At 43.9% G+C, this 527376-nt stretch overlaps 5 protein-coding genes and 1 long non-coding RNA gene across 9 annotated transcripts; 4 read left to right on the top strand and 2 right to left on the bottom strand.

Annotated features, from left to right (window-relative positions):
* The first annotated feature begins 44944 nt into the window (after positions 1-44944).
* On the top strand, positions 44945-215542 carry IGF1R (insulin like growth factor 1 receptor). 2 transcript variants are annotated; one of them, XM_084213350.1, is made up of 21 exons: positions 44945-46687; positions 76243-76788; positions 171731-172043; positions 174565-174710; positions 176175-176319; positions 179763-179977; positions 181956-182082; positions 183306-183544; positions 184006-184173; positions 184341-184545; positions 188500-188786; positions 190221-190357; positions 190657-190816; positions 191833-191935; positions 193286-193356; positions 194648-194877; positions 195139-195249; positions 195870-196029; positions 198150-198279; positions 201882-202016; positions 208014-215542. In XM_084213350.1, the coding sequence occupies exons 1-21, from the start codon at positions 46594-46596 to the stop codon at positions 208378-208380; spliced, it is 4089 nt and encodes a 1362-aa protein (XP_084069476.1). In that variant the 5' UTR covers positions 44945-46593; the 3' UTR covers positions 208381-215542. The 2 variants fall into 2 exon arrangements, with proteins under 2 accessions (XP_084069476.1, XP_084069475.1); XM_084213349.1 differs by having other exon boundaries at positions 44946-46687; positions 191830-191935; positions 208014-215541.
* On the bottom strand, positions 208782-227972 carry PGPEP1L (pyroglutamyl-peptidase I like). Of its 2 annotated transcripts, XM_084213351.1 has the most exons (6): positions 227816-227972; positions 225154-225206; positions 218837-218953; positions 218146-218375; positions 217139-217226; positions 208782-215765 (listed from the first exon to the last, which is right to left on the bottom strand). In XM_084213351.1, the coding sequence occupies exons 1-6, from the start codon at positions 227847-227849 to the stop codon at positions 215580-215582; spliced, it is 708 nt and encodes a 235-aa protein (XP_084069477.1). In that variant the 5' UTR covers positions 227850-227972; the 3' UTR covers positions 208782-215579. The 2 variants fall into 2 exon arrangements, with proteins under 2 accessions (XP_084069477.1, XP_084069478.1); XM_084213352.1 differs by having other exon boundaries at positions 215662-217226.
* A 3941-nt stretch (positions 227973-231913) lies between these two features.
* Positions 231914-271311, top strand: LOC311158372 (protein FAM169B-like; the record flags this gene model as incomplete). 2 transcript variants are annotated; one of them, XM_084213738.1, is made up of 9 exons in its annotated part: positions 231914-231947; positions 243756-243889; positions 246587-246686; positions 252706-252791; positions 254337-254511; positions 261065-261247; positions 263606-263734; positions 266358-266428; positions 270979-271311. In XM_084213738.1, 9 exons carry the CDS (start codon positions 231914-231916, stop codon positions 271198-271200), a joined length of 1134 nt encoding a protein of 377 aa, XP_084069864.1. In that variant the 3' UTR covers positions 271201-271311. The 2 variants fall into 2 exon arrangements, with proteins under 2 accessions (XP_084069864.1, XP_084069865.1); XM_084213739.1 differs by lacking the exon at positions 266358-266428 and having other exon boundaries at positions 270979-271117.
* On the top strand, positions 267396-269557 carry LOC311158371 (crooked neck-like protein 1; the record flags this gene model as incomplete). Its single annotated transcript, XM_084213737.1, has 1 exon — positions 267396-269557. One exon carries the CDS (start codon positions 267396-267398, stop codon positions 269454-269456), a length of 2061 nt encoding a protein of 686 aa, XP_084069863.1. The 3' UTR covers positions 269457-269557.
* Positions 271312-429150: 157839 nt separating the features above from the next.
* Positions 429151-434741, top strand: LOC311158505. The gene is made up of 3 exons (XR_014616461.1): positions 429151-429271; positions 432206-432415; positions 433997-434741. It is a non-coding gene; the product is annotated as an uncharacterized lncRNA (long non-coding RNA).
* ARRDC4 (arrestin domain containing 4) lies at positions 432230-438585 on the bottom strand. Its single transcript, XM_084213499.1, has 8 exons — positions 438243-438585; positions 437171-437237; positions 436749-436896; positions 434867-434969; positions 433912-434168; positions 433109-433271; positions 432480-432634; positions 432230-432365 (listed from the first exon to the last, which is right to left on the bottom strand). Exons 1-8 carry the CDS (start codon positions 438580-438582, stop codon positions 432309-432311), a joined length of 1290 nt encoding a protein of 429 aa, XP_084069625.1. The 5' UTR covers positions 438583-438585; the 3' UTR covers positions 432230-432308.
* Between the last annotated feature and the right edge of the window lie 88791 nt (positions 438586-527376).

Genomic DNA, 527376 nt, shown 5'->3' with positions numbered 1-527376 from the left:
GCGCCGCTGCACCGGCCAGAGCCGGACTAAACCAGCTCCCGGGGGTCCACTGTGGGTGTCCAGCCAAATGTCCAACTCTCAGCACCTTGTCATCTCTTACTGACAATTTGACTGCTTTCTTGCTGCAACAGTATTCATAATTTTTTTTATTATTTCGCCATTGAAAATAGAAGATGCCGAATCTCTGCTTTTATGAAAAATCTCTGGTTTTTTGAAAAAACACCATAAGTAAATGTCTCTAGATGTGGGACAGCTTTCCAGGCTGGGGGATCTACCTCTCCATTGGCTGTATATATGTGGTGGATCTGCAATTGAGCAAGGAATTTGTGGGCTAGGGCAGGGAAGGCTTAAAGGGGCAAAGTTTGGGCAAGTAATTTCAGAGACAGATCTTGAAGTTTTGTGGCTGGCTTCCAACACTCAGTGGACCATTGAGAATTGCCTGATTGCTGCAAATATGTGGACACATTAATTCATTTGCACCTGCAGAAAAAGGGAAACAAATCTGACATAGTCAACCAATGGTGGGCCAATTAAAAACTGCTAAAGGCTTTTGCTGCCACAGTTATTTCTCCTTCTCCTGTGAGAAGAAACATGTTGGAGACCTTGACAGAAGGGAAAGTGAAGACCTACAGCACTTCCAAGGTGGAGGTGTGGAGCATCCCTCCTTCCAAGGTAAATCCCTGCTGGCAGAGGCCACATCCTGCCCCTAGGAATTCAGCTGTAATGCACAGGTAATAGAATCAAAGACCTGGCGAAGGGGAATTTACAATCTTCTTTGCCACTTCAGTGACAGCTGAGGAAAATTGGGTCTCTGTGTCGCTTCAGCTCCAGCAAAGGCCTTGTGCTTTTGCGAGGCTCCTCGTCAGCATCCTCCAAACTACAAAGTGTCACCCTGGTAACTCTTAATCCTGCCTCAGCACAGCTTGTTCCATGTGCTCTCTCATCTGCAGAGTTTAAAGGATGGAGCTGTCAATGGGGAAATGTTCTGATTCCGACGTTCCTGAGGTGGATTTGACGCGAGGAAAACAGGGTTCATTAAAATGGTGCAAGATGTTGTGATTGCTATTTATATGGGAGGCTCAAAACAGGTTTTTGTTTACAGACAGTTCCTGCAATTAGATCAGTGGAGGAATATTCCCCCTGTGGTGGGTGGGAGGGAGTGTGAAGTGCAGTATTTCCTATCCTCACCTTTTGGTTTTCATGGCCACCCTGCTTTATAACAGAGAAAATAAAGCAAACGCCAGACATTTCCTGTTAAATGAATATCAGATATATCCCCAGTACCAGCAAAAGGTGGACTTCAGCTCCCTGCTCCCCTTTCTGGGGCTCTACAAAGCCTGGAGACCCTCAAAAACTGTCTAAAATGTTGCTAGGGCAGGGAGTGATTCTCCATGGGCCAGAACTGAGGCTCCTCTCTGCTTCCAGCCCAGGGGAATAATGCTTTACTCCCACAATCCCTGCAGCACCTACACCCTCATTTCTGACTTAACTGGTAGTTTCACAGTTTATGGATCCATCCTTTCTTTCGGGAAGATCAATTCCCTGTATGCCATCCTATCCTATTTGCACCCCTTTGGATGAATCTTTGCAGAGCTATAACTCGAAATACAGGAGCGTGTCGGCAGAGTCCTTTGTGCATCCCTGCCTGCCACAGCCCCCCGAGCAAAGCACCTCCCTCCTCCTGTGACCTTCAGGTGTTCCAGGCACGAGCAGTGACCTGCTTCTCCTTTGGAAATTACTCCTTTGGAAAGGCCTTTGGAACCAGGAGCTTTATTTGACCTGCTGCAGAAGGGCCTTTGTTTAGAAACTCCCTCGGAAATATTCATTTCAAAGAATGCAGCGGTAGTGATTAAGGCGCTTTGTTGCCTCTCTCGAGGTGATTTTCCGTCCCGGTGAGAGCTTTAGCCGCTTCTGCCTGCGTTTTGCGGAGGAGCACTTGCAGAAGCGGTGGGCACCTCTAGATGGTGCGTTTTACTCAGGAGAACTTTGTGCCCGGCCCTTTACATAACTTCTGCTCCTTGTCTGAGGCTGCAAACTGTCTCCAACCAAACCACACAGATTTTAGTATTTCCTTGTTTTCTTAACTAGAGAACCTGGCTGCAGTAGTGCAAAAATAATAAAAATATAGGCCTTAGATGCCTTAAAAATGTGTATTATGTGCCACATATGGTTGGACCTCTGAGGTATCTACTATGTGGAATATCTGCTACATAACTGTTGGCAGATCCCTGTCTTCTGGGCTCATTCCTATGCTAATTAAATTAAAATTAATCTTTTTTTTTTTTTTTAATACAAAACTCTGCTCTTGTACTTGAGTGCAAAGAAGGAGGGAAGGAACAAAGATGGGTAATACCACAGAGATAAAATGATGGTGATGTTGCAATAACTTACTCCATCCATGGCATTTATACTTCTTTTCTCTGGACAGCATTCCCCTGCTTGAAGGAACCACACAAGTAATTTAACTGCTCCAGTTTTGGTCACTTTAGAAAAGCCATGAGGAGGACATAGAGAATTAATATCACTAATTTGGGGCTGGGGATAAAGGCCATTTGGTTTTCCTACTTTTTGTTGTGGGTTATTTTATTTTATTTTTAAGAAATTGAAAGAACACATAGTTGTCTTCAGCATTCCTAGGCATAGGAGTGGTACAGTTAAATTATCCAAGAGCAGAAAAGACACCAACCTTCTTGCATTGTCCAGCTCTACAGACAGTAATCAAAATGGAATAAATGATAAAAAAAAAATTAGATCAAAAAATCTTCTGGGCTTTCATGAGCTAAGATGTTCTTCATAACACAGGTAAGGAAATTGCTTGTGCTTCTTCAATGGGTACAAGATTTTCTCCATGATTTCTAACCTGAAATTGCTGCTTTTAGCAGCTTATGAAAAGGCCACGTATGGAATAAACTCTTCCAGTGCATTATGAGTAATACCTACTGCTCCTGTTTTACATCTCAGCCTAGCGACAGAACTTCCTTGTAAATAAGGGTTATTTCCACTAAAAGGCTATTATGAAGTTATCTTTGATGCCGAGGCTACAGTCTCAGCTCCCAAGCGTAAAAGAACACTTTAGGATATAAATAGCTTTGTTCCGCCTGCCTAAATACCCTGTTTTCTGCAGGAGCAGCCCGGGGAGGAGCGGGGACACAACCTGGGCTGCTGCGTGCGACATTCCGGCAGCTCCCGGCAAAGGCCAGCCGGCAGGACCCGGCCTTTCATGTGGTTATCGCAGGGTGTTGCTACAGGGTTGCACTGGGCTTTTACGAGGAGATTGTTCCTCCCGATAGCCGCGAGGCCATAAATGCCATCAGAAGCGCCTCTCCTGCCGGCCCCTCTCCGGTTTTGTTTGATGTTACCGGGGCTGGGCAGCCTCGTTGCTGGGTCCTGATCTGATGTGATGCTCTCCTTCACTGGTTTTGGATGCTGGAGGTGGGAGTTGAGATTCATTCTTACATCATTTGAGTTTTTTCCTTCTTTTTTTTTTTTTCTTTTTTTTCCCCCTGGTTTATATCCCCCAGTTTCAGCGTGGATGACAGCTATTCCTTGCTGCAGCACAGGAGCCACTGGGAAAAGATGGCACTTGGAGCCTTCTTGAAGGACCCCTCTGTCCCCCTCCCACTTCTTCTTGGTCTTCTGGTCTTCTTCAACCTCCCACCCTCTGCCAGTGTCTCACTCCTCCCAGCCTCCCATCCCACTTTTGGGACTCCCATTCCCTCTCCTTGGAACCCCAACCCCTCCTGTTCTCCAATTCTTTTGCAATCTCCCACTGCCTCCAAGCTTCCCACTGGTTTTTGGCCTCCCATCCATCTTTGGCTCCCCTCTCGTTCTGGCCTCCCATCCCACTATTCAGCCTGCAACCCCTTTTCTGCATCACAGCCCTTCCTAAACTCCCACTCCTCTTTTTGGCCTGACACCTTCATTTTTGGCTGGACACCCCCTTTTACAGCTGGACACTCCTCTTACACCCCTTTTTGAGCCTCCCATCATTTTGAACTGCCCTCCCCTTTCCTTCTGGGACTGCAGTCCTGTTTTCCTTTTGCTGCCTTTTTTTTTTTTTTCTGCCTGCAACCCTGTTTTTAGCCTGGCACCCTATTTCAGCTGTTTTTCATCCTCTCACCCCTTTTCAGCCTTCTACACTGTTTTGGCCTCCAGCCTCCTCCTGCTGTCCTCCCACCCATGTTTTGGCTGCCCCAGTTTGGGGGTTGGTGAAGGGCAGCCTGCATCTGGGCTATTTTAGATTCTGGAAAACACACCTGAGAGGCTGTTGATCACATTTTTTAACAGCAGGTTGTTTGCAAGGAAACTGCTGAGAGCATTTGCACTCAGAATTTAATCAGTCCCAAAATATTCAGAGGAGCCTCAGCAACAGCGCTGCTCTTCTGCTGTCTGTCAGCCGGGTGTCTGTGCAGGGAGAGATGGCAGATCTGCTCACACAGATGCACCACCTCTGACTTCAGCTGCATCATCCTCTTTTCCCACGTCCCCACAACCTTTTGGCCATGTCTGACCATCAGTAATTGTTATTTAAGGTTAAAAGCCCCTGTACTCTTGGAGAGGTTGGTAGCTCTGAGGTGGTCCTGCCTCAGCTGGGGCAGTGGTGAAGGGACAGGTAAGGGCAGCTCACAGGAGCCAGGCTGGTCTCTCATCTCCTTTTAGCCTTGGTAGCTTGGCTTAAACCTTCAAAATGGGAGTTCCAGCCCGTGTGTTGATACAACATCCTCCCCAAATTTTCCACACCCCATTCCACTCTCTGTGACATTCTGTTTGGGAATGAACTGGCTGTTTCCATGTAGGACATACATTTTAAAGTTCTTCATGCACAAAGAAATGCATTTCTCAAGCCATGCAATGATTTTCAGTGTTCTATAAAGCAGTGGTAGGACAGACTTTTTCAAATTTATCCAAGTTTTATCTCAGACTTGTCTAAACTTCGAGCAATTGGATTGGCAGGACAAATCTTAGCTCTCCTCCTCCCATGCCCTTGCCCATTTTGATGGCCAGCTAAGGGGGATGAGTTTAATTTGTTATTCCAGTCATACTGACCATTAACCCATCCTCATTTAGGACAATATTTAATCACAAGCCCAAAAAGCCTTGAAAGGAGTAATTTTTATAAATAATAGTCTGAGCCATTTGTCCTGCTGAAGGCCTTGAGGGTTAACAACAGGAACATCTGCAAGGCAGTTATTGTGGCAATCAATCTCAAAATACAAATAACTCAATAATTTATAACAGACCCCCACCATTAAATTGTACTGTGCTATTTTCATTTATCTCAGTGCTTATTATGGTGTTACACTGATTTTTAATAATCTCTCTGGCCTTTTCATTTGCCTGCTGGTGCTTGTCAGATTTAGCTCTGGTTTGGTATTGGAAAGCCTGTGAGCCAGGCTGGATCTACCATTTTAATTATTCCAATTCACTGGATGAAACAAATCTGAATTAGGAAGTAACATTTAGCCATGTCAGAGTGATGAATTCCTGTCATTCAGAGGAACAAATACATGTACTTATTTTGTCTTTTCATGGTTCAGTGATCCAGTCCAAATGTTAACTTTTGCCCCCATTTTGCCCCTCATTACGTCTCTCTCAGAGAGTAAAATCACCAGGTCTTTACCTCACCTTTGCCAGCACCTCTGAAGCAGCACTTTTTTGGCACATTCAGAACCAAAACAATGATCTGGTTTCTGCTCTGAGATCTTTTATAACACCAAAGCTCTCAACATTCCTGTGCCCTGGACACATCCCCAGCTCTCAAGTGAGAGCTCTGGGTCTATGGTCAGAGGGTGCAGAATTGGAAACCCAGAAATTCAGCCCTGTGAACAGCGGGTGTGAGGATAAGCAGACAGGAAAGAGGCACTGTGATTTTTGGGCATAGATGCAGTTCCTCTACAGCCTGAGGGCATCTGCATCCTTAGTCATGCAGCAGAGGTGGCTTGTGCAGGGAATGTGCTTCCTGTATTTCCCTGTGTTGGGCTTCTGTCAGGTTTTCCTCGCTAGACAACATCAACACGAGACAGGCGTAGGGTAAAAGCTCTGGGACAAGCGTGTGAGGTGGTGCCAGAGGTTTCACAGGTGTTATTTCTGAGCGAGAGCAGAGGCGGTGTTGGGAAGGGTGTTGTGTTGTGCTGGCTGGGGTGAGTTGGGAAAACGAGGTCATTTGGGATGTTGTGCAGCCCCAGGAAGGTTTTACAGCTCCGCAGCCTTGCCTGGGATTTCTGGTTCCTACAGCTTAAGGAGCTCCATGCAAACCCTCATTTCCCAGAGGAGTCGGATCAGGTGCTTGCTCAGGAGGATCCAGTGATTTGGTTTTTAGACATCTTTCACCAGAGAGTTATACAAATCTATTTTTTAGAAGGGAGGTCTTCCCACAGCCAGACTTGCTCTCGCTGTTGCTCAGATGGTTTCCACCTCCCAGCAGCCAAGGCTGTGCTCCTGCTCCCTTGGCATTTCGGAGGGGTGGGCTGATCCCCGCCGCTGTTCGCCGAGAGGGCTGCGCTTCAGTCCCCATGGAAACAATTTGGAGAGTTTTCCAGCTTGTGTAGCATCGCTGAGCTGTGTTTTGCCTTCCTTTTCACTTCCATCGGGAGGGCGGCAAAGCTTTAACGCATTCATGTTTGAAAAGCACTTTGAGGTGCTTGAGGAAGGTGCTACAGGGGAGAGAAGTGTTATTACTCAGATTAACTGTTTCTGTTTTGCCCGGAGTCACAGCTGTGAGTGTCGCTGTGCCCGCTGGAAGCAGGATGGGGCAGGGAGGTCGCCGTGTACCTGTGGCCTTCTGGGCAGCTCTTCTGCAGAGTCACCTCGACACCGAGGGAAGGCTGAGCAGGACTTCCACAGCTGCAGTCAGGCAGGGAATACATTCTGGAAAGCTCAATGGCCTGATTTGCACAGGCAAAATGGAGGGAATCCACCACAAGGAATGGCTCCACATGTTTCAGGTGCAACAGGAGCACATGCCAGGCGAGAGCTCACAGCGGGGGGAGCTGGGGATCCGGTGCTGCCTTGGATGTGAGGCCCCCCCAAAGCTCTGTTAGGATACCCTATTTGTGCTGTAAAATACCCATGTCAGGGGTGTTTATCCACTCCAGGCACTGCAGTTGGGCCAGTTCCTACTCCTGGACCGCTCTGAGCAGGCTGCACCCCAATGCTGGGGCAAGGTAAAACCACATACTTGTCTGGAGCTCAGGAATGTAACATGCTAAGACCTAAGGGATTTTACATTTCTATTCCCTACGGAGTGCCTCAGCACCTTCCAAGTACCTGCTGTGCTCCAGACACAGCTGAACTCTGCTAACCCATCTGTACTTGGGAATCACTGCACAGCTCTGGCCACTGCTGCATGTAGGAATTGGGCTCCAGTTTCCCCAGCCCTCCTTCCTCCACCTGCTTCCCACAGGGTGGGTCTCCTGCAAAATCCTCTCCAGTTACTAGGCACACTGGCCTTCCCAACTCTGGAAGAGGAGCCTGGAGCTGATGACAAGGGTTCCTGAGGATCCTGCCAAGGGGTGTTTTGTCTGGGCTGCGTTTTTCCTCCCCTCCTTCAATTCTGGTTTGGTTTGGTTTTGTTGGTTTTTTGCGGGGAGATTGGTGGTTGTTTGCATTTTCCTAAATTATTTTCCTATACTTATTATTTGTAGCTTTCTGAAATAGAACATTATTAACAAACACCAGCTGAATCTACACTCCCTGCCTTGTTAAGGGTACAGTGAGCTGGGACCACGTTACCACCTCTCTGCTTCTAGTTCCAATCCAGTTATAAACCTCTTGTTTAAACATTTGAAACAAATCTTTTCCCATACAATCTCTCCCATGCATGTTCAGTGTGATCAGCTGAAAACAAACCATAGCAAAAAATGAAGGGATTGATTTCCATCTGTCAGGTCCTCACCTGCCCAAACCCTCGGAAGGGAGAGGCCATGGGACACGCAGGGTGAGTGCAGCCAGAAGGGGCCCTTTCTGTCACAGCAAGCTTTAGTCAGCTTCCGCCACCCACGAGTACACCCTCACTTCATTCTCATCCTTCCTGGCCCCTTCCAGCCTCTCTCCTTGCTCCTGGCCCTCAGCGGTGCCAGCTGCTCCCTCTGCCTGACCTGCCTCAGTTCCCCTTCCCCCTTCCATACGTCCTCTCTTTGCTGTTGCTGTGATTCATTAACGCTTCAGAGACACCAGTCTGAGTGGAAAAAACCCAAGCAAGCACCAGGTTGTGCCTCTCTGTGCATTTTCTATAGTGACTCACAAGCCTGACCAGGTAACTCCCCTTCCCTCTCACTTAGTCACTCTCTCCCTCCCGGATAGGCTGGTCTGACTCCTCACTTCACTTATTGCTCTTGTTTTCTTTGCTCTTCCCTCCCCAGCTCTACGTGTGAGCTTGAGGATGGGAAGTTCTCCCTCGCTGACCCGTGGCACACAATGAGGAGCAAAGGAAAACACTGACTGCAGCAACTTTGCCTATGGAGGGACCACAGAGCAGAGCTGCCCCCCTTTCCCAGCTTGGGCCACGCACAAATTACTTTGTCATTGTGGAGAAACAAATAAGGCTTCGTTCTCATTACCATCCTGATGGGAGTAAACAAGTTTATTTACACTTGAGCACTGCTGAAGAATTAAGTCATAGAGAAAAGTTCAGGGTAGGTGGCCTGTCTTTGTCATTAGGGCCAGCTTTTACAAAATCCCTGCCCGCTCGGCCAGACAGGCTGCTATTCAGGCAGGCCCGGGTTAATGAAAGTACGGTGTGTGCTTGTTAAAAGGAGGACTACAACACTTGTAATCATGGGTGGTCACATTTTTATTTAATGATACGTATCTTTCCTTTCTCCAGCCTTCCCTCGTAACCCTTTGCCTCCCACTCAGCCATCTTTCTGCAGTGACTAATTGTGAGTCCTCAGCTAAAATCTGATAGCAGGGCCACAACCAGCTAAACCCACTAAACAGGCGATTTTTATTTTAAAATAATCTGTTCATTAGCAGCCCTGGGATTCTGTCAGAGCAAAAAGCCCTCAAAGCAAGAGGGGCCCCACATGTGTAATCTCTGGAGCTAAGATAATAATAAAAGGACAACTGCAAACAAACTTTGGAGAAGAAAGGGCTGTGAAACAGAACTGCTTCCTCTCTTTCAAGGCCTTCGTGTGGCCTCAGTGATAAATCTGTTGGGACAAGGATACTTCAAAGCCAGAGGTCGAACTCTGCTCTCATTTGTGCAAGTCTCACAACTCGTGTCAATGGAGTTTCACCCAGGCAGGAGGCTCAGACCTGCTATTCTGCTCTCATGAATGCAGTGAAAGGCAAAGCCAGCCACGGTGGGGAAAAATATCTGTTTATCTATGACACGACCTTGCTGAAGTGCTGAGTACAATCAAGCTACACTAGAAAACCTCCCCATGTCTCCCAACTTTACAGCTATTTCTAAAGACTAACCAGTCTGAAGTGCTCATGTCTGGGCTGAGGAGAAGTTCAAGCTCAAATGTAGTTTTTGGCATGTCCTGGGTGTATTAAGGATTCTCACAGAAATATGTGCTCACACAAAGGCATCCCTCACCCAGCATTTTCACCTGCCTGTTGCAGGCCTGTTGGTTCTTTCTGTGGTCATGGATGGAAGGTCTGTGTATACCCCACAGTCATTCTTGAACTGCACAGTCATTTTTGACAGAGGAGCAGAGATGTGAGGACCCTAAATTTTTCCAATTTTTAGAAAACCCACAGCTGTGTGAGAAGCTGATGCTTTGGTACAAGTAAATTATCACTGTCACTGGGGTATCTTATTCACAAGCATTTTCCACTGTCACTTAGGAATCTAAAACCCAATTACAGGCAGTTTTGGGAGTGGAGAATGGCACCTTCTCATTGAGACTTCCCATCTGCTGATCCCCTGCATCCATTGAGGACAGGGAGAGCAAAACACTTAAGACAAAATGTTGTGCAATGATATTACTTAGTTACAGTCTTTGTTTCTTTATGAGGTTGGAATAGACCTCACCTTGGTGTTCCTGCCCTACCTCATGCTTCCCTCACCCAGCAGGGCCCAAAAATGTCAGTCCCCACATCCCATCGGAGGCCTGGGGCAGCACTCAGGCAGGAAGAGCGGCCTCTGATACTGAGTGGAGAAGGGAAAAGGAGCAACACAAACGTGTCACTGCCTGCCCCAGCGCTCCCAGCACGCCCTGGCCCTATTTTCACCTCTGTTTCAAGGCATATTTATTATTTCAGAGGAAACAGCCTGTTGGCTCTATGAGTTATGATGAGAGAGAAGGAAGGACTTCCAAACTTGGGTCAGCCTGAGCCTCAGCCTGTTTCAGGTTCAGCAAGGAGATCTCAGGTGGCTGAAGGTACAATTCAGCAGTACTTTGCCACAGGGCAGTGGGAATTAGCTCCATCAAGGCTCCCAGTACATTCTGAAGAGCTCAGGAACACTGCTGGTGATGAGCACCACCAAGGGGTTTGGTGGGGTGCTGAGGCTGTGCCCAGGCAGGAGGGGGAAGGAAAGCGTGGCTGAGGCTGCAGGTGGCAAACAGGGCAGTCTGAAGCAGTGCAGACTGATGCATTTATTAAATAAACATGCTGAGGTAGGTGGCAATGCTAAACAATGTGCATAACTAATACTCATGGCTTGAAAATCATCAACCTCCCCAAGAGCTTTGCACATATTAGTGAGCAACCCGTGGAGCACGGCTGCTCTCCCCAGCGGGAGGCAAACTGAGATCCAGAGGGTGAAGGATTCCAATCCCTGATGACGTCCCTCAGTCTGGGAGAACAATATGAGCCCCTCTAAACTCAAGGGAATTCTTTGAAAAAGGGAGATGAGAACGAGGGGGTTATTGCAGAATGGCAGGAGCTGTATCTCCATACTTGCAGCAGAGATTAATTTGGGTAAAGAAATTTCAAAGGGATAATGTGAACCTCTCCCCTTATCTACTGCTTTGTGCTCAGAGGCAGAAACAAACCCAAGCAGGGAATCAGGAATAGCCGAGCCAAGGCCAGGCTGGATGGGGCTTGGGGCACCCTGGTCTAGTGGAATGTGAACCTGCCCATGGCAGGGGTGTGGAATGAGGTGATCTTTAAGGTCCCTCCCATGCCAAACCAGTCTAGAATTCCACGATTCTGTGATTCAAAGGCCTCCCCTGAGCTCTGCAGCTACCAAAGCCACCTCTGAGTTTTCCTTCACCTTTTCCTCTTTTTTTCCTGGCTTTTCCCCCATCATTTACAGAAAGCATCATTGGTGGTGTGAGGGTTAATGAACACCTTGCTACAGAGAGGCACAAACTCATGAGTCTTCATGTTGTCACGAAGGTGTTGCTGAGCTTACGCTGCATGAAATATCCCAGAACTCCTGCAAACTGTGGGATTTAAATTCACAGGCTATAATTACAGAGTCTCCAGCACCCTCCCACACTTCGCAATGCCTTCACAAGTGGGAGCAGCAGGAACACCTGTCCCGGGCTCCTGTGGGCTTGTAGGTCCTTGCCTGCAGCCAGGCAGGGCTTGCTCCCTGGCAGGAGGCTCCCAGCAAAGCCTCCTGCCACGCTGGGATGATGGGCTGGGAGTCTGGGCTCTCCTGGCTGTGTTTAGGAAACAGCCCAAGGCAGAGTCAGCACGGTCACGTTTGCAAACAGGTGCTCACAGCCAGGTTAATTGGATGCCATTTCACAGTCAGCTCCATGACAGCCTTAAACACAAGGTTTGGGGGATTTAGAGAAGCAAGGGAATGAAAAGAACTTTCCTGGGATTGCTCCTTCCTGAGTGAGCCTGGGGAGCATCACAAGTGTGAACCCCAGCAATGCTCCTGAGGCTCTTGGGGCTCCCCCAGATCAGCATCAGCACAGCAGGCCTGGTACTAACCTGGTTCCCAGGGTGGGGACCAGTTCTGATCATGGATGCTGTGGTGTAAATCAGGTGCACATAGAAGGGGCAGGTTCAGCAGGGGGTGAGGGAATGGGTAAATTGATATAAAATCCCCAGTTACCAAAAAAACCATCCTGGGGTGATCTTAGCCTTTGTTAGGCCAGTCCTGCTCGAGGTGGGGATCACCTTCATGCATCTCCTGTGCCCTGGCAGGGACCTGGGTGTCAGGCAGGGTCCCAGGGGCTCTGGGGACAGAGCAGAGAGTCCCTCAGAGGTTCCAGGCTGTCTGTTTGGCAGCGTGGACCGATCTCAGCCAGAGCAGGTTCCTCCATGGCGCACAGCAGGGTCTCCTCGGAGCGTTTGGAGCTGCTTGGGAGCTGATGTCATGAGGGCTCTGCCTGGACTGGCACAGGCAGGCTCTGCACAGAGGTGGTTCTCTCTGCCTCCAGGGCACTTTTTGGAGAGTCTTCCACAGCATCCTCCCCTCCCTGCCCCTGCAGCTGAGCAGCAAGGCAAGGAGGAGGAGGAGAAGGAGAAGGAGGAGGAGGAGGAGGAGGAGGAGAACTTCCCAGGGCCACCTCAGGAAAGTGGCTACAGCCTTACCCAACAAATCCCCCTGCCAAGTGGGTAAATGTAGAGGCTGGAGCTGCCAAGGATATCCACAGCCACCAGCCAAAATGCAGCAGCTCTGGTGATGGTGGAGCCTTGGGTTGTGTGGGGACAGGGACACCCCCATTGCGTGGGGTAAGTGCATTCATGCTGGAAAAGCTCCTCAGCTCCTTCTCTATCCTTATGTGCTTAATTTTTTTTTATCCTGTGCTGGTGCTTATCTCATCACATAGTGATACAGGAGGGTATTTCTCTCCATAGTGAGTTGGAGAATTGATATTGGGTCCTCCTTTGTGGCAGGAGGTGCATTTAGCGCTGCCTTGCTGCAGTGCCTGTCCCTGTATTTGTGTTTGCCTTCCCTCTCCACCCCTTGGCCCCTGCTGCAGCAGGACCCCCATACCTGGGATGAGTCTGTAACTCCTTCAGCCCACCTCTGCCCACAGCCATCTGCTCTCCCACCCCCTGGCTGCTCTAGCAATGCGTCCTGGAGCTGCAGGAAGGACCCTCCCAACCCCTCTGGCATCCCAGTGCACAAACATCCTCTGCACCCCAGAGGAGCAGGGGAATGTGGAGCCCCTTCAGGGGGAGCAAGGGCCCTCTGTGGCCTCTGCTCCAGCCTGTCCTGGTGGGACACCTTCTGGGTCACCAGAGGGGCCAACTGCACCCCTGAGCAGCTCCTGCTCAGTCTGTGCTGGCATGACCCTGCCTGACCTTTCCACAGACACACTTGTGTCTCTGACTCCTCTCTGCCTGGGTTTGGGCTGACATGGAACACCCCAAACTCTCATTTACTGGCAGCCATTCTCACTGGAGCTTTATTAGCCCTTAGCAGTTGCTCCTCTGTGGTCTCACTCCGAGGTGGCTGATGCAGAATCTGATAAAGGGCACCCGATATCACTGTGAATAGCTGATGTAAACTTAGCAGACAGTCCTGTGACACATCATGTGGGCAAATTAATAAACCCCTTCCCAATAAATTCAGCATATGTCCTATAATCCCAGTTCAAGGGCATCTCTTATGTCAACATCACTAAGTTAGCTACTCTGCTCCCCTGGGAATGCAGCACCAGGACTGTTCTGGTCAGAGGAATTCCCCCTCTTGCCACCACAGAACAGCAGCTCCGGCTGCTGTGGGAGTCAGCTTTGTGCTGGGAGATCCATCAGCTCAGGGACAGAGCAGCTCCAGCCCAGGGCTCTGGTTTCTGCAGGGTTACAGGCTGACACCCCAGTGTGGGACACCAGGGTCCCCACCTGCCAGTGGGGTGTCCAGGGGAATGGCACTGTTGGGCCCAGCATTTCCCACTGGATTCTCATCCCTGCTGCTGGGGTTCCCTCCTGCAGAGCTCCCGTGCTGCTGCTGAGGTGGCTGAGCCCCCAGTGACCTCAAGTGCTCTGGGGGTTTCCCAGCAGGATCCCTGCATGGCCTGGGCTCTGCTGCTGCAGGAGGGTGCCCCCAGCCCCACAGCATTGCTCAGGGTCTGCTCTGAGCACCCCATCCCTCAGCTTTGCTTTTCTGTGGGAATAATCCCAATCCCGTGGGTGCTGGAGCCATGGGCAGCATCCCTCCCATGCCAGCCATCAGACACCCCTTCAAAAGGGCTCCTTCTGCCCCCAGATTCCCACTGTGATCAACACATTGTGGCTCCTCAAATGAGCTGTTTCAGTGATTATTTTGCCCTTGCCCAAACAAAAAAGCCACCAGAGGGATATGAAAAAGGCAGCAGAAGCATTTTGTTTTTCAGAGTCCCCAGATGATCTGATTGAGGAACCAAAACATTTACAGGAGGACTCAAACCCATCCGCCTGGCTCTGCGTGTCTCACAGGACCCAGTCGTTTGTCACACTGCTCCAGTACCCTGCCACCAGCCAGCAGCTTTCCCGGGGAGCTGCACAACCCATCAGCATCAGGGCAGCCCCACGGGGGCCCAGGGCCACCCAAGGAGCTCCAGCAGCCTCACGCTCACTCCAGAGGGCTGAGCCAGCCCTGGGTGTCCCGTCCAGGCTCCTTCAGGGGCAGCTCTGAGCTCCGAGGCTCTCTGCAGAGCCACCACCGCAGTCCCTGCTCAGCCCCCACATCCTCCCGTGTGCTCTGCGAGATCCCCTCGGTCCTGTTTGCTCTCCAGGAGCTGCTCCTGTCCCCACACCCCCAGCAATCCTTCCCTGCACACTCCGCTCGCTCCTCGGCATTGTTCCCCAGCGGTTATTTATTTGAAGGGTTTCATTAAATTATCGCACAACATCGCTTGGTACACAACTACAAATTAATTTAGTCAGTTTGCATTTGGCTGACCTAATATTCATTATATTCCAGTCAAGTGGATGTGTTTGCTGTTTGACGGGCCGTTCCACGATAAGATACGTGGTCCAAAGTACCGTACTTAGAACTAGAGGTAATATTTACAGACACTCCATGCAAATACTGCAATTACCTGATTAATTATAGCCCTTCTGTTTGGTTCTGCAGATCACACTCTTATCCCTCCCTTCCCCATTTCCATATTTGTCTATAATACATGGGAATAGCCTTTAGATCTATACAAAGCAAAGCTGGATGTTTTTTAAACACTCTGTGGTCACTCCGAGCCCTCCTCTCCCCAGTGCTGTGCCTGCCTGCAGTGGTTTGTTGTGCCTGGGATGCATGGAGCATTAGCAGTGCTGCATTTTAATAACAATCTCAGTCCAGGAGATTGGAAATTGGAATCTAAACATAGCCCTGAAGAAGGACGAAAAAGGAAGTCAAGAGGGACTTGGAAATAGTGTTAAATGTGCAGGGGTGCTGTAACTGCAGTTCCCTTGAACTGCAGGAATAAGCACACTCAGACCATGCACGGGAGATGGACAGACAGACAGATGGACAAAGAAATCTCACTGTTATACAGCCCTTTTCATCCTGGGATCAAAACCACTGTGAAACTGAGCAAAATGCAGCTGCTGTCCCTGCAGTCACCTGTCCCTGCAGCACCAGCACATGTTATCAGCTGGTGCTTCTGCCCATGGTTTACTTTATTTTTTTTTTAATTTATGGCTAATCAGAGAGAAAGATTCAGACCTCAACATTTGGCTTCATTCTTGTCTGACACTGTGTTTTGCCCTTCCAATGTCAATGAAGTAATTTGTGATGGAGTGGAGGCACTCCTCCAGTTTAGGAGGGCCTGGAGATGGGTGGATTTTGCAACCCAAGCAAAGGCAGAGGTGTTTCCTCTGGCTCCAGAGGGAGGATAGCTCTACCCCACACCCCACTGATGCTCTTCGTGGGGCAGCCTGGGCAGAGGTGACCCCCTCCACCCAGTGCAGGGACCCAAAGCGGAGCAGTAGGATGGAGCTTTGCCCTGAGCAGCTGCAGTGGCACTTGGCACATCAGCATTCCAGTTAAAGCCCCATCCATTCTCCTCAGAGCACAGTGGGAGTGACACTGGGGCCGGGCAGAGGGGAACTGTGCCCCTGGCTTGGCCCAGTTTCCAAATCCCTTTCCCACTGGGAGAGCCACAGCACCTCTGTGCACTTTCCAAAAGAGGTGGAGGGAAGGGCTGGGGGACTGGAAAGTGCTCCCAGCCTGATGGCCTTGGCACAGGAGTGGGATGAAAAAAGGAAGCAATGGAAATGAGCACTTGAGCTCAAACTGGCCCCATTACCCAGCTCACCATTTTCTTACCTTTGTAGGATCACCTCACCCTCCCTCTGCCACTTTATCCTCCCCTTGCCCAGCTGGGACTGGGCACCTTCAGCCTCTGCTCTTTCTCACCTGCCTGCAGGTACAGCTTTTCCCTTACCTCTTCCCTGATCCCTGCCCAGTGCCAGGCTTCCTGCCCCCTGCCAGGAGGTTTCCTAGGGGCTTCCTTTTGTGCTTAAGCACCTTGCAGTCAGGGACCCTACAGCAATGCAGTCTCATTATCTGCCTGCCAAACCCATCAATGAGAGGATCTCCAAGGTGAAATAAAACCATGCATTACAAATGAAATGCTCTGCTGCTCTCCTTTGCCTCCTGCCATCACCGGAGATCTTTGTGGTTAGTCTGCAAGACAGCTCTTCCCTGCTAATTAACATTTAAAAGTCTTCCTGTCTCACCCTGCCACCGTGACACAGGGGCTGCTATCGCCCAGGTTGTTCCTTGAAATAATTCATCACTTGGGAATCATCAGAGGCTCATTGTAATCCCACAGACCTGGCCTAAAACCAGATCTGTACTCCTGCATTCCATGCAGTAGTCTCTGCAAGGACTGGCTCGGGGTGTCAACCAGATTTGATTCTCAGAAAACACCTTTCCAAACTGTGTGTGTCTGATTTTACAAGGAGGATTTTGCATTTCACGTCAGTAAATAGTCTGAGCGATGAAAACACTCTGTGTGACCTGTGAAAAATCACTGATCTACATGTGTTTCCAGGTCTCTGTTACAATTCCACCAGTTTTTGTAGCTGGGGAGAGAAATTGCCCTTTACTTTGGATATTTGCAGTGCTTAGTACAAGGGTCTAATTCCTCAAAGCTTTTCTCTTGTCCTAAAAAACACATCAAATATAATTTACCTACATCTTCAGCTCCCGTAGGGGAGCAGAGGAACTTGGGGGCCAAAGGCACTTCTGAGTCCCCCTTTCTGTGCTGTGCTGCTGCTGTCAGATCATGGTGTGCATTGCAAAAGGGTCCCCAAGCACTTGGGCATCAACATCAGAGGGATGGTGCTCACCCTGTCCCCATCCTGGCTACAAATCTGCAGAATCAGGGAAAACCCAATCTCCCACCTCTCATATCCTCAGGGCCACTGGCAGATGCTCCTGTTCTCTCTGTTCATGGACTCTTGCAGCAGCAATGAACTCTGGAGGTCTTAACAGTTCTGGTCCTGCCTCCTTTTCCTTCCAGTGGTATTCCCACTGCCAGATGGAGAGCAGATTGGTTTTCAGTGTAACCCAGCCATTACCCACCAACTGCTCCTGCCACAGAGCTGGTTGTGCTCAGGCTTTATGCAAACCCCTCTGAGACTTTTATTAGCAGACACCAGGGATTTTGTAGTTGGACCCGTGCTTCATTTAGTCAGGGGAGAAAACAACAGAGTGGATCCCCACAGCATTGGCTCAGCCTTGGAAGGTGGAGGAAAAGTATTCAATCAATGACTGTCAATGTCTCTGTTCTAAAGCAGCAGTTCCCAAGCTCACTTTGCTCAGGGACTATTGACATGACAGCAGGAGTGCTCTGGGGTTTGCTCCAGTTCCTGCAGCTCTGTTGGTTTGCCATGGGATGTGACGGGGGATCTGCAGGCAGGACCACGCACGGCTCTGACAGAGGAGTGTCTGTGCCACAGCGTGTGCCCAGGGTGGGCAACTCCACCTGGGAGTGGAGTTCAGGAGCTGGCCTGGCAGGGAAGCCTCCCTTGTTTTTATGTTCTTCAGCCTCATTTTGGGCTTGTAGTGATGCCCTGCAGCAGGAGCCCTCGAAGGCTATTGGAAATAATCTCATAAATAGAGCAGTACTCTCTGGGAACGTCTGCCTGGCTCCCCTCAGGCACAGCAAGTCCCATGGCTGCTTTTATGGGATGTGCTGCTTGAACCAACAACCCCCTCCAAGGAGAAGGATCTTGCATCTACATGTGCTGTACAGGAGCCAAAATCTGGACTGTCCCACCAGGAGCTGCCTCTCGCTGTCCGTAGAGCACAGGAGAGTCAAGTTTAATCCAAACCAGCTGCACCTGTGAAGATCCTGCTCATGATATAAGATGTGAAGGGCCAAGTCTTGATGATTACTTGGAAATGTGAGCCTTGGGGAAAGAGTCACAGTTTTGGGAGCGGATGATGGCAGAACGGTAAATTACATAATGTCCCATAAACGGAGCCCGTTCGTAGCCCAATTACCCGTCCCAGCAGCCCCATGCAGTTGATTGCAGCGTTATATAAAGGGCTTTTCATTAGTCAGAGAGTCACAAAGGGAGCTCTTTCCACGTCCTCCTTAGGATTACTTAACCATCACTCTGGACAAGACCAGCAGAGCATTATTGGGATGTGTCAGAACAATACCCACCAACCTTTCCTCAAGCACGTCCGCTCCACTCAAGCATCATCCCGCAGAGGGTGCGGGGACACGGTGGTGGCTTCGAGACAGGGTTGCCCACACACTGCGTCCTGGGGTGGAGGGAGGTCTGCTGTGCCACTGCTAGGGCAAGACATCTCCAGCTTGGAGCACCTGGGCCTCTGGTGTGGGCTGAGCGAGGGCAGCAAAACCCACCCAGCATCCCAAATGAGCCCCCTGAGCATTGGTGAGCTGCTGGAGCTCCTCTGCTGCCGCAGCCAAACAAATGCAGTGTTGGCACTTTGCAGATATCCCTGCCTTGCTCCTGCAACCCAGGGATTGACAGGCTTTTCCAATTTCCCCTGACCTGGTGTACGTAATAAAGATGCAGAGCAATTGTGACAGCAGCCCTGGATTCGTGATGTTTCACCAGAGTGGAGGATGTGGCCAGGGAAGCAGGTCCTGAGCACGTCCTCATCGCTGCCTGCTGATGTGACCTTCCAGAAGTTGCCTAATATAGCTCGTCCGCATTTCCCTCTCCCCGTGGCAGAGATAATAACAGTTCCTGGGTGTTGCAGAACTCATTCATTCCCATTTGTTTCTGCTATCTCAGATTATCAAAGAGCAGTCAGGAGGAAGACTGGCAAAGAACAAGCTCTTATTCACTTGTCAGTTAGAAACAGTAACCTATTTTAGACTAAAAACGGGGGAAAAAAATAATCCTGATAGAGGTTGTTCCTTGGCTTTTCCTACTGCTCAATTTAAAATCTCCCCCAGCCTCCTCCCTGCCATGGCTGGGGTGAAATGTTGACCATTTCACAGAGCACCAAATTGGTGTCTTCCCTCCCCTGGCAGGAATGACAATGCAAACAAAAATAGATAATGCATTTAAAAAATCTCCAGTGGATCGTCATGGCGATAAATAATTGTAGCATGTTGCCATAGTAACTCTGGCTGTAATAAAGAGAGGCCTATCTGCAGCTTAGCTAAATTTAGTTGTTCCAAACTATTAAAAATATTTTCAAATACTCTGGTAACTCTTTTTAACATTTTCTAGGGTTGGAAGCAAGACTTAATCTTCATTCATGCCTTTGTGTTGTCTCCATATTCCAAATACACTTCATCACTGAAATAATCAATGCCATCCAATTAAAAAGTTGTTAAACTGAGGAAATTGCTGAGGATCTTTCTGCTTCCCACCTCTTCAAGCCTTTTCACCTGGGAGTGTAAAATCTGTATATTGAATATTCCCATTCTGCCAGGCCTGGTGGGAGCCCAGGATCCAGCCCCAGCAGGTACTGGTGGGCACTGGGAGATGAGAGGGGAAAGAGCTTGTGTATGGGGTTTATTGGGGGGAATGGATTTGGGAGCCTGAGCCCTCAGCTAACACAGAGGAGTGTGGGGATGCTGTGCAGAACAGATGGGATCTCTCCAGTCCCAACTGGGCTGGGTATAACTTTCCCAGTTACCTGTCTTGTTTGAAACAAAGCCATATCTAATGATATTTAAACACTGCTCAGGAGTCCCAAATCCCTCCCTGCCTTCCCCAGCTCGCTGCCTGTTTGAACTGGCAGCTACATCCTGTCTGGAAACCTCTCCTCTGCCAAATGGGCTTTATTTTCCCAGAAGGAAGCCTTAACACCTGTAATTCCTGATTTTTTTCAGGCTTTGACATTAGCTATGTCTCTCTGGGAGGAGGAACGGCAACACACTGTGGGGGGTATTCAATTCATTCATTTTCTTGGTGGTGCTGCCTTTGGGCTTAAAAATCCCGAGTTTCCCCTCAGCCCCGTTGTTCTGCTCCTCCTCAGCAGGATGGAGCTTCACACTTGTCCCCGGGGACAGGGTTTCCAGGTTGCCAGCTCTCAGAGGCACTTTCTGCCTGCCTGATTCTCCCTCCTTGGCTTCACATTTCTGAGCTTATCTGGCTCCACGAGAGCAAAACTTCCGGAACCGGAGCCTTTAATGAGAGCGCTCGATAACGGGGGCTGCGGTTCCCCAAAATCCCCTGGGACCCTGAGCCACAGCTGGAGGCATGGGGCCTCCTCCCCACCTCCCCCCAGGACCCTCTGCTGCTGCTTTCTGCAGGGTCAGCTTGCTGGGGTTGTCTGAGGTTTCTCGGTTCCTCGGTGAAAAGGTGGTTTCCAGCTGTACCATGTGGGTTTTTCCTGCAGAGGGTGAATTTCAGCCTCGTGTCTGAGATGGCTGCAGAGCAGCAAGGCAGTGTGTGCCATGGCCCGGGCTCTGTCCTGCAAGTCCTGGCAGCAGCAGATCTCCCTTGTTTTGGTGGGACCTGCTGGGCTGCCCAGGACACTTCTCTGTCCATCCCAGGAAGGTTTAAGTCAGCTCTTGCTGTCTTGCTTGACTTTTCTAAGCCACAGAGAAAGAGAATTCCAGAATAGTTTGTGTTAGAAGGGACCTCAAGGCTCATCTCTAATCTCCTGTCACAGGCAGGGACACCTTCCCCTGGACCAGGGTGTTTTCAGCCTCATCCAGCCTGGCCTTGAAACATGTTAATGACCTCTTGCACAAGCAAAGCCATGTTTCTAAAAGGCACTTTGCAGTGCTCCAGTATCATCTGAAAAGAAACAAAAGCGAGTCATTCCATTGTTTTCTTACTGACAAGAGACTGCAGCCTATGGCTCAAAAACAACACAGCATAAAAACAGGATGAGCAGCTCCGTAGGCAGAAATACTTAAATTCCAAATAACCGCATGATTTAGGAAAAAAAGAAACTATGCATGCCTGCTTGCCCCGATGCAAAACCAGGGGAAAGCATTTGGAGTGCTCTTAACACATCAGTGCCTGTAATTATGGAAGTTTTCTTCCCTGAGTGCCCTCAAAATCCACTGAAGTCAAGGAGAGGGCAGGAAATGCAGCGGCCAGCTCAAGGCAGGGAGAAGAGCAGGTGATCACAGTCCCAGAGCTTTGCTCAGCCTTTATCTTGGACTTTTGGTAGGACCCTGGGGAAAATCACCTGCCACTGCACTGCTGCTGCTGCTGCTGAACTGCAGAAGGAGAGGAAAGCATTTCCCTCTCGCCCTGCGGGGTCAGTGCACCAGGGCTGGGCTGGGCTTTGCTCATAAACCCAGCCCAGGCTCCAGCCAAGCCTTGGCTGCAGTGGAAGGGACAGTTAGTGTCAGTCTTGGTCCTGCTTTCCCTCCCTGGGCGGTGCAGCAGCATCCCCTTCCCCACCAGGACCTGCTGACCTCCAGCTCTGTGGCCATGACTGGGTTGTGTGTCTGAGCACTCGTTGGAATGACAGATGGCCACATTTGCTGCTGCACCAGGCAGTCCTGGGGCTGGAGCCTGCACCCCTTGGCAGGGGTTGCTCGTTCCCATGTGCCCACAGCCCTGGGGAAGCTCCCTGGCAGTGCAGGCTCATCCCTCGCAACCTTTGGGTTATCACTTCATCCCCTTGTCCTTCTCCTTCCCTCGTGTGCAGTGACACCCCAGCAGTGACAGAAACCCCAGCAGTGACATCCCAGCAGTGACAGAAACCCCAGCAGTGACACCCAGCAGGGACACCCAGCAGGGACACCCCACCCTCCCCTGGCGCTGCCAGGAGCTCCCAGGGTGGACCCCAAACCCCTTGGGAGGAAGCAGGAGGGGATGCCTCTGCCTTTTCCATGGGACAAAGTCAATTTTTAGGGACAAACCGACAGACATGGATGGACAGGCTGTGCCCTGGGCAGGGCAATCTGCTGGAGCCACCTGCAATGGGGGCAGGACAAAGGCTGGCAGCTCCCCCTGCCCAGCCCTGCCCTCATTTCCATGAAAAACCATGGAGAAGGCAGCACAATCCTGCCTCATTCATGTCCTGTTGTGACTGATATTTTGGAAACCAGCTCTAAATTAGGTTTTAAAAATAGAGCAATGGTCTTTTTTTTGTCTTTTTTTTTTTTTTTCCTTTCTTGTTATAAACAGAAATTATTCTCTCATGGAAACATTTAACCTCAAATGGAACCTCATCAAATTTTTGCTGTGTTTATTATAGCCTGTGAAATAGGAATGAGCATCACTGATATAACTCCAAATGATTGTGGAGCTGTGATGGGACAGCTGGAAAAGCCTCGGCTGTTTGGATAAAGTACTGAAAGTTCTGATATCATCCTGATCTTTATTTGAGTGATCCCAACCTCTGAGGCGTAGAGTATTGGCTCTGAAAGCTCTGGGAATTGTCCCTCCTTGTTGAATTTTATTGTTTCTGACCCTGGTCATGGCTGCAATCAGGAAACACAGGGGTCAATGGGAAAAATGCATAGCAGATTGAAAAGTTACTGATTTGCTTGTAAAGAAAAAAAAAAAGAAAACTAATTAAAAACCATTAGGTTTACACTTTTATATTTTCAGGTTATTAAAAGTTTCTGTAATGCAGTGTGTTGGAATTAATATTTCCTTTTTTGATGCAACCTTAAGTAATATATTTATTATTATATAATGTAAATATTTATTTATCATATGATATACTGACTATATGAAATACATATAAAGTATATCATGTTTAAATTTAATGTGTGTCCCTCCCAGCTCAGGATATTCTGTGACTCTGTGAATATAGACAATATATAAAATACATAAAATAAAACTGGGATGGGAAAATGTTGCCTGATCCTACAGAAAATTATGGGTTTGTTTTCCTTTCATTTGAGCCAGTAGTTTTGACATTATAAACTTATAATCAAAATAATACTTTAAGCAAATCTTACCAATCCTGCAAACAGTTCCTGAAAACCACTGTGATTTAATCAGGTTGGGGAATTCAAGGATTATCTTTTTGGCTCTGGCTCTCCCCACTCCTGGGACACTGGCAGCACATTTCAGAGCTGGGTTTTCCAGGCATTATTCTAAGAATCATCAAACCAGGGACTCCTCTAGGCTGGAAAAGACCTCTCAGATCTTGAATCCCAATGATCATAATCCTAAGCAAGGCTGATAGTGCTGTGTGAGGACAGTACTCAGGTTTCAGAAGGGAGGAAGGGAATTTTTTAATAAGGTTTTTTGATTTTTGAGATTCTTAAAACTTCAAAGAAACTTTACAGACTCCTCACCTACAAATCAATTTATGCAATTGGGGAAAAGAATTGATAAAACTATGCCAAGTTTGCCATTTTTCAATATTCCTTTAATATTTTCTTTGTAAGTGGAACAGGCACAGACCATAGGATCAGCTCCTCTGGGGTAGGACAGACCCTGCCACCACGAGAGCCACCACAACTCATATTTTGGTTACTCCTTGTTCCACGTGTCCCAAATCAGAATTTTTGACCCTGGTTACCCATGGGAGGGACACAGAATCTGCCTCCTTTAAAAACAGCCCCAGCAGCACCCAGGGGAATGTCCCAGGAGCGGCTGCTGGCTGGAAATTTGGAGGCTGCAATTAGCAGGGAGGTTTGAAAAATAAAGGGGTACAAATTCCAGGGAGTAAATCAGAGAAAATCAGGTTTCCAGCTGGATTGCTGTTAGGAAAAGCTGCATTTCAGTGCTCCTCACAGTGATTTTACACAAACACAGCTCCACTGGGTGCAGCACTTACACCTGATTTACTCTCGTAGTATGAGGTGGAAATTGGATCTATCTGAAGGCAAAGCCTGATGCCTGTTTTCAGATAAATCCCTGTTACACTCAGAGGAAAATTAACTTTGTGAACAATCTGTGTGCATCACTGATTTTCACAAAGCCTCTGCAGAAGCCTATTGGATATTCCCTAAAAAATCCTAAATTTGAAGTCTCCAGGATTTTCTAAAGGAAACAAAGAAATCAAAAATATCCTCTTAGTCTGAAAAAACAAAAGCCAGAATGATCAGTACAGTTCTCAGGTCAATTGACTGGTACATCCTTTGTAAAGTGGTTTCACTCTAGAAATTGATTGTAGTGTTCGTAAGTTTTACCTTAAATCTGTGCTTAAAACAATGAACTTTCAAAAAGAAAATATTAAAATAAAGTACTATTATTAAAGATGTTAAAATACTTACAATTAATGCCTCTTCACGAAATGAACAGATAAATATTTCCATTGAAAATGGCAAAAGTGTCCTGAAGCATAAATGAAATATGGCAAATAAAAGACCAATTATATTGGTCTCTTTCCACTGGAATTTTCCTACCTTTACATATGGTACATTTAGGGTAGAAATAATGTAACTTAATTTCAGCAATGCATTAAAAAAAATTAATTTTGCTTGTGGGCAAGGTGTTTTAATAGGAAAATAACTAAATAAAATTATGTTGGTTTTTTTTTCAAGCAAGAAAATAAAACAGCTGAATAATCAAAGAGCTACATATGATGAAAACAGAGATAATTCTGTGGGACATCCTTATTATTAGTTATGTTATTTAAGAATTCAATTGCTTTTTAGGTGCCCAGCATTTAATTTTTTAGTTGTATGCTCTCTGCTTAGCTAAACAGAGATTAATTTATATTCTGCAATAAAATGTTATCTACTATCTTGGGGTTTTTTTTTTATTGTCTATTTAAAACCACCCAGAGATGAGAAATCGCTCAGTGTCTCATGTTCATGTTACACAGCATATAATTTAAATTATATGCAGGGGCTGAGCTCTCTTTGTAGGTTCCCAAATACCCAACACCGATGATTACTCTGAAGTAGTAATAATAATAATAATAAAAAATTGCCATTAAGCCATTTGGATGCCAGAATCATCCTGTGAGGGAAAGAATTCTCCACACTCGTGGGGAGGGAGCAGCTTTTGGGGTGACAGCACCCCTGGTTCCCTGGGGCAGTCTCCAGCCTCTTTTTCCTCTTGCCATCTTGACTGTCCATCCCAATAATCCCATTTTTGACTCTCCATCCCAATAATCCCATTTTTCCTGGATCTCCTCTACGGTGCCTCACAGGCTCAGCAGGACCAAGAAGCCACTGCTGCCTCTCCAGGGACTGGGGAAGGACAGCACAGCTTTCAGTTCAGACAGAAAAGGGTTAATGATGAGAAGGGTGTGCTTGATCTTCCTGGCCTCAGAGCTGAAAAAATGTTGAAAAGTAAAAGAAAATAAATGTTTATGAGCAATTACAGAACCACAGAATTGTTAAGGTTAGAAAAGACCTTTGAGATCATCAAGTCCAACCATGAAATGCTGCTCAGAGATCTCAGGTCCCCCCTGGCTAAACCAGGGAGAGGGTGAGCACGGTTAGAGAAGGGGATGAAGGCTTCAAGAACAAAATTTAAAGCACCCACATGGTGTGTGACTGGTCTGTGCTCTGTTAAAAATATAAATTTCATTTTCTGAGCATCTCAGGCTGCAGAGTTGAGCAATGTACTGAGGGGCAGAGTTGAGAGAGCAGCTTAGAGAGCTCAGAGATGGTGTTCAGGAAAAGCTGCCTCCAGCCCAACCTCCTCCCATTCACACCAGGAAACATCCAGGGTGGCTTTGAACATGCCCTGCACCTCCGGGGCTCCTGGAAATTTGCCAGCGTTTGTCTTGATGTCAGAAAGTGTGAGTGCTACATCATAAAAACAACAGAATCATTGAATCATTTGAATTGGGAAAGACCTCCAAATCATCAACTCCAGCCTTCAGTCTGGTGCAGGAAGCGATCCAGCCAAAGGAAAATGCAAAACCAGAGAATGGTTTTTAGATTTCTGTTTTTGTTTTTTTTTTCCCTTGCAGCCTGGTGCAGAAAATTTTAAGAAAGAACCAAACTTTGACTCACCCTGCGAGGGACGCTCCAGATGAGAGGAGCTCTGGGCTGTACCCAAGTGTAAGCTCTGGCTGATGCTATCTGCAGGAAGGTGAGGAGGAGCACAGGGAGGGAGCTGCTCCCTGCAGCAAGTGATAATCAGGGATAAAAAGTGTCCTGCTGATCCCCACGATTCATTTGGGAGGATCCTTCCCAGCCAGGGGAGCCTCAGCTGCAGAGGGAACAGGGCTGCCAGTCCTGTATTCATCACTGATGGCCCAGTGCTTAAACATTTCATTGATGGGCTTTTAATTAAGCGGGAGAGGGTGGCTGGAGCTGCCCCGGGCTCTGAGTCCCAGGCTCTCCCTGGATGTGCCAAGCACTTGAGCATTTGCTGACTTGGGGTTAGGGAAGGTGGAGGCACCCAAAGAGCCTCATTGACTCATGATATTTTCCAGCCTGGCTTGTTTGTTTTCATTGTGCACACAAGTCCTGTTTACCTGGATCAAAGATGGCAAAATCAACAACAACACTGTGCAGACAGGGACTTGCAAAATTCCTACTGAAGGCATGACTGTGCCCAGACCTGCAGCTCCTGCTCTTCCCCCCATCCTCTCTTTCTGCCATCACATCCTCCTGCCTCACCCAGCCCTGGCTGAGCCCTGTCTGCCAGCCCCCAGCCTCCAGTTGTTTTTCCCAAGAGTGGCACAATGAAATCCAAATTTCCCTGGCAGGACCAGCAGCAGAGATGGGAGGAAGGAGGTGCACAGGCATTGCAAGCTCCTGCTTGTGGTGTACCTGCTCCTCTCACCCCTCTGGACTCGGCAGCCACTGGGTTTTCAGCCTTGCAGTAGCACCTCCTTGTCATGATTATGGAATGAGGCCGCTGGAGTGTATTCCCCACTGAGGGGCTCTCCTGGCAGAGCACACAGCTGGCAGCCTGACCTCCCTGCACTGGGGTCTGCTCAGCCTTTGGGGATCAGGGAGAAGCAGAAAATGAATTAGGACAGTCCTGGAATTCTGAGTTTACAGCTAGTCCTGAGCAAGTTCCTGCACAGCCCCAGAGCACAAACCCTTCACCACCCAGATTAGGATCTTCTGTCTGCTCCAGCCTCTGGAAAGCTTCTGCTCATGCACTCCTTGCAGGAGACATCTCAGACACCCAGAGCGTGGGGTAACAACAGAATTAAAAGTGGAGAGTTATGCAAAATCCTCCTGCAGCTCACGGCTGTGATGCAACGGTGCAGCCTCGAGCAGCTCTTGCACAGGTTTGTGCAGTGCTTGCAATGCCAAGGACCCAACCTTGGGCAACATGAGCAGCCCCAAGCAGCTCTGCCAGCCCTCAGAGGGGAGACAGAAGGAAAGAAATGTCATTCTCTTTTTAAAAATTCTTTGCTCCCTAGGCCCATTTTGATTGTTTAAATTTAAAGGCTGTCAATACTTTAGTTTAGGTTCCCTCTGTCCAGGGGAAATCTGTGGCAGCTTCTCCATCTGATCACAAGGGTGGTTTATGGAAAAGGCACTGAGGAAAGTTGTGCTCGTGCTAAGAACTATGTTGTCAAGGGGATGCCCACTGTGGTCCTGTCTCAAGACTTCACAACTCCAAATAATCCACACCACACACTTTTCATTTAGTTTCCCCTCAGCATCCCAGCTTGGAAGATTTTGTGAATAATCAAAGCCAAACAAAGGGACCAAGGCAGAGGCTGCTGGCATCAGCACCCAGGGCAGAGAGCTCGGCTGCAGAAAATGGGTGTAAGATAAGCAGCACCTCTTTACAGCGGAGCACAGCTGGGTTCTTGGCGGTTTTCCTTCTCTTCGCTCGGGATGAATGAGTTTCCCTGTGAGGCTCCAGGTTCCCCCGGCAGAATCCGCCCCGTGTCTTGGCGCCAGCCCCCGCCCTATGTCATGGGCAAAGTATGCGGCGCCCCAAAACCCGGAGCGGATCTTGCACGTGGGATCGGGACCGGCGGGAGCGGCCGGGGCACTCCTGGGGCAGGACCGGGGGGAGCCACCCAGGAGCATCCCAGCATCCCAGCATCCCAGCATCCAGCATCCCAGCATCCCAGCATCCCAGCGCCCCGCTCCGCACCGAGCTGCGGCCGCCTCCCGCAGCCCCCGAGCACCGGCTCGGCCCAGGCTGGGGATGCCCCAGCGCTCGGGGCTGACACGCTCAGACACACAGACACACAGACACACAGACACACAGACACGCAGACACGGAAAATCCTTCCGTGCCTCCCCCATCGGATGTGGGTGGTCCCGGCGGCAGGAATGCGAGCGGTGGGACCCGCGGAACACCGCGCTGGGATGGGACTGACCCCGGAGCATCCCGCGCCTTCCACACGCTTCTGACCAATTGACTTCTCCCAAAGCAAGCATCCCCAAAATCACAAAAGAGAGGTGTTTGGGGTGATTTTTTTTTTTTTACAAGAATAAAGCGAACCCCCCCCCCGGTGCCTCCCCACGACACAGATTTACATCTCTGAGTCAGATCTCTGCAGCTCCCTGCATATGGTCCGCATGAGATGCAGTTCCTGGCTAGTGACTCACTCAACACCGATGGAAAGGAGCCGTTTCGAGCGAACATCCCCAATTTTGCCATCTGGGGCTCGGCGGGATGCGGGACACAGGCACACAGCCCGAGCCGGTCCAGCCCGAGCCGGCCCTCCCGGGATGAGTCAGGAGCGGCTCCGCCGGATCCTCTCCCGTTTCTCTAAGAGTTTCTTAAAATCGCCTTTCTGCCTGATTTTTGCTGTGGTCAAAACGGATGTCTAGGGTTACAAAAATTGAAAGAGATAAGAAGAATGGGTTTATCTCTTTCTTTGCAGGTTGTTTACTTGGTTCATTCGATATCACTTTGCGGAGAGGGTGTTTGGTTTCAGTGTTTCCACTGTGCGGTCACTCCGGGAGTTTCCTTTTGTTCTTCGTCTGGGTTTTTTTTTCATAGTGATCTAAAGAGAGTGAGAGGGAAAAGCCTTTCAAACCTGGTGGTTAAAGGCACAAAAACTGGCAGGTGGACTCACACATGTCAAGTCACAGAAACCAAATCCAATCAGCTACTCATTAATAAAAGAAGAATTTATTGTGGAATTGATTAAATTTCCAGTGGACATTATGCTAGATGAGCTCACGGTCAGATCTGTGGTGTCAGGTTTGCATCACATTTGGACTGCAATTTTTTTTTTCTTTTGTGGGGTAGTTTTGAAATTTTTAAGTCTCTTTAAATATATGCAATTCAGCCGTCCTTATAAAAGAAAAATAACCATCGTAGGGAAAATTGCTGAAATCACATAATTTAGAATTTTTCACAAAGCTGGTTATCAGAAACCCCGCAGAAACTCGTCTCGATTTTGTGGGCTGTGCTGGGTCCCTGCACTTTTTCCCTTTGTACACTCAAGAATTCCAAATTCAGAACCTGGAAATAATCCTCTGTAACTGAGCAAACAGACTGCAAAAAGTCTCAGGAATCCCAGAATTAATTCACATAGCTATCTTTAACCTCTCTTCTTTTTATTTAAAAGAGTAATATGAGATCCAAAGCCATTTAATTAATTGGAAATTGTTACACTTAAGCATGTACAAAGGAGGGATCAAAAGGGATGCTACAGCCATTAAATAATCACATAGCAATAGCATTAAGTAAGTGATTAGTATGGGCAATAAATGGCCAGACTGTGCTAATGAGATCTCCCATATATCCTAAATCAGGTCTGATCCTTTGCACAGGAAAGATCACCTCGAGTGTTGATTCTCTGTTGAGGGATGAGAGCATTTCCTTTCCTTTTCCAGGACATCTCCTAGGTGCACAACGTCTTCTATCCAGCCTCAACAGCATTTGTATTCTCAGCAGTCCTTTTTCTAGGAAAGACTTCCAGAATGTTTTTGGAAATTCTGACTGAGGAGAAAATCTGAATCCTTTTTTCCTGAGAGCATTGAGGGATGAAGCATTCCCGTCCTCCCTGATGGAATGAATGGTGGGCAGGTGATTCCTGTGCTCAAGTCCCGAGCCAGTGACTGAAAAAACAGAACATCCTCACTCCCCTGATGGCTCTTCCACAGCCAAATGGAGGGAAATCCACAGGAATAACAGGTGCTGACTATAAGCAGGTGTGATAGATTAGAATAAAGGAACATAAAAAAAAAAAAAAAAGATGAAAAGCACAAGATGATTTTCACCATAAGGTCTGTGGAAGAGTTCAGGGCAGCGTTAAGAGGAGGATGCTTCAAACTGTGCCCAGATGGGACAGTCTTGAAACCTCCTCAGACCTGAATCTCTGTGCTTGTGACCCCCTGAGCTGCAGCAGCACCTTGGGGCGCCTGGCTCCCCTACAGGTAAGGGCACCTGCAGAGCCCAGGACCAGGAAAATAAAGTTTAGAGAGTGTGGGCAAGGACAGGAGAAGTTGCCAAACAGGTCAAAAAGGAGCTCAGCAGCAAACCCCAGGACTTGGAAATCCTCCTCTGGAGATGGTTCCTTGCACCACACTGCTTTCACATGAGCAGCCCCACATACAGAGGATAAATGACAATTTTTTGTAAAAAGAACCTGGACCCCCTGATAATGCAGGTGCACCTGCTGGGATTTCGGGCAAAACGACATCTTTTGTGCTAACCACTAAAAAAGCCCTCAGGAAAACAGATTCAAAAGTAACCCAACTCCTTTTACAAGAGATTTCCTGGTCTTGCCTGCTTACAGTCTGCCACCCTGGCTCTGGAAAAGTTAACCCAGGCTATCCACATTCCTGGGAGTGGATCCCACCAGACAATGTAACACTCTAATTAGTACCAAGGCAACTGTTTACAAGTCTGTTCCAAATGCCTCCCTTGCATTTGCACCCTCCTACCACACCAGCAATATTTAGTAGAAGTGTCCTAGGTAAAACTCTCCTGGGGCTTATTCACATGTCAGTCAGCTCAGCACAAGCACACTGGGAAAATGGATGAAAACAAAAGAGGATGAGTTTCTGCCTTCCTTGGGAAGCAGCAGGTTGGTCAGGAGAAGGTTTTGGATGCATCAGTGAACGTTCTCTAGCAGAGGTTGGAAATAAAGCAGGGTCCTATCGTGGGAAGGGCTGCCCTGAAGCCTGGATTCACTGCCCAGGCTGTATTCCCAGTGAATATTCACTGGTGGCACAGAAGTTTTTGCATCCCTGTGCCACCAGCCCCTTCCTACCATGGCTGCTTAAGGAGGATGGGAAGGCACAGCCACCCTCACTAATGTTTCCTCTATAGCCACGATGCATCAGCTTTTCTTGCTCTTGGAACTGGGTTCTGCTGAGCTGGGGCTGAAAGAAAGCAGAGGATGGGATGTCTGGGCTGCTTGAGGGACACTGGGAGCGCTCCTGTCACTGCACATCCCGGCAAGGAGGCGGTGGTGAGGGATGGGGAGACAGGAAAATGCTGCTCTGGGAGCTCAGGGTGTGATGGATGAGGCTCTGCTGTGGCTGCCTGCAATACTCTCCTTTTCATCCACCTCACACCATATGCTCTTGGCAAAATAGCTGTGATATAAAGGAATCACTTCACTTCCATTGAAATGCAGCTGCGTTAGACTACTCAGCTGTAATCAATGGAAGAAAAATACCCCGTGCCTTTTAAGCTGTAAGGGGAATTTACAGAAGCATAATGAAATTATTCAGTGTGAATTCAGCTGGGCTGTGAGTATGGGTAAAACCTTCCTCTTCCAAATCAAGAAGCAAAACTTTATCCAGAAGTTACTTTGCTTTTCTGTGATCACCAGAAGGAAAATGACACTAAAAGGTCACGGATATTTCTGAGCTGATATGACTAGGTCTGACTCAGACCAGTGGAAATTACAGGATATTGTCTTGGAGGGCTCTTGTGAGTTAATATAAAGTTTCCTGGAATGATTTACAAATCTGAATTGCACAAAGGGATACAATGAAGGGAAATGGGGAAACTCAGGTTACACAAAGCGCTGCAGAACATTTGTGAAAGTCATTTTCTAACACTCATGAGTAAAGAGTGGATGTCTATGAGTTTCTGGCACTTTGTACACTGCTAAGTACTTATTTTCCTTAATATGTAACATTTCATTACTAAAATAAGTAGTTTCACCTCTCAAGTTTGCTTTGTTTTGTTCTGTTTTTTTAAAGGAGCTTTCTCGAGTGCGTTTCCTATTGAACCAGCTTGTGCTTCACAGTCAGGCTGGTGCATTCTTTTAGAAAAGAGGCTTGGATTAGAACTGCAGGCTCGCCTTGAAAATAAGTTGACCTTCAAACACTTGTTTGGGTAAGGCATGGAATAGCTGAGGAGGTAATGGAGGGCTGGAAGAAAAGCCTGGTTGGTAGAACCTTCAAGGGACAGCTGAATAATGATCCTAACATCTGGCTTGCCACTCTAATGCAAACAGCATGACAATAAAACCTGCCATGAGGTTTTTACAATGGAATATCCAGGAAGATCATCAGACAGGTGACTTCAATGGATGTCTGATGGGTTATGCCAGCTGGGGAGCTCCTCTCCCTTGCAGCACAGGAAGGGGTTTGTGAAGAGAAAGTGCAGGTGTGGAGGGTGGGCAGCAATTCCAGCCAGGGGCAGCAGCAGTAGGAAATGAGTTTATCTCTCTGTATATGGAAAGGGAGGGAGCAGGGGGTGCTTCTCTCCAGGACCAAAAGGTGAGGAGTACAGAGGACATCTAAAAAGACAATTCTTGGTTCAGAGTGAATGTGAATGGGCAGCTGGGAGCCCAGAGGTTGGCAATGATGGGGCAGGATGCCATGGTGGGGCAGGGCTGGCAGGTAACATGAAGCTGCACTTTTCCCCCAACACGTCTGCCATAATTTTGTTTTCCTTCCCACGTGAGGCCCCTGAGCTCAGCTCAGGGTCTGGCCCCTGAAAGCTGCTACCAGTGAGGTTTCACTGGGAGGAACTGGGCTTGTGGAGTTTCCTGTGGCTGAAATGGCCTCAAAGTCTCCTGCTACCTCCTGTGGGTTTGGGAAGGTGTATCCCAGCTGTTCACTCAATCTCTACAGAGGACTTGCGTGTGTTTTCTTCTCCTTTTCCAATCACTCAAAGTCAAATAGCAGTCAGATAATAGCTGTAAAATATTAACCTATTATACAACACATTGTGAGGCAGACAGTCCTGGTATGAAGGGAATTTCTTCAGTGTAACACACTGGTGAGAAATGCCAGGCTTACAATTAGGAGGAAAAAAGACTGAAAGAATGGAGTAACACAGCTGGATATTCCCCTTCTTATTTAGAAGTAGGCAGCTAACATTGGGCTATTCAGGATTCTGGCATTACTGTAGAAAAGCCCTAATTAATATGCATGGAAGTTTTTCATGGGTTTGTGGTGACAAATTTATATAAGTTTATCTAGAAGATTTCTAAAACTAATAGCATTTGTCGTATGAATATTATACAATTAATGTCTAGCTGAAATACCAGCAGTCTACTATTAATTTTAACATAAGAATGGAAACGTTAACATTATCTGAATTCCAATTAGTGTGGGAAGGAGCAAAATACCACTAATGGGGAAAAAACCTGGTCTCTACTATTCCCTTCTGTCCTGTGCTCACTGCTCAGGTGCTGGGACATGTCTGCTGTTGGGGAGTTGTTTCAAGGCTCTGGGAACTCAAAATGAAAAAGATTTTCTGAGCAAGATGCTCTCAATTTGAAAATGTGATGACATTTGGTGTATCACAGACTTAATTTGTGTTAGCCCTGCATATGTGACAGTTTATTACCAGCACCCAAATTTTCCAAAGTGGCAATGCATTGTACAAACACTGTTCCTGTCATTTTCCACTGCTGTTCACACACCTCTTACTGATGGCAAATAAGGGATGCATTGCAGTCACAGTGCTGCTTCTTGCTCAGTCATCCTTCCAAAAAAAAAAAAAAAATCTGGGAAAAAGAGTAATTTAACCCCTACTTCTCCTAAGTGCAGGAGCATCCCATAAAACCAGACAGGCAACGCAAGCTGAGCTTGATCCTACCCACCAACAGCGACCTCAGAAACCTTCTCTGGCTGATTTTTGGAGGGATTGTTTGGTTTTGGGTGTTTCTAGATTGGTTTAGGGTTTTGGTTCCTCTCTTTTTTGGTGAGTCCTTCCACAGGAATGGAATGTCAGGAAAATATTTCAGGCACACCAGCCTGTGATCAGCTGCTAAGGCTTGTGTAGTGCCAGGAGGCAGCTCTAGGCATGATGCTCCTGTGACTCCTGTAGAGAGGCAGAGGAAAGTAAAGCCCAAAGGCAAGGCAGTTTTTAACCTTAATTTCCAGCTATTTTCAGAGAGCAGATGGGAAGATGGAGACGAGTTCTGCTCTCTGGACCCTCACAAGAATCCGGAGGCTGCAGAAGTGCCAAATGCCAGAGCTGAGAAGAGCATCATCCATGTTAAGTTGGGTGGGGAGAGGGTTGTAATATAGCTCAAATCTTGATTATTCCCTTGCAGGAACAAGGACAAGCTGATTTTGAGGAGTGGTCTCATTGGGAAAGATGGAAAATAAGTTCTCAAAATGTTGATTTGATCAGGGGTGTTGGGTACACACTGTGGGATGTGCCACTACGGAGGTGGCCTTGAGTCCTGGCTTGGGGTTAAAGTGTGGAGGAGAGCTTGTTCTTAGAGAAAAAACCTGGATGGGTGCCATGAGCAAAGAAAAGTTATTCTCCCTTTGAAAATGTCTCTGCTACTGCAATGTAGGTCATCTCTAGCAGCAAATAAGCCAAATTCCCATCTTTGGCTACACCTGCACCACTGCAGAAAGCTCGCCCTCAGCCTCTCTGACAGCACTGCAACCCTGAGCAGCACTGCCCAGCTCCCACTGGAGAGGATGATGACACTGATCCTGGGGACTGGGAGTGCAGGAAATCACCCCCTGCCGTGCCAGAATTCAGGAGCAGCAGCACTGCTCGTTATCTGATATTAATAGTGTGATCTGAAGAGGCCACTGCCGCATTTGGGCTCTGAAGTTAAACAGCACCATAAACTGCCAAACACATAAAAACACATAAAAACACATAAAAACCTCATATTACACTCTAAGACCTTGATTGTCTTCAGTTTACTGTGCCTGCTCCACAGTGCTGGGCTTTACAAGGGACAATATTCCAGCACATGGGTTAAAACTCCTGTATCATCACTACAGCCAGAGTGGCTTGTGCTGTGCTCTGTGGGGACACGTGGAGAAACCAGGAGGTTTCAGTGTTTAAATACCAGGATGAATACCTGGGAGTCATCAGGAGCAAAAAAAGTGACCATATAAACCTGTTCTTGTTCTTCAGGAGCAATGACACCCCCCAGCCCCAAAAGCTGATATTCTTCAAAGCCATTTCCTGAGGTGTTTCAGTCTTGGTAAAATCAGAAGATGCTTTTCACAGTAATTTATTAAATACTTTTCTCCCCATTTCAGGCTCTGCACAAATATTTCTAGTGAGAAAAATCTTTGGTTTGAACTAATGCAGGATGGTGTTTAGGACCATGAGCAGAAAGTTTGAAAGGCTCCTTTTACAGACCACATCTAGCATTGCCTGCTCAACTTCTGACACAGAAATCTCACCATTTTTTCCCCTGGGCATTTTGTTCATGGTTCCTCTGGGTTTGTTGAAGAAGTTGATATTTCTTTAATATATTTTATGAGTTAAATGGTGTATTTGAAGTGCATAATGCACCAAGTGGCACTGCTGAATGACAGTCTAATGTGTTACACAAGAAATCTGCTCTGAGGGGTCTACCTATAAATGACAATAATCTGGATTAAAAGCAATTTAGAAGATCCCACAATTATAGCTTGGTTTTGTTTGATTTGTGAGCAGTAGCTGCTACTATGAGCATTTGGAGTGAATGAAAAGCCACCACCTAGAAAGAAAAATAAAGGGAGAAAACACCTTGAATCTCCCTATCACCCCTGCCACGCATCTCTCTCTGATGGCACTGCCCTGCTGCCTCCTCAGGAAAATTCCTGCAGGTTTGCTTGTTGGAAAGTGAAAATAACATTTCATAAACGTCCATGAGCAGATTTCTGCCAGCTAGAAGCCAACGAGAGGATTTTTCAAAGGCTTGTTTGACAGTGAGTGTGGTGGCACTAAATGATGGGAGGAACATTTTGACAACTCCGCTCGAGCAGGTGAGGACGTGGCCTCGTCTCGGTTATTTCTATCTGGATTGAGAAGGTGGAGAAAGTAGCCAGGCATCCTCCTATCTCACTCAGCAGTTTATCTCGAATTTACATAAAGTAATCTATGCCAAACTCCTGTGAGAACAGCCCTGCCTGATAAGAACCTGCCCCTATGATGATGGACATCCCCCTGAAAAATCTGCTCTCACCAGATTTCGCTGACGAATCGGAATCTCATGCCTTAACCCACACATCATTTTGCCTGGAGATTATAATGCTATTTTAATTTTTCTACACTTGCTGTTGCAAATACTACAAAATGCAAATCCTCTGGTATGAAGATACAGTTATGTAAGACCTCATTCAAAGGGTCTTATTTAAGCATGTACTTAAGCATATGTTCAGTTTCAGCGACACATCCCAAAATGTGAGGGTCTTAAAAATGCACCTGAGAGTTTTCCCTCCCCTCTCAGGGATTTAAATAAAATGCTATCTGGTGCTATTTTCCTCTGTAGGATGACTTAGCAGAAAGAACATTTCTTCCGACAAAATCATGCTTCTTTTCAGGAGAGATTCTTTCTGAAATTATTTGCATTAGAAGGTTTTTACAGTGATGTTTAAAATTCATTGCATAAGAAATACCATGTCATGAAGAAGAAAAAAAAAAAGACGAAATTAATTCTGCCTTTTAAACCTCAGTTAAAAAAGAAAAGGGATTTCTTGGGCAGACCATCTTTAGACAAGGGGAAGTGTGAGTTCAAGGGAACATGTCAGATGTTCACACCGGGGCACAATGGCAAAAGCAGCTCTGCAAGACTGGCAGGTATTTTTTTCTCTACAGTCTGTTGAAAAGACAGACTGATTCCTTTCCTAGGGACAGCAGAGAAGTGTATTAAGCTTTGCTTCATTCCCAGCATTCAGTGAAGAGAGTTTTTGGGAAAGGTGCCAGATACTATGGACCAAGTTCAGCTCCAGCCCAAGCAGACAGAATTCCCACTGAAATCAATGGGGGTTGCACCTGCTGACTTTGGAGTTGAATATGGCCCAATATGTGGACACTATAAAGGTTCTGTTTCCAAAGTTTCTTCTGGCTTGTTTTGTGGGAATGCAGACCTGGCGCCAGGAACGTCAGAGGACCAATAAATTCACTATGGGAACTTCCAGACAAATGACAACTCTCCCGCACAAAACAAATCCAGAAGCTCACACGATGCTGAAGGACAAATTCTCAGTGTTCCCCCAGTTCATTTGCATGAATACCAGTTCCAGAAATGCTGTGAGAGAAGAAAATTGGGAGCGTGTGGCTGGGAGAGATATGAGGGGAAATGCTTTGATTGGTTCATCCAAATTATTTGGATAAATATTTAAATGATCCCAAATGTTTGTTAACTCGCAGGAAAAGTGGTCCTAAGTCATTAAGGAGGGTATATTATATTTATACAAACTATTTGATGGCTGGTCTCAAGAGCTGCTATTCTACATCTTCCCAATTTGGATAGAATTTAAGCTGTGACTGTCTCCAGGGGCAGAATAAAAGTCCAGACAGGCTAGAGGAGTCCATCCAGAAAAAAAAGCAGTAGCTTGAATGTATCCACGTGGCACTGAATACAGAGGAGTTAACAAAGGCATTATGTAAAGGAGCCAGTTTGTCTCTGTTGGGGTTATAATTGGCTGGTAACTGGGATTTAAACAAGTGAGATTCAAAGTCCATTTTTTGAGTAATTGCTGTATAATGGCACCAGTCTCCTCAGAAAGCACACGTGTTCTTGGCAAGTGGTTTGGAGGTAGTGGAAGCACAGGAAGAGAAAGTTAAGAGCACAAAACAAGAAATAATCTTGGAGGCCCTGCATTACAAAACTAGTCACTTTTAATTCTTTCAAAATTCTAAATAAAATCAGCACTTGATTCAAGGCCTGTATTCTGATTTAACCTAAAGTTTGAAAGTATTTAAAGTTCATATTTCAAGAACCTCCTACATTTGACTAATTTATTTAAATGCAGTAGTTTTCTAAACAAGGTGTGGAGAAGGAGACACTTCATTTCGTGGGCATTGTGCTCACTCTGAACACTCACACGTGGAAAAAGGGCAAGGACAGAAGAAGGGGTTAAAGGCAGTGAGTGCCCAGGTGCTGATCTGATGGAAACCCATCTTTCAAAGGAACATTGTAACTTCTTGTAGTTGGCATGTCTTGGAAAAAAACTGTTTGAAGATTTCTTTTCCAAGTTGCTTATGATTAACAACTTTCTTTCCATGTCCTCCATCTCTAGCCCAATATTCTTCCTTCTTCTACCACTAAACCCATATGAGTCATCCCTTTTAAAATCCGTGGTGGTCACACAGAGCACTCACACACACACACACAGAGCAAATTAGGGGAAAATTGATGTCAAGACCTATCGAGTATGAAGGGCCTTTTAAAAGCAGCCTTCAGAATGTGCTAATATTTACACATTCCCAAACCACCTGGAAATATGTTCCAACAGCTTTAAAGCATTTGCAATATGATTTAGATGTATATGCAGCCATTCAGGGTTGCACATTAATTTACCCTAAAATCCAATTTGATCCAATTCATAATTTGATGTCTTTGAAAAAATACCTGCCCAGCCCTGGATTTTATAGGAAGTCAAAAATCTTATTTCAGCCAAGAAGGAGTCGGTGTTTTTTCCTTGAACAATTTTCAGAAACTGTTTAATTTTTTTTGCTATTTATGCTAGAGATACAATTTATTAGTCTTAAGGCTGTGCTTTTTTGTAATGTTTTTCAATAAATGTTTTATTTCTTCTTGTAAATGTGAGATAGTTTGGAGTGCCTTAGATTTGAAGGAGTTTTGATGATAGCATGTAATTGAAGTGATGGAAATGTGGATAAATAAAAACATGTATTTTTGTATATATTATGCTTCTATAATGTTTAGGTCCTTTTATTCTGTATAGAACTCTACCAAATATTTGATATAAATTAATACCTACAGCCTATAATTCTATTGTTTAATCCTATTTAATCCCTTGTTTACTTTATTTTGGGTTCCATTTATATGTTCTGCCAAACTAGAACAAATAATCTTAACTTTCATATATTCAGCTCTTGAGTCAACTGCAAATGTAGAGACAAACAAGAATTTTATTTTGAAATCTATCATAAATAAATTATTGTTCTTGAAAGGTTTAAAAAAATAATTTCCCCCCTCCAAAAAAAAAAAAAATAGAAGCAGGTTGGGCTCTTTTAATTCTCCTCCAGGTAACAGGGGTGAGCTTAAAGTCACTGGAGTAAATTCTGCACCTGTGTTTCTTTCTTCACAGCAGCGATAATTATTCTCCTTACAAATGAACTGTGACATTTAATTGCCTATAAACACATTATAAGATCTAGTGATGATGTTACAAATCAATTGGAAAATGCAGCAAGTTTCTTCTAGGTATTGGTACGAGCATATCCCCCTCACTGCTGTGGGTCAGCATCACATCATCCCTGGGCCTGGTTCACAGAATCCTGGAATGGTTTGGGTTGGAAGGGGCTTTAAACATCATCTCTTTTCTACCCCTTTGCCATGGGCTGTGGCACCTGCTAGACCAGGTTGCTTCATGTTCCATGTATGTCCATATTTAAGTTTAAGATGTGAAAACCCAAAGTGGTCAATGCAAAAATATCACATAATACAGTAGGGACAGACCCCTGCTGCACAGTACATGGGGCAAGAATCAGATCCCTCTCCTTGTTAGCTTGGTGAAATCCTTGCTGGTGGTGCTAAAGTTCAAATACATGTTGCTTTGAAAGAGTTAATAGTACAAGATTAATAGCTGTTATAAGCACAGGAGTTTGTGCTATAAAATGTAATAAGCACACCAACAGATGGCCTGGTGGATGCTCATAAGCCACGGTTACAAGCACGCAATTGACCTGTTGGACTCTGCACCAATCTCCACAACTGACTGGCCACATCCTCCAGCACCTCCCAGGCACTCATTAACTCTTTGTAAACTATTTACACACACACCATTAATATGCAGCGTGATCACCTCAACACCGCCTGCAACAGCAGCAGGATAGAGCCCTAATTACTTGCAACAGTTTATTAATTCAATCCATTAACAGGAGGCAGGTTCTGACAGCCGGACTGGGAACCAGCAGGCGCTGGGAGCAGCTGGTCCCCTGCACCTCTGGCTCACTCTGCTCACCTTCGAGGTGCCTTTTGTCACGAGTTCCTCACACTCAGAAGCACAAGAGGGGACACAGGCACGGGGTCGGGTAGGGAAGGGGTTTGGCTGCTGCTGTGCCGTGCCACAAAGGCTCGGCGTGGTTGCAGAGTGCACTGACAGCCCTTTAAAACCCTGTCAGAAAGGCACAAACATCAGCATAATTTATCGGTGGCTATTTTAGGCAGGTGCACGGGAACTCTAAATATATGGCATTCACCGCTTGCTGCGGTTGCTATGGATATGATATCTCAGGCCTGTAACTAGGGTTATAAATGCTGTTGTGTGCTTATTATTGTTGTTGTTATTAAAACATGAATTTTATAGTTATTCCTACTCAGCTGCTGCCCTTAAATCATCCATGTAACTGCATATCCCTGGTTTGAAGGAGGGATGTGTATGGAAAGAGGTAATAAACAGTACCCTTTCTTCCTTCTGCTTTTTCTTTGCTCCAGAAGGGAACAATCTTCAGCTCCTGCTTGCAGTAGTTTTAGGGCCAGGAGAAATAGAAATCACTCAGAGCCAAAGAAGTATCCTTCATTTGGGTCTATTGTATTAGCTCTCTGGTAGTTAAATCTTTCACACATCAAACATGTTCAATTGTTGGGGTTTTTTTTCCCCTTCTCTTTGTCCTAAGAGGTTGTTCTCCTGCAGCTGCAGGATTCTGCACAGCCCTCTCAATGTTACAGTGAGATGTTCACTTCTACCCTCTTCCTTCAGATCTGGGAAACAGAAGGTTGTCAGAGGCCAGAGAGGCTCTACAGACAGAGGAGTTAAGAACCTCAACCTGCTCAGCCAGCATCCATCTGAGGTGTGCTGTGCTCCTGTCCCTGTGCAGGGAGGAGACTGAGCATCCTCCTGCAGTCGGGAGCCTGTGAAGGTCATTGGTACAGGGCGTGATTCAATACAGAGTAAAAACTGGCAAAAAGTGAAAGACATGGTAGCAAGGGGCAACCCGCATTTTGCCTGGCTTGTTATGAGTCCATAAAATGCTGTTTATAAGGGGAGATTTGGAGGGGGGAAAAGAGTGAATTCCAAGGATTTCTGTTTGTCTTTCAGGTGTACAAAACCCACTCAGCTGGGATGTGTAAAAGATGTATCACTCACTCAGGCACAATTCCCAGCTGGAACTCTTACCTACCCCCACCTCCCCACAACGAGAAGGTCCACCCTGAAGCAGAGGCTGAACAAGGTGAGCTGGCAGCACCAGCAGCTCCTGGAGCAGACGAGGTGGCTGCAGTGGGTGCTCTCAGCTGCTGGCCCATGGCAAGGGCCGTGCCAGGAGCTACAGAGACCCTCCAAAAAGCAGCCCCTGGAGCAGACACAGGCAGTGCTCTGTGATGGCTGACCTTCATCCCGGAGAGCTGACACGGCTGGAGAAGGCAGGAGAATAAATTTCAGCAGCTCCCTTCTGCCGGTAATACAAAATGTTCAGATGCATAAAGGTTATGACAAGCGAGCGTCTGGTAAAGAGGTCAGGCTGCCCTGAATGTGCTGCAGAAGCCAAAATAAAGTCTAGTCAAGCCTATAAGGAGTCCGAGCACCGAAGCAGGGGAATGAGTGAGGCCTCTTCCTCCCCAGTGGTGGCCCCAGAATGCAGTGGTGAGGCTGCTGTTAAAACAAAAGTATGGCTGAGTATGAGGATATTTGCCTTGGGCAGATATATGTTTTGAGAGACCGGGGTCAGTGGCTGTTTTAACCACGTTGTTTCATCTCCACTGCCACATTTCCTGAGTTTTCCACTTAAGTGGCAATTTAAACAGGACACAGGTATGCTGGTGGCATTCAGCATCACACTCTAGAGGGTAAAATGTGTTCGTGTAACCAGGTGTTTCTTTCTGTCCATCTATCTCAGGGACCACAAAGCAGCAGTGGACAAAGGGGGAGCACAAAGCCTACTGCAAACAGAGAGGAGGAATGATCGTAGAACCAACAGGACAGAGAAGAGGAGCCATCATTTTATGATTTCATCATGAAGCACATTGTTATGAAAATTAATTTGTCCAAATTATAACTTTAATTTTGCATATGGTACAGACACAGTGTGCTTGAGGTTTTCATAGTCAAGGATATGACCATGGTGTGGTTGCACACGTTGAAAAATCCTGATTTAAATATCTCCGCTGAAAAGAACAGGAGCCCTCCTGGAGAAGAATGCCAACATACAGGAGCCAGGTCTGATTAAAAGGTGCACTAAAGCTGAGCATGTGCAAGTGCAAGGCTGCCACTGGAAGCTGCTGCACATGGGAAAGTGTGAGGAAAGCGGAACATTGCACACAGCTCTCCTCTTAGAGGTTAAGAGAACAGAGCTATGGGCACCTGGGCATTCACAGAAAAAGGGATTTCTCCCTTGTACCTGCACAGAATAAAAGGTAAAGACATCCTGGCAGAATACAGCCAGATAACTACAAATTATGAATTCACATCAGCTCAGGATGATGGAGAGCACTGCAAACGCCTCCTGTTCAACAATGTGCTGTTATTATAATTTTTTAAAAAAACTTTTAAAAAGAATCCAACAGATTCTAGAAACAAGCTACTTTACAACACCTATTGGACTGTGTTTATATGAGACTGGAAGCTCCTTGGGGGCACAGCACATCTTTCTGCTTTCTGCCTGTATGTCACCCAGTACAACAGGCTTGTCCATGAGTTACCCTATTCGCCAAAGTCATGAAAGAAAGGCTATTTGACAAAAATAAAAGTTCTTTATGACAGCAGAATGATGAAGGATAGACACGCAGTTCCCACTTCAGCTCTGCCTTTACACAACAATACATTAATTGGTAAAGAAGACATTACAATTTATGCTGCATCAATGCCATGACAGGCACAGAAAGGACACTTGTTCTGCTCAGAACCAGCACCCGTAGCAGCCACAGCTGTAGCCAGCAACAGTAAAAATTTATGGCACATGAAGATCTCCCTGGTTCAATTTGAGGACATGAGAGCCTGTGTGTGGTTGATAAAATCTATGATAGACACACACACGGCAGTCCAGGATGGTTTCAGGTGAAAATGCCTGATTTTCCTACAGGGAATCTCAGGAGGGTTGTGCTACCACCCAAATGCGCATAGTTTTGAGTTATTCTTGAATTACACATAGGTGTGCTTGTGTGGCAATCCTGGCCCTGTTGTACTCAGTGATGATCTTCCCTTCAATTTCTGTGACAGAATTGAACCTTTCCAGCTTCCCTAAGGGGTATGAGAGTTGATGAGTAACTCAGACCACAGGACCATTCTCACAAGGCAAACAGTAGAAGAATGGATGGGAAAACTACAAGAAGAAACATGTACAGTACAAGGTTGTTGGAAATGATGGGGTAGCATCACTGAAGGACATTGTAATACAAGATGCTCAAGAAGAATTCAGGTGTAAATGTAAAAACTTAATTTTGACATTTGCATTAATGTGACATTTGCAAATTTCTTAATGTACTTCTTAAAAAAAAACAACAGCCAACAGCCTAGAATATAGCTAATGCTCGCAGATGTCTGCTTTCTTATACTCCAGCATCATTTTGCTATCTCCCCATGCCAAAGTATTGCAACAAATCTGTGATTACTCAGGACACCCATATGCTGCGCAGCATGGCTACTACGAGCTCCGGTGAAACAGCGGGAAGGCGGCCCACGTCTTCCGATTCCGAAAAGCCCAAACCACCTCTCCTGCTTCAACTCAGCCCAAGTCCCCACCATTTGGGGCTGGGTGTCCAGTGTCATTGAGGGATAGGAGGGAACAGCTGAGAAACAGTTACAATGTTGGAGCGTTGGATGGGGACGGTGAGCGTGCAAGGGGAGGATGGTGAGTGTGGATGGGGACGTGTCCCACTGTGGTTTGTCCCCTGCACTAGGCCAAGCCTTGGCATCCCTGTTCCTCCTTCCTGACCCACATCCCTGGGAGCAGCGCTCCCAGGTCGGACTTGGCCTTGCTCTCAGTATGAAACGGAGGAGTGGCTTCCATTAAATGCTGTAAATAAATAAACATGTCATGTAAAAATCGCAGCTATAGATTTCTCCTTCCTCCTAACCCCATCCCTGCCTTTTTAATATGTTTTATTTAATTACTTAATTTGTCAGGAACACAGTAGCATTTCCACTAGCACAGTTCGCTCGTGGGCTCTCGCGCCGCCCCGCAGGATGCTCGCTGCACATCCACCAGGTCTCCTTCTCCTGTTTCCCCGTTAGGGAATGCCGGGGCAGAGGCAGGAGCAGCGGCGGCCCCGCAGCATCCCGAGGTGCAGCATCTTCCCGGTCCTGGTCCCTGGTCCCACTCCGCTCCGGGTTTTTCTCGGCGCTCGCTCGCGCCGCCGCCGCCTCCGCGCGCGCCGCCGGCGCCGCCGCCTGGGCGAGGGGAGCCCAGGGGGGGGGGGAGCGGGAGCGCGCGCGGAAGGGAAGGGAAGGGAAGGGAAGGGAAGGGAAGGGAAGGGAAGGGAAGGGAAGGGAAGGGAAGGGAAGGGAAGGGAAGGGAAGGGAAGGGAAGGGAAGGGAAGGGAAGGGAAGGGAAGGGAAGGGAAGGGAAGGGAAGGGAAGGGAAGGGAAGGCGGGCGCGAGCCCCGTCCCCGCGCGGCCGCAGAGCGGAGAAGCGGCGGCGGAGCGACGCCGAGCTCTTGTTTACCAGCGCTCACTCTCCGTCGTGCACAGGGAGGCAGCGCGGAGGAGAAGGAGGAGGAGGATTGGGGGGGGGGGGGGAGGGGGGGGTGCAGACGCGGCAGCAGAGAGCTGCGAACCCTGCTGCAAGCGAGCGGCGAATTAATCGGGAGGAGCAGCAGAGCAGCAGACCCTTCCCCCCCGTCTCCCTCCCCGCCCCGTTCCCTCCCCGGAGGAATTACAGACCCTTCGCAACAAGCTCCTGGGGTTTGACCTTCAGCAAACCGGATCGCCTTCCTCGCCCCCCGCAGCCCCCCCTGCTTACACACACACACACACACACACACACACACATACACACACCCACACCCCCACACCTCTCCCGGATCCCCCTCCCCCTGCCTTGGGCTGGGCAGCGCCGGGGGAAGGTTCGCAGCGCGCGCGCACCCAGAGGAGGAGGGAAAAGAGGAGGAAAGGGAGGAAAGGAAAAAAAAAAAAAAAAAAAGGAAAAGGATTTACAAATTCGCTGGGTGGTTTTTGTTGTTGTTGTTGTTGTCGTCGTCCTCCTCCCCCCCGCCCCCGCCGCGATGGCAAGGCGGCTCGGAGGGATGCGAAGAGGAGAGCTGCGGGGGGAGGAGGCGGGGTGCTGAGCGCTCCGCTCGCCCCGCTGCTGCTGCTGCTGCTGCCGCTGCTGCTGCTTTGTGTGTGTGTCCTGGATTCGGCTTTTTTTCCTTTTTTTTTTCCTTTTTTTTTTCTGTTTTTTTTTTTTTTTTTTTTTTTTTTTCGGAGAAGGAGCTTGTGGCAGCCGCGCCGAGGAGAGGAAGAGGAGGAGTAGGGGGAAAGCCTTTTTAATTCATTTTCGACCCAAATTCTGCATTTTGAGCCTCTGCAGGCAGCCGGACTCGTGGTGGCGGCGGCGGTGTTGTTGTGGGTGGTGGTTGTGCGTGGGGTGTCCCCCCCACCCTCCCCGGCGGAGCGGGGAGCGGAGCCGCGGGGATCCCGCCGGGGCAGCCCCGTCCCCGCGCGGGGGGACGGCGGAGCTGTTGTTGTTTTGTAATAGGATTGTCTGGGTCGCGCCCCCCCCCCTTCCCCTCCCTCCGCGGCCCTCCCAGTTTTTGTGTCTCTGTGTGTGTGCGTGTGTGCGGTGTTTGAAAATGGAGGTTGAAGATGCCGACTGCCAGCCCCGATGTGCCTCGTGTTTGCGGCTCCTGTTCACGATGTACCACCGCAGCCAGCGCTGAGGGGAGACGGCGGCGCCCCCCGCCCGCCGCCCCGAGCCCGCCCCGCCGCCCCGGAGACAGCGTCGCCCCGGGGCTTCCATGCCTTGTTGTTGTTGCCGTTAATACATCGTGAATATCTGTGTATTTTTGGTGTGGTTGCTCCGGAAGATCAACACCCAGGGACCTCAACAACCCTCCGGTTTGCCGCTCCGAAGGGTCGTGGTTTTTCTTTTTTTTTCTTTCCCTTCATTTCTTGAGGCAACGTGGATTTATTTACCCTGCCCCGCTGCTCCTCCGCCGCTCGTTATTTTTAGAGGACGGGGAGAGGAAAGAAAGCGAACAATTTTGGACTTCTTTTTGCTTTGTTTTGTTTTCGGAAAGGGGGATTTTGTCCAATTAAAGAAAGAGGAATGAAGTCTGGCGCTGGAGGAGGGTCCCTCGCCGTCGTCTGGGGGTTCCTGCTCGTCTTCGCCGCACTTTGTCTGTGGCCAACAAATGGGGAAAGTGAGTACAGTGCGTGGCCGGGGGGTGCGGCGAGGGACCCTGCGGTGAGGGAGCCCCCGAGTGAGGGGCTGCCGGGGAGGGGGCGAGGGCGGCGGCTGCTGTGTGTGTTTGGGGGGGCGTGAGGGGGTCCCTGTGTTTGTGTGTAGGGGGCTCCCTGTGTTTGTGTGTGTGTGTGGGGGGTTATTCTGTGAATGTGCGTGTGTGTGTTTATGTGGGTGTTGTGCGTGTATGTGAGGGGGGGTCCCTGTATGAATGTGTGTGAGTGGGCTGGTGATGGGGGGGCCTCCCTGCGTGTGTGGAAGCGTGAGGGGCTCCCTGTGTTTGGGTGTGCGTGTGAGGGGCTCCCTGTGTATGTGAGGGGGCTGCCGAAGGGGTTCCGTGTGTGTGTGAAGGGGTTCCCTGTGTGTGTGAGGGGGTTCCCTGTGCGAGGGGCTCCCTCGCCGTGTGTGTGTGTGTGCGTGCGTGAGGGGCTTCCCTGCGTGTCTGGGCTGTGTGCGAGGGGCTCCCTGTCCCTTGTGAGGGGTCCCTGTTCGTACCGGGGTCCGTGTGAGGGGCTCCCTGCCCGTGGCTCTGAGGGGGGCTCCCGGGGCTCGCGCCGTTTCCCGCCGCGGCGCCGAGCGGGTCTCGCCCCTGCCCGCGGGGCTCTGCGTGTTTTCCTCCTGTTACGCGTCTGCTCCTCGAGCACGTTTAACAACCCGGGGCTGCGCGTCTCTCTCCCTGCCATGCCCGCCTTCCTTCCCGGGAGGCGGCTGCCTGCTTGTACACACGGGTCGGCAGCGCCGCAGCCCCGAGCCCGGCGGAGGGGGCCGTGCCCCTCCTTTGTGTCCCCCCCGAGCGCGGGGCAGCGCTCACACGCCGCAGCCAGGGCTGCGAGCTGCGTAGTAAACACTCGCAGGGCTGGGAAGGACTCCGCTGGCTTTCCCCGCATGGAAGGAGCTTGATCTCTGTCAATATTTAGAGGCTGTATGCAATAACCTGCCGTAGTGAGTGAGGAATTCCTGGAAGTGAACGCCTTGCCTTTTATTGCCGCTTTACCGCCGAGGAGGGGGTTCACTCGCTGTGCGCGGGGTGCGGAATTACGGCGGCATCCCGCAATCTAAAGGTCACAGGCTGCCGTTAATTAAAAAAAAAAAAAAAAAAAAAGAATTCGCACATTGACGCTGTACGCTTGTGGTTAAATAGAAAGGTTTGATGGCCGAACGGGCTGCGATCTTAGGGGTGATGCATTTTTCTGAGCGGCCGTGTTGCGCGCAGCGCCGAGGCTGGAGCAGCGTGCGGGCGAGCCGCTTCCCCGGGAACACCGGGAGAACGTGGATCGTGGTGCGGGGCCCGGCTCCCTCCTGCCGCGGATCCTCAGCCCATCCCCGCGGCCGCCCGCCTCGCTCGGGAGCTGCCAGAGCCCCGACTTTGTTTTTGTGCGTTTCCAACCTGTGATTGTGTTGCAGTGCCCGCCCCTCTCGGGCGCAGGGGGAATCGAGGGGGCAGGGAGGGCTGCGCTGCCATTGATTACACTGCAATCATCGCCGGATTAATCCCGGGGCTGATCGGTTTTCTCCTGGTATGTCGGGCTCACGCTGGATTGAGGATCTCTTGCATGAAATTAGCCTTCCCTTGTTTCCTGGAGTATCTCTGTAGACGGAGAGATGGTAAATGTGCCTTGGAGCCCAACCATTTTAAACAGTGCTCCCTCTCCTTCAGCGTCTGCAGAAACAGGGATGTTCCTGTACTGCATCCTGATGCTTTAATTTCTTCTGCCGTGTGTTTTTCAGTGCACTCCTGGAGCTGTTGTTGTGTGCCTCTCCCTTTCAGAAAGATATGCGTTGTTGGAGGGAAGGAACGAGGAGATCAAATGTCTCCATTTTAAATGTAAAGAGAAAGAATTCAGGAGGCAGGAGGGTTTTTCTAAAAGTAGTGGTTTCAGATTCAAAAGAAAGGGAAGTTCTTTGGATGCACTGGCACTGAGTCTGAGTACACAAAAAAAGATAAGTGAGCAAGAAGCACATAGACGGAGCCTGTAATGCATGTTGAGTAATAATTATGTTTCGTTAGGCAGTAAATGCTTGTTAACTCCTTTCAAATTAAGGCCCAGTTTAGGCTTTTGGGCCAGTCAGGGCTGGAGAACTGCAGTCTTACTTCCATGAGTTGAACTTTTTGGCTGGAGCTGTTTTCAAGAGGGAACATTAATCTTTAAGTTTAAAACCCAAACCCCCGTGCCCTTCTTCAGGGATGGGTTTACAAAGGATCCAGTAGCGTGGAGAAACAGAGCAGGAGGAGGAGGAGATTTGGTGCATTCTTAAACTGCTAGGATACACACTTGGAATTGTTTTCCTTGTCTTACCTGGTACAAAGTACCTTGAAATAAAAATGCTCACGCAGCTCTGGCAATGAAGCAATGCAGGAAGAGTATGTTAGGATTTTAGGTTCTAGTCCTGTGAAGTGTTTGTGGTTACCACTTACCTAAAATGAACATCCCGAATGAAATATCTTCTGAAGAAGATCCAGGCATTTAAATATGGGAAGATATGCTGAAAAACTTGTCTTAGCTGAATACTGCCTCTAATCGATTGTCTTTGTAGTTTACAGTTTAATAGCCTTTGTTTTCACGAGTTATTGCTGAAAGAATTTTGCTGTTAGGGGGAAAAATGATCTCCAGAGCAGATGTTTTACATCTCTTCATATTCTTCTCTCTCCCCACAATAGTGGAAGGAAGATTAATCTTAATTTTTATTTGTTTTTCATATATACTGTGTCATAGCTAAAAGGCACTTCCATTTTCGGTCAAACAAGCAAGGCATTCCTAAATAGGAATACAAAGGAGTTACAACTGGAGGGGAGAGACCCATCCCTTTAATGCTAAATTATATAAAATGTGTGTGTAGTTATGTGACAGAAACCTCTTTAAAATGCAGGTAGCTTCACTGGAGAGCTTCTGATTCAGAAAAAGCCATATAAAAATGCTGAGAATTCCCAGAGATTGTGTTAGAATGGCACAAAAATGGAAATGAGAAGACCTTTCATTAAGCTGGAGTTTGTGGTGCTGTACCCGTGCGTTTGATGTGTAAAGCTACAACTGTTGGAGGCTGTTTGATGCTGGGGGTGGGTTTAGGATGAGGCATAAACACGGTGTTTTCTTCCTTTTCTCCCTACAGCATGATGGGGGTTCTGATTTTCAGCCTTCTGTGTATTTACAGAGGGAATGTCTAGGAGGGAATGGGTTAAACACTTAGAAGGAAAATAATAGTTTTAGGTGTGATAATACTTCAGATTGATGGATATCTTGATGGGTCTGCTCATGTTAGCGCGGAGCTTTTGTTTGTCTATCCAGGCTGGATGTTGTGTTTCTGATAATGAACAGTAGCTCATGCTGATGCTTAATCTCTCTCGCAGGTTGCTTAGTAAAGCCCTCATGACCTGCTGAGTGTCGGCGTTACACACACCTCGCTTTTGCATCAGCATTTTCCTGTACACCCAGTGGTTAGGGAGTGTTGGTAACTGGGAGTTGGATAATTCCTGCTGTAATTGAGGTTGTGAGTAGAAAATGCCAGAGCCAGTGCGGAATTGGCATCAGGGGGTTCAGCACAAAGGGGAGAGGAGGGAAGTGTGCCGGGAGTGAGGGATGGTGCCTGGAGTCTGGGGCAAGGAGGGTGAGCCAGGCAGTACTTGGACCATTTTTTGATTGTGTTGGGTTGGACTTCTGGTTTGCAAACCAGAACTGGAGCAAAGGCTTGTGTGAGTCAGAAACTGAGAGGGTTAGGAAATGAAAGGGACTTAGCTAATATCAGGCAAAATGTGTTGAACGTGAGGAAGCAGAGGGATGGGTGTGGAAAAAGGGTGTGTTGGAAGTTTCAGCGTTGAACCAGCATTTGAGGGAGAAACACTGGGGGGTTTTGTGTGTGTAAAGTGAAGAAAATTTAACTTAGTTTTTATGTTCTGAGGAGTGAGGGAAGGAAGGGGCTGCCGGGAGCAAGAAGACAGATCAATTAGATTGACTTCAGCACAACAGAAGACATGATTTATTTGGTTTAATAGGGAAATTGCTCAGATATGATCAACTACTGTGTTTATTTTCTTGTCAGCTTTTCTCCGACGTGTTTTTCCTCCAAACTAATTCTAGGGTATAGTTAAAGCGCATGCCAGTGATGCTGAAATTGTTTTCATCTTGAAAGATACACACAAAATCTAATGTTAAAGAGCATCCACGTGATGATTTTTGAATCTGTCTTCATTGGTAAATAATTAATTTCTATCAGTATGTGTTACCATGGGAAAAGTTGTTTCAAATCCTGTTTAATTTTCTGCTAAACTGGCAATTTACTAAGGAGATCTTGGAGGAGAGTTTTTTTTAAAGCATCTAACATTTAAAATTAAAATCCATTTCAGGGCTGAAACTATTAGCTTTAAAGGATAATTTCAGTTCATGTTTAACTAATGCCTTTTCTCTTCCCCAGTAATTTTTGTTTTCTTTTTACTCTGAGGTAGATTTTACCAGTGATCACTGGAACGATTATCTCAGTGAGAGCAGAAGAGGCAGTTTTGTTAAATGATTAATTATATTGTGTGTATATTCCATCTGTGTGAATTGTGAGCTACCGCAAACTTCATTGTAGAGAAGTTTGTTTATGGTCTTGAACTTTAAGAGAGAGAGAGAGAGAGGCAATAAGACATGCAGGAAACCTGTTTTTCTCACACTGGATGTTAACTTTGTGATCCCACACAGCAAACAACTTATCTAGCTCAGCGTCTGTAATGGCTCTAAAGTTCATAACTTACAAAATGTGCTGAATTGAATTATTTTTAAGACATTAATGTATTTATCTGAATTATCTGTAGTTAAATTAAGGAACTTCATGAGCATTATTGTACTTGAAAAGCTGATGGCAACTGAAAAAATTCCTGGAACTTTGGTTTATGAAATTAAATACATTTTTGCTTGGATCTCAGTGTAAAGTTTTCACATTTGGAAATGCTTTCGGATGTTATCAAGTAGCAGCTGGTTTTTATTTATGTGTGATTGCGTACATAGGAATGGGTAAACTGCAGTTTATTATTGAAAACTATTGTGGATGCTAAATTTAAAAAAAAGCTGCAGTTTAAGTAATTGTCTCGGGAGTCTCATAATTAAAGTTGTTGCAGATTTGTAGTTGCAGTTTAATTTGGATCTTCCCGACAGAGCGGAGCTTTTAAGGTTTCTGGGCTTTGGTGCTAATGGAACGTGCTGCTTTTAGGAGTTTGTGTGCAGAAAGACTTTGGGAATGCAGTGATGTGTTTGAAAGGTAGAAATACTGTTTTAGTATTTTGATCTATTTGACGTGTATAATTTTTCTATCACTGTAAATTGTATAGATAGCTTCTTTGTGTAGGTTAGTTGGATTCGTTTTTATGATTTATGAAAGCCACTTAAAAAGAATAGTTTCACTTTTTTTTTTTTTTTATTGTACAAAAGCAGAACTGAACAAACAGCAGTTGATGAAGACACATTGGTGGTTGTTAGCCAGCCTGTCTTGTGTGTGGTTTTTTTGGACTGCTTTTTTTTCCCCTGTTAGCCAAGTCATGACAGGTACAATCTGGACTGATTTCTGGAGTACTATATTTGTCTTTTTTTGTGTCCAGAACTGTCTGAGAGAAACTTTGAGGACAGGCAAACGATCAGCAGCGCACAGTGTTCATTCATATGTTTCTGTGCTCTGCAAACAGCTGTACCGATTCCTCAAGCTCAAAGATAGGTTCTGGTTCCTTTAGACAGGACTTGTTGTGTTTGCTCATTAAGTTTGATAACAGTTTGACTTACTAATTAATTAAGGAGATGCATTCTGGCAAACCCGGTTGTGTTGTGAAGGTTTAACTCGCCCTTATCACTGAAATTTTTGCTTTCTAACCTTTGCAAATGCAAAACATGAGCCATTCCCTTAGGATATCTTGCAAGACACCAATTAACTTCTTCGGTGTTGATATCCTCAGGAAGTTGCTGTTGTGGCACGGGATTGTTTAAAATGTGCTGAAAAGCAAAACTGTTTCTTTATTTACAGATTGATTTGCATATGACTCCTAAGCTTTAATGTAACATAATTTTATTTATTTATTTATTTTGGAATATCCAGACTTGTACATTTCCTGTTAGTCTGTTTCTTTCTTGATGAACTTGATGGCATGAGCAGAAACAAACATTTGTATATTTCAGTGACTTGCCAGAGAATTTTTTCAATGGGACTATTTTCTTTGACCTATCTGAGGAGAATGGATCTCGCACCCCAGTAAAGTACTGAGTTTATTCCTTTAGAGGACCAAATCCACCAGTAAATAATTGGGTAGAATATCAAATGCACACTTTTGCAGCAGCACAAAGTCATTTTAATAATGACTTAGAGCAGTAATAATTTCCCACTGTCACTGAAGTGCTACCCGGGTTTGGTTTTAAGACTTTGTTTCATTGCTGACTTCAAAAAAGCGTACATGATGCAAATAAATTTTTTAAAGCAGTGAACAGTCATACAGCCGGTGTGTGTGCTTTGCCACCATAGTTTTTAAGTTCGGTGTGTGTCCTGCTTTGGTGAATCCTTGGTTTGTGAAGGTGTGTTTGGGGCAAGTCCCCTGGCCGAGTGAGCTTGTTTGCCTGTGTTGCCAGCGAGGCGCACGTTGCTGCAATAGCTCTGTGACCGGTCAGGGAATGTTATCTCCAACCCCTTATTGGTGCCATTACATGCTGTAAAGATAGCTCTGTTTACTTGGAAGTGTGAGCATCAACTGATCAAAACACTTTCTCTTAACAGGTGGGCTTTTTTTTTGGAGTTCTTTGTCGAACATCCCTTCTGCCTATGCTGGGAGCAGTGTCTGAAAGTGACAATATCAGGCAGATGCAGGAAATATTAAGAGTTTTTAATGACAGAGGCAAACTTTACATGAGTGGTTATCCCCTGCTGTTGAATTGGTGATGGGTCATTTTTATTGACTGTTTCCAGCAGCTTTGTAGTTTTTTCCTTTAATATGAACAATTTGCAAATTATTACATTGCTCATTTAAGTGAGCTCCTTACACAATACTGTTCAAATAGCAGAGGGTTTGGTTGGAGGCAGGAAAGAAGAATTTTTTGAAGTTCAGAATGCATGAAATGAATACATGCTGAAGTAGTCAAAGATCCCTTGTACTTTATCAGAGAGCAGTCTGCTTGAATGAAAGGTACTGTACCTGCTGTTAAGTTTATAAACTTGGTTTATACAGATTACTTTTTAAATTATTCATGATGCTATGTTACAAGTATATCTGACAGGTTTAAAATAAATGGCTTGATGGTAAGAGGGAGCATGCATAAATTAGAGCTGGGATAATGTGCTCTTTGAAGTATCTCTCCCATTTGTTACTACTGGAATACAGTAGGTAACTGCAGCTGAGTGTGTGATTCTCAAGTGAGAGTACATCATTATCTTCAAACTGTGGTGTAGTGGCAGTTCTTGTGTAAGACAGATGAGGCGAAGCTGCAGGGAGGACCAAGGTGCTCGCTTTGTTTTTAGTTACAGACACATTTCTGCTGAAACAGGGAGAGCATTTATGGGATGAAAAGTTTAAGCACAGCCGTTGAAAGGGTCTGCTGATTGCTGTGTGTTGCTGAGGTTAGGGTGGCATCGCTTTGTTTTATTTACTCTTCTCTGTTAGCATTGCTGTGGGTTTTTAAGAGCTGTCCTAGCAAGGTGCTCGTACTTAGCGGACCCGGTGTCTGATTTGCATATGGATCGTAGTACTCAGCTTGAGGAGTCTTCCAGGAAAAGTTTGCAAGAGCTGAGCCATTGTGTTTGGAGAGCGTTAGTGGTGAGGAATGAGAATTCCAGGTCTCTTGGATGCAGAAGCAGCTTCCCCAAACATACATTGACTCAGTGCTGATTTTCCTGATTCGGTAGACAGGCAGCTCATTATATTTGAGAAGCAAGCTCCCGAAGGAATTTATGGGATAGGGGAAAAAGCCCCCATAATGATGTGTGATAGAGCAGCCATAAAAATGATTGCAGCATTTTCTGAAAATGGAAGGTCTTCTTGTAGACAGGGATAGTTCAAATCTTAAGCCTTTGTCAAAGGGATACAGCATTTTGGAGAAAGATCTGGTGACAGCTGCCCCTGGAAAGTGCCTATAACCAACTTTTTACAAGAGAATTGGCTTGTGCTTGCAGGGAAGGGCTTTTATGCTGGATCTCGCTGGGCTGCTTTCCTTATTATTTCCATTGGCTTCAGTTTGGAGTTGTCTCCACATTTTGACCTTCTACAAGTAGTACTTTTTACTTCCCTGCTGCTCTTCTCACATCCCCTTGGTATGTTTGTGTGAGAGTAGCCTTGAAAGGTTTGAAGAGTGCACTCTGTTCATGTTGGGCAGGGAGTGAGGAACCAGCCCTGCACGGTAGGAACGGACACGTGTTTGCTCAGCTCAGCTGACCTCGGAGTAACACTTGGCTGAAGTGTGAAGAGTTGAAATGGCAATGGAAATTCCTTGTTTGCCCTGTCCCTGTGCTCTGCCAGGGCAGAAATTAGTTTTATTGTGTTCTTTTTTTCTCTTTTTTTGGGATTTTTGATGTGTAGTTCAGTTGTTGTCTTTCTGAGTCAATTCAATGTGTCCCACTGGGGATTTGGCTTGTACTCCAAAACACTGCTGGACTTACATAGCATGGATTGGTTTTTTTTTAAGCTTTCAGGTAGTTCTACCTTTCTTTCACCTGAGAACCAACTTTAGAGACACTCAACAGAGTGATGAGACAAACTTTGATTTCAGAGTTCCACTGGATAGAAGGGGGAGCACACTGGAATTGTGATAGAACCCAGCTTCCACTACTGGATTAACTGTTGCTTCTCTCTGGTTGTTCTGAGCCCCAGCAGGATGAAGCAGCTTGTGATGCTGCAGTTAATGTCATCTTTCAGTTCATTGTGGCTGAAGCTTTTGTCACGTTGTTAGTCTGTGAGATTGATGTCAATTTATTGGTCCCTTGAAAACACTGTGTCTCCTGTGATGTATGGAATGAGTGACTGTCCACCTGTGCTCAGAGACATGTAAGTTACTGTTACTCTGTGCACTTTGCTCCTCTTCCTCAGACCTGAGAGATGGGAGAGTGGGGCAAGTTGAAGGCCAGGGGGACGTGTGACCAGTACATGTGTGCATGTGTATGTGCAGGAGGATCCAAAAAATCAAAGGGTCTGTTGTTAGTCCTGTTGCTTGTGCACCTTGGATGTGGAGATTTTGTGTTATTAAGTGATGTTGGTGTTCCCTGCAGCTATGTCCTTGGTGGAGCTGGGGTCTCTGCAGTTGTCCCTGTAGAAAAGAGTAGCAATGGGGTGTAAGAAAAGCAAGTTTGTTTTTTCAAACTTGGGACTTGGCTTGGTTAGAGACTGACTTGAGCCTGCCAGGGTGCTGCCTGGGAGTGACTGAAGGTTTGTTTGTTTCTTTTTTTGTGTGACTGCTAATAAAATGTTTATATTTTTGTCACATTGGAGTAGGCTGACTACGTGGACAAATATTTTCATTTATACTGTCTCAACAAGAGGCATGACATACATATCGAATGTTCACATTCTGGTGTGAGAGTCTCTTTTAAGATTCAAGCTTAGATATTCTTAGGTGGGTTGTGGTTCAGAAGTGGCCAGTGAAGGAACAAAGGCCCTTCCAAGTCAGTGCAGTTGTTGTCCTGCAGGAATCAGGCAGAGAAGTGCAGTGGGGTGTGTGTGCTGGAGGTTCTGGGCTGCAGCAGAGCACACATGAAACACACATCTGTTTGTACACAGGCTGTGTACAGCTCTTTGGGTAGTTCATTGTTTAAATAAACATGTTGCATTAGCTGTGAGGCTTCAGTGCCAAATGCCCACTGATGAGATGTATGAGGGTTTTGTTGTTCCCAAGCCACACTGAGGAACACAACAGCTTTATAATTCAACACGTTTGAGGAAGATTACAAAAAGAATTTGGGGTGGATCGAAATCAGCACTTCAAAAGCGACAGCTTTAGAGTAACTCAGCTACAGCACAGCAGAGCCCATGGAAAATCACTGTCATCTTAACAGATGCAGTGTTATTTTGGAGATTCCACTGTATAAATACATGGACTGTGGTTAAATTGTGATGGCAACAGATGCAATCTCAGTTCTCGATTCTTTCATCTCCTTAATATTTAAAAATACCCCACAAAGTGAAAAAAAAACCCCAGGCAACATCAAGGCTGAAAATATTCCTTCTGTAAATCGCTGGGGCTGTACCTTTAGGGCCCAATATGATTTTGGGTGCATCACTGTGGATGAGGCTTGGAGAGAGTAAATGCTCATCTCTGTGAGGGAGCTGCAAATGCTGCTACTCACGATTTATTGTACCATTTGCATATGAATGGAATTATTCAGCTCTACTTAAGAAATGTCAGCGAGATTGAAGTCAGAGTTGGTTAACCTGGCAAAAAGATATTTCCAGTATTTTTCATGAAAGAAAGTGATAGTATGTAGACAAGAATTACACATTCCACTGGCTAAGCCAACACTGTCTGAGGATTTTCTTGGTGTCTTTGTAGTTGATATCAGTGACTTTATTTTTAAATTTGTCTGTAATACATTGCAGCGTTGAAGGGAAAGAGAGTTGGAATGTGGGAATCAGATGCTGTATCACAATGATGCATAATTGTGTTCACATTTGTTTTTCTTTCCAATTTGATTTTGTTTAAATACTGATTTGAAAAGTATAAATTCAGAGCAAGGGTCTTCCTTTTAATGAAGAGCAAATAAAGCGTAGCAAGATGTTGTTACTGGTGCATTCACCTTTATCCATCCACTAGTTGGATAGAAAAGCCTCAAGTTAAATACTGTAGTTTTAAGTACTGGATTTTAAAAGGAACCAGATAATTTGTGTGAGCATTGGTAGTCATGCATGCTAAAATAGGGAGTGATCACATCTCGTGCTTCAAGAGCTGCCAGTATTGAAGGGTTGGGAAGAAATTGTATTCCTCCTCCGGGTGTCTGTATTTCCCTCCCCATTTGTAAAACACAGAAAGTGCTGTCCTTGGGGGGTGGTTAAAGGCTTAGTTTCTGCAGCAGGGATGTGACTTGGGGTGCTTCTGTGGCTCTGTCATCCAGGTGACAGCACTTTCACTGGGAAGCTGCTCCTTGCCAGGCGTTCTATGACTGTACTCTGAAGAGAAGTGTGAGGATGGGGGTGTTGGCATCAGCTGACTGCTAAGGAGATAGTATCTTACACTAAAAATACATCCAGGTCTTCACAGGCAGCTGTGAACATTACCTGGTGTCATGTGCAGCAAGAATGAAACAGAAGTTGAGGTGGGTTGAGCGTGGCTCGGCCTCGCTGTGAGGATGTGCTGGGATGCTCTCTGTTCCTTCCATGGGATTTCTCTTTCTTCAGGAGCAGCTGCTCACAGAAGTGTGCAGCTCTTCAGAGTTTCCTGCGTGTTGCACGTGTGGCTACAGCCCTTGTTCACTGCAGGACCAAAACTCTGCTCTAAATTCAGCATGACTGTCCCTGCTCCCAGTGTCTCGTGCCTCGAGTTTGTGTTCAGTGCCCTTGCAGCTCCTCCCGGAGCTGCTGACATAAGAGGAGGTGAATCCTGTTTAATGGGGAGAAGGGGAGAGTGGAAGGGCTGAGGATGTAAATGCCATGTCATGCTTACTGATTTTTGCAGGGGGAGGGAGGGATGCTCCATTTGGGATGTCTGCACAGCCTGGTTGTGTGCATTCCCCCCTGTTCTCATGGAAGTGCACTACAAGAGGCCAGGGGGATGGGATCATGTGGCTTTGCAACCTTCTGGTGAAAGTGCTCTGAATTTTGATCCAATTTGTCCTTCAAAGTTTATTTCTTCCTTAGTGTGAAGGCCTCAGAGCACTACTAGTATGTATTTTTTTCTTTTATTGAGATGAAGTAAATGGATTTCATAGTGACTTATAACAGCAAGCAGGAAGAGCTCTCTCTGAATACAGTTTTAATCTCATTTTGCATATTTTTAGTTGGATGTTTTTAGTGACTGACAGCTGTTAGAACTCTGATTCACAAACAACCATTTTTGAAAGTACAGACCTTTTTGCTAGTGAATAGCAATGTGTTTCTACAAATTCATGTAAATAATTAGATGCCTTGGATGCATTGGCTCAGATCCTTAATTTTCACATTTTTAAGTGACAAAATGGCAAATGATGTATTTTCTGGTAGATTACTTCTCATTTGTGTTATTTTTTTATTTGGATGGAAAATGGAATTTTAATTGAAATGCAGAAGATCTGGGTTTTAAGACTTAATTAAAACTCCAAGTGTGAAGGAGAGGCATGATTAAAATAAAATAAACAGAGAAAATAGTTTGTCATTGTTTCTCAAAAGTTTAGAGTTCATAGATCTTGCCCACTGAGTGTTTCACAGGTTTCTATGCAGGGAGTCCTTTTTAATTTGGGATTAAGAGCTCGTTGAACTGAACCATTGCAGTAAACTGAAATGAGGCACTGCAGAAGTAGCTGTTGAAAGTAAAAGCTCTCTGAGCATTTCATCAAAGGGTGGCTCCAAGAGAGCGCTGAACAGCAAATTTACCAGTCCCAACTTTTTTTTTGGTGTAAATTATATGCTTACTATTTTTATTTTATTTAAATTACAGTAGGCATTTGGCCTAATATATGCTGTTACAGTTTCATGTTAGATTTGTAATTAAGTTTATTTTTAGAAGAATGCATTTAAGTGGTTTATATAAAATGATTTTCTATTTTTGTAAATGAAATAATTGTTTTTTATTGACTTTCGATTTCATGCAAATGTGGGTTTTTTTTTTTGCTTGAAGGTTGTGTAAGCAGAAAGAAATTAATGATTTGAGAGTGTTTTCATAATACAAAAAATAGAAGATTTGTTCTCAGTACCTGGGGACACTGATAGGCAGAGTTAACTCTTATTTAGACATGTTCAAATTGAGCGAGGATGGATGTTAGAGGGTGTGGTACAGTCGCTTTATATAATAAATTTTGCCATTGATTATTTTTCCTGGTTGAGTTGAGAAAGACACATTGTGAGTGCGCTCGGGATCTGACGCAAAACCGTCAGAATGTCGCAATCCCAAAAATTTCGCAATCCGGGGCAAATCTGATGGACAAGTGTGTTAATTGTGAGTGAGCCAGATTTGCTATTTTTAATTTGGCCTCGCTATCACGTCTCTTCACAGATGAATTTGAAGGCTACAGGGAGTTGAATGATGAGTCACTATTGAGTTAGTAAAATCACAATTGATCTCCATTTCCTGTTGATTCCAAAATTACTGAAGTGTGAAAGCTGAGAGTGACTGATCACTTCTTGGAGGGGAGTTTGAGGGTGGAATGTGGAAGTGACTCTCTCTGAAGTAACTCAACGCTGCCCTGGGTGTCGGGGCAGGGATGTCTGCAGTGAGAACAGGTGTGTGTGTGATGGTCTGGCCGGCTGAGTTACCTCCAAGGAATGATAATCCGCACACTAAAACACGCTCGCCCCGCAGCCAGGTGGGGGGAAGAGGGGTCTTCAGTGGTTAATGATAGAAGCTGAAGGTTAAAGTTTTCATGAGTCTCCTCGGTACTGGGGCTCTTTCTGACTGACCTGTGTTTCTGTTGCTTGGCTCAGACCATTCATTCTGCCCTGAAATCCCCGTGCTCCCGGTGCTGTTGCTGTGGCAGTGCCCTGCTCCTCTGCAGTGAGGCACAGTGGCAGAAGGGGGATGCAGGGGCAGCAGAGGGGTGGGACACAGAACATTTTGTGTGTCTGTTGTTGTTTGCAATTACCTTTTGATGAATGGCAAATCATCTGTCATTCTGCAGCTTTGTTCTTTTCTTGTGATGGAAATGCTCTTTTGACAGATACTAATTAGAAACGCTGTGGTAAGTGCAGGTAAGATTTAAAATTTCTTTTTTTCCTTCCTAGAACTTACTGTTAGCAAAACCTTTTTTTTCTTTGGTTAGGAACTATTAAGTCACATTACTAGACTCTGCCCACGTTGCATATGTGAGAGTAAATTCTGCTGAAAGGGGGTTTGTTGGAAGAAATTAAAGGGAGGATGTACACTGTTCTGAGTTATACTGGAAGCAAGCTATAAAGAAGCCTTGAATTATCACTTCAGGAAGAGAGAACTTAGTTTAGTTCCCTGGAGGGCTGAGAGGAGGTGGGAGGATGCTCCTCTGCTGCATCCCTCACAAAATTCTGATTTTAAAGAATTTTTCTGAAGGGGTATTCTCAAAGGGGAAGTAACAGCCTGTGTTCTGCCTAACTTTTCAGATGGTCTTTGAACCATTGAAACTTGTCCTGGCTGTACACTCTGATACACTGTGTTAAAACAGAAATAAAGAACCAAGAGAAGAAGAAATATACTTTTTCCTTGGAAAGCATGTACAAGTTTTCCTCAATGTTGCCATAATTAGGATTGTAGAAGACTGGGAATGGGGGGAAGAAGGGATGGCTGACCCTGCTGAGAAGAGCTGTAAACAAAACAGGAAAAAAAAATCCTGCCGGCTTCCTGACAGGCAGGGTGTGCGGTTTTCAGTCAGAGGAGCTGATTCAGTTGGTCTGGCTTTTGCAAGGGAACAACGAGAGGAATAAATTGCTCTGAGAGGGTGTAAAGAACTTTCCTCTAGAAAAAGTTGAGCAAACATGGAGCACTGAGTTGCATGGTTGAAATTTGGTGAGGCGTGGAAAGGACACTGGTTTTCAGCAAAGTATAATGTTTGTTCAGAGTGTTGTGAATTCAGGAGTAAGAGTTGCCACACTTTAAAGACACCTCTCAGTTGAACTGAGGTTTAAAGGAGCTGCAAGAAGCTTTATGAGGAGTGATCTTGGCAGTTCTCAATGCTGCTGCTTGCAGAGGATCTTCAAATACTCACAGCCACACCTTGATACCTTATATCTTGCCTTGTAGGATCTCTGTTGATATGCCCACTACAAGAGCACTTTGTTATGACCAATTAAATGTATAATATTTTTATAATACTTGTGTTTTGGAAAAATCAATATGACCGGTTTCCCTTTGAAATGACAAGATGCCTGTTGTGCTGACAGAGTAGAACGCATTAGGAAGTGATGCTTTGTATCCTCTCAAGAGTAATGTGCTCTTGTTTTCTCTTAATCAGCAGGATGTTCTCCTGTATGTCAGATGTCTTAGTTGTTTTTGTGATCTCTATCAGAGAAGAGTGAGGAGGGAAAATGTCAGAGGAACAGAACAGGTTTAAAAGCTTTATAGCAGAGAAAGCCTGCAGCCCTGCATTTCTGCTTAAGTAAAAGTGGTAATCACCACCTTAGGGTTGGACACTTCGTGTTTATGTTTGTGCTTTAAACAATAAATAAAAGAACAACTTGCCCTTCAAAAGAACGTAATTCATAGCCTGTTGAAATACTCTGCAGCATAAGGAATATAATTAACCCTTTTCCCTTTAGCATGTGTTCCAGAAGCAAGATGTCTAATACATTATTTGCCAGTTCATTGAAGTAAGGATTTTTCAACTTGATTGTCTGAAAATCAGATTTCTTCCTCCCTCCATTGCCTTCCCCTCCTTCCCTATTTTCTGAGCTGCAGTTTCCAAATTTGTAATAGGTCTAGTAGTGGTTGCCTTTTTTTAAAAAAAAACAAAACCAAAACACTTAAAAGTAGCCATTGAGAAGGAAAGCTTATTTCCCATCACTCTTGCTCAAGGCTATAGAGAATAAATCTTGGAAGTTCAGGCACTTGTCCAAGTTTTTCAGAGGAATTTTTAAGAGACACTTTTGATGCAGCGAAGGAAGAGCAAAGACTTGAAAGGACTGACAGCACAACCAGGATTTGGCTCAATGCATGAACAAAACCTCTTCCCGTGATCCTTGAATATTTTGCTTTACTGATCAGGTCTTGGGTAGCACAAATCAATTCTTAACTATTCCCTCAGATAGTTTTGGTATAATTCATGAAAACGGGCTGAAATAAGACAGAACCTGAAATGCTTCCAACTCTTTTTTTCCCATCTTGACTCTCCTTGAAGTATGTGAATTAGTGTGAGAAAGTGTCTGTAGCTCCCACCGGGTCAAATGGAGGTTGAGATAAAAATACTCGTCTCTGTGTGTATTGTAATATTGATCGTGGTGTGGTAAATAATTCCTTGGCAGCAGGATTGCCAAGTCTGATGTTTTACACTTCATTTGTAAGTTCTGGTGCAGTCTTGCTTCTGGCTCTGTGCTCAGACCTGCTTTTTGTTCTTTGATGGATATCTGCTTCATTACTTCCTTTTGACCAGCCTTTCCTTTCTGATAAACTATCATCCTTTGGATTGGTTTAGCTGCCTGGAGCTCCCAGGGTCTGTTAGTCACAGTATTCTCTTTTTGTTGTGACATTTTAATAAATTAACGGTCTCCATGAAGACCCATTCCTGTTTCTCCCCTCTCCCGGCATGGGTGTGCACCAGTTCACACCAAAACAAAGATTGCTTCCCAGTCTCTTTTCTTTGAATTTCTTTGTTTTTATCTGTTCCATTGTGCACAGTGTTACCCAGCACAGTCATTCCTGTCACTTAGGGACCTCCTTCTTTGGGCACTCATGTTTTCCAAAGCGGACTAGGAAGTTTTCTGTTAAAGGCAGTGTGGCCCTTTCATAGATGGGGGTGGTTCCGAGTTCAGGACTTTGTCTGTGTCCTAAATTGCTGGTTAACTGTGGAGGCAATGAGGAGACCGAGTCCTGGTTTCTGACTCTTGAGCTGAATGAAGCTGGCATGTGGTAAAGCAAAGCACTGTCGGCTCAGATGTGTTTTCTTAACATGGAACCAACTAGCCTTGCACAAATACCGTGGTTTTCTTTCACAACAGCGGAGCGGGGCCAGCCGAGCTGTCAGACGGGTGAGGCGAGGCCGAGGGCTGCCCGTCACCTCTGCTCCCACACCAGTTCACCTTCAAGCTGGCAGCTGGGTGGAGGAGGGTGTTCTTGTCCAAATCCTTTTCACCTGTGCTTTTCCCCCCTCCTTTTACTTTGTTTTTCTTTGTCTGGCTTGGTTTGAAGCGTTGTGTTTGGACGTGGATGTGGCACTGTTACCCGGCGCGGTTGTGCCACCGAACGCCCGCCCCGGCAGCGCAGCTTGTGTTGGCAGGAGCTGCTTGGCTGATGGGACTTCATGATGTTTGGGCAGGCAAATCATAACTACAGGCAGAAGAATGCCTTTTTTGGGGTGGCTGTAGTGGCTTAGTGAAGATTAGATTCTTTTCTACCTCCCAGATTGGCAGCTGGTTTTGCTGTTGATGATGGTGGGGAAGGATGTGGGGTGCTATAATTAGTTGTGGGATTTCAGAGTTTGGAGAAACCTTCCTTGTGTCCGAAGGAAGCAGTCTCACCAGAGCTTTTTTGAATGTAGTCTGGGTCCAGAGAGAGGTTTGCTTTGATGCAGTCATGTAGCCTAATTCTAAAGTCTTGTGAGCAGCTTCTGCCCATGGGTCAGTTTCCTTCTCATCAGATATTCAGAATTGTTTTTTGGGGTGGTCCCTCTGTTTGAGGGATGGCAGGCATTGAGATCAGCTAGTAGTGTTTTCTCTGTCTTGCAGATTGTGAAGTGTCTGAATTGTTATTTGGATAAAAAGGTTTCTGAATGCAATGAAACTAAAGATTATGTCACTTAGGTTTATATATTTAGGAGTGTATTACAGGGTTCATGTGGTTTTTCTTGCTTCCCTTTGTCTAGTTCCTCCTTTCATCTGTTGCAGTGGATAAAGTTCACTGTTTAATTTTTAATCAAAGTTCTCTGAGGAAAGATTTCTTACCATAGGTTAATAATAAATATATTTTCTGTAATAATTTAAATATTAAATAGTGCACATTTGTTAATACTTTACCGAAGAAACACACCTGCTCACAGGCTGAGGTTCCAGGTGTTCTAGTGCTAAACCACTTTTGACAGCAGTTGCTCACTCCACAGTTCCTCCAGGGAGGATATTTTTATTTTAATTCCATCAACCAGGTCATGGCAGTTAAGTTCTATTGCAGTTAAGAAAATATGAGTCTGAAAGCTTCTAGTGTGTTGTGGCCCCCTGCCTAAGATGAAAATCGCTTTTTGAGAGGATGAGATATTTTGAAATAGTGATCTTTCCAAAAATGGTACATTTCAAGAATCAGTTCAGGTTAAACCTCGAAAAGCATGTTTAGATCTACTTTTTCCTGGTGAATGCAACAAGCTAACTTTAATGATGACTTCAAAGTTGTGTGCCTGAGATAAATCTCGTTTTGTGTACATCCCTCTATAGATATCCACTATAAAAACAAAGCCAAATTTCACTCAGTTGTTTTTCTCTCCTTGATGTTAGCCATCTTTTCTGACTCAAATTTCTTCTAAATTTTTGTATTATCTTCTTTGTGACCAGAACAAATAGTGAAATAGTACCAGGGAGCTGGGTACAGTCAGATTAAGTGTTTGTCCTTCATCTGTGCCTTTAGGTGGGAAAGGGGTGTGTAAACAAGGTAAAGGGTAAAAACAGTGGTGAAGACTGAGCTCTCCATCTTGGTCTTGCCTTGATTTGTTTTCTGGATCAAATCTGTGCTGCTGCACATCCCAGTGAGGGGAGGTTCCTGAAGTTGGGAGTGCCTAGAGCAGCATCCAGGTTTGATATTGCTGCTTGGTTTGTCCTAGTCCCATCTCCTGCAACTTCCTGCATCCTCTTCCCCCCAAAGTCTTGCAACACCCTTCTTGCAACACTCTTCCCCCCAGTTTTGGCTGAGAAGGGGGGTGGAGTGGGTAATCCCTGATGAGGAGCTGCTGAATGAAAGGTGCCATGGATTTATTTGTTTCACCCTCTTGGACCCACTGCTTTCTCATGGGGGAATTTGTTAGAAACAAATAACAAATAACCGGTTGCACCCCAGGCTCTCCAGAAGCACCTACCAGAGGGTGAATAGTAATTCTCCAGCTTGCTCTGCCATTCCAGTGCTCTTCTGATGAAAGTGGATATGGTGACAGGAATTGCAGTTGCCAAGCAATAGAATTTAGCAGAGCCTGGCTGGTTAAATACCCGAACTGTTCTGCTCACCAGAATTGCAGCATCGTGCATCACCCACAGTGCATCTAGGCAGTGTCTAAAAACTGTGCATGGGGTTGGAAATCCAATGTCTTGGGCAGTATGCAAGTGTAAAACAGACAGTATGGGCTGAAATATCACCTTGAATGTAAGTGTGGGGAGCAGCTGGAAGTATACCACTGTTGGCTCTTCTCTTTTTAACATTTATGTTATTTTATTTTTTATTTTTACTGTTTTACACTAGTATTCAGTCAGTTGCTGATGAGAACATCTGCATAGTTACGTTGAAAATCCTATACTCAAGCTTTCCTTGTATTTTCAGAGAAATGAAACTCCTGGAGTTCTAGTGGTTGATTGTGCCTAAAGAGGTCTGGTTTCCCATGCTTAGCCTTGTTTATCTGGCAGCTTCTCACCTGTGTGCATTAAGGATGTTTTGTTTGAGGAGGGACTCACCTTGAGTGGTATCACAGAGGTGTTTGGTTCCCTTTTTCCATGCTTTATTGTGCTGTGATGCTTTGGAGACAATAAATACCGTGTGAACGCTGCCCTCCTGGAACAAAAGACACTTCCCTTGCTAGGGCTGGGTTTGTGATACTAAAAGCAAGTCAGAAGCATCCAATTCACCAGGAAAGTGAGTTCACATAGGAACTCCTCCTGGTATAGCAACTTTGGTTTGCATTTGCCTTAAATTGTGTTCTGGTGGAAGTGTTTTTGGTTGATAAGGCCTGAACTGTGTTACCTTGTATCTGGCGCCAGTCCAGGTATTTTACCTTTTATTTGGAGAGGAAGGTTCTTTTTTCAGTCTAGTTAGCTCATGGCTGGAAAGCCCCACAGCACCTGCATATATGTAATTTAATACCTTTAAAGCCCTTTTTGGGGATTTCAAGTTGGTCATATTTTAACTGCCTTGAGAAAACAGGTTACAGCATGACCTATGTGATTTTTAAGCTGAGTAGCTGCCATGTGAAGGGAGGGGTGGAAGAGCTCCCTGTTCTGGTAAATGAAGTTTGATAGCATTAACTTTTTCTTCTGTTCAGTTAGATCATTATTTTTTTTTGCACTGTGTTAAATTTCTGTTTTGTTGGAAATAAGGGACTAATGGAAGTCTTAGTTCAGTTTGTTAAGACAGAAACATTGCTGTGGAAGGCCACAGAATGTGGGATTTCTGTGTTTGATTGCTTAAGAGCTGGTTAGCACAGCATAGTAGGGCCCTGTGTTGCATATTGTTAAGAGTAATTGCATCAGACTTGTAATTTTTCTGTGGATCTATGACTCACTATTAAATCCTTTGCTGACCATTATGGATGCAATTGTATGTTATGATATTGTTTTGTCAGTTGGCTTCTAATGAAGCTGAATGATCTGGCCTGATTTTCCAGCCATTTTTGGAAAATAGCAATACTAAACAAATTCCCCAAAAGCTTTTAAAGAGTGACAGCTTTCCTAGATTACTGCTGGGTGGCAACCTGGCAGGCAACTAAGGGCATGGTAAAGTCTTCCTAAATGTGAGTTGCTGAGCCCAGCCACATGATGAATTTTCATTCTGGAAGAATTTGGCTGCTTATCCCAGCTACCTAAGTGTATATCCCATAGGTTTCTGTCAGCCAGTTGCTGAGTCACTTGGATGTGCAGACAACTGTTTTAAAAACAAATAAATAAAATCGTGCACACAACTATTTTTTTTTTAAAGGTGGAAAGAACAGTCCCCAGGAGAGACAATTTTTGCTAAGCTCTATTGTCATCACAGATTGTGAAACATAAATTCAGTGTTATAAACAGCTTGTAATTTCAGTCTTCCATTTTTGCTTTAGCAGGCATTAGACTGAAGCTGCTGGCATTGGGTTTAAACATTATTAGCACCATTAAAAAAATGTTTTACTCTCATAGTTATTGATCATAATGTGCCACCTACTCACTTGTATGTTACATATTTTGCGTAGAATGGCACGTGCTCATTTTGTGATGCTGTCAGGGAAGTTATAGTGTGGGATGGGAAAAGGTGTAGAGGTTTGAAGTCTATCTCCTGTGAGGAGGGGGCTCATCTTTAGTGATTTAGGCATTACCTGCTTTCTTCTGCAGTTTTTGTTGTTGTTTGGTGATTTTCTCACAAACTCGACCAGGCTGTGACTCTGAATTGTTGCAGGGAATTATCCTGGAGTTGCATTCAGCTGGTGCTTCTAACAGCTTTCCCTTGCCTACAAATGCCCAGGAGCCGCTCGCTGGGGGTTAGAGTGCTCAGCTCCAGCCGGGGTAAGGTTCAAACAATGCCCTTCAGTGTTTGACACCTATGGGATGTTAATGGGTGAGGAATTTGCTGGTGAGGTTCATCTTCGAGTTAGCAGAGATTTTTTTCAGGCATTGCCCGTAACCTGGGCACGAGAGATCAGGGTTAAAAGTTTGCTGCTGCTTTTCCTGGCTTTGATAGCCGGGGGTTCTGGGCTGGATGTTATCCTCCCTCCATTGCTGCCCTGTGCACCCATGAGGATGAGCAGGAATCCGTGCCAGCCGAGGCACTGATGTGCTATTTCAGCAGCAGGAGGTAATGGATGTGGCTTCACAGGAACCCCTGAGGGATGTGGTGTATCAGAGCAGCCTTGGTCAGAGAGGATTAATTTGGGGATGACTTGTCATGAGGATGCTTTCACGTGAGCTGGGCTAATTCTAGACCTCCTTGCTCTGGTGAGCTGTGTAGAGAAGGCATCAATCAGTGTTATTAAAGGGATACAGTTCATTTTGTTGGCTCCATTTTTGCTAAGCTGCTGTTCCTGTTGATATTCAAAGTAAAATGCTGGCAGAGAGAACCCAAGCGAGATGAGGGACAAAAATATGATTTATTCTGAAATTTTATTTGTGTAAACTTATGGGGAAGTTGGAGGAAGTTCATGGAAAGCAACAATGCCAGAGATATCTTTAGCCAATGAGAGCTGAAAATTGCAAGAGCAAAAAGGCAGAGACAGTTTGAGTTTGTGATGTGGGTTGTTGCCCTTTTGTGTGTTATTTTTGTGAATGTTTTGTTCTGGTCAGCGTGGTAACACAGTGGCCCTTGGATTTGGAATATATAGTTAGTAGAGTGGCAGAAGAGAAGATTAAAGTAGGATGTGTGTATTTTTCTAAGGGCTGTGGGAGACAAGGAAAATGTGTGTGGAGAAGGGGAACTAGTTGCCTTTTAAAGTATTTGTGCCAAATTTGATTGGCCTCTTGTGACACCACTTTTTCCTTCCAAATCTGGGTGAAAATAATTCTGTAAAAGGTTGATAGGAGTGATGAGTAGTATGAGGTAAATTAATGATAATAGATTATGTTTCTCAGAAATTACAAGCTACATTGCAATATAATCTCCAGTCCCGTGAGTGTTTTGAAGATCATAGTGGTCTGGCTTTGTCCTCCAAAGCTTAACTTGTAATTAAATGGAAAAAACCCCCAATCCCTCCTCCTTGGCCTTAGATATGTTCTGAAGAATGTTCTCAGGACTTATATTCAAATGGAAACAGTGGGGTTTTGTTTGGGTTTGAGTATTTCCTTTCATGTTTTGAAAGCCAAAGATGGCAGCGTTGTGCTAGTGCTGGAAATACAGAAGTTGAAATTCAGTTATGGTCTTGCTTAGCAAAATCTAAAATGATTGACATTTTCTGGGTCGTGGGGTGCCTTTTATCTATCCCCTCCCCACCCTGAGAGATGTAGCTTCCTAAAATCTTGGTAAATGTAAAGAGGTTTATGTGGCACATTCAGTGAAGAGAAATAGTTCAGTGGGTAGGGAAGCAGCTTGAATCGTGATGTAGATTTAGTTCCCTCCGTGTTACTGGTTCTGACATCCCAAGAGGTAACACAGAAGCTGGCTTCCCTGGGAAGAGATCTAGTGATTGATGTGACACATACAGGATAGGTGAGCTTAGAGAGTACAGAAATTTTGTGGGAGGTTGTGTAAGTACATTAAAGACACTAAAATATATATCTCATTCATAGTGTCACTACGGAGGCAAAACCAAGAGCTCAGTGGGTGGTGGAATCCTGTGTTAATGTAAAGTGTCATAAGCAATCTCTCCAACCACTGATTTCTGTGAACTCCACATTTAATTTCTTCTTTGCAGAGTATGCAATTAAAGAATCCTGAGACTTCAGTAGTAATTTTTTTTTTCCTTACGTCTGCAAATGGTGCAACTGTACTGAAACTTTTCATGGGCTTGAAGGGAAATTGTGGTTGCTAAGCTGTTCCTTCTCAGACTTTCTAGCTTTGCCTTCCATGTCATTGAAACTACAGGAATAAAGAAGCCTTAGGCCCAGGCCATGGGCTGCACTGACTCTCTGGTCAGTGATGATTAACACTTAAAAGGGTTTTTTTAAGGGCTATATGATAGTCCTGATGGCTTCCTTAAAAGATGCATAATTTGTAGGAATGAGAATGAAGAGAAATATTAAGGCCAAGTTGTACTTTCCCCTATTTCTAGAGTGTATGGGAATCACATTTTCAGACTGTTCTGTTTTCAGTCATGTGTCCTTCTGCTTCTCTTCTGAGCAGTGACAGTCATATAGGATAGAGGCTTCTTAGAAACCTGATGATTGGCTTTATCCTAAGTTCAATTCCTTTTTCCTAACATCATTCAACCTTTTAGTGTCTTCATGGAATTTTTTCAGAGCCCTAAGTTTTTTTCCAGTGTGCCAGACAACCCCTCCATTGAGTTGATCCAGTAGATAGTAAACATGTCAATATGCAGCAGTACATAATGCAGATCTAAATCCACTCAGTGCAATAAATATGTTTTGTTGTTGTTAGAGAGGGATGGGAACTGTGGAGATGCTTGCCTGAAAAAAGATGTGCTGCATGCTGGGATCTGGGATGAGGGCAGCTGGACCACAGCCACATTCAGTAGCTGTTTTGGACTCTTTCTTTATAAGGACCTGCCATAGATTAAAACTAAAAAACACATGATGAAAAGGAAGTGGCTCTGTTGGGAATAAATAACAACACTGTTCAGAAGATGTGCTGATCTCCCAGAAAGACCCACAGCTCTGAGCTGACATTACTGAGGGGTGATGTGGTCAGGCCTCTTTCATTAGAGCAGTTTGGGAGAGAGCAGTGTTCTGCACTCAGTAACATCAGCTCTCTGCTGACCAGAGCAGCAGTAGCTGTCTGGGAAAGCCAACCTCTTCTTGGAGTGGAGTGTGCTCAGAAAAGCCATTATTGGCAAAGTGAGCTGTGGTGGTGTGAGCAAGCTACTCTCTAAAAGTAGAACCGGCCACAATTGTGTTCTTGTATTAAGCCTTGTAGTTCTTTCTTTGTGTGGGAATTCATCCAGCACTGATGGTAACACACTGTGCTTGTTACCGGCTCTGCAGAATTTCAGGGTAGATGAGAAGTTGAGCAACCTCATGCCCTCCCTTAAAAAAGAATCCTTTGGAACCTTGTGGATCACAGACTTGGCCCTCAGAATGGGTGTTACAACCCCTGGACAGGAAAACAATATGGAATTAAAACAATTTCTGCACCTTTAGTGCTTGTTTTCAGTAACCAGTGTCAAGGGATGCTCTTTGTAAAATGGAAGCACTGAAGGTATCCTCGTTTAAAATTAACTTTGCATCTCTACTGTGAAGTAAAAAAAACCCCAGTTCTCACAGAAGCGAAGTCAGAAGGGCGAAAACAAAGGGAAATCAGAAATTAGAAAAAAAGGTGAGTGTGAGCTGATGTTGAGGTTGCTGGTGAGATGCTCATGGCAGGCTGTCTATCCTCATTCTCGTTTCAGAGATGTAAAGGACTGCTCAGGCTAAACAAGTCTCTGTTGCTAGGGAAAGCCTGCCCCACCTGGGGTAGACTTGTGTTGAAAAGGCCTTAGGATTGTGAAAGGGATGTGCTGGGTTGACTCAGAGCTGCCTTGGTGATGCTTTGTCTGAGACCTTTGGTGTTGAGAGGGCTGGGTAGTGGTGGTTCCATCTTTAACTTCTGACTAGTTGAGAGGATACTGGGACTGTGCAGTGCAGTAGAGCCTTCTAATATCATCCAAAAAAATAAAGGGTCAAAGGCAAAGCTTAAAATGTCAAGGACTGTGGCTTTTTCAAGAGAAACATATGTAGTTGTGTTTCTTTAGAACTTCTAAATGGAGCAACCTGGAGGAATACCAAACTTGTAACTACACCATGATGGAATTGCTTCTTGTAGGATATGAATCCTTCTCTTATTAAAACCAGTGAATGTGTGAGCTGTCAGTGCTGCCCACGAACACCTTGGTATTGATAGTGAATTAGCTGTGATGAATTTATGTCCAGCTGGATGTAGCAAGCAGAAGTTGCAGAGTCGGGTGAATGCTGAACAGAAAGCCCTCTGCTGCTTTGTCTGTGCTAGCGTGAGATTTTGCAGAAAGAAGGGAGGGGTTCCTTCCCAACACTGAGGGGCAACAGCCAAGTCCTTTCAGCAGTCACCGGTGACCTGAAGTAACTGGTGGATATAGGAAAAGAGTCAGGAGCTGCTGTGTGGAGTAAATGACTGTTTGTAAATAGATGGTGATGAGATAGCAGGTGTTTCTCAAGGTGACAAGGCAGCTCTGCATGTCAGAATGGTTTTAATGATCCAAGTGAGCTTTGGCAAATCATAGTTAAGGTCGAGAGGAATCTGCTGGATCACTACAGTCTGTGACACAGCTTGTTTGGAGCCTGCCCAGCCTGTCCTCAGCAGTGGTGCTCTGTGTGTGTGTTCACAGCCCCAGCTCTGCTCCCAGCCAGGGCACCACTTACACAGAGACTTGCCAGGAGGCTCTGCCAGATCAAGGAGCATTAATTACTCTTGTCGTATGAACCTGTTACGTGCAATCACTTTTCCTGGTAGTTCATTGACCCCATCTCAGTTACATGAGCAGGCTTGGATCTGTCCTCTGACTAGGAATGGGCTGCAGATCGTCTGGATGACTGGGGTGTGGAGTGGGTATTTCTATTGCCTTTGGAAGTTTATATGCCCTGCAGTTTGCCCACGGGATGCTCCCAGAAAAAAAGAGCACAACAGAGCTTCTTATTGGATACCAGGCAGAGCTCAGGACTTCTGGACTAAAGAGCTGTTTCCAGGGAGGCATTTGTGTTTGTCTGGGTACAGGCTGCATTGCTTCACTTTGGTGTTTTACCATATTGGGGAGTTATCTTTTAAACAAATAAATACATTTGTCTTTAAAGAACAAATTCTGACTCTGAATTAGGTACTTGGTTTAGGCTGAGTCTGATAAATGATAGGCAGTTTAAGGAAAGGCTTGGAAATCTGTAGGCAGCTGAATGAAAACAGCATGAATCTGACTATTGGTAATTATCCTGGGTGTTTATAATCTACCCAGAAGTAGCGGGGCTGGGTCATAAACAGCTGTTGCATTTTTATGTTCTGTTAGTGAGCAAAATAAATACATAATAGTTAATTTCCAGTTCGGAATGAAATGTAAAACAAAGGCAAGTTATCCTAGTCATATTAAAAAAGTTCTCTAAACTGGAATATCCAAAAGTGTTAAATGGAGAATAAATATCCTAAAGAGCATTTTCTGTGCACTTCATTGTGTCTGACAGACCAGTTTATATTGTGAGTCCATATACACTTTCTCTCAAATGGCATCCAAAGAAAACACAGCACAGCCAGATGGAAATTGGAGTTGACTTTGAGCTCTGATTAATTTGTTTTTCATAGAATCCTTTTCAAGGCAGAGAGAAAAACGTGAGAAAAAGATGATGTATTGTGGTATAATTAACTCTGGTGAACAATGTGAACTTAAAAGAAATTTCTTCTAAAAAGTATCTAGTTTAATGGGAACTTATGTTTTCAAGTGTCAGGATGGCCCAAGATGCTTGTCCTATTTCGCATTTGTGTCTCTGCAGTTCTCATTATAAGTGTAAAGTTCTGCAAAGCATAACTCACTAGATGAACTAATAAGTTCTTAAATCAGCAATGTCAACAGCTACTCATCTGTGATCAATTTCTAATGTGGGACCCCACTGGACTTCATCCTTTTCCATACTTGAGGGGATGATGTTTCACAACTGAGGCAAGTGAGTGCATGCTTTTGCCATAAAGCTCTAGAAATTTCATTGATTTATAAAAGCATTAAATATCTAAAATTAAGTAACTTTTGAGCTGAAACAAACATAAAGCTAAAAGCAATATGACTTTGAAAGCCCAGCCTCAAACAGAGACATGAACAGATATATAATGCTTTAGTTAACGGTTGCTGCCATTTCTCTTACAAATTGTTCTTTAGGGTATTGTAACTCAGCTGTTTTTAAACCCATCACTCTGGAACCTTGCCTGCAAAATGTCAGCGCAAGTGCAAATTTTATTTCTTTAACAAAATAAAGGGCTTGGAGCAGTTAGGCTTTCTAAACTTTTATGGCAGGAAAATAAATTCTGCTACTTTCGCTTTGCCATAGCAGGAGCCGTACTGTTCACCTTGGCCTGCCAGCAGGCAGGGATAGAAGACAGAAGGGTCGAATGGGGGACACTGTGTGTGTTTTAACTTGCCTTTTCAAAACAAGAGAAGCCCACTGTCAGAGTGTAAATACCTTTTGGGCAGAGGGCACAATCCCTAGGGTGGATGGAGGGTTCCTGGTGTTAGAAGATGATTTCTGAAGTTGAAAGAGAGATGTGGTTACCAGCTCATTAGAGGAATTTAATAAGGTTTGAGGTTGTTTTTCCTAGAGGTTCAGGGAAGAACCCCCTCACTTCTTCTGCACTAACCAGTGCATCTCTTGTCAGTTCTATACCTTGGAGTTCTTTCATGTTCTCCCTCTTCTATCTGGCTTCTAAAGCTGGGCGGTGCCAACACATTCACGCTTTTTAATGTTTTCCTGAAGTTCAAGTCTTGACACATATTCCAGCAGTAGAGCACAATTTTTCTGAAATCAGTATGTTCAAAAATGGAGATTTCCTGTCTCAGTGCTCATGGGGACCAAGTCTTCCTAGTGGTACATAAGTCTTGGTGTTTATAATTTTTTTTAAGGTCTAGGGAATGAACTTTCTTGCACATAGCTACTTGTGTGCGGCAAGTCACATTTAATAGCCTTTGCTTTCAGCTTGAATCTTTACAGAAGGAAGATTAGGTAATAGTTTGTGTAGAAACATCTGTTTCCTAACAAAGATCTCGCCCTATTTTATTTTTTTATGCTGTCCCTCTAACCAGAAAGTCCTTTAGTCTTTAAAAGACTTAGAAGTCTTTAAGTCCTTGTTGGGTATTAGAGTTGCTGTGGTTTTAGCATGCTCATGCTCTGGATCCTTTGTTAGCTTAAGTTATTAGCCTTAGATAAGTGTTGTGGGATGGAAGGACTGCTTTCTATTGTCAGCGCAATTTCTGAATCTCTGGACAATTTGTCTGGGTTAGAATTTAAGTTTTTTGGCTCCAGTGCTTGTTTAGACCTTTCCCTTGTCTGAGGAAAAGATGTTTTTAAAATAATTAAGCCTAGCATGCATTAAAAGAGAACCTTTCCACAAAATTGAATTGCTTGGTGTTTATTTGAGTTTTGGGTTGCTTAAATAAATAGGCATTTTGCTTTGTTTGCTTACAAGCAACTTAGTATCTCTAATGGGGAATCTTGTTTCCATGTTTTCCAAAGAAGACCAGCTCTGGGGGTTTTGAAGAAGAATGGCTCTCTATACCCTGTAGTTCTTTGTTTTACATCCAAGTGGATTGTATGTGTCTAAATATTACATTGTTAATTCACATGTCTTCCATCCCCTTTAATGTTGTTATTGTGATGTGTCTCTAATGTGGAAAAACTTAATACATAGATTTATTAGGGAATAATCCTTTTGGTCATTGTTTTCTTGAGAGTTCATAGAGTTCAATCTGCTGTTTTCAAGGAATGATTCTTCGCTGTGATACTCCATGTTCTTGTAAATAAATTTATCCTGTGTTTCTTAGAACTCAAGAGACTTTTTTGTATCTTGGTGCCAAAATTAGTGAAACTTGGTTTACTGGAACATGCAAACAGGAATTCAGTGCTATAAGTCCAAGCATTTTGTTTTCTTCCCAGTCACAGAGCAGGAAGTGCTGACCAGCTTTCCGTGGATTTAGTGTTGTTGCTGACCTACTGCAAGGCTAGTATTCCAAGAATTAGGGCTTGTTTGGCGTGTGACCCTGGAAAGAAAGAGTGATTTGAGGCCAAAGTTGTAATTTTCTGGGAAATGCCCTCTTTGTGCGCATGTGTCTGAAGCGGGATGGGGAGTGAATTAGTAACGTGATGCCCAGTGGATCACTTTCTGTTTTACCTGACTGGTTTGAAGTGAAGTGGCTCAAACCCTGCTCTGGATGCACACTCATGATCTAATATGAAGGAGAAAAACCAAATGCATTTGGTTTATCTTTGTATTCTTCAGTGTGATGCAGCTCTTGTCATCAGCAGTAATAAACCAACACTTCTGTGTGCTGCAGGGAATAGGGAGAGCTGCCATCCCCGTGCTGCTCCTGGTAGTGCTTAGTGTGATAGGTTAAATGAAATGAAGGTTCCATGTAGGCGTAAATCAAGCATTCATTTTCAACCTAATTAAAAGTTAGAAATCTTATGGCCATCAGAATATCCTTGGGTTTCCAGTTTAGGAACATTATTTACTAACTTCTCTTCCTCTTTTTGCGTTTCAGTTTGCGGGCCAAACGTCGACATTCGCAATGACATCCATGAGCTGAAGCGCCTGGAGAACTGCACGGTGATCGAGGGTTTCCTGCAGATCCTGCTCATCTCCAAAGCGGAGGATTACCGCAACTTCCGCTTCCCAAAGCTCACTGTCATCACTGACTACTTGCTGCTGTTCCGTGTGGCAGGCCTGGAAAGCCTCAGTGATCTCTTCCCCAACCTCACAGTCATTCGTGGCAGGAACCTCTTCTACAACTATGCCTTGGTCATCTTTGAAATGACGAATCTTAAGGAGATCGGGCTGCACAACCTGAGGAACATCACCCGCGGGGCCATTCGGATCGAGAAGAACTCTGACCTGTGTTACCTCTCCACAGTGGACTGGTCTCTCATCCTAGATGCAGTGTCCAATAACTACATCGTTGGGAATAAACCTCCAAAGGAATGTGGGGACTTGTGTCCGGGAACAATGGAAGAGAAGCCGTTGTGTGAGAAGACCTCTATCAACAATGAGTACAACTACCGCTGCTGGACCACCAACCACTGCCAGAAAAGTAAGATTTAAGGAGATATCCTGTTTTTGTTACCTCTTTTGAAGTAAACATTTAGTTTTGTTGTTTTATATTAAGCTCTTCAGCAACTGAAACTTTTATTCCAATTGTGTGTAGTTTGCATGAGTTACCCAGTTGCCACACAAATAGATTCTTCCCCTATCAGTAAAGATTTGTCTCACTTAAATTAAAAATAAAAAGAGAAAACATCAAATCAGCAACTGTAAAACAAACCCCAACAGACTCCCTGAGTTACTTCCTCATGGAGAAGGTGGAAAGTGTAAGTATGGAACCAATGCCATCGTAGCAAAGCTGGAGGCAGCTTTACCCTCCTTGAGGACTTTGGCATGAGATGGCCATCGAGTGCCATCTCCTCCTGCTGAAGTGACATTCTGTGTGTGCCAGAGCTGTTGCAGTGCGTGCTGAAGCTGTTAACTGGACTTTGTTTTTTGCTTCTCTTGGCATGCACCTCCAGACATTCCTGTAATGGTAAATCCTGTACCTAAGGACTTGTTTACTGACATTAGTTTTCACAGTGCAGTCTGTAGAGTCAGAGTCCATGAATATCTTGACTCCCAGTGAAGTTACTCTTGCCTGTTTTGTTCTTATCTGGCAGGTTTATGTCTTTCTGATAGCAAGTATTAGCAAAAACAAAACCTGATCTCTTCTCACTTTTTAAAAATAGAGTAAACAAACTCATAGTTTACTCAGGTAACATGATTACATGGCAGGCTTTTTGAGTTCATCCTGTAACTTTACGAAAGCTGAGCCCTGCAGTATCAGTAGGGCTTAATTACAAAGTCGTCACTGGGAGGAACAGTTCCCAAATTCCAGATGCAGTCTTGACCAAAGCTGCCATAATGATAGGAAACACCACAGTGTGCGAGAAATCAGGACTATATTGGGTTACCTTCATCTGGGGATGTTGTGTTTTTCTGAAGTGGCTTGGCAGTTGCTTGTGGAGTCCTCCTGTTCAATTAGAACTGCAATTAAAGTAGCTTGTGGGGCAGTTTCAGTCAACACATGCCAAAAATACCTCTGCAAAAAGGCATTTGGAGTATGTGCTTTTATCAATACTTACAGGAAATCAAGTTCGTTATTTTAAACAAAGCAAAGAAACCCCCTCAGCCTGTTACTGGGAGACTTTGTGCTTTGCTCAGGGTGAGGGGAGTTTTTCTATGAGTCCTGCAGGTCAAATTTATGTCTTCATTAACAGAGTGTAACTCTGTTGTCTGCAGAGGGTGACCAAGGTGACTCCTGTGCAACCTCATTGCCCTTGGTGGTTTGAATGGATGTAATGAGAGTGTGTTTAATGAGATATAATGACTTACTTGCTTTCTGTTGAGTGCTTTGTCTATTTGGAGTAGACAAAAGTAACGTGCAAAAAAACTTTGGCATCTGAGCAACTGTTAAAATAATTTGGATCCCAAATACGCATGAGAAGAAACTTGTTTAAATAAAATGAGGTCATAGACTGTGATAGCAGGACTTTGAAGGCAAGGGTGTAGGTAATGGGTTTTTTTCCATATATGCTTTCATCTCCTTTCATGGGAGATTGTGAAGAAGAAAGCAAGTATTGGAAAAGAGCCTTGAAAGGCTCGTTAAGAGCATTACAGTGTGGAAAAACAATTTGGTTTAGAGTATGTTAGGATGTACAGCATATAAAGAAATTATCAAGTTCTAATCAATAAGCAGAGTGAGAAATTTGGACCGCTTCTAATCTGTTTGCTGTGATAAGCCACAGACTTGAAGGAATATGACTTAAAATTTGTAGGCCATTCATGTAAAAAGAAAACAACCCCGAAGTACTCCTGCTCTGAAGAAAAACAAGGGAGGTATAAAAGTGCTGTTGTTCCAAAGGAAGCTTTTTGTCTCCCCTGCTAGATTGCTTGGGCACTTTGGCAATGAACTCCTGATCAGGAGAGGACTCTTGCAGTACAGAATCACACAAGACATGAAAAAGAACAGAAAGAAGAACTTTTCAGTTACTGAGTGGTTCAGTTGGTGTTTTCCTACTGGTCGAGATACGACACCTGTGTTATTTTCCAGGGAATATTTTTCTAGTGCAGTATCTGATTTAACCCTGACATTCTCCTTGTGCGTCACAGTAATGTCAAGCTGAAAATGCTCTCTATCATTCAGGGTTCCTTTGTGCCTTTTTATTTTTCTTTGCTCTGGCTCTGTGGAGGAGTGTGTATTAAATCTCTCTTGTCCTTGTTTAGGTTTTACGCTGAAAGATCTGAAGTTGGTGGGTAAATGTTGTGTGGGAACGCTTGGTACTTTAAGTAGCCTGGCTTCTGTTTAGTTTTGCCATTGAGTGGAAGTTGTTTTTTTCCTTCTTTTTCTTGCCTACAAACAAAGGAAGAAGCTTGTGCTTCCTTCAATATAACTTGTGCAGGAACAATGCTGAGGGAGGAGGGAGGGAAGGATATGCTGTGTCTGACTTAGAATAATCCATGGACGCTACTATAAAAGAGCAAGCTACAAAGAAACTGTAACTTCTGAATTTTCCTGGGTATTTTTAAGGTTCGGTGTAAAGCGTCAGCAGCTCTCCTGCCAGTTTGGTTGCCCTGGTTTCTGTGTAGTGTACATTCCTTTACCTTCAAGTGCCCCAAGGCAGCAGCAGTACTAGTTTGCTCTCTTTGGAGCTGCAGCATGTTGTGTTGGGCTTGGCAGGCTCTCTTCTCTCCGACTTGCACCTACTTTTATGTTGGTGTATTAAATGCCAGCTGTGCCTCACTGGGGTTGCAAGGCCACATAGAAGAATCCCTGAAGATAAAAGGAGAGTACTGAAGTTGTTTGTTTGCATCAGTGCTTTGGGGCACAGGTAGAGATGGAAAAGATAAAAACTGAGTGTCCAGACATACAAATGAGACTATGGCCTTTTATGTTTTTCTTTTTTTTTCTGGCAGTTGTGACTGCTGGAAAGGTTTATGGAAGCTGCCTGCATCTCACTCAGCGACTGATGTGAGAACCAGAAAAACCGTTCCTGCTGTACCCCTTGCAAGACTTGTGTCTGATGACACACTAGCTGTGCCAGTCCAGTGGTCTGCTGTAAAGAAAACTTTGGTTGTTTTCTGTATTCCTCTTGCTGATGATTAACTTTTGAGGTCTGCTGCCTTAGTCACTAGGCCTTTCCAAGCCTGCAGAAACCAAATGAAAATTACACCCTTGAAAGCCTGCCTGGAAGTTCAGGATCCCTTGTCTGCCATAACCTTTGTGTTCTTTTTCAAGCAAGTCCAGCTAATGCTTCCTAAGACACTTCTGCTATTGCAGGGGCCCTAAGAAATGAACTGGGCAAACTATTTGGGAAAGTGATAGCAAAACTAGCAGTGATCTGTATATAAGACCTGTGGTGCCCTGTTGGGTTTTTCCCCCATCTTAATTATTTGTCTTCTTTCCCCCTGTTAAGCTGGAGGTGCTCAGTGTCAAATACTTGCTGGAACTTTGCTTACTCAGAAAATACAATTGATCTGGTTATTGGGGAGACAGGCTGTTACCTCTGTGAGGAAAGGGGTGTTGGCTTCAGCTGCTGCTTCTGTGGGTCAGGATGAGAGCACTGTCTGGGTCCCCCCCTTGTGAGAGAGCGAATTAGAGCTCCCATATTTCCCGAAGTAGGTGGAATAGCCATGCTTCCCATAAAAACAGTGACAGGGAGTATCTGAAGTGTGTGGGGGAGCTTTAAGATTAGAGTTTAGCCATTAAAAAAAGGATGTGTGAGCTGGCATTGTAGAGAGGACATGGATGGGGGCTGTAAGCATTAAAGCACTTCGTTCAAGAGATGAATTTGACATGAAACAATAGCTCATGTAGACCTCACTGCACAATTCAACAGGAGAAAACTTTCAGCTTCTGAATGTGTGAAACTGAGGACCATGGAAAAGGCATGTGAGGATTTGGAGGCCGATGAAGCAGATGGCAGCTAAGCACAAAATGTTTTTAATGAAAATGTATCCTTATTCATTTTTGAATTAGTTTGACAATGGCCCGAGAAGATACAGTGTATGAGGAGCAGGAGGGAGAGAATGACAGTGAGTGGGAAGAGTGGTCCATATGTGCCTTCTACTAAAATGTTTAAACATATGGAGACAGTAACATGATGTATTCTCACAAATATTCGGAATCTGCTCCTGTTTGTTTACACGGAGCTCTGAAGATAATGCAGTTGAGTGGTGTCGTTTGACATGGCTCCATTGACTTGTGCAGTGCTTACAGTGTGCACCAGCTGGGAATCTGCTCCCTGTTGATTCAGCAGAGTAGTGCTGAAAAACATGTGCTGCACTTTTTTTCCCCCTCCTTTCTCTCCTTGTCTTCCCCTCTCTGAGGAGTATTCACTGTATTCCTCTGTCCTTTAGAAATAGTGAACATACATGAACTGTGTAGGCAGCAAGAGAGGGGAAGAAGTTGGGAGCCAGAGATGATTAATCAAATTATTCTTATTTTTCTTAAAATTATGTTTGCACACTTTTTTTTTTCTGTTTGCTGTGGCTTTTTTTTTTTCCCCCTTAAACACTGAGATATAGTAGATATTATATATGTCAGCAGAGGACAGCATGCTTTTAAGTTTTACTCTTTCAGCAAGCAAATTAGATGTGGTATGATATTAAGTGCTGTACTATGTAACACTAATCCTACCTTTGTTGGTTTAAAAAAAATTAGGTGTCATATAAACCTGACCATATTTTGAAATGGACAGGTTGTTTGTTGGTTGTATTTGGTTGGTATGCAAACTCTCCAGCAAATAAACATCTTCTGAAAGCAATAAACAGACAAAAAAGATAATAATTGTAAAAGGCACAGTTGGTGTCATTGAGTTAGAAAAATCTGGAGTACGTTAAAAAAAATTTGTTAGTGTTTTCCTTCTGAATGAAGTTTTTTGCTGACTTTTGCTCCCCTCCTGAGAAGTTTGCTCTCCAGCCAGAGTTTTCCCAGAATTTTTATTATGGCTGTGAGAGCATATTTAATTAGTAAGCTGGAATGGCCACAGAGCCGTTTAGGCCAATCTGCAGTTAATTACTGTAGCAGTGGTTTATATTCTGAGAAAAGGGCTAAAATTAAACAAATGTATACTTGCCATTTTTCTTAGTTCTGTTATAACATGGCATAACCTGGGAAGAATCTTGCAGCCTGCACTAGCCACCTAAAACTATGTGATAATGTTAAGTACTCATCATGGCTTCCTAGTTTCTTTTGGCACAAGGATTTGTAGAGGACTGTTTGTTTTGAGAGGTCTTTAAATTTGGGAGTTTCATTTTCCAGTATGAAAAGATGATGCAGTGAGCTCAGTCTAGAGCTTTGCTACGTGTTCCAAAAAAAAAAAAAAAAAAAAAGAGAAAGTAACTAACTTTTAAAAATACTGTGAAAAGATTTAGAACTTTCCCCCACATTTTTGGAAATACCCTCTGTCTTTTCTACTCACATTTACACACACACACAGACATTGATCTTCTGAAGACCTCACATTTTACACTCGCTTCAACTTGCTTTATCTTTGTCAGTCCAGAGGTGTGTTTCTGGTCACCAGGTGATGTGCAGCTGCATTTAAGTGGCCATCCATGCTGTAGGAGAAATTTATTTTTCTTTGTGTTGTTTGAGATGGGAAGGGGTAATCCATGTGCTGTAGAATGAGACAGTAAATGAGGCCATATTTCAGTGGCACTACAATTTGTTTTGGTGGTGGGGTGATTAAATGTATGTCCAGTTACTCTGAGTAGTTCAAACTGTTTTGCATAGAGACCATTCTAATGGATTTACTTGAATTGTCTTGTTCCAAGAAACTGTTTCACTGTCAGAAAAAAGCCCTGTAGAAGTGCAGTTGGGAGGTCACTGATAGGAAACAGTAATTCCTTGGATTTCTGGGTTGTGTGTGTGTTCGTTCCTCAGTTGAGTTTCTCGGATGCTGGGAGGTAAAGGCTGGGGAAGAAAAGAGTGGCAGTTCTTCCTTACTGGAGGATACAAAAGCATCACCAGGTTGCACGCTGTGTGCCTGACAACCTTGCAAGGAAGTCCTGGTGTCTAACCTCAGGTTATGTGGAAGCTCATGGGAGACGGGAATGACTGCAGCCCAAGGGGCCCGAGGCTGTGTAGCAGAGGGGGAGAGGGAAATGATGGCTGCAGTCACATTGAGTGAGGATTTCTAGGATGGTGTTCATTTATTTTGAACTTAAAATAAGAAGAATAAAAGGAAGTGCTTTAAAACTTCAGTTGCCTCCTAAATTTACTTTTCGAGGTACTGTGTGTTAGTGATGTTTCAAAAATTTGATAATCTGTTGCTAGCTAGGGTTGAAAACGGAATGCTTTTGGTTTTACTTACAGCACTTAGCTGTTCTTAATGGTTTGTTTTCATCCTGGAGCAGACTGAGAGTGATGCCCTGTTTAGAGAATTTTTTGGTTTACTTTCCTGTCCAGCAGTGCCACTTTAAAGCTATGCAATTAAGTACAAACCTAAACTTAAACCAAATCTTTCATTAATGCGCTTAACGTGGATTTCCAGGCCCCATTGATATATATTAGACAAATGTTTGTTAATAGAATAGACAATTGTATTGGATAGCTAATTAGATGTAATGTAAGGCTTTAATTTTATGATGCATTTGCAAAACAACTGGGAGCTGGGAACAGCTAGCAGTGTTATAGGGAAAATGTCAGGGAAATGTCAAGTGTAAGACTAAAAGAAAGCTGTATTTTTGCTGTGCTCTTGCAGATGTCACAGGGACAAGGCAAACTCAGTCTGGCTTAGCGTTTTCTGCAGTTCTCTGTGGCTCTTATCCATGCAATGAGTCCAGCTTGGAATGGGCTGTGAGTTTTCCTAGGGATTTCAGTTGTGGCAGGTAATGCTTGTATAGATGTCAGAGGAAGGGTGAACTTGAGCTGCAGTCTTCTTATCTTGGTAGGAAGGCCCTAAAGTGATCTGTCCTCCACCGGTCCAGTTGTCCCATTTTCATGAAATGTATAGAAATACATCTTTTGTGATGACTAATCTGTAATTAAATTTGAAATGGACTGAAGGAAAGGGAGACTTCGGCTCAGATAGGAAACTGGATAGGAATCGTGTTCTCTAAAAATTTTGCATAGGAGGAGCCATTTTCCTATTTTTCCTTCCCAAAACGCACATGATGTAGGAATTAATTGTCCTTAAGCGTTTCATAAATTGTTTTTATGTGGCAAACAAGTTTTTCAGTGTTCAACAGTCCTGAAGAAGCCTTTGTTTAGCCTTTTCCCCCACTAATAGTGGGATTTCCTTCTCCAGTCTGTCTATGAGAATTAACTTCTAATAAAAAGATGCTCAGATAATGATATGTTAATACAGATTGTTGAATTGCCTTTTTCTTCTGAGGTGAACTCAGCCTGGTTCAGTTGTCGACTGTCTCTTCCTCCCCCTCCTTTTGAGCGTTGGGAATGGAATGTGCATGTGCTATCAGGCGAGCGCTAAAAATTATTTAGCAACGAGTTTGCCCACCATAAAATGGGGAGAGTCTGAGGTGCCCCAGAGCCTGGCTTTTTAAAGCTGGAAACCATGTGCCATTCTCTCCATATTTTTTTGTTTACTGTTTCTTGCTGGGCAAAGGGAACGTGTAGTTACCTGCCCAAAGCTCAGTTCTGTATGCCCAGGCTAATTATTAAATGTATTTGTGTAGCCCTTGACAGTGTAGGCGAGAATGAGTTCAGCACATGACTCTTGGGAAAGGCTGGTGTTTTCTGGAATTTGGTTGCTGAGAGGGATTTGAGGGGTGACTCAAAAGTTCTCAGTTGTTGCTAGTTAAAGTTCAACTTATGCTCTTAGGTGGATAAACTTCTACTTTGTACACCAAGTGTGACCCTCCTGATGTGCTTTTTCCTGATTGCAACATATTGGGCTTATAGGCACTTAACTGTTCCCCCTTAATGAACACTGCTCCATGGCTGTCCAGGCTCATCTTCCCCCATTAATGGCTTCTCTAACTTTTCAATCAATTATGGGGTCAATTTGTCTTAATTTGGTTTTTTAAATTATTTTTTCCAGTTGATGTGCTAGGGATATAGATGGATGATTAAAGGTTATGGTTTTGGGAAATGATGCCATTTAGGAAGCATGTTCGAAGTGTTGGGCATGCAGAGAAAGTCTTTTATATCAACGCAGACCTTGGGAGGAGGAGATGTTTTTCTATGTATAGAAACTTCCCGTATAGGATAGCAAGGAAAGGTTGCAGGGGGGTTGCCTGTCTCTTTAAGTGGGTTTATAATTGGCTAGGAATTTTTGTCAGCTTAGTCACTGCAGCATTCAGCGGATGAGGGAAAAAAACCACAGGCCCCAACCGTTAGGGCCGTGGATAGGCTCTGTCATCCCAAAGGAATGCATGTGAACAAAACACTTTGTGCGGTGCAACCGTTGGCCTAAACAGTATTGCATTCTTAAAGCAGGCTCTGAGTCACATGGAGCAGATGGATTGTTTCACTGAAATGGAAGTTATGTATCACTGAATGCTCCGATCGAGCTTTCAAGTGTGGTTCCAATAGGTCAGGGTGATGAAGGGGTGTAAAGGAAAAAAAAAATAAAATTCGGCTCCTTCTTGTGTGGTTGAAATAGTTTCTGTGGTGTTGAAAAGGTAAGAAAAGTGTTTCACTTTGTCAATTACTGGACTGGCACACCAGCCTCAAAAGTTTCTCCTTAGATTTCAGACAAGCATAGTCTTAATTCTGAGGCACTTTCTTTTCATGCTACCCAAACTAATCCAAAGAAACCCCTGTTTTGAGGGGGACAAGGAGAGGAGAAAAACCCCGCTCTAAGCTCCAAACCTGTTGGCTCTTCTCCCAATACAACCAGCTGCTCTGCTCTTTGCCTCCGTGCCAGCCTTTTGCCCCAAAATCTTCCTTGAAGCTGTTCTCTCCAGAGCCTGGAGTATACTGATCAGTTGGGGAGTAGCTCTGTCTCTGAGGGTACCCTATCCCTTTACTTGGTTTTATCTCTTCCCTTTAAGGGATTTGAAAAGATCTGATAGGAGCTCCAGTCTCCAGCCTTCAAAGCGTGCAGGGGAGGAGCTGCGACTTCTGGCTAAACAAATTCAGAGCTGTCAGCTGGGGTGTTTCTTCTATTTTTTTCCCTTCCCATTTTGTGGGGAATCCTCTTGAAAGAGTGCTCTAGGATTTAGAGGAAAACCCAGCCACCAGTTGGTCGATATTGACAACTGCTGTCATTTGGCAGGCTGGCACTGGTAGGAGTGCAGCAAGTTTGGAGGTCTTAATCCAGTTATCACGAAGGCAGGTGTTTCGGAATTAGTGTTGTATTAATTGAATCTTAAATCATTACAGCACAAAGGGGAAACATTGACTAAATTCCCTTCCATCTCTGGAGCTTTCCTCGTGAAGGCAGCTCATGAATAGGAACTCTTTCTTAGAGAAGCTGGTTTACTTTGAGTGCCTGTGAAGGTTGTTTGGCAGAATCAGAATTGACTGGTCCACGTGAAGCGCTACATGCAGAACTGAAATTGCAGTGAGTCACTGTCTGCTCTGTCTTTTGTGATCTGAGAGTCTGGGATAAAGCACTGCAGTGGGTGTTACAGATAAAACCAGTATGCAAATCTCTAATTCAGAGATGAAGCCTTCCTCTTCTCCTCGCTGCAGTTGTTTGTCTGTGTGCATCCATTTCTCTTCCATAGAAAAGAAATTAAAATAATCAGTAATACCTTGCACCAGGAGATGAAGAGAGTGGTGGCAAGGAAAACAAATACTGCTTCCAGCAAACCAGCTGTAGAGAGATCTTAAATTCAAGGGCTGCTTTAGGATCAAGTGGTTTACAGGAGAATATAAGTAATTGGAATTCATCTTACAGATGAAAAAAATCAGTCTTCGTAGGCAAAAATTTTATTGTTTTCTACCCTTAGGATGCTGCTTTGAATGGTTAGAGTTATCTGCACCTGTCAGATGATCTTTTTAGGAGAAAAGGTATGAGCGAGTGAGAGGGCGTTTTTGGAGTGGAGAATGCACTGGAAATCTTTCAGCATGACCCTGGGGACAGTGGGAGGCCCCTGAAGTCTGTGGTGATTACAGGTCCCAGCTCCAGTTTCTTGCCTGCTCTAAAAGGAACCTCTTGCTCTGTGGACCAGCATTGCTGTTTTAGTCATGGCACTGTGTTAATGGTACTCAGATCAGTGTGCTGTTCATGCTCTGGATTCTGGATGCAAGGTCCATATGCTTTCCAGTAGATAAATTCAACATCATGTGTGTAGTACCTGAAAACATCAAGCTGTGAAGCTTTCTTGGTTTTCTTGTCTACTTATTAAATATTTATTGAAATGGTAGCTGGCCTGGGATGAGGGAGGAGGAGGAAATGTTGTTCAACAACACAGGGCTCACCTGTTACCATAAATGGTGCAAAGCTCTGTTTACATTAAGCATGCTGTAATGGGGTTACTTCAAGGAAATTGCATAGCAAGAAGCAAAAACATTTGCTTTTCTGTGCATGCTGAGTGGGCTGCATGATCTGACCTGTATGGAGGGTGCTGCCTGGACAAAGAATGTCACGAGCAAGTGGACAGCTATTTTGCAATGTTATCCTACTCATTCTTCTAGTATCCAGGAGACACTGGAGTTGGTGTGAGTAACTGTGCCATGCCTGGTTAAACACGATGCCCTAAAGAAGGAGTTAAAAAAGCCCTTAAAGGATGATATCCCACCCCCAAATCTTACAGCAAAGGGAAAGGAGGTTCCCACAACAGCAGCATGTGTGGCAGTAACTTGCCTGGGTTCTTACAAGCTGTCTTTCTTCTCAAACCTCTGCTTTTCTGTTCTCTTTCCCAACATGTGTTTGGGAAACTGGGAGCCTTCCCGTTGTCTGCCTGGCCCTTATCTCTGTTCTCTGCAGCAGCACAGAAATGATGTGCCTGTCCAGTTCATTCTGCTGCTGCTTGGTAAACTAATGAGCAGAGGCACTGCAGCTGCCAGGAGGAATTCCTTTCCAGCAGTTTAGCGAGAAAAGTCAGCAGGATTAGGGCCTGGTTCAAACTTGATTGTTCAGCATATCTGCTATGCAAACCGTTTGGGTGAGGGAGAGAGCAACCAGAGTGGCAACCAACTTTGCTTGAGGCAGAAATGAACTGTGGGAACAAGGAGGAGACTGTCTTGTTCTTTATAAACCATAGTCTGCTTAGAGCATTTTGGTGTGCTTGAATACAGACATATATATATATATGTATTTTTTCCTTCTCTGCAGCAACACCCTGAGTTAGCGTCTGTCCTGGCTTAGAGGAAACAATTATTTCAAAAGCCTTTCCTAATAGCTTTCTTAATCACCTTTTGAGCTTCTCTCATGTTTTGCTGCTTGGATGTGCCTGCTCGTGCCAGATCGTGCACTGGATCTCACCGTTCTGGAGCACCTACTTAGTTATCTATCTAGGCAGGGAGTATTGGGGCACCTCCCAAGTATTTAAAAATAGAAATAAACATCTCATGCTTACTCTTCTTTCCTTGATTAAATTTATAGGGTTTGTGCTGGCCTTGTTTTGCATTGTGTGGGTGTAGTGGGTGTGTCTTGTGGATGAAAAATTAATTGCGAGAGAGCTGGAATATGTTTGGGAATATGTTTGTCCCTTAGTTTGGAAGCTGTAAGGTCTTTGGTCACTTTGCTTTCTGGAGTCAGTTTACATGAAGGTTCAGCTTTCTATGCTTTCAAGTTTATTTTGGTGGGATTTTTTGGTTCTCAGTGACTATCTAGTGAAATGCTGCTGTATTGGAGGCTGCACTCCCAGCAGTGAGAGGTGATCTCTTGGGTGGCTTGAGCCATTTCTATGGAGCATTTGAGGTATCTGGAGAGAGACCTTGAAATGTATTGCTTGGAATTGCAGGTACAGAAGGTTGATTTTGTCATTGTACTGTTGGAAAGACAGTCTGGAAACAGGAACTTTCTAGGATATGATAGCTGAAGAGTAGTAACTGCAATACCAACAGAGGAAGAGTCTAGAAATGTGATTATAGTAATGTGTTCCTGAGTAGAATTAGGTGAAGGAGGTATTCAACTCTCTTTTAATTTACTTGTTAAGTGCTTTGTTGCATTAGTAATTTCTTTTCCCATTCTTGTGAAGCAGGTGTGGTTTAACCTGCCCACATGCTGGAGTAATAAACACTTAGTGTTGTATGTAATACATGGAAAATAAGATTAGCAGAAATAATAAAAACACAGTGTTTGTGCTGCTGCAGATGTGAGAGCTGAAGGGACAGCCAGGGGCAAGTGATGAACCAGTTAAGCAGGGACCAGGAACTCTGGTTTAGCAAGCCCTTCTCTTCTGAGCACAAACATGGATACAGGTTACACTCTGATTGCAAACTTGTTTGTTTGCCTTTGCCTCCCTGCTCTCTGAGCCAAGCTGCCTTAATTATACAAGGGAATTGCTTCTCAAAACGACTTCCAGATAAATCATTATCTGTACTTGAATGACTCTTACATCTGTAGCAGTCTTGTCTCCAGGTGAGGAAAGTATTCCTGAGGGTCTGTTCTAAGTGCATTTCCTTTGGAAGGCTTCTCTTGACGTGCTTTAGTCTGTTTCCTCACTACCTATTGTAGGACTAGGCAAGAAAATAGTAATTGTAGAGAAAAATATTCTGGGCCAGATGGTTTGCTTTGTAGCATGGAGTATAGAAGGCTGCTTGATTTCTTACATCTTTTATTTCTGCTACTCTGGGCTGTGCCTTTGGTGGAGAAACTCTTTGCTAGCTTGAGACACAGTGGTTCAGGTATCAGCAGCTCCAGGTAGAGCCTGGACTGGGGTGTGTTTCAGAGGCCTGTCCTCATCAAGTGGACTTTAATTAAGGAAGCATCTCATATTCTTACTCTCTGGACATTCTGCCAAAATGGGTTTGCAAACCAGGGCTTCTAAATGAGTGCTGGGCGTTTCTCTGTGAATGCATCACTCTCCATCCTAAGACAGTACAGATAAAATAAAGCATCCTCCAATTTATAGGAAGGATTTTTGTATATATCAACTTTCTGTCTCTGACAGAACTGCTTCAGTCTTGCCACTGATTTCTTATCTTGTTCCCTGCTCCTTATGTCATCAGTGTGTTTTTTTCCTATGAAGCAGTGGCGTCATACTCTTAACATAATATTTGTATTCTCATTTTAACGATTGACGTGGGTTATCAACATTTTCTGTGAATGAAAAAGAAAAAAAGGTGAAATTTGGTTTGTCAGTGACATACCCTGATTGATTAAGATTTTATTTCTCTTAAGAAGTGTTCTGGTCCATAGCTCTCTGGTGGGTGGTCTGACAAATCAGATGTAAGGTGCCTGAAACCAGTAGTCCTATTTGAAAATCTAGGCCAGAGGATTTTGCCAAGTGTAAACATTGTCTCATGGTGTGAAAAACAACCAAACAATTTTGGTTCATTAATATAATTTACTTGAAGACAGACAATGCACTTGACATGGCTGTTTATACCCAGGCTTTTATGCCATTCATATATCTGATGGGTTTTTAAATTGGTTGGTTTAGAGCAGGCCAACCAGAAGTGGCTTTTATAATCCATAGTAGTAATTTCTAGATTCTGCAATTACAGTGGATTTATTTATTTAAGCAGACACCTTATAATTAATCTTCTAGTTGGCTTTGACAGCAGTTTCGCTGGGTCTTTCCATTGCTTTTTTCCCCTTTTTCAAAGCCTGGAAGTCAGAGAGCTTTTGATCATTGCAGGTATTTCTGTAGGTAGCTAGAAAAAAAATCCCCAGCTTAGCTGTGGAATTGGGTTCCATTCCACTCCTTTTGGAGCCAGTGGTGGGCAGTCCTTGTGATTTCACTGTGCTTCATGGCTGAAGCTCCAAGCCCAGCATCTGCCTCTTGCTGAGCTGCCCTGGAAGCACAGGGAGGTGGGGAAGGTGCTGCAGGTGTGTCCCAGCATGGGACAGTGTCCTTTGCTGGACAGTCAGCCTGCCTGGGGACAGAGCAGCACCTGGGCTGTGTCTGTCTCGTGCTCCATGCACAAAGAGGAGGTGGAAGTGCCAGGCTGTTGCTGTGTCTCTTCCTGTGTATGAATCCCCTCGAATTTTGTGGGCTTTTTTTTTTGTTTTAATTTTTTTTCCTTTTTTTCTTTTTTTTCTTTTTTTTTTTTTTTTTTCCAGAGCAATTCCACCCCACGTGGGTCACGTGGCTCTAACTGAGCTGGTGGAATCTCCACAGTCCTGTGTGTTCCCCAGGGTTTGTTGTTGTCAGACCTCATTTTACCCCCCACACCCTTCATCCTCTTTTGTTAATCCATCAGTTTTGGGAATGTCTGAATAGTGTTTATTACTTTTATTGTTTGGGTGGGAAAATGGCCATGGAGCTTTGATTGTTTTATGGTAAGAGAAAGGCCTTGTGGAACCCCAGGCACTTTGTTGTTTTTTTTTTTCATTTAACCCCAACAAGGAGTGCAGAAAAGTAACCAGTAATTTAATTGTAAGTGAAGAATTTCTTGCTGGTTATAGCCTAGGGACACGTTTTATTTGAATCCAAAAATCAACCAGAAAATAAATTTAATTACTTTCTAATATGTCTTGTTAAAGCATAGATCAGTCTGTGCTGCAAATGAGCTTTGGAGGTTCTGGTGAGAGAGAATGCAGACTCCAGTTTTGCTGGTAGATTAAATGCTGGATGTCAGCATTTCTCTGATAACAATGTTGTTGAGAACTGCTCTGGCACACCAGATTCCCCTGCATGCCTGTAGCTTGCTGTGGAAGTTAACTCAGGACTTCAGCTTTTGTCATGCTCCATTTGGAAAGTTTGGACTTCAGAAGGGGGAAAATAATGCTGCCTGCTTTTAGCATCTAAAACAGAATAGTAGAAAACTGGAGCAATTGATTTTGAAGCTTGTGAAAGAAATCTTACGTATCTTCAAAGAATAACTTAGTTTTATCTTGTATCTTTCAAAAGCTCAATCATCGGCTCATTGGTATTATTAAAATATCAACAGACAAATGATGAATGTCTTGTCTTGCCTTGCTGTATTTTTATTGGATTGTTTAATTTGGGTTTGTTCTTTTTTTTAAGATACTTTTCTGCAAGACAAAGCCATTTCCCCCAGCACATTTGACGTGTATTAAATATATTAGTTTTAGGAAGATGCTGAGCAGTGCTTCTTATGCCCTATATTCATTCTCCTTTTCCTGTGGGCAAAGAGAAAAAGCATTTCATTATTTACTGTGTTCCAAACAGTTTAAAAATAAATGTTTGTAGACACTTCGTGTCTTTGTCAATTTACATGCTGAACACTGTTGATAATGATGGGAAACATGTCAGCTGAATGTTTCCTGTATACAGAAATGTGTGTGGTTATGGGTTTAAAATTGTCCTGACTAACCCTAGTAAGAGAAATAAGGTAATTTATTACTATTGTTCTCTTTGTAAAATGCATTGAAAAATCCTGAAACTGATTTTTTTGTTCTCTTTTCCAGAATTTTAAAATCTTTATAATCTCTGAATGTCTGAATTTTGAAAGACTTTACCTGCTGCTATGTGTCTGTGTCTCCCTGTGTTACATCTCTGCGTGGGCAGCTCTTTAAAATGGGTTTTGCATTTTAAGGTGTGAGATTAAACTTGGTTTATGGGACAGTCACTTAAGTTGCAATGTCTCATCTGTCCCATAAGGAGGATAATCTTATTTATAATCTTATTTACCATGAGTATTGTGGTGCATGTTTGTCAGTGGCTGCAACATAAGAATTAATGAAAATCTTGTTGTTTAAGGCATTTTTTGTTACTATATCATCCTCTTTTCTTGTATTTCCCTGGACCAGTGATGTATAGGACTATCTATTACATATTTCAGCTTGCTGCTTCTGGAAAAGAAATCTGTTTGGGTGGGTATGCTGGAGTTGTTCTGGAAGCACATAAAGCAAAACAGATATTTAAATTCATCACTTGAGTATAAATACCCAACAGGACAGCTGACAGATTTTTCTTCCAGCTTGCTGCCTGGGGAGTTGAGGTGTTGTAGAGGAAGGAAAAGTACCCGTGAAGGAATACCCACTTCTCTGTTAGTTTTAACTCCCTCTTTCATGTCTCTACTCATATATGTAAGGCAAGAACAAAAAGCATGAAGTTTTTTTTTAACTAAAGGAACAAACAGTCTGTCTAGATAATATTCTGGTTATCTTGGTGGTTATTATATTAATTGTTCTGTCACTACTGATGAAGAAGTAGCTAATGAGAATTAACTATATGGCCTCTGGAAGGCATGATTTTAAAGTGTTTTAAAAGGCATCTCAGTGAGAGAAGCCAATGTTACCTGTTAGCAGCTTGAATTAATCACTCTAGCTCTTTTAAAGGACTGAAAATAAATGAAATACTTTATTTTATAATTCTTTCATGATTCAGTTCTATTAGGAACTTACCTGTTTTACTTAATTGTATCTGCATTAAGAACAAGACTAATTTCAAACCCTTTTCTCATCTCCAAGGCAAGTTTTGCATAGTTTGGCATAAAAGGGGTTGTAAGCACTGTGAATCTAGAATTGTGTAGTCAAGGTGAATGGGAAGGTGAAATGCATTGTCTGCTGAAATGCTGGTGCAGGTATGTCTTTGGGAACATGAACTGCTGATATTTGCTGAGAAGCTTGCAGTGTGTGTGCATCCTGACACTGCTTTTCTTCCTCATGAGGGGGAACAGTCATTTCAAAAATAACATCTGCCATGACAGCCTGAAAACCCATGTAAATGAACCCTCTTTTTTTGAATTTGTAATTGAAATGTCTCATGGGGTCTTTTTTTGACTTCTATTTACAGTGGTGTAAAAACTGTTTGTCTTCTTTTAGCATCCTTCTGCAGCCAACTTCAGTTATGAAGGAATAATGTAAATTTGGCCTAGGAAAATAGGTCAGTTCTGTACTTAAGTGTGTGTGTGAGTGGTAGTTAGTGGGTAGCCTGCAGAAAGGAACAGTGACTTTGTTTTGTTGATTGATAAACATGTCAGCCATGGCACAGCCCTGCCTGGCTGGCTGATCTGGCCTCTCAAGACCATTCCAGACAGCACAAAAAAAGCATGGCTGCATGTGAAATGACAGCTCTGGTCAGATCAGTTAGTCCAGGTATCACTCAGCAATATATTATGTGTAAGGCTTTGGTGCATATTTATTTTCATTTTAAAGGAGCAAACCAACACTCATGTGTCTTCTTATAGTCAGCTCAAGTCACCTGGAATGTTCTTTTGAGTCTTCTAGGAGCATGACTGTTCTTTGGGACATAAAAGAAATTGGAAAGGTTTTCCTGTAATAAAATAAACCTTCAGCAAGCAGAAATTTTATGAAGAGGAGATTTTGTTTGTTTTAAATGGAACAAGTTCCCTCAGGAATAACTGGTTTGCGGGAACAAATACAGAAATTTAAATGTTGTGGTAGGAGAATGTTGGAAAGACAGAAGTTTATGTCAATTTCTGTGAATGAACCAAAAGCTCTTCCCTTCCTCAGAAGGTTTGGAAAGGTAAAGGTCAAGTCAGCTTGAGGGAGAGAGGCTTAGATCTGCGCACAGGGAGAACATCCCGATCCTCAGCAGCTTTGCCCGTGGGATAATGCTGTTGGAGGGACAGGGGGCCAGGTGTGCTCATGTGTGGGGAGAATGAGATGCAGGACACTGAGATGGCCTGGTCAGATGCACGTGCCCGAGAGGGTGGGAGGGAAGGAGGATCACCTGCTGCTTGTCTGGTAATCCATCCAGGAGCTTGTGCCTCGCCAGCTTAGCGGCAATGGCAAGGACATGACGTTCGGTGGGAGTTCCCTCCAGGAACTTGCTGTGCCTGTGGATTTTTAAACTTAGAAAACCCCCTTTGTGCATCTGTTTTATGTGTAACTACAATACACTAAATGAGATGGTGACGTGAGTTTGTTTTTCTGACTCTTTTATCCACTTGTTGGAGTTGGGGATTTACTGGAGTGTGGATGGATAGTGAGCATTTAGTTTGTTGCAGCTAGAAGAAAGATGCAGCAGAGACTTGAATTTTGAAAAAGCTCAAGCTTTTCAAAAAAATCCTCCAGGGAGTCATCCCTGTGAACTGCATTGACTGAGAAACATTGACTTGGTCAGGTTACATTTGTAGAAACAAACATGTTTCCCCTAGCCCTCCTTACAATTCCGAATGGCTGTTTTTAGAGTCCCTTGTCCCTGGGAGCTGGCTGGGGCGCTGTCAGGGCTCTCTGTGCTCTGTTTGGATTCCCTGTAGCTGGGGTGTGTGGCTGCAGAGCACATGGCTTTTGTGTGGCTCCTAATTCTCCGTCTGAGCATCGTCCTGCAGCTCAGCGCAGAGATGGGAGCTGTGCCGCACGGCAGTTCAGCCAGCAGCATTTTTATCAGCGTACTTTTATCCAGTGAACCCAAGCAAGCAGAGGAACAGGGGGATTTTTTGTAGCTCATAGGTGGCAAACAGTTTGCTGTGGATGAGGAGTCGGGGTTGCTGTTCCTGGGTTGTAGTTTGGTGTTCTTTGCTTGGCTCACACACATGGAGTAAGCTCTTTGTCCAGCCTGCCAAAGTCTAGGGCTGGACACTATTGAACTGTGACCTGCAGCAGTTTACTTAGTAATCTTCCATGTCCCTGTTTTACACTGAAGATTCTTCTGGAAATGCCCAGGGGAAAAAAGAGGGGTTGGAGGTGGCTGGTTGTTGAAAGCAGTCAAGTTGTAGTAAAACTGGGCCAATTTGAGAGTTACTGGCGCAGTTATGTGAATTTATTCATTATATTTGGCTTGTTTTGCTTTTTGGATGAGACTTACATAAAGGAAGGCTTCAGATAGTGAGGAAGAGATTGCTATTTCAGTTGCTCCTCCTTGCTCTAAAGCAGGTAGGGGTGTGTTACCATTTTCGTGCGCCAGCAACGTGGAAGTGGCAAACTTCTTTAGGCAACACTTGCAGAATTGTATGTAAGATTATTAAATTCCCCTCATTTCCCTGCCAATAGTAAACCTTGAAAAATATGCAAAGCATTCCAAAACTCCTAATTACCAGCGTGCTGAACTACCAAGTTTCTGCATTTTCAGAGCCCCATTTTAGATGCACTGTGGTCTTGTTTGTGGTGTTGTCCTGCAGGCTACCCTGGGCTGCTGCCTTGTCAGGTTACACACAGGAGGGTCAGGACTGCTCAGTCCTGGAAGGGAGAACTTCAAAGAAAACTTAAGCCTTGGAAGACCTTGACTGATTGGCATTAGGATTTTATTTTTAATTACTGATGCTGCAGTTTAATACTGGGGGCATTGTTGTGCTGCAGACAGTGGTTTTACAGAGGTCAGTGCAGATCTTCACTGCTTGAACCAGCACTTAGCAAAGGTACTTTTTCTCCAGAATTACGGGAGCTGTGTCAGTAGCTCAGAGTACACAACTATTTGGTGTTTTTCTTGCTTTTCAATTTGATATTGTCATCATGGCTTTGTGGACTTAAGTGTAATGCACTATTAATCACTTTCAGAGCAGCTGCTCCCAAGGAGTGAGTGAAAACAGGATACAGACTGCAAAGCATGGTGGGATGTTTTGAAATAAAAACCACTTAATCAACATTATTTAGATCAGACAATATTTTTATTAAGTATTTGAGCCCTGTGCTACAGGATGATGCTCTGAGACAAGACAGTTTTGCATTTAAAAAAGTATTATCCACATCACAGAAATCAACGATGTAATGTTGCAGTGTGCTTTTATGTTAGTATCTTGTTAAAATTCTGCAAGAGATTACCTTTGCATTTTGCCTGATCTGAAACCCTGAAATGCTTGATGTTAAATCTGTGAAGTTGTTTTTTTATTTAAAAAAGTCATTGCAAATCAAGCAAGTAAAAGGAAGAAAACTAGCCATGCTTACATGCATTTAAGTAGATGTGTGAAGTATTTGGATTTCATATTTGCACAAAACCAATACATTTTTTCAGACAATTAAATATTTTGCAAATTAGTCACGCTTAAACTGGCAATTTTTTGAAGTAACCATAAAAGCATTTACTGAGCTAAAAAAGCCTTTTGTTGTTTCAGCTCTAATCCACATTAATTTTTCTAATTCATCTACCCATCATTGCCTTGAAAATTTCTTGTTCTTTGAAATGCACAAATAAATTTCATCCTTGTATTTGGGAACAATTTTATAAAAGAAAAATTTTAAAACCCTCGCCATTGTTTTTTCAATTTTGCCACACCCACCAGAAGATAAATTCCCTAATTTTGTGCCTGGTTGCAGGGTAATCACAGGGAATGGTGCTCCAGCAGCTGCGTGTGTTCAGCTGCTGTTTGTGACCACACCTACGTAAGTCAGCACTGAATGTGGATTTTTGGGATTGTGTTGGAAGTAAGAAAACTTCATCTGGGAATTATCTTTAGCTGTAACGTGCTGAAATGCTGAAAGTTGCAAGCCTCTCTTGTTGCACACAAATCTACTCTGTAAGTATCAGTGCAGTGAGGCACAAGATTAGAAATATTAAAAAAGTAAGGCAAAGCACTTGGGGTTTGTAAGAGTGAAGATGTGTAGTGTTATGTCTCTATTTGGAGAACCATGATCTTATCTTATAAATAAATATCAAATGAAGAAGGAAAATACGCTTTCTTTGTGTGCTCAACATCAGCATCTGCAAAAACATGGCCTTTATTTCCTTTAAAACAAAATAATCTCATGAAAAAGGCTTATTGGAGGTGATTTACATTCTTGCTGACATATTTCTTTGCTAGGTCTCGGTTTGAAACTGAAAATACTTCAGGCCTGTGGCTGATTCCTTTGGTATCAAGTAAAGGCCACACTTGCATCAGCATCTCCTTGCTGAAGCTGATTTTCCTCTCTGTAGCTGGGCAGGAGGACATGAGCTGGTGGTTCCCAGCGTTGGGCTGGGATGGGTTTCCCATCTGTTGTGCAGAGTGAGGCTGACACACAAAAAATCCTTCAGCTGCTACCACTGTGAAGAAAACCTTCAGGTGGTGGGGAAATGAAAACCTGTGGAGTCAGAAATAAGTCTTGCTGAGTGGGTGGGGTTTTTTTCTGTGTGTTTGAACTTTTGGGGGGGTTTTTTGGTTGTGGTTTTTTCCCCCTTGGGTCCTAGTTTGAGTTCTAGGAATCTCACCTTAAATAGAGCCACAGGTATTACTGATGATGGGAGAGGAGGGGATGTTCAGAGGGGTGTAGGGTTGGGGGAACCCTGGATGGCTCCTTAGAAGGATCAAGGAATCTAAGGATTTTTTTGTGGATTACTATAGTGGCAATGAAATTGGTATTACATCGGTATTAAAGGAAAAATACCTTGAAGATGCCAGTCATCAATCCCAAGCACAGCTGTGCTTTTCTTTTTCTATTTTTTTTTTATTCCCCCCCTCCTAGCAGCATGGCTGGCTTAAATGCTTCCTTGCCCTGTAGCAACCTCTGTGCTGGTACAATTGTTTATGGACTCGAGCAGTGACTGGGAGTAGAGAACTCCATCTGGGTTAAAAATAACTTGGTCCCAGAAAATAAACTGTATTTTTAACTTGGATCAAGTTTCCTGGTCCAGAACACTGTACAGCCTTGCAAATACTTGCAGTGACACAAGGGAGGTGCTGCCCTGGTCCTTGGGGCAACTGGGGCGCTTTAAGCCAGGTTTTATGTTAAATCCCAGTTGTAATAAGCTTTGCAAAGAGACATGGGAACCATTTTCAGCTGTATCCCAAGCTTGCAGTGCAGGAATGTGTTTTGTGGGTGTTTGGAGCCTTTTTGAGGTCCTAAGTATTGTGTTAACAAAACAGCTTTTTTTCTTTTTTCTTTTTTCTTTTTTTTTTTTTTTTTTTTTTGTCAAGTAACCAATCAGGCCTAATTTTCAGCAATAATAATAGCTAAAAAAAATCCATTCATTTAATACTGAAGTATTTTAGTGGAATGGCTTGGGGAGCATCTGCCATGTGACAGGAGGGAGAAATGGTGAATTCTGGAGGCTCACGAATTGTGGCTCTGCGGGTTCTGTCCTCCTGGGTGCTTGGTGGGGCTCAATTGCAAAGGTAGGATGGCATGGGAGGCTTGTCACGTGGGGACAGAATGTCATCCAGACCTTTTAGAGACATCCAGGGGCTGCCAGGGATCCACGTGGCTCTCAGGGAGACCTTTGGTACAAGTGTGTGTCATCCACCTGATGGGATGTGCCAGTTCACCAGTGTCTGCCTATTGTCTCCTGTCACCCTCCCTTGGTGGCCTCTTTCTCACATCTTCCACTGCCTAGAAAAACACATACTGAGCCATCTTCTAGTCCCAGCAGTGTCATAGAAACAACCCAGATCTCTGGGACTTGCTTTTTAGCAGGTAAAAATTGGAATATTTTGGAAGCAAAACCATTCCTTTTTTCAATTCTAGCAAAAAGCAAAGCCCTGTGTATCTTCCACATGGATAGCAATGAACATGCAGTTGCTAAGGAATGAGCACATCTTGCTTTTCATGTGTGAAGTTTGCCAGAAGGCTCAGTCTCCTTCTGAATGTGGATCCTAATTTCAGTCTTCTCCTCAGGACAGCAAAAGATTGGGTGTGGGGAGGAGGGTGGAGTGCACCCCATGGGCTTGGGGATTTTGGTCTTGACTGTGCGGCTGGTTGAGACAACTGTGAGTGCCTGGGGTCTGTCTTCTGCCTTCTTGGGACTTTGTTTCTGCCTGAGTATCATGATGGAGAGCTGAGTGTGCAGAGCTGTGAGGATCACAGCTGAGCCATCAGCGTTTTGGGAAAATGGATCCATGTGTGATGTGGGGTTGGGGGGAAGTGGGTATGTGGGTTGCTGTGGTTGTTGTAATTTTTTTTTTTTTTTTTAAATGTGATTTAGAAGTGTTAGGAAAGGGAGCAAAACCACCTTTCTTTTGTTTGGTTTTTTTTTTCCCCCTTCATTTCAGAAAATTCTTCTACCATGGCCAATCTACTTTAATGAGGGATCTAGCAGTGGGATGCCTTGGTTCCTAATATGGCAGATACTACATCTGCTTCCTGTATGTTATCAGACATGTTTTTAGGTCTGGGCTGTAATCTGCAAAGCTCTTGTGGAACTGGCCCTAGTTATTTTAGAGGCCTTTTCAGTCTGTGGTCTGGAATAACACAGTAATCAGGGGCTCCAAGTGGACAGGGTTTAAAGTGATACTCTCTGGGGCCATGGGGAGCTTTCCTGGCAGTACTTAGCTCGGAACTCTGTTGTGTGTGATACAAGCCTGAGCCTGGAATTCACTGGTTTTAGGGTGAGATATGAGAAGATGGGTTTTACAGCAGGTTTGTCTGTGCTGGTAGCTATGAGAATGCTCCAAGTGAGGGACCTTCTAAGAGACCTTGTCTTAGAAGAAGTCTCTGCCAATGCCTGAAGATTATGCCTGATGTTCTTCAGGGTTTTAATTTTTTTTACGTAATTAACATGTTTTTCTATTTCTGTTTTTTTTTTTCTTTATCTGGTAAAGAAATATCTTCTATTTTGCTATGGTAAAAAATTGCCTTTTTTTGCCTATGTCATGAGCATGAATTTAAAGACTTGCTTGTGAGAAATGCTGACTTAATCATCTATCTTGGGAGGTGTATGTGATTTTCAGAGATATCCCTATTTCACACTCCCTTTGGATTTTTCTGGCGAAAAGAAATAAATTCCAATTCCTGAAATTTCTCATGTATAAAAATCCAAACTATTTGTGGATGTCTGCTGCTGAATGAAAATGTGTTGGCTATCGGATTCTAAGATGTTTGACAAAAGACTTCAGAGTGGAGGAGGTGGGGAGAATAATGTTTGTTTGAAGATCAGTGCACCCTGGAGAAGAAATTTGTTATGATAGTATCAGAATAAATAAAGTCCTCCTTTGGTGTAGTTTTGTTTGTGTCTTTTTAATTAGCATGATTCCTTGGGGACTGCTGGAGATCGACCTGTGTGGGTTTATGATAAGGATGCGTAAGAAATTTTTTTGTATTTTGTTCTAAGTAGGGCTTTTTTTTCCCTCTACAACTGGTGGTTGTAACTTTGGTTACCAGTAACAAAGGAGAAAATTTCTTCTTAATCATTGTGTTGCAGTGGGTGGGAATTATCCCAGGTTTAGTGATTCTGGTACTATGTCTGCTATGAAAAGAGAAAAGGCAGAAGATGCAAGCTCGAGTTACGAGTTCCACTTCCTTTGTCCTGCATTCTGAGGTCAGCATCAGCACACCCCATCAGAGAAATGGGACAAGTCCCAGACCTTCTCAGTTGTGGCAGGTATTTTATGTTAGAGGCATATTTTATGCCAGGAATTGAGTGGAATTGGCATTGCAGATGGAAGGTAGAGCACTCAGATAAATGCTTATTTTAGCTTACGAGTAAAGCTGGAATCTGTGAACTCTGGGGATGTTCTGAGGGCATAGCCTGCTCAGAAATGTGTGACTTTGTTTTGTGCAGCAGCTTCTTCCCCTTCATTGGCTTCAACTGCTGATCACTGCCTTTCCCTGCTGTGCATGAACCTTATAATCTCCCCTGGAGTCACCCAGGCCTCCGAAGCTCCTTTGAGTGTTGCCAGGGCAGACAACCACAGCCCAAGGTGCTGAGCAGATCTTTGGCACCCAGCTCCCTCCTGCAGGCGCAGGGGACGTGGGCAGAGCTCCCTGTGTGCCAGGCAGGGAAGGTGGAGGACACTGGCAAGGTTTTGCCTGCACTCCTGCAGCGCCCAGTGCCACATGCCAGCCAGGGAAGGAGCCTTGCTGCCCGTCCTGTGCTCCAGGGCTGCTTGTCCTGCCTGCTCCAGCACTGCCTTTCCTTCCCCAGCCTGGATTTATTGGTTAGGCTGTGCACCAATTAATCCACTGGTGTAATTTTATGAAGAATTGAAGCAAATTGCTTTCCCAGTCATGCATTTTTACAGAGAGAGGAGTAGTTTGTCTCATAATTCCATGAATTATTGATTACTCTGGGCTTCCTTTCCATGTCAGATCGTGCTGCTACAAAGGGGGAGATGTCCCTGCTCTGCAGCATCGCTGAGATCTGGTAGCAGGGAGGGGACTCCATCAAGTTCAGTGTTAGAGTGAACTAACAGTGAGGTAGCAGAAGCCATGTGAGACACAGGGCTGCTTTAGCTTACAAGAAATGTGTCTGTGGTTAGCAGCAGATCTGCAGTAACACAGGTCACTGTGATTATTCTTTTACCTTGAAGAAAGCAGCGTGGTTGGAGAGCTGTGTTGTGTGTGTGTGTATTCTCATGTCCCCATCCCTGGGACTTCGACTGGAATAAGTAAAGTTTTCTAAAGCTTCCAGTATTATTCTTCTTTACTTGTAATAAGGGATGGAAAACCCCTGTCATATGGTATTGGCATCAAGTACTTAGAAAATAGGGTGTTGCAGTTTCCCTAGACAGTAGGATTTAGAGCAGAGACACGTGGGATTTTCTGTCTTGGAGTGCATGATGAGTTTGTTGTGTGTGCTGCTCTCAGCTGAAACATCACCATTTTACCTGTGACCTGAGCCTGTGGTTTGGTTTTTTTCTCCTCATTTATAAGAACTGAGCACTGCTTTCTTGCAGGACTGCCGTGCCTGTAGTTGACATTGCCGTGGCCCTTTTCTCTCCCTTACAGAAGTGCACTCAGCATGTGGCGTGTGCTGCTGTGGGGCTGCAGGTCAGGCACTGTGCAAATGCCAGGGTGTTGATGGAGGGGCTGTAGAAATACCCATAATGTTGCTGCTGCTCTAATCCTGCCCTTGAAAGCAAGAATGTTGGTGGAATCTTGGTCGTATTCTTTAGGTCTTGCATTCCTCAGTAAATAACAGGATTTGACTGTAAAATGCCATTTGGGGTTTGAGTAAGGAAATGCATGAGAGGCCCAAATGCAGTCAGGATGCTCTTGGTCTGTGCCTTCTGAGCAGGGAGAATGGGCTGTGGAGTCAGTTTGTGAGGCTGTACTTCAGCTCTTTGCTCAAGTGCTTGAGATTTATATTGTCTTTCCTCTGGAAAAGAAGCACCCCCCTGTCCTTACTCTTTTCATGCAGAATTAAAGGAGGTAGATGTAGGATTTTTATCTGCTGAGGTGGAGGCTCAGTGTTCTGCAGTGTAATGCTCTCTGTAAGGAGTGCATGAAGTTGCTCCTTTCTCCCATCTGACAGTAATGAGGGGGGTTGACTCGAGGCAGGAAGCATCTTCCCGTCCTTCTCTGATAATCCAGGCAGCTTGGAAAAGCTTAATCAATGCGGGCCAGTTTACACTGTTTACTGTGTGTGGCAGAGAAGAACTGCAGCACTTACCACCCCTCCTGCTTTTCCTGTCTCTAGAAGCTTAAAACTGTCACTCCTCAGGAATTCCTCATGCTGCAAATCCCCATTTCTCTGGTGTGCTTGTGCCTCCTAAATGACCCTTATCTGTAGTGACAAGGCTTTAGTGACCAGTCGATCTGGATCGGGGTGGCCACTCTGTCTTATCTTGCCACATTGACTTTATTTTGAGAGCAAATTCTGCTGGTCATAAATGGAAATTACTGCAGTTCTTGCTGATTCCCTGGCAGTTTGAATCCTGCTTTAGAAGCTGGATAAGAGTTTTTAGATAAGAACCCTTAGAAAAAGTAGAAAAGTAAAAAAGATTTGGGCTTTTGAGACTGTGCCTTTCTGATGGTTGAATGTGGGACTGGTAAACAGCTCTGCCATTAAAGCAATGTAAAATCCAGCATATCCAGTATCCTGTGCTGGCTGTGCTGACTTAAATTGTATTAGTTAGTGCAGAGGGCACAGTCAACTGATGCTGGTGTCATTCAGGCAGCTGCCTCTGGTAGTTTTGTTCATCGCTTCCTTTTAATCACACAAAATTCCAAAGGCAGTGCATTTTTTTTTCCTCAGTTGATTGATTTGGTAGAACAGGTAGAACCAGTGTGGACAATGTCCATCCTGTAAGGTCAGGCATTGAGGCCATGGTGTCCTGCAGCTGAGTTGGGTGGCCGTCCCCATCACTTAGAACGAAGGAGAGCCAGTGTTGAGTGGTTTTGAAAATCCAGCAGCAAAGAGCTCAGTCTGCTCTCCAGCCTACACCAGAATCTTCTGGGGAGGCAGAAGTAAAATGGAGAACACACCACTGTAGTGTTGGTAGAGTTTTTTTGTTGGAAAATGTCTCTGTTTGAGGGCTCTAGTTGCACAAACTCAAAAGGGAGAGTGAGGCTTTGTCGGCAGCTCTTTGTCCCTGTGGATTTTTGGAGGTTTGTACAATTAGTCCCCTATCAGTGTCAAACGTGTTTGACATCTCTCCAAGGCTTACAGCTTACGCTGAAGTCACGTCAGTATTTTTCCACGTTAGAAGGATTCCTCTGATTCAAATGAGATGCCTGTGTGAGGACAAAAGCTGCCTGTACCTGCCAGGCTGTTAGGTCAAGCAGATAGCAGGGAGCTCTGGCTTTCCATGCCCACTGGTTTAATTTTTAACTCCTTGGGGTCCAGACCCATTGTCTTCCCTTCCCAGCACAGTGTGGACATCCAGCGTGCATTTAGAGGATAGAGGCTTCCCTTGCTTCCTGGATGACCTTAAAAGGCATCTCTCAAGGACTTTTGGTTTTGACATAGCTTTGTATGAGCAGTTCACCATGCAAGCTAAAACCCCTATATCATGGTCTTCAGGAGAGACCAGCATGGGCTGTTATTCCATAAATGCCTTTGCAGGCCATATGTGGTAGCTCAGGACCCTCCTTAACAAGTGCTGCTGTATTGTCCTACCAGGATAAAATCTCCTGGAGCATCCCTGTAAGCAGTTGCAGACAGGAAACCTCCATCTCACTGAGGAGAGTGTTACTGGCTCTTGCAGGGACCTCAGTGATACCATTTTTCTCTATCTTAATGAAGCATTACAGTTAGTTTACATAGTGATAAATATAATAATTATTGTAGAGATGGCTGTGTGCCCGAAATGCCTAGAAAGCTGAACATGAAATCTTTTTAATGGCATCATAATGGTCTTTGTAAGTGTTACAGATTTCCTAGTGTTACATATAATAAATAATGCACATTATTTTCTGGTGATCTTGTACAACTCAACAGTGTGTAGACACAGAAAAGACTTCATCTTGAGAAGTTGCAACTTTTTCTGGTTAGACAGGGTTCTACAGTGGAAATGCACAAGTTAGGCAAACTTATTTCATTAGGCCAAAGCATGTTTGTGAAACTAGGGGGAGATGAAATGGAAAAATATACCAGGCTTGGAGAGCAAGTTCTGTGCCTCCCTGCCTCTTCACCAATACGTTTTCATGCATTAATTTCCGATTTGTAAATAATGCATTTCAGAGAACACCCAGCCCTTCCCCAGTATGCCTTCCTTCCCTTCTCCCTCTTAAATCTCTCAAAGGAAACAGTCTGTAGCCAGTGTGAGATGCTTGTTTGTGGATTCTGCTTCACTTGGCAAACTATGACTCTTTTCACTTTGGGTCCTATTCCTGGCAAGGGTCAACTGTTTAACTACAGAAATCAGTAGGAAGCTGTTGGACCAAGATGCATCAGGCCAGAGAAAAGCTGTTTGTACTTTTTTTCTTTGGTTCTTCCGGCAGATTTGAATAAAAAGTATGTGGAAAAGGGTTAGGCCCTTGAATTTTTAATACGGGAGTGTATTCCTTCCTCATATTTAAAATTCTGTGCTAAGAGTGTCTGCGCCACAATAATCTGTTGAAGATGAACCATGAATTTTCAGAATTAGTGCTGAATCCTGTATAGCCCCACCTTCCCTTATGCCTAAGGACCAGGGTTTCCAGCAGCTCCACGTTTTTAGGATGCGTGAGTCGAGAGTTAACAGTCAAACTATTAATGCAGAATGGAACAAAATACTGCATCCATGGCAACTACAAATGAGACAGGACTAAAATCAGTGATTTTTAAAAAATGCCATATTTGTAGTGTTCTGTGAAAAGCAAAATGGGAACAACTAATAAGATGAGAAAATATTTATATCTCTAGTGACTTTCAGAGCCATGGTTTATTACTTTGACTAATCTTGGTAATTTTAATTATTGCTTGTAGAGAGCATTATCAAAAGCATCTGGCATGGTGATGTTGTGCAGATACTTGATGAACTCAGTATTAGGCACCTATTTTTCCTCTGATTTTGAAGCTTTGTCAGGAAATAGAATGAAAAAGAGATGAGACAAAAAGGGTGGGTAGTGAATAAAATATATAGCCTTTTCCTTTAGGAATACAATGTACGTGATCTGCTCTCAGTGAAAGTTTTTTGAAGTCTTCATTCCAGTGAGTTCAAGCAGAAATAAGAAGGGTCTTTTAAAATTCTGGTTTCATTAGGAATCTTGTCCAGCAGGGCCTTTCCTGCATATCCAAGTGCTTCATTTGCCATGTGGTTGTCATATTCCAGCACTGTCTTTGAACAGGGGCTTCAGGGTATGTCCCCAGTTGCACCTGTAGCCGAGGAATGGGGCTCATCTGACATGTGTTCTAGGGCAAAGCTTTTCCTTTTTGTAGGCCCAGTGCAGCCTTCTAAATATGAAGAATTTTGACACATCCTGAAGAACACTCCCCAGACTTATGTTCATATTCTTGGATGTCCCATGCTCTGTGTAGGGGGCGTTTGTTTGGAGGGGATAATGTATGCTTTTTGCATATTCAGAAAGAAATAGACATGTAATATGCACATAAATATTTTTATACTGTGTGCAAGGTAATTAATCTAGTGAATCTTTTATATTTTAATTACCCTCTCTCACCCTACAGACTACCAATTTAGAGGGCTTAGCAGTTCCAGGCTAGTAGTCATCAGTCTTGCCTGATGTTATTCTGTTTGACTTGTTGCTTATGCTTCATTTTTATCCTAACCAGAGACTTCTCAGGGCAGCCCACAATGCCCAGATGCTGTTCATTTGCAGTGGTCAATATGTTGAAATAGTGTGGTGGATGTGGAGCTCTCTTGTCTTTTCCAAGGTGAATGAATCCACAACCAGCCCTTCAATCACTTTACACCAAGTGCTGCTCCAGACTGTGAGCTCTTTCCTCCTCCATGCCGCTGGAAATAACTGGGTTTGCTCTGCCCTTTTGGACAACGAGCTGATGTGCTGGAAGATGTTGCCAATACCTGTTTTTCCTAATGGTTTAAAAAGCTCATTAAATCTGCTTGCTTGGTGGAATTGCCAGTGAGCTCCTTTGTACCATGTAAAGTGTTCCCTTGTTTCTCTCCTTGGGTCCTGGGCGGCTGCTGGTTGGAGCAGGGAGCCTGGCAGCGAGGGTTTGGTGCCTCAGGCTTCTGCATGGCTAAAAGATGTGCTTTGAGAGGAGACATGAAGTCTCCCTGGCTGTGTAAAGGCAATTACTGTGGGGCTGTGCAATGTTAGAGCTAACCTTGGCTCTGTAGTGAGTGTTGAGGGCAAATGTGCAGCTGTGAGATGCTTCCTCAGAGCTCGTGTTGGCCCAAGGAATAGAAACAGAGGCAGCCACAGCCTCTAAATCGGCCCTGCTGAAATGCAGGAGCAAGTATGCACAGTGATTAGCAGTGCTGGGAGAGGAATTGGGGAGGGAGATGTGCTTTGGTGCTGCAGCATGCAGAGAGCCAGAGGGGTCTGCTGGCTCAAGCTCAGGGCTGGAGGTTACCTCGTCCAGAGCTCACATTCGGGACAGACAGTACACTTCCTCTGACCTCGAGTCAATCGCTTAATCTGAGTAATCTTACTTTGTGGTTTGTGTTCCTGTTTAAGGTAGGAGTGATAGTGTTAGTGGCTGCTGTCTGTCTCAGGTGTGCTGGGATTAGTGGGTTAAATTTAGTTAAGACATGTCAGGCAGAAGTAGGATGTAAGTGTAGCAGAACTGCTGCTGTTACTGGAATACCACCTAGGAGTAATCTTCTTGTAACACTTCCCAGGCACAAGTCTGCCTTGAACAGGGCATTTCAGAGTTTGAACTGTGGAAGGCAGAACAATACTCCAATATTGGGAGTTTCTAAATCGTACTGAGGTGGGATTATTATTGTCATGTTGTCTCTTATAACCATTAAACTGTTTTGTTCACATAAAAAATCAGTTGCATACAGCAAATGAAGCTGTCACTTCAAGTCTTTCTGCAGCATGTTAAAATGATGATTGTGTTGTGGGGGTCAAGTAGGTGTGTTGGTGAAAAGGATGACAGGTTGCAGCTGAGCTGGAGGAAATTCAAGTTGTCTCAGCTTGTTCTCACTGAGATGGACTGCACGCCCAGCTTGGATTACCTCTGCAGCTCCTGCTGTCTGGCACAGATATTGTTTCCCTCCAAAGGCTGTGGAAGTGAGGGTTAACTATCACTGGAAATTTCGGCTGCCTAAATTGGCTACTTCTGACTTGGCTAAGCAAGATAATGAGTTACTGCTCCCTGATGTAATAATTTATTAGCTTATGGGGTTTTTCAAGGCTTTTAAATAAGTCCTTCTTAGGAAGTAGTATGGAAGGAATTGCCAACTCTATTTATTTATTTATTTTTCATTCCCCCCTCATCTCCCCCTTGGAGAAACCTTAAACCTGCCTTTAGTGTGTAAGAGGGGTTTTTGGGGGGTTGGGTGGGAGGAGCTGCAGAAGTGGAGGGTATTGGATGTTTTGCTTCTCCCTTGGCTGGAATGCCTGAGATTGAGTAACCAGGGTATCGTCTGGCATATCTGAGGCCAGGGCTAAAGCTTACAAAAGAGCTTAAGTCATTTCAGTAAATGAATTTAGCTGTTGTCCATCTACATCCTGTGCTTGTTGAGACTTTGCTGATTCCCAGCTGTTTTCTATTGCTCCTGTGCCAGCAGTTGCTCCACCTCCTCTCAAGAGCTGGTGGAATAATTGGAGTGCTAACTTCCTCCAGGCAAAGTCTGTCAAGTTTGCCTAAACCTCCCAAGTGATGGGAAGAGCGGGGCTGGCTCAGGCTTCTTCAGTGGATTGGGAGCGCTCCTGCCTCTCCTCCTTCATCTGTGCACTCGGGGTGCCAGTGGCTTCTGCCTTTGCCTTTAACTGCATTTGGAGAAGTGATTTTTATATCCTTGGGAGCATTTATCTTTTGTGTACGCTGAGTTGCACCAGTTGTAGTGCTGCAGCAGCTTGTTGGAGTAGAGGAGGAGGGAAGCTGTAGGAATGCTTTCTACAAATTGCTCAGATTTCCTGGAGGCAGTAAGGGACAAGAATGCCGTGGTAATGTTTAAATCCATGGGAAGCAGGGCCTTTGCATGTGCTCGTAGGAAGGCTGTCGATAGTAAAAGAGTAGGAGATTAAACATGTGTTTTTCCTAGAGGGTGTGAATTTCCAGAAAAGAGGAAAGATAGTTGGGGTTGCTGATCTCCTTTTTTATGCTGCCTGTACCATCCAGGTTAAAGTTATCTGTCCCATCAGATCTGTAGAGGAGGATGATTGGAGCACTGTAGACATGAGTCCATAATCTCAGCCGTGATTTCTGTATTCAGTTCAGTCCGATGGGATTGGTATGATAGAGAATGTATTCAGGCTTCTTTTTCAAAGAACGAGGAAAGAGGTGATCTACTTTTCCCACAAATTATTTCTCATGGGCTAAAAAGCCAGTTTTTCCTTTTCAGTCATTTTGTCCCTCTGATTCAGTAAAAATCTTCTAGTGGAATCTTCCTGAAGGCAGAATGTTTTTATTAACTTGGAGGTAGTCAAAGTACACGACAAAATCCCTAGAAAGTTCTTTCAGTGCTCAGATTTTTAACAAACACAGCCTTGGGAAACTCTTAAGTATTTAGAGGATTGTTATGATTCACTTTGAAACACAGGGAAATGAGAGGCAGGGCTGAAACCTGGTCTGCAGCTCTGAATGTTTGGAGGTCTTAAGCTCTTTGTATGTAACTTTTTTGCCTGGAGTGAAGTCTCTAAGTCTGCATTCAGTTAGTGTTGGCTGGGTAATAAGGGAACATGGAATAGACTTGTCCTGATTGTAACCTGGGAGCCTGGAAATCGTTTTAAATTGAGAAAGTGATCCAAATTTGTGCTTTTGTTACTGAAAACAGCCATCCTTGGAGCATCTCTCTATCCATCCCTCTGTATCAGTCCTGAAATATTACAGGTTCTGCTGGGATGAGAGGGGGCATAAAGCTAGAAGTATTAGTCAGAAATCTCTTGGAATACTGAACATTTTTCTGAGTACTGGAGGAAAACTTGAGAAAAATATAACTTTTAAATACTTTTTCCTTCTCCAAACAAATATTCCTCCCCAATGAGCTGCAATTTTAGTATCACAGGTTAAGATTCGTGACACTGATTTCAGTGTAGCTTCTGCCACTCTGTGGACAGAGGAGCTTGTGTGTCTTCACGTTTTCTTCCCTCTCACTTCCCCTGCTTGTTCTGGAATACTGGGATTCTGCAGTTCCTTCAGTTGTAGTAGTTGCTCAGTGGGAGTGTGAGAACTTGTGATGTAAAGCTCAGTTCTCACTTTCAAATTTCTTAGTAATTGGTACAGGAAAATAGACCACTGTAGAACTGCACTCTGGCTAGTCGATAAATGCAGTTACAGAACTCCTCAAAATAAGAAAAAAAATCTGTACATGGTGTCACTCTCTTCATTCTGGCAGTCTCATTCTTGAGGCACCTCTCAGCTCTGTAAATGTGGTTACTAAATTAAAAAAAAAGAAAAAAAGAAAATACTCTTTATTAAGCTTTGACTAAGTAGGACAAAACTTTTAACAAAACTTAACCAGACTTACTGCAAAAAGCCCTTTAAAAATGAAGTGACTGAAATAATTTAAAAAGATTAATAAGCTTGATTAGTTTAATGTGAGGTGAACATCTAAAATTAGAGGTGTTTTGCATTGGTTCATGTTCTTGCATATATTTCGCTCTCACTTATGGAGGTTATGTTTTCTGAGCAGGGATTAGGAGCGTGGAACAAGTTATGGATACTTAACTTGGCAAATAAATCTGTCCACACCTTATTTTCCTTCTGGGAGATTTGCTGGTAGAGAGGTGGTATGAAAGCAAGAAAGGAAGATGTGGAACTTGTGGGGAAGTCACAGAGGTTGCCAGATCACCCACCAAAACAGAGACTGAGCTGCTGCTGGCGCTTGTTCCCTGCAGTGCTGTGTAAAACCTGCAATCCCAAAGGGGGTGCTGGGGTGTGCTGGGGGTTTCAGGTGAAGCTGGATTTCAGACTGGATTTCAGGATGTGTGTCACTGCCTGGGATACATTTATGCAAAGCTGGGGTTCTGGGGCTCAGTGATTCAGGTTTTCCAGCTGCAAACAAAAGGCGTTGCTTTTGGAGGTGAACCCTTCCTCATTGCTACTGTGAGAGCACAAGGAGAGCCTGACAAAGCTGAGATGGTTCATGTTCTACAGCAGGGAATAATCCAGTGGTTTTTATCCCAAGACGCTGTTTCATCAGCGTTTCTCAGCCAGAGATGCTGTATCTAAAAGCTGTTGGTGTCAGGAAGCGGGAAGAGGATTTGGGATTAAAATTACTTGCTGCCTGCTATGTGCTATAGATAGCTGTGAAATAGTGCAGTTTGTTCAGGGACAGCTTTGCTACCTGGAAATAGAAAATAATCCTGGAGGGAAGCTGTGTCCCGCCATGCAAATTTGGTAAATAAAGAAAGGAGCCTTGTCTGGAATGACAGGTGAAGCCACCCAAGTCTGTGTGCTGTCAGAGGTGTGTGAGCACAGCCCTGCTGTAAAGACAAGTGTTCTCTGTGCTTTTGTGGTTAAAATGGAATTAAAGTTCTGGATTGATTGGGGGGATCAAATAAAATTGCATGTTGGGTAAACGATCTTTAAACTTGTTTCTAATGATTTGACAGCTCCAATGTACATAGAATAAAGGGGTTGAGACAAACCCCTCTAAGAATTAAGTACCTGTCTGCCAGTGTGCTGCCAGCAGATCAGCAGTGACATTCTGTGGTTAACTGGGATGCTGAATAATATTTTTCCATCATTGAAACCTACTGTTTCCTTTTGAATTTATGGATGTTCTTTTTCTGGAAAAAGAGTGTTTGCTTTACCTCGTGTTCCTGATAAAGATGTGGAGTTCAAACCAGAACAGTTTATTGAAGTTTATTTATGTAATGAAATATTAATTTATCTCTCCAACGGTCAGTTGGCCAGAATCTAAACTTTGAACTGGCACTGGACTGTACAGCACTTGAAGTACTGTTGTTATAACAGGGTCACTGTCAGCTTTGTTTTAGCTCTAAATTTAAGTCCTGTTTACTTAATTTTAAGAAAAGAAACAAGGCAGTGGAATGGCCTGATATGAATAAGAATGTTTTCTATTTTAATCAAAAATGGTTGGTTTATCTCCTCATCCCTAGAAGGATCAGCCCCAGCCCAGAGCACTGCTCTGGGATGCTTTTGCAACTGGAAGGGGAATCGAGAAATGTGATTTTTTGGGGTGGGGAAGGTTTCACTTCACTGGAATGCAGGAGGAAAAAGTAGTCATGAAGCAAAGCCACAAAATGCATTTTCAGTTGATGTCAGTTGTGATGATTGATTAAAAATAGGTAAATAATTGCACACAAGAGTTTTTAACAGTAGCATTTGTGAATGCAATATTTTTATAGCAATGAGGCTTGTGATTTTTCATTGTCCTGGGATAAAGCATCCATTTGAGATAAGGAAAAAAGTAATCTAGATAATGATTAATCCAGTACTTGAAAACATGCAAGCCCTTGTTTCTGAAAGGATTAAAGCATCCCAGCTCCTCCTTGCACAGTGAAGTCTGTACCTTAACAGCTGGTGAAATGACTTGTTCAAGGTCACAGTCCCTGGCATCGCTTGAAATAGAAGTGTGATGCCAGACTTGCTGTCCTCTGACATAACCACCAGACATGCTCTCCCCAAGTGCATCCTGGAGCTGTGGCTGCTCCCAACCTGAGAGCACAGGAGAGCTCTGGAGAAGCAGCAGCTGAGGTTTCACCAGCCCTGGGTTTCCTCTCTGCACACACAGAGCATGATCTGAGTGCAAGGAGGCAGTCAGGTGAAGGCACAGGAATTACAGGCTTCATGCAGTGCAGCAGAGTTTTCATTAAAAAAAGGCTGGGAAAAAAGTGAATGTAAACAGTTAAATATTATCATCTTCCTTGACTTTTTGATCTATCAAGCAGGTATTCCTCACATTCCTTCAGTTCTTGATGAATTACTTGAACAAACATAGACTTTATCAAGGATTTATTCTGGTGTCTGGTTGTCTGGTAGTCTGTCTACTGGTTTTTCTCATTATGGTGTTGCAAACCTTTTTTTCCCTCCTTGCTTGCCTAAACCAAAAATCTGCAGCTTCAGAAATACTTTGCCCCATTAGAATAGAAGAAATGGAAAAGCATTTATTTGCAATGCATAGATATGTTTTCCACTGGCTGCCAAAGTCAGCCTAGTCTTTAGGCATCAAAGATGCTGCTAGCAGAATTTGAAAATGTTGCTAGGAGTTAAGGTTAAAGAGTAAATTCTCGTTGCTATATGGACAGCTTGTAACAGAGCTCATGAAAAACTAATGCATGAGATGAATATAAACCTTTTTTCTTTATTTCCCCCCCTCACTGAGTGCATAGATTATTTGCAGTTTGTTTCTGGAAAAGGGTGCAGTGAGAGGAATGGAGTAGGGGGGGATTCAGCTCTGATTTTAGAGGTTCACAGAAATGTGGTACTTCAGGCAGCTGTGACCCCGTGGAGTTCTGTGAGGTGCTGTGGTTCAGAGGCTGGCATGTGTGGATCCTGCAGCTTCCTGGGCAGCTTTTGCATCTGGAGTTTTCCCCAAGAGCTGGAGTTTGCTTTGTGGCTGTAGTAGAAACAGATCCTTTGTCACATTTGTTGAGCTATATAATGATCTCAGTGCTTGTATTGTGGAGTTACACTAATTTTGATAACTGTCCTTTAAATTTCTTCAAATCCCGACACAACAAGCACCAGTGTAGTGTATTGTGCTACTGATTCATTGCCAGGGTAGACCAAAAATGGGTGATTTCTTCAAAAACACACCCAGCTCTCAACCTATTTCTGTAGAAGAGCTTCTCCCTCCCTTGGAGCATCTTTGTGGCCTCTCCTGGACCTGTTCCAGCAGCTCCACGTTTTCCTGATGTTTGGGGCAGCGCAGCAAGTGGGATCTCACCAGAGCAGAGGATGAAAATCCCCTTGCTTAACCTGCTGGGGATCAGCCCAGGACAGGGTTTACACATTTACAAATCTTTTTAATTTTTTAAATGAATCAGTGATGTATATATAAATATCAATAGCAAATAATTCTGAAAATTGGCTTAAATGTTTTAAAAATGAAGGTGTTGATGCAATTACTCAGTGTTTTTCAGGTTTAAAGAGCTGTGTTGCAGGTCTCTTTCCTGCAGAAGGCTGCTGAGACAGTTGACTTTAACTTTGTGCTTTGTTCACTGGTGTCTTGATTCCACCCAAAACTTGGGTGTGAAATCCAGTGCTCTGCTTTCAGAGCAGCGAGGTTGGTTTGTTTTCTTCCCAGAGCCTGGTCAGTGTCTCAGAACGTGTCAGATGCCATCTCAGCCTTTTGCCAGAGCAGCAGCTGGAGCAACAGTTGGTGATGCTTGGAAGCATCACCTGATGGCTGTAGTCTTCCCAAGGCTGTGCTTTTATCAGTGCTGCTGGAGAGGTGACTGCAGGGCCTGGATGGCTCAAAAGCTGTGCAGTACCTGAGCAGTGCTTTGGAGTTTCCCTTAAGGCCACAGCAGACTTGTAAAACCCACACAACAGAAAATATTAATTTTTTGTGCACTCTACTGAAAGCTTTTGCTTGCTGTTTGGAATGAACTGTGTCTCATGTTACTAAAAGAGATGGAAATAGGCTGTAAATGTGGTATTTTCTTTTTTCCCCCTCAAGTTTAATTCCTTTGTATGTTGGCTAAGATCGTTGCTCTAATCAGTGGCAGGTTTTTGCCCTTGGCCAGATCAGCCTGTTGAGAGGGGATGGAGTGCATCCCACATGGTGAAGCCTCTTTATTGCTCCCTAGAGGGAAGAAGGCTTCAGATCTACCACCTGGACCCCTGCCCCTCGCTGCTTAGACCTCACTTGGCTGCTGGATCTCTGCTGGCAGCCACGGCTGGCCAGGGAAGCCTTTCATTATTTCCTGGAGTACTTCCTGAAAAGTCTGTAGGGGCTCAGTGAGATAAACCTGCTCGTTTCCTCTAGGGTTTCCTGATGACTGGTCTGCAGTACAACTTTTCCTGTTTCTAAGATGGGGGAAGTTTTTCTTCCCCACCCATCTGACTGGCCAGTCACAGTTATGGGATGTTGGTTTGTCCATCCTTTAGTTGTAACTCTGTTTTACCTTTCTGGTGTTAGCTTTATTGTTTTGGTTTTTTTTCCTTATCCAGGCAGTTTAGTAAACATTTCAACTTCTGCCATCCACATAAGGAGCTTTTTTGTTTGAATCCCCCCCCCCCCCCCCCCGAGCAAATTTCTCTCTAGGATCCCTCTCAGTCCTAAAAGAGTTGATGGCATTTGCAGTCCTCAGCTTTTAACCTCAGTACTTTCCTGATTGTTAAAACTTACACATATTCTGTTGCATTTGGTAGATTCTCTAATAATTTCTGATCAGAGCTTTCCCCTCAGCTGAGTGAAAATAACCCCACGCTGCACTTTGTGTGTTGCTGACTTGTTCAAAATACGAGTTATTGCATTAGTTTAATTTGCAGGTTGAATATATTGTGATCATGTATGAGTCTGTATAGTATATTCTGTGTATATGTGCAATGTTATATATAAATGGATAATGCATTTGTTCTTTGTAAGTAGTTTGTTTCTAGCTCCTTCAGAAAGGAGGTAAAAAAAAGAGAAAAGAGAAAAAAGTGGATAGATGCATGTTTTTTCTGCTGGTTTTAGTTGCAGTCTGTCATCACTTTCTTATTGTCTAGTTATCATACAGTCAAGTATTTTAACTGCAACTCCCAACTGATTTATGGTAGTTATTTTTAACAATAAAAATAATTTCTGCTACTTTAAAATAGGAAAATGTAGTCGGGGAACTAAGAATGCAAACGTAAACTTTGTTTTGGGTGGGAGAAGAGCCAGAACTGACTAGAAGTTAACTTGCAGTGGTAGTTCAGGTTGTAATTAGATCTAAGAAACTGGAAGTGCTATTAACTGCAATGTATTTCGGGCTTCTGAATTTCCAGAGCTTTGAAGTGAAGAGTAATAAAGTGTAGCATGTGGAAAAAGTTTTCAGGACAGTCAAATCTGTTATTTGTGAATAAATCTTAAAGAGTGTCACAGCTTACAACAGTCTAGATGGCAGTTCAAGAATGAACTACTACACCTTGCACTTTAGGAAAAGCAGACTTTTAACTGCATCTTTAGCCTAATTGGCTGCAGGAAATAACCTTAAATTTTAGCTGTCTTGGACTTGATTTTCAGTTCTTTCTCCATGCCTTCCCTTGCATGAGCCTGTGTTAGGAACGCCATCCTTGCAGAGCTGGCAGTGGGCTAATAAACCCTTTTAATTTAGCTTAGGCATCATTGATGGTACAGAGGCAACCTGAGTTTCACTACGTGTGAAGCCACACACAGGCAGTGTGTGATGAGCCAGCAGTGCTGGTACTTGGGATATGGGATCAATGTGTTTCCTACCTGTTAGGCAAGTTCCTGATTCCCATCTCTTGTCGTACATAAGCAGTGCCTTTGAAAGGCTGAGACCTGAGCTCGGCATGGTTTTGGCTTTTGAAAAGCCTGAACACGTGGCTGTGCATCCTACAGCCACTGGCTGCTGTGAGCTTGTATTGCTCTGTATTAGTTCCCTTTCCTATGAGCAAGTTCTTTCTGTGGCTGAAATGAACAGGTAGTCTGATAGTTTATATTATCTGGTGATGACACCATTTTCTGTGATTTTCTGTAGTTGAAACAAGTCCTTACTGGTACTAACTTGTGGCAGAAGAGGAGGGAAAGATAAATGCTGTAATGGCAGCTTGTCAGTTAAATTAGTTTTTTTCCCTGGTAGTATTGTATTACTTTGGGGGGGAACTATAACTATTTTTCATAATCTCGGCATGGTGAGGAGCAGCAAAGCCAACAGCTGGGAGCGTCTGCTCAGTGGGGACCTGCTGCCAGAAACTGAGCTGATAGTGATGAGCAGCTCATAGTGTAATTAAGGTCATATTAACTCAAACATCTCCTCCTACCTAAAGTACAAAAATCCAGAAAACCTGTCATGCAGGAGAGCAGTCAGGGGTGGGTCTTGTTGGGTAGAGACAGCTCTAAATTGGTGTGTTGAAAAACAAAGGGAAGTTCAGAGAAATCAAAGTTCATTGTAGAGGAATGTTTGATACAAACATCCTACAGTTTCAGGACAATTTCCACGTCATGTTGTGCAGATCCTTCCTCAGCATTCCATTCCTGGCATGCACCACTCCGTGCTCTGCTGGAGGATTCCTGAGAGTAGTTGGAAAGGTGTTGTTGCTTCCAAAGCTGGAGGAAGGTGGTGTGTTGGCTGTCATATAGTCTGTGCTCTGGTGGGGACAGCCAGTGAGTTGGCAAGACTTGGAGATCAGGATGACCAAGGGATGGTCCCAGGGGATGGTTTGTCACAGCCTGGCAGTCTCCTGTTGTGTTGCAGGGGCAAATGATGAGTTCCTCTGTGAAAATCCTCCTCTTGTAGCCCCTGAGCAGAGGGCTCTGCTGTTTACCCTTCTCTGTACAGGGAGCTAAGTGTAGCTGTGAGGAGTAGCTGTACATTTTTTCAGTGGATATTAAAATCCAAGAATCCTTTAGAAGAGTAGCCAAGTAGGGTTGAAATGGATTTGCACCCCATACAGGAATGCTGTGCTTCTGTTGTATTTGCTGTGTGGATTTTAAAGCGCTGCAAAGTTAAAACACTAGAAAAAGTAAGTTTCTAGTGACTTCACAAAAGTAAAGAAGTATTGAATGTGTATCAGTAAGTTTGAATAACTCTGTTTTGAAAATGTGTCCTGTCCTGAGAGGCACAGTTCTGAAGCTTGTGTCCGGCATGCAGCGTTGTGGGGAATGACCAGCTGCTCTGAGGAATGAGGCTGGTGTGGCAGGGCATCAAAGCTCTGTAAGGTGCTTTTCCTCAGTCTAATCAATAATTAAACAAACACCTGGAAATCTGTCTTTCCACTTCCCCCTTTATGAGATGAAATTGGCCATCTCAGGAGTGTTTTGAAATCTTGCACACAAAGAATACTTAAAAGTTCTCAGAAAAAGCTGTCGACTGTGCTTCAGTGCAATCTTGATTCCTTAGAAAGGAAAGAGATGATGATGTTGACTGAAATTTTTAATACTTTGGACAACAGGTTTCTGTGGCTGTGGAGTGTATACGGTATTTTCTTGTGCTTTTAGAAAACATCAACATTTCTGTTGCATAAAGATTGATGAGTGTTTATCAATCTTTAAGGCTTGTAATGCTTCTCCAGAGTGGCTGCTTTCATCTGTACATGGGGCAGATTCTTGCTCCTTGTTACTGGGAATGTGGAAGTGCCTTTTCTGCTCCAGGTGCCGGACTGGGATGTTGGTCTGTCTGTGCAGCAGCTCTCCAGGCAGAGGTGGTGCTTTGCCGTACCAGAGGAGTTTTCGGTGCCAGGGATGTGTTTATCCAAGTAATGCATGCATGTAAATCAGCCCGTGTTTATGATTTCTTTATTCCAGGGTGCGGTTGTAGCAGGCTGGCGCTTTCTGTGCTCCGAGTCAGGAAAACAAGCACCAGCAGCAGGAGGGGTGCAGCAGAGGAAGGGCTGAGCAGCCCCGAGTGCCGGATGAGGGAGGGCAGCTCAGTGCCTCCTCCTCCGTCCTTTTGAGGCCCGTGTCTGTTTTAAGCTGCTCCAGGCGTGAGGCGCCTGGAAAGGGGAGAGGAGAGGGTGGCCTGGTTCTGCCCTTTGAGTCCGTGTGTGTGGGAAGAGGAATGATACGGAGTTTGGCTTTCCACACGGCTTTCTAAACCCATAGCCTCCCCAGGCTTCCACTGAGGATGCTTGTTTGCCTTGGGACCAGAGGTTTTATTGCTGCTCGTATCCCAGAAAAAGGTTTCTCCTGGCTCTGTTTAGAGGCAGCGCTGTTTGAGCTGGCTGTGATTGGGAGGAAAGAGGGAGTGAGTGTTGTGCCCTCTTGTTTTTCTCTTGTACAGAAAGAAAAAAGCTGAGGAGCCTGTCCTCCTCCTCTGAGTCAGCTGTGGTTACCGTTTGCTGAGTAGGCGTGCGTGTTTGGAAGGGAAAAGTAGCTTCAAATGAAGTCAGCTAAATACTGTACCCAAATAAGTTTGGGGAGGTTCCCCCGCCTTGGACAGACTCTTGCTAGAGCTGACAGCTTAGAGTAAAACTGGTTTATGATAATAATTAAAATTATTGTGTGCATTGGGTAATGCTTGAAAACAGGTTCCATGCCCTGGTGAGGTTTCCATTTTGGTGGCTGTTGTTACCACAGCACACTGAGGTACAAACCCATATTAGGAGTAAACATGACACCAGATTAGGATCTCCCTCCTGAAGGTGCGTCCAGATCTGGGTAGAACATCAGGGATGAACTCTCTGCACATGTACTGTGTGCATCACACTGGGTGACTTGTGGGCAACGTGGAAAAAAGAGGGTCTGGAAGAGTACTTGCTAAAATTAGAAGTAGCTGGGGAGGCAGAAGTGAGCATCTTCATCTGATGGAAGAGCAGATGAAAGGATGTCCAAGGAGTTCCTGTAGGAATCTGACAGCACAAACAAAGCAGTGTGGAAGTTGATAGGTAAATGTAATCATGCTATGAAGCAGCTCTCTGACAGGATTAGAAAACTGCACAGAGACAAACCCCTGCTGTTGTGTTTGGCCTCTGTGTCATACACAGAAAAACCATTTGTGGAGAACCTCAATTAAGAAACAAAATAACTGATGAATGTTTGTCTTCAGCAAATGCTTTAAGACTATACTGCACTTCAAATTTGTGAATAGTCCTGTTGATACTGGTTGAGTACTCCAGGGAAGTGAGAACTAACTGAAGTCAGCACCAGTTCTTTCCATATGAGAATAAATGTGGGCTCTGTAAGGTGTCCTGCTTCTCTTTCCAGTATCAACTGTGGAAAGTACTGGGACACTCTTGAATTTCTAACTGAGCCACACAGAGATGCTTTGAGATCAGGTGGTGACACCTGCAGTCCCAATTACAGCGCTGAAATACGGGCTAGAGGTGATGAGGAATGGACTGACAGGTGAGTGAAAAAATGGAAAGTACAAGAATATCAGTGTCCACACAGCCATAAAATGGGTGACCTGGTGCTGAGATAAAATGGAGATAAGTGAAGTTCCTGTTCCAGTGGTGACTCAAGGACTGTTCTCCGGGGTTGGGACACAGGGAATAGTTGATACTGGCTTGACTCTTGCACGTGATCTCTCCAGTGTTTTGCAGGACAGCCTGGCTCCAAGCCATACACCTCCTGATGGTGGTTGCTAGTGTAGAGGAAATGTTAATTCCTTACTTTTGTCTCCACTTGCTTTATCTTTGCTAACAGAAATAGTCTCTTCTTGTTTGGTGACAGAGATGGAAACTCATTTGCTCTGCTTGTTTTTGTGTATCTTATCTTTTTTTTCCTGCTGGTATGAACATAATATGATTTGTACTGGTTATTTTTTGGACTAACTGATCTGAAATGGAACATAAATGATACTGTGTGTTTTGCCAACACAACCGAAGTTCTAAGTATACATCCTGTTTGTCACTTTGTTTTGCTGTTTTGTGAGGACTTTGATCATGGTGAAGTTTCAGGAAAGTACATAATGATGTTTAAGTGGAAGAGGAATGTATAAAAGCTGTTTTACTAGTCATAAGCCAGTGTTCAGCCTATGTAAGAGACTTTGAGCTGACACCCCCAGGAAAAAAACAGAAAAATATGTGGGCTTTCTGGCTGGCTGCAAAAGTAATGGTTTTGATGTATATTAAGTACTAAGCTGTCTCCTAGAGTTTCTCATTTAAGGTGAACAAGTTATTTACATCACCTAATGTTGTTTCGTGTCTTGGTAGATTGTTGAGATCTGAGACCAGGTTTCCTCCTGCAAGATACAATCGCTGGCACTTGCAGTTTGTGGCTTCTGGTTTTGTCCCAGAAGCTCGACTTCAGCTATGGAGTGTTGGGGTGTGTCTTGTGGCTCCTGGTGTTTGGATACAGGGGACATGGATATTTGTGGACATAAAGCATATCTCTGCTGCTTGAGCTCATGGAGGATCGAGGTTAAGACAGGGAGCACCTCGTTCAGCTTGCCGTGTTTGCTATAGGAGAAGATCTAATTCACAAACAGGAGGAAGAGCTGTGGTTTATAGGCTGCAAAAACAACCCAGTGTGTGGTTTATCTGCAAAACTTGATCTGCTTTTGATACAAAACAACAGTATCACAGAGCTTTAAAGGATATCACAATCCAAAGTTTGGATTGGGTTTTGGGTTTTTCTTTTGTTTGTTTGGGGGTACCTGAAGGGGCTCTTTCCCTTCTGAAGCTGTCTAGGGACTGTCTATCATCACAAAGTACATCTTTTGCAGAGATATTATAAAGCCATAGCCACAAAATTTCAGGGCAGTTGAGGAACTTCCTTCCCCTAGGTTGTTTCCTGGGATGCTGTGCTATGAAGCAGGCTAAAATAAATATATAACTTCTGTATATGTATATACATAAATATAAACATGAATGCTCATGGTAGTTGGTACTTTTGAAATGTGGCCAGTGTACAGTGGCTCAGGACATGTGGCCTTGTGCACTGGGAACATGGAACTGTCCAAACAAAAAATTCCTTCTAGATGATTTGGGCCAAACAAGGAGCTGGATGGGTGCTACCCTTTGATTTATCTGTCCTGCAGGAGGCCCAGATAATGAACACAAGAGTCAGGTGTTACAGATAGTCTTCTGTCCTTGCTAGTGCTGTTTTAGTGAAAATGGTTCCAGTGTTAATGGAAATGACGCCCATAGAAAAATGGTGCTGATGTGTTTGTGTTGTCCTGCAAGGCTTGTGGGTTCAGCTCTTTTTTTGAGAGTAGAAAATCTCCAGTGATCACACCTGTGGGGAGCAACATATTCATCAAATGCCAGTGGGAATTTCTCTCCAGAAGTACGCTTTGGACTTAGACAACTTGCAGAATATTTCACAAATAGTTCTTCAGGGGAGAGATGCCAGCTGTGGTTTGCTTTTGGCTCTGGTAACAGTACCAGTTCTTCAGAAGCCACGCAATGGATTAAAAAACTGACTTACAGGTTTCACAGATGTGTGACAAGAGGAGATGGAACCTGAAGGGTGATGTGGGGTGGGAGCAGGGTGGACACTGCCTGCATTTTTTAAGTGCTTTCTGAGTCTTAGATGATTGATGCATGTGTGGAGTAAACTCCTTTTGGTAACTGCAGACATCCAGGTGAATTAGGTGTGCTAATGTTACCTGGTTGGGAGTTTGGAAATTCTCTTTTGAAATGCCTGTTAGATGACGGATCAGTGCTGAGGATCTTGCACCATCTCACAGGATTCTGTGGGCACTTTTTTGAAACATTGACATGGAAATATCTACATCTTTAATCTGTTTGATTCAAGTTTGAGCTTGTGTTAATCCAAATACTTTTTTTTTTTTTTTCTGGTCTAGAGAGAAAACTGTTTTGGCGATAAATGATGTAGCTGGGATCTTGAGTTAGTTCTGCAAGACCTTTATTTTTTCACTAGTGTAAATGTGATCCTTCCTTTCTTCCTACTCAGTGAAAAATGAAAAGCAGGAGGGCAGGCTGCCTTTTCCTGCTGGTGAGCTGGGCAGATGCCTGCTCCCACTTGCCTGCTGTTTGGGCTGAGGCCCCTCTGGAGGGTTAGCAGAACGGAAGAGAGATATTATTTGTCATCTTTTACATTGTCAAATTATTCTAATTTTGGAATAAGAAACTGCTTTCTTAAGGGAATTACTTATCTTCTTGCAAAGTTGGCTGTAGAAGTTATTAAATGGCTTTGTAGGAAGTGGATTAAACTCTTGATTTATTGTTTAGCAGGAGAATGGCTCATTTTTCAGCAGGAATTTGTTTGTTTACCAGGAGAATCAAATACGTAACTCAGATGGTTACAATATCAGTAAGTTAATTTATTTTCTGATAATGAAATAAGGTCCTTGGTCAGGCCTTGGCTTCCTTCACCGTCTGTCATTAATTATTCAGTTTTTGGGCAATGCCTAGAAATACTTAACGTTCCTGGATCTGTGTAAGTCCTGAGCATAACAGGTGGTTCTTCACCTTCCTTCATGCATCACTTCTGTGCACATTTTCTTTCATTTTTCTTCCTTTTTTCTTTTTGAAAAAAGCATTTTGGAAATTCCCCTTTGTGTAGCTACAAACAGTAGGAAACTGTATAGCCCATGATTTATTAGTACTGATATTGTTATGGCACGTTTGAGTCTTGCTCTTCCTAATTAAAATGTTCTGAAAGAATTCTTAGCTTCAAATACAGGGAACACCAGAACTACCTATGTTCACCTAAGCTGGCCATGCAAAGGAAAGCGTTTTCATTGCTTTTAACAAGATTGGGGCGATGAGTTCTTCTGGAAGTCTTGCCTGGTTGGTTTGTTTCTCTGCGCACATACATCCAGTGGGGCTCGGTGGTGCTGCCGGGTCAGCCCGGCTCGCTCGGTGGCTCTGTAGCGATCCTTTTCTCCGCACCTCCTGCGCACGGCGGGTCGGGCTGGGCTGGCAGGAGGGGTGCTGAGCCTCTGGAGCCTCTGCTGCCGAGCAGAGCTCCCCAGAGCCTTCGTGCCGCCCCGGTTCCAGGCGAGCGGGCGGTGTGTGCGGGCGGAGGAGCAGCGCGGCGCTGGCAGGCCGGGCTGTGCCCTGCGCCGCCGAGCCCGGCTGTGCCGCCAGCCCCAGCAGCCATTTATGAATGAGGCACCAGAAGGGGAGGAGGGACTGCAGCTACAATAGCAGCCTGCGCTGCCTTTCATTCACCCGCTGCCTTTCAGCTATACTACGGCCTGGTTTTTTAAAAAACAAATTACACCCCTTCTTTTTTCTCGCGGAATCTGCCGTGTGGCTCTCTTCGCCTCCACGCTGTTGCCTTCCTGCCCCCGTTCCCCTTTCCCCCTGAAGCCCACCCATCCACTAAAGCTCGTGGCTCCTGGTTTTGACTTTTCTCTAGACCAGCCCGCCCTGTCCTTCCTGCGCCGTGGGCAGAGCTGTGTCCCCTCCGTGTCTCGGCTCGGTGCAGCTCCCTTGGCACGCAGGGCCAGCACCGGGGGCTGAGCCGTGGCTGAGCTCGGCTCCCTCTCCTTCCTCCTCCCGGACTCCTTAGGTAGCCCATTATTTTCGGCACTTCAGAGCCCTTTGTTGTGACTGCATCGAAGCCGGGTGACAATGGCACCCTTGCTTCCTATTCCTCCAAAATGAAGAGACGGGCCATTGTCCTGAGCATAATTGAGCTTTTTTCAAAACAAACCCGCAAGGAGACGGGCGGCTCAGTTAAAGCTGCTGGTTTGAGCTCTAGCAGTAGAGGCAGTTTAGGGCTAGAAACTTAATTACAAACAGTAACCTTTCTACAGCCAGGGCAGCATTGCTTTTGAATTTAAGGTGTGCAAGTTAATGTCTCTTTTTAAGATACTGACTAATTTACAAGTCATGATATTGCTGATGACAGCTTGCAAAACACCTGCTTCCCAAATTTGTTTATTTTTTGTAACCCAGTCCACAAGATATCACAAGTTCCAGCGTCAAAAATATGTCCTCAGCTAAGCCAGAAGTTTCAAAGCAATTTTAAACAGCATGTGCTGGGTTGAGTTCATATCCTCTTGCAGTTTTCACTTTCTCCAGTGAAGTTCTGGTGTTAACACTTGTTCATTCTGTCTTTGGAAGTCTCAAAAATAATTGCCCAGAGAAGCTGTGGTTGCCCCATCCCTGGAAGTGTTCAAGGCCAGGTTGGATGGAGCAACCTAGGATAGTGGGAGGTGTCCTGCTCATGGCAAGGGGGTCGGAATAAGATGAGCTTCAAGGTCCCTTCCAACCCCAACTATTCTGGGATTCCATGATGATTACTCATTTCCCACTTCATTCACATGAGTGCTTCATTTCTCTGTAATCAGTCTCATCAGAACTGCCAGAAATACCCGATTTGTAAATTAATTTTCCTAGCCTAGATGGGAAGCATTGCAAGTCACTTTACTGCAGGTCATTACTTGGATGTAGGAGAATTGTCTCAGGGGTGGGAGAGGCAGGTTCATCCTGTTTATTTCCTGTTAATATTCAGATTCTGAAATAAATTTTTAACTGGATGGGCACTTTACCTTTGTATTTACATGCCACTCCCCATGTGTGTGGGCAGGCAGAGTTGGGCAGAGCTTTGCTCACCTCCCCAAAGCAAATTCTAGCCAGACTAGTTTACCTTCTGGTGATATCAAAGTAAGCAGTGATAAACTTCTAATGATATAAAATCTGGTTCCCTCTGATCCATCTCCTTTTTAGTGTTGGCAGGTTAAGGGCCACTTTGTGACTCGTACTCATTAGTGCAGACTCCTCTCTGAAAAAAAGCCTTGAGGGATGAGATGAGATGACTTGAGAGGCTTGTGGGCTACAAAAGGCTGGCTCACAGTGGCTGGATGAGGATTCAGGTTGCTACAGAAGATGTCTGCAGATGATGTTGGTTTTTTGATGATGAGCAATACACAGAAAATGGCCCTATAGTGCAGAAATAAGTTTTCATGTGAAGAGTTGGGTACTTGGGGCATAGGAGTTGCACCTTCAAGATCCAGCTGATGGAAAACTTTTGAACAGTAGAATCAGGCAGAATTGGCTGTTCTTCCACCCAGACTGCACTTACTCTTACTTCCATTTGTTTTTCCAACATGTTGTTTCTGTGTGAGTGTAGGCTGCAGACATGTTTAGTATGACCCCACCAAAACTGTGCACAGGCATCTGCAAAATCCTGCTCTAAATGTGTTGGGAAATGTGTTTGGGGCAGTTTTTCTTAAGTTTTCTATAAACAAGGAAGATACCGGAATACTTTGGGTATCTCTTCTGGAAGGACCTTGTCAGTCTCTCTCTGCAATTCCGTATCAATTATTTTGGTAGGATGCTCAACAAAGTACACACTAAAATATTTTGTGAGATTGTTGGCTTATCGTGTTTAGTTTAGGAGATATCCTTGACACTGGAACTTGTGATCTCTTGTGGACCTTGCTCATAAAAAAAAAAAAATCCCATTTTGGGAGTAGATGGTTTGTGAGTTGTCGTCAGCGATATCACCACTTGTAAATTCTCGCCGAGCTATTTTTTTATATATTTGGAAATGTGCAAAGCCTGTCAGTGTGCCAGTTTTTTTAGAACTGTGGAAGAAAGTGTAGGAAAGAGCTCATCTTGCACTGCATAAGTGAGCTCTTCCTGTGGAGGTTAAGTAAGCGGACTCTGAACTCGGTGGATCAAAGGCAAGGCGCGCTTCGCCAACGAGCAACTTTAGAGGTTTAGCTCCAGGCAACGTTCAGTGGTTGCCCTCCAATTCTGAGCCCTCTGCTAATAAAACTCCTTTCTCCTTCCCTGAGCTTTACCTAGCTGCACATTAGGGACTAGGACTTGGGAAGGGAAGTGGGGAGGGATGTGTTTGTGGCTTTGCAGTTTCAGACATGTTCTTCGGGGGTTTTATGTGCTATTTAGTGAAACTGAGCTGAAACAAAGAAGGAAAATACCTCTTAGTTTCCTCATATTAATATATTATTAAACAAACAAACCCCTAACAATTGTCAGTTATTTTTAGTATGTGGAAAATATATATTATTTTATTTTGTGGTTATCTTTTCTTGAAATTAAATTCATTTGTTGCCAATGTTAGGCTGAAAGGAGATGGGGAAATCCCGGATTTTTTAATCTTTATATCTAGCATGAGCTAAGCCTCTGTTCTGTGCTTGTTAGGTGATTTCCATTTGAGCAGCTCGAACATAAGAAAATGAAAGATTTAAAGTGAGCCCGTGGGGTAAACTGATGGACTATTCCCATTCTTCCAAGAGAAGCCACGTGGAGAGAGCCAAGGCTGGCTGTGTGCAGAATTCTGTGTAGGTACATGGAGCTGTGACCTTGCTGCAGGTTAAAATCCTGCACAAACTTCAGGCTTGGATACACTTTTCAGTTCACACATTTGAGAAGAAACTCTGTCCTGCTGCATCTGGTTTTAAAACATCCCGGTGATCTCCATGGGAATTCATTTTCCTGTAGGATACACCCTTAGTGCAGTGCTTCCAAAACAGTTGGGTGTTTTGAACCCAAAGAACACGTTATCTCTATCTCTGCCTGTCTCACTGATTTCTTTCCTTGCAGAGCTTTTCTTGCATGACGTAAATTTGCCTTTGCTTATTTATGTCTGGGGCAGAAACTTTTTATCTGTGGTTCATGAGCAATGGGCTGATAAATAAGGTGATACTGTGTGATGTTATTACAGATTGTTCTGGGCTTTAGTTGATTCTAAGCTACTGCAGGAATTTTTTAATTGCCACTGACCTGAGCGCTTTTAAAACAAATTAAAAAACAAACCCCAACTCCACCACCAAGGCAAAACATTGCCCTTCTGTGTTTTTGTGTGCTGGAATCTTTGCCTTGAAGGTAATTATAAATATAGCTGTTCTCCTTAATGGGATTTCTACACAGCTGTATTTTTTACCAAGCAAGCCTGTGTGCAGCTGGTTGAACAGAAACACAACAAACACGAGAAATGGCTGGCGTTGTACTTAGGTTTTTGAATACGTGTGTGTGTTATATATTTATTTAAGAGCAGATCCTGCAGAGCAGCTTGAGCTATACAGAGTAGCCTGGAGAACTTTCTGAAGTGACCTTGGGAAAGGCAGGTGCAGTTCTGGGGTGCAGGTTTGGCTGGTACATCTCTGTCCTCTGGCCATGCGGATGCACAGACCATGTTGTACTTGCCAAGGGAGGTGCAGTGGGGCAGGTTACTATTTGCTTCTGTGTTTTATTTCTTTTTATTTTATTTAGTTCTTTGTTTTGTTTCTGCTTTTTAGACTACTGTAGCATGACTCCGTGCCCCTGTGTCTCCAACAAATAAAAAAGATGGGCTTGGATGTAGGTCAGAACTGTAATTCCTTACCATTGGGGATGACTTTCTTTGAAACTGGCTCCATCTATGATAACATTGCAGTTTGTCCTTCTCAAATCATAACTATGTACTGGGGGCTTGACATCTCATGGCCAGAGATGAAAGTCTTTAATCATAATTTGAGCACCCTGATTTCATTGAAAGACGAAACTCCACAAAGCACACTCAGGGGAAGGCTGGTACCAAGTGCCTTGGCAGCCTTGGGTTGTACAGTTTGTGGGGTTTTTCAGTACTGTTTAGGTGTTTGCTCCTCTAAGGTGGTTTTGAAGGAGTCCTGTTTAGCAATAGGGTTTTTTTTTTTTTCCCCAGCAGTTCATGGCAGTTTTGTGTCCCTTGTATATCTCTTTCCTCCACAGTCTAAGCACATGCAGCTCACAGCTGAGCAGCTTTGCCTCCGTGTGTGTTGCTATCCCTGCCGTGGGGATGCAAAATGGCTTCACATTTCAGTTCTCCAGGTACAGTTTCAGAGCTATTCAGTTTTTCTTATGTAGTGATTCTGACCTCTGGATCAAGACATGCTTTTTTCTCTTGTCTTTGCTCACTGCCGTTTTTCAGGTAGCTACTGAGGCACCTCCACCTCTGGAGCTGACAACCATGGGGGCCCAGGCATAGAAGCTGTGGGTGCCTGACCCTCCTCCCTGGGTGGAATAGGACAAACAGGTTAGACAGTGTTTGTCAGCAGTGCTTTTACCAGGGCTGTGAGGCTGGGAATGTAAAGAAAAATGCAGGATCACCAACCTTTACCTTAAAGGCAATGCATTGCCTCTGAAAGGCTTGGCTTGTAGCCTGGGAAATTTAAGCAAAACAAAAAAGCAACAATTGTGGTGATAACAGAGAAGGTTATTGACCAGCAATATTTCGGTTGCTTGGCAGGACTGGGAGACTGTGTCTGCTGCTTCTCAGAAAACACAGGGCTCTGAAGTGCAGCCTTGGAAAACAACAAGAAACCCAGCAAAATCCCCCAACCAAGCAGCCCCACCACAGAAACAGCCTTTGTTCAGCCTTGGGTGTTTGCAGGTGCTGTGTTACTGCTGCAGGGCTGACCTGCTGCAGGCTTGCTCCCAGGGATTCTCTGCAGGGTGAGGAGCCCAGGCTGGTGACCAGGTCGTGTTCAGAGTCTCTCTTTACTGGGCTGGTCTGCTGAAACAGAGACCAGTAAATACAAAGCTAAATATTATGTGTTGAGCCCTTGATGATGCTGCTGTTCATAAATAGGGAACCAAGTAACAGCACGTGGAAGTTGTCTCTGGGTTTCTTCTAACGTACTGGAGTACTGAATGTACCCTATCAAGTTATTACATGCTGCTTTCTTTCCATTGCCATCTGTTATCTCTCTTCTGGTCCTTATCTTTAACTCTGCAAATCCTCTTAGAATTTTCTTGAAAATACTGAGAGGGGAAGCTGGCTCTTAGGTAATGCTTTTATTCATAGGGTATTTGTTTTTGTTTGCACCACCCTCTTTATTTCATCCTGGTATCTTTTTATGTATTTTGATGTGCAAGACTAGTGATCTAACTTGTTGATTCCAGTAATATCATGTCATGTAATTTAAGAAGGAAGCACTAGAAATCCCAAGTTATGTAAGCTTGTCCCTCCAAGTAAAAAAGAAATAGTATTAGATGCCTTTTCAATCTGATGAACACCCAGTGTATAAGCAATTTATTTTCATACTCACAGAAGCTTTTTCTTCCCAATCTCAAATTTTAGAAACCCTGAGAGTGAGCTCCTGCTACATGTAATGCCTTATGTTTAGTGTTGTTGCAGGGATTTAGTTCACATTTGGAAGGTCAGTGTGAGTTCCCAAGGATTCTCTCTGTGTGTGATACTGATGTTCCTCTGTGTTTTAATATTCTCACACCAAAGTCTTCTGATCTAACGAATAAGGGGGAATAAAAGGAAAACAGGCAATAAGATGCTAATGATGTTTATGGCATTTGGGGTGTGAAAGCAAGGAGAGTATGTGAGAGCTCTTGCTTATGTGCTTGGATTTTTTTTAGGATAGGAAAACTACTATCTTGAAACGCTGCAAGTCCTTATGGCTGCAGAGCTGCCTTGGAGTATTGAGAAGTTTCAAAACAGGGTAACAGAAGGATTGTTCTGTTTGTGAGGGTGGGAAAGGCCTTTCCCCCCTTCTTTCTGTAACTCAGAATCCTTTGGTTTTCTCGCTCTCAAAATGAAGGCAGTCACAAGCGATAGCTGAATATGATACTGTTTGTTCCATTTGTATAAATTCTGCTTTGAGTTGAGTTCTGGCAGCTTTGCTGAGTGGGAAGCTGATATGTTTGGCCTCTGTAATGGCTGTGTGGGCTGTCATTAGGAGGTGTTTTGCAGAAGTTGCTGTATCTTACCTTCTCACTTCGTTACAAAGCTTCAACATGCGATCTGCCCTCTCCCAGCTGGCACTGAATTTGTGGGTCTGAAGTGGTTTGGAAATCCTTGGGTTGGAAATCCTTGGGTTGCCAGGCTTGCACAGAGCAGAGCTCGTGTTGCAGATCGGGTGGGAGCTGCTGCGCTGCCTTTCCGCTTTTGTACCCAGAGTGTTTTTACTAGCAAGGTACCTGCCTTGCTGTGTAGTTATGGAATAGTACCTTGCATTGCAAAGCAGGGTTTCCCCATTCAGATGAGCCTAAGCACATGATCCTAACCTAGGATAATCATGTATCTTGTTGTTGGAAGCGAAATGGGATGGACTGGGAAAAAAAACAATGAGGACCATGGGGGAAAGATGAAGTACCCCAGGTCACTGCATAAGGGGCTGTGCTTGATTGAGGATGGTGAGAAACTCCTTGCTTTGTTAAGTAAATGGCTCGTCCTACAAGATCACAGAAATAAATTATGCCAACAAATAAGCTTTTTGAAAGTCAAACTAAAAAATGAAGTTACAGAGGGAAATAATTTATTTTTCTGGCAATTTGGGCATGTGACTTATGGGCAAACTTCATGGAGACCCCAACACTGGTCTTACAGGGATGTAGAAGACTCCTGACAGTGTTGACAAAGACTGCACCACATGTAAAGAAGGCAAATGTAGTTTCTACATTCTCCAGAAAAACACGGGAGATTTCCCTCTAAATTATCTCTATGTGTGGAGGAATTTTAACTTGCATAGCCATTAAATTCTCTTTAGAGTTTAGGCAAACATTCATTGTGGAGCCCTACAAAACATCAAGGCAGAAATGAGAAGAACAGCTAGCAGATAAGCATTGCAAATGCTGAGATACTTATCTGAATCTTTTTGGTTTAGAAATTGGGTTTGGGAATCTTGAGAGAGCCTGTTCTCACGATAAGGTGCCTTGTAAAGCCCAGGCTCCCACTAGTCAAGAATAGCACAGGTTTAGCCTTTCTTTTAAAGGACTGAATCCCAGTCCTGAACTGAGGTGGTGTAAGATGTGCCTCACATCTAAATATTACAGTTTGGCTCTCAGGATAAAAGTTTTTGGGAAGTATGAAATTTGGTATTAAGAACAAATGTTTTGTTCACTAAGTAACTGCTTTTCTTAAAGTTCTTATGTTTTTCATCCATGTTTTTCAAAGTGTGTTTGAAAAGTGTATATAAAGTGTAAAAAAGCAGTAGGAATAGGTATAAATGTCCTTTTCTGCTACTTGGCTCTGGTGATTCACACAAGACCTGCATCTCCCAAGCTCTCAGTAAACCAAAATATGGCTGTACCAGTGATTGACCATTCTCCCAAAATCATCCATGGTCTGAACAGAGGGATTTACTGAGCCCAGGCTGGAGATCGTTGTGAGAGAGGAGAATCATGTCATTGTCATGAGGCTGGAGAGTTTGGTTGAAGTAGGCTGTGGAATGAGCTTCTAAAGCAGTTTTGGACTAATTTGATTTATACTCAGGATTCTGATGTTACTGTGTCTCTCAAATACATTTCCACATGTTCTAACTTTAGTCAGGACCTTCTGTTACCTGAGAAGAGGGAAACACAGAACCACTGTAACCCCAGACCAAGCTCTTACAGATATGTATTGTGGAAATGTTAGTTGATGGGTGGTGGCTTAAATCACTCTGCAAATTATCAGCAATGGAGGTAAAAATAGGTACATGTGTGTAGAGAGGTGGGGCAAATACTTCTGACCAAAAAGAAAAAAAGGTGCTTCATTAATTTTATTCTTTCTTATACACTTTAGTGAAGTTTGGTTGAGTCTCTTTTAGTTTACTTGGGAAGTGCTGGTGCCCTGAAGGGGACAGGCAGAGGCTGAAGGGGCTCCAGATGGCAGAGGAGCCAGTGCTGCCCTGCCAGGCCAGGGCTGGCAGAGGTGAAGTCACACAGCTCTCCTTTGGGGCAGGGAGGGACCCTTCAGATGTTCAGGTGTGTTCTGTGGCTGTCACGTGACTTAAAGAAATTCTCCTTTTGTAGAAAAGGAGAACATTGTTCAAATGCACTCTCATGTCTTCAGGCACGTTTCTAAAAGCATGACCAGGTAAGGTCAATGATCATGTGATTTTGCTCCATTAGCTTTTCCCCCATTTTCTGTGTGCCTCTTTATGCCTTAGCCTATGGAAGAACAGGCAGTGAATCCATCTCTAGATGCACCTTGGAAAGTTTTTTGACTATACATTTTCCTTCTGTATTCTGTGTGGTTCTTTTTTTCCTGCCGGTTTTGCAGCAGGTGTTTTGCATAAATTTGTCATAAATTTGGTTTACTTTCTTTGGCCAGCACCTGTCCCTTATTTTTTATGCACCTGACGTGGTAGGTGTTTTGAAGTGTGGTTCAGATCATTTTACCTGCACTGATGCATTTATTGACGTCTTTTTGCTGCACTTCAAAACCCAAACAAAACAACCTGATTTATTGCAGACTTGGCACAACTACCCCTGCTCTTGCAACTGGCCAAGTGTCCTCTGCTTGTTTCTGTTGTAAAGAGGAGTCTGTTTGGTCTCACAGCTGACTTCATGCTATTATAGCTGGTTTACACAGAATAATATACTAGGTTATATATGAACAATATTACAGTAAACATGTGGCTTTGGGGAGATGACAGTGCTGAGGTGCTACAAGTACAGGCTGCTCCACTAAGGAGAATTAATGCATATTTTGGGCAGGCAGGGTTGGGCACTCCTGTTACTCTGGCTTTTCCCAGCCTGAGTACTTCCTCATGCAGGTGATAAAAATATATCTATATAATTTTTTTGAGTGTGCTTATCTCCAAGGTGGGGCAGGCACCTTCAATCATCTGTTTTGAAGACATGTTTTGCACAGAGCCTGAGATAGGCAAAGCTGTTGGTGGTTTGGGTTCTGGGCTGGCACAGGAAAGGGGGAGCAGTGTCTGCCTGGGGACTGGGGAGCACTGGGGCTCCTTTGATGTTGCCAAGGCAGGTGGTTTTCCATTCTGAACATGAAGGAGGAAGGTGAATCAGTCCAGGAATTACAGTGCTCAGCTTTCCCAACTGGAATGGGCGACTCTTTCAGAACACCTTATAGGCAGGAAAGGTCTTTTGGTTGTTTTCTTTTAATATCCCCAGCTCAGCTCTGCCCTCAGACCTGGGACCAGTGAGAGGCTGGGCTCCTTTGGGGGCACTCGAAGGGCCAGAGGGGCAACATGACCAGTGTGTGCAGCCCATGGCTGTCACTGGCACCCCCAAATAACTCCCCCGTGTCCCACCCTGGGGAAAAAAGAGGTGTTGCTCTATGTGAGGTCTCTGGCAGGGCCAGAGGGGCTTCATAAAGTTCTGTTTGTTTGCTTTTGCTGCCTGTTGTTGTGTGTGTGCAGCAGCAGGCTCCAATGGCCGGTCCCAGCGAGGGCCAGCAGGGAAGGGAAGGAGTAGGAAGGGAGTGGGAAGGGAGCAAGGCTGTCGGAGCAGGAGCGAGAGGCCCCAAGCCCTGAAAGCCGGTCTTTGTGTCCCCCTCCCCCCGGGCCCTGCCTGGGGCAAAACATTACACAATCCAGCTATTGTCTGCTTGGAAAAGTCTACGGCATCCTATTGCAATTATTTATGAAAGGAAATATTTGATGTTTTTGTGGAAGGTGGGTGGGGGAAGCTGAGTTTACCTCTCTTCTTGTTTGGAGCTTAGTATTTCTTGCTTTTGTTCTTCCTGTCCAGTTGTTCCAAATTTTTTCTGAGCAGCGGAGAGTGCCCATGCCTGCAGTCTGTGCCGCAGGGAAAGTCCTGCTGTGAAAACAGCCTCCCCCCCACCTCCAATTCTACAGAATTTCATTCAGTGTTATAAATAAAAGATACCCACAAGCGCCTTCTTGGGATTTGGTTCATGTCCTTCACGTTTTGTCTAGTATGTTTTTTATATGTGGCAGCATTTGGAGGTGTTAGATTTTCCTTAGTTTTCCCTGGAAGTGTAGGCGTAGTGAGAGAAGGAAGGAGCTAGGGAGGATCCAGAAGCTGATCTTGATAGAGAGACTCAAAATAAATGGCATCACTTGAACCCATTTTTCTCAGCTTGAGCCCTCTCTGCAGGTGACATAGAAGGCATTGCAAGTGTAGTTTCTTGCTAATAGATGCAAGCCTTTCCACATTTGCAAAAGAGAACTAAACTAGGAAATACTAAAAGCAATAAATGCCCAGCAGGTGTAATACCTCGCACTTTGTGCCAGTACTGTGCAAAATAAATCTCAGAACCATTTTCTTAAAGGCCAGGTTGTCCCATGTTCGTTTCAGTTGAGCTTGAGAAACTCTGTTTTAGGTGACCAGTGGTTGCTATAACATGATTTCTGAAAGAAATCCACCTGAGACTGGTGCTCATCAGTCTTATTTCATCAACTGGAAGCTTGCTTTCTTTTTATGTTTGGGGAAGTATTTCACTGCGTTTGGGAACTTCCATGCTCTGGCTTTGAGTCATCTGTAGAAACTGTCTCCTGATGCCTTGTCTTGCACGTTCTTACCACTGCCTTGTGATGGAAGAAGAATCTTCTTGCAGTGGTGACTCTTCCAGTCCTCCTCTTGGGACATTTTGGGCTGATACTTCTCGTTGTCTGGGGGAAGGAATGTTAGGAAGGCTCATTGAGGTCTGTAGTGGTTAGGGGAAAAAGTCTGGAAATGTCACGGTCTCATAGCCAAAATCAGGGTGAGGAGAACTCAACTTTGTCATTCTTTGAGAGAGCTGGATCAGACCAGTCAGTAAACATTTTCCTTTTGCCAATTTCCTTTTGCTAAATTATTGTCCTGGTAAAACATGCCAAGGTGGGAATGTCATGAATGAGTGTTTTAAGGTTGCTGTGGGGGGAAATTGGGGATGTACCACCACAAGGAAGCAGTATACATTAAATTTAAATTAAGATGGAGTCTTAAAAGTAGTTCAGGAGTTTGGGGAATGCTTTTTAAAATAATACCAAAGGCATTGATTTAGTGTCCTGAAAAACTGATGTTCTCTTAATATAGGAAAAATAGTGGCATCATAAAGTGTAAAATTGATGTAGGGTAGTGATGCTGTACGTGAATTAGGGTAGAACTTGAAGTTATGTTGGCTTCAATGTATACAGTGGTTTGTGGTAGTGCGTGTCATGCACAAGGAGCTTTTCTTGGTAGGCTGTGTTGGGATAGCACTGCAGCCTGTCTGAGCTCCACTCCTCCGTGGCAAGGTTCCTGTCCATATCCCTGGGAATGGGTCAGAGGCTCAGGATTTGTAGGGTGGCTGTCCTTCAGATTGTGTTCTTTCCATGGGATGGTGTGGATTGTGAGATACACAAATACTTCAAATGCACGCTGCTGGGAGTGAGCAGAAAATGCAATTTGTAGATGAACTTGTTTGGAGAGCATGATTGTGTTTGTTTAATTGATTTTGTGTAAATTGCTCATAGCATGTTTTTCAGATGCAGGCTCTGCAGGTACTTTTGGATCCATGAGCAGGCGAGTGCAGTACACCGTGCCCGAGATCAGTCACTCAAGCTTAGCATTAACTTAGGTGTTTTTGTACTTGCTGGAAACTGATCTTTTTCCTGATTGATCTGTGTTTGTGTGCACATGAATAATTCACAGATATATGCGTTTGGATATCCACACACACATCCTGGTGTGTGCTGAACAGAAAACATACTGGGTAGTAGGTACCCAGAGGCAGAGCAGCCCTTTCTTCAGTTTATTTTCCCAAAGCATTGTTGTAGACCAGATATATTTTCCTACTCTTGTATGTGCTATAAAATAATATTTTTCAAGATGGGGAAAATATCAAGTTACTTCCATTCTGTGCTTTTACAGAAATCACTTGAGAAATTAACATTCTTGTGTATCAGGTTACAGACGTCCAAGTTCAGAAGGGGCGAGCGTGTAAGGGGAAGCAGGATGTGAGCTTGGAACAAAGGCAGCCTCGTGTTGTGGAGGGGCAATCAGGGATTATACTGCTTTGTGGTGGATCCCTTATGGGTGCTAACAAAAGAATGGATACTGTGGATGAGCGGTCCTTGCACCGTTTCCATACACGCTGTTATATCCACGTGCAATTCCGCCTGTGCGATGGGTGTTGTTAACTCTGCTGTTGCATTGCATGTGGTTTCCATTTGCCAGTCTCCAGGTCTTTTTCTGCAACAAATTTCTTAAGGATTTTGCTTTAACTCTTGCTGTAAGCCCATGACCCCTGGTTGGCCTCCCAGCACCGTCGCCTTTCCCAGCTCCAGAACAACCAGAGGGGCCTGTTCTCCTCCGGCTGTTCCGGACTCCGAGCTGGGGACGGCGGCTCGGACACGCTGCCTCGCTCCCCTCGGCTCCCAGGAGCTGTGTGAGGTCCAGAGGTCCCTGAAAGGGGGAAGCTGAAATGCAAACATGAGGCTGAATAATAAAATGATGTCACTGGCAGCCAATCCGGAGGGCTGATGTCACACGCCTGGCAGCGCCAGCAGCCCCCTTGTCCCTTCCTCAGCACCGGGAACTGCCGAGGAGCAAACCTGCTGAAGTTCATTATTTCAGAGTTAAGTGTACATAAAAGGCAATCCATCGCTCCTGCAGTTCATGAGATTCCTGAGTTTCCCAAGACTGTAGAGCTGGGTGGGAGCCCTTCCATGGAGCACATGGCAAGCGGGCAAAGCGATTTTCTTTGGGGCTTTTTTCTTTACAGCACTTGCTGTTCTTGTGTGTGCTGGGTAGGATACATGTGTTTGCTACTTTTGATGTGTATTGTACACCATTCTTATTTCCATATTTATTTTGTGTTACACATTTAAGTCTTATTTTATATTAGCAGATCCCACAGATAAGCTCTAAATTGCTCACGTTGTTTCTGTCTCTCCTATCCACTCAGCAGAGGCTGTGTTGAGCATCTTGGTGGTTCAGGCTGTTGGGGGCTGTACGAACTGTTTATTATTTCTGAGTGAAATTTAATAGTTTTTTAAACCAGAGAGATGAGGCACCCTTTCTGATATTCAAAACAATGACTGTATCTACAGTTTGAAGTAGATTTAAAAGAAATAAATGATTTTACTCTATGAGGTCATTGTTGATGGCAGGAAAGAAATATATGGGCAACAGATCTAGAACAAAAATCTAGATTTACAGGATAGACAAAGGCCTCTATTATAATTTGTAGCACTTCTTTTATTTTATTTTAATGTTTTTCTTCAGAAGGATAATGGTGAGGAGGAGGATGGAAGGAGGAAGAAAGGCTCTGAGTTCTGTTACATGGACTTATATGCGTTTGGGATAAGGAGAAGTAGTGTCAGAGGGCTCCGTTGGTTTTAGCTATTCAAGGATAGATCATCTGCTCCAGTCCAGGTTCTGGAATTTCTTTCCTATTGTAGTCTACATTGGATTTCCCATGACAAGAGATGTTTGGTCAACTTCAAGGACGGCCATGTGACCCAGTTTGGGATGCCTGAAACTCCTGCTGGAATGAGAGCCAAGCACAAGGCTTGGGCAGGATGGTGTTAAAGTGGGTTTGGGATCCTTTCTGTGGATCATGAGAAGATAGGAGATGTGTTCTTTATAATCTGAGAAATGGTCACATTAAAGCAGGTGGTTCCTCCTGAGTTGGAGCTGCTGCAGGCAGGGAGTGAAGCAGAGGAGCAGCCTGAGTGTCCTGTACAAACCGTTCAGATCATAACCCAAATTAGAGGTTTTTGTTTTCATAGTGCATTATAAAAGTGATTTAATGTTTTGTAATTGTTTTCTTGGAGGGAAAAAAAAAAGAAATTTATGTGAGCTTCAGTTAAAGATGTAGCTACTGTAATTCATCTCTGAAGGAGCTGAAATACTTTTTAAATGCATGCAGCAGTCTAAGCTGTATTATTGAGAAACCACACTGGAGTTATAAATCAAAAGGCATCTCTGAATTTATTTTCTTCATTGCCAGGTGTATGGGAACTGTACCATTAGGCCAACGGGAGAAAAGATTTAAGATTTCAGTCCTTCTCACAGTTTTATTCTTGTCTGGTAAAGAATCCTGGTGTAATGACCAGTACTGACATAAAAATAAGATGTTTTAGAAAAAATAATTAAAATAACATGAGGCATTTAAGTTCATCTTGAGTGGTTTAGCAGCATTGCTGCTGAACTTAGGAAGATGCTTCCCGTATTTTACAGCTATCAATGTGTTCCAAAACAACAAAAGAGACTAAAATATTCCAGCTGATGGATGCCTGTTGGTGTGGACTCTTGTATGTGCATAGAGATACAGAGTGTGGATTCCATGAAAATGGAATGAGCCAAGGGCTCATTTTCACTTGAGATGAGCAGAGGAAGGTGCTCCCAGAGGAACCATCAGCACTGTGCTGTTCACATGTTTCCTGTGCTTGTGGCAAACTTGGATTGGTGCTTCAGGGCTTCTGGGACAAGGGAGGTGAAGCCCAAGCAGATCCTTGTCCCCTTTAAGCAGGGAGTTTACAGCTTTCTGTACTGGACAGCCACTTGTTATAGGCCATTGTTGAAAACCAGCAACTAATTCTTTTTTAAAATTTCAGTTTATAGGACATCTATCATACGTGGTTTCCTAGAGGAGCATTTGTTAGCTGAAAGCAAACCCAGTAAAACTTAAGAGCTTCCATTAATAGCCTGTTTAATTCTGGAAAAGCCTTATATAGCTGAATTGAAAACTGATGACTAGACATAGGGATCCTTTTCCTACCTGCAGCTGGCACTCACATTATTTCTTGATGCATTAAAATGGTAAATTTTGTGTTGTAACAAAAACTGAAGATGTTTGTAGGGCTGAGTTTGCCAGCAGAATGACCATGGAATAGGTTATTTGGTAAAGTGTGATATAAAAATGCAGCAGCCTGTGTGGCCCAAGCACAAGCAGTAAGTGTAGGTGTATCCTTGTTCCTTCTGCACTTGCAAACAGGGCACGGTTGGGATTGTTTATGGGAATAGAAATAATAACCTGACATAGGAGATTGCTTGTCTCTGATGTAAACCTGGTGGAATGGTAACATGCTGAGCTTGTACCAAACTGCTGAGGTCCCTTAATACAGTTTTATGTTCCTAGGGGAATTGTGAGCCGTGTGAATTGGGGAGTGCATCAGCAGTGCTCTAAGTCTGCATGAAGTTCTAGATTGGCCTTTTGGGTCCCATGTCAGGAATTTTTGAGCTATTGCTGATGTGTTTGACTTGTGCTGACTTGATAGCCTGGTTCTCTTCTAGTAGTTCAGTGTGGTGGTTTGTGAAGATTTCCCACTGTAGCACCAGGGCTGGGGGATGTGGTGCTAACTCAGCTGGTGGTGGAGATGACTCCAGTTTTGTCAGATGGCTTGGACATTCTTCCCTCTCCACTTCCCCTTGAGCAGCCCCCTCTTTGCCAGCAGGATGCTTTGATAGAAGAGCTGAGGTAGTGGTGAGATTTTTCTCCTCTTAAAACCCAGACTGGCATTTAAGAGGCTGAATAAAGGAGCTGGGGGTCGAACTGTAGGCGGTTGGTTAGAAAATGTTGGCCAGCACTGCTGGAGAAGTTGAAATCATACAGCTTCCCTTTCCATCAGAGCCTTCTATTGCATGAACTTTAATTTTATATGTCAGTTATTTGACCAAAGCTGCATTCTGAGGTTGGACTCACTTTGAGTAAGCTGATACTAAATTTAAATTGATAGACAGAGTTACCCAGAGGGCTTGGATCTGTTTGTGCTCTTTGTTCTCTCCTTCCTCTTTCCCACTTCTCTGTTGTTGGTGGCTGAAGTGACGTCCCTGGAGACCTCTCCGTGGAGCTGCCCAGCCCAAGCTCTGTGTCTTACCTGAGTGCTGCAGGATGGCTCAGCCTCCTGGGATTCCAGACACTTGGAGAGAGCAGTGAGCGGGATTCTGGTGTTGCACTTTGGGATTCTTGCCTGTAGAGGGATGGTGGCTGCTCTAATTCAGTTTGTTTCTCTAGGAAGTAGACTGAAGAATATTGGAGTGATTTTGTCCCAAGAGAGCATCGTCCTAGTGACTCCAGGCTGTTTTGGAACATTTTGTGGCTTTTAAGCTTATAACATGTACCAATTATAACCCCAAAAGAGGGTGGCTGTATTGGCATTAGTCTATTGGAAATTTTTTCCTGGATATGATCAAGCTGGAGACCAAAACCATTTCAAATGGACAAGAAATGACATCAGGCCATTTACGGTCTTAGCAAGGCTCAATGAAGCTCAGTGTTGATGCTCTGTTTTCACCACCCTTTTTGGTGGAAAAATAGGTGTTTCTTGTTTTAATATGAGCTTTTGGTAATTTTGCACTGAGACTTTTAGCCATTTCATTTCTGACTGCACCTTCAGGGAAAAACAGTCACAGCTGGTACCCTTCTTCCACATCCAAATGAATCTTCGAGGTACTAAGACTAACAAAATACTGTAGAAAACCATTTAACTAGAATAAAAGTTTAGGGAAGCAGCTTTTTAATGAACTAAAAAATCAAGTGAGTGATCTGCACTCAGAATTTCCTAATGAATTTATACATGGGCCTTCATCAGTATGATCTGCCCTGGAATGATGGATTCTCACTCTGGGATGTGAATTCTGGGTATTTTTTGGCATTGGAGCCTGTTGAGTGTGGAGTAAAATATGCTTTTATAAACTCAAATGGGAGTGTAGAATCTTCTGGCTAGTTTTGGATTGGAGAGATTCTTGTCTTGCAGAACTGTCCTGTTGTACAGTTTTTAGTAGCAGTTCACAGGATGGGGCATCAGGAGAGTTTCTTGAATTAAAGGGATAAATTGAACAATCTAGCTTCCATGTAGAGCTACTCACAGTGTACAAGTCCACCTTATTTATGCAAATCTACCACGAACATTTGAAATTCATGAGTGGTCACATGGTGCAGGAGTGGTTTTTTTATTTGGAAATAATAACTTCACATTTCTCTGAAATGTCACACGTTATGCCTCAGTTTAGACAGAATCTTTTAGATCAAGTTGTGAACTGTTGAGGAAAATGAGTTATTAATGGGAACACAAAAAGGTAACACCAGTGGAGTGAGCAGTGGAGGTGAAATGTCTCTCTGGAGAGAAATGCAGCATCTCAAGGTAGAAAAACATTTTTTTAAAGAAAGCACTATTTCAAAGGCTGAGGGTTTTTGAAAACAATTTGGTGCCAGAAGCTTAACCTGTTTTTCATAAACACAGTTGCTGGTTGGAGCCAAAACAAACAATTAAGGTCCTTAAATGAACTGAAGTGAGGAATCATAGCTGCCCCAGCAGACTGCTAAAAATTGTTAAGTGTGGCTACATGTGAGCCAGGGAGGACAGTCAGGAGCAGGGACCTGGGGATGGGCTGGGTTTCCTGGTCACTTCTTCCTTGGTGCTGCTTTTCTTGGAGGTGTACAGGAAAGATGGGAGTGAGGAATTGAGCTGCTCATGCCCTAGCCTAGAAACCAAGGTGGCTGTAACTTGACAGAAGAGCAAAGCCAGTACAGATTGTGGGACATGTGAGCTAAAGGTGTTCCTGTGCTGGGTATTTTTATTCATTATCTTTGCTCTCTCTCCTTTTTGCCTCCTGCAGCCCCTGCCCGCAGGTTTCATTTACGTCGCGCAGTACCTGTGTCACAGCCCAGCCTCTGCCTGCCTGGGCTGACACCTGTGAGCTCTGGTGGGAAATGTCCCCCCTTGCATGGCCTTTGGGGCTGAGCAGCTCCCTGGATGCCTCTGAGGTGCTGAGGGAACTCGAGCACGTGCAGGAGCACCAGGGCAGGCAGGAGGAGCTGGATGTGTCTTCACTCTGAGCACGCAGTGGCTGCAAGATAAAATCATAACATGTTATTTTCAGCAGTTTTGAAAGCAACCCTCCCATACCACCTTCCAGAATATTATTATTATTATTATCATTATTATTACAGATTTTGTGGGATGGGTGTAGAGCATTGGGAAGGCTCTGGCATCTCTGGGGATCTTGGGCAAGGCTGTCTATGATTTTGCTTTGATTTTCTTTTTTAAACTGCCTTTATAAAGATCTGCAGGAGAAGTCCATGCTTGGCTGTAGAATTGCAGATACTGGTTGAGAGGTGCACTGCATGGTCTTCAGCTGGCACCAGCTATCGAAAAAAATGGAATTTCTTGAGAGATACCATTGTTTACTATCATAGCAGTTTAATCTGTTTTTTGTACATTTCTGCTTGGGAATTAGTTCCAAGCTATTCCAGAAAGCAGAGGGCTGAATTATAATCAAGTTAACTTTTTTGTGGACAAATATTCTTATTTTGAGAGATTCTGTGTAGTGGCAGCATTTCAGTTCACCTGTGTGTTCCTTCCCTGGCAGGTTGGAGAAGCTGGCAGGGAGGGTTAAGCTCTAGAAAGCTGTAAGAATGCAGTTTTCTCATATGTTCCTTTATAATCACAACTGTGGAAAGGACAGGCAGAGGTGAGGATTATTCACAACCATAAAATGAAACGGAGTTTGAAGTTAATTTTAAATTTACCTACATAAACAAACGACGGGTGGTACATTTTTGTTCCTCCTTTTAGCTGTGTCTGTGGTAGAAGTGTCAAACGTTGCATTATTTATGAGCTGTTGTAGATGTTGGACTCCTGCATGACATCCTCACCTCATAAATGCCTTCATGGAGAAGGAAGAATAGCTGGTGTGTCTCATTTTCCAGTCCAGCTCCACAGCCATACCCTGGCTATCTGAGGGACTGTGGGGCAGCCTTTGGCAGTCCAGAGATTTTTGCCAAGTGAACTTGCAGGAAGTACTCAGAGAGATCAGCTGGATGTGTGCTCAGCTCACTAGAAACAAAATATTTGTAAACCAAAAAGGAAATGAAGCAAAGAGATGTTAGTAATCCTCCTTAGAAATTGTAAGTAACAATGTCCGTGTTAATTCTATATAAAAAAAATAATCTCTGCCTGTTAAAATGCTTTTCTGGTGAATGCAGAGTTTTTTCAAAGGCAGTAGAATTCCTATCTCCTACAGAGATACTTTTGCTGGTGGTTGGAATAGCATGGCTTTTGCATTTTTAACATTTCCTCAAATTTAGGAGCTAAATCACAGGACCTATGTATTACTGGAGAAGTTGCTTGGAGAGAGTGGGTAAAGGACTCTGGGATGGCAGAACAGGGACACTCTTAAACAGGATTTAAGCAGTATGCCCAAGAGCTGCGCACTGCCAGTACCTGGCTCCTGCAGAGCAAGAGTGAGGAATTCTGGCCTGATCCACAGGTGGGTCATAGAGGTTCCCTTAGCTGGAGGTGGACATGGTGAGCTGCAAATTTGTGTTAAAACTCAAACCTTGAATTTAGTCATGGGCAGGAACCTGCAGCCTTGGACTGGGACTTCAGCTAACATGGGAGCCCTGCTGACACACCTCTAGTGTTGGTATTTTCTTACCAAACGTCAACAAGATTTCTCTTGTTGAAACCAGTAAGAACTCTGCTTTTTAAAGTTCCATATTGCAATAGCCAAGTGATAGAACCTTTTTGACTAGTTTCTGTGAGGAGAAGTCAGATGTCAGAACTATGGAGAGCAGTGATTTAGTGAAGTACTTAAAACTGAAGGAGAATAAACCTTGATTAGTGGAGATAAATCTCAAATACTTCAAGGCCCTTGGACAGAGCTTTTAACTAGCTGTTGCATGAGTAAATACTGTGCAGGCAGAAGTTGATATCAATGTGAATGCCATGTTGGGAACCTTCTGCTGTGCAGAATCACAAAATACCGTTTCTTCTCTTGTCACCCCAAACCAACAGATGTTGCCCTGGTTGCAGGGGTAGAGCCCTGTGAGAAACAGAGGGGATATTTGGCAGAGCACAAACAAATTCTTTAAATACTTGAGAACTTTTTTAGAAAGCAGCTTTGAATCTTTGTTATCGCTTTGTTGCCGAAATAAATGTTAGGCTCCTTAGCAGGCAGAAACAAATCATGAGCCCAGTGCTGGACTTTGTGCAGCCATGGCTGTAGTAGATGAGGATTCTTTTCCCTCTCCAAAGGAAGGGCTTCTCTCTTTGTTTTTGGCTTTTGGCACACGTTACCAAAATATTTGCAGTTCAGTAACGTGTATTTTTTCATCTGGAAAGTGGGAAATAAAACATATTTGTTCCTATGTGTAAATACTCTTTCCCCACAAAAAACAATGTTTGCTTTGTAAATCCAGCCTGCTTCTCCCCTCTGAGTGTGAATTCCTGTGAGCTCTGTTTGGGAGAGCAGGCACATGCACTTCCAGGTTATCACTGAAATAAAGGGGGCTCACAGCTCTCCCCTTCACGTCTGTAGGAATAGGTGAGACTTCTTAAAGGAGGGACCCTTTAAAGTGGTGGTTAAAGTGACCTTCTTAGGAAATGCCATTCATGCCAGAGCACATAACCTTCCTCCCCATCTCTTCCCCTGCATAGGAGGGTTTGTGGGATACAAAGCAGCCTGGGAAAGGGAATGCACATTCTTCTGTACAAAGGAAGCTCAGAACCTCATGGTATATACATAGGTCTCTCTGTCTTCCCCCTTAAAAATGTTTTTCTTTACCCTGTAATCAGAGAAATTTTTCCTTATTAATTTTCCTTTGGGTGGAGAGGAAAGGGGAAGATCTATTGTTGGGCTGGAAGTTGCTGCCGGGGGCGACAATTGGGCCATTGTTGGGCTGTAATTCTAGTCCGGGGGCTCCAGGGGAGGTGCAAAGGAGGAGCAGGAATATGAACAAACACAAGTATTAACTCTGTAATGAACTCCTGTTGTTTACCTGAGCCAGGACGGACAGAGGTTTGGTTTTGTTTTTCCTGAAGGCTGATGAAACACTGTGTTATTACCACTGGTGATGTTGCTCTCCTGTGAGCATCTGGGAGAGGGGGAAGAAGGGAACTTTTTTCCCTCCAGCTGAGGACATGCAGTTATTTTTCTAAAGCCCAAATCAAAACTGTTAGTTGAAGGCAGAAACAGGCCTCAGGAAATGCTGTTTCTTCTGGCAGCAAGAGACAAAGATCCTTGTTCTTTAGACCAGCCTTTGTATAGTTCAGAACAATAATAATTTTTTAAAAATGTCTGATAAAGAACAAGTACTTATTATCATAATGTGTTAACAAAGCTATAATTAAGATTGTTCTTGTGTCACTTTTTTTAATATTCCATCTTCCTTTGGGAGTTCTTAATTGTTGAAAAAAATTAGCGTGTATTTACATTTGTCAAAAGGAGGTTTGGGGACCAACTGGTTTAGAGCAGCTCTGTTTGCTTTTCTGGGCTCTTACCATGAATGCAAGAGAGAGACACTGAGAAAGAAATTAAAAGATCCTGGGGATTAACTCAGGTGTTGCTTAGGCCCCATTCAGAGGAGAAAGCAGCCACTTCACCCCTGGCTTCTTAAAGACTTCCTGCCACTCCATTCCTCCCAAAAACATGCTGTCAAGGCATTTACACCACCAACTGGAATATGTGCTTCTGCTTTGAAAGAGACAGACTCCTTTTGAGGTTAGATAACCTCTTTTATTATTTTGTACAGCTAGAAATGTTCTTCCTTCTTGGTTTTTTTTTTTATTTTATTACACTTTATTGATTTCAAGCACTGCCTGGTTCTAAATGCTGGTGCTCCCCTGGACTTTGATCCCTTGATGGAGAAGTCTTGTGTGTTTCGATGAAGACTTGAATATTCAGTTTTCATTAGAACTGTGATTTCATCCTCAGTGAAACATGGGATTTTAATGCTGTTTTCACCTGTGGCCCTGCCAGCTGACAGTGCTGGGCAGGGAGGGCCCTGGAGGTACCTGAGCTTTGGCTGCTTTGGCAGCTGGCTGCCTGCCAGAAGTAGGGAAGGTTGCCATTAATGCTCTTAATTTTTATGAGCCTTTGAGATTTAAAATGTTTACTCCATGTTGTTGGTTGTAGAGTTTTTGTATTTAAAATAAATAATCTTGTTTTAAATTAGTGTTTCCTGGAGGAAGCTATCTGGCTATTGTAAAGTGCTCTGTCAACAGAGCTGCATCCTCATAGCAGCAGAAGGGGAAGGATCTCATGTCGATACACAGAGCTTAGGAGAGCTGACACAAAAGAAATTCCTACGGACAGGGCTTTCTGCTTCCTACTTTTTTTGCACAGATGGGTCTCTTTTGTTTTTGATTAAACATTAATCAAAAATCAATTTATGATTCCATGTAAGTGGTATTGGATAAGTCTCCGTTTATCCACGGTAAATAAAAACATTGTTCAGACATGAACGAACAACAGTCCTGGTTTGGTTTGAGTTTCAGAGTAGATGGGGATAGAAAATTGTAATTAAAATTGCAGATTTCATAATTGAATGTGCTCTTTTTTAATGAGAACATTTAGTTTAACTGTAGCAGGATAAAAAAAACATAATTGAACTAAACATCTGAATGTTTTGCAAAAGAACATGAAAATAGGATTTGAGAGATCCTTCAGTAGAAAAAGGTAATCTTATGGGTGAAGAGGAGATTTCTGAGGAAGTGAGGTGTAACCTTGAGGATGTTGGACAGTTTGGTCAACCCACAAGATTTTGGAGTCTGAATACTCTGACTTGCTTCAAAAGCAGAATTAATTCCTGTGCATTAACAGTATCTCTGGGTAATAGAAGGAATGTGGAGGAGCAGTCCAGTTATTAGTAGGAATTAAATGTGGGTTTAAGCATTTTACTTGCAATTATTCTGACAGTAACTGGTTTTTAATTCTGTTTCTTTCTTCAGGCTGAAGTACTGAAGACAAGTCTTTGTTTTCATGCATGTGTGAATAGTTCTGGGTCTTTCTTATGCTGCTTTGTGCCTTTTCCAGTTTTTTCCCATCCTTTTTGAGCTGAAGGGCTCAGAGTTGCAGTCTGTATTTGAGATGTGATCAACCTGCACTTTTACAATGTTAGAATGATTTTTAAATTATTTTTTTTTTAAAGTATTTCAACAAAGCATCTGCAATTCAAAGTCCTCCCTGGGGTGGGTTATGGTGCGGTCACCCCTCTGGGTCCCAAAAGAAAAATGCAACTGTGGGAAGGATGAGGAGAGGTGTTCTGGGGGGCCTCAGCACTGCAGCTTCCTGTTATGTGACAGAAAATGCTGGATGGAGCATTTGTTGTGCATGAATGATGTAGTACTTGGAAAAACTTTTTGGGCCAGCTTTGACATGTTCTGTTTGTTAGTTTTGTTTGCACCCAGAGTGCAGGGAAGAGGATTGAATTAAGCTTTAGCATCCTCTCAGTTATTGGGCCAAATGCCACTACTTTCACTGCCAATACAGCCTACAGAAGATGTGTAGGCACGGAGAGTGTGGGAGTTTCAGAATACACAGCATCTTTTAATTGACACGGGATTTGTAAAGTGCAGCTTGTATAACTGGTGATACCTAATCTCCCCTGTCCCTTCCAAGAGGCACGTTGATGATCCATATGCTTGATGGAGGTGTTGCTTTGTCTACAGGAGATAAGAACTGCAGAGTTGATCAGAGATGTCTTGCCTCTGATTTGCCTGCAGGCATGCAAATCTAAGCCATAAACTCTGAATATTCTCTTGCTTAAATGACGGTTTTATTTTTTAAGTTTTTTAAAGAAGTTTTCCTCTTGCAAAGGGAGACTTTCTCCCCCTTTAAAAGGGGAAAAAGGAGGTGTGGGGAAGAGGGAGGGAAGCTGCCCTGTTTGGTGTGGGGTGCATAATGAAAGGTTACACCTCAAAGCCAGGTGCTGAGTGTTGCTGGCAGGCAGGTGGATGCAGGAAACACTGCTTTGCAGGTATTTTGTTACTTGCTACAGTGTCACTACTCCCCAGTGACTCCGCATGTCTAACCTTGCCTGATCCCCAGGAATTGTCATCCTGCTTTTCCAGGGTTCCTTGTGGAGGAAGCTCTTAGAACAGCAGCAACAGTGGCTCTGGCCTTTGGAAGCAGAAGGTGATGGCTCACACAGAGCGTGCTGTGGGGTCTCTGGGAATCAGGAGATACCTCAGCCATGGAGTCATTTAGGTTGGCAGAGAGCTTGGGGGTCCTTGAATCCAGCCATAAACGGAACACTGCCAAGTGGAGCAAAAGTCAGGCTTAGGCAGCTGAAAGTGAGTTTTCTGGGAATGTATGTCCAGCAGAGCAGAGGAAACTGGGAGAGGGAAGAAAGAAGAATGATCCATAAATATTTTATTACTAGGTATAGAAACACAGTGTGCTGACATCTGTTTTTCTTTCCCAGTGCAGCTGTTGCTGTGTAGTGTCTGTGGAATAGTTTCAGCCTTCCTGGTGGCTCTGTCCTCCTTAAAAATCAAATCAAGCACACACAAAGCCCCCACGACACAGAGGAAGTGCAAACTCCACTAAGCCTACTGACAGTAAGCTAGCTGCTGTTATGTTATTAGGACTGCCTTTCACTGGAGCCTCTGCATTCCAGGCTCAAATTCCCTGCTCTGGGGGTTTGGGGCATCCACTGTGCTCAGTGCAGCAGCCTGGGGCCTTGGGCTTTGTTGGTCAAGATCCTGAAGTTACTTCCTAATTGTAAACACAGGTAAAACCTTGAGATTTAAAGTAGGTTCTTCATAGTCTTCGAGTCAGTCCAGAGTTTTCTTGTCATCGCTACATCAGGAATTTAATGGCAAGACATGAAAGTGGGTACTGGCTGGATTGTAGTTCCTGCTTACTTTGCAGATGCTTTTACAGCAGGTCTTTTGTCCCTCCTCCTAAGCCCTTCTGTTTTGAATCTCAGCACCCTGACAATCCCCATGTCTCTTTATTTTCTACTGTGTATTTGGACAAAAGATTCAGTAGTGAGGAGCTGGGCACACATCTGAGAGCGTTTTCTCCCTCCCTGCACCACCCCCTCTCTTTTTTTTTTTCAATACACAGATTTTGAGTGTTGTCAAAGGGTTCAGTCTGGTTATTCTCCGTTATGAGAAGATGGAAACAAAATGTCAATGATGTTTCATTTAAATTTGTGTTTAATTTAGTGTTTCTTGATGTGTGATATGTAGGCAGTGGTGGTAGGGATGTCTGCATACAGCTGTGTAAAAATTAGGGAATGCTGTGTTGTAGAAGAGTAAATTGAGGCCGAATTTGTGCTCCCTTATGATGCTCTGTGTCTGTAGAACAGTGAGTTTTTTTGATGACTGTAGTTGTGCAGTGATAGCAAGAAGGACGACTTTCCACTGTGATCTGATTTTTAGATTTTCTTCAGTTCTTATTTACTGCTGCTGCACTTTCCCCTTTCTTCGCTTTCAACATTTCCTACAATGCAGGTTGCTTTTAGAACATGATGCTGAGACTGTCGTGTCTAAAATACTCCAAATGTTTTCAGAGCTGGCTGGTTCCAGCCCCAACACACACAACTCTGTGCCTCCCAAAAATAGTCACCTGAAGGGAAAGACAGAGGCTGAAATGGAGCTGCTGAGCCTCGGCCTGCCTTGGGCTGTGCTCGCATTCCTCCGGCAGGGCCTGGGCCTCTTCTGAAAGCAACCTTTCAGCTCATGGAGCTGCATTGTGTAAACATCTTCAGCAATAATTTATTCTCTTGAAAGAGGCCAAACTAATCCCCCCATCTTGCTTAGAGCTGCCTTAGATGTGACTCTGAGCGGCACATTTTCTGTCTTGCAACAAGCGTGACATCACTCGAATATAGCAACAGAATGTGGTCAAATAGCATTTTTAACAGATTTTAAAATCCTCCCCTGTGGGGCAGATTTATTTGGAATGTTCTTCCTTCATCTGTATGTTATCAAGCTAAATACCAAGCCTTGGTTTTGCTAGCATGTTTCTATATGTGCAGAAAAACCCGTGGTTGATTTGAGTGCATTGATATTTCCCTCCCCACCTTGTTTTCTGTCTTGGCAGAAAAAGCAGATGTTTGTAAAAGGAGGAGAAAGATCTTTATAAAATCTACCTGGATAGAAAATAAGTAAGATTATTTTCTGAATTTCAGAGCATTCGTGAACACAGTTTGTCATAAACAAACTCATAAAATCCTCTGGAGAAACATATGACTTTGATTTAATTCTTTTTTTTTTCCTATTACAGGAGCAGCATTCTTAACTTTTGCCTTACATTTTTTTTTTTAGCACAGCCTGAGAAGCTCCATGTTGTTTTTGTCCTGTAATAGCACTCGCTCCAGCAAGGACATGGCATCTTTGGGGTTTACCTCTGTCTCCAGCCCCTGGGAGGTTGTTTACGACTTTCAGCCTGGAATAACAGGCCAGTCCCAGGGATCCTCCCTGGGGAGTAGGATTATTGGCATCTGCCAAAATACCGCCTCTGTGCTGGGCCGGGCGGCGGCGGGATGCTGCCCGGGGCGATGTTGGGATGGGGCTCCGGTGACCTGGGGCAGCGGGATGCTGCATTCCCGTGGGGATGCTGCGGTGGGATGCAGGATGCTGCTGAGCTGCGGGGCGGGCACAGCCCCCGGCGCTGTCAGCTCAGCCCATGGCTCCTCTCGGGGCGGGAGGGAAACAGTGAGACCCTTTTCAAGAGCGAGGTGTGCTGGAGCCTATATTTGGATGCTGCGCCTCTTCTAAATTTGGTTTTCTCCTCATTAATACATGGGCTGTTCAGTCGCCCTGTAGGGAAAAACATGGGGTTGCTGTAGGGTGGGTTATTCTGGGGGCTTTTTTCGCCCTTTATGAAAGGCCGAGGTCTGTTTGGAGGGCTGGAGGCGAGGGAAGGTGGAGGAAGGGGTGGAGGGCGGAGGGGAGGCTCCGCTGCTCTGAGCTCCTTTATGCGGGAGCTCCGCGCTCGCCGCTCGCCTCCCGCCGGGTGCGGAGGGGGCACCGCAGTGGGGGCAGCTCCTCTGCCGGCTGGTGAGGGCACCGGGGCGGTACACGGCTGCCCAGAGGGGCAGGGAGGCTCTGCCGTGCCAGGGGGATCCAGGTGATGGTGTTTCCATCTCCCTTCCCCAGGCAAAGGCAGCCTTCGGGCTTTCTGCAGGGAGGTGCGTGTCCCCGCCTCGGGAGAGCGTGGAGAAGGAAGCGTGGCGGCGTCGTGTTAAAATAAGCGGATTTGTACCTTTTGCCGTGACCCGAACCGGGTTTCCCCCATTGCAGCAGCACGAAGAGCTCGCAGTGGGTGTGATGGAGGAGTAGTGGATGGGAATTATTCGTGTCAGGGCTGCTGGCAACCGTGGAGCGGAGCCGTGTGTGGGAACGGACGGTGAAGGCAGCGGGGCTGCCATGCTGTCACTGCGGGCTGGGACACGCCTGGTGCTGGCCCTGTCACACGCCTGGAGACCTTCCCTGGGCTGCTGGAGGTGTTTGTGACCCGGCTGTGCCCGGCGGGGTTACAGGGATGTGGATGGACAGCTGTGGGTCACATCTGGCTGTGGATGTGCTGGTGCTTTGTTCTGCCGGCCGGCGCCCTGGGGGCTGCTCCTGTCCAGCACCGGTGCAGTGACCGGCAGAGCCTCCACGTCCGTGTGCTTGGTGATCCTCGCTGATTCCAGGCGGGGCAGCATCCCCAAGTGTGGCAGCACCCTGCCCTTGCTTAGGGACATCATTTACTGGTGGCCTTGGCATCGCTGCATTAATGGTTGGACTCTATCTTAGGTATCTTTTCCAGCATAAACAACTCTGTTCTTTAGGTATCTCTATGCAGGTCATGGTGGAAGTCAAGTTTCAGAGCAGGTGTTGATAAACATGAATAATATAAAAGAGATTTAGGCCCCTACAAAATGTGTAAAGTACAAGTCCATCAGGTTATTGCAATAAAAGCATAAAGGACTTTGGGTACTAAGCTTAAAAGTCCAGACAACCCAAGGAAATACAACAAAATTGAATTAGTTGCAGGAATTAATTAATTTTTTCTAACTCCTGCTATTAATCATTTAAATGACCTGGGATGGAAATTACAATTATAATAGTTACTTTTTGCTGTATTTCAGGGTACTCTGCACTCCAACAATTTGACCTAGTTTATTGGTGGTTTAATTGCACTCTCTCATTTTGAGCACTTTATTCTTGTTACCAGCTTCATCAACTCTTCTAAATATTTTACTGTCTGCCCTGTTCCAGGGTCAAATGGGACAAGCATTAACTTCTGGCTAGAGAAAAACGGTGTTGAAAACCAGTGCTAGTAAAATCCGTTAATGGAACAGATGCATCTGACCTGAAAAATTACATGTGTGCTCCAAAATTTACTTCCCCCCTCCTTCTCCAAGAGTATCTATTAAAAGATTTTTCTGCTGCAAAAATCCCTTGCCCATATCCTTAGACCATTCAAGTATCCAAACCCCACAGCTAACCACCTTTCTTATACATATTTGCTCCAGTAAGGGCTTTTTTCCCCCTGCTTTACTCTTCCAGTAGTCTTCTGTAGGGAAGATTAACTTCACAACTAGGATTTGCTTTTCAAAAAACAATGTTTGCCTTTTGTGAAACTTGTATGAGTTCCTGCTGGAATTATTTGTTCGCTCTGAATTTCATCATGTTGCAGAAACGATGCACGTGCTGTAGGGGAAGCAGCAGATTCCAGAGGCAACGTGTGGATGGAGAAATCTTGCTTTGTTGTGATAGCTCTCCTTTCTAGGACAGATGTACTTAACTAATTTTTTAAAATAAAATTCAAATCATGGGGAGTGTGAGGTGGCAGTTTACCAGTAGCTTTTGAAAAGTGTTTTTCTGTGAGGAGTGAAATGTGTGGCTTAGAGCAACAGGCAGGGTATGAAGGGTTCCTTCACGTGTTTATTGAGGAGCAAACCTGACAGGTCCTTAGATAAAAAGAATTATATTAGTGTTGATCCCTTTGACTTGTGCTCTAACATATTTTCTAGCAGATCTCTTCAAATATGTGGAGTATTGTGGATTTGATAAAATCCTTCTAAGGAATTAGGCCCAACTTGTTAAGTGTAGCAATTAATATTTCTACTGAGTGAATTCTGCAAGCAGAATTATTTCACTGAGGTTAATCTCCTGACTTCCCAAGCTCTCTTCTGATTAAATAATACAGGCATGTAATTTCTTCTTTCACCAGAAAAATGGTTTTCTTGTGCTGTATGGTGCCTGTATACAAAGTATCACATTTCTGCAATGATTGTGAAAAGGCACAGTGTTATTCTGTGGTCATATTTTTGGCTTCCAAAATCAACAGCAAAAGTTTTGCAGAAAATAAATTCTGTTCAATTATCTCTTATTCTTGAGCAAAAATAGAGCCTTTCCACCCCAGGTAACCATCCTAATTGCCATGGTTTCTAAACCAAAATTTTTAGTTTGGAGTCAGGAATGGAGTGCTGCTTTAAAAAAGTTAGAGAAAAGCTTAAATATGTTTTCTACTTTGTCTTACTTAGCTGTGTGGGCTGATGGGCTTCCTGTTCCCTTCAGAGCTCAGCAGAGTTGGGTTTTGTGAGCTTGGGAATGAGTCCCTTTACCTGTGCAGGCTCCAGGCTGTGACCTGCATCTTTGGGTTTCTTGTTTCTTCAGTGTGCCAGATAGCAGAGAAGTCACATCACCCCCCAGCTGATGTTTGTTCCTAGCTGGTGAGACATCCCAAGTGAAGCAAATGCAAACTTTGAGTGCTGGAGTAGCTGCTTCCTGGGTCTCTTTGGGTTTTGTGGCCCAGAGCAGGAGGCTACAGTACCTGATGCTCCTGCATCACTCACAGGGACCTGGGCTGCTCAGGTGATTTCAAAAACAAAGCCAAACACCTAAAGTCCATCACCTCAAGATCAGCTCTGAAAGGCATCAGGATAAATCATATTCAGTGCATTTAAAATAAGAGTGCATCTAGAGCCCATGGGATTTGCTACCTGGATCTTCAAATTGATGGGATGTCTGTGCAGTGAAAGAAACAGCCACCAAGGGGTGATGGATGGGGGATGGCCTTTGCAGCAAATCACAACAGGGTGGGAAATGAGGGGTAGATGTGAATGACTGATAAGCAAAGACTTATTGTAAGAGGCTTAAAAATAAAGGAGTAATCCCAGAGCAGCTACAACGCGCAGGAATTCGGGATGTGTCACTTGTGGCTGTGCTGAAATCTCTATTGCAGCTCTTCTTTTTATATCCTTTGTCCTTTGAAATACCTCACTGCTAGGGTTGGGCTCTTATTTATTTATTTCTTCCGCTCGGCAGCTGCAGTGCTCAGACTGGGAGGCTGAGATGCTCACAATGCGCTGCCTGCTGCCAAGAAAGGAGGTATTTGCGTTCATTTTCACTTTCTTATGCTGAATACAGAAAACAAATAACCCCCCCGTGGTCCTACTGAGTCCTGCCTCCCCTAAACTGTAAATACATGTGCAGATACATGATTTGGAGGATTTAGTGGGGGCGTGGTACCATCCACCAGGCAGGTAATAGGAGTGTCTGGATTCAGTGAACAAAGAAGTCTTACAGTAAACCAGAAGAGCCATTAAAAAAAAGTGCAAAAAATATCAGTAATGTTTCATAGCAGTTATTTAAGAGATTTGAAGCCTGATACTTTATTCACATTACTTTTTCCGAATTATTTTCTTTTTTTCTCAGAATTGCAGGTTGTTCATACTGATCCTGCCAGGAGTAGTCTGTGCTCAAAAGAAGCAAATTATTCCCGTTTTTCACTCTTTAAGTAATTCTGACAACGATGCAAGGAGGAGAGATGAGACATTTGTTTGAAGTTGTGAGCAGTGCAGCTTTTGAGGTGCAGAGCTGGGTGTTGGAGTGACTCCCATATGGATTGGGGGCGTTCAGGATACGTGTGGGAGGCCGTGCCGTGCCTCTCGCTCCCTCTCACTGGCAGTCTTACGAGTGGGAAACAAATGGGATCACAACCTTTCTGAATGTGGAGCTTGGGATGTGCTGACTGGATTGTGAAGGCAGCAATTTAACTAAAGGAACATAATTTAGGTGCTGAGGCTCAGAGAATCCCAGAGATTGAAACTCCAGATTTTTGTATTGGGACATATTGACTTAAACAGATATAAAAAATAATCCTGTTGGCATGACGTTTGTTTTTGAGTGTCTGCTCAGGTTTTAACCAGCCTCTTGTTATGATTCAGAGCACAGCCTAGAAATCCACCGTGCCATCTTTTTTTAATGCATTAAATGATCTATAACGTGTTTCTTTTGTGGTGAAACCCCACAGCCTCAGCATGAAGAGTGCACATGTGTATTTGTTTAATTCAACATGTTTTCATCTCTCAGTACTGGAAATAGTTCATTTTAGTTCTCCAGTCATCACTGCAGCAAACCAGTGCATTGTGTACCGTTTGTGTTTAGTTCTTCTTTTCACCCTGTGAAAAATCGGAGGGCTAAAGAGAAAAACCCCAGTCCGCTGCCGGTACTTGTTTAGAAATATCAAATAACCTCCAGTGTGAGGTTTTTATCTCGGAGTCTTTGTGGCGAGAGTGGTAGAGAAAAGGCACGTGAAAGGCTGTGACAGTGTAGCCTGTAGCAGCTTTGCAGATTGATTCAGATGTTCCATTCAGAGCAGAATTTGATACCCAGTAATGAAATCAAACGGCTTAAAATCATCTTCTATTGATTTTTATGAAGAGAAATCTATACCTGCAGAATCCGACTGAGGTTACCATAAGCTCTGCCTTTAAATTTTTCTTTGTTTTGCGCACGTGAGCATTTAAAAGCGCTTTTCTTCTGCACTTTGAATGGCTGCTGCTCCTGCTTGCCTTTGCTTTGAAGCCTGGAGTGCAGCGCTGCGTGCCGGAGCGCTCCGTGCGCGGGCAGCGTGTGCCGGGCTGGGAGCGGATATTTTTCCGGAGCTGTGGCGTGGGGGCGGTGGCTGTCCCCGGGTCCCGTGGGGGCGGTGGCTGTCCCCGGGTCCCGTGGGGCAGCTCCTCGTGATGCTGCTCCAGACTCACAAACAAACCATCACGTGGGCGGGCAGCGCTGCGAGCGCCGTGCGGGCACCGGGAGGGAGACGGAGAGACCGCCCGGCATCGGCATCGGCACCGTCCGCGCTGCGCTGCCCGCCGGGCTGCGGCTCCTGCCGTGGTGTCGAGTGGCTGCTCAATGAAACAACACAAGGCGCTTTTTTCCCCCCCTCTTCCCTTCTTTTCCTGTTTTGTTGTTTGGTTTTTTTTTTTCCTTTTTTTTTTTTTTTTTGTCGCTTTTCAGTTGTGGGATTTAGGATACACAAAGAGTCATTGAACCTGTAAGAAGCCTCTCTAATGCAGGTGTTTGCAGTGCAGGCTGATCTTCTTTGTTGACAAAAATACGCTAACACGAGCAAGCACCACGCACTTACTGTCATGTGAGAAGGTGTAGAGGTGCAGATAAAATAATGATTGTGCTTGAGAGTTTAAGAATCTTGTTCTGTGTGTCTTTTTTTTTTCCCCTATTTAACCAATAGACTTTTTATTAAAAATGGATTTCTCTGGCATGTAATTGCTTAGACCCACAGCGTACCCAGTGGAAACCACAGTGCTCTGGAATGTGACACGGTTCTCTGGACTGCTCTGCTGAGCCTTGATTTGGAATGATTAGACTTCAAAAGCATTTAGCTCTAAATGTGATTGTAGCTCAATTATTGAATCTTGTGTGATTGACAGCATGCACATTATAAATGAGTAGGATGCTGTCCATGAAACCATATACACTGCAGGACTTCACTAAGAAAATAACTTGGATCATGAGATTAGACTTAGAGCTGCTGAATGCTTCTTAGTTGTGATCTTCATCCTTAGATACAGGGGCTCAGCTGTAATTTGTTGGATGTATGTCAACATTGTTGTTTTATCAAGGTAACCCTGATTTAAATCAACAAAAACTAGATTCACATGTGCATCAACTTTGTAGCTTCTGGTTCTTGATAGGGTGCCCAGTAGGCTGTATGGACGTTTGTGGAGTGCCAGGTTCATGAGGATACTTTTTGAATGCTTTGTGGGTAATAGCTCATGAGGTTGCATTTTTAGTAGCCTGGATAGGAGCGAGGCTTGAGGAGTGATTTAAGAGCTCAGGGAAGAGGCTGCCGAGTGTGCAAGCTCCGGAAGGATCATTTAGGCTAACAGGGGAGCAGGGGAAAAGCTAATGTAGAGCAGGAGATGGCAGAGGGAGTAGGATCCTGTGTTCATCTGTCCAGGGATGAGAAAGACGTGAGCAAAGCTGTGCAGTGCTGTGCAGGTGAGGTGAAATCTGAGGGAATGAGAAGCTGCCAAAGGGGCTTGTGGCCATGTACAGTTTCTTTTAAGTGTAACTTGGCAGATTTCAAACTGCATTTAAGAAGATTTTGGTTTCCACAGACATTGCTATTAAGTTATTTGTTCTGAGCCTATTTGGGTTTTGTTACCCATTGCACCAACTGCCACAAAAGGCTTTTTAAATTGTCTTTTCTCCAAGACAGCGCTCAGGAACACATTGACCTGGTAATGTCATTTTCTAAATGATAATTTTTAAGGCAGACACATTTGTTAATCTTAAAAAAGGCAGTTTGGAGCAATCTGCCAGGTTCAGATACAGATGGTTTGGACCGTGTCCCAAGCAGTGCAGCTGTGGGCAGCTCATAGAGACTTCAGGTTCCATCTTTGTGCCATGGGTGAAATTCTGTCACATCCCCACTGGTGTGTTGTTAAAGCCTGCTCTGTCTGCAGGGTACTGGGGCTGTTGGTGGCTGAGAAAATCCAGTTGTGGTTGACATGGGTTGCATAGTGGAGTTCCATCAAACGTTCGGACAGTCAGGTAGGGACCAGAGATGAGAAGATGGGAGTTTTGTGTGGCTGGAAGTGGCTGAGCTCTGTCCATGTGTGTCTGTCCCTCAGTGGAAGAAGTCACAATCTCTCTCCAGTGAGCAGGAAAATAATTCGATTAACTTTACTCGAGTGACAAATTTGGCAGTGTTATGCCTTAAAAACAATTATTGGCATGAAGTTAATTCAAAGACACTTAATGATGTAAGTGTGTAAATTTTCCCAGGTGGCACCATCTGCATATGTGATTAAAAAGCCCAGAATGACAAAACAAAGAAAAAAAATGTATTTTAAAAAGTGAAATTAATTTGTAAAGCCATTTGGCTTATTAATTAGAAAGCCTTCAAAAAATCAAAAAGTCCTTGGGTTCCGATATCTAAGATAGAAACCTTTGGAGAAGACACTTGGTGCACGTTTTGTAAGAATCCCAAGATTCTGCTTTACATTCTTTACCCTGCTGTAGTTTATGATGAGCCTTCCTGCAGAATTTTACTGTTCAGTGATGTGGTGCTGACTTGCCTGGATCAAATAAGTCCCGTGAGGAGCAGCTGAGAGAGCTGGGGGTGTTCAGCCTGGATAAGAGGAGGCTCAGGGGTGGCCTTATCGCTCTCTGCACCTCCCTGGCACGAGGGAGTCGGGCTCTTGTCTCAGGCAAGCAGCAACAGGACCAGAGGAATGGCATCAAGCTGTGCCAGGAGAGTTCAGGTTGCACATCAGGCAGAATTTCTTCACTGAGAGATGGTCAGGCAGTGGAAGGGGCTGCCAGGGAGGTGGTGGAAGTCCTCATCCCTGAAGTGACTGGACATGGCACTCAGTGCTCTGGTTTAGTGGACAAGGGGTGATGGGTCAAAGATTGAATTTGATGTTCTTGCAGGTCCTTTCCAACCTTTATTTTTTGTGATACTGTGATCTGTCATGTGTCACTGTAAAGCCTTTGGCTCAATACTCTTTGGTCAGAGAAGCCTCACTGCTTTCCATGCTGAAGATGTTGCCATTTGTTGTCATCCCTTAAAGCCTTCAGAATCTTCACCAGAGTGTCTTTGTGTTTGTCTCAAAAGATCCAGCTTGGGTATTGTAAAGGTATTTTACATTTTAGACTAGGCTGGGGTCTGCTGTTAGAGTGAAATACGTGGTTTTTTGTGGCTACTGACATATTCACTAGTAGAATTTTTTACAAGTACTCCCAAAGCAAGCTGATTTAAAAAATAATTTTTAAAAAATCGCTTGGTCTTTTCTCTACTATGTGCTAACAGCCTGACAAGAAAATACTTGAGCCCCAGGTCCTCTGAACAGCGTTCAGTAGTTGTGTGCTGAAGTCAGTAATTCAGGACTGGTTGCATTTTAAAAGAAAGTTATTATGGATGGTCGTGTAGTGTTGGAGGCTTTTGCATATCAAGGCAAACAGCTTCTTCTGTTCCTAAGTCTTCTGCCTTTTGCTGTAACATGGAGTAACTCATCTTTTTTTTTTTTTTTTTTTAATTGCATTTATCCCCCCAAACTCTGCATCAAAACCAGCCACTTGATTAGATTTCCTACTTTGTAAAGCATTTTGAGAACTGCTGATTAAAAAGCACTGTATGAATGTGAAGTATGTATTTTTCTGTTACTAAGCATCCATCAAGTTTAATTTGTGGGAACCAAGGCCAAGAAGCTGATGCTGGTAGGAACAAGCTCTTTAAAACCTGGGAAAGAGAGGCAGAAGCTTTGTCAGATGAGCTGTTGGTCGAAAAGCACTGTCCAGGAAAGGTACAAATGGATTAAAAGTTTGCTGTGTGGGGCAGGATGTGATGTGGGGAGGAGGGAGTAATGAGTTTGGAGATATTCTGTAGCAGTTAATCCTGCAGCAGCAGCACGACCAGCAGTGGATGCTGCATCCTTGGGGATGATCTCTGGGAAGCTGCTTTACTGTCTGCCATCACTTTAACGAGCTGTGGTGCCTGCATAAAGTGCATCAAATGAATCTGAGAAATATCTAAGCTGAAATATGTATTAAGGGTAGTAGCTGGCCCAACCCCTTAATTTTTCCCCACGTCATTCCTAATTCATAAAAACAAACCATAGAACAGCCTTGAACTTTGTGCAAAAATCTGGTGCTCTGTAATTTGCAATTGAAATGATACTTCTGTATTTGACTGCAGGCAAGATCAGCTATTCTATTCCCATCCAATTTAATGCTTTTAGTTTTGGGTGTGTGCGTGGGACATCCTGGAATACTAATTATTTTTTCCCCTCCCTGTTTCTGGTTGCAGAGCCATCAACAAGCAGGATCTACTGTTTTTGGTAGTTCCCTTTCATTGTTTTTCAGTGAAGGTTCTGTCTGCAAATTTGGGTTTGTCTGGGATTTGTTTGTTTTTTAACCAGTGTGATTTTTAAACAGTGTGTTCTGGCTAGTGTTTGCATAATTTACAGAAAACTTAATGGGTATGGAAGCTGAGGTTCATATAACTGCAGAGAAAGCAGGGCCTGCCCTTCTTGAAACAGAGACAGATCCATTTGTTGTTTTACGTTGCAGTTGTAAACATTGGAAGAGAAATACCATTTCTAATGATGGAATAAGAAAGTGGTTCTCAAATTAAGTGATGGCAATACAGCCCTGTCCCCCTCCAGCTGGCCAAAACCAGCCACTGGTCCCTTTTATAGTCAGCACCAGATAGACCAGAGGTGGTACATAACTGCCACAACATTTCTCAGCATCAACATTAAATGTTTGTGGGGGTGATATGGTACTGATATCTGCAGCATGGCCAGAAATATTTTATTCTTGGTCTGCTTTGTGTTCTGTAAATATACAGCTGGAGAATGTAGGGAATGGCATGGCTGGTGTGTTCAGAATAGATCAGTGCAAGGAGGAGGATGTACCTCTGAATAGTAAAAAGCCAGTGTAGCATCATGAGGAGGTGGCAAATGGGAAGTGTGGTGATGCTTTCACCCCTTTGACCTCTATAACCGAAGATGTCTGCAGTTATTGGCTCAGGGAGACCTGTAACTGGAAGAAAAGGTAATTGCAGTCTTGTTACTATGGTATTATTGAGAAATAAAGCTTAGAATTCAATAAATTTTCCATTTGTAGGTGTTAGTGGGTGTCCTATAAATCCAGTTATTTCTGGGGTAAACGAGGTTGTGGAAAGTTTCATGGTCTGTCTGAAGTCTGCACGTTCTGCATGAAGAACCTGTAAATACTGATATTACTGAATTGCAGAGCTTGTTTGTTTTGGAAACCTGGGTTTTCTCCTGTGACTAATACTAGCCCTCTGCAGAATTAATGAAATCCTTAGTGGAATTTTAACATTAAAAGAGAATTTCTAAAACCTGTAGAAAAGGGTCTGTCAAATTATCACATGTTGTGGCAAAACATAATTGCTGTACTTCAGCATAAACATTTTTTAAAGTATGTAAATAATATGAAACTTAAAAAAATGTAAATGGTAATACTAATTTTTGCTCTATTTAGTTCTTCAAAAAACTTTTAATGATTTTACTCAGTGGTTTAGATGGATGAAAACATAATCCATATTTAAATCCTTTCCTCAAAGTGTAGTGAACTTTAGCTCCTTTGACAAATTTAGATAATTTTTCTTCTTGCTAAGCTGGAGGAGTGTTTAATAGCTCTTAAAAGTTTGTCTTGTGTGGCAAGTGATGGAAAACAATTCCACCAGTAGAGTTGCTGTAGAGATGGGGAGAGGTACAGATCATGTTTTCTCTTTGAACATCTGACTCACCAGAGCTGCCTGTTAATCCTGACAGCTTTATTGCAAAGCAAAGAGAGCGGCTGAATAAATTCAGGGGGAAAAAAGCTGCAGCACCACTGCCTACCCACAGCAGAGACAGTGACCCTGGGATTACAGGGAAGGAGGGGCAGGTGTTCTTGGTTTGCCTTCTAGGAGGATTTAGGAGCTGTCACCCTCTCTCAGCTACAATATTCTAAGGGAACATTTATTTTCCTAGGGGAAAACGTTCTCAGTTCAGTTACACGAAGTTGTCCATGTTCACCACTTGCTTTCCTGGTAATGTTTTATTTGAGCTTTAAACTTTCTTAGTCCAGTCCAGATCTTGTCTTGTTTTTGTATGTAAAGCATTTAGACCCCCAGATAAATTCTTCTGAACTTGGTTTTCAGCAGAACCTCTTAGGAGGAGTTGTGGGTTTCTTGCTTTTTGTGGGTTTTTTATAGCTCTGGTACTCTAATGAATCAGTGAATCCTAGAATGTCAAGGGTTGGAAGGGACCTTAAGCTCATCTAATCCCAAACCCCCTGCCATGGGCAGGGGCAATTTCCACTAGACCAGTTTACTTAAGGCTATATCCATCCTGGCCTTGTAGTGAATCTACCTCCGTGAGTGTTAGACCCTAATCCCAACCACCAACAACATATTTTGAGTTTTAAAAGATGTCTGTACCTATTTTCCCTCTGCTTTTTGGATAAATATTTATTTACATTGAGCATATATAGGAGCTGTGAATTAAAAAAAAGCTTTGTACCCCTCAGGTGCCTGGCATGAGTTAAAAATGCATCCTGAGGCACCTCTGCAATGATAAAACCTCAGATTTCCTGCTGGGATTTTTGAACTAGACAAGTGTTTTTGTTCAAAAGATGGGATGTGATTGCATGAGTCTAGGGTGGATATGGGGTTCATATGTCACCCAGCCCTCATTTGTATGTAATCCAGTTTTTTCCTTATTTTGCTGCATTTAGATACCTGGTAGAGTCTCTTTCTCTGCCAGCCACTGGAGGTCTGTAGTGGGCCAGCATCAGTGAACACACCGTGCTCTCGGGGGAGTTCTGGATAAAATTTGAGGGTTTTGCCTCCTTTGGATTTTGAGGGGCCAGTGATTCTGTCAGGCTTGCATTTGCCTGGTGCCTGTGGCGTGTCTGTGCTGTAGGTGACCCAGGAGCCGCTCAGAGCAGCGCTGGAATCACTGGGATGAGTGTGCAGGAATCCCAGAGGGTTTGTGCTGCAGACAGAGCATCGATCCCCAGCCCGGTGCCAGCTCGGCGTGTCACTGCCCAGACATGGCCTCTAATACCAGCTTCAAGATGAGCTGCCAAAACCACAGTGCTCAAGGCCTCTCCCTCTGAGTTGGGCCAATGCTCGAACGAAACAGCCCCCAGCTTGTTCCTCCGGGACACAGGCCTGCCTTGTTAGGAAATCGGTGAAGTTTGGGAACCCACAATACCTCACATAGCTCTGTGTACAGTAATGGAGGGTGGAAATAGGGCCATAGGCATGAGCAACCAGACGAGTTATAAATATAGAATACTCTCTCAATTCCAGTTTCGTTAGTCATGGGAGGACAGTGAGAGTTTTATAAACTTATAAGGAATATACAAACAGTTCTGAATTTAAAATAACTCTGTATAATTTTTTTAGTGTGTGAAAAGAATATTCTTTTTTGAGAGCATCCTCGTAAGTATCTGCTATACACAGAGCGTAAGGATCTGCGTATTTATATGTTCATGTGAATGTGACTTGAGATGACAAAAAAAGGTACCGGAGAAGAAAAGCGTAGCTCAAACGTGCCAAACTCGAGCAAAAACAGAGTGGGAAGCGGCGTGCTTCCCACTTTGTGCCAATATCAAAAACATGAATCCCCTCTTTTTCTTTAATAAGTGCTGTCTGATGCCATCTCCAGCTTCAGAGCAGCCAGGCAGTGTCTCTGAGCTGGCTTTGCTGCAGCCTGGAGCCCCTGTCAGATCCAGGGATACAGCTCACCTTGGCTGTCCTTCCTACAAATAAATAAATAAACCTCTGGTACTCCCTAATCTGATCACAAATCCTTACTGCAGGGAAGGATTTAGAAAGTCCGAAGCAATGTCATTATTATTTTTTCCCAGTCATGCCAGCAGGAATTCCTCAAAAGCGTGTGGAAGTGTATCAGCAGAGACAGCTCGAGCACGGCAGCGTGAGCTGTGAGAGCGCGGCCGGCAGCGCCGTGCGCGCCGTTTGTCCCGTGAGTGCATTCTGTGTGCTCGCGGTTTCTGGGGGATGTCACAGTCAAACAGTTTATTTGTCAAGCTGTTGGAGGAACCGAAATAGTTCAGTCTCACAACGGAGGAGGTTTTTAAAGATAGTGAGCTGAGCACAGGCAGGATGACACTGTCATCCCTCACTTGGGTTAGCAGGAAGCGCTGAGCGCTCCCAGCTGCTGCTGTTCCATCCGTGCTCCTTGCTGACCCGAGGCACTTTTGCCTTCTGACTCAGGTGTTTGAGTCCTTTGCTTGGCTTGAGCTGTCTGGGGATTCAGAGCTGCTGAGCTCGCAGTGGTTCACTTGGGGCCTGCTTGGGGTTTGCAGTCGTGTCCAGTGCCACAATGGACTGGGAGCATCCTTGTGCTTCCCAAAGCAGGTTCTGCAGCCCAGCTCCAGCTTTCCTGTGCACACACAGAGCTGGTCAGGAACCCATAAGCAAATGGGCAAGACCATGGAGGGTGGAGTTAAAAGTTTAGATCCAGATATTCAGGATGATTTACAGATTATTAAAGCAATTTGCATCAAGTCTGAATCTTAAGATAACGCTTTCCCATTTCCCTCTGAGACGCTTCCATCCATGGTTGTGATGTATGAGAGGAAAGTAATTCTAATACAGCTTTAAAGTCAGCTGTACCCTTCCCACTGTCAGTGTTGCCTGTAAATTTGTTAAAATGCATTAAGAAATGGATTCATGCACAATCTTCCTGTCTGCTTTTAGGTCTTAGAAATTCTGGAACTTTCTGTATTCCCTCTGCGTTTATAATAGAGGAAGTTTTAGAATGAAAAATATATTCCATGGTTATTAAAACCAAGGGAAGAGCTCACCCTTTGATTGTTGTGGATCTCTAGAGCACAATCTTCAGCGGCTGTCAGATTTGCTTACACTCTTGTATTTCTGGAAGTCCTGAAGGAAATACTTTATTTGATCGCTTTAGCATAATTGCCTTAATATTGTTTGGAGCATCGTTGGCTGTTGTTAGCAGGGTGCCTTTCACGTGCAATGTACAAATATCTTAAGTGATGTCATACTCCCAGATTTAGTAGTTTTTTTATTTAAAACAAATGCACCAGGTGTCTCTGATAACTTTGCAAACCATCAACATTCTTGCAGCTTGTTCTGCCCTTCCAGTATCATCCTGCTCTTTTCTTGGGCTCCTGAACATCTGGATCTTAATCCTGGTTTTAGTGGCCTATCTCACTGACAGGTGAACAGCTTGAAAAAATCTTGCTCTGTAGTAAAGCAGTTTGGATGTTTTTGGTTTTTCTGGTTTTTTCCTTGAATTTTCACCTTTCCGATGTTTAGAACTCAACAGGTGTTGTTGTTTGTAATTGTCGTCTGAGTTGGTGACGAACTTTCTAGGTTTACCCCACTGTGTGTGTTATGAACAGTTTTCCTGAAGAAGCTTTTTTTCCCTTTAATTTTAGCATAATTAGCCTTTGGCTGGAGCAGTGTTGATTCAGCCTCCAAGACGAACATTCTGTTTCGTTGCTGGTGCCAGAATGGTTAAGCTCTTGATGGGTGTAAGGCATGAAAGCAAAAGGGCATTCCTGAAATGGAGCAGGAGCTGAATCCCTCCGAACCAGTGACTCTTGTTTGCCCTGGATTAAACTGCCGTGATCCTTCGGCATTAAGAGAACTACATAATTTAGGCCAGTGTGATAATGTTATCAGCCTGTCTTCCTCCTTTAGAATAAATCTGGAATGTGAATAGTAGTCCTCCTCCAGCTGGGCTTTTGCCAGGAGATGGCTGACCAGCACTCCTTGCTTGCAGTATATTAATTAAATCCTGTAAAGCTTATTGCCTTACACTTGCAGCATTTGGAAGACAGGCAGATTAAATCTAGCTTTAAGCAAGAACAAGTAAAACCCCAATATATTGCTCGTAATCTGCAGCAAAAAGAAAAATAATTTGCCTCAGAGCTGTTCCTCAGCAGCACTTTGCTTTCCTTATCTGTTACTGCAGAGTTCAGGAACTTCAGTTGTCCCTTTAAGAATGTGGACAAATCTGTGACAGCGAGTGGTGGGGGGTGGCAGTGGATGGGGAGCAGCTTTCACCACCACGGGGGGACCCACATGTTTCTTCCTTCATCCCCACTCTGATCAACGTTACTGTTCTGATTTGCGTCTTCCAGTGGGAAATTTCCTCATGCATGGAGGAAATGTTTCTGGAACAGCGCAGTACTGATGGTAAAACATTCCCAGCCAGTTTGTTTACCCAGTGTTGAAGATAGAGTGCAACTGGCCCCAAATCCCCAGGGATGGTTGTGTATCTGCCTCCGTGGGGTTTGTTTATGTGCTGAATTCATACTGGCGTGGAAGGGACTAAATGGACTTGTTTTTTTCCTCATTCTCCCGAGTGCCAGCTGCACTGATGCCAGTCTGGGCTGTGCTGGGCAACATAAACTGTTTTTGAAAGAGAATGCGATTTGTGCTGCCTGGGTTTGTCAATAACTCAGGTTTGTTTGCGCCTTCCTTACGCACTTGGGAGCAGACGTGCGCTACCTGTGCTGTCCACGGGTTCCTGTTGACTGTGGCATAAAGTGGTTGTTTTCTTCACTCAGGTTTCCATTTGCTCTCTTTTTGGTGTGATGGGAGTTCCTGTAACGCTCCTGGAGCATTTAGCAGGGTTGATTGCTTCATTTGCAGAAAGCTGAAGGGATATGGGAATTTTGCAGTGCCAAAGAGTTGTCCCCAAGTCCTCTGCCCTGAGTAGAATGGATCTGGCACACATGTTGTTTTGTATCACAGCTGGGAAGCCTGGAAGCTGTTTTGGTATAACTTCCAGGGTCAGGAATGAATGAGAGGTGGCCAAAAGAGGGATGTGTGGGGTCATCAAACTCTAGTGTATCCAACTGGAATATACACATTTAATGATGAACGTTTCCTCTCTGCTTTATAGACCTCATTGCATCTGGTGGAATCTGAGGGTTTTCAGGTGCTGGACCTTCCTTTCCTAGCCTGTCTCCCTCTCCTTTCTTCCACTTCCTTTGCTCCAGAATCATCTACAGGTGCTTCCATCTCAGCAGTCGGCTCCAACTGCTGCACAACTGGCTGTGTATTGTTTTTAATCTGTAAAATCCTAAGGAGGGGAATGCAAGAACAGATTCCTTGATCAATCTTTCATATGATTAAAAATTGTGCAGTTAGTGGGCTGATATCAGGCTGGGCAAATCCACTGAGGTTATTTTGAGGTTCTGGATGCTTCATCACACCTACTCCTTCATGCAGGGATGAAGGCATATACAGCATCTGTGACAAACAGAAATACCAAGAAGCAAGAGACCAAAAAGCTTAGTGTGGAGGCTAACCAGGTGTAGTGGGAAGAAAATAATTCCCTGAACAACTTCAGAATAATTTCAGGATCCTTGGAAAGGTCCCAGGGATAAAAATTGGTTGGTAGTGACTAGGATTTAAACATGGGAACACATGACTGATCTCTAGTCAGACATAGTTTGTGGGCCATGGACTTAATGCCCTCTTGGTGTAAGTTTGTATGTATCCAGATATTTTGGTGGTGGACATGGCTCTACATACTGGAGGTTTAAAAGGAGGAGATGATCTGTTCTTGGTCCTAGATCTGGGTTGAACTGAACTTCTGAGATCTGGCAGTTAATGTCAAAAGCTGCCAGACTTTGTGCCTTAACTATTAGAAAGTGGTTTGACATGGCAGCATTTTTGCCTGCAGGATTTTCACTGAATATGGGATAATGAGTTTTAGAGATGGGGGGACAGAAAAGAGAAAAACTACACCATTGTTGATAAGCTGCTAATGGTTGTTTCTGTGGTAATATAAAGATTTACACAACTGCTCTGAGCGGCCTCTTCAGCGCCTTGGAGATGACTTTTACCCATATTTCTATGATCAGAACACGCTACTGCATGTATTTAATATGTCTTTCCTTTTATTCTGTACTTTTTGATTCCAGCCCCGACCATGAATCACTGGAACTGGATTTTCTGAGTAATGTCTCTCCAGTCTCTATTCTCACAGAATATTGGGCAAAAGAAATCAGGTCTTGTATAGGCTGTTTGAGCATTTAAAGTCAGCTGTTTGAAAGGCCCTACCAAAGTTTAGTCCATTAAAATGCAATATTTTTAAAATCCTGTCATGTAGAAGGATTAACATTCCAAAAGTGACTGTATTTTTCTGTCTTTGTGGATAAATTTAGACAGCTAATTTTTTTCAGTAGTTGGCTAGGAGAAATGACTCCCTTCCTCCTCTGGTTTCTGCTCAAAATGAGGCACTTTTCCCCCCCCCATTTATTTTTTTCCTGAAACATTATTTTATCTGAAGGATCCTCTAAAAAATCCAAAAAGCGTATACAAAAATAAAAAATAACAACAAAACAAAGAAATACCAAATATCTTTTTACAAGGAGAGAAAGAATCTTTAAAAAATATTTATCCCACACTTGGCAACCTTTTGCTTGCCCGCATGTGACTGGCACGGTGCCATCCTTGGCCGAGGCCGGCGCCTCTGCTTGCCAGGAGTCTTCCTCCTCTGGCTGCATTTTCACTCCCTGTGACTGATTGTTTATTCACCTGATTTTTCTGCTCCAGCATGGCTGAAGTCATGGCGTCTTGGAGATGATAAGAACACTTTGTCTGCCCAAACTGTACGATAGCCATGATGTCAGTGCGGGGCGTTTGCGGGGAGCCCTGGCGTGCTGCGCGCTCCGCATAGCAGGCAGGGATTAGATGTCAGACAAACTTACTGCCACCTCCTCAGCCTCAGCCTGTCCAAAAGAGAACTCTTGTAAATACAGGCAGATGATTTGTTGCTTGCTTTTTAAATTCCCCCCCCCACCAGAGCTGTGTTTGAGGATTTCCAAACCTTGCTTTGTGTTTGCAGTTCTGGTTTTGCATCTTGGGGGTTTTAATTGAGGATAATGAGTCTCTGAGTCAGATTCTCTTGGGGCTCCTTGTGTTTCTAAGATGTTTCTTGCATTTAGTTTTAAGGTGTCCCCTTCCTGTGTGTCAGGTCTGAATCTGATTTGCTCAGTAAGCAGGCATCTTGGAATGAAAAATTTTGCCGCCTTCTCTTTTTTATCAGTGATCATAGAATCTTAACAGTATTCAGAAAATATTTGTTGGCATGGAAAACTCATTTGAAGAAATGAGAGAGAAGGTGAAATATTGATGGACAGTGAAAGTTCTGTTGTTGGTTTTGCTCCAGGAAATTGGATTTGTGGCTGTTGATACTCCTGTACTGACTTTCTCTGAAGATCTGACACCTCTTTCACTCCCTAAATGTAAATGGGTGCTGGTCTAGTCAGGCCTCCATAATCTCTTTATTAAAGTGCTTAAGGGTCTGCCCTTCTCCATGTCTTGCTTTGACTTCCTCCTCCCATGGCTGCCCTCCAAGGTCTCTGAAATTTTCCATTATTTTGGTATCTCCATGTGATGACAATTAAGCATTTTTTGCCCTTGGGCTTGTCAGCAAGGATTTGTTCAGGGGATTGTTTTTTTTTTCCTTCATATCGTCATCAGCCTTCATGTTCCGAGACACTGTTGTACCTGGCTGATAAGTTCTGTCCCCAAATGCCAGCCCACTGTTTGCTCCTGTTTGTGTCTAATGTTCTTGCAGAATAAAGTCAACAAGTTACTGAGTGTATTGCAGGGCACTTTTTTAGCCAGAGGATTTGGAACCTGTGTTTTACATGTTTTGGTGCAAATCTAGGAGCCCAAGTCACACAGTTTGGGGGGTGGGGGGAGGATAGATGGGTCTGGACAGTGAGGTCAGCCAGTGTTGTTTAGTAAGGTTTTTAGAACAGGGATATCTGAGGGAGCTGGCGTGTAAGGCAGATAAGGCTTTTTTGTTGTTGATAATATGTCCTGCACACACACACAGAAGTTCTTGTTCTGCCTCTTCAAAGAAACAGGATACCCGTATTGTCTCCAGGCTGAAAACTCTGCCAACGTTAGCAAGAACAAGCAGAAAATAGGACTGAGGGACAAGCAAGGCTGCTGAGCTTTTAAAAAATTATCTTTATAAAGTTTTCAAGAGTTCACATTAAAATGGTTGTGATTAAAATATTACTATAGTTTTGAAAACCTGTTTCACTGATTGCCTTTTTCATGTGAACTTGTGAATCCTTCTGTGTTCCAATTTGTATTTCCATAGACCAGAGTCAGCAGATTTAGCAGGAGATGCAGGGAATCCTATTTTTATAGCAGACTGCTCATGAATGGCAGAGGCATTAAGGGAATACAGGAGTCTTTCCCAGGAATGAAATAAACTTAATCTATGTTTATCCCAATACTTAGTACAGCGGTGTTTGTTTTCCAGCAAATTGTTCAGATGAAAACAAAGAAATCATGTATTTAATCAATACATCCAGTAATGAACTTTGTGGAGGCATGGGGTGGGGTGTGTGTGTGGTTTTTTTAGTAGGGCTTTGAACTGGAAATGTAGCTACCACATGAAATCTGAGTTCTGGCACCCACTCAGCACAGCAGTCCATCTGCTAGCAAGACACACTGATTTATTTTTTTTTATTTAATCCCTTAGTAGTGCCAGATGCAAGTCCTGTGTACCTTAAGGTGAAAGGCAATTTGTGATGCTTTACTAAGGTGGCATCTGGGCAGACTTCTTTTGCTCTGGTGCAGATTACAGTCAAAAAGAGATTACACACCTTCACACGTGCTTTATTTTGGTATATGAGTTTGGTGTATATGCTTTGTTTCCTTTTCAAGAGAAAAAAAATCATCCAGCATCTTCAGACAGTGAATTATTTAGCAGTGGTTGCCTCTACTTTCCTGCTTTCTGTAGTCTTAAAGGCTCTGCAAAAATTTTTTTAATTTGGTTTTCAGGTGATGGTTGTGGTACCTGAGCAAGCACCAGCAGTGCTCATGGTCCCACCTCCTTGTTCTCACAGTCCATCTATTCCATCTATTTCAAAACAAGGTGATTAAAATTAACCAGAGTCGATATAGAATCATTCTGACAAGAAATGCAGAATTCTTCAATGGCATTTTGACAAGTCCTTTTCAAGGTGGGCACTACTTAAAGCTGTCAGAAAATGGCTCTTTTATTATCAAAAGTCAGTGTAAGGTGTCAACATCCTGAATGGGACTTTAAAAACTGGAAAGCCTGGACCTTATGGGAAGAGGAGAGCATTAAAATTTTAGGGTGTTTAGTCCTGCATTAAAACAACACTGTAGCTGCAAACTGAGAGATAAATCACAATGAAGAGTTTGTGTGGAGTTTCATTAGCTGCTTCCATGGTCATTTGGGGATGTTAACTTCTCTGCTGATTCTCTGCTTTCTGCTGAAATCATTCAGTTTAAATGTCTGTGTTGCTTCACTTGGATCTCTCTGTAGTGGCACCACTGAAATCCAGTTTTCTGCTGTTGTTACTGATACAATATTTTAGCTAAGTTAGAAAGTGGCAAACAGCTACTTAATGCAAACCAGATTTGCAATCTGTGTGTTTCCAGAGCCTCTGGCACACGGCTCGTGTGGCTAAAAGGCCATAGAGTGCTGTAATCAAAATGCTGTTGTTACATAAATATAATGCTGCCACTTCTTTTGATCTAGCAGTGGTGAGCTCGGCTGCTGAGGATTCTGCTCTTTGTTCGTGTCTTCCAAGCTGAAATGCTTTCACATGAAACAAATGTCTCCATAAATTTGCACCCCTTTTTTTCCCTCCCTTTCATATTTTGTTCTGTGAACCCAGAATTTGAGGATAAGGCAGAATTCTGTTATGCTCTTCAGGGGAAAATAGTAGCTCCATAATTCCTCGGTATTTGATGTGGATGATGATTTGATACTTTATTAAACCGCATTTTGCACACATAAGCAACATTGGGATGCTACACTGGGGTCAGCCCAACCATGTGTGCTGCACAGAGCAGTGCTTCCTTCTACAAGTGTAATTAAGTTGTTTTGAAGGAAGCTTGTTTTCTTGCCAATAAAAGACCAATTTGAAGTACAGATAGGAACGGCAAGGAATGCTTAGAAAGACAATAAGTCAGCATGCCAAAAAAAAAAATTGTCCATAATACTAAGGCTATGGAAAAGGTTCCAGTACTGCCTGTTTCCATTATCCTTATGTTGATCTTGCTTTCAGCAGTTTTCTTTATTACTTACTTGGTTCATGTCATAAATTTGATCTGAGAAAAAGATACTTTCAGCCAACTAAAGCTGAGAAAACCAGAAATTTTTTACAGTAGTGGGTTTGGTTTTTTTCCTGAGATGCTCTAGAGCGCAGGGAATGAATCGCCACGGAGTTGCACAGAGCACAGTTTCTTCTCTAGTGCCACCCACCTCAACAGGTGATGCTCACGCTCCCTTGCTTTGTGTCCTGCAGTGTGCCCCAGCTCGTGCGGGAAGCGAGCCTGCACAGACCAAAACGAGTGTTGCCACCCCGAGTGCCTGGGGAGCTGCACGGCGCCCGACAACAACACGGCGTGCGTGGCCTGCCGCAACTACTACTACGAGGGCGTGTGCCTGCCCACCTGCCCCCCCAACACCTACAAGTTCGAGGGCTGGCGCTGTGTCACCAGGGAGTTCTGCTCCAAAGTCCCCGCCACGGACGCCAGCGAGTACGAGAAGTTCGTGATCCACAACGATGAGTGCATGGCCGAGTGTCCCTCGGGCTTCATCCGCAACGGGAGCCAAAGGTAACGCGGCTCCCGCCTGCTCGTCCTGCGTGGGTTTGCCACTGCCTGTTCAGGGCAGCTGGGGGTGGAAATTACTTGGGGCAGGGGGGAGGATGTAGGAGCAGGAATTTCAGTGGGGGATTACGTGGCTTCATGGTAGAAGCTGATTTAGTTCCATGAGGAATCCACCTGATGGGTGTGTGCGGTCCTGTGCAGCGTCAGGGGGCTCTGGTGCTTCAAAGGGCTGGAGGAGGCCATGCAGTGCAGAACCAGGTCTTCAAGTGGAGAGTAACAAAGCAAAGGTGAAGCCCAAGAACAAATCAAAGCCCAGTGTTGGAGTTGGCTGATGATCATTAACACACAGAACAAACCACAGGAGTTATCTTGCCTTGCATATTATTTGCTTTATGTGTGCCTGCATTTTAGACGTGTATTCTTCAGTGTGTTTAATTTAATTTCCCTTTTTTCACTATTTCCAGGAGATAACAATGGTGTTTTGGAAGGAAGTAATCATATAGATGGTGACAAAAATAATGCAGCAGCCAACAGTATCACACAGAATAATTTCTTCTAGGAGTGTCACTTTCCTCCTGTTATTTAATTCTAACAGTTGGAGCAATGTTTGCTTGTGATTTTTGTAATTTCCAGGGGCTTAAGCAAGCAGCCTTCATTGCCTACTGTCCCTTGGAAATCACGGACTTTCAGTAAAGGATAGTCAGTGTTCTAAAAGTTGTAGTGCTTCAGTATTATGCTAAAAGATGTCTTTGTAGGCTGCTGTGTTTTCTGGAAAGGTGATTGTGGTGATGCAGCAGTTGTGTGTCTCCGCGTGCATGTCATCCATCTGTTCCAGGCAGTCTCCAGTTGGCATTTGGATACAAGCAACTTAACACAGCCTTTGCCCAAATCCAGATATTCACCTGAGAAATGCAGCTTTTGTTATCTCCTGGAGCTTGTAGTAGCAGCTGTTTGAGCCGCTTACGCTGGAGTGCGCAGCCATCCTGTCTTATCTCGGTGTTGTGCTCTCTGCAGAGATTGAAAGGAGCTGTAACTCAAGGCTAGTGAATGTTCTGTTCCCCAGAGGTGCTGTTAACAAATAGTTGCAAATGGAAAGCATTTTCAGCATTCTTTGTACATTTAGTTGAATCCTCTTTCTTGTGTCTGCAGCTTTTAGTGGTTTGTGGCATGTTAAAGAGCAGGATTTTGAAGTAGGAGCTTACTACTTAGAAAAGGAGCTTCTTTCTGTTATGGTTTATGCATGGAAAACTGTTATCAATTTACATGTTTCTTTAAGCCTCAGAGGAAAGTGGGTTCACTTTCTTTTTAAAAAAAGAAATAGTAGGCCTCTGTCCATCAGTGTTGTCAGCAGAAGCCTTTGTCTTTGAAGCTGAGTTTGGGCTTTTTTCATTTTTATTTTTCCTCTCTAAAATGATACTAGGTAGAAATCATGAATTAATAAGTAAAATGCTAGAATAAATTGAAAAATAACAATTACCTTCAATGAGGAAAGACATTTACCAGGAAGAGTGATCAGAGGGCCTGTGTTGTACACACACAAAGTGTCCAACTGAAATGAATATGTAGGAAAACAGCATGGAGCATTTAAAAAGCTCCTGCAGCCAAAGGCTGATCTGCCCTGACCAGCAGACTTTTATTGGACGTGTATGTCCCTATGGAAGGTCTTGTTGCTTGAGTTTGGCTGCTAAAAATGCTTCTGAGTGCCTGTGAGTATAAGGAGAAATGAGCCTGTGTTTCAGGGTTGCCTCCCAGCTTCTGGCAATCTGGTTTCTCTGTGTTTGGGGATGTGTGTTTCTTGATGTTTCCATCTGTATTACCCATTTTGAACCTGCTTAGACTTCTGGCCTTCCTCTGCCAATTTCTGTTGCCAATTAGTTGTCCTTGCATCAAGACACAATCTTCTGTTTCCTTAAACTTGCTGCTTTAATGCCTCTTAAGCTGTAAGAAGTAGTGACTAATTGACTGCTCACTTTCTCCACATCCCTCCTGACTGTGTGTCCCCACAGCTGTCTTTCTGAGTTAAATGGCCAGGAGCATGGAATTCCCTAGTGCAGAGCTTTAAATATTGGTTTATGGACATGGACACAGACAACTTTATAGGAATGTGAACAGTATTTTCCCATCTCCAGTTCCTGGCTGGCCTATTTTGTGTTGAAACCTCCCTGCACTCCGAGGCTGCCTTTGTAGATGAGAGGGGAGGGGTTCCTGGGAACAAATCAGTTGGAATAAATGCACAGTTGTAAGGGCACTGGGTTTTACCTGAAGTGCCTTTGACTTTGGAAGGACCACAGAGCCTTCCAGAAGCTGGCAGACCATGGATATGGGTCACTGTATGATGTACAATGCTCCAGCTTTTCTGGAGTAGCAGGCAAGAGTATCCTCAACAAGCATGGCAGCTTTCATTCTGGCCTGGAGGATTTCCCAAAGCTTTTGAGGGAAATATCTTCCAAAATTCAACTCAGAGCAGTCTGTAGACTCAGAGTTGCATATCACTGTTAATTTTCTATGTCCTCCTCTTTCTTCACAGCATGTTCTGCAGCCCTTGTGAGGGTCCTTGCCCCAAAATTTGTGAGGATGGGAAAACAAAGACCATTGACTCAGTCACATCAGCACAAATGTTGCAGGGATGCACAATTCTCAAGGGAAATCTGCTGATCAACATCCGCCGTGGCAGTAAGTGATCGCCCTCTCTTTCGGAACCCTGATAAGGCTGCTTTTCACATTTTTCCTTCTGTCGTCAGCATGATGATAAGAACATTAAAAACTCAGCAAGCTGTTTGCTTTCCAGGCCCAGAGCAGTGCTCCTGTTTGATTTGGCCCTCTGCAGCACTGTCCTGCCCCACGTGGGTGGAATGGGTATAGAGCTCCCAGGGAAAGCTGGTGTTTTTTGTTAGGGCTTTTGGCAGGACAAGGAACCAGGATTAGGCAGATAGAGGAGCAGTTGTCCCAAAGGAGTAATAAAGGCCCAAGAAAGTGGAAAAGTTGAAAATCCTTGCGTCTGGGTAGGTAAATAACTTGTCACGTGGCATTGTAAGACTGCAGAGCTTCACTTTTTAAGGCAAGGTGTGGTGTTTTGCTAGAACAGGGAATCCAGAGTGCTGAGAGCTCTTATAAAGCCTAACACTGAGCTGCTGGATGGTCAGCATTAGTGAGCTGGCCACTTCTGTCACATGTCTTAAGCAAGCAATGGATTAAATTTGTCAGAGCAGTGATTCATCAGCCAGGGAGGTGTTGACAGTTGATGAGCTCTTAAAAGCAGAGTAAAAATTGCTGTTAGTTTTTATTGGACTTGTATGTCCCTATGGAAGGTCCCTTTTAGTTTCATGAATAGGATTGAAAGATTGGGATCTGTTTGACTCCCTGCCTCATGCTGAATGAAAGTTCCAGGGTTTAGTTAGAGCAGCATGTGGATTTTTTAATTTGTGGTCCCACTGCTACAGGTACAATCTTCCCTTAGGGGAGATGTTCCAGTTCACTGTGGCAAGCGTGTGGATGTTTTATTTATTTATTTATTTAAGCATTATTTTAGAGTGCCAAAGAGCACCTGATTATTTGGTATGGGAAAGTGAGTTATCTGGAACATGCTCTGTGGCAGGAGGACTTCCTGATGGTTTTATCTTTGCTGTTTCATCAACTGGTTCAGTTTTGTAGCTTTTCAGGTCATGGACAGCGATGCTCTGTGACCCAGAGCAGACCAGGAACATACCCTCTCCTCTTCATCTTCAGTCTCATTCTCTGTTTTCCAGTGGAGCTTTCTGCCTGACCTTTGCTCCATACCCAAAGAGCAATTCCATCTCATGGTGTGTGCATTTCCACAAGGGTCTTTTTATCCCTGCCAGAATGCTGGCTCACCATTTGGTGCTGGCTTCAGAGGGCAATGCCCATGGAAAAATCAGGTGTTCCAGTATGGAAAAGCAGGACTGGTTTCCCACTGTTACTCTGTGGCTTTATTTTGCCCTTCAACCATCTGGCTGCACAGGCAACTGTTCTGGGGGAGGAAAATCAGTGTCTCTCATTTTCAAAAGCAGCAAGTACAACATTATCTTTTACTGAGCTACTGCTGGACGAAGCAGAATATTAAGAATAGACTAAGCTGTGAATTCTGTTACAATAATGGTTATCTTTTTCTCACTGTAGATAACATTGCCTCAGAACTGGAGAATTTTATGGGTCTGATTGAGACAGTAACAGGGTATGTGAAGATTCGGCATTCCCATGCCTTGGTCTCCCTGTCTTTCCTGAAGAACCTGCGGTACATTCTGGGAGAGGAACAGGTGGATGGGTAAGTGTTCAGATATTTGGGACTGCAATTTCACTTTAATAGAAAGCTGTGGAGAATAAATCACCTTAAACCCATTTACTTTCATTTATGGACTCTCCTCTTGCACTAATATGCAGAGTTTTTCTCCTCATGAACACCTCTGCACAGCATTGCTCATTTGCATTACTGTCCAAATCAGCGTGTTAAATTGAGTATATAACAAGTATTTTTTGTGCTTTTCACTTCAGGTTTTTCTAGGTAGATTCTTTACATCAATAAAGGAGTTTTGTTTGTTCTTTTTGCTCTCTTTGAGAAAAGAGTGTCTTCAGAAACAATTGGATTTCTTTGTAGTTCTTTACTGTTGGGTTTTAGAAGAGTTCTGTGGAGAAGTCAGCTGAAAGGAAATAAGAATTTTACTGGCCAAGGAGTGCAACGGAAAGTGAAACACAGTGCAAGTTGCAATTGTTTGCAACTCCCTGAAATGTTAGCATTGGATTATCTACTGAGCATGCAAAAGACTGCTCAGGAAAAGTTGATCCCTTGAAATGTTTGCTGTGGATTATACTGCTTCTATAATTACTCACCACGTGATGCTTATTCCTCTACATAACTCCTGTTTTCCTATGATGGTAAAAGTTTGTCAAGGCAAAAGTTTTTATTCCTGCAGAGTGAGTGATGCTGAGGTGGGGTGAGGGTCCTTCAGCAAGCTGTCTTGCTCTTTCTCATCCCAAATCAAGTAGCCATCCCAACTTTAAACCAGTGCTCTGTGGAAGAAATCAATCCCCTACATAATGGCAGAACTATTTAATGAAGAATTGGGGGAAATTGTAGAACAAAAGGTGGTGTGAGGGTCACTGGAAAGGTTGCTCATGTCTGACATCTGTCCTGACTGTATAAACGTAAAGCACCAGGGATTCTTCACAGCCTCCCTCTTTCTCTCAGGATACTCTTTGGTCAGCCTTAAATTCTTAAAATTCCAGCATCTGACAGAGTGAGTGCAAGGGCAGCTCTCCCTGCTGCCCTTTCTGTGTGGTCAGGAAGAGCAGTGGCTCAGTGGAGGAGCTGCTTTCCAGCTGCAGATCCCACGGGATTGTCCGTGTGCAGCGCGGGCTGTTCGGCTGCTCCCAGCGGGCTGTGCTCTCGCAGGCACTCCAGTTGTTGACTTGGCTTTGCTTCTCTCCCTCTAGCTCATTGAATTTGAGCTCAGCTTTGTGTCTCAGGTAGTCATTGTGTCATGGTGTTTATGGTACCTTGTCTGGCAGCAAACAGCTGAACTGAGGGGTAATGGGAGGTCTGTCAGTCAGATTCCCTAACAGAGAAGCAAATAGGTGCAGCTTTGAAGAAGAAACTGGGGCTGAGTGGGGAGGTAAACCAGATCTGTAGTCAAGAGCTGCTTGTGCTCAGATTCCTGTGTTAGGAACTGGCTGCAGTTACATACTAAGGGGCAGGAGCAGTCTCTTTGCTTGGAAGACGCCTGGCATAATTTAGGCATTACCACAGTCTAAATAACATGTCCAGAAATACTGAGGTGGAAGTAGGCACCTGACAAAGAAGGACTGAGCCTGAACAATTACTTGGGCAGAGCTATGAACAACAGCGACTGGGGCTGTTAACCTGGAAAGCAGTGGGCTGCTGGAGCAAGAGCTGTTTGTGCCAGCAGTGCCTTGAGGGGTGAGGGAGAGGGTAACTTAAGGCCCATTATGATTGTTGCTCATTTCATGACTGACCCCACAGCCACTGTCCTTTTATTTATTGAACTGGACTGACAAAACAGCACTTCAGATGTTTTGTTCCTTATTCAGTTGCTCTTGCTTGCCTTGGTTATCACAGAAGGTGGAAAGTTTAGCGGAAATCTGCTTTGTTTGTCTTTAGAGTTTTCACTGCCTGTTTTGAAAACAGTGTCTGTAGTGAACATGCTTCCACAGGAAGAAAATAATTTCTCCTTGCAGATAGGGAAACTGAGATGGAGATGTGCTGCCAGAGGGGTCTCAGTGTCAGTTGCAGGGTTTTGTTCCCTCATCTGATGCTGACTCTGCCAGGCTCCTCCATCCTCTGCTGGGGTCTGTGTGTTCCCTGCTGTGTGCATGGATGGTGTGTAGGCAGCACATCCCAGAGCATCCCAGGTTGGGTACTGGAAAATGAGCAGTGTGTGGCCTTCAGGAGCAGGTGAGGAGATGATGGCTGAGGAGGAGTTTCACTTGGGGCACTGACCTGCTCTGATGTTGTGTTTCAACCTCTGCAGCAAACTGGGGGACAGCCTATAAAATCAAAAGAACCTCCCCCCTGTTTTCTACACCGTTTTGAGGCAGAGGCATCACCTGTCAGGCCTGTTGGAAGGTGTGAACAGAATCTCTAGCTGTTGTGTGGTTCCTCACTGAGGAATTCACGGCTTGTTTTCCTGGGATCATTGTTGTCAGGGTGTGGTGAATTCAGACAGACTTCAGGAGAGCAGCAAGGCCTGATCTAACCGCAGCATTCCAGCAGAGCAGGCACCCTGTGCTGAGGGTGGGTGGGGAATGAATGACACCCTCCAGACCTGTGGTGACACCTGGCTGCAGTGCAGGCTCCCATGGGGATGCTCCTCAGCTCCGTCCTGATTTTGGGGGTTTTGTCTTGCAGCTGATGTAGACCCTACAATCTTGCTTCTGTTGCATGTTTTGTTTTGGTTTTTTTTTTTTCCAATTCAGCCCAATTGAGTAGTACCAGAAATTTCTTCATAATATTTAATAGGGCTTTCATAATATTTAATAGGCCTTTTGCATACAGCTTTTTATACAGTGTCTGTGGAAATAAAGGATGTGCGTGTTATTCCAGGGCTGTGCTTAGGGAGTGGGCTCAGCACAGCTGCCTGTGTTTAGTTGTGTGCTCTGAAGTGTGTGGATCCTGTGCAGTCAGTACAACTCTTTGCTGTTGGGTTTTGATGTACAGGTGCAGCTGCACTTGGCACAATGTAGGAAATCTTTACTGGGCCAAGAGGTAGAACAGAAAGGCAAGGAAACGTCACTATGCAAACTTTTAGAGTTGTTTTTGTAAGCATAAGCAAGAGCTGTGTTAATGACTGTGTTTTATTGTCAGAACTCCAGAACGCTTTTCCTTCCATAAGGTATCTAAGGTTACTGCTTCCCATTTGCCACCAAATGGAAAATCCAGTGTAGAGACCTCCTGTTCAAAGAACATGAATTCATATATTCCTCATAGCAGCTCCTATACAACTCTTAAAACACGTTGGAGTGGGGTGTAGATGGTGTGGTGTCACCTTTGGAGTCCTGTGTCATCCTCACTTCCTTGCCCCATAAACAGTCAGAGTTAACTTGCTCCATGGGAGAGAAGAAAGCCCTTTGCTGAACACCAATTTAAAGCAAGAGAGAACAAATACAGTAGTTCAAAGTTTTCTTATAGTAAGGTATTCTTTGTTGGAATGAGCTGTGAGTTAAACTATTTTTTCTTCAAAAACTTCCTTCTAGGAATTACTCCTTCTATGTGCTTGACAACCACAACCTTCAGCAGCTGTGGGACTGGAACCATCATAACTTGACAATCAGTGAGGGGAAAATGTACTTTGCATTTAATCCTAAACTGTGTGTTTCTGAGATTTACCGTATGGAGGAAGTTTCAGGAACCAAGGGAAGACAGAGCAAAGGAGATATAAATCCAAGGAACAATGGGGAGAGAGCCTCTTGTAAGTAAACAAAAAAATGTCAATGCCAACTGCACAGGAGGGTGTCACAAGAACAAACCCAACATGCTGACACATTGCTGACCATTGCAATATTTAGAGTTTAGGATTTGCAGGAGGCTTCAGCCCTTCTGCTTGTTCAGGCTTTAAACTGTAGCTGTGAAGGTACCTTTACATGAGTGGCAAATGATGTGGTTACACAGTCCCTATCTCATCTGTAAAACCCACTTGTAGGAGATGACTTCTTCCCAAATGCTCCGTTTTGTGGCAGCAGCAGCAGATAACAATAGGACCATACCTGGGCAATGAGAAATGAAATCCAGTAGTTTGGTGTATCCAACAAGGAGCAATTTCTCAGTCTCCTTTGTAACTGTGCATCATTATAGGGGTTTTCCTCTCTCTGATACTTATTCTTTCTCAATACTAAGGAAGCTGCTGAATGACAACTCCATAGACACCAAAGCAAAATGTTTCTGTTACAGTCACCTTCATTTAAGCTCCTGCCAAATATTGTACTTTGTTGCTAGAAATGCTTGTTTCAAACTTAGCTTGCTCTGCTTCATTTTCAAATTACTTGCTTTTGAATTCAGAACACTTTTTAATGTTCTGCAATATTCTTAAGCCTGAGTGTATCTGCATTTAATTTTTGGATTCTGCAATGGTCAGAGTTGTTGGAAAGTCCTCTCTTGGCTTTGGTGGTTTGCACATCAGGTCTCCAGGTGTAACGGCACGTTTAAAAGCAATCTCTCCTCTAGGAATTGAGAATGCCTACAAGTTTTGCCTCAAACCCTTATAACTGGCAATGCATTTTTCCCTTGGTCGCTTTGTGGTGTTTTTGGAGCTGAGTAAACTAAAATGGATCTTGTGTATAAGTCAAGTCCCCCTGTTGTGGATGGTGCTTACAAAACTAGGACACGTAGTCTGCTGAATGTCTCTTTGGGCGCGATGCAGACGCGCAGATGGCCCAGATCCTTCTTGTAAGCACCCTCCATTCTTTGCACGTTCAATAGAGCAAAGCCTTGCAGTCCTGGAGGAGTTACAGACACACAGCCAGGCCTTACTACCACTGAGGCCAGTGCCAGCCGCTGCCTGCTTTTTTAAGAAACCAGTACAGAAAGCTTTCTGACTCTGAGAAGGGCAAAAGAATCAACAAAAGCTCAACTGCCTTTGCAAAGATAGCACCAACAGTGCCAGTGTACACGAGGGTGAAAACCTCTTTATTTTCAGAGCTTCTATGGAACATTAGAAACCAGCTCACAGTTGACAGAACACAATTTCTTCATCCAAGAATTAAGTTTTTAAAATGCTATTTTGTTTTGGGTTGGAAAGCTCAGTGAGTTGGTAGTGGGAAGCCATTCATTTCAAAGCTGTGGGCTTCCATCCAGGTCTGTTCAGAGGAGTAGCTGGAAGCTGCTGCCATCAAATGGTTGTGCCGTATATGAGCTGAGTTTTGGAGTTCTTGGTCCAGCCTCTGATGAATGGGAATGTAAACTCCTTTGTCTTTTCCATGTTGTTCAGTCTCCAGAAAAACAAATGGTAGTTGTCAAAAGTTGTCCTGGAGAGTGAGCACAGAGAGGCCAGTGACTGCTCCGCGCGTGCTTTGGAGCTGGATGATGAATTCAGTACTTCCAAAACCAGTCCTGTGGATAAACAGGGCTTCCATTCCTCCCTCAGGAGACTCTGAAGTAGTTTTCAAGAACTTTCTGATGATGCATTAAAAGAAAATCCGCTTCAAAAAAAATTAATAGCAAGTGGCTCAGGCATTTTTTAAACTGATTGCCAAAGTCACCGCTTACCCTTAAACACTCAAATGTAGTAGGAGGGAAGAGGAAGCTCTACAGAGACAAAGGCTGTTGGTATCCTGTGGTGTCATAGGTGCTACTGGAAAGGCTCATTAGCTAAAACTGATATCTAAGAAACAAAAAACACTGAAGGGTGGTGTGATGCCAACTCTGGCATGTCCTCTCCTTTTGCATTGCAGGTGAAAGCAAAATTCTGCATTTTGTTTCCAACACAACGCTCAAGAACCGGATTAAGCTGACATGGGAGCGGTATCGCCCTCCAGATTACAGAGACCTCATCAGCTTCACTGTTTACTACAAGGAGGCGTAAGTAGATGTTGTCAGAGATGAACCAGGGCAGTCCAAAGGAGAGCAGAAGATTCTGTTCCTACTGTGGGGAAGACTCATTCAGTTTGTGTATTTCATCCTCAAGTCCTGCTTTTGTTCTGATTCTTTTCTTGGTGGAGCACAGGCCTCCTTTATAAAGAGGATTGGTTGGAATGAGTCCTATAAATGGATTGCAAATCCATCAGGAGGTTTCAAATTTGAAAAAAGAGAAAGGTGAATGGCTTGGCTCTTCTCAGGGGTCTGATTGGGAGCTGCTCCTAAGTCACCATGTTTACTGAGATGTTTGCTTTCTGTAGTCAAAGAATTGACTAGAGAGCATCCCAGGTCAGGAGTTTGCCCTGCCACCTGGATGAATTCTCTGCTCAGGGTTGGGATTATTTAGACTATCCAGCTTTGGTCATTTCCTACGTGAGTATCTCTTGATAATGAAGATGTGGGGCATTTACTGGAGAAATCCAAATAACTTGGGAGATGGCTCTGCCCTTGCATATCCTTGTAATGGCTTAGATTTAAAATAATAAAAAAAACCAAATGAGCACAGAAATAACTCTCCAAGCAGTCTGGAGGTGTGAAATGCTGGTAATGATACATGGAGCAAAGATGTGAGACATGGAAGCACAAATGGTTCATGTCCAGCATCACTTGAAAAAGATCATTGTGATGTTCTACAATGAAACCAGTGCTGGCCAGTGCACAGATATTAATAACAAGAGTTTGTATGCTCTTTCACCAGTGTCCCAACTTCTGAAAAGTAGAAATGTATAAATGTGTTTGTATTGTGTGGAAATTAAAGGATAAAAGCCCACTGGACCGGTCAAGGCCAGTTGGAACTCTGGGTTCTTTATGGTAAAAAGCTTGGCCACTATCAACAACTGTTTCGAGTTGCTTCTATTTGATATATGTTTATTTAAAGTCTAAATATGTCTGAAGCATTTCATTGCCTGTTTTGAGTAGAAAAAACAAGATAAATATAGTGGGTTTTTTGAGAATGTTGCGTTAGTGCTCATGACTAAAACTGAACTCTGAATTTTGTACTGCTTGGAAATACTTTTTTTTTTTCTTTCTGGTATATTCTACTGTGGAAAGCAAGTAAGCTTGATTTGTTTCATTGGACAACTTTGAAGCGAGGCACTCTTATACCTATATGACAATCTTTGGGAGACAATAAATATTTGTGCTACTTTTTTCTTTGAATATTTCAGACCATTCAAAAATGTGACAGAGTATGATGGGCAAGATGCATGTGGCTCCAATAGCTGGAACATGGTTGATGTTGACCTGCCACCAAACAAAGAGAACAATCCTGGAATTCTGCTGCAAGGGTTGAAACCTTGGACTCAGTATGCCATTTATGTCAAGGCTGTTACCCTCACAATGATGGAAAATCATCATATTCATGGAGCAAAAAGTGAAATTATATATATTCGAACCAATGCTGCAGGTGAGATGCTGGGCTCTGGGGTGAGAGGTTGGTGATGCTGGAGGTGTGATTAGTGCATTATTGTGCAAGTTCTGTTGTTGATACAAAAATAAAATTTATGTGCAGTTGATGTGCATAGTGCTAGCAGTTTCACTAATTATGAAAGTAGTATTAAAATATTAATTAAAACTCAGTTGTTTTTGTATACTACTTTCATTAGGAACTATGGGAGCTTCTTGGAGTTAGAATTCCAGGCTTTGTAAAGATTAATTTAAGTACAACTTTGGGTTGGGACTTGGTTGCAGTTGAACCCTTCCTTAATTGTTGCCATAAGTAGAAAATCCTTTCTTTGCAATAAGTTGGTGTTTTTCCTTGCAGTATAGAAATGCATTGGGATTCACTCAAAAGCTTGCATGGAAATACATTGTAGAGTGTTGTAGATTTAAATACTTTTCTTTTTTCTTCCTTTTTTCCTTCTCTAGTGCCATCCATTCCCCTGGATGTTATTTCAGCATCCAACTCCTCATCCCAGCTGATTGTGAAATGGAATCCTCCCTCTCTTCCCAATGGGAACCTCTCCTACTACATCGTGCGCTGGCAGCAGCAGCCTCAGGACAGTTACCTGTACAGACACAATTACTGCTCCAAAGGTAGGAGAACCAAATGCTCCTGTGTGGAAATGCCTGGGACTCAGCCTGCCAGGGCCTTTCACTGGCAAGAGCTAACTAACAGCCAGTAGAGGGAATGGGGAAGTAGGGATTGTTGTTGTATCCATCATCTGGAGAGAAGGAAAGCAGCTCTGTTCTTTTCTTTTAAGATAAAGTCCCAATTCGAAGATATGCTGATGGGACCATTGATACAGAAGAAGCCACTGAGCCCACCAAGCCAGAGGGCTGTGGGGGAGAAAAAGGACCTTGTTGTGCTTGTCCCAAGACAGAGGCAGAAAAGCAAGCGGAGAAGGAGGAAGCAGAGTACCGGAAAGTCTTTGAGAACTTCCTCCATAATTCCATCTTTGTCCCCAGGTAATGGGTTTTGGACACTTCTTTGGAAGTAGGGCTGATAATTGAATCTTTTAATAGAGCTGAGGTTTCCTGGACATAACAGCACAAAGAAACACCTGAAACACTAAACATTACCTTTCCTTTCATGTGAGACAATCCACAGCCTTACTTTGCAGTTTCTCTTATTTGCCAATTTTAATTTCTTTCTTTCAATTCTAGTCCATAGTAAGGTTTCTTACCTGTATTGATCAAGGATTTCAGTGATGGTTTCTTTTCAGACTCAAGAGTCACTTAAGGAGCTCGTTGTCTCTAAGGGTTTCAGAGACAGGCAACATGAGTCAGACAGAGGGTTTCAGATGTGATTTTTCTCTAAATAACCATTTAAGTGCTTGTGCTCCTAATCTGAATTTATCTTTGAAATTAAGGGCACAGTTGCCTCAGAGAATTGCAACTGGTTTTCTTTTCTCACTGCACTAATTGCAAAGGGCTTGTGTGTTTCCTGGGTCAGCACTGCAGAGAAGTCTTAAATATTTCCACTCTCCCACCATAAACACCTGCTTACATGTTAAGTGGAATTGTAATGATTCTGTGCTGCAACACCAAGTAGATTCTACTGAATTAATTGGTGATTTTGATCCTTGAGTTTCCAATTTATCTTTCAGGTAAGGTGTTGCTCCTTTGGGTGATTGGATGCTGGGGCAGGGCACACAGTGTACAGCTGTTGTGTTACAGTTTTTAATGCACTGTTAGATCTCAGTGGTGCAGCTTGTCTCATTCTCCCTCCTGGCAGGGGAAGTTCATGGTCAAATCCTGTGTTTGAGAAGTCTAGTGTGGCATTGCTGCTGGTTCATATCATTCTCCATTGTGATTTTTTTGACTTTTATTCAAGGATGTGTTGGATTGACTTGTTGGGGTTGAGATTTTGATATTTGCAATGATTCTTAGCTTTATCCAAAGAATGAGGAGCTAAATACTGCCTCTCTTGGGAGGTGTGAAGTATCTTGTCTGAGCTCTGGGGTCACACTGAGCATTTGTGCAGTGATGATGAGAAGCAGCAGCCAAGATCAGGTACAGGGAAGTTACAGCCTCCATGTCTGATCATGATGGAAATGCTGAGCTGTGGGAAGTCACAAGATCTGATTTTGGACTTCATGAAATAGCACAGTGAGGAGTTTTGAAAGCCATGTGTCAAGTCTAAACTACTTGAAAAGTCTGTTGAAAAGGAAGTTTTTCTATTTCCCCAAACATTTGTAATTCAGAATGTGATGTCTTCTCCCAAATTTTCTTGCAGTCCTGCCCCCCTCCAAGGAAACTCGTGGAACCTTGAACTCAGTAACAAACAAACCGATCAGTTCACAGAGAATTTCCTGAAAGCTTGTCCTTTTCTCTTAAATTACTGCCATTAGGGTGTTTTGTAACAGCAGGAGCAGATAAGGGACAATGCTCAGCAATAGCTGCGTAGCCAAGCAACTTTTAAGAGACTGTATGTCAGGGAAATTAAAGTTTATGAGCTGGTGAGACATCTCCATGGGACAAATCTAAGCAGCTTGTTACTTGATGTCATTTTTTTTTCTCTCTTTCCCAAGGGAGAAGTTAATTAATGTGTTAGTGTAAGCCTCAATAGTAGTATTTCTTTCCAGTGCTCTACCTGTGTCCAGGTTATTATGAAAGAGTTGCAGTGTGTAATACAGCATGAAAGTGTTTGACTGAAGATTAAGAAGTCTGTTGATCTAATCTCATGTGTAACTTCTGGATGACCCCATGTGTGTTAGTGCCGTGGTAGATTTCAAACAGGACCCTGCTTAGTCTTGAAGAGACACTCACTACCAGAGGAGAATGAGTTTCTTCCAAGGTTTTTGTTTCTCTGATGAGCAGGATGTGACAGGCTCTGTGTGTAGTCTGAGCAGTAACATAAAAATTGCCATGAACTACAGAAAGAGTGAGCTTTGCTGTTAAATAGCTCAAGTATTTTAAAATGTTTTTGATTTCATTTTTAATAGTGTAATTTTTAATTTTTGTCTTGCATTTCTTTTCCTTCTTCTCCCTTAACAGAATAAATGATTTTTCAAGTTTTTATCTCTAGACTTTTCCTTACTTCCTTGAATGCTTGTTTTTTTGCCTTTATCTCTGCATCATTTCATGAATGCAGGAAGCTGCTTGACCAAAAAGCACTGAGGTCAAATCTCATGATGTTTTAATAACTTTTGCCTTGTGGTTATACTGCAGTTCTTTTCTCTTCCTGACACCACTGTAGTTTTCACCAACAAGTTTTGTGTTCCTTCATCTTTTTCTCCAGAATCTGCACAAATGTTCATCAGCTCAGGCTTAGGCATCCAGCTTCTTACTGAGGAGAAGTTTGTTCTTTCCACTGGGCTAAAGCAGTAAATCAATACACATTGTAAACAGGGTGAATAGGTTTAGTAACTTCCATAGATACCAGTGTAGACAAGGCACAAATGCTCCTGTCCTATGAAATTGCCTTAACTGACAAGATATTCACTTGTGCGTTGCTTAAACAATTTGTTGCTAACTTAGGAAATTCTTTCTTGTCTGTGTTTATTTCTGTGACGTGGTTTACATGGTGGTTAGAGTGTCAAAACGACTACTCACTACATAGTAAAGGGATTTTGGAAATTTTTGTAGTGAGCTCCTAAAGAAAAAAATTCATCCAGCCTGTGCCAGAAGGTTTCAAAACTGAGTGAGCCTGTTCTTGGCTCTCTCTGCAGCATGCTGCTCTGTGGCTGCATGTACTCAGATGATATATTTGACAGTGAATTAAGTTCTCCTGTTGAGTCATCTTTCCTCCTGTTGTGTGTTCGAGGGAGGCCTCATTTGCCTGGTTTGTAACTTGCTCTCTGGTAGAGCTGTTGGAGCTCATGCCCTTGGTACCTGTTGCACTGGCCAGGTGTCCTATGGGCACTGGTCAAGTGATTTCAAGGATAGGATTCAAGCCCAAATTGGTTTTGTAGTGTGACTCTTCTGCCTTTCTCCTTTACCTCCCCTGGGCTGTTGCTTTCTTGGCGTGAACATTCCTGCAGCCCTTGGAGACAAAGGGGCAGGAGCAATAAAGCCAGACTGCCCCTTGTAGCTGGTGCTCCTGTACAGAACAGCCTCAGATCTGGGGCAGGACCAAGGGACAGGTCCAGTGTATGGCCACAGGGTGTTGGTTACCTGATCCATGTGGCTCTCAGAGTATCTTGATCCTTGTCCTGTCACTTGGGGCTGTCCACTACAGCAGTTCCCTGGGCTTGAGAAAGCAATGATGTGGCTGTAAATCCTCAACTTCTTAACTCTGCTTGAAGCTCACCCAGATGCCTGTAAGGCAAAGCTGCTCATTGAACTTTTGCTTCTACACAATATTAGTGCTGAGTTTTCTTACATAGGAGGATTGTTCCTTTGCAGAGCTTTTGTTTGGGTGAGAGAAGCAGAGATACACAGATGACCACCCGAGCGGTGGTGAACCTTCATGGCCTTCAGCTGCCTTCCAAAGTTTCTCCTCTCAGTGCAATACATTCTAATTTCATCACAACTGCAAAGCAAACTCTCAGTAGGCTCAGCTTCCTTTGCTAATCCAGCAAACTTCAAAACAATTTTTCCCCCCCTAACCTTTTCAACCTCTAGCATCTGATTTCTATTTTAAGCGTCAGCATCACTGTCATGAAACACAAATCCAGGATGCTTGTTGAGTAATGGTGAAGCTGTTCTTTGCTGGTTGGTTTATTGTGTGAGGTCAGAAGTTTGCAGTGTGAGCTTCAGAGATTTGTTTGGTTCCTGACCAAAAGAGAGAGAAATGAGATGTGCGGACATGTGACAGGTTCCGATTTAGAGACAGTTTTCCTCTTGTTTTGCAGTTTCCTTTATTTAGCTTTTTTATTAGCTGTTGCCTGTTTCGCTGGGGTGTTTGGCAGAGTTTTCTGGAGAAGAAAGTGGATTTTCTCTAAAGAGCCCTTCTCTGTACCTGTGTCTGCTCCTCAGGCCCGACAGGAAGCGGAGGGATGTGTTCCGAATCGCCAACGCCACCTTGGCCACGCGCAGCAGGAACGCCACCGGGACCGAGCACTTCAGCAACGCCTCTGACACGGAGGAGAGCGAGGTGGAATATCCCTTCTTTGAGACCAAGGTGGATGGCAAGGAGAGAACTGTCATCTCCCATCTGCAGCCCTTCACTCTTTACCGCATCGATATCCACAGCTGCAACCACGAGGCCGACACGCTCGGCTGCAGCGCCTCCAACTTCGTGTTTGCCAGAACGATGCCCTCAGGTATGCTCACACAGGGGCAGCTCTGCTTTCCTGGGCAGAGATCAAGCTCAGGGGGACAGGCTCTACCAAGCCAGTTGGGGTACAGTAAGAAAAATTCCATGCAGTAGGATAAATTGGAGCTGCAAAGGTTTTTTTATTTTGTGTCCTCGACTGGTGTGTTGTGTGTACTGAGTGATGTGTTTGAGTCTGTGCTGGGAGCTGGAGAAAGGGAGAAGTTGACTGCCAGGATAATTAGGAGAGATTCTGTTTCCCAGCAATAGCAGTGACACACCAGACATGGTGGGCTGAAAGGTTTTGTTCCTCAGCTCCCTGTGTGCTGAATAGAGCCACAGCAACGTTTCTCTGCTAATGTTTGGTTTTGCTGTGCTCACTCGGAACTGTTTGCAGATGTTGGAGTTTTGCTGGTGGGAATGTTTGCCAAATGTTTCTTCTGTCACAGTACGACCATGCATTTGTCCAGCCTGGGAACAGGAGGAATACTGTGTTTCTTTGTGCCCAATCCCTGGCCTCTAGACAACTTCAAATAGGAAGCATTGAATGCTGTGCTCATCTTTGGGACTTTTGCAGATTGTACTTCTGAGAAGAATAGAGATGATTTTAGTGTAAGCTCATATGCATCCAGCAATGAGCTTCTGACTCCAGCAGATGTCTGGGGATATTGGATGCAGAATGGTAGCAATTTTGTTTTGTTTCTGGAAGGAAAGGCTATCATAATCCAGATCCAGCTGTGTCAGTAAAAAAAGCAAAAAGTATTGCTTATTTCAAGGAAACAAGGAAATCTGTGAGATCAGGGAAAAGGAAAGAAGTGTTCTCAGATTTTTAACACATGCTCTGAAAATTAAAGGCTAAACAATCCTGTTTTCTTCTGTTATCTTTGAGATCTTTGAGAAGGTGCTATTTTTTCAGTCCAGACCGACACTCATTTCACGTTCCTGTAAAGTTTTTAATAAGTAATGTAAAATTATTAGGAACTAAATCAGGATAAAGCAGTTCCTGAATTGCTGCTGAGACTGCTTTAAATGGGGATGGATTTCCCATGACTGTTTTAGGAAAAGGCTGTCAGTGGGACAGATGTTGTGTGTTTACATCTGTTTGCAGCCATTTGGTGGGAATAGCTCCCTGCACTGTTTTGGTGTTGGGGAGAGTTGGGAAGGAAGAATCAGGTGTTAATAACCAGGGGGTTTTGGCACACAGAGCCCATCCCTGGTGGAGCTGTATGCTCTGCACTGGTTTTCTGGGAATCAGTAGTTCAGCCTGAGCTGATCTCCAGCAGGCCCTTGGCCAGTGGAGTTTGTTCCCTGGATTTGAATGGGTCTTGCTGCAGAGCTTCTGCACCTAAAGAATATTCTGAACTTCCCATTTTCTTCCACTCTTGCTGAAGTTCCTGTTTCAGTCATAGGTGGTGTTCTGACATCACCTGTAAATATTTTGCAGAGGGAGCAGATAACATTCCGGGAACGGTATCGTGGGAAGCAAAAGAGGAAAATACCGTGTACCTGAAGTGGCTGGAGCCTGCAAATCCAAATGGGCTGATCCTGATGTATGAAATCAAATATGGGCAGCATGGCGAGGTGAGGATTTGACCTTACTGCTCATAACTCCTAATTTATACACAAAAGAGGATCTTTATTAGCATGCTTTTGTGTAGTGCTACACAAACAGAAATTGTGATTTCAGACACCCAGCACCTGCCACCATGTCTTTCCTTCATTTCCTCTGAGTTCTTAAATTCCACATATCTCCTTATGGTGTTTGAAGTAAGACTGATCAGGTGGGGCTTTTAGTTATAAAAATGAGCTTATCCTGCAGTTACATTGCCTTCTTCAGAATGTGAAGATAATCACATGTGTAAATTGCTTTTTTCTTCTAGGAGAAGCGTGAATGTGTTTCCAGACAGGAATACAAGAAGCTTGGAGGAGCTAAACTAACTCACTTGAACCCTGGAAACTATTCTGCAAGAGTTCAGGCCACTTCCTTAGCTGGGAATGGGTCCTGGACTGAGCCCATCTCTTTCTATGTGCAGCCCAAATGTAAGACAAGTGTTTATAGTCTGTGTCACATTGGGGGTTTATTGTCTTTTTAATAATTCCTGATGTTCATGTGGCTGGGTATCTGAGCCTCTTGCCTCTGAACACTTCTCTTACTTGCTGGTGGTTCTTTGGGAACTCTTCTCTGGTCCATTTTTTTGGCAAGTGTTGACAGCCAGGATGGGTATGTGAGGTGTGGTCCTTTCCTTGCAGCTTTGGGTGTCTGTGAGGGGTGCACCCAGGTGTGGGGGTGAGGAGCACCCTGCTGTGGCTGCCTGGGGTGTGCAGCTATGTTGGGAATGTGATGTTAGCTATAACAGGGAGCTGCCAGTACAGAACCTGTGGCAACAAGGCAAACCTGCTTAAAATTGCAAAATAATTGGAGAAACAAATCATTTGTGTAGATTTTTGGCTGGCAGGTTGACCTCTTCTGAGTGACATTTGATAAAAATGGTGTCCTGATGAAAGGGTGATGCTGGTCCTGACAGTGGCAGTAATTTATATTTTGAAAGAACATGACAACAGAGACCCTCTTCAGGACATTCTGTGTTTAGTTGTAGAGCAGATATATCCCCAGAAAACTTCAACTCCACCTTTTATCCCTTTTGGATTTTCTGGTTGCTGAACTTTGAACAATTTGAAGTCAAGAGAAGTGCATGTATATTCTGAACATAAGCAGCTGCAAGGTGAACAAAAGGTGGAGAAAAAGGTGAATGTGCAAGTGAACAATTGGATATTGTTCACTGAGGAATGCAAGTCCTTTAAGCATAACTTGTGAAAACAAAGCCCAGACAGACACTGTTCTGTACAAAATTAATGCCTTTCAGTGTCTGCTTTCTTGTTTCACTCATCTGCAGTCAGGCAGGGTTTCCGAGTGCATTTTTCCACATCAGACAAGAAAATGAGGACTTTGATTTCTTCCCTGTATGGAAATACACTGAGTGGGTATTGAATGTTTCTTTGTTAACAGAGGTTTTATAGAAACCCTGATACAATTGTTTTCTTGTTGGTTGCAGCAGCAAACTATGGAAACTTCCTGCACTTGGTTATTGTGCTCCCTATTGCTCTGCTGCTCATCCTTGGGGGATTGCTGATAATGCTCTATGTCTTTAACAAAAAGAGGTGAGTTCCACGTGCTGGTGCTTAAAACTGCAGGGGGGGAATTGTTTATTTTCAAATCCGTGCCTGTGGAGCGAGTTAGAGATGAAAAAGAGAGATGCCATTCAGAGGAGTGGAGAGGCTGAGGCAGATTCTGCCTTGTTGGTATGGAAAAGGAGGTGGTTTAGAGTTAGCAGCATCTGGCTGCTGCTGCTGCTGGAGATATGGAGGGGGTTTTTATTGCAGTGTCATGTTTGACTGGGAAGAGGAAGGCTGTGAGGAGCATATCATATCACACTGATTGGGGCACACACACTGGACCTGTGTAACCAGATTTGACTGAAATATGGGCAATATAAAGCATGAAAAGTTAGTTCCATTTAGGATAATCTGTTTTTTTTCAAATTCTAGAGGGTTTTTTGAAGTCTTACATCCACTTTAAAAATTATATTCGGGCCAAGAGCCGTCACTGGGACTGTTCTGGTAGTTTGTTTTCCTCAGTTTGTTTTTTGGAACTAGTGATTTATTTTTTTTTTATCTTATTGAAATACATAACGAGAACTTAATAGCAGTACAAATGTTCAGTCTTGCAACTTTCTAGCTGTGGATGTGTTTTATTACTTTCCCATTAATTATGCTCATTGAGTATCCCATGATTTCCAGCTCTAATTCACTGGTAGCACTGCAGACAGTGGTACCAGTTCTGCTCAAGCCCTCCAGAAGGGGCTTTGTCTCTGGTGATTGCAATACCTCCTTTGCCTTCCTTAGGCTCTCCTAGGTGAAATTCCTGATAACTTCTCCTTGTTTAAACTGTTGTTCTAACACAAGAATATTTTCTCTGTGAGCCTGTCTCCTGCAAAAGCTCTCGAAGTGCATTTATTACAGGTCTTATTCTAAAAATCATCCCTGTAAAACTGGGAGGTGTGGCATTGTGTGGTTTTAAAACAAAAAATTAGAAACACTTAGGAAATAGCTGAATGGAATCCCCCACTTTTGTCTTTTGTTAAAAAACTTCACTCCCACAGCAGAGCTGATGATGGTAAAGTGCATTTTCAGCCACAGGTCTCCTGGTTGTATAAAAATACAGCTGCCTTTCTGAAAAGAAGTTTACCCAGCAGCTAGAAGTACCTTCTGTTTGCATATTCCTGGTGCTGATTTAGTATAGAGAAGACTCCAGAACTCCTGACAAGCTATTCTGTGTTCTCATTGGTTATGTGAGGTAGAGAAGATCTCAGTTTGTCCTTTTGTCTGAAAAACTCCACAACAATAAAGAATATTCTGTGGTTGAGCAAGCAGTGGAAAAGCTGTAGAATAGATGGTCTGAAATATACTCAGATTTAAAGATAAAATAAATAAACCCCAATATTTCTACAGGAACAGTGACAGACTGGGCAATGGAGTACTTTATGCTTCTGTGAACCCTGAGTACTTCAGTGCCTCAGATGGTGAGTGTGACCTTAACTTGTGATGCTTTTACTGTCCTGTGTTCTGTTGGTGTCTGACTTTGAAAGGTAGGAAACCCTAAAAGATCTGCTGTAAAGCCACTTTCCTTATTTCATTAGGACACCTCTGGAATCCACAATTGGTTATACATAAATGCCACTTGCCTGTTGAAACTGGGGAGTTTTTGAATTGTTTTCCTGGAGTTTTATTCCACCTGAGGCAAATTTGGAGTCACTAGCTTCGCTTTTAGATTAGCATCTACTCACCCAGTGATGTTTTCACTGGACTGAAGGAAGAATGAATGAATTTGTGATCTTTCATTCATGTTTGCCCTTTTAAGCTCTGTTTTGCCCTGCTGAAGCAAACCCACTACTTGAAGAAATCACAGCATCAGACGAATGTCCTTGAGGCCTCAGTTTTCCTGTTTCTGGTTTAGTTTGGTGCTGCTGTTGTAGAATTCTTGCTGGGATAGTATTTCCCAAAGCCCCTAGGAGAGTAATGGGTTTACCCAGAGTGGCAGCAGATTATTTTACTGTTATTTTTTGTAGAACACCATTAGGGTTAAAGGTCTGTCACTGTTCATGCTATAATCCTCTGTTTTCATCCTGTCATTTCACCCATGCAGAGCATGTGACACAACTGTCCCCTCCTTTGGTGACTGATAGGCAGCAGCATCAGTGAATACTTGGATGTCTTCTTGCCTGAGGCAGTCCTGCCTCCTGGCAGTCACCTTCTGAGAGCTCTTTTCTGCCTCAGATCAAAGACCTGCAGCAGCAGCAGCAAGTTCTGCCTTTGCTGGTGCAACGGTGTGTGTGCAAGGGATCAGAATAGTGCCATGCAAAGAGCTGCTGGATCAGAGTCTGCTTCCCTCTAGCCATAGAATCAGTGTTAATAGAGAATACAGCAGACACTAAACTGATACAGAAGATCAAGTCTGTTTGATGCTGTCTGGGAGAGCTGGGAGAGCAAGGATTCCAAGACAAGATTTAACCTCAAGCATTGATTTGAGCCTCTTCCCACCCTGGTTTTGGCTTTGAGGTTCCTTATTTCTATCCCAATATGTCAGTACCATAGCGAGGCCGCTTCAAGTCCACCTTTCTTTGAGATTTATTTGTATGGCACCATCCCCCTACCTGTGTATGGGGCAGCCCCTGGCCTGCTGGCACACGTGGTGCAGGGTCTCAGCGTTCTGTGTGGGGTTTGAGCCCCAGAGCTGGCGGGGCAGGTGCTGTCGTGGAGCAGGGAGGGATCCCAGCGCTGCAACATCAGGGCTGGTTCTCTCTGTCCCCTCAGTGTACGTTCCTGACGAGTGGGAGGTGCCCCGGGAGAAGATCACCATGTGCCGGGAGCTTGGGCAGGGCTCCTTTGGAATGGTGTACGAGGGAATAGCCAAGGGAGTGGTGAAGGACGAGCCAGAGACCAGGGTGGCCATCAAGACGGTCAACGAGTCCGCCAGCATGCGCGAGAGGATCGAGTTCCTGAACGAGGCCTCGGTGATGAAGGAGTTCAACTGTCACCATGTGGTGAGTCCTGAAGATGTCACCAGGCTGGGACTCACCCAGCCCTGGTGCTCATGGACACCGGGCTGTTCCAGGACTGAAGTGGGAATTTGGGATTTTAGCTTCCACTCCGCGCAGCTTTGTGATATTATCATGAAACCCCAGGCAGAAAGTGGAACCAAATCTGCATTCAGACCTTTCCCACAGGGCTGCATATTAACCTGAATAAATGATAATTGGCTGTGCTCGTATACTTGTACTGAACATTTGTTTTTCCTCTGCCAGGTTCGGCTGCTTGGTGTTGTTTCTCAGGGCCAGCCTACACTGGTTATCATGGAGCTGATGACACGTGGGGACCTCAAAAGTTACCTGAGATCATTGAGGCCAGACACAGAGGTGAGTCATGAGCCGCTGGATGTTTATTTCTTCAGTTTGAATCATCTTGAGTAAGACAGCCTCACGTTGGAAGCAGCAGGCAATTAGCCTTTCCTGCCCTTCTCCTTCAGTCTAAGGACAAAACATGAACTGTTGTGTGATCTCCAGCAGCTCTTTCATGAGGCAGCCGCATGGACTAGGTCCCTTCTTGTGCCACCGAGTCCTCTTTCCCAGATTTGCATTAGCTCTCTTGTCTGATCTACTTTCTCATCAAGAGGTTACAGAAATTGGCTGGTTTAAGAACACGTGTTAGGATAATTGTTTCATGTTGTGTGTCCTGCCCATTGCCCCTGCTGGAAAGTAAATATCTGTTATCTTAGCTCCTGTGCAAACTCTCATGCATAGGCCATCAGTCTAACAGCTAAAATTGTCTCATGTGATGCAGAGTCTGAAGGATAAAGATGACACACAGGTCACTTGCCACTGAAATCACAGCAGCCTATGCAGAAAATGAGCTCAGCAGCTTTTGCCCTTGATCTAGAAATTCCAGTGTGGATAAATTAAAGGGACAGAACACGAGGACAGTATGTGCACAGGGGAATGGCTGTGGTCTGTTAACAGTTTGACCTTGTGTTGCTCAGAACAACCCCGGGCAGGCGCCGCCGACGCTGAAGAAGATGATCCAGATGGCGGGGGAGATCGCCGACGGCATGGCCTACCTCAACGCCAACAAGTTCGTGCACAGGGACCTGGCTGCCAGGAACTGCATGGTGGCTGAGGACTTCACAGTCAAAATTGGAGGTGGGCTCTCCTCACCCTGGCACAGCTCATAGAATCATCCTGGAAAATCAGTCTTAGAAGGCTCCTTTTTTTTTTTTTGTGATTTTTTTTTTTTTAGCTGAGCTCTAGTTGAAATATCTGCAGAATGAAATATGTTCCTTGTGAAGATTACTGTGATTTAAGACCTGTGAGCACTTAACACTGAGTTGAAACCTCTGGAATACCTCTGCTTGCTGTTGTTCCAGTGAGCCAGCAGTACAGCATGTGGGTTTAAAAAGAGGCAGTGATTTAGGTTCAGGCACTGCAGCCATCTGGGTGGATGGTGTAGTTACCACTGGTGTGTCATTCATGTCTCTGACAATGCACAAAAATAATTCTACCTCCTGTTTATTGATCCAAGAACGAGAATTTTAGGATTGTTTTAAATCATATCTGAGTTGGAAGTGGAATGACTTCAGCTGGGTGCTTTCCAGTCTAAACTGGAGTTCTGCTTCCCAGACAGCTGAATGGCTTTTCTTCTGCTCTGCTGTTAGATCACCAATTTTTTTTTTTCCTTTCACCATCCCTCCAAAATAGTGTCAGATGAGTTTTTTCAGTCTTTTCTCCAGAGAGAGTGATTTTAAGCTGTTGGCTGTTTTTGAGTTGTGCATATTAAAATAACATGTATAGCAACAGCCTTCTGCTGTAGGAAACTAATTCTTTTTCTCTGAGCTTAACTCAGCTATTTTGATAATTTGTGTAAGTAATCCTGTCATTTGGGAGAAAGAAAAAATGATTTCATTTTGAGTCAGTTAATTAGGAAATAAGATCTTTGGGGGATTTTGTGTATTTTCTGCAGGTTCGTGGGAAGTCAGCCTAAATCCTTCCCATTGCAGTTTTCTCCTCCTGCCCCCATCAGCTTGTTTTACAGTTCTGTAAACTGAAGATATGGTGCACTTCTTCCCTTTAATGTGTTCATGGTTACCCCAAAAGCACTTTGTAAATGTGCTGCACTGCTCTTGTTTATGTAGCAGCATTGAAAATCCCCCCTCATGCTGAAACAGTTTAGGAGCATCTTGGCTTGAACACACCAACTCAGACTGTTCAGATCTCAGAGGAAGAGCTTTATGCCACACTACCCTGTGCTCACTGCATGTCTGTTTCTTATTTGCATTACATTTTGCAAAAATCTTCCATTCAGCTGGGATAAAGTCACCCTGGTGTGTGGGAGTGATGGAAGAGCTGCACAGATGGGCTTTTTAGTCATAATCACCCTGGGTGCTGGTATCCCTGGTACCCCTGCTTGGTCACTCACCACAGACTGCTGATAACTGAGAGACCTGGGGGAGCTCTGTGCATATTTCCTGGGGAGAAGAAAGGGGCAATTACAGGTCTGTATGTCATCAGACAGCATTTAATATCAGACTGATGACCTCTAATTTATTAACTTTTTGAGGACACGGTAACTGGATTCAGTAGGCAAGTGTGAGACCCAGCAATTCTGTCTCGGACTGATTGTTGAGAAAAAACACTGGAATAAATCTGAGTTACAGTCAGGGGGATGAACATCTTTAGATCCAAGTGTTGCAAATGCTTGTGAATTTACAGCTAAGCATGGATATAAACTGGAAGTGTGGTTTTAATATTTGGGTGTGTTAATCACAAATGAAGAGCATAATCCTCTGTGGCACTTGAAATGGAATATTGTACAATAACTGGGAATTACCTTTGGAAATAGGGAAAAGAAAACCAAGAGAAGTATTTCCTTCAGCATGTGAGATTGTTCAGTTAAACACAATGGTTATAAGCACTAAAGGATCTCCTTAGAAAAAACGAAAATCACTGAATTTGGGGAACCATTAGTGAATGATGTGACCTTCAGAGGACTCATCTTACTGCAAAGCTTGAGCATTTATGCTGCAACTTTTCCCATCCCTATATTTAAACCATTCAGACTTGTCACCCCCGCAGTCAGTGGCACAGTCTGTTGGTGTTGGGAGGGAAGGTCACCAGCCCCGAGGCAGCAGCTGAAGTGTCTGCGAAGCCGAGTGTCGTGGGAACACAGCGCAGATTCCTCACAGCCAAGTGTGACTCTCTGCCTTGTAGGAAGGGGAGATGCTCCTCATTTTCTCTCACAAACCCAGAGTATTTCTGCCTTCTAGATTTTGGCATGACGAGAGATATCTACGAGACAGATTATTACCGGAAGGGCGGGAAGGGTTTGCTGCCTGTCCGCTGGATGTCCCCGGAGTCGCTGAAAGATGGAGTCTTCACAACGCACTCCGACGTCTGGTAACAAAACAGGGGCTCTGAAAAACTGCTCCAACCTCCTTTCTAGCCTCTCTGCTTGTTTTAGTAGCCTTAACTAAGTGTACTCCTTCCCCTGTCCATTCAGAGATAGCTCTCTTGTTCCATGAGTTCGTGTTTCTGCAAGAACTCGTGAGGTTGAATTTTGCTCTCAGGGAGAGCAGAATTAAATGGATTTCCAGAACTGGAGGTGGCAGCACATTTCCTGCTGTTAGTGGTAAAATCAGTTGTGCAGTGAAAAACATTCCCTTCGCCTGGAAGAGCAAGTTGTCATTTTTTAAATTGTCCTCCTTCAAGAAAAGCATTAAAAGTTGCCAAGAATATAGAAAGGTTCCTAGTGCTGACCTGCTTTTCCATCAAAATCTTCTGTGTAAATAACATCACTTTCCCCCAGATGGGTTGTGTACACTCACAGGCTTTTTTGGGGAGTTCTCCCTTGTGCACATCCCTCTCTGTTTGGAGCTTTGTTTGCTTGGTTTATATACTGCAAGATGCAGGAATAGGGTTTTCTTTCAAAGCACACTGCATGCTTGCTGTATCTGTGCAGTTATTAATAGAGGCGTGTACTTAGGAGAAGTAATCCCCTGGAACAATTCCCCACACACCCCCCAGCTTTTGGAGATAGGTAGAGAGAACTTGGCAGAAGATGGTTGTGTACTGGCAAAACCTCTCCTCTGTCTTTTATGGTTTCTCTGCCTTCCTAACAAGATGTTTTTACTGCTGATCTGTTACAGAATTGGCAGCTGATTGCCTCCAAATGTCTAGAAGTCAGTAGGAATGGTGTTTTAGGAGTAAACTGCATTTTCTGTGAGCAGCTTGAGGAGTTTGGAGTCAGTGGTCTGTAGTTCACAGCACCAGCTCTGAACAAAAAGTTCCTAAGAGGAATTAAAGTGAAAAAGCAAAGCACCAGAATGATGCTTAAATTTTATTTTACATATGGCTAGTAACTTACTTTTGAATCCACTAACCCTCAGACTTGGAAGCAGATGAAAACAACTCATTGGGTTGAAGGGAAGCCCTGTATCAGCCATTTATCTGATTGAACAGTGCAGGCATGCTTTTGGCACCCCCCCCAGTAAAAGAATTTTGGGACTTGTAATGGCTTCACAAGGCAGACAGAAATTTGGACTATATCACTAGAAAATCCCCAGATGCAGAACTGACCAAGCCTGGAGTGAGGAGCTGGCAGAGCTGCCTGTTCCAACCACACAACAGGAATTTTCAGGTCTAGCCATTGCCTCCAAAGGGTTCTTCAGCAGCTCAGGGTGAGCAGTGGGGATGTCTCATGTGTGTTGCATACGTGCTTTGTTTTAGCATGGGACTCTTAAGTGATGTTATTCTTTATTAAATATAACTCATATTCCAAACAAAAAACCCCAGGTGATGCCAAATAAGGTGTCAGATGTAAATTAGTGCTGTAGTTGTTGCAGGAAGTACATGAGTGCTTCCCTAACAAGGAAGAGAGGAGGTTTAGATTGAATTTTGGGAAGAATTTCTTCCCTGTGAGGGTGGTGAGGCCCTGGCAAGGGTGTTGTCCAGAGGAGCTGTGGCTGCTCCATCTCTGGAAGTGTCCAAGGCCAGGTTGGATGGGGCTTGGAGCAGCCTGGGATAGTGGAAGGTGTCCCTGACCATGGCAGGGGGTTGAGCAAGATGGGCTTTAAGTTCTCTTCCAGCCCAAACCGTCCTGGGATTCCACGATTTGGCATTTGTTGGTTGCTCAGTCCAAAGCAGGATTGTGCAAACGGTTTTGCACTTCATCAGTGGGACAATCTGAGTGAATATCCTGGCCTGGAAAGTAGTTTACTGATTACAGGATTGGAAAGCTGAAGAGGAGGAGCAGTAAAATCTTGACAGATTTTTACTTGTAAGCATAGAGGGGAAAAAAAATGTTTTATGGAGAGGAGGCTCACAGTACTCGTGGGTATTTCGGAGAGTTTCTCCTTGGGATGGTTTGGCATCTTAATTGTTGGAAGTGATTTACTCTGAAATTTGCTTCACAGGGGTGTACTTCTCTGGAGGCACAAAAAAACAGGCTCAACATGAGAAATTTGCTGTTTGTTTAGAACATGTATCCACAGCTACAGAGAAATTTCAATCTAAATTCCAAATGTAGTGGAACTTGACTTAACACTGTCATGAAATGCTGTCTGTTTACTTGATCTGCTTATGGCTAAAAGGATAATTCCTTCTCAGTGACTTTTACACCAGGCACTGCACATTGGAGATCTCTTCATGCCAGGAAAAATTCCCTGAATCCTTTTATTGGTTCAGATTTGAAGTTGCTCAGCGTAAGCTGTGGAGTTCGGCTGTTATAGGGGCCATTTATTTGCATCAAACAGTAAACAAAAGGTTGAGATTGTTTTTCTTGCTTTTCTGGGCAGATATTGTGACATGTAGTTCCATGTTCTTTGAGATCAGTTCTAGAAGCCAAGATGTCAAAAAGACAAAACCCTGTTGAGTGGTTGGAGTCCAGGATTTATAAGCTGTAAGGTGAAATGGCAACTGCAGGAAAGAAGAGTGTCTGGAGGTTTGAAGGGTGGAGCTTTATTTTAGTAACTCATTCTTTTAATGCTTTTCAGGCTGAAGAATGAGGTAATTAGACAGGGCTGGTTTTGTTGTAGTTAGGGAAGGAGGACATTTTAAAATTAATGTAATACTGTTCAGGGTGAGGGTGGATTTCTATAAATAAATCCTCAGCATCTTGCATCCTTTCAAGGCTGGTAGTTGCCTGGAAGGAGCAATCTGAGTTTATTTGTTAGGATAATCTGACGAGTAGGTGTGCAAGACTTGTCCTCGTTATCCCTGCAGTGATCAAAGAGGCTTCAAAGGCACCCAAATGTTGAGTTGACCCCCTGTCCCTCCCTCCCCTAAAAGGAAAACAATTGCAAGGCAGTTTGTGGCTTCTGGCTCCAGATGCAAACCAGTTTAGATCCCAGGGATATCTGAAAGATAAAACCACAGGGACATAACCAGCTAATGACACTGGACTCCTGTTTTCATAACTCCCCCCCAGTGGAACTGTGTGTTTTTCACTCAGCTTGACTCAGCATTTTACCACACAACTCAGACAGCATCGAGATTTTCCTTCTTTGCCCAGCAGCTCTAAAAGTAGATGACTCTTCAGTGCAGGACAGACAATTTGAGCTGTGTCTGCTCAATAATCTAATTTTAAATGGAGATATTTTTAGAAAGTGTCAATACTTACGTCCAAACTACCCAATTACATAACTATGCTTATCTTCCTTTGCCAGTAATCAATTCCTATTATTAGAAAAACTGCTTTTTTCACTTCTGCTGTCCTTTGTAGTTATCTGGAAGGAGCTGGAAGCTGTGTTTCAAGAACACAGTTACATGCATGTCCCAAAGGGGTAACTGAGTTTTTCTCACCTGGGCCCTTTTCTCACTAGAGGGGAGGTGTTTGAAGTCAGCAGTCTTGATGGAGGGGTTGTCACTGTCACCACAGGCACGTGTTTTTTGAGGAACTGGAATTCTTTGGTAAAAGAAAACACCCATGGACACCCAGCATCTTGTAGGAAGTGCCCCCTAGTGAAGCTGGCTGGGGGCCTAAAGCTGTGCTGTTCCTGCAGGTCCTTCGGAGTGGTGCTGTGGGAGATCGCGACGCTGGCGGAGCAGCCGTACCAGGGCATGACCAACGAGCAGGTGCTGCGCTTCGTCATGGAAGGGGGGCTGCTGGAAAAGCCAGACAATTGTCCTGACATGCTGTAAGTGCCACCACTGCCCTCCTGAGCCCTGCAGGGTCTGCTCTTGCCACCTACCACAGGGGGGGCTGCTCAGTCTCTGTCAATCCGGTGTTTTATGGTAGTGAGACATTCCAAAAAACAACTTTCTCACCTTGGGCTATCTCCTCTAATAAGCAAACAAAATCCAGGCTTTGGGTTACTAAATAAAATTAGGCTTAATAAAAATGGCACTTCTTAAGTGGCCTTTGCTACATCAGGAGGCTCTGTGCCTAAATCATATCACTTCTGCTCAAAGTAATTCTGTTGAGCATAAAGAGAGAAAAGAGCACGGGACGAGCTGAGATGTGTGTGAACACTGGAATTCAGCTTTTTAGTTCAGTATACAGATAAATCAATGTATGTGAAGCTGGATTGGATCTGCTGTTTCAGTCACAGCACTTGACCCCTTGAGATAAACCAATCCCCCCTGCTAACAGTTTCCTTCCCTGCAAGCACAGGGTGAGGTTTTCCACAGAAAAACCTCTCCCTGCCCCAGGATCGACCCAGAGCTTCACAGCAGCAGAGGGTGTTCGGTGCAGCAGCTTCAGTTTTTAGCTTTACATTGCTGAAATACTTCTGCTGGCCTTTGTGTACAGCAGTTTCAGTTGTTCAGACTTTATTGCTTTGATATACTTCCCAAACTGACTTTTGGGAAGGAAATACTGCCTCTTGCAGTTATTGAAATTTGTTGGAGGCCCCCAGAAGGGATACAATCACTTAAGGGCCTCAGCTGCTTGGGATTCTTAGGAAAATAGCTTTTTTGGCTGGAGCCTGGCTGTGGTTTCAGATGACAGGCAGTGTTGTTTTGTTGTTTGAGGGGGGTGGGTGGTATATGCAGGGGGAGGTGTAGCTGCCATGTGATTCCTTGGTTTCACATTCCTTCCCTTTCGAGATGCTGCGGAGAATTCCTGGCAGTCGGATTGACTGGACATTGTTTAACACAGTCAGAGCTGTGTAATGGGGGGGGCACAGCTGGGAAGGACAGGGATGTGATGGGTTCAGCTCCCTGGGTTCACAGGAGAAAGCACCTCTGCAGTGAGAACAGCCTCGCTGGGGAGAGATCCAGCATTAGAAATTCCATGTTAAGCTGGGGTGTGTGTGGTATGAGCAGGGTGGGAGGGGAGTCAGGCCAGAAGTTCTCTCTGCTGCAGCCCACCCAGTTCTCCTTCCTCCCCCTCCTCAGGGAATCTCCTCTGCTCCAGGGCTGTTGCTGCTGGATCAATCCACTTTCAAGGTCCTGGCTTGTGAGCTGGGAGAACTTGGTTAAAGTCTGGCAGAGCAAATCTTTGCACTGGTGTGTAAGAGCCGAGGCCTTTCTTGTGCTGCTCCTCGTGGAGAAGCTGCTCACAGGCTGGTTCTGCCCAGCAGGATTCAGCCTGACAGTGCAGAGGTGCTGAATAAAAAAAATCTGCCTTTGAATTGTGCTGCTTTGCTCTGTCAGAAAAAGGAATGAGGCTGAACTCAGACCTAAGGCACATCCACATTGGTGGTGATTTTTTTGGTTTGCTTTTTTTTAGTGATAAAGTTGAGTCTAAAACATCTTGGCTGTATCCCAAATGTAAAAAGGGGGAGAAAAAAGTATGACCTTAGTGTGACTTGCTTTTGCTCCCTTTGAGCTTGTTTTGTCTTTTAGTACAGACACCCAAATCTGCTGAAATTCAAGTAGGCATTTGTAGGAATAACAGTAGAGAGCTCCAGGAGTAACCTTCACCTTTGTTCCCTGCACATGCACTTGGCAATCAAAAAATCTCTTATGTTCCTGTGGTGCTTTAGTCTTTGCATGTTTTCACTTCTTTCCCTGCCCAGGAAGCTGTGGCAATGCTGTGCCACCCTGTGTGACATCCCCACTGCTCCCAGCCCTCACCTGCACACTGCTGGCAGGACCAGACCTGCTCTGTAGGCAGAGCTCCTCTCCAGGGCCCAGAACCTCCTCCTCAGCTGGGGACCTGCAGGAAGATGAATGAGGACATGAGCAGGAGAGTGTTTCTAACAGTGTCTGAGAGCCCTGAAATTGCCCATGGATCTTACTCTGCATCCCAGGCCACTGCTCTCTCCAGTGCTTTATGAAACCCTTTGTAAACCAGGGGATCCTCTTTGTGGAGATTGCTACAAGATTGTGTTTAAAGGCAGGTTCTTTGCCATGTCTGTTCTAGTGGGAGCTACTTTTTAGGTAGCACAAAATCTTGCTGGTGGAGGCTGGTCTGTGATACTTTGGTATTGACACCAAATATTAACTCAGGATGTCCCAGAAGCAGAGCCTGGCTGCAGGAAGGTCACTTGGGCTTGGTGCTGCCTGGAAGCAGGTGAGAAGGGGAGCTCTGTGCTCCTGTGTCTCACAGGGTACTTACAAAAGCACAGGAACTTTGTTCTTTAAATTAGTGTGGCTTGGAAGCAGCTGAAATTCTGGTCAGAACTGTCTGTGGAGAGAGGGGAGTGTGCTGACAGAGAGAAACCTCCAGAACAGGTGGAGGAGGTAACTGCTGTGGGGAAGTGTAGATGAGAACAGAGAGAAGAGTCTTGCTGTCACCAAATCTGCTATTTTTAGCCGTGCAGGTGATGGGATGGTGACACAGCCCTGCACCCTCCAGCCACGGAGCAGGAGCTCCCCTCAGGACCTGATGTTCCCCCCATGAATTCTGCAGGGTGCAGGCAGCCTGGGACCCTCTGTGTCTCCATCCCTGCTGTGCTGCTCGTGCTTGTCAGTGCCTGTGCTCCCCTGACCCTGGCACAGTGGGTCAGTAGCTTTTAGGTGGAGCTGGACAGGTTCTGTTCTACAGCCTGGCTGAGCAAGGCAAAGGATGCTTGGGCAGAGGGGGATTTTACAGGGGGTTGTCCCGTGGCTGGGAGGTGGTGAATCCCTGTGAAAAGGGCAAAGCACAAAGGGGAGGGTATTTCTGGAGGCTCTTTACTGTTGTACAGGGTGAAACAAGCCTCAGTTGTGTTTATGCTACACCCTCTTGGCATAGCTCGCGTGGCTCTGCAGACAGAGCCATGCAATAAGACAGATGGTTCAGTAAGACAGTGCCAGGAGAAGCTTTGCTGTTTTTCTCCTCTTCCTGTGCACTCAGTGATGTTTTTATGTCCTCCCATTGTTATGGCACTGCTCATCAGGTGACGGCTGCGTGGCACCGAGCTTTGGTACAGCTGAAGCTCTCAGACAGTGTGTTCCCATGGGCCTTTTAAAAGTTGTGGAGGCTGGAATTCCACTCTGTTTTTGAAGCAGGATTGCTTCCCCCACATGCATTGTAGACTATTTACGCAGTGCTGATTTCCCTTTGTTCGTGCTTAGAACCCGGGGTCTGCTCTGCAGAGGCACTGGCAGCACAGGCACCAGCAGGGCAGGAGAGGTCCTTTTGCCTTTCCCCACCAAATCAAGTGTATTGCAAAGCACAAATGGAATGCAGCTTCTATAGGAACTTTCCATTTTTCTGTTTTGTTTTATTTTTTATTGTCTCGATGCAAAATAAACTCAGTTTCTGCTCAGTTCCTTGAGCAAAAGATGCACAGAGTGATGTTGGCTATTCCCCTAACCCATGGTGGTGCCTCCAGCTCCCTGGAGCTCACTTGCCACCAGTCAGGAACGTACTTTATAAATCTGCTCAGGTTGTATTAACAGCCTGTAAATTCCTCCATTGTCTATTGGGAAGGTTTTTATTTTGTTTAAGATAATGTAAACAAGGCCTGCGAACACACAGAGTTAAAAAGGAAAAAAAATCCTTTTATGGGAACTCTGTAGGGTTTTTAAATCTGGAATGGCTTAAAAGAAACATCACATGTCCTTGTTTGTGCTGATGTCACATGCATTACTCCGCTGCTTGTGGTATCTCCTTAGCATTGCCCTTAGGCCTCGGGGCGCAGCGCCAGCGAATATCCAGAGTTCCTGGCTCCAGCCAAGCTTCTATTCAGGGACACAGCAGTCAGCTGGAAGGGAAACAGCAATGAAGTAACAGAAATGGATTTTATATATTTATGTCTCCAGCTTTCCTCACCCTTGTGGGTGAGGGTACAGTGCAGTTTTATAGTCTGGCTCCGCTTTTGCTCTGAAAGGCTTTTCAGACTCAAAAACAGGCAGGAGCTGGGCAGTGTTTACGTGTCTACGTGCGGTTACAATGCAGCATTGAGTACCCGGGGAGTTCTCCCAGCACAGACTGGTTTTGCCAGCTCTGTTGGGTGTCACAAGGCCATTCTCAGGTGGCTGACGTTTGTTCACGCGGAGCGCTGCCAGTGGAGCTCTGGCAGGGATATTGGGCACTTTAGATGCACTTCAGTGAAGATTGCTTTGGGTTTGGTTGAGGCACTCAGCAGTGTTTGCAGCCCAAACACAGCCACTTGCCCTCTCTGCTGGTTCACCTCAGCTGAGAACACAGTGGAGGTGCAACAGTATTTCCCAATTTCCCGAGTTTCTGGGCTGGGGTTTTGTTTCAGGCCGGGGCTCCTGAACTCTCTCCAGACCCACCATGGGCTGCAGAGCCCAGGCTTCTCCAGCTCAGTGTCAGTCCTGTTGGAAGGGTTGTTCTAGAGCAGGGACATTACTCTGGGATGAACTTGGGTCCGATACAAAAAGAGAGTGAATTTGTTTGGTTTTGTCTATTGAATTTAAAAATAAAATTTTCCCACACTGATGCAGAGATCTGGTCAACTGAGGGCACAAGGCAGTGAGAGCTAATGGAAAGATGAAATAGAATTGCTCGTTTGCACTCTGAAAATCTGTGGAAGTTGGGAATATGGTGGTGTTGTCCTCTAGAATTGAAGCTAAAAGTTCAAGTGACCTGGCTTAAGGGAAGGCTGGCAGAGGTGGGAAATAAAGCCCAGCAAGCCAAGGGAGCCTGATCGGGGCTGCAGGCCCCAGTGCTGGCAGGTGAGTCAGAGACAAGCGTTACCTTAACTGAGAGATCTTTCTTGGCTTTATTTTATTTTTAGATCCATTCTTACTCCAGCACAGAGTAGTAGTTTTGGCCAGCAGTGACTTCCTCCACACAGCGTGCTCCTCTGAGCACTGTGTACACAGAGGGTTGGCTCGAAGAATTAATGCTAATCTCCCTTTTCTTATTTAAATTTGTCCTATTACTGTGCTGTGTTAACAGAAGACATCCCTTATTCCACCTTTACAGACGGTGAAATCCTTTCTTGTGTTATGTTTAAAGCTCAGGGCGATCTCCTGGGAATATCCAGTTTTGCTGTGTCATGAAAATGCTGTTTTCATTATGTCTGTATTACAGTTTCATTTTGTGGTTTTGTTTTGCCAGCATGGGACATTGTACAGATCTAATCATGGATTTGCTTAAACAGATGATCTCACACTCTGTAAAATATTAATGCATCCCTGGCCGTAAATGAAAACAACCTAATTTTAAAATGAAAAGATTAGACAATGTCTTTGAGATTGGCAAATGTCCACCGGGGATTACAATTAATTTTAATGTAATTTTCTTCTTTCAGGGGAAAAAGGCAGTGCTTTACCTTGCGTGTATTTCCTATTTTAATTTATTTCCAAGTCAGTATTGATGGGGTGGGATGACTTGTTTGAAAAAGATACTCCAAGAGGTGCAATCATGTAGCTTATGGCTGAGTAAGCACAGAGTAATTTAGAGGAAAAAGAGAAATACCAGGTCAGAATAAAAGTATGCAATGGTTCTGGATGTCAGGTACCCACAAGACATGAGTGTGGGCAGGTGTGTGGGAGAGAGTGGAAAAGGTGAGGTAGGTGTGGGAGTAAATGGGTGATGAGAAGGTAGGTGGAAATGTGACACAGGTTGACAGCATATTGTGAGCTGCAGGGCATCAAGGATCATCAAGTCCAACTCTTCAGCAAATGGCCAGTTTTGGGTATTGGACCCACAACCCTGGGGATCTCGCCTGCGGAAGTTCTGTCACTTTGGCTTCCCTGGGGATGGAATGATTCTCTAAAATGCGTGGTCTGACCCAGTCGTGGCTCTAAAGCCCCTCAGTGAATGTGTGTCCCGTGTGTTCCCTGCCCAGGTTCGAGCTGATGCGCATGTGCTGGCAGTACAACCCGAAGATGAGACCCTCCTTCCTGGAAATCATCGGTAGCATCAAGGACGAGCTGGACCCAGCCTTCAAAGAGGTCTCCTTCTTCTACAGTGAGGAGAACAAGCCTCCGGACACAGAGGAGCTTGACCTGGAGACTGAGAACATGGAGAGCATTCCTTTAGACCCCTCCTCCACCCTGCAACCCACTGACAAGCACTCAGGACACAAGGCCGAGAACGGCCCCGGCGTGGTGGTGCTGCGGGCCAGCTTCGAGGAGCGGCAGCCGTACGCGCACATGAACGGGGGCCGCAAGAACGAGAGGGCCCTGCCGCTGCCCCAGTCCTCGGCCTGCTGATCCTCGCAGAAACAAAACACACACAAACACAGGCATTGGGGGAAGAAAGAAAGAAAATCACAATATATTCAAAAGCCTACTGTACCTCAGTGGATCTTCAGAACTGCCATAGCTGCACTTGGGAGAACCCTTTTTTCAGTAAACGAGTTACCGTCTTTTTCTTTTTTTTTCAATATGCAAGCAGATGTTTGTTTCAGTCAAGGACTCCAGTCATGGGGCACACAGTTGGCCTTTTAAAACTCTTAAATGTTAACACTTAATAGCAACAGAAAACTTGAGATCTGATGTCTCTCTCTCCTCTCTCCTCTCTCTTCTTTCTCTTTCTTTCTGTCTCTCTCTTTGCTTCATAATGGGAAACATATCTGCGTGCAAGTTCAACCGTACAGCACTTTTATCAGATCAAAGATATTGCAGGCCAGGTGGTTCCCGGTACCCCTGCAAGCACCTGCCTAACACTGTAGGTCTTTATAAAAAAAAACCACAAACAAAAAAACACAAACAAACAAAAAAAAACCACACACAAAAAAACCCTAAACTAAAAAAGACTGGATTTTTAATGTTGCTCTTTAATCTTTTTAGGAACATGTAAAAGAATAAAAAAGGGCCATCATTCGTGCAAGGCTGTTACCATTTTCAACGCTGCCAAATTTTGCCAAAAAAAATGAACTCTTTGTTTTTTCGTTTTCGTTTGTTTTTTTGCTTTCTTTTTTGTTTTTTTTTGTAGTCATGGAAGGAGCACAGTAACCAACTGCTCTGTTCAAAACAGATCCTGACCAATATGTTCTATTCAGTCATGCACTGGTATTTAAAAAAAAAATAACTTAAAAAAAGTCAAATTGTCTAGATCTTCTTTCAAAACTGGACAAAATGTGATTTTTATTTTTTTTTTCTTGTGATGGAGAAGATAAAAGGGATGGGGTAAAGAACAAGCCCTCCCTCCACCCCTGTCCCCATCCCAGTGAATTCTGGACAAAACTGGCAGTGGTGAGCTAAACAAACACGTGCATTTCGTACAAAAAAGTCAACCGCCCGCCAAAAATGAGTTATGAAAAAGCTGAAAATAAGCGGCCGAGATCTCCATCGTTGCAGCCTGCCTTCCTTCCCAGGCTTGCAAGGAAAAAACACCTAGAAACACAAATTGGAGAAGACAAAAAAAAGCAGTAACCGGATTCAAGTATATGATGCTTTGTTGACCTTTTCTCTTTATTATTAAGACTTCTCGAAGGGTCTTGCAGTTCTATGTTAGACCATGGATCATTTGCATACACATTGTCTTTTGTGTCACTTTTATAACTTTCTTACGGTTCAGATACTCATCTATATGTCTGTACAGAAAAAAGCTGCTATTTTTTTTGTTCTTTATCTTTGTGGATTTAATCTATGAAAACCTTCAGGTCTGCCCTCCTTCCCTTCCCTTCCACTTCAACAAATTTTCTTATGCTTTGTACTATAGTGTGTAACTTTTACTTCCTCCTTCCCAGTAACTGATACCTTTCATATGATTTGCCATGAACTGTTTAATGCCTTTTTATAAATACATTTCCTCCTTTTTTTTTTTAATTTTTTTTTTAAATTTTATTTTCCTTCCCATTAGTTGTTTTACAACATCTTGGCTGTGTGGGCTACAGGGCTTTGGAGGGGGACAAGGAGAAAGAAGGGACACCCCGCACAGGAACACTCTGGCAGTGCTGTGGTGTGGTGGTTTTAAGCCCCAGTTTTCCTTCCTTCCCACTAACCTCTGCCCAGACAGCACGCGAGTCTCTTACAGTGCAAGGCGTGATACAAACTCAGGTCAGAAACAAAAGGTTAACTATTTAGTACATCCTTGTTCAGTGTTTATATTCATTGTTGTACAAGGGTCCTACCCCTCCTGCCCTCCCTGCTTGTTCACATGTCCCCACACAGACACACACAAACACACACACACACATGTATTCTTTTTAAATTATTAGTTGGGTACAACAGCAGACACCAGGCTTTTGGGTCACTGATCCTTAAAAAGATTCTTTTAACCCTTCCACCCTGTGAACAAGAGCTGTGCCAGGTGCAGCTGGCGATGCCAGGCATTCCTAAGGTGGCCATCAATCACCTGGCTCCAGCCAAACCCAGCTCTTCACCTTCCTGATGGGGAAGCCCTCGTGGAGGGCCCCTGGGCTGCACTTCCCAGCCCCAGTGAATAAAACCACCCCCAACCAAAGGGGAGCCCCTGTGCCCTTTCCGTGGGGCCGGTGGGAAGCTCGGAGCTGGGGCCGGCGGCTTGGCTGGCACACAGTGAAGTGTTGGCAGCTATGGAAACCTGTACAAGTCCAAGCTTGTGGTTTAAATCACAGACCAAACCTCAGAACAAAAGAAGACGAGTGAGCTTGTTTGTTCAGTTGCAGAAGCCTTGGTGAGAGGGGAAGGAGGGGCCGTCAGGAGTCGACACCCAAGGAGTCACAGCAGTTGCTCATCTTACCTTAGTTCCAGTCTAGGCCTTTGTTTAGCACTGATCCAACCAAACGATGGCAGGAAGAGGTGGTTCTGGGATGGAAATGTTCAAATCTTTTGAGTAAGAACAATGAGAAAAATTATACTGATTGCTAGTTTTGACTGGAGATTTTTAAAAGTTTGTAGTGCTTTTTGCTTGTGTAGTTTAGGTCCCATTATCTTCTCTCGCCTCTGTCCCATAGTTATTTTTCCCTTTTGAAAATGAAAAAGACAAAAAAGTTAATTAAGAAGGTATTCTATGTAGGATTTTTTATTTATTTTTGTGATATCAGTTTAAATCACTGTAGAGATGCCCCATAATGAATTTAAATACTGAGATAAGGGTTTTAGAGTATGACAGGGGGACAGTTTTTGATTTTTTTTTTCAAACATTTATCTACCTCACTCTTATTTTTTTATATGTGTGTATATAAAAAAAATACATCTCACATTTCTCAGCAGCCAATAAATGCCATTGATACTGGTAACCTCTCACTCCATATACCACATGCTCTAGGTTCTGGAGGGGAACAGTCACTGCCTGTCACAGAGGGTCACCTCAGAATATTTGCCTCGATTCCAAGGGGTTTCTCCGATTTCTTAAAATTTGTTGTTGTGGGGAGAAATCCAAGAGTTGTGTGATGTAGGGTGACCATTCTTTAAGGAAACACAGAGGCTTTTTAATGTGCTGTCACAGCAGCCCTTGGGTCAGCAGCAAAATGCTCCGGGTTTGGATGAGTGGAAATGCAGCTGACCTGATATGGGAGCTTCAAATTGTGAGTATTTCCTGAAATCTGTTACAGAAATCAAATGTTTACAATGTTTGAAGGTCCAGAAGAAATACTAAAGGGAATGTTCTTTCTGTCTGTCCTGTAGAATGGACTAAGTCATTCCTGCCAGTTCTTGCTCAGATGTCACAAGCATCAAAAAGATACTTGGCTGAATCAGAACCCCGGAATAAATTGGCTCATATGGGATGGCATTGCTTTCTTGACCAAAACCTGTCACTGGCTGCTACATCAAATTTACAGCTTTGGTCTTTGCTGCTTCTGTTTGATGAGAGCACTGATTTTTTTATTTTTAATTTGTTTTTTTATTTTTCAAAACTAACATTGAATTGATTTCTTTTAATGTGCCAGTAAAAGTCAGTTCCCTTTTCTTCCCCTGTTTATATTCATTGTAACTGTGGATTCTGATGGACCAGCCATCAAATTTTAACTGCCCTCTGACAGCGTGTAACTGGTTTACAAGCACACAGGACTAACATGAGCTTGCCATCAGCTTGCTGTATAATGTTTCCTTTTTTCCAGCTCTGGCAGCTGTTCATGCAGGTGTTGGTTGTGGTATCTGAGTAATGTGGTGCTTGGCTACTTGGAGTTGTACCCAACCTCTTGGATACACAGTGCTGTGGTTAACTACTACAGTTTGTCTTTGGAGGGAGCATTTCTCCCTAGTCCTGAGAAACCAGCAAAATTGGAAGTTTTTTCAATATATTCGTTTCATTTTTCATGTTTGATGTTCAAGTGACCTTTGGGTGCAGTGGCTGTTCCCCTCCCTTGCACATATTGATTACCACAACTGGAGATCCTCAGATCTTTCAGCTGGCTAGGAGGGTTTTGTTAAAACTGTTCGAGTTTCTGGTTTGTAGAATTGTACGTAGGTGGTTTTACAATGCATTAGGAAGAAACACTAATGACGTAGCATCACAAGAAGCATTTCAAAAAGCACTTCAGTAGAAGACAGCCACGAGGCCTCGTGTCCGTGTGTGATGGCAGTCAGCTCTCCTGGACCAAACCACCTTCATGATACCATTGCATTCTGTGTTTGCAATTCAAGCTTAATTCCTTTTTTGTTCTGTTTGTTTCCATAGCTTTTTTTGTTGTGTTTTGTGCATTTTGAATAGCTTTATTCACATGGGTTTTTCATGCAGACTTCCCTTGGACAGTAAATCGAGTTGTTTGTGCATGTGAACAACTGAGAATTAATGTTGGCTTGATAGAGTCATAATATGGTTTGTAATGTTGTTCTTCCCTGAGACCACTGGCTTGTCTGGTATGGAAAATTTATTTAGAACTTCAGCTATGTTTGAATAAAGTTAAAGTAATCCAGTTTGTTTATAAATTAAACACAAAAGCCCACCCAGCCCTGAAAACCAGCATCTGAGGAATGGCACCAGGATGTTCCGATGCGCTGGGATAAGGAGCTGGCGTCGCCGAGGGGAGCAGGGACTGCAGGGCTCGGCTCTGGGTCCCTCCTGAGTGGCACTGCAGGGTGGCACTGCAGAGTGCCCTGGCAGAGGACATGGTTTGCTGGCAGGGAACACGACTGCTGTGCAGACACAGCCGTGGCACTAAACCAGGTGCTCCTTGGAGGGACGATAAACCAGAGGCAGCAGCCGAGCACGGTGCAAGGTGTGGAGCCGCCCTGTGTGATGCCCCTGCTCCTCCCAGCTGGTGCCAGGTGCTGTGTGGTTCCAGGTGCACTGATGTTCCTCTTGGTCTCTTAAAACAGAGGAAAGAAAGCCCAGTTTGCCCAGGACGACAGGTGACCAGAGGGGGCTGCTGTCAGGCCCTCTGGGAACTGCTGAGGGGTGTTGGGTTCAATCCAAGTGTAAGTGAACAACACTCCTATTGTTGGTGTAACTCCATACATATATATCTATATATACATATATATATCTGCATATGTATATCTATAATATAGATATATATATATTTAAACCCTTTTCATTCCATTAGTACAAGTAACACTTGTTTCCTGTTATTCTTATTTTGTTTGTCAACCGTGTATTCAATCACTGGGCTGAACAACAGTGGAGGAAGGTGCAAGGGATCCACTCCCTACTAACCAGTGATAAAGCCAGATATTGCAACTTAACCCATGAGTAGATGTACAGACAAGAATTGAAGAATGATGTGTAGAAACAACACAAGTGGCCAGGGGTGCTGAAGATACAGAACTCAAGTAGACAGGAGGGCTTCGAAGGACACCTCAGTTCAGAACTGGTTGCTCAGAGGTGCTGAACAGCCTCTGACACGGAGCAGCTGGGTCAGTCAGCACGGAGGAGTTTGTGGGGAGACACCTGACAACAAAGGATGCAGCAGTGGGGATTTGCAGAGACACGGGGCTTGGCAGAAGTTTGGAGGGAGTATCCTGAGCTTAATCGGTGGGACAGCAGCAGCACTCAGGTGTCCCAGTTGTGATTGTTGGTACTTGTAAATGAGCCTCTGGACTTTGCAGCTGGAAGAGTAAATTCCTTACCAGGTGTGTGGCAGTGGTTGGTCACCGGCCTGTACGGATCGGTCTCGCCTGCAGTCGGCCTGTTCTGCAGGTACCTTAGGCCTTCACTAGTTTGTGTGTGTGCATATGCGTGTGTGCTCATATATATTTTTTTGGGTATGCGTTCTGTTGATTAGTAACCATTAATTAGCATTTTCAATAGGGCTTTAAGTCCAGTAGATTACGGGTAGTCAGTTGACGAAGATCTGGTTTACAAGAACTAACTAAATGTTTCATTGCGTTTTGTAAGTACATAGAATAATTTTATAAAATGTTTGTAGTTTATAAATGCCTAAAATATAATTTAAGGACACTTTTCTGTGTCCGTGTGTGGGTGTGTCTGTCTGTGATCAGTTTTTCCATGGTACCAGTTACTAGTTAGCTTTACAATATGCCAAAAAGGAATCGCTGACTTGTCCAATTCATGGCTTGTCCCTCTCCTCTGTCCCGCCCAAGCTTTGTGACCCAGTATACAGCGAGTGAGTAAAGGAGGTGGGAAAATGTTCTGTATCTTCAGTATCCTGGTCTTCCACAGCCCTCTGATTGGGGTGGGATCCTCTTACCTGGTCATTTCACTTTGCTATCTAGGGCAGTTACCTTCATGGATGACAGAACCTCACTGGTCAGGGAAGCAGAGCGGGGTTTGCTGCTCCCCGGGCTCCCGGGGCCGCTCGGCACCTGCGCCGCGGGGGCCTCGTGCTCTCAAGGATGTCACTGCATAAGGGAAAGAGGGAAGGTGGCTTTGGTAATTACTATTGAAGCGTTCTTTGCAAATTTCTTACCATTGCAAATTTCTTATCACTTTAAATGCTTGTGTGCAGCCTCTAAAGCTGATGAGCACCATTGGAAACTTTGTTGAAATGAGCAAGGGAGGGTCCCTATTTATTGTTATTTAAAAATCTTGAAGATCCAACCTCTCTGCTGTGGACAGGGACACCTTTCTCTTCTTCTGTTTTCTGAACCAGTGAGGTTTGAGATGAAAGGATTGGCCAGAGTTTGTCTACCTCTGGGACAAAAAACTAGAAAGTGCTAAGGAATGGATGCAGTTGCAAATACATTTTCCAACTTTTCTTGTTTAAATTTTTTTAAGAGAAAATTAAACAATAACATGGCCAATTTATTACATAAAAAGACTTGCTGTGTATAAATTATTCCTAAAGAAATTCCTGTGTTTATATTAAAATGAATCAGTAGATAAAAAAAATTTCAAAATGTTTTTGTATATTCTGTTGTAAGAATTTATTCCTGTTATTGCGATATACTCGGGATTCTTTACATTATGAAAAGAAGAAACTTTGTCTATTTTGAATGGCTGAAGCTAAGGCTCCTTTAGTTTCTCTTACTCTGCTTTTTTCTAGTAGTTTCAGTACTACATGATTTAAGTTAAATAAAAGAATTCTGTATGCATTTGTTTGTTTCTGATTTTGTTGCTCCTTATGCAAACTGAGGACAGGTTAGAAAACTAAGAGCAAAGCTGCTCTGGTTTTCCTCTGCTCTTTCTGGCTGCATCTAATTGGGCCACTCTTAAGAGGAGTCAGTACTGCCATTGTTTGATTGAAATCAAAAGCATTTTCATCAAGAGACACTGAGCTTTTGGATCCTTCATGGCTGAGGTTGGAGCAGTTTGCACGAGGTGGTTCCTGTGAATAAGGTGAGCATTGTTAGTTATTTGTTTACCTGCAGAGCAATCCCCATGTGAGGCATTCAGCCAGCCAGCACCTGGTTTTCGGCTTTCTGTAACACTGGAAAGGACAGTGGCCAGAAAACCAGCATTGTCTTGGCATTTCCAGTTCCTCAGAGTCTTGGCATTGAGGGGTTGACTAAAACAAGGCTCAGTGGTAGCCTGCAGCCCCAGCAGCTGCCTGTGCTGGTGTGTTTGTCTCTTGTCCTTTTTACTGATGGTGCTTGAGGAACAAGCTTTTGTTTCCCTCAAAAAATCCCAGTGTCCAGATGAAGCTGCTGCTGTGCTGTTCCTGACTGATTTCATCTTGTCCTTGTGTCCTGGCAGCAGGATTTCAGAGGAAAGCATGGACATTCCCTGTGTGCTGAACAGCAGTGCTGTGACCCTCTGTGGTACCCAGCACTTCTGGAAGGAGCTGTTTGAGATGTGGAGGAGTCTGCTCCCCTGTTTTACAATTTGGGATCTCCTGTTCTGTAGGTAACCTCACGTGCCCTAACCCTCCCCACAGCACAGTGCTTCAGGATTGCCTCTCTTGGGACAGGTTAGCTGTTGGATTTGCCTTTGGGCTGTGCTCTGTGGAAGGACTGTGGGATTTCCCCTTGGGACAGGCACTGAGAATTTGGGGAAAGTGTGTGTTTTGGGTTGAAACTCAAGTTACCAACAGCATTATAGATCCTGCTCATTTCCAGTTTTCAGTATTCTCTGAAGTCACTCTGGGTCAGAGCCTGTTGCTGATGTGGAAAGCAGCATCCACAGCAGGTCAGTAAGAGAGAACTGTAAAACTTCCCATACCAGAATCCCCAAGTGTGTTTTGGTTTCTCTCATACCCTGATTTTTTTGGGCCTGAACTCTGGACTCAGACAGGGCTGAGGGAATCTCTGTTACATCCACCCCATGCTGAGTCCTTACAGGTGTGAGCATCCATCTGGGGTCAGCAAGTCTTTATTGATGCCTTTCTAACCAACAGGACCAGGATTAAGCATCTAAATGTTTTCAATCCAGTTTCACACTTTCTGAAATCTGAACAACTTTATTGTTAGCAATATGAACCACCAATCATTTGGTTTTTTTCCCCTCAAGCCTTTTATAAGAGATGCAAATGGTTGGTTGGGTTTTGCAAGGAAATTTCACTGAAAATAACGTGGGCTATAAAATCCTTTGTGTGTGGGTTTTAAAAAATCTTTAGATCTGCTTCATTTCAGAGGTAAGGAATTGCATTCTAAGAAATCCTCATTTTTTCCCTCTGTGATCCATCTCTCTTTGTTCCCCACACTGTTCTAACATTGCTAAGATAATGGTCTGTAATGCTTTTCCTAGAAATTCTGCTGTTACCGACTCAGATAATGGAGGGACGTGGATGAAAGCAGCTCTTCCGTTGCCATAATACAGAGAAGTGTAGTAGGTGTAATCACAGATGTACCTGCAATGTTAAGAACAAAACAAAACCAGGAACCTGAATTAAGGCTCAGTAAACCTTGATTAAATTTAAATATTCTAAGTAGCCAAACCAGATCTGGTTTATGAAATTATTAAGAACATATTTGCTTAGTGAATAAAGGAAATGCTGAAATAAACCAAGTTTGAGAAACAAATGTTGCTTATCTGATGGTTTGGTTTCTCAGACACCCACCCACAAAAAACTTTAAATAAAAAAAAATGTCAAGACAGGCATTCTTGTGGGGTGGGAAAGGTAACACACCCTGATGAAAATTACAACCATGTAACTCAGTTTTTGTCTAAGTCATAAAATCTCTGTCTGAAGAGATTTTTCTGATCATTCCACCTTTTAAAATTCAGATGCAAATCTTGAATTTAAGGGCCAATATTAGCTGATTTTTATTTAAAATAAAATTACTGGTTTGTTTTTCTTTTCAGGGAAGACTAGCATAGTAGAAAATTGCTTCAGTGCAACTGGAACACATAATGAGATCACAGGCCTGGTTCTAACAGTACCTGTAATTGCTGTTCTCCAGTGTATCTATTTACATTTTGTATCCCTCCCAGTTGAGAAAAATAGATTAAAATCTGTTACTAGTCTGTATTGCTTTCAGACTCTCTTAATAGCTGAGGTTTACTGGAGTTGCTCATCACAGGGTGTGCTATGTTGGAACATGTTTCTTTTGGAATTTACAAATCTATGGAAAAATATCTACTGGCTGTAACTTTTCATGAAGGCTGCTTTACATAAAATTTAAAATCATCCCAGTTTCATACTTGTGCCCCTCTGAAGACTTTGCTTCAGAGTGATTTTGGTTGGAGGAGAGTTAATGGCAAAGATTCTCCAGGGTTAGATGAGCAGATTGAGTTGTTTTTGTGAGCCCCTGATACACGACGTTTACCTTCCCGCGTCTCTGGAAAGGATGATATCAATCCCTTCCACTGAGATGTTTTTCCAGAGAGTCTTCATATTAATTGTAGATTCAATCTTTTCTGGGCCATCTAGCACGCAGCAGGCACCTTCTGGGTGAAAACCACAAGCATCCCTCTCCTGGTAGCCTTTGTTCTTCCCACACTGCTCCAGGATGATGAGTGCTGTGGTGGACGAAGCCAGCCCAACGTGAACTGTAAGCTGGTTTTTCCCACCAGAAAATAGGAAGTTAAAAATGAGACCTGCTTTTTAAAAACATGTGATGCAAAAGGTCCAAGCATTGTGTGAATTACTGGCTTCAAGGTGGGGAGTCTTGCTCATGTCTGAAGAAAACTTTGATAAGGTATTATAAATGAGAACCAAATTAAGCTGTAGTTTTTGGGTTTTTTTTGTTGTGTCTAGTCAGGACTGCAGAGCAGCAGTCCCTTTTTTGCAGTTTATGGTAGATGTTTTCCTTTCCTTTGTTCAGCATCAGTTATGCTGTTTAACTGGCACAGGGGTTAAACCAGCATGCTAATTAGTGTGTGCTCCGAATTTCAGCTTGATCACAGTTTCAATAGTCACTTTCCAGAGTTGTTTGATGTTTTGCAGTACTCTCTTGGAGATTTTTTTCATTATATTCAGGGGAGGGGAGGAGACTGTTTAACTTCATCATTACCCACCAGTGGCTGAAGAGTTGTCCATATCTTGCAGACTTGCTCCTTTGCTGTTTGGTAAACCACTGGCAGCTGCATGATCCGGAGATCAATGTTTTCACCAAGGCCTCTCTTGGACAGCTCCTGTGTTCACAAAAAAGCCACCAACGACTTGAAGGAGCATTGGATTTCTGACTGATAAAGAAACTGGGCTGATTGAACTGAGGAAACACCTGAAAGAGCTGTATCTTAGCCCATGGTTCCTGAGCATTGGTCTGCAATGGGATTTGTTTTGTGGTTGTTGCTCCCTCTCTTTTAACTGGAAGAGATTAATGTGTGCTAAACAGTTTCCTAATGTCATGTCTATCTGTGTGGAGCCATTATTGTGTTTTCCAAGGAGATGCTCAGTCTCCAGTGGGTGGGAGGGGTTATTACTTTGGGACTGGTCCCTGGGGAACCATGAGGCAGCAGTCTCTCAGAAAAGCTCCACCCTTGAAAGCATCTAAATAGGCTTTGCTGTAGGTAAGAGCTGTTTCTCTGAAAGATCTGGTAGAAAAAGTGCACTGCCAAGAGACAAAACCAAGGAGAATTCACCTTAAGCATGACTTTTTCACTCCAGGGGACTGAGATCTGCTGGCTTGACCAGGTTCAGGTAAGCTGTGCTGAAGGTCACTGTCAACATGAGGAAGTCACATTTAGAATGAGTTTAATTTATTTTTTGGTCTAGAATGTTTCTCTAATAAAAGGAAATGTCACTGAGATGTTACTTCTCTGTCAATTATGTACAGTTCAGTTTCCACACAGGACCAATTTTCCCAAAATAAAAATTATGCCCGGAATTGAGGTGAATGGAACAAGGGCACCCTTCAAAGCAGCAGGTTGGCCAGGTGGTTGGAAGATGGTCTGGAGAACAAATGTCACATGGAAGTGACTTGAAATGATTTTGTCAGTGGAACAGGGCTAACAAACCACGCCTAGGCCTCAGCAGAAGGTAAGCAGCTGCAGTGGCAGGGTGCAGAAGGAATTAGTCTGAGGTGGGAAGCTTTGTCGCAGAAAATGGAATGGTAGTTGAAATTCCCTTTTCCATTTGAGTAAGCCACTACCAAAGGATGGTACAGGTTAAGTTTTAAAGGGGGTACAGGCAAAAGTGGAGGTGTCTGATTAGCCCAGGAGACCTGTAACTATTCAGTGTCATCATCATCTCAGGTTTTTGTTTCTCACTCAGGATACCCATGTGGAAGAGGCCCACAGTTCTGGGAAATCTGCCCTTCAACACTCGCTTCCTATATAAACTGTTCCAATTTTCTTGTCAGCGGAAGCATTGATTAGCTGTGCTCAATAAACTATTTGACACAAGCAAGGAAACAATGCCTGCAGGGAAGTAAACACTGGAGAACAGTGCCAGCCTTTTTTCCTGTGGGCGCTGACAGTCTTTGAGAGCCCATTGCATCATCTCGCTGAAGAATGCTGTACTGTGCCTGAGCCTCCACACAAGAAAGCCCCAGCTGGTTCACAATTAGCATTTTCTTTTCCAAAGCATTTTTAATTTTTACATTTAATGAGAGTCTTTCTTTAAAACTATAAGGCTAAGAGGACTCAACTACCCCCAACTTTGGTGCAGAACATGGAGACCCAAAGGCAGCTGAAATGCTGTTCTGCTCTCATGCTCTCTGGGTCGAGACATTCTGTTGTCACCAGTTGTCATGGCAGAAACACAGAGAAAAACTTCTGTGCAGGACCAAACTGAAGCTGGCCAATAGCAAATGGCTGAGAATTTGTGTCAAAGGAAGATGGTTCTCTATGTCCTAAGCAATTTCAGCATGTTGTCAATAATGTGTATTACTGTGTTGTCTAACAACCCCAGCCATGGGCTTACACCCTGTTAGACCAGATGTGTAAACATGGAGCAAAAAATAAAGGGCTGTTCCTTGTCTCAGCCTTAACCAGAACCAATTTTGCATTTAAGGTGAGAGACTGAAGATGGTTAGAGGAGGATAACTGCACCTGGAAAGCAGAGCTCACACTGGTGAGTGAATTCAGTAAACAAGTGCCTGTCTTTTGTAGTTGAAACAGGAAAGGAAATTTCAAAGGAGGAGAAGAGTTTTGGACAATTGTTTTGTGGGAAAAGTGGTTCGAAAGAAAACCGGAAGATTCTTTCTTGGGAAGTTCTTCTGGAAGGGAGAAGAAATCCAGCATTTTCAACTGCTGACCTTGAGCTGTTGTGAGTTGTGGTCATAGTCCTGATCCGCTGGTGTTCAGATCTAAAGAGAAGTGATTTGCACAGCACTGTGCTCAGGCTGGTGCTGGAAACTGTGTTGGAAATAGCTTGAACTTCTAGAAAACTCTGGAAAACATCACTGATTTTGCCTGAGTTCTCACTGATTTGGGTTGCTGGCAAGGTGGTTGTGTGTGTTAATATTGTGAACTGCTCGTGCTGGTGCAGAAAGGAAACCAGAAGGTTTCAGTTGGCCCAGCCAGACTGCAAGTACATTGCAAACAAAGGTGTTTTATGTGGCTAGTTAGCGTGGTTTTGTTTATGTGTTTGGTTTGGGGTTTTGGTTGTTTTAAGCTGGGGTTTATTTTCTAATCCTGTAGATAACCTTCTTAAAACTCCAGGGATGTAAGAAAGTTCTAACACAGAAATGAAGGCACTAAATAGCAATGTCTTAGTTTCACAGATGATGAAACTAAAGCAGAAGGGGAGAGAGACAGATTAAATGACAGATTTCCAAAGACCACATGGTCAGTGGCAGGATGAAAAATTTTGCTGGGAGATCTGATCCTCATCTCCTGATAGCAGACATAGTTCCCAGAAGCAGTTGGAAATGTGACCTGTTCTTTGCACTAACAGTTTAATTGCTATGAATGTTGTCACTCAACTTACATTTGTGCCCTATTAACTGGGGACTCTGACCTTGATGGTGGAGTGCCCTGATGGGTCATTTTGCTGCCAAGCTGCAGACAGGACTTTCTGCAGGAGGAGACACAGCAACAGGGTTGGATCAAGGGTTATATAGGTGGGACCATTAATCTGCAGCATGGAATGAATAAATCAGGAGATCTGGGATTCTGAAGGTCCCATGTGGTGCTGCAGCACTAACACATTGTGGTAACTCTTTGATTTGTCAACAAATGCAGAGTAAATACCTAGTAGTGTTTTTCTTTAGTGAGAATGTCCTGCACTTCCAGAGTTAAAAGTGTTGCTGGCAGAGCTTTCGTGCATATTTTAGGAGGGTATTTCAGGTGAATGAAGTTATGAGAACCATGACAAACTTAGTGAGACAGGTTTCTAAAAGATAAGCTGTCTTTCTAGTGCTAGACACCCATGCTGGGCCAGGCAATGGTGTCTGTAAGAGCTCTGAAGCTTTTCTCCATGACCTTGAATTGACAGGTTTGTCTGTGCTTTTGGGTCCATTTGATCCCCTTTTCCCTGACCACTCGAGGGGAACCTGCTGAGGAACAAAAGCTCCATGGATGAAGAATGCAATGCTGATGAACGTCATGTGTGAGAGTCTCTGTCGTGAGAACTTAGGTCCATGCAAAAACAATAGGGTATTCCTCACCTTCTTGGAAAATTATTTTCATATTCCTAAAGAGGAAATTCAGGACAAATACTCTTTTTAAATCAGTAGATATAGAGATTTGTAGTTTTACTCACATTTATCATTGTATTCCTCAGGACTTCAAGGGAAATTTGCTTATTCACCAAAAAGGCAGTGGTAGTACATAGTTAATTTGTAAGAGAAATAATATTTTTCTACGTGCACAATGAGGACATAGAAGGGATGTAGCTATTGGAATGGGCTGTGCTCATTGGATCAATCTCTGATCCTCCCTACAGCAAGAAGAGAGGTTCAGGGGCACATCTGATCCCATCAGCAGCATCTTGTGGAGAAGCTTAAGGAAACAGTTTGTGAGTAAGATCAAGTATTGCTTACAGAAGGGCAGCCATGGTTCTTTGGCCAATGATCCATTTCAAGAGCATGGAGAATGAGGCTATGCTTTGGAATTGGGACACTGAAACTGTTAACTGTATTTTTACAGGATTTCAGATGCTTTTGGTATGAGGACCCTTCTGGGATGTGACCTTCTAAGACTGTGTGTATCAGTATTACATCATCACTGAGGGTGCTATCCAGGCTTTTGATAAGCACCTACTTCATTTTGGGGTAATAATTAGGATAGTTCTGGGTAATGCTACAAAGGCATTAAGCCTGACCAGTCATATTTAGTAGGTCTGTTCTGGCTGCTCAGCACGTTGCTGAGGATGAATCGGAGTGCGCACTTGCATGGTTCACAGCAAAGAGACTTGGCAGGAGGGTTTTATGTCACTCCTGGTTGATCAATGCAGGTACCCCAAGCCAAGACAGGATTACTTCCAGATGTAAATACTAAATTTTGCTATCTTTAATATATGTGCATAAGCTTCCTGAAGATCATAGGGCTACTCCCATGAATGAGGCCAATGGAACAATACTACGAGATTGCTATTTAGTGTGGAGAAGCCTATCGAAATTCAAAGTGCTTCCAGATTTGCAGCAAATTTCTCTGAATTGCCTGAATTAACCACCTTTGCCAGGGAGTAGGAAACCAAAGCAGCATCCCCAGTCTGAATACAAATTAATTCCACATAGAGGCTGCCACATCAGAGGGAAATGGATTTGTTCTCCTCCATGCACAAGGACTGACATCTGTTTTGCTGGGAATGCTGTGGCCCTTGTTATGTAACTCCCTGGCATGGCCAGCTCATGGCATTGTTACAGAAAACTCATCCCATCGGTGCATCCTCGCTCGAGGCTGTTTTGCTTGCAGATAAAGAATATTCTCTATTTTCAGCCAGAAGAGGATGATCTTGCACCCAAAATTAGAACCAGGAGGAATCAGGAAATAATGAGCAAGAACACTGTCAACTGACAAATATTTGTGGTTTAGGGCATATGTCAAGTTGGAGTTAAGATAATTTATGGGTCTCCTGTCATGACTGGGGTGTGGAAAGGTATCACAGAAGAATTTTTGTTTCTTGTTAGCCTACAGGGATAACACCCCTCCTGACTTGGAAGGGGCAATAGATTTATTCTACCAAACAACAAGCTGCCCTCAGCATTCCTGGCCCAAGAAAGCTAGAATAGAAAAGAAGTATGTTTTGGTGGAATTACTATAGCTTTGGTCTTTGGGAAAACATACTGGCTCTTTTTTTTCAATCATCTTGGCTTGAGTGCACTTCATTTTCAAAACAGGTATTCAGTAGCTGTCACCAAAATTTTTACTATGGTTATAGTCCCATAGAGCCATCTCCTTTCTGTCACTACTAATACTTTCCTATAGCTGACTTTCTCATTTCAGTGTCCAAAAGCATTAAAAAATGTATGGACTTGTTTCAGTCTTCATAACAGAACACAGCCCCCTTGGTTTGTTTTATATGTCCTACTTTACATTTTACCAATATTATCTGTCATTTCTTGTATACTTTGGACCAATGCTCCAATTTAATTTTACTACTTTGACTGTTCCCCCACTGGTTTCAGATTTCATTGTGTAACCTCCTTTCTACCTTGGGATTGCTAAAAACTTATGTGGAAGATCCTCTCACAATAAGTCTGTTCATAGGTACCTTATGAGAGTAACTGAACTCCAGGAAAGGCTGCTGTCTGTGACAGGGAGAATGAATCAGTTGATGCTGAAAGCCAGGTATCCAAACCATGCTTTTGTATCCCCCAGCTAAATTTGTTCTACTGCACAGATTTAGGAAACAAGCAGGAATTTTCAAGACTGCATCTGAGACTTGTTACTACCAGTCAATGTGTATGGAGGAAAAAACCCCTCTGAATGACCTTGTTTTCAATCTAACTGTAGAATTCACTGTCATTTGAAAGTGGAAGCCAAAGCTGAAATGTGAACTCACAATCAGAGCTGGCACAGTTTAGGTTCTGTGTTCCTGAATCAGGCAGTGAGAACTCAATAGGCTACACTTGTGTGAGAAGCAAATCACCTCACACAGACAGGATAAAATGAACTGTGGTAGGAGAGATGATGGTTTACTGCAGACAGACATAACCTGTGGCACATGCAATAGCTGTAGAGAAGGCACCATGACTACAAATAAATTTTTTAAATAAAGAATAATATTTTAAAGTGCTTAAATGGCACCAAAAAGAATGCAAGTAAAATAATATATGTCACTGCATTATCCTCTTTGTTCCATGTTGGGTGTCTGCTCCATGAGGCACAATTCTGTTTAATGAATCATGAAAAGGGAATGGAAAGCCTAAAACCAAACCAGTTTGTGTTGGGATGTCTAAAAAATAAAATGCCTCCCTCCTTTTTTTTTTTTTTTTCATGCCTACCTTCACTGCTTCCCAGCTAGAATTAACCAGGTATTGTCTGAAGGGACCAAAACCTGAAAAGAAAGAAAGGTGGTTTTAACCTGTGCTTACTCTACGATTGAAGATTAGGTGCTGATGTGTGCACACACATATTTGATCTTTATCTTCCTATTTTTGGTTATGGAGGTAGAGTTTTTTAGATGGGATTTAGCTTTAGTAACACTTAAGGGAATAGTATTTTCAATTTGTATATTCACTGATAAAAGAACTAATCCTGCAATCATCATTCGTGTCAAGCCTTTCTTATGAGAGAGCCTTAACTGGAGCTGGATGAATGTACCTCCAATAGGACAGATCATGTAAATGATGATTTTGGGGAAGGGTCATCAGCCATAGAAATACCACAACTAAAAGTTATGGTATTAAATACTCCCAGGTCACAGTTAATATATCATTCTTATTGTTAAAACTCATGAAGATGAAGACATGCATATTTAATGAAAATGTTTGAAAGAGTAAAATTTATTTAATCTGTGATTTATTTTAATAGCAAGTAATGAAAATTTACAATTTTCTATCTGGGAAAATGTGCTTTTTTTGTGATGCTGGGAAAAATGTCTTCACTTTTTCCCCCAGGAAAAGAGAGGAGAAAAGGGGAAAGAAAACTTTGACTCCAAAGTATTACATTCAATGTTATGCATCTTTTTTTCTGAAAGGATTTTTTTTTAATAAAAAGGGAAAAGACCGAATTTTGAGCAGATGGGCATTTTGTCATTAAAAAGTTTGAAGGAAAACTCCCACTATCTTTATTAATCTCAGCTAATGTTCTCAATCCAGAGTGTTGCTAAGTCCTAGATATTGGGTGTCAGGAAAATGAGTTTGTGAAATAGTTTTAATGCTATAACTCCTAAATATTTAAAATCCTTAAATGGACAAGTAAATACTTGACAGCAGATGATTGCCATTTTGCACAGTGAAAGCTACTTGTATGTAGAGACAATTAAGCCTAAATGCAGGCTTGTGACAGCTTAATTAGTGCTAGGCGTTAAGCATTTCTTAATTTGTTAATATTTATTTCATAACTGCTCCATCTTTTCTCTTTAATGTTATGAAAAGCTTATATTTTTGACAATATTTTCTCCAGGTTTGAATTTCTCCTGTGGTGAGGGAACAAAGAAAATGTTCCTCATTTCACATTTCCAGGAAACATAAAACCCCATTATTCCCACTCTGCGAGCAAAATTCGGGCGGCACCTGCTCCATTTTGGAGCTGTAGTTGTAGAAGTTTCTGCACCTGTGTGTGCAGAACTGCAGAATTATAATAAAGTTATTAAGTAGCTTACAATGAAACACTTGTGTCAGTGGTGGCCCTTAGAAACTACTCCTTAAGATAAAATTGCTATGAAAAATAACTAAATGTATGAGAGTTTTACTGCAATACCTACAGAAATGCAGAGAGGTAACTGAGTGAATGTTACTGGGCTCCATATAATAAACTGGGCTCCCTGCCAGCAGGTTAATATTCTGAGCAGGTGAAAATGTGACAGAGACATGCTGTGATAATCTCTGCAGTAGATTAAAGATGCACGTGTGTCTTAACTAGTCTAAAGCTTTTTGACCAAGGAGATTTCTGGACATAAATGGTGATCTAAAGGGAGGAAAAAACTAACAGGGTGCTAAGAAGTGTTCCCAACAAGGGTATGTGCCATAAATATCATAGGAGAGAACCAGACTGTCAGCCTTTTAAGAGGTTAGCAAATACCTCTTGCCCTCTCCTGCACTCCCATCCAGCTCATCTGCAGTTACGGCTGGAGCAAGCCAGACTAGTTCTGCCCATCTTGCAGCTATTAAACAAAAAAAAAAAAAAAAAAAAGAAAAGTGTTTAATTGAAAACAGCAAGATGCAAATCTCTTTGATGTAGCTTCACCCTCGTTCCTATATCCTCAGATGACCTGCAGTGGAAAATTATCCAGCAACTCACATGTCAAGATATGTGTAATGATTGCCCTTAGATGAGCCAGTGGCAACAAGAGGAACAGCGAGCAGCAGCATTCCTTAGGAGCTTTAACCTTTTAAAGCTCAGCACTCTCTGAGCTGCTGGTTCTGTCTCTGTGATGCTGCACTAGTTGGAGCCAACAAGAGAAACTCCAAATTTGGTTCCTTGTACTGCATGTTCAGGCATGTTCCTTTGGTATATTTAAATGGGATGGTTTAGTTTAGCAGTGATGAGGCAGCATCTCCTGTTTAACACTCCCTTACCTTGCCATGAAACTGAGCCCCTGAAAGTTGCCATGTGCTGCTCTAATTCTGGACACTGACTGTATGACATTGTGATGCAACCTGGTTTTCTTGCTTCAGAGCTTCTTTTGGGTAAGCTTTATCTAATAGTAGCCTGCACTGCCTTGAGCTATGTGGTTTGGATCAGAGAGAATGTCAACAAAGATTAAAACATGGAGAGAATGAACAACAAACCAAACTGGATGGCAATAAAGAGGGCAGACTGCAGTCTGTTTCCTCTGACATGTATTTGGTTTTTCTTAGGAAGGCACAGCAAGTTATTTTCCATTTGGAAATGTTAGTATGACCATTTGCTACTCTTTTTCCCTCCAGGAAACTGTTTATGACAAAGATCGAGCATGCGTGCATACCATCTCTGGCTCAAAGAATGAAATAAAAATCTTACCAGTCACCACCACAGTGCTGGAATTTGAATCCATGATATCTGTGCTCCAGAAGGTGGAATTTTCTTGTCTTTCAGTTCCAAACAGTATTATAATTCAGGTATCTGTGGCAAACTTCATTTGGGGCACCTTTTTTCTTCCAACTGTGATGAGTCTGGCTTCACATGACAGGGATGATTTGTGACTCATGTAACTTTTAAAGCAAAAATGATTACGTCTCTATTAAAGATAGAAGTCTGACTGGCTGACTGGGACTGCCCCAAACTCTTTCCTCTCCCAGGCATGGAGTATTTAGGAAGAAGAGGAAAAGCTTAAGAAATTTCCTGCAAAATATCCAGCAATATTTTTCATCACTTGTTTATGTGCAAGTAAACAGGAAATTAATTGAATCAGTTTGATTATATCTCTGTGGGTATTCTGTTTTTAGCAGTTGTAACTCACTTTAATGGTGAGGAAAGACAAGTACAAAAGTTTATCTGTCCATTTCCACTGTTCTTGAACTTCTCCTTACTAACTTAAGCTCTGGGGTAACTTTGCTGTTCCTCTTCACAGCATTTATCTGATTTACTACTCTTGATCTTTATCTCAGGCTTGTTATGAAAGAGTCCAAGCACTGTACACTTTTCAAACCAAACACCAACAGGAAAATGTGCGTATTTGCTAACCCAAAACATTTACTCGGTAATACCCTTTAACAGGCAACATGTTAGAAAATCTCACTCCAACTTGCAAGGTCAGAGGAACTCTAGAAGCTGGGTTATAGCTTGCTGAAACTGGTGAGTTTAATAGCTGGTCTGTCTTCATTAAAGTGGAGCCTGAGAGCCAATGGGGGGGGCCTGAAATCAAAACATATGCACATTGTCACTGCCCAAAACAAAAGCATATGCAAGTTCTCTTGGGAATTATAACTATGTGGGCAGAGGGTTTCACTGGGTCTTGTTTTGAGTAGGAAGTGTGTGTGTGTGTGTGTGTGTGTGTATGTGTGTGTGAGAGAGAGGGAGGGGAGAAATAAGCTAAGAATAGAAAGCCACTATATTATCTCAAGAGAGCTGATAATTGTGAGACCTTAGGGAAAAAAAAAAAAATCCCTGAAGAAATCCCTTGGGTTGGGTGGTGGCTGAACGAGGCTTGGAGCCATGACCTGTGTCTGTCATTTAAATCGTCCTGTGCTGAGACGCAAAAACATGTGTGGATTCTCTTTATTTAAAAGACTCTGATTCCACCATCCATTTCTTCCCCTGACTAACACAACTAGCAGAATTAACTTTTGCTGGCTGCTGGGGCTAAAGGAGCTTCCAATACAGGAAACAGAGCTTTCTGCAGCTTTAAAAAGGCAGACTCTGCCACTGGCAGCACTGAATTACTTTTAAAATCCTACAGTCCTTCATACTCCCATGTCAAAGATTTTTATCCATTAATTTTTATGCTTGACCAGTCATTTAAACACTTCCTATGATTCTGAACAGAGCAATGACATACCAGTCTTCTCATAGATGTTTTTGATTTGTGCTGGTTCATTTCAGAAAAAAATCTAAGCACAGGGTGGTCTAATGAACAAAGAATTTGTACGGAATAAGGCAAGATTTAAAGTCTTAATTCATTTCCAGAGTGAGAATTTCTATTTTCTTTGGGACATGAGAGCTGCTTTATACATATATATATGAAGGGTATTGCTTGAATGCTGTAAAATATTAGGTATTTCATGAGATATTCTTCCAGAGGGGAGATGTTAAGTCTATTAGTTCCATGCACTCTGTAATAACTGATACGATCTTTTGGAATGTAGAACTAGTTTTTAAAGTTTTTACAGCTGGCAAAAGGGAGTAGAAAAGAAATACAGAGTAGCAAAGACTAATTCACTAAGCCTTTATGAAGAAGCTGATAGAAATTTGTAGGGGGGAGAAGTATTGTCTTGAATAGTTAAGTTAGTCCCTTTTCTTAAGCAGATGTTTGTTGAATTGGAAGTAAAGATTCTGAGACCTGATTCTGATTCAGTGTTGGTAAATGCTTGTGCAAGTGTGGGAGGAATGCTAGTGGTTTAAGTAAACCAGAATTTGCCAGAGACCACTGAAATTAATTTTTGCACTGATTTAATTGCTTGCTCATGTTCCCAAGCTTTGTGTGCATGGTAGTATACTTGGAGGAATAATGCATTTATTGCAGCTGTCCCACACAGTTAAAAATTGAGAGATTTGAATTAGGCCTTACTCAGAAATAATTCAGAGATGAAATGAAACCTTTTATTTCCTCTAACATTTCTTCAGTTGAAGTTGAAGCCACTCTTGAAGTTTTTGTTAAAGTATGATTGGAGCTTTAATATTAGCACTCCCATGGGTATCTGTGCCCGAAACAATGGATTTGAGGGTCACTGGATATTTGAGGTCTGTGCAAATTAATCTCCCCATCCATAATTAAGAGCCAAAGCCCTTGCTATCTGAAGGCAAGTCACAGACACAGCTGACTCAGCTAAATACTGGTTGTTTTTCTTCTTGCTACACATGGATGTGATTGGCACGGCACTCATCCTGAGGTAGAACAGAAATGGAAGCAACTCAACTATGAAAATCCTGGTTATCACCTTGAATATTTTTCTGCACATTTGTCTGATACTTTCAAAGATTGTTTGAACTGCTGCTGAGTAAGAGAAAAATATATTTTCTGCAAATGCATTCTGACCACACCACAGAGCTGGCAGCACACTGCTTGAGTAGCTTTTTAGTAGATGGCAAGAAGAACAGAATATGGCCCTTCATTTAGAAACAGCTCTTTAATTTTTATCTCTTTTATTATTACTTATATATATTTCTTTTATTTCTTGTTATTGGTGGGCACTGACCAGTGCTTTAAACTGTGAAGTGGAAGTGTTTAATATATTTCAATTTTTATCTCAGCTGTTCAACACTTAATGAGAGGAGGGAGAAATCAAGCTGTTATGCTATTTAACAGTAAACTATAATGGGACTTTAAATAGAAATTTCAGGATCTAAAACTCCATATTTCTTTTCCATACTAATAAAAATAAATGGTCCTCAGGAAAGACTGAAGCCGGTCTTTATGTAGATAGAAAGCAGTGTCACAAAAAGAGAGGACAGAAACATTGTAAAGATCCCTGTTCCCTGTGGAAAGAGGCCTCTTCTACAACAAAATCCATAGAAATGGTAAATTTAAAAATATAATGGTAGTTTCACTCAGGGTTTTTTTGGCAGAGACACCTCATACTATCCCAGGTGCTCCAAACCCTATCCAACCTGGCCCTGAACACTTCCAAGGATGGGGCAGCCACAGATTCTCTGGACAAGCTGTGCCAGGATCTGGTTTTGGATAGAAATTGTAATGCATTTTATGTTGTTTGATTATTTATTTCAGTTCTTCAGCAATTGAATCGATTGGTATATACCTATTTTTATGGGGAAAATTGCAATTGAATATGAGTTGAATATAGCCAAGCTGCTGAGTGGCTGTTATCACTTCTGGTCTTCTTGCAGTATTAACAAAACTAATGGCTGTGCGTGGTCAGGCTTTTAAATTTAAATTTTTGTTTATAACAGGGAGAAAGGACTTAGCAGGGCACGTGCAACCCAGTTATTTTTCCCTTGTAAGCCTTCTGCCTCATGCCACCCGAGTTAACGCAAACTGGCGCTAGGTTTATGGGTTGTCATTCTGTGCCTTTAAAACAAATAATTTGAGATTTTTGTCGGAGTTTCGTGAGTTCAGATGAAGAGCGGGCCAGCCCTCTCCCAAGGCCGTGCTTGGATGGCGGAGGCTGAGGGCACTGCCCGAACCTGAGGGCATTCCCTGAGCCTGTGGGCACTGCCCGAACCTGTGGGCATCGCCCGAACCTGAGGGCATCGTCCGAACCTGAGGGCATTCCCTGAGCCTGAGGGCATTGCCCGAGCCCACAGCCGGCCTCGCCAGCCCCCTCTCGCCTCTACGGGCGCGTCCCCGCTGCTCCCCGCCTTCCTCCCTCCTCTGTCCCCTCAGCTCCGTCCTGGGCCCGGCATGGCCGCGCTGCTCCCCTCCTTCCTCCCTCCTCTGCCCGCTCAGCCCCATCCCGGGCCCGGCCCGCCCTCAGGGCTGCCCGCGCCGCCCCGCAGGAAGTGATGGCGGCCGAGGGAGGAGGAAGAGCCGCCGCGGGTAAGAGGGAGGCGGCGGCTCGGGGAGGCCACGGGCGGCCGAGACGCCGCGAAACACTCGGGGCTGTCCAGGGAAGCTCTGCCCGGTGGCCTGCGGCCGTGCCCCGGTGGGGCCGGGCCCCTCGTGGCCGCGCTGCCGGCAGCGCCTGGGGGAGGCGGACAGCCCGAGCCCTGCGCGCAGGGTCACACACAGCAGGTGCTGCAGGGTTTATTTTCCCATTTCCCAGCGTCCAGGTGACTTTTCCAGGTGTTCGGCTGGTCCAAGCCCGTCCAGAGACAGCCGGCCTGGTGGGTCCTGCCCGCTGCGGTTCGGCAGGTGATGCTGGGCAGAGGATGATCCCCGAGCTCCTGTTGCAGTGTGTGTTTGGGGTCTCGGCACGGGTGGATCAGATCCACCTGTAGATCAGTAGATCTCAAGTACTCAGCCGTTAAAGAGCATTGAGAACACTGCATAAAAATACTCATTTTCAAAGGCACCATTGGCGGTTGTTCACCCAAACTGAGCAAAAACCAGGGTTTAACAAAAGCAGCAGGGTTTAACAGGGACAAAGGAGCAGTAAACACGTTGGTTCTTGACCACACAAAAATAGTTGGACTGATTTGGTGTTGAGATGTAAAAGGCTTTGTGTACTGCAGAGTAGTGTATAAAGTATAGTACACAAATATATTACTGTATACATATACTATGTAGTACCCTTCCTTTTAAGAGTATTCATTAAAGCTTTTCTTTGCTGTTGACAAGGTGGCTAGAACAAGAAGTACATGGACATAGAGGATGAACTTCTTTGTGAAAAAGCCACTCTCCCCTCATCTCCTTTCAGCAGGAGTTGATTTGCTTGTATTTCTTACAGTGGGTGAAGAGCTGCTCTGCCCAGCAGAACTCAGCCCTTCAGTACCTGGTGGACTTACAGTGCTTTGAAATGAACAGACATTGTGTCAGTTCCCAAGTGATTTTAGCATAGGTAGATCTTCTTTACATGCTCCACCATGGATTTCCAGAGGAGTCTGGCATGTGCAGTGTTCTGGGTTTGTGTTTGGCTGGGAGGACTTCCAGCAATCTCTGTTCATGCACTTGTTTGGATAAGGGCCCGTTGCATCACCTCAGTTAGCTTTTGCACTGCTTTCCCTCCTGTTCTGTTTTTATATTCTTCTTTCTTAATTTGTCACGCTAGCAGGTAAATGGAGAGAAAGTTAATTTATCTTCTGAAACACATTTTAAGTTGCTGCCATTTATCTAAAGCACCTACTTCATCCCCTTCAGTAAAATAATGATGTTGTTCATTAGTTCCTCTAGCTGCTCATGGCTAAATGCACTGCAGTCAGATTGCTCTATTTTCCCCCTCCTATCAACCACTTATGGAAGTCAGACATTTGTAATAATGCTATTTTTTGGGGGGGGGAGGGTGAGGAAAGACTCTCAGTTCTACTGATTTTCTTAAATAAAATACCTCTAGATGAATAGAACTTGGGTTTTCATGTCCAAGGAAGCATTGTAGTTTTGGGCAGTTTGATTAATGTCTACATTTTTCCCTTTTTCATCACCCTCAGACTGAATGTTTAGAATAGTTGTTCTTCCATCCCCTTCCTCTTTTGGGATAGCTGAGTTTTGGTGTAGTTATGTAATTGCATAGATCTATGTTTAAAATAATTATGGAGCAGGAGTCAATAGGCAAGTTGAATATGCCGTACACTTTAGGAGCACATAGAGTCAGCCATTAGCTCTTGTGCAAATACTGCTTTTCAGTTCATGTTGTGCTGTAATTGAGATGCTACAACTCAGTCTTGATTGCTTTTCCTGTAACTGTTTTTCACAGGGAAAAAATGTTTACACTTCCAGGTTTCTAAACCCTTTACAGGTCCCAGGCAAACCTCACTGTTGAGAAGCAGCTGTTGACCTAGAACTTGAGGTACTTGTTTTAAATTCAGCCTTCTTGCAAATTCATTTTGATTGTAGAACACCTTGAAAGGCAGATTTTTATGTGTTAACCTCCTAACAGAAACAGTGAGCAACCACGTATATGCAGCTCTGGAGCCTGAGAAATAGTGGATGAGAAACCTGTATATCTAGTTTGGCAATTGCATTAATGAAGCCTCACATTTCCATCTGTCTCTCTAGGAAGATGGAAATCTCCCTGCCCTCCATGAAATCCGTGTTAATCAGTTTATAGGATGGAGGTCAACAGCCTGGAAGGTGGAAACACAAAATTCAGGTAGTGTGTAGGCACTGTCAGGAATGTGGCCTCTGCATCTAAAAAAGCTTCTCAGAACTCTAAGGTGAGACTGATTAACAACCATACTCCTGCAGTGGAACTAAAATCTCATGTATGGAACAGGTAGAATTTTACTCAGACTGTGTGTGTGTAAGAGGTAAGGGCTGCCATAACATTGCCTCAGCTAAGGCAAGTTGTTGAAACCATTGTCTTTAACATAAACATGTAGTTACAGTCTAGAAAGAAAAGAAATCAGGAAAAAAATCCTAAATACTTCCCTCAAAGGAAAATTACAGCCCAAACCCAGCAAACAAACCAGAGTCCCTTTCCATAGCAGCATTTCAGTGAACACACTCCTTCCCTTGAGGGAAAGTTTGGGAAAACAAACAGCACAGGAGAAAGTCTGGCCGGTTTCAATTTGCAAGTGGGAGGTGTGCAGGCATTATGGCTGCGAGTGCGTTATGGGAACCTACGTGATGAGGCTGGTATGTATTTGCCACATTGTGTAAAGGTTGCATACTGAGAGACTTCCAAACGCCTCGCCTGGCAATTCCCAGCTCTGGCATGTTGTCTTTGCAGAATGATTGGCAGACCCTCAGGTTGCACATATCTCTGAAGGAAACTGTGTCCTGCTCAGCTACCCAGAGGTCTGTGGATGCTTAAAAACGTTGTGTTTGTAACCTTTGAAACTGCTGTCTGGTGGCTGGGCTTTATAGTATTACTGACAACAGATGGCAAATGGCTCCGCTGATGTAATTCTTGCTGGTGTTTCATTCCTGTGAAGTTGCACAGTTTCAAAATCTCAGAAAGTGCCTCCATATTTTTCCTGCATAATGATTTCAAGCCAAACTGAATAAAAACATTTTCTATTATTCAGATTCCAGTGGTGTCATGTGACATTGTGGTAACGATTGCCTTGCAGCAGTTTCAGATAAATGCACGTTTGGTAGCAATTTTAAGGCCTGTGTCCTTTAAGTAATGCTTATTAGGACGTAACAGATGCCGTTTAGAAACATTATGCCTTTTAATAGGCTCTGCTTCTAGCCTGCATGTTCCCATTCCAGGCAGACTGTGGATAAGGCAGGCTTGGAGGTATGCTGTCATTTATGCAAAGCCTAAGTCAATTTTCTGCTCTGAAGTCGAGCCATGTGTTTTTCCTTGTTTCTTCCATTCTGGTCATAGCTGCCTTGCTGTGTTTTCCCCCCTAGTCATATCTTTGGCTGATTGTCAAGCAATTGCAATCAAAACCTTTTGCATTTTTAACCACCAGCAGTGGTTTCTTTTGTCCTTACAGAAGAGCCTGTGTAAACTGAATTTGAACACACTGAGCCTCACTATCAAGAGCACAGCAAGCACAGAGTTAGCCCTCTGTTGCCAGCCTGTCTTTCCTTCCCTGCTTTTTCCTCCTCCCAAAAGGAGAAAAAGGGAAAAGCAGAGCCATGCTGATTTTGGAGCACCTTCAAAGGCATGTAGAATAGCTGACACAATGGCACAGAGAAACAAGAGCGATGTTTACATATTTCCTCCACTACTGGCAGCTGTTTATTAAAGCAAGTTCTGAGACAGCCTTGTGATAGCTGGTGCAGGTGATGTATTAATTTGGAGCCATGTAATAAATTTAGCAAAGTGGAAATTAGTGGGGAAAGGGATTTTGGTTTTTGTTTCTTTCCTTTCCTTCCCTTCCCCCTCCCAATCCAAATTAATTACTTTATTTTGAAATTATTCTGGCTGTGCAAATTGGTCCTTGCAAGTAATTTGGAGAAAGGTTGCTAGGCTTTCTTAGGCAGACTTATGCTCTCTGCTGGTGGGAGCAGTAGGCCTGTCAGATGTAAAGCATTTGCAGCTCAAATTATGTGGTATTTGAAGCTGGTATCTCTGAAAATTCAGACAGTTGTCTCATATTTTCATTGCTACTCTTTTGCTTGGGGAATATTGTGCTTTCTGATAGCAAAGCAGGGCTTTCAGGTACTCCTGGTGTACCACATTCTGCTGTGGTTTGTATGAGGTGATGTTAAGGGCAGTGTGTGGCATGGCTTTAGGTTTCTCACACTTCCTTTGGATGATGGTAGTAAAGGGGAAATGTATTTGATGTGGTACTTAAATCCTAGCCCTGGTGCCAGGTTGTAACTGTGTGTGTTTCAGTAATAACTTTTAATTATTCAAACACAGACATTTTCTGAAAGTGCCGTGTTGGTCTGCCTGGCTTCTCCCAGTGGGATGAATTCATGTCCGTGCTAGACCATTTGTCAAACTCAGGTATCATTTCCTGCCATTTTACCATTCTGTTCATCACAATGGGAATCATTGTTTTCCTCCTTTCCCTCAAGTTACAGGATGATTTTGGAGCAATGCATCCTCCTTTCTACCTTCCATCTTTGTAGAGGATTGAATTGCCACTATCTGCATTTACACTTGTGCTTCATAAAAGATCCACTGCTGTTCACAGAACCTTTCCTGCCATTTTCCTTCAAATCAGCATCTTTCCAGTCATTCTGGAGAACTTGTGTATTTTATTTTGTTTAGGTGATAGGCAAATAATTAAGTTGACAAATTCTAGCCATTTGAGTATTTGCTTCCATATGCAAGAAAAGACAAGTTTGACACCAGAGAAGCTGTGGCTGCCCCATCCCTGGAAGTCTCCAAGGCCAATTTGGACCAGGCTTGGAGCCACCTGGGATAGTAGGTGTGTCTCTGTCCATGGCAGGGAATTGATGATCTTTAAGGTCCCTTCCCACCGGAATACTTTTATAATTCCAAAATCCATACCTCTGCCTTCAGTAGTCAAAGTTAGACTTTTCCAGGAACACTTTGCTGATTTCTTGATTGTATGAAAACCAGTATTTATTAAGAACTTGATGCTGATGTTCACAAATTGAGAGGTGTTAGCAGCAATCACCCTGAATCATTAGAATTTTCTTTGGGAAACCTGATGTAAACATGAACCTCAAAGCCTGAATTAATGGCAGTCCTGAATCTCCCTTTTCTCCAGCACTGCATTTTCCCCTGAATTATTCTGGAAGCTGCCTCTTTCTTTTTTACATCTAAGCTCTGTGAAAAACAAAGTTAAATGTGCAGAAGTATGAATTCTGATATGTCATAGCTATAGCTGGTAGCACTTCCATGGTTTAACAGTATGCTGCAGGGGTTTTTTGTGAAGTCTGTTTCTGGGCTCTAATACCTCAGCTTTTTTCAATTACGTTGAGTTAAAACTTTGTGCTAAACATGCCAGTCCAGATGTGCATTGTGTGTGTAATAGGACAGGGGTAGGCTGTTTACACAGATGTATTTTAGCTTATTTGTACTATGAGTTGGATGTGGATTTATATTTGTGAGTGTAACACTGCTAAAGAGCCATCTGAGAAGAAACAGATATAGTTGGAACCTATTTGCTGGAACTTTCGTTATGGGACTAGTGCAGGTTAGAGTGGAGGAAATATCCCTTCAGTATGCAGTCACCATTACGTGATTCCCCTCAATATGCACTAGCTTTTCTAGCCTTCAAAACATTTTAATTAATGTGGTTTCAGCTAAGTATTTTTATTTTAAAAGCTAAATAATTAAATCAATTATTTAATTTCCTCGTCTATTTTTTTTCCATTTCAAAAACTGTGGATTACCTTAAGTTTTGGGAAATGAAAAACACGTGTTTTATAGACTTGGTAATAGAAGGTTTGGAAGGCCTTCAGAGCTTGTGGAAGAGTGTGAAAATTGAAGGTGTTTCCCTTTTTCTCATGTGTGTTCAGCTAAAAATATGTATATACGTAAAGCTTTTTTCTTCTCTTTTCTGAAATCAGTAGTAAAAATGTGTTTGTGGCACGGCTAGTGGGATAGCAGCCTGTGTTTGCAATGCCTAGGATTTGGTTTGCCCTCCATTTGAGTGACAAAATTTGTAGTAATGACACATATAGCTAAACTCATCTAATTAATCAAACTGGTTTCTTGATTGAGAGTGGGATTGGGATTATTTTTTCCCCTCTGCCTTAAGTTACTGATTCCACAGTTGAAGATTGTTTACAGACTTTTATTTAGGTTGTGTCCTGAAGCCCTTCTGGCTGTTTGTGATAGAATAGTAAGTGATACATGAATGGAATTTTGGGATTGAAACATGCAACCCTGAAACCTACATCCTGAATATTCCAAGAGTTCTTGTTCTGTTGGAAATGGGGGAAAGCAGAGCAGTGGGAAGGACACTGTTCTCACGGATGATGTGCAGCACGTGGTGCCGAGCTGCCTTGCTGTGCTGGACAGGTACCACAGCGCTGCTTTCACCCGCTGGCTCAGCTGCCACCACACGCTGTTATGATACTGCAGTTTCACTTCCACCAGAATTTGGGTTTTTGGCATGTATTTGCTCAGTTAAATTCAGGATGTGGGAGTCAGGTTCTGCGTGTACTCCCGGGAGCGTGCCAGAGACCTCTTCCTTCCTTTGAAAGGTTAAACAAATATGGTTGTCTAACGATAACCACATGCCTGGAGCTGTTCAGGCTCATGGGGAGAGAAGGAGAAGAGTTGATGTGAAGCCCCTGCTGTTCATCACAGAGCTCCTGCTCCTGTGAGAGGGTGAGAGACAGCACTTCAGTCACGTGTGTATGGTTCAGAAGGGCAAAAAAAAAAAGTAGTTATTCAATCCTGGACACTGTCCTGGGTGTGCTTCTGTAGCATGGCAGTTCTCCATGGAGAACTGAGAACAATTTATGTTATGTGACTTCTTGGTCTTTTTAAGTAGTGGCTTCAGAGGCACTGATAAGGAAAACATCACACCCTTTTGAAGTGGTAGATAAGACACACTTAACTGATAAGGAACCAGTCAGAAGATGCAGTGATTTGTTAGGAGCCAGAAAAGCACACCTGTGTTGAGAATAAATCTTAGGACTTCTACCTTCAGTTGCATGGTTTAATTACAACACTCCCTTCTAAATATTGACCTGATATACTGTCATTTTGTTTTGGTGCATGTTTGTCTCATATTGCAAAGTGGTTTTTGAAATGAAAAAAAAAGGAAAATACTTCTTGGAAAAAACCCTCAGAACATCATCAGAAACTCTTAAAACCTGCTGAATTTGTTTTTTGGTTTTTTCTTTCTTTTTTCCCCCCTCTTTTGTTGTTGTGAAATATATTGGCATGAAAATAAGGCCAATAAACAAAGCCAGTGCTGCTATTGCAAGCATTAGAAATGGCAAAATTGAATTAAAAAATAATGAAACTTGGAAATTAGAAATGTTAATTTATTTTTATCTTTCTTGTTCCTACACCACTAGAAATCTAACTGAGGTGTTTTTCATTATTTTTACATGTAAAATTATTCACAAATTTGCCCAAATGTACAAAATCTAGGTACAAGTGCTGTGGTGACTGATGGCTCTTCTGTAAACATGCAGCTCTTAATGGATGCATGTAGTATCCTTCTCTGTGTTTGTAGAACATGAAAAAGTAGTTGTAGGATAAATGATTAATTCACTTCAGACATAACACTTTTCATGCTTCATCTACGGTGAGGTTGATGTATTTTGCTTTACAATCTGGCTGCATCCTAAATGCCCTTACTCTGAAATGGGCATTTCAACAAGTCTGACTTTCCTGGAAGGACCAGCAATACCTCAGTGCATCTTAATCAAGCCAGTGGTGTGTCTAGTCTGGAAAAAAACTGCATCACCAACTTTGTTGGCTTAAGGGAACAATATTAATTACCCACAAGTGAATGCAGGAATAGAAGATTCTTAACAATTAAATACCCCCAATCCCTGGAAGTGTCTGAAACCAGGGTGGACAGGGCTTAGTGGAAGGTGTCCCTGCCCATGGCAGGGGGGGTTGGAATGAGATGATCTTTACAGTCACTTTCCACCCAAACCATTCCATGGTTCTAGGAAATATCTCTTGTTTAGTAAATTGTGTATTGGCTTCATGGTCAAGAATAAAATCAGGTACTTCAGAGTATGTGATTTAATGGAAGGATGTCCTTTACCTTTGGACATTACAACAGTCTGTAGTTTTCACTTCTGGAATTTCACATATGACTGCATGCACCATATGTTTTCTGTTGTATTGAGAATAAATTCTTTTACCCGTGGAAAAATATTTCCTGCTTACTTTAACTGGTAGAATGAAATCTTGCTGAATCTCTAGTGATGGGGGTCTGTCTCTAATCCATAAAAATTAATTCTATGTTAGGGTAGAATATGGTCTCCCATTTTGTGACTGCATTTATGTACCTGATGCAGAACATGTGTGTGCTGATGAGATATATCTAGATTCCCACATATTGATCTTTTTGGGTCCTGAGTGAAGTAAATTTGTCTGACTTTTACCTTTCAAGGAGGATATTTGTCCACTTGATGAAACCCCCATGAAATTCAGTTCTCTCTTCTGGAGGAGACAAGGGGTAGAACAGCAGTGGGGGTAGAAAAAGCTGAGTTTAGGGATCTAGACTGAAGCAGGGGCCTTGGTCTATTCCTTTTTGGCAGAGTTGGACAACATTTTATGCTGAGGTTTTAGAGAGTTAAATCTCCTAAAGATGACTGAGTTGTATGGGCAGTGCCTGCTGATATTTATAGGTGGTTTTAGCTGTATCTTTTCACTTCAAAAAATCAGATTCTTAGTGCAAATTGATGACAGATCACCAGAGTGAGAGGAGATGTACTTGCACATCCTCGCTTGAGAATGTGGCCCAGACTGCTCCATGGAAACAAAAGAGAGAAGCAGATGCGCTGCTAGTTTTTGCTTTAAAATCTCTTTTGCACGCCTGAAATGGAAATGTGCTCGTTGGGTTTCTCATTTATTTGCCTCTAGATAATTTTTCCCTGTGGAATTGCAAAGCTTCCATGTCCTTTGCTCTGAAAGCTGGTGCCTTGCAGACAAAGGCTGCTACCTGTCTGTCACCCCTTCCCTGTCATTGCTGCTGCACCATCCACCTCGAGGATGCCTTGACCTTGTTGAGCAGCTTTGGCTTTTTAAGATGTCAGTCCCAATGTCAGGAATCTCTCTGGTGCTGGCGGCCTCCCGTTCTAAATTTACTCTCCTGCTTTATGGTCCCTCCTCTGTGTCTGCAGCAGGAGGCCCCTCGGGTAACCCTTTGTGCACAGAGCCCCTCGCAGGAGCTGCTGGCAAGGTCCTGGCAGGCTGGCTGCCACCACGTGCTCTTTTGTTGCTGCTAGGTAAGACCAAATTCAAATAAAATCCTGTGATTCCAATTAGGTCAACAGGCTGTCCTTGGAATGTTGTAATTTTGATATCCCAAGATGTGGATATGGGCCTTGCACTGAAGTACTCCTGGGAGAACAGCACTATTTTATTCTAAAGCAAAGTTAGGTTATTTTGCATTTGTTTTAGCAACCTTTATAACACCCTGTTAGCCAGCAATAATTATGGCTTTAGTTGAATGCCTAATAACAATAGTTATGGATAGACTTTGAGGGCTTTTTCTTGTGCTTTTTTTGTGTACAAAAGAAATGTAAAAGGGACATATACAGCAGGGTAAATGTTATTTTGTCACTTTACACTGGGAAAAACTTGGAAACACATTAGTTAACATAAGAAGAAATTCAGGTGACACTTCTGTTCCATATTGTTCCTAAAACAGCTTCAGTCTCTCTCCCTTGTCGACAGTTTTCTTCTTCACAAGAAATTTTTTTATTCTGTTTGTATAGGAACATGTGCTCCTAACTCACTTGGGCCTTTTCAGTGTATTGCATGGGAAAGACAAGTTCACTGGAAATCTAAAAGCATTTTTTAAAGGAAGGGATTACTTCTGTGCCAAGCGGTATTGATGGAAAATTGATCAGAAGTTTCTTCTAATGGCTCATTATTTAATCTGTTACCTTGTTTTGTCCTTCAAGTGGTCCTTGTTACCTTAGAGTACAAGCATATTATGTAGCAGAAAGTTAATTGCTTTGTTCAGTGAGGAGAAAACATGACTGTGCTGTTAAGTTGCATTGGCTGCACCGTGGCAGGAGGGAGCCTTGTAAGCAGCACCTCATGAACAGTATTTATTAGCATGGCAAATATTTTTCTTTGTGCTAAACTCAAGTCTTACATGCTGCTCTTTTGTAAAGGATTAATTTACTAGTAAATTTGCTTTTGTGAATTACCAAAGTTTTGAATAATAATCTTTAATTTCTCTCCTGACATAAGTTCTTTTCTCGATGGTGTTTAAGTTCTGCCTGGGATTTTATAATGTGACTTGCCAGTGCTGCAATGCTCTTTTCTCTCCCATTTTGTCACATACAAACATGCTAGAAACCCATCTACAGAGCAGCTTCTCTTCAGCATTCTGAGTACACAGCTCTGCTGCCAAGCCTGGGATGGAAGCTGGCTGCCTGCAAAGGGCAGGAAAATAGTGTTTCAAGCATTTTAATTTTCTTATCCTTTTGCTGAGGAATCAGATACTGATCACTGCTGGAGGGAGAGTGATGGGACCATGGATGAATAGTCTGACTTGGTACTACAAATCCCATGCTCCTACTTTTATGTGGAAAGGTATCATTTTCAATATGGTACCTATATGATTCATGGCTTGTTAATCTTAGTATAGACAGGTCTTGCACTGGTCCTTTTAAGACTTCTTGTCTCAGCCATTTACTATCAGTGCATTTATTTCACATTTAACTTACCAAGGGAGGTGCCCTGTGAGACCAAACCATCATTAAAAAGGAGGATTCAGAGCTAAGATACCAACTACAGCTGTGGGTAGAAGATTTGGTCCTCGCTTGGGCTTACAGGAGTTGCAGGTGTAGCTTGTTGATTGAAAGCCCCTTGAATTGAAGCTATTTTATTTCTGTGATAAAACAGTGGCTGGACACCATTTAGTTTACTAACACATTTCCTGTCATATTCTTTTTCTTGGGCTGGTGATGAGCCACCAGAAAGTCTCGTTTGTTAAGTCAGAAGGAGGGTATTGCTTCTTCAGGAACACCAAGTTGGACTTTGCATTTAGGTTACGGGCATCAGATATATAAAATTTTTGTTTGCATGCAATTAACAAATACCCTCCAGCATTGAGTAGCATGGATTCAAAGTTATGCTGCATAAAATATGATGTTACTATTTTGGAAAGGCTTGTGTAGGTAAACTTTTTACATTATTTCATTGTTGTGAAAGTGCCCAACTGATGTTTGTCAAAAAGGAGAAGGAAAAAGTTAATGACGAACAACAGATCCTAGACTGACCCAAAAAGGGGCAGTCTTCCAAGACAGAATAGAAGCTTTGGAATTCTTTCCCTGTTATATTTTTGGACAGTGCTAAACCCAGGCTGTGTTTTGAAGAATTTTTTTAAAGCTCTTCCAAGCTTTAATGCAATTTTTTTACACCTAGAGAAATTTGAGACCGTGCTTGTTGAATTCAAAGGAGACAAATGTGAATTGATGCTGTCATGGTTCTGCCTTGTAAACTTGCATGTCAAGAGGTAAATAATATACAGATAAATAACACACAGGCGGGTTTTTACCAGCCTTACTGTTTTAGACTAGGCTTATACAAAAGACTCTAATGAGATCATTAAAGGCCCAGCCACACCAAGCAGCTGCTGGGGAAATGGAGGTTTTAAGACTTAAGTTTCTTATTTAATATAAAAAGTAAAAATATCTTGTGTTTTATTTTAATCACAGGTCGACTTTACTTGGTTGATACAATAACAGGAGATCCAGAGGTTCTGCAAGGAGATGCTGAAACATACTATGAAAAACTCTTGAAGAAGTCACTGTCCACTCCTGATGTTTTTTCCATCCCTGGGAGAGGAGAGGTAGTAGGCTGATGTTTCTCATGCTGCAAGTTAGATACTTGCAGATTAGTTTGCAGGTTGTGCTCATAACTGCTAATAGGGGTAAACTGGTATGGCTGGATTGCAGAAAAATTCAGTAAATCCTGCATTATTTCAAATATTTTGCATGCTGTAAATGACAGATAAGCTTGAACTCCAAGTCTGAGTGTTGAAGAGGGCTTGAAGTACTTTGGTGAACTTTGCATCTTGACCTGCCTTCTTACAGGACTGAATCAAAAATGAATTTTATGGAGATTTATACCCCAGTGCTGCTCTGTATTCTGCCTCTGCTGTGCCGTTTATTTACACAGGCATTGTGATACAGTCTATCTTTTGTTTCCATTCTTTCCAGTACTTATATTGGTAATTTTGAGTGTGGATTTTCCCAAAGGAATTCTGTTCCTAAGACACCTGGGTGGAATAGAGATGACTGAACAGGCCTATTAAACGTTTTTACTGCAGTCAACCTATGAAACCTTTAATTCTGGCATTTTGTAGATCATAGAAGGTGTGAGGTACCTGTTATTGTGCTATCAAAGCAGAAATTGGATTAGTTAAAATGAATGTTTGGAATACAGTAGCTTTTCTGCAATTTAGGAAAATAATATGCAGTAGTTTCCAGAAAAATGCTGTTCCAGGTGGGATCAGCTTCAGCTTTGAGCTGGGAATGTAACGGGGTTTAAATACTCTTTTAATGCCCTCTAGTGGAGCCTGTGGGGCTAAATACAGAGTGAACATGCAAAGATCCCCCGGTTTAGGGCTTCTGTGTCCTCACCTTCCATGCCTGCTTGTACTTTGAGAGGTTCCAGTAGAAGGGAGAGGAAGTTAAAATTCCAGGCAGTGCTCTGTGTATGCCTGCAAAAGCCACACACACTGAGATCAGTTAAAGGTGGACTTCTGGCTTTTGATTCACAACTGTCTTGATTTTGTGGCTTGTCACCAGCCCTTAAATAAATCACATGACTGATTTGAGTCTCATAGCAACACATTTCTCTTTGCATTCATTTAATTCAGGTCTAATCTAATCTGCAGTCAGCCAGTCAAGGGCATAAGTAGCGGTAGTGTTCTTGCTGTATTGTCTTTGTCCCTATAGTCTGTAATAAATAGCTGAAAGAATGTTGATGTTTTGTAATTTCAAATAATTCAAATATAATAAGGCAAAACTCCCATTCCCAGTGAACATCCCAGCTAACAGTCTCTATTATAGACTCACAACCTGAGGCATGAGGGGTTTGGTGTTTGAATAATGGCTGCATTACCAAACATTCTTTTCCCCTTCTGCATCTGAATTAAAGCAGGTTTGAAGTGGCAGGACTGGCAACAGTGAATAATTATTTAGCAGGAGTTAAGTGGCTGTCAGCCCACTTGCTGGGGTCACAGAACTTCTTTTTGGTATGGCTTGGTCAAGCATTCAGGACACAAATAGCAAGGATTACTGCAAGTCAGGGTGAGAGCCCCACAGGTTGGCAGCAGCCACACACAAAGCTGTGCTTGGCTCATGCTGCTCTTGTTAACACCTGTGAAAGTGCACATTACCTTATCAAACAAAATAACAATCATGGCAGTATTGGAAGTAGTCCTGGCCTCTTCATTATGGAAATGCTCCCAGGTGCTGTAATGACATTGATGCTGTTATGTTTGAAGCATACAAAGAACAACTGAGTCCCCAGATTTAGGCAAGCTCATGAATACAGATTTCAAGCAGTTTTCAAGTTGTTTTTTTTTTTTCCTGGAGTCCAGTGTTGCATAGATGCTTCCAGGATTCTGGCACTCATCAACTACTTAACACTGGTTTCAGCTTAGAGTTGTTATCCAGAATAATCCATATTCATATTTCTTCCATGTACCAAGAAATATTAAATGTAACACGTGACTGATTTGAGTTTCATAGCAAACTGACAAATGGGTGCAATTAGAGAGAGAGGCACACCCACACATACACAATGGACCAGATTTTGGAAAGTACAGTACATACTGTGCTAAGTCATGCACGCTCTTTGCCTGTACCTAAACTTACATGACAGCATTTGCAATATTCATATGGAAATCGTCATTTCTATGCATATAGAGCTGTTTGAGCACAGTAATTTTGTGTTTGTGTCACATCATTTAAAAGTTTAGTCTAAGAGCAGAAGCTTGAGAGCTGCATTTTGATTTTAGCTTTGCCTTCAACTTAACCACCTTGTGCCAATTATCTACCCTCGCTGTGCCTCGAAGATAAACTGCCCAGGCACTGCCCTAATGCTTTGATACTCCCTGTACCCTGAGGCTTAATTCATTGTTTGCAAAACACCACAAGTACTCAGCTGGAGGATGCTGTAAGAAGTGCAAGTTGTATTTGTTTTCATTTGATGTGTCTGGTCTTTCATAACACCATTTGTCTGCGTGTGACAGTGCTCAAAGCCAGGTTATGTACTAACCAGGGAAAGTCAGCATTAAGCTCTTCACTAACTACAGTAGCTTGATTTCTTTTAAATTAACTTTCCTTATGGATGATATTAGAATATTTTGTGTCTTTCAATGCCTTGAAGTTGAGGATTGAGAGGGTGTTGTGCTAAGCTTGTACCATGCAGGTCAGCAAAGCATGTCAATAAAACATGTTGTAAGTGCATCTGATATGTGAAGTATTTGTTGTGAATTTTGCAGTACAAAGAGCTACAGGGCTTGTTTGTTTTTTAGGTTAAACTTGAAGATTCCTGTGTGTGTTTTGTCCCTCTCTACCGAAATAATCCTACTTGCAAACTGTTGCTGTTAACTGATCCAAAGGATAAAGAGACAGGTTAGAATTGGTCAAAATATTTTGAAATTTGAGTAGTTGTAATTTCTTTACCTTTAAGATGGTCTGTTTGTTTATGTATTTAAATATTCTCAGTTTTGTTTTGAATATGAAGTGGTTTCAGTTTATCTGTCAAGGACTTGTGTCAGTGGGCTGCTGATTAGATGGAAGAATTGACAATCAGGGCTTTTAAATTCTATGCATAAATTCTCTGCTGATAGCTGAAAAATCTCCTTGGGTAAATCTGTTATTCTTTCTGACTTTATTCAACAGGATAATATTTTTCTAATTCAGAATGATGTGAAATTTAAACACATTATGGTTTGGATAGAATCCTGAAATCCTTAAACAATAATACAGGTATGAAATTGTATAAATTCTTACTTATTCTTATGCATATTCTTTTTTTTTCTTTTGCTTTATGGTATTTTTTTCAGTCCTAGGTTTAACTGACTTTTATTTCAGTACTGGTGTGTGAGGACTATCTACTGATGTGTAGATTAGGAGAGGAGTGTTGGTGTTGTTGTGAAGCAATGGGCTATAGAGTTTTTGGAATATCTGCAACGAGGACATGAATTTCTGCATTGACTCACTGTGTCACTTAGGAAGTACAGAACACATGAAACCTCGGAAGTACAGAACACATGAAACCTCTTAAACCTCCAGCTTCCAAATGTGGCAGCCAACTAACGACATCTGTCATTAAAAGTTTACTTTTTTAAAAAGGATAAGCTATAAATTATACCTGAAAGGCTTTAATAGCCAGTATTCTTAATAATACAGCAAAGGCAGAGCAAAATCCTCTGTTCAGTTCCAAGTGTGGCAGGTAATGATCTTGCACTCCTAGAACAGGTTCTGTTAGTGTAAGTGTTCATTGTTCAGTCCTACACTGTAACCAGGAAATTTCTTCAGAAGAACAAAAAGCAGATTAAGATCACCTGTGGTTAGAGGTGAACTCTGCAGCTTTCCAGCTCCTTCTACACAGGATTTCAGCTGGACCTTTGCTAATGGGCTGGGTTCACAGGAGAAGGTAGGAGACCTTTCCAAGTTCCAGGTATAGTCAAAAGACTTCCTGGTCCCTCTAACACAGTTCATGTAGAATTACTCTTCTGACACTAATTTATATATTCCATTAGTGTTTTTCTGAAGAGAGGTACACACTGGTGTGATAAAGGGGAGAAGCATCTACACCAGAGGCCAGACTGGCTCTTGGTGTATTTCTGCTCCTCTCCTGACTCATGTTCAAAGGAACGTGGCGGAAAAGAGCACTGAGTTAGTTTAGGCTTCCTTCACAAGAGGAATTGGGATCTGTAAACTACAGTGCAGAAACAAAGAATTATTAAATAGATGCAGGTGAAAGTGCATTTAGCAGCTCTTCAGTTAAATGATCTCATTTAGTATTAGGAATAAGAAGTATTAATGTGATACAAGCACACAAGGTGAAATGATTTCTCACAGGAACAAGTCAAACAGGTCCAATTGGAGCCTAAATTACATGATAGCTATCTTCATTAAAAGCTTAAACCTAGCAGAATAAACACTATTATATTATAAACAACAGCCTGACTGACTGCTATGACCCGCCCCCCCTGCAAAATTTCAGCTTGTTACCAGTCCAGAGTCAGAGGAACATAGAGATCGCTAAGCCTGCTACATCACCTGGCTTTTGTTATTTTCTTCCAAAAGTGTGATTTAAAGGATATTATGGAAGTTCGTTGTTACTGGATTTTATATACTATAAACATGTGGCCAGTCTTCCTGCGCACATCAAATTTGAACGATGTGATTTTTTTTTCTTAGATGAGTATTAATAAATTTTCATTAGTTCTTTAAAGCCTGCTGGGATGTGTGTGCATACCTATACAGATGGGTATATACATTAGAAGTATTTTGTCCTAATTTTTTTCCTACAGCTCAGCAGATTTAGAATTGACTCTTAGGGTGGCAGACTGTGCTAATGGGGCAACTCCACCTGGATTTGGTCACCTACATGACCTTTTGTTCTGACCAGTGAACACATCAAATTAATTGAGAACCAGTTCCTTCAGAGAAAGCAATATATTTTAACTTAGTCTTTGTTACTGTAAGGACACTTGACTTTAAGGGCAGAAAATGAAAACGTTTAACAAGTTACATAATTTTCTTTTCCTGACTTGTGCTTTACACTTTTCTTGTGAAACAAGTTTCACCCAGATGGAAGAGGGAAACAATCTTGCTGTAGTTGATATATTCTTTTCCTCTACCTCTGCATTTTAGTTTTCTTCCACAGCAGGAGCACTCTTAGAAGCAAATTTCCTGGTTGTCCCCAGATACTGTGTTTCAGTTTGATGGTATTTAATTCTTGAAAATTGGTTTAAAGAGGGGTGGATTCCACCACTGGGGTTTATTTCTGATCATCTTGATAAGATGGGTTGTCCAGAAGTGATGAGTAGCTTGTGGTTTGAAATGATATCTGCATATTTCAAAGAGAAAATGGGTATGGCAGCTTTTCTGTAGGACTTGGTCTTGGTTGGAAGCATTTTAAATTTATTTTTGATGGGCTGAGTGTTGTGTTCTGTTAGTATATCTGTAGAGATATTTTTATGAGAATGTAAATTGCATTGTAAGAGCTTACAGAGCATAACATGGGTGATTAACATCTTTATAACACTAAATAAACATACCTTATTGTGGCATTTTCTGTATGCTGCATGTAATAATTCACAATAACTGTGAGATGCCTTGGAACATTTATCACAAGACATTTGCAACAAATCACCGAGTGAAGCTTGAATAGTAAAATAAAATGTAACTGGTTGCAGGAAAGATCTGAGATATTTGAATGGCTGCCATTCCAGCAGGAATCTGCCTGCCTCCCAAACTTTAATAGATTTGTTTTGATAAAATTCCTAGAAAAGAGTGAGAAATGCTCTTATTCCATTTTAAAGACAGGGAACTGTGGGACCCAGCTAGTTCAGGGTATGCCAGTGTGGCGGAATAAAGTTCAGAGTAGGATTTCTGACCTTGCTCCAGTGGAAATCTTACAAAAGTGACCTCTTTAAGTGTGTCAGCAATCTGAAAGAGTGACAGGATTAAGGTAAAGATTACTTTACAGAAAGTGCCACTACTTTATCTTAGATATTTATTAACTCTAATTACATCTTTCATATGTAACATCACCTTTATTTAGTTTGTAACTGAGGGATGTCTTTCAGCAATTCAGATAAGGCAGGGGAAAAAGAAGAGCAAGCTGGATGTTACTCTATTTTTTCTTCTTTGCTCTGTGTGTAGAATCCTGATGTGCACATTTCATTTAAATAGTTGCACACCAATGTGGGAACATTTGGCCAGCATAGCCTAGGAAGTAAAAATATAATCCAGGCCTGAGTTGGGAAGGGATCCATGTTCGCCCAGCAAAAGCAGACATTTCATAATCACAATTGCATTATACTTGGTGCCTAATTCAGTTCAGTCCTGGACTCCAGACACCCTGTGCTGTGGAATTCTGTGCTCCACTGCCTGTCAGCTTCTTGCAACACTCTGTGTTCGTCTGAGCGCAGGTGATGAAAGTACTGAGGTTTAGCAAGCTGGTGCTTACAGGGCAAGCCACCCACCTGAGCATGTGTAAATCCCATTAGTTGTGACCTGAAATGCTTTGCACTGGTCTTGCAACTGCACAATCAAGCACATCAGGTTTTGCAGTTGCAAGGTCACTGCAGTAGCACACATCCTGATTCTCAGGGTGCAGGTGATGTGTGTTGGCAGTAACTCCATCTCCTGTGATCAGGTGAACTTAACTGAATGTTTTGGAAGGAATAACAAGACTGGGAAGGGAGAGAGAGGGAACATGTGGTCTCACAAATCATGCTTGCATTTGAAGTAGTGTTCCTCAAAGTTGATTATAAAATGAAAATGAGAGTATGGGGAAGCATGGATGGATTTAACTGGGGACCAGATGTTGACTTGAAAAATGATAACAAAAAGCAAAGTACATATGTTTGTGTGAAATCTGAAGAAATGTTTTTCCTTCAAGGAAGGCATCCATATAGATAAGGTTGCTCAAGTAATGTGATGTGACAGTTGCTATGTGAACTAGTGTTCCCTTCCACACATTTAAATTATTGAATAGCACAGTAAATGTTCTATAAAAGCAACTCCTTCCAACATGGTTATGCATCTTCCTGTTTTCCTCAAAGCTTTCAAAAACTTTTCTGACCTTTACTATGTGTCTCGTATGTCTGAACTGTGTGCCAAACCTCTTTGCAGCTCTTTTTAAAGTCAGCATTTGGCCCATTATGTCCCCTTTGTGTGACTCAGCTCCCTTTGTAGCTGCATGTTTCATGGATGTGTAATGGAGCAGTGGCTGCTGCATTTGAAAGCAGAGGGAAGGGTTTGAGGGAACAGATTGAATCCATCACAGAAAGGGTATGAAAATCCCATGCAAGTAAGTGCATAATTTTTAATGAATTGAGTCTGCTGCTGTAAACAGGCATCTGCCCTTGCGTGCAATACTTCTTCCTTGTTAACCCAGCACACAAAGTGTAATGCTTTTTGGCACATGCTTTAATAATTTATTGAAAATATAAGTTAGCTAAGCTGAATCTCCAGCCTTAAAACCAGCTGGAGTGATAGAGGCTGAAGCAAAAAGGAAAATTAACCAGTGTGCTTCAGTGACAATCGTATAACCTGAGGCTAAAACAGGTAAATCATGAACCTTGTTCTTAAAAGTCATTTCATTTCCTTGTGTGTGAATTTATTTCTAACTCACAGATGGTTTTAAACTTTCTTATAATTGTCCCTAGCTAGGTTGGTTAGAGCCAGTTGTTGGAGCACTCTTTTAGGACTCAAGACATGTGAACTCTGTGCTGTTCTTTGCAGCATTCTTCCTATATTATATTCTGTCTTTCTATATAAAAATGGACATGGTAGGTGCCCTATTTGTAGATATTAAAGATACTGTTGTTCTTAAGCAATCCTGAAATCGTGGCTGTGTACTTTAGGTGAACATCACCAGTGTACAGATACTAAAAGTTCTTTTGGCTGAAATATTTGCTGTTAGATGTGTTTGTGGTCATAAATGATAGATTTCTGTGTTTATTCCAAAACCTCATCTAAACCCTTGAAATTTATTCTCTATCCTTTGAAATGACCCCATGTCAAAACTTTTCTTTCTGAACAAGGCTTGGAAATAATTTCAGTGTCATTGTTGCTGCTTCAAGTCTTTTCCTTGTAAATCTATTGGCAGGCAATGAATTCTGTAGATGAACATGTAGGAGTAGGGTTTAAATACTTGTTCCTGCAAATGTGAAAAATTGAGGAAGGATGGGAAGAAGTGGGGTGCAAGTTTTGCATCACACCTACATGAGGACTTGACTTACGTGGGTTGCTGATACACTTTTGCTTCAGGGCAAAGTGTATCTTATTATGTGTGTCTATGTCTGTCTTTTGTTGATAGCAACCTCTCTGTGTGCATTTGAACCTTGGAGAATATCTGTCCATGCAGAGATTTAGGAGTCTGTACTCTAAAGCTACCCATAGATAGAAATTCAATCACAGAGAGAGCTGAAAAGCTGTTTGATAAAGCAGATATGAGAATTTTTGTGTTTGACTTGCATGAGTGCAAATATGTGCGCTCAGATATATGCAAATATGTGTGTGTGGGCAGGGGAAAGTTTGAAAGAAACTTGAAAACTGTAACCTTTATCCAGGTAGCTCCACTGTCCCAAATGCCATTCAAACCTACTCTGCTACTGAACTTAGTATTAAGCAGGAAGTGCTGTATTCATATGGAACACAGGCTGTCACACCAAAGTCACATCAATTCCTGAGAAAAATTACCTTCACTTGATGCCTCGTGCAGTACTGAAAATTGGATATCAAGGGACGTGGAGGTGAAATTGAAATACAATTGTTGTTCTTCTGTCTCACAGCAGAACAGACTGGAGTCAGCTGGAGGGAGAAGTAGATCTGAGGCTGCCTGTGGAAAAACTGAGAACCTACTTTGTATTTGTGGGTAATGTGCTCCCTGTTTTTGTTTCTGTAGTTTTGGCAGTTTATTTGAGCCAGTGCTGGTGGCCTGTGGAAGATGTTGTGAAGACAGCTGATCCTGCTAGAGATGGGCTCATTTTGGTAAGGATGCTATTTTGAACAGTTGCCTTTACCCTGGAGCTTCCCAGCCAGAGCAATTATATGGAATTGTCTTTGGTCTCCAGCAGCTCCTGCTCTGAACCTGTGGGATCTGGGCTCTGTGGCTCACCAAGTGCTTCACGTCTCCCGGACACAGTGACATGCACATTAGCCCTCTCTAAACAATTCTGTGCATGCAGCTTATGATTCATCTGGGGGATTTATTTTCCTTTGGTTTTTAGTTTACCATCACTGCCTACTAAAGGAATAATCATAAACTGAATTACTACATTAGCAATAATTTCTCACATTAACTGTCTGGTGGGAGGTGTTACTACCCTTTGGAACAATGTCTTATCTAGCTAGTTATGATTTTTTTTCCCTTGGATAATGTTTATATTGTATTCATTTTATGAAATGGTTGCTATTTAGTAATGTCTATATCCATAATTCTTTTTCCAAATCAATTATCTTGGTAAGATAGAACTACTTTTTCATAATTTGAAAGATTTCAGTAGCCTGGAGTCTGTTTGCAACAAAAAAATCAGATGTCTGCTGCTTATGAGCTTTGTGTTGCCATGAGGTTATTAAGTCAGTTTTGTTTCCTACCCAACTCTCAATATTTTTGGTCCTTAATGATTCCATTCCTTTATCATCTTTTCCTGTCACACATAGTGTTTAATTAATTGCAGAATTAAGTAGGTTTTTTTTTGGTAACTGAACTGGAGGGATTTTGAGATACCAATCCTTGCAAGATAGAACTTGGAGCAGGGACACAGGCCTTCAGGCTTTCAAGCGTCTCTGTATCAACGGAGAATGAAAATAATGTCTGAAAATAGAAATCTTACCCCCTCTAGCTCATTGCTGAAAGGTAAATTGCCATTACGCATGGAAACTCACATTTCTTTTTCAGCACTCTTATGAAGCTTGTTGACAGCAGTTTTTACCTTGATGATCAATCTAATCGTGTTCCTTTATATTCCTTCATCTCCCTGTCCTGTCATTTGTCTCCTAAGAAGGCCAGCACAGAATGACTGTTCTCGTTATGCCTTGATTATAGCTGGTTGGGACAGACCATTCTCTGTTTTGTACAGTGCCTATCTCAGTAAGCTCCTGGTTCACAAAATTCTTCAATGCTGTGGCAACACAGGTAATGGGGGAGAGGTGACCAGGCCCACAGTGTGAATCCAATCTTCATTTCACTTTTGAGTAGGATTAGATTGCCTTGATCCTGGTTCCAAATCTGTGACTGCAATCAAGATACTTCTGCTGCTTTAGAATTCCTCTCTGTGACAACAAGAGATATGTCAAGCTTTATAAATAGTTACTAAATTATTCTATGCCCGCTGGATAGAGGGTGAAACACTAGGAAAAACTGTTTTTGTTATTCTGGCTGAACCAACTCAGGAGGTATTTTCCCCAAATTAAGTGTACGTGTTTCCTGACCTCCTCCTTCCCGGCCTCTTTTGATTTTGAAACCTTTTATGAAATGCAAAATACTATTCTCTGCCTCATTTTTCTTTGGTCTGTTTTTGTTTGTTCTCTTAGGTCCAGACATTTGGAGAAAGGATTGTCCTCTTTGTTCTGAACTGCATTATTTTTGGAATGCTGGAAGGGAGTTCAGCTAATGATGCATTCTTTCTACCTCACTCTGCCACCGAGCGTGCCAAGATACTCTGGAGAAACGGCGAGGCTGCTGCCTTTTACTCGGTCAAGATGAAAGGTAAGGTCATTTTAGAGACACGTTTCCACTGGTTCCTAATAGCTAGAAATGTAATCCTTTTGTTTATCTTTCAGTATAAATAATCCTGGCTCTCATTTACATTTTTATATGAAATCTCCCTCAGAATTAATCTGGGGAACAAACCTTCCCAGAATTTGGAAGCCATCCATGTTACTTTCATTTAAACATGATAGTTCCAAACCCCATTCTGATCTGAGGTACTGGCTTACTCCAATAAAATCTGCTTAATGCAGCCAAGTAGGAGGTTGTACATCTAGGAACAAGGAATGTAGGGCCTATCCACAGGATGGAGAATTGCATCTTGTGGATAAGAATGATACCTGAAAAAGGAGTGCAGTTCCCAGTGGATAAACATATTGGGAGTTGGTGGTGGCAAGAAGAGGAAGGATCATTGGATCTGTGGGGAGCAGTGGCTAGTTTGTGTAGAGGAAGGTGTGTGCACTAGATCGGTCCTGGAATGCTTTGTGCAGTTGTGGTACTCCTAGTTTAAAGGATGATGATTAATTTATTTCATAATTAATTGATTAAGTGGCATAGAACAGAAACAAAATGTATGTTAATTCTTTAGGGATACTTGATTAACTTTAGTAAAGGTCTTATTAAACACAGAGTCTGTATTAATGCAATTAATTGCTGTTAACCAGTCTGGAGTGGAATAGGCTTAATTGGAGTAACTCCAGTTATGCAGTTGAGCCTGTCCCCCCATGTGGGAGCCAGTTACCAGCCTGTGCTTAAGATTCATGGGAATCACCTTGGTACTAGCAGCTTAAACACAGAGGAGGTGGGATCTTTGGAAGTAAAATATTGTCCAAGTCAGGACTCAATAGCCATCCATCCAAAATGGGAGAAAAAAAAACAGCTTGAGAGATGGGTTGTTTTGGACTCCAGAGGACACTCTGAAGGTGCTTTCTCTGCTGCAGTCCCAAAGGCCAGCAACGAGAGATGTTCTGCTCCTTGGGGTGGAAAAATCCTGATACACACAGAGGTGTAGCTTGTGCAGCACTATGCTGGTGCTGCTGCACCATCAGTGAGGAATCAGGACTCAGCCTCTGATCAAGGAGCCTAGTCTGTGTCTCTGATTATGCTGATGAACTGGTTTGTAATGCCAAACACAAGTGCATTTTCCTTTAAGTCCATAAATATTCCTGAGCAAAGCTTTTGGAAAGAAACACTTGTAGGGGCTGTAATGATTCATGCTCCAGTGAAATGAATGTGCACAGTAGTCTGTTATGGGTGGAGTATTAGCCAAGTTGAAACTGTTTCTGAGTAAGTTGAGAGTCACAGTTTGGTTTTAAACCAGGTCCACAAAAAATACAAATCCTTCAAGTCCAGCTTTGTCAGCATCTGCCTTTTCTTGCCAGTGTTTTTTTTTTCTCTGGGCAGCTATATTTGTTAGTTTTTGGCCTGTGTCACAAATTACTGCAGTCTTTTGCCAAAGCCTTTTCGGGAAGCTTGAAGCTGATTGTTTTTGCTGCTTTTTGCTATTTGATGTACGCATTTAGAAAATAATTCCTCTTTCTGAAGTTCTGTGATCTCAATTTCATACCAGCCATGCTGTGGCTGATTCTGTTCTCTCTACTTTTTAGAAGAGCCCTGGATTTATTAGGCCCAAAACAGACTAAGATAAATATCTTCGCTCAGAAGCTGTATTTCACATGGTTGTTTTACATATTTTCATAATTTATTTTTTTAAAATAATAATGTAAGTTCTTTTTTCCTTTTGCTGTCCTGGTCAGAACATTTAGTAGAGGCAGCTTTAACTACAGGACTTGATATTGTGCTGGACCTCTTGTCCTAGGAAAAAATGATTTTCCTTTGTGCCCACCATGTGATTCTGATTCCCTTTATTTCCATGCTCTGCAATTACCTGACCATTCTTTCCAGTTTGATTTTCTTCACTGCGTAATTGAGATTCTCATATCGATGTTTTGATTCAACTGTATTTCTCATCTGTGAATTTTTCATTATCTACAGCATGACAAAAAACATGCTTCAGTGGAGGCAAATAAGCCAGAAAAGGTCTGTGGAGCATGGCTCTTTCAAACATAAGTCTTCTGGGTGAATCACAGAAGTGGTGACCAAGGAGCAGTGAGTCTGTTCTATCTTTGCTACAGATTTAATGTATCGTTATGCAAACTAAATTTTCAATGGACTTCAGCGATTCCAATTAACTATCTTGGCAATACTGTAATGTCATTTCCATTTGCCAGCTCCTAGGTGGCCTGTACAAAGTGAACTTGGTAATTTTGGTTCAGTTCCATGCTTCCATCCATCTTATGACCATCCTTAACTGGATCTCTTTTAATAGTCCAGCTAAAGAGGCACAGATGGTCTTGAGCACCCGCCTTGCTCAGAGATGCAGTAACTACTGCAAGTCAAGGTTTTGAGACAATTTGGCCACTTCTGGCACTGGCCACCCTGCACCTGTTGTATAGATAAACAGAAGTCTCATTCTTCAAGGCTATCACTTTTCATGAGCATTAGACACCTTTATTAAAGCAAAATTTATTCATGACTGCACAGATCATCAACTTGGCCTCTCTGGAATGTGCCTATTCCTGTCCAATGACAGGCATGCAGCATTTACCACTGGGTATACTAAAGATTGATGAGATGTACTAAGCCACTAATGAGGCTGATAAGACACTTTGTCACGTGCCAAGATAAATGTCTCCAATTTTATCTATGTCAGCGGCTTCCATATCAGACAGCTGAGCAGTTAGACCTCACTAAATGGAGCTACTTAAAGGTACAACAGGAAATGACAGTTCCCTCTTCCTGTACCTTCCTCTGCAAGCAGCAACCTGAAAATGAAATATTTTGCAGAAAGCCTTCATATAGGTACTTGGGGTTTGGGATCTGTTTTATGTTGTTTAAAGTATTTATTTCATGCTCTGTGTGAAAACCTCAGAAAGAATGTGTTCTGTGTAGTGATGTAGGATTAATTACCACGGTTACTGACACTTGTTTCTTGTGCAGTGAGACCATGTAATTCCCTGAAAGTTTTTCCTTTCTTATTTACTGAGGACTAGTAATTACTGAAAATGGACTTTACTACCTTCACATAAATGCCAGGAGAATGCAGAAGATTCATGATGCAAATAAATCAATAAGGAAGTTGGAGGATGCAATGAGCCAGGAGTGTCTTAGTGCTTTTAAGAACAAACCAGAACAAAATCCCTTTTTTATAGACCTTTTTTTTTCCCTACTGTTTTGTATTACTGTCTCTGTAGCACACATGAGCTGCCCAGCTGCAGACCAAGCTGTCTGCGGTATGGAAAACAAAAGAGTCAGATTGTCAAAGCTTGTCCCTTCCCTCCTGACAAATCTTAGTAGTAAAAGTCAGGAGTGTGAATCAAACCAGCCTTAACCAAATGGAGTCCTCTGAGAAGGCTATAAAACATACAGATGTATCAGGAGTAGGTGCATTCTTGGCTTCTCATTCATTCTTTAGAAATGCTCCACAAGTCACAGTTTGGGAACACCTGACTGCAAAACCTCTTAAGCAGACATGGAGTAGGCAAAAAAGCATCCCTGGTGCTATCTCTGCTTTTTTCCTACACCAGAGCCTTAGAGATGGCCCTTGGAAGTGGCTTCATGAGCTCAAATTCATTTCACACTTTTCTTTATAGAAGGCTTTGGAAATGCCTTTTGATATTGGTGGCTCAGGTACTATTCTGTAGAAAGAGATCCTTAAAAAGATAACAGGATTTTATTTTTTCATCAATTACATAAAATTCTTTCAGGAAAAAAAATCAGTGTTGAATTTAACCAGACAGATGATTAGCTGAAATCTTGTTGAATGATTGCTTTTGTCTCCCTCTGTTTGCTAGCAATAATATTTTTAATGTGCATTTCTGAGGCGGGTTGAAGGTTCTGGCTGTAATGAAAATGAAATGACTACATACCAGTCCAGACATGAATTCATTTAATTTTATTGAGGCCAGAACCTTTGTTTGCCTTCTCACATACAAACTCACACAATGGGTTGACCTTGGGTTCTGCTCTGCAGAAATATTCCCCACCCTTTACACAAGTGCTCAGGCCTGTCCAAACATGTGTGTGCCAAGCCAAGTTGTTCAGCAGGGAAATAGTCAGTGTGCACAACCTTGTTTTGTTTGGGTCTGTTGGATGTGGGGACCAGATTGTTTTTTTTTCTGGTTTGTGGCTCTTTGGGAATGCTAATGGCTGTCTGCTTTCCTGCCCTTGTAATATCTGTTTGCCATTTTGCTGGCTCCTAAGTTGGTCATTTGGCACTCGTGACCTAACCAAGCAGATCAAAGGCTTTCAAAGGGCAGGCTGCATGAATGCTTCCCTCTCCATCACCAATGCCCTTATTTTCCCTGTCTCCTCCCTCACCTCAAAACTTTTTCTGTGTGTTCCAAACAAACCTTTCAACCAAATGTGTGAGAGCCCAGTGGCCACTTCTGGGCCACCATTAGCTTATGGTAACCTTGTGCTATTTGATGGGAACCAGGGACAAAGTGGCCTTTGTTCCAAAGGTTGGTTTGTTTGTTTATTTTATTTCAAATGCCTGTGGGCTGTGACTCTCCTAATGTGTTTCCCAGGGACAAGGTGAAGAATGGCTTCATGGTTTCTTTATTTACAGTGCCTTTAGACATGACAAGTTTTTGTCATCTTCTCAACACAAAATTAGGAGCTCAGACATAAATCACTCAGCTCCTGGGATTGCTGCACAGCACTCTCATCAGGATTTATAGGAGACAGACTATATGAGATAATAATAAACTTAAAAGAACACTTGCAACATGCAGGGATTCTTAAAGACTTCATGAGAAAAATTTTGTCCCTTAGAACGTATGGTGCAATTTTGCTGGAATTTGACATCTCTGTTGGGTTGGCAGCTAACAATGGGACCGGGGATATACTCAATTTTTTGGCTCATGACAAAAAGAGTAACTACCCATCATGTGTTACAAATATTGAAAGGTTATAAACACCACCACAACCCACCCTCTTCCAACAATGTGCTGGAACATGTGTTAGAAGTTAAGCATGCACTTTGTTTAAGCAGGAGTGAACCAAGCTTAATCAAGATGTGAATGGATAGTTATGTAGCTACATACTCTTGTTGTATGGCTCGACAAATCAGGGTCTAGAATTACCAATAGTCATGTATGCTGTGCTGAATTGGCATCCTAGAAAAGAGAATAATAAAAGTCAAGCCTATCCAGTATCAGTGAAAAGTGGTGGACACCAACCAAAGGAGCAGAAATAGACCCCAGTTTCAGACAGTTGTGGGAATGTGGAAAAAAATGGATCTGATAAGTAAAAGTCTTTTATTGGAATTTAGGAACGGGCATTCAACAGAACATTGATAAAACTGTGAAATAGGTCTTAGTGAAGTGATGAAAGCGTCATGTCTCAAAACACTGAAAACTAGACTGAGTCAGGTCCACTAGGAAGTAGCAAGAAAGATAAACCAAGAAGGTCTTGATGAGACTTAAGCAACAAAGTATAAAAATGTAACCATTTTTTGTTATAAAGGCCTGGATATCCATTTGTATTTAACCTGCCATGTGCTCAAAAGCAGCATAAAATCTTCATAAATATTTTCTAGAACTTAAAATAAATCCATGAAGTTTTTCTATGGGGACCTTCTCCTGTATGTAGGTGGTTGAGGAACTGATGTTTGTTATTCATTTCAAAACTGAGTGCTTATGCTGTAAAGTAGTTTGAAGTTCTATTTTTAGTGTGTTCTGCATGCAGCAATAGGACCCTAGGTTGGTTAGGGTGAACATCAAAATTTTGGATGCTGAACGTCTGTTCTTAATCAATTCTCTCTTGACTCCAGTTTGAGTTTGTGATTGCAAAATAAATCCCTTGATTCTGTTTTTTGGGGTTATTTTGGACAATTTTCACTGAGAACTAGTTTTAGTAGTTTGGAGGCTTATGCTTGAGTCTGTATTTTGTCCACATGTAGAGCATTATGTCATGACCCCATGATTTCAGTTAACTGACTTAATGTGTTTGTTAGCAAGGAGTGTCCTTGAGTGAAACCCCTGGTTTAACACTGATAGTGGTAGTTCAAGTGATGGAATAGAAGCACCTTCATGTGTGATAAATTATCACTTGGTAGAAATGGAGTGACTTACAAAGGAGCTCTGACAGTGCTTTCTTAAAATGCACCGCTCAGTTGTTTTTTTAAAGGAGTGTACTGACATTACTTTCAGAATATGTATCTCTCTTTGGTTTTAGACCATTTAAATCTTTGCAGTGAGCTTTCCTGTATACATTGCCTGTGTACCAAGATAGTGTGATTAAGAATCAGAGTCTGGAAAAGACTCTGGTGAGACCTGTCAGCCACGTTAGGCAGGTCCTCTCCATTTCATGGAAAAATCATCCTCCTGGAAAGTGTTTTGCTGTCTGTGCAAGTACACTTCAGCTGGGATCATCCTCACAGCCTGTGGAAAGGTACCAGGGCAGCGTGTGTGGCTGAAATCCCACAGCAGTTAGTGTGGCAATACCAATTCTGTTTGTAAATGGATTTGTTTTTCTCTGTCTGTTTCAGGTAGCCTGTGTGGTGGTACAACCAGTCAGTGTTACCTGCTGCCAGTTTTGGATACTATATTTGTCCAGAGAAAGTACAGAAGAGGTGGCCTAGGGATGAAAATGTTGCATGATTTCTGTCAGTCTTTCCTGGCTGAGGATGCCTTGGGGATCAGCTGCCCTATTTCTGCTGCCATGTATCAAGGTAAATCCTTTGATGTGGACACGTTAGGTAAGGGTCATGTATAATGTATAATTTTCAATATGGGCTTGGGAAGATTGTCCTCACTGAGTAAGAGTTCAGTGCCCTTGTCTGAACCGAACCGTTGTTTGCCTGCAACGGGTTCCTTTTCTGGAGCCATCTGGAATTTCCTGTGGAAAGGTAGGCCAATATTTATGTAAGACAACAAGAAGCACAAAACTCCTGGTGCCTGTTTGACAGTTTGTGTTCCTAGAACTGCTCTCTCTCAGAACTATGTCATTGCCCTAGACAGGGACTTACACATTTTATTTGACACCACAGGGAAAAGACTCATAAGATCTTGTCAAGCCCACACTGTGCACATAATGCTCTGGTAGATCTTGCATTTTTAAGAAATTACATTTAATAAGCCAAATACCCAGGCTCTACTCAGTCATACAGTTACATCAGTACTTGTTTTGTATCAACTGTCTTTGAACATTTGTCACTTTTAAAAGATCACAAAGTAGTCATATATCTTCTCTGTCTTCAGGTCAAAACTCTGCTTTTGCTAGTAAAATTCACAGAAAAAAATCCGTCTCACATTATTTATAAAAGTCTTCTTTAGAAAAGTACTTTTTTCTGAGGTTGCTCTCTGTGTGGTGCAGTCTTCACCATCACTTTTGGGGAGATGTTTTGATTGACTTACAGCTTTCCAGTTATTTTCTAATAAGTGTCAACAAAATTTTGGCCCCATCTGTTCTTTCTCTTGGTTATTATGTGGCCTTGAATGTATTCAAAAGCACCCGAGCAGATACTGCCACTTAGGATTTTAGGAGGACATAGTATTGACAGTATTCCTTCTCTTCTCCCAAAAATATCCATTTTTCCTTTGGCAGACCTCAGGGCTTTAGAAAGCATGGAGGAAAAAGCTGCATTTCTTATGTGTTAACACTAGCAATATATTGGAAGTCTGTGCTTTTGTCTCAATTAAGTTTAGAGCTAATAGTGAATAAATTTGACTTGCATCATGTTTTAATTAGGCTTACTTTTATAAGAATACCAATACTGTTAGTTAAATTTTGAGCGTATTGAAGTCACTGTCTGTTTTCAATTTCATTGGAACCACATTTTCATGCTTTGACAAATGAATGCAACCTTTAAATCTCTGTACTGAAATCTCTGAAGCTGTGGACAGTTTATTTAACATGGACATGGTATTTAAGCTGCTGTGGAGGCCTAGAAGGAAGGAAAAAAGCTGTGTAGCAGATACCTGGATTCTAGTATATCTGTTAGTTTTAGTAGCTTTTATTGGAATGATTAATTTAGTCTGGATATCCTTGGATAAAATTAATGTCTACGATCTGCTCATTAGTGTAAGGCAAATGTTTACATACCAGAATTAGGGTTTTTGTTTCGACATCCCATTGTTAAACTCGACTGAATGTTGAAGATAAATGACCCATTCTGTAGTATGATGAACTACAATGGGCTGAGAATGACAGTAATTTCGTTGTTTACAGATCACTATCTTAGAGCAGTTGATGCAACTGATAGGATGGTGGTTAAGGGAAGTTGAAAAATGCCCTTTAAATGTTTTGAACTGTTTGTTCTTGACCTCCTCTTGACACTGCACACATCCTAAGGATGCCACTAAATACAACATACTTCAGTTTGATAACATAAGCACACCTAAATTTGGTTGTTTATTTAAATTTTTGGATGATCAGTGTGTACTCACAGTGGTAGGAATCTGTGGCAATATGAGTTATAAAGGTGATTGTACATCTGTCACATGTATCCTGTAATTTTTCTGTTGGTTCTTCCCATTTCTTCTTTTCCACGTCCAAAGAAATAAATTAACCTAACAATGGTGTGTAGGGGAGCAGTAGTGAAAAGGGGGATGATTTTGGCCCAAAACCAAACTGAAGCTGAGCTTTTTTTTAATAAACAGAAATTGAAGTAGCATTCTGAATGGCCAAAGCTGGAAGATAGAGGAGCACCTTTCCTTTCAGAGTAGTAGGGATAAAAAACCCCACACTGCTGTGAAACCCACTGAGTGGCTGGACATTGTTCTGTGCTGCAGTGCCAGTAGAAGGTGCTCAGCAAATAATTCGAAGTCTCTTATTTCTGTGCTCACAAGGAAATAATCTAGATTGAAGCAGATGGCAGGATGTGCTCATGGGTGTTTAGGCCATTTCACATAGACTTTTCCTAAAATTCCCAGCTAAAACAAAGAGGAGGAAGATGAGAAGGGAGAAGAAAGATTTTTAAAGGAACTAATGAAAGTGGGTCTGAGAGAATTTCTGGGATAGAACATTCTCCCTCTTCCAATGTACTTTTCACTCATTCATACTTTTACCCCTTGGTTTCTCCTTTCAGTATGCCAGAAATTCCTGCAGGCTCATCCTGAGGAGCAGAAGCGACTGTGGGAAGTGGAAGCACCAGGAGATTGGAGCCAGCGACTGAATATCTGGTTAAAAATTCAGATGGAGTCATCCCCTTCAGGAAGTGAGTTAAAACAGGCAGTGTGAATTGTCTGTGTTATAGTTCTATAAAGATAAGAAATGTAACCAAGGGTTAGGTAGTGATCGTGGAGAGGTGATGTCTCTGTTGTTTGCACATGGAGGAACTACTGAGTGTACAGTCCAGTTTCCTCATCTTTTCACAGTAAACAGGACAATTCTTAGAAATTATGAGGTAATGAAATGGAACCACAGAGCATCTGAGAGATCCTGAACAAAGCACAGCCTTGGCATAAAGTGGCTGGAACTACTGTTGCAGTGCACTTAGAGCAGGGTAGAAGTTAGCCCAAAAAATCCCTGTTGCACAACACATTGTCTGGGTTATAGACAGGGGTTTGTTTCTCTGAAATTGTTATAAAGAAAAAATTTGTATGGCCAGTGGGCAGTGTGTTTAATTACCTTCAGTTGCTGCCAATACCATTCTTGGATGGAAACACAAAGGTTTTCATTATGGGTTTTGGAAGATTCCAAGTACTCTCCTACAGGGTAAATCCTTTTTGCTGGGAGCATTTTCTGCCTGCTTCACAAAAGATAGCAACAGAATGGGGAAACCTTTTGACAGTTCATATGGGGATCTCATTGATGTGATCTGTTCAGGTGGCTGGAGGACCCAGGCAGGCCCCTCTGCTGCATGCCCACAAGCTGTGATAAGCACTGGGTTCCAAAAACAGGGCACACATTGTCTCTTTCTGGAAGTGCAGCAAATTTCTCCCATGCCTTCCCACATCCATCCTGCTCTGTTTTGGCTCAGGAACCTTCTGTTGAGACACCACGTTTCATCTTGTCTGCAGCACCCACAGGAGAGTTAAGTCAGACTTTAGCCCTAGGCTGGGTTCCTCTGAAGCCATTATATCTGTGTTCCTCATGCTTTAAACCAGCAAAACCTTTAATCTTGCTAAGTGAAGTTTATTAATGGCAACTGAACAGAACTACGATCAGATCAAAACTCAGCAGATCCTGGGGGAGAGGATGCTTTCTTTTTTCTTTCTTCTTTTTGCCATCTTCTAGAAAAAACAAATAGATGAATGACCCAAAGAATGGGGAAATATCATTCCACCAGAATTGCTGTCAGTGAAAAATACACATGAGGCTGGGGAGCTGCCTTGACTGCAGCTTTCCACTACCTAAAGGGGGACATTAGGAAAGAAGGGGATAAAGATTTTGGCTGGACCTGTTGCAACAGGACATGGGATAATGATTTTAAACTGAGAGAGGATAGATTTAGGCTAGATTTAAGGAAATAAATTTTTACTATGAGGGTGTTGAGGCCCTGGTACAGGGTGCCCAGAGAAGCTGTGGCAGCCCCATCCCTGGAAGTGTCCAAAGTCAGGTTGGATGGGGCTCAGAGCAATGTAGTCTTGCAGAAGGTGTCCCTGCTCATTGCTGGGGATTGGATTAGATGACCTTTAAAAGTCTCTTCCAATCCAAATTATTCTATGATGCCATGATTCTATCTTTAGGGGTGTCTCTTGGGAATAACGTCTTCATTCCTACTTTCTCTGTTATGCAGAAAGCAAAACACAATGTAATTCAATATTGTCAGCTCCAATCAGGATCTATGGCAACAACTGTGAAAATAGACAAGTCTTATTCTGCTCTGATTTCTTAGATTCATGTTGACATTTGCAATGCTGTGCAATGCTGTGTTTTGGAACAAAATTACTGAGAAGAAAAATTGAATATTTTGCTCATATTATGGGCTTTTTCTCCACACCAGTACTCAGGATTGAATACCATTAATGTTCTTGTAGGAATTCTACAGTCATACATATTCCAAAACGGGTTTCTGTAATCTTGAGGTCAGAATATTCAATTTTGCAAGGTGGTGTGGCTGCATCTAGTGGCAGTTCATATAAACTGCAGCCCTCTGCTGCAGCTGATTCTTCAATTTGGATCTGCACAGATACAATACACACATTTCTGTCTGCACATATATCTATAAAAATCAAGCTTTTTAGCATATTGTTGCGCATAGCTACAGTCATTCATTCTGAATTAATTCTTATTGTTTGAAAAATGTAGGAGATTTAGTTTCATCAAATTAGTCTTGGCAACAGGAACATAGTGACATTTCTCTTCTGGGGTTGATTGGAGGAACAGAAATCATTTCACATGGTTTGGTTGTGGTTGCTGAATCTACCAGGCAGTGAATGGAGCTGTTTGGAAGTAGTTTAGTAATATCCATAAAGCATGTAAATGTGAAGCTAATGCAATACCAAGCAGGCTGAGAAGAATTAAAATAAATTTCAAGTGATTGCATATAATTCATTATCAGAATTGGTCAGAGTACCTGTATTTGCTGAAGAAATGGATATGGGTTTTCTGGGTGTAGGAGGAGAACGAATTATGTATTTAGCAGAGCTTTCAAGATCCACAGGCAGTTTGTTTCTAGTATAGTTGTTCACCTTAGGTTTATGTGGGAGTGTCATGGGGCACTCTGGTTTGGTTAATTAAAAAAAACAAAGCAAGAGGGATTGTAGGTAAGAGTCAGGTACCTTTTTCTGTTGGTTTTTTTTTTTTTTTTTAAGTGCAAATAGCCATGGAAGTATGATAATGTTTTTTCCTTTTTAATCTCTTTCTGGGGCAAAATATTCCCCCAATTTCTCCAGAAGCTGAAGTGGGCTCTTGTATGGAGAAGACTCCAACTAGTAAACCCAGACAATTAGACCAGATGAATAAGGTACAGTAACTGAAATGCCATCTTATGATCTTGTTTTCCATTGGTGTCTTTCTCCCTTTCTAAACAGTAATGTTCCTATGACAGTAAAATGAAACAAAGGAAAACACCTTACAATCAATAACAGCAATAACGTAGAATCATCACTGACTCTTTTGTCTCATCTATGGAAGATAAAACACAGAGATTATAACAAGCAATACAATCTTTGACAAAATCAAGGGTGAACACACTATATCTTCTTTATCCACAAAAGGTATTTGTCATTGTTTCATCACAGCTGTTTTAGTTGGAGTTGTTTTATCTCTTAAAAGAAAACAACTATATATCTTACAACACAGAAAAGTAGTATTTAACTGTCTTAGATTGCACTGCAAGATGTAACCAGGTATATTCTCTCAGTATCTCTTAAAACCAGGTGGGGCAGTTTTTCTTTATCTCTTCCATGACCCCTCCTCCTTCCAGGAGATATCTTCTGTTAATGGCCCATTTAGCCTCCCTGCCTGACTGATAAGATTTCATGATCCCATTGGGAGATGCTCTGCCCAGGGGGAGGAGCCAAGCATTCCCTTCTGGATATAACCTGAGCCCTGGAGCACCACATGCAGCCTTTTTCCACTGGATTCCCAGAGGAAGAGTGGATACTTCTACGCCACCACTGGATCTTCAGAGGGAAACTCTACCCTTCTACAGGATCAGTGCTACAAGACAACCACACCTGTCACGCCTGGAGGACTGCAGCCACCATTTATTCAGACTGCTGCCAGCACCCTGACTGGCAGGCTGTCAGGTTGTATTTTGACTTTGTCTGCTTGAGCAGTAATTTTTTTTTTTTTTTGTGAGAGAATTATCTCTAAACTTTAAAGAACTGCTGCAGATAAAATTCAAGGTTATAGGATCCAATTAAGAACTTAAAATTAATTGCTGCAAATCCTCTTGTATAAGAAGAGGAGAGCCACAGGCCAGCAAGATGGCATCTATGGAGGCTGGGAAACAGTGCATCCCCAAAGTGGCAAAGGTGAAAAACAAGGCACCAGCTGAAGTTCAGATCACAGCAGAGCAGCTTCTGAGAGAGGCAAAGGAGAGGGAACTCGAGCTTCTCCCACCGCCTCCGCAGCAGAAGATCACAGATATTGAAGAGCTAAATGACTATAAACTCCGGAAGAGGAAGACTTTTGAAGATAACATAAGAAAGAACAGGACTGTTATCAGTAACTGGATAAAGTATGCACAATGGGAGGAGAACCTGAAGGAAATCCAGAGAGCCCGTTCCATTTACGAGCGTGCCCTAGATGTGGACTACAGGAATGTCACCCTCTGGCTGAAGTATGCTGAGATGGAGATGAAGAACCGCCAGGTCAACCACGCCAGGAACATCTGGGACCGGGCCATCACCGTCCTGCCCAGGGTGAGCCAGTTCTGGTACAAGTACACCTACATGGAGGAGATGCTGGGGAATGTTACTGGGTCACGGCAGGTGTTTGAACGGTGGATGGAGTGGCAGCCAGAGGAGCAAGCCTGGTATTCCTACATCAACTTTGAGCTCAGATACAGGGAGGTAGACAGAGCACGAAGCATTTATGAGAGATTTGTCCTTGTTCACCCCAACGTGAAGAACTGGATCAAGTATGCACGCTTCGAGGAGAAGCACAGCTACTTAGCCCACGCCAGGAAGGTGTATGAGAGGGCAGTGGAGTTCTTTGGGGAGGAACACATGGATGAGCACTTGTATGTGGCATTTGCCAAGTTTGAGGAGAACCAGAAAGAATTTGAAAGAGTAAGGGTTATCTACAAGTATGCCTTGGATAGAATTCCAAAGCAGGATGCCCAGGATCTCCTAAAGAATTACACCATCTTTGAGAAGAAGTTTGGAGACAGGAGGGGAATTGAGGACATCATTGTCAGCAAGAGGAGATTCCAGTATGAGGAGGAGGTGAAGGCAGACCCCCACAACTATGATGTGTGGTTTGACTACCTACGGCTGGTGGAGAGCAACGCAGACACAGAGACCGTGTGGGACGTGTACGAGAGAGCCATTGCCAACATGCCCCCCATCCAGGAGAAATGCCACTGGAAGAGGTACATCTACCTCTGGATTAATTATGCACTCTATGAGGAGCTGGAGGCAAAGGATGCTGAGCGAACCAGACAGGTGTACCAGGCATGCCTCGACTTCCTACCCCACAAAAAGTTTACATTTGCCAAAATGTGGCTGCTGTATGCTCACTTTGAAATTCGCCAGAAAAACCTCCCCCTTGCCAGAAGGGCTTTGGGGACATCCATAGGTAAATGTCCAAAACCCAAACTGTTTAAAGGTTACATTGAGCTGGAGTTACAGCTGCGTGAATTTGACCGCTGCCGAAAGTTGTATGAAAAATTCCTGGAGTTTGCACCGGCAAACTGCACGTCCTGGATGAAATTTGCTGAGCTGGAAACCATCCTTGGGGATATCGACCGTGCCCGGGCCATCTACGAGCTGGCGATCGGCCAGGCCCGGCTGGACATGCCAGAGGTGCTTTGGAAATCCTACATTGACTTTGAGATGGAGCAAGAGGAGTACGAGAGAGCCAGGAGCCTTTACCAGCGGCTGCTGCAGCGCACGCAGCACAGCAGGGTGTGGATCAGCCTGGCGCAGTTCGAGCTGTCGGCGGGGCAGGGGGAGCGGCTGCAGCGCTGCCGGCACATCTACGAGGAGGCCAACGAGGCCATGCGCAGCTGCGAGGAGAAGGAGGAGAGGCTCATGCTGCTCGAGGCCTGGAGGAGCTTCGAGGATGAGTTTGGCACCCCTGCCACTAAGGAGAGGATAGAGAAACTGATGCCTGAGAGAATAAAGAAGAGGAGAAAGCTGCAGGCCGAAGATGGGTCTGATGCTGGATGGGAGGAGTGCTATGATTATGTTTTCCCAGAAGACACTGCCAGTCAGCCCAACCTCAAACTCCTGGCTATGGCAAAGCTCTGGAAGAAGCAGCAGCAGGAGAGCGAAGCTGCAGCCATGGATCCTGACAAGGACATTGATGAAAGCCAGACTTAATACCTTGCCTTTTCCCACCCCTTTCCTGGGCCATTGTACAGTATTTTCATTGGTGATAAAAAATGTGTTTGGAGAGTTTCAGTAAAAACAAACAAACATAAAAAAACCCCAGTACAAAACAAAAAACCCCAGAACTGCAGTGGCCAAGCTGTGCTGGGGCTTGAGTCCTGTGGCTGGACAGTGCCCAGGCAGAAAGGGACCTCGGGGTACTGGTCAACAGCTGGCTGAACATGAGCCAGCAGTGTGCCCTGGTGGCCAAGAAGGCCAATGGCATGCTGGCCTTTATCAGGAATGGTGGGGCCAGCAGCAGCAGGGAGGTCATTCTGTCCCTGGCACTGGTGAGGCCACACCTTGAGTGCTGTGTCCAGTTCTGGCCCCTCAGTTTGGGAAGGACATTGAGACACTCAAGCACATCCAGTGGGGGCAACAAGGCTGGAGAGGGGCTGGGAACACAAACCCTGTGAGGAACCACTTAGGGAGCTGGGGGTGTTTAGCCTGGAGAAAAGGAGACTCAGGGGTGACCTTATCACTCTCCCCAAGTCCCTGAAATGTGTCTGTGGTCAGGTTGGGGTTGGTCTCTTGCTCCAGGCAGCAACTGACAGAACCAGAGGACACAGTCTCAAACTGCGCTGAGGCAAATTTAGGTTGGATAATTGGAAAAAGTTTTTTCACTTAAAGAGTGATAAAGTTCTGGAATAGCCTGCCTGGGGAGGTGGTGGAGTCACCATCCCTGGATGTGTTAGAAAAAAGACTGGGTGTGGCACTTAGTGCCATGGTTTAGTTGAGGTGTTGGGGCTGGGTTGGACTTGATGATCTTGAAGATCTCTTCCAACCTAGTGAGTCTGAATTCTGTTTTTGCGTATGGAATAACTTTCTGAACTCCACTTGTGATCTTTTCTGTGCAGAAGCTTGAGTGTGATTTCAGAATAAATATGCCTAACTCTTTATTGTCCTAATTATTTTATCTCACTGCTGAGCTGCAGATCTGGCTGTGTCTAGCTTTTTTTAGCACCTAGGCCTAAAACAGGCAGTGAGGTTTAAATGAAACCTAAGCCATGTATCTGAGAAAACAAATCACAGGAATGAAGCTTTTTAGTAATAGAGAAAAAGGCAAGATGAGTGGAAGCAAAGCATAGAGCTGCAGGGGTTGTTTCCCCAGCACATTTTGGTTGCCACACAATTAAATCAGTTTGTTTCCTTCAGCCCTGATTGTCCCAGGGGAGCTGTGATGGCTCCAGCCCCCGTGGTGCACGCTCTTGTTGTGTGCTGTGGCCACAGCTTCAGAGCCCACCCAGCCAGATCAAGGCTCCCTGTGCTCCCAGTTTTCCTTATGCTGACACTTTGGGAAGGCTGGCAGAGCAGCAGGAATGAAGCTGATCTAGACAAAAAATGCAGCTGAGTTTCTTGCCTTGCACATTTATGGCAGCTGTGGCCAACAGAAATGTTTGATATTGGGATCAAGTCACTGTTTATTTTGTTTGTGTATAATTTGCTGTTCCTTCTGTCTTGGCTCTAATTTCAGGGTGTTGACTGCTTTCCTGGAGTTGGGCAAGTGGCAGGAGATGCCATGGAGAAAAAAGATGAGACAACAGCAGCAGGGACTCTAAACCCACAAAGTCCTGAAGAGGAGAATTTGGAAAAAAGTGCAGGTGATGCTCAGCAACGTAAAGGACTCAGGAAAAGAGAAGGTCCTGGGGACTTAGATGGCGACAAGGCCACCAAACAATTTAAAACTACACCATAATTGCAATTTCAGAAATCAGCAAAATTCAGTATGATCTTCAAAGTTGTAATTGACTGTTCTTAATTTGTAATAGTGGAGAAATTTCTCCAGGTATGATGAAAATTTTTTGCAGTACACATTCTTAATTTTATGTTTTGTTTTAAATAAAGCTTTTGTTTACTAAGTGTGCTTTTTTCTTTCTTCTCACCAAGTAATTAAGTAGTAGCTGAGCCTAGTTATTTCCCTGCTCTGAAAAGATTTTATTGGATTGCATGAGGTGTCCAAAGGGGAATAATTGGAGGGCTTGTAGGTACTGATGTAAGAAGATATTTCTATGGAAACCACATCCTGCATTATGGAAGAGAGATACCACAACACACGTTGGTATCAGAATGACAGTTGTAACCTTTCTTTCAGAGTGAACAATTGATCTTGAATTGCTTTCATTTGAGCTTTTCTAGCAGAAAAATCTGCCTTAAACCCCGTGGTGGACAGGATGGCACACAAAGACCATTCATGCAGAAAAAGTTTGGTGCAGAGAAGAAGAGTGAACAAGCTACAGGCATTAAACTGCCTTTCAGTTCAGGCACTGTGATAATTCTGTGTGCAAGCTCAGGGTGTAGAACTTCATGTAGATTCCATATTGCATGTTTTATTTCCTGTAGGCTCTTTCCTTATGTTTGCATTCAATTAACTTGGAAATATAACATACTTTACTAGATTACCATGCTGTGGCTTGGTAAAGAAATTTTGCTCTTTTACCACAGGCTGGTTCTGTGTTAGAATATTTTAATTTTTTTTTTTAGTGGGGAATTTCAAAAGCCTGAATGTTGTGTTAATGAATTTCAGGTGAAACTTGTAAGGATGAGATCTTTAGTCCAGTGGCAGAGAAGGCTTTGCAAAGAAGTGAACAGCAGGAGGGTCCTGATAATCCTGAGCGTGTCCAGCAACCTGTAATTCTTAAGTGGCTGCCTTGGAACAAGGAGAGGTAGTTGTTTCTTCCCAGAAACTAATCCAGCATTTCCAGGGAGACAGATCTGTGGGCAGGCATTGTAGGCACACTGTAGAGATGTATATTTTTTCCCTGTACAGCATAATTGCTCGCACATACCCCAGTCACCCTGGTTTTGTTTAAGGTTGTGATTTAATGTAGCATTTATTCATGTATCCAAGTAACTCCTTCCCTGTTGAGCTGCTCTGTAAACCATATGCCTGAGACACAGTGAAATCAGACCTTCCTAAGCATCTCTTAAAAAAAAAAGAAAAAGAAATGCTATAATTGGAACTTACAAGTTTTTGCCAAGAGAATTAAAACACTGGATCGTGTGCCAGCCTTAATCATGTTGCTATGGTTCTCTTGTTGCAAAGAAAGTGCATTTAGGACTAACTTTAAAGTCAGTTACTCTTAAGGTTGTTAAAAAGTCACCAAGAGTGTGCTGTGAAGACTTCTGGAAACTCCATGTCCTCCTGTGGAACAGCCTATATTCTTAATAAAGATACGGTTAAATACATGCTTAAAAAAATTGTGAAGAGTTGCAAGACCAGTTGCTTTGAAATATGATAGGAAATTATTATATCTCTGCTCATGAAAGCTGATCTGGACTTGCAGTGGCCTGCCAAACTGAACTCATGTCCAGTTTGCTCATTATATTATAATGGCAGAGTAAGGAAAACTGGGGTTGTTCCAGCAAGTGAGGAACATGAAGAATTTTAATCTGAATTAAGTCTTTCGATAAAATTTTATCTAAGAAGGCCCGAGGAAACTCTAAATGAATTTATATGAGGATAAAGGAGAAATACAAGGTATTGTCTGGAATGGGCAGATGACTAATTAGATTGAATCCATTCTATATCTGGAGACACTTTTACTTAGAGGGTAAAACCATCCATTTTTCAAAATTCCCAAAATGAATTTCTGTTTCACCTATTAGCCAGTGATCCACAGCTACATTAGCAACCAGTTCTGGCTGTACTCACAGAAAAGTTGCTTCTTTCCTCTATGGATGAACCTCCTTCCTGGATTTTGTTTAGGTTTTTGTTTTCTAAGTATCTCTGTGTTCTGAGTGTCAGGAATTCTCATGAGGACAGCTGAGGTAAGTAAAGGTGCATTTGCTGAGGTTGTGGTGTCAGGTGCTTGGTTCTCTCTAATCAAACAGAGATCATCCTTCTCATCAAAACTTGTGACAATTAGAGCCAGGAATTCTGAGGTCCTACTTAACTGTACTAAATTCCATGGCTACAGGTTCCAGCAGGGCAGAGACTTCTTCCATGTTATTTCAGAAATGCTGATTTACAGAACAATTAGTCTGAATATTGATTTTGTTTTCCCTTTTTTTTCTTTGGTTATATTAGTGCCTTGAGGTATCTGATTAATGCAGAAGCTTGGACCTTCATCTCATTCTCAGCAGTCTGAAGCACTGCTTGATGAGATCAGAAGAATCCTAAGAGAGTCTGAAGCAGAAACAAATTCAATATTTTCACTGTCTTAATAGAACAGAGTAGAAAAACCACACCTAATAGCACAAACACATTTTTTTCTTTTATTTGAAACAAATCTGAATTTACATAGGGAGAGGATTGTTTCAGTGTGCTGAAAAAGTTGGCAAAGGCTTGAAAGAGCATTCCAGTTTTTGGAGGAAAGTTTTCAAAAGCTCAGATTTATTGTTTTTCTGAATCTACACTTTGGTCATGATGAGGCATGGTGCTGGTTCTGCTCTAGAGACAAGGAGGTGAGTGAGAGAGAGGTGGCAGATCTGCAGAGAGGGAGTTTGTGTCTGTGCTTCTTACAAGCAGAGACACTGAAGTCTGGCCTGCAAATAAGATGTTAAATATCAAAAGTAATGTTAGCAGTCATCTGGTGGGTATGTGCCAACTGAAAAAAGGATTTGATTTGCTCTCAAGACAAGTAAACATATGGATTTTAAGGCTAGAAATTTCATTAGGTTAATCTGTCATGTTTCACATAATGTGAGCCAGACAATTTCGTGCATGGTTGCTGTGTCAAAAAATCATTGGTTTTGGTTGAAATAATCCATTTTTTAGAGGGATTGTTTTGATTTGGCAGTTTTGATTTTCAGATGTGGCAGATTTCCCACTGCCCAACGTTTGTTGGCAAGTTGTTCTAAAGTTTTGTCTTTACAAGTGCATCCAGTTTCTTTAGTCTGAATTAATTTTGTTTCAGCCTCCTGTGATGGATTTTGGTTTTCTGTTTAGCACTGAGCTGTGGCTCCAGTACTGTCAAGATGCTTCCAGATGTGGGGATGGAGTCCTTGTGGTCTGTCATGACATCAGTGAACAGCCCTGGCTTTTGGATCTCCCTCTGTGAGGCAGTTTTTCCTGACCTTGCAGCATTCTTCTTGTCCTTTCAGATAGATTTCCAATTTTTCAAATTCCTTTTAGAAGCAGAAACATCATCAGAGCCCCCGTCCTGGTCCCGGTCACGCTGGGCAACGTGGGGCTGCCGTGATTTGTGGTGGTAAATCAACACTGAATTCTCTGGTGCTTTGGGATGACCGAGCCCTTGGTAAGGTCATAACTGGTAAAACTTAACCAATCTGTTTTGACGCCTGGTTTGTGATATCTGCACTGAAAACGCAGCCTTTCAGTGTCCCCCGTCTCAGTACCACGAGATGGCACCATTACACAGCGGAACTTTGGCGTCATCTCTCGGGGCTGGAGACCCTGCCCGGGGTTTAAATGCATCCCGGCTTGGCTCGGTTTCCTCGGGAAGGAGGATGGGGATGTGATAAAGCTTGTCTTGTGTTTGTCATTCAGGCTCATTTGTCTCCAGTAGGCTCCAGGATGTTTTTTTTCAAATACTTGTGAAGTCCAGGTGAGGCCAGAGTAGCACAAAATGCAAATTGCACCCAGATTTTGCCCCTTTATACTTTAGTCTCATCAGGAACCCTGAGTGTGACTTTCTATGTTGTATCTCATTGTTTCCCAGCAGATGATTCTGGCTCTGTTGGGCAAAATTTTTGGATGTTTGGGAATAGAAATGAACACTTAGTAACTGCTTTGACTTTTATGGCTTGATTCTGAGAAGTTAGCCATCTAAAACTCTGCCAAACAAGTGGGTGCCAAAGTAGAAAAGAAACACGGATGTTCATATTCACATTTTAGTGTCCTTGCCTATGGATGAAGAAGGGAGGGAGCAGTGTAATGTTCATTTACCTGGATACTTCTTAACAGTTTCATATTAAGGATGTTGCAGAAATAGGGGAAAGTAAAGTGTCCAAATTGCTTTGTCAACTTTGTTGCTTGACTGCATAAACAAAGAATGCATCCCTCTGTAGTTCATTGTTGGTTACTGTCTTTATGTCCTTTATGTATTTCTTGTTACTGATCAGCATGCAATAAAATTAAACTACATGGGAAACCAAATTAGGAGTTTGTAATTAGCCTGTTTTGCTATTTGTTTCCTCTTGCAGTCCAGCTTGATGGTAAAGTCACAGTTTAATCTCCTCTATTTGCATTAGGCTTTATTGACTTTATCTCTTTTCAAGGTTGTTGGCCTTTTTTTTTTTTTTGTTTTGGGGTTGGGTTTGTTTTTTTTTTTTTTTGGTGGTGTTTTTTTTAGAAGTGTTTTTGGTTTTAATTTAAACTGAAGGCTCCATTTTTGGAAGATCAATAAATTCCATCTGGAAGAATTCTTTTCTTCCAGCCACCTGACGCTTAGATGAAGTTGAACTTTTTCTTTTTTGTTGTTTTGCATTCTCAGGGAGGAGATCAGAGGTTGCATTCACCATGATGAGAGCATTTGGGGATGTCGGCATTCATTCACCAACACTGGATTTGTAAATTAATAGCTCAGCCTCTCTGGACTGTGGTATGTTAAAGGTCAGTGACCATGAGAGGAGAAACACTTCAGAGCTGTGTGTGCCCTCCGGTCAGCACAGTGGCCTTGGCTTAATGACTTTAATTTCATGCTGCTTTTAAAAGATACAGATGTGCAGCATACCTTAAATCCTCCTACCTGGAACCAGTAATCCTGTCCCAGCTTTCTGCAAGGAGTGGGGATGGAAAACACAGAAACCCTTCCTAAAAGGATTAGTTGAACTGACTAATTTTCTGAGTTTCTCCTTGCGTGGCATGTCCCCTCTCCTCCAAGCCTTTGATAAGTATCTTAACCAAGATGCCTTTTGGTAAATGCTGTCTTCAAGCCCCATGATATAAAAGAGCCTTCTGATTCCCCCGCCCTCTCCAGATCTTGGGGCTGGTTCAATCTTTTTTAAAGCTATTTCTCTTGTGCTGCATGCAGAGCCCATCTGCTGTAATACAGACTGAAATGCTGCTTTTATCCTTGTTTGCGTAGAAGGTTGATGGGTAAATCAATTGGAGTGAAAGACGCATTGTCCCTCTTTGCTCTATGTCACAAGCACAAATATCTCCCTTTTAAAGTGTCTCTTGGCAGAAGCCAAAGCCTTTGGCACAAGCCACCTCTGCTAGTTTGACCCCTTTTGTGCATCTGGGATGGAGGAGCAGCTCTGAGAAGCACAGAACAAAACCAGCAAAATAGCAAGAGAAAAGGTCAAGAAGGGGTCTTGCTCCCTGTAGACATCAGAAGTTTCTGCAAGATGATATTTAGCATGTCCTGCCTGAACAGTTAAGGCATCAAAGACACGAGCACTTGGATAGGTAATATCCTCATGAGTTGTCAAATAGATTGCAAAGCACGTTGCTCTGCCATGCTGGGCATGGGAGGGAGGGACCTTATGTCTTTCTAGTCATTGAGGTAACTGAGACTGAGAGCTTCAGAGAGCCTTTGCTTCCACAGATGGATATTCCATGCTGTGCTCTGTCCTTGCCTGGCTTTTGACTTACAGGCCTAAGCTCACGGAGTGGTGCTGTGGGCCTACAGAGGAAGGGGAAGGCAGGTTTCTACCAAAGACAGAGCTGACATCAGTTCCCAGCAATAGAAGTGCTTGATTTTTGCTTCTGTATTTTTGCCTGGTTGCAGCCTTGCAGTGACTTACTCTCAGACCAGTCAGTCTCTTTGATGTAGTGTAATTACAGTGGCAGAGATGATTCCAGCAATGGGATCTGAAGGGGAGGTAACACATATGTGGATAGTTCACCTCTCAACATAGCAGGGTCAGGACAACCAATATTGCCTGTCCTAGTCAAGGGAAAAGGTCATTGGTATTAGAAATCCAGGAGGCAGACAGAATCCTATTGCTCAGGACCTGGAAATGCAGGGAAATACAAGCCTGGCAGCTTTGATACTGGATTATTCCCTGTATTTATGGCAGTGGATTGATGTAACTGATCAGAAAGAATCCTCTCTGCCAAATCCCATGGTTGAACCCCTGCCCAGGACAATGAGCTCATATGGTGGTGGTATGGGCTGAGCTGTGTTCTTCACTGTTGTTACAGATTTTTCACAGCCCCCTGGTTTTGTCTGCAGTTTTTGCTGTTCAGGCACAGTTCTGCTCTCCCCTCCTGTATCTGCTCAGGAGTTACAGAGATCCTTAGAGCAGGCTGCTCTCCCTCACAGGATTGTCTGCAATCGATTCAAAACGATTTACCCGGGATTCATTTGTCCTAAAACATAAGCATGGACTGACAGCTTTTATATACAAAGCCTGAAAAAATGAAAGAAAACAAGGAAGCACAGAAGAGAGCCCTGTTGGTACAGGGACACACGACACAGTGCCAGTTCGGCTAAAGTCTCTTCCTGAATGTTGGAACTCATCCAGGGTGAAAGTCACAGTGTTGCTGCGACTGATGCTGACCTTGCTTTTTCAGCAGCCATACCAGGACACATCAGTCCTGGCTGCTTGATCACAGCCTCTGGGTGGTTTGAGCCTCACCATGTCCTGGCAGTGGATATTCCTGGGAGACAGCATCCCACACCTTGCACTGCTGCCAAGGGAGCAGTTTGAACCCAGGGATGCTCAGGCTGCAGTGAGTGGCCATCTAATAGCACTACTTGTTGAGAAATACCAGTTGAATCTGTGGCTCCTGGTGCTGAGGAGTGAACTGACTGGGAGGGAAAATTAGCCAGGGTGTATTTTAATTTTATTTATTAAATTCCTTTAAAGCTTCCAAGTCATTTGCAGAGGAGTGGGTGAGAACTTCAGTGAGATGGTAGGTTAAGGAAGAGAATGAGAATGTTGGCTTGGAGAAAAGGGGGTGAGGAATTACAGTGCCTTTGTGTAAGTAAGTCTCTTTCTGCATCAAACTGTAGTTTTTGACCTTTCTAATTAATGTTGTTGTTTTTCTTCTTACTGCAGTGCAAGTGGTCCCAGGCTGACCTGTTGGTTCACAAGATAAAAGGGGTTAACTCATCAGAATGGAGATCCCCTCTATTGGCTTATCCAAATCTTTACTAAAAGTGTGATATCCATGAATACAAATAGAAAAACGCATCCAAGAATTATGTATGTGGGAGTTAAAAGGGGGGAGTGAAAAAAGGAAAAAAGTCTGTGTTGCTTTGAGGTTATTTTAAAAACTGAAACTGAATAGGTCAATACCCCTTAAGCTTTTTGGTCTTTAATTCTCTTAATGGTATGGCAGAAATCATTAATTGTATTATTAAAAAAGCTTTGAAGACTGTATTAATGTAATGTGACCTCGGATCAGTCAAGATCACATTTTCATTATGATTAAAAGATTCCTTGTCCTGAAACATTGATCTCATCTCCAGCTGGCTGTGTCAGGCAGAGAGGGGCTGGCTGCATGGCAGGGCAGTAGATGGCAATATTGCATTTCATTCTGCAGCTGCTCTGTGAGAAATGCTCACCTCAGAAAGGGGCCATGAACTTTTCCCCTCAGCCTCCAAGAGCACGTTTGCACTTACAGACGGCATTAAGTATTCCAGAAGGGAAATTATTCAAAATCCCATTCTGAACCCAAATTTCTTTAGTGACCAGAGTCAAGTGCCTGAGCTACAAACTGCAGGAGCCAACCAGTCCTGATCCTGATTGTCAGCTCTGAGAATGGGCATTTGCATGTTCAGGACCATCAGCATTGTCTGCCCTGTGGCAGGGATTCAGTGAGGAGTATCTGACCCCTGGAAGTAACATCTCACTTAGATACTGTCATTTGTCTAGGTTTTTGGTAAATTTTCAACCTTTTATAATTTTTTAAATTCATCCTCCTTTTTGGTGACTTTCCCACCTTTTCAGTGAATTTTTCACCTTTGCATCAAGGGATTGAAAGCTGAATCAACTCGTTCAGTTTGTATCATAGCTGGGGAAGGTCAGAGAGGTTCGTAGCTCACATGTTGTTTTCCTTTCAGCTGTAATATTTGGCCAGACCTTGCAGCAGGTCTTGGAGAGGAAGAGAAGAGCCACTTAGCCAAGAGGCAGGATGGGGGAAGGTGTGTGTTCCAGGGTCTTACACTGGCTGTGCTGTGCCCTGATGCGCTGTGCTGCTCAGCAGGCAGACAAGGATTTCAGAACGCGGGTGACATCTGGGGTCAGGCATTTATGAAAATGAAATTTGCTGTGGCAGCTCCAAGCTATGGTGTGTGTAAAGTGCTACTCCTTCCCTGTCCTGTGGGCATATGCCATGTGTCTCCACAGTCCTGGCAGGTACCAAGGTAACTGCCTTACCACTCCCCACGACATGCAGGATGTTGCAGGATGCTGGTGCTCACTCCGACTGATGGGAAGCAGAGAGGTGTTCTGGCTGGTGTTAAAGCCTCAGTGCTGCTGACTTTTCTATAAATAACTGCTGTCTGCTGTAATTGGTCATATCACAGCCCATGGTGATCTTTTATATTATTGCTGGCTGCTGGAAAACTCCTGGAGGCGTAAAATAGATACCAGGAACTTCCTGCACCCAGCACTGCTTTTCCCCATGCAGCACAACAGGCTAGAACAGAAATAGTGTTTATCAGGAGCTGATGAAGAATTTTCTGCAGCAGGAAGGATGAAAAAAACAAAAAAAAAAAAAAAAAGAGAAGAGATTGCACCTCTAAAATGATAGCAGCAGGTCTTCTCTCCTGCAGGATATTGCTAGGTCTGTTGGAAAGAGAAAATCTTCGTAGGGTTTCTAGTGTGGAGCTGAATGGGTATTATTATTTGTCTGCAACTTAGGGGTATTTTTCAGCTCTCCATAAAATAACAGTGTCTTGCAAGAGATTGAAAACTAGAGAAAAATGTCAGTAGTTGACTTGTGTAGTGTGTGTGTGTGTGTGTTTATGTTTAAAATGTGTAGTGTGTTCCATCCTGAAGGATTCAGAAACCTTTACAGACCAGGAATGCTCTGTGCCACCCTCCCTTAAATTCAGCCAGCTGTATTTGATGTGAGGTGAAGCTGCCCAGCATCAGGAAGTGATGTTTTTATTAAAGGAGGGCAGGAAGTGGTTTGAGTGGAAAGGGTTGAATTGCCAAGCTCAGCGGTGACCAGTTGAAATACCAAGTGGCTCTAAGGCCATCAGGTGAGTGTGGGTTGTGTGCTCCCCACTCCCTTAATTTCCACCTCTGTCTTATTCTTCATTTGCCCCTCGACAACAGTGTTGTACCCTGCATGCATTACAAAATTCATGCTTCACTGGCCTACTAAAAAACTCTGCTCATGTTGACAAAGAGTTTATTGGAACTGAAACCTTTCCAGCGTTGCACAGAAGCTGGCACAGAGAACAGGACTGTGGAGGAACTTGTCAACAGCCTCTCAATTGCCTGTTGCTGACTGATACTTCAAGACTGGATGCTATTGTAGGACATTAATGTAAGAAAGGATTGTTGTGAGGTCTTAACTTCAGTTCTGGTTATTTGCTATTGGTGGGAACTCCTTGGTTCCAGCAGTTTGGTTCTTTGTGATGTGGAATAAGCATTGAAAGTCCACATAGCTTTGGGTCAGAAATGTATTTTTCCTTGAAGATTTGCCAAGAAAGTGTCAATGTGACAGAAGCAGGGCAAAAAGGCTACAGGGAAGAGAGCAGCAGGATGCCTTCTGTGACCTCAGACTGCTCCACCAAATGAGTCCTGGGGCCTGGCTTGAAAGCAAGCTGTACTGCTGCTGTAAAAAGGCATTGCTGATGGAGGTCTCAGCCCTTCTGTTTGGATACTGAAATCTCCAAAGCAGTCTCTGCTCCTTGTGCAGCAGAACACTCCAGCAACATCAGGCTAGGCCAGGTCTTATACCTGCTGCTCTTCAGCCTCACTGTCAGCCCTGCTGTGTGACAGTATCAGTTTTTGTGGGTGAAAATGCATACCCAGAGCCTGATTCAGACCCCTTGATCGTGCTTAACTTTCCCTGGTTCCCCTTCTTCCAGCCACAATCTCCTAACTCTCTGCAGAGTCATCTCAGTTGTTCTGATGTTTGTGCCTGCATTTATCCCAGGTGTCTTCATAAGCAGCCTGCATGTGGCCTGTGTGTATGGATTGGTCTTAAAATAAGGGCTAAAAAGCCAAACAAAATAGAAAAATTATAGAGGCAATTGGCAATTGATAGAGACTCTGGAGAAATTGGAAGAAAATCTTTAGTGATACCTGAAAATTCAAGTGGAGAGTTTCAGATGGTTGCCTTCATTTGAATAATACATGGATAGGAATTCAGCACTGAGACTCCTCAAACTAAAAGGGAACAATGCTTAGTGGAGACTACACACATTCAGAAACAGCAAAGCGAACTGCGAGAGGAGGGAAAGCTCTGGGAGTGTAAAATCCCAGCTAAAAACAAGGCTGCAGTCAAGGAAATGAGCACATCTGGCTCCTTGAGTCCCAGCAGTGATCCTGAGTGACCATTTTGTGCGTGGAGAAGACACAATGAAACAAAGAGTTTGCTTGGAGAAGACTCTGGTCTGCAAACTGCAGTACAAAAGCTTTTCTCACCATCTGCTTTTGAGGACTGCTCACCAGGAAGGAGCCCCTCCAACCCAGTTTTCTGAAGGCAAACTGGTGCTTTCCACACTGCTCTGTGCACCCCTGGCACCTTGCAGAGAGATAAAGGTAAGCTGGTGAGACACCTTCTGCCTCTTTCTCTTATTCTAGCTGTTATTTCTCCTTCAGATGACTAGTTCTCACTACGAGGAACTCAATTCATGAGGGAAGGGGAAGTTCAGCTCTTTAAGATTGTTGGTGTAGAGTTAGATTTTTGTTTCACTGACAGGTTTTTTTTTTTTCCTCCAAGTCTTAGGGTACCAGAGAAAAATATGAACAAACCCCTCTGACACTAGTTTCCACCATGACAGTAATTTGAGTGGAAACAGCTTTGCCAGCAAATAAATAAATAAATATTATATGAAAAGCTTTGGATGGAGCTGCCATGTTCATTCTTGTTTCTGAAGCCCCCACAGGCCATGTCACATATGTGGGTCATGGGGTCTATTGATTATGTGTCAGACCCTTAGGTGTCAGTAATCAATAACACTAACCTGCAGAAAATGCAGCAGAGGTTTGCTAAACCAACTCTTCACATTGTTCTTTTTCTTGTGTTTATGTTTTCTGTGCCTCACGAACAATAACAGAATTCATAGTGGCAAAGGCAGGGCAGACAAAAACCTCATTTGGCTGCCAACTCATTTGCTGTCCGTTTTCATCTGGTTCTGCATGGTTCTTGGTGAGAAGGCAGGATGAGGAGGGGCAAGACAGGAAAGGGTATTTCCAATTGAATGGCTTCTGAGAAGTAGAAATGAAAGTGATTGAGTCGGGAGGACCTAAACATTTTGACCCCGACAGCTTATTAATATTTAACAAGGTGCCAGATTTTTCTTTGACACTGGAAATTGTTGCGACTGTCTGTCTCCAGCAGGCTGAGCCTGCTTTCCCAGTCCACCATATCTAATGTACCTGCTTCCAGCCATGAATAGTCCTTATTCACAAATGCTTGCCTTTATTTGCTTTTTCTGAGAATAAAGAGGGAAGCTTGGCAGATTAAGTTGTGAATTTTTTTTTTTCATTCAAACTTCATATCTCTGTATGTTCTCAATGGGTCACTGAGCAGACTGCGGTTTTCTTGTGTTGATTGTGGTTTTTAGAATCATTCCTCAAATAACTTTTAACAAAACATTTATTTCCCTTTTTCGTTTGCAGATTGCTTGTGAGCTGTTCACTGTGACAGTTACATCTTTTAAATGTAAGCAGCTCTGATGAGATAAATACAACAATTTGGAATTCAGATTCTTACTTTTATTTGTATTAATGCAATTTTCCAGGATGGTTTATGAAATGGGGATCCTGTAGGGGGTGGGAGAAAAGTCTCTGCCATAAAGATAATGCAGCATCGAACGAGCAATGCTCAATAGAGCAGATGAGGAGTAGAAGAAAAAAATATGTTTATGTATTATTTAGGTGGTCTGCATCCCCACTCTTTTGGTGCCTGCCTCTGTCTCTCTGCATTGTCTAGGTGGATTAGCTGCCTAATGTGGATGTGCAGACCTGAATGATTTTGCCAAGGTCACACAGAATGTCCATGACAGAGCTGGATATTGAATTGGTGGGGGTTTTTTCCCTTTAAAAAAAACCCCACGTGCGTGCACACACACACACACACACACACACACACACACACACACACAGAGTTTAAAACACCCATAAGTATTCATTGTTCTCTACTCCCAATTAAATTTAAAAAAAAAAAAAAATCCCCTCTGCTAAAGAGTTAGCTTAGTGTCAAATTGAGAGAGAAGATCCCCAGACCAGAGAGATAGTTGGTTTGGCTTTAGGAATTTCTAGTCAAGACTGTGAGTTCCCAACACTATTTTAGTGAATTCCCCACAATGTGGGTGTAAATTTCGAGATCTCAGTAAATATTTGGGGTTTTCTCTTGGAGGTGCTTGTCTGTCTACTTTGGTAATGTTTTCATTGCACCCCAAGATTAATGTCAAGGAATTTCTGTATTTTTGGCTTGTTTGAAGAGTAGCCCAGAATATATTTTAAAATTTTATTTTATTTTTTATTGCTCCAGCTGCTCTGTTAAGTCTGATTATTATAATTCATCTGTTCCCCTTAATAGAACTAGGCAAACATTTGGTGATGTGAGTTTACAAAGTGTATTTATGCCTTGCCATTGGGGAATCAGCTTCCATTTTTGCAGTTAGAAAGTTTTAAAATGAAACCTGAAAACATTTTTCCTCTCTTTACAATGTTTAAATTGCAAAGCACCCTGTTGCTGCCTTGAGCTTTCTGCATTGGGCATAATCAGTAATTTCCATGATAATCCACTTACAACTGTGCTCAATTACCCACTTGGGCTTCGAGTTGCCAAGTATTTGCCTACTTGCAGAGGATAAAACCCATTTGGAAAAAAATGGGTAAAAAGTGAATGCCAGGATGGGGTAAACCTGGAGGGAAAGGCCACCAGGGGAGGGGGAATGCTTGGGGTTGAGAGCAGAGGCACTGGAGGAGAGAGAAGAAACATGGTAAATGCTGAAAAGGCAGAGGGCTATGAGAGGAGGAAAAAAAAAAATGAAGAAGAGGGAGTATGAAAACAATGTGGCTTGGTGGGTGAGGTCTGCTCTAGCAGATGGAGGAGGAGATTTATGGCCAGCTTTGCACGTGAACTTCTGGCTGACCGTGGGCCATCTGTATCACCTCCTTGTCCTCAGCCTCACCCTCTGGAAAAGGGGTCCTGTGGCACTTACCCTCCTCTGAGGAGTGTGGATGAGAGGGGCTGGACAGAGCTACAGCAGCACTGGGCATCCTGATTTATTGCTTTTCCTTTGCTAAGACAGCATTTAGCCAATGGCACTCTGCTCTTTCACATGCAGAAGAGCCAGAAGCCTAAAGAAAGAAAACCACACTGCTCCTCAGCTCTGTTTCAGGAAAGGAGGGAGGCTTTTAATTATTTAAGCATCTCCTTTTCATGTTGCTTCTGGTTTTTGAATCGTTATCATTATAGTTGTTAAGGTTATAGGCTCTACATAAATCATTTAAATAATAAATAAGTCATATCATTAAGTAATACACTGGTATTATTTATGGCTGTAGGGAGAGGGTAAGAATACACTGGATAAAATTGTGTTTAAAATGAAAAGGAGCCTTTGTGAAGCTCATTTCAAACACTGCCTTTTGGAATTATGGCATTAGCTTTTGGAAATTGTCCTGGGAGGCGGATCTGGATGTTCCATGCCTGGAAGGGTTCAAATGAGCAGCCTGGTGTAGTGAGTGGCATCCCTGCCCATGGCAGAGAATTGGGACTAAGTTATCTTTAAGGTCCCCTCCAACCCAAACCATTCTGTGATTCCATGATTTGCTTTGAAAGAATTAGCACCAAATTGTCTGTCTCAGATCCTTCCTCCCTCCCTCAGTAAAACCAGAACCAGTCATTTGAAACTGGAATATATATACATATATTTATAATACACAAACAAAGTTTGGAAGGTGTCACTTGCAAATTTTATTTATGAAGTGAAAAATCAATTTAATTTTTAATATATTGCAGTTAGAGAGTGTTCTAGTTTGGTTTTGCTCTGAATTTTTGTTCATCTGTTTTTTTCTCCTTGGCTGAATTTTCCACACAATTTGAGTATTTGAAAGAAAAAAAATTGTCCCAACTAATCTTCCTTGTGGCTCATCATTGCCAAGTGGCTGGGAACACATCAGTTCTGTGATTTGGTAAAAATAAGCAAGACAGTTGTGGAAGAATTATCAGTGGGTGATGAGAAGGATAATTTTAATAATAATTATGTTTCTGTGCAGGGTGATAAGACTTTCCTTCCCCTGAGGAATATAGTTTGTCACTGGCATGTCCTATCTGAAGTGTCTATAAACACAATTTCCTGGTCTCTGCTTCTGAATTACCTTGGTGGACCTGGATGCAATGGGGTGGAAAAATGGAAGTTTCCTTTGCCCTGGGGCAGGATCCACCCAACTCTTTGCCAGTGAGAAATGCCATTGGGTCTGCATGACCAGCACTGGGAACTTGCTGTTGTCCTTGGTGCACGTCCCCAGCTGGGACAATCCCAGCACTGGCAGGCACAAAAGCAGTAAATGCATTTAACCAGCACTTTCTGATCCTTCACCCAGCCCCACCAATCACTGATGCAGCTTCCTCCTGCTTGCTCTAAATTGGCTTTAATTTTCCTTTAAATAATTCTTAAGTGTGACTTTTTCAGTACAAGACTGGGAACTATGACTAATTATAAAATCATTACATGATTAAACTCAATTAACTTCAAATAACCCTTGAAATTTGCTTAATGTCAGCCCTTGGCCCTGCTTGAACCAATAAATATTGCTCACCTTTTGCAAAGGGGATGAAAAGAGGTGGCTGCAGAGCAGGATTGTTTGGAGTCAGGGAACAGCCTTACAGGACTGGGTTAAACTGGTCCCCACAGAGTGGAACCCTGCCACACTGAGAAGGGGGACAGAGTTTTCTGCTCCTAACAGGGATATTTTTCCCCCCAATATTTTTCTCTCAAGTTATAAAGCTTTGAAAATTCCGTTCAGCCCTTCCATTCAATGGTCCCAATCTGCTTTGCAAATGTTAATAAGGGTTAAACCTCACAAAACCACCACAGCATGGGAAAGTGCTTTCATCCTCATTTAGACAAGGGGTACCAAGGCAGAGATGAGTGAAGTGAATCAAGGATCAGGGACAGGAGCAAAATCCTGAGAGCTCCGTTGTCCTATTTTATATTTAGCTAAAGCTGTTTATTGCATGATGCTGCAAGTTTCATGCAGCTGTATGAGAGGAAGGGACATTTTCTCAATTAGCTGCCCCATCTGGTCGATGGGGATTTTTGCTGTGGGTTTGTTTGTTTGTTTGTTTGTTTGTTTGTTTGTTTTTTTTTGTTTGTTTTTCACCTTACAAAGCCATCTCTGGATCCAGTGTGTGTTACAGCTAGACCCTGGCAAGAGAGCTGGCAGGAGTGTGCAGAAGAATCCCAGCAGCTGTATTTCTGTGCTGAGTTCCTGCGAGGACAGGAGGGGATAATGTCATTATTGCTGCTGTTCCTGGCACTCTGCTCTGACTGGCAAGAGGGACTGGGCTGTTGTGTTGTTCTCAGGGAAGGTAGGCGGGGGATGATGGATGGAGTTTTTCAAAAAGGTAATTAGATGGGCATGGTAACTAGACAGTCATAAAGATGCCTGATCATCTACTCACAAATGTCCCTTGTATGGTGTGCTGGCCATGAAATGTTCTCCAAATTCTATAGATTTCAAGCCCTTCACCTTGAAAAATCTCTGCATTCTTGCTGAGTCCTGCCTGAAAAATGGATTTAGAGGGTCTTGGGGAAAAGATTTCATTCTCTCCCTCCCTGTTTTATTTTTCCTTCTGGAGACAGCAGATACTCCTGCAGTTGCTGTTGAAATGACAGTGTTTGTGAGCAGGGCTTTTAAGGAAGCAGGAGAACAGTTGATTAATGCACCTATGTACATTAATAAGCAGCATATTTGGTCTTCAGAATTTTGGACACTTGATTTTTTTGGCATTTATGATGAATGCAAGTGGATCACTGGTGTGGACTGTTAACAGAATATCCTTTTTCTTTTGATTGCTGGAACTTATGTAGCTCTTGATGGATTCTTGAATGATATCATATGAGGTCTGAACCCCTTCATTAAACAATAGCAGTAGTGAGAGGGACAGAATGTAAACGCTCATCCCTAAACATGAGCGTTTATGTCCCCACTTGCTGTTTGAGGCTGGTTTCATGGCTGGGAGTGCCCTCAGGTCATCACTGAGCAGCTTGCTGGACTGTGACTCCTGAATGATGAATGTCTCCTCTTAAATTACAGATCACTGCCCCGTAACAAAAATCAGCACAATTATTGGCCTCTGCAGGGGCACCAAAGGGTGGCTGGGCAGTGGTGGAGGGCTTCACCTGCTACAGCACTGCTCTCTCCCTTGCAGTAAATGGGGATTTGTCAACAGTCTGGTTGGCCTGTTGGGGAAATTTGGCTCAGCTCTTGATGTTCTTTCTTCTACTACAGAGAGAGTTTTCCTGACTGTGTTACTGCCCAGCAAATTAGTTAGGGTCAAAAGCTGAATACTTGGATTTTTGACCTTTGAATGAACCTTACAAAAAATTGAGGCAAGGAAATCAGTTCTGCAGTGCTTTGTCCAGGCCTTGGGGATGGATTTGAACATCAAAGGATGGGTCGTTCAGAAAGGCAGAGAGGTAGTTGTGTTCTTGAAATCAGAAGAGTGTATAAATTCCCTCATCAATTTGGGGGGAAAACCTCCCCCATCAGTCTAGCTCATGTTTGCTGTTTGTATTGTGTTGCTCCTTTTGCCATGACAAGTCCTGATCAAAAAAATTCAACAGAAACATGTTGGGGTCCAAGATGGCTGGGAAGTGAGGGGGCCATTGTGTTTCATTACTTCCATTAAAACAATTTCTAGACTGGAATTAGTTTGGGAATGTCTGTCCCCCTGTTTAGATAAACAAAGACCTGCTTGTCGTAGCTGATTGTGTGTGGTTTACCTCCTGGGAGCTAAGTGAAGCTCTGTTTCCCCTCAGAGATGAGCTGGAGCAGCACAAACAGCGATGGTGGGTGTGCAGGGCAAGTTTGGGCTGTTCTGGAGCCACTGCAGAGGTGAGGCAAAGATTTGGCTGTAATTTCCTGCCAGCAGCCTGTGGACCCCCCTGTGCTGGTCAGGTGAGAGCCTGTTGCAGTGGTAATACCTCCCTGCTGCCCCTGACAGATTGATTTTGACCCTTAACTTCCCCTTCCACCTGCTAATTGCTTGGTCATGTTCCCTCCCAAAGCCCTTTCCACCTGGCAGTTGCTTGGTTTTGTCATTCTCCAGTTCTGCTGTTGCCCTCTCCACCTCTTGGCTATTTAATCTTAAAATGCTCCCCTCCTCACTACCTTTCTCCCATTACTCGTCATCCAAGGGTCATCATTAATATCCAAAAATATTTGCTTATTTTGCTACCCCAATTTCCCTATTTATGATTTTTAAAAATTTTGCTGATGCCCAGCATTTTGGCCTCTAATGCCTCCTGGTTGATAGTGGAGGGGGTGTGAAAATCAGGGTTTTCCCTTTTAATTTGTGCTTTGTCACCGCTGGTTTGACCTTTAATCAGGTGTCTGGCTGTTGTTTGCTTGCTGATGGTTGTTACAGAATGGTCCCTTGTAAATATATACAGAAAGGGCAGGAGAGTAACTGGAGACTGTAACCACTCTTTTATTTCCTGGGAGCCTATTAAAGATGGTTTCAAGTTTATCCATCCGTCTCTTTGTCAAGCTGCCTCCTGTGTCCATCCACTTGTGCATTTATTTAGGAGTATATTAGGTACTGTATCATCCTCCAGGATGGTAACAGTGTGTTTGAGAATAAAGCCAGAGATACAAAGTGCACTGAACCCATTATAAAAAAATAAAAGGGCTTTCCTTGATGGCATTTAGCTCAATAAACACAGTTTGTCAGAGATGTCTTTATCTCCTTACATGTAAGCGATTAAATGTTGGTAAAAATAGCTTCAGAAATAAAACATGAAGAGAGCTTCTGGCAAAGCCCTGTCCAGTTTAATTCATACATTAAATATTTGCTAGTAGGGTCAAAAGCTGAATGCTTAGATATTTTGCCCTTTGAATGAACCTAGCTAAAATAAAGACAAGGAAATCGGTTCTGCAGAAGCTGTCTCCAGAATACCAGGATCAATTTAAACATCAAAGGATGGAGAGATCATACAGACAGTCAGCCATATTATTCTGCACAATTAATACTCAGAGAGGTGTTTCCTGAATTCAGAATGTTGTGCGGGAAAGATAATGTGAAAATTTCAAATTTTTAATTATGTGAAAGACAGTCACTGATCCTCCGCTCTTGAACACCAGAGCAGTTTATTTTGTGTTAATGAAAGTGGAAAACATCCTTCAGCCTGAATCTCTGCATCAACGCAATCTTTTCCCAGTCAGATTAGCATTTCTATTTCTAAAGGTAATTTTTAGACAACACAATAAATAAATGATTTGCTGGGAATCTCCCGGCGGATAAAGCGGTGCTCGCGCAGCATTTCCAATGCAAATTGGCCAAAGATTACATAATGGTCTGCTCTGCTGATTTGGGACAGCCATGAGCAGGGAGGGGAGAGGGGAGTTCTGGCTCAATCTTTGGGCTCCTCAACCCTGCAAACTCCTCGTGCCTTGGCAGGGATGCCTTGCTCCATGTGGGATTAACTACGGAGCACAGTGGCTGGCACGGAGGGCACGCCTCTGCTGGCTTTAGGTTTGGCAGCAGGATCTGTGTCTCAGACCTCTAGGTTCAAAATGCACCATCAATATGTGCTGAAGGGTTACATTCTGGAAGGGTTGCTCCAAATTGGAGCTTATTTATTTTGGGGTTGAGCTCTCTGAGGTGAGCTCAGTTGGTTGGAGCGTGGTGCTGATAATGCCAAGGTTGTGGGTTCGGTGCCCATAGGGGCTGTTCACTGAATAAATTATCTCCTTGATCCTTGTGGGTCCTTTCCAACTCAGAATATTCTGTAATTCTTTGATTCTGTGGTCCTGAGAAGAAGGGAGGGAGCAACAGCCAATTGCTCTGAGCAATTAGAGCTGAACTTTGCCTGAAATTTGATCTATGTCTGCACAGCTCCACATAGCCTGCGAGTCACACTTGTGATTTATGTTTCAATAGTGGCTTTAATCTTGTTTATTAATTTCTGTAAATGCCCTGTTTTAACAAGATATTGACCATGTTTTCTGTATTGATTTTTATAGTTCAGAATCATCATTTTAGTGTTGGGATTTTTTGATGGTAAGTAAACTAACTTTAAAAAATTTTCTTTACACACCCAAATAAGTGCCTCATTTTAGTTACATGATTTCAAGAGCTGCTGTGCTATTAAAGATTACACCATGACTTACTAAGTTGCCTCATTTAAGTATCAGTCTTGAAAATCTTAGCCACAATTACTCTGTGTGTCCAGAATCTTTGTGTTTTTTTAAGTACAGTAGTGAATCGCATCGTGTGGATTTTACTGTACCATTGAGTTTGGATTGTAAATGATATTAGGGATGGCTTGAAATAAATAAAATAAGGCCCAAGGTGTTGGTCTTTATCCACTGAAGTAAAGGGAAATTTTATCATTTACTTCCACTGGGTCTATCAGAGAAATTCAGTGAGGTGATGAAGTATTTGCTTAGTTTGGCTCATGTGGCAGGCAATGGGGTGAGTTCAGCAGCAGAGCCGTGCTGTACATAATTAACATCACAGAGCTGGAGGTTCTGCATGTGAAAATCCAGGCTATTGTCAGTTGTGGTTTCCTTGCCAACCATATCTCAGCTCTCCCACTTCTGTAGTTGTCTCTATGATGCTTTGTGCAGTATTATTACCCCTTACCTAATGCTGGAGCTGGATGGAGCTGCAAAATCTAGCTATTATTTTTTCCATTTGAAATAAATTAATATGAAAATAAAAATACAATTTAAGATGTTTTCACTTCCCAAGTAATTCTATTCCGGAAATATTAAAATAAGCAGACTTGACATTGGGAATGTTTCAAAAATACATATTTTTTTTGGCAAGTGCTTGTAGCTAATGAATTTGCATTCATAAATGTAAGCATTTATAGCAGGATCATGATTAAAGCATGAAAATTGACTTGTCTGCCAGACTGTAGGTCATAGAGCTTGAATTTCGTGTTTTGAAAATTTCATACTTGGAGGGAGCTGCTTGCCAGCAAATTACAGGCCAAGACTTACTTCCAAGAATTACTTTCTGGTGCAGCTCAAATAATAAATATATGTTTGTGTCTGTGGAAGGCAAGGAAGCTGATTTCACTACCAGTGTCTTTCACTGCACATTATTTGGGCAAAAGGCCACAGAAAAAGTTTTCTTGAATTTCTTTTCGGTTCTCTTTGACTTGTCCCCGGAAGATACTGATCTGGCTGGATCTGCAGCTGTGGGCAGGGATCATTGGTTCTCAACAAATTTTTGCCTGTTCTTGGCAGTGTTTTCTGACTTGGAATTACCTGTTCAAAGGGCCAGTAAGAGCTGCAAGGAGCATGAGGGTGAAGGTGCTGCTCCACTGTGCTTAGAGTGCCAGAAGGACTCAGTCCTGCTCTGTCCTCGTGGGGACAATTTGTTGCATTGTTTCTGTTATTTTCACATATTATATTGACTGGGAGGTAAATCTTGTTTCTTTTTTCTCAAGGTTGCTTTGCACATGGAAGACCTCTCTAATCCAATTTATACCATTCACAGAATCGCTGAGGTTGGAAAAGACCTCCAAGACCATGGAGTCCAACCTGTGACTTATCCTCGCCTTGTCACCCAGAGCAGAGCACTGAGTGCCACCTCCCTCCAGGCCTTCCTTGGACACCTCCAGGGTTGGGGACCTGGGGACCCCAGGTATAAATTGGATTAGAGAGGTCTTCCATGTGCAAAGCAACCTCGAGAAAGAAGAAACAAGATTTACCTCCCAGTCAATATAATATATGAAAATAACAGAAACAATGCAACAAATTGTCCCCACGAGGACAGAGCAGGACTGAGTCCTTGCTGATGCTCTAAGCACAGAGGAGCAGCACCTTCACTGCCCTGGACCATTTATTCCAGAGCTTAACAACCCCTTCCATGAAGAAATTCTTCCTGAAGTTTTCCTGCATGATCCCCTAGGGATGAGCAGAGTATGGCAGTTTTTCTCCCTCATGGTGACCTGGTACCATGCCACAAGTGTGGTGCCTTAAAGCTCGAGGAAAGGAGTGCAGGGTCTGGCACCACTCCTGTGAAACCAGAGATCCTCTGTGCTCTTCTGCTTTCTTCACAATCCCTGGATGAGACAGGGGCTTTGGCAAACTTTTGAAGCCAGGCTGGTTCCTGGATGGTGCAGTGTGTTATTGTGAAGTGCAGAGGACAGGGTGGTGTTGTCCTGCGTGGACAGGGGCAAGGAGGGAGAGCTTGGAGTATTGAAGGCTGGTCCTGCTGCCAAGAGCAATGTGTTGTCAAACTGTGGCCTAATTTTACTTACCTAGGGTGTGTTTAAAGAGGGATTGGCACCAGGAACAGGCCATTAAGCAATTGAAACTCTAATAGAAAAACATAACCTTATCACAGATTTTTTTAAAAAAACCCTCAGAAAATAGCTCAAATATAAGGTTAATTGGAGCCAGAAATGTCAAACTAATGTAGCAATTTACCCTGGGAGACTGCCCTGGCCTTTGAGTATAGCAGTAGTACAGACTACTGAGTAGGATAGTGAAGAAATATAATAGGATTTTATGTAGTCCCCTGTCATATTAAACGTTCTTTGCAATTAATTTCTTGTTGCAATGTTATTTTCACTGACCTATTTTTTTTTTGACCTCCTACAATCTTTAAGCTACCAAAGTAGGGCATACGGGAATTCACATTTCCTTAAAAAAAAAAAAAAATTAAAAAATCTTCAACCACTATCAGTATACACACTGCAGTGTAGACTAATATTAACTCAGTATAAAAATGCCACTGGCTCATTGTAGAAGAGCCTTTAGTACTGAGCTGTACTGATCCATTCAGGAAAATGCTGCTTTTGAACGGCTCCTTCAGAAACAGGTGGGAGTTTTCTTGGACTGAGAGTCTGAGGGTGTCTGCCCAGTGAATGGAGCACGATGGGTGGTCCCTCTTTTTCTTCTTCTGGTTCCTGGCTCTGTTCCTTCCACTGTAAACTGGACGTCAGACCGAGATAGCTGGGTGATCTGCTCTGATTAATCCAAAACTGCTGGATGCAAAATTAACAATGGTGAAGTTCAAAAGCTGTGGAATAGCCAGGGAGCCTGGCAGATTCCAGCTGCTCTGACTCCAACTGAACCCCTTTCCACCTGGGCTGGTGACATAATCCATTTTTATTTTTTAATCAAACATCGCTGAAGTGATTTGCTCTCTCTATTTTTATATAAACTTCCCCAGTTTACAATACAGAAATGGCTGTATTTCTCTGGAGTTCTGATGTTTCCTGACAGCATCTCTTTGTCTGAAGGTATGAGTGGGTAGGATAGGCAAATCTCAAAATAGATCATTCCAGGAGAGCATGAAATCTCCATCACAAAGACAGATAGGTGTCTGCTAGAAACGATCAGGTACTTTGGAAGCAAAGGGAGTAATCTGATCTCCAGAAGTACCTTTCACTCCTATTTTTCTCTTGTCCTAAAAGATGGAAAGTGCTACCCCAGGAGAGGGTACCTGGTGTCCAGGTTTGCAGTCGAGGTGACCAGCTCAAAGGAGAGAAAACAATACAGGCAAGAAAACATTCTGATCTTGAATAAGAACTCATAACATAAGCCCAAGTGTTCCCCAAGCAAATGTCCTTAATATTTTCCCCTCTGGTAGTAAGGATTTTTTATTTTTAAAGTGGAGTTGGAACCAAATATCATTGAATCAAAGAAGGCAGAATTAATCAAAGCACATCAAAGATGTTCCTCATCAGTTGCCTGAAGCAACAGAATCTACAGTATATCATCTTTTTTATGCTAAGCTGGAGAAATTCAGAGAAGAGAATTCTGTCTGTTTGCTCTCAGATGAACACAGAAATAGTATTTTCAAGGTTTCTTCAATTTTTCAGTGATTTTGTCCCTTCAGCCATCATAATTTCTGAATCCCAGACTTAGATTTCTCAGGAATGTTTTTCATATGAAAATCAATCAAACGAGCTTTTAAAACTAAATATGTTGTAAGTTGCCTCTCCCAACAGAATTACAAGGAAGTGTTTCCCTTTCTCACAGTGTCTCTTTCTATTCTTTCTCTCTCTCTAAGCCATGGCAATGCTGCCCCTTGGGCCCTCGTTGCCTCACTACAGATGCATTTTCCTTGTGGTTTCATAGTACCTGGAAGGAGCAAGCAGCTCAGCTGGATAAACACACATCATTTCCTGTTCAAGTAAGAAATCTTGCCCTTAGTTCAATCTTTTCTGGTGTTCCTGCCCTTAGTTCAATCTTTTCTGGTGTTCCATAATGCAGAACTGCTTGTATTTACTATCTCTTTACAGAAGATCCAATTGTTACCTAAAAACCCTTGGATACTGAGTACAATGAAGTGATTCTTAGGCATACAAAGGCCTTAATTTTAGCTCTTAATTACAATTACTCTAGCAGCTGATAAAACACACAGTAGCAAAACCTCTTGGTGCATCCTGAAGACTTTGGGTGCAGCACTGGAAGACACCCAGGCCTTTCATGGGGACTGCAGTGCCAGAAATAAAATCTAGCAATGTGAGAGCGTGATCAACCTGCAGAGCCACCGAGGTCAGAGCTGTGATTTTTATGGTTTTCTAGGTCATGCTTTGTGCACCTCCTTCCTAACAAGTCCCAGAGCATTTTGCAGAATGTGAGCCCATGGGCTGAGTCCTGTTCCCTGGCTGGGACACGTTGGCATTTCGGTGCCAGCGACACTTTGCTCTGGTTGTTACAGGAGGAAGTGAAGAACAGAAGTTCCCCATCTGAAACTGCAGGGGGAAATTTAGTGTGCTAGAATGTAATTATCCAAACTGGAGCATGGCCAGGATCCTGGAGTTAATAATACCCTCTGCTCTTGCAAAAAGTGTCATAGGAGCTTTAATGACTGTTAGTGGTCAGCAGGCTTCACATCACATCTCCAGGACTGATATTAAACAATCAGAAGTGTGGGTATTCCAGTCTGTTGTGTAACACAAATGTTTCTGGATGGCCTGTGGCTGCAGCCTTCAGGTTGAGGAGGGAATTAAGTTAAACAGCCAGGGAGGAGACATTAGTCTTAATGAAAATGATCCCATTAAAGGCAAATGACGTACAATTGGTGAGGAACAGCTGAGATGTTCCCTGAAGTGCCCATAAGGTAGTTTTGGGTACACCAAATCACTAACCATCTTCAATGACCATGAGCACCACAGAATTTGGGGGAATGGAATAAAAAGAGGTTTCCAGCATCCTTTGTATAATAGGGTCATCTCCTGTGGAAATGTGTAGTATGATTTACCCTGATTTCTGTAATAGTGGGAGCTATGTGCAAATGAGTTGGGAAGTGGGTGTAAGTGGCAAGATTACATTGTGCTAATTAGCCTGGCACTGGCGAACTGTACAAAGCCTGGGAACTTCCACAGCAGGAAAGGGAGCACATCACAGAAAATCCCTTTCGTCACAACTGACTTGTGCCATGGGACTTCAATTAAAAACCAGACCAGGCCACTTTCAATTGCTTTAATGAGAAATCAGTTTGGTTTTTTTTTTTTTTAATCTTTTTAAAATTGTCTATCTACTTCTAACAGCGCAGCCCATCGTGATGGGAGATGAGGTGCTAATTATCTGTCTTGGCTTTTTCTGAGCACAAGGTTTGTTATTCTGTACTGCACCTGGCACCACAGGCTCTGGTCCTTGGGATTAGTGGGCATTACTGCCAGCTGTAATAGAGTAGAAGGCCAATGATCCTGTATGTTGTTAAAATGAAGAAAGACTTGCACAGTTCTCCCCCTCAGTACATCCCAGTACATTGGTACTTACACCATAACAGTATTGTCTCAGGGAATATAAGTCTGCGGCAGGATATTGCTGCTTTAACCACCTGAACTGCCTTTTGGTTCCAGTTTCAACTCAGTGTCAAAAATATTACCCCTGTTTAAGATTAATTTGTGACAAAATGTCATATTAATACAGCTATATTTCCCAGGGGATAAATATGGCCTTTTGAAGAGCAGCCATGGCTGAGTGCTATATAGGACTACAGAGAATTATCAACAGGCTTTTGCTTTAGCAAATGTCATGCTACCAGAAGAATGGTGCAGTTTGTGGGTAAGTATAGTCTATGAACCATTTTATTGTAAGAGGGAGGTTATGATATTTTCTTCCTATTAATCCATAGCTCATCCCTAATTATATTAGCACCTCTCAGTGACACCTGATTAAGGATCTGAGGAGGAAACTGTCAGTTACCTATTACTCCATCAGCATTGTGTCATGTCTGCTTTTGGCATCTTAGCTATTTTGATGTTTGCCTCGAGGTTTGTGTATCATTGGCAGAATTACTCCAGATTTACACCAATGGCTGTGCAATCACTGTTGATCTCTATGTGATGCTGAGGAGTTTTCTTGTAAGGTGCTAAATCCAGCACCAGTTGTAAGCACTGTAATTTCAGTGAAACCAATAACATCTGCACCTGCATGTGCTAAGGCTGACTTTGGAACAGTTTATCAGGTATTTTCTTTGTACTGTAGCAGAATAAACTTAGCATTTCATTGCACCTTCGGTACCTGTAGTATGCCTTGGATATGTCTGTGCTATTGAAACCAAACTTCTTAACAGCCCTCAGATGTAAAGAAAAGGAAGATGAAAAAAAGTCCTAAAACTAATCTCTTGCCTCACAGCATTTCACCAAGATGACTCAGAAAATGACAAGGGAACCAGACTGCAAATTAGGCTCTAGTGCTTGTTGGAGACATTTGCCACCGGTTAAAATGAGTTATTGAAACAGTAAAAGCTGAGGACTTCAGAGCAACTTTGATTGACAACAATAATTACAGTTATTCTTGTTCCTCTAAGAAATACAGTGCAGGCTAGGAATAATAAATGTATGAAAATGATATTCAAAATCTGAGCAGAAGTAGATGCAGGTCCAAACAGTTTAAATGTCTTCTGTACAAATTTCTGTCAATTTTTATGTGTTAAAAGTAGCAGCAGTTACCAGGCAGGTGTGTAAGTTTGCTTTACATGAATAGTGAGCTAATTGAATGTTTCCTAGAGCAGCCTCTGTGAGTAAAGGCTGAACCCAAATCAGGCTGAGGGTTCAGGAGAGCAAATGCAATTCATGGGGCACCCCAACCTGATCCTTGCAGCCTGTCTTTGAATGAGGTGCCTAATGATTGATTGAACCACATCCAGATGCTGCCAGAGTGACCAAATGATGTCTTTGGTACCCAAGAACAGCCCTGTGCCCAGCCTGAGCCTCCACAACGCTCCTCACAGGCAGAGAGGAGGTGGAGTTGATGTGTGTGGGACTTCTGTATCCACACACAGCTTGGTGCCTTGGGTGGGGGACCCCTCCAAAGATGTAAAATTAGGAGCTGTTCTTTCTGGCTAACCAGGCTCACTCTCATCTGACAGGTGAGTGTTACCAAGGTCAGGCTTTTCCAGACAGTGCCTTAGGATAGGGCTGGGCTCTAAAGGGCTGAGAGTACTCAAGTTTTTTTTAGGTGCCCTTTCTTGTGTGTCTGTGCTGTCTAATGCCATGATGGGCTAACACATGACAATATAAAATAACAAATTTTTTGTAGCTAGTAACCCTTTGTTTTTTAACCTCCCTGATTTGATATCTGCCTTGCATCTCCTCCTCCTGCTGCTGCAGTTGTGATTGTTGCCAAAAGACCCTGTACCACCTCTCTCACACAGTGAAGCCAGGCTTGTTGCTGTGCTCTGCTAGCAGGTGCTTCCAATTTCTGCAGTAGATGTTTCTGCTGTGAGAAAATGACTTTCCCTCTCCCCTGTCCTGGTCAGAGAGCTGGATTCATTTTGTAACACCAGGCACAGTGTGGGAGAAGGCAGTGCTGTAACTGACCCTTCTTACAAGGCCACAACAGTGCCAGGAAAGTGACTGGACACCAGGGGTTGGTTTATTGACCCTGCTAGATCACATTGCTGGGAGTTCACCAGCAGGGTTAACAGTCACAGGCAAAGGGAAAATAAGAAGTTAGTCAATCCACAAGTGCCAATAAAGAGTTAAATTAATGGAGGAAAAGGGAAAAAAAATTCTTAATGCTGGAGAATGATTCTGCTGGCTTACTTATCAGGTTCATGCTGAGCCCAGTCATAATTGGAATGTACCCTTTGTAAAGTTTATTGGGTCCTGGGGCAGCTTGTTACTGAACCGGTCAATTAATCTATTTTTTTTTTAATGAGTTAGGGGATTTCCTTTTGTGGAAAATCACCAGGAAACCTGACCAAATGCCCACAGCTTTGGGAAAGCGTGGCCTTAACGTATAGAAAACCCTTCCTCCACAATTAGGAGAGGAAATAGACACCTCCCCTTATGGGCAGCATATTTGACCAATCCAGGAACAAAATAGATGGGATTTCACCATTGACTCACAGGTTGTCGAGGGAGGATCACCATGAAACAAGATTACTTGAATGCAGCTTGGTGTTGAAGGAAATAAAACTGTTGAGTCTCCCTGCTGAGAGACAAATGATTTCCATTTAAAAACCTGTTTGTTCCATGCTGTAACTCCCAATGTAGCAATAATTAATGATATCAGAAGGTTACGAAAGACATTCTGTTGTGCTTGCTCTGTTCTAGGCATGAAATTGGATTAACATGAAGATAAACTTAGACTTTAAATCTGTTGAGGAAATCAGTAATTATGTCAAAATTCACAAATACTAATCTTTTTAAGTGTGGCAAGATACTGTTCATCTATCAGCAAAACATCCTCCTTTGTCAGAATTCTGTTGAAAGGTTAATTTCTTAAAACACTTGGATTTCCAAGTATTAGAATGTTGTGAAGATGCAGCTTGTTGAATAAACACAAATAATCTTACCTCTGGAATCGTGGTTATTTCTGTTTCAGTGGATTCTTCCTTGTGCCCTCTCACGAGGAAGAATCAATTTGCAAAGTATTAGGTCCTTGGGTTCTGCTGAGGAGAGGTGACCACCCATGAAACCCACTGACATGAAAAGAATGCAAGGTATGGCAGTGCATACTTATTAAAAGTGTATCTTTGCTGGAAATGAACAATGGAAACTGTTGGTTTTAAGGATAAGCAGTAGGTACAATTAGAAAGGCTCTGAAATTAATTTTGGTAGAAATTCACTGTGTGGTTGGAAGGAGAAGGGACTGCATGTCTTATCTTGTCAAATGTTTTGTGAGTCCAGTGCTGGCCCTGGTGCTGCCATAGCTATTTTTAGATGGCTCCTGTGAAACCACAGAGGTGACAGAGCTGTGTCAGTGTGTGCAGTGATTCAGTCTGCAGAGCAGCCTGCTCAGGTGTGGCTTTGTGGGTGCTGATTCTCCTGGGGTGGAAGCTGGGCCTGATACACCCACTGGAGCTGCAGTCACACCATCCCATTGCTATTTAGATCTACCCTGAGGGAGCATGTGAGCTTTGAGTGCCCATTTAATTAAGTAGCTTTGTAGTACAATTGTAGTAGAAATAGAAAAAAAAATAACCTTCAATGCCAGATTCCCTTCTCAGTGGGAATGCAGGCAGTGAACACTTGTATAAATCTATTTAGGAAGGGCCCTCAACACCATCCACCATGAAACATGCATCCAAAACCACTTGAGACTTAGGAATCCTACTGCAAGAAAATTTCAGTAGTTTCATTCTTTCTTCATTCTTTTAAAAATGTAGGGGAAAAAGAAAAGTTTTAAAATCAGGAAGATGTTTGGGAGGCTGTGTTGCTGGGGCAGCATGGAGGTGGTGTAGTTCAAAAGGCTGGCAAGTCTCTCACTAAAGTGTTGCTTTGCTTTATTGCACAGTGCTGGCAAAAAGAGAAGCTGTAGCATCAAGTGTGCAGCATGTGAGAAAGGTGAGCTTGGCAGCTGCTGAATGTTGGGAAAATCTAAGCTGAAGGCTAGCAGGCAACTTCAGTAGTTTGGTGAACAGGTTTTAGAATAATGAACTGGATTTTTTTCCCCTTAGATAGAAAAAAAAAAGATAAGGAAATAATTTTAGAAGTAATAATATTTTAAATGTGTTTGCATAAAGCAAAACAATCCCCCCACCTTATATATACACCCAGCCACATCTAGCCTCTTCATAAAGGTCTGTATTGAAAAAGAGTATACAACCTCTATAGGTATTTCTTGTAGCCATGCAGTAGTTTCTCAACAGTTAAAAATCTCACATTCTGCTTACCTGCACATTAACCTAACTCCTTTTTCTAGTGGGGATCATTTGGTTCTTCTAATCTGTAAAACTCTTTCAATTTTTTTACGATATTTATCAAATCTCTCTCTTCTGTTTTGTAGGGGAGCTGTCATCTTGGCAAAGATGAAGAGTCAGGATGAATGATCTGTGAATGCAGAGAGTGGCTGTGGCTGTGTTTGGGCTGTGGTGCAGGGACAGGCAGCCCCTGTTCAGCAGCTCTGGTCTCTGCATCTGCCTGGTCCGTGCACAGAATGTGGCTTTTTCCATTTCCTGGCTGGAGGAGTCAAACCAACACACCCTGAGCTGTAGCCTTACTGGTCAGTTGGGTCAAGCAAAAGGATACTGGTTCATTATTTTTCATGTTATTATATATTACTTCTCTTTACCAATTTCTTTTTTATTTTTTCCTATGCCTCTTTCTTTATCACAGGCTGCTTGCATGGGCTCAGCCATAAAATCATCTCTCTATGAAAGAAACATCCTTCTATTTATTGTGTCTATTTTTTATGATGACTTTTACTTTGAATTTATTTTATTTAACAATACTTGACTTCTTTCCTTTCAGTACATTATGACTACTCCTTCCTGTGTCATTTGGAACTGGCCAAAGTTGGCAGATCTCAAATTTCTTTTTGCTCTTTGAAATGTGCAGTTTCTTTCTCCTTCAGTGATAATGGGCATTGTGTTTCCTTAGAAATATTTTTGGGGGCCTATTATTCCTCAGCCACTTCAGTTGGCAAACTGAAGGCTTGGAAACAAATTAGCTTGGATGGCAGCCCAAGCTGTCAAAATGAGCCTTCCATTCATTACTGAATCATCCACCTCCTGCATTTAGATCTTCAGCCCCACTTTTCCAGTAAGCTTCTCAGTAGAGTTCTTGGAATTCTTTTTTCTGACACTTTTGAACTAAACTCCTCCAGTCTACTTCATTTACGACCACACAGCAAAGCTCCTTCCCCATTATGTGAAAGCAGTGAACTGATAACGCCAGTATAGAGGGCAGAGCTGGTCATCATTTTTGGTAGGAGACATTAAAATTATATTTTTTCTCACATATTATTCCTCTGTGAATTACCTGAGGCCGAGGCCTTGATCATTTTGTCAGGCAAGAAATTCCAGGTAGAAAAACTGATTCCTACACGGGTGTCATTAAAATTGTATTATTAGTCTTGCTCTGAAATGATCTGGAGATGAGGTAGGAAGGTCTTGTATCACTTATGGCCTTCAAATACTCTCCCCCACTTCTTTCTGGGCTTTGGGGTTTCTTTGTGTGGGTTTTTTTCTGCTTGTTTTTTCTTCTCCCCTGTCTTTGTCAATAAACATTTTCTTAGAGGAATAAATCTCTCAGAAATATTTTATAGCACCTTTTCCCTCTTCTCACTTGGTGTTAATAATGGACTTTGTTAAGGAAATTTTCAAAACAAAACATTTTGGTTTTGTGCATGAATTTCCCCCCCCCCCCCCCCCATTGTAGTAAAATCTTTTTGTGTTTCTATTTCAAGCAGTATTTTTAAAAATAGAAAACCTGTTCTGATTGTTAGTGAAAGGTAGTCAAAATAAGTTAATATGTTTGAAGGTTCCAGTACAACCTGGAAACTAGCTGAACTGTGTGGGGAATTTGTGGAGGAGAGTAGAATCCAGGCAGAGGCATTTCCTTGGCACTCCTTCTGTGGGGTAGACAAGGAGAGCTGGTGTAGAGACCAGGAGGCTTCAGATTTCTACTGGAAATTTCTTTAAAAATCCATGAAATTAACCTTGATTCTATAGTAAAATTCTATCTGACTGAAATCCAACAGAATGAAGGGAAAGGAGGCAAATGTCTTGGTCAAAGTCCCCATTCTCAGAATGTACAGTGTTAATATTAGAGATTCTGGAGAAATTCTGGCAATGCAGCTGTAGGGATGAGGTGTCCAGGAAGGAACAAGTGTCAAACCTTGTAAAATTTAAGAAGACAAAGTTAGGAAAAATACATATATATTTACAGCAGAAAGGGAACTTTAGCTCTTCATTACTGGCTTTGAGGCTGGACCAGAAAAGGTGTTTAGACTTTTCTCATGGGAAGGGTCACAACTTTATTTCTTATTTCTTGCTAAAATCATGTGTGCCCCTCCAGTTGGAACATAGACCAGCTTGACTTGTGGCTTGGAGAACAAAAGCCTTGGACCACAAGGACTTCAGATACCTGGAAAAACATGGAGAGAGGATGGGGACAGCTGCTAGGCTGTGTAAGTCTAGAAGGTACCTATTCCCTTGGTCACTACTGCCTTCTTTTTGTCTCAAGCAATGTTTTGCTGCTCTGGAGCTGCACTCTTTATTCAGTCACTTCCTAATCTTCCTAAGCCCAAGTTGGCAAATAACACCAGCAATTCTATTTTTGCTGTGCTTGTCAGCTGGGAAGTGAAGAATAAGCTGGAAAACTGCTTTTTAGATTCAAGTTCAGTTGTAAATAACTGCTGCTGTGCAAAAAAGTTGCATAATAATGGCATGGGATGAACTGAAGGTTGCAAAAAGTGTAATAAGCTTTTAATTTTATTTTTTCAAATAGCAGAATTCCTGATTTATAGACAAGACAGGACACCCACAGGCCTCTCTCTCACTGTCGATAGCAGCAGAGTTAGCCATGGATGTGGCCTGAAACAGGCACAGCATCAAGGCAGCAAGAGGCTGAGGTTCTGTGGTTCTGCCTCAGGTGAGAACAAGCACACTGAGCAGCAAAGTGGCAGGGAGAAGCCAAGCCCAGCAGGGCACACGGGGGTTTTCTGTGATGTACCCTACAAAGTGAGGTCATTTTCTAAACCATTTTCTCTCCCCCACACGATGATGGATACTCACACAACAGTGAGTAAGCAAAGCAGGTTTGATTGCAGTTGCACTTCTTGTGATGCAACTTCATCTCTTTTTTTCCTTCACCAATTTCGCTGGGATACTGACACAATTATAACTCTGTTACAAAAATTTAAAAAAATACCGAAAAAAATCTATATTATTGCTCTTCTAAGCAGGTAAGTCTGTTTCCCTCTTTTGTCATGCAGGAATGTTGCCTCCCAAATTAAACACGCATTTAGCATAAGTACACTGTGGTGATTATTGCAATTCAGGGACTAACGATTTCCTTTTTCTCAAGCTTTCCTGCTATGCAGTTGGTGGTATTTCCACACTTCTGGTGGTGAATTAACTCCCTGTGGATAACATAGCTTCACTTGCAGCAGATGTCAAGACTCTTAATCAGAATTTAAGTAGCTTCAATTACATTTACTTAATTCACTTTGGAAGTGGAGTAAGTTAAATTGAATTAGACCTGCTTTAATTCTGAATGAGTATGTCCACACAGATATTCAATGCATTTCAGCTAATCTGCTCTAAAAATTAATTCAGGTTCTGTTTGCAAGCGCTCTCCAAAGTACAGACACAGAGCCTGTGGGTGCTGGAGATAAGGAGTAGGGAGGGACAGACAATGCTGGGTATGAAAGGTATGGCTGGGGACATTTGGGTGCAATAAGTGCAGTTCCACAGCAAACAAGAAATGTATTTAGTACACAAAAGCCTGGATCTTTTTGAGCCTGGTTAGAATGAAATGTGCTCAGAGAGCAGCTGCCCCCATTTGCTCTTTGGGATGCAACTGCAATCAAGGTGGTTGAAATTGTAATATATAGACAGATGTAATGGTAAATGGAACCAAAAAATGTATCTGCTCCTTTATCTGTTGGCAACAGTGGCCAACTGCAGAGCTTCTGAGGAGGATAGAGCTCTTCACTAATCCCTGGTGCATTCCCCTGGCAAAAGTTAGCAGAGGTTCAGGATTTCCTGAGTCAGAAATAGAGTTTTAGAGCCATTATTAATTGCTCATAATGGATTTTTTCCATGAATTGCTGAGCACTTTAGCACTTTACTAAAACAGAAATGTTTACTATTGCCTGCATGGTCTCTGTCATTTGTATTACTACCCATCATTTGTAGAATGCAGTTCTGGGATTCATCCTGCAGGTACGTGGCCAACAAAATAAGGAATGGCTTTAAGAATCTTGCAGAGTTATTATCCACCATGTCCTGAACAAGCACACAGTCCTGATCTGCCTCTCTCAAAAAGGATGTGATAGAAAAAGAGAAGATACAGAGGGGGGCAACAAGGATGGGTAAAGTTCTAAAAATGGATTACCTGGAAGAGATTTAATAAAATAGGGCAGATAGGTTTGGAAGAGAGGCAGGTAGTACAGGTGTGTGTAAAGTCATAAATGGCATGGGAAAGATGAACTGGAAATTACTGCCCCCTGTTATAATGTAAGACTAAAGGAGCAATGAAGGGAATTTTAAGGTAGCTGCTTTAGACCAGAACAAACAGATCTGCTTTTTCACACAAGGCATAATTCAGTTGTGGAACTTATTTCTGACAGATATAGATTCAAGAAGCAATTAGACAAATTCATGGAAAATAGGTCCAGCAGGGGCTATTAAACAGGCTGATGCAGATGCAACCTCTGGCTCAGGAAATCCCCATCTGGCAGATTGCCAGAAGCTGGAAGGTGGAAGAAGCCTCACTGATGTGTTTCTCTGGTCTTTCTCTGAGTAACCACTTTGGGTTGCTGCTTAGTGTGAGTTCCAAGCCTCCACGGAAGATTGTGCCTTCTTAGGCTTTGATTTATCCCTTCTTGGGCATTGCTGGTACTCCATGTATCACCCTGTTTAATTCCCTCTCTTTACAGGGCTGTGTTTTAATTTGTATGTTTGATTTCTGGCAATAGTTGAATTGTGCAGTCTGAAGCATAAAGTGTCAGCTTGCTGTCGTGACAGTACAGTAATGCACAAGCCACCATAATTAACCCTGTGACAAAACACACAGGTTCCCCATCCCTGGTCAAATGGGTGAATGGGAAAGGTTAGCAGTTCAATGCTTGCAGGAAGCAATTGATGGTCTGGCAGAAAAAGGAGGGAGTGGATTCCAGAGGGCCCACCTCCATCCTTTTAAACCACTGCAAGATCAACAGTCACTGATGGTGTTGTCCAGCCTGCCTAGCACCATTATAAAGAAAGGTGCTACATTTCTAGGCTGGACTTTCCTCTTGTAATTTCCAGTTGTAGAAATCTCTGGGTTGCATTAATTCATCTGTAGAGGCTGAGTTAAGGCAGAGAGATTGGTTTCCTGGAATCATGCCCCTGCAATGGGGAACAGCAGGGAAGTGGCCCCTGCCAGAGCTGTGTGACAGGAGCAAGAAATACCAGGTACAGTCCTGGAAATACAGAGCCAGCTCCTGCTTCAGCACTAATTTCTGGCACAACATTGAGCAAATCCTCTGTTCTTCCAAAAAGCAGGTTCCCAAGGGTGAATATACCTCTGTATATTCAGCTGCAGAAAGACCACAGCTTCATCTCTTTGTCTACCTTTTCATTCCTCTTGGGTTTGGGCTTCACAGAGCTCCACAAACCCCCCAACTATAGATCAATGTATCTGATACTCTTATTAATGCTGTATTCAGGTTCCAATTCTATGCTGAATGATACCCCACTGCTTCTGGGGGAAAATCTTTGTCTTTTTCCTTCTGTGACTAAGAAATGGCTCATGGTGCATTGAGCTCATAGATTCTCTTTGATTGTGAGTGTAACCTTTCAGCATGAGGCTGCTGGTGCAAGTGAAATCAAAAAGCCTTTGTGAAAGTGTCTTAACAAGCCAGTGGTGTGATGGTCTGAGCTCTCACCTGGTTCCCAGTCAGCCTGAGCTGGGACAGGTTCTTAAGACTGCTCAAAGGTGATTTCAGGCATATTGGGCTTCCTGATTACTTGCCACAAAACAATTAAAGCACTGGTTTTACACTCCCAGAGTGTTTGTCCCTAACACTGCCTAAATGAATCACATGCTGTTTTTCTTAACCCAAATGGGATTGATTTGGAGTTACACTGTGATAACTCCTGAGTATAATAAATAGGAAAATATAAAGGCAACCCCTTTTCTCATCACAGCCTCCTAAAGGGGAAAAGCACAAGTGCTTAAGTGTCTTTGCAGAATGAAAACAGTTGATACCCTGGGTCTGCTCTAAGTGAGGGAGAATAAGAAAAGCTACATTCAGGATAAACAAAATTGAGCTACCTGCCATATAGATGAACCTGTTCCTCAGGGAGGAACTCACCACTTTACACCTGTAATGCCTGTGTGCCTTTGCCCCGAATGCTTTCAGCATTTGCATTTTTGTCATCTAAAAGCTGTTGCTCTGAGATCTGTGACTGTGTCTACATAGCACTAAAGGAGAATGAAAAGCTCTTCTGTGACTGTAAAAGTGCCTAAATCAATCAATAAATATTGGTTTAAATGAGTGTTAGGTGCTACACAAGCAGTATTGATGTGAACTGGGGAGGAAAAGAGAAGCCTTGAGAGCTGCAGGTCTGTTCCCCTAGGATGTGTCCAAGTGTACTTATTTTTTTGTACTTTTAGCTTCTATAGTGAAAATAAGCACCTAAATTCCTTTGAACAGCTGAACTTCTACTAATTTAATTGGAAGAGATGCTGCTACCTGTATGAGGCTGCTGCTAGGACTGCCTTAATAAGTGATCTTTTTTTTTTTTTTTGCTAATCTTCCTGTTTGTCAGGTTTAAAACAAAGGTAGTGATGGTCAGTGGCTTTTCAGAGATCTCACAGTGGAATTGTTGTAGGACTGTTGTACCAGCCCAGCCCCACCAGTTCTGAGGTCTGAGCACCATGGGCTGTTTGTTTTAAGGCTGGCTGCTCGTTTGAAATGCAGTATTTACCAAAAACTAGCAAATATTAATGGGGCATCTAGCAGGGCACATAAAAGAAATCTGTGGTGTGTCCTGCCCTGTTTAAATGAATTCAGCTGCTGTGTGGGGGAGGATTTTCTATCCACAGGTGAACTCTGTGAGATTCCACAGGCAGATACTGAGGAAAGGGAAGGAAGGCTGTCAGATACAAGCTGTTCTGCAGGGTAGGAGGGAAAAGGATCAGATACCTGCAGTGCATGTGAAGGAACAAAGGTGTGTGTTAGGTTAATTATTAGGGTTGAAAATACATTTTCTGTGCTGCCTTGGAAAAAGTCAGCACAGGGGAAGGAGGTGCAGGAAAACAGCTTGGCACTCATGGGCACTGTGACACAGAGGAGAGGAGGCCTGGGTGCCAGAGGGAGATGGAGAAAGCCACCAGTAAAGAGCTTCCAGTTCTGAGGCTCTGTTCTCAACTGTGCAGCTTTGCACATTGCAGAAATAACAATTATTGTTTATTAGGAGCCTATCCATCAGCTGCCCCTCGAGATCAGAATCTAAACCAAATTGGGCTGCTGCTCTCAGTAAAGAGATTTTTAATCTGTTTCAGAGCAACTGAGTGACGCTGAAGTCATTCTAAGGTTAACTGGGAAGGAGTTCTGGGAAACTGAGGTTGTAGGAGAATTATTTGTACAAACAGTGTCTTTTTTCAAATAAAACCAGTCTGAGGGTTATACCTGTGCTTATTAAGGCAGAACAGTACAAAAAGAGTTGGAAGATTTGAAGCAGATCTTGGTGCCTGCCCATTAAACGCCTGAGACGTGAGAACCAACTTTTTAAACTCTACTTTTATGATCATCAAGTCTGTGACAGGTCAGTGTTTAGTCTATTATCTTATCAGCTAGTGGCTACATATTCATTGGAGAGAGATGAGCTGTCCATTATATGTATTTTGTACTTTTATGATGAAAGATAATTTGTGTAAAAGCATCCAAAGCGTAGGCATTTTGGGATGCTTTTAACATATCAAAAGAATCTGATCTGTATCTGTCTTTTTCCTCTAGCCAAATTACTCACCAGGCATACTGATTCTTTTATTTCCTTTTCATTCATTTTCCATGCAGTCTATGTTAAAAAAAAAAATCTATTTTCTTAATTTTCTTTTTATTTTTTATATAAGGGTTGCAGAGTAGGAAGTGGAGGGCAAGACACAAAACAAAACCACAGAAATAAGGGCTTTTTGTATTGTCTTTTAAAATATTTGTTCCAATTATTTATTGCATCAAATGTTGGTATAGAGGGAACATTTTTCTGCCCCCTCTATAAATTTTCCCCTAATGTTCTCTCATATTTCCCAGAGTGGGAAAATTTAAAGTAGCAAAACAATCTGGAAGGGACTGGCCTCTGAATAAACCTCTGCTTTGTTATCAGGCTGTTTTGAATGAATTGATCTTAGCAGGTGTCTCCAGTTATCCAACAGAGAAGATGCTTCTCTGTCTGCCAGACTGGAAGCTTGGAGCAGTGTTATGTAGCCAAGTGAGTTGGGTCTTGGGGTTGAAAATCTCCTTTTTCTGGAGATTTTTTGGTGAAGCCAGAATAGTTTGGAAGGATGTTCAGTCTTTTGAGTCATGTGGGGTTGTGGAGCTATACCACAATAAATTCTTTGACCAGGAAAAGAAATTGTTTGACTGGGAAGCTGTCTTCCACTTTTCCTTCTTTTCCATATGTGGAAATACACGGTTGCCATGGAGTTGTAGCAGGTTGGGCTACTCATTTTGCAAGTCTCTCAAAGTTTTAACCCTTCTTAATTTGCCAATCAGCCTGTTTTTTCTCCTTGGACAGGAACTCTTGGGTTTAAGCCTTTTGACAGCTCTCTTGCTTTCTTTGGTTTTGTTTTTGTTATTTGGGGTTTTTTAAAGTTAAATTACATAGATGTATTTCCAAGGGAACCATGGATACCATGGGCTCTGAAGACCAAAGATTAAAATCAAAATATAAAAGATCTAGAAAGGTTCAGAGCACATCAGCCTGGTAATGATGAAGTCAGTGGCTGTTGTGTTTACTTTCAGATATTTTAGGGAGCATACACAATACATCTAATATGTTGTCTTGAGGAATATGTCAGGAATATATCATAGGAGTGGTTGATGGCTTCACAAAGCAAGGGCAGTGTAGCTGTGAGCTTGAAGTGTTTGTTTATGCTCAGGGTCTTTGTGTTTTAAGAAAATGCTTCATTGTCTTATAGCGCCTTTTGCTCCTGAGGGCTTGCTCCTGATCAGTCTGCATGAGGAGTAACTGCTTGATTTAAGCCAGAGATTCATGGCAGTTTAAATCTGGGGTGAGATCAGTCTCTGGCTCAAGCAGGTGAGGTTTTCCAACAAGCTTTAGCTGCAATCTGCAGCCTCTGGCCAGGGAAAAGGAGAATAACAAACCTCCTCCACTCTGGGTCCTTCCCCTCTGATTTGTGGTGACAATCAGAGTTCTTCCCTCAGTCTCATCTTCCCACCACGTCACTTCTCTTGGGTTCTGGTTTCCCCTGCTCCTAGTTCTGCATTTTTTGACATTTGCCTTTGCAGCTCAGTTTCCTGTTTCCTCTCCTCCTTTCTCGAGTTTATCTCCTCCCAAAGCCCTGGAGTTGTGCTGCTCAGATCTGCTCCCTGACTGAGCTCACCCTTGCTCTTCCTCAGTGTGCCCATCCCACAGCTCCTCCTAAGCTTCTCTGAACCTCCTGTAGCTCTTTTCTTGTTGATTCCCATCTCTTGCTCAGCGACCTTATGGGTTTGTGTGAGGTTTGGGTCTGGCTTCTCCAATTATTACCTTCTCTGAGAGGGCCATCCATCAGAACAATTAACCAGCTCTCCTTCCCATTGCAATCAGGAGGAAAAGTGTTCCTATCACTCCATAAGTGCTTGCTTTACATGCAAAAGTGCATGTCTGCGTTTTGCCTTCTGTAAATAGTGCTGCATTTTTAATGAGCTTGTCCCTAAGTAACAGATTGTGCTGCCAAATGCTTTAAATTTCTGTCTTTTCAGATTCTAAAATAAGTTTTTGCTGACTTTTTGTTGGTAATGGCTGAAGGGGATGGTTTTCAAAACATGCATGGCTGGCACCAGCTGAAGATTGCTTTTTATTTTCCTCATGCTGAGTGTGCTGGCTCTTTTCTCTCATTTATCCCAGGGAAGCTTGTTTAAATGCCCCTTGCATACTGTAATTGAATCCACTGTAGGAACTCGAGCTTGTAGCATCTTTCTCTGGGCCTCTGGAACTTCCTGGGGGTGAAAAATCTGCGTTTAATGATGAACTCTGCAGTCTGAAGCCTTGTGTGAGAGACTACCCAAGGAGTAAGACAGGAAATGTGTCACTGTGCTCTGTTTTAATTCAGGAGGTAAATGAGGGCAGCGTGGGTCATGGCCATAGGTGTCAGCTCCAGGCTGAAAGGCTCAGCTGAGCTCCTCGGCTCAGCAGTTTGAACAACAGCCCATGTGGAGCCTCTGCCTAGAGCTTGTTCTGAACTGAGAATTCAGAGTGAAGAGAAACATGTTCTTACCCTTGAGTTTCTGAAAGGGGTTTGGCAATGTGAAATCCCAGGGCTGCAATGGTGCCTTTGGAATTGAACTCAGAATTGGTGAGTTAAATCTATTCAACTGTTTGGTTGTGGGGCCAACTTCCCAGTGCTCAACACACTTTAATAAAGCCAGTTATCCTTCATGGATGTCAACAAAGTCTTATCAACTTTTGCTTTTTAAGACTCCAACCCCACCCATCCTTACAGATATTTCATTTTAAGCACTGTAATATGGGAAAAGGATTTAAGGTTTTTGCTTTGAAATAGCGAGCTCAAATAGTTTTAGGTGAAATATAAGAAATAGATTTTAGGGAGATAGTGCACAGTTAGGCCCAAAAGGTGTGAGACCTGAGAATAACAACTTGTCACCTGAAGCCAGTGTGGACATGAGGCCGGGATGTCACTAAAGTAAACAGAAAAGTGTGGCAATAATTTGTTTTTCATGGTGGTAGTGGTTATTTTGATGTTGCAAAGTGAGGAAGAACTAAACTTACTCATAGACATAAGAGATACGGGTCTGACCTGGTAGAGAACTGTAGCCTGATCAGGTTTCTGGCATATACAAGAAACTCTGGTATGAGACTGGAAGAAAGTGATGAACAAATTGTCTCCTGGGAGAGCTGAGGAGGGCCAGGATGAAAGGGAAAAGAGGGGGAAGTGGAAAGAGTCAAAGGAAAAGAAGTTGTGCAAGGTGCTGAATGTGAAAACAATGAGCTTTGATGTGATGAACATTGGCTGGGAAGCAGAAGGATCTGAGGATGGCAGAGAAGGTAGGTGACTCTGGATAAATGGACTGGAGGGGATGAGGGCAGAAGCCTGGAGGGGAGAAAGCTTCAGTGAGGCAGGCGTGAGATGACTGAGCCTTGGCTGAAAGGCTTCAGCATTGTAAATTGGGCAGGAGGATTTAATGGCAGCTTTGACATCTGGGAGAAGAGGGAGGAAGAGCTGAAAATGCCCCCAAGAATTTGGATCTGTGAGAAGGACATCGCCACTGGCAATGTGGAAAGGAAGGAGAAAATGCATTAAGCCCCCAAGGCTGACAGTTCAGAGGCTGAAATTCTGAGCACACAGGAGGAGTTTGGGGGCAGCAGGCACTGCCTGCCCCATGGAGCCCCTCTGCAGCTGGGGCAGTGTGTGGGTGGTGAGCAGCTTTTCCTGCCGTGGGACAGGGGGGTCACACTGGTGTCAGGTCACTGTGCCAGCCACAGAGCTCGCTGGGGAGGTGGGAAGGATTCCCACTCCCAGAGCAAAAGGGGATGTCAGGGAAATAATGTGGCTCCCTGTGATGCTCTGCACCTGGAGTGCTGTTCTCCTGCTCTGTCCTCATCTCCTCTGGCCTGGCTGAGTCTCCCTGCTCTATTGGAAGCAGGCTCTGCCTTCCAGGCTGGACCTACTTGTGGGGAAGGTGTGCCAAGGCACTGCCTTTCCTGTGTGTGACACTGCAGTCCCTTGAGTGCCTCCTTCCCTTTCTTCTCGCCCTGCACTTCTGGTCCTGGTTTTAAAGCTCCAGACTTGATTTTGGAGGAATCTGAGGGAGATCCCCATCCCCATCATGTTGTAGGTGCTGGGAGTGTGCACGTAGAAGGACATTCACTGCCAGGCCTTGGGAACCATCCTCTTCTGGCTCCTCTTCTGGCACCATCCAGAGTTTCTGTCTTCTGGGTAAATCACAAACAGCAGTTTTTTCTTCTTTTTTTTTTTCCTGTTTTGCTAAGCATTATATGGCTTTTCTTAGGCCACATGCAGTGCATGGAATAGAATGTCATCTGAGAGGAGACCAAGGTTGACCTTAGGATCCTGAACTTTTTCCTGTGGATTTCCCAGGCTGTGACTGTAACAAAGCTGCAGATCCCTTTCCCTGCTCGTTTTCCACATCTGGTGTATTTTCTCTGGCTCACATAGACCAGAGGCTGCCCCTCTCCTTCTTCCAGTGCACACCTGGCCCTGCCCAACCTGCCCCTCTGCAGGGCACCAATTTGCAGTGCAGCTGTTGTCAGTCTGGGTCTTTTAAGCTCCAAACTTTGAGGCCCACAATGTGTCAATGCCTTTGAAAAACTTGGCTAAATGGCTTTATAAATGCAAGGAAATGAAATGGTAAATGTCAATATGTCTGTGGTGAAAATGTGAGTGTTCAGAGATACTGAAGGATGGCATTTCACAGGGAGCTTCTCCCACTCCTTTTTTCTTTTCTAAGAATGCCCAGTTTTTTCAACAAGCCACTTTCAAGCATGCAGACAGTGCAAGGCCCCGAGTTAAATTTATCCTTTCCACAACTCCACCGACTTCCATAGAGTTGCACCAACACTTGTCCCATCTTTTGTAGCTGATTAATTTATGTTCATTTTACTTCTCCAGTGCCAGTGAAAGAATTTAATAGACTCTTATTGTTCCCTGCAGATTCCCCCCCTCTGTGCAGAGAGGCATCAAGCTCTTCTGTGGGTTGGCATTGTTGTTCTTTCTCTTTTTGATTTCCTTCATGGAACAGAAAGAGATTACACCAGGGGAGCTAACTGTGTACTTGGCTCTCCAGGGAATTCAATACACGCCTGCAATTAACCTGCACTGAACTGGCCATTGGATGTTGCTATTCCCCCACAATAAACACAGATGGGAGGCAGTTTTGACTGAGTATTCGTATACTGCAGGTTGGCACAGCTCAAGTCAAAATAAATACAATTTCCAGACGGTTCCAATCCCTGCTTTTCCTTTCTGCTTTTTTTTTTTTTTTAAATTTATTTTTATTTTTTTGACAGAGGAGAGGAAAAATCTGAATAGTATAAAAAAGCCCTTCTTGTTTGTCCCCCAAAATAAATATTTCACCTAAAAGCCGAATTTATTTCAAATCTCAGCCCCTTCAGTCTGTCAGGGAGACAGTAAAAGGGGAGAAAAATTTTAATCAGGATCTAGCAGTGAAAATAGTTCAGCGGGAGGGAAAGTACAGTTTGGATTGCACTTAATATCACAAGCTCTCATCTTGCTGGTGCTTGGAACATTGTACAGCTTTGCTTGTCTCATGGGCAGCTTGAGTTCTGAGGATTAAAATAAGATTCTGAAGGTTTGTGGGCGAAAATACATCTTTATGTGTTTCTCAGGCTAGAAAGTGAAGAGAATATGTTCCAACTGAAACAGTTTTTTCTTTACTCGTTTGGACAGGGAAGGCTGTGGCTTGGAATGAGCACCTCATTAGCTATTAATTATTTTCCTCATTCACAAAAACAAGAGGCTTCCTCCATTGCCAAAAAATGGGTTGTCAGTAGGAAAACTTGAGTTCTGGGAAGATTAAAAAAAAAAAAAAAAGAAGTAAGCAAAACAAAGCACAATTGTTTAGTTTAAAGAAATTGAGCTAAGCATATAAAAAATCTGCCACCAGGGTCAGACTTGATGCCATGTGTATTTTTTTTTTTCATTAAAGGAGTGCAGATTTTGAGCCCAAGCTATTATTTCAGGTGACTTGAGGCCCTCCGGGGGCAGCAGTGAAATGGAAAAGAGCACGGCAGCCTGCTCTTGGAACTGATGCTCACTGAATCTGAAAGGTCATGTCATGTTTTCTGGCAATTGACTCAATGGGTTTGGATTCTACAACATAAGGTCGGGCCGTTTTCACTCAGCACATGTTTACTGGGGAATGTGCCTTCCAGTTGTTTTCACATTGACCTTATTACCCTGCCACACTGATGAGCCTGGCACAAAACCCACTTCTTGTATTGCTGCATGCACCACATTCCCTCTCCCTTTCCTGCCCTCCAACATTGTTACTTTGGGCTGCAGATGGAGGATTTGGTGTCTGCATTTCCCCTCGCTTCCCGTGCCTCTGTTACAGCACAGATGTGCAGCAGCCCCTTGACTGCACGCTTTGGAGGAACAAGAGGGTGCAGTGGGATTGCCTGGTCTTTGGCTGCCAGGTTTTGCAGTAGGGAAGCTGGGGAGGAGAGGAGACCCAGGCTCTGGGCTGCACAGGGGAGCAGGAGGGTTCACAATCCCTCCCCAGCGCTCCTGCAGGAGATGTTGGCCACGAGCTGGACAGGCACTGGCAGGGCAGGACTCACAGCCCGGGGCTGGGATGGGCTCCACACTGAGCAATTTTTGAAGGGATGGAGGCAGCACTTCCCTCCCTCATGGTAAATCTGCTCCTTCCTGCGAATAGACCGGCCAAGCTTTGCAGGGATAAATAAAAAACTGCTGCTATTTCTGCGAGCGCATTGGCAGCTCTCTCTCCTCGCAGCCACACAAGTTCTTGTGCTGAGAAGACAATATGTGTCTCTGCCACCTTTGCAGGCTTAAAAAAGTGTTTTGGGCTTCTGTCAATTTTAGGAGTTATAAATTAAAGACAAGAAGTTTATTATTACTGGGAACGCTCCCATGTTTTAAGCAGTTTGAGACAAAAAGGAGCTGAGACGTTTGAAAAACGTTGGTAGAGGGAAGGAAATAAACCCACGAGTGCCTTCTTCTGTGAATGCATTGCTTAACCTCGTCCTGCCACCTGGTTGTCAACCCTGTGGCTGCCCCAAGGAGGAAAAAATGTTGTGGTGCTTTGTCATTGTTTGGACATTGCTCTTTCTGTAAGGTCAGAGCACACTTGCAGCAAGTCCAGAGAGCGAGGCACGCTGTTACAGGGGAGTGTCAGGACCTTGAGAGATGAGAGGTTTGGCTCTGGCATGGACTTTGCTGTCTGAGCATGGCACTGACAGGATATTTTTGGAGACAACCTCACAGCCTGCAGCTCAGGAACACTGTGTAAGATGCAGGGATCAGTTACTACCCTGGGCATCTTTTTGTCAATAAAATGAGAGCCTGCCTTGAGAGAGGCTTCAGGAGTGGCTGCTACAGTTACCAGGATGAGGGCAGTGGCAGTGGTCTTTGCCACGGACCAGATAGATTTTAAATCAGAAAATGTGCCAGCCATTCCCTTATTTTACAGCCACATCCATTATACTATTTGCTTTGATTCCTAGAGTTCAAATCTGTTTTCCCAACAATTTTGTAGTGCTGCATAACATGTTCACTCAGAGTGGAAGCCATTTTAGTGGATCAGCCTGCTGTTTTCACAAGGGCCTGAAGGTAAAACTCCTTGGAAGCGTGTTCAGGACTGAAGTAGTTTGTCTTGGTAGGAAAAAAAATCCAGTTTAAATGGTGCAATAGCCTTTCTTAACTAAGATTGCAAATGCCCTGTGGCTGGCTGTTCTGTTCTCACTTTAGGTGATGGCTGTGGATTAAGAGCCTGAGGCTTTGGCTAACATCTATAGGCAAGGCAGTGCATCCCCAGGGTCTAATTCAAGGAAAGTTGTGCAGGTGTGATAATTAGCAGTTTCCTGTTAAAGCTCCACAAATAAGCTCTAATCCTCAAGGCACTAGTCTCCAAAACCCCTTGCAGGTTTGTTTTCAGACCAAGTAATATTCATCTGTAACCTTTTTTTTTTTAATTGCCCAAGCTGCACATTTAACTGCCCTGGGCCCGCTGGCTCAGATTCTGCCGAAAATCAGATGTGAACAGGGATTAATGGTTGCAGTTGCTCACACTGCCAAGCCACCATGCCGAGTGCAACCTGCCCTTAAATGAGGCTGAGGTGTACAATAGTTGAGTCAGAGCTGAATGGAGCACCTCGGTTTCCTCTGTTATCCCTCCTCGCCCTCCAAGGCCAATAAACATGTCATAAAGGGGGGAAAAAGTGTGAAAAGTTAGGAAGCAAAACACAGCCCTTAATGGTCTCTACATGTGCTGCTGCCACCTCCAAGTGAAAGTTGAGGTACCAGATTTTTTAGCACTTGGAGGAAAAGCTGGCTCCCCCTCCCAAGCACAACAGAACAGAGACTCCCAACACAAGTGTTCCTGGGCAGAATAACATTGGGAATGTGTTTGCACAAGTGTGTGTGTGTGTGTGTGTGTGCACATCTGCAGCCAGGGAAAAGAGAGGGAGGAGTGTGTTAATTGCAGTGTGAGCACATGTCAGGCAGCAAAGGGAAAGTTTCTCAGATCCCATGATCAGCAGGGCATCTGAGGACTTTAATGTTTTTCACAGTACAATAAAACTACCAGTGCCAGCTGGAGTCTCCAGCCAAGCTGTGTGCCTTGGAGCTTAGATGTTTCACATCACTGAAGGCTACATAATACTTTCAGCTGGCATTGCATTCCGTTTGATATGTCTGGGGATGGAGATAGTTAGTTAAATAACCACATTGGCTGATGTGGTAGCTCAAACAATGGGTCCTTCCCCCTCTCTCCAAACACGTTTTGGGAATATTAATTTGGGAAGAAGGGCACCAAAGCTTTTTATCTCTGTTTTCTTGATCTGTTTCTTTCTTTGTTTAGCCTCGAAGAGTTGACAGGTTGGGATGATGTTACTTCTCTTGGTGTGAATTTTTGTGAGACAAAAAGAAGGATCTGGTCAGGTTTTTCAAACAGATGAGAGATAAGTCAGAGAGAAATGAGAACTTCGAGGCTTGTTTGCGCTGAAGTGGAGAATTTAGCCTCAGTACTGGATAGTGTGGATTCAGGGGGTTGACTAGGAAACCATTTAAAATAAATTCAGTATGTGCTATCTCTTCAAGCTGCAAGTATAAAAAACCCAGAAGTTGTAAACATGCAAAGCACTTGGCAAAGTAATAATAATTCTACTATTTAAATGTAAATAAAATATACTTTGGCCAGCCAGGACCAAATCCTTGGTCTTCTAAAGTCCCTTTAAACCATGAAAACATCACTGGGGTGCTGAGGTATTTATGGAAATATCTGCCTGATGTTGTGACTCTGGCAGGTTTTGGTCATGCCATTGTTTAGGTGATCATAAGCCAAGCAGAGATGGAGAGAGAGATGCTGCAGGGACAAATGATTCTCTGGTATTTCATTATCTAGAGCCTTTGTTGAAGTTCAAGATATGTTTTCCAGTGTTTCAAATATGCAAGATTATAATTCTAGAGACAGATTTATGGGTCTGTGGCTTTTGGTGTAGGGAACTGGAGGTGATGCATAATTTTGCTTTCAGAAGTACTGAACTACTCTGTCATCTGCATCAGGATTGTCTGTGCCTTTTTTTTCTTCTAGAGTTTTTGTGCAGGGATTTTGCAGCACCTTGACGACCTAGACAGATGACATAAAAGAAGCCATCCAGCCATTCTTGGACTTGCTTTCTATTTATTTCTTTCATGTCTTCAGCCCTCAGTGTTGCTACAACATAAGTTGTAAGTATGCACTTTTCCCTGACACAGAGAATTTTCTTGCAAACTTTTGACAAGGTGATAAAACCTGTTTTCTTGGCCTCACTTTGTTGTACAGTACTGTGTGAGTGCATGTAACCAATGAAAAGCCATTGAAATCTCTGAACTGATGTTATGCAAACAGTTCTGAACCTTCCTGTTTCTTTTCTGTGCAGGAAATCACTCTGATAAACAAACACAGATCAGTCTATTGACAGTGCCTGGAAGTGATTAGGTTAGAAAGCCAGTTCCTCTTTGGTTCCTCTCTAATCAGTGGAGAAACCTGAACTTGCTTTTAATGTCAGGTTTTGAATCACTCTTTGAGAAGCCTCTGTCTTTCCACTGTTAGGTAATGATGTCCCAGGTGAGACACCTGCAGTCATGCCAGATTTAGATGGTGTGCATTCAGTTGTACCTATCCTGGCTGAAGAGACTGAAACATTCACCTGCTTACAAGGAGGATCCTGTGAAGAAGATGAGGGGTTTCAACGAAGTGTTGAAGTTGTTAACCTCTCTCTGTTCACTGCCCAGATGGCTGAGTGTGCCCTGTCACACACTGAAATCACCTGTGCATGTGCAGTCACAAGCTCTCTTGAGCTGTAAGGCATGGCAGGATATTTAAGAACAGCATTAAGAGTTATGCATGAAAGACAGGACACCTTATTTCCTGGCAGCCCCTCAAGTCTTGACCTTGTTCCAGGAAGAATGTAACCTGTGAAAACATCAGCTCCTGTCAGCAGTGGCAGCTCAGAGAGAGCAGCACATGCTCCATATGCTGGAGGAGTTGTGAAAATCCACAGAGCAGCATGTGCTTGTGCTTAAAGAGCAGCTGTCCCTACACCTCCCCTGTGATGGCAGCGCTGCTCTTCGCTCGGTATTCTCCAGCTCCTGGGTGCAGGCGTGGTGAGACCTTGGGGTGTTGGAGCTCCCTCCCCACAGGTTTTCAGCAGAGGGTGTGCCATCAACAGCCTTCTGCATCAAGGTAAATATTCAAGGGATCAACTTCATTCATCTTACCCCTGGAGGTTACTGATGCCAAAGGAGGTGGTGCTGGGTCACACAGGTCTGAACAAAGGACCTGGGATGGTCTCAGTTCACCCTCCATATCTGATGGGATTGGGAATATTTTCTCCTTCAGACTTCAGCAGTGTGTCACATGAGGCTGTATAATGTCCAGTCAGGTCACTCTGGAACCCCATCAGATGCCCTTTATATTTTTGCACTGACTGATTTAAAGGGTCAATCAATGAAATCAATGGCAATGAATATGGGGCAGCAAAAAAGAAATATTTTATCACTCAGCACAGGAACTTGCTGTCATAGGAGGTTCCAGAAGCAAATGCTGTGGGTGGATATCAAGACCTGAACTGTTTAGTGAGATTGCTGATCTTTGGAAAAAGTTACTCCTACAAAAATGTCTCTAACACGTCTGTTCTGCTATTGCTTTTTTCTGTTTTTTTTTTTTTTATGGTATTGTGTAGCATAATGTACGTTAAGAATAATTTATTTTGTTCTGAAACTTCAGGCATAGGTTGCTCTGAAAGGCAGGTCAATGGCCTTCAGGCCCTCCAGGGCTTGAACTGGGGTTAATGTGATGTGCTTGTCCAAAACCTACTGGCTCTTTAATGCAAGAACGTTTTTCCCCCTTCCACAATCTACACTAAGCATCCCCTCTCTGTCTCTGCATTACTGAGAAATTCTGTGAGCAAAAGGCACCTTTGCATCATCAGTGCACAGTGTTCTCTTGCAGCTACTAGATGTGAACAATAAGCCATTTTCCCTGAGTTCTATAATGAAAATGCCCTCTTGAGTTCCTAAGTTTGAGTTATTCAGTACCTCTCTGCATCTCCTTTAGGTTTTTCAGTTTGTGAAGCCATTTTGATGGACTGGAAGTTATCCTGCCCGGACCTAGGTGCTGTTTTGCTCCAGGCTCAGTGTGTCCCTTGTTATTAATCTTATTATAGGAAGCCTTGAATAACCTGGCTGGAGTCTCTCAGTGATGAGCAGTAGCAGGTTCTGCACCATTTTGGTCATGAACTCTTGTACCTGGAGCTACCCTGTGACTGCTGGCTTTGACTCTGTGTATGTGCAGAGTTACAAGATCCACAGTTTCTGCCTTCTGGATCTACAGGGAAAAATCTTAAGTTCAGCAGAGGATTCTACCTTTTTAAATTTTTTTTTTTCTTGCTACTGAATCATCTTCCAGCTTGTAAACAAGGTCTTTTATCAGAAACAGGCAATACTTCCTGGGACTTCAGAATTTCTTCTCCCTAAAATTCGTATGTTGCTTCATAAACATTCTTCCTCTATGCACTTCTGTCCTGAGGCATTTCTTGTTTCTAACTACCCTTCAAAGAGCTCCTAATTTCAGAGAAGAATTAACTCATCTCCCTGGCAATTTTTGTTTTCCTTAAGCCTCCTTCTCATGCTTGAATACTACTAATCTGCTCAAAGTTGCTGAAACCCCCTTTGAAGTCCTTAATTATATCAGTGTGTGATCTCTTGTTACATTGCAAGCATTGAGGTTGCTATAAGAGACAAAACTGAGAAGAGGAAGATCTTCATTTGATCCCTGTCCTTGATGAGCACAGGCTCTGGCATTCTGGGCTGTCAGAGACAGTGGTACCATTTAACTGAGAACAACACAAGCTGTTTGCAATCAGGTGAAATGCTCCATGCTGAGGAAAAGGCTCTGGCAGGATGCAGAACCACTGATGGAGGTGGGTGAATTCAGAATCTCTGGGTTGGATCTCTCTTCCCATTCATGGCCCAGCCTCCCTCTGAAGTTGTGTAAATTCTTTGTGTTCAGAATGCCTTTGGTGGAGTTCCACAAGTTTGTTTTCTGTTACTTGAAGAACAATTTTGCTTGTTCAAATGTAGCTTTCACAGGCTTTATCTCATGGCTCTCATTTTTACATTGGAAGAGAAACTGAACAATCCATTTCTCTCCAAGACCTTCAGACCACTCATGATTTTATAGACTCCTAAAATAAATTGTCATCTCTTTTTGAAGCTGGAGTCCTGAAGAGTCTGTGTGATCTTTGCTGATAGAGGTTTTCCCTACTGTCTCCCTGAATCTTTTCCAATTCCCTCTCTGATGCGAGTTGTCCTCATTGGAGAAAAGTGGGATTAGAATCTGGATTTTCTTGTTGTGGGTTTTGGCTCTAAGGATGTTTGATAGTCCCCTCTAATATCTTCATGTCTACATGTGTGTTCTGAGGGGTGCACTGTGTCAGTGGTGACAGACAGCCCTTGTTAGGTGATCCTTTATCAGTTTTTAGGACACAGAGCCAACCCAAAGGAAGATGAAGGTGAACGCTCCCATGACACCCTGATCACAAATCCTTGAAAATGAGCTGGGACTGAGGGTGTTTTTAAACTGGGCAACACTAATGACCTTAGCAGCTCTAATCTCAGAGCCAGTTTTACAAGCAATCCTTTTGAATGGTTTCAGCAGGACCTGCTGACCAGGACCAGCTGCAGTGGAGATGTGTAAACGCAGTTTGTTTTCTGAAGTCTTGTGTCAGCCATCTGCAGCCATTTATCTTGGTTCCATCCCTCTGCATGCAAAACACTGTAAAAATGCAAAAGCCTACAACTGGCACAGTATTATTTTTATGCTGCCAGCACATCCCAGAATGTGGACATAGTGCCTTAAGGTGTTTTTTTTCCTATGGGAGACTTCATTCCACAGCAAGCAAAACACAACTGGATCCCAAAAAGCATCCTAAGTATTAAAAGACTCTGGCCTGTCTGCTAATTCAATCTCCAGCTCCTATGCTACTTGTTAAAACCCTTGAGCTAATAAAGCACTTATCCAGACTTTGACCTTGGGCTGACAAATGCAAAAAATCATCCAAACCCGATCGAAATCCGTTTAAAGATTGAATTCTGGAGCAATTAAAAAGATAAATAGCTGAAACTTGGAAATAAAGACATAGCCTAAGGTAATGTTCACTATTTAAAACTTATTTGAAACCCTCAAAGTTTTCATGGCAAAGACAATTTTTAGCTTTACTACTAGCACTGGAAGTTAAATCTCACTGTAACTTGGCTGAATGAGATAAGTTGCATACAGGCACCTCTTGTGTAATTTGAACAAGCAGCCCTGGCATTAAGGACCAATAAAACCTGAGGTTGTTTCCATTAATAACCTTCACTGATTAAATGAGAGATGAGGAATGAAGGGCTCCAGAAATGGAAGTCATTGGATGGACCATTCAGACTATCTTTTCTCTGCTTCTGAATTGTCTTTGGCAGTAGGAAATGTTTTTATAGTTTTCAGATTTACAGACAAAACATGAACAAACAATGACCAAACCTGCTCCCTGCAATTCTAATCAACCACTGGGCTTCCAAAAGGAATCTTGGACTCTTTTCTCATAGCTAAATTTTCTTTTCAGTCTCAGTTGTGCTTGGGAACAATCCACAGATTGATGACTTGGGCTGCTCTGTGAGCCATCTAATCTTAATTCTTCTTCTGAATTCTTTTCAGTGCTAGCTGGGTAATACTTGCATTGAGTTACAGCAGCCTCTTGCAACCCCTTTTCCACTGGTGTGAAGGTGATTCAGCTTCTCAAACCTTCTTCAGACTCAGCGTAAGACAGGGAAAGGCTTTGGCTGTTTCACCCGTTCCAAGCTCCCTAAACATTGTGCTGAGATGATTGAGGCCTAATTCCAACAGCACTGTGTTCTCCTGTCCTTTTCCTGCTCATGAATCTCCTTTTTCAGAGCCCACTCTCAGTGTGTCACCAGTCTGGTCTGAGTTGCTTGGCTGTTCCCTCCCTTTTGGTTCATATTTGCCCCTTCTGAAGTGAATTTTCCCCTTCTGAAGTGTCCCCCCTCTTGCACCTCAGCCTTGTGTTCCCACTGCATCCCTTCCCTGACTTGCCTGGCCACCCTTGCTGGGACAGCTGCACCATATCTTCATTTCTGACCCCAAAAACCTGGGGAGGATGAGGCTGCTCCATGACAGTACTGGTACAAACCTGTTTCTGTAAAAATGAAACAGTGATAAAGTAATGTGTTCTCTGCAGAGACTTTGCCAAATGTGATGTTGTGACTGGCTATTTATCAGAGCTAGAGGCTATTTATCTGTGATGTTATCCACACAATTTTTTTTTCCAGGAAAAAGACATTTCTATTAAAGCTTTCTTTTATTAAAACCCAAATATCCGCAGAGCTCTTCCACTACCAACATTTTTACCCAGTCCTACTTTTTCTTTATCTATTCCTGTAGACTTTATTTACCTGGTAGCATTTTTTGAAAATACCTCAATAAGGTGGGACAGGGTGTGTTTTCACTAAGGGGAGGAAGTGAAGATGGCTCTTACCTTGCCTTGAGACCGTTAATTATTGTGATGAGCTTTTCAGTCAGGATTTTCCCAATATTCTTTCAGAGATGGGGACAGAATTTGAGGACAGAAGAGGGCAGTGGACTGCTCAGCCCCTGCTAGGGCAAGAAGTTTGGCATCCCAGTTTAGTTTGCAGCATTTATTTCACTGCAAAGTGGTTTCATGGCAAGCAGTTTCTCGCTGTCAAAGGTGCTTTCCATCCATGTCATAAATTACAATGAGCTTTGACAAGTCCTTCAAATTTGGTTTCCCCTCTCCTCGCCCCAATGTGTTGCAAAAATGGCTTGATGGATATTTTGAAAGTTGACAGGCCAGAGGATGTTTCTGAATAAAATACATTCTGGGTTTAGTGGCATCACAGAAACCAAGAGGGAATAATGTGAAATGTTATTCAGGGATGTTTTTGTTCTACAGCCACAAACTGTGAGCTTTTGAATATTATCTTTGATGAGAGGAGAAATCTGGGTTTAAAAAAACAATTCTGATAGCCTCGGTGAAGCTCTGTTCAAAATACAGCCTGCTGTGGTTTTTAAAGTATTTTTTATGACACTCATTCTGTACATATTTTGTGTATTTAAAACAGTGAGATTCTTATTAATTGATTTTTTAACTCTTCTTTTTCTGTTGCATTACAGCATTTTCCGGTACTGTGTGCTTACCAACTCTGAGTATTCAGTAACAGTGAGATTAGACTGTGATTTTAGTTTCTAATCACTGTTCTTCTTGTGTGTTTTTTTTTTAAATTTCATTTTTCAAATGTGTAATTTATTTGGCTCATTGTTATACATCAGGAAGATGCCTTGATTATCTTCTTTTCATCAAACCAGAGCACATGTTCTTCATATGAATCTCTGCTTTGATGTCATTAAAATTGCATTTTCCCCTTAGAAAAGGTTTTCTTAAAGTTATAATTTCTTTTGACATGAATTTAATGCATTAACATCACTTCTATTAATGTAGCTGGATGCAACATATAATAAAATCCAGTGAGGTCAATGCCTAGCAAAGAATTTTACGAGAAAAGGCATTTGAAATGTGATGTTTGAAAGTATGTATTTATTTCCTTATCAGTGGTTCTAACAACAGTTAGGCCCAGCTGACAAGCTGGAGTAGACTCCTCAATTTAAACCTTAATTCTAATATCTTGTGGTCTTCTTCCAGCTTCAGCTGCCTTCCTGCTGAAGGCACCAGCCTCCAGAAATGGGGCTTTTAGTGAGAGAATGTACCAGGGCAAGGGGAATCCTCAGCATGCACTGGGCATTTCACCCAAGCAGAATCTGAGCAGGGTGTGCCCCATGAGCCAGGGTAATAATGGGGACAGTGCTTTAGGGGAGAGCAGAATGTGGAATGTGTTTGTTGGGAATTCACAGGACGGGACGTATCCCTGCAGCTTTGAGCGTGGAATTTTGGTCAAGACACCAGCTCTGTCCCCTGTGCTTTTTGAAGAGTGTCGTGCCCTCTTTAATGTCCATCTGGATGAGCAGGAGAAATCCAGATTGGACAAGTGTTTGGTTTGTCATTTGGAGGGTGTCATTCCCTCATCGTGCTGCTGACGCGCTCAGAGCCTTCTGGAGCTCGGTTTGGAGGGGGGAGGGAGTCACCAGTCAGCAGCATCAAAACTTTGTCTCCAGATTTTCTTCCTTAGGTTCCTAATTCCTGACTGAAATGTTCCTAATTAGACATTCCTAATGTCTGGAAATGCAAATATGAAACATTACTGAGGTGAAAGGAGAAACTTCTCCTCAAGTTGATGTGCTGGGCCATCAGCAGATGGAGAACCCTGATATGTGCCTGCTGGGAATCCATCCTGTGCTCTGCTTTGCCACTCATTGCTCTGTAAATCTAAATGGGGGCTTTTCTTCGCTTTTAATTTCTTGATTTTAATTTCTTGATTTTATTTGTTGCCTTGGCAGTGCGGCTTACATGATGGGGCAGCTTTCATGAAGTCCCCTGCGAAGTCTCAGCCTGGTGAGGTGCTAATTAAATGAAAGTTGTGATTAAAGTGGGACAGGGAGGGAGAGTTCAGGGCTCCCTTGTTTATGCACTCATTTAGCTGATGACTTCAGGGAAACTAGACAGGAAAGCTTCAAACACTTATGAAATCACAAAACTTCTGCTAACTCCTATTTAGTAATTCTCAAAGCTTTATTGATTCAGTTGGGATGCATCCTCAAATGCCAGGGATGGGTCTTAGGTTAAGATCTCTTGGGTCTCCAGGAGTGTGTAAAAACAACAGCAGCTCCAAGGTCTTGGGTGCAGAGCCAGTCCTTCCTGCCTTCAGCACAGTGACAAATCTCACCAAAACTGTCCTCACCTTAACTCTTCTCTTTTGTAGCTGCTTTGTTTCATGCTGCTGTTGCCACTCTGCACAATTGAAAGGGCCTTGTGACTGCCTGCTATTGAGAGCCAGCTGAAATTCTAAGGTCCAAGGAAGCTATTCAACAAATTTATCTATTCATATCTCTAATCTCCTAACAGTTCCTGGAAGCATATTTCACATTGGCCTGTGCATCTTACTTTATAAAATCGTTTCAGGTCACTCAGAATGCATCACTAAATGTCATGCTCTTAAAATTGTAATTGCAAACAAAAAAGGGTTGTTTGTTCTGAGTCCTGAAAGGAAGAGGCTCAGCCATTTGTATTCACCTGGTGCTTTGTAAACAAGCTTTACCCTTGGGGTGGTCAATGTAATGTCTTTAGATGAAAATGAAGATCACAACTTGTTAGGTGATGAGAGAATCAAGCAAACACCCTGCACTCTGAAAGCTTTATGTAAAGGACTTATGTGTGTGGGTTTTTTTTTTCTTTTAATTACTTTGTTTTTTAAAATCGAGTGTAGAGCTTAATACAAAAGCAGGCAGAATAAGAAGAGTAACTTTGTAAACTGCTGAAAGGGCATGAACTTATCTTTCACTGAGGTGAAAAAAACCGAAAAATGGTAAACTGATTACTTTGGGTCTTAGTTTTGAATTTACTTTGAATTCTGGAAGAACTTTGTTGGTTGTTGGATTCATTTTTGCCATGGTAAATATAAAAAAAATCCAACATTTTATGTTTGGTTCTATATCTCAGCAGTATTGGGAGCACTGATGAGGGCTGGGAAGGGTGAGACAGCCCTTTTCTATACTTAGATCTGAGGCTGGAACCAGGAGGCATGGAGAGACAATCAGAAATCAGACACAGGAACCAGAGCAGAAATGAAGGGTCAGGACAGGGGCCTGAACATCACAGATCTCTCAGCTTCTCCTGGGGTGGAGGAAGCTTCAGAAAATCTCCAGTTTTCTCCAGTCTGACTTGCTCCTCTGCCTGGGTTATGCACCCCAGAGGTGCTGGTGGTTGTGGCCTCGATGATGAGACAAAAGGGGTTTCATCACTCACTGTGGCCTCTTAGCTGGAGAGGGTGGTTTGACCATTTGTAAATAAATCTTCAGTGTTGCTGCTCTTCCCTTTATCTGTATCAACCAAGAACTGAGGAGTTTTATCCTGATGTGTTAGAAAGATCAATGTAGGCAATAGGTTGAAATGGCACAGTCACAGCATGCCACGACAAAAGCCAAGAACAAAAGTGAGATGGAATTTGGGAGTTCACTTTGAATCTGCCACTGTTGCTAGAGTTTGGGTCTTGCTTTTGTTATGTCCCCTGCTCCCTCCAGGACATGCACCTTTCCATCATCTTGTCTTCTTAGTGATGGATATTGCACTTGCACAAAGGAAAAAGCCCAGCACATTAGAGTGAGAGGAGGCCCAGTATAGTTTTTTTTTTCCCTCAACACTGTTTTCAGGACCTGAAATCTGGTAGATACAGGGGCCCAGAGCTGTTACATGAGGACAGGATCGATTCAGTCAATCAGAGGGAAAACCTACTGTCAGGCTCCCAGACCTTTAACCTGCTCCTCAGAATTATTAGAACTCCCAAATCTCTTTGCAGGCCTTTTCTATTAGACAGATATTCCCATGTTTTGATTTTTTTGCTCCAGAAGTAATTTTTTTTATAATTACCTTCATTGAACTGCACTTACCATCTGTGAAGTGAGAGGCACTTAAATGATTTATTAGCCTGGGTTCCTAAAATGTGCTGAACAGCATGGGATTGATCTTGGCCAGTGACAGCCACAGGATACATGACAATGGGTAGGTGGCCAGTGTTTGATGGAGCATCGTGCTGTGCTGTGCCTCTTGCTCTGTGGGAGAGTGTTGGCTCCCTTCCAGTTGTACAGGAGATCAATAAAAGGCAGGTGTGCCTTGGCTCAGAAATACAAAGAAATGTCTTGAAGTATAGTTCTCCTCCTGAAAAAAAAAATCATGGGGTGCTGTACCTCTTGTTTCTGAGGTAACTCCCCCATAAAAGGCTCTAAAAAGCTTTTGGCAGCAAAGCAAACCTTTCTGGAGTAAAAAAGTTGATTCAAATTCGTTCTTGTCTGTGTGCTGATTGAAATCATGAAGGCTGATTTTGGTCCTTACTCTGTTTCTTCTCTTGCAAGTGGTGTCCATGGGACATAAGAGGCTTTCACAGCTTCCTTTAGCCTGCACAAGGTGGTTAATGCTCAGTGGGGCTTGGCAGAGCGTGGAGCACAAAGTGGATCTGGCTATGAACATCACTGGCAGGCTGTGAAAGGCTGCAGGTGTAAGCACTGCTCAGGAGGGGAACACGGTTCCTGGAGAAGCAGGACACAGGGGAGAGGAGTATCTGCCTCTCATGCAAGCAAAATCCTGTCTCTGGTAGCAGGCAGGGCCTCCTGACTTGCATCTCCAGCTGCAATCTCATCTGAGCAGAGGCTGTGAGACCCTGCTACTCACTGAGCTTCCTCTTGCAGCAGGGACTCACAACTTCTGCTGACCTCAGAACTCAGCAGGAGCTGAGATGAAGCAGCTCCAGCCCTTCACAGGGATGAGATGCCACCAAGCAGCTGATCTCACAGATGCAGGTGAGCCAGAGCCTGCTCCGTGCAGATTGCCTGGAGGATCTTCACAGGAACGTTGGCAAGGAAGAGGAGGTTGCAAAGCTGACTTTAGTGGTGGGACCCTGCTGGGGGTTAAGCATCTGCCTTCCCCTTCACTCAGCACAAGTTAACAGAACAAAAAATCCGATTCAGGCGCGGTGTTAAATTCTCTTTCCCACCCTGTTTAACATATGCAGAGAAACCCAGGACTGAGCCCAGAAAGAATAACAGAAGGGATGTGTTGGTTGAGTCCAAGGCATGGAATAGCTTGGAGCAGCACTGTGGTTTCACCAGAGGGCTCCAGCTCTGGCTGAGTGCTGCAGTAGTAAACAGAAGCTGTCCTGTGGCTGGCAGCTGGCAGTGAGGGGACGTGTGGGGCTCTCTGAGGACAGGCTGCAGAAGCAGACAGCTCGGTGGCTGAAACGATGCAAACTGACAGGGATCAGCTACAGAGCCACCCCAGGGTGTGTCTGTGCCCCCAGCAGTCCCCTGCAGCCAGGGGCAGGACAGCCCATGTGGGGTGTCCTGCCTGGCACTGGCACAGGGAGGGCACAGAGCTGAATCAGGCAGCAAATGAGCCAGGAGAGGAAAAGGAGGTGGGAGAAGGCTGGATGGGGAGGGTGGGGTTGGTAGGGAGCTCTCCCTGTGCCTTGGGCTCAGCTTTACATTTGCAAGGTGGTTAAAGGTGAGTGGGAGGAAAGCCTCAGCATGGGAAGCTGTGCAGTGTGAAGGGTCTGATCTGAGCTCCTGAAACTTCTGGGATTTAGGTGCCATGCAGAGCTGCACAAACTGGCACAGCTGTTACTGTGTTTGTACTCTGTACTTAGATGACATTAATCCAGGTTTTGGGATCTGAGCATGCATGTCTACCTAGATACAGAGCATTCCTCTGTCTTCCAGTGATTGCTCCTAGAAGCTCAGTTGCACCACTTCTACTTTAATCAATGTACAGCTTTCACCTGCCAGACAGTAGATGTTGATGAATTTGTTCCTCCACATTTTCCACTCTTATCTTTCCTGAAGCAAAGGTTCTCTTGTCTTGCACTACCTGCACTGTAGTTGTTTTTGCTCTATCCTGAAATGCCCTGAACTTGGAGTTAGTTCAAACTCAGCTCCATGTTTATGAGGGTCAGGAGAGGTCAGACTTGGTTACCTGAAGGAAGCACAGAAAGAGTAGAGGGAAAAGGAAACCTCAGGTAATGCTCCTCTGCTGGCTGATCCCTCCATATGCCCTGAAGAGCAGCATGTGGCCAGACAGAGTTGGTGAGAAGCAGAGACAGATGGCAACATGTGATCTGGAAGGAACACAGGGTTTTACACCCAGTCAGAGATGCTAAACCAGAGCCCTGAATACTCATGATTCTTTTGGTGCAGTTGACATCATCGGATTCATTATCCAAATATCAAGATTTAGGCTGGCCTCTACTCCAAGGATTAATTTGGTTTCCTCTTTATTGCAGATCTGGCCTTGTGCCATAAAATGCTGCTCCTTCTGACCTCCAAATGAATGAGCAGGGCCAGTCACAGCGGACAAGAGCCCAGAGGAAACAAGTGGTGAAAAGGACAGATTTTTCCAGGTGGCAGCTGAAAACTTTGGAGGATATTCTTACCAAAACTCAGAGCTTTTCCCTTTCATTTCACAGATCCTCCCCTGGCCCTACAGCCTGGCTTGCAGGAGCTGATATACCAGTGGAGTTGTGTTTGCTGGAGAAATTGTTCCTGAGTGACACAATCCATCCCACTCCTGGGAGAGTGATGCACACTCTGTGTGCTGCAGCTGGGCCCTTCCTTCCCCTGAGCTGGGTCAGCACCAGCTCAGGTGAGAGGTGCAGGAGGCTTAGCAGACCCTTCCTGACCTGGGCAGGGGCGAGGGGGAGGCAGCACAGCTGCCAGCTTTGTTCAGGCTCCCTTCGTGCTGCTCGCTGTCCTCAGATGCAGAGGGCTTGGGAGTTCAAGGGAGGAGAAAAAAAACACCAACAAAGAAGTGAGAAATGGCTGAAGACAGAGAGCAAAATATTTTTGAAGCTCTGCAGCATCAGCTCACGAGCTCTGCATCTGCAGGGCACAACCCAGTGTGAGCTGTCTTTGGGAGGATGGCTCACTTATCCTTCATGATTAAAGGAGGGATCCTTTCCTGCTTGCTGCACTAAAGACGAGGGAGGTTTTCTCTGTGCCCTGCTAACAGTGCCAGTGACATGTTCAGAATGCTGTAGCACATTTCTCTGCACAGGCAGCAGAGGAGAGGGCTCGTGGCAATGGGCCAGAACCACTTAGATCATTTTACCAGGGGCTCACCAGAGACCAGGGAACCCCACCAAGGAGTTTGTGTTTGCAGGCTGTGGCACCCCACATTGGGACATTCTGTCTTACCCCCACCTTCCCCGTTACTTCTGATGACACCAAAAATCATTGTTGCCTTCAGATGTGAAAATCAGTTTAACTCAAGCCAGGGTCAAACTGCTGTCAGTGTACTCAGATATATGTTTCAATTTTGTTTTGTCACCCCGTGAGTTGGAAAACTGCAGATCTAGGTGAGGTGAAGCCAGAATGACAAACTTCATTTGTGACTGTGAAACCAAATTGGATTTCTACAGATACAGGTAGTGTTGGGCTGCATCCCCCTCCTCTTTAAAGTGCAATTCTGCTTCTCTGTATTGGTTTTAAATAATTCCATTTTGCACAGCAGGAGGGGCTGAGAAATTTCAGAAATGATGCAGGCAAAAGCAGGCTTTCATGCTGCTGCTGTCCATGGGATTCTGCAGCATCCTGGTGTGATGTGTGGGTGTGTGTGTCCATGTGCTTTTTTGTACTTGCCTCCAAATACACACACACACCCTTTCTCTGTATGAATTGGTTATGTTACCCAAATACCTCCTAGGGAACTCTCTCTCTTTCTGTGGCTCTGGTAAAATTTGTTCTTGAAATTACTCTAGAAATTGTACAATCCCATGTTAAACACCCCCAGCCTGACACAGATACAGATTAAAAGCTGATACACATTAAGAAGTAATGTTTAAGCAATTTTTTTTTCTGCTCTCAGAATATTTTCTCCTGATAATTCATTTCTCAGGAGTGCTTTAGGCGCTTTCTTGGGCCAGGAGGAAGAACTGGATGACCCCATATGGGATTCCTTAAAACCTGTTCATCAGTAATTTCAAACAGAGTAAAAACTGAGGAGTTCCAGCAGAGCTGTTCCAGGTCCTCACTCCTCAGTTCCACCCCTCAGTCATGGGCCAGTCTCAGCTCGTGGTGCTGCTCTGTGGCTGCTGTCACAGCTCCATCACAGGTTCTGCAGGGGCCCAGAGGAGATAACCAGGGTCAGCCTGGCCCAGATTGATGGGGCTGCTGAGCAAAGGGCATGCAGAAACCAGAGGGATGAAGGGGAGAAGCTCCTCAGAAGAACAATTCTTCTTGCCAGCATGGGGGAGGCGTAAAGACAAGGCTGTGCAGGGGTGAGAACTTGTAAACTCTCATGTCAGTCACCATTTCAAGTGTTGTTTCCTCATCTCCTGGGGCAGGACACCTGCTGATGTTAACCTTTCAGTAATACACTGCCCACCGTGGCATGTTAACTTCTTACCTAGTGTATTACTTCTGTTTCATGGAATGAATGTGTTTCCCAAACTGCCAGCCTCTTCTCCAGCCCAAAACACTTGCATTTAGCCTTTGCTCTGCTGTTCTGATGGCATGGGAAGTGTGTTGCATTCAGCATGACAACCCCTGCCTGCTGAGCATGACCCAAATGCTGCTTAGAGGTGGCAGCATCTCCCAGGGGAGGTCCTGAGTGCACCCAGGCACAAACCCTGCTTTTGTGCCTTAATGCTGCTGCCAGAACGCTGCTGATGCATCTAGCATGGAACAAATATGAGCCATTGGGCATTTCTCCCAGAATGTCTCCTCTTGTGCATGGAGAAAATCACCCCATATTTATCTGATTTGTGCATAAATGGAGTGGGTGGTATGTGGGGAGAATATTTCAGGTTATCTTCTGTCCTCCAAATTTGTGAAATACACATTTAGCTGATGTCCTCACCTAATGAAGATATTCCACATTTCCAGCTTATTAGATTTCTGGCATTTTGTGTCATTGTTTTGGTTTCCATAGCACTTTGCACAAATGGCACCTGCTCTGTTTTCTGTCCTTCTGTCTGACTTGTTCTGTTCCCTGCTGTGTCCTCTACATGAGAATACAGATTTCTGTGGCTTTCTCCTCAAAGAAGCACTGGCCAAAGCTGTTTGTGCCTCTACAGTTGTTTGCTTCCCTTGACTCCCCAGTGTAAAAGCCTCCTCACAACCTTCCTGGTTTGAACAGCCATAAGGTTATTGGGCAACACAGCAGAGACATCTGTCCTTTTAGCAGGATTTGGTTTTCCAGCTGTGTATTGTTTGGGGATTTCTGACAATGTCCCATTTGGATGTATGGACTGTTGATTTTTATAATGAGCTGACCTGTAGTCAGACATACCTAAAGCAGAAGATCCACTTAATCTAAACTCAAAGTTAGAATTTGTGGTCTTCTCTGGTTTGCAGTCACTTCAAGGTGTTCAGGATCCTCTGTTTCCTGTGACAAATCTATGTCAGTGTGCAACTGCTGCTTTTTACGTTTTTCTTCCCTTTTTATCTGTATTCTCTTCCCTTCCTCCAAGCTGCAGACTATGCACAGAGTCCCTTGCAGAGTCCTACCAGCCTTGAAGGCTCATTTGAATTCAGCACACCCCATTGTCCTGCTGAGTGTTCTATCAATGTGCCAACTCTGCTGTATTAACCCAGGAGCAGGGGAAACTGCAAGTCAGTCAATCCTTGGGCTACAACAGGTTTATTTTATTTAATGAATTTTGAGTCATTTTATGGTAGAACTGGGCTGCGATTCCAGCTGAGCCCTTTGTAGCCTGCACATTCCTCTCTGCTGCACACCTCTGGGGTGTGCAGCCAAAAATGTAAATTAATGAAGACAAAGAGGAGAGATGTTCCTGACATGGCTATTCTTCTCCCTTGTTAGAGCACTGATGCTCAGGCAATACTGAGAGAAGCTGCAATATTATCACTTTAGTCATCAGAATAACCTTAGTCTTTTTCTTGGGGAGATCAGTGGCAAGTAGCTATTGACCAGCTTAACATTTTTTAGAATTTCTGTCTCTCAGCAAAATCCCCATTTCCTTCGGCACTTTGGTATGCAGTGTCGTAAATTATCTTGTAAGATTTTTCTTTCCTTCCAGACATATCTAAAACATCAAAGGTATCTTGCTGAAAAAATAAGAAACAATGAGTCAGAATCAGAGAGGTGCACAACTGGCATATGTCTGTGATGGTGGTCCAAGTTAATTTCTTTTTTAACTTTGCCATGTTTCTCTGTCTCGTGTAATCATAAATAAGTTAAGTACTTTGCAATCTGTGGAATGTGTTTTTTCACATGACCACCATCTGGGCTGCTATTTCTCTGCCCTGTTGTACCTCTCTGTTTGGGTTACTGATAGTTGTCTGTCTGGTACTGTTTGATTTTAGCTTTCTCCCTTGGTTCCTCAACAAGTTACAAGTAGACACTTTCCCTAATTTTATCCTCGAGGTTTACACTTCTCTTAGCCCTAACAAATGTATCTGAATTCTACAGTTTATTCCTGTCCATACACTGTGTTTCACTGTTAACAAGTGTTTGTCTGCAGGAGGAGATATCAGTCAGGAATAACTCTGGATTATCACTCCATGGAAGCTCCTTTGCCCTTTGGAAATGGATGCAGAGTATTTGTACTGTTGTTCCAGAATCTGTGTCTTGTCAGGGAGCCTTCAGACATACTTAATTTTCCTCCCTCCTATTTGAACTCAGTGCCCTGTGTTGAACAAGCCTTAATTTCAGCCTTCACCAAGCCTGCTTTCTCTTTCAGCTGGGATTTTTTCCAGGTGCAGTGGTACCTGAGGTATGGTGGAGATCCATCTGTCAGACTGGTTGTGTGTTAAGGGCTTCCTGAAGTTGATGGAAACCACTCCAAGGACAATTGAGCCAATCCCTCCGAACACCGAACCAAGCAATTACCAGATGTATTCCAGGCTGACACTTCCTTAACCCTTCTTTTATTCTATTCCTCATCCCTGTATAATATCAGAATATCTTTTTTTTTTTCTTTCTCTGAGCAGCATGTTCCTTTTGTGCCTTTTATGATTCTGAGAGGAGAACAGGTAATTTTGAACACTGAGTCACTCTCTTATGCCTAAGTAAAGGTTCTTCCCCCCAGCTGAGGACAGGGAGTTCTGAAGCTTCCTGAGGCCTTGCTTCTTGGTTTGGTGTGTGTGAGTGTGATGTGCTGCTCCACTTGGCTTGCTCTTCTCATGGGTAATTTGATAAGTGATAATCATGGCCTGCAAGGAGTGCCAGCCCTGTCGTTCATGCCACTGAGGCTCATGTCTTCATTTTGTCTGGAAAAGCCACCGTGCCAGGTACTGGTGGGCTTTTGTCCTTCTCTGCTTAAACTAGGCACTTGTCCCTTCAACTCTTTTGTGTAGGTGAAAGGAGCTGGACAAGGTTTCAAAATTAAATGGTTTTGTTTATTTGATTTTATTGTGTTTTTTCATTCCATGATCTGGGGAAGGAGATGTGTGGCACAGGTCTGTGGAGGGTGGAAACCTGCCCATGGATTTAAGCAGACTGTAAGAACTCAAAGGGTCTGAGGTGTCCTCACAGATGAGGGAAAGCAGCTAAAAGCACAGAGGAAACAGAAACACCAAAGGTGCATCTGTAAGCCCTGACTTCATTCCAGCAGTGTGAATCTGCTTATCTCAGTTGCCCATCCAAGTAAAAATACTTGCATTAATTTTTGTTAGAAGAAAAGCTGAAGCTGTAAGATTCCATGGCCACAGTAACAATCCAGTTTGGCAGCATCCTGATCACTGCTCTTCAGCTCTGTCCCCTTCTCCTGTGAGCTTTTGGTACCTCTGTACTCCCACCCTTACACTAATTCCTACTTTGCCCTTTGCCTTTCAGCTACTGGCACCCCACTTATTCAAATTTTGCTCATCTAGGATGATCTTTTAGGGAGGGGAGACTGGAGAAGTGAGGTTTTACTGCAGATCACTGAAAGGCAGACATGGAGATTTTGTGCTGGATGTGCCCCCCTAGAGTACCTGGGGCCCCTGAACCTTCAGGCACCCGAACTGACTGTGAAGTTTTGAGAACATTTTGTGGTCATCTCAGTAAGACCTGCTTGAACTTGGCTTATATTATTTAGTGCTGTATTATACTCATGTCCCTGCTGAGAAGATCTGGAGGGTTTGTCTGCAGTGTCGTTTTCCCCTGCTCCATGGAAGTCCAGTGTCCATGGTTACTGGGGATAGTAACTGATAAGAAAGATTCAAAGCTATTTCTTTCTTTCTGTGATCAGAAATGCAGCTCCCAGCCCAAAGGGAGCTGTACAGAAAAGGAAAATCTGCTGCAGGAATGATTGTCAGGAGGTTGTGACAATGTTCACTCCCAGCATTTGTCCCTGTGCAGTGATTCAGTGACCTTCCCTTGCCTTGGTTTGGGTGTGCTCAGTGCTCATCCAGACTCCAACAGAAAGCCAGGCTTAGGGGGTGCCATGTGTCTGTCCCCTCCTGGCAGTGTGCTGGAGCTCCTGGGTTTCCAGATTGGATTGCAGAAATGCAGGAATAAGCAGCCTTTGGAGGATGCTGCTGCTTTAAACAGCAGGTCTGTTTAGTTGCTTACAGACACCTGGGCTCTGCAGGAAATAGATTCAAACCTGTTCACTCAGCTCCGTTTTACCTTTGTGCACTAACATTCTTCAGGTTTTAAAAATTCATTAAAACTTTTCTGTGCCAGTTAGTAAGAGGAGCAGATTGCTCTCACGAGTGGGGAAGCAGCAGACACAGGAAGGAGTGTTCCAGGCTGGGTTGGACAGGGCTGTGAGCACCCTGCTCTGCTGGAAGGTGTCCCTGCCCGCGGCAGGCGTGGCACAAGGTGAGCTCCAAGGTCTCCTCTAACCCAAACCACTCTGGGGTTCTACGATTAGGCTCAACAGCTGCAGGTTTTTGGGTACTTCTCTATCCTCCTGCCGCGGTACCGAGTGCAGCACAGCTGGAACAGGCTCCGGGAGGTGTTTCCTGCCCTGCCATAAATCAGGAGAGCCCCGGGAGCGCCGGTGGGAGGATGCTCGGTTAGCCCGGCTGGGGAGCGGCTCCCGGCCCCGGGCTCAGCCCGGTCTGCGCGGCTGTCGGTAACACTAGAGGTCACTCTGTGACCAGGGATGGAGCCTGCAGGCGTTCGGGGGCCTCGGGAAGGTCAGCGGCTGCTAATCCATATAAATTGCTGAACTACCAGCAAAATTTGTAGCTCATTATGAAGCGCTTTGATGCGGCATCGCTTCTATCCTTCAGATGCCAATTTCCTACGGGGGACACCCCCCTCCCTTCAGTGCCGCGTTCATGCGAGCACCCAGGGCAGGGCTGGGGTTTTTTGGGGACATTTCTGCCGAGCTGGGCCGGCAGGGTCCCCCCCGGCACCTTTCCAGGCTGTACCTGCCCTGCTCCTCTCCCGGCTGTCAGTGCCTGATCAGCAGCGTCGGGAATTCATTTGGCTGATGCTGCCTGGCAAGCCTGGGGGTAAAGATGGATTTAACACAGTCACTAGACAGCTGTGTGCTAAACTCACTGGCTGTGGAACCTATAACGAAAGGATTTAATTTTATTCCCTAATAATCCCTTTTCTCTCAAACAGGTCAGACTAGAGAGGCTGCTGCTGCTGCTGCAGCTTTCAGCCTCCCTGGTGTTGTTATTGCAGGTCAGTCAGGCAAGGCATTTCATCTCGGGGAAAAGTTTTCCTTTTAGTATTATTTTATTGAACTCGTTTACTTGGGACACTCATATAAAAATTTCAGTTCCCTGAAATACCTCAGCAGAAGTTATTCTGAGTGAAAGATTTCAGTGATTAACCTAACCCTGAAGAGAACTGATAATTCTGGGTCAGCTGAACCTATTTGCAAGTTGGTTGCATAGTTAGCAATTAATTCTGGTTGAAAAGTAAGGAATTAAAACATAATTTAAAAAATAATAATAACATTTCTGCCTCATTTTGGCCAATAAATAAAGCAAGTTCTCACCTTTCACCCAGTCTCTGAAGGGATCAAAGGTGAAACACCTGAGATTAGGTTGATGATCTTAAAGGTCTCTTCCAAATTGGTGATTCTGTGTGTGTTGTGAGACCGAATAAAATATTTTACTTGACCTGAAGCAGTTTTGGGAAGTTCATTTTTTCACTTTGGTCATAAAAGGCAAAACTGGTTATTTGCAGAACTTTATTTGTAAGCCTTCTCTTAGCTCCTGTGGAGGCCAGGTGTCTGCTGGCAGGGCAGGGAATATGCCCCACGTCCCTTTTTCTCCATGGAACATGCCATTGATCACCCAGTTTTGCTGGAGGTTTCTAATGCTCTTACCAAGGTTTCATGACATGGGGACGCTTTGCACTTGCCCCATTAGGGCAGGTACCTGGTTGTGGCTGGACTCCATGGCAGTGCAAACATCTCACAAATCTAGTCAGAAATAATTGGGATAACAGGGACTCCTTAGTCTTCGTTCACTCGAGGGTCACAGGACGTCAGATTTGACTTTGCTATTGAAGTCAGCTAATGTACTGGAAATGCCTTCATTTTCCCCCCATGGAGGCATGGGTTCAAATCTGCCATAAATTACAAGTGACACAGGTTCAGTGGTCTTAATTAAATCCCACGAGGTTATTTTTGTGTGTCAACACTCCCCTTCTCCTCCCTTCTGCAGCCTTTGGAGCAGCTGAAGGGCAGGGAGGACTGCAGCACTGCAGGTGGAAGTTCTGGGTGTGGTGTTCAAGGGCTGGAGTTGGCTCTGGGTTGGGGTACAGCCAGACCCTGACTGTGCCTGGTATCAATCTCCATTGAACTTGTGATGTAGTGGATATTCCTCGTGGATTTAAAGGATTCCAGTCTGTGCAGGGTCGTTATTCCTTGTAGGGAGATAACTGGCTATAGAGGATTTCTGTTATCCACAGCATCTCTCCAGCCTGCAATTCATTGATTTCCAATCTACTTTGTAAAGGTGCAGAATAGGGGTGATCAATGCTACAGTGCTGATGTGAATAAAGTGTGTCCCCTAATCTGCATTGCCAACAGCCCACTTCTGATATCCTGAGCTGACCTGGTCATGACTGTCTCTTGCACACATAAATATGCTGGCTCTTGCTAACTTGCCTTGAAAGCCTTTGGAATTGGAAGGAATCAGATCCAGTGCAGCTTTTCCAGGGAGTGGCTAGGCTGATTCAAACCTCTTTTAAGCTAATGCTTTTGTAAAGGCACTATATGTTGCTAACATTTGTCTTAGCTTGGATTTAAATTAAAAGCTTTAATTGGTCTCCTGATTCTCCTAGAAGCATGTTTAAAATAGAGAAAAGAAAAAAAGAGAAAGAAAGCTATGAAAAAAACCCAAGTCTCAAAACTTGCCATTTAGAAAAGAACTGTTTAGAGAGCAGGTTTTTATTTAATAAACAGTGATCAATTGAATTGATTAACCATGAACACATTACAGCAGAGTTTGTTGTTGCTGCTGCTGATAATTGCAGTTCACGTGCATGAGAATATTAAATGGCTGTTTGCAGGATCATTTTCATGCTCTTCTCATTTAACAGAATGGAGAAAACAACAACTGTTGACAGTGATTTTGGTTAGGACTGGAGTGCTGCAGACTGTGCCCTCAGGATGCCTGTGCAATAACTCCATCAATTGTGGCCATTTACTCTGCACTTCCAGACATTTCTGCAAACCTTGCAGCTGTTTTTTTACTAATTCGCTTGGTAATTAGATCTTATCATGCTGGCTCCATGGCTTTACATAAACTGTAAGCATTTGGAGCTGCCATCTGAGACATTTTAGAGTTGCCTGCGTTGTTTTGTGCTGCTCTGCAAAGACCAAGGTGCTCTCAAATGCAGTAGAGACAGGGAAGCAGTTTTAACAAACGAGTTCCTGCTGGTTTGAGAAGGTTTCCATAGAAGATAAGAGTTCCTTCACTCAAATTAACAACTGGAAGCCAAGTGGCAGTGATGGATTCACCCTGCTGGGTTCTGAGCACAAACTGGGATCTCTGCTTTCTCCCCTCCAGTACAAACCTTTGCTTTTAGGAGGAGTTGGGGGCTTCAGTAAAAGTGTTTTACTGTTTTAGATATCCCATTGATGTTAAGGAGGGGAAAACCACGGTCCTGTGAGCTCAGGGTCAGCAGTTGCTATCAGCCATGGCCAATAATGTGGATGGAAAGCCATGAGCTCTTGTGTGGCAGGAGGCCACCTTGGGATGGCTCCATGCAGTGCTGCAGTTTGGGAGCTGTGGATGCAGGGGCCACTGCTGGTGGAATGGCCTGACTGGCACAGACCACTGATGCCAGAGGAGAAGGTGCTCAGCTGGTCAGACATCAGAGCATCTGATGAGCTCCCCGTGCCAGAGGGAGAAGATGAGTCACTCCTGTGAAAACTAATACTGTTTGCTGTCTCTGGGTCACTCCAGTCACAATCTGGTTTTCTGGTTTGCACTCTCTGTGCTTTGCACTTCCACTGGGAGGACAAGCCAGGCTGGGTGTGCTGCAGAGAACTGTCCTTGCTCTTAGGACTTGAGAGAGGTGCCTGTAATTTCAGTGCAGGTCCCATAAATGGCAACTTTGCAAGGTTTGCATCTCCAGAATTCCATCTAGTTAGGGATGAAATTTGGTTAACAGGACCCCAAAGAGAGTTTGAATGTAACAGATGTCAGTGTAACACGCAACTCTTCAGCTTTTTTTGTGTGTTTGAACAAATCATTAAAAAATTTTGCAAGGAAATCTCATGAAGTATGCAAAAATATTATGGGGAGAGGCAGCTTTTCCAGATGGGCTTTGGTGCCTGTGTCTGTCAGGTGATACTGGCAGATGTCATCATAAAGGTACTTTTGGCACTTGTAAAAGCAGTGGTAGTAATGCAATAGCTGTGAAGGTCTAAAGAAGGATGTGAGGCAATGTCTGTAGGGAGAAGGGACACATTTTACTGGGTAACTGATATAGCTGGGGAGAAAACATGAAATTCTGGGGACAAGAACCCCCCCAAACTTTCTGGAAGTTTTCTGGAGTTCTGAAAAGAGACAGCTCAAGGGCTGTACAGGTTTAGGCATTTTAATTTTTTTTTTTAAAGCAGAACTCCTGTACCATGCCCTTAAGCTCAAAATTTAGTGCTCAAGTGGAGCTGATCTCTTAAGACTGACTAAGATTTCAGCAGCACAGTGAGGAATGCCTTTGGAACTCCTGGGTCTGGTCCCCTCAGGGGAACTATTCCCTCATTCCCTTCTTGCCATGAAGGATACCAGTGAAAATGGCAGAGGTGTTCCACTAGAACCATTAGAAAAGTCTGCAGACCTGATCTTTTCTCCTTCAGAACTTCATAAAAGTTGCTGTAAGGTGTTTTATGCGGTATCGTCATCCCTGTGAAATCATGGCTATAACTTAGTTCGTACTTGTGCCAAAAATGATATTATGGGCCCTTGGGTGAATTCACTGAATTTACACTGTAAAGTGGAATAATTTCAGAAACAGGCAAATTTAGACCAAGTGAATGTGCTCTGCTCCAGACCTTGGCATCTGCCAGCAGCCCATGCAGCAATGGGCCGTGCGTGTGCATTTTTATCCCCTTCAGCCCCAGTGCAGCAGAAATCTAAAGTTTAGTTTGAAATCTTTAAATTAGCACTACGTATCTCACAAATAAATCCTCCAAGTCACTTTTGGCTGATGTGCCCATAAATTTCAGGGCTGGTGGTGAAGCAGGCACTGCAGGTAGATGGATCTCAGGACACCTGAATGGTGACAGCAGCATATGCTACTGGGATTTTAATAATAGCAGCAATAATAACAACAATGATATCTTTTTAAGCATAGATATATAATTTAAATAAGTGGATTCAAACATGTGGGGTACATACCTGTTCTGCAGAACACAGAGATATTTATTGTGACTCTGGATAAATGATGATGTGGTCAGACCTGCATGACAAATTAATTACCCCAGGAAGTAAATGCTTTAATTTGGAGGTAACTCTGTGCTGTGTAGATATTTTGGGTCATTTGAAGGGACCTGGGAAGTGAGTCTGTGGCAGGACATGTCCCTGTGGATGTGGTTCTGGGGTCCAAGCATGGCTCTTTAATCAGGCTCACATCTCCCCTTGGCAGCAGTGGGGAGGGTGCTCGTTTCTCCATTATGTGGGAACATGTGGAGAGAGAATTTACTCCTCAGGTTCTGAAAGCTCCGTGTGAACTTCAATATAACAGTGCCAATTTTAATCAAAGAAATGTACTGTGGATGTCACCTGCATTTTTATCCAGTTCTCTTTGACAGAAATAGAATTCCGAGTCCTGCTAGCGATAGAAAGGGCAGAAAAGCCCACTCCTAGGCTCATTTTGCTTGCTGTTATTCTGCTACCATAATTACCTCTAAACATAATTATGGGCAAGACAAATGACATTTTTAGCTTTGGTCTTTAAAGACAAGAGTTAATTTCAGGCTTTGACCAGAACTATGTTAATTAGCCTCTACTCACTCTCTTTGTATGGAATTACATCACCCAGGACTTAGCATAGGTTGCCTTTCCTGTATCTTTGAGTAATGAAAGGACACGGCATGGCAACCAAATCAAGGGCTGCTGCATTAACAAGGCCACTTTTCTGCCCATTTATCATCTATTAAAGGTGCACTAGTTTGTAAAGTAACACCACCTTCAGCAGGGCCGCCAAGAACAGCTCCTCATTTATTTTCTGCATGGTTTAAGTTGGAGTTAGACCCACCTTGTAGCTCAGAGGTGACAGCCAGTAAGAAAAAGTACACTAATTGAGACATCTCAAGGGAGAAATAGAAGAAAACTGAAAAGGTAATTAGAATGAGAGGGTTTCAAGCTGGGTAAGTAAAATCGAATGGAGGTGCATATTAGGGGCTGTTACAGATGGGAAAGAAAGTACTTGGAGAATAAAAAAAGAAAAATGAATATTAGAGAACAGAGCACCCTTTTCACACATGAAGAATAGAGGATAGAGATAAAAAATAATCTAACAGTGGAGATACAGGCTAGGGAAAAAAAACCCCCTCCAGAAGTATGAAGGACATATTTAAATGTAAGAGAGAAAGAATGGGGAAAAATAATAGAGCAGATCAATTACTAGAGCTGCAGCCAAGGAAAGAGAAACTGTCAAATGAATATTTCTGGAGCTGTGGAAAAGTCTCCTTCCTTTGTGGGAGATGTAGCATGTGTTTAGTCTGTGTGGGAGGGGTTTCTTTTGGGGGCTAACTCTGTATTTAAATTTGCTGCAGTGTCGGTAGCTCAGCTGGAGTGTTGGGGTGAATGCCTGCCTGGGCAGAATTGGCTTAATAAGATGTGGCTTGGCAGAGTTTGTAGCTGATACTAGACCTTCTTCTAGTGGCTGAAGTTTTTGCCCCTCAGTGATTTTCCCTGTGTGTTTTTCGTGTCCATAGCTAAGGACATGTTAAGGTCCAATCTCAATTTTTCCCATTTTAAGCCTTCCCTTATCTGCCTGAAAAGAATCACCCAGGCTACCCCAAGGGCATTTTTCCCCCCACACAGGGAAGCTGAAGTTGCTCTGCATTCCCTCAGGTAGATGCACACCACACCAAAGCAATGACATTTTTTGGTTGAGTGGAGGATGACCATTGCTTCCCATTGAGGTCACAGGTGGTTAACCAGGATTTCTCCTTTTGTCTCTGCTGGAGGCAGGAGGCTGGAAGTGAAGAATTTCTTCACTGGGAGGTGGAGAAGTTGGAGCATGGCTTCCTCTGGCTGCAAGGCAGGAATCCCAGAATGGTTTGGGTTGGGAGGGACCTTAAAGCCCATCCAGTCCCACCCCTGCCATGGCAGGGACACCTTCCACTGTCCCAGGTGCTCCAAGCCCTGTCCAACCTGGCTTTGGGCACTTCCAGGGATCCAGGGGCAGCCACAGCTGCTCTGGGCACCTGTGCCAGGGCCTGCCCATCCTCACAGGGCAAACTTTAATTTGAATAGCTAATTTATATCCATGGTCTTTCAGCCTGAAGGAATCTAAATCTTTCCCCTTTCAGGGTGGTGGGACCCTAGAGCCAGGGTTTATTAACCCTAAAATTCCCATGGGCTCAGTGTCCAGTGGGCTGGGAGGACCCAAGTGCAGTTCTGTATCCCAAGGAAGTGTTGCACAGAGGGACCTGAGCTGGCTCTAACCAAGAAAATCGAGTTTGCACCCAAGTTAGGGAGTCAGGGGGAGTCAGCAGGAGCTGTGTGTCTGGTGCCTCATTAGATATTGTTTGTACAATGTCACATACAGCAACCTTGGGGTGTCCTGTGCAGGGCCACGAGCTGGACTCGATGATTCTCATGTGGCCCCTCCAAGTCAGGCTATTCTCTGATTCATTTAACCCTGTTTATAGTTACTAATTTGTATCCTTGAAATTAATATCCACTCACTGTGGAATTTTCTGAGCCAAGTACAGTATTTGTGGTTTTAATTGGCTAGATCTTTTCTTTATAAGCTTCACTGATAAAATTGTCAGAAAAGGGTTTCTTGTCTCATAAAAGTTCTACTGGATTCTGCTTAAAATTTGGAAAACTTTGAAGCTGGTTAATAACGCTGTCTTTTTTTAGCCACCAAAAATCTTGAACACTTGAGCAAAACCTATTTTCATATTTCCAATTTATTTTGTTTTGTATTTTAGAAAATGGGCCTAGAAGCTTTAAAAATTCTAATTACATTTCAGAGCCTGATTCTGCTCTTCATGAGGAATAATTAAGAGCTTTTGAAAAGTTGCTAAACTGAAAGAAGAAAAAACACCCCAAAATTAAAAAAGGTAAAATCTTCAGACATTTCAGAGAACAAAGGTATGAGAAATTTAAAACAAACCAGAAAACCAGTATGTGAAGTTAGACATACCCTGGCTATTTCCCATGATCATAAAAGCCATTTGTGTGGCAGGAATGTTCATGGGCAGTCAGGACTGCAGGGTTTGGTACTGGTTGCTGCCTGAAGAAAGGAAAAAAAGGAGATTTTTTGCCCCAGACTGATTACCTGAGTTATGGAAATGCTCTGGCCATGTACTTCCAGGATAATCTTCTTTTCTTTTGCAAGACATAGCCAACCTTCTGCAGAAGGGAACAGTGGCAAGTTCAGTGGGAAATGACTGAGCTCTCAGTCCCAGAGCTTCAAAGATCACAAACTCCCTCTGAGGACTTGAAAAACAAAGAAAACCCTGTGACAGAGAATATTCTTCTTCATTCATCATTTGAAACCCTGCCTCTAAAAGTGTTAAGAACAAGTTATTTTCAATATGAGTTAGCCCCAGGGGATTTGATAAAAGGCACTTTTCTTTTCCAGCTGGCTAATCAAAAGTGGTCTGCAGAAGACTTTAGTGACTTGGAAGGCAGTTCTGAGACTCCCCCAGACTCAGCAAACTTTCCTGATCCAAGGAACCAAAAAACAAAGATGTGTCACAGGCCTGACTGAATATGGGAGCTGGGAAGACAGAGACCATTCATCAGAAAGCCTGGAAATCTCCTGGGGAAAGGTGGAAAACAAATTAATATCTCATCTGTAAGCTCCTATAGGTTCTCCAGTGCTGAACTGTTCCAAGTAAGAAAAACAGGTTTCATGTTTGAAAGACATTTGTGTTTCTTCCTCTCCAGATAGTGTTACACAGAGTTTTCTCAGAAAGAGAGCTGGAGGACTCAGTTTGTCTTTCTTAGGCAGAGCCTGTTCTGACAGAGCTAAATGAGCATTTACCAGAGCCTTCTTCTGAGGTTGGTGCTGAAGATTTGGGATTTGCAAAGTTGGCTTTCCTTTCTTGGAAGGAAATCCAGACCTCTTTTGTCACATCCCTTGAAAACCTCCTGTTCCTTGTGGACATCTCCCCCTGCCACCAGCTGGGGATCCACTCACAAGCAAGAAGATGGATAACTGAGGAAAAGGCAGCAGGCACCAGTGATTGGCTTTTAAATCAGAGTCCTAAATGTAGGAATTTTTCTCTCATGTCAACAGTTTTGTAATTTGCTTCCTCACGCTGCACTGGGGTGGTCCCTCAGCCTTGTGTCCAGTCAGTGCATGGGATTCATTTGAACATATTTTGATTTCCTGCAGTATTGGTTCATGCAATCAAACCACTAACACTGCTGTAGATGGCTATGGACATATACATATATATATATATATATATATATATATATATATATATATATATATGCATTCAAATTAGCTGTTTTATTGATAAAGATCAATTACTGTGATTCCATCTTCAATAATGTTGCTTGGTTACACTCACCAAAAATCTGAATTGGAGCAACACGTGTCAGAATAGGCCCAAAGTATTTCAGGATTCACTTATGATCCAATTTAGATTTAATAATCAGGGAGCTGCTAAATGAACTTCCCTGTTCTCAGAGCAGACAAGTGCCTGCAGGGCTGTGACCCTGTCAGCAGCCTGTCCCTGCTAACGTTCACTTTGTGTGGAATTTGTGAGCCACATTCCTCAAAGTACCTCCTTTTTCCATCTGTCTCTTGTTATCCATGTTTCTGCTAGGGAATTTCATTAATTATTTCCTAATGCTTAATGTCTGCTTTTTGTTTGGGTTTTATTTCCTATGCACAATCTTGTATGGTATTTTTATAAAACATGTTTCTATGTTTGTCTATTTATTTTCTCCATGCTCTGATGTTATTGTCTCTGTCCGTGTCCAGACCTAGGCAGACAAATGAGATGAACAAATGGAAATCAGTGTCATTAAATGTCTGCAAAAGCTTCACCCAAATGTTGTTAACAGGTGGAGAGAAGAGATAACATGTGCCCTCTCTGACTTCATGGCTGGAGGGGGACACACGCAATAGGGTTTGATGCCCTTCAGCAGATAATCTTCTGATTTCTCATCTCATCAAAAAACCTGTCTGGCTTTGAATTTCTGCCTGCCCTTTTGGAAAGTTTAGCTTGAACATCATCACTAATTGGGCTTTACAGTCCAATAATAATTACTAATATTTGGCACTGCTGTCTGTCAGTCTGTTTATTCCCAGAAACCTGACTGCCTTCGAGGTTCTGTCTCTCTTTTCTTCTTTTTCTTCCCTTTTTCGTTAAACAGTGGGAAAAGCCCCTGAATAATTCATCAAGAACCTTTTACATTATGAAAAATACAATCAGCTGGCAGCACTGAGATATCTTATTTCTACAGGATGCTAACTCAAGTATTACAAGTGACTGCAGGACTGATGCCAGAACGCAGTAGGTGTGGATTCACAGAGCCCTCTTTGTTCCAGGCAGTCCCAGCCCGTGTGCAGGGCTCAGGGAAGGCTGGGTATTCCTCACCATGCCTTCCTAGTGCCAATTAATAATTTAAGTCCATTAATCGGTTAAGATGAACACTTAGTGTTGCTTGACTCACCACCACCGAGTGGAGGGGGTTTTTCCAGGTTAAAGAAAAGATCTAAATTTTGCCTTCTTGCAAAGGAGCTGGGAGTGCCACAGCCTCCTTCGTGAGAGGCTTCAGTTTTTATTTATTTGGGAGGTGGGGGTGGGTGTTACTATGCCAAAAGTGCTTAAGTAAACAGTAATATCCGTACATCATAAGTAGATGTCTGAGAATATTAGCTGTTTATTTCCCTGACATACTCTGAGGAGTCTATGGGGGGCTCTTGCAGGAGTCAGGACCTCGATGTAATATACAAGCTTTGATTCTGATATTTCCCTTGATAACTGTGCTCTACCATATTGGGGTCGGAAGTCAGCAAAGGTTCATTGGCTGTTGTAATGCTCACTGTCACCAGTAATAAGTACAAAGGACTCGCTTTAAAAGCTGGCTTATAAAACTTTAAGGGAACTTGGATTGCTTAAGTGAACTTCCAAGGCTCTTCAGGGGCCAAGTGCACTTTGGTTGTCTACTTATATTAATTTCACAGAGTTTAAAGGGTCAAGCAATGCAGTTGGTGATGCTTATTAATTTATGAAACACAGAACCTTGCGCTATCTCGCTTTGACCACTTTCACTCTCCTTTTAGAAAATTTAATATACATTAAAGCTTGCTAGACAGGGGCGCCCTAAAGGATTAAGCCCAAAGTTCACAGCTGGACTAAAAGGTTCAAAGACGTCGTATCTGCAACACTGATTTGATTCCAAGTGACGTTCAAACAACAGAACCAAATTGGAGATGTTTGAATGTGTAAGGAAACAGCAATTAGAGGAATACCACAGAACAGCAAAGGATTAGGATTTATTTTCCTTAAAATGGTAAAACTGATTACAGCCTTGTTCTTTCTTTCATGGGGGGATGTGTTTGATCATATCAGCTTTTGGGGTCAGTGGTTGTCAAGAGCGTATTTTGGTGTTACAATACAGCTTGCCAAGCTCTGGAGGTTCATGCAGACTTAGCAACTTTACAGAATATTTTTGATTGCTGTGGCAATGTGGACTGAGTTCTGAGTAGGAAAATATTAGCCAGAAGGGAAGAAGGAAAGGAGGAATGGATGACTACTGGAGTACCAGAGTTAGGATTTAGGAACATGGTGTAATCTAATTCAAGGTATTTTTGCATTCTGTTTACTTGCCTTTGAATTGCTTTGGTGTCTTGTCCAGGGGAGATAATTCCTGAAGCTGTTCAGGCTGCAAATTTGATATACTGCATTCAGGTGACAAAGGGAACGTGATTGAAAAGCTACTGGGAAAATCAGGAACCAAATTGGCCCTGATGGTTGGTCTTCGTGGTGTCCTTTTGGAATCAACAAGAGGGAGGAGAGAATGAAGGACAGGGAAATGAAGAGTGTCCCACTGTAAAGAAGATGAGTTTATTTAGCCAGTTTGTAAAGGGAGAAGCAAATTTCATGTCATGCCAGGTCTGATTCCTGAGGCCTTAAGGAGCCTTAAGGCAGCAGCTGTACTTCACTGGGAACGTGCAGTTGCAAAGAGAGACTCCAAACCTTGTGAGGGAGTCCCAGTGGTGAAGAGTGTTTACATTGCAGCTGGGTCCAAAGAGCCTCAGCAAAGATTGTGGGGCCCTGTGGTGCATCACATGCTGGGAGGCTCTGTGGCTGGAGATGATTCATAGCTTTTATAGGTGAAAAAGGATGAAAATGTGGGGGAACAAAACAGCCAGGAAGAATTTTGTGTGATCTGTGGAGCTTCATTTCCAGCCAGAGAACAGAACTCACATGTCCAGGACTTCAGCAGCCTTACCCTTGTATTTTAAACCCTTTAAACCAAGAGAACAATGCAGAAAATCCCAGAGGACACATGAGAAAGGGGGTTGTACCTAATCCCTTTATCATTTCTTTGCATTTACTTGCTAACAAAATATATTTTTCTTTAGAACGGCCTCTGAGATTTTATACTATGGGGTATTTGGTTTAAAATATACTGTAACCTTCCTCTTTTTAAATTGATCAGATCAGCCTTGAACACTCAAAGAAAAAAATCTGCCTGCTCTGAATATTGCCTGAGGATTTAGAAAGGTCTTTCTTGGAAACAGAAGAACAAGATGAAACAATTATCTGTAAAGCATGGTAAGAGAGAAAAAGAATAAAGGAACGAGTTATGTTTGACTTGTCTTCTTCCAAGAGACAGGGTTTTTCTGGTTTTTTAGAGTAGACTTCAGATGGGGGAGATTTGCAGTGTCTTGCTAGAATGAGTTTCAAAACACAAGCAGTTTTCCTCCTGCTCTGGTAACTTGTAGACCCAAGGAAGTTTTTGTTTTGGCAACTTGGTTTGCAGTCAGGCTCTGTTATTTGCTGCTTCAGTTGTAGGAGAAACTTTCCTAATGACAGGTGTCCATCAAATAAATGTTATCTTCCACCTGAGCAGAAGCAACACTAAAATTTCAATGGTGTTATTAATAAACAAGGAGCCAATGGATGTGATCACTTACTCTGAAGGGATGATTGTCAGTCACACCTCGATGGCATCTGCCTGCAGGTGTAATGAAGAAAGATTATCATTGCTGTAGGTGGCTGCAGTGACTCTGGGCAGCAAATAATAAAGGCATTGTCGCAGTGACCAGCCCTGCCTCCCAGGTGCTGACACTGTTAAGTGATATCTCTGTGGGATTTGGGTCTTCATTTATGTAACTGTGGTTGAAAACCAGAAAAAAAGACCCTTCTTAATAATTAATTCCTTGCCATTCTCTGCACTTCGAAATGGAAGACTCAGTCATGACCAAAGTCAGCTTATTTGTGCACTGATGAGTTAGAGAAGCAGCAATTAAAGACCTTTAAAGCAATGTCCTTGGTTTAGTAGTGACAATGCAAAATGTTGGCAATATATGAGTTTCTCCAGAGCTGATTTTGGATCCTGATGGGGTGAAGGAGGAAAGAGCCATTTCCCGCGTCCTTTGGAAATGTAGAAATAAAATATTCTTTTAGCATTCCAGCTCTTCCTGGGGTGCTAGCTGCTGTTGGGAATTGTACAGAATCCAGAATCCTTCTGTGTCTGTCCTTACCTTAATTTGTAGCTGCAATTAAGGGTGTGTGAAAGGAGATTGGATGCATGGCCCCACCTGCACAGAAAGGGACAAATGTGAGTAATGAAATGGACCAGCCCAGTTTGGATAGAGCTTAGCCAAAGTGAGAAGTGAGGAGACTTCAAGACCTGGTTCTCTTTCATAGAGAACCAAGCATCCCAAAGGCTGCCTTGTTCAGCTGGCACTGACCTCTGGTTCTCCTGGGAAGGGCACTTCAGTGTTTGTGTATGTTTCCAGGACTGGAAAATATAAAAAGTGCAAGGGAAGTTTTTGACATTAAAATCCTTTTACCATGCCCAACTTTCTGTTGTGGTCATGGATGATGCAATACAGAGCTGATAAATTCACCTGCTCTAACATCAGGCAAGTGTAAAAATTCTAGGTTTTGTTTTGAATTTCTTGCCTTCCCCTCTTCCATCTCAGTCCAGAACAAAGGGCTAAATCCTGCTGAAACAATTAATCCCCAGGGGCTGGATGCTATTGTCTCTAATGCACAGATAAAAGTCAGTCATATCAGCTGCAGATGAAATCACAGATGAAATCTTACTAATTAATTGCATGAACTTTGTTTCTGCCTGGTTTGAGATTCTCTCAGCCTTGCAGAAAGATCTGGGTACCCATACTGTACACCTCAACGGGGCTGTTGATTTTCCAAGGAAGACTAACAATTTTTTTGTGCCTAAAATAGCCCTGCAATTACTTCTGCTCGCATGGTTTTGCAGTTACCAAATGGTTTCTGAAAACTGGTTTTGTTCACACGTGATTGAAAAGATGCCCTATGTTGTTCTGCCAAGTTAGGCACTGATTCAGGTTTATGACCATATCATTAATATTTTAGTACTGCATCAGTAACTGGTTGCTATTAATATGTAGTGAAACAGTGATATAAAAAGGGAGATGTTCCCAATCATTTGGCAGAATTTGCATTACAGCTGGATGAAATTTATAACACATCTCCTGCAACCTACCAGTCTGAACTCCTGTTATTAATTTCTGCTGTGTTTATTTCTCCTTTATGTTCACTTTGGGCGATATTCTATCAAGTTTCCTGGCAAGCACCGCAGTGGATATAGCTAATTTCAGCTGACTGCAGGGGAAGGACTTTGCAGAAAGTGAATTTTGAATTAGCACTAGTATTTGCAGCAAAAGTCTCCCCCTGAGAAGCCTATTCCCCTCGGCCTGGCGTCAGCAGCACTTAAGTGCATGTGAATGGCCCTATTGACTTCAGGTAGGCAGCTGTTTAATTACCTTCCTGAATCCAGGCCAGCCAGGAAACAACTCCCAGCACAGACCTGGGCGCCTCCTCTCCCAGAGCTGGACTTCTGAGAGTGACCCACGCACTGTTTGACTCGGTAATTTGGCAAATCCTTTCCAGCGGAGAATAAATTTGAGGAAATCATCGTTGGACGCACCGAGAGGCGAAATTTGTGCGGTGTATTTTTCATGACGAGGCAGGCACTGCCCGGATTTATTCAGCCTGCTCGGCTCTTCCTGTTCCAGCAGCCCCAGCAATGCCATTTTTTTCCCCCCACGTTTTATTTAGGAGCTGTGAGATGACAGGTCTCTCTCCTCTGTACCGGGAAGGCGGCGTGCTGCACGCAGCGTGCTGCTCGCAGGAGCGGGAGGATAAAGAATGACATGCTACTCTCTAAGCCACAACTATTTTTTTTCTCCGAGCTCGCATCTGCTCTTGTCCCTCTTCTGTTCTCAGATCACTCTTCAGCTTCCCTTAGGAATCCAGCTGTGTCATCACATTGTGTGGCATCCTAATATTTCATACTAAGCTGTAAGCCAATTAGGAATGACTACTTACCATGCTGAATCATAGGAAGAGAAAAGGATAATGTGTCCTTCATATAACGAACCTCCTCTTTTTTGGCAAGACAGATCACCTACACCTTATATTTATAAGCCCTGTGGCTTTTCACTCTGCCCAATTAGGGTGCAGCTTCCTCTCACACTGCTGCAATATTTTAAGGGACCTATTTACAGAGGGATGCTTATTGAAAATGCTGACCTGCTACCATTGTACCTCGTGGCACCTTTCATCTTCAGAGACTGAAACACTGGACAAAACTTGATGTTGTAATCACCTTTAACAGGGTGAGAACACGAGTGCAGCAAAATATAAATACCTTGTCCTGAGTTCCTAAATGAACTGGTGACCCTGCATGAGGGTGTAACAGTATCACATGCTGCACAGGGTTCAGGGAGATGTTGATTAAAGCCAAACAGTGAAATAAAGCCTGTGAACATCTAAAAGGCAGAAGAACAACCATTGAGGTGCATTTGGGAGCACGTGAATTGTTTAGCAATGAGCATCAAAGATATTAAAATATATTTCCCATGCTGAAGTAATTAATGGGCTATTATGCCAGGTGTCTAAGCTGCTCAGGGGTCTGGGATAAATTGCATTCCAGCAGAAAATGTGAAGTGTGGTTTGAATGGAATGATGTTAGTTGTAGTGGAGCCTTTAGGATGCCCCTTTCCTCCAAGGTGTTTCCTTTTCCCAGGCTGCTTAAGGAGCTGTTGGTGGTGTTTATTGACCAGGAAGAGATGTACTCCTTTAAATTTGCCTTTGGACAAATTTAGTGTTGGAAACTGAAGACTCTGGTGACCTGTGGCTGGTACCTGCCATCCTTCAAACCTTGTCCAGCCTTGTTAGTCCTCACTGCAAAGCCACTCAGGCCCCCCTCAGGTGACAGATTTTGGGTGCAGTGACTGCAGAGACTGCAGCCATCTAAGAGCCCTGGCTGTGGATACCTCCAGGGAGAAAGGACAGCCTTGGATTTGGCTCCCCAAAATTTCCCAGACCAAGTCCAGCCATTTTTGGTTTTGTTGCCTCTACTGCTAGGAGAGGTTGTGGGAGCCACTGGTTCAGGCTTGTTCAGTGAGGTCCAGCCAGACCCTGCCAGGGTTCAGTTTCTGCCTCCCTGTTCACATCCCCTTGGTTTTACCCTCTGGGACAAACAAGTTCTCTCACAGCCTGCCAGGACAGAGCAGTGGTGAGTCAAAGCACCAACATGTGGGGCTGAAAGCACAGAGCCAGGCAGCTGTAGGGGATCAGGGAGCTCCCTCTGCTTTCCAGGGTAACTAATCCCATCTGTGCTGAGCCCATTAGAGGGCTCTGAGGGTAAGGTAGAGCTGGGGATGCTGCAGTACGAGAGCTTTTGCAAGTAGAGGATGAAGATTTATGGTATTTTTCTTGCTAAGAGAAATTTTGAGTAAGTTGAAGTTAGTTCTGCTGCAAAGGTTTTGTGCTTTGTCTGGAATAATGCTTGTTTTATAAACATGGGGGTTTAGAAACCTTTTGGCCTTCAAAAGAAAATTGCCTGTTTAGGAGCTGTGCCTTTTGTATTGTTATTCAAAAATGTCTCAGTTAATCATTGCTAAAGGCCTTGCCGGCCTGTGTTGCAAATTTCTTCTTTTTTTTTAAAATGCAGCATGTATATAATTTATATGGTTCCTCTCCACATAGATAAGGATTCATCTCAAATGTCAGGATGGGGGAGGAAAAGATACATGACCCAGAGGGCAAAAATATTGAGTGCACTGGTGCTGGACTTGACATTCCCCTAGTATTCCCTGTGATAACATCAATCTCAAGGAACCCTCCTGGTATAGATGCAGAGCTGCTGTGCTTAATATGTATTTCCAAAGGAATTTCATAGTAATTGAGCATTAAATGATGTCCACTTATTGTAAAGTGTTACTGTTTTTATTAAAAATTATAAATGGGCTTTAGCAGAACAGAATACACCAGATTCACACCACCATCTCTATTAGTCTTTATGTTACAGTTGTCATTGACCAGCTTCACTGCATTATTTTTAGATGGTTCATAATTTCCCTAGCTGATCAAATGAAGATTTGTGAGCAAAGAAAGGCACTGGCTGAATTAAGTAGTGCCATTGATTTTTATTCTCCTTGTTTCACAGAACACCCTTAAAAACCTCCCTGTGTCTGTGATGGGCCTCAGGAGCACCTGGAGGAGCTGGTGTGGCTGGCACACACGGGCTGCACTGGGAATCCCAGCTTGTGGAGACAGAGATGCCAGAGCTGGCCTTGGGGTGAACCTGCTGGATGCCCAGGTAGGAGCTGGGTGCTGGGGTTTGGGGTCTGTGCCCAGTGCAGAGGCTGCAGTGAGCCCCTGCTGACCTGTTGGCAAAGGAAACACTGACCTGGGGCTGATGGGGCTCAGCTTTGCACAGCCAGAGAATGTCTGTGGGCAGCTGTGTCTCATTCCCCAGCGTTTGAACCTGAGGGAAAGGACGGCAGATGTTCCATCTGTGCAGCTGCTCAAGGCCAGGCTGGACAGGGCTTGGAGCAGCCTGGTCTGGTTGAGGGTGTCCCTGCCCATGGAAGGGTTGGATCTACAAGATGAGCTTTAAGGTCCTTTTCAACCCTAATCAGTCTCTATGAAATATTGGCATTTCCCTTCTCTACAGAGGATGGCTCTTGCACAGGGTACCAAATCACCCACTCACACTGCCTCTCCTCACTGTGGCTTTCAAACCTTTTCTAGCTTGAGGAACAAAACCAAAGTAAATGTGATGAAGGCTTGGTTTAGTTTGTGGGGAATGTTGGTTATTTCACCTTGCTGCTTTGTGTTATTTGGGGATGTTTGCACATTACATATTGCTGAAAAACAGGTTAACTGTTGGAAAACATTTTCAGTGAAATGGTTTCTAAGACTGAAGAATGTACGGTTTGAAAATTGAAAACTGATGTTTATTTGCAAAATTTGGCCCAAATATGCTAATTATTTTGGCCCTCCCAAGATTATAAAAGAGGTCATTAGGTGTTCACAGCAGAAATGATCTTACAGAACATTGCTACTCTATTTTATTGTCAATAAACCACAAATAATGAGCCTGCAAGAAATAGAAGGGGAACTGTGAATGGAAGTTATGGCAAGATTCATTATTTTTGTTAGTTCTTGAGGCTTGAAAGAAAGTATGTGTGTGGCTAGAAATACAGCTCTTTCTATCCTTCAGTCAAGTCTGGTGTGGTGGAATTTACCTCTTGCATATATTTTATTGGGTTTTGCTGCATTATGTAGTTCAGATTAGTATTTTGGCTTTTTAATTAGCAGGACTTCACTATGGCCTGTTGGCTGCTGGTCTCTGCTTTATCTGTAGAACACAGCCCATGGGAAGGTGACCAGGAATGCCTAAAACCTTGTACAAAGCATTACCTGTTCTTTCTGTATCATGAAAAAGAGAGCAAACAACTCTCATACCAATACATGAGGTTCTGTGAACTTTCTGGAGTTCTCCTACAACTCAAAAGGGGAAATGCCTGTCCAGGCACTGGAAATGAAAGAAGGTATTTTCTCACCATGGCAGAGTTACAAATGCATCCTTATCTTTGCCCTTATTGTTTATTGATGCAGCCAGTGCTCTCACAGCCCCTGCTCCTGCTGAAAGCCACAACTGTCCTGTGTGCTCTGGTTTGTATAGGAAGTGACAGCAGTTACACAGTCTCACTCCACAGACCAAACTTTTCACACAGCTCAGGTAGAAATGAGCCCCTGGGGACTCAGGATGCTGCCAGAGCTCTGTGAGACTGTGTGATGGCAAAGCCAGCTACCAGTTGTTAATCCCAGCACATCATAGGAGACACTTTCTATCTCCTCCTGTAATGTTAATGCAGCTGGAATTCCATAAATCAAATCTCAGCAGTAAAAAGGTTAATAAGTTTACACTATATAATTGAAAGCCATATTGGTGATTAAAAGGATTTTATATATCAGTTTTCTGGGTCACCAACTAATTATTTTTGGTGGCCTGTAATAAAACATAGCACCATAGGCAGATAGAGGCTGTAATCACATAATATATGAAAAAAAAGCAGTCACATTTATTTGAGATGAGGTTGTGTACACCAGCTTGTTGAATAGCCTTTGAGGTATCTCTCTCCTAGTTTGGAGACAATGGGAGAAGTTGCATGTTCTGTGTAGTTGGTGAGGTTCATCCCAAGTTATTGGGTTGGGTTTTGAGGTCTGGCACAGTCTCTCCAGAGCTGAGCCCAAGGGAACCAGCTGTCACCTGTGATGGAAAGGTTCTGCAGAGGCACTGGGGATCAGATTGCTATTATAATTCATTTTAATGCATTCTGCACATACTAATCATTTATTGGAACAGGATCTTCTGTAATAGGGACATGACTAGCAAGAGAGAGACAGTTGATCATCCTTGCCCAGAAAGGATAGTTTAAAAAACAAACAAAACCCCCTCCCTTCTGTACAAGGGGCAGGTGTGTGTGCATGCATGAGGAATTGGGTATTCAATGTGGAGATGGAGAAAAATTGGACCCAAAGCTTACGTTGAAACCTCTACTGTAAAAAGGAAACCTTCTGTAGAAGGGGCAGGTGTGTGCATGGGCATCGTGCATTCAGTGTAGAGAGGGAGAAATTCTGAACTCAAAACTAGAATTCAAATTTCTACTGCTCTATCAGGCTGAAATGCCCTTTCTGGAGCCAGAAATTCAGGCACAGACATTCCAAACTCATGCCTCTGTTCTGCAGCTTGTATGTCTTTAGTGCATTTCTCTGATTGCATCAAGAAGCAGCTGAGGGCAGGGGCAGATGTGGGGTGTGCAGGTGGATTTGCAGGGGGGTGTTTATATAAATAATCCACAGGTCACTTCTGTAGTTCTGGGACCTCCTGCCCTGTGTGAGGTGGCACAACCACAGCCCTTCTAATGGGTGAACCATCCACTGCTGGTCTCTGTTTTGCTTGGTGAGCAAAGGGCACAATACAGTGAGTGTTGGGCACATTGCTCCCGTGGTCAGGGCAGGATCAGAGGTGTGACCAAAAACAAATGACCTGATGTTCAAATCCCTCCTGGACAAGGCTTGCAGAACCACTTTAGGGAGCAGGACCTTCTGTGACAACTGCCTCTGTAATATTTGTTAGCTCTTTTGGCTGCAGCTGCTTAATTGACAAATCATTAACTCTTACATGCCCATTGCATAAAATAAGTGCCATGACATATTATACTGTAACGAGTAAAGGTTCAAGTCCTCTGCCACTAAAATAATTTGCTTGTCATCTCCTATATCTAAATAGGAACTTTTTCTGCACTGAAAAGAACATATTTTTATTCAAATGAAGCTCTTAATGTGTTTCCTAGCAGCATAGCTACAGGGTGTGATACTCAGTTTTAAACACAGGCTGGGGAGGTTAAAAGTGGAATGGCAGTTGGGTGAGTAATGGCCTGTGAGTCAGCTGCTAAACTTGACTTGACAACCTCCATGTCGCCACCAAGTCAGAAGTCATTCCTGTGACATTTTTGAGGGTAAAGAAGTAAAAAAATAAGCTGGTATTTTCCACTGGTAGAAGGCCATATCCTGGCCCTCTGAACAACGACTGAGAAGGGGGAAAGGTAAGCATTCTGCAAATGAGGAAAGTGAGAATATAAATCGCACCCACAATTATAGGTGGATATCTGCACAACTGTGGAAAATTTAAATACATCAGGTGTGCCTCTCTGAAGTTCAGAGAAAAGCAGTGTGGTTAAAGGGTCTGAGTGCTGGGGGGCTGTCCTGTCTGATGCTGAGCAGGCTTCCCCCCAGGGCTCTTTGCAGCTAGGACTTGGTTAGGTTCGATTGGACCAGTCTGGGGCTGAGAAAGCCAAATAACATTTCTGCAATCTGCTGCTCTTCCAGGCTGGAACAGCAGAACTGCTCGCCTTGCTGTCACTGTTCAGCCTTTCTCTTTGGAGAGATTTTTGTCACTGGATTGGTAATATCAGGAAGTTGTTATTTTTTCACACATAATCAGCAGCAGAAAGTGCACGGTCCTGTTTCAGCCTCCAGGTGCTTACAGACATCTTTGTTAAAATTGACAAAGAGAGTGAGAACGGAATGGAAAGAGATGACGAGGTGACCTTGACAAAGCCTGGTGCTAAAGGAGTGCATGGGAAAAGAGGGATCTCATGGCTGCCCTGGGAAAGAGCTTCTGCCTCTGACACAGACAGCCCGGTTCTTCTGAAGAATAAAATCACAACACTATCTAGAGGGAAATAACATATCCTGTTTGATAGCACTGATAGAGATAACAAAAAGGAATTTGAGCATCCGCTGGGTTTAGTTCACCCCTTGTGATGTGCATGGAGTGGTGCCCTCTGGATGGAGCTTCTGGGTGATATATTTTAGGCAGCACAGGCAAGGAAGGGAGGACCCAATGACTATTCTGCATCTGACCTAGAACGAGAGGTCAGGACCATAACGTGGCCTCTAGTACTCCTTGTCACCGAAATCCTTTCACTTCACGCCTTATTGCATAAGTTCAATATACTTTTGGGCTAAAGCTCTCCCCAGCACTTAGCTCTCTAAACTCCCTACTCAGCAGGTGGCTTATTTAAATGTGGCTGTCAGCTTGGCCAGTGGCCAAAAGCAAATGGCTCGATGCGCGAACCGCAGTGTTTGGGTTTAATCCTGCTCTGTTCCTGCCAGCACAATCCTCCTGGCTCGGGTGGGGTTGTGTGGGGTACAAGTGAGTGCAGTATAGGGCTGTCTGCTCAACTGTTTGTCAAATAAATGTATGGCCAGTGGCTTGCGTTATGTCAGCTAAACATTTGCCTGGCACTTTGGCGTCTGCGAGCCAAGGAGGAATTCTGGGTTGTTTGAAATGAAAACCATCATTGTCAAGTCTCACTTAACCAACAAGCGTTTCTTCCGTCATGCGTAAGTAACTTGTTTTGCAGCCCACAGCCTCGAAGAGGAAATGTAAAGTTTTTCTAAACATCCAGTGCAAATGGGGATATTAGCTGCTTAATTGATTCTTCGAAATTTGGGTCCTATGACTGAGCAGGTGAGATGGAGGGAGAGGGGAAGCACATGGTTTAAATTAAATATATAGAAAAAAACTGCCAATTGCTAAAAATGTATTTTAAAAGTAAGCAAGCCTGTTTTCCCTCTGCCTCTCCATTAAATGTGTCAGGAAAGGGCCTTTACAACTAGGTGGTAATTAGAGAGGAAAAAGCAATGCTGTCAGAGCAGTCAATCTATCACATCCTCTACTGCCTAAATGTTACCAGCAATTAAACAAGTTAGTAGGGGAAAAACTTGACAAGCAAGTTTTATCACCGAATCATCTTGGTGGCAAAGTACGTGGGTGCTCTTATTAGATTCCCCTGTGTAACCCCAAAGGTTTAAAATCCAGCCCCAGGAATGCACGTTCAGACCAAAGAGACTGTTTTCTTTCCCAGACTACCCAGGCGCAGGGAAGATTAGAATGCTAAAAATAAAACAACCCTTCCCACCTCCCCCTTCCTCTCCCCTCCAAAGTCAAATCTGTCCAGGTTGACTGCTCCATTAAATTCAAGAACAAAAAGTTATAAATTGAACGTAGGGAGAGCAGTGCCTTTTCTTAAAGTGATGTTTCCTCGCCTTAATGGATTTAGCTATGGCAGGGAGTCAGAGAGAAGCTGTCTTAACTAAATCTTTGACTGATTATGCATTTTTTTTCTATTCATACAAGATAGATTCATCATTCCAATTTGTCAAGCTGGCGAAGTTCCAATTAATTACACCAGGAAAAGCTCAAGCTGCATTAGGCCTCTGTCAGGCCTAATCTAGTGCTTCATTTACTGGAGCCCCAAATGAAGAGATATCAGAGGTGTTGTTCCTCTTGGTACTTAATTTGATGAATGCCCGAGCAGCACGATCGGTGGCAGAGGTGTGTATGTGTGTGTCTCTTCATCAGCCACCACTGCTGAAGTCGTCATGCTTTCTCTACTAATTTGAGGGCTCATCTGTATGCTGGATGTTTTTTTGGAAGGTCTATTCTTCATCGATATGCCAAAAGGTTTCTTCTGTGTGTGCGTGTGTCTGGGTGCCTTTCCAGATCTGCTGGACCCGATTCTGAGCTCGGTGGTGTGATGAGCTGGGATTCAAAGCCTCGTGTGTGTGAATGTGAAGCGCTCTCAGTTAGACTGGATGCTGCAAAGGGCTGCAAATTTTGACATCCCTGTTGCATGCTTGCAGGGGAAGGGCAGCTTTGCACATTGCTCATAAGGAAGTCAAGGTTATCATCCATGCCCACGGTAAAGAAGTGTTCAAAATGCTTGAGTAATCCATTTGTTTGCTAAATGGGTTTGGATCTTTGATATAAATATATGTGTGCCCTATCAACGCAGGGAAGGAGGATATAAAGGTACAGATAGACTCTGACACCACGCTGGTGGGCTGCTATTGACTATATACATCCTATGCTAATTCTTAAATATTTTACAGTAAAGACACTATGGACCAAGAACATATGTTTCTTTTCTGCAGCACTTTACGTATGAATTATTCAGCATAAGGTGCCAGAATGCCAATATGTTTAGCTTACTTTTGGCTTTTAACCACTGCTGTGATTAAAGATGTAACTGCAGCAGTGCTGTCACTTTGCACATAGGTTTAGGTGTCTCAGAAAGGAGGAGGCATTAGCCAAGAGTAAAGTAGCTGTGTACTTTGGCTGAGTAAAATGCTAAAAGTCTTCATTTGCCAGCAGTTCCCATGCTGGGTTCCTGAGTCTATTTTCCACTGCTTGTGTTTGAGGGACTGGTGTGTGCAATGATGATTTTTAATGGCAGCTATCAGACATGCATATGGTGCTCAGCAGGAGCCTGCACTCAGAGTGAGCAAGGAGAGAATTGATGCACTGATGGCTGTACTGCGACAACTCTGGAGACAGTCTGGACCTCAACTGATGCTCATTTTTGGAAGGAGGGTCTTTGTTAATACATCAAATTTGCATCTGCCATTAGTGCATCAAAATGAGATAAGCTGAGTTGTAGGGCAACAGGGATAGCACCCCAAATCTTGTCTAAGGTGAGATTTTTGTCAGCGTTTCTCTTTTGCTTTGGGACAAAATCAATAAAGATGTTTTAATCTCTGTGGGAAATGTTGAGGGAAGAGACAGACTGGTTGTAATGATCTCTTTTAATTCTGCACAAAAAGTCTTTTGCTGGACTTATACATTTGAGATTGGTTCTGAAGTGTTCTGCTTAAAAAGTCACTGAGGACCAAAACCATATGTTTCTTTTCTGCAGTACCTTATGTATGAATTATTCAGCATAAGGTGCCAGAATGCCAATATGTTTAGCTTACTTCTGGTTTTTAGCCTTATGTTTTGTGTTAAGCAGGTTGTTTAAACTCACCTGTTGAACTTGAAATAACTAAAAGCCTTTGTGTAGTCTGGGCCAGACAACAGTGAGCTCTTGTAGTTTGCAAGGCTCTGGGCTGGGCCCTTGGTTTTTGGATTTGCACCCACATGCCATAGGCTGCCTTGGCTTTGCACCTGGCAGCTCCTTTACATTTGCTGGAATTTGTCTCTGGTTACAAGGCTGCTGGAGTGTTTTGTGAGTGGTTTCAATGGATATTAATGCCAGTAGGTACCTGAGGCTGTGCAGAGCTGTCAAGAGCAATGTACCCATTCTAGGCAGAGATTGTCTTGACTGGCTCTTTTTCATATGCGCCACTAAGGCAGGGTTGGAGAGAGATGGTGTTGTTCTCTCTGTCCTTTAGAGTAATGGGAAATGCTTTTTTGTCCTTCTGCTGAGGAAGCACAAGGTTGGAGGCTCAGTGGATGTGGCCATGGACTGCCTTTTCTTATTGTTTTGTGCTGATTTACCTCAGGGCTTAGCAGAAATGTGTCCCTGGAGCTCTATTGGACTTGTGCTGATACAAATTAAAAGTAACAAAAGGGATTGCACATGACGTACTACCAAAGATCATATTCACCTGTGCTCTCCTTGCTCTGGCACCAAAATGAGGTGCATTCACTGCTAAAATCCCACTTAACCTTTGAAAATGTTGCCCACACAGTGCAATCATCTCACTCAGTGGCTTAAAGACTCTGATGACTCCTGAGTTGTTTAGGCAAGACAGGAGGGATCTCTTATGGACACAAGAAAAAGGCCATAACCCAACAGAAATGTCTCTCTGCAAGGACGTGACCCAGAAAGCTAAAACTGTTCTTCCTTGGGTTCTCAGTGCATGTTCATCTGCATCCAACACTGAATCAAACTCTGCAGTGGCTTGGGTCATCCTATGAGCATCTGTCTCTGAGGAATGATTACAGATGATGAGTTATTACCTTTAAATAAGGGGTAATTAATGCTTTCCACTCTGACTTTAATGAAAGGATTTCCTGATGGAGGCAAGGGGGAAACACAAGGAATATATTGTATCAGTAATGCCCCTTTGGGAGTTGTTGGCACAGTCTACGGTTAACAATTTGGAGTAACAAATAAACGTGGGCAACTTGTGATATATGTATGGAAGAATAAGTGTCAAATTATTCATTATGAATTATTCTGCCACTTCTAATAATAACCCAGCTGTTGAGGAGGAAATGAAAGCTAGATCTGTCAGTGCAGACAGACCCTTTTGCAGTAATTCTATCTCTTTCAAATGGAAAAATATAAACTTCCTCTGAGAACAGAAAATTAGATAAGAGGAAAAGAATGGGATCCCTTCTCCAAATTAATTTTTTTTTTAGCTTAATGCACACTAATGGATAATAAAAATGGTTGATTAACGAACAACCCGGCACACCAACCAGCTGAAAAAACACATTTTGGCAGCCAGCACTTGCAAAATCCATAGGTTAAAGACAAATTCAACCTCTGTCACTGCTCACAATGTGATCAGGTGCCCTTACCAGGGAGGAGTGTTTTCATGAAGAAAGGCAGACAGGGTGTAGGGTATATGTGTAGATACACACACACTGGCAGCTGTACCTTTGGGCAGGTTTTGGGGCACTGTGTTTACATGTAATACCTGAGGAAACCTGATTGAGTAGCAAACCAGTGTCTGGCAACAAGGGAGCAAATCTGGGACCTGAGAGAGATCAGTCCCAAGGCACATCCACAGGTTGCCATATGACTTCAGTCAGGTTCTTGTTCCCTTCTTGAGCCTTTTCTCTTCCCCTTTTCAAAGAAGGGGCTGAAACATCTCCTGTTAGTAGTTACAAGCTGCTTTCCTTCTTTCAGATAATGACAGGTATAGGTTGTGCTTTTTTGGGGAGGATGGTGCAATTAAATCCTTTTGTATCAACCTTGATGCCATTTGTGAGGAGTGATGTGTTGAACCACCAAAGGTGAAAGTGAGCGGAGTCCCTGGATTTGGTGATTTGGTCCCAGTCTCAAGGCACCAAAGGAGATTTTGCTCAGCTTTTCTAACTCTGAAGACAGTTAGCACAGCCTGAGCCAAAGCCATCAATCTGAAACCATGTGAGTCAAAAGAAAATAATGAGAAGATTTTTTTGTGGGGCTTTGTCATTTTTGAATATATATGTGTGGGGGAAAAAAAATCTCTGCTATGTGATGCTTGCTGAGGTTTAACACTTGCATGCCGAAGGGTCAGAAAACATTAATACTCCTTTACTGATGAACCCTTTTCTAAAATATTAATAAACTCACCTGGCAGCCTGGATGTCATCCCTGCTTTGCCTCTTGCACACTGTGCTCACGTCTGATTAAAACGTGAGCTGTCCAGGGCAGGACCCGTGTGTTCTGTGCTGGCTTGCTTACTGGTGCTATTATAAATAATTAAGATAATTACCCAATGTGTTTATGGCAACTGACTGCTTTGGGTCAGCTTCTCTGAGGACTCCTGTCATCAATGAAAATTTTGCAAATGGAAGGGTTTGCAGACTCCAGTGCCAAAGATGGATTACCTGGAAGCTTTCAGAGCAATAAACAATGCACTTTCCATTTGCCTCTCCATCCTGTATGGAAATGATCAGAAACTGTAATTTTATAGTGCAAGTAAAGGCATCAACAGCCTGAGTGAGACAGAGGCATTGTCTTTCCTGATGACAAATCCCAGAATATTAAGAGTTTGCCAAAGGCATTTCAGAGATAGGTTTCCTATCCTCATCAATAATTTAAAACGTTCCCAAGTCTCCTCTGCGTAGCTCGGAATAAGAGCTGAAGGCACGGATGTCAGAAGGCAGAGTGACTCCCAATTAGTCAGGTAGAGTGCTTTCCTGTTGACTCAGCCAGGGCAAGGGTAGCTATAAAACCCAGCCTCACGTCCTTATAGATTCCTTAATAGTTTTTCTCCTTTCAATCTGTGGTAATTTGCAGGAGATGAGTGGGCAGTGCAGTCCCTAATCCACTGGGGTGCTCATTAGTGCCACGGAAAAACACTGGGGCAGGCAGGGAACTTGGGGGATGAAGCTGCTGACAGGAGATGGCTTGGGGAATCAGCAGCCATGGTGTACATCAGCCAGAGCCAGAAAGAGGGGGCAGCTTTTAAAACCTGCTGGGAACCGTGGCCTGACTGGTGGGCATTGCAGTGATGCCTTCTAAACTTGTAGGGATTGTCCCACCTCTGTGGAGCTTTGAGGGACTGACGGGGTTTTGTCCTTGCACACAAGGGTGGGTCCTTTTAGAACTTTTTTGGTGTCATGCAGAAAATTGCTTGTGGGCCCCTAAAACCAGGCCACGTGAAGGAGCTGCCCTGAATCAGCCAATTTGCGGCAGCTCTGTGGCTGTGTCTGTCTGGATGTGTCATAAAACTCTTGAATGTCCTATCTGACCAGGCTAAACGTGTTTATTTACCACACAGCTTATTGTGCACTAAACTCATCCACATGGCAGGCAATTTTCTAGTGCTTAGGCCACGATTTGACCCAGCTGCCATGGAGAAGGCTATATTAAGTCCAGCTGATCAGGGCTGTCTCCACAGTGGAACAGGAAATTAGCCTCTATAGCTATGTGACTCTGTCAGCTTTTTTACACATTTCACACAACTCATTTCCTATAATGTGCAGCTTTTTCCTACCGTTTTTTTTCCCTGCTGTGAGTAATATTATTTTGATATTGCATTCCCCAATGTGGTATTCAAATCTTGAGCTGACGCTAATTATGTGTTATTGTTTTTTATTCTTTAAAATTTTCTCCTGGCGTTGCTGGCTGCACCTGTTTGCGCCTTAGTGTCTCTAACTGCATGAGATTCCACCCAAAACATGCTGGTTCTTTGCACTTGGTTTGGAATTGTGTTTTGCAGCACACTTGTACATTTAATTGCAGCTTTGCAGTGCTTGCCTGGCCCAGTGGCAGTGCTTGACTGAATCTTTCCTCTGAAAAAAAGTGGATTTCTCAAAACTGTACGTTTTACTCTTGAGATCGTATTTTTAAAGAGTTGGCTACTAAGAAAAAAGTTAAAGTGCCTTGAAAATTGACATTTTAGACATTAGAGGAGCTCTGGAAAATTGCAGGTGAAGAGAGAATGAAGAAGATGGGGTTGCAGGAAAGTGGGGATTTGTTTCCCCTGTAGGCTCACGTTCCAGCATTGACTTCAGCCATCACACAGGTATTATTGCCCAGGCCTTGAGTTCTTCTTGTATCTTTATTATATCTGGATAAAATTGGGGATTTCATTCCAAGAGGAACAGATCTCCAGCTCCACGGATTTTCAAGGAGAGGGGTTTTCTCAGTGGTGCAGGGATGCAAGAGGTGAAGCAGTGTCCAACATGTGGGTTGAGCTGTGTAGGCAAAACCACTCAGTGGTTGGCATCAGCTCCTAGCTGATGGCAAAGGCAAGGCAATTCACTCACCTAAGACTAAAACTCAGATATTTGATGCTCCAGGTCTTGTTCACTGTTTCTGTTAAAATGACAGAATTTAGCCAGCTGCAAAATATGGTTTGATGTTCAGTCCCTTTGTCCTGCATCCTTAAACTCCTGTGAAGCTGTGTGATCCTTGGCTGGGCCAAATTCTCATCTAAATTGCACTGCTTTGGGTCTGAGACAACTCTCCACTGCAAGGATTTTATTCCTGCTGTAGAATGCCACTGTGCCTGTGCCTTATGCCTTGGATTTTACTGATCAGGTGGCAGGAGAGCTGGTAATATGCCACTGGGCCAGTGGCTTAATGCAGGAATTACTGGAAGCAGCAATCTTGGAGTGCTTTTTATGAGGATAACAAGGCTTTTGCAGACATAAAAAGCAGGAGAAATGCTTATTAGTTATGGGGAAGGTGAAAGGCTTAGAAAACTGATTAGTGTAGCAGTGTGGTCAGATTGAAATGAAAGCTCAGTGGCATAATCGTTAATTGGGTGCTTACTTACCTACTAATTTGAGCTTGGATGTCAGCAGTACTGCACTTCATCTCAAACCAGAGGTCAGGCTTTAATGCTACATCATAAATTACGTAAAGGCACAACACTAACAATTAGATAATTATGGAGACCCATGCTGTTGCAATTTAACTGGGCAAGTTCAGGGCAATCATGACAGGAATAGTGCTTAACCCTGAATCTGCTGCCTTTCTTTCAACCTGACAGCCAAATATATGTGGCTGAGGAGGTACCCAGCTGTCTGGCAGCCCACAGGTTAAAAGCATCTTCCCCTATTAGTCAGATTCATCAGATGGCCCGGGCGAACTCTGAGGCAATATTGCAAAAACATTAATTATGGTTCAGAAAGAAAAGCCTGCATTTCAATCTGCAGGAGCTTCTGGGCAGGGTGCAGCAGTCAGAACAGTTTTTGGGTTCAAGGCACTGTTGTGGTTTTTCATTTGTTTCTAAGCCAAGCCTATATATATCTTTGGTTTGTTTACTTAGCCTAAATAAACCACCAAGCCAAAAATAAGTTTATCTGCAGGGATCTCTTTCCATGCTGCGCAGGACAGACCCAGCAGATCTCCCATTTCCAGCTCTGGAGCCATTCCACTGCCCACAGCCTGTGTCTCTGCCAGCTGCAGTGCTGCTTTCTGGGTCACTGCAGAGCAGGGACAAGGCACTGCAGAAAGTGGCTTTTCCCCAGCTGTTTTCCTGCTGGAAGGCACTTCACCCACCTGCAGCCTCTGGTGGCTCCTGCCTGCCATTCCCCAGAGCATTCAGCATGGATCCTCTTGCTGCCCACCACGGGGACAGAGTCTGATCAATGCTGGATGTTTGAACATTCAATCCACAGGGAAGATATGGGAGATGAGGGTGGAAAACCCCAGTCAGGTGATTTGAAAAGGGATTGGCAGTGGGATGAAATTAATAACACACAAATCCTGAGCTGTTTGGCCATTTGGCCACTTGGTTTTAGACATGAGCAATGTACCCTGATTGAGAAATGTGTAATGAACATTTTTTTTCTGTGGGGTCTTAGAAGCCTACAGGCTTTATTTGATTTAGGCCTGGGACTTTTTCTAGTGCTGTCCTTTTACTTTTGTTTCTGATCCTTTTGGTAATCCGGTAAATTGCTCACACTGATATTTTATTACCTCTGTAAACATTGGGGTTTTTTCTGTGCTTGGCCAGGGCTGAGTAAACTCTGTGCATTAAAAAAATAAAACTGCCCACTGCTGTCACTTTGGCACCATTTTCCTTATTCAGGACATTTTTTATAATCAACAGAAAACATGTCCTTGAGGAAATATCTCCTATTAATAGGAACGGTGTCTTATGGTGTACTGTGCAGTGTTGTATGCTGACATTTTCATTTTTGGGTTGAGGGACTGTGTGCTTTAGATTTAGCCATGTTTTGCTTCAGCCTTGGTAGGTTAAATTCCTTCAGGTGCTAAGTGTGTTATAAAAGTGCTAGGAAATCCTTAGCAGTGGCACATTGCTTTGAAAAATAGTCTTATAACCTTTATATATGTGCTGCAACATAGCATGGTCAAGTAATGACACATCTGGTTACCTATTATTAAGGGCTGAGTTATGGTATGCTTTTTGTTTTAATTAGTTTGTGATAAACAAAAACTCAGGGGCTGTTCTGCTCTGGTAGTTCTCATTTTTCCTGCAGCCTTCCCTGCCCTTATGGGTTTATTAGTGTAGAAAAAGTGCCACGTTGTACTTGCAATGTCTAGACTGCTGTGGTAGACCAGGCAGGAGGCTTGGTCTGAACCAATTGTCCATCATGTGGTGCTGGGAGCTCTGGGTAGGTCAATGTTACATTTAATTTGGTGGCTGGAGGCTGTGTCCATGCCCAAATTCCTCACAAGCCCTCCAGGACAGGCTGTGTGAGTCAGGTTATCTCATTTTGGGGTGCTTTAGAAGCATGGGGAGAGGAGATGAACTAATTTGTTCTTGCTGCCCGATAACTAGACTTTTAAAAATTATTTTTTTCCTATTGATACCTTTAAAAGGGGAAGACAAAGCTAAATTCTACCATGACTGAACTACACCTGGCTGTGTCAGTCTGAGAGTTAATGTTACTGGGCTCAGTCCTGCAGTGACCAGGAGGGATTTTCTGGCCTTTGGAAAGAGAAGTCTCAGTGCAGAGGCATCAGCCCTCCCTCCAAGCAGTAAAATCCATCCCAGTTTTGGCTGCCATCCTCCCAGCTCTGCCCAGGGCAGAGCCAGCCCCATGGGTGTTGGGGATGGCCACGTTGCACAGGGTCATGCTGGGTCTGAATCCAGGCCTTAAAAAGCCTTTAATGGGTTGGAAATGATCTTCAGTGCAGGGGACATGCAGGAGCAGCCTGGCAGGCATGTTGACAGTTTTTGCCTCCTAACAAACATGACACTGCTCTCCTGCAGCGCTGGAGGGTTTTTGTTGCTGTACATCGTGGCATGAATCCTTTTCCAAAGGGGCTGATGCCTTGGGTCCGTGACAATCTGATCAGCCCTTTGGACCATGACATAAAAAGACCAGCAGTTCCTCCTGGCAGGCTTTGCTAGCAAAAATCCATTTTATAAATAAACCCTCTTATGGGAGTTGCAAAAGAAAATTCCATCCTTGAGGCAGTGCAGACCCAGAGGAGCTGCTGTGTCTGCACGTGTGGCTCCCAGGGCAGCTGCTCACAGCTGGCTCCAGGACACAGCCTCCAGGTCACAGCTCGTCCAGACAGCCAGGGACAAACCTCTGCCAACCCTGGAAACTTCACTGCAGGATTTGGCTTTTCTCTGGAAGCTGCAGCTGCTGGCTGGAAGAGAAGGAGCTAGAGTTGCAGCTCTCCCTTCAAAAGGCACGAGTTTCTGGAGCAGAGCAGGAAAGCTGAGCAGCATAAAGCAAGTGTGCCCTCAAGGTTCAGGAAGCTGAAGGTGAATGAAAGGCACCTGCAGTGATTTCTTTTAGAAGGATCACTTGATGTTTCACCTTTTCATGTGGCTCCCTGACACTGGTGTCAGGACTTTTGCATCCTTGGAACTGGTGCTGGTGTTCACAGAGCAAAGGGCAGAGGCTGGTGCTGCGGTTCACTGATCTGGGCAAGATCCCAGGCAAATGTGACAGTGAAGTGCTGTGCCTGAAGCAAATCAAATGTTTGCTGTGGATTAAAGGCACAGTGTTGATGAAGCACTTAGCTCTCACATAGCTTGGTGCCCCACAGCCCTGGTGCCACTCATGATTCTTTACCAGCCAATAAAAACCCTGGCCATGCTTTGGTTCTATCCCTTCCCTCTGACAGAAAATATCCATAAAGTTAACTTTCATCACTCTGTCTTCAGAACCAGGCATCAGTCCCACTGTAGTGTCTTGGTGCTGATTGCCATGGGATTTACTGCTGGTGGGTTGGGGATGGGGTTGAACTGAACACCTCAAGCTGGCCAGGCACATTGTGTAATCTCTGCAACACTGGGAATAAAACTACAGGTCCAGTTGGCTCAGTATCTGCACAGACCTGGAAGCTGTGGCTTGTTCCTTGCTCATCCCCAGTCTCTTTGAGCTACACTTCAGCACTGATAGTGCAGGAGATCACCAGCTCTCTGGGGTTTCAGCAGCCCCAGCACACAAAGCAAGGAGAAGAATATTGGCAGTTTTACTGGGAACTTTTTTGATTTCATCTGTGGTTTGCTATTCCTGTGTACAGGGAGGCTCTCATATAAAATAAAGACCATTTGGGATCCTCTCTCTGGAGAGAAGTTCTATCTGCACAGGCCTCTGGAGTTTGGTGTTTCAAGGTGAAGTCACCTGGGTGAGCAGTGGCCTTGCCAGATGGTTGGACTGTGTCACTGAGGAGGATTTAGGAGAGAGGGGAGTATCCTGGTGAGACCTGCAGATGGTCTTGGCAGAGCCAGGGGCGTGAGATCAATGTCTCCTCTCCTCTTGCACAGACAAGGTGATTCCAGCCAGCCAGAGTAAGATTTATCACTCACCTCCTAAGCCAGGGAGCCATGCCCTTCCCTGAATCTTGGAGGGACAGGCAGGGCAAAGCCTAAATCTTGTTCTCTGCTGCTTGGAAGGGCAAAGGTCTGATTTCCACCCAGCCTGGCTGTGCCCCACAGGGTTATGCTAAGACTCACTTTTTGACTCTGTTTTATGTGGACATTCTCTCTCTTCATTGGATATTTTCTTACAATCAAATCTGAAACTTTAACCAGTTGGCCTTCAAAAAGCTGAAAATAATGTTTTCTTGCAGAACCAAATTCTGTATCATGCATAAAGCAGAGATGTACCACTGTACACCAGTGTGTGACTTAAATGGGCATTGGTTTTCCAAGTGAGCCTCCAGTAAGGAAATCCCACCACAGTGTCACTTACAGGTGCAATGCTGCATGCACTGAAATTGAAGTTAAGAAACTTGGCTCTATGAAGCTTTTCCATGGCTGCAATCAGTGACAGCTCTGCTGTTTCTAGCAGTGCTACTGCTCCATCTGTGACAGAGGGAGTGGGGAATTTAAACTGGACTTTGGTGCCCAAATGCAGTAACTGCATGGCCTGAGAGAACAAATTCTGTGTTTTGGTGGTACAGCTGCCTCTGAATCAAAAATCTCCAGACTGGTCTGGCCAGGCTGGGACTGGAGGTCAAGCAACATCATCATCTGGGGCTTGATTTCACTTCTTGGTGATAAAAAAATTAAGAATTCCTATTGCATTAACATTTATTTTTGCTACAAATGGCAAAACAGTCCAGCAAAAAGGGATCTTTACAGCTGAGAGATTGAGTAACAAGGGGAAGAAAATGTCAATGCAAGTTAAAGCAAATTTAATAAAGCAAATAAAAACAACATACTGACACTGAAATATAATCTTAACTCTCTGACTGCATCTAACTGAAGGCAGGAAATTCTCAGCTAAGTGTTCCCTCAGCCCTCTTAAATCAGCCCAGTTTGCTTAGGCATTGTTGCACATAAGCGCCTTTATGAGCCGGCCCCAAAACACTGGATGATAATAGGAGCACTAAGACGATATTTATTTTGTCAGCTGCGTGTTTGGATGTGTCTCTGACGGATGTACCAGCCCTGACTCTGCAAACCATGGACAAATCAGCCCCTCTGTCAGTTTGTGCTCTTGCGCTTTGCAGAACGGAGGTCGCAAGCAAAAGCGCGAGGTGGGACTGGAGGCACCGCCTCAGTGTTACTGAGGTGCCTCTGCAGATCCTCTCACGCTGCTTTCCACAGGCTGGAGAACAGATATTCACAAAATCTACACATTGAGCAGCCTGCCTTTGCCAGGTGAGAGGCTGAGCTCTGAGAGGTTGTGATTTACCAGCTGAAAAAGCGTGTGCGGCAGTGCCAGGACACGATGGTGGCACTCTGTGCCTGCAGTGGGTGCTTTCCCTCTGGGATGTCCTCCTCATGGACTGGAACAAATGGAGAACTTCAAAACTTGAGGGAACTGCCCTTCCCTGCAGGTGCAGTGTCATTTGGTGGGTTTTAGACGGAGCTGAGAGGGGGCTCAGCATTTGGTTTTGGGAACTGAGGGCCTCCAGAGCCAGAATTGCCTGGAGTCCCACTTGAATTGAAGATTCGGGATGAGGGCTGGGTCAGGATGGAGCTGCTGCACACTCCTGCCTTGGAGCTAGGAGAGGACACTGAGAGGGGTGCTGAGCTTTTAAAGAGGCACGGCTCGCTCCCCAGCAATCCTTTTTTCCCTAAAAAATTACCAAAGACATTGCTAGTCTGGTAAAGGGCGATAAAGATTGCCACCTGTGTCTTTTCTCCATCTTTTCCCAGAAATCTAGCCCTTAAAATATATTTGGAGTTCTGAATCTTTATTTTTTGTGCAAAAAGGAGGTCTTTCTCACACAAGTAATCCTGTGAAAGCCTTTGGAGTCTGCTTGAATTGTTAGGTCTGCAGGTCTTCTGGGTGAGATAATATAAGCAATGATTTGTGCCAAGTGTTTTTGTTCCCCCACCTCTAAGGAGTCAAATCAGCCAAATTTGAACTTCCTGATACTGTTTGCAGTTGATTAAGAAAACACTGATATCAGCCAAATAGATGCCTTGATTATTCTTCTCGCTTATGTTCAGAAAATGCACCTAACATTTCTCATTTAGAAGCAGGAACAAACAGATTTCTTGCCCAGATTTGCCTTGTTGCTGGGTTCTATGTCCAAGGAGCTCTGACCTGCTTCTGCCTCCCAAGTCCTCATTGCTAGTCCTGACCATCTCTTTATTGAAGAGCCTTCACAGTCCATATCCATCCTGCTTATCACTCTTACTCAGTATTGACAAATCTATGCCCACTTCTGACAGGCCACAACTAATTGATTTTTCTACCAGCCAAGTTTTCTAGCAAATGCTTTTGCAGTATCTGGCCTTATGAGTTCCCCCTGGGCTCAGGGAAAGGTGGGAAGTCTCTTCAAAAGGAGCAGTTTTTGTAACGTCCAAACCCTAAAAGCCCGTGAATGACAGTGACAGTGACACGGTACCGATCAAAATTTCTGAACTGCTTTTTCTGTTTTCCCAGCTTTTTTCCCCTATTTCTCATGCTCAGGCTGTGAGATCTGTGGGGCTGGGGCTGACATGTTGTGTGTTATGAACAAGCCCATTTATTTCATTGTGCAGGCCCCAGAACACTGAGATCTTAATCTGTGCTTAGGGCTCCCACAACGTGTACAGTACATGTATTAAACACTCTCCTCTGCTTGCGTGCAGGAAAATCCAGTAAACCCATCTGGATGCAGCTCAGCTCTGCTTTTTAATTCCTTGCTGGTGGCCCACAGTGTCTGTGATGGGCTGCTGTGGGAAGGCTCAGAGTGCTCCTCCTGCTTCCCATGATGTGGGGAGGGTTTGGCTGCCCTGCTGAAAGGGTCAGATGCAAAAATAAATATCAGCACCTTTCTCGCTCCTCTAGTCTCAGGGTAGGAAGCTATTTTCTTCCCTCAAACCCCATTTATTCACTGTTGTAATTCAGGGCCTGACTATTCTTAGCTTTTACCTGTCTGTGTCTACAGGACCACGGGGCTGGGCCAAATCACAGCATAGCCCCAGCTGTCAGTCATTTTAATAATTATTATTAACCCCCTGCTGATGCTTTTCCACATGAAAGCAAAAGGTTCTTTGGCACTTTTCTTACTTTTCTTTAAAAGATGGAAGGTGGAATAACAAAGTTCTTAATTAGCTGAGCTGGTGTTGAAAAGCTCAGTGTCAGATTTCCAGGTCAGTGTTTGATGGAGGAATGATAGTGGGAAGTGATGCATCGACATTGATTAAAGAGCAGTGATGAAGCAAGATAAAATTGACATTTCATTCATCCCAGCTAAAGAAATGTGACTGACAATACTTAAAGGTGAACGGGCTTATTCCTTGAATCAACAATGCAACCTGTAAAAACGTCCATCACAGCAGTCTTTTCTTAATTACTAACATCTAATTAGCCCCAAATCACTGTGGTGCACTGATTACACTGAAAGGTGCCTGCCACTCTTCCTATTTTGGGTATAGCCGAGAAGGGTGAAGGATGTGAAATTAACTGGCACTTCCAATTGTGTTATCTGGAGACCCTGCAAAGAGTCCCCAGCTTTTCTCTCTGTTCTCCATTCCCAAGTCAAACAGAACAGCAATCCCAGGTGAGTGCTGGCTGCTGACTGGGGACAGCTCCCTGGAAGCCCCAGGAGCTCCCAAGAGAGGTGTGAGGATGCTGCTAAAAGCCAATCTGCCGACTTTCCTGCTATTAATGATGGGGGGAATTAATATTTTATAGGACTAAACTTGTTATTGTTGACTTTTCTTTTTCTCCTTTTTTTTTTTTAATGTAGTACACTTTCAAGCTTCTTTAAAGTAGTAATTTAATGTTTCCTCACTTTAGTATAAGACCAACCCAGCCTTTTCCTCAAGTGGACAAATGGCTTTTGATGATTGTTTCCCATCCCTTAGCTTTCTTCCCTTGAAAGAAACAAAGGGAGTAACAAATACAAATCCCCCAAAACCTTCTTTCCTACAAAGGGTCTGGAGTGCAGCTGATGCCCCTGTGAGTGTGGTCATGTTGCAGAAAGGAGTGTTCAGGTGCTGAGGCTTGGAGCAGCAGTTAAATGCTCGTTTTTGAGCTCTGATGGAGTTGAAATACTGCTTGTTGCACCAAGGTGATGAGGACAGGAGGTGAAATCCCAGAGAAATAGCATCCTTTTATCAGTAGATGGTAGTATAACAACGTGGAAGGAGCGCAGCTGCCCTGAGGTTGTCCCAAGTTCCAAGCTGTTGTACTCGAATCCTAAGTGGGAAACAAGACAAAGAGAGGCAGAGGATAAGTTCAGGCTCCTGTTACGTTCTGCTTTTCACCAAATAGGAGTTTACAGCAGACTGAATGTATGTATGTTTTCATTAAGGATTTATGCATGGTTTGTCTAGAGTAGTATTTTATAAGTGATTATTCTTGCAAATAATCTGTTGTCTGGAAGTGCAAAAAAAAAATTAAAATAATTTTTTTTTTAAGCAAAATGAAAAAAAAAAGTTAGGAAATCAAATAGTAAAAGGGAAGGAGCAGACTCTTGTGTAAAAAAAAAAGTATTTTATTTTTCCTCAAAAGAACTGTTCTATAAAATGCTTTGCTTTGAACGATGGTTTGAATCATTTAACATAAAGGAAATTGCCAAGTGAAACAGTTGTAGTTTAGTTCTGGCTTGTACATGTCAAAATAACTGTTTTTAAACATTATTTCCTTTCCTATCTGTAATGCAGAGAATTTGGTGAAACTGGGACAAGCTTCCCAGAAGATGGTGCTGCCAAAAGTGAAATTATCATGAAGATGTTTCGACCAAGGCAGTCACCACCCAGGCTCTTGGTTTGGCCATGAAGTGTTTGCTGTGAAAATACAAATAAACCAGAATAAATCTGCAGAGGGGCCTTCTCTCTCTGTAAGCTCACATTTGCAGAGCCTTTTAGTTTTGGTTTTTTTTTTTTTAAATTAAAAGCAGACTTTTCCTGCATGTGAGCTCAGGGATCCCAGGGGCCAGATTCACAATGTAAATGCACTTAGGCTAAAGAGATCCATATTGATTTGTACCAGCAGAGGATCTGGCCCAGTAGGAGCAAACTCTGCTTTTTGAGGTGGTATTGAATTTGTATGTGTTGAATTCTGTGCTTTGGAATTTAAATCAAGGATTTGATAGCAAAAAAAAAAAAAAAGAGAAAAAGAGGGATTTGTAGAGATGTGGCATCCACTGTTTTCGCTCTCTGTGTCATCTTATTAGCAAAAGCACTGTGGTAGGGGTGATGTTGATGAAGATAAAGGGCTTTTTGGTTACAACTGGGTTCTAATCCAAACCCCAATCTATGTCTGTGCTAATGGTTGACAAATGACAATTCTGAGGGGGGAATATAATCTGTGAGAATTTTAGATTTCAAGCACATTCTGAGTGGGTCTGTAGCTCATTGAAGAGTGGTGATGTTTTTCTTCACCAACTATTTTTTTCCCCTCTCTTTCTCTCTTAAATTTTTCACTGCTAAAGAAACATTAGAAATATTATCTATTCTTAAATCCACTCTAATAAACAGACCTGTGAATCAAAAGCAATACCACAGTCCAAATGTATGAATACTCTGGCAGGTGGAGCGAGACCTTCTGTGCAGGGCTGAGAATTTGTCATTTGATTAAAACTGCACTTTTAAAAAGTTTATGCAGTAGGGCCTGTAATTTCAGAGCAGGAGCCTCTTCCCAAAGTGTCCAGGGCTGGGATTCTATGACCAAAAGGAGAATGGGGAGGTCTTGATGGCTCTCCAGTGAGGGGGTGGCTCTTTGTGGTGAACATGGACTTACAACCACAGGGGTGTCCCTTCACTGTCACAGCAGGATTTTACTTGTCCTGTGTTACAGAACAGTTTGGGTTGGAAGGAACCTTAGAGATTTGGTGAACATACCTGAGACATGGCTATAATTCTGCTGTGATGGCTTGGGATGCAACAAGAAATGATTTTTTAATCCCTTTGTGGGTTGAGGTTATTGTGTGTCAAAATATGTGCATGTATTTCTATCTATCTATCTATCTATCTATCTATCTATCTATCTATCCATCTATCCATCTATCCATCTATCCATCTATCCATCTATCCATCTATCCATCTATCCATCTCCCATATTTATGTATTTAGTGTCACTCAAACACACCCTGTGAGGAAAGCTCTGTACAAGCTCCCATTGCATTTATTTCTCCACGTTTTCCCTGTGCTCTCCCCTCTCTCTGCCTTCCCCAGGCCTGTGCCAAGGGTTTGCTGCCAGAGCTGTGATGTGATTGCAGGAGCTCTGGAGGGGCAGGCAGGGAAGCTCATCACCAGCAGCATCTTTCTCTGTGCCCAAGAGGAGCTGTGTGAGGTTCCCCATAGTGCTGGGGCTCAGGAACAAATCCTGCAGAGCTGGGGTGGAGCAGGGGCTCAGTGCTGGGAAACTGTGCCTGGGAGAGCTTGGCACTTTGGGCTGCACATGACAGAATCCATCAAAGTGCAGATCCATCCAGAACATGTGGGAGGGGAGAAGGACTCAGCAAGGCATTTCAGAACACTGGGGTGCATAGAAGTATCACTGTGTGGTGCATTCAGTACTTTTTGGGGACACTCAGGATGTCTAAGAGGTACAGGAACAGCACAACCCATCTGCAAATGCATCCTGGCTGTGACAGGAAACTTTCTCTTCATGTAAATCCACCTAAAGGCACCACACAACAGCTCAAGGGTTTTCTGCAATAAATAAACAAGTGGTCTGGCAAGTATTATGTTAATAATTTGCTAAATCAATTGTCTTTATGTCTCAAAAAATTAGTTTAAAACTATCCAGACAAAACAAAAGCACACCAAACTTGCTGCTCGTAGCCAAACTGTCCCAGCTTACAGTAGACTGGATGGTAATTTGTGTTATTGATGCCCCAACCCCTGCCTCATCTGGGTAGAGATGTGTGATGCACTCACAGTGAGAACCCAGGAGATGGATGTGGTTTATGTCTGTGAGGGATGGTTTATTTCACTCTGGACTGAGACATGAACCCTGAGCAGAAAGAATGGTGCAGCTGAAGAGAGACTCTGGGTAATTTCAAGTGGCTTTAATTAGGGTGAGACTGATGCTGGCACTCCTGGCTGCCTGTTTGTACCTGGTGCTAGAAGGCAAGCTGCAGGAACATGGAGTGTCCTGTTCCTGGGATTTAACCCAGCTTGGCAGGAGCCTGTTCCTTTCCAAAGAGGGAACATGTGGGTGAGCACATCTGGGCCTGAAAAGCACAACCTGGCAAACCTGTGCTGGGAGCCCACAGCCTGATGGCCCCTGCAGGGGCTCAGGGGAAGGAGGTGCAATAAATCCTCCTTCCTGTTCAGGTAGGGAACCTTCAGATCACAGAATGCCTAAAACAATTCAGTGCTGACATCTCAATCCTAAAACCAGCTGTCCAGTCCTATGAAAGATGAACTTTTCCCAAAGAAAGGTGCATGTGCTTCTGGATATTCCTGACAGCAGAGCAACCCAACTTTGTGTCTGAGGCTGGAGGAAGTGTTTGGTAATTGCATGTGAGAGCTGGGTCATCTCCAGGGAAGCTGGGTTTCGTGCACAAGGTGCCAGGGCACGAGCAGGGCAGCAACACAGTGCTGGGAATAGCTAAAAGTGCAGTTCCCAGCAGGGCTGGATGCTCGTGGTGTGAATGGGCCAGGTGGAGAGCAGTGGGATCCCCTCAGCAGGGGGCTCTGTGCTGAGATATTTCAGCATCAGCGTGGCTTTGCTGGTTAATTTAACAGAAGTTGCTGTTGGAGTGCTTTGTGGGCAGGTGAGCACGAGTGCAGGCTTTTACAGCACTGAGGTCAGCAAAGATAGAACTGATAAAACAGGACACTGCAGAGGAGGGAGAGGAGATGGGAGACACATGGACCTCCACAGCCTGTGTGGAGGAGAGGACGCTGCCCTGCTCACAGCAGTCTCAGCTCAGGTGTTATTCCACAGGTCTGGGCAAAATAACAGAAGGAAACACACCAGGAAGAAATAAGTCTGAAGTGACCAGTAGTATTTGTTGAGCTGGATTTTTTTTGTCTTTGTTGGAGGAAAGAGGATATGTCCATGTCTGGAGGCCCTGGGAAGAGGCAGTTCCCAGGTGGGATGAGGTGGATCTCTGGCAGGATGTTTGCCAAGGGGAAGAGAGAAAGAGAGAGAGGGCTCCTGGTTTTTATTTGTGCAGGTGCAGAGCTTTTCCAGAGCTATGGATCTCCTTGCAAAGAGAAGGGGTGCTGAAACTCAATAGGAATTTCCATTTCCTTCACTCCTGAGCTCGTCCCACTCAAACTGCAGGAGTTTTTGCAGCACCTCTGCTGCGCTCACAGTAATGAAAAGAGATTGCCCAGGTGTATCCAAACCCAAACTTTGATATGGCATCTTTGATACTGGGATCATTATTCACTCACACAGAGTGTAGGCAAAGCTGAGGAGCAGTTCAAGTCCAGGGCAAAATTCCTGTCATGCAGGTGGGTGCTGAAAAACAGGACTGGCTTGTGTGTCAGCTGCCTTCAGTAACAGAAAGTCTGGGATGAAAGTGTTTCACAGGCTTCCCTGTCTCACTGAAGGCTTGACTGAGAACATAAAACTCCATGTGTAGACAGAAGTTGTTTAACATCACATTTAAATACAGTCGAATTAGTAATTTTCTCTGTAATTTTTCCAGCTGTTTATGTGTAAGTCACGTCTGGAGAGCACTTTCTGTGCTCTCAAAATCAGGAGTTAGGTTATATTGCTGAACTAGCTTTACATAAGGAAGTATTTTCATTTACATCATAAGAGCTAAATATTTTCTGCCTGATAACCACTAGAACATGAAAGCGTGGCATGTTTATGCAAAGTCTGATGTCGGCTTTGATTTGCTATCATTCTTGAATATTTGATGGTGTGGGTGGTGTTTTAGCTTAGAAACATGAGCAACTACTGTGTGAGTGCTGTTCATCAATAACAGCTGATTGCATTAATAGCAAGATCAAGCATCGCAAGCCTTACCTGAATTCTCCTCCTCCCCGCAGTCATCTCTCCCCTCACGGTGGCAGTCGCTGACTCCAGGGACAGCATCCTTTCCATCTGGGGTGGGATTCCTCCTCTGGTGGACTTCCACAGCTTGAAGAAGCCCTGAGGAATCCTGCTCTAGTCTTCTGAGAGAAAAAGGCGCTTCTAAGGTGTTATTAATCTCCTCCAAAAATAGCCATTGAAAGGATGGAGATGAATTGCAGTCTAGGAGTGCTTGTTTTGGTCCTGCTGACTCCCTTAGATGTAGCATTCACAACACCTAAATATAGATGTGATGAATTTGATCCTTGGTGTCTCCCTGTTAGATCTGATGTAAGGACTGGAGCAGCTGATGGAAATACTCCCATGGAGGTGTAGCTAGACATTGCATTGATCTTACTCCCCATCCCTGACTGTGCATTTTAATTTGAGCCAATGCTGCCTCCCCTTTCAAGAGGTGGAGAGAAAACACAGTCAATTACACCATGAAAGCCACAGAGCTCCTTCAGTAATCCAAACTGGCTGGGAAGTTCCATTTGAAACCATTCACCCATTCCATTAAAAAAATCCCAGGGAGTGTGCATCCCTATGAAATAATGATGGGCAGAATAAACTGTCTGAAGGCATCTCGCCTGCTCCACACCATTTAATCAGGAAGCAGTGAGTGGAACTGGCCTAACATTTACAAAGGGAGAACTGACACAATGCATATTTGAACACCCTGAGAAATAGCATCACCGGGGACAGAGAGTAAGTTTAGTTAATAATGAATGGCACATCCTATAAAATACCATTACACAGTGTTCAAGGCCCAAGAATGATGACATAATTATTAGGAGACTGGGAGATTAAGATATAATTTAAAAAAACATGACAGGGGAGGGTGTAATTGGGGAGACAAAATACACAGGAAGTTTGTAATTTACATGTCAAAATACCTTTTTCATGTTTTGATTGGATTGGACGCCGCCTTTCCACTTCATTTATCTTGGCTTCAATTAGAGGCAGGAGAAATGACATCTCATGTTCATATTCTTGACACACACTGCTCATAGACACTTTCTAATTCTAACAGACAGTGAGGGGAAAAGGGAAACTCGATTCTGCCTCTGTCATGGACTTCTTAGTTAACCCCTAATTTGTTTCCAAGTGAGGCTGTCACTGTGGTTCAAATGAATATGCACTTGGGGTGTGTGTTGGGGTGTTTGCTCCTAGGCTGGGCTTTGGTGGCTGGGTGGACCCAAAAGCTGCTTTTGTGGGGGAAAAGAAAAAAAAAACCAGAAGCTAAGAACATTTATCCCCCAAAGAGCTTTCCTGTGTGAACGGTGCAGACTGTTTTTATCAGAACAGCCATATTCACAGCGTGCTTGTAATCATACAGAGCCATCTCCAAAGCAGAGGATGTGAGTTGTGATTTTCCCCTTTGGCAGAATTTTTGCTCTTTTTATTTTCTGTCTGTCTCTTTTATCTGGTGTCACCATGTGTTTCCCAATTGGCTCTGGAGTCTGCATCCATTTTTTACAGGAGCTGTGCTCTGTTTTACACCCATTCCCACCCAGTCACATACACTAGAAATGTCAAAGGTGTGTTTGAGATAAAGCCATATGTTTCATCAGTGCTGAAGTATCTGCTCACCTGAAGGCATGTACTGAAGTCTTTCCTCTCTTGGCAGCTGTCATTACCCTTTTAATTCTTGTGCTTCATCTCAAAATCAGAGTTTTAGGTTTTTCCAAAGGCTGTTGATTTTGGTTTCTTTTCTTTGCACAGTCTGAGGTGTGGAAAGAGGGCAGAAGTTTTCCCCTCTATGGAGGGCCTTTAAAGCATCTTGAAATGTCCAGCTGCAGTCAGAAGTACTGAAAACCATCAGTCACTTTTGAAATCATGGGAAGCAAGTTTCAGGCTTATCAGTAACTGTAATAATTTGATTTCCTTATAAAGCAAAACTGCTCCTGGAAATGCTAATGAGGTAATATCAGAGAAAGAGTCCTTGAGGGATCTCCTCTGCGAGGGACTTTGACTCCCCAGGTGGAGACAGATCTCAGAGCAGCTGTATGAGGTCTCTGCAAGTTCCATGTGTGTCCTGAACTCCATCAGAAACCCCAGGAGTGACATGAAACTGGATGAAGTGGGCAGTGCTGCTGTTGTTAATGCTATTATGTTTTTGGTATTTAAGGCACCTGCAGCCATGCTGGGATCATTCACCATCAGGCTCCCTCCAGTTCTGGCAGGAGCTCACTACTCCTGTCAAATAATACATCAGGTCTGGCTTCAACTGCCAGGTAAAAAAAAAAGAAAAAAAGGCTTTGAGATAAACAAGTGGCTTAGGAAACACAGGCTGGGTCAGAGCAATCACTAATCCAGCCTGGGTGTCTTAAGCTGCCCCCCAAAGTTGTTGTCCAGAAGGAGTGTGTGACTCCAGCCACCTTCTGCAGCCTTTCCCCTTCAGATGCCTCCAGCATCTGTAATCATGGGATTAAAGATGTTAGAGGGGGCATTCCTGCCTCTGCCTCTGCTGGACCTGTTGTCCATGGGTGTCTCTAATCCCTTTAAACACTGCAGATACCCTCTGCCTCCACAGCCTCCTGTGGCAGCAATCCCACAAGTTCACTGCCAGTGTTGCTTCACTCAGTTTTTACAAACTGTTTTTGAGCAGAGTGGCCCCAGGTGCATTGCACACTCTACTGACCACACCTTGAGAGGCTGCACTGAAGGTCTTTGGAGTAAAATACTGTCTGGCTTTTGAATTTCTAGTAGTCTGAGTCAGAGAAATATCCCATCCTCTGCAGTCTCCAGGGCAAGACCACCTGATTCCCCCAGAGTGTGTTCTTTGTAGTATGAACCATGCAGGTAGGCTGTAGGAACTGTGTGCAAAGTCACTAAGGTATATATTTGATACTTGAGGAATTGTCTGACTTTTTCTGGAAGAATTGCCAGCATTGACTCTGCTGTGCCAGGCAAAATAAGTAAATAAGCAATGCTGATACTAAACCCACCCTGAGACAGCTTTGGCTGTCAGGCAGAATGTTGCTGTGGCACAGGAGGTGTTCTGCAGTCTAGCAGACACTTTGGGGTGTGGTGGGTTTTACCTGGACAGGTTTCAGATCATTCATGAGCACATGAATGGGTGAACACCAGGTCCAGCTGCAGAAAGAGCTCATGGAGTGGCCAAGGCACCAAATCCATTTTCAGCTCCCATTAGCCAGGCTGACTGAACTCCGAACAACTTCACTCAGTCCTCTTAATAAAACCAAGGTTCTGGGTTTATGGAATAGAATATTTTTAGCTGTGTCATGGGTTCAATCTCTGTCCAGTTTACAGTGTGCCCCTCTGAAGGTCTCTGGGCAGTAAAAAGACTTTCAGTATCTCTGCAGGTGCACAAGTGTTTCATGTTGGCAATTCTTGGGCTAATATGCAATACCTGGAATCACCAAAGCCAAAAATTGCTGCTTCATGAGTTATTCACATGCACCCATCCTGTTTCTGCTTAACTGACATGCACAACAACCCCTATCAATGTGAGTACTTCTGTGATTGATTTTGATTTTTCCTGAGTCTCTGATGGTGTTTGAGAGATCACTATGGCCTTGTGTTGACTGTTCTAATAAGAATTATACAAAAGAGGAGGGAGCTGGCAATAGAGTATCCTTGGGGGATGCAGAGTTTACTATGAAGAGGCTTCTGGCAGCAAAAGTGATATTTGCCACAGTGTTGTGTGACCCACTTTGAGCAGGGATAGATTGATCATCTGGAAAAAGCCCTGGAACAGCTGAAAGAGGGAGTGTGCAATAGAAATCTGTACGTCTTTATTTCAGAATTCATCGTGACAAGGGCAAAATGGGAAATGCAGGGCCTGAGCTGAAGGCTGTGGTACCCCAAAGACTCAGGCTGCAACACACTGCACACATCATAAAGCCACTGGCAACAACACACTGAAGCCCTGCCCAAGTTTCAATTCTTACACTTCAGATAGTCTCAGCTCTCACCAGACAAATGAATATTTAATGCACAAGTGCACGCTGCAATATTCCCAACTGTGCAATCTAATATTAACAGCTATTTCATAAACCAACAAGGCCCATTCAATTGGTGACCATTTAAACTATAACACACCATTAAACTGTAAAAGCAGCCATGGAAACATGATTGAGATACATGTTTGTCAGTCCAGTGCTAAAAATGGGATTGCAACAATGTCAGTGCAAAAAGTCAGTGAACAGTTCTGTCCAGAATAAAGGGAGTCATGAGACAAACTCCTCCTTGGAGCTGCAGCTGGTTATTAGGGCAAAGTACATCCTGTCCACAAGAATATATGGATTTTGATAACCTTAAATGAATCCAGGAGGATATGTGGTTTTTCTAGCTTCCCTTTCCTTCCCCATGGATGTGTCTGCAGAGTCCCCCTGCTCCTGAGCTAATCCTGAAGGGCTGCAGGATATTTAATCCACAAGGCAGTGAAGTGGGAAGGCAACTTCACCCCTGTCTTTTAGGAAGCCAGTGGTGCTCTGCTTTATCTTGATTCTTCTCATGCTCCCATTCTGAAAAATGTACTGGTAAATTGGAGAGGAGGCAGGAAAGAGGTGCTGGGGAAAATGCTTTGCCACGAGATACTCTCAATCTTTTTAACTCATCAGAAATAAGATTGAGAGATGACTTGTCTTCAGTGTTAAGTGCCTCCACAGCAGGAAAACACTACTTGTAAGAGGTTCTTTAATCTATCTGTGAAGTTATAACAAGAGCCAGTGTTTGGATGCTGAAGTGAAATGACTCAGGCATGTGTTTATCTCAACAAGGGTAAATAAGCAGTGACAAGTTAATGGTAATAGTGATGTTTTTCCTCTTGTCTCCATAACAAGACAAAAAGCTTTTCTGAAAAACACACTTATTCTTTGGTGTTTTCCTCTTAGGGATGGGAGAGAGGGGCCCTGTGCATTATACAAACCTAAGCAGTCATTCTCCTTTCTCTTCTTTTGTAGTCCAGCCTTTCAAGTGAGTTAAACCTGAGTTCACAAAAGAACGTGGAATTTGATGTTGAAAGTATTGTAACAAATTTGAAGATTTTAGCCTAAGCAATTAAAGTCCTTTAAAATTTTTTTTAAGCAAACAGTGTCATATGAAGTGCCTTGGGGTGGCTGTTTTAATTCCAGAAATGAAGGGAAAATGGTCTGTAAGTAAGTAGAATAGCAGGGTGAGACCATGAAGGCAAGTGTGATGTTGAAGGTGATGTGTGATGTCAAAGATGCAGAAGAGGAGAGATCTGGTGGGCACAGCCATGAAAACAAAGCAGGTCTGTTCCAGCATCATCACACTTTGGGGCCTTTTTAGCATGGCAATGAACAAGTGCTGAGAAACCAGGAATTGCAGGCATCCTGCTTCTGTGTTGTCAATGTTTTCTGTCTTTATCAGCTTCTAAGCATTCTTTAACTGCATAAGCCCACCTTTGTGGGGCTCTCAAATCTGTGAAGGCTCCTTGTGCACAGTGCAGGTATTTAATTAAAGGGGCAATCCTTACATCTTTGCACACCCCCACCTTTGGTGTTCTTGATTTCCCCATTCTGCTCAGACAGAGAGCAGGACCTTGGGGGTCTGTGTGTGCAAGTACTCGTGATGGAGAGCCAGGTACCCTCCATCTCATAGAAAAGGGGAAAAAAGGTTGTCTGAGCTGCACTTCAGCATTTCTTTGCCATGTGTTGTTTTGCCTGACACTGAATTTTAGCATTTTAATATAATTGCCTTTTGTTTGTATTCTTTGTTGTTTCCCAAATCCACCCCTCTTCACAAATAAAACAAACAAGTTTCTTGTGAGGTAGTAGACTAATTAAAAAGGCCTTAAAACATTTCCTTAAATATCTTCCTTCATTTAAATATATATTTTAAAGGCTACAGGAGCTAAGACTGTGGTTTGCTGCTTAAATGAAAACCTGGTGTTTCTGGAGGGAGGCACAACCTGTTGATAGAGGACCTGCAAGGGACAGGTTGCAGTCAAATGTGACCCAGGCCAGAAGTGACCAAAACCTGGTGAGGTTTGATGTCTAATCTGAAATGACCTGTTTGTCTCATTGGAAGAGTGAGAAGTAATTCAGATCAGAAAATGCAGCACTGCAGATGGTACCAGCTGTCAGCCTGTGTTGGCAATCACATTAGAGAGGGCAAGGACCTGAGCAAAGCTTCTCAGGAGAGGATTGCAGCTATTTGCCTGCTTGTCTGGTAGAGCAGGTAAAAAAGGTAAATCTGTTTTGTGGGGGGGGGAAAAAAAGTTCCAGAATTCTCAAAAGTTATTCACTGCATACTTTAAAAAAAAAAAAAAAAAGAAAAGAAATGTTTAATATAAAAGATCATTTTTTCTGGCTTGATTTTCAGTTCCTGTTTTTTCTTCCTATACTCTGGGTCCCCATTTTGTTTTCACTTTTTTTTTTTTTTCCTGCTGTTTTGACTCTGAACTAAGGAAGGAGGGAGTAAAAGGAGGAAAATGATGTCTGTGGAACAAGGCTCTGTGCATTGTAACTACTTAGTGCAGCTACAATAGGACAGGGCAATGGTGGAGAGTTTTGTAAACTTTCCTCAATTAATCTGTTCCCTTCTGGAAAATCCTTCTTAGAGGGATCCCATTGCCAGCTCTGCCACCTTTTGTGGAGAGCACTGAACTGCCTCGGTGCACCTTGACACAAGCCACAGGGACAACTGAGGCTCAGCTCACAGAAATCAACTCCTTTGGCCTGAGATCTGAAACAGCTGAGGAGCCCCTGGGAGTGTTGAAAATACAGTGATCACTTTCCTCTTCATTGAAAGCAAACTGGAGTGATTCAGCAGAGGGAAAAGACGTATGGCCCAGTCCTTGCTAAGATGAGGGAATGTTATTTCACTGCACGAGGGAGCTGAAATGATGGTGATATCACCAGCTGGAAACAGCCCAGGTTTTCATATCACCATGACAAGTAGGAAGAGAGATGCCTCAGGTAAAGCAAACAGTGAGTCAGATGTCTCTTCAAATCAGGGAAGGCAGCTCAGGGGATCTTTCCTTAGAGGATCCGGGAGGAGCAGCTGAGAGGCATCACCAGCGTGCAGAGATGGGAGCAGCTCTGGGCTGCCAGACCTGTCTGAGCTTCCAGGCTGGATGCAGGGGCCAAGAGGAGCCACCATCACTCCTTGGCTCTGCTGCCCCTGCCTGCACTTTGCTTTCCACTGAAGAGAAGAAATGTGGGTACATGAGTATCAGAAGCTGTAACACATCCTGCCCTGAGCCCTGTGAGCTGCAGAGCGCTCACTGCTCACTTGGGAGAGCTCCAGAACCCTTTGATCTCTCCCTGTTTTGCAGGTGGATGATCACTGCATCTCCCCTTGCTATGATTTCCACACCTGTAAAGAGTAGGCAAGGATTTTCCCTCCTTTTAGAAAATACTCGAGAATCTCCTTCCAAAAAGTGTGAAGTAATAAGCAGAATATTAGTAATATCCTGGTTATCCTACAAAGAGTTACACAAAAGTGTTTTCTGATTCTTGTTGGCATTGCCTGGGTTAATTGTGAGCTGTCAGTCTGTTCCTTGGAGATGGTCTTTTGCAGACTTCATAATATTGCTGCAGGGAAAGTATTGTGTTTTTGTATGGGATTATTATTGGCTTGGAAAAAACCAACACGAAATGATTTCTCTGGGTTTTCTAGCAGGAATCCCAGTTATTCTCTTCTGCTGCATTACACAATTATGCAACATGTGATGCTACCCAGTGATGGGAGACAGTAGCCTTATAAATAAATGCAAATGATAAAGACAGGAGATGTTCTGCAGCACCAAAGCTGTGCCTGCAGAGGCATTGGTATTAGCAGGAATTTCTGGCTTTATTTTTGCCTGTAAATGAGTGACACCGAATTATTTTAAAGTATCTAAGAGAAAAGGGGAATGATTTTCAGGGAGTTTGTTTGTTTTAATAGTCATCTGTGGAAATTTGGCTTTGAGTTTCAAACCTGTGGTTTTGGGGGGCTGTATTTTTTATGGGCTAAGGAGAATATTCCCTTTCCTTGGCAGCTGAAGCTTTTCCCTGTTCCTTGGTTACGTCACTGAGCCGAGCCAGACCTCGGTGTGCAGTCAATTATACACTCATGCTGCTTTCAGATTCACTTACCCAGCAATGATGACTGTGAGCAAAATCCATCAGAGAGTTATTATCTCCAAAGCAAAAGCCTCAAATGTTCAGGCATCTAATCTGCCCCTGAAAATCAGTACCTGTTCTCGAAAACACAAGACCTCAAATGACTTATTATTTTGGATGCCTGAAGGCTGGAAACACTTTTGAAATCTTGTCTGTAGCTTAACAACTCAGGGTTGTCTCGGGTCTGTTGGCCAGAATTAGGCAGTGCAAGAGGCACAATGTATTACCTGTGGTACAGGAGGTCACCTGGATCATGTTATAATTACCTGAACCTCTTCATTGTGTGCTGTGAAACCCACAGCAATGCTAGATAATGGTCTAGGCAGCATGCTAATTGGCCTGATGAAATGAGTGTTTTAAGCAGTGAGTGAGTCTCCAGCTATCCCAGTATTTATGACATGCACACAATTAGCAAATGTGCTTCTTCGTCCTTCTGGTGATTCTAGCCACAGTTTTAAATCTGGTCTTGTATTTCTTCTTGTGCTTTCACAGCTTGGGGCACCCAGGCTTAGGTTGCTTTTCTGTGGCTATTTTCCCTTCTTGCTTGTTCATGTCACAGTCTAAAAGCAGTTAGACCCAGTCTTGGTGGTCCATAGGGCAGCCTAAACAGACAGCTTGGCTGCTCCTGTAGCACCATGGGGAAACATTTGGTGTTCAAAAGTAACTTCTGTCCCAGGTTGCTCTGACAAAGGGCAAAAATTATAAAGGTCCTGATGAACTGATCAGTTTTTCTTTGGTCCTCCTGCAATATTTTTTAATCACAGGAGATAAGCTTAGAGATGTTTCCCTGCCATAGTTCCCAAGGGTCTTGGCAGTTGTTGGGTCATTGAGTTCAGCTGCCATAGCAGAAACTTGTCTGAAAGTTGGAGCTGTTCATCCAGGCTTCATTTATTGCCAGTGGAGCAGGGACAGGGCTGTGTGGAGGCAAGTTTGGTTATTTGGGATGAATCCCCATAGATTCATGGGGATTTTAGCTGAGCTAAAGTGAGAGGAATCCCATCTATTGTGGAGGAAAGTCAGGAGAGTATCTTCACTTGCCTCCCCACTCTGCAGGCCAGAATACATCTCCCAGCACTTTTAACAAAACACTGGCCAACAAGGAGAGTCTCTTCTGTGTGGCAGGAAAGAGTCCTGGAGGGGCCAAGCTTTCTGTGTCCTGTATTCCTGCAAAGTCAGGGAATTCTGAAAAGTACAATTTCAGGCAGAGCAAGGAGTGGATTGTGCCCATATTTTATAAGAATCCAAACTGTCTCAGCAGTACTTGCCAGATTACCCTGAGAAAAGAACCTTTCTTGATTGGATTACTATCCAATTTCTCTTGAGGCAATTTCCAAGGAGAAGACTCAGGGGCTTGACTGAGTTTCTTCAGATGGCCACCTTTCAGAAGATCTGCTGCTTTGTTAGAGTTTATGAAATGGTTGGGAAAAAGTTGGTGCAGAAATATGGCTTCCCTTCTGTCATCATCTTATGGTGTAAACTTTTAAGGGCAGAACATCTTAACCTGAAATATTAGAGAAGATCCCATAAATTATGATGATCTACCGCACCGATAAGTTAGTTTTTTTTTTATTTTTCCAAGTGACAGAGCAATTAATATCCTAATGAAATGAAAGCTCAGTTATTTATTATCCTTCTCAGAAGGGGCTTGGCCTTTTGGGACACCTTCCTGCAGCCGCTGTGGTGAAGGAGAATTCCGTACCTCCTGCACCAGCGCAGAAGGCTGTGCAGGTCCAGCGTTACAAAACAAGCTGAGCTGACTCTGTGCCACTGCAGCTCGGGGTTTCTTGCTGCTGGGCTGCCCATGCTGATGTTCCTGACCCCCTCCAGGCACCAGTGCCCTCTGGAGCACTCCTTGGAGCGTGGCAGTGGGAGCAGCGAGCCGGGCTCCGACCGTCCTCCCGCGCAGGGCTCCGCAGCACCTACAGGGACTCGGTGACAGCCTTTTAGAAATCAGGAGAGATGGCACAAAACAGGGACATCTGGCAGGTTCAGCAGAACGGATCAACTGCAGATTCCCCTGTTGGTGAGCTTGGCCAGCAAGCCATTTCAGCAGATGTTTGTCCTTAGGCATTGAATGCTTTCTGGATGCTTCTTCCCCCTGCCTCTCAGGAGCAAATGCCAGCACAATGGAAATTCACATAAGCTCACTGACCAGCATTAGGGACTGCTGACCTGCTGATGAGCCTCAGTATGTAAGCTGGGTTCCTTGAAAGAACAGAAGCTAATGCCTCCTCTGGGGAGTTATAATGAAGAAATGCAGAAATGCAGGAGCATTTGGGTAGTGTTTGTCAGCAGTGGTTAGGTACAGTTCATCTTCCCCCACGCCTGTGATTTCAATGCTGTATTGACTCTGCTCCATATACTTTCAGGCAGGTATATTAAAAATGCAAGAGGAACTGCATTTTAAAGGGGGGGGGGTTGAGAAAAGAAAGAAAATAATTATTGTTACACATTGGAGCATATTAATGAATACATTAATAATTGATCCACTGTTGTGTTTTCCCCTAATAGTCATCAAAATCTGTATAAACCTGCACTACAATACATAACATCTCATTACAACGTTTGCTCAAAAAATCAATGCATATCTAAGTTATTTGTGTCAAAACTCATTTATTTCCACAATAACATGGACTGTCAAACCTTGACATCCTGTTAATAACATCCAGTGCATTTGCATATTATTCAAATATTTCCTTTTATGAAATGGGGGACTTTTACTTACACCGTCCCACTTGCAGTGCTTCCTATATTTGCACATTAGCTCAATTCACACAGTTATAGAAGGGTTACCTGTGGCAACTAATTATACTGCACTTTATGCATATTAATGAGCCTGGTGAGCAGCCATCCTCTGTTCTATGCTGAGATGAGGGGGGAAAAAAATAACAGTGTAAGTGGGAGACCTATTACAGGCAAAATGCAGGCAAGTGGAAGACAGATATTTTATAATGTTTTCTCTTTGATGCCCACAGCCTTTTAGAGCAGACTAACCTGAGTGGGAAAAATACCTCACAGCAGTCTCAGCAGCTTTGAGGTCAGATGTGAAAAATATGACTTTTAAAAAAAAATATTATTATTTCTTTCCTGGTTTTTGGGGTTTTTAAAAATTTTTTCTTTTACTTTTCTTCTCTCCCTCTCTTCCCCTCTCTGCTGCTGCCTTCAGTTTCTGGACTGTGTCTCTGCAAGGTGCTGAGTGCTGCTCTCACCCAGGACTGAGAGCAGCACCTTTCTCCATCAGCCTTTTGAGGGGGAGCCTAGAGCCATCACCTGCTCTCTGATGAAGCCACTCTGAAAAATGCCTTTTCACCTGCCCAGATGAGAGGGATGTGTTTTGTTTTGAAGGAGAGGGGACCCAGCTGGAGGCTGCTCCAGCCATTCCTGTGACCAGGTGTCACAAGGACAATGGCAAGGGTTGGCTGCAGTGCAGGGAAGGGCCACATCCTGTGCATGCAAATGCACTGAGAGAGGGATGAAGCTGTGCCCCTGCTGTGAAAATGGGCAATCTGTCAGCCCAGGGCTCTGCAGAGGGCAAAAACCACCACGGGGTGTTCCTCAGCCAAAGGCTGGGCTGTGCTGGTGTGTTCCTTGGGATCATCTCCACCTCCTTGAAAAAAAAAGAGAAAAGCTCTGGCATTGTCACAGTGGAAGACAGAAAGGGAAGATTTGATTTTATGCAGCAGCAGATGTCTCCTAAGCAGTAATCACAGTGTCAGATAGAAGAACTAATCATATTTCAGTAGCTTGTTCAGATCTCTGATTAAAATTCAGTGATACCATTCCTGGATCCTAAAATGCAACAGTCATCAGAAACAAAAGAGAATGTATCATAATTAATGCAATTAAAAGAGCCCTTTCCTTTCTCTCTCTCTTTTTTTTTTTCCCCAGTAAGCTGTGCTGACTTTACCAGAGATTAAAACCCCTCTCCTAGGGCTGAAACCCTCACCCCTTACAGCCATCTCCAGGCTGGGAGTGCATGGGATCTTGTGCCCTTGGGAAAATAAATACTCTTGTTTGCTTGTGCCTTTCAGAGAGGGGAGAAGGCAGATGGAGCTGAGATCCAGCCTCCCTGGTTCTCTGCTGTCAGGGATGGGTTATTTACAGGACTGGCACTCAGCACCCCAATCTGCCCTTCCTAGGACCAGCCAAATCTCCAGATAATGAATTTTTTCACAGTCAGGCCCTGGGCCTCCTGCCATGCAAACCAGGCAGAATTTGCCGAGCAATCCTGTCGTGGGCCAGAGCAGGGCTCGTGGTTTGGGTGTTAATGCAGGGCTGGGGGCTCCATGGATGGTGCTGGGCATCCCTGGGGCAGCTCCCTGGCCATCAGCTGGCCTAGGCAGGATTGAACCAAGACACAAAAGGTGAGGAGAGAAATCAGTCAGTGATATTTTGTGCTGATTGTCATTTCAGGTCTGATAATTAGAGAGTTTTGACAGGGAAAATATTTCCAGTGAGGATTTATTTGGCTTTGGATATGAACTATTTTTGAGGAAAACCAGAATGAAAATTATTTAAAGGATACACATAAAAAATCAATATAAGACAAATAAACCTTTTATCCCAGCTGAATGTAGGATAATATTTTTTTGTAGAAAAACAGCTTTATCAATTTTGCAACCTAGGACTTGGGGAGAGGGTCCAGCAACAAAGAGGATTTTGATCCTCCTTTCCCTGTTTACACCAGCTGGAATGACAATGCCCACTTCATTTAAAGCAGGACTATAAAAATTCCTTTTTACTTTACAATGGCACTTGAGGACTTCTGTGGACTCTATATGGTTTAATTTAGCATCTTGGGTAGGTGGAAAGCTCCATTTGCTTGTTGTTCTGAGAGCTTTGCTCTAGTGGTCTCCAGAGTAATTATTTTGTGCTGTATCCCACACCAGCTCAGAGGAAAGGAGTATGAGTGAAAGGCTATTTAAGAGCTACAAGCATTTATTTTATTCCAGAGCTTCTTATTTTATTCCAGAGCTTCTGAACTCCGAATTGCTACTATTAGGTGTTAAAAGAAAATACTCTGGTACTTCACTGGAAAAACTGACAACCTGCTGTCTTATTAACATAACTCTAACCTGTCTGAGAGATCCAGTGCAGCAGATTGATTATGTTCATGTCTCAGCCTCAGCAGTGATGATGATATGCTGGTAAATATATCAATGCATCACCAGCTTCCAGCACAGAGTCTTGCTGTGGCATTTTCTGAATGAGGCAGGAGAATGAGAAGGGTTTGTGCCTCTCCTCAAGCAGCAAAGTCGAGCAGGCTGCTCTGTTTGGCAGAAGAGCACCTGGCATGATGATTAACTGTGGGGTCTCAGGAGTGTCTGTGTTGTAGAGGTGTCACTCAGACAAGCAACACAATAGGTTCATCTGCAGATCCCCAGAATTAGAAAATGTCAATTTATGACTACTGTGCTCTTCCTGAAGGAGCAGTGAGTGAATCGTGCCTAAGCCTGGCTTCAGTGGTTCTGCTCTGCTCCTGGTGGAGTGGAGCCTGACAGGCCAGGAGAGGAAAGTGGGTAATTATTGCCATGGTGAGGAGCATGGATATACAGTCAAAAATACCTCTTTGATTCTTTTATAGACTTCCTACGTGACTAGACAAGTCATGTTGTTTTTTTTTATTTGAACCAAGGTGTAAAATGAGAATAACAGTGTTTGCTTTCTCCTGTTCTTTATCTACCCATATTGTGTCTGAGCACAACTGACCTCTGCAAGTGCTGAAACAGTGGAGTGGATAGGTACAAAAATGGCAGCACTTTGGGGCATCCTGCACAGGTTATTGCCAAAAAAGAGAGCTCAGGAATGAACATTTCAGTTGGCCAAGACTTTATGGAATCACAGAATGGTTTGGATAGGAATGGACTGTAGGGATCACCAAGTTCACCTCCCCACCACGGGCAGTGATGCCTCCACTGGATCAGGGTGCTCAGAGCCTCATCCAGCCTGGCCTTGAACCCTGCCAGGGTTGGGCACCAATTCCATGGAAATGACAGAGGACTTGACTCTGAATTGGCAGGTTTGAAGTCCCAAGGGACTTTGTAACCAGGCACAGGGCAGGCAGTGGCCTGGAGAGCCCTAGAGCAGGGATCCTATTTAATCTTTTGTTTGTGACTGCTGAAATATTCCACTAAGGCCGTCAGATCTCTGGACACCCACGCTCAGGAAATGAATCATGGCATGGTTAATCTAAGGCACCTAAATAAATGCCAAATTTATAAGGCCAGTTTCTTTAGCTGAAGCAGAAAACTCCCCCACTGCACCAGGTTTTTTTTGTTTGTCTTCAGGAGCAGCATTTCCCTCCACTGCCTGTCAGAGCACTGTGGGAGACCAGGCTTTTGGATCAGTGTGAACCCCTCAGAGATTTTGGGAGGATGGGGAGCTGGGGTTGACCCCATGGCAAATTCTTGGGGCAGGCAGTGAAGTAACCAGGCAGAACTCATACGAGATTTAAACATTATTTTGGCTTTGGGTTCCTTTTCAAACAGCAGCTAATATCTCTCTATGTTAATGACAGTGGGAGAAGAAGTGAACTCCCTGGGAAATGTGGTAATCCAGACAGGAAATTGGAGACAGGCTGGAGAGGGGGATCATTCAGGAGTCCACGTGTGGTCTGCTCATGTGTCCTTGCAGGAGCTCCCTCTGAGCTGCCAAGGACATGTTGGGGCTGCAGATTTGATCACCCCCTTGGCTTCTTGGGGAGCCAAGGGCTCCTGCAAACAGCACCCCTGCACCCCTGGCACTTGTGGGATTTTACTGCCCTGATAGCAATTCTTCCCTGATGTCAAACTGAGCTGCTGCACCTCACAGGAAAGGACCTAAACAATGATGTATTCAGGCTGATGGGACTGGATTAACCCATTAATAAATAGGAGGTGAAGAGAGCAATCTTGTTGAACGTAATGTATGCTAATGATGTGACCTGGCTAATGGAGCCCTTTTCTATATTCTGTCATTGCACACATCAATTATGCAGCCTCAATTATCATCCTGTTTTTGTATCATGTGGCTGAGAAATGAGACTTAATAGAGATGTTTCACCCAGTAAAATGCCTGATTAGGTTATGAAAGCAGAAACTCAAGGAAGAGAAGGAAAAAAAAAAAACCCTTTGTTACATTATATCCTGATTTAATTAGCCAAAAGATATTATTCTTTCTAAGGGCTTTGAAGTTGTAGAAATATTGCTGCAGGCTCAGCAGCAGGGATGACTAACTGCCTAATACCTACAGCAAATACCCTGACATGGCACTTGCAGACAGACAGACCTCTGCTAAGTGCTGCAACTCAGGCCAAGATCTCCATGTGCCTGAGATTCCCAATGAATGGGAAAAGGAAGAGAGGGAATTCTGACATCAGAGCTCCACTTACATCTGGGAGGAGAATGACAGCAAGCCCACGGTGACATCTTGGTGCATGTGATGCATTTCAGGGTATGGGGGGCTTTTGGTAGCAGTTCTCAGGAAATGTTCCCTTCTCTTTGCTTGGTGGTCCTGTCCCTTGCTCTTTCTCTTTGTTTTTTAGTTGTGGGTTGCATCAAGTTTCTTTTACTGTTTGGGGGGTTTTGTGTTCCTGCTGGAAGCCTGGTAATGGGGATTCATCAGGTTCATTGGAATCTGTTGGGCTCCTCTTTGTTGCCTCAGGGTGGTTTCAGGCATTTCTTGTGTTTCTGACATGGCTCAAAGGATTGTCAGCCCTGCAGGACAGGAGAGGGCCTTGGAGACAACCCAGTGTGTGCTGAGAAGTTACCAGAGGGGGAGATAAAAGGGAAACCCTTGCACTTTTTTTGCAGTAGTTGAGTCCATGCAGAAAGTTGTGACCCTTGGCTTGTGCTGGCAAGACAAAACCTGTAGCTTTTGACAAGGTAGGAACAAATGTAGAGGAGAAGGACCTAAAGAGAGGGATGAAGGTGACTGAGTTAGGTGATCTCTGGAGTCCTTTAGGCAGATCCAGACTCCATTGCCCTCAGCAACGTGGTGACTTTGCAGCAGGGAGAGATCTCTCCCTTTCAGACCCATCTGAAGACACCTCTGAGTTTTCATCCCTGATGGCAGGAGCACCATTATAAACCCCATGTTTCATCTTCTTTGAGACCAAACCAGCCTGCTGGATTCCCTGATAAAAACCTCAGGTCTGATTCACACAGGTTCTGACTGAAGTGCAGTGGCACAGAAAGCTGGAGCAAAGCAGGGGTGAGTCAGGTCCTTGGCACGTGTGAGCTGCTGGCTCTTTCCTTCCCTCAGGGTCTCCTCTGCCTTGGCCAGGCATGATGTCACACTCATTCAGAACCTGACTGGAGTGACAAAACGCCCAGGGTGCAACATTTACTCACCTGCTCTTGGCCAGTCCACCTTCTAGTGCCAGTAAATGATTTGGGAGACCTGGGGGAGAGGAACACCTGGGGCTGATTTCCAGCTGGGGCTGTGCCTCCGCTTTTGGTGCATGGCTGGAGCAGTGTGCTCATGGCCTGACTCCAAAGCTGAGTTTGCAGCTGAAGCTGCTCTTCTCCACTGTGATGCTGCTTCTAAAAATGGTTGGTGTTGACCTCAGCTTTGAAGGGCTGCCTCTGCAGCAGCCAAATAAAATAGTGGCAATACTGTGACTTGCTAACTTGGAGCAGCATCTTCTCACAAGCTGTGCTGTGTCACAGGTGCTGGCAGCTATGGAACTCAGCATTAAATTTCCTTTTATCATATGCCTTGTGGATGGTTTGGCCATCCTCCTGATGCCCTGCTCATCCCCAGTGCTGTGCATCTAATGAGGTCTAACGTGCACAAGAGGCAGCCCCAGTGAGCAGGAGTCGAGTACATGACGTGGTTGAAATTGGTCAGGTCACTTGCTGTCTGTCTGTCTAAGGAATGGTGTTTAAAGATTAGGGATTATGGAAAAATGAATTTAATTGATTTTTTTTTAATGTACCTTTGAACATGTCCAGCACTGGTGAGCTAACTTTGTGCAGAAAAGAGATGGCTGAACCCAAAGCAGCTGTAATAATGTCAAATTTGAAAAAAAAAAAGAAAAAGAATCAAGGTTTTTGCATTAAGGAAGTTCTTGTTAGGAGCAGATTAATTTTTTTCTCCTACAGATTTTTGAATGATGACATTTAAATAGTAGAAATTGGTTGGTTTTAATTTCCATTTTCCCTTCTTGCCCCCATACACTCCTCACAAGCTTTATGCAAACCTCTGTTTGAATCTGAGCACCTCTGTGGCCAGGAATGACATTGTGCTTTTGAAGTGTCTGCTTCATTATTGCTTTGTGTACTTTCCTGTTAACTTCTGTGCAGTATCCAGCTTATCCTTGCTTGATCCTTGGTGCATCTCAAGTGCCACACAAACTGCTTGGCTGCATGTGTTTCCTGACCTCCCTTTCATTTCTGTACAATGTCCATGTGATCTGTCATAGCTTTGAAAATTCAACTGCAGGGTAGAGATTTCTTTGCCAGAATTGATCCTTCTCTTTTCCTCAGAAACCATCAGATAAAGGGCTACTTGTGACAAATAACCATGAGGAAGATCACCACATTAGAAATCTCTTGCTTTGTGCTGTGCAAGCTCTGTGTAATTTGGATGGGTCCTCAGTTACTTGTCTTTCACCTTTGGGGTAATTATTTGCTTGTGAGTGATGAAGATTCTTGATCCCATTTTGACCTGCAGAACTTGTGATAAGGAGAGATTTGCCTTCAGGCTTTGGTCCACAAAAGCCTGCTATTCCTTTTTTCCCCCATCACATTATATTCCTTGCAGAAGCTGTGTGAGATGAGAAGCTCGTTATAGCTTTAGGGTCATCACTGAATGACTTTATCCAGTGGCTTTTCAGCACTTCCACAAGGGGATTTATATCATCCCCACTGTAATAATCTTGTATACATTGTTTTAATTTCTATATCCTTTTTATCTAGCTGCTGAGGGAAGACTGTTTTACAACTCTTAATGTACTTAGCCTTGAAGCTTCGTAGTTAGAGAAAACTTCATTATGCCTGGGGCAGGGGTGGGAGAATTGAGGAGCAGAGAAAGGAAAGTGTTTGCTAATTCTCACTCTGTGAGTGACTCAGTGATGAATAAAATGAGGGGCAATATGTCTTCAAGCAGTTCTTTGTGCAGTGTTCTGCTGTGTGATGATACTGTTTTTGTTTCACTAAGAATTGTTCTCTGCCTCTTGGCTGGAAGAGGTTGGGTTTTGCTAAACTTGAAAATTTTTGAAAATGAAAATATACCAAATATTTAGAAAATGAAAATCTACCAAATATTTAGAAGAAAACCAAAATGTTTGGATTCTTAAAGAAGAATCAGAAGAGCTGCAATCCTGGCACAGTGTTCTCCCATTCCCTTCCCTGTGGAAGGGAACCTCTCACTGCACTGCTGCAATGACACAGTGCAGTGAGAGGGGAGGTGATCATTAGAGCTGAGTGTTCACCCAACAGCTTCACTGGCAGGCAGAGCCCAAACAAAACTGCCCCCAGTGCCACCATCAGTGCCTTGTCACAGCGCTGGCTCTGTCGGGAGGGGACTGAATTTAAAATCCAGCCCTTGCACTTTCCATTCCAGAGAGTTTTGTGGGCTGCACAAGGAGGGTTATTGATAGTTTATCCAAATGTTTCTTGACAGACCCTTTCACACATCCCTCCTAGGTGGCACAGCACGCAGGGCTGCCTTTTATCACCGCTGGTTGGATGTTACCCAAGGCGGCTGTTCTGCCCTTGTTCATCACAAAATGATCCATAAAGCAAATTGGGATATCTAAAAGCACCAGGCTGTTCACAGATCCCACAGCAATTATTCTGGAGTGTTGCATGTAGAAATGTTTGCCAGAGGTGGAAAGAGAGTTGTACAAAATCTGCTCTCTGCAAGGAGTAGCTGTCTCAGTCTGCTCTCACGTGCTCAAGGAGAAGGATGCTCCTGGCGAGCCATCCAGCACCAAGCAGAAGAGATATTTGGAGCTGAAATACTAAGTGCAGCCCATCATGGATGGTCCAAATTGGGCTGTGGGACAAAATAATCTCTTTCAGCCTTGCTGTTTGCACATTCACCAGCCTTTGGCAGCCAGCACGAGGGCTGCTGGGCTGGAGCCCCTTTGGCCACTGGCTGTCATTCAGTGGTGGGGATATGCTGAGCCCCCTGTCACTGACTGATGATTTAGGGCTTGGATATTGAGCTGACATCTTCTTTTTCCTTCTTACACTGTGGAATTATCCCAATGAGCAGCCAGCTTTCTGCAGACCACAGCCAAGAAATGCTTGTCCCGTATGAGATCTACAGGTTGCAGTCTGGGGACTGGGGATTGGGGCTGTGAGTGCCAGCCCAGATGGATGGATGTGCCTGCAATGTGTGCTCAGACATGTGTGCAGTGCATGGCTCTGTGGGGATGCAGGGTTTTGGGCACATATTGCATGTGGGGATGGTTGCTTGGTGCGTGGCTCCTGAGTAATGTGGGTGGTGATGATCTCTGTGTCTGTGCCTGCACATGTGGGCACAATGAATGCTCTCTCTTTGTGCCTGTCTGAAATCTGGAGCTCTGCTTTCCAATGCAACATTACCAGATCATTCCTTTGCTGAACTGGTTGATCTGATTAGAGGTGGCTTAAAAAAGGAAAGTGAAGTGAACAGGTGGCAGACATAAATACACAGCTGTGCATTATTGCTGATTTTATTGCTACTTTATAACGCTGTCCACCGTTATTTTACAACAATTTTCTCTATTGGTGACATTGCTGTAAATCTCACTGTAAAATGGTCCTAAATGTGCAGTGAATTCTGTAAAGCAAGATGGAGAAACTTAGAGAATCACTCTTTTGTGATGAAAAGAGAGGGAGAGAGATGCTGCTGGGGGAACAGCAGAAAGCCATGGGGAAAGAATTAGGGGAGCAAAAGGCTTGTTACATAAGAAGGTTAAATCTCTGTGTGGTGCTGTCAGAGCATTGTGGATCAAGCAATGGCTCATCAGACCCACTAGATGGAGATGGAAAGAAGCATTTTCTCCACTATGATATTCCTGCAGCTGCCTGCTTGTGCTTTGCTGGCATATTCAATGGCTTTCACTTACAGTATCTTAAGCCTGTCCTTAAAGCAATTACAGGATTTCTCCAGAGTCATATTTGGCATGTGCAGGCTATATCCAGGCTTTTAGCACTGGCTAATTTGCCTGGCCTAATTTTGTGTATGTTCCCATTTATATTCATGGTCAGTATCTATTGTAGTTACAGGCTTTTTCATATAAAAGGCACCTCATTCTTTTCTTAATTTTATTGAGAATTAATACAGCTTCTTGTATGTCAGCAGGATGAGGCTAGAGAATTGGAAATATTTTTCCTTCTGAAAATCAATATCTCATCAGCTCTATCAGTCTTTAACTCTGCTTATATTTTTTTCTTTAATACCTACAAAGACTTTTGGGGTTGAGTCCTCTGCCTTTGACTGTGTGAAATACAGAATTCCTTCTCCTTTGAGAAGTCCAGCACCCAATCCTGGCCCCTAAGTCCAATGGAAACCTTACAAATGTTCTGCCATGAAAAATGTCAGAGTCTTTGGAATGTTTTTCTTGGTGATACGTTCACCTGCTTCTTCTGAAAGGTCATTTTTAAAGTGAAGTGAAGTGAAGCCAAAAGTTGAGAAATGTCTCAAACCCAAAAATGCTGGGATTGAGGGGAAAACAACCAGAACTTCTGGAACAAAATATCTCTGAGATAAAAGGCCATGGGATTTTGTCCTGCCCATGATCAGGACACATCCATCAGAGGAAAATGGGTTTTGATTGGGTGGAGTTGCCTGTAGCTGTGGGAAAGGCTGGTACCACTGCTGAGTGACCAGCACTTTGTCACACTGTCTCCTTGCCTACAGCTCCGGGCAATTGCCCTGGTCACTTGTCCCTAAAACTGCCTGGGAGGCTCTCTGCAGTTAGCAATCTGTTTTAATCCCCAGAGAGATTATTTACTCTCATACTTCAGCTCTTGCAGCTGAGCCTGAGCCTGGCCTTCATTCCAGAGCTGCCCAAGGGCTCTGTGTAACAGCTGCCTCGTTGGAGGTGAATTTTCAGCTGTGCCAGAAGAGACTTGCAGAGAAGTTTGTGTTGTATTTAGTCATGCTGCTTGGTTCCAGCAGTGTTATTTGTCCCACAAGACCACAAATGCAAGAATCACTTACAAATGTATAAAAGCCCCCAAACCACTAAGCACCAGGTAGAAACACTCTCTTACAAGCCACTGATTGCTCCAAGGGTCTCTCTGGTATTGAAACCCCACCATTTGTTGGCCTGTTGTAACCAAATTCACAAATGACATCTCTCAGGTGGCAAGGGGAGGTTGTTTCCAAATCTAAGTGTTGTTGCCAAGGGTATGTTAGAATAGTGGAAAACAGGTATTGGTTTAAAGGGGGATTACACTTTCCCACTCAGAAATATGTAGTGTTTTTCAAACTGATTGCAGCTCTGTTTCTTCCTCAGGAGAGGACAAGTGTGTTTTCTGGCAATAAGCTGAAGTGGAAGGAAATTGCAGTAAGAGATTTTTGATGGCATTTGAACGATATCTTTAGAAAGTTCCCAGACTGGGAAGTATGTCCCAGACTGCAAGTATGTCCTTGCAAGGGATGGTCAGGGCTCACTGGCTCTGCAAAAATGCTGCTTTCCCACTGGGAACCTCAGCTCACTGTCTGGCATGGAGGATAGGGGCTCTGCACATCAGCTGGTTTTTCTGTGATAGGTGTGGGTACTTTTAATTACAGAAATTAAGTTTGCATAGCAGGTGCAGGGTAGCAAAAGGTGGAGTGCTCAGTTTATTTTATCTGTGTGAAGCCATGTACTGAGTACAAATCAAATCCTTCTGAACTCCAGATTCTTGTGAACTAATATTTTATGCATTTTATTTCTCTACTAGAAATGAATTCTCACTGTGTGAGCATTCTTGCTCCCAGTTCCCAGCACAGCAAAGTGGGACAGGGAAAGGGATGATCAGACAGGATTAGGATGAGGAGTTGCCATGTAATGAGAGCAGACCAGAGAATTTCTCCTGTGTTTAAGTGGAAGTACTCCAATGGAAAGAGTTTGAGGTGGCTGGCATTATGCACAGAAGGAAGCTGGAGGGTGGAAAATCTCTTATTGAGGGCACAGAGAGAAGGGGAATAATCTGTCCTCTGTGAGGAAGTGATGGGGAGTCGTGTTTGGTGGCCAAAGGAAAGGCTTTGAAATGGAAATCTGCAGATCAGCATGACCTCCCCAAGTGGCACAAACAAGCAGCATTTTGGTCCCTTCCCTGTGTGGTGGCAGCTCTCAGTGCCGGGGGAACACAGCCCCGGCCATCTCCAGTGCCCGCGCGCGACAGACGCGGGTACCGTGTTTATTGAAGGATCTGTCTCCTGCGTGTTGTACACCCGTGTATCTATTTCAGGGTAGAGCAGCTTCATTTAAACTGCCTGGGAAGATTAAATTATGTTATTCTCTCGCCATGACAAGAGGGTGACAGAGTCCTGTTTCTCTGCAGAGCGGGACACAGCCAAGCGGAACTGGGAACGTGTTCCTGCTCCTGGCTGGGGAGGAGCCGATCGATCCGAGAGCCCTGGAGTGCATTAGCAGGATGAGAAAGCAGGGATTAATTTCAGCAGCCTGATGTAAAACATGAGCATCCCCTCCTCGAGCTAAATCACCAAGAGGGGTTCTGGGCCTGTCAGGTGTCACAGTGCAGGCAGAGCAGGGGGCTCCGTGGTGCTGAGGGGGGTGGAAGAGCAGCAGAGGAACAGCTCTGGGTTTTTTAATCTTTGTTTTGTTGTCAGCTTCTGACCTCACAACAAATAAATGCAACTCTGCATAAATAATCCATCTCATTTTCCAGATGGGAGCAATGACAGTCCCTTGTTTGAGGACTAGCTGAGGGAACTAACAGAATTTTCCTTCCCCCTGTCTTTTGGCGGACTTGAATTGCTAAATTTTGATTTTGGTGGAAGTCTTGCAAAGATCATCTCTGTGCCTCCTTTTCCTTTTAGCAAACCATTATTTCCCTGCCTCACAGGAATGTTGGACAGTTCATGCATTGAAAACTGTGACCTGCTCAGGTTTGGGGCTAATTCATACAGATGTGGCTTAGATACACCTTTCAAATCCCTCCAGGAATGGTCATTCCAACCATCCCTGGGCAGCGTGTTCCAGTGCCTGACAACTCTTTTGGTGAGGAAATTCTTCCTAATATCCAATCTAAACATTTCCTGGCACAACTTGAGGCCACTTCTTCCATCCCTCTTCACCTGGGAGAAGAGGCCAATCCCCATCTGGCTGCAATCTTCTTTCAGGGAGTTGTAGAGGGTGGTGAGGTCTCCCCTGAGCCTCTTTTTCTCAAGTCTAAACAAACCCTTTCCCATCTCTCTTGTCTGGACACCCTCCAGCCTTTCTTGCAATGAGGGCCCCAGAACTGAGCTCAGGATTCCTGGGCTGTTTCTTCTCTGCTGTGCTGTATTTTCAGGTATCTGCTAAGTTAGTTAAAGTCTCCAGCTCCTCCTGTTTTCTGCCCAGATTGATCTCATCATCTTCAGCTAGGCTATTGATCTCATCACCTTTTTGGGAGGCACAAATGTTTAATTCCTCTGTGACCATTCTCAGGCAGCTCTGTGGTTTCTAACACATCAATAACCCTTGTGTCTTTGCTGCCACTGTTACCAAAGCTCTGGGGGAAATTCATATTTGGCTTGAAAAATCTGTCTGTTCTCCTCAGTTTTGGCAGGACCTTTAAGCCTTTCAGGCTTTGCTCTAACAACATAACAAAGTCTTTCCAGTGCAAGTTTTCACATGTGCTGAGGAAATATTTATTCTGCTGTGAAGAAACTGTGGAGCTGTGCTGATGGCTTAAGCTCCTCAAGGCATCCATACAGTGGGAAAATCAGGCCCTAAGTTATCTCTGACAGTAAATCCTGCAGATTCTCACAGCTTATATCAGAGGTTCTGTAGACTTTCCTATATCCCCTGTTGCTTTCTGCTTACAGTTCTTTAAGGAACAGGAACACCAAAGGCTGGCTCATACACAGCCACTTTGATGTTGGAATAAGCTCTTGCTCAACACTGAAGGGACTCAGTTGCTCTGGGATGCTCTCTCAATTAGATGTTTGATTTGTTCTCAGGAGGAGGAGGAGGAAGAGGGGGATTTTTCATGCTGCTTCTTTCACATCCAGCTCTAACAGCTTCACACCAGCCCTCTGCGTGCCTCCTCACAGGCGAACACATTAGGGTCTGACTGTTTGGGAGAACTGCAAGCCTACAGAGCTTGGAGTGGGAAGAATGAGACTTCTTTTTGTGTTTTCTCACTCAAGGTCACTTCATGACATCAGGGGAATCCTCCTTTAAAACCTGACATCCCAACTTTGCTCAGCCACTGCTGCCTTGACTCAATATCTACCACGGGTCCGTGTGAAAGCCAGTTTGTTTCGGGAGGTTGAATTCCTAAATACTCAAATCCTCCACCTAAGTGCTGGCACAGAGCATTAGTTATGCTTAGTTCACTAACAAGATTTACCTGTGCCCTGTGCTAAAGGCTGGGAGAGCAAACTCTGCCCCCAGAGCTGCTCTCTGCCATCGGCGACGCGCGCTCGGGTCGGGTACCGGGGACTCCTCCCAAGGGCTTGACAATTTAACAACACTTCAGGTGGATTTACTCTCACTCTGAGCTTAATGCTCCTCATTCTCTAAGGTTCTAGAAATGCTCCTCTGGCGAGGCTGGGAAGCTGCCTCAGAGGTGTAATGGGCCTCACTCGTGGCCATCCTCGAATCGAAAATCGTTCCTTTGAATATTGTCTGCAGCCTTTAGGATTCAGGCTGCAAGCCTCTAATGCCACCAAGGTGTTTTTCTTGGTAGAGAAAAATCTCCCTCTTGATATTCAGCAGTTTCTTTATGGGGTTGTTTGGTCTCTAGATATGAGAGAATCCTGGCAATTTTGATCACTTGAAGAGAATGAGTAATGCCTGGTGCTTAGTACAGTGTGTCACTCTTCACATCACAGGTCATGCTTTATTTTCTATTATGTTGGATGGAATGATTCTATTATGGAGGATCATTTTCTCTTTTTACTGTGGTTTATTTCAAGGATTCCTGCTGGAGCCCTATCTCCAGAACATTTCTAGATTACAATGGACTATCTAAGACTGTTTCAGGAATGCTTAATGGGCCAACTCGAATTAGCCAATCTGCAGAAGTGAATTTCGGCCTTGAGAGCTCTCTGAACACGTGCCATTCTGCTAGCAAAGGGAAAAGGCTCTCTGCTGTCAAAGTTTCAGTAGGTGTCAGTGTGGATTTTAAGCTGGATGCTCAGCCTATTTAAGTCCCTTTCTTTGTGAATTTACCATGGTCCTGTTCTGATATCAGCCCTTGGTTCAGTTTAACCTCCTGTTTCCACACCCTGATTAAAGATTGCTGCTGATAGGTGATCACTAACTTAGATAACAACCAGGACTCAGAGGGTGAGTGGTCATAAGCCTCTACAAGACCCAAATATCCTGCTGGAGTAGCTGGGGGCTGTAAGAGACCCACATCTGGGTGAGGCACAGGCTCCACATCCATCCTGGTGCCACCTTCAAAGTCCTTATCTGGCAGGAATTGCCAGGCCTGCATGGGAAGATCAAAAGAGCTCATCTCCTTCATCTCATCAACATTTGGGCCTGACCCTGGCTGCTCTCAGGAGCACCTCAAGATAAACATGAGAACAAATAAGCAAATAATGGCCAAGAAGAAGGATGGGCTGCCAGCAAGAAGCCATCTAAGCCTCCAGGAAGGATATTCCCAAAGAGCCTTCAGAGGGGGCCTTGGGATGGGTTAGAGCAAACACTGAGCAAAGTAGAAGGCAGCAAGTGGTCAGCTTCTGGCAGATAATTCCTGATTTTGGGCGGTGTTTCAGCGCATTTTTCCTTTGATCATTAGTAAAATACTGAGGAAGAATTTTGTTTTCCTCCTGTATGATTTAATTTTCTCATCTGCTTGAGACATAATTGTTTGTGTATTTACAAATCACAGCTGAAGATGCACTGAGCACTCAGGGGCTGGGAGAGAAAAGTGTCAAAGCTATTTTTTAGGTGGCCTTATTTGAGTGGCACTTATCAAGTGCAGAGAGCACCAGAAGATTGACATCCATTCAGGAGCAATGCAGAGGTGCCAGAAAAATAGGGCAGCAAGTTCAGAAAAGGAGGTACATCCTTACCAGGGCTCTTTATGTGAAGTTTCTGAGCACTGCAGAGGAGTGTGAGTTGGGCTGGGGGACCAACAAGGTCCACCTGACCACTGCTCATCATGGGAATGAGTCCAAGCCACAGCCTGGGGATGTGCTTCCCTCTCCTCTCTGCTGCCCAGAGCTGCTGTGCCTTCAACTGGTGCCTTTTGCTCCAGAGATGTTGGATTTCAGGGCTGGTTTTGGCACCTGATCCTCTCTTTGGGGAAGGGCATAACTAGCTATTTCAATAATGGTGTGAAGCAAAGCTTCTTTCTTTGTTTGCTTGTTTAAATGAAGAAGGAGTTAAGTGCACGCTTAAGTGATTTCCTGGAGGAGGATCCACGTTACAACTTTGCGATGGTAATTAAGAAGCCATTAGCAACAGAAAATTAAAAAGAGAAAGGTTAGCCTTTATTTTACAGCAGCCCAGAGAGAATGTGAGTGCCCCTCTTACTATTGAAATATTCCAGTGCTTTCCCTGGTCGTGCTTTCTTTGGGAAACAGCACAGGGAGGCCTCAGTGTGTGTACCTGCAAAATCTCTGGTGCGTTTGATGTTGGCACTTCTCTGAAGATGTGTTCTCCCAGCACAAGCCTGAGTCAGTAACAGGCAGCTCAGAGGAAAGGCTGGGCTCCAGGAACAAACAGAGCTTTTCTCTCCTCTCTTTGAGGGCTTTGGATGGCAAAAAGAAGCGTAACCTGGCTGTTCAGTGTGTTTCTGTGCCACGTTCAAAAGTGACGTGGAGGAGAGAGGGAGCTGTAATTGGCATTGAGTTAATTCCTGCCTTCATCCTCGCTGCCTTGCAGACTTCAAAGCAGCAAAGCTCCTCTCTTTACACCTACCAGCATCATTCCCAGAGCTGAGCAGGGTAATTTTCACATGCAAATTCAAGAGGGGAGCTGGCCTTATCTGAGAAGGTGGACATGCAGCTTAATGGGACAACAGCACCTCCTTGTCTTCCCAGAAGGGGAGCAAGGCAGCAGAAATAAGATTTCCTTTGGCTGTTGTTTTAGGGGGAAATGCCACCGTGTGCTTTGTTTTTATGCTTTGAATTGTGTTGAGTGCTGGAAAAATAGAATGCAGTTTGCCATCTAGAGCTTTGTAGTACATCTTTCGTAAGCTGTTGGAAGCATAATGCAGGAATCAAAGACTTGGCAAAGATACAGGTCAGCTTTACTACTCCTCTCATCCTCAGGCATTTGAAATACTCAGATTTGTGGACATTAATCTTAATATTATTGATGTAGTGGGAAAGCAGGGAGCAAATTTATGATATGTTCAGTCCTCACTGTTGGTTTTTGTCATATTCTCTTTGGGACAGTAATTCCTGTCACTTGTTCTTTCCAAAGCTGCCTCCTTGGTCTTGAATTTTGGTGGTTTTTTTTTTTTTTTCATTGACTGGAACAGCAGAAGTATTGGGAAGCTATTCAAACCAGACAGAAGTGAGTGTCAGGGGGCCAGGCAGGACAGTAACTGATGGGATGATTCAGGCAGGTCACTTTGCCACTGCTGCTGAGACATCTAAGAAATTGACCTCTGGCTTTGAGTTGCTCAGCTTCTGGAAACACCTGTAGCTTGTGGGGTTTTGTTTTGTTTTTTTCTTTTTTTTGTTTTGTTTTGTTTTTAGCAGTTCCACAAAGCCTGCTGGGATTTTTCAGTGCAGCAGTGTGATTCTCATGCTTCCTTTTCTTGATTTTTCCAGTGCAGCAGTGTGATTCTCATGCTTCCTTTTCTTGATTCTGTCTCCAGCTGTGCTGTCTGTGGCACACTGAGCAGCTGAAGTGTGGCCTCAGGTGTGCATTGTCTCTGCAGCACAAACCTGGCTGCAGGGTGCTGTGTACCAACACACAAACAGCTAAAGCTCCCAAGCACTGGGGAAGTTTGATTTTCACTGCAGAGATTCTCTGCACCAGTTTCCTGTGTGGGCTGTCAGGAGTGTGTGCTCAGGAAACCACCCCAGTACAGGATGTTTTTGGGTGAGGACAACACTTTTCACTGAATTGACCATTTCTGAGGCTGGCTGTGCTCCCTGATCCAGGCACACAGGGCAGCCTGGGTTGGCTGCCACCTCCCTGCATCCCCCCATCTCACCCAGCTGTCTGTGACAGACACCACTGACGACCTCTGCAGAAACTGAGGACTTAATTGCTAATTGCTGTGAACTCTAAGGCTGATTAAAATCAGCCATTATTAAATTAAATAAGCTCCATCTGTCAAAAGAGTGAGTGCCCTTCCACCAGGAGACAGAGAAAGCAATTCAAAGGAGCATCTTCCAGATGATATTCCTGTTTTAGGTAAGGTACAGAACAGAGAATTGGCTCAGTCCTAAAATCTAAGCCAGGTCTTGTGTCTCTAATGGATCAAACCCAGCTCCAGGTGCTGTGTGAAATGGGAATAAAAATCCATCCAAGGAGTGAAACTCAGTGGTGTGGGACTCACTCTTCAGTGCTGATAAAAAAATGAGAGCCAGGAACTTGCCTGGAGTCACACCACAGGTGACATAGACTTGCAGTTTCACTCTCATTCTTCTTTTTAAGATTTAGATTGGGATGACATTTTTCCTGGGGTTTTCAGGTACCCCTGTGGGAATCTGAGTGTGAAGACAGATGTGATCTGGCTGGATGCTTTACTCCCATGGTTTTGTTCTGCTTTTTCATGCCACTCAGGTCCCAAAGTCAATGAAGTACAGAGGACTTGACATTTGTTTTTGCACGTCTGCACCTCCCTTCCCCATGAAGCTTTTGACTCACCCTTTGATATGCAAGCAAAATGATGGAGAAACCTTGGTAAAATAAACCCTAAGAAAGGAAGCTCAGCAGAATTACAACAGAGCTGATAAGATAATGATGCCTGTGCTCCAAATCTCCTTTCCCTTCCTCAAACAGCCTCTTGGGGCATTTGGACTCTGGGTCTGAAAGGGTTGTTTGTCATCATTTATAAATCAGCCCAGATGACTTGCTGATAAGGGTGAGCCCTGGCCAGCTTTCTGGCAGACCTGATCTGCTAAAAACCTTGGGATGGTAAAAAAAGAGAGCTCTGGAGAGCAAGAGGTGTCTCTGGGTAGTGATCCTGTCACCTAGGTTCTGTCACCTCTCTTTCTGTGGCAGTGGGAAAGCAGAGTGGAGACTTTGCAATATCCACAAAAGGGCTGTGTGGCACCTGGGACAGGTCACAAGGGACACTGTTGCCTTTGGTGCACCTCTGTGCAGGGAGAAGAGAAGAGAAAAACCCCAACCAAGGCACAAACTCCTCTTTCAAGGGTAGTTTTTGTTGCCAGGCCTGTATTCCAGAGCTTCAGTGATTTGTGGAAAATATCATGCCTGAGACGTCCATCTCTATTTTAAAGGTTCTTCAGCCTCACTGAAGTTTTGGTGAAGTTTAGAGAGAATTCAGCAGTTTCCCAGGGCTCTGAGGGAAGGCTTGGATGTTGGCAGAGGGATTGCCTGGAGGAGCTGGGGCTGCCTCATCCCTGGCAGTGTCCAAGGCCAGGTTGGACAGGGCTTGGAGCACCCTGGGACTGTGGAAGGTGTCCTGACCATGGCAGGGGGCTGGAACAAGATGGTCTGTAAGGTCCCTCCTGACCCAAACCAGTCTATGATTCCATAAGAAACCAAAAGCAGTGAGGTTTGGGGAGAAAATGGGGAACCAATCCTAGATTCTTTTGAGCCAGGCTAGACCAGCAGTTGGATGGATGGGAAAACAATATTTCTGAAGAGTTTGGGAAAGGTAATTTATCCCAAGGAGGCTTTTGGATGTTTGCTTGCAATTACAGTTGTTTTAGCAAAGTGACTAGAATTTGCTCTTTGGATTTTCATTTCCATGCCCGGAGTTCAGAGTTGCAGGTACCACCTGTTAACACTGTGCAAACAAAATCTAATTGACTCCCGCAGGAATCCCTCTGAAAGGCAGCACCTTGGGATTAAAGTTGCACAGCCATCTATCTAAAATGATGTGGCAGATTTAATTAACGTGTCTAAAAATACACAGGCTGCAATCAAGCCTTTGCTTCTGCCTGTGTCTGTTCCCTGAAGAGGAATGCACATAATTTTCAAAATCTTGGGTTCTTGTCAGCCACCTGTGAGTTGAATTTATTGATGCATGAGATTATCATAAAATTAATTTGGACACTGCTGAATTATGAGGTTGAAAACAGGTTGAGAAGTAGCTGCTCACCCAGTTCAAGCAATATGCTGTCAATAATGTTCTCTCAAGCCCATATGTAGAGCATTACCAGACAGCTCCAGTTACTCACTGTAAATGTCTGGAGATGGGATGCACACAGCCCCTGGTGGCAGGGAAGCAGCTCCAGAGTGTGGTACTGGGAATCATTTGGAGTGACTCGAATCTGAGTGGCAGATAACCACAGACATCACAGAGATCTCACTTTGTGCCACTCAGGAGACAGATCTTTGCTACAGAGCCAGAAAGTGGCACAGAAATGAAACTGAGGACCCTTCAGTCAGAATGTCTGTCTGTCTGTCCATCACTTAGGGTGTCAGGCTTTGTAGCCCCTTTTTAATTAAAAGAACTTGTTTTTGTTAAAGCTGTAGTGGGCAGTGAAGAAATGCAGTCTGCTGAGAGAGCAGTGGAGATGTTAAGGGAAAGAACAAACAACATTTGGTACAGAGCTAACGTGGTCTGCTTAGGAGCTGTTCCCTTCTCATGCTGGCAGGTTTTGGCATGGCTTTTTGTGAGTCCTTCACTGGCTTTTTGTCAGTCCCTTAAGCCTTTAGGGTGCAATAGAGGCCCTGGAGTGAGATGCCCATGAATTAGTGGCTTTGTTCCGATGCCCAGATGGGTGATTTCAGGTGAGATTTTTTCCTCTGGCAGAGCTTCAGTGAGTTCAGTGACACTATCTAACCTAACCAGCAGTAATAATCCTTGGAATAATAGTCTTCATCCAGAAACTTTTGAAACACATGCATGGAAGTGGAGTGGGGAAAGAGGGTGCAAATAGTGGGCACAGACATCCTTGGTGAATTGTTAAAGATCCCCGTGGTGTGCACACAGTCCCATGGGACAGGATGCAGTGCTGCTGCTGAGAAGAGGCTTAAAAAATTCAGGATGTGAAGCTTCTAACTCAGGCTCTTGGCAGAGCCAAGGAGATACTTCCTGATATATTTCCTTCATATTTCAAGGTGATGTTACAGTCTAGAGACTGGAAAAGCCACTTTTGAGTAGCTGAAAATTCTGGATCTGGTGCCTGTGCCTCTTGGAAGCAGGACTGTGGTGCACAGACCTGACCTTTCAGCTGCCTGCAGATTCTCTGCCCTCGTTAGCACAGCAGTGGCACAGGCTGGCAGTGCCCTGGCAGCTCCAGTGGCCTCCCCAGCCATTTCTATAACTATACTTCAGGAAGCAGAGGTGGGTGCCAAGGTGACTGTTCAGCTTTAAAGCCCAGCAAGATAAGATGCTTGAGAAAGCTTTAAATAAAAGCTAACCTGTGGCAATCCCTTGACAAATCATCCGTTTGTGAACTTTTACTTCCTTAATCTCCTCCGTCAGACAGGCTAAAGAAAGTCCAAGGGTAAAAGAGAACTATTCTAATTTAGACCATCAGCCTCATCCCCACTAACTCCTGGGGCTGTCTGCAAAGGCTGCTGTACATGGGACAGCATGTGTGAGAGGGCTGGAACTGCTTCAAAGTGGAGTTAAAATTAAAAGGAAAAACTCTAAAATATTCCCTTCTGATAAAGGGGGGAGCAGGGAACTATTGTGTGGTGAAAATGTAAATTCACGTTGCTGCTGCTGGATCCTTTGCCATCAGCAGAGGCCTGTGCTAAATTTTAAAAGTACATTTATCTCTCTGTCATTGCCAGCAATTGTTTTGTTCTGTGTTTGGGATCAGTGGGATTTCACAGGTATTTTGGGGTGCCTGCAATTATGTGAACAAATGTAATGAGGTCTGGTGAGGAGCTGCCATCCCCGTTACCAGATCAGGGCTGTGCAGTCGGTGTTGTGAGGCTTAATGACTTTGCACAATGTTAAATTGTGCATCCTCTTGGAGAGAAGGTTCTGGCTCTTTTTCAAGATCTATAAATACCCTGGAAGTTGGCCTGGTTTCTTGTGGAGGACTGTGGGCACAGTGCAGGGTGTGTGCACACGTGTGCTCTGCAGGGAGCTCCTCCCCAGTACCGAGCCTGGCAGAGCAAACCACCCCAGAGACAAACATCCCCAGGCACGAGGGCTTGATTTACTTTTTCACCTTTCAAATTGCCTTACAAAAATGTCAGGAGGCCATTACACAGCTCATCTGTCCCCCAGTGGGTGTCCTTCCCGCAGGTGGAGAGGAAAATGTTCAGACCTGGGCTGGATGTAAGCAAGCTGAGTCTTTCAGAGAAGGGCTGGGGATGTAAAGATGAGGGAGGCAGCCGGGATTGTGACTCAGGGTGAGCTGTGAGATGTAACAGCCCTTGTGTCACTGGAGCTGCCTGGGGGCATGCACAAAGGACACGTGGAAGGGCACTCTCTGCAGGGTGATGTGATAACACAGAAACAACCCTTGGATGAGGGATTTACCTACTGCAGCTTCCAGGAAATGCACTTTTTAAATTTATTTTGCTGTTTCCCCCTCCATGAGCAGGGGACTGAGAGTCAGCACACAGCTGATGGCTGGGTACCATGGGCTGGGTAGCCACCCATGGCTGTGGGTCTGTCTGCAGCAGCAGGAGGTGCAGGGAAGCACACCAGGGTGACCAGCAGCTCCCATAAATAAGTTCTCAAAATTATTTTTATAGCAGACCCTAAATAAGTCTTTTGGACTCCAAAGCAAATGCTGCTTCTGGAACTTCTCCATGGATTTTTATTAGAGCTGGATGAGGCTGGAGGAAACAGTCCCTCTGACGTCAGGGGTTTTATATCAGGCTGCTTCCATTTTTATACTGTGCTCCTCTGGGCATTTAAGGCATTTCCTCTACAAGGCAGATCTGCCTGGAACTGCTTCACTCCCTTTTGCTTCCATTTACAGCTGATAAAAGTTCCTGCCCTGTTGCAAATTCCTGGGACCCGTTTCAGTCTAATTCCAGGTATCACTGGGGGTTTATGTCAGTGGATATTTAGCTCTTTGCAGCATGAACCTTGGGCAGAACAGGTCCCCCATAAATAAGGGGGAAGAGATGCTGAGCCTGTTGCTGAGGATGCCAGGGGGCTGGGGCTGTTTGGCTGAGGCCAGACTTGTTGCCTGTGTTCTCCATCCATCAGCAGCCACGCTGGGCTGGCCACGGGCAGCAGCTCTGCCAGGTGAGCCATTAGGGCTGGGCTGGGGACAGCCTGACAGCCAGCCACACGTGTCACCTCGTTTAGCCAGCCACTCTTGGCTGGGAAAAAACCTGGGTTTGTGCTGGGAGCTGCAGGAGAGCAGATGGCTAATGTGGTCATCAGCCACTGTGCTGCAATGCCACAGCCAAACTTGGCTTTCCACGGCAGCAGGAGTGAAATGTGGAGTGTTAAATACAAAGCAAAGCAGAACCACTCCAGTCTAACCTGCAGTGATGGGAATTCAGGGCTGCTTTTAAGCAGCAGGGTTCTTCACTCCAGGCATTTTCTATCTGGTTTTATTTCCCAAACCCTGCATTATCTTGTGTTGTGGTTTAATCCAGGACATCTTGTTAGGAGAAACATTATTTCCCTTTGGCAGTTTCTCTTCTCTTCCTCCACTCTCCCACATTTTTTAAGCTCACAGTGGGGAGATTAATATTTATACTTGTTGGAGCTCTGTCTGCTTTTATTTCCCCCTTTCCTAATTCTTTAACTCATCATGTTCAAATAGCACTAATTAAATCTGTTCTCACTTAAAGAGCAGTCCTGCCTTTAGCAGGCACAATTACACCTGGACTTTTCTGAATTGGTCTGACCTTGGCAGGATTTCAGCAGAAATCAGTGGCTGGGATAGAGTTGGTGTCCATAGCTCAGAGTCAGGGATTGATCCTTTGAGCTGCAGTCAGTGCTGGTGTCTGTCAGGGTTTGCTGGCTCACACAGCTCACATGTGAGCACGGCTGCAGCTTTGGTCTGGCTCAGCTCAGGCTCAGCTCAGGCTCAACCCAGCTCAGTCAGCCAGCACAGGGAATTGCTGGGAGCCGTTTGGGTTCTCTGCATTGCTCTGCTGGCTTGGAAAAGGCCTGTTAGCCCAGAGCAGTGTCCAGCCCCCATGGGAGAGTCAGTCCATGGAAGTGCCTGAGGGAGGACACAGCTGGCAGCCAGAGTCCCTGCACTGCTTCCTGCTGTCAGGCTTGTCCCAGCCTTTCAGTAGCCACAGCAGGAAAAATTGCAGGTAGGTTCCTGTGCCAGCCTTTGGCTGGTGTGTACAGGACAGTGGGGTCACTTCTTGGGTCAGTGTCCTGTGGATTCTGCCTGGGAGGAGGTGCTTTCCCACCCACCTGCATTCAACATGTGCTTCCAGCTGCCTGGGGCACTTTTTCTCATGATCCATCCCGGGCTCCCAAGTTTCTGTGCACAGCTGTCTTTCAGAAGTGGCTGGATTTAATGGCACAGGATTTTATTTTTTTTTAACCCTCCTTCAAGAGGTTTTGGTACAAACCATTGCATTCCTTCCCAAAGAAGAGCCAGAGACTCTGCAAACTCCCCATGAGACTTTGTGGCTGCAACTGGCCCAAGATGGAGCAGCAAATTCATATGCTAAGATAGATATGCAGGTAGTAAATAGCTTTGAGAATTCTTTGGAATAAAAGATACCTATCCTATATAAATGTAATAGAACTAATTATTTTTATTGCTAGGACTGTGCTAGTCTGTTTCTCTTGGGGTAGGAGACTTGCTTAGACCCAAGAAAAACTGCTGCTGCCTCTGTGCCTGCCTCAGATTCCTGCTGCACAGATAAATACCATGGGAAAGCACTTGTAATACAAACACTTGTTTATAGGCAGACATTTAATTATCATATTACAGAATTCTGGAGACCAGCTGCCACATGAGATTTCTGGCTGGGACACTGAACATAAAATTAAAACAGTGTCACATGCCCACGGAGCTGAAAACCTCAGCATAGTATTTGCACATTCCCTGTTCTCTGTAAAGAGCTTCCTGGATGATATTTCTGTGCAGATTATTCACGAGGAGCTGGAGTGCTGTGAGCCTGATGACGTCTTTGTGACTGGATCAGAGAACAAATATTGTGATCTTTTCAGCATCCGCTCCCTGGGAGTGATTAAATTTCTCCTCCAAGGAATCTAGGTCATTTGCCAGGATTGGGGCACTGGGCATCTACAGAAAGGACAGACAAAGTGGATTGGTTTTGTGCTTTTGAATCCTCAGTTTTATTGATAGTCCTGAATCTTTTGGGGAAATGCATGATAGTGCAATGTGGAGAATGATGCTGCCTGTAAATACCTCTGTGTAAAGGAAAGTGTGGAAGCTCCTCCTAATCCTCATATGGTTTGCAAGATTGAATCATTTCCTCAGGCAAGTAAGGATTGTATCTGTGAGTAAGAGTGTTCAGGGCTGTGTTTTCTCTCCTCGTCCCCCTCTGCTTTTCCTGCACCCACCATGGCTGAGTTGCATTCCTGTCTCCAATGCTCCCTGTGCCCAAAGCACTCGCTCCCTTCCCTTCTTTTCCTGCCAGTTCAGTTTAGCCCCAGTGTCCAGGCCGAGATGTGCTTCCAGCAAGGGCTCACTAATGGTGGGGAAACTCACCAGGAGAGACTCAGGAACTTCCAAATGTGCAGGAATTTTGAAGCAGTCAGTCATTCCCTGTCCTCTTTTGGTGTTCACCTGTGACAGTGGCTACAGGAGCGAGATACTTGGGTTTCCAAAACTATAGTGGCACTGGAAAACACAGTGATGGCAGCAAAGAAATTCCTTCCCTACAGGTAGATCCAGAAGGAGAAATCTGTTGGTTTCCTGGTCTGTTTCAGTGTGGGTTGTCAGGAAATCAGCCTACATCTTCCTACTCTGAGAACAGGAGATGAACAGGCAGAAATATTTCACTAACATATTTTTGGAACACAAAATCCCGTTTATCCTGCAGTGAAAGTGTGTCTTAAATGCCATCTGTAAATTTTCAAAGTGAGACTGCCTTGCCACTGTGCTGTGCTATAGGATGGGTAAGAGTCAGTAGCTCCAGGTAAGCAGATGTGCATCCCCCAGGATCTGCCATCCTTTTTCTGTCCTGTCTCTGGATACCCTGTGGCAGCAGAGCCAGTCTCTTTTTTTAATTCAGCATGTGTAAAGCAGCTCATTACCAGGGTCAGTGGCCATCCTGGGCTGTGGCCCTCCTGTCCACTCAGAGCTGGATCAGTATTTAGACTGCAAGTCGGGCTTTAGCAAGCTGCTTGCCTGGAACTGCAATGCCTGAGCTCACCTGGGAACATCCAAGGGCAAAACTGAAAGTGGAAAAAAGAGCAGGGAAGGAGGATCCCACAGCTTAGGGGAGGGGTTGTGTCATTTGTTTGTTGTAGTTTTTGTAAGATCCTCCCCCCTTTATCCTGAGGTCATGAAATGTTTTTATTCCAGCGGTGTCATAGCATGAAGAAACAAAACCACAGAGTCCTGTTGCAATATAATCTGTTGGTGGAAATCATGTGTGTGTTTTGAAAGACCGTAAGTTTCTTCACAGATCCCACTGATTAGTGTGCCTGACCTGTAAGCAGAGCTCTGGGCATTGCCCTGCATTGCCACAGTGGATATGATGAAAAATGCCCCATCATCCACCAGAACATAATTCATTCTGTGACACACTGGGCAAGTGTCTTGGGATTTTGAGGAAAACACTTTAGAGATGGAGGAGAGGACAGGAAGATAAAGGTAGAAAATACCCAGTGAACCAGTGACAGGGCTTTGGAAAAATAGTCCAGGGAGAATCTTCAGAGCTGCTTTTGGTGACAGTAGAGTTGGAGTACCCCTGGCACACTCCTTGGCACAGCAGAAAGTTCTGCCTTGGAAGCAGAGCCCTCACTTCCACTGTGCTCCCTGGGGAATCCTGAAGGCTCTGAGAGTTTCTTACCCAGATGGGGTGAAGGGAAGGACAAGGGATGTGGCCTCACAGGCTGTGTCAGGAGGAGGAGGATGTGCTCTCTGTGCAGGGGTGCTGCTGTTGCCATTCCTGCTGGAAGCAGAAGCCCCAGGAAGAGCTGAGGGCAGCTGGAGGGATTGGACCCTCAGGTGTCCCAGGGACAGCCTGTCCTGTGTCTTTGGTCTGCTTTGAGAAGAGAAACAGCATCCCAGAACCACCAGCACTGGCTCTATCTCCAGGTGGGCTTGGGAAGGAGGGGATTCTCCCTGTGCTGCTGTGGATGGCTCACATGTCCTGGCTCTTTCCAGGAGTGAAACATTGGATTTTCCAGAATTCAGGCCCTTACTTGCAATGACTGAGATATGTGTCTTGCTGGGGCTGGCCAAGATACTGCCCAGAAAATCTGGGAAGTGACCTCACAGATGGGCCTTGTGAGAAGGAAATGCTTTTTTCCCAGTAATCATCCTTGGTTCCCGTTTTGCTGTCACTGCTGTGGGCACTTGTGTGAGATCTCAGATGTCCCCAGGCTGGCAGGAGCCACATGGCCACGAGGGCTGGTGGCCACTGGAGGTACCAGGATCTGTCCAAGAGCCTGGCCAGGATCAGCCACACACAGGCACAGTGGGCATGGATGAGCAACCTCAACCTGTGAGGTTGACATAAATACTCGTGGCTTTCTCCCTCTCTGAGTCTCACTGTGGGGTTTGGTGCAATTCTTCTTCCCTTTTTTTTTAAGGTTTTTTTTTCTCCCAAAGTCTTGAGTTACTGTAGCCTCACAAATGAAATTATTGACAACTATTTGAGACCAGCACCAAGTAGCACAGGATCAGGGGTTCAAATTTGCTTCCAGGAGAATCTCTTAAAATTGCTCAAAATCAGAAGCTCTTTTTTATTTTGACACTTTATTTAGCATGGAAATTCTTGTGAGTTTTGGGGTTTTTTTAACAGAATAGTTAAAACTGCTAAGGAGAATTTAAGAAATAATTAAGGATTTCTTTAGGATTATATTTGATGAATCTTATACTATTCAGAAGTGTTCTACAAAAGATTATACTGCTCAGTTGAATCTAAATCCCAAACAACTTTTGGACCAAGCAGCATTATTTCAACATCTTTTCAAAAAAATCTCATCTCAGTATTTTCAGCCAATCTGAAAAGGCTTCACATCATACCCTGTCAAATCTGGGAGATTTGCAGCCCCTCACTCTGCTCTGCCAGCTCCTTCTGTTTTCAGCTGACTGCTGAAATAAAAATAATGATAATATTCAGAGTTCATGACTGGGGAAGTGTTTCTTGTATTCCAAAGGTGTTTTTGGCACCTGGGGGAATTAATCCAGCTGGGATCACTCTCTGAGCTCTGTGAGACCAAACGGGACCTCCTGGACCTCTTTGCTTTGTGCAGAGCCGTGGAATTTCCACTGTGAAATATTTGTGTCTTCTCAGCTAGCCTGTGTGACTCTGAAAGCATTTCCAGGGCATTTCAAGGATGTTTAAACCCCCTGAGGGTTCAGGTGGTGCAGAAGTGAAAGCCCCATGGGCTCCCCCAGGCTGGCAGCACAGAGCTGTGGAGCGGCTCATGGCGATGGAAACGCAAACAAGGCTGTCAGGACATTTCTGCTCAAAGGTCACTGGCAAATGACAGACACTTAAATGCTGTTTTGTCTCTGTTCCACAAGCTGGAAAATAATAGGATTGGATTTTGATCAAGAGCTCTTGTTTTATTCCCTCCAGTCATCAGCTTTGTGGTGTCCCGGTCACTCAGACGAGGCGTAGCTGATGCTAAAGGGAGGAGAGCGCTGGGGGTTCATCTGTTTTTTGGGTTATTTTGGGGTTCAGATGTTTATATACAGTGAGCCTTTGGGACATGGTCTGTTTTTTCTGATGCTTTCCAACCTGAGGCTGCTGGCCCCAGGCTGGCTGTTTGCTGAGCTGGCCCTTGTGACACCCCAGCTCCCTGGGTGCAGAAGAACAGGCAGACAGTGAATAATATCTGGGTTCTCTGATCATTTGGTACCAGGGCAAAGCACAGCTCTTCTGCAGGGAGGCAGTTTCTGTTCCAACAGAGAGCCAAGGGTGATCCTCACCCCTCTGAGGAATCTCCTGGCCAGCAGATTGGGAGCAGAGTCATGTTAGCTGTGCGTTGAACACGTGGGAATGTGATCTTGATGTGCAGAATTGCAAGGTCCTTACTATTATGTTCTCAACTATTTAAAATTAATATTTCCTGAACCCTTATGCAGTCCAGTGTCCACCCTTGAGAAGAATAATGGAGTGCCATGTTTGGGGGTAAGCACAGGCTGCTGCTGTCAGTCCTCACCCAGCAATGTACCCTTTGCTCAGTGAGCCCCAGCTGATGGAGACTTCATCCTGTGTTGGAGCATTGTTTGGTCATTTAATTTCATTTCTAATAGTCTTCCCACTTCCATTATATCCCCTGAATAATTCCTGTGTGGAGGACAGTGCAGTAAGTGACTTCTCCCTAATCTGATTTCTGATTCTTAGTGGCCTGGATAGACCAGCATTAGTTTGCTATTTCAATCTGATCCATCAGAGTCCTCTGCTGTACAGGGTTGCTCTTTTATATCACGTAGGTGGCAAAACCACAGCTTGATGCAGCTGGTGTCCAACACAGAGCCAAGCAGGTCATGTGTATGTGGAGCAGAGAGGATTATCAGCCTCCCCCCTGTGCCAAAACCAGGGCAGGGGCTGAGCACAGAGGTCTGGTGTTGACCAGAGCTGCTGGAGGAGAAAAGGGGACTCTGCAGCCTGAGAACAGGGTGTGTGAGGCAATGCAGTGATAACTTTATATATCAAATGAACACTTTGTTGTCTGGATGCTGGAAAGGTTCACTTGACCCCCCTTTGTCACCCCAGTTCTGCAAATAATGGAGTGTAATATAGTGGAAATAGAAATGCCCCTCAAAGCATTGGTTTGACGTGTCTGGTGGAAGGTGCAGTTCAGCCAGTCCCCAGTCATGGCTGCACAAGGTGAGCAGAGTGCCAGGGTGGGGATTGGCATGGGCTTAGGGCTGGGAAGCCATTCCCCTCTCCTTTATGGGGTGCCACACTGCTCCTTGCTGTCCAAACCCTTACTGATGGATTCTGGACTGGAAAGAGAGAAAACAGAAAGGAGGGAGGTACAGTGGTCTCCTCCTGAATGAAGGCACCTGAGTGTGGTAGAAAGAAGCTGCATCTGCCATTCCACTGGAAAATCCTTTCTGGGAATTGGGTGGGGTTGGGAATGCTTTGGGGATATGCCAGGCTTGTGGGCTCCCTGGAAAGACCTTGCAGTCAGATGTAGTTGTGGCCTCCCTTTGCTCCAGAGCACCTGGCTCAGGAAAAGCACAACGGGCAAATCACTGACAGGGTCAGGGTGGGAAGAGCTTTGAGACTATGATTGTTGGATTCTGGAAAAGGACTCCACAAATCTTATGGAGATTGAATATGTTCCTCATCCTTTTGGGGTTTCCCTTTCTCCTGGCACCCTGTCAGATGTGTTCATTGCTCAAACCCACTGAGATTTCTTGACTTGGCATGGGGAGGCTGCGTGTCCAAACCCAATCTGAAATTCCACCATCCTCCCTAGCTCTCTCCACCAGCCCCAACCTGCAGGAGGGCACGTGATCCTGCTCACATCTCTCAGATTGTGGTTAGCAGGGCAGGAAGATGAAGAAAACAGCCCCTTTTTCCACAGCCCAGCATGTGACCGAGGTGACGTTTTGGTTTTTTGCCAGCAAGTAACAGCGACGTGGTGGAGCTGATCTTTCAAGGGCTGCAATTCTCAAAGGCCTCTTGCTGCTTTGCAAACTCTTTTGCAAAATCCCAAAGCTTTGGAAACTGCTGGATGTGATTGCACAAATCTCAGAGCAGCATGTGCAAAAGTCAGTTGTTCTGCTGCCTGTGCCACCAGTTTAGATAAACTGAGCAGCAACTGTGCCTGCCCCCAGGCAGAGGTGGCAGTGGGAAAAGGTGCACTCTGGGACAGGGTGGATTTTCCCAGGAACTGGTGAGTGTCCCTCTCTGTCGTGCATCACCATCACAGGTTTCTGCTGTCACCTTTTGCCATGGTTTAGCCCCAGCTGGCAGCAAAGTACAGCACACCCCCTCGCTCATTCTCTCCTCGGTGGGGAGGAGCGTCAGAAAGAAAAGTGAAACTTGTGGGTTGAGAAAAGAATTTATTAATTGAAATAATATGTAATATATTCATGCTAATTGTAATATTTGTAAGGACAAGGAGAAACAATTGATCCAAACCCAAAACAATTGATCCCCATGTGCTGACTGATGCCCAGCCTGTCCCCAAGCATCTCCCAACCCACTTCCCCCACTTTATATGGTGAGCCTGAAATTCTCTAGTACAGAATATCCCTTTGGTCAGCTCTCTTCCCCCCAGTTTCTTGTGCACCTGCTCACTGGCAGAGCATGGGAAACTGAAAGTCCTTGATTTGGGGTAAGCATTGGTAAGTAACAATTAAAACATCAGGGTGTTATCTACATTATTCCCATGCTACATCCAAAACACAGCACTGTACCAGCTAATAACAAGAAAATTAACTCTACCCCAGCTGGAAACAGGACACCTTTGAGGAGGACTGAGTTTAGCATGAGGATGAAACTACAAGTGAGAGAAATATCCCTGTGAGGTGCATCCTGCTGCCCTGGTGGGAGTCTGCCTTAGGTCTGAGTGTGCTGAGGGGGGCCATTCCAGCAGGGTCAGGAGTAAGCTGGTTTAAGTCCCAAGCTTTCTGAGGGCCTCCTCCACTGAGGTTTTCTCCAGCTTGGCAGCTTCCAGTGTTCCTGAAATGAGCCTGATGTAGGCACAGGCTGAAATGGTTCCTTGAATACACAGAAACCATTGCACAGAAACTCCTGGCCTGTCCCTTGTCACCTCTGGTGTTAGAGAGCAAAGCAGGGATTTAGGAGTCCACTGACTCCTGAATCCCCCAGGCAAACTGCTCTGATGTGCACAGATTGTAGGCTGACTGTAAGATGGATATGTATTATGGGGATTATTGTAGTGCTTATGGAGTGTTTGGAGATTTTGGTATAAAGGCTTAAATATTTTATTCTTATAAAGGGATTGAGTGTTTGAGGCTAAAAGCAGAAGTTTCTGCTATCTGAAATAAACAGCTATGAGGCAGGTAAAAGTGGGAGCAGGTTTGTGTGCTTGGTGAATTCAGCACAAATAGCAGGATGCAGTAAAGACCGATGGGTCAGTAGCATTTGGAGAGTTTTCCAGGACAAGCTTATTGGAAGTACAGAGTGATTGGCAGCTACAGCTTTGACTCTGCCTGGTGGGAAATGTTTTCACTTGCTGGTTGTGGGAACAGAGGTGGGTGACCCTCTGTCCTTTCTACATCGTGCTGAATGCAGGCAAGGCTGAATTCCAGACAGATGTTAGAATCTTTGTCCCCTTTTTGGGCCTATCCCTGACATCAAGAGTTTTGGGGTAGGGTGAAAATGTGCATGAATTTTGTGGTGCTCACTAGGTCTGGAGCCAAGGTCTAAGCAGGGAGCATTCCTCCATCATATCCTACTTTTCTTCCCCAAAACTCCTGTATCTGTTGCCTCCAGTCAGAGGTACTGAGAAGAGTATCCAGTAACCTCCAAAGCAGCATGGTCTGTTCTCCATTTCCAAACCTTTGTGGCTGTTGTTCTACTTATGGGTGGATCACAAAAATAATTACCCAAATGAAGCAGGCGCCGAAGCACCGTAAGCGATCGTGTACTCCACAGAACAACAACGATTAGGTCACCCTCCTTGCTTATCTCAGGTTCCCACCCTTCAAATAAGGGCAGCAATATTTTTGCTTTTAAAAGAGCAGGATTAACTTGTTCATGTGTGAAGTATTAATCGTTGTTATTATTGTTACTCATATGGACGGCGGGGAAGCACCTAATGAATTCTGGTAATGTTACAATAGGCTGTGGCTGCTATTGGCATGACTAACCCTGGATAAATTTACTGGGCTGCCTGTTTATCCTAAAGCAAACTGCACCATGTTCTTGTGGTCCCTCACCAAGAGATCACCATGGCCATGAGGTCTGTGTGTGGTGCTGATGGTTTTGTGTTGCCTGTCCATCCTTTCCAGCCTGGCTCATTCAGCCAGGTCTCAGATGTGCCTCTCCAAATAGGAGCTGCCCAGGGTGTTTCCTTGCTGCCCAGCTGTGGCAGGGTCTCTCCAGAGCCATTCCTTCCCTTCTGCTTTAAAAGACAGAGAGAAGCAACTCAGATTTCCAGCTGTGGATTTTGGATGCTTTCCAAAAAGTGAGTCCTTTGGCTATCAGAGAATTCATGCAGAAAAACAAATTCCTTCCAAGTGTGTCCTTGATGGAGACTAAATGTTTTTCACCCTTTTTTTCTTCATAGTGTTTGTAATTGCATTCCTTAAAAATCTGCCAGAAGTGCCCTGGGGTGCATGGGGTGAGAGGACTGGATGCCACGTGTGTATATTTGGGTAGGTAGGAGTGAGAGTTGTCTCTGCTGCTGGCTCTCAGGCAGGTGTGACACCATTTCCCCCCTTGACAGGCATCACTCAGGGAAGGAGCAGCATTCCAAGTGAGCTGTCCTGCCCAGGAGCTCTGCCTAATCCTCCACAAGGCTGTGGAAGCCACACACCCCTTTCTGGTTAGGGCCACCTCTTCCCGGCTGCTGCTGGCCTGGAGCCCACGCCATCCCCACAGGTGCTCACCTCTCCCTCCTCCCAGTGAATTTTCAGCCAAAGGCCACCTCTGGAAGTTGACTGTGGGGTGTGTGGTGTCACTCCCTGCGCAGCTCATGACTCAGCAGCTGTGCAAGTTTCGTACCTGTCGAGGACATGCCAGAAACCACAAATGTTCCTAAGCCTGCAACAGCAAAAGCATCTGGGAGTTTCTACTCAGCTGAAGACAACAATATCTGCAGTAGATTTTCTTGCAAATTGGTTTCATTTCATTGCCAAGAGATGAGAGCAGGAAAAGGATGCCAAGGGATGAGGGCAGGAAAGCCAGCATCTGGATTTCCAGAGCCCGGAAAGGCCGAGATCACCATGAGAGCAAGTGACACATCACTGTGCACTGCATTCTGTTGAAGGGAAAGCAAAGCCATGAAACCACTGAATATTTTAGGAAAATCTCGGATTGAGAGATCAATTAAAATACCGAGGTGCAAGAGAGCAAAATGCAAACATCTCTGCAGGTGTCAGCCTGAAAATGTCATTATTCAAACAAGCGCTGGCAGGGGAGCAGCCCCGTGGCGTGCGAGCCGTGTCCTGGAGCCAGACCCTGAGCAGGAGGGCTGCCCTGCTGCTCCTGGAATGGTGGCTCACCCAAAAAGGGGCATCTCCTGGCATCCCAGAATGCCTCCCACAGCCCTGCCAGCCAGCCAGAGAGCCAGGAACGCGTGCCAGCCGCGGCAGGATCGCTTCCCGCTCGGCACGGCCGAGGCTGGGGCAGCACAGCCTTGATGGTTTCATCGCTTGGCTGACAGGAGCTGAGCTGGCAGGGAGAGCTGTGACAGCAAGGGCACAGCAAACCCTGTTCCCTGCCTTCCTCTGCCACCCCCTGCCCTGGGCAGGGATTTGAGGATTTGGGGGTGAGGGGCAGGCAGGGTTGAACAGCTGAGGTCTGGTGATAGAATAGCTCATCTTTGCTCAGGGATCGGAGCTGCGATGCAGCCGAGATAACAGTGATTGGCGTGCCCTTGTCTGGGGAGCAGGGAGTAGTCAGGGTGCAGTTGAAGGAGTGGGAGGAATCCTTGCCTGCTCAGGCCTGTGGGTGATGGCTGATGCCTGGGAAAAGTGGCACCGCTGTAATGGATGGAGGGCGTGGGTGGGGGAGAGAAAGAGGGGATGGTAAACAACCTAGCCTGGTCCATCCTGGATTCCCATCCTGCACTGAATTAAAACAGGCCAAGGCTGATGTTGTTGAACTCCTTGTCTGCCATGCTTTTCCCTCCCCAAAGGAAAATGTTCCAGCAGCATGTGTTCGACAGGGAGTGTTGCAGGCAGAGATGGGGATCCCCTTCGACTGTGAACTGTTGCAGGCATGGGAACCTCTCTAAACAGCCTTGGAGTCATTTTCCCAGCATGCCTGGATCCCAAGTGTGTGCCAGATCCCCACAGGACAGTTTGGCTGGGATCAAACAGGCACCTTAATGACAGGAGATGCAAATGATTGCTGTGATTGCTGGGTGAAGCCTATCTGAGCAGAAGGGGGAGGCTGAGTCCTCGTGGAAATTCTCTGCTTTGGACTGGCCTGAGGCAGGGGCTGGAGTGGGGCTGAGGGAAGATTCAGCCTGTGATGTGCCAAATGCATCAGGGGGTGACAGAACAGCTCAGCTGAGCACGGGGGCAAAATATCTGTGCATGGCTTGAGCACTGCTCAGAGGGTTTGGTGTGGATTGCAGAAAGTTGCATTTCATAAATGATTTTAAGCAAGATAAATTACTTGAGTGCAAGAGGGAAGGGTGATGCTCTAAGCACTGCTTGGGCTTTCCTGCCAACTCATTCAATGCACAACCAGCAGATCCCCTCCCTCTGCCCTGTCCTGGTGTGCCATGTTGGATAGACAAGTGCTTCACTGCTAGGTTTGGGCTTCTGCCTAGAAAAAATACATCCCTGGCATCCACCCAAGAGATATTTATAGCAGGAGCTCCTAGAAGACAGTGTGACAACTCCAGAAAGCAAGGAATTGCCAAATCATCCTGCAGTGAGCAGCAATTTAACCCCTGGCCACACACACCCATGGGAGCCACGCGTGCCCAGAGCCCCAAATCCTGCTGAAGTTTGGTACCAAGGGACCTCATGAAGGAAATGCTGTGAAGAATCAACAAGGACAGTGTGAGATTCCTGCACAAAATGCCATGTCATGAGCAAGAGCCCATGAGGTCTGTGAGTCCCATGGAACAAACCCTGAGGACACGATGAGCCGGTTCTCCAGTGCCATGGCACACACGGTGTCTGCAGAAACACCTCCACTGCAGAAATACTGATCTCTGCCAGTCCTCAAGCTACCTCCCTTAAAAAAAGGATGTCCTGAAGAAGGCAGCACCTCTCCAGTGTGACCAGTGACAGGTACCTGCACAGCTTGTTCCAACTGGGTAGGTGCAATTTTTGCATTGAAGGTTGTTTCCCCTTTCCTAACTCCCCAACAGCAGATGTTTCTTCTGCCCTGTCAGGAGCAGGTGGGCAGAGGTCTGCAGGGCAATCCAGGCTTTTCTTGCCTCTGTCTGTCTGGCCATTGCAAGGGGGTGACCTTGACCCTCCCTGCGTGAAGGGAGTTTAGTGTATAATTGAGCACTGAGCCCAAATCCATGAAAAACAACAACAATAACAACAAAACCCCAAGGCAGACATTACCCAACTTCAGTGTGGAGCAGAATGTCCTGTCCAGTGTATCATCCTGCCTCCTTCCTCATCCTTCTCTGTAAACACCATTTACGTGTGGGTTTATACAATCCCTGTGTTCCCGGCAGTTCTGGGATCCCTTCACTTGTTCCACCCACTGGACTGGTTGTAACAGGCACTAAATTATGGGGGTTTTGTTGCTTGCTTAGTTTATACACCTGCAATTTCCTGGTTTATATGTCCAGAGGTTTTAGTCTTTAATTTAATATTATTCATAGATTTTATTGAGTATTAGTTCATGTTGTAAAGCACCTTAATGGGCAGCGTCTCTTTAATTATATATGGCAAAACCTATAGAAACAAATGAAAATTGACCCAATTTGTTATAGCTGGTTTACAAAGATTTCCTGAGGTGACTGAGCATTGCTTTTGCTTTTTACTGTACTTCACACATTTCCAAACTCGTGTCAGTTCAGTTCTCATCCAGCCTCTCCCTCTGAAGCAGCCTCAGCGTGGCTGCTCCTCCTCCCTGCAGCCCAAGCCCAAACCCAGCATCTTGTCAGCTGGCTGAGGCAGGAGGAAGGAGACTGACACAGTTCTGTGGGTTGTTTTTTCCTGCTGCTACTGGAAACGTGCAAAATGCTGATCACATCTATTGTGGGGATGAGATCAAGAAGAATTTTTCCACAAGTAAACCATGGCTAAATGTCTCTGGATTGGTTCAAGTGCCCCCTTCATGCAGCAAGGGCTGCCACAGGCACTGAGATGGTGTGTGCCCTCGTGGAGGGGCTCAGCACAGGCTGTCTGGGTGGTGTGTGAGCTGCAGCTCCGGTTTGTGTTGCTGGAATCTGTTTGAGCATCAGCTCCACCGTCTCCTGGATGCAGCATTAATTAAACAGAATGGCCCCGCTCCAGGCCCCAGTGGACAAGAATCCACATGGCAACTGTGAGCCTTGTCAGCAGCAAGAGATTAAGGAATTAATTGGCAGGGTTAATCTTCGTGTCAGGGTTGGAAATGAATTGTTAATTTGTTTGGATGAGTGTAAAGTCCTCTCGCAGCGATGGCAGGTGGGATCACAGGAGGGAAAGCCTGCGAAGCCGCCCTTCCTGGGGACCTTCATTTCACACCTCTGCTAACAGACACCTCCAGCTCTCTGCCCCTCAAGTGTGAGACTCCCAGGTGGGGCTGGAGGAGCTCCTGGTGTCACTGCCATCCTTGCACAGCTGCTCCAGCCCCTGACGAGGGAGAAGGTCTGGCTGCAGCTTGGGAGGGCCCCTTGGAATTCCAGCCCTTCTGTTCCTGCTCCCTGGTGCTGAGCTGTTGTGTGTCCCTGACAGGTACTGGGTGAGGCCAACCTGCTCCAGGATCTGAGTGAGGGAGAGATGTGCTCACGCCAAAATGCCACTTTTGGGGCACAGAGTGCAGAACTTGATTGGATTTTGTGGACACTGAACCCTCTCAGACACTTCTCCTCCAGGACCCTGTAGAAGGAGGATCTGTCAGGTCAGTCAATGCTTTTCCCTTTCTGCTCCCATTTTACACTCAGGACAGCAGAATGTTTCCTCTAGTATCTAATTTCTTAAGGCTACTGAATTGGTCACGTCACATTAAAACATAGGAGAAAAGCACTCCAGGCCTTAAATGATTTAAATGAAATTGTAGCTTTTGTCACTTGTGCTCTCTTTTGTGCATTGATTAGTCTAATTAATTCAGCAATAAGAATCACTTTCTCCTCGTGCTGGGGTCTGATATGTTGTGACCAGCACAACCTGATTCTAGACATGACATCAAATAGGACTGGCCTATACAGAGAATCTTTCTGGGTGTGCAACAATCCTGTTTAAGACCTTGCAGTCAAAATCCTGCTTCTATTCCCACCTCTGTCAATGCCTAGTGCCTCATTTATGGAGAGGCTGATGCTGTTCCAAGGTGCTGTAAAAACCCCAGTTTTTCATTGCCAAAAATTGGCTGGGTTTAGCCTACTTGCTCCAACTTTCACCTCGTCTTTCATTTTTCTCCTCACCTTACAGGCAGCCAGGTGGCTGAATGTCAGCCAAAACTAAGAAGGATCTCTTTCCTGTTGAAGGGATGGGTGTTGGGAGATTTATCAGTAGCACAGATGAATCTGCCCTGTGTAGCTAAGAAGGCCCACAGCATGTTGATGGCATGAGCAGCTCCTCCAGTGAACTCCCACCTGAGTTACCATTTTTTATTCCACATAAAACCCCCCCTTCACATTTTTTTGACTTAAAATTATTATTAGACACTTGTCCTAAAATGTCAATAATGCAGTGGTATTTTAGCAGAGTTTTTCTGTAGTCATTTCCTATTAATTGCTTAGAAATAATGACAACATAATTTGGAACAAGACTGTCACCTTGTCTATGCCATATATAAAATGTTAATACTAAAAGTGGACTGGGTTCATCCTAGACCTAATTAGTTCTTTGGAGAATTTACTTTGTGCAGCAGCCTGGACTGTCCATATTGATGTTAACATATTATATAATCAGCTTTGGAACAGGCAGCAGTCTGAAGGCCGGGTTCTGTGTCCCTGTGTGAAGTCACTACCCTGAGGAGAGCACTGAAAATCAGCAGAATTTGACTAGAAAATAGAGCACAAATGCCTGGGTTTTGTAAGGAGCTGTAGAACAACTGATCTTCTCAAATCAACATTGTTTGCAAACTGTGCTCTCCCACCATGTTTTTATTGCTATATATATAGCAGAGATTTTACAAACTGAGTTAGATGTTCCCTTTTGCTGTCCAAAGTGGGTGGTGAAGTCATGGAACATGCTATTTTGATAATTTGGAACATGCCCCAGGAGCTGATTAAATGATCTCTCTTGCTCTGTACGTAAACTGCGTTTCCATGCAAACATCAGAAGGGTCAGAGCTGCAAACACGAGCCTGCAGGATCTGCTCTATCTCTGCCTGGCTTTTTACAACCTGTTTAAACACCAAACATATTTTAATAGACAGTTACAGCTTGTCAACTGAAATACTCCCCTATAAAAGCAAACAGTGGCTGAAGTGGAATCGCTACTGTGAACTTGATGGTAAGACATTTAACTATCATTTAGTGAGAGAGCTTTTAAAAAAAAAAAAAATCTAAGACCAGTGTTTGAGGCTTTGAATTTTCCTACTCATGACTCATGACACCTCTGCTGGTTCTGGTGCTTGAATAGGCCCAAGAAATTCCTCCCTGGCACAGGTTCACAGAGCAGCTGTGGTGGTTCCTGGATCCTGGCAGTGTCCAAGGTCAGGCTGGACAGGGCTTGGAGCAGCCTGGGACAGTGGAAGGTGTCCCTGCCCATGGCAGGGGGTGGGATGGGCTGGGCTTTAAGGTCCCTTTCAAGCCAAACTATTCTGTGATTCCACAATCCTGAACAGCATCTTCACCTCAACTTTCCACAGAGAAATTTGCCATCTTCCCTCAAAAATGGAAACAGGAAGAAGAAATCAACTGTTGTCTGTTGTTCCTCAAATCCTTGGGAGGCAGGACCTGATGGAGATTGATCATCTCACTCCTGGCTCAGGTGAGCATGGGGCAGGTACAGTTTGTCACCTCTTTCCCCACAGCAGCAGGGTCACTGCTTCAGTCATTCTGCACTCTGGTTCTAAGGCTGCTCTGATGTATTTATCTTTAGTTTGTTGCTCTAATCTTGTCGACAGGAAACAAAAAAATATCCTCTAAAATTAATATGTGAGATGAGAGATCCAATTAGGATTGAAGGATGTGAGCTCTTACGGATAAGAGCCCCTGTTACATAACAACTATGGGTGGGAGGAGGCCCTGTTTGATCAATTTGTTCCAGTTCTTGGATATGAATAGTTCAAGGAACTAAAACAGTGACAGATGAAGGCATAATTCCCAGATCAGAGAAGAATTAGAGATCTGTAGGGTAGAATACAGGTATTTCTTGACATAGCACCAAACCAGAGATGAACAGCACAATATAAATTTGACACTTTTATTAACAAAGAACCCATGGGGCTCATTCATTAGTACAAAATACAATCATGTTCCTGTATGTTAAACAGCTTTTTTTATTTTGTCTCTTTTAAACTGTTTCACAGTTATCAAAACAAAGCCCCTGCATATTGAACTTATTATTGTGCAAACAGTAATTATTTTTAAGGATCAACTTCTGCACTAAGCCAAGTGCCAGAGAGCAGAACTTAATCATGTTTTCACCCCTCCTTTGAAGGGCCATGTGTGTTTCCTAAGAAACACTTAATAGTTTTTAATAGTTGACTTTTTTGCAGCAAACAATCTAAGGCCACAGTTTATCTGCAAAGAATAGAAAACAACTCAAAGATTTTAGAAAAAAAAAAAAAAAAGCACACTTTTACCCTTCATACTGCTGTTTGCTTGACCATGATTATACCAGGTAGCACACATCACCTATCAGGTATTACAGTCCAAAAAAGCACCTAATGTTCTTTAAGCTAATATTTTGAATTATTACCATGCAAGTTATTACACAACCAAATTACTTTTCAAGTAACTATAATGGTATCTGTTTAAGGAGAAGATGCTTGTTCCCTTTCCAAATGATGTGAATGAAAATCCTGCACTGATTGTATGGGCAGGCCCTCACTTAAATAAAAAGGCATGAGAGCTACACCTTGAGACTTAATCATTTTTAGAAGGTCCTTTCTAAATCATGCAATCAAATTTTGGTAAAAGCTGCATTTGCTATAGAAAACAATACTAAATGTTGCAAATGAAAGGAGTAACTGCAGTTTGGAAATGTGAACCTCCACGAGTCTGTCTTTCACACTGATGCAAAAGGGATTTGAGGTGAAGTGCTAGAAATTAGACAATGTAAGGAAGTTAAACTAAAATAAGACTAAGAATATACATCTGTGTATGCCTGTAGAAAAATCCCTGCTTCTTAGGTGAAGACAGATTTCATAAAAAACCATTCAGACTTTGTTTAAACTGCAGTTATTGATGGAATGAAGGAGAATGAATTGCTATTTTTGTAATTACCAGAAAGTACACTGTTTTACCACATGAAGCACCGGGTATTAACCCCAAACCCTTCTGTAAGACATATGGAGTGTTTCTAGTAGTCCAAAATCCCCTGTATTTCAAAGACAGGACTGTAAACGTGCATGTTGACAATGCTGTTTTCTGCTCCTGTAAGTGATCTGTTGGTGATTGTTTACTGATCCCAATTGATGGCTGGCAGGAAGCAAACATTCTACTTTTAAATGAAGGCAGCAGAAGGGCAAGTAAATGCTGTGCCTTCACTCTTAGCAGCAACAAACTCTCACTGTTCTAAATGACCTGAGGAAGAAAACATCAAAATATTGCACCAAAACAAAATTAAACAGCAAAAACAAACAATGAAACACACCAACAAATATAGTATGGATAGCAAATGACCAGTGCAGCCCCTGACAATAGATCTTTAGACAAAAATGCAGGAGTAATGAAAAGCTTTGTGCCATTACCAGAGGACTTTGTTCCCCTGATGTCTGCTTTCACTTCAGTTATAAGCTATGTCTATTCTGGGTATATTTACACCTCTCCCTACACCTCGTATCTCATTCACTAACCACAGAAACCATTTAGGGTCCCTTTTAGAACCTTGAAGTATACTGGAGCTTTAACAAGACTTTTTTTGGTCTCAAATCTGACCGTAAGTAAATATCCAAAACAGAGGTAGGCTTATAAAGGCTTTTGAATAAATAAATATTGTCCTTTTTGCTAAGTATACCTGCTGCTGGCAAAAGGTCTCTCCCTTGCCATGCTTCCCCTTATCATGCTATCCATAGGCTTAAGATGCAGAAGAAGAACTCACAGTAGAAGAGGTTAGAATAATTCCCTTAAGAAATCCCTTGAAAGAAAGCATAGTGCATAAGCTCATCTCAAAGTTCACTGTTTGTTCCACACTTGTGTCTTGCACTCAGGAAAGGGTTGCATTTACAATATTGCGTCATAGCCATTCTGTCATCCGCGGTGTCCTCATGATGAATGAGGAAATAGTACCACTTGGCAGTCGTGAGAAGGGCAGCTTCCCATCAAATGTGAAGTTAAGACTTCGCTCTGTGATGCAGTAGTGTTCCTTTTTTGGATGCAGACAGTGCAAAGCTGAAGCCCCTTGACCACTGGAATCTTTTGGAAATGTTTTCTTACCCCACATTCTGTTCTACTACAGGAGTTCTCAACATCGCTATGTACATTCTTCCAGAGCGTTGCAAACAAAATAGAAATTCTTTTCTCTTCAGAAGATCCACACATCTCCTCCTCGTACTTGGTGTAGTGTATCCACTTTTTGGAAAACATTCAGTATTTCATTGATGCATTTTCCTTTCAGTATTTTCAGGTACATCTCAAGTATCCCAAGCTCAGCTGCTCCCCTGTTATCCTCTGTGCAGACTAATCCAGCAGGTTCTCTTTTATCACCAAACGTGCTCATACCTCCTCCTCCATTTTCCTTTGCCTTTCTTGTACACAGACTGAAGTTTGGAAAAAGAAAACTGTTTCCTTTTTAGCTGCACTACCAGCTTAAGCAGCAGAAAGATTAAGACATTCATCACAATGATGCTCATTACAAATCCTCAGAGCATGAATGAAACGGGCTGAACTTCTTCTACATCAGTTGGATGTGGATCAATCTAAGGAGAGAAGAAAGACAACAATTACTGCCTGCAATTCCTGCATTTAGGTATGTGTTTGGGTTTTTTCTGCCATCTGACAATAAAAACACCACCTGCTATTTATTTTCTTACCTCTGAATAAAGAGGTGGAGGCTGAAACCGGAACTCTTGTATGTAAGCAAAGACAGGACAACACAACTGTTCCTCACAGTCAATGGGAGGTGGATAAGCAGGAACATGTCTGGAAAACTCTTCCTCAGACACTACATCAGCATAATTTGGTGGTGCTGAAACACAAGAGATGCTTCTGTCATATTTCAAAATATTCACTCACTCACAGCAAGAACATCTGCATTACAGTATATCCAGGACCACAAAAACTGTATTGCAAGTGCACTGAACTCATAAATACTGTAACTATGTTTTCAGTAAACTCAGGTGATTCAGCAGGAATACAGAGAGTGCTGTGCTTTTAGGATAACTCCAGCAGCAAATCTGTGTTGTATCAAGATATATTCAGTAATGAGTAGACTATTCCCACCATCAGAAGTTAGTTGTTTCAGTCAGATGGGGTACAGAGAGACTTCAGGAAGGCTGGAGTTGGGGTAACCTCAACAATCATTTTGGATCTCAATTTAAGAGTTTTGTGAGTCAGATTTTCATTGCCTACATCCCTGGCAGTGCCCTTAAACTGGCACTGCACCCATCTGCTGCAGACAGTGCTGTGCTGGATTAGAGAGAGTTCAATATGTATTTATTACCTTCAGGGTGTTCAGGCATGGTCAATGCCAGCCAACTCATATCCATACTAAACTGGCTGGTAATGCTGGAGTTTCTGCTTGAAAATCCAATACATGGAATAGTGCCAATCACCACAGGCATTTCAATCATCAATTTCTTAGCACCAGGAATATGGATATACACCTATGTGACAACCCCCAAACAGAAGAAAAAAACAACATGAGACCCCATTGAGTGCTGCTCTTAAAAGCTGCCCTACTCCCTACACTGCAAATTTAAAAATTAAGAGCTTTGTCATCCCAGATATGCTTAGCTAATACCCTGGCAGCTTTCCTTATTTTTCAGCAGTTTCCTTCTTTCTGTAACTTGCCTCTAAGTGACATTCAAAAAATACAAACCATCTTGACAAACATAATTATACACTTGACTTTCAGTCTTATCTTCCCATTTCTGGAAAGAATCACTTGAGGATCCCATTCAGCTTGAAATGCTTTCCCAAAACAATCCCTGCATGTCTGAAACTAAGCTGCTTCTTCCTCAGAAACATTTCTCCCTTTCCATCTCAGAATCTCTTTATGACCTTCAGTCTCTCATGTATGTGGTTTATGATATTTATTTTTCATAGAGTCATAGAATGGTTTAGGTCAGAAGGGATCTTAAAGATCATCTAGTTCTAACCCCCCACCATGGGCTGGGACACTTTCTCTAGATTTGTATTTATTGTAGCTCCCAAGTTAAAAAGCTAACAGCTACTCAGTAAATTCTTCTGTTCCCAACTGAAAGCAGTATCTAAAGTTTGTACATTTGAAAACCCAATACTTACAGCTAATGAATATTCTACTCTAATAATGCAGCAGTCAAGTATAGATGGGGATACAGGTGGGATTTTCAGAGTTTTCCCATTCCAGGTATCTGTACTCCCAGAGGCAATGTGGTTTCCTCGGACATTGGCAACCATCTGACGGAAGGTTTTTGTCTTCCCGCTGGCCAGGTAAGTTTGTGTTTGGAAAATGGCAGCTTTTGGAACAATCAAACGAGAAGAGCAGTTCTCAATTTCTGCATAGATTGGGATGGCTTCCCCTTAGAGACAGAAAAAGTCCAATGAATAATTGGTATTTACCAACTTTCCTCTGGGAGTATCAAAGCATGTTACACAGCACGTACATCATCGGCAGCGTTATGAGAACAATACTTGGTAAGTTTCCTCAAGCCAGTTTGTTTTTTTCAGAGTGGTATCCAGGCAAAATTATAGCCACCTACTATGTTTTACACATAAACAATGATTCATTTTGAAACATTAAGCATAATATGAACAAGCTATAAAAGCTTTATTTGCAAATTATGGCCCAATCTTCCTTTTATATAGTACTAAATGAATTTCACGATGTTTTGTTTTCTCAATGTATCTAATCTTATCAAGATGAAGAAGAAGCTGCTAAAGCTCATTCTTGCCAAAGTGTAAACCTACACAAATAGGATGTAAAAACCTAATTACATCCCAGTTAAGTATTTTATCCCAGATAAAAACATTTTGTTGTTCTTTATACACAAATGTACATGGATTTTCCATAATATTATTAACAGGACTTCCTTTCAATTTATATTCCCAACGGGAAAGATAAGATGATTTTTGAAAAGATTAAATTCACATAGATCTTATTTACTTCTATTAAACAGAACTATTCTTTGAACTACAAAGTGTTGGCTCCACTGAGATAAAATAACACCCCAACCTATTAGATGCTTAGTATTTACATTTTTAAGGTAACTACTCTTACCATTACAGTATCCCTTCCTCTCAATTTTGGCACTGAGAGACACTGGCCCAGAAGTGAAAAACCAACAGCCAACCATCTTCTCCTGACTTCTTAGAACAGGTGTCTATAAAATATAGAGCATTTTTCATTTTATGGGATAAAGCTCTCAATTACTTGCAGTTTAGTGTTATGCATATCAGTCATGGCACCCCAGCTCTAAAATCCACATGATCTGAATCCCTGAACTGCTCAGTGCAACTGCAGTTTTTGCCACCATGTGAAATGGAACCAAGGTTTGGCAATCTGAACATTTCTCTTTTGAAATCTCAGTCTGTATTTAGACTGGACTAAGTAACACAGACCAGTGTGTCTTTGCATGTGCTTTGTCTTCAAAATGAACTTTTCAGAGGTCTCATGGAGTACTGTGGTGTTTATCTACATGTTTCTCAGTGCAGAAGAATGCTGAATTCATTTTATCTGCAAACCACTAACAGTTAAGCAGGTAATTTTTTTACTTTATCTCTAAAAAAGGATAAATATATGTGGACACTGGGGTAAGGGGATGCACCTTTCTTACTTGCAAGCCATAAAACCCCCCCAAAAATGCAGAGGCATGACAAAAACCATCTTAATTATTCAAGGACTGTCACACTGTATGACATTTACATGCCTGTAACGTTTTCATTAGAATAAACTTACAAGCACACATGTCAAATGTCCAAGCCAGGATCAAAGCTACTCAAACTGATTTACTGGGCAGTGACACTCAGTCAATACTATAATGCAAACTGGTTTTTTATTTTCTTTATTATAATGAAAAACCCTGTTGTTTTGCACTTTTGGTGGCAGCCTTGGAATCCATTAAGATTGGCACTGCTTCCTGATGTGTCTTCTGTGCAATAACCTAGGGTCTGCTTTGTCCTTACAGAATGTGGCTATGATGCCTTCAAACTCCCAACGACTGAATATAAAGAGTATTCTGCTTACAGATGTCACTGCCAAAATACCCTAAGTTCTCTCTAGAATGGATTAAAATGTAAGCATGTAATGAGGGGGAAAAAAAGCCTGCTCAAAACATCTCTTTTCTATGTTCACGTCATGATGTTAAAATTATCCTACAATTTTAAATAAAATAGAAATGACTCATTCATATTTAAATGAATAACCATTTAGATCCAGTTGCTATCATGAAAGTGCAAGGTATAATTTTATATTATTTTCATAATATGGGCTGAGATAAAAGAATCCAGCTCATTAGCTTCCATCTTGCCTATTTACTCATTACTTAATGCCTGATCTTTCTTATTACTCTACAGTATTTCCAGTGATTATTAAAAACTCAATGCTTTAATGTGGCCAAATCTGTCATAGGGAAATAACTGAAAGGATCTCTGGAGCAGCTGCGTGCACACACTTCATGTTAGAAAACGACATGCAAAATGCAGGGATATGTAACATAATGGCCAGAGCCTAAATGACAGGCTGGGCATGATTAATACTCTTCTCTAATTACTGCTCCTCAACCTACTATTATTGTAGAGTTTAGGACACTGCAGCCCTGTGAATGTAGTTGCTCTGGTAAGAGTAACTACTCTGCACGCACACATTACTATTATTAAGCCTTATTTATGCATCAGAAGCCTGCCTAACTTTTTGGCAGGAGCATCTCTGCCAGCAGGGATGTAATCAATGGTATTAAAAAAGCCACTCTGTTTGCTATTCACACAACCTAAGATAATCTATTTATAGAGAAAAGCTTAGGGAGCTTATATGCTTTCAGAAGTCAGAAAATGATGCTCTGGAATAACATGGGAAGGGTTAGGGCTGGATGTGAATGCTGCTTGGAAATGGTTTATTTGCAGCTGGTTTTACAGGGAGGAGGAGAAGTGGGGGACCCTCTTACCAGGAGAGCTGGCGAGCTGACATCGATATGGCTGATGATCTGCAGCTCTGTCTGCACACTCTGGTCAGGCACAGCAGGCCTCTCCAGCACTGCTTTCACATAGTACTGGATACTGCCATACTTCCCAGTAAAAGAGGTCACCAGAGGTCTGAAACAAGCAGTCATAAAACCATTACCTTCAATTAATATTTCAGCTTCAAACATTAACACTTCCTGCATGTGTAAACATTTCCCAATTTACAGCTTGTACTTTTAGGGCCTTGGGGAAGCGGAAGTAAACAAGACCTGTCTGTGTGGTGCTTGATTAAGACATATATATAAAGCTGATACTAAAAAAAAACACAAGTCAAACTACATTAAGTTAATGTTCCACTACAAGCAGCATCCAGCACAATCCCTTCAGGTTGGATTATTGAACTTACTCTTGAGGGAGCTGAAAGCTGAACGGAAATTCGTGTCTTCCATCTAGAAGAATTAAGTTTTCCTCACCTGTGGGATAAGAATGAATAGTATGTTTTAGTTATTCCAGAAATAGAACAAAGCAGACACTTTTATAAATTATTTATGTATGAAAACACCCAGATGCAAGAAGTTTTTATTGATCCCAGTGGGTTCTGGACTGTGGCCCATACTTTATTTATGCTGTGATGTGATTTCAATGAAAAACAAAAATCAAGGAAACATGGGAGACCTTGAGATTCAGTTCAGGACTCTGGCCAATTTCTAATCCAAAATGGCTTCTACAAAGCATAAATTAAGTTTCTTTTCAGCAGGACAACAAGGAATCTACTTTTCCAATTAACATTTAAACTAACTTCTCTGCTGAAAAATCTGCCATTTAAGGTCAGCACGAAGAAATACTATAAATACATGACCTCCCAATTAATTCACATAGGGCCTACTGTTACACAATTTACAAGGCCTGAATCTACCTTCCTTCTCTAAGATCAGCCTGAGCTGCGTTTCACTCTTACAGAACGAAATGTCGCAGTTCTGTCTTTAATTTTTTTTTCAACGCTGCCATAGTGCTGCAGTGTGAGAGTGACAGAGCTCCGCCACAGCGAGCTTGCCCTGCCGCCTTAATCCACTGGATGAGCCTGGCTGCTTCCAGGGTCTTCCACGGCAGCTTCCCCCCCCCGAACTGCCGGAACCTTCGGCACCCACACAGACAGCGCAGGGAATCGAGCTGCGCATTTTATTTTATTTCATTCCAGCCCCACTCGGCGTTTTTCAGCTGCCACAGAGGAATGGCGCGGCCGCGGGTGAGGCAGTGATCCTCCCCGGGCTGAGCGCTGCGGCAGCGCTGCCGGGGCCCCGCCACCGTTCCTTCGGTTTCCCGTGCCCGTTTCCACCCGGAGCGTTCCCCCCTCCGCCTCCCCCTCGCCGCCGGCCGCGGCCGCCTTCCCGCAGCCCTTCCCCGCTCCCGCAGCGCCACTCCCCCGGTTCCACCCCCGCCGCGGCTGCGGGAGCGGCCGGGCCCGCGCCCCCCCTCACCTTCGGGCGGGTCCCGCAGGAGGCTCTGCCGGATGTCCAGGTACCGCACCTCCGCCTCCCGCCGCGGCCCCGGCCCCGGGGTCCGCACCGCCACCCCCCACGTGCCCGCCCCGGGCACCGCGCCGGGGCTCTCGCTCCAAGCGACGCGCGCCCGGCCCGCGGCCTCCAGGCGCAGCCCGCGGAGCGGCAGCGGCCCCGCCAGCTCCAGCAGCACCTGCCCGGACACCGTGTCCCCGCTGCAGTAGCCGCCGCCTCCGCCGCGCCGGGCCTCGTCCTCCAGCACCAGGGCCAGCGTTTTCACCGCGCCGCCGGCCCCGGGGCCCGGCCCGGCCGCCGCCATCGCTCCCCGGCCGCGGGGGAACCGCGCCCGCCCTCGCCGAGCGCTTTAAACCCGCCCGTCTCCGCCAGCGCCCGCGGCGACCCGTCCCGCCCCCGCGCGCTGCCCATTGGCCGCCCCGCGGCCCCGCGCGCCGCCATTCGCCGCGGGCCGCCCCTGCGCCCCCGCCTCATTGGTACTCGGCGGGCGCACGCCCGGAGTGCGTCACGCTGCGTGATCGCCGCGCCGGGGCCAATCGCGAGCGGGCGAGAGCGCGTGGACAGCGCGGCGATTGGCGGGGCGGCGGCAGGGCCCCGGCGCACTGGCCAATGGCGCGGCGCGGCCACCACGTGCACAGCCTGTGGGTAAACAGGGAACGGGGCGGGGCCGGGGGCGGGGCCTTCACCCCTCACCCCTTCACGCCCCGCCGTGACGGCTCGGGGGCCTCGGGCGGCAGCCGCGGCAGTTCGGGGGTCGTGTCCCTCCTTCGCCCCCTCCTCTGGTCACTGCCCGCCAGCCCGGCGTCGTGGGAAAGCCGTGTGCCATTGGTGACCCCGCGCTGAGGGGAAACCTTGTCTCTCGGTGTCCCCCGGGTGCTGCCGTGGGACAGAGGGAGGCAGCGAGGCGCTCTGGGGCGGTCTCAGCCTCTCCCGCTGACAATCGGGCCGGCTGGGGCTGTTAAATATGGAAGAACGATGTGGTCCTGCTGTTAAATATGGAAATATGGAAAAACGATGTGGTGCTGCTGTTAAATATGGAAAAACGATGTGGTGCTGCTGTTTCCCCCCCTCCCCGCTTTCCTTGAGCTTACCTGCCTGTGTGAAGCCCTTTTTCACTCCACTGAAGGGCAGGAGGTGAAAGAGTTTTTAGTTCTAAACCAACCTGAACAGCGTGGAAACCTCGTGTCCAAACAAGTGTGTTTCTGCACCTTGTAAAGCAAGAAGCGCCCTGGTTCAAGAATTTGCTCTTATAACTTCGCTTGGCATCTGGGCCGCGAAATGGGTGCACCCCGCTGCGTGCTGTCCTACCTGAGCATATCATCCATAGGTAGCACGTGGGAGATAGAATAAAGAATAAATGCAAAGTTTTGCTGTTATGTTTAGAAGCAGAAGCTTAGGAAACCTCAGCAAACAGTGGAAGAGTGGTGAGTATGTCTAGTCATTCCCACAGTGATGAGGGAATCCGTGCCCACCTCCAGCCGGCCCAAGACATGCTGCAAACTGTGAAAAACGCCTATCACATGGTTTTAAAAAAAATTTTTAAGGTTTAATGATAATAAAATGGTTATAAAAATAGCAATATATTTAGAGTAATAATAATTTGGACAATTTGGATTAGGACAATATGAGACAATAAAAACAAAGAGTTACGATGTCCGGGTACGTTTTCTGGGCAAAATAAGCCCGAAAAAGGACCCACGTTAACAGAGGATTAACCCTTAAAAACAAGAGCCTGTTGCATATTCATACACCTCATACATGATGCATAAATTCCATTCAAACCAGGATTCTGCCAGGTCAGTGTAAGCTTCTTCGTCTTAATCCTAACCGGCATCTTCATGGCTGAGCGAGGCGGGAAAAAGTTTGTTTCTTCTGATAATGGAGCAATAAATTCTCTTTCTCTGAAAGATTGAGGTGTCCTGTGACTACTATCTCGGTGTGAGCCCTCTCTTTAAAAAAAGTATCTTACATAGCATAGTTTCTATTTTAACAATTTGTTATAACCCGAAACTATATTTAACACACTACTTAAGAAAATTAATACAGCATAACTTTCCAACATAACACATCTAACATTCATTTTAATTTGCGAAAAGCCAATCATAAAATATGCGTATTTCACAAAACCAAAATGCTTTGATTCCACGGGACACACACTGCAATTAAAGCTGTTCTTGGCCTTGTGGTGGCCCCAGCCCAAGCATCTCCCAGGGGGTGTGTGTGGTGGGTGATGCGCTGGCTTTTCCACGGGTGACCGAGGAGTCATTTCCTGCTCCGTCACCTGCCTGCTCGAAGCTCCTGACAGCTGCATCTTCCTGCATTCCTCCATCCCTCTGGGGCGCTGCAAAACACCAGCCTGGCTCTTCCCAGCTGACTCAGTTAATTACTGAAATTAGCAAAACTGGTCCTCGGCCCTCGGCTTTTAAATAAATAGCCAATGAGATAAATCTGGGTTTTCTCAGAACCCTGTGGGTCCCGTGAAATGTAGCCTTGTGTTGAGGGTTCCTTGTGTGAGGAGCTCCCCAAGAGCCAGGTAGGCCTTTGGAACACTTTTTGTGGGCTGCAGGTTCATACATACATCCATGTTAATCAATAGTGACCTGGGGAAAAGGAATGTGCTTACAGATGGGGTGAACTCATGGGCTTTATTTCAACCTTTAGCCATGCATTCTCCAGCTCATGACGAAAATTATGTAAAGAAAATAACTCTGTAATGATGATGGTTGTTTGAATATTTAAAGAATTGCTGCCTGTTTGCATCCCTTTGTGCATTTGAAATGATTCTTTGCAGAAACTGCAAATGTTGCGTTGTAGTTGGGAATTGTGGTGTATAAAACTGTGCTATTTTGGAATTTTTTTAAGTTTGATTAAACTCAGACGTGGCTAGCTTTGTATGCAATTTTTCACATTGACAAGTACCAGGTTATTTTTGTAGTCAGCCAAGGGACCATGCTTGGATGTGCAGACTGAATATTTGCTCATTTGATGAATTTCATTAGGTACAATATGCGTGTGTGCAGACTGATTTTGAGAGTATGATGCAGAGGGGAAAAAAAAATCAAAATCCCACAACTCCCTTTTTCCTGCATGAATTAGATCCTGTATAAAAGTAATTAATTCTCTTATGGGCTTATGCGACCATTCAAACATTGCCTCCCTTTCATTCTTTGCAAGTGCAAATGAGCTAGATAGGGAAATGAATAAACATGGCAAATTGCTTATGAAACAAAACATTACCCAGAATTAGAGAGAGCTGGGAGGCTTCAGTAACTCTGACAATTAGCCTGTAGAGGACACATAGTTAATAGGCACATTCTGTCAGTCAGGTGATACTTGTTCCAGATGTTTGTTTGCCCTTTAATATATCTTTTTTTTCCCAGCAAGAATCAAAACCCAGTACTTGTTGTAATTATCATGGAGTGATTGGTTTTCTCTGCCCATCTTTTTGGTGTTTGAGGCGTTTTAACTGACCCACACAGTGACGTTGCAGCATGAATGGTGGAAGCCACTCCATGACTATTTTAGTCTCTGACAAGGCAGAAGGAAGGAAGAGGGGATGAACACTCACAGTGTGGGTGTTTGTGTGTGCCTGGTTATCCGAGTGTGGGAGTAGGTGTGACAGAGCAGGAGATATATTAACATGCTTGATTATATTTTCATTCCACTCATTTGGCTGCTTTACTCAGGGCTGTGTTAGAAAGAGCTGCCTGAAAAACTTAGATAATGCAAAAATTATCTTGTAAGAGTAGAGAATTCACAAAGAAAGGCCTCGTTGGAAAGTATCCACAAAGCTGTGAACAGCTCTATCAATAATCAGACTCATCATGAAGGAAAAGGAAGTAGGAGAGCATCTTCCTACAGTAGCTGGTGATATCCTGGCTCTGCTGGTTAATTTAGAAATGGCTGCTGTGGTCAGGTCACTGAATTTAGATGGAAAGTTTCTACATGCAGTAATTATATTTTAACTCATTTCAGTGCACATGTTGAAAACAGGGCTACCAGGGCTTGAACCTGCCGGAAGAGTTTTGGAAAGTGTGGAACTGAGTCCAACTTTCCACAACGGGAAGGACACACAGTATGTAAATAACCTTTTTTTTTTTTTTTTTTGGTGGAAGATATAAGATAAGAAATGGTCTCAGTAACAGCTTCCTGTGCCAATTAGGTTTCTGTTTTCCAAGAATCCAAGCTGTAGCTGAGAAGGAAGTGAGAAATTTGATGAGTATTTTCTGTCTTCTTCCTGCTTGAGGGGAGCTGAGACACAGCTCTTCATCATGAGTCAGGCACCAGGAGTTTGCCAACTCTAAGCCTTTCTGTTCTTAATAGCCTGGCAGTTTAGAGAGTGAACAGCTATTTCTGCTGCTGGAAGAGGACTTGGGGAAGTGTTTATGAGAGCTGCTAACAGCTAATTTACAAATTGCAGTTCTTGTTTGAGATTGTTGTGCTTTAACATCCATTCAAGCATCTTTCTTAGCCAGCGCCAAACACAAGGGGCAAAACCCCAGTGTCTGAGCTGCAGCTGAGTTCAGTGGAACAGCCACGAGCCAGGATGTATGTGGGTGAGCAGTATGCAAATCCTGACTTTTTTTGCATGGTGGGTGGGGATTTGTCCATTTACCTCATCCTTTATCTGCAAAGAATTTCATCTATCTCAGTGGCTCTGGCAGATGTTAGGGAGCAGTTGGCTGAGAGCAATGTTTACCCCTGAAAGCAGATATTACAGGCTCAGGAGTTCCACAAACTCCAGAGCCTGTAATATCAGAATATAAGGCCTTTTGTATTCCTAGATACCCAGAAATCCTCGTTCTGGAGTTGTTTATGGAGTCAGGACAGGGAGGCATGAGAGACAATTCCTTTCTTTCCCTAGTTCCTGGCCTTTTACCAGCGAGTTCTTTTATCAGCACTGTGCCAGAACTACAGCCCTGAGTGGAGCATGAATTCTCTCTGGCCTCCCAATCATCACCAGAAGGCAAAAAATGGGTGCTGGTGACACTTGTTGTCATGGACAGTCTTTTATTGCTTTTATTCCATTACCAGTAATTGAAAGGTCAGCCAAATTTTTCTTAGACAATTAAGTGACATTTACAGAGAAGAGATTGAGAGCAGCCAGAGATGCTGTTCTAAGTGATGCTGCCCAGCTAGTCTGATATGTCATTACAGCCAGTGTGTAAAGCACCAGGATGGATGTTTTTAAGGGTTGTACTGTATTTACATTGAGAAAAGCAAATTCTGAGGTACTTACCCAGTAATCTGAGGGCTTTATCTGGGCAGGTGTTAGTTCACACAGCTCAGTTCGACAAAGCACAATTGCCTTGAAGGCCAAAAGACCAGTCTGAGTTCAAGATTATGTCTGGAAAATGGAAAATCCCAAATGAGAGTCGGGGAACCCATGTAGAAATTTGAGGCAGAGGAAGGACAAGGTAGGTTGCACGAGGCTGATGACAGAGAACCAAACCATCAAGGCTCGTGCACTGAGTCATGGGCTCACACAACTGCCACACATCCCATCCTTACCTCCCAAGGGTGAGAGAGGTGTGTCCCATCCCTCAGGAGGCTGGGCAGAGGGAAAGGTGGTGGGGCAAGCTGCAGAGGGTCCTTTCTGCAGAGCCAGGACCTTCTCTGTCACCTCGTGAGGTGGCAGCACCAAGCAGACCCACAGGAAAAATGTGCCCAGTGCACCAGGGTTGCATCCCAGCCCATGATGGACCATGGTGTTGTTTCATGAGGTGGTAAAGAAAACACTCAAGTGACCTGTTGTTTACTTAAATATTTATATAGTGATTCAGAATGCAGGATCTGTTACAGCTCGTTCCTGCATATAAGAGTGATCTAAATCCAGCTCTCAGCTGGGTAGCACAGGACTGCTCCAGGGTGGTTTTGGATGTTTACAGCTGCTATAGGTTTTGCAAGAAGTGTTTGAGTAGAGAAAAATAATGGATGTGGTTAGAATGTCTCTTCATTCTGCTGTCCCCTGGGGACAGAAAGATTTATTGGAGTTGTGGCTCCTGCACAATTAGACTGGCCCTATGGAAGTGCTCCTCTGGAGGATGATCTTCCTACAATTGTGTCATGTTCCCCTCTGCATTTCAGTGACTTCAAAGCAAGGTGGTCAGGAATATTCCTATAAATATCTGACTTGGAGAGAGGATACAAATTTCTGTTGTTGAATCAACTCTTAAACAGCAGCTGCATTATTCATGTGTGGATCGTGGTTTGGTGTTCCAGCTCAAGGGAATGAAGCTGGAAAAGGAAAGGAGAATTAACAGACTCGTTTGGGTTCTTAGTTATGTGCTGCTTTAGCTGGTTCCTTGTATGGGCTGTAATTTGAGGGTTTGAGGTCTTTGTGAAGTGCATTTTTGAAAAAAAAAAATTAAACTGAAAAAACTTGAACTTGTGATGAACCTGAATCTCATACCAGGAAACCTCACACTTGAAGGGAAATGCATGCCTGGATCTGAACTCACCTTTTGGCAGAACATTCCTGTAAACAGGAATGTGAGCCTCGTGGTGCCACTTCAGCCTTGTGAGTTCACACCGAGCAATGACGTGGATCGTAACTCAGGTGGCATGTCCAGAATCCATGTAGAGATTGCTCCAAGGGAGATATTTACTGCAAGCATGTGGGTGAAGCCATCACCTTTGTGACATGGCTCAGCAGCACAGCAATTGCAGATGCAGACGTGCTCCACATGAAGCCTTTTTTTCCACAATCTGGGCTGCTGTTGTTGCCCAGGCTTAGGAAAGGAATTACCTCAGCAGAAAATGGAGATAATGGGATGCTTTTTGCCAAAAGGGAATGTAGAGGAAGAGCTACAATGGATGGAAAGTGGAGTCAGCAGCCTGAGATCACACAAGTGATGGGCAGGACGGGGAGCAGCCTAGGATCACAGTGGAGCCTTGCTGGTGGGAATGTGTGCTTTTACTTGGAACAGGGTTATTCAGCTTTTGCTGCTGTTTCAGCATGATTTGAGATGTGGGATTCTGCCCTTAGGATCCGTGTGTTGTCAGGCGCTCCAGCCTGATGTCAGATTGTGGGATATTAAGAGAGAAGGGGTGATGTTAGGGAAGTTGTACAAATGCATTCACATACTGGACCTCACATCAAACCCACTTGCCATGGTAGCTGTTGTGGAAGCCACCAGTGGTCATCTGGCTGTGGAAAGCCTGAGAGATAAGAAGGCACCATTAATACTGTTCATTTTTAGACATACACACAATGGAGTAGCTATTTTTACAGTTTCTTTTTTCTGAAATACAAAATATTAGGCATTGTCAGAGTCAGGATGTGGGGTTAGATGGACTTTTAACTGCCTGCTGCTGTGATTCTTATCTTCCTCTACAGGGTGAATTAGAATTCTTTGGATCAATGAATGTACACAGGCTTTTCTTGTATCAGAATAACATTACACATACTCTTGTCATTATAGCACACCAGAAGATTATTTTCAGTGATAATGACAAGACCATGTCAATCACAGCACTTTTGTAGTAGGAATTTGCTTCTTATTACATCTTTCATGTGTGAAATTTTCCTCTTCATCACGAATTACTGCTCAGAAGTTGGGAGCAAAAATGTTCCAAATTTAAAAAAAAAAGAAAATGTCTCACTTGTGCTGCCACCAGTGCTCTAAGTTATGCAGACATTAACTTCTGCTATGCCTCCATGATTATAAAAATGGCATAGGCAGAGCCTATATTTTTTTCTGCTTAAATATCTGCAGAGATCACAGCTTTTCTCTGATTGACACTATTGTTGGAAAACATTAGTATGCACTACCTGTATTTTCCCATGTTCAAAGGACACAATCACAGAGCTCTTCATTTATTTTACTAAGAGCTCAGTAAATGCTGCACTGTTGCCATTCTGCAAAGAATGCATTTTCATGTAGAAGCATTATCATTAACAGATTCTTTTCAAATTCCAGGAAGAGTGTGATAATTTTATTTAGCATAATGAAGTCTGAGCACTTAGAAAATTTGATTGTTTTAAGGCCTTTAATTTCCCTCCACACTTCATTTTTTAAACTTAATTAGGTTCACTGTAAATTCCTTCTGTTTATACAAGTTCTTCCAGGCCTGATGTTCCAGCCTGGGCTCCTTGAGTAACTCATGAGGACACTGACTGTTGGTGTCCACAGGATCTGAAAAATGGAGAAATGGATAAGACAGGAGATAAAAACTTTAAAGCAGCTGCACCAGGAAGTTAATTACTGAGAGCAAAAATTTAGTTCAAATGCTGAGGGAGCAACTGACTTGAGGAGACCAAAGTTAGACAACCTGGATCCTCTTAGTGTCTCTGGAGAAAAAAATGAGGATTTTTAGATAAGTTTGAGGCACTGATTGATTTAGAAATCAATCTTGCTCTAAAATTTTTAGGAAGTGAATTCACATTTTCTACTATGAGGGATAAAAGTCTGCCTGAAAGTCAGTAGGATTTTGGTGCTGAGTTGGGAAGATGCTTTAGAAATGAGGCTGATTATCACCTCCATCATGTTTTCATTATCTTTTAGTTATTCTCTATATTTTGCTAGAGACTATTTTTCCTTCAAGGGAAGAACCTATTTAAAATTAATGATAATTGATTAGTTGCTTCTAAGTCTTCAGTTGTCATACTTGGCTGATGTGTAAGACTTCCCAAGAAAAATGGTGTCATAACTGCAGCATTGTGCACTTTGACATTAAGCATGTATTTCACTCATGGCCAATTTAAAAATCAAAATAGAAACTTTGTAATAATCTCCCTTTACAGTTTGGGTTATGAGAAGCTGAGAATTCCCTTAGGCTTGATTGATAAAACATGGCATTTATCCTATTCCTAGGATGATGTTCAGCAAACTTTATGACAGAGGGAAACAGCTGGCAAAGTGGGTTCATGGAAAGGTGAAGGTAATATAGACATAAAAAACAAGAGGATAATGATTTTAAAAGGGATAATAGTTGTAATAACACCATTAACCTTTTGCTTCAAATTATTGAATGTGTGGTCTCTTCAGCAGGCTAATCAAAGGTTTGCATTAACCACGATGCGAGAGGAAGTGGCAATATACAACCTGAGGTGATTTTTTTCCCTCTTCCAATTATTCACTATCAAACCCTTCCTTAAAAAAAAAAAATACAACAAACGGAAAAAAAGACCCTTTGACCGTTGAAGACCTCTTCTGATTTTGAATTGAAACTGACTTGCTTTCAGAAGGAACAAACTTCAGCTTCCCTCCTGCTTTGGAAGGGGTGGATTTTGCTAGGGAAAAAAAGCAAGAAAAGTAAATATAAGTTGTTATAGATACAGAAATTAGATATAGAAATAGATATATCTATATAGATATAGATATAGAAATTAGAGCAGAGCTGTGAGCAGGTAGCCAAGTGTTACAGGCAGATTGTTGGTGATAGTGAGCCCTGAGCTGTTGGGGGAACACAGGGATGTATCAGCAGCAGAAGCCCCCTTAAGGCAGACACATCTCTTCCTCAGCAGCATAGGCAGGCTCCTGCAGAGCTCTGATCTCACCCTGTCTGGGCCACTTCTGCTGTCTAAAGAGCAAATTCAGCCTGGAACAGAGCAGAACTGCCTTTTTTATTTCCCTGTTCTGTGCACATGCGGCTGAGTACCAGAGGCAGGACTGTGCTTTGGCAGTTTGCTCACGTACAAAGAGGCAAATGCATGGATGGTGGAAAATTGCCCCAGATGATGGAAAAGCTCATGGTGACTTGATGGAATTAGTCAAAAATTTGTCTGGTTGGGCAAATGTGCTCCATCATACAATTTCACAGGTGGTGGTGCTCGTTGTTCACTTAAGGCATCTGAACAGGGTGCCCAGAGCAGCTGTGGCTGCCTCATCCCTGGAAGTGTCCAAGGCCAGGTTGGACAGGGCTTGAAGCACCCTGGGATAGTGGAAGGTGTCCTGACCATGGCAGGGAGGTTGCAGCAAGATGATCCCTAAGGTTTGAATCCAAACCCTTCTGTGGTTCTGTGATTCAGTGAAGAGTGAGCCCCCAGTGAGGGACACCCAACACAGGTTGCCTGACTGGCCCAGGATGTGTTGTGTCAATCTAGAAGGAAAGGAAGAAGTGTAAATGGAAGTTTGCACCCTTCCTGGCTGACAAAACCCCATAGCAGTAACAGCCCTGTTCTGTGCAATCAGAAATGGTGAAAGACTTCAAGAGCAACGTGCCCTGAATTTGAATTAACCAGATTGAATTTAAAATCAACAAGCTGAAAGGGTTTGAGATAAGAAGTCAGAACATTCAGAGGAAATGAGAACTGTTCTGGGAACTAAAGGTGAGAGAAACACTAAGTCACATAAAAAATATTCAGCAAGAACAGAGATACCTTTTCTTTTTCTGGACACCTTTTCTTAGAAGCTGTCTATAATCAGTAACCTTTCCCAGGCACTTTCCCAGGCTGTTTTTAGTAGCTGAATCCTTTGTTTCAAAACCACCCATTGATTCAGTGCCCTAAGTGAGAAGTAATTAAGGTGGACAGAATTCTTGCCTGCTGTATGGATGTATGAGGTGTAGGAGGTAGAGGCAGAGAGGGGTGAGTGAATTTTTCAAGATATCTCTCCCAACACATGAGGCTGTGTAGAGTATCATGAAATGCACACGTGTGGAGATGTGCAGCTCTCAATCAAATTTCTGTCTAGTGATCTTCTTATTTCCATACACACACGTGCTGATGTCATACAAGTGAGTTCCTGGAACATAATGAACTCTTTAGGCAGTACTTTGTCAGAATATCATTTAAAGAGTTACATCCTTTTAATGCACAGTAGTTTAAGCAAACTCCAAGGTTCTTACTCAGCAATAAACCCATTAAATCATCTTAAATACCATGTCATAATGACAATTTGATGCCACCAGATGTGGCACTAGGAATTTTTTTTTCCTTTAAATGCTTTCCTGGAGATACAGATTCCTGAATTTTAAATTCTCTAGCCTGTTTGCACAGCTGTTAGATCCCAGAGCTCTGCCATCTTTTTGCCTTGCATCAGTTACTCACTAAATCATGTGTGGCATGACTACAAACTCACTGCATCTAAAACGTTTAGGCTCATAACCACTTCACCCTCGTAAAGGCTGAATGGGAGAGGGTTTGTGCATTAAATTCTGAGAGCAATATCCACTCCAGCTGTGGGGAGATTTCAGAGACAGAGTCACAAGAATACCCTTCACACACCACTTTTCACTAGCAACTTATCCTCTTGGGTCTGTGGAAAATAGTGATGCTTGGGCACCATCCTGTTTCTTCTCACCTTGTTATCCAAAAGGCAACCAGATTGCTATTCCAGCACCACCTCTACCTAAGGAAGACTGGGGAAAGTGGATACTCTAGCAGGATACAATGGAGTCCAGAAACTCTCACAAATAAATGTTACTCATATCATGTGTATTTAAATAGTGGAATAAGTCATGGAAGGCTGTGGGAAAATTCTGAGGCAACAGAAATATGTTAAATGAGGAGGAAAGGAAGGGGAGGGAAGATGATCTCCTGACCACAGAGTTTTCCCTTAAAAAGGCAGTGGGAGAGTCCCACCAAGATGCACTGAGAGAGCTGGCAAGGATTTGAAGTGAGGTTGTGAATTCTGCACAATTAGATCATACTAATAAGTGTGATCACATTTGAGGTGCAAGTGTTGATGGTGGGATTTGGAGCTGCTCTTGTGTGGATCAAAATCAGGATCTGTGACCCCAGGGGATTGTTGGGGCATTCCCTGAGGGTCAGCAAGGTATCAAGATGGCACAAGACACTGACAGTGTACAGGTCACAAACCTGCTCAGCCAGAGTGTGATTAGGTGTCATTGCCATCCTGATCTCTTACCAGTGCTGAAGGATTATCAAATACTGATTTAGTGTGAATTAAAAATAATCCTGAAAAGGCTGATTCAGAAAGATTGCCCTTGTGTTGCATGGAATCTTGGTTTGATTTGCTGTTCAGCTTCATGGCTGGCACATGGGTGTTTGAACAGCTCAGTATTGAAGAGGGCATTCAATGCTCCCTAGATTAGCCTCCACTGAAGTGTAATATTTGATAACATCAGTAAATACAAGCCAGAAACAAAATGACAACAGCATTTGAGCATCTTGTGATAGCAAATGAGGTGGAGAAGTTAAATGGATATAGAAGAGGATCCTCAGAGATTGGATCTCAGTGTGAGGCTGGTAGGAGCCCAGTTGTTACTGTGCTGATATTAACATGTGGAGCTCTAAATCTTTTTGGGTAGTGGCTGAACAGAAAGGTTTACTCATAGCTACCTTTTCTCTTGCTCAGATTGTATAGGCCGTCCTCCTCTCCTACCAGCAAACAAATAAAAACTGTGCCAGCTATAGCAGCAGTTTACATGGAAAAGCAATGAAGCAATTTCAGGAAAGTATTAGATGTAATTTTAGCTTTTTTTGCCTGTCACTTAGCATCTAGAAAGAGGAGATGCACTGATGTGCAGAGCTGGGCATGTATTATGCAAACTCTTATCACAATGCCATTGACTGCTCATGGACCCCCATAGCTCTCTGTTTCCATCTGTTGTTTTAAGACTAAGTTGTTTGGAGGGTGTCCAAATTCCTTTCCCTTTTCCAACTTTGGTGAAGTACCTGCCTGCCTTAGGCTCCCTGCATAGACAACAGAGAGAGGGAGGCTTCTCCAAAGAATGTGATCTGCCAAGGGATGCTCCTTTCTCCCTTCTCCCCCTTCCCTCCTTCCATTCCTCTTCCTGACTGCACAGGGATTTTAAAAAGTGCTGAAATACATCACCCCAGCCAAGCACAAGAAGGGATTGGGTGGATTTGGGCAGTGCTGCTGTCTTTAGCTGTCCCTGGATCAGGATTAAGATATCACAGGCTGTAAGGAGTAGGAGTGTGGGATCCACCAGTTGCCTGTGGCCCGTGAGTGGGCAGCAGCAGGAGCTGCTCTGTCTCAGTCTAGGCAGTAACTTGTGCCTGATGCAGTATTTCAAGAGATAACAAGGGAATGTTGAGCTTATCCAAGAAAACAGAAATGACACAGAAGATAAATAAGCAAGGCATATAAAGCATAAATGCAATCCTATTAAAATTAAGTATGTTTTAATTTCTGAAAAGATTGATTTTTTGGTGTTAGATTTACTGAACAGGAAAAGATTACAGGCATCATTAAAATAAAATGTTTTCAAGGGCCCTTTTAAAAAATTGTAGCCATGTTTGCAATTGCCATGTGCAAAATATAAAAATCAGAGAAGAGAAAAAACCCCCAGCAAGCAGTGGAAATAGCCCATTTTGTGAATTATAGGAAGAAATATACCATCTGTGATTTAGTGCAGTTCCCAAGATCCCATCTGTGATCGAAGCACAGTCCTCGGCAAAGGCTGAATCCCTGAGCTGTTCCATATAATAAAATACTTCTTTTGGAAGGTACTTGGGCTGATGGGTTTGTTTTTCTGGAATATGGCTCTTCTAGATGAGACATAAAACCCTAGAGGCCTAATTTTGCCTCCAGTGGCCGACTACAGCTGACGTCAGGAGAAGCAGGAGCAAAAGGAGGTCAAAGATCTAACAGCGTTCCCTTCAGAATTTCTGTACTGCTTTTTATCAGTCAGGTTGTTGGGTCTAAGAGGTCCAGACAGAGATTTCATAATCTCTATAGAGTCAGACATTGTGGTCTCTTTGCACCAGGAGGGCTCAGCCTGCAGCTGCACCAGGTATTTCCTTTTGTTACTGCTGCTCATTTCTCAGCAGAGGAGAGGGAGATCCCTCAAACTCCCTCGAGCCAGGCTTCTCGTGCTGCTGCACCTCTGCCATCTTCTGATGATCATGTGCTGTCACTGTGATCCCTTAGCCTTTGTCCAAAGGTGGCCTCAGGTGTATCAGGTTATTTATACAAACACAACGTATTTAATTCCAATCCTCTATTAATTACACACACAGGTACAGACTAGCTCAGTTTCAGTTACCACTGAAATTTATATTTGAATAATAAATGCATTCACCTGTTTAATAAATGTTTATATTTTTTCCTCTGTGTAATTACATGCTGATTATACAATTACAGAAAATGCTTACATATTTTGCACAATTATGCTATTACTAAAATAATGCCTGCAATAGAGCTGTGTGTGTGTGTGCAAGCTCGTTTGGGAAAATACCACCAAGGCTGGTTGTTTTGGAGTCATCCAGAGCTCGTGCAGCTCTGTGTGCTGCTGGAGCAGACTGCTACACCACAGGAGCGAGTGTGGGATTGCTGTTATCACCTCTGGGTGAATCTAGCTCTATTAAAAAATATGTTCAGCTTTATTATAAAACACCTGTGATTTAAGGAGGTTCATCCCACCTGATTTTGTGGTCCTGGTGCCCCTGGTTCTGACACACGGTGTGAGGTGCACTTGTGAGCCACTGCCCCCTTTTGCTGTGGGAGTCTGACCACCAAGCCCCAGTCTGGGCTTGCCCCTGCTTGCCTTAGAATTGGCCTTTCTTTCACTGTGCCTGTATTTCCTTGGAGCACTTCAGGCATCTTGTGTGTTGAGGGATGGGGCAGATTTGAGTCGTGACATGGTGTTGGTGAACACAACTGCACTTGGCTCACTCTGCTCTGGGTGTTCTCATGCTTGGGGGTTCCCAGTCAATGGCTTAATACAGACAAATAAACAAACAAGTAGCAGCCTTTGATAGCATCAGCATCTGTGTTTGTGCTGATGGGGGGTGAAATGATTCACCCAGGCTAACACAACCAGCAGCACCAGAGCTGGGAGCGGGATGCCTGCCTCCCACCTGCTTTTCCTGGGATCAGCCAGTGCCTGCACAGCACCATGGCGAGAAAAAAAGCCCTGTTCAAAGCCTAAATACACCCTGGCTTTGTCTCCCCCGTGCTGTACAGGTCTTGAAGCCAAAGGGTTAAAAAGAAATGCGTGCTTTCAGCATGCTCTGCGGCGTGCCCGAAGTCTGAACATGAATGACCAAATTGCTTTTTACTTTTTAAATTAAGGCCTCTGTCTGTGCGCACGCAGCTCGCGCCGCTGTTCCATTAAATAAGAGAATTTGTTCCCACTCTTATTTTTAATAGGGTATGACCCTGCCGTTCCATCGCACAACTTTACTGACATGAGATCTTATTAAAAGCAATCCTCCCCCTCTCCTCCTTGAAGTCTGAGCTTCTGATAGTTTCATGCACATTGTGTTTATTTTCCATACACAGCTCTGCAGCTGCTGCTTCCTTCTCCTCCGATAAATGACAGCATAACTGTTGCATCCACTATAAAAGTAAATAAAATTAAATGGGGAAGAACAATACATCTCTGGCAGAGAATAATGACTCTTTTAAGGCACGTATCTAAACTGTACAGCCTGATCTTAATTGTAAGGATAATTCTTTGTTATTTCAAGCAACTTGGAACGCGACAGCAAACGCACGCTCTTGGCAGTACATCCCGAGAGATTTCTGTGGGAACAATGGGGGGAATTCTCCTGAACTGAAGGGAGACTGAAGCATCTTTATTAGGTTAGTAGGGCTTGTAGTCTGATGAGAAAGAGTGGAGGAGAATGCTACGATCTGTTGTTGTTTGGCTGCTTGATTGGTCGGCTTGGAAGGTTTTTTAAGCCAGGGCTGTGGAGGATGAGGCCCTGTGTGGGTGTTGGATGGGGGTGATGAGCATTAAGTGTCAGCAAGAGCCAGGAGGCCCTGGACCAGCCAGCCTCCAGCTCTGTGGCATGCTCCCAGGAGGGACCAAGAGTGGGAGTTTTCTCTGTGTCAGTTGATTATCCAGGCTGGTCCATGCTGGTCTGGTCCTGCTGCTGTCTGGCCCCATCAGACTCCAGGCCAGTGCCCTTCTGTTGTCCTCTTTCTCTGTTTCATTGTTTCTGCTGCTGCTGGTGAAGCCAGCCAGCAGAGGTGTGTTGGTAGTTATGGTGCTGTTTAACCATGGCTGTGGGGCTGAGGTACAACTTCAAGATGTCTATTCAGTCCTTTGACAAAAATCCTATTGAATGTGTCTGCAGAGATGGAAACTGATGTCAAAGCAGGCCAAAGCAAGGGAGAGAATGATGTGATTTCAGCTGAGTTGGGAAAGAATATTTCTGGTGGCATGGGAAATTTGGACTGGTTTTGAGAATCATCCAGTTCCTTTTGGAATAACGGGAAACTATGCAAATGTGTCAGCTCTTCCAGCAGCTTGGTTAATTCAGGAACCACATAGCTGAGACTGGGGAAAAGCAAGTTGCTTTTCTGACTGGTTGTGGGAAAAAAAGAGGATCTGGTAGAGTGACCTGAAGGAGGAAGAAATACTTCCAAGCAATGCAACACTGCCCTTGGTGAGGAGATAGTAAAGGATGAGAGGACAAAAAAAAAAAAAAATTCCAGGTGATGACTTCAAACATGTAGAAATCTTTAATTTGAAAGAGAGGGATAAAGCTACAAAAGGTGGGAAGTGCATTGTCTGTTTTGAAAGTAGCTAAGAAAGACCTTGGGAAAGATCAGGCTGGGCAGGAGCACTGCTCCTCTAAGGGAGTAGCAACAGTTGACAGTCAAAAGGATGAAGGAATAATAGTTATAAAAGGAATCAAAAAGATTTCCAGAGCAGGTGAAGTAGCACTAGTGGGAGATTTACCCTGGATGTTCCCTGGGAAATGTCTGGAGGAGGTGAGGAGCAGCTCCAGCCCGTGGTGCAGTGTTTGCACCCTGCACTAGGACACAGAGAGCCTCTCTGGCTGTAGGGCCAGCACTGCCACCCCTGCCTTCTCTGTCCTGCCACTGCTGTGACACTGCAGCCTGTCCCTGCTGAGCTGCTGTGGGGGCCAAGCTCTCTGCAGAGGGACCCAGTGCTGGCAGAGGGGGCATTTACAGCTCCTCTAATGTCCTGAGGGCAGCCTTAAGCCTTCTACACATCGCGTTTGCCCCTTTACCCTTGCACTGAATGAGCAGGGAGTTGTTTACTGTGGCCTCAGCCCCCTTTCCTGCCCTGCTGGGCTGGGCACAGCCTGGAGGCCAGGCTTGGGAGAGGGTGGGGTGAAACCTCAGCTTCCAGGAGAGGAGGAGGGTGGCCCAGACCGCGCTCACGTACCTGCTCTGCAAGGCAGGCTCAGGCTGGCTGTGGGTTACTATTCCAGTGTAGCCACAGGGGTAAATAAAAGGAGCCACGTTGACATGGATGCTGGCCCAGGTGTCAGCAGGGAAAGGGCAGCTCCTTGTCCTCAGCCAACCCAGAGGAGAGGCTGAGGTACCTGCGTGCCTCCCTGTCACTGTTCCAAGAAGGAGCCCATTCTGCCAGGCTGGACCATTTTCTCTCTGCCCTATTGCAGTGTGGCCGTAACACAGCATCACTCAGCTCCCCTTGGGCCAGAAAATTCCAGGCACAATCCAAGGGCAACATCTGACCCTTTGAAATGATCCAAGAGGTGCCAGACATAGCCTGGTATGAGAGGCAGGAGGAATTCCTAAACCTGAAGCAGCGCCTTCATTTCCTAATGCTGCACTTGGTAAATGGCAACAAGGTCATTACTGGGTCTGGTTTTGTCTTTTAGTCAGGAGGAAGATTCAGAACTCTTGGAGTTATCTGGCCAGGCCATTATCATATAGATGCTCCTTGCACTTGCTCTAACTTGAGACAAACTGCAAAGTTTGACAATAATATAAGCTAGAGCACAAAATTAAATCATTACATCACCAGAAAGGAGCAATCCTTCGATGAAGCTGAGAATTCCTCCGGGAACGGATCAGATTTTTCTCAGTGGATTAACACTGAGGTGCTGAGGATACTGAGCAAGGTATCTTGTGAATGAGGGCAGTAAATGAGGTCTGCATTTACTTGCATAAACTCCTAACCTTCCTTGCTGCAAAGTGCCATCTAGTGTTCGCAGCTCTGGCTGGCGGCCCTGGCCCAGCCAGGCAGCACCGAGACAGGCTGTGAACAGCTTAGAGAGACTGAAGGGAATGCAAACAAGCCACCAAACTGTAATTGGTCCCAACCAGATGCCACTGGTCTTTAAGATGTGATTATAACAACTTAGGTGAGTGAAGTTTCTTCGTTGTATGGTGGAATGGGAGATGTTTCACCTGGATTTAAAAATGAGCCTGAATCTCAGAAAACAAAGGGACAGTGCTGTCAGGAAAGCTGTTGTGGAATTCCATGCCCAAATTATTTGTCCAGTGATGTGTCAGGTTTTCAGGTGCAGCGAGCATTGTGGCATTACTGATGTTGTCTGTGAGGGGAGTGGAATTGGGCACTGCACACAGAGGGGCAGGATGGTCCCCTCCTCACAAGGCACCTGAAAGAAGTGAGTGAATCCAGGGGCAGGGGAGCGCCTAAATGATCATCATCCACTGTGTAGGTGCATGCAAATGAGCTAATTGCCAATGCAGATTGGTCATGCAAGAGCAAATGCAAGCCTTAAATCAGACTCAGCTATGGCACAATTTAGTATCTTAAGTGCAAGGTTTGGGGAGGCATGGTCCACAGAAATGTTTGAATTGAACATTTGAATTGAAAATGTAGGCAAGGTAAGAAAGTGCACAAAAATAACTCCGTGTCCAGATTTGTATCTGGGGCATCTTTCTGTCCTGACTGGCTTGGAAATCTCTCTGCCACATCTGATCACCCCTGAAACCACCCTGAGCACAGACCTCAAACACAAACGTGGTTATTATCATCTGTTGTTATCTGTAAAGTGCTGACAGCGCTTTGAAGTGCCCGAGGATTCATGCCTTGGGTTTTGCTCTTGCAGTGGCCAGGAGCAGAGTGTAATTAGCCCAAACACCATCCATAGAGCTCAGAGATAGAGAACAGCCCTACTGACAGGGAGCAAATTAGGTCTCTGACCTAGCAAAGCATTTAACCGTGTGCCACATTTTTAGTACGTGTATCTCTGGATTAAGACCTGGATGATGTAACCTTTTGCTGCCTCTAATTTTTTTGATTGTAGTATGAAGCACAGCTCAGCTTGCTGGCTCAGAAATCCCTGTGTATGGTGTTAATCTGCTTTCTAAACTGACTCCTTGTGTCTGGACAAAAACCCAGGATTTCCTCCTAAGCCAAAGGATCTTTCCCATCCACCTCCTTAGATTTGCTGTAGGAGCCCCCATCCCTGTGTTCCACCACCCACAGCAGCTGGGTTTACGCTGGTGCAGAAGTTGAATCTGAGTTTGAGGGACTCACCTCACTGGCAGAACTGACATGACATTTATGAATTTCTCAGAAGACTCCTTAGCAATTAGGATTTTCTGAGGAGTTACATGTCCTTCAGAGGGAGTTGTGGGTTTCAGGCTTTGCCCTGGATCTTCTGGTGCCATGGCAGATGGATGTTCTTCTCTGAAGGACAGTCTGGGAACACATCTGCTTTGTTTCCCAAGCCATATTATCAGCTTGGTGGTTTCAGGGTGGGGAGAAGAGGAGGCTTAAGGGGGAGATTTGAGCTGGAAATGGGCGGGTGTTACACTCGATCGTCTCCCAGACAGTGTGCCATAAAATGCTGTCCCATGGTACCTGCTGCTTTCTGTACTTGCTGTCAGACATTTGAAATGACTGGGATGGATGGACCTTTGGTCTACCCCACAGCATTTTCCTGATTTCCCATGTCCTTCATTAATTTCCACCTCTTCTGATCCTCTGCATTGCTTCTGCTGCTGTGACAGGGCAGGAACCATGGAGAGCAGCCCCACCTCTCTGTCCCTTCCCTGAAGTGAAGCTGTGCATTATCTGATATTCACTTGGTTTAACTCCTCTCAACTGCATTTCCAACAGGTCTTTTTGGATTTATAGACTATGGCCAGAAGGACCTTTGCTTGACACTGGTATTATGTCAGAAACTCTTCCATGAAGTTTATAACCTTGGGTTAAACTTTTCAGACCATGGTCCACAATCCCAGAGTTCAAGATGTATTTGTGCAGAGTCAGAAAAAGGTAACAGGTACAAACAGGGCAAGTGTAACTTTTGCTACCCAAGAGCTGAAACATCCATAGTGGTTGGTTTTTTTTTTTTTTAGAAATCTGTGAATTGAGAAAACTTGCACACAGCTGTGATAGAGGATGCTCTTTGGTGATGCTCACACTCAAGGTGAGGTTTTCAAGTGACAGATCATCCAGTACATGCCCAGGTAATTGGTGACAATTGGTAATTTCCTCCCCATGACATAAACCCTGTGAATCTGGTTTGCAGTCAGAGTTCAGGTAGCTTCCATTTCTAGCTGGTAGTTTTTGCCATGTCTCTATGGTGATCTCTTCTAACCAGGACTATCTCATATTTTTTTTGCAAAGCATGAATGCTATATTAATTAACAACTACAGACTAAAAAATTATCTCAATAATATATTAGAAAAATACTTTCTAATATGAATTACCCATGCCCCAGTGTTCCTGCCTCAGTCACTGACTGGAATAGTTTATCCAAATGATTATCTTTAAGACTCAAAATAATCCCACTGAACTGAGCAGTAGAAGGCAGTCCTGAGTATAAAAAATAAAATCTAGCATTTTATAATTTTAAAACGTGGCAAGAAAACCTCCAGCATTTTAGAATTTCAGATGCAGCCACCCAAGTGTTTGCCAACTGTGGTCGTTCTTTTCATTTTGGCTTCTCTTGGGCTTATGATGTGGCTCTAGTTTTACTCATTAAAGTTTCAGATTGTGCTTGTTTTGTTAACAACCGTTAGGGCAGGGGTTCTTACTCTTAATTGGCACCATCTGGAAATGAGAAGGAAATTGCTCAGGATTAATGCAAAGATGAGGGAAGACCTTGCACTTTTCCACAGTTGCAAAACTTGTCCTATTTGGAATAGCCACAACTGACCTGGGAACTGGCTCACCCTTTGTTTCTGTTGGGGGCTGGAGGGGGAAGGAAATTTTCTTCCAGGGAAAAGACAATCTCCACATTGCCAGCAGAATGCCAGAAAATAATCATTTGAAGGCAGAAAGTTGCACAATTTGGGCTGCTAGCGAGCTAGGCCTTTTAATGCAAATTGAATATCTTCATTCCCAGTTTTTTTTTCCAATCTTGCGCGTCTTGTTCAGCATTTCCTCATTTTTTGGCACTGGTTTCCATAGCTGCCTGCAATCACACTCTCACACAGATGCCATTCCGTGTTCAAAGCACTGAGTGCTACAGGGCATATTAGTGTTTTTATGCTTTAGATCTATCTTTATGTAACTTCAGAGCTCATTAATATATACCATTTTGTGTGATTAAAAAACAACAACCTGGCACGTGAGGAGCTTTGAAAAGGAGAACGGATCGCAAGGAAAATGGCTTTCTTCTCATTATGCAGATTTTGAGCTAGACATGAGATGGGCCCAGTGAATCAATGGGCAAGGTACAACTTCTGCAAGATAATCATCCCCTGACTGCAGCCCAGCAGGCTGCAGTTAAAAAAAGAACCAGAAAGAGACAAATGCTATTTGAAACATAAAGATTTTTCACGTCATTATTTTACAATAGCGGGCAGAAATGAGTTAAAGTTCTTGTGATGGTCTTTGAAGGCTTTTTTAAATCCCAGAAAAAGCCTTGCTCTTCTGCTGGGTGAGAAGCTGAAGGCAGGACTAAGGTGTGGATGTGCCTGAGTGATGGGCTCAGAGTGAACATCCAAGAGCACAAACCACAGAGGTGTAAATCCTCAGGCTGCTGGTGAACCACAATTCCCCCCAGTTACAGCTTGAAATATTGCCTCCCAGAGTGTTGTGCCAAAAAAGGGCTCTGTGTGCCAGAATGTAGTTTTTCCCTAGCTGTGGTTGCTGGCTTTGGAGGGTTGAGTGATGAGTGTCTCCTCCAATAAGGTGAAAGGGATATTTTTCTGGCCATCACCTCTGACTTTTCAAGCGGCTTTCTGTATAATCTTTCTGAAGACAGGGAAACTGCTGGGTGCATTTGGCATCACTCAGAACACAAGCATGGTCCTGAGGAGCAGGAGGATGTTTTGGTGGGAGAAGGAAGGGAGCCAGGAACAAAAATGACTGTTCCTGAGGTACCTGTAAAGCTGAGGTGCGTGTGCTTGGGCTTCACTGGACAAAGCAGGGAGATGCTCCCCCCCATCCCTTTGATGAGTCATTATCTCTATGAAATGGCTTTCCAGAAAAAAAAGATTTTAGGATTCATTTTAGGATGGTTGGGAATGTGCTGTTGTTGCAGCTTGGGCAACAGCAATAATGGAAAATCTGATGTATAATCCACCCAATGCTCACTAAAACCTTCCAGAAATGGACAAGCAAACACATTTTCCCTGCCTTAATCCAGAGGTTGTGCTAAGAGGTGTGTGACTTGAGTAGCAATGCAGCCCCTGGCAGGCTGGGAGCGATGAGGAGATCCATAAAACCCACAGCGACTGCGTTTCCTCAGTGCTGGGCAGCTCTCACCCCTTTTTCCTTCACATTCAAAGGGATGTACTGATTATATGCAACTCTGACTATGATTATATGCAAATTGTGACTAATGTATGAAATGAAATCCCCTGCCTGATGGCACGGAGATCTGAGGCAGCTACTCCACAATTACTGCCTCGCCACGATCTCTGCCGGGTGTCACCTACTCCAACACAATACCGAGCACGGGCAATTTACTGCAGAGGTCATAAAAAAAATCTCATTAAACCCACACCGTTTAAGGCAGGTGGTTTTTGCTTAGTGCAAAGCCTCGGGGGCTGTCTGGGTGGCTGCCCAAGGGAGGAATCCCTCTCTGGTGTGCGGAGGGAGAGGCAGAGGCTGCCGAGCTCCATCTGCTCCTGCCCTGCCCAGCCGGGGATGGAGCTGCGGCTGAGAGCTGGGATGAGCTGCAGGGAGCTGAGCAAGGCTGTGGAGTAGCCAACAGCCTGGCTTTGGTAGCCACTGCTTTCCCCCAGGGACTCGGCACAGGAGGGTTTGTTGTGCGTTCTGCAGGATGCTCCTCCGGGCAGCGGCAGGCAGGGCCAGGTGGCAGCGGTGCCAACGCGCTGATGTGGCAGTGCCACCAGGCTCCTGCCTGCAGAAGGCCAGGCAGGAACCAGAGCTCTCCTTGTGAGTGTCACTTACTGACAGCCCCAGCTGTCCTGTCTCCTGTTTGCAAATGGAAGACTGTAGGAAATGGGAAGATAGAATCTTCCATGGATACTGAAGGGTTTGGTTTGCAGCCTTGGACGAAGCTTGGGTTGATGTAAAGATAAAAGTACACAGACATTAAGCAGAAAAAATATAAATTTATGTTTCTATAGTTGTGAGTGAAAATATGCCTTAAGTAAGAAACGTTAGAGTAGGATAGTGAAGGGTTTTATAGTGTAGTAATGTAATTGTAAAGAGTAAGCAAAGAGTCCAGATGTTATAATAGAAGTATATGTGTGTACATGTAATGGTAGCCCATTGGATAAAAGTATATGCAGTGCAGCCGAATTAAGTGAAGGTCAGAAAAACTAAATGAACTTTCTGGCAACTTTCTATCGGATTAGAATGTTATATATTGCCTTGAAGTGAAGAAACTTGTGACTACCTTGAGCTATGGCCAAACTCTTACTGCTCTAAAATCTCACAACCTTTGAGGCTGATGTTTATCTGAGTAAGAAATCATTTTTAGCCTGACATTAGGCCCCTGTCTTCAATCAAGGCTTTGATAATAATAGCAGAGGCTCCCCAGAGAGGTGCCAGAGCTGTGCCAGTCAGGGTGAGTGCAGCTCTCCCAAAGGCACCACCTGGGTGTCCTGCCTTGTCCAGCTGATGGCTGGGCACAGGGGTGGCATCAGGGCAGCCCAGCTCGTGCCAAGGGTCACCAGTGGGAGAGGGGGAGCTGGTGCTGCATGGGAAGTCCTGAGCTGGTCAAGAGCTTTTAGGAAGGAACAGCCCAGAGATGATCCAGGGAAGGTTGTTCACGTTTCTGTGACTGGATGCTTGGCTCAGTTCAAGAGAAAATGAGTGTAACTGAGCATTGAAAGAGCCCAACAAAACCCCATCCATTTACTGACTTTTTTTTCAATATAATTACAATGTATGTTTAAAATGAGTTAATAACCTCTTCCCACAACACCCAAGTTCATCCTTCCTTTTTTTTTCTTTCACCTATAAAACTTTGCTTTCCATTGAGATATTATGATTTACAGAAAATATTTGATGTTGATGGGGAGACAACACCAGAGTATCAGTTTACCCAAGGTGAAATTTTTGTGTATACAGAGAGAATTTAACCTCAAACACTCAGTTCACATATCCATGTGTGATTTATATTGCCTCAGGCTCTGAGGCAGAGTGAACATTGACACCCTTTGATGTTGAAAGAAGCCTAGTGACTGGCCTTTGGAGAGATTTGTGATGTCTCTATCAGCCTGTCAATGGAAAACCAGGCGGCAAAGCCAGGCCCCCTAAAGATTTCAAGGCCTTGTAGGCAGAGGGATTGTGTAAGCATTTTACTTCCACCGGGTGCTCGAGAGGCTGAGCACACATGGCCAGGCTAATTGACTGCTTACAGGGCACTGGTCTGCAGCTGGCATCTGCACAGCTCTCTGTGACCCTTTCAGCCCAGGAAAGGTGCCAGTGTCACCAAAAGAGGGACATTTAGCAACTACACCCCCCTGGAGTGCTGAGGTTTTTGTTGCTGCCTAGTAGGGGTGTGATAACCCTTGGCTAAAGTAAGAATGAACCTGCATTATAAAAAAATAAAAACATTTTCCTGCATTTGTTGAGAGGCAAATTGTTGAAAGGCAGATAAGCTTTGCCCAGAATTTCTGCTCATTTCTGTGGTATGGGATTTGCCCAGAGAAGATTTGCATGTCCCATTCCTGGAAGTGCTGGAGGCCAGGCTGGATGGGGCTTGGAGCAGCCTTGGTCTAGGGGAAGGTGTCCATGGCAGGGCAGTTGGAACAAGGTCATCTTTAAGGTCTGTTTCAACTCAAACCATTCTGTGACCCTATGATTCCATGAATCCATGGAACAAAATAGTCTTGAGTAAGTTTGGCAGCTCACATAGGAAAGGAAAATGCTGCAGTGCACAACAGAAAGGAACCTGCAGCATATTCTGCACTGCACTTCCCCAGGACAGGAACAAGGCTTGCAGTGGGAAGCAGGTGACAAGAGGGAACAGGATCTGATGCTCCTTGTGAGACAATTTCCCAGGAAATGTGCTGAGTAACACTTTAGAAGATAGAATTCAATGCAATGCCTACAGATTGAGGAAATGGCTTGAAAACAGTAAAATGTGATACAGTAAAGGCAGCTGTGGGATGGTTTGCACAGAATCAGGGACTGCTGGCTAGGCAGACCAGGAGCTGAGGATTACTGGGGATTATACACTCAGGATGCATCTGAAATATGATGCTGTTGCAAAAACAAAGGACCAGTGTCCCATGCTCACATGGAGGCTGAGAGCTCCTTCACATCAAAGTGTGTCCAAGGCTGCAGCTCAACAGGACCTTCCAAGGCCCTGGAAACTAAACAGGGGAGAGCTGGTGTGTTCCACTTGCCAAAGCACTGAGGAATTGCTTGTGAGGGAGAGACTGTGGTAGCCAGAGCTTGAATCTGCTTCCTGGTGGCTGAGAAAAAAACCTGAAGCTGCAGGTGACTCAGAAGCAGACAGGAGAATGAGCAAGGGTCTCAGTGAGAAGTGTCACCAAAAGCCTTGCTCTGACGACAGCTGCTGTGACACCAGGACAGGAATCACAGTCAGTCTGCTGCCTTGTATCTGGTTCATTTGACAGGTAATTGCAGTAAAAAGTTGTAGAATGTATTTTTCTGAAGCCAAATTTTGTTGGGCAGCGAGGCAAATTGAGAAATATGGCAATAAATTTCTCTGCCCCTCTGGCTGCAGCGCTGAGAAGCACCCACACCTACAGCATTGGTAGTGCCACGCATCCTCCTTACCTTGTTCTTCTTCCTTTGGGAAATCCAGCACAGCACCATCCTTCCCTGTGCCTTCCCTCGTGCCCTTCAAGTGAAAGGACAGTGAAGTTCCAGGCTTAAAGGTTGTGAGCAGAAAATCTGAGGCAGGAGAGCAGATATCCGCAAATTTGCCTCAGTGGGAAAGTGGAGAATAATTGTGGGTTCTGATTTTCCAGGGAGCCTCTGTGGGGAACTAATAGTCTAGACTTGTCCTTTTTGAGGCCTAATTACATCTCTCTGTCAAGCTATAAAAACAACAGTCTGTGGCATCACAAGGGAAAATGAAAGCTATTGGCCTGTGTTCTGCATTTAATAGGATGTCAAATCTAAAGCACAGTCTGACTGGTTTTTGACTGCGGTTAGAAAGGAAAATGCAACTAATTAGGCTGTTTCTGAATCTCCCTCTCTGTCTAATGGCTGTGGACTTGCAAATTGTAGCACACTGGGAGTCCCAAACTCTCTGCTCAGTGCTGCTGTCTGCAGGGGAGGGGTCTTTCCCACTGAGGGGACTCAGCTCCACTTGAGCAGTGTCACTGGTAGTGGGGACACTTCCCTGGGAAATGCCTGGTGCCATCACACCTCTCCGTGCTCCTTGGGAAGTGACGACGTGCTGCAGATGAACCAGCTTTTACAGCTTGCATTGGTGATTCATTTCCAAACTCTGAGGATGAAGGAGAGTTTGGAAAGTACCTTGGGTACAAAATACAGCCTTTATTCTTTGGGTATCACAGAACTGAGGTAACACACAGTGGTCCCTAACATGTCTGAAGAGGTGTGGAACTCAAAATTCACCCCAAAATACCCCAGACATCAAGTGTGTGGGCTAAAGCAGTTGGTCTCAGCCTTTTTCTGCCCTTTCCTGTCCTGCTTTTCCACCCTTACCCAAGGTCTGATCAGTAACTCAGCCCCCAGACTCTTAGAGCTGCCTCCTCCCTGTTTGCAGCCCACCCTGAGCAAGCACCAGAGGACAATGAGCTCTAGAAAACCTGAGACAACAGGAGGTGATGGCCTATATTTAAATGACTAATGCATTAATAATTATACCTGGAGTCTTCTGTGTCAGGGAGTGTTAGATATGTCCTAGTGCCTTTCTTTATCTTTTGGAAGTTTGAGGGATTCTTTTTCATGTTGCAATAATTTCTTGGAGAGAACTGCAGCAGTTACAAGTTCCTTTTACCTTTCCCTTGTCAGCTGCCCTCATTCTGAACCAACACTACACTCAGCTGGTTCCTCATGTTTTACAGATGAACTGAAATAAAAGTGGGATTTGTCCCACTGTGAGAGAAAGGAAAGGAAGAGGAAAAAAAAAACCCGTCTAGGAGATTTTTCATGCAAGTCCCACACCCTTAGTTTTGCCATCTTTTTGACACAGAAATCTGATTGTCTTCTGCTCACACATTCTGGGGTGCTTTTCTTGTTTTCATTCTTCTTTTCTGACTTTGGGTTAGTCAGGAAACCACCAGCTTTGCCTCACAGTCAAAAGTGAGCACTGTAATTCAAACTCAAAGGACATCAGTGGGCAGGAAAAGCATGTGGCCTCAAAATGGTGATATTTTGATGTCATTTCTGCAAAGTCCTGCAGAGGGATTTGAGTCAGGAAAGCTCAGTCAATGAGTCCATAAGAAAATGAAAGGTCTTTCCAGGAGTCAGCCTGAAAAAAAAATAAAAAGGGTGGAAAAGAATGTAAAAGGAGAAAGACTTGCATAATCCAAAGGAGCATAGGAAGCAGAGAGAAATGAGAGCACCTGGAGCTCCTTGGTGACTGCCAAAATACAGTGTGACTCTTGTGGAGATTTGAAACCATATTTTTCCAATTGCACACTAATTTCACCCACAAATAACAATTTCTGCAGGCACAGCTCACTGTGCTGTAAAGTGGGTCCTTCCCAGGCTGTAGCTGGAAAAGACTCAAAGCAGCTTGGGATCAGTACTGGAAGCAGGAAAACCTTGTCTAGGCAGATCGTTCTTCTCCAGCTTCGTAGAAAGATCCTGACTTTGATGGACCAGCAGGTGACATAGACCAATATCCACTGTGGCAGTGGCAAGGCAGGAAAAAGGACTTTACCATGACTTGGAAATGTCTTTATCCTTTTGTCCATCCTCTCTTTCCAGTTGTGGAACCACTGCCACTAAAAATGAGGGTCCAAAGCTGTGGCTTTTCTATGGGTTATTCCCAAAGGCCACCAGCTTTATTAGGAAGACATCTGGGCAGGAAGAAGTAACTTCATTTTGGAGTAACCCCAGGGTATGGCCATGAAGATCCCAAGTCCTCCTGCCTGGGCAGGAACCAGTCATGAGCTCCTTTCTGGGGCCACCTTCCCAAAACTTGCTGAGAAGCTGCCCAGATAAAGCCTCCAGCTGTATTTTCAGCAAAGCCTTTGAGAAAGATCTTAACCTTAATCCCCATTTAAGTCTTTCTGAATCTTGGTTGAGGTGGATTTGTATATTGTGCTTAAATAATTTCCCACTCATGAGCTGTAGCCCCCAGTTGGGTACTGCTGCCAGCTGGGTGAGGATCACCCCTCCCAGTGTGAGTACTGGGTGAGTTAGGCAGCACAGGGAGAAGAAAATGAGAAATTACTGCTTCTGAGAGGATGAGCAGTTTGTTTGCTGTCCCCCAGGGTTTCTCTAATCAGCCCCAAAAGCTTCCAGGCTGCCCCATGTTCAGCACAGCTTGTCAGGAGCTGCTGAAATGGCACATCCGAGCACCAAGGCAAAGATTGTGTAGAAATTTTGACCTTGGCCAAGGCAGTCAGAAATGGCAGATAAAATAGAGGCTGCTTGCCAAGGGAAGGGGTCATTTATAACCACACAGCTCCTCAAATTTAGCATTAAAAGTTATAAAACTGCAAGTCTGGAGATGGGAGGGTTTGGGGTTTTCCCCGTCTGTTTTCATCTGTGTGGCTTGAAGGGGTTGGAAGGGACATGCTGCTCAAATAAAGGATCACTCTTGCCTTTTGATCCATGACATAAAGATGACATAAAATGTACCCCTGCGAGTTGCCATGTAAATGAATCCAAATCAAATAATGCACAGGGAGCAGCAGAGCAGCCCAGCCCGCTCTCCTCTGCGACGTGGGCATTTAATTTGTGCACAGAAATCCCAGGAACTGCAAAAAGCCCGGGCTGTTTCACACGTACATCTCCACACAAACCTCCCCACCGCAACAAACGATTTATTATTTTTTCGGGGGCAGCGTGCAGGGAAGGAGAAAAAGGTCGTCAAATCCGTGTTCGGCCGCGGCGCGGATTCCTTGGCTACCAAACGCAAAGGCCGAGCAGAACAAAGAGATTTGCATTCTAAGTGATGCAAAGCAGCCGGCAGCGTTTGAATGTTGTGTTTGCTCTGTGATGTCTTCATCAGGCGCTCAAAGACAGCGGCTCTGGCAGCCGCGGGTCCCGGCGAGCCTGTCAAACTCCGTTTCCATGGTTTTCCTCCAGGCAGCACCATCGGCAGACAGCGCTGAAGCGGACCCCTGCAACCTGTTCTGAGCAGCGCCTCTGATGTAGGGCCCCAGAGCGGGCATCAAACTAGCAACAAGCAGCAAGAAAATAACAATTTTGCTTTTCGCAGGTGTCAGAGCGGCAAACAAAAGGCTGTTTGTAAAAGATGCAACATCCCCTTTTTGTCAGCGCTGGCGGTTTAAAGTCAGCCGGGCAGCGGTGGAGTTGCGGAGGAGGTTTTGGAGGGGGTGTGCTGGGAGAGACGGAATTCAAATTGTTTTCTCTTTAATCCTTTAGCCTCACTAAATGGGGCCTTCTCATCACCAAACTAATAGCTACTAACGGCGTCCCAATTATTCCACGTGAATCAATGAGGGCTATTTTCTTGAGACAATTATATTCTTTTCCAGACAAAGAATCAGCCTCACTCTTCTCTCACCTTGAAATGCATCCTTTCATTTAGATAAAAAGTTCAGGATATTTCAAGATGAAGCCATATTTGAGCAGTGATGCTGCAGAATCAAGAGGTGAGAAAGATGAATCCGTGAGCTTTTGCCACTGTGACTGCCTGTGTGCAGTGATGTCTGTGTGCCTGTGCTAAAAGAGCAGAGGTCAGCAGAGCTGACAGCCAGCCCCAGCTGGACCAGTGCAATTGTAAATACTGGTCAGGGTGCTGCACCTCCTGGTGCCTCAGTTTCACCATGTGTGAAATTTGAATAATGATTTATTTCTTCTCTTGTGAAAGACATGGAGATGGAGTATTTGCCCAAACATGATGTAAAGCTCATGGTTACCCCTGTGGTTTTCATGACACTAGTGACTGGAGCCAATGCAAATCCCTCAAGGGACAGTTTTCCATTAAAGAAAACTGATGGATCAGATGCTGTCCAAGTTACAAGAGAATCTGCTTTTCCCTCCCCATTAGCTGATTTTATCACAGCTGCCTGGGGAGGTTCTGGGAGCCACTGGTCTCCTTGGCTCCTGCTTCCTTTGCTGTGCATCTGCCAAGGCAGTGAGAAGCCAGAAGTTGGGAGCACTGGATCCCAAGCTGCCTCTTTATTTCCTGCAGAGGAAAGGCTGAAGTGGGCAGTTGGTGTTACAAGAATTATGGCTTTGGTGCAGGTCAGCTGGGTGCTTACAGCAATAGGGCAATCATCAGGAATTGCCACATCAGGGCTTTTTCCTTCCACAACCCTACACTGGAAGTCAGCAAGCTGTAAGGATGGTGGTCCAGGGTTCCTGGCTCTTCTGGGGCTTTGAGGTTCCTAGCTGCTCTTTGGCTTTCTGAAAAGAAGCCACAGTGTTGTATTCCAGCTCCTGATTTCATGGTTCCCACTGCCTTGGAGAAACGCTTTTGTTTTCTTTAATGGAAAAGGTCAGTGTGGTTTTGCCCCAAATTAGGGTGGAAAAAATAGCCAAGTCTCATACAGAACAGAGATGCATTTTCTGTAGATCTCTCTACCCAAAGCCCTCTTGTTCATGGCTTGACTGAAATTATCCCAAGTACATTTGGCAAATGCGGTTCCTGTCCTCACAAAACTCACCTCCTACACTTCCAGCTTTCACAGGCTGATTCAATACTCAAACTATAATTATGTGGCTCATTATTTATTGCACAGTATCTGCATGTGGAGCAGAGTGAGGGCACTTGGTGTGTTTGGAGGTGCTGATAGTGCCAGGGAGCAGATACAGGGGACCCAGCTCTGCCTCTGAAATCCTACCCTGACCCTGTGATTAAATGAAGATCTGTAGAGAAAATGAACTTAAGATTGAGGAGGTTTCCATACAGTTTATGACATAGTGGGTATTGTAATGGTTATAATTTTATTAAGACTTTAATTGATCTGTTAAATAAAGGCAAGGCATTTTATAAATTGATAACATTTTATTTATACCACTGATCAGCACCAAACAAGGCCAGGTACATCCATACTGATGGTATAGGCAAAGCATTAACAGATCCTGGCATGTGGCCTAGGAATAGTTAAACTCCTTTTCCACTGATAGAAACAACACATTTGTTCTCAGTGTATTACTGTACAGTGCTGAATCTGCTCTGACTTTCTCAAGAGTGCAGGGCAGAGCGAGTGCTCAGGGAAATGAGCAGTGGCTGGCATGAAGGGATGGGGTGAAGCTGCCACAGACTCTCACAGAGATTTCTTTTGATCAGAGGAACTGCTCGTGACTTTTGTTCAGCATCTCATGGCAAAAAAAAAATCCTCTGGTGGAAAAAAAAAAATAGTGTCTGTGTCACAGCAGAGTCAGGAGCTGGCAGTCCTAGTGCCTAGTCTATTTTTTTTAATGAACAGTTGTGTTTGCAGGGTACTGCATGATCGCACAAAGTGTGGCTTTGTATTGTTTCCTAGTTTTGAAAATGTCTCTAAGTGGTGTGGATTACAGCAAACAAGAGGCAAAGCAGAGCTGACTTCATTCAAGAATGGTTTGGAGCCATACTCCTGTGTAGCAGGGGAAAGGGGACGTGTCTAGGGAATTACTGGAGAGAATTGGGAACAGTTGCTTTAAAAGGAAGGCTTTGGAGGAAAAAAAAGTCATCTTCTGTGAATAGTTCAGCTGCCTCCACTGTTATTTATGATGGGACTCAGCTGGAGGGAGGGAGGCTGCCCAGGGGGTGCTCACCTTGCATTCTCTCCACCACTCAGGAGATTTACAGATGTGTTTGTTTTGGAATAAGAATACTCATTCCTGGTTTGGAATTGATGTCTCCAGAACTGGACTTGACACCTTGTGCAGACAAGATTTGAGTGCTGCACTGATCTGTATGGAGAAACAGGCTGCAAGTTTGGGAGGGGAGAGCCTTACCTGGGAAGGCACTGCTTGCCCCAGCAGAGTAAAGTTACAGGGGGAAAAAAACCCCATTGTTATTCTGGAATGAGGCTATGCACAGGTGGCCCAGGAGCTGGGCAGGGAGAAGCACATGAACTTCTTCTGTGCTGGGATCTAGGCAGCACCCTTGAGCCCTATCACCAAATTATTCATTATTCTGTAGAATCACCTCCTTTGGATATATTCCCAGTCTCATGCATTGATTTAGCACCATCTCCATCACTATTATTTTATTTTCTATTCTTAATTTTCAGGCTACTAGAGAAAAGGGTTTTTTTTTTATGGGAGAGAAACAGTCTGCAGTCTTACTCTGCCAGCAAGTAGGGATTTATGATGTAAGAAATCTTTCTAGTCTGTCAGATTAGTATTATTATTTGGAATCATGGTTAAGAAAGGTGAAAAATAAAATCAGAAAGGACAAAGAAGTTAGCACAGCACAGTGTGTGTGAGGTACCCTGAGCAGAGAAAACACACTGAATAACACACTCAGGGTGAAACAGAAGTGGGGAAAAGTAATTTTATCTCAGCACTTGCTTTGGCTGACTTCTCAGTCACCAGCACATTAATGGCTCTTCCCCTAGCAACTACAGAGCTTCCAACATGCAACCATTCTTTGGTCATAAAGACAAAAAATGGAGTTTGCCAGAACAGAGCTACCCCATTCTGGGCTGCTGACAACAGTCCCAGACTGGCCATATGCTCTGCAGCACTCACAAGTGCTACAGCAACATTTTTGCTCCTGCTGGTACTGGTGGTGTCCCTGTGGTTGTTGTTATTGTTTCCATCCAGACCCTCTCCTCTTCCCTGGAGCTCCTGCCTGCTCTGTTTCAGGCTGTACCACGGCAATGTCACAGCTCCTGAGCGCCCGGAGAGAGAACAGATGTAGCTCTTGTCGCATCCCTGGTGGCACGGCCTCACTTCATTCCTTCAAACAGCTTTTGTGGCGTGGCTGTGGGGCAGTTTGGGGTGAAAGGGACATGGGCAGGTCTGGCCAGAGGTGGGTGACTGGTCTGTGTCCAGCAGGGGGGAACAGGACCTTCCACCTGAGAGCAATCACAATTCAGTGTGTAATCCGTGAGATGGGGAGTGGAGAGTGAGGTGGGAAAGGACCAGTGGGTCAGGCAGGGAATGGACAGGCAATTCTCAGCTCCTAGCCAGCAGGAATTCAGGGCTCTGGAGGATTTGGTAGTGGTGTCTCGGTGAGAGCCATGGGATTTGGGTTTTCTCTGCATATGTGTGTTAGCTGAGACCCCCAACGCTGCCTCTGAGGGCTGAGCTTTCCTCACAGTGTGGCTCACGAGCAGCTTCAACCCCAGCAGCATTTTAAAGGGATGATCCCTTTTCCTTCTCCATCTCTCAGCTAGACCCCCCATCTTCCCCTAGTCCAGCCAAAATCCAATCATGGAACAGGCCATGTGGCTGAAGATCTTCTGTGCTTCCACGGGGGAGCAGAGAGGTTGTGCTGGTGGCCTCACACCTGCTGGGACTGCACCCCTGACTGGCATTATCACCACAAACCCTGCATTCAGCAGCCTGATGTTTTAGCTCCCTGGGGAATTTTACTGACCTGGTGGCTCCTGATGCAGTCACAAGCTCAGGTGAGCAGCAAAGCTGAGTGTGTATCAAACCACTAATTTCTACCTTTAGCCATTAGCAGCAGAGGGAGAAATTTCATTGTCCTGATTCCTTTCCAAGGAAGACAAGAGTCGACAAAATACTAGGTTCTTTCCACTATTAAATCTATTGTCTTCCCAACCCTACTCTTATCACAATTTGCTGTGCTTTCAGAGGAAGAGATTCAGTGCTACATGCTGTCTTTAGGGTAAGGATTTTTGTGTTTATCTGCACGCTCACTGCCAAGGCAGATAAGAGACTTTATTCTCTACATTATCACTATTTTTCTTCTTCCTAGGAGCCAGGCTGATTTTAGAAAGAGGGGTAAATATTTGAGCTCGTTGTACAGACCTAAAGTGAGGCTCTGGGTCTTTTTATATTCATTTATAACCACTAAAATAATCAGCTTTAAGAGGCTTTTTCAGTTTTCCGGGCTAAAACCTTCCCTTTTACTGATCTTTGCTTGCTCTGTTCATTATTCTGTGCTAGACTCTTCCCTCCCCTGATTGCATGTTATCACCTTCAATGGAACAGCTGTGTCATTGCTAAAGGGTGTTAATCTTCCCCTACCTAACACCTTATTGACAGCCAGAGTCACCCCCCAGTCTTTTCTGACTTGGGCGACTTCTCAAAACAATCTTTATTTTTTTTAAGTTTCTTTTCATTTTGTACCAATCCCACCGCAGTCTAACCTGGAGATGTAGCCACAGCCTGGCACAGCCCCTCCTGGCTTGGAATGTTTTGCCTGTATCAGTTCCAGTGATTTTAACCAGCAGAATATTCCCTAACAATGTCAGGGGACAAAAAGCTCCAGCTAATCAATGAGCACAATACCTACAGCACATGGGAGCCCAGAATAAAAGCTGCTCAGGCAGGTGGGACAGCTGGCTTGAATTTTTATGTCGTGGTGGTGAAAGGCACCACAGCTTTCAGTGAGACAAGAGCAGTGCTGACAGTGACAGATCCACTGTTACATTGTGCCACCAAACAGAACGAGACACTTCAGTTCAGTTTTTATGATAGTTTTGTAATGGTCTGGAATTAGTCTAGAATTTGATTTTTTTTCTGAATTCCCTTTGCCTGCTATTGTTCTGGGCTGCCCTGCAGTTTCCAAGGTCACATTGACTTTTTGGAGATCTGGAGTGCTGCCCTGAGTCTAGAAAGATCCAGGGCAAATTTGTGAGCTGAGGTGATTGCATTAAAACAGATCTCCCTTAAAACAGCCAGCACAGAAGTGGGTACCCTGGTTGGGATTTCTGCCATCCATGAATGCTGGGCCCAAGGGGATCTTTTCCAAACACAGCCTGCCATGCAGTGTAGGAAACACCCTTCTTTTAGTCTTTACACTCCTGGCTATTAAATAGATGCAGATATTCAGCTTTATCCTTCCTGTGTTCAAACACAGCTCTGAAGTGCTGAAGCTGGGAAGAAATTGCCATTTCCTCTAAAGTCAATGGAAAAGAGATCAAAACCACGGAGCTCTCTGGTGTCACCTCATAGAGGCCTGAGCATGGGTGACACAAGAGACCTCAAGCAGTGGGACCAAACAGGAGAACAGGCAATCACTGCCAGTTGTTCTGATCTCTTACAGCCACTGTAGCAGAGCTGTGGCCACCAGAAGAAGGACCTGAGCAGCCTCCTGCTGACATAACTTCAATTTCCCACCAAGCCTGAGCATTTCTGACAGCAGAAAGCATTTACCAGTGGACTGCTGGGCACATCAAGATGGATACAGTTCTCTTGCTGTTTGGATTGGGAGGTAAGTCCAGAAAAAGGAGACAAATGGGGTCATAAAACAAATGTAGCATTTATTTTATACTGCAATATTTTGTCATATCTTTCTGGTATGAAAAAGGCAGCTGGATGCAGGGGTTTGAGTACAGAACTGAGAACTGGGAGTGAAGGGGCTTGTGCAGGACTTGAACTGATGATCTAATTTTAATCCCAGTGTAACTGGAGTCATATAATTGAATATGATCATTAAATTTATTAAACTGATCAAAACTGGGGCAGTACCAAGAGGAAGTTCTGTGCCCAGAACAGCTGTAGCTACTGGCCCACGTACAAGCACTCACCTGATGGTGTCATGTCCTAACTGCAGATCAATCTGCTGGCCATGGCTGCCAGCTGACCCCCACAAATAGTGTATCCCCCTTCAGATACACCTTCTGTGGGGCTGCAGTCCCCTGCTGCACCTCCAAAGCCACCAGCAGTTTCTTTCAGGCATGAACTTGGCCAGTGACGTTCTCAGGTTGGCTTGGCCACTGGAAGAACAAGGCCAACACAGAGTGTCAGCGATGAAAGAAGCCCAGGGAAAATATGAGCATCAGGTTATTTGGCCACCAGCTGATTCCCTGCCAAGAGCTGGTGTGGCAGAAAGCAGAGCTGTGTGAACACGTGCTGAGAGCTGCTGCCGCTCGGAGCGGCGCCGCACGCGGGAAACAACCCAGCTCCATCTCTGGAGCCCACAGCCAAGCACGACGTGCCAGACAATTGCTTTTCCTTTTCCTTTGATTTTTCCTTTTGCTACACACGAATAACCTGCTCAGCTCAGTCCTAGCTGCCTGCCACCCCCTGAGCCCCAGGGAGCTGAGCTGTCTGGCCAGCACCAGGGCTTCAGTCAAGCCACCGCTCACCGCCCGGGCATGCCTGCCCTGCACTGGTTTGATACAGCCAGAAATTACAAATGACTCTTTTTCCCATCTCAACCCATCAAAAACTGGCTGAATATTTGATCTCACCCAAAATGAAAGACAAACGCACTCAGCCTGGAAATGGGTTTGCTTCAGGGTGTTGGTTTTGTTCTCTCTGACCAAACTCAGTGCCCGGAGCTCCCGGCCGGGCGCCAGGAGAGCTCTGGAGGTTATTTAAAGAATTGGTAAGGTCAGGGTGTCCTGAGCCTCTCGGGGCTGAATGGATCTCCTTGGCACAGCAGCCGTGCCGAGCGCTCGTCTCGCAGGTCCATTCGTGTAGAGCGATGCCATCCAGTGGCTGCTCCGATCCATCACAGAGCCAGCGGCTCCTTCCCCAGGCACATCCCAGCAGCAGAAATGTTTCTGCTCCCGTGCCCAGCTCAGGCATTTCACATTCAAAAGCTGCGACAGTGGCTATCGTGACTGCTTCCAGCTTCTTTGGGTTTTTTGCATGTAAAACCCAGGTATGTTTTAAGTTGCAGCCGCTTGAAAATGTTTAATAGACATTCAGAGGGAAATAATATTTGACATATGTAGCTCCAAGTACACAAATTTGCCATGGGGAGTGATTATATGGAGTCATGTGGAAAATGATGACAAGAATATCATAAATGAACGAAACTTTTTCTGTTCAAAGGCCAAGAGGTACTGAATCACTCAGTGGGACATTTTCCCTCTAGGAAAATGCCCAGGGGGAAGGATGATCAAGGGATGGGCTGGGCAGAACCTTTCTCCATCAATGTCACACTTTAAAGAGCCCCACTATTGCCAGCTCCCCAAGGGCTGGACATTTTGGGGAGTAGAGAGCTTTAAACCTGCTCAGCTACATCCCCCCTCTTGCCATCTCCCAAAGACCCACCATCCCACAGCAGCCCAGGCCATCAGTCCCTGGTGACCAGATAAAATGCCAGTGTTTCTGCCTGTTGCACTGCCCAAGGCAGCTGCAATTGCATGTTTTGGATGATGGATCACCCCAAGCACTGTCACCTGTGGCACATGGAGCATCCCTGGAGCTTTCCAGTGCAGGGAGTCCCAGCCTCCATTTCTCTTGGACCTTTTGCTGTTGCCAGTGATGCTCCAGCTGGGGCTGTGCCTGCTGCTGCTGCTGCTGTGTTTTGGTGCTGCTGCTCCTGCTCTGAGGTACAAATTCCAATCAGGAGCAACAAAGCCCACCGGGTGCTGCTGACAACAGGTGTCTCATTAAACATCTCTCAACCTTAGAGGCATTCACATTGACAAGAACCAAACTCACACTCAATCACAGCTTAATCACAGCCAAACTCTATTAACAAGTCATACTAATTACCAACTTCTAACAATTTCTCAGGTTCAGAGGCAAAATATCCTTCCTTTATAGATGAAAACAGACTTGTGATACTCCAGCTCTGGCCGTAATTAGGTCCTTTTAGACAAAATGAAACTAAAATAAAAATCCAGACGGGTCCCTTTGTGATGCCAGTCCTGGAAGTACAGTTGTACAATGAGATGTTTTGTTTGTTTTAATTTTGTATCTGCTGTGGTGCCCACAAGGGTCCAATTAGCTTGTTACAGATGCTTGTATCAGTTTTATCCACTTGTCCTTTTTTTTGGTTCTTTTTTTTTTTTAAGAGGGGTAACTTGTAGCACAGATTGCTGGCCTGCAGGCATCCAGAGATCAACAACCAGCTTTCTGTGATACCAAGCCCCCTGTGAAACAGACAGCCCTTACCCACAGCATTCATAATGCAGAGGGTAAAACAAATAGAGGGGAGGGAGGAGCTTGTGCTGGATTTTGGATTATCATGGAATAATCTCTTGTGTTCAGAAATGGCCTGAAGGTGGCAATTCTGCCATGGCTAAGAATAACTCTGACAATCTTTGGTTGCTGCACCTTGGAAATTGAAATGTAGGTTTTATTTTTAGTCAGCGTGCAGCAAAGCAGAAAGCTCTGAAGAGGTGTCTCTGAATTGTGCATGTCACTATTTACTCCTGTCCCCTGGCATGCTCAGCACATGTGCAATTCCAGGCTAACCTGGACACTTTCCTCCATTGTGTGGCTGTGTTGAGTGCCCAGGCACTTGAGAACTCACTTGTATAATCGATACGCTCACAAAAGGGAGCATATAAATAACGGGAAGAATCTGACTTGAACTGACACTGCAGGGATCACAGGGAGGGCTAATGCCTCATCCTTAACTCATGCTGCTGCTGGAGAGGAAAAAACACACACCACATTGAGTTAAGGGCTAACATCAGATTTCCCAGCATTTTCCAAGCAGTGTGGTTCAAGGCAGAAAGCCTCCTCTGAATACCTGTGGTGCAGATTCCAGGAGCTGCTTGTTTACCTGTTGTTGGGTTTAGTTGCTGTTTGCTTTTCCTTTCCTTAATTTTAAAAGGGAATTAACATCTCCCCTGGAAGAATCTAATTGAGGCAGCTCAGCAGGGACTCACCAGCCTGGGGCTGAGCATCAGCAGTTATTGGTACCTCTGGCACAGTTCTGTCCCTTCAGTGAGGTGTGGCAGGATGAACACTGGATCCCTGAAACTCCCAGGAGAAGCCTGCATTGCCTGGGCTAGGTTGGTGCCGTGTGGAATCCCAGTTTGTCTTCCTGTGAGGCTCTGTGGACCTGCAGGAGCCCAAAAGCAGCTGCAGGGGAGAGCAGGGTGGCACCCAGGCATGAGGAGATGGGGCAGACCCACCCACCTTCCCTCCCCACAGGCTCCATCCTTGGCTTGCCCCCCTGTCAGAAATCAGCTGTGGAGGTGCGGTCAAGTGGCCATGCAGGGCAGGGCAAACTGGTCCAAAAATATTGGTACCTGGCAAAAACCAGAAAGTTTAAGGTTTGGTGCTGAAAGCTTTGTCTTGCAAGAGGACAATCTTCTCCTGACACTGCCCTCCTCCTCCAGCCTGATGCTGCCCAGGTGCACTGAAGTGATGAGCTGCCAGAGGGTGGGGCTCAGGGGACCACAGATCAGCACGTTGTGAAAGCATCACACGTGGCAAAGCCTTTTCTGCACCTCTCATGCCACTGAAGGTGAGTTTCTGAGGCTCTGGAGCAGAAAGGAGAGGGTTTTTTTAGTGAAAATGCTTGTTTTCTATGTTACACCCACTCCTGCTTGAGTAGCAGGAAGGTAAAAAGAAAGATGTTTTTTGAGAGCCACAGTAGGGCAGAACGGGAGATGAAATATCCATCTGCAGTGGAATAACCATGAGAGCATTCGTGCAGTGTTTCTTTGGGGAAAATGGGAGATTTTGTCTGGCCATAGTCTTGTTTCTCTTCATAAGAGGCTGTTTCAGACCAGAAACAGCCTGGCTTTTCCCTGGCTTTTGTTGGATGAAATTTGGAAGAAAAGGTTAGCAGGTCCTGGCACAGGCTCCAGGAGTTCATCCTGGATCCCAGTTCCTCCAGGATGTGTGATCAGCAATGACCCTTCCAAGTTCTTCCTCATTTTTATCTGGCATAGGAATTCCTGTCTTGTTAATGGATTTTTATTATTCCTGGAATTAAACAAACAAACGAACAAAAAATCTCAAAAAGAAATAAATTATAACAATTGAAACTTTACTATTTTCAGAGCCATCACTCTGATCAGAAACTGAAATCCTGCTTTGTGCTCCTCCAGTGTGGAAATCTGTCAGGTAAACAGAAATCACCTCGTAAAAGCCCTTAAACAGCTCTGGTTTATATTTTAATTGAGGAACAGAACATTTTAAGCACTTTTATTGGGTGGCGCCTGCTGAATGACAGATGTCTGCAGCGGAGTAATGCTGAGCACACTTTCATAAAACAGAGAATTCCTTGCTTAAAACATTTACAATTAAAGGCTTGATTGAATAACAATGAGTTCTGCGCATGGAGCTCATTTCTGCACTTGTTTGTGCACCTGAAGCAGGCTGTGATCATTCTGAAGGTTGGATACGAGGTGCCAGTTGCTTTGTTCAGTGACCAAACAGTGCTCACGGGCACAGCTGGAAATGTGCCTTTGATTTTCCACCAGGATAGAGATAAGGTGCACTGTGCTGCTGTGCTGCCAGACTTGCTAACACCCTTGTTTCAGCTGCTTTGCCTTTTTTTTTTTTTTTTTGCCTTTTTTTTTTTTTCTAAGCTACAGGTTAGTAAGTGCCCCAATTTGCCAAGAGCCAGAGATTTTAAAATGAACACTAATCCTTTGCAGCTGAGAAAGTCTTAACTAGCTTCTGCTTTACTTTTCCATCTAGCTCCTGTGACCCCTATTACTGTAATACCCGAGAACATCACCTCTGGTCATGCACTGAGCCTCACAGTATCTGAAGAAAGTTACACTTGCATTAATATTATTTTCCTCTGTTCTGTATGGAGAACTGAGGCACAGCCAGGTCAAGTGATTCACCCAAAGGTGCTCTTTGAAAAGGGTTCCTAACGCTGTACACACGTGCCCGGTCTTTGGCTGGTATTTAAAATTGAGTCTTTTGATTGCAGAAATGGCTTCAAGCAAGCCCCAAACACCCAACAGCAAGGCAGATGACACGGCACAAACCACAACCTTTTGCTCAAAAGCCAGCTGAGAGACTGAAGTGAGGAAGGGTTTAGAGTTTCATCCCTGCTGAGCTGAGGAGGATCGTGTGCGAGCTGACATCGCTGCAGGTCGGGGAAGGCACGGAAAATCCTCACCTGAACTTGGGGAAAGCAGCCTCCCTTTTCTCAGAGGAAAAGATGAATCCACAGCGTAGATCTCGCCACAGCAGAAGGAACGTGCGTCGGGGGAACAGCAGAGGCAAAATGTGTCATGGGAAAAATCTTGACGGATTCAGCCTGGGACGCGAATATGCAAATGGAGACCAAATTAAATGCAATTGAGCAAGATAACACATATCCCAGCAATGCAGAAAACTCACAGCACACTCGCAAAAAAGATGGAGTTTAAATCCAAGGAGGGGGGTCTGAGGATGTATAAGCAGTCCCCAGTGACTAAATTTTAGCAGCAATATGAAAATTTCCCCGAAAAGGAGTCAGGAAAGTGTTGCAGGAATCAAACAAGGAGCAGCTGAAGTGCAAGGGCCCATTACTGAACTAAGTGGAAGAGGTGTAACCTGTCCCCCAACACAGCAACAAAGCACAGATGCTAAATAATAATATAGTTTTTCTGATATTAAAAAGTCATCCTGTGGCTCACTTCTGGGATACTGTATATTTTTTCTCTTCCTGGCCTGCTCTGCTGAAAGAGGGATTTTCAAGGGTTGCGGGTTTCCATCTCCAAAGTAGCTCAATTTCAGTTCCAGGGGAAATGAAACTCTCAACTATCTTCATTTGTAAAATCTTTGAAGATGTGGGAATGTCCTCTGGCTGTAGAGAGACGGAGTGTGATTCAGAGCCTGGTGCAGATGTATAAAGGGGTTCAATATTTAATTAAACATAATCTTCCTTGTGGCATGAGTGACTGAGCTCTTTCAGGAATAAAAGTCCTTGGTTTTTATTATATTTTTCTGCAGTATGTGACAATAGAAAACCTTTTGCAGGACTATGCTGGCCCAGCATTTACCTTCCCTGTAGCGGCACTTGCTGCCCTGCTGCTGCCAAGAGAACATTTTGGGAGCTAATAACTTTCTACTTTTACATGAAAAATCCATCTCTCTGGGATGTCAGATGGCTCTGACACATCTCCCTGACGCCTGGAAACTGGGATGCAGTCCCCACACCACTGGGGTGAGGAACCCACAGCGCTGCTCAACACCACAGCCTGACCTTAGAACCAAACACACATTTTTCAGCTTAAAAAAAACAGTATAGAAGGGAGAAAAAAAAAATCCTGTTTTTGGGTAGTTATTCTCTACAGAGATCAGGTGCCCTGATCCTGCACCCACGGCTGAGCTCAGCATGAGCAAAGGAGTTATGCTGGAAGCGTGTGCTGACAGAGGCTCTGAGGATCTGGCTTTGCAAAGGGTCAAGACAATCTCACTTAGGGCACAATTCTGTTAGTTTTGTTCTGGTTTTCTTTCTTTTTTTTTTCTCTTTTTTTAATATAAAAGGAAAAGGACAGCATTAGCTCTTTTCTCTTCTGGAAGTGATATTCTGCTCTGTGTGAGAAATGAGAGCGAGTCAGTTTAAAGGGAAAAGGTGCAATGCATCAGGCACAAGCCTAAGTAATGCCAAGGTCTGCAGCTGGTTGGCCCACTTTTGTTTTTCCATATCTAAAATGACTTCTAAAAGCACGGAGTTTTATTTCACCAACTTCTGCCTTCCATTGTTAACCATTCATAGCTGCCACCTACTCAACAAAAATGATGAAAAGAAAAAATCTTTTTAGTAGAGAAAAGGTAATTACTAAGCAGGATGTATACTGCTCCAAAAAGGTTTTCTAATGATTCAGTGGGATGTGCTCCTTCAGCCTTGAGGTGGGGTAGCAGGTATCCTTTGCCTCCTGACACAGAATGCTCTTGGCTGGAGCATTCCCATTCCTGGGAACGATGAGGCTTTTCAAGGAGAGGCAGCCAGGGCTGCAGACAAAGCACGGCAGTGCCCAAGTGAATCTTGCCAGGGATGTGAAGCCCTGCTGGGTTCCTTGGGCAGGGACAACAGGAGCCCTTGTGCTGCGCTCCCCAGGCTTCCTCCGCGCGTCTACCAGCTACACCCTTCCTCCCCGGCTGCAATTAGCACTTACAGTGTTGCAAGGGGAGATGAGATTCTCTCGCTGTCCTCCTTCAGAGCTCGCTCACACCTTCCCCACCGGGTGGGAACACGTGCTGCGGGTTAGGAGACGTGCTCGTGGCGGAATTACATTTGCAGCAATCCTACCCCCTGCCTCCTGCTTGCTTCTGGCCAGCAGGCTGCGGGGCTGGTGGCGGTGGCGGACGGACACGTGAGCGCCGGAGCTTGGACACAGCTCGTGGTTCAGCAGAGCCTCAGAGCTCCAGGACTCTCTCCAATCCCCCCAGAAGTGTGTGAGCACAAATTGGGCCCAGTTTGTTTCATCCCAGGTAACTGGAGCTGGGTAAGCGCTGGCAGTTTTGGAAGAGCGGGGTGAGGAGAGGAGTGGGAGTGTGTGACCATTGACCTTGATTAGGGGAGATAAAAATGTCGAAACGTGATTCCTAAGAAAACCAAGGAAGGCCTCTATTGTCGAGTGTTTCCACATGGATGCCACTGAGAAGGGGTCAAGTGCTTTCTCTATACTTTGAGTAAACAGCAGATTGTGAGTTCACAGTCTGGACTGGATTTGAGCAGCCCCTGTGTTCTGCAAGATCATAACTGAGTCCTATGCACTCAAGGTTTGATATCCACTGACATTATTACTTGGCAGTGCCAGGAAATGCAGCAGCAATTAAGAGTTATAAAGTTTGCAAGTAAAACTGCCCCGTGTCACAGATGGCTCACCCTGTGCTAGAATTATCTTGGGCTCCTGCTCTGAAGGAGCAGCAAGAAGGGACTTTTGTAAGAAGAGTCTGTGCTGTTGGCTTTCTGTGATAAAGACATGCCTCCTCACATCATCATTGTCACATAAAAAATGCACAAAGCCTGCAAAATTAAATCTGCTAAATGAGCAGTGGGTTATATGTCAGGAACAGAGTGCTCCCAATCAGGCAGTTTATTTACATGCTACTGGGAAGCACATCAAGCCAAGTTAAAATGTTATGCATAAAATTCTTCTGTTCATCTTGCAGTTATCCAGACTGAAGGTTAAGCAGACTGAATGTGGGGGGTTTGCCCCAAAACGAGCTCTATTTCCTTACCTGGAGGTGGGATGACACCGAAATCAGGAATGACAGCTGTATTTCACATCTGCAGGTGCAGCTCTAGCATCATTGCCAGCAGTTGTGGTGTGATCAGGGAGCAGCAGCTTCCATCTCAGGCAAAAACCTTCCATACCCTGGAGACTCCTTGCCCATATGAAAGGTCTTGTTTACAGACAGGGAAACTGAGTCAAAGAGCATTGATCCAAGTCCTCAGGAATCAGTGGCAGACCATCCAGCAGATCTAATAACTTCTCAAGCAGGAAAAAAGGGCAGGAGTGCTCTTAGGGGCATAATTGAAAACAGATGAATCACTGGAAATCTTCCTGTCCGTTCAGTGGGCTTCCCATGAAGATTTCTAATAGTCAGGACCCAAATTATTTAGGTTGCACCGCTGGGAGGAGGGAATGAGGCATGTAACTTGGGAAGCTCAGTCCTGGAGAGTCCTTTTGGAAGTGAAGCTGTAAAGCTTTATATATACCTGAAGCAAAAAGTCTTTTTATTTCCCTGTCAGCATCTGCCTGTGGAAAGGAAAAAGAAAAGGCAGCCCATTTGTGGATGTTTTCTTGCTGCAACTCTGCATTGGAAATATCTATCCTTGATTAAAGTGGGAAATGCAATTGCACAAGTCATTAATTATTACTGATAAACTGAAGTAGCAATAGAGCCAAATAAAAATCTCCTGCCACTACGATGGAATTCTGGAAAAAAAGACAGACGGGGGTGCCTCCATCCCATTTTCATTTCCTTTTTTGCCTGGACTGCTGGGTGTCCAGCCCTGCGTGTCCTTGGAGCACGCGACGGATCCCGAGAGCTGAACTTTATCCCCACAGACGGCAAAAAGCAGCAGCTCCCGGTGCCTGCCACACGTGACCAGTCCCAATTATGGCTCCTTCCACATGGCATCAGTATGCAGTGGAGGATCTCACTCTTTTTTTTTTTTTCTTTTTTTTTTGCCAGAGGCAAATGAATACATTAGCCAGCAGCGAGGCGTGGGGCAGGCGGATGTGGAACTCTGGGGTGATTTGGATTCCGTGCTCGCGTGGGGGTGTGAGCCAACCTCAGAAGTCATTTTCACTGATGCTGACACATAAGGCTTCCCTCAGAGACCTGTCTATCAAACTGCAACATGCTATGCAGAAAAATTAGATTACTCATGCTACAATAAAGAAGGAGGAGATGATGATGATGAAAAAAAAATAAATGAAAAAGGGCTTCAAAATAGAACAGCTATTTATTAAATGAATAAAAAGCCAGTGAATGGCAAAGTATAATTTTTAAAATAAATTTTTAAAAATTTATTTTACCTCTTGCAACCCATTCCAAGGAGAGCTAGTTGGAAAGACCCTATTAATTCCGATGGTGCCTCTGGAAAAACCACCACTTTATCATGATTGTCACATTACTGTACTTGTGAAATACCATCTTAAATACTCATTATGATTTTGCTGCTGGTTTTGCTGCAGTCAGCAGCAGGATTTCCTTTGGCTTTGGTAAAAGCAGGATCAGGCCCCCTTGCTCTCTCTCTCTCTCTCTCTCTCTATGAATTGCAAATGGGTTGTTCACGTGTCAGCTCAGTAACCAGGCAAAGTTCACTGTGCTCAGTTCAAAGCAGCAAGATGAAGCTCAGGGCATTTCCTTCACAGTATTTGCTGAGTTCCTCAGGTCTACAAATGTGTTAAAGTGGTTTAATACAGGATCTGTAAAACAAACATTGTGCAGCTATGTTTGAACCCTTGTCCAATAAAATCCGTTTTTTTCAGAAGAAAATACAAAGTAGTAAAACATACTTAGTAAAGAAAAGAAAATGCTATGGGAAGCTTAGTAAAATCCTATAAATCAGGATGCTGGGCAGCTTCAGGAAGGGTGTTTTAAAATAAATCTGCAGAAGAACACACAAACAGAGAGAGACACACAGGCCATGGCTGGAAATGGATCTGGACCAGTGCCGAGGTTAGAACATCCCAGGCAGCGCTGCAGGACTGGCTTTACAATATCAATAATGGACAGGTTTGGCCAAATGCTGATTTTTCTTGCCTGGTAATAACAAACCTGTGCTGGGGCTTCTGCAGTATTTTCTCCTTGAGTTATTCCTCAGGAATGCTATTTGGGAAAGCTAATTGAGAGTTTTACCTCCCCTTGCCCTGAACCACGTTATGGCTGCACTTCCCGCGGCTGCAAATCCCGTTTTCCCTATTGTTGCCCTTTTTGCAGGAGCCAGTTCTTGTGTCTTGGTTTGACTTGTGGAGTAGCTCCAGACATGGGTTTTACTTTCTTGTCTTCGGTGTCTCTTCCAAATGTTTCTTCCCAGAGATGAGTTTTGGTTCCCATCCGAGCCCAAAGAGCCTTGGGCTCTCCCGTGGCCCTGCCCCTGCGTGGCTCACTGGAGATCATGGCCTGGGGACCAGAGCAAAGAAGAGATGCAGGGTTGCCTTTTCCTGCTCCTTTTCCAACAGTGTGAGCTGAACAGCAGATCCACCCCATTCCACCCTTCACCCTGCTGAAGAATATTTTGGGGCTTTGGCTTCTTGATACAGAGAGGCAATTTCAACATGACCACACAGAGGGGAGGCACGTGGAATTATAGGCCTCTTTAAAATTGTCAGGAGCAAATATGATCAGATCTGGTTCTTGATCTCATTACTGTCTAAAAGATTTGGCTGGCATTTTTAAATGCCATGATTTATGTTCTTCACCTTAACACAGCCCTCGGTGGTGTAAACTGAGTAACTCTATTATTCTCCAGGGCAACTCTACAGAATCCAATTGGAGAATTTTCACAGGACTGTGTCTATAAGAAAATATTAACATGGATTAAGACAAGTTGATAGATTTTAAACCAGGCTATTCAATGAGAAACAGTGAGAATAAATCAAATAACTTTGCCTAACTACAGAAAGTATTTGTAAAGCCCTGTAAGGTTTCCATTTCCTAAAGCCACCTGCCATCCCAAATGCCCCTAATCAGTCACAGATGCTGGATACCAACCTGCTAACCCTACAGCTTTGAGAGAAAATATTGCACTTTGTAAACTCATTCTTGGGTATTTCCTTAATTTTTCTTAAACTAAACTTTCATCCCTTATTTTCCACTTAAATGTAATGAGTTAAATCAACTCTGACACTTTGCCCTGCTTACCCTTACAGTTCTGTTTAGCTGCAGTTTTCTTTAGCTTCTTGAAAAGCCTAAAGACCTCGGGTTTGGGGTTTTTTTGTATTTTTTTTTAAATCATTATAGTATTTTTTTTTCACTCCACATCTCATGATCACCCTCCTGGTGTTGAGAAATCCCATTTAATGCAGAGTTATGACTGTTTCTCTAATCCACTGCCAATGGAAAAATGAGTGTTTTTCTGTTCTTACGGTTATCCCCTTGATGAAGATGTACCAAACACTGAGCTTTTCTCAAGTACTGTGGAAACATTTTTTAACCTGAAAAATAATTATGGAAAAAAACAAAAAAAATTCCAAAAAACCCCTAAAACACAGGACCAAAAAAGTCCACTCCCAAAGAAATAAGAAAGAATAAGAATTAAGAAACATTCTAGAGGCTTCACATAACACCCAATGGAATCAAAGTAAAGAATTTCATGGATTAGGGAAGGTACCAAAAGAGGCCCTGGTGCCAAACACCATTTAGCTGCACTGGGGGATGGATGCCTTGGCTCTGGAAGGAGCCATTATTCCACTTGAGCTCGTGAGGACAGGCTGGGAGTGGGAGTTGTAATGGAGGTAGGAAGCAGGCTGGATTTTATTAGTCTTCCATCATCTTTAAGAGACCCCTAAGCAGATCAGGTTTCAGCCTCTCCCTCCACTCCTGTGTCAGTCGTTGGTTCTGTTTTTGCTGGAGGATAAGTTTCATTATATTAATAAGCAGCACAAGTGGTTTCAATTGTGGGAGAACCACTCTGGGCTGTCAGAAATGATCAGAGGAGAAGTTTCAGCCTTTCCATGATCACAGCCTCTTCTTCTGGTGCCTCAACTCAGCACTTCCCCAGTGCACTTCACATTTTTAGCAGGCACGACAACAATAAAAGGTACCTCAACATTTCAGCTAGGGGAGGTTATTTTAAGGAATTTTATTCCCTGATCATGGTAGTACATCAGTGCTCAGAAACCAGATGCTAATGGGAATAATTGGGCTAGCATCCAATCTACTGGCTGGGAGACTGGATCTAGACATGCACTTAAATTAAACTATACATCTTCAGTCTCTTACTGCAGTCAAATTCCAAACACAAACGTCTTTAATCATGCCACTAAGCCAGTAAGTTTGCATTTCTTATTACTTATGATGAGACAGTGAGAAAAACTCACAGCAAAACACTCCAAAAGCTGGGAGAGTTGGATCCCTATCTGAGAGTGATCCATTAATGCTCTCCTGCAGTAACACTCAGAATTTGTCTCCCTCACATCATCCACTTGAAGGAAAGGGTTTTAGGTAGACAAAGTAATTAAGAATCCTTACAAGGGTGGAGATATTACTAGATTAATTAATTGTGCAGATAGAAAAACGAGGCAGAGAAAGTTTTAAATACATCTGAGTTCAGCAAGGAAGGCAGTAAAGAGGAGAAGGGTCTGAGGCACGATGCTGTGCTCCAACCACCGGAAAACAGGAAGACAGGGACCCAGGGCACAATCCTCATGCTGTGCCCACTGAAGCTGCTGGGATTTGTGCAGGAACACATCTCCAGCAGCACCCACCCCCCAGGATGCAGGACTGGGGTTTGGGATCACGGATTTCCCACCCAAGGACTGGGATCCACACTTCCTCCCAAGGGGTTCCCAGACTGCCCTGAGAGGAACAGAGAGAAGTTTAGTTTTCAAATTAGACTCACCCAGGACTAGTCACTGAAATCTCATCTGTATTATGGAACTGAAAAAAAAAGAGGGGAGAAATGTAAAAGGAAATCTTTGTAGCCAGGAGTACCTGACTCTCCCGCAGTAGGAGACGCAGGAATAGTGTTTCATGTCATGGAGATGTAGTTAAAATGCAGACAGCATATCCTTGTTCTCAGAATCTGAGAGGTGTGGTTTGTGCATGTGGACAAGCCATCGTGCCTCCCTTTGATCTATCACTTGATGTAGAGGAAGGCTTTTATGTGTTAGTCCCATATAATGGATAATTTAGTCTGAAGCCATTATGAAAAGTATTACATTTTGGGTACATATGCTTCAATTATTCTTGAAAGTACACAGGAATATTTTATGACATGCACACAGATTTCAAGTAAAAAAAAAAAAAAAAAAAGAAAAAGGAAATAAACTCAGAATTTTTGTTTACGATCCAAACAAATTTGTTCTTCTGAGGCAAGTCCACATGCATTTTAAAAAACTCTGCCATTTTATGATTTTTTTTAAGGTGGGTTGTAAACAATATGCTCGAATGAAATATAGAAAGTGACAGAACCATCACTCATTAAAATTACCAGTGGTCAAAGAATCATAGGATGGTTTGGGTTGGAAGGAACCTTAAAGATCATCTATTTCCAACCCCCTGCCATGGTCAGGACACCTTCCAGGCTGTTCTGCAAGCCCCATCCAACCTGGCCTTGGACACTTCCAGGGATGGAGCAGCCACAGCTTCTCAGGGCACCCTGTGCCAGGGCCTCACCACTCTCACAGGGAAGAAATTCTTCCTAACATCTAATCTAAATCTACTCTCTGTCTCTGGCTGAAATCTCTAATCCTATGCCCCTTTTACAAACAGAGTGGGCAGGGGAAGGCCTGACCCATGAATCCATGGACATGACATCAGACCCTGTGACAGTGGGCAGGGCTGGGGTATCCCTTTTCCCATAGTACTAGCTGGGTATTTTAATCAGGAAAATTATCTTAGCTTGTATTCCTTCTGTTTTCTTCTAGTGATTAAAATGATGACCAGCAGTGCCCAGGCTGAGCTGACCCCACCTGTCCCCAGCCCCTCCACCAAACTTAGCTGGGATGAAAGGTGTGGAATGACAGGCACAGTGGAATGACAGGCACAGAGCTGGCACAGAGGCTTCTTCTGCAGGCATCTTGCTGGCTGTTTTAAGGTCTTCTGCCTCTAAGTGGCACCACGCTGGGTGATTGAACACTTGCTGGAATCTGTTCTACCTTTTATTGTAATGATTTCTTACGGAGCTCTGACTTTCCAAACTCTGAACTTTCAAGAGTACTGCCTGGATGTCAGAGCCCTTTTGTCAGAAAGACCAGAGCCTTCTGGAGTGGTGGGCCCAGTACTACAGAATCCCTTTGGAAAGCCACAGCTCTTAACCCTTCCCTGGGAAAGACTGAGCTGGAGTTTCTTTTGAGAAGGCTGTCACATCCCTGGGATTTGCAATGGCAAATCAAAAGAGACCCAGGCAGATCTTCCCTGGTGTGAACTGCCAGAGGGTCACCCTGAATTGTACCCATCCATGACCTGGCTCATGGTTTTGTATTTGCTTCAAATAATGAGGCCCAGACTGTCTCATATGCAGCTTCTGCTCAGAAAGCAGGAAACAATTTGGGAGAGGGAAGAGGGTGTCCCAGAAAGGAGGAGTCCAACCTACAAACACACACACGTAATCTGGGAGCCCTGAAACTGCTGGGGCAACTGCACCCCTCAAAGCAGCCATGCAGCACAGGAGACATTGCACTTTTTAAAGCAACAGAGAGAAATCTCCTCTCAGTGCCCTAAGGGTCTCATAATGCTAAAATATTTAGATATTCAACCATCTACCGTGAAATCTGCCTTTGCTCACTATGTTATCCTCACACATCTTGCAGAGTTTGAGGCTTTGCCCTCCTTTAAAATGCAGATGTTGTCCTGTCCCTACATCCTAAAACCAAATCCACAGCCCAAACTCTACAGCTCACAGCAACAACAACCAAGCCAGGCAGCCCCAGAAAAATCACTGACATTTGAGGAGACCTAGAAAAAAGTACACCAAGAGGAAAGTTTTTCTGTATTTGAGGGAAGGTTGTCAGGGCAGTAATAAAGTACTGTGAGCAGTGAAGACTGGGAGATTTATGTGCCAGTTCTGTGTGTGATTTATTTAGATTAATTGCTCGGTATCAATATGTAAAAATCCAATAAATATAACTCCCTATACAAAGGGTTGCTCCAATCCCAATGTTGCAGTGGAGAGTTTTGGCACAAAGTCAGGATGTGCATTAAAAACACACTTTTTGAGAAGTCTAATAAATAAAAGCTCTGAAATATAGTTTCCCACTGAGAAAGGCATTTTAAATCATTTTGATAAAGAACTTAAATTAGCCCTTAAAAGGAGGGGGAAGCTAGGTCCCTGTAACTAATTATTTATAGCTATTTTGAATATAAGAGTTCAAGAAAGCTGGTCTCTATCCCCCATTTTCTACCACAATAAGTGGAAAAGAAAATGCCATTCTCCTCTCTTCCCCAACCAAACAAAAAGTGTTAGAAGGCTGAGGAGTAAAACAAAATTAAAATAGGAAACAGGCACCTGAACAAGGAAGCTTCACATTTTCTGCCAAAATAAAAGATGTGGGCAAGAGATGGGTCTTCAGTTCTCCTCTGCCTCACTCGAGGGAACTGGGCTGTTAACTCACTCCAACATCCCAAAGAGGGAATATACTGTATTTGTTAAACACCAGGAATGTTTTCAGAAGGAAATAAACATCTGAATAGCCCCAGTCTCTCTGAAAGTCAAAGCAATTTGGAGAATGCACAGCAGTCAGGATTGCTGGGGACTTCAGCTTCTTTCTAAGTCACTTTGGTGCTTCCGAGTCTGCTCCCCAAGAGCACAGCTGGCATGCTGCCTTGGAGGATGTGCAGTCTGAGGACCTGCTACCCCTCCCAGCAAAAGCTGTGGGGCTGGAGGGGTTGGTGTGGGAGTGGCTGGGGCTGGATCCAGTGCTGGATCTCACTCCAAGCACAGCCACTCCCGTTTGGAAGGCAGGAGGCTCTGCTTGGGAAGGCTGAGGGATGAGAGACAGCAGCTCAAAAGCACAGCGCCTGTGCTGGAGTTCCCTGCTGCTGTGGTTGTACCTGTCAGGCTTCCCACCGAGGTTGCTGAGCTATTAATCTTGGACAGAAAGCAGAATTGCCCTCTCCTTCTCAGCAGATTGATTCTCCCCCAGCTCCCTTCCCTTGCCGAGCAGGGGCGTCTCCCAGGGCTCTGCCAAAGGAGCTGTTCATCCTCTGCTCCATCAGGAATGTTTCCCTCTGAGCCTGAGGTCATTCCTCCCTTTAAATCTGGCATTCACACCTGTTGTGTTGCAGGGATCAGTGAGGTTTTCTCCAGAACCTGCAGGCCCAGGAGGTCACTGAGAGGTGGCATTTTGATAAAGGAGAGAAATACGTGCCTTGGAAAAAAGGGAGAGGCTCTTTGGATCCAGAGTTTAACAGAGCCTACATTTGGGCTGGCTGTGTGCCCAGAACTTCATGGGAGACACAGACACACCTTTCACTGATGAGGACCAAGTCTTTTAGAGTCTTCCAAGACAAGCTTTCATGCCAGCTGAGATTCCAGACCTCTCTGCCAGCTTACAGTCCTCAAGAACCACCACCAGCACAACCAGACGAGTCCTGGGAGGTCAGAAACAGCAGAAGAGCTCAAGCACAGAGATCAGTGCCCAGTCTTTCTGTCCAAAGCCAACACAGAAATATGTGGCCAGGTTTTCAAAAGAGCTCAACAGCTTGAGGGCTTTGTTGAACGTCTGTCTGTAAACACAACAGTGGGAACTGCAGGATGCAGCTCTGGAAATCTGGGACTGCTCAAAAAACGGGCCATGAACCTCTCTGAAAATGCTATGAAATGTCCTACATGATCCCAAGAGAGAAAGAGAGAGGCCAACAGCACAAAAAGCAAAGGTGCTGCAACTACTGATAGCAGTTTTCTCCCAGTTCAAACTAGATTTCAGACTTCCCCTCAATCCACCAAAAATAAAAGATCCTGGACACTGAAAGCCCAAAAGACAAGACAAAAAAAAGAAGTGGAAATTTGAATTTAAATTGAAACTTAAGCATTAAAAAAATTACAAAACATTTGTTGCTGTCAAGAAAACTTAAACTCAGGCTTCTGACATTTTAAACTTAATAACGAAAACCATCAGCCATAATGATTTCTCCATCTGATTCAGCATTAATATTCAGACAAATGCCAGGGGCTGTCACTTCCCATATTAAGGCAATCCACATTCGTTTGCATCCAGAGCACCTATGGATGTTGTTTGTCTAATGAAAAAACTGTAATTTTTAAGCTGAAATGAAGGAAAGGAAAGAGGTGGAATAAGGCAGCTGAGTGTCTTCTGAAAAACATCAAAATGCATTTTCTTTTCAATTCCTGAAAAAGATCTGATTATTGAGGGGTCCTTTCCTCTTCACTTCATTATCATTACACCCTGAGTGCTGGGTTATCTAATTACTCATCTAGAGCTGGAAACTTCATTTCCATGCATTAGGGTGTGAGAGGGCTGCCTTGCCTGGCTCAGCAGCCAGCACTTCAGGAACAGCTGTAAAGAGCAGAGTCAGGACGACTGCAGCACAAGAGGAAATCCTCAGCAGAATTCAAGCGCTTTATGTCTGTCATAAACACACTTCCAGATCAAATTAAAGGAATCTCTTTTAACTCTATTCACAATCTGCAAATATTCTGCTCCATGAGCTGCCTGAGATCTTAGTCATTCTGAGAAATGAATCATATTCCCCCCGTCATCTGGCTGTTTTCTGCTGACTGCTAATTCATGGTATATTGATTTTAAGACTCTCTTAAAACATTATATTTTCATGCTAAGCCAGGAAAGCTTTTCTTGCTGAGAAATCATGCCCCATCCTCATTCCTCACAATGCTCAGTTTTGTTCCTCCTCACTTATTCAGAATGATTGATCAACACAATTTAATCAGCTTTAAATGACTCAGGGAATTGTTCCATGGTATTGTACCACCTACACTGTTTTTTACCTGCACTTAACACCACAACATGAATTCTGCTCATTAGACTGGTGTGTTTGCCTAGTCATGCAAGGCTTTAAAAGACCAAATCATTCTTGGGCTAAGACACTGGGGTCCAGAAGATTTTAGAGATATTTTGGAAATCAACTGCTCACAGAAATAACTCATTATCTAGATGGAAGAATTTAAAACAAAGGTCCTCCTAATGACAGGAGTATTTTTTATCACTGTTTTAAAACACCTGTGAACATCTACACTATTACAGATGGCAATTAAAATTTATAATGAATTAGATAATAAATATTCTGCTTGCTTTATTTCAAATGTCATTAATGGTGAGCGAGGTCTCACCGGACTAGCACAAAACTGCTGCTGGCAAAAATCTAAGTACAAAACACAAAGGCTTCACATCTCAGGTGCTTATAAAACTTAATTCTCCCCAATAACACCACTAATTTGGCTTAATGATTATACATAAATATTTTTGGTGTGTAATGAGACCAAAACTTTGCTTTTATTTAAATGTTTCTAGCAGGCATGAGATCTTTATAACTTCCAAATAAAGTAGTTACGTTTAAACAGAAGCTATTGAAACATCCAATAAATTTGGAAATATTCGAGAACTTTTCTGTTCATGCCAAAATTTTCAAAAAAAAAGAACAAAAACCATTTAATTTCTAAGAAATGGGTATATAAATGTGTTTTCTCATTTTATTCAAACCTTAATGAATTGTTCTGCAAAAGTATTTCAGTGGGTTTTCTTCACTTGCAGACACTTGTCCATCAGGTGCTGGCTGCAAATATGGTGCAGGTGACTCACCAAATTTGTTTCCAAGTGTTTCTCAGAGAAAATAAATTTATAGAACTTACCTTTCAAGTGAGATGAATATTTTAAATATGTATTTTCTTAGTAGAAAAAAGATAGAGTAGGAGCTGCAACTCTATTGATCAGCAAACTGCTGTACCAAGCACAAAATTATTTGAGACTAAAAGAACCACAAAGAAAAGATAAAGTCATTAGCACAAAAATAAAAGAGTCATTTAAATTTAAATGTATCATTAAACAGTAGATACACATACTTATATTTTTAAAATTCTCATGTACACAATACATACATTTCCCCCATTCTGGGGTGAAGAACATACAAATGTAAAAGTATGGCTTGTTCTGTGTGGTAAAATATGTATAAAAAGGCAAGTTTGGGTCAGGGAATGAAAAAATGTATCTGGGATTTAAATGAAGCTGTGCCAGGTCATCCCTCCCCAAACCCCCCAAAATTATAGGTTTGGGGAGATTCTTTTTCACATCCCAGGAAACTACAGACTGGATGCAAAATCTGTTTGCATGGATACATAAAGTGTATAAAAGAAAAGAATTGCACTGGTAATTCACCCCTAATATGTACAATCAAGCAACATCCAATGTGAAATCTGAGGAAGCTGAGAAAATAAACTTCCTTATATAGTGCATTATATAAGTAACACATAATACATAAAAACTCCAATTTAGGTTTTACCCACTAATGTAAATGGTAACATAAACCTACTATTGAGAGTAGTTTACTCTACAATTTTGGCTGAGCAATGCACTGATGGGTAACTCACTCTCTTACCACTGAGCTGCAGTTTATTAAACATTTCGTATCTGAGACGTGAATAGAGTGGAGGATTAAATTAGAGGATCACTTACTGCTAAGACTAACACTTCAGTCAATGCAGGATTCTGTCCATTCAACACACCTTACAAAGAACAGACCCAACTCTGCTTTCAATTACTGGGGTGCAACTTCGACTGAAGTCAACAGATGTTGCACCTCAGTAACTCTTAGCAGGGCTGCACACTGAATAAAAGCCCGGGAGAAAAACCCTCTGATGGAAACATTGCTGATGGAAACCTGATTTTTCAAATAAAGAAAAGTTTAGTGAACAGTATGTTGCACAGAAAAAAAAAACCAAACCAACCAAACCCAACACCTTATTTTCATCAAATATTTTCCTGCTGAAATCTTGAATTTTTTAGGATATTCTTTTTCAAATATCAGGTCAGGATTGTTTTTTGAGGAAAGAAGGAAAGAAGGAAAGAAGGGAAGAAGGGAAGAAGGAAAGAAGAAAATAAGGAAAGAAGGGAAGAAGGGAAGAAGGGAAGAAGGAAAGAAGGAAAGAAGAAAATAAGGAAAGAAGAAAATAAGGAAAGAAGGGAAGAAGGGAAGAAGGAAAGAAGGAAAGAAGAAAATAAGGAAAGAAGGAAAGAAGGGAAGAAGGAAAGAAGGGAAGAAGGGAAGAAGGAAAGAAGGGAAGAAGAGAAGAAAGAAAGGAGAAAAGAACGGAAGAAAAAAAGAAGAAAATAAGGAAAGAAGGGAAGAAGGAAAGAAGAAAATAAGGAAAGAAGGACAGAAGGGAAGAAGGGAAGAAGGAAAGAAGGAAGGAAGGGAAGAAGGGAAGAAGGAAAGAAGGAAAGAAGGGAAGAAGGGAAGAAGGAAAGAAGTCCAATCATTTGATGTGTCACTGAAACAAAACTATCTATGGATTCAAAAGACAAAGCCATGCTGAGAGTGCCAAAAAATGGAGACATGAAGTGAAATGGGAGGATGGAAAGCTGGCAGCCCTCTGAAAGTTCCTTACAAATTCTCAGTTTGATATTTTAATTCCTTAGGCAGAGGGGCCAGATCTAGAGAGGCCCATGGCTCTCAGCATGGTGATGTGGAAGGAATTCCTAAACAGGAGTGAAGCAAAGCGTGGTCTGGGCATTTGTTACCTGGCCACCAACACCACAGGGGCTGACAGAAACACTGCTGCAGTATTTCAGTTCTCATGCACTGGACAGAGCACTCCAAAAGGCAGGGAAATGAAGCCTCCACACATCCAGCAATTTCCCAGGGTGTAAATCCAAGCAGGGTTTCAGGGAGCAGGACGTGTGAAATCAGACAGGTGTCTGTCCCTGACCGAGGCCGTCTGGAAGTGTTTAGTGCATTCCATAAGTGTTGCCTCGTGTGCTTCAGAGAGCTGCTGGGAGAGGAGCAGGTATCCTGAGAGAAAAGCAGAGGGAAAACAACTGCTCTGCTCCCAGCAGCACAGAACCTCCTGGAAGGTCAGCCTGGTGCTTTGGGCCATAAAGGAGAAACACGAGCGAGACCATAAACTTCACTTTCATGGGGAGTCCGAAGAGTCCCGTGAAGTCAACAGCACAGTTTTGAGGATGAAGGATCACCCACATCAAATAAAAAATTCAGGATTGGGCCATAAAGCATGCAAAATATATTGTATCATGAAATGCAAGTCAGCGCTGCGATGATACAGCCATTACTCATGTGTGTGCTGGACATCCCTGCTCTAGGAACAAACAAATCTTCCATGCTTGGGGAAGATTATTGAAAACAGAACCCCTGTGAAGGATACTTGGGGCAGGGCTTGGGCAGCTTAGCTTCTTTCCACAGAAGAGCTCTGGGAGGTTGTTTGGGATGGCTGCTGTGGCCAGGCTCAATCTGCTCTGGCCAGGGCAGGGCTGTGTGACCAGGACGTGGCAGACAGGAGGAAGATGTGACCAAAAATGACTTTTGGTGTGCCAGGAATGGGGCATTCAGCTATTCAGGCTGAATCAAGAGCATTACTCCAGAGGTTTTACTTGTGTGTTAGGATTTCTGGGAGAAATGAATATTTTTTGTTGATTTCTACTCCCCTCCTCCCCTCTACTCCTCCAAGAAGAGATCCCATAATGTTTTAGGCATTGTGAAATATGTATAAAAAGAGTCACCACTGCACAGACCTTGCCTGCTATTTTAAGGCAGGCTACTGAAGCGAGGGTGAGTGAGACAGACTGTGAAAGGGGGGAGGAAGGGAAGGAGAAAGGTTAAATAGCAGTAGAAAACATGGCTAGAAAGGACTATTTGCACAACTGATGGTTCTGAGCTGTTAGATTGTGCTGACAGTGTATTAATCATATGTTACAGCCATATGCACACACACTGGTAAATTTATATTTGTCTGCCTATAAATGAACATTAGATGTAAATATATGTAAATTATTGACTATTTTGCATCATGTTAATAGGATAAATATATTAAATATTTTAAATATAAAAATCTTACCACATTACACCATTGGAAGGAATTGCAAATATATGAGTGTGGGAGATGAGCTTATGGCCTGCACCAACTCCAAAGATTAGGCTTGAAATCCCAGATTGTCCACAGACTCTTTCTGCAACTTAGCAAAAGCTGAGATTCTTAAAATATTCCTGTCTCTTTTTTCCATTACTTTCCTTTTTTGTTGTTTTTTCCTTTTCCTTTTGCCATATGCTGCCCTGATGACACTGCCTCTGGGAGGGAGTTTGGCCAATTTCCTTGACAGCGCTGAAAAGTCCCTTTGCATCCCCCTCTCCCATCCTGCTGCTCCAGCTCCTGCCCTGCTCACTGTGGATGAATTCCTGCAGTGTTTTGTCTAACCACCTCTCACATCCCTCGTTGAAGGCCTGTGTGCTCAGCTTACATCCAGTCTCATCAGGATGTCTTTTTGATTTAAGCTCTTCTCTTCTCCCCGCTCGGGCTGATACCTCATCTGTTACCCGCTGCTGCTTTCTGCATTGTTCCTTTATCCCAGGAATACGGTGAGCTGTGCCTGGGCTGACATCTCCTCCCTCACACCGTGGCTCATTTGGTCCCTTTTTAGTCCTGGCATGCTGATAGCACCTCTAGCTGGCTGTAAATTTCTGCCCTGGAGCTGACACTGATTCATCCTGGGATGAACCTATTGCACGGGAGGAGCTTTTGCTTGGTGACGTGTCTTGTATTTGTTGGTGTGTGTTTTTATGGGACATAACGTGGCTATCAGGAGACAGGTAAAGGAGGAGAAGTGATGTGTAGCAGGAATTTGTTGGCACATGGTGAGAAGCAAGTCAGCTTTGTCCAGAGAAGAGAGTGTTGGTGAAGCTGTGCTGTCACTGACTCAGCCTCCACCTCAAGATGGAATCTGTCCTTTCTCTTACTTTACTCTCCCATCGCTCCCATCTCATTTTTTCCTATATTCTTTATGGATAGAGTCTTACTGTACTTCCCTAGTAGCCAATTAATAAAAATCACCACAACAGAAGCAGACCTGGCTGACATGAGAGAGATGCACGAGAGGCAGCTGACATGCCTGCATGAATCCCAGCCTTGATCCTGCATTAAAGTCAGGGAAAGATTCCAGTGCAGAAAGTGAAGTGTGTGTGTCAGTCTTTGGCAGGCTGGGACCTTGAAACCTGCTCAGGCATCACACTGCTGGGTACAGACACAAACCTGACACTTGCAATGTTTCACTTGGCTTTGACAACGTCTGATACTCAGGGGGTTGTTTTAAAAGTAAATACAAACCATTTCCCTGTTAGTTCTATTAGCCTGTCAACTGGGCTTGGGATAAGGATTTCTTGGGTTTGATACTTTCCTAGGAAAAAATGGCTTAAATTAAAGGAGAAATTTTGAAAGAAACTTGGTCTGTTGTCAGTGTCATATTGAGCCTTTTGGACCAACAGATGGAATCATATGGATGGATACAGAATGAAAGAAAGAATGAAGTAAGATAAAAAAATGTTCCAAGAGCCACTTTTAAAGATTTTCAAGGGCATTTGAGTAGCACTTTCCTCCCTTAAAAATGCATCAAAAAGGAAGAGTGGATCTTTACAACAGTGGCACATCCTCCCATTTTCTAGGACAAGGTTACTGCTGGCTGGCTTGGGAAGAAAAAGCTTCACCAAAGCACAGATCACTCTTTTTTAAAGTCATTATCAAAGCTCTTTGGAGCCAGAGCACTGGGCCACATCAGGCATGGCCAGGCTGTGGTCTTTCTCCATATATTCTCCTTTACCTTACATCCAAACAGACAATGCATTTTTTCCTACATCCATGCAAGTTGTGTTACTTGGAAAGAGAAAACGCAGGCTCTAAAACTAGTACTTCAACTTTTGTATTTTTGGGATGCTGTGCTCCGAATTTATTTGGTAGCAATGTTGCCATATCAAATCTACTAGAAATTTAGCAGCAATTTTCAGATCCTGAGTGCTGAGAAGAGCTGAACAGACACAGCCCAACGGTTTCCATGAGAGCATTCCCATTCCCATTTTATTTGCTTTCCACATCTACTGTGTTGAACTTAGTGGGAATACTCAAAAAACAAGCTCAACAAAATTCTGGGCAAATGCAGGAGTAAATTCATGGTAAAGCAGATGCCATTGCATATGCATTCTCACTCAAAAAATTTACTACCATTGTCCACCTAACCATGAAATATTCCATGAAAAGTTATATTCTGGAACAAATAACTCTGGGAAACAGGCTAGTCTTCATGTACTTGAGGTCCAAAAGGTGCTGTTCATGCACAAATTTGTGCACACATATATATAAATACATTTAAATTTTAGTCTAAGATGTAAACTTACCTATTTTAAGTAATATTGTACTCTAAGCACGTATCCATGTTTGATTTTCTGTGCAACTCTTCAAGGTTGTTGCTGCTGGTACCAATCTGAATAGAAAACTTCTGAGAACAGCACAGAGTAATGTAATTTCTGACAGATAATGTCATAAAGTCAGACTAATGTGAGAGAGGGAAACATCCTGCAAGAGAGAAGAAAACCTTTTGCAACCTGTGATCAGTGGATCTCACCAGAATGAAAACCAAAACAACCCCCTTGGATTCCTGCCCATCACACACTTCCCTGAACAGTTCTGCTGTGAACATTTGTGACCATGAAAATGTTCCAGTGATTCATAGTGAGGAGCAAATGAATCCCAGAAAGCTGCAATCTATTCAGAGGCAATTAAATCCCATCGAGAGGATTCACAGGCTTGGTCGTTCTGCCAATCCAGAGCTGTGCTCAGAGGGTTTTTGTGACTTCTCTGCAGCACTCTGCCTAAACAGCCTTTGCTCCACCTTGGTTGTGCTCAGCTTTTGTGTTTCTTGGCTTTCTTGTTACTATGGTGAGTGCCTGTCACAGGAGAGCACAGAGAGGATGGTTAGGACGTGAGCAAAGCCAGCAGGCAGAGATGGTGAGGGGACAGGGTGAGTTAGAGCAGGTTCTGCTGCTTTTCTGTGTGTGGGAAGGGTGAGGGAGAGCTGGTGGCTGATCCGTGCCTGTGCTCATGAAGGACACGTTTACACCTCCTGTCCCAGCACTTCAGCTCAGCCGTGGCTCTTGTGTTGTGGCTCAGGATGGAGAGAGCAGCTCCCACAGCACAGTCTGGGACACTGCTGCTGGGGTCTGTGCCCGTGGTGCCACATCTACAGCTGATGGTGAAGGACTCAGAGGAGGGGGTGGGTCTGTGCATCACAGATATTCTTTGAGATCCAGGATCTCAGACGGCAAAACTCAGCCCTGGATCGGTGCAAGCGCTGCCTACACGGAGTTAATAAAGTTGTGACCTATCCTTGTCCATCTTCGTTCACCTGCACATTCTGATCAATAATGCATATTGCTTTTTGCCTCCTCCTCCCCTGTGAGAGGCAAAGCCAATAGAGCAGCATTCCTACAGGCACATCTCTGTTTGCTGATGACGCAGAAGTCAGGAGGTTTGTCTGCCCTTGTGCAACCTTACCCTTGGATAAGGCCCCCCTGTTCCTGCTGCTGAGCTCCTTTCCCAGATGAAGATTGTTTAAGTCTTAAAGCAGTGAGTGTCTTCAAGATGGGAGCAAATTAGGAGACATGTCAAAAGAACAACTACAACAGGAACTCTTAAATGCCAGGTCTTAAATCATTCTGGCAAATTGTCAGCGTGCTTCTATTTCTGCCTCCCTCCCCCAAGTTTGCTGATGGATGACCACTGATAGGAATAAGTTGGAACTCATGATTTGGCATCCGAGCCCAGCATTAACTAAATCACCCCCCTGCTGCCACAAAGGAAAAAACCATTGGTTCTGATCCAGTTTAGGAATTTAAAGCAACCACAATAGAAAAATGAAAACAGGGCTGATTTCTAGCTCAAAGGAAAGATGTCGTTAGGACGTAGCACAGAATGTCAAGAGACTCCTTTCCAACTGCAGGCAGCCAAGTAGTGCTTTCTGTCCTGCTGAGGAGCATTGAAAATCCTCCTGGGGTTTTATTTCTGGCAAATTGTGAGTATTAAGGTATCCAAAACATTTGATTGCTCTGGCTCCTCACAGGCTGAGAACCTGCATTATCCTCCCGTCAGGCTGCCTTTGCCCTGGCTTCCACAGCCCAGCAGAGATGAGGCAAGCTGCTAAAGAGCACATGGCAGGCAGGTGGCAGAACAGGAACTATTGCTGGGAAATGCCTCTTGCTCTTCTGTCTGCTGAGGAGTCAGACCAGGCTGACCCCGGCGAACGTAATGAGGGAGGGAGCGAGGGAGAGAGGGAGCGCAGGAACTTCTCTCCTTTTATCACACCTTGGCATGCCCAGCAGGGCCTGACCTCTCCTGTGCAAGGGGCAGGTTCAGCAAGGAGCAGGGTGAAATGTGAACTCGCTATTTATCGCTCAGAGAGGTCAGACTGAGAGTCTGGATGTGAGGCAGAGGCATCTTGGATTCCTTCCAAGGCTGGAGTCGCTGCTTTGCTTTGCGCTGCCCAGGATTTTGCAGGGCAAACTCTGATTCAGCTCCAAGTCTTGTTAGAGGCTCTGACTGAAATTTCTTTCGTTCTCATCCGTTCAGCTGAGGGCACTGAGGGCATCCTGAGCAACAGGCACTCTCCCTTTGGATGCTGCAATCCCGAGGGCACCGAGGGCATCCTGAGCAGCAGGCACTCTCCCTTTGGATGCTGCAATCCTTATCCTCAGGGCCTGCAGCCAGGCAGCTCTGCAGCCAGGGTGTCTCTGCTGACACAGGTTTACAGCTCCCAAGGATCTGGGCTCGTATTTTGACTGTCACACACACACAGAGCAAAAGCAGCGCTGCTCTTCCCTATTTTCATCATCACCGCCACCAAGATTTTGTTTAGGACTGTGGTTTACAAAGATCTTATTATAGAGAAATGAAAAGAAAACTCATCTAAAATCTGGTTACATTGAAAAATTCCAGCTGTCTTGCAATTCAATGCAGCTGTGCTATCTAGGATCTTTTTCTCTTCCTTTTGCATCTCTTTATGGAACATTAGCTTCTATAGAAAAATGCTTTTTTTTTTTTTAAACATGGTGATTTTGTTTTTTCCCCCTTCCCTCTTCATTATTTGCTGGCTGTTATTTCCACCAATGAAACACACAGACTCTGACAAGGAAAATGCAAAGATATTTTAAGACAGAGGAACAGCAATGAGGAAAAAAATAGCATTTGGGAAGAGTTTCTACTGGCAATCTCTTGTCCATGATTTTTTTTTCCTTATACAAACTGTAATATGATGATATTATGCAACTGCCTTCACATATTAGAATCATTATGAGCCTTAGCTTTGTGATATCATACAGCAGGTGCTAAGAACAGTTTTTGCTTTTTCCCCAAAGCGACTACAAAATTACTTACGATTCCATTATAGAACAATCAACACTTTGTGGGGAGAAGTTTGTATTATTTTGTGATTGTGTTAGCGAGGAAAAAAAATTAAATCCATCTTTCTGGGGAGTTTGCAGCATTCTCTGGGTGAAAACGAAACTGAATTAATTTGTAGCCAAATGCCTACGCCCTTAGCCAGGCAAAACTCTGATGGAACTGGAGAGAGTTCAGTCCTCACTCAGCTCTGCTTTCTCTTAGGGGTCTGTGTGTGCCACCTGAGTGCAGAATTCCAGGCAAAATTTAGTCCTGAAAGGGCCACTACAATTATATTTTCTCACCTTTAGGATAAAACCAAAACCGAAGCGTTAATAAAAAATAATTCTGCCTCTGTGGGGTGAGGCAGGTTCACAACCAGGCAGATGTGGAGCTCAGCCAGAGCCCTCTGAGAGCTTCCAGCTGCCCCCCAAAAATACAGAGCTTTCACCTCCTCTGGGGGCTCAGCAAGCCTCACCTCTGGCCAGCTCATGTTACTCCAGCAGGAATAATTCCAGATGATTCCTGCTCCCAGAGGAAGGGAAAGCCACAGCCCAGGGTCTGCAGGTCTCAGGGCAAGGACGACCAACAAGCTCCCAGGGAGTTCCATTTTCTCCCCAGAATTCCCTGCCAGCCTCCAATGCCCACAAGTGCCAGCCCCAGAGCTCCTTTATTTCCAACAGGAACAGGGCAGAGATTTCCTTATCAATTTTTAGCTAGGGAATTGTGGCACTGTGGTAGAAATCTGCCAGCCCCAGTCCCTCACCCCTTCAGTTTAAACCCCCAAAGACTGCAATTCCTCCCAAAAGTCCATGTTGTTGTCCTATCCATCCCAAATGTAATTAATATATTAAAAAGTACTTTTCAATGAAAAGAGCAAAATATGTCCATTGGGCTGTATTTTCTATCCCCTGAAGATAATTTGCTCTTGTTTTATGAGCACTTAGTACCAGATATTTCCTTTTGAAACTGAAAATATTTAAAATAAGGATAGAAAGCAGAAACACAGGAAAAATCCGTACAGAAAGAAATGTGAAAGAGGCAGAGTAATAAAATAATCAAATATCTGGAACTCTTTCTCCCCTAATGTGGACTCCAAAGAGCAAATCACAGCATTCAATGCTCCAGCCACCCAGAGCAGCTTTTGTTACATCTGAAAACAGAGACCCAGACCAATCACACTCAGGAGGAAAATACCTCAACACCATTCCTTGCAGGAGGAACCCCTCGGGTGAGCCACGCCAGGCTTTCAGCGGGGGCACCTCGCACACCAGCCCCTGCTGCAGGGAAACACCGGGATAATTCTGTTTCCCAGCCTGGGTGTCACATTAAATCAGAAGCAAGGCCGTGGATCGCTGCTTCAGCCGGGAGTTTCCAGGCAGGCACTTCAGATCTGGCTCCCTGCAGCTACAAAGGGAAAGCACACAGAGAGCCAGCCAGGTGGTTCCTGCTCACCGGGCCGGGGGCTCGCCTGCTTTGGGTGAGGAATGGATTGCAGGATCCCTCCGGGGCTGCCTGGAGATTTCCAGCTGTTGCCAGAGTGAACAGCTGGGGACAACGGGGCGCAGGCTTGTGCCACGGCGATGGCTGAGTGTCACATTGGTCACCCGGGACAGCTGGGTGCTCTAAAACAAACCCAACAGCCAAAGCATGGCTCACCACAAGCTTCGTGAAAATAAAAAAAAAAATCAATTTGGAATTGCGCCGTCATCCCAGTCCACAGCAGACCTAAAATCAAACGAGTTACACTGGTGGGATGGTCCAGCAGCAAATCCATTGACATAACAAACCTTTCCTGGTCATGGTTACGAAATCCACTTTCAGACCTGCACCTCGTCTCCCCCGTGGCAGCCGCCGGGGATGGGGATCCCCTCGCTCCCCGCCCATCCCCACCATCCGCGGGGCGAATAAAGGCGCGTCCTCAACCGGCCCGACCTCGCCTTGCGGGGCCGAGATCAGACCTAAGGCCGAGCAGGCGGCGGGAGCGGCCGAACTCACTCGGGCGGCGAGGAATCCAACGGGAGCGCCGAGCGCGGGCGGGCGACATCGGCGACAGTCGCGACAGCGGCGCGCCGCCCCCGCGCGGCCGGTAGATGGCGCTGGCGCACCGCGCAGCAAGCCGCCGCCCCGCTGCCCCCCGCGCTCCGGGGGCCGCGGGTTCGGGTCCCGCTCCCGCCCGGCCCCGCAGCGCGGGGTCAGCGCCGCCGTCCCCGGGCTCCCGCCGCGTCTGGAGCACGGTTTAGCAACACGAAAAATAGAAAAAAAAAAAAAAAAAAAGAGAGAGAGAAGGAGAAATCACCATGAAAGCCTGAGCTGCTGCAATCCCCCCCCAGCAACTCCCGGGAATTCTTGCGCGGAGATGAATATGGATGGAAATCTATATTACCCCAGGCACCAACTTAGCACAGGATGTTTATGAAATATTCCTGAAATGTAGTTTATTTACAAATCAAGTTATCCACTTATGCGAGATACTTAAAACATTGATGTGGTTAGTGGACAGTTATTATTATTACTTATCCCTTGTTACGCTCCAGGTGCTCGGTGTGGTACCAGGCAGCCTCGGTGCCTCCTGCCAGGAACCTACAAGGGACAGGCTTGGGCCAGATCTGGGGAAGTTTTCCCTGAAATCAGGCTGTGGCTGGTGACAAGATACCCACAGAAACCAAGGAGGGAATAAAAGCTCTAAGGAATTTTTTTCTTTCTTTCTTTCTTTTTTTTTTTTTTTTTTTTTTTCTGCTGGGTTTGTTTATTTGTTAGCTATAATTCTTCAGAATAGCAGCTGGATCAAAGTTCATTTCAAGCAATTTTGATCACGAAATAACCAGATCAGAAGCTGCTTCTTTCTTCCCTTCTTACGCATCTTCATCAGAGGCTTTTTCCTGCTGCCTTTGAGCACCAGGCAGCAGAGATCATGTACCCAGCCCTAACAAAACCCAGTTTCACACCATTAAAGGGAGGATAAATTGGAACACTTGCCAAGGACTAGACAAGCTTCAAAAGAATATTTTTAGCAAACCCCTGAGTCCTAACAATTTGGAAAATGAGAAAAATTCCTGAGCAGGCTCTGAGCTGTATTCCAGCGCACGGAGCTGGCTCTCTGTGTACTGGCACTGCACTGGATGCAAATATATCACATTTTCCATGTTTGTCTGTGCCTGGTTTCAGTAAGGGCACACTACAGCACCATCTCTAACTCAAAAAGAAAGCTCCAACTGTGGCTGTTATCTGGGTGTCATCTGTTGTGAAATGCTGCTGTTGCATTTCTCTGGTTTGGGTTGTTTTTTTAATTTTTAAATGATGACTTTCCGTCCACTTTCTCACACACATGTTAAGGTTTTGCCTCTGTAGCAAACCTGGGCTCCCTGAACTCGGTTTTGGAGCAGGACAAACTTCATGGCTGGGGATTTTTGTGCAGGGTGTCCTCGCTGTGACACGCGGGACACGGAACCGAGCGCGCCGCAACTCCAGGGCAGAGGGGAGCAATTTTTTATTTTTTTTTTTGTGGAGGAAAATCTCTCCAGCTCATCAAAACAGAGCTGCCCGTGGAGAGTTTAAAATCCCAGCAAGAACTTGTTACCCTTTTGGAACCTCTCTCTGGCCCCAGCCTGCATCTCCAGGCGGTGCAGAGGGAATCGCTGGAGGTGCAGGCGCAGCCCCTTCCCCTTTCTCTGCCTCACATCCCTGAGGAACAGAGGGAATTCTGTGCTTTGCAGCAGGGTTGTCCTTTGTTTGTTGATTTGTTCCCCCTGTTCTGTTTCAAGCAGGTATTTTAAATAAAAACCACCTTGTAAAAATACCAGCTTCGGAGAAAAAAAAAAATACATTGTTGAACTACCCACTCTGGGCTGCCCATACTGTGAATATTTTGCATACACCATTTATTTTTCTTTGCCATTTTCTCTTCAGAAATTGTCCCCAAATAATCTCTCCCTGCCTATTAAAACTGCATTCTTTTTCACGTCAAAGAGGTGGAAAATACGCACACAGTGGCTGAATCTTTGTTATTACATGCTATGCTGTTCCCCATCAGATGCTTCAACTCTTTCCTCAGGTAATCCTGAATTTTGCAAGTGCTCGGAGCAGCACAGGGACACTGCAGTCCCTGGGTCAGTAATGAGCTCCCTCCATCCAGCCTGGAGTAACATCCCAAGTTACAGACCTTTTTCTGAATTATTTTTTCTTATTGAATATTGATTAGCAGGATATCTTGTTCATGCAGGGTAAAAAAAACCAAAAAAAGCCAACAGAACAAACCAGCAAAAATTTCAATTTTGGAAGGTACAGTGGGAAAATTATTGCAGAGGGAGTAAATTGGCTAAAGCTGACCAAAAGCAAAAAATCCCCTGAACCTTCAGAATTCAAAGGGAAATATTCTGTCCTTTGCTCAGCCCTTTGAGTGAGGAATTCCAGCCCATCTCACACTGTTTGGAGAGCCGTGCTCTTTGCACTGTGTAAATATGAAGCAGAGCAGAAGAGCCATCTCCCTCCTCGCTAAATTCCCTAAATTTTAGGGAATCTAAAGGCAGACCTTTAGCAGGCACTTTAAGCCCTTTGAGTATAAAATTTGCCCTTTCCCTCCTCAATAAAATCTGAAAAGGAAAAGCCCTTCAACAGCTTTCCTCTGGATGTTTTAAGGAAGTTCATCACCCAGACAAACATCAAACGCTGGTGGAATGGGCACTTTTTTAAAAATATAATTTAAAATATAATTTTAAATATAATTTAAAATATAATTTCCAAATGGATGTGCTTTGCTTTCAGTAGGAGCTGGCAGAAAGGGATGGAAGGGTTTTTGGTCTCTGTTGTGGATAGTGTCAATGACTTGGTCTTTAAATTTTTTGCAGTTATCTATGAGGTCATTGCCCCTCTGAGTGCAGGGAGGCAAAAATGAAGTAGAATTAAAAGCTTTTAGAAAAAATACCTTTAACTGGTACTTATTTGAGAGGTGTCACAGTGCTGTACCCATGTTTGTATATGAAAGATGGTTTACAGGGGGCTCTTTAACGTTACAGATTCCTCTCCTATGAAGTTAAATTATGACATAAATGAGCTCTTGAAAGCTGATTTTACATGTGAAAGCTGACACAGGTCAGAGAAGCTGGAAGCATGGGTGCTAAACCTGTGTATTGGCACATTTGAATTTCTTTTTTAGGGCTCCTTAGCAAAAATAGCTTGTATTTATAGTGAAATAAATTGCCTGCCTTTAATGGTCACTTTCCCAAGGCATCTGCTGAAAAGCTTTTATCCATGTCCTGCACCTGCTAAAATCAGATTAAAGAAGAAGCAAAGCTGTTTTCTAAAGGGCCCGTGTCTGGGAGGAGGGTGAAGAATTAAAAAAGAAGCTGCAATCAGGATGATTTTTTTTAAAAGTATTTTTTTAGGTTTGAAATAGGAAACTGAAATGGTAATTTTAATTTATTTTTTTTTTTACATGAAACAAGTACCTAAATTAAGACTGTGATAAAACCAGCAATAGAAGTTAGGTTGAAAGTTCTGCCCTGATACAGATTTAATTCAAAGTATAAGAAGTTTGGGACCAAATAAAAACTATCTCCATACCTAACAATCTCCCAGTGGTCGGGGAATATTATGCAAAGAATGTATCTTTGCATTCTGCCCTTCTTTCAGGGCAGAAATAAATCACCTGAGTTCAAAAATAGGTGTTTGAAGGACGTTATTGGGCAAATGCAGAATTTTAATAAATTATGCTACTAATTATTAATTTGGTGCTCGAAAACCAGGGGGGAAAAAAATGCTCAGCTCTCAGAATTTGACCTGTCCGAAGGGCAGGAATGAAAAGGAATAAAGCCCTGACGGACAGAATGTTTGTTTGGGTAATTACCAACAAAGCCAGCTGTGATGCACCCAAAGAGCACCCAGATCAGATATCATCTCTGCTTTGCACACTACATCTGCTTTGGATATTTTTGGCCATCCCAGGTGCCTGTGCAGAGTCATTTAACGCCGCCGTTTGTTGTGTAACACCGGTGGGTTCTGTGATACCGGAGTTCTGCTGGTTCAAAGGAGATGGCCCTGTGGAGCATCTTTTTGATGTCATGGCTTTTGCTAGAGGCTTTTGTTTAAAGCTTCCCACACACTGTCTGCTCCCTCTCCTGCTCTCTCTCCCGCTCACGTGTGGGAAACAGCAGAGTAATTTGCAATATAAATTACAAAATCAACTGTTGAGTTTACAGATTGAATATGCATGAAAATATTGCATAGTATTACTGTCTTCCTCAGCCTAATAAAGGTAAATACGTCTGAAATTTGTGTTGGGGAAAGAGTGGATATTTATATACTGTAGATATTAATTACAGCTGGGCTAATTTAAAGTTTCTGTTATTAATTCCCTTATAGTTTCTCTGTCATAGGGATTAACCACAGCCACCTACAAGCACGACCATTTGGTAATATCCTTAATTACAATGAGAAGATGTTGCACTTACAGTTAAAAGCAGTGCTTTAACAAGTGCCTCCTAGTCTCTTTTGTTTATTCCAAATAAATATTAGCCCAGGACAGGATAAAAAAAAGAAAGAAAAAGAAAAAAAAAAAAGAGGGACTAACACTCTGAGAATAAAAATGGGCCGGAGGGACTCAGAGGAGCAATGATTTTGGTGAGTGCTTAATTTCTTGTTTGGTTGAAAAAAGCCTGGATTGGCTATTGACAGGTCCCTATCAATAGGCAGACCCCAGAGGTCTGGCTATTTGCACATGGCCTGATTGACTTGTCCTTAATAGACATATAATTGTTGACAAATACCTTCCAATAGACTGTGGCAGGCATGGCTGGCACACAAAAGAGGCTGCCCTTCATCAGGGAGGGGTTTGAGGGAGGTGGCACCTTACCAAGGGAATGCCCAGCTTCCCTGGAAAAGCTTCTGGGGAAAAACCTGCAAAATCAACCCTGTTCTCGTCCTCTGGTGGCCGGCAGCCAGCTCAGGCACAAAAAGCAGCGTTGTCCAAAGGCTGTGTGGGATCCAGCCAGGGTGTCCCTTCCTCCAGACAACCTCAAACTTCAAAATGCAACTTAATCACTACACGCAGCTTAACCATAACAGAAAACTCTGCACCGAGCCCTTCCTCTTCCCAGAGCCTTTGGTTTCTAAAAACCACAACTAGAATTTTTCCTGTTGTTGTTTGCTCTCTGTCACTCTCAGGTACATCCACCCCAGCTGTTATTTAGGGACAGGATTCCAGGGTGGGTGGCCCTTCTGCTGTTCTTAAGTCCTAATGTTTCCACTGATTCACTAAATAAGACTGAAATATGAATTTTTAAGAGCAGAAAAGCCAAGGGCAGTGGCTGCAGGAGCAAGGTACTGAAACACTCCAGTCCCCATGGATTCCTGCAGCCTCTGTGAGTGGTTGGTGCCTCTGAAATCAAAACTCACAAATGGATGCGTGGTGTCAGTCACCCATTCGTGAAAATCTTGGCTGACTTTCCAAGGCACCTCAGGAAATCATGGTGCAGTCCACAGCTAAGAAACTGGGTCTGAGCACAGCCTCATTTTGTGCAGTGCCTTCACACAGGCACACAATTCTAAATGAGAGACTTAAATAATACATTTACTGTGCTATTATTTGGCTGTGTTAAATAACAGCACAAAAAAGAGAATGAAGAGGTGTAGGCAAAGGAAAAAAAAAAGATAATAAACTGCATTTATCTGTCCTCAAGATAATAGTTCTATATTAGATATGTTGGGGCATTAATTACATGGATTTTTAGAATGTTTAGTACATTATAGGCATTGCAATACTTGTCACAAGACAAAAGGCCATTGAAATGATGCAGTACAGCCTTAGGCAGCCATAAAAGAACAAATTGTTCAAGTTTGTGCATCAGTGTGAGATCCAAAGAACCCTGTCTCCAAGAAAAATACCAGTGAAATTTAGAGATGCACCTACTGTGTGGATTTTACAGGAGTGGGCTGAAGCCTGGACTCTGGCCTTGCTGTGCCTGCCTTTCCCTGTCAGCAGCGAGCTGAGAAATCGCTCCTGAAAGTTTGCCTCGCAGGATTTCTTCCCTTGGTCATTTTGGATTTAGTAACATCTGCCCCCCTGGGACACGGTGCCTGTCAGGTGGAGGTGACACCCTCACTCTGCAGGGGGAAGGCAGGGAGGGCAGGAGGAGGCTCAGGAAGCGCGATCCTTAAACCTCTCAGCTAATGTCTTCAGCCTCCCGCCTCTCAGCTCCCCCACCTCCCAAACTAATAAAAACAAGCATTAAAAACAGAGATACAGAGACAAAAAAAAACCCTCCACAAACCAGTGCAGACTGTGATCACAGAGGCAAGCAAAGTAGGGTACAAATTAGTGTGACACCATCAAGGTGACACTGCGGACAACCTCTGACACCCAGCACAAAGCTGGACGCCCGGTGCCAAAAAGACCTTGAGCCTTGTCTTTGATTCTTATTGATCAAATACATAGATTAAATACAGTATCAGATGACAAGGCTAAAGCCCGGGATTCTGCGTGCAGCGAAGGCCCTCGGACATGAAAGAGCAGATAGACAAGAGAGATAGAGAGACAGACAGAGGGATAGAATAATTGTGAATAAACAGATCTAGGCTGAGGCAGGCAGCTCTATCGGGCAGATGGGCAGGGCTTTCTGCACTTACTGCACTTCTTACAGGCCGTGAAACCCAAATGTCAATAATATTAGGAATAAGGGACAATGTTTTTAACGGCATTTTTGTCGTCTCCGAACATTCCTGAGCATGTGCATCCCGTGACCAGCTGCTCCAAAACGGTGCGCGCGCCCGCGTGCGTCCATTAATTCAGAATTACTCCAATTACGAGCTTTTGATGCTCCAAACCCCTCTTCCCAGCCCAAAAGAGATGGAGAGCCCTCGGCCCGTCCAATCAGATCATTTTCCCTCCTGCCTGCGGCAGATGTAAGCAATTTACTTTTTTATTTCTGCATATTCAGTGCGAGCGGAGGCGCCGGTGACTCCTCACCCCGGAGCCTGCAGGATTCTAACCCTATCAAATTAAAGCATTTTGCTCACTTATTCCCAAGCGCTCGGCGGGTGCTTAGCGGGCCTCCCGCTGCATAGCAATGGCGGGCGTTCGTGTCCGCTCATAGCCCCGGCCTAATCAGGGATTATTAGGGAAAATATACAGTGCTTTAATTTGATGAGGCTGGTTATAGGTAGCGCAGCTAAAGGTCACACTCTTACGTGTATCTCCCTCAGTCACTGTAATATTTCCCTCCCGCTCGGCGATCCTCGGCTCCAAACAATAGGCCAAGGAGACACGTTTATTTTGGTCACGCCGTGATGAGCTCAATAGGCACCAAAATGAATTATTTAAAGTTGGCATAAACAAACAACCCCGGGCCAGGTTCCCCTCGGCCCGCTGGTGCCCTCGGCGGTTTTGTGCACGTGTGTGTTTGTGTGTGCACACCCTCAATCCTGCTTCTCCTCCCAAGAGCTCGCAGTAAAACCCTTCCTCGGCTGGAAGGTGAAGCCATTGAGATGCCAGCTCCACTGCCTGCTGTCGGGCGAGACCCTGCCCGTTCCAGGCACCTGGGAACGCCCCACCGCCAGGTGCCTGGAAAAGACTTTCCCAGCTGCTCTGAAAGCTTTCCCCAGCCAGTAGGAGGTAATGGAGTTATCCAGGGAGAAAGAAAACACACACAAGGCCTGCTATGGCAGGCTCTGAGCCTCGCTGCTGCCGCAGTGGGAGCTGGAGGGTTCAGCTCAGCCCTGCGCAATTCAGAGGTTGGGGAGCGAGGGAAGGGCTCCGGCCCCGACGTGCCCGCCTGTGCCAGGGGAATCAGCTCGTGGCCTCCTCCAAATCCTCACGGCTTCCAGCAGAGGCTCTGCGGCTGCAGGGAAGGGGGAGGGAGGGCACACAACAATTTTCTTCTTCTGTCAGCCTCCACGCTGCTGCCAGTCGCTAAAACAGCAAGGTGTTGTAGGAGCTGCGTGGTGGGGAGGGAAGGAGCGAGCCAGTGAGAGAGGGGTGGGTTAATTCTAATCTCCTTTCAAGCCTAATGGTTTGAGCATATGTGTCCATGCAGCAGACCAACAGCAGGCTTATTTACCTCCAAAATTTACATAAGAATTGCTTTATGCAGCTGTATGTAAAAATTCAAACCACACAGTGTCACTGTATCACACAGGTCAATCCGAAGCCCAGTGGCATTATAGCGAGAGACAAAAGCCTCACCACTTCACCAGGGCTTCCTTTCGGACTGAAAGTTGCTCTATTAAAAATGAAAAACACAACAAAACCAGAAATGGGAGCCTGTTTCCACTGCTGCCCCCCTTGCAGATTCCCAAAAGGCTGCTGAAACGATGGGGACCTGGAGCCTGAGCCTGCTCTTGCCCCTCTCAGCAGGCTGCAGGGAGGGCTGCAAAGGACGTCAGGATCGGGCCGGCTTCATTTTGTGTCTGTGAATAATCCCGTTAGCTGATCCCCAGGCATAGACTTTTTATATACACATTACTGATGGGCAGAGGCAGGAGAGTTCACGGAGGTGCAGTTTCAGTATTTATCCTAAACAGAGGCAGACAGGCTCAGGCTGCTTGGGATGCTACAGGCATCCTGCTCCGTCTGGTAAATTGCTTGTGATTGCCTGGTTGTTGGTTTGTTTTTCTCCCCCCAGTCTGAAGGGTCTGTGATACCTTCAGAAAAGCCACAGCTGTATGTGCTGTGCTGTATGTGGAAATACACATTTCTTCAGAGATATGAGGGGATCCTGCACAGCAGAAGAAATCAGGATCTTTCAAAATCACCTCAGTTATATTGTGCCGTGCTGACAGCATCCCATCTTCTTCCATATGAAAAGCCATTCTGTTTCAGTATCCCTAATTTCACCTGACCCTCAAGTAATCTGATCATCTTTGGCTTCCAGATTTGACTGGTGTTTCATGGTCTCATTCTGCATTAGCAGCCTCTGCAGTGGCACCCCCTTGGGAAAATGCAGAAGTATATCAAGGGCCAAAAAGTTACCTGTACGTTTTTTAAACTTGATAAAAACTTTTTCTGTGGAGGCTTGGGACAGTTCTTATTTTAGCCTGAACCAATTATTCAGCCTTAATACCTGGACCCTGGTATGCTTCTGTCTTTGATCAGAAAGAACTTGCCTGAAGGCCAGCTCAAGAGAGGTTCAAAGTCAAATGCTTTGATTTAAACCACTCTGCTCCCATCCCTGAAAGAAGATGAGAAGGAGCTCTCTGGTATAAGACACGGATAAGTGCAATGCAGAGTGTCACATGCAGCATTACAATGCAAAGCATACAAAAAGAGATGTTTCGGGGAGCAGAGGGCTTCAAACACAAATCACCCCAGCAGCCTGGTGGTGCTGGCAGTGGTAAAACACCCCAGGGACTACAGCAAAATTCCCTAGCCTGTGAGATGCTCCACATATTCCACAGGAATGCAAGAAATAAGAGATATCAGCACAACCAAGAACCAAGACCCAGTTGTTTGTGACCTGAGAGCCCCTGGAACATTGATAAAGGTCTTGGGATGAGGATGGGATGCTGCTGGGCCATTCCAGTTCTCTGAGCAGCTCTTTCCTTGAGGCTTCATTTTGCTACTTAATTCCAAATAACCATTAGCTATGTGACTACAAGGATCTTTCCAGAATTGGAGCCAGACCCCTGCCTGCCATGGAAAGGGAACAGGAATCAGGCCCAGGAGTCCCCTTGGATCTGCACAAAGAAAGGAAGCACAGCCTTCTAATGGCAACAGGAGATTGCTCTCCTTTCCTCCTTTCCTCAAGCACCTTGATGAGTATTTCAGTCTTTGAACCCCCAGACGCCCAAAAAGGAAAAAAAAATCTCCTTGGGCTTCACACAGGAAATGAACTGAGGAAACACAGTATCAAAATACAGCCAGGGACTGACAGTGCCACCCTTTATTGCTCGGGCTGCAATCTCTCTTTGGGGGATGATCACTGCCCCATGTCCAGGAACAGGACTGGCTGCACTGCCTGGAAATGCAGGGAGATGATTTTCCCCCACCCCATTCAGAACTTCACTTTGTTGACAAGAACTAAGGGAACAAAAAGAAGAAGAGCTTTTACAGATATCTTTTTCCACTTCTGGTGAATGAAAGTAACTTTTCTTTAACTCTCAGTGCTGTGGCAAATACATTTAGTCACTGTATCCTGCTGGGTCTTTTCACTGGGGAAGGTTTTGATGGCAGAGCCCTTCTTTTCTCCCCTGACTGGCACCTTAGACATTTTTCTGTCTTCTTCTTTTCATTAATTTGCCCCTATCCATCCTTTTTGGTGTGCTGGTAATTTAAAAAGAAGAAGCCCAGAATTCATTGGACCATAATACAACAGGGCTAAAGCAAACCAGATTTGATTTGTGCCTTGGAATGGGACCTGGGGCCTCTTTGGAGTGAGCTCCCCAGAGCCCATCCCCACAACTGCAGGCAGGGATTTCAGCAAGGCTGCTCTGGTGCGTGGGCTCTGCTGGCCAAGGTCTCATTTCAAAATGGGGAAATGGAAAAAAGCCATGGTGACAAGTTCCAGGGCTGCTGTGTCACCACACCTTGTGGTGCCACACGCCAGCAGAAGCAGCACCAGCAAAGGACACAAGTAAAGTGTTTCTGATACTGCAGAAAAACAACTCAGGCCATGAAAAAAAAGAGAGTTTGAGGGCAAGGCTTTAAAATGCTTCTTCCCCCCCCTCTAAATTATCAACATGATTCAGAGATGGTGCTTTCCTCATTCTGGCTATCAAAACAGACTCAATTTCAGGCTCTGTTACGAATGTATAATCCCACACAGCAAAAGAAAATCAAAATCAACATGCACAAAAAGCACGCTGGGGCTGAGGAGATGCAGTACAAGAGATCAAACCATCAGAGAAGTAAAACACAGGGGAGGATGAACAAGGGTAGGAATGAGACAGTGAAAGAGAATAATTAACAAACAGCATATGCTATAAGGAGCAGGAGACTCCAGCTCATAAAAGAAAACACTGGGCTCTCTTCTCTGCCTGCACAGGTTTTTGAGATGAGAATGATGAGAAACTGATTTCCAAGGTGCACCTCAGATGTTTGGTGCACAACACCACAGAAGACCAGAGCCTGCTGCCATCAAACAAATGCATCTTCCCAGAGGTGAAATTAAACTTTAATGCAACCTCCCCTGTTAGAGTGCCCTGCCAGGCCAGCAAGGTGCTCATCTGCTGCTCATCAAGGGCAGGTTCTGGGGATGCTGCTGTCTGTCCCACAGCTTGCTGAGCTCCACACACCCCTCCCACACATCCTAGAAATGCTCCAGGTAGGATACAGGGGGAAATGAGACACAGCTTGAAATCTGTCCAGGTGAAGGGCACGGTCAGGTACCAGGGTGGGAGGAAGGAGGGCTGGTTCTGGTTCAGAAGTTCCTGCTGTGTGCTCTCACCAGGGAGGGTCTCGAACTTTTTGGTGCGCTGTTGGCCTCCACTTTTGGAAATGAGCAAATACTATTTCAGTGCTCTTCCTGAATACTGAGAGGGCACCTTTTGTAGCCTCTGCTTTTGTAAAAAAATGGGGGTTTGACTCCTGTGAAATGACCTTCCTCCAGAGAGAGACAAATCTGCATGGACATGACAAGAGAGTTCTTGAAACCTCTCCCAGCAGCTCTGAGCCAGAAAGGAGAGAGAAACAAGAGTTCAGAGAACCATGAGAACACATCAAGGCTCATTAAATGCCGTGTGAGCCTATGGAAGTCTGGTCACTTGTGTTCCTTGCTGCAAAGCCTGATGCAGTGTGTGTGTGTGATGTTTCCTTCTACACTGACAGGCCTGGAGCAGCCAGATTTTTGATTGTGCCACAAAACTTTGGGATTCAAGCAGGAATTTGTAGTTCCTAAGGATGTTGTGGAAGAGAGAGATGAGAGAAACGGGAACTTCAGAGAAATGTGTTGGATTTTGGAAAGGAAATGAACTGATCAGAACATGATTTAAGCGAATGGAAAGAGAGCAAGGGAAGAAGGAATGAAAATTGCTGTGGGGGAAAGGATGGGATGAGAGTGCAGGACGTTTCACAAGCCTAAATGAACACCTTCCTTTTATTATCTCTGCAGAGTGGCAACATGATCCCTGACTGAGGAGGAACACATGAAATTGCACATCCAGTAGCCACTGTCAGTTGCTAATAGAGCAGGGGAGTGCTGCACTGTAACATGGAGAGGGAACAGCAGCACCCACACCCTTTGTACCCACTCCTTGCACCTTGTAGTATCATTTTCCTCTTCTTAGAGTAGATAAAGGGGATTTAGGGAAGACCTGTCAGTCAGACCTTAATAGCTGACAAGATTTTAGAACAAAATTGAGGAAAGAATCAAAAGGAGTAAAGGGCAGACGTTTACTGTGTGGGTTTCCTGGGGCTAGACTGTGCCCAGCTACCCTGATAAAAAATATTTTTTTAAATTAAAATTCTAAAAAGGCATCCAGTCTTCATTAAAGTGTTTCAGCAGGTGCCACTTGGGAACTACCCAGCTCACTGGGGGAAAAATAGAGACTCAGTCAGAGCTCTGAGGTCTGGGTTGGTGACCGGGGAAGGGAGGATGAGATGTGCTGCAGGGGGGAACAGGGGGCTGGAGGGAAAATATTAGGGGAGTACTTCAAAGATCAGTCCTTGTACTGATCTCATTTAACGCTTCATTAATAAACTTGGCACAAAAAGTAAGAGTGTTCAAATGAAATTTGCAGATTGTACAAAGTTGGGAGGCACCATCAACACAAACGAAAATCGCAATATCGCGCAGGAAGAATTGGATGACCTTGGGGACAGAAGTAATAGAAATGGGATGAAATTGAACAGTACAAAATGCAAGGTCATGCACTAAAGGACTAATAATGAGAATTTCTGCTAGAAGCTGTTGGGAACGACAAAGGAAGAGAAAGACCTGGGTTTCCTAGTTGATTACAGGATAAATATGTGCCATAATATAATGCAACTGAAAAGAAAGATGCAATCCTGGGATTCATCACCTGTAATAGTGCTAATAATGAGAAGAAAATATTAATGCTGCTACACAAAGCACTGGTGAGGCATTATCTGAAATACAGCATCAATTCTAGTTACCCATGCCCAAGGAGGATGCATGCAAATTGGAGCAGAGGGTGCAAAGAGGACTATTACAAAGATCAAGGAGCTGCAGAGCTTCTGAGAGGAAACTAAAAGCCTCTGCTTGCTCAGCCTACCCAAACGTGGCTTAAAGGGACACAGATCCAGCTCAGGAATGGTGGGTTCAATGCAGCTGGGTAAGGATATTTGTGTGCAAAGGTGGCCCAGGAAGAACTGGTTATAAACTGGTTTCCAATTCAGCTGATTTGGGAATTACAAGATGATCCTAACCATTGCAGAAAAAATCTCTGAATTTACTCCACCCCCCAGTGGGTGCAGTAGAAGGACAAAATCCCTGTCCAGAGCATTGGGATAGTTTTAGATTATAATCTGATCAGATTATGGATTCTGATTCATAACATAACAGGGTGGCCATGGGCCAGCAGAATGGATTTGATATTCCAGACCCACATTTTGATGTTTACAAGCCATCTTTGGTATTTTTCCTTTAATGCCCAGGAGGATGGGAAGGGGCAACTCTTTCCCCTTCAAGTGGATGACACCAATAAATGAGAGACTTTACTATACAAGAGTCATTTGGAGATAACAGTTGGTCGAGTAAGTATCTTAAAAAGAAAATGAAAAATTAGTCTGGTTGTGTGTCATATTTGGGGAAATATACTACTTTTTTTTTTAATTATTATTTGAGAAGAAATGTGGACAAAAATTTGATTTTTCCTTCCTTTTTAAGAGCCCACTTGCCAGCATAACACACATTCTTTGGTTTTCTCTGGAAATATGTCTTGAAATCAATGATTTATGCAAAGTCCTAGTTTTGGCTGTCTATGACATGTATCAGCTATTGGTGTTCACACAGTGCACTGTAAACAATTCTGCTTTTACAGACTCATTTTCATGTGAAAGGAAATATTAATAAAGGGGTAAAACAATCTGGCAGTATCTGGGGCTCAAATCTCCACATATATATATACATATATATATTTTTTATTTATTTATTTATTTATTTATTTATAAAAAAATTATTTATAGTTACATTTATAGCTACACATATATTTATATTTACATATATTTATATTTATATTTATATTTATATTTATATTTATATTTATATTTATATTTATATTTATATTTACCACAGTTTTCAGGAAAGACTAAAGTGCTGTGAAGGAGCATCTCAGCAGAAAGCAGATATTTATTTTTGGTGGCTGGGAGGATGAATATTGACCCAACAGCTTTAAATATTGTATCAAACTACAGCATATGATCCCTCAACTTCATAAAGGCACAAGTTCCAAAAACTTCCCCCACTGTACATCACAATAAAGCCCCTAAAATTGGAATAAGCAGGATACTAATGACATTTTCAGTGCTGTGGCAGGGCATCTTCCTTGCTTCCTAATCCTAGATGAAATTTTTCAGAAAATTAGTTTCTTCACTGAAAAAAACAAGCTTCAAACTGACCACTGTTATCTGTAAATTCTAATAAATAAGGCAAAAAAAAAAAGCAAAAATATTCAGAAAAGTCTACATACACACACGCTTTTGACACTTTTTTTAGCCATATACATTGCTATCTCTCTCCAGACAATATTTTCAGTCCAAATATTGTTGGAACACATTAAAAAATAACATGAAAACAACCCAGAGATTTTTTTAATATAGGTCAAGCAAAATATTTTTGATGAGCCAATGCACTTTGGGAGGGAGGATTTTTTTCTTGTGCAAGATATCTTTTTTTTTTTTTCTTCCCAAATGTCAGAAATGTCAGCTAAGCCTATTTTATATTTTTTTTTCTCTAATCTTAGTTACTGGATGAGAAAAATCAGTTATTCAGCTGCTCTAATAGCAACAGTTGGAGGGACAGAAGGGGAGATTTTACACTGCTGGAGTGTGGACACCTAAACTGGCCAATGCTACTTGTGCTTAGCAAGTAAAAATGATGAAATGAATTTGTCCAAGTAATGCCTGGAGGATGCCTGTGATGGGAATGATATCAGAGCTTCACAGCAGAGCTGGTGGGGAGTCAGGCTCCACACAAAATGCATGTATAAATAGCAATAGAAGTGTATAAATACAAATAGGAATGTAAGTATATAAATAGGTAATAGGTGTGTGTATGAAATGTATGTGATGGGAATACACGAGCACATCCCTACCTTGAAATTGTGCTATTCATTATGAATGCTCTTGCTGATTTGAAACCTCACCTAAATATTGCATTAAGAAGTGATTTTTAATTACAAACGTGGCAGGCAGCTACAGCTATTTCTCCCTGCATTGACATGATAACATTATCTCACTGCAAATTCATGTTTCACTTTCTGAGGGACTGGGATGGCCACTGGAGTGTAAATAAGGAGGTGTGGGGATGTGCTGCTCCGTGGGACAGCCTCCCCAGTGGAATTCCATTTTCCCCTTCACAGGGATGGGCAGTGTCACTGCTCTGCCCTGCCAAGCACTCCAGCTCCTGCTAGGGAAGCACAATGAAACCAAACAATTAGTTAGAATTATTGCTCTCAAAGAAAACTGATTTGCTTGTCTTTCTTCTTGAGAGAAACTCAGTTACCGTACACCATCAACCTTGGCTTGACTGGCAGTGATTTCCCCGGTCTGGTCTGCTGGGAACTTTAAATGAACACGAGCAATTATAAACCCAAAGTCTTGGGCAATTTGTAGGCATTATCTCAGGATAATTGCCCTGAAACATTCCCGTTGCAAAGCAAAGGTAGATAATTTAAAAACCCATCTTTCTCTGTCGGCACGATGAGCTGGGCGGAACACTCGTCCCTCCTGCGGGCCCTGTGCTGGGGTAATAAAGGCTGGAATTGGTCCTTTGAAAAGGCCCTGTTGCTGTCTTCTAGAAAGCAAAAAGTCTCAGCTCAACCTTTTCTGGCTTTATTGTTTTTATAAAATAAAACCCAAGCTTTATTTTCTGGCACAAACAGAGGAAAACGGGAATATTAAAAGTCAAGGGAACGAACTTGCCCTGAGGAGCTCTGCAGAGCAGCATCCGCTGCAAGAAAGCCTCCCTGCTCCCTGGGTGAGATAAAAATGCCCCTCAGAGGGGAAGGAAACTCTGGGTCTTGGCCTCCACATGGCTGCCCATGCACTAACACAGCTTGTATTTCCTGGGAGTTTTACCTACAAGCTGCTAAAAGTGCTCCCAAGCGCTCAGCTCCCTCACTAAGACTGGCAAAAACCTCCTGAGAAGTGCTGAACGTTCCTCTCTTCTCATGACTCACACAACTGCCTCATCTGTAGGTGGTTTCCTCAGTTCCTTGCCCCCACCCAGCCGAGCAGGCAAGTGAAATTTATTCACTTCTGACTGATTTATAGCAGCTCTTCCCTCCGCTGCAAGGAGGAAAAGCTGCCTCGGGCTGACGAGCAAAGCACGGTGATCTCTGAGCTCCTCCTGCAAAGAGCTAGCGGGAGGAAGGATGCTCGGAGTGAGGAGGAGCAGAAAGGCTCACAGCTCTCCAAATTTTCTTGGAGGCTTTCAGGAAAAGAAGAAGCCATTGCTGTATTTTCTTTTCTTGCTTTGAAATAATCAAACTGCACAAAAGGCCCTTCAGTGAAACTGGACTCTGGCAAAGCCACAAAGCTCGTCTCAGCGAGGAATGGTGAGCACTGACTTCTGAGGGAGGAAGGAGAGACCCCCAGAGCAGAATCCCCTGTTGCAGTCAGTACCTCGTACCTGTGCTTCCAGATATCAAAACTAAAGCAGTCCAGCTCAGCACTTTCCAGAGGATTGTTACAAAAAAGGAATCATCAAAAATTAGAGCTGTGCAAGCCCAAACCAGAGACTGAGTTTCAGAGAGGGCACATAAAGAGAGCATTTACTGAAGAAGAAATCAATGAAGTAACAGGTATGCTGGAAATATCCAATGAATGCTTTGAGTGTTCTCCCACAACCCTTCAGTTTGAAGCCCTTACTTTCCTACGGAGAGTAGGAGAAAATTCAAGGAACAAACACTATTATCAAGGAAAAACCTCGGCAATATTCAGAGTTCCTGTAAATTTAATTGATTCTTGACTGTTCTGACCTTGGAAGAAAGCCTGAATTTCAAAGACTGATCCAGTTCTTTGCACCACTTGAGGCTCCTCTGTGAACACCATGAGAAGAATGGGACTTGAAAACTTCCAGCTTTTCTCTCCCTTCCTCCATGGTTTTTCACACTCAGCTTACACTATAAAACTGCAAATTATCAATGTTGCCATGCTTCACCAAACCATTTAGGTGTCCCTAACACACTCACTCACATCACATTTCTTACTTGAGTTTCCTTCTGAAACTGGCCTTGCTCTCAGGCAGGGCTCTCCACAGTGCTGGGACACTGCAAAGCACAGCCAGAGTGCAGGACATCACCAGCTGTGCCAAACCATGGCCAGAGCAGGCCAAAAGGTAGCACAGACATCCTCCCTCACTCCAGCACTGCTGGAGCTGCCCAAGTGCTCTTCTTTTTATGGGCCCTGGGGAGTTTGCTTTTTTGGGGGTTTTTTTTTGGTTTTGTTTGTTTTTTTGTTTTTTTTTTTTAACAATTGAGATGCAGAGAGAACAGGGGAGAGGAGAAATGGGAAAAGGGGAGTTATCAGCAAGAGGGCCGGCTGAGTGAGGTTGGTGACCTGATTTCAGGCATACTGGGGGTATTCTGTGACCCCTGTAATTTTACTGCCTCCTGAGCTATCGCTTGTGATTTTCACTGGAGTGAAATGACACATCAGGGAACAGTAAGGACTCCAGCAGACCACAGACAGCCAGAATACAAAGTACCTACCAAAACAGCTGCTGTACCTCTGGCAAAGATATATTTTTAATCCTTTGGAATGGAGATTCCAACTGCCTATCCAGGTCCCCACAGGCTTTGTTAATTGAAAGCACTAGAGAAGGCACCTTTTATTTATTTTCCTTTTTCAATCATGGGCCAAGCTCACAGCGCAGAAGCTCCAGAGGCTTCTGTATTGTAGCTCTCAAGGAGATTAATCCAGATTCAAAAGTCCTCTCTTTGGAGATGTGGGGCAGAGCTTGCTCCCCATGAAGACCCCATTTTCTTTAATGACCAAACAGAAACTCCTGGCTCACCCCAGCAATGCTGTGCTCAGTGGAGTCCCACCAAAGAGCAGGGACTTGAAATCTCAGGTAGCTTAGCAACAACACAGTGCCCTGGCAGAGACTGGACTGTATTGAAAAAGAACTGTTCCAAGTAAAATATTCATCAAGAAACAGGTGATGTAAGAAGAGATCTTTCCTGCAAAAATAATGGAAACAGATTCTGTTTTGGGTGAAATTTCAGCTTGCACAAACCCCAGATTTCTGCAACTTGCAATTTCATCATGGCCATGCTCAAAAAGCAAAAGCAAACACGAAACTTAAAATATTTGCTGCATTATGCTTCCAAGTGTAAAATGGTACCTTTCAAAAACCAGAGAAGTCCTGTTTCATTTCTAGCTGGGAAGGGGAAATAGCCTTTATTTCAGATGGGTTGAAAAGAGCAAAGGCAAAGTGACAGAACAGAAAGGATTATATACACTTCCCTTTACATGCAGAAAATTGCACTGAAAAAACTTTAACCAAGACACTTCTGGCAAGATTTCCTGCTTGAATTGAAAATCCATTTTCTATTTAAAAAGTTTAGGCAAGGAAGTTTTGACTGAGTGCAGTATTCACACACCTTTTAAAAACTGCTACAAGCTGAACGTGTAATTGAAATCCCCCTGGAAAAGTCCTATAAAATTATTATCAAATAAATAGAATTGTATAGTAATGACAGGAAACCATCTGTGAAATTGACTGGAGAATTAGTTCCCTGATAGCAAATGCAGACGGCAAGGCAAAAAAGTGCTGTAGAAGTTTGTCCCCTCCAAAATGTGAATATTTTTAATCATTCAGTGAAAGATTTCTTTCTTTCTAACGGATTAATGTGTGAAGAGTCTCTGCTCCAAAAGTGTGTGCTGAATACCTTTTAATTTTTAAAGAAGAAATCAAATCCAGATCGTAGCAGGGATGGCTTCTTTTTTATTCAAGTGCTTGGAGCAGGGTGTGATTTGAATGCTGACACTGCTGGCGTGCCATTGCACTGCAGTTTGTTACATGGGCACCTGTTTTACCCAATCCCCCAATTTTCCAGGTGGTGCACTCGGTTCCAGGCAGGGGTTGCTCCACATGACAGCACTCGTGCTGCAGGCTGTGCAGGCTGGGTTTAACCAGTGATCTACAGCTCACCTGGCTTAGTTAAACAACTCTGATGGCCTAATGCCGCCAAGAGGGAGAGAAGTGGAGGCAGAACAGATTTCTGCCTGTCCCAAAGAAGCAGAAGATCAGATGCTGGGAACCTTCGGGCCAGCAGCTTTGTTCCCATAGCTGGTCCTTCAGATCGCAGCTGAAAACGGGGTTTCTAACACAAATTTGTGTGAACTTTCCCTCCCTCCCGTTCCCCCCACTGGCCTTGCAGAGCCTTTTGGCCATTCCAGCTTAGAGCCTTAGGGCTTAATTATTAGTATGACAAGCTGAGCTTTCAGAGAGGTGAAGGGGGAGAGCAGAGGTGAAGTGGCTGGAGACGTCCTGCCGCAATAGGGCACCGGCAGCAGCGAGGCTTCCCCGCCTTTCCCAGCACCACTGGCTGAGCTCTCACCAGCAGCTGGCTGGGGGCCCAGGTGGCCCACAGGGCTGTCCCTGTCCCCTCAACCTCCCTGCTCTCTCTGGAGGGTGCAAAGGCGCTTTTGGGGCTGTGATCTGAATTTGGGAGCATTTCCAGCGGGGAGCAGCAGGCAGGATTTTCTGCCGTGCGTGCACACTCGTGCTCCCCGGGGCACAAACCCCTCCGAGTCCTTCTGAACTCTCACTGCACCTTTCTCTTTTGGTCCTTTTAAAGCCCAAGACTCGTGCTTTAGGTTTTGGCATGAGATGAGAAACGAAATAATCAACATCATTAGCAGGCAGCTCTCCTCCGTGTCCCCTGCTCCCGTGCCACTCACGTGCTCCTCGCCCTTGTGATATTACTGTATGTATCAGGCAAAACCCCACTATTTCACTGCCTTAAACAGGAAAATGTTTTCAACTCCCCTATGCTCTCCTGCCTAGTTCATGGCTTGATTTAATTTTACAAGGCAAGAGCTGGAACAATTATCTGATTCTTCATGTACAGCAGGCTTTCAGTGGTCATTTCTGAAGTTTTACTGGTTCGTAACCTCTGTAATCAGAAGACCCAGTTAAAAAAAAAGAAACTAAGTGAACAGGCAGGAATCTGTTCATATTATCCCTTCCTAGCTGTCCAGGCTTTCATCCTCTTTTCTCCCACACATGCCCTTATTGCTCTGCTACTCACCCACCAATGAGGGTCTGTCAATGGCAGTGAGAGGTCAACATCAAAGCACTTTTACAGCTAGCAGCTTGCAGCTAATGCTGGCATTATGGAGAGAAATAGAGAGAGAGAGAGAAGCATAGGGATTGAATGAATGGCCCTCTCATATAGAAAGAGACTGAAGAATAGAACAAAACCTCCTATTCTCCCACTCTTTATAATACTCCTGGGCCGAGTGTGCGTATGTGGTACACAGCTGAGTTTGAACTGCATTAGCACTCTTTCAGTTTACAAACAAGAGGCCTAATTTAGAAGAAAAATCTCTTATCTGATTATTTCTTTGTGTTCACCCATGTGGTAAAAAATGTCTGTACAGAGAAGGGAGGGGGGCTACAGAGGTGACTTATTAACTTCTTTGGCTGTATCATAATTGTGAAAGGCAATCGGGGCGATCATTATTCATCCATAATTTTCAGACTTTAAGAAAAGAAGTAAAACAGTCCCTCAAAAGATATTTCAGTGTGGATTACTATTTTTCCAAAGAAAGTGTTGGAAAGACTGTGGGTCAGTCCCACACCAGCTGTAGGACTGATGCCACTCTCATCCCCTGCCCACACAGAAACCCAGGAATTATTTTTTGTCCCCTGAAATTGACACTGAGAGTGGATGCCTTCCCATAAATATGCTATGGCCTTGGCAGAGTGGATTTCACAATTGGCTGGAATTGCCACCTCATGCTAGGGGGATAATTGCAACCACCTCTCCTGGCTCACCCATCTCTGATTCTGCAGGGGGAAAATAAGGAATTCGAGGCTGGTATGACTGCAAAGCTGTTACCCAGAGACTCTAGCATCAGGATTAGGCATGGATATTGTTTCCAGGACTGATAATGGGTATTATTGTTTGTATTTTCTCCCTTCTCTGGAGTCTGTGACATCCCATCCTTCTAGCACCATGCAGGTACATTATTTAATGAATATAACCAAAAACCATCTTGGATCTCTCTGGCACTTTCCTAAAGACAGATCAAAGTATTTAACTCATGCAATAAGAAGCCTCAGCAAAAAAGATACACCATGGGTTATGCTACTCCCAAAAGGTTGAATGTCCTCTACTTGAAGTGGTCAAGTGAGGATCTAAAGGGCATTTGTGGGGGAGAAAGGCAGCTTGAAAGAAATACTGGGAAGAAACTTCACCGAGGTTCTCACTTCCAGCACATCCACACAGTGTAGCACCTCAAACCCTCTCCAGATCAGGGATTTCTGACAGCAAGAATTGGGTCTATCCATGCCCTAGCAAGCTGATTTTACACCCATAACTGGGATTTTTGTCTACCCATGCAACATAGAAATGCATCATCCCAACTGAAACAGGGTCGGAACTCTGAAAGTTTCTCCACCTTTCTCCTCCTTGGATTTGGGGGGCAGAAATTAGAGAATGGTTGGGAAAGTACAGAATGGCTGGAAAAATACAGAAGTGATAGGAACTGAAAAAAACCTGATCTTGGACACCAACCTGGAGAATGTATTTTGGAAAACAGCTGGATTGGTTTAGGGGACCCTGTACTGGGGGATTTGAAGGCTCTGTGTTTTCAGACACCCTCCAAGTGACATGTAATGAATACCAAGACTTGCCTTTCAGGCATAAATATGACAGAGATCTTAACCATACAAGTATCTAATGCCTAAAAAATTCACTATGAGACCAGAGAGAACCAGAACAAGTAAACTACAGTATAAATACATCTGTGCCATGTAACTGCAGGATGCCTTGATGCATCAATGCCTTTTGAATAATGCTTTTCTACTTTACTACAGGAATTTTTCATGTTGAGTTTTGTGTTACTTGATACACTTTTGAGTCTGAAATCAGCACAATAAGCATAAGACAAATCCATCCATTTTTTTCCCTCTATATCATCTCACAGGGCAGGACTAACAGGGTACTTGTCTTGCACAAAGGCCTCCAGTTGTTTATATTTTTTTAAGATGATGGAAGTGCAACTTAGTTTGCTATGTACAGATTTATTTTAAACAGAAAGCATTGTTGGTAACTGCAGAGAACTTTGTTCCAACCATGTTGGGCAAGAACTGCAAGTCCATTAAACAACGAAGCAAAGAGTGCTGGGGCAAAATTGGTGTTAATTGGTGGGTAAAAGAATAATGACATCTGATCTCCCACCTCCCCTTTCTGAGAGGGCCAAACACTTGCTCTAAGCTATGAGCTAAAAAGGGCTGAAAGAATTAATTATATTACTTTCCTTTAGGAGTAACTGTACTGGCCCTTTGAGCTCGGTAGAAGAGGAGCAGATTGAGGATATTACTATTTTTATTATTAAAATTTTGCACACTTAATCAAAGCTAAGCCTGACTTTATAAATCTTAATCTTGGCATTGATCTGTTTTGAAAATTCACACAAGAACAGTAGGAAGCAGTTTAAGCAAGGGGTAGCCTTGGGAGCCAGAATACCAACTCAAAAATTTTTATTTATCTTCATGAAGATGGCTGTGGTCGTTCATTAGTGCACATTCCTAACTACAGACTGTTTCACACAGAAAAAAACAGGACATAAATATTTAACCTTTGAAAGGGAACTCATTTACTGGAAATCCAACTTTATGAACTGAGGTTATAAATAACTCTGATGCACTGCAATCAGCATAGTATAATGAGATCACATGAATGGCTGAGTTGTCTTTAACCTTTGATTGTTTAGAAGTGCAGTTATTCATTTGTGCTAAGAATTAGTGATGATGAGCACCGAAATGAAGCTGGGTATCATCAGGCCAGACTGTACAGAAAACATCCCTGAAGTGAAAGTTGTCCTCTCCCCTCCAGTTTCTACCCCCAGGATTTCTTTCATTCCCAGTAATTCAGTTGTAGTCTGTCAAAACACTGAAAGGCACATATATTTCAAATTTATCTGTGGGGATTTTGTAATGCTAGAACAGGGCTTTTTCACTTTGCCAAAGGAGATCTCCTGAGGGAGGTCTGTTCAAGTTACACACTTTTTAAGCATTTGTATTAAAATGCCATGTGTAAAATACATTTTTTTTAAGGTATATTCTCCCACACAAAAATATCAGTATTAGCACAATGCACGGAGAAAATTCAAAAGTTTCACCTCTACTGAGTCCTTCCTTGACATTGTTCTTGCAATTCCAAGCCTCTGGCAAAAGGTGCCTGCGAGTAACCCAGGGAGGATAATTCTTATTGGTATATTTTTTGGTTAATTGATTTTCAAAGCAGATGATTTAAAGATCATTACATTGCAATGTTTTATAGCAATGAAAAGCACTCCCAGTCTTCTGAAGGCTTCCAAGACAGCTCTGGATTAAATCTTACAGTTTGTACCAGTGAAG

This window comes from Fringilla coelebs (assembly GCF_963513975.1).
Source record: "Fringilla coelebs genome assembly, chromosome: 12".
NCBI classification, from domain to species: Eukaryota; Metazoa; Chordata; class Aves; order Passeriformes; family Fringillidae; genus Fringilla; species Fringilla coelebs.
The sequence above is the reverse complement of the archived record's forward strand: the minus strand, read 5'-3'. Positions and strand labels throughout refer to the sequence as shown.

Bases quoted from the DNA above. Each gene is read 5' to 3' on its own strand.
- IGF1R (XM_084213349.1), top strand. From the start codon at position 46,594: ATGAAGTCTGGCGCTGGAGGAGGGTCCCTCGCCGTCGTCTGGGGGTTC. The intron at 182,083-183,305 runs GTAAGTAGATGT...TGAATATTTCAG, and splicing joins ACTGTTTACTACAAGGAGGC to ACCATTCAAAAATGTGACAG. The intron at 190,817-191,829 runs GTAAGACAAGTG...TGTTGGTTGCAG, and splicing joins TTTCTATGTGCAGCCCAAAT to CAGCAAACTATGGAAACTTC.
- ARRDC4 (XM_084213499.1), bottom strand. From the start codon at position 438,582: ATGGCGGCGGCCGGGCCGGGCCCCGGGGCCGGCGGCGCGGTGAAAACG. The intron at 434,970-436,748 runs GTAAGAGGGTCC...TATATTTTATAG, and splicing joins TCAGCTCGCCAGCTCTCCTG to ACACCTGTTCTAAGAAGTCA. The intron at 432,635-433,108 runs GTAATAAATACA...CTTGTGTTTCAG, and splicing joins CATGCCTGAACACCCTGAAG to CACCACCAAATTATGCTGAT.
- PGPEP1L (XM_084213351.1), bottom strand. From the start codon at position 227,849: ATGGATTCAAATTCCAGCACTGTGGTGGTGACTG. The intron at 217,227-218,145 runs GTAAACGTCGTG...TTAACATTGCAG, and splicing joins CTTTCCAGAGACGCGGGAAG to GTACATCTGTGATTACACCT. The intron at 215,766-217,138 runs GTAACAGCAGAA...CCTTATTCACAG, and splicing joins TCCCTCCATTATCTGAGTCG to GAACCACCTCGTGCAAACTG.